This window comes from Odontesthes bonariensis, chromosome 13, assembly GCF_027942865.1.
Source record: "Odontesthes bonariensis isolate fOdoBon6 chromosome 13, fOdoBon6.hap1, whole genome shotgun sequence".
Taxonomy (NCBI): Eukaryota; Metazoa; Chordata; class Actinopteri; order Atheriniformes; family Atherinopsidae; genus Odontesthes; species Odontesthes bonariensis.
Window position 1 is genome coordinate 31,998,506 of NC_134518.1, and position 576,716 is coordinate 32,575,221.

The following is a 576,716-nucleotide window of genomic DNA, read 5'->3' on the forward strand; positions in this document are numbered from 1 at the left end:
ACATGAAACAAGCTTTTTTTTCATTTGAAGAGGCTTTTAAGCTAATTTCAACTTTTAACTCAAAAGTCCCAAATATCACATCTTATTTCAAGAAATCTGGACAAGTCACTAGTTCCATTGGCAGATTTTTTTTGCTTATTTCAAGCAAAAACGTCTTGTATTTGTTGGTTTTTTTTACTTATTTTTGGAGGGGCATTTTTTCCAGTGTGCTTCCCATGTGGTGGTTTACATCTTAAACAAAGTAGCGCAAAGGTCATGATAACGAGCTAATTGCCAACTGTTGACTTGTATTAAGATGAGTAATTTTGACTCACTTCAGTGGTTTTTATCACATTATTTTGACTGGACCACTTGGCATCATGGATCAAGCACTGGAAAAAATGGCCCTCCAAAAACAAGTTAAAAAAAACAACAAATACAAGACGTTTTTGCTTGAAGTGAGCAAAAGAAGTGAAAGTGAAAGTCGGCTTGTCAAGATTTCTTGAAATAAGATGTGATATTTAGGACTTCTGAGAAAAAAGTGATCTTGAAATTCGCTTAAAAACCTCTTCAAATGTTAAAAAGAGCTTGTTTCATATGACATGTGACATAAAACAAGATGTTTTCAAGACTTTTTTCACTTAACAAGATATTCAAGATGTATGGTCTTAAAAAAAGTCCCAAACTCTGAGTTTTACTGCTTTCTTTGTGACTGCTCTGTCCAGTCTGATGTAATTCATTTGTCCCTTTTGGTCAGCGTGTGTTTCCTGGGTCAGGTTGTCCGTGTTCGCGCCCTCTGGTCGGTGCGACCTTCATGCCCTGTGCTGCCCTGGCGCTTTACTTTAAATTTTCCCGTCTATCATTGTCTAACTTTGCTTGCTGGGTTTCAAAGTGCTTTGAAATAACACTCCCAACCTGCCTGTTCTGTTTCGCATCTTCATTTGGTCCTGCCTTGAACTCCCTCTCAACAAATCAAATAATGTAGTAAATTAAACCTCTGTGCATCCTCTGACTTAAAGAACTGAAGCATCCCACTCTCACATCATCATTCAGTGGTCACATCTCACCAACTGAGGCCTTATCCTTCCTCCTCAGCAGACAGCTCGCAGACAAAAAAAGAACGGACGCACAAGATTAAACCAATATGTACCTTCGGTATTACAGTAGTCTGGCCAAAACGTGTGAAAAATAACCATGAATCACAACCGTTCTCTTTACCAAATATGACCACAGGAGAGAAGTCTTTCCACGCTGATGCGCATAATCATCTTCAAGCACGAGAGCACCAGTTCCTCAGCGTGCACGGAAACACAAACCAGAGCACAAGCCCCTCTCTACCCTGTAAAATGAAAAGAAGCATCTCTGTATCCCGCTGAGTTGTGGACAGATGATAATGCATGACGAACATCCCAGGCTGCGATGATGCAGACCTGCCAGCGCAGTCCGTCTTGATCCTGCGGTGGGTTTCTCTGAGACCTCCACCAGAGCTTGGAGCCGGCCCCACGGCACCAGATGTTGTACAAAATGACGAGGAGAAGCCCGGGGAGGAGCGCTCTCTCTGAGATGCTGTGATGTGGGCGACGTGAGGAACACCGCATATGAATGCAGCAAGACCCGTGTCTGTTTTGGCAAGAGCGCCTGTTCATGGCTTTAAGGCATAATGGCAGAAAATTAAAACCAAGAGAGAGAGAGACAGCTGTCAGAGCTGGAGCTTTGACCTTTTTTTGATTTTTATACTTTGAAATATTGTTTGTATCTGTTTGCAATGATTTCAATGAGGTGCGGATAGTGATGGGAGCCAAGCTGCTGGTATCTGAGAAATCAATCAGCTCGCTGCAATGATGGTATGACACATTTATAGCAGATACATTTGTGCAGCTGCTCTTGTTGGCAGATCCTTTGGTCCACTGTGTAAAGTATACAGCGTCACTGCTGCCAAATAAGAACGCAGAGGGTCCGACCTCTGCTGTTTGTCGCAGCTTTCAGCAGAGCCTAAAATAAGCCTCCAAGTTGTGAGCCGAAAGGCTAATTAAGTTCATCTCATCGTCAAAGAACATGGTGTGAGATGTTTGCACCTGCTGTAGCTCAACTGATCTTTAACTAAACTTTAAAAAAATCTCTAAAAACGTGTTTTTTTTTGCATCAGGCAGATTTGCGATGAGCATTTTCTCCCGTGTCAGAGATGGTTAAATGTTTCCAGTCACGGTTTGTTTATCTGTTAAATGTACTGTGCTCTCAGGGGTACGTCGCAATTTTGCTGCACTTTCACCCTTATTCAACACAAGGCGGATATTGTGGAGGGCATCTGTACTAATGAATAAAAAAAAAAGCCAATGCAATAACCGTTTCCTCGATGCATTCTGCCTCTTTTCACAGTACAATGTTCTGCAATTAATGGGGAAAACACACCACATAACCCCACCTGTGTCCAAATATCAATGTGGAGAAAATGTTTCTTCCCTCAGGCTCACCATCGAGGAGACGGAGGATAGTTTCAGTAAACAATTCAGAAAATAATTAGCGGATATACGATATGTCTTAGTGGTTTTCAAACTGAGATCTAAGAGGATTACGTCTGAAGGAGACTTCAGTGCAGTTTTATCTCCAGTATCATCTCACAGGGTCACTCACATGACAGCAAGCTGTTTGAATTGGCCACAGATGTGTCTCCCTGAATGATAATCCAGCCGCTGATAACCGGGGAGGGGCAAAGAGCATCTGATTGAACGGGGATTATGACAGGGTTGGAGTGACCCGATGGGATTAAATGACTGTCAGATCAGTCAGAGAAACAATGAGTTCATTTTGATGGGTTGATTAGGAAATCTGACTGGCCAGATGTAAATACTTGAAGAAAGTTGTCAAGAAAACTTGACAAAACCCTTTGTGCCGTCATTTTATCCTCATTATCCTCTTGAATTCTGTGTAGAACAAATGCAGAATCAAAGAAATAAAGAACAGGTTAATGTAAACACATGTTTACTTAAACTTTGAGGATAAAAATATCATCATAAATGGGTCACCTGCCTTCCTCTCGGCAGCTTTGTTTCCCATCACAAACCTCGGGTCTCGACTTATCCACTTGTGAACAATGAAAGCGCTCGTAAACTGAGGCTGAGATGACTGAAACTCGTAAAGCATTAGTTACTGAGGAGACAGACAGTAACAAGGTAGGAGAGGCAAGAAATCTGGGCTTCCTGTCTGATGTGTGTTCAGGCTCGCTGGTTCGTCTGTATAAACTGCAGATGCTGGCCTCACCTGGCAGCTTTATAAGTCCATTCTCCCTCCCAAACTTCACCCCCTCAGCATGACAAAAAATACCCCAGACTGGGACTTTGCAATACATTGTGATATACCTTAGGAAACTTCTTTAGAAGTTACATCTTTTTGCTAAATGCCATGTCCAAAATGATCAATTTCTCAGTTTTATGTGGAAAAATCTTTTTTTATCACAGCAATGAAACAGTTCTTACTGTTTCTTTGCTGCCAAACTTTCTGCATTTCTCCACTAGGACCAAGCTCCCTCTTTCTGGGTGCAGAACATCATAATTTCAGTTCCTAGGTTACCAGACCAGATCTGCATTGGCTGCGTGAGACGTGCACTTCAGCTGCTCTGTGGTCGCATCTTTCACAAGGTGCATATTTCCCACCAGCGAGGTGAGTGTCGTGGATGCGCTTCTCAGCAAAATTAAAGCATTTGTTGATCATCATATTGACCTTATTAAGATTAAGATCAGATTTATTGTCATGTACATGTGAATACACAAAAATTGTCCTCCGCTTTTACCCCATCCAGGTTGGCACCTGTTAAACACACACATGGTCACACATTCATAGAGACAGATCCCATATACACTGGAGCAGTGGGCAATCATGGTGCCCATGGAGCAAGGGGGTATAATCGTAGCAGTCTTTGAGTGGCGAGAGTCGAAACACCAACCTTCCAGTTAATGGCCACCCACGGCTCAAAACTTCAATCACCCCAGATGGGACTCGAACCCACAATCCCTGGCTTAGGAGGCCAGTGCCTTATCCATTAGGCCACTGGGGCTTATAGCAGGGGGCATGCCAGCATAAAGGCAACATGTTACAGAAAATACAGCTATGTGTTACTATTAGACCTTGAATGATCCTTGGAGAAGGGACGATATAATGATTCTGTAGAAAAAAACGTGGCAACATCAGAGCTTCCTACAAGGAAGCTGATGTAGGAAGCTCTGATGATGCCCAAGGCCACTTTTTTTGTATGATATACATGCATACTCTATATACTGCATATACACTGGAGTGTATGGGGCTCAATGGCAGAGGCAAGACTGATACCCCTACAGCTGTCTTGGAGTGGTGAGAGTGGGCATCAAAACGCCAACCTTCCAGGTATTGGACAACTCACTCTAACCACTGAGCCACAGCTTAAAATTTAGACCACCCCAGATGGGACTCGAACCCATAATCCCTGGCTTAGGAGGCCAGTGCCTTATCCATTAGGCCACTGGGGCTCATGGTAGGGGGGCATGCCAGCAACAACAAAACTGTTACCATTATATATCGGTACATAGGCAACATGTTACAGCAAATAAAGCTAACCTGTTGTTATGATGATAATGACTGATTTTCAGTTGATTTTGGCAACTGAATGTTTTTAAGTTACAGCTGGAGTACCCTTAACTGTATTTATATCCAGAGGCATCGCTGTATTAGTGCAGGTCACTTCATAGCTGCAAAAGGTCTGCGTTGGGAATACACTTTACTTACTTTCTCCACTGAAAGATATGTCCATGCTCCCATACAACTACAGTTTGTTCTTTTTATAAGCTTTCTGCTTTGTCTGGGTGATGCTTTGCAAAGTTAGCATCTGCCTATCAGTACAGCCTTTATTGGTTAACATTAGACCTTGAATGATCCTTGGAGAAGGGACGATATAATGATTCTGAATACAAAACAATATACATGCATACTCTATATACTCTAGAGGAAGAGATTTTAAAGATTTATAGAGTTTAAACATCACAAACATATGTCGAGGGCACAAAGCTGAAAGCACTGCGCAGAACTCAAACATCCATCCCCCTCCTGTCTCTTCATGGCTTGTTGAACTAAACACTTGAGAGTGAAGCCTGCTCAGATGTGGAAAGGTTCATGTGAGGTGCATTTTCTGCCTGCTGCTCGTACAGGCGATACTTTCCAAGACATAGTTACAGGTCATATTCAAGGATAGAAACGGATGAAAGTTTAGCTTTGAAGGATTTCACTTATGACATGAATTCAATTGATTCAAGTGCTGCTTTGTTTTATTTCAGAGATCACATCAGATTCGCACAATGCAGCAGGTACAAGCTGGGCTTTGCAGGAAAGGTCACAGACCTGTTTTGTTAAGGAACTTTATGGAGTATGTTGGTTGTGCTTTTTCTGTATCCATTTCAGCTTCTTGCAAAGTGTTGTTCATTTTGGATTTGTTTCTTGGACCATCACAGAGGTGTTCAGTGAGCTGGACTGACCCACATTTCCCGAGTGCTCCTTCACACCATCAAAGCTGCTCTCGCTCAGTCCTAAGCATACAAAGCACGATGACAGGTCATTTCAAATTAACCGAAAAAGCTCCAGTCAGACTTTTTTTTTAGCTTCTCTCATACCAGTCTGAATGGCACTGGATGCACATCCAACAACTTTACATGCCTCACAGAAAGTTCTGCATTTTTGTGCATTTACATCTGCTAACAAACTGGCATACGGGATGTTATCTTAAATACAGTAAAATATGTAAAGGAACCCTTGAAGTTTTATTCAAACATTCAAACCTTTGATTAATTTTTTTTAAATTTGGAGCCTTTTAGTATTTATGTTGCAGTTATTTATAAAAACGTGTGGCTGTTAGGGTTGTCATGAGTGCAATGCCTCACAGATGTTCTGCGTATGACTTTCAACAAGGCTGTTTATGTTGCCCTCAGCCTTTGCCCTGTGGCAAATAGCTGATCAATGGATCACGGAGACATGTTCTCGTCAAAGCCAGAAGTATCTCACAAGCATTTGGTTCTTGTTATTTGGCTGGGAACCCGACGGGAGCCTGAAGTGGCCAGGAGTCCTCTGGCCTTTTGCGCGGAAGAATGTGGATTCTGCTGGCAGGCAATTCTGAGAAACACCCTAAACAAAACAGCCAGGAGCTCCACTGTTTGGCGGTGAAATAACCAGACCGTGCGGTCAAATTTATTTTCAGAGAGAAAGAAAAATGCACACACAGCTTTGATGATGTCACCCATGTGCCAGATCCCCTGCATGCGACTCACAAGGCATCGACTATCTATGAAAAGGTTCCATTCTGGTAGCGTGTTGATTGGAGAGCAGGCCAACACAGGCACACCCGTGCTGAGAACAAAAAGCTCCTTTGCAGCTTGATGGCTGTTTGATATTGTTACCAGACTCCTGCGCTGCTTTCAGACCGAGCCTCACACACTCAGCTGGAAGATCATGCTGAGAGGGGCAGTTATAAAACCCAAGAATAATGAAAAAGTTGAGTCGCAAGAGAAGAAACTCCTGTTATCTAATGACCTCAACTGGCTTTACAATCAGTATTTGGTTTTCCTTTAGAAAAAAAAATGTGTGGAAAAGAGGGATAAGACCGGAAACCCCACGCCCATTTGGAAGTAATTCCAGTTCCAGCGAGCGCCATCTGAAAGCGCTTGGCCGTGATACCATCACACTTTACCATAAGCAATGCATCTTGGGACACAAACTTGCAGCATTTTGCAGAGTGTGTTTGATAGTCTTCATCAAATAGCTCCCACAGCAGAAGAGTAAATGCTTTGGTTATGTTACAGAATCATTTTCTTTTACATTTTTCTTGCTGCTTAGATACTTCAGCAAAGGGAATACCATGAAGATCCCACAACAGGTGACAGAAGAGATGCCCCTCAGTGTTTTATGGTCACAAAAGAAGGTAAAATAGTTTGTTACAGAAAAGAAAAAGCAGTTTGACTTTTATGACAGACTTATCTGTAACGTCTGCATATTCTAAACAGAGCGTTTAATTAATGCCAGCACAGACTGAAGCTGTGCAGATGTTATCACGGCAAAGGTCAATTAAATGTTAAACCTTGAGGATGAATGGGCCTCTTTCACAGCAAACATTTTCACCTTTCATAGCTCTAAAGGCACAGGTGTAACTGATAACATTAACAACAACTGTTCCATTTAGTTGAGCTAATTCCAGAGCGCGGGTTAAACTGGTTCACTCCGTGGCTTACTGGAACCATTAACAAAACAAGTCAAATGTCTGCTGTGCAACAGCTCAATTAATCAGGCGCTTTCTGGGCTTATCAGTATCAAATTAAACCATCAGATTTAGATCAAACTACCTTCGTAGCCTATGGGTCATTTTGCCAAGTAATCAGAGCTGATTATCATCATTTGTAACATAATTTACAAATGAAGTTACTGGAATCTAACAGTGAATTCTGCCTTTGTTTTTCCTTAAATTGGCCCCCATGGAATCCCACCATGAATTTTTCGCTGAGGTCAGGCACCAAGAGCCATGCTGTGCAACACTGAGAAAAAATATCTCTCAGCAGCACCGGCGAGACTGAAAATCTGCCAGTATTGGTGCATAAGTGACATGATAGTCAATACAAAATTGCCAATAACTTCCGTAACCATAAAAAAACCCCAATGAACAACTTCCACTGTTGCATAACTACAGCCGAGTGTAAAGGCTTATGTACACAAAATCAGAATTTGTCATCCAATATATGTAACAAAAAAACAGAAGTAGCTGAGATAGCTGAGAATATAGCACAAGCTAGAGAAGAAGTTAGCCAGGTGGAGGAGACGGTAAAAGCAAAGAAAGGTCAAAGGGGGAAAGTTGAAGCCTTGAGGAAAATGTTACATGACCCGCAGGACGCGTATGTCCCTTTCGAGCTAGAAGAGTGGGGCTGAAGTGGGCAGAGAGTAGGGATGGGAATCAAGAAGTTTCCAGTAGTTCTGTTCTGTGGAATCATTAATCCGCCTGTCTAACGATCCCGTTTATAGGTTCTGCTAACGATGACGTCATGTGCATGCTTCGTATTATGGCTCAGAATGTTTCCAACATGCCGTTGAGGCAGAAACGCTCTAAAGTTTGGTTATATTTCACCAAAAAGGACAAAACTAGGACCAGTAGCAATACTTGCAGAGCTGTGATCACAACAAAGGGGGAAATACCTCCAACATGCTGAAACATTTGACCACACAGCATGCAGTTACTTTGCACGAATGTAAAGTCTTTGACACGCTGCTAAGAGATGGCGGCAACTCTCGCGGTGGAGCTTGTGGCACAGCGTCCTCCGTATCAAAAGTCCCAGCTAACGTAAAACTTCCAGGTCCTGTTGATTGTTATAATGTGAACGACATACTGTATGAATAATAATAATAAGTCTCGTAATAAAGGTCTCGTATCCTTCCTGAAAAAGCAAACTTGCTCATTTTTCTGCACAAAAACTGTTAAAATGCAAAAGTTGATCATTGCGATTGGATTTTATGTCACAATGTTCATTTGAAAAAGTTCAGGTCTTTCAGCTTAAGCCAGCTTTGATTTAGTTGAAGTTGAGGGCAAGATGTTGGTGCATACTTAAAATTAAAGTGTTACTGCAAACAAAGCCATTTGTACTATATATAAACAGATGAGAATCGATAAGGAACCGAATCGATCAGCGATATCGATAATGGAACTTATCATCCATCCCTAACAGGGAGCTACTAAAAAGCGTAAATATATGGAGACAATGTTCTTTTTAAGTTACTAAAAATATCCATATTGTAATATAATTGAATTGATAGATAAATAAAACTGACTCAAAGATTTTTAAACAAAAACGACTGGACAAGTTCAGTGTCTGCAACTGCAGCTGGAATTTTTGTTGCAGCACATTTATCCTTCAAAACGTCAAAACTGTACAGTTTGAAGCTTTTTGAAGGTCATATGCATGTGGAAGTATCAGAATTTGAACTTTTTTCAGGATTACAGATGGTCTTCTTGCAGGTTGGCAGGCTTCTGGCTTGTTGGCTCGGTCCGGCTCTCACGGCCCCTTTCCTTTTCGTGGCCTTCACCTCGACCTCGCTTTGCTTTTACCGTCTCCTCCATCTGGCTTGTGCTAACTTCTTCTCTAGCTCGCCGCTATATTCTCAGTCTATCGGTTCCTTGCAGTGCGTGTTAAAAACCCACCCAACGAGTAGTTATTTTACTGAAAACATAGCTCTCTTATTTTCAAAGATTCAAGCAGAAATATCAGTATCACTGGAAAAAATGCCCCTCCAAAAACAAGTAAGAAAAACAACAAATAAAAGACGTTTTTGCTTGAAATAAGCAAAAAAAAATCTGCCAATGGAACTAGTGAAAATCGGCTTGTCAAGATTTCTTGAAATAAGATGTGATATTTAGGACTTTTGAGATAAAAGTGATCTTGAAATTAGCTTAAAAACCTCTTCAAATGTCAAAAAAAAAAAAAGCTTGTTTCATATGATATGTGACTCAAAACAATTTGTTTTCAAGACTTTTTCATTTAACAAGATATTCCAGATGTATTGTCTTCAAACAAGTCCCTATATCTGGCTGAAATAGTACTTGTTTGGCAGTTGTGTCTTATATTAAGTGTAATGAGATATTTTGACTAGAAATGAGAGAAATATACTTGGTAAGACTTTGATTTTTCCCAGTGATTTTGCTCATGATTCATCTTTTTAAGAAAGTTAAAAACTTAATTTTTAGCAGAGGGAGAGACTTTTGGAATATAGTTGGATCGTATAGTGTTTAGGTTAAGGGAAATTTTTAAGAGGAATCAACCATTTTCTTTGACATAAATGATGTTTATTGAAATGACAGAAAGAGTTGCAGTAAGATGCACGATCTGAAAATGCACCAGCCAGCAGAACACCCCCGATTTCTCCTTATTCAAATCCCCTCCGAAGAGCAGCCTCAATGAGAAAAGTTTTTCTGCGGTGTGATTGAATTCAGGTGGACAGTCAAACATAAGCCTGAAGTATAACTTTTGACTTTAATGCGTATAATACTTATCTCCTGAGCTCGATTCCGCCTGAGTTTTTGGGAAAGTAGCACAGGTGTACGGTGCAGGCCCATCGATCAAAGCAGACCTCATCCGTCTGCAGGCGGGAGATATAACTGACACTCATCATATCAAAAGGCACTTCAGGACTCCCGCTCAGCGGAGCTTGCTTTGAGTTGTGCAGACTTCGCCACCCCACCCTGTATCCCGTCAGGCTGTGAGCCAATATGGATTTACACCTGGCAATTTAAAGATGGGTAGAAAAAGAAAAAGAGAGAAAAGAGTTCTTCCAAGTCCAGTCCAATGCTGAAATAGATTTTTTTAAATCCTATTTCCTTTTCCCCATATCACATCCAGCTGTCTAATACCATATTATGCAAAGCTGTCTCGGGAACTAGGATGTGCACATGGTGGATTAATCAGAAAAATTGGGGGGAAAAAAAACTGCTGGGATTGTAAGTATTATATATACAGGTCTGACTTTCAGCAAGGTGTGGGCGACTACATTTCTCCCCCAGTGGTCTTGTTTTCTGCACCACAGAAAAAAAAAGGAAATAATTAAAGAGAAAAACAGACAGAAAGCCATTTTCTGAATGTGTACCTAAAAGCTGCAATTAATCTAAATAAGTTTATTGTTTTTAGGTTTTTATGCATTTAAAGACTGTACAGAAACAGCATGTGTTTTGTAGCTTTTGGCTCTTTTCTTTGGATTGCAACTCTCGGGCTCTTTGGGAAAATAGCCTCAACAAACACGCGTGTAATAAGATAGCAGTGTATCAAGACATGTACTGTGTGTGTGTGTAAAAGCCCAGGCACATGTCAACAAATGCTCCCCGCTGATTAATAAGTAAAGGCAGTGATGAGGAAAAATACGTTCTTAAACTTTCTCACGCTCGGCGTAAACCAACACATGCTGGATCGATCCATTACATGTTCCATTTAACCAGAGATGGATGTGTGAAGATCCAGCAACACCTTCGGAAAAGACAGCCGCCCACTCACTGCTGTGCCGCACGCCTGTTTTCTAAGTCAAGCTTAGAGACACACTTCCTCTGTTTGAACCTCGTAACATGGTGCAATTGGTTTTTGATCCAGGCCAACGTCAACTGCGATAGCAAGGCTGCAAAAATATTTCTCTTCTTTGGGTGATTGGGTTACGACAAATCGGGCTGTTGTCTCTCCAGGCTGAGTTCCTCAAGGTTGGTGGGAGGGCTGAAGTGTTTTACAAGTTCCCCCTCATGACTACGAGTCACGGCTCACCTCCAGAAACCCTAAAACAGTCTCTGAACCCCTAAACACTGTAAATTGCTCCCATCGTTTTGGCACCATTTTTTTTTTCTGTAACTGTACTTAATGTCTCCAAATGTAGGTCAAGGAAACGGTGACAAATGTAAAAGGAAGCAGCAATTTTTACTAACACGTATGCAGATGAGCTGACATATCGAGAAAAGCCTGAACAGAGAGGCTTGTGTGTGGTGGGAATGAAAAAATGCACGTGTTGCATTTTTAGAAGTAACCCACAGCACTCTGCAAACCTGACCGAGACGATTCAAACAGTAACAACACGGTTAAATTCTGCAGTCACCATCTGCTCAAGAATGCAGCAGATGAGCAGAAATTATGTGTAAAAGGAGACACGTGTGACCATGAAAGTGTTTCCATGTGAATGGATATACATGCCTGTGGTTCTGGTAGACAGAGCTAACCAGTCATTAACAGTTTCACCAGAGGCTGGTGGCACTTGAGCGGCTACAACCACAGTAATGCTCACTGAAGGATTCTGTGTGGATACCTGTGTCGTAGCTGCGTCCAGCTGTGTGTGTGTGTGTGTGTGTGTCACTGGTTTGCAGAGGTGGGTAGAGTAGCCAAAAATTGTACTCAAGTAAAAGTATTGTTACTTTAGAATAATATGACTCAAGTAAAAGTAAAAAGTAGTCATCCAAATAATTACTTGAGTAAGAGTAAAAAAGTGCTTGGTGAAAAAATTACTCAAGTACTGAGTAACTGTTGAGTAACGTCTGATTTATTTGTTAACACAAGCATTCAATCACACAGACAAAAATACAAAATAATCATCTTTAGGCAAATTAGAGTTCATCCTATTGATAAAATAAATTAAAATGAATTAATTAATTACAAAATAGCTTAAATTAAAATAATCCAGGTAAATTCAAGAACTTCAATAAAAAATAAAAGAGACTTAGGAAATGTTTAAAACATATGTAACCCATATGTAACCTAAAAAACAAACATTCATCTATCCATGGGGAAAAAACGAGTTTAGGAAACTTACTGCTACGTGTTTCCTCAAGTTAGATGTTGAGTTTCTGCTGAAATGTGCGTTTGTTTTGGTTGACACAGAAGACACATAATGTAGCTGCTGTTTCTCACTCTTTGTAAGGTAAACATGCTTTCAGTATGAGGCCTCGTCTGCGTCTTCATTTCCCACCGTTGATTCTGACATTTTTCATGTGTTTCTTTGTTTGTTTGCTACGACTGCTAATGCTAAAGCTAACCCGTCCCGCCGCTGAGATTGAGTATGGTCACGTGACCAGACTGCACGGCTGAGTCTGATTGGTGGAACACAGTCAGGTGGTAGAGCCTTTGGCGGAAGTCTCTCTCTCTGTCAGAATAAAACATTAAAATGAGGCGTACGCGGGGGGATAAAAATAATGAGGCGTAGAATACCAAAGAGGTAAGAAGAAAAGTAACCAGCTCATTGTAGCCTAATGTAGCGGAGTAAGAGGACAGTTTCTGCTGCACAAATCTACTCAAGTAAAAGTAAAAAGTATAGAGATTTAAAACTACTCCTAGAAGTATAATTTTTTCAAAAACTTACTCAAGTAAATGTGACTCATTACTACCCACCTTTGGTGGTTTGTAGCCTTAAAGTCATTAAAGAAACATTCTGGTACATTGTGTTTGACTGTAAAATAGCCAACTGATAGAACAAAACAAAACTGCCTAACTTTTATTTTCTGCTACCAGTGGTCTTTGACGGTGCAAAGAGAGGAAGTGGGCAGAGTGAGACGGGGATGATATGCAGCAAAGGGTCACGTCTGGCTGTGACCCGTCGTCAGATCATCCAACTCCATCCAACTTATTCTAAGCAGCAACAATCTCACACTGAAGTTGAACCCAGGTGTCAGGTATGAGGTTGGTGTTGTATAACTAACTCCTTCATTATTCTTCCAACTTCTTAAAGGGGAAGTTCGTTTTTTTTTAACCTGGACCTTATTTCTGTCATAAAATACGTTAATCTGCTCACGATAATACGATTATTTAGATCCGAGATCCGCGTATATTCATATAACGGGAGAGAACAGGTCAGAGACAATATAGCCTCTAAATAAGGTACAGACTTTTTTTCTGTTTTCATTATCTTCTTTAAGATTGGGGACCAACAAAAGGGGGTCCCTGAAGTTACAAATCTATGTACAACTCTCCACAGATTTGGTTTCTTGGTCATTATACAGCAACAAATTCAAAGCATGATACTTTCAGAGTATTTCAGGTCCCAGAAGGATGTAATTCCACTGATGATCATACCACCTTTTCTTTTTTTTTTAATCTCTGATTGCTCTAAACTTACAGATCTGATCACCTGTTGCATTCTTATTTCACCTTTTCTAGATTCACGATTAAAAAAAACTGATAAGTGTCTTAGTTTTAGAAATGGTAAAACTGTCCTCCTGCTTTAAAGGGGAAGTTCGTTTTTTTAAAACCTGGACCTTATTTCTGGCATAAAATATGTTCATCTACTCACCGATAACAGTTTGGTGAAAGTCGGCGTCCTTCGGAAGATATTTAGATCGCTCGAGATCCATATATATCCATATACATTGGAAAAAATGCCCCTCCAAAAATAAGTTAAAAAACAACAAATACAAGACGTTTTTTTCTTGAAATAAGCAAAAAAAAAACTAGTGAAAATCGGCTTGTCAAGATTTCTTGAAATAAGATGTGATATTTGGGACTTTGAGTTAAAAGTGATCTTGAAATTAACTGTCCACCTCTTCAAATAAAAAAAAAAAGCTTATTTCATGTGATGTGTGACTCAAAACAATTTGTTTTCAAGACTTTTTCACTTAACAAGATATTCAAGATGTATTGTGTTAAAACAAGTCCCTATATCTGGCTGAAATGTTAGGCAATTGTGTCTTATATCAAGTGTAATGAGATACTCAATGAGACAAATATACTTGGTAAGATTTAGATTTTTTCCAGTGTAACGGGAGAGAACAGGGCAGAGACAATACAGCCTCTAAATAATGCATTATTTGTCTTTATTTCACCAATACTTTAAGACGAATGAATGAATGAACGTGTACTATTGCACTGATAGCTCAGAGCTGCCGTGTTGTTGTTATTCGGGGCTCTCTACACCCGGGTCACTTGGGATGACGTCATCGCCGCTCGCCGCTGCAGCACAGCTTATTCACTCCTTTGCTGGATTTACTAAAGCTCTGGCTAGTTGCACTGAAAATGGACCTGAATACTGAAGTGGGAGTATTGTCTATAACCTGTTCTCTCCCGTTATATGTATATGCACGGATCTCCAGTGATGTAAATATCTTCAGAAGGCCACCGACTTTCACCAAAGTCTTATCGGTGAGTAGATGAACGTATTTTATGCTAGAAAAAAAAAAAAAACTAACTTCTCCTTTAAAGGGACTTACACTGGAAAAAATCAAAGTCTCACCAAGTATATTTGTCTCATTTCTAGCCAAAATATCTCATTACACTTAATATAAGACACAACTGCCTAACAAGTACTATTTGTAACAAGTACTTGTTTGAAGACAATACATCTTGAATATCTTGTTAAGTGAAAAAGTCTTGAAAACAAATTGTTTTGAGTCAAATATCTTATGAAACAAGCTTTTTTTGACATTTGAAGAGGTTTTTAAGCTAATTTCAAGATCACTTTTATCTCAAAAGTCCCAAATATCACATCTTATTTCAAGAAATCTGGACAAGTCACTAGTTCCATTGGCAGATTTTTTTGCTTATTTCAAGCAAAAACATCTTGTATTTGTTGGTTTTTTTACTTATATTTGGAGGGGCATTTTTTCCAGTGTAGTTGCTGCCTCCGTGTCCTCCAAAGGCACTACTGGGGTTTTAATAAGTGAAAAATTGCAACTATCCGTTGGTTTGTTACACTAAACATTACGATGAAACTCAAAAAGGACTTTTACCACCACAAGTGTTTCAATGAGAGAAGAAGCTGAAATGAGGCCGTCCGTGACTCTCAGGTATGATCGGGATCCAGGCTTATCGTCCTTTAGTCACTTCACCATCTGGTTTCTGACCTTTCTGATATAGGTTAAGCTCTCAAACGCATCCCAGACAGTGAGGATAAAGACGGGGTTGCTATCAATATTACAAGCAGTCTGCGTGGTAAAACAACAACCCGGCGCTGACAGGAGAAAGTCGTGGAGCTCTATAACACTTTATGACTTCAAGGATGAAGAAAAAGCTTTGGCTGTTTGGGATTATTCAGAGGTGGCCTGGCCTTGTAGTTCTGAAATACATTTAACACATAACCCTGGATGTTTTATATCCAGGCGAAGAAACCAAAAAAACGGCCTTTTTTATGGAATGAGTAATGCTCGAAGACGAGGAAGGTGCAGGTGTTTTGTTTTGGACGTGATGATGCATTCGAAGCGGCGGATTGCAACAGCTGACCAATCAAAAGCACAAAATGAACAAATGCAGTTGAGACTTTTTCCCCCCGGAGGAAAACAGCCGTACACATTTTAAACAGTGGCCGTCTGCTGGTCATAAAGCTGCAGGTGCATCAGTCAAAGCTGCGAGCCAGACAGACTAACCTCTGCCGAGAGGTTCACGGCAGCAGACTGTTTCTGAATCAGGCCCCGTGTGTAAAAACGGCGCCCAGTCATGTTTATCCCATTACAACAAATCATTTGACATGGGCACTAAAGCCAGCATGTGGTCATATTAATAATGGAATTCCTGCTCCGTTTTGCTGGCTGGATTTATTGCTTTTATGGAAATGTCAGGTTGCTTTGGCTTTTCTTTTTTCCTGGACAAACATTTTGTTTTTTGCTTGAATTGATGGTGGCCTCCAGCGCTGGAGAGCAGCCTGACTGTGACCCGTGGAGACATCCTCTCCTCTGGGAACAGAGGAGCTTCACCCACTGTAACCAACAGCTCCACACCTGTGAAAAAGCAACAATCCCACACAAGTCGACGGGGGCCAAAACTGCCCTTCTGCAAAGCAAGTTGGAAATGTTATGATTGCATTCGTTAAGCTTTCACTCATTCTGACAGGCACAGGTGGCGCAACAAGGAAGCTTTGTCTGCCTCGTTCAAAGAGGTGGTTCCCCTGTGGAGGAACATGCATCCACCAACGAGCTGATAAGTGATATGAGCTGTGGAGTTTATGTTAGAGCTGCGCTGCAGTGCACAGAGCTTCACTCCACTGCTGTGGGTAGCTTTTAAGAAGACAAAATGAGTCTTTAATGTTGTCTCTGTGAGGACAGTGTCATTATGTTTCAGTTTGTGTGCAACTCAGGAAAGTATAGCAGCAGTCGGGCAGCATAGTTATACAGAGTTACATTTATTTCTGGGCCTTAGATACACACGGCGTGCTCTTGGGATTTTATGTCGGGATTTTTGGATTCTTCGGATCATCATTATGTCAAATATACTAATAAATTATGTTGTTTTTCTTCATCTATTGACAGGAGACTGGAAATAGATGCCATATATTGAAAAAAATGCAACATGAGGCAAAAATGGAGATCTGAGTCTGAGATTGAATATATGAGCTCCTTTCTCCTCCAGCACAGCCTGAACCCTCTCAGACGAGCTTTCTGTCCTTTCTTTAAGGAGTCTTCAGGAATAGTTCTCCAGGCTTCTTGAAGGACATCACAAAGCTCTTCTTTGGATGTGGGCTGCCTTTTGTTGCGTTCTCTGCCAACATGATCCCACACTGCTTCAGTAATGTTGAGCTCCGGGCTCTGGGGAGGATTCATCCCTCCATCAGACCTGTTGATTGTGTTTCGCTGCAACTCCACAGATCATCTCATGAACATCGGGGGTAATCAGAAGCTCTCTTCTGATTAATTCTGGGTCTTTTTGGGATTAAGTGTTCTCCGTGGGACTTGATTCTCATGCGCCAGCTAACTCATTCCAAGCTGTTTGGCTGCCCTTTAAACTCCAGCCAACTACAAACACCAACGTTTGTTCTTATATTTATTTAATTTTATTCTTTTTGGGTTTTTTTTTAACAATCAACTCTTAAACCTTCCTCTGGATCACTGCCCTGCAATGTGGACCACTCTCACAAAAATGTATTAAAACAGTTTAACGGTCCAACTCTTGGTCTTTCAGCACATTTTGAAAACGTTTTTTTTACATCTATGACATGTTTCAGTGCTCATCTCAGAGCTCTATTTTGACTTTAACCCCTTCAGACCTGCATCTTTTTGGCTGAGCAAAAAAAATATTTTCAAACAAATTCTGACTCTCCGCGACCGACCGACGGATTCAGCGGCATAGATAATGGATGGATGGATGGAAATTCTGACTCCTCTCCAACATAAAAACAAAGTGCAAAAAACACTTTTTTGGTAACTCATGTTTTTAATAGTATTTTTTCATGTCCATTCCAGTGGACGCCATGACAAAATGGGCGTACAATGTCATAAAAACATAAAGAAAATAATGCTGAGTTTTTCCACATGGTAACCAATCAGGTATGACCTAAACATCTGGAACTGGATGTTTGCATGGTTTTGAGTCTGTGTGCAGTTTTGAACATGCACATGAACTTGATGGTTTATCACAGCGTGGGCAGGGAACAGCAGTGAGGTCATCACCAGGAAAACCCGGAGCCTGCAAGAAGATACAGAAATGATGCAATCTGAACATGATCACAATAGATGTGTGACTGCAGATAAGATTACCTGAAAAATCTGTTTTTCCCTTAGTAAACTGTATGAAAATGAAAAGCTTACAGGTATTTTGTTTCTTTATATACTGATACTAAACATGTGAGTGTTAGCTGAACCCGCCCAACTCCTGATGTCCATTGCAATGGACATCAGACTTTGAAAAAATCCTATAAATTAATGATATGATATATATTCAAAATAACTTAAAACATTATCACTTGTAAGCGTTACAATTATGTTAAGATTTTTTTGGTTTTTATTGAAGCAGCATTGTACACTGGAAAAAATCAAAGTCTTACCAAGTATATTTCTCTCATTTCTCGTCAAAATATCTCATTACACTTAATATAAGACACAACTGCCTAACAAGTACTATTTCAGCCAGATATAGGGACTTGTTTGAAGACAATACATCTGGAATATCTTGTTAAGTGAAAAAGTCTTGAAAACAAATTGTTTTGAGTCGGATTTCACATGAAACAAGCTTTTTTTTTTCCATTTGAAGAGGTTTTTAAGCTAATTTCAAGATCACTTTTTATCTCAAAAGTCCTAAATATCACATCTTATTTCAAGAAATCTTGACAATCTGATTTTCACTAGTCCCATTGGCAGATCTTTTTGCTTATTTCAAGCAAAAACGTCTTGTATTTGTTGTTTTTTTTACTTATTTTTGGAGGGGCATTTTTTCCAGTGTATCGTATACTGATGAGAAGTCAGTGCCTTAGTGTTGCTTTACTTTCTGTTACAACACGGTCTGAATTCTGTGTAACTGTGTTCAGTCGATTCACAATGAAGTTACTAGGTCCGAGTTGTTTTAGGCTCTGTTTACATTAATTCATTTCACCATTTCTTCGTGTCGGCGTCTTGCAAACTATTTACATTTACACACAAAGTTGCTGTCCTCTCAATAAAAGCCTAACTGTTTACTCTGAAACGGGGATCGGCTGATTCGCTAGTCACATGACTAATCAGCCATCATATCACATGATCGCCCTTGCATCTGGAGCATGCGCAACTGCTTAGAAAACAGGACCTACAGGTGCATATTGGCTTACACACATGACGAATGATGAGAGAGACACTTGGACGGGAAAGTCCAAAGGCATTTGCAGTTTTCCGTAGTCTCCCTTCATCACTCAAGTAGTATAAGGTGCAAGCAACCTTGGTAAAAACGTCGATGGGCCGTCTCATTCTTGTTGTTTTCTTTTCCAGCTGTGGACGTAGTCGCTCGGACAGATTTATCAGGGCTGCTCTGGACATTCGAAAGTTTTCGCTCCATTCTTCGGCAACAACAACTTGGTCCACGAAATTGTCCCACCATGCGCTGCTTCTTCCCGGTCTAACCCAAAAGCGGCGCTCCATGTACGGCTTGCACTGCGGATCCTCGTTTCTCACCGTTTACAACTGCTAAAATCAGCATCGTATGCGAATGCTTACGTGGGCTCCGGCATCTTTGAATCCTTCCACCTATGAAGTCGTATTCCAGTATTTTAATGTAAATGGACAGTGCATCCGCGATAGAAACGATATAGAAACAGATTAGTATAAATGGCACCTAAGATGCTCAAAGTTTGCTGTTCTCGTGGCCCTGCTCTGAGAAGTTATTAGCTTAGTGGGCCCTTAGTGGGACTCTGAGCTGCCCACTGTCCACCGTTAAACTTCACGCTGCTGTATTTCAAGAAAAATGGAAAATCCCTTTATATTGTACCTGAGTGCTACAGCTCAGGAGTTATGTTCTGTCTAAAGTGAATCATTAATCTCAAAGCCTTTAAGAAGCTGCACGTCATATACTGCCAGGGTGCCCTTTGGTTGTAACTCTATCTTTGCTGCAGGACGCTGGTATTCATGTCCTACCACACCGTGCGCTCGCAGCACACCGCAGTCCTTCGTACTCAAGGCCAGACTGCGCTGAAAGCATCTTTTAAAAGGCAACAGGGGCAAAGCGCTGCCAAAACTAAGAACCACAGCATATACTGTGAATGCATTTAGCATATTTTGCTGCTCCTAATGCCCACCAAGAAACTCACTTGTTTACATATTAGATATCAGATTATGGAATACGCAAAGCACCGGCATGAGTTCATTTGGTTTTGTGTCAGCACGGGCTGTAAGCGGCTAGTGTGTGTGTGTATGTGTGTGTGTGTTACTTGCATTTAAGCTACATATAATAAAGAGTAGCAAAATGCGACAACTCTTCTTTAGTTAACTTTATTCCACGTCTACCCAATTACCCACAGAAATCTCCACAGAAGTATTTTTGTACACTCTCTTAGATATTTATTCTTGCAATGCAATTCTAATTTGGTCTGTGACACATTACTTTGCACATTGACTGAATCTAATTCTATCAGCATCATGTGATTGCAGAGCACAAAGCAGGACATTGAGTGAACATCAGTGGTAGTTTTAAAGGGTGCCAGAGCCACGCAGTGACCTCCAGCACTGTGACATCCGATGAAATATTCCTGATAAACTGCGCTCATGGCACGCAGAGTCAAGTTTCTTCCATTTTCCCTGCGTATCATGTTTGCTGACTGTATAAATGTAGTAATTGAAATGTAAAGCAGGCTTCCCGTGGTACAATATTTACACAAAGCTCCTCACATATGGTACGAATTGCTGGACAGCTGTTATCAATCGCAAGAGCCGCACAAGAAACACTTCGAAAATGAATTTTAAATTGGGAAGAAGGGATGTACCGTGTCAAAGACTCTAAGGATTCCAGGGTAATTCCTGAATGTACAGACGGTTTGTTTCGTCTGAGAAAGCATTTTCGGAGCTATACAGCTGCCTGTGAGGACACTGCGGCTCGGCTTAAGAAATTCACAGAAACTCCAGGATTTCATAGTTGGCTCATGATTTGGGGACAAATTCGTCCATGACTTTTCTTTTTTTTAAAGTCTGGTTTAACAGAACAACGTAACCTCAGCTTGAATTTCTTTGTTTCTCTGTGCCTTAGGCCACCTGCCAGCTCCCGTTTGCCCCGCGGCCCTTTCTCACATGAGCATTAATTGCACTGAGCTAACCGACTCAGTCACTGATCACATCCTATATTCTCTTGTTAAGATTGAAAAACCAGTGGCTTCCTGTGTTCCAGTTGTTAACGGTTTTAAAGCCGGCCAGCCGGCCAGCACTTCTCAGAGCATGACATCAATCCTCATCTCGAAGCAGTGAGTGTGTTTCCAAGAGTTTTCGACTGTTCCTTTAAGTGCAGCGCTGCTACCAAGTTAATGCTGTACGTGTTCCAGGAAAACACGACTTGGAAACTGCCTGCAGACCACTGCTACATACATCTGAACCAGGCCTCCCTCCTGACTCATTATATTCTCGCCACTTAATCAGCGGTGATCATCTGGGCACTGCCAACACTCCCGTGACATTTAACATTTCCATTCAAAGGGGGGTCTGACTGCACTACTCTGTGGCTGCGGCGTCTCTGCTGGGTATCCCGAAAGTCAATTAATTTCTGTGCGTGTTTGCCATTCTTCCTCCTTTTTCCCCCTTGATGTCTTTGGTTGCACAGCCGCATGCAGATCTGAGTCATGGTGGGATTCTTCTTCACGGTGCAGTGGAAATATTCAGATTATCAGCAACACATGACTGGGAATAAATCATTTGAAACCTGGGGGGTGGGAGCTTCCTGCCAGCTTAACCTAAAATTGCTGTGCTCCACGTCTCATGCCACGTGTGCGAGTTCTTGAAGCAGCATCATTGAAATGATGCAGATTCACTCATTTAGGGATTTTGAGCATCTTCATCAAAGAGCAGATCATCTTTGTTTCTCTTCATCAAACGCTTTTTCCTCCCGATGAGTCATCACCCCTGATGGACCTATAATGCAAGACATCCACACGCACACACAAGTTAATCACGAGGCTGTTCTACATAGATATTGAATTAGTTTACGAGTTTCAACACCACTTACGGGATAAAGATACATCTCTGTCTTTATCAAATTATACTGATTCATTAAATGGCTTTCCTGGATCCACAGTTGAGCTCTGCCGGCCTATCAGATACTTTTTGGGATGCTTATGTAAGGCAGTTACCTGTTTACGCCACTGTGGCACTGTGACATTGTTCACAGGTAGTTTTTTTAGGTTTGCCCCGTGTGGGACACCATGTTTTCTTAGTATTCGTCTGCCTTTGTCCCAAAAGGTAAGCATGGTCAGGCGTCCTTGCATTATACTAGAATATTGTATTGAAACTGTCCTTTTTTTGTTGATTTGTTCATGAGTATGTCAGACTAAAGGTCGCTGTTGTTATTAACGTTGTATTTTTTTACTGTTTGAAGTCTCGGTAGGATGTGGCTGTGAGCGTGTGACTAGCATGCTAGTGTGTTCTGTGTGAGCCGGGCGAAAATGTATGTTTTGTGTTAGCAGTTTATTTATTTTATTAATATTATTATTATTATTATTATATTCATTTATTTATTTATTTATTTATTCAGAGATGCTATATTTTGTCTGGTTTGGCAGCGATGTTTATTTTTATTCTGTGATATATGTTTTGGTTTTTTATGTTAATTATTGTTTGACTAGGAGATTTATTATTTACGAGAATTCGTCTGCCTTTGTCCCAAAAGGTGTTACCGCGAGTAATAAAAAGAAACGTCTCGGGCTCACAATCCAAAAGAATCCTGTCTCCGGTGCCTCCTTCCCTCCGCACAATACTCCACGACAAATAAAACTAAAATCACAATGCAGAGTCCACAGAGGGTGCAGAGGGTCTGGCAGCGGGTTACACTTACAACTAACAAAAAGCGTATCACTCTGAAACGTAAGTGGGTTTTATTGCAGAGAAGCGGTACTGCAGATAAATTAAATGCTAATGCATTTAGCTAATGCTAAGGCCAATGAAAGTTGCTTCGCATTATTATACTAACAGCCTATGTTCCTTTATCGTATTTCAGCTCCAAAATTGCTAAGTAATGAAGTAAAACTTCATTTTTCTTGGCATCATTGTCTCTGTGTGGCCCCTCCGCGACCCTGAATCAGATTGACCGGGTAAAGAAAACGAATGGATGAATAAACTGTCACAGGGCTTCTAAGACAAATCTGGCAAGTATCTTCAACAGTCAAATTAAGCTCCAGTCACACCCTCAACTCATCCACAACCCAAGCATCTCCGAATGTTTTTCTTCATGGAGAACAACTGTGCTTTTATCGGACATCTGAGTACAACAATCCAGACCAAAGACTTGGACACGTCAAACTCAGACTGGTTGTATCATGATACTGAAACACTTTTAAGTATTTACTGCTCTTTAGTTGCTCTTTTAGCAAACCTGTCATATGCTATTGGCACTGAAAGATGCAGTGCTGGATCCGATGCACGGAAAAACCAAGTGTGATATTAATGATGCTCGTCAACAATATCGGTTACAGCTCAGGCTGAGATAGAAGGTCCTCATAATACCCTGAATCCTCTGGGCCGCAGGCTGCCCAGCTGCAGTGGCCTACATTTCTTGCTATTACAGATGTTTTGGCCAAATAAGCAGTAGCAACACGCAGGCCTGAATTTGGTCTTAACCTTTTCTTCCCTTGGAAAAACATTCCCTCATGGTGAAAGTGTCCTGTGTCCACCTACTCTTTAGCTGCTCTATAAAAAATGTTTCCAAAGTGATTTTTACACAGTCCAACAACAGACAGCTGCAGGTTGGAGGTCATGCAAAGACAGTTCAGTGACTTTTATCACTCTCCTGCAGAGAGAATCACTGGTGGTGTCGCTGTATTTTGTGTTAATTTGAGGGCAAAAACAGAAACAAAGTGAGAACACTGATAAATTATCACATTAGCTGTTGGTGTCTGGTCTCTAACTTTGTCACTTGGCATGGTACAATATTACTGTGATAACTGTTGAATACAGGTTTGCAAAGTTCACACAGTTCATCCACCAGAAAGCTTCACCAGAGTTGCTTTAAAATGTAAATGTATCAATTCTGATACACCTTTCTTTAAAAAAAAAAAGGCTTGTTCTGTTTTAGCTCTAAGTTTAAGATTTTATTTTCCGTTATCGGTTAATCTATTAGACTACGTTATATCAGTCAGTGGGGTTACACGGCACTGTAAAAATAGGATTAATGGCTAAATTACAATAAGATTGAGTTATTAAGTGCATGTAGACACCTTAATCTGACAAGAAAATGAATCGGAATGGGTTACTTGTGATCGGATTAAAGATGGGGTATGAGATCTTGGAAAAACGGTTCCTGCAAGCTATATTTTTGAAAATACACAACCTTGCCTCTCCCTTCAGCCCACGTCTCGAAACCACGCCTTCAGAACACATGAACGAGTCACGAGTCTGTGAACGCGCAGGGGGGAGGGGGGCTGACGGTTGATTGGCATGTTAGAATCCAATAGAAATAACTCTCATCATTACTTTCATTGGTCAGACATTTTCTCTTGCTACACCCTCTACAATGGACTAAAAGATCATTTTTTTACCAAACATTCTATTTTAGTGGGTGCAATGGGGTCGTGAGGAGGTTTTCAGACAATATGATAAAAAATGCTCCAGAAAACATCTCATACCCCACCTTTAAGACCCCGAGATAACTCGGTTGAAAGTCAAATTAAACCTGCTTTTAGACACTGAAGCGTGTGGTGAATTAGACTTTGTGTTCTGCGCATGCTTTAGATTTTTTCCCGGGGTCGGGAACCGAAAGTCAAAGGAGACGATATTCCTGTTGTTGTCGCCGTCAGAAAGAAACAAACAACGCGATGGAGAATGCTCCGTTGGGCATCGAGTTTGTGCAACAAGCAGCTCATCACAGACCAAATGTAGAGGAACGTAGCTTCATCTGGCTCTGTGTTCGCCATCTTTCTCGAATGCCTGAGTTTGTTGTTGTTTTGGTGGTGAAGAGGTCAACAGGAAGTGGCTCTATTAGCAATAGTTGAAATGGGTACAGCGCCACCTATCATACCGGGTATGACATGCTTTGTGCCTATGATCCGATTCATTCACCGCCATATATCCAAGGATAACTACCCTTGCTCAAATAAGGAGCATAACCCAACTATAGCTATAATCGAATTAATCTCACCATGTAGACCCACTGACTGTTTTTCAGTAATATTCTTTTAGCCGCAGCAGGCTTTGTGTGCAGTGGAAAAGCTCTGTAGTCTACCTGCTTAGCACCAATAGATGGTTAGGAAATTCCTGGTTATGACCCAGTTCAGCTAGGATGACGTGAAACGACCAGATGGTAAGGTTGGCTCCATGTTAAATGTATTCAATGAGTAAAAAAAAGGAACAACAACAACAACAACAAAAACATCTGCAAAGAACACATACGGATGTGGATGCCACTTAATTCAAGGAGATAATCATGGCAACGAGAGAATATAAGACAAAGTTATTGAACTAACCTCATATTATCTAACAAAACATACAACCAAAGTTTTTCTAATCTGTCTACGCTGGCTCACCAAACCAATGCATACAGGGGACTACCAAATTTTACTAGATTTTTCCGCTAAAACACAGACTTTGGCCCAGTTCCTCCCCTTGACTCGGCCCCTCTATAAAGGTAAAGAGCTGAAGGACTAAATGATCGCAACTATTGATCCATAAAAGAACCTTTCCATTGTAAAAATGGAGGGATAGGGTCGTAGGAAAGAATTTTGGTGAATGCATTCACAATGTGACCAACCAACTGCCCATTACTGTAGATGTTCCCCATGTTTCCAAAAAGATTCTTTTAGATTCTTCTGGTTCTGTACCCCAACAAATGACACATCACTGGAAAGCCCAGGATGTCCTTTCCACAGCATTTTATTGTCAATATTATGTAAATAAAGCTCTAAACTCTTTACAGGGATAAAACTGCATAGTTGTGTCTCAGAAGGATGGAATAATATATAAAATATTACCAGAGAAGAAAGTAATTCAAGAAGAGGAGCTCTCTTCACATCCATATTGTGGATCTTGATCCCAGTTGTTGGTTTTCTTTCTCCTCTCGGTTTGTTTCTGGTTAGGAACAACTACTTCTACTGGATTACAGCCACTAGGGATGTAGCCTCTGCTGGTACCCTTTGGTGATATGATGCTTCCTAGTTTATCAGCTTCAGACTATAATGGAAACGTGTCTGATTCATATTTCTTTTTTGTGGCTTTTCAAAAGTTCACTTCGGATTTGCTTTGTTAGTTAATGGAAACCCAGCTATTGCTACTCGCTGTATGTGCAGCGGTTTCAGTGCTCGCTTGCCTTTAAGCTGCAAAAAAAAACAAAAGAAAAAGAATATTTCAGGTTTAAGTTCAGGATCCCAAGAAGATTTGTAATGAATCTTCTTTTTTACTGCCTAATTCGCTGTAAAAGAGTGGATGAGTCAGTCCTAAGAGTGCTCCCACGGCTAGAACCATAAAAAAACACGGAACCCTTAGAAGACCAACTGATTTATTTCCATCCAATGTGGTTTTACGTATAATCTGATTATTTCTGTAAGTCAAACTTAATGGCAGATTATAATTAATTTGAAGATGGTTTAATGGAACCAAAACTAGAAACTTTGACTTCTTGTGCTCTTCTTAATTACACATCACATCTTCACAACATAACTTATACAGATTCAGATGTTACTCATTCATGCTGCATTTGTGGTCAGAGGGATAAGCTTTAATTGCACACACTGGAATGATGTCGAGCCTCGACAACAGCTCACCATCCCACATTTGGGACGCCACGGTTTGTCTCTCAGACTGATATTTCAACAGGCTTCTCTCACTGGGGGTGTTGGAAGCTATTTCTATGCAGCTAAAAGAGGGATTAATATTGTTTCATACACAGCAGCTGCATAAATCATTGCTGCATCTCTTTAATTCTGTTTGTTTTATCTACAAACAATGAAGTTTGTCCTCTAATTTCCTAACCCCAATTTATGGAGGGTTTTAAAGCCAATGGTATGTGCTTGGTTTGGGTCAAGCAGAACAGAGCATGACATGAACGTGGGATGAGACCCAACAGAACACATGAATCATGGTGAAAGGCTGGACAGCAGATCTGCACAAAGTAAAGGAGTAGACTCGTGCAGAGGATGCGGCCTGATTATTCTGCTCTGCTGCATTCCACGTTTCTACAGTCGCTGTAAAGGTGAAACGTGTACAGCTGATGTCTTATTGTTGAGTCCACCTGTCTCCAAAACAAACTTTAATTAGTTCCAGAGTTTGTTTTTTATGGTTCTACATTAGATTTAGAGACTCCACAGAAAGGATAATTAAATTTGTGTTTGATAGCGTTGTCATTACATGCGTGTATTCGTCATTCTGGTGATGGATGAAACTGTAGACTGGAAGTGAAAAACTTCCACAGTGAAATTTCCAAGCACGTAAGAGTAATTCACCTTTCAGGCCAGTGCGATTAACTGGGAAAACTCTGGAGTTCTCCAACAATTCAGTTAATGACATAGCACTTAACAAAATGGACCACCGCATGTCTCCACATCTGTACTTTTTAATCATCAAGCTAAAAATGTTGATAAATAATGCGGATGCAGTATATTTTCTACCAATGTCCAACAAATGAATAACAAACGTTCCAAATGATAAATATGTGTAACATGATTTCTGTCTGCTGTATTTTCCATCACACTAAAAACAAACTAAACAACATTTTTTCACATGACATTTGGAAAAATAAGGAAAATAATTACTATTTTTGTCAGACCAAATCCATCCATCCACATTTCAGTGACACATGTCTGCAATTTAGCTCACAATGACAGATGAAAAATAAAATATTTAGCACAGTCAAACAAACCTTTGTGCATCGTTTCGGTTTCTGATTCATTCGTAGAGCATCAACATGTTACTCCTGGACTGGATTTATTTATGTTCATGCATTTGGCAGACGCTTTTATCCACAGAAACTTACACTGGCAGGCGGGTAAGGGGGTCTTGCCTAAGGACCAGGTCACCCACATGAAAGGTGGCAATCTTACCACTTGTCTTTTGTAACTCAAATAACCCAAACTCTAATTCAGAGCCGATTTTGAGATGGAACATCCATTACTGCCAGTCTTTAGCATGTTACCCGCAGGTATGTTTTCATGCAAAATGCATACATTGTTGCATTAGATAGATAGATAGATAGATAGATAGATAGATAGATAGATAGATAGATAGATAGATAGATAGATAGATACTTTATTAATAGTTCAACAGTCTTATGGCCAGGGGGACAAAAGAGTTTGTCCTAACTGATATGCTATAATTGGCAGCATACTGATGTTCAGTGGCTGTAATGTTCAACAGTTAAATGTATGTTAGTGTGCTGACAGTTTAGCAGAGGTGAGCCCGATTACAGAAAACAGATGCTTTAATCCTTTAATGGCAGACTGTACTCCTACAAAAGATTACAACATGAGTTATTCGTTCAGAAAGGCATGACCGCCTGACTTAACATGTCAAAGAAATGTAACCTGTAGTCGTCATGTAAACATGTAAAACCCTGAAACCTCCCAAACAGTGTTAGCTGATGCTAAAACTGTATTTAAACCCAGATCGTGAACTTTTCCTAATTCTTAACATGTAGTCTTGAATCCTAAATTGGAATAAGTAGTTTTAATAATTCCCTAATGAGAAAACTGTGTCACCTAACCCTAACCAAGTAGTTGTGGAAGAAATCACTGAACAAAAGAATAGCGTGAAAAAACTCGGAGTTGAGTCTCCTGTTTCTCAGTCAGTCTCCTCCCTTCCAGCCCCCTTATTAAAGGGATAGTTCGCCTCTTTTGACATGCAGCTGTATGACATCCCATATTAGCAATATCATTTACTAAATTTTACTTACCCATTCCCATTTCCCTTCATATCAATGTGTGCAGCCACCTGCCCATAGCCATGTCAAAAGAGGTGAACTATCCCTTTAAGGCTTCTTCATAAAGTTGTTGGTGTCGAATATAGCTCGGATATGCTCATAAAAGTTGTATTTCAGGGTATGGACCTACAGGGTTGTTTAAATCTCAATGTAGGGACACCGTTTTAGACGACAGTCCTCTGGGTTGGATGGTATTAACAATGGACTTTACTACCTTAAATGGCAGCTGCCACTTCTACAGCAATGATACATTACATGCTTTAATAGAGTCTTTCTAATGCTACATGTACAGCCATCCAAGCTCATGTGGTTCAAATAGTTCGATGGGGAATGCCAAATGTTGATGAGTGACAAAAAAAGAGGCGTAGCACACCTGTTAGTATCCCTGAGTGTCTGTGACTGCATGTGACGTAATGAAACTAACAGGTGTGCGTCTGTGTTCTCTGAAGCGCTGCCAAATGTTACCATCCTAATTAAGCGCTACCTAACCCGACAAAAACAACAGTTTGCTGCAGTGGGGTTTTTTTTGTTTCCAGATGCTGTCATTAGACATGGAAAGAAGAGTAAACGCATCCTCATGTTCAAACCGAAGAATGTTAATAATCTCACCTGCCGCCGCGCTTCTCTTTGATGGTGCCAGCATCTTATTGGCAGGAGTTGCAACAGGACGAGGCCCCCGTGACCCAGCTTTTGTATGTGTGTGCAGGTCGACAGCAAACTGCAGTCAGGTTACTTTTTGATTCACTCAGCACCCGCAGAATAAGCCTATTTATATGCACTCTGTGTGCTAATTAACAGAACTCTGTCATTAGGATGAGAGAGAATAGCCCTACCTCAGGTTCAAAGTTTGTTTTCCCCCAAATAAACAGCAAAGGATGAGCTTTAAAGGGTAGACCATGAAAACTCAAAGAAATCTACATTCTTTGAAATAAATGTGAGCCTTTGGTATGTAAATAAATCTGATAAGACTTAAAACGTTCCAAGTTTATCTCATGACTGTTTTTCCCATTAAGTATCTTTTCCTCGCTGATGAACGTGTTCTTTTTAAACAGGCATAGATCAATTTGATAGCTGTAAATGATCAGTTATTCAGTTTTCCATAGACTGGCCTCGCCTGGTGCATATACTAATCGTCCAATCATGACTTTAAAAAAAAAAACTGACCGGCTACCTATACCGGTGCTTTCATCTGTGAAAAATCTGCAGCAGCCACTAAGAAAAGCAGCCTCGGGTCAGGTACAAACACATTTATTTATTCATTTATTAAATATTTCCTTATTGTAAACAGTGCTAACCTTCCGCATGAGTTCATGCTCTTACTTTCATGTCTTTGATTCCATTTAGGGTAAAAAATAAAAACAATCATGCTGAGTATCGTCATGTTTCTTCTGTGTGCTGAGTTCCAGCAGATCCAGCACTCATTAGTCAGAAGTAAAACACTGAACTTGAGTCCATAAACCAGTCAGTGCCGGACACCCATTGGCTGCTTGAATTGACATGTGAGTGCAGCTGATGTGTCTCCAAACTCAAGACCTCTTAACCGAAGTCTACAAACTAATTTATGATAGATAGTTTATGGTATGCCAACAGAAAGCAGCCCAATAAAGTCTGAAAATGTTTTTAATAGATGTTGACACACAAGTTAGATGCAATTAAACTAACTTGATATCAAGGACCACACTGAAATAGGTTTTTATTCCTGAACTTCATGTGCCACTCGATAAATCAAACTAGATTAAAAAAGAAGGGAAAGAGCTAAAGGAAAGAAACAAGTTCCACAATGAACTGTACGTATTCATTTACACCCACACACAGAAATGTTTTAAAAACGGTTAAATGTTCATTAATCCCAACTCCAAAGTGTTTGCAAACTTCATTTGAGCCACAAACATCCAACAACAGAGTAAGGAATTAGTAAGGGACAGAGAGAGGGAGGTAAGAACCCACTGTGAGCTTTTTTGAGGCTGGAAAATTGTCAGTGCACGAGAATATTTGCTTGTAATACACATCACACATTCCCTCTTCTAAAACCACCATGACACATAGAGCCGCTAAGATCAACCGGCTCCTGGGAACAATATTTTCCCATGGCCCAGTTCGGAGCCTGACTCAAAGCGAGCACACGTGGCATTGTGTGAGTTTGCGTGCTAACAAAGACAACCAGTTCTTCTGGCATTAACAGCCAAACAGCAGGACGACACGCTCGCCAATGCAGGCATCAGATCCAACCTGTCAGTGAGAGCAAATCAAGTCTGAAACCCTTCTCGTTGCGTCTCTTTTGTTTCGTGACGAACTCAACTCGGAGAAAAAAAAAAATCAGGCTGCGTTCATTTCTCATCGGAGCTCCTGCTGGATTCCTCTAAGAGGAGAGCAAAGCAGAAATGAAATAGTTATTAAAAGACTTGCTTTGGCCTACCAGCAGCTTTTGATGATATAATAAACAGTTAATACAAAATTAGATCAGATAACCCAGAGGGGAACGCTAATTACCATCCTTCTGAAATAATGATAATTCTCAGAGGTACATCTGGTCCTTGGTCGGTGTTGTCATTAATTTAAGTGATATTCCAGAATCCTGAAGGCCATGTGCTGCATAGGTTTGTATGTATTTCTGGTAGTTTGCATCTGCAGGGTAGCTGATCTTCAGGGAAAAGAAACCTGTGTTCTTAAGTTATTATCCTGAAATATAATCTGAATCTCATGTTAAACTTGGGGAACAAACAGTCTGTCAATATTTAACTGTTCAAAAACAGTTCTCCAAAGATTTATTTCCAATATTCAATAAAGAACTGATTTATTCAGGGAGCCCGTTAAAGCTAATCATTTTAAATTAAATTAATTTAATTCCCTTTCCAAAACCTCCTCTGACGATCAAGGGAGCGAATGGTTTAACTCTCTTTGCATCCTCTTCAGCTCAACTTGATTTAGCTTCTTATTCCGAGCAATACTCGGGCTTTGGAAAGCTCAGTTAGCTGCTCCAACAGGTCAGCAGCTTTCCTGTTGCCGTGGTTATGCATCATAAAAGTTGGAGAAATTGCCAGCAAAAGCCCCACCAAAAGCAAAGCACCAAAACAAGTAAAGAAAATGCTCCAGAAATCAGGTTTTCTTCACAATAAAAAAGCTGAGCAGAAAAGGTGCAGGAGATCCAGAGCAGGTTAAATGGTCTGTACTAGATCACCTGTTAACCAAGTCAACAGAGGAGAAGCTCATTGTTTTCTATGGCAACAGCATGTCATTTTACCAGTAAGCACCTAAGAATTCTAAGAAGAATAATCTAAGAATTAGGGAGGACTCATCACTCTACAGCAGAGATACTCATTGCGCGGCTCCTCAAGCTTAAATTAGCAGCTCGCACTCGCATAGTAGCTTATAACAATATGGTAACAATAACAATATTTTTTCAAATAACATACAGCGAATACTGCACAGTATTAAGTATTTTTATTAAAGGTGGGGTAGGGGATCTTTTTCTGGAACATTTTTTTACATATTGCTTGAAATACTCTTCACACCCCCATTGCAACCAATTAATTAAAAGTTTTGACACAAATATGAAAAGTTTTAGTGGCCTCTAGAACGTACAATCTAGGAAAAACACTATCCAATCATTGTGAACGGTCCGTTCACAATGATTGGATTCTGATGCCGTCTATCAAACTGCAATCTGCTCCTCCCTCCCCCTCCCCCCCCTGTGCGTGTACCCTGCTCTGTGAACGAATTACGTGTCCAGAAGCTTGGCAGGAAGCTAAACTAGAGCCAGCTTGGCTAGCACCTAGCATTATTAAACGTATAGTTATCATATACTAAATACTAAATACTAAATACAGCAACGATCGATGCTTGTTGTCAGAACAGCACTCGTGCGCCTTCGTGCTCGTGCGCGTTCATGTACTCTAGAGGCATGCCTTCGGAGGGAAAGTGAAGAAAAGGGTTGGGACTTTTTACCTGTGTATTTTCAAAATGCAGCTTCGCTGGACTCAAAATCCAGGATCTCCTACCCTACCTTTAAGTATTAATTAAGGCTTAATGGTGTTTCCTAAAGGGGGCTCTGTTAAACCTGGCAACGCAGCCCGCTTAAACAACTGTCACACTTGACCGCAGTGCACGCTAGCTCCTTTAGCCAGCGTGAGATGCAGGCACAATGGATCGGTTTTTAATTAAAAAAGGGCAAAAACCAGCACAAAAACCATGCTCATCCTGAATGTCTCACTATGATTACAACAACAAACTACAAATACAACATGAAGAAAGTCAAAGACATGCACGCCAGCTTCAGCTCATCCCAGTATTAAGGTAAATAGGGTCTTAATTGAAAATGTATTGGCTGTGTTTTCTTTTTTTTGTGGGATGTTTTATATATAGAAATGCATATTTGCAAAAGGGGACTTATGTTAAGTATGTTGTCGTAAAAGTGGCTCTTCCCTTGATTTTGCTCTGCCAATGTGGCTCTTGTGAAAAAAATTAAAGTATCACTGCTCTACAGTACACATTTTTTTATCAATTAACTTTTCTTAAACCTAACAAAGTAGTTTTAGATGTCTAAACCTAGATGGATCAGTTACACTATATTGCCAAAAGTATTCACTTGCCCATCCAAATACTTAAATTCAGGTGTTCCAGTCACTTCCAGGTGTATAAATCCAAGCACCTCGGCATGTAGCTGCTGCTACAAACATCTGTGACAGAATGGGAGGAGCTCAGTGAATTCCAGCTTAGTACCCTGACAGGATGCCACCTGTGCAACAAGTCCGGTCGTGATATTTCGTCGCTACTCAATATTCCACAGTCAGCTTTCAGCGGTATTATAACAAAGTGGAAGTGATTGGGAACGACAGCAGCTCAGACAGGAAGTGGTCGGCCATGTAAAATGACAGAGCGGGTGCTGAGGCTCACATTGCGCAGAGGTCACCGACTTTCTGCTGAGTCAATCGCTACAGACCTCCAAACTTCATGTGGCCTTCAGATTAGCTCCAGAACAGCGCGTAGAGAGCTTCATGGAATGGGTTTCCATGGTAACTACATCCAAGCCATAAATCACCTGGTGCATTGCAAAGCGCCGGAGGCAGTGGTGCAAAGCACGCCGCCGCTGGACTCTAAAGCAGTGGAGACGCGTTCTCTGGAGTGACCAATCAGGCTTCTCCATCTGGCAATCTGATGGAGGAGTCTGGGTTTGGCGGTTGCCAGGGGAACGGTACTTGTCCGACTACATTGTGCCGAGTGTAAAGTTTGGTGGAGGGGGGATTATGGTGTGGGGTTATACTTCAGGAGCTGGGCTTGGCCCCTTAGTTCCAGTGAAAGGAACTCTGAATGCTTCAGCATTACCAAGAGATTTTGGATCATTTCATGCTCCTAACTTTGTGGAAACAGTTTGGGGAAACAGTTTGGGGACGGCCCCTTCCTGCTCCAACATGACTGCGCACCAGTGCACAAAGCAAGTTCCATAAAGACATGGATGAGCCAGTTTGGTGAGGAAGAACTTGACTAGCCTGCACAGAGTCCTGACCTCAACCCGATAGAACACCTTTGGGATGAATTAAAGCGGAGACTGCGAGCCAGGCCTTCTGTCCAACATCAGTGTCTGACCTCACAAATGCGCTTCTGGAAGAATCGTCAAAAAAATGCCATAAACACTCCTAAACCTTGTGGAAAGCCGTTATAGCTGCAAAGGGTGGGCCCACTTCATATTAAACCCTATGGATTAAGAATGGGAAGTCACTTAAGTTCATATGTGTGTAAAAGCAGATGAGCCAATACTTTTGGGAATATAGTGTATCAACAGTTAATGACCTGTTTAAGATGAAGACGTTTACACTGTTTTAACATTGGACTGAATATTAGTGTTTGTCATTAGTAATGCTAGCCAACCAGACAGGCAGGCTTACTGTAATGGTTGATAAATGCTAGCTAAAAGCGTGAGCTGGCACCGTTTTAACTTAATTTTAGTTGTTTTAGTTGTGGATTATTTAAATATAGTCCAGCTATTGTTATACACTTTTTATATCAATATGACGTCTGCCTTTAGGAAAACCCTGAGCACAGCGGAGACAATGCTGTGATCTTTTAATCAGTTTTTGAAAAATGCACGGCAAGACTTATAATCCTATTCATGCATACGATTCAAAAGACATCTGATTAACATCGCAGCATCCTTTCAGATAATGAAATATTGTGCCAAAGTCAGACCTCTCAGAATAAGAGGCTTAAGAAAGCTCTGTGTGGAGTTTCCCAGGGTCTGTTTGGAGGGGGGCAGCTCAATGATTTTAAATATCTACCACTAATGACTCTGATTGTTTTTGCATAGACTCAGTAACAACTGCGCCAAACCACATTATCAAGATTCTGTCTCCTTTCCAAACTTGGGCCTACTTAGGCTTCATGTACAAAGCCAACAGCGGGGATGAGAGTTGACGAAAACCTGTTTTACCTCAATCTTCTGTCTGCAGATAAAACTCATATGATGGATTGTCTCTTGGCCGCAGAAGCTTCCAAAAAGCATAAATAAGTGGTGCAGCTCTGGGGCCGCCTTGTGGAACCCAACGACTCTTGGCATTGGTGTTGATAACATGAATAAAGTCACTCTGCAGCTCCTGTAAGCAAGCCAGCAAACCAACAAGGACATACAGAAACAGTTCCTTGATAAAACTTTCATTATCAATTAAACTTCATCTGGATTTTCCATTTCTGGCAGACATGTATTGCAAATAGGATCCAAATTGAAAATGCAAAATGTGATCTGTACAGGCAAACTACAGAATAACCCGGATCTGTTGTAGCTGTTTGTTCACAGTCTGATCCACTATTCCCACTATTCTGACCAGCAGCAGACATCTTGTTATAATTTTGGTTCAAGCTGGGAATTTCTTGAATTCCAGCAATGCTCAGCTCCATACTCAGCTGGTAAAAATGTAATATCTACAAGTAATAAAAAATAAATGAAGCCATATATATGTCCAGAAGACTGCTTTAGCTTTTGCATGTAAAGCACTGCTTCAGTAATATAAAAAGGAAGCTCACCACAACATATACGATCTGTTGGCAGCAGCCATGTTGGTTAATTGAAATGGTTTAGCTCTCAAAATGCTGCCAAAATACTTTAGACCGAAATTTCAGTCAATAACCCGACCACTGATCATCCAGGGCAGTTCACCAGGCTTTTTAAACCAATTTTCCAAGCTCCGTGCAAAACAATAAGACCCAGTGTTGGTTAATCTCATGAGAAAAATAACCCCAAAGTACACAGCTGTGCATGCACACCATCTGCAACAGGATGTTTCACACAAAGATGTGGTGGTTTGCATTGTTGCTTCACAACAAGAGGGCTCCTGGTTCAAATCTGGTTCAGTGAGGAGTTTGCGTGGGTTATCTCTGGGTATTCAGGCTTCCTCCCACTGTCCAAAAACATGCATGTCAGGTTAACTGCTGTCTCTAAATTGACCCTCGGAGGGAGTTTGTGTGTGTGCGGATGGTTGTTCGTCTCTCTGTGGCAGACTGGTCACGTGTCCGGAGTCCACACCGCCTCTCGCCCAGTCGAAACTTGGACAGAGTCCAGCCCCTGTTACATGCTGACATTTCTTACATCCCACCAGTCCGACGTGGGCCTCAAATTGTCGGAAAGGCAACACTTAATTTTCTATCAAACGTCCCATCATTCCGACACGTTTTTTTCCTCCTATGGTCGGAATGACGGGATGCGCAAGGCTTTATGTAGTCTATTGATGTCTGAAGGACCTAACTGGTCATACCTGGGAGTAGATTTATCTTACTCCCCAATAATATAGAACGTCTTTTTATTTAGCCTACATAAAGAACATGCATTTTGTTGCTTGTCAAAAGGTTCTTAATAGCTTTATTGTCACATCACGCAATCAGATGCAAGAGAAGCTGCGCACATCCAATCAAATCAACAAGTTAAAAAGACGAAAACAAGTCTGCACACTTTAGTTCCCTTATGTGTATTTATTTATCTATCCATCCATCCATCATCTACCGCTTCTCCGGGGATCGGGTCGCGGGGGCAGCAGCTTGAGCAGAGAAACCCAGACGTCCCTGTCCCCGGCCACTTCCTCCAGCTCTTCTGGGGGGACCCCGAGGCGTTCCCAGGCCAGCCGAGAAACATAGTCTCTTCTGGCTCAGCTCCTTCTTCACCACGACGGGCCGGTGCAGTGCCCGCATCACTGCAGACGCCGCACCGATCCGCCTGTCAATCTCCTGCTCCATTCGTCCCTCACTCCTGAACAAGACCCCGAGATACTTGAACTCCTCCACTTGCGGAAGGATCTCATTCCCAACCTGGTCCTCAGCCCTCAGCCCTATTCCACCCTTTTCCGGCTGAGGACCACGACCTCGGAAGTCTTAAAACATATAAAATGCATGAACAGAAAGAAGGGACTCACCTGTTGAGTAACGCACATTTCCTTATATGGAAAGCCTTGTTGGAATGGCGGGACGTTTGCATGTCGGACTGGCGGTTGCCACCCTCCAGGCCCAACTTATCTCATCACATGTTACCCATATTAAATACCAAGAGCCAAACATGCGGTTTGAGCCATAGCATCCACAGAAGGGCTTCAGTTAAGCTTTCATTTGTAACATTTAATTCCCATGATGTTTTAAATTGATAGTTAGAACTAGCTAACTGTAGAAGACTTTAGAACCTGGAACTTGGCATACTTGTTGCCAGGAGAAAATCCTGAGCTTGTATGTTTCAGGCCAACCCCAGTTCCTGTTGGCCATGAGGAATTGTCCTTTAATATTTTGTTCTCTACATGGGGCTGACTGTTTTATGCTCAAAGGGTGAGTGTCAACTCAACATATTCAACCTTTATACGATATATCTACTTACAGTACACAGTGCTGTGTCAATGCTCTCAAAGCACATCAATGAAACTCTTTAATTTGGTTGTACCAGCCCCACAACAACCAAGCAGTCTGACTCAGCCTGGAAGCTGTTCCAATGGGCTGCTGCTTTCAGCAGAAAGAGATTTCTGCATCAAATCTGAGTTGCACAGGCCAGATGATTAAACAGGTGTCACATTTACGTGGCGCGGGACCAAATCCTGTCAAGTGTTGAAATTGAAAAGCTGACCACCCGTCCGCACCGCATTATTCACTCGATATTTTGACAACGTTCATTCTGCAGAGGCTGGAGGTCGTCACTGAGACTCCAAGCAGCTGGACGTCTGAGAATAGCGACAGACAGGTTTGCGTGGAGGTGTGTGTGTGTGTGTGTGTGTGTGTGTGTGTTTTACACAAAGTCACCTGAACCACGGCTTTAATGCGTTGTACAGTCTGGTGGCCGACATGAAATAGCAGGTGCTGCTGATAGTCATTCGGAGAGGACTGTTAAGCCAGATGTACTTTAGACGTCTAGAATGTGCTTCAAAGCTGCACAATGAAAAATTATTCTAGAGGGATGTGATCAGTTCGACTGTAAAGATGTTTCAGAGAGGAAAAACTGCCGGAATACCACAGCATGTTGCTGATGTCACATGTCTCTGCATATTGACTGTGTTCCTATTGTCCATTTGTTCCCCATACAGCGTGCACTTTATAGAGGACCCACTCGGGGATATAGAAGTTTCAGACACTACTCGAACGCAGACCTGTTTCATAATTAAGCACCAGATATTTCCAGCTATCCGTCTCATGAAACACATGCCAGCAGGATACGTACAAATCTGAGTGTGATTTCACCAGAAGGTTTACTGTTTAGGCTTTAAAGGGATAGTTCGCCTCTTTTGACAGCTGTATGACATCCCATATTAGCAATATCATTTATGAACATTTTCTTGCCCCCTGCTGCGTCCTGTGAGCAGAGTTCCAGCCTCGTTTTGGTGTTGACGAAGGTAGTTCGGCTAGTTGGCTGAGGTTTAAAAAATAAAGCGTTCAAAAGAGTAATACATTTGCATCACAAAATAGTTCATCCAGAAAAAGTCAGACCTCACAATCGCTTGGCGCTATTTTCTCTCCCTTCGTATCACTGCGTGCTGTGAAGACCGTGCAGACCGAAGTGCAGACCGAGCAGCAAACACCGTAACAGGCGCGGCTGTCGGCAGGTGGCAGCAGGCAGTGATACGAAGGGAGAGAAAATAGTGCCAAGCGATTGTGAGGTCTGACGTGAAAAAGTCTTAATTGGCTGAATTGACCTATGAAGGTGTTGATTTAAAGCATGTAAAGTTTTTTTTTGCTCCACCCTTTAGCTGTTTGGGAGACAAAAGGTTAATCTTTAGTCCAACAACGCCCTTATTTTTCTTTATTCTGTCAGTCTAAAGCCTACAAGCTCGTTTGGAACACTGAAAATAACCTGGAAATGGCCAAATGATAATGTTAAAAGGATGGATCACCAGCAGGTTTATTTCTGAAATAGGTATTTGCCTTCACCCTTTCAGTTGTGAAAACTGCTTTTCTTTGTTTTATATAACAGTAATTTATACAATCCTATGAAAAAAGCTAAACAAACTATCGTTGGAACTGTGTCTGACCACTAATCATTACTTTATCCGAAACTGATATTTGTGAATGTTTCCTTTGAGCAAACAAGACGCATTTATGTCCCCGTTTGGTTCCAGTAGTCATCCATACCATTCGTCTTAAGGTGACGATTAACAACTTTGATTCACTGAGTGCGAAATTTGACTCCTGAGGTCAACTCTGTCAAAGCTGAAGCTGTGATTAATGAGGAAACCTTCAGCAGTTTCTTTCCACAGCCCATGTGGCACTCGCCTCAAATATTCAGCTTGATCTACGGGCCCTGACCTGCTCTCACAGTTCGAAGGTCAACTATAGCATGAAATATGGCCAGACCTCGTGAGAAGCAAGGCATCCACCTCTCAGTTTACCTCGTTACAAAAACAAAACACAATGCGGGAGGGCCGGTTGAGGTTGTGTAACCATAAATTAGTTCAAGTTTGATGCCACAGTCGTGACATGGCAGTAAAAGATCTTCACCAAACAGCTGAATGATGACTCCCAGGCTTCACTGGCACTCTTTTTTTTTGTTCTTGTTATTGTTTCGTACAAAAAAATTGAACTGGTTGTTCAAGAAAACAAATTAAACTGCAGAAGAAGCAGAGGGACAAACACCACGGAGGATGTGATCATGTTTAAGGGAAAGCAGGCCGAGGCCTTCCGCCCGAGGAGCTCTGGTGATCAGATCAGAGCTGCAGACAAAAAGAAGGAACATCTTTTAAAAGTGTCTTTTATTGAAAGCCATAAAAAGTGGTCAGGATGAATTGTGCCTCTGGGGACGAACAGTGAAGATTCAGTTATAAATCTGAGCTCTCCCCTCAGGGTAAACAAACATGTGTGACTTCATCTGAATTATCGAACTGCTAATACTTATGCTTCACCAAAGACTGTTTTTCTTATGCTTTTGAGTATTATGGTAAGCAAACTCATTCTAACAGGCAGATTCTGTCCACTTTTCCCACCTTAATGCCCGAATCAGATCCCACGTAGATGTATTATGGCTTCTTTAAAGTGAGCAGTTTGCTATACTTTTTGCCATTCTTCTGGAGAGTGATCTCAGATTCCAGCAGTGTTGTTTAAACAGGGAGTTTGACTAAACTGGAGTGACTCCCAGACTTTCTGCTCTCGTACCGCCGAGGCAACAACAGACAGGAGGCAGTGCCATGATGAAAGCCAGACGTGACGTCCCACCTTATCTCTCCTGGGTGTTTCCACTCCAAACATCAGTCCAGTGTGTAAAGGACTGAAGCAAAAAAGCCCATTCCTGCAACTCTTTCCTCCTCCTCCCTTCTTTCCTTCCTCTGACTGGATTCCTAGAGCTCGCTCTTTTGTTTTTCACCAGGATGTGACTCAGAAACAGCCCCAGCAGTAACAGGCAGGTACGGCAAACAGGTGCCCGGCAGACTGCGTTTTCACTCCCGAGTATCCAAGATGATGCGTTCCTCCTCTTTATTTTCAAATATAAATAAGCTGTGGGTGTTAAAGCTTTACTTTCTCTGGAGTGTTGCAGCTCAGCATTCAAGCCGGTGAGATGACAGAAAGTAGTGTGTGCTGCTGCCATCTAGTGTCAGCCTGCTGCAAACCTGGCAAAGACCCCAAGATTCAGACACTCTCAAGTTAAACGGTTAAAATAATTCACCATTATGCACTTCTCATCTTTTATCTTCACAGCTGCAACTTACAAGCAGTCAAACAAGTGTGTTGCTCTTGTGAAGTTGACTTACTTTGATTTCCACTGTGCTGGGTTTACCACAGCTGAGAGGATTACGGAGGCCTTTGCTCTGACCATATGGCACAGCAAATAGCACAGGTTGTCCGTCCCTGTAAACACCTCATATTAGATTTGTGTAAGCACATGTCAGGATCTGGTATTTTTATTTGCTTTGACCTTCATGTTGGAATTATGTTAAACATTCTGCTGTTATTTACCATTGTTTTTGCCCCTTAATGGGCTGAAGGCCTGCAGTGACTGACTCTCTGGAACAATAAGGCCGTAGAGCAGCAGCAGCAGCACAATGAAGTCTTAAAATAGTCACAATAACCTTTGGAGCTTGTGGTGTCAGCTCTGAAGGTCACTGCCTCCTGTGAGTGATGTATAATTTTACACTATCTTAAAAAAAAAAAAAAAAAGAACAGCCTTGGTGCAGAGATGTGTGAAAATGGGAACTACAGCCACCTTCCCAAAAATAACACAGTATGTGTTTGCGTGTTTGTCCATGCAGGCTTTTCCATGTGTGGTTATGACTCCTTGAAACGCTTCATCAACGTCAGCTTTGCAAAATCCAGGAACTGCTTCCCCTGCCGCCTCATTTTTTCCAGCCGGGAGCACAGAAAAAAAGCCTTGCTTTTTATAAAACTACCTTCAAAGTTCAATTCCCCTATCTGTCTTCTGTATATTACCTCGTTTTTGTAGCACCTCGCACACTTCATCTAATTTCCCTAATCGCTCACCTAAAGCGTAAATAAACGATGCGAATCCTCTCGTAGTTGTGCCTCGATTCCAAACCTCTTCTCCCAATCGTGCATTTCTATCCTAAAGAAGAGCCAGAGCAGTAAAATATTTGAAAGAACTTTTAAATCACTTAAGCTTGGTATAAATTATCACGCTGCCCGGTTAGCCTGTGGCACGTTGGCAGCGATTAGGATAATATGCCTGAGACAGGAGCACCGTCGCCCCTTCCAAAATGGAACCAAATATCTGCTGAATGTGGGAAAAAAAAAAAAAAAAAGAATCTGCCTCAGGCTGCAGAAAGAATGACGGTGGAAATCTAAAAAATACCCTCACCCACTGCTGAAGATCTCAAAACTCTAAACCTCCCCGTCTAAAAAAAAAGAGAGAAGAAGAAGAGGAGGGAGAGCTTTTTTATAAGGCTTTGTAAGATGAAACATACAGATTGTCGCCATTTTACTGCTCTTGTTTTCCACTTGTAGTTTTTTACTTTTACGAAGGCCGGCTCCAGGGGTTTGGCGACAGAGTGGCAGAACAGAAGGGAATGAGATCCGCGATGAGACCTTGGCTCTGCCGTGTCAACCGAAGGGTCCCACAGCGGCCGCTGTGACTGGACAACGCCCGCCAGCAGGACTCCCAGAATCAGAGCATGTGGTCTGGGGTTTGGACCCAGGCTGCCAGGGACGGCCAGTGTGGTGTGTTGGACAAACTTGAACTCCTGACTCAGTTGTTTGCCAGCTGAAATGAGCTGCTAATCACAAGCAGTGTTTGGGGGGAAGAACTACACAGCATTTTTTATTGTAATAAAGCTGGCAGATTTCACTATAGAGCTACTGCTATACTGATGTCACTAATGTCGTTACCCCTCAGTAATAGCTTTATAATACCCCCTTTAATTTAAGTGCAGTAAAAGCAAAAGATAGCAATCAATCAACAATTTGTTTTGTTGCATAGTTAGCCCCAAAATATCCATAATTTGACTGGCCTAGTTCACAGAGCCCTGAACCCCACTACTCCCATTCTGCAGGACCGTATTCTTGTCCAAGATACACAAGGAGACCACAGAGAGACTCAGAATTATTGGCACTGGCACACAAACTTGTGCGACTCATGGCAACTGCAACGCCATGAATGTCTGCACGGAGACGAGGATAAGTAATTAAAGGCGTTGCTCGTATCCCACGAGAGCATGGCGCCGAGATACCTGGGCAAGCGGAGAATTTACTACCTGAGGTCAAAGGTCAGGGTTGCACAGAGGTGATACTCGGAATCAAAGGTACGGAGGCAGCTGCTGCAGGAATAACAAGGCCTCCCTGGAGAGGTCAGCAGTTTCTGACAGAGAGACGAGGGTCATAATTTCCAAAAGAAACAGTGGAGATAATGGTGCAAACATTAGGATATTTTACAGAGTGTGAACCAGTGCCAGTGTATATTGTTGTTAAATTTTGGCAATTACTACGTCCCTACCTCCTGCACAATGGTACCTGCACATTCATCCCTAACCAGCAGCAGCTGGCCTCAGCCAGAGCCTCGTTTAGGTGCAGCTCAGAGACTTTAACATCACTGACAGATAACGCTGTTCGTGTTTTTGGGCAACTAGAGAACGGAAACATCTGAAGAAGCCTATCTGTTTCTTCTTAATGATGAATTTTGAAGGTAAAGACAAAAGCAAAGCACCCAAGAGTAACCAAACCTTTCTGCTTCTGAGGTTCAGCGAACGCAGCATCATCTGAAGTCAAAGCTGGGAGGAGATAACCAGAAAATGGGCTCGATAACCTTGTAAAGTGATGGAATTTTATTTAGCTAATCTTAAAGGCTCACTGAATAACACGTTTTTTTTTGTCTTTCGTGCAAGATGAAATGTCGAGATCCAAGAAGAAGTCCAGTTGCCATTATTCAAGCTCTTAGGAGGAACATTTCGTAGACATTCAGGGTCCAAAACAAGTAACCAGGGATATAGAATACAATAGAAAAATACTTTATTGATCCCCCAATGGGGGAAATTCAAAATATATGTTGTTTTTCCTAAGTTGGTAGTAACTTCAGACACCCGAACATTATCAAGCACACACACAAAAAAAATGGGGTTTTCCACAGTACGTCCCCTGTGGAGTGTTACTTTAGGTATCATGTCTCCCATGTTGCATTTTGAAAAGATTTCTACTTTAAACTGCTGTCAGTTATCAACTCAAAATCGTCCGTTTTTCATCAGTTGATGAAATAAAGCGAAAACATGAAATCCTTGAGCCCGACATTTCCCAGGTTTTGGGTTCTCATTACAACAGTTTAGTGGGAAGTGTCACTGTTAATCATTACAGTTGTTTATTGATGAAGTAGTATTCTGATCTAAGATTGCAGCGCTTTAATCCACGGGACACAAAGTTGGCCATGAAGATGACGTGAATCACATGCTATGTCCTTCACATTTACCAGATCTCAACCAAGCCGATCACTCGGGATATTTTAGACTGTTAGACAGCACTCTCCAACATCAACATCAAATAAGAGAACAAATATGTGTTCCATCCTTGAGTATAGAGCATATAAGTTATTCTGGCCACAAATTGATTCTCCGCACCTAACGAGGACACTTGTTTGTCCGACTCTTTTCGATGTACTTTGAGAACGACGGCACAACGCAGCTCTCAGACTTTCAGGACAAGTACGAGAACACCACACTTCCTGGATTGGCAACAAAAAAAAAATGTTGCTGCTAAATTCATTCCAGATTGCAATTATGTCATCTCCAAAACATATCTGGCAAAGAAAATTAGCAGTTCATAAACATATTTTGGAGCACACAAGGTTGCAAATCCAGAGGGTCAAACAAAATACCACATCGATGTTGCATTAAAATATCATTACTCTGCAGTAAATATGCACCATCTGTGTTGTTTTGGCGACTCGTGGGGGTAAATACAAGAGCGATTCTTCCAAAAGCTGCATTTGTTGTTGTCAATGATATGATGTTGCCAGTTTGATCAGTCAGTAAGGTTAAGATTGGGCAATAGCTTCTCTCTGCCAGTGCTCTGACTTTAGACTTTTTTTTTAGTTATCGTATTTTATGTTAGAAAGTGCAGTTTCTAAACTCTTTACAAACTTTAAGTATCATCAGACTTTAACACAGAGCTTTTAAAGGAAGAGAAAAAGGGAACCCGAGGAGACGAATGAGTCATTCATTTATAGAGGAAACAAGTTACAAAGTGTGACTTGATTTTAAGGTAAAATCAGAGTCGATGGATGGGAAGACAATCCAGATTTAGTGGGGAACCCATTCAAGTAAAGAACTAGAATCTATCAAAGTGAGATGGCATGCGTCTAAGTGTATGGTGGCATGAACATGTGATTTCTAAGGTCCTCTGAAAGGAAAAAGAATACATCTTTTTAAAGATTCGCTTCTCCACCTCTTCACAAACAGGACGCAAAGCAAAACAAATGGAGGAACTGCAAAGTATTGTTACACTCCTTAGGAGGGGTCAATCAATGAATATCACTTCAACAAGAGGATATGTAATGGGCTGAAAGGTCACAACAGAACCTCGGGTAACTGCTCAGCATATAAAGACCTCTTTCACATTTGTAAATGTTAACGTTTATGAGTAAACCATTAGGAGATCAACAGTGGTGTGAATGGCAGAACAGCAACTGCTGCCTGTTAAAGAAGCAGTTGAATAAACTAGAAAGCTGCTGGAAACGTATTTGGGATGTGGGATGTGTTTTGTTTAAGGAAACTTGTGTTTGAGGAGCATAAAAACCTTGTTCCATCTGTGAAACACTGCGTCTCTGGCAGGGGCGCAGATGGGATTATTGAACTGGGATAGCCTACTTACACTGTTTGTTTTTAGAAAAAACGCTCTGATTGTCTTTTTTTTTTTTTTTTTCTTGAATTGAAATCATCTGCGCCATCATTGACACATGTGCAGCAACGGGTTCCTCTTTAGGACCCTGGGGAGTGACAGTCGTCCCTTTGATGCGTTCATTTACGATGAAACTCGGAACTCGAAACAATGTGAGCCCAAAGTTGAGCACTCCCAGCACATCCCAGCCTTACAAACATACAAAAAAGCATGTAGCTACTGTTTACGTGAGTAGCAGGTAGCATGAATTCTGTGTAAGTATGGAATTAGTGTCCAATGCTGACCATCTTCTCTTTGTTATCAAATAATCTAGGAAATTCCGACATCTATCTACAACTGGAACGCATCATTAGTAGTAGCATCTCAATACACGCAGCAATGTAAATTAGTCAAAGTAACGGGACACTAATCATCGGTTTAATCGGCAATGTTTTCCGCCTTAAGTACGGACAGGATGGGGGGGACGGATCGGGGTCACTCAGTGGGGTCACATGGCACTAAAAGGATCGGATTATTGGCTAAATTACAATAAGAATGAGTTGCTCCTTATTTGAGCAAGGGTAATTATCCTTGGATATATGGCGGTGAATGAATCGAATCAGAGGCACAAAGCATGTCATACCCCTGATACGATAGTCATTTCAACTATTGCTAATAGAGCCACTTCCGGTTGACCTCTTCACCACCAACAACAACAACAAACTCAGGTATTGGAGAAAGATGGAGAACGCAGAGCCAGATGAAGCTACGTCCCTCTACATTTGGTCTGTGATGAGCTGCTTGTTGCACAAACTCGATGCCCAACGGAGCATTCTCCATCGCGTTGTTTGTTTCTTTCTGACGGCGACAACAACAGGAATATCGTCTCTTCCGACTTCCGGGTCACGACCCCGGGAAAAAATCTCGAGCATTCGCAGAACGCAAAGTCTGATTCACCACGTGCTTCAGCGTCTACAAGCAGGTATAGAGTGACTTTCAACCGAGTTATCTCGGGGTCTTAATCCGATCGCGAGTAATCCGATCCAATGTCTTGTCTGATTAAAATGTATACATGCACTTAATAACTCAGTCTTATTGTAATTTAGCCAATAATCCGATCCTTTCAGTGCCATGTAACCCCACTGACTATGAATCTGGGTGGGGGGGTCATGTCTACCCGTCCCCATGTTCTCTGGTAGTGGTATCATGGTTGGGACTTTTTTTAATGCTTTAGCCAGGGTTTTCACATCATGGATCAATGAATTCTGAATTATACCTCAGAAAAGTAGGTCACAAAGCAGGATGATGACCCTCAACACCAACATTCCTCTATCAAAGATCGCTGCTACAAAACACAAGTTTTGTTTTCCTATAATCAAAGTAAGAATCCTGACATTAATCCAAAATAAATGTTGTGAAAGAACCTAAGACAAGCAGATAATGTGGGTAAACACAACAACAACCCAGAGCTGAAGCTGCTTCATACAGAGGAAGGAACTGAAATTTGTGTATGTCAGATACAAAAAAAACTAAGCTTCACATACTTTTTACCACTACAAATATGTAACACTGGATAATCTTCCTGTAGCGAATAATCAAGTATGATATTTTTGCTTAACCGGGTTCACTTTATCTACTTTTAAGTTAATCTAACGTTTCAGGGCAAATTTATGAGGTAATATTGGCAATTCTGCCAACTTTTCAGAATTTTAACAGAGATGTAACAACCTCAAGGTTTATGGGGGATTTTATTGGTCATAGATCACAAAAAGATTGTATAGACGAGGAAATATAATGCATCGTGTCCCTGCATCAACATGTACGCTAGTGCATGCAAACATCTGTTCAAAAACTTTACGTTTCAAGCCATGTATAGTCTGAATTTATAAAAACAGCTGCTGTAATGTCCACGGATGAACAAGGATGAACCTAGAAGTGGCTTCTTCTCACAGGAGGTCTGATACCTGCATATTTAGTCCAGTCTAAGTTGAGTTTTCTAACAACTGTTTCAAGGCAAAGATAAAACAAGGCAGAATATCTATGGAACTGATTAACGCTGAATATATTTTCAGACTTTTTCTGCGTTAGTGTTTGTTTGCATCATTTCTCCACGTCTGAAACAATTTTCCCAACGTTTCATGTTCCCGCCTCCACATAAATGATAATAAAGGAAGTCACATTAGACTCTCTTTGTGGTCTTGGCTCATAAACGTCCGCCGTCAAATCACAGAAACCTTCTCATCTGACTTCATGGTGCGGTAATGCAATAAGAAAAACATTAAACATAGAACAGCCTTTATGCATACATCACTGGAGCACCTGTTAGACACAAAGGTTGCGTGCAAGAGCATGGATCGCATTCAAAAGCAGCCTAATCAAATGTGCAGATGCGGTGGTTTATTATCTGAAATGATACTTGGCAATGAAGCCATTCATCACATTTGTAGAAAATTAATTTAGCAAAAGTCAAACCTTTTATTAAATTGCGCTGTGATGTTGTGCAGATTCCACATATGGCTCCCAGAAACACTTCACACAGCTTTACATACTGTAGGTGTTACCACATTACATCGCAGGCACTACACACAAGTGCGATGGCGGCCAAAATAAACAGAGTCAGGGTTTGATTTATGCTGAGGTGATATATATCCTTAAAGCCGACAGCTCGCACAGCAACTTGACTGGCTGCTTGCAGTGCCAGAGTGTTGCTACACTGGATACACACATGATGCAAACCACAGATGGTTCCCATAGAAGGTTTTTCATTAAAAGCCGAAACATCGTTAGCAACTAAAATCTTCATTTGTAAGTGAATGCTTAGGCTGAATTCTAACATTCAGATGGACAGTTTATTGCAGACCTGATGAAAGGAGCATAAGTTGAACAATGAGTGATAAAATGTGCACCCTGCACCGATATCTATGGATCCTACAACAACATTCACACCGGTGCTCAAAATTCATCTTTGAGGTACATTCAGTGTTCACAGATCGCTGCAAAGAATTAGAGCATCTCGTGTTCAGTCGGAAGCACAACAAAGCAAAAGCAAACTGTAGCGTTGGAAAACAATTTTACGACTGTAATTTGCTAAAAAATGCGAGACACAAATCAACATAAATCCACTGTCTCTTAATCACTTGTCAGAAGGAAAATGCGGCCGAAGTCTCGGGGTGAGCCAAGACATACCAGCATTTCACAATGGATGATTGAAAACATTCACATTTACTGATCAATCCAAGTTACAGACTTGTGGAGGATCTCTGAGTATGGTTTCATTGCGTCTCTTTCTTATGGAGTCGGACACGGTGTTGGGAACGCTCACGTTTGTTGGGACTGGGGATGCCCTGACCGAGCATTCAGTTCAGTAGCACTCGGTTCTTCCAAGAATGTATTTCAACCCTCTCTGGCCTTGTTCATAAAACACATTTGTTATCCATTCTGATCTTAAAGGGACCATATTATGCTCTATTACAAGTTCATAAGTTAGTTTTGTTGGTCCACTGGAACAGATTTGCTTGCTTTAATGGAAAAAAAAACAACATTTTCTCACATTATTCATCGCACCGGCACCTCGTGTATTTCTTTGTCTGAAGGGTCTGTTTTAGTTCTTGTCTCTTTAAGATACTGAACGGTGCTACTTGCTCTGATTAGTCAGCGTTGGCCAAATATGTAGCAGATGCCCGTTCTTTGCATGATGCAAGTTCTGATGCTGCACTATAAAGCTCTGAATGGTCCAGGACCAGAATACATCAGTGACCTCCTGACCCAGTATGAATGAACCTTCCAGACCCCTCAGGTCATCTGGATCCGGTCTTCTATCAGTTCCCAGAGTCAGAACCAGACATGGAGAAGCTGCATTTGAACAAAGCTCCAAATCTGAAGCTTTAGTTTCAAAACTTAATCACATTTTATCTATTGTTCTTATTTATTTCTTTTCTGTTTAAAATTGAAATCATGGTTTTTATTTCTACTGTTTTAATGTCTCAGTAAAGCACTATGAATCACCTTGTTGTTGAATTGTGCTGTACAAATAAAGTTGCCTTGCCCTGCATGCACAAAGCCAGGACTACAAATGAGTCAGTTCTTACACTTCAGGAGTGTAAGTAAGTAAGCTTTATTTGTGGCGTCTTCTAGCAGCTTAGTGTCAATGATGATGATTCCTTTTAGAAACTACAGTTCCACATATATTCCTCAACCGAGGAAGCATAGTTTATCTGCCACCAAGTGACTGAGTGACAGTTTGTGGGCATGTTGGAAAAGTTATTCATTTAATGCCAAATCATGATTTGTTCCATAACCTGATCAGGTGTTTCATAAACCTTACTCAGAGGCTTTGGTGTGTATACGCTAAAAACAGACCAGAGGGAACACAAATGACTCTGACAGGACTTAACACTGAGCGATATCCAAGTTTAAAGAAGGGGAGAAGGGCAGTTTAAGAATCAAACAGCGGGTGCCCCATCTTAAAGGCTTATTTGATGCTTGATTTAAAGGCATAAAATAAAATTAAAAAAGAAGTTAGACAGGTGGTTCAGGCTGTTTACTGAAAATATAACCATGCAACATATTCTCAGGGTACCTTCAAGAATTATTAACTCCCTTTGATTATTTTGAACTTTGGGCTTTTTGTATCTACACAAAAAAATATATAGCACAATGAAACTAAGGGGAAAAACCAAGAAGCACAATACAGCTTCCTTTAGTATGATTTAAGCAGAAAACAATTCAGAAGTGACCATTTATAAAACCTCACCCTGACATGGAAATGATCTTATCTTTAGGCAAAGTCTAGACTTTGTATAAGTGACTTCCTGCTGCAACAGTATTGCAGTTTGGGATGCATATGCATCAAAGTCCACACTGAATCTTGTGTTCGGGCGCCAGCCCCTGCCTGCGTTGTTGTAATGCTGCAGCTATAAAGAGCATCTTTCTTTTTAACTTTATATTTTAATGTCATTCTACTCCGCTTTGTTCACTGCAGCGGCAACACACTCAAAATGTGCATCATTGCCAGAATAATGCTAGCCTGGCGACGCCATCCTACGTACTTCCGCCCAAAGATTTTGGCTCCGCACATAGTCTGGCCAAATCCCCCTACCTCGGTTCGCTCAGTGTTTTGCCAATCAGCAAACAGTTGCGAGTGGTGATGCAGAACTCACGCGCGGAGTCCATTGTAGTCCATATAATTGTAGTTCAACCGCAGCGGAAATAAACATGGCGACGGAAGAACGCTAGAAGCTATCCATGAAGTTGTCTCAACTCTGGAGATCATTGCACAATTAAAACGAGAGCAAGAGAAATGCCTCGTCAATTTTGTTAGTGGCAAGGATGTCGTAGCTCTCCTTCTAACTGGCTTTGGGAAAAGTTTGATTTCTCAAATGGTACCGGTATAATGAAAGCGGATGTGGGAAGCGTGATTCGCGAGCTAGAGCCTCGCGAGAGTAAGCATGAAACTCGGCGCATAACCAACGTCATTTCTAAACATTATGATTGGTTAAGGGAACTCCGTTACTCCAATGAATTTAAGTTGCTGGGTAAGGTCCCGCCTTCCATGGAAACGGATTCCTCTTGGGTTTTCCCAGACTGTTTGACAGAGTCAACAGTCGGCTTTCGCCCAGGCTAGAATAATGCACCCTGCCTGGCTTTAATCCCCTCTACCACTGCATTTTGAACCATGGCCATCCCTGATTAAACCCTCATTTCTGATTCAATTCAATTAAAAAAAACTTTATTTGTCCCCGAGGGGCAATTAAAGGCACATAGAGCAACAATGTAAACACTAGAACAACTGTAAGAAGAAAAATATTGCACAAATTTGGGCTAATGTTAGAAAAATTGAAATATTAGAACCGGGAAACACATTAATACCTAATTGCTAACTTCTAAAATACTATAGTGCCAAAGATACTGAGTGCTGGGGAGCAGCATGATGGGTGCAGTAAAGATGGCATTATGAGGCGACATCGTCAAACTAAACCTACTTGATTTGAGATTTATAGATCACATGATTGTAAGGTACAATGAGATTCTTAGGCCATGTTTTTTTTTTTCCATTTTTTATCATATCCAGGTCTAACAACAAATAACCCAACCAAACCAAGGACGTGGTTTGCAAATGGATTTGAGACACAAGCTGTTATGAACAACCAAAACAGATCCAGTCTGGTCACTTGCAAATAACACTGGTGACACGTTGCATGAGAGCAGATTATAGAGACAGATCTAATCATCTTAGATCACTCTGATTTGCGCCTTTGTGAAGACAACCTAATTCTTCAGGAGTACGATGAGCCAGAACACAACTAAAAGTGTTCATGAACGACATAAGCACCACAGAAGACCAACAACTGTTGACTGTCCTTTATGGGGATGCTTAAAGACTTACTTTGGACCTTCTTATTCAGACCTTGAACTTGGCATCTGCTCAGAAAAGGCGACCTGGAAAAGGTCATTTAGTTGTCTGGGAAATCCTGTTCGTATGATTCAGACAGGCTCCTCTTAACGTCTGTGACTTACTGACTGCATGAGCAGGAGGATTCTTTCCTCAACAGGATACTGATCACATAACTGACTGCAATCAAAAAATGGATGACGCCAGAATACAGCACACAGCTTGCTTGATTAGCTTTTGGTGATGATCTAAATTTGGATTTGAAACTGTTATCTTTTTGTTTTGTTTGGTTTTGTTTGGCCACCGTAGCTAAAGCACAACATGTATGTGCTGATGACACTCAGGCATCCAGGACTTCCATGCTGCTGGCAAACCGTCACTGTTTATATGCTGCTTTGTCAGAAAATCAGGAGAAAAACAAACAAAAATTTAAGCTGCGGCCTTGGAGACATTTGGCGTTGATCGAGGTCTGTTTTCTACCGGCTGCCTTCCAGCCTCGTGTTCATCCAGTACATAATTGCAGCTCCTTTTCCAACAACACCGTGCCTTACATTCGTGTTGACATTATACACATTTACACCAGGAAGCAGCCCACTAAAACCACAGACTTCTGCTTCTACACAACAGAGGGACGAATGGAAAAGAATTCTGCTCATGTGAACCTTGGTTGTCGCAGTAAAAAGGGAAAATGCTGCTTGTTTATTTTCATAATCATTTCTTACACCTAATACCTCACAATCAGTCAGATATCAATCAGCTATAAAACTGCATAGATGGTCCTTCAACTCTTACCCTTCCACTTTTACGTGTTGATATCTTGGCCCTAACCTTTTTGCCAAGTTATTGTTTGAGCAGGTAAAAACAACAGGCCGGGAGTCAATGGCAGGAAACCGCGTCCTGGAAGGCCTTGCAGCGCAGCGTTCTGACAGAGGAAGTTCTATCTAACAGTGGAGTGAAAGTGGTGGAGTTGTATTTCAGCACAATTCAGGAATTATCGAGTCACCTCAGAAAGACACAAACTTCCCGGAACTTATGAGTTTTGTTTGACCTACTTGATGGATAGTGCTGATAACAGTGAACTATTGGAATAAAAGTGATTCTCTTTTACAGTATTCTGGTGATTTTTATTATAGTCTTACTCACACTGACAAATTCACCGTACCAACAGACTTCTGTTATGGCACAGTTTGGAACCCATGGCAACCACCAGTCCGACAAGGCTTTCCATATAAGGAAATGTGCGTTACTCAACAGGTGAGTCCCTTCTTTCTGTTCATGCATTTGACATGTTTTAAGACACGTGTACAGGTGGGATTTTATGTGCATTTATTCAGCACCTATTTAAATATGAGAAATAAATGCACATAAGTGTGCAGACTTGTTTTTGTTTTTTTAACTATGTTGATTTGTTTGGATGTGTGCAGCTGCTCCATTCTTGCATTGCGTGATGTGACAATAAAACTACTAAGAACCTTTTGACAAGCCTCAAAATGCATGTTCTTTATGTAGGCTAAATAAAGATGTTCTATATTATTGGGGAGTAAGCCAATTAATCTACTCCCAGGTCCTTAAGACATCATTAGGCTATATCAGTGGCGTGCACGGGGGGGGGGGTCGTCTCGCACTCCCTTGTGGCCCAATTGTTGAAAAATGCATGCTAAAGTGCCCTCTCTGAGCCAAAACGTGTGTTAAAGTGCCCTCTTGGGAGCTAAAAAGCGTGCTAAAGTGCTCTCTCTGAGCCAAAACACGTGCTAAAGTGCCCTCTTGGGAGCCAAAACTCGCTAAAATGTCCTATTGGGAGGCTAAAATGCGTGCTAAAGTGCCCCCTTGGGAGCCAAAACGTGTGCTAAACTGCCCTCATGTGCCCTCTCGGGAGCCAACACGTGCTAAAGTACCCTCTTGGGAGCTAAAACTCGCCAAAATGTCCTATTGGGAGGCTAAAGTGCCCTCCTGGTTGGCACAGTTCTCATGGATGCTGATCCTAACATCAAACTAACCGAGTAACTAACTGAGTAGTCTGTCTAGTTAGTCTGTTTTAAGGCTATATAATGTTTGTATAACATATAAAAAGTCTAAAGTGCCCTCTACAGTGGTGAGGACGTGCTATATGTGCCCTTCTTTTTTCTTACCGCCCCTGCCCTTCAAAAAGTCTGTGCACGCCATTGGGCCATATAAAAGCCTTGCGCAATTGTCGGAAAGGCGGGATGTTTAAAAAAGAAAAAAACATCCCGTCATTCCGACCACGTTTGATAGAAAATTAAGTGTTGCCATTCCGACAATTTGAGGCCCATGTCGGACTAGTGGGATGTCGGAATGTCAGCATGTAACCGTTGGGAACTGGGACCAAACAGACTACTTAGAAACCGGCTACGATCCTGCCAAAGCCTAATCTACTGCTAATAACTCTTTTGTCCAACCCATCAACCCTGGGCTGCTATTTGAAGAGTGTTCGCCACCAAGTGAGCAACAGTTTCGGGTGATCTTTCACGTCCGTAGTGAAGAGTGCGCCTGCGTTCTAACATTTATGGTAAATTAATTAACAAATCTAAAAGCTTAAGCAAAAACTCAAATTCTAGAGGGATTTTATTTGATCCATAAGGGACACTAGTAACCGATTTAATGCTTTCTGCAGATCAAAAAAATGTTGTTTTGCTTTATTTACTGATCTTAAACTGATATTTTATTCATGATAGACCATCATAAACAGAGAAAATGTTTCACGAAAAATATGAGCGCATCTTGAACTTGACGGCTGCGACATGTCTAAACAAAGTTGGGATGGGGGAAACAGAAGGCCGGAGCAGTAAGTAATACTAAAGAGAAACAGCTGGAGGAACAGGATGCAACTAATCTGGTTGATTGGCAACAGGTCAGTAACATGATTGGGTATTAAAAGAGCACCTGAGGGAGGCGGAGTCTCTCAGAAGTAAAGATAGACAGAGGTTCAACAGTCTGAAAAAAATCATGCGTCTACAAATTGTGGATCGAGCTCAGAATAATGTTCCTAAATGTAAAATTGTTGAATGACATGTCCTCAGAATCATGCATGTTTCCAAGGAAGTGTGGCCTGTCACGAAGCCACTGATTTCTGACACTGGCTCAAGAACACTGTTCACAGTGACATCCACAACTACAGAATAAAGCGCTATCATGCAAAGAAGAAGCCATCTGTGAACATGATCCAGAAACACTGTCTTCTTTGGGCCAAAGCTCATTTAAAACGGACTGAGAAACGATAGAATACTGTTCCGTGGTCAGATGAATCTAAATTTAACACTTTCTTTTTGGAAATCATAGACACCGCATCATCATTGGATTGTTACCAGCACCCAGGTTGACAGCCTTCATCTCCAATGATATGGAGGTGCATTAGTGTGTATGGAACTGGAAAATTGCACATCTGGAAAGGCGACCATCAAGGCTGAAAGATAGAGAGCAACATATGAAGCTCTTGCATAGGTCAGTGAGACAATGCTGAACAGCATGCTGCATCCGTTAGAACAGCACAGCTTCACAGCAGAATACTCTGGACTGATTTCACCATCTGAAAGCATTTGGAGGACCATGAAACCAGGGACTGTTAGTAGCAGCTAGAATCCTATAACAGAATAAAAATGGATGAACATTCTGGTCCCCTCAGTTACGGGGGGATGCTACACAGTGGTAAACATGGCCCTGTCCCACCTTTGAGTCATGCTGTCATCAAATTCAAGATGAGCTCGTGTTTTTCACGAAATAGCAATGATATGTTCTACTGTGAATAAGTAAGTTTTTTATTCCCAAATCTTTTGGAAATGGGGTTGAACTGTATTATGTACTTACCACAATTATACATAAGTGACTATATCTTTCAAAATAAGGTAACTACCAAGGCAATTATATGTGGTTTCCCTGGTCTCAATTAAATTTTTCACAGCCTATATCTTCAAAAAAGACAAGACCCTTGTTATACTGCAACAATTTTCTTCGTAAAGTGTGTAAATGCCAGAATGAAGTGTATAACCATGCATGCCAGCTTAATCTGTGCTGTTTTGATGCAGTTTCCATAAAGCTAAGAATGCAGTTCCAGTGTTCAGCCAAGGCTGTAGATACAGTCGATGGCTGGGTTAGTGGTGACCGTCACGTTTCCCTCTCCAGGCCGATCAGTTCCCTGCAAGGGCTTATTATTATTGGTCAGAACAGTAGCTCACTTCAGCGGGAATATAGCCTCTTCATTAGTCTTGTTTTTGTCCATTTTATAGCAGCATTTTGAACATGAGTGCAAGATAGAAGCCCTAAGTGAAGAGGGCTGTGTTTGAAACCTCATACTACATACTACATACTTGCAAACTGCATACTTCCATTCCACATATGGCATACTCATCGATCAGACAGTATGCAGAGGGTTTACCCACAATGCATTTCGCTCCTGCCCAAGCCGAAATCAGCTGGCCTGAAGCTGATTTCGCTTAAGCTCTTAACTCTGTAAACTTTAGCAACATTTGAAACATTTTCAGGCGAGAAAGTAGTCGTTTAGATCCCCAACGTGTTGGAAATCTGACAAAATACCGGCTATTTACAATTTTGTTCCGACGAATTCGGCGCTACTAAAGCTAGCCGCAGTGAGCAACGCACTTCCGTTTATTTTCACAAAATAAAATACCCGTTGCCTTTTATCATAGGGAAAGCCATTACGATACAATTGGTGCTTTTGTTTAGAAAACAGGAAGTGAACCTACCCTCGTTGTAGCTAGCTTGAAACTGCCGTTTTGACAGGAAATGACGATCGGCGACGTCACGTTACGTTGCATCTTGGGTAGTTTGAGTATGAGTATTAACCTCATGATGCATACCCAACATTTCGGCGAATCTAGTATGCATCGGGGAACTTAAAAAAAGTTAAAGTTAGTATGAGTAGTAGGAGAAGTATGCGGTTTCGAACACGGCCGAGGACAAATATTTCTTAGTATGCTTTTTCTTCCTCTGTTTTCTGACTCATTAAGCGCATGTGTTTTCTGTAACACTGTCATGATATAATGTGGTAAAAACTAACTGGAGCCAGTGAGTCAGAAACAACATTCAGAGGCGTCCTGGGGTCAGAGGTCAAAGTGAAAGTTTAGTGGAGGTCACCGACTTTCCAAGATTGTTGAACTCTTCCTATGTTTTGTTACACAGTTGCACAACAAATTCATATTTCTCTGTCTGCCACAAAATACCAAAGTGCAGATTAGGGTGCAACTAATGACTCGAAGGCTGATAGAGTATCAGAAACTATGTTTCAGTATTTCCACTTTTCGTGCCAAAAAAGCTCATGTATGAATATATTCTTGGGCTCTAAAGAAATGCTTTAAAAAAGTCATAAGTGGGACACTTAAATTTTCCACTGAAAGCCAGATTGATGAAGTTACTTCAGGGTTAAATGAGCTGTAGATGGCCAGGAACTTCTGGAATAGATCACTCCTTTTACATTATGAGTTGGCAGATGTGTGGATGGATTATTAATTATTGGCCAATATGGATGTAATAAAGCAGCTTGACCCAATGAGAACTGTGTCATTGGAAGAAAAAAAAGAGAAAAACGGGAGAATTTCACTGATTTGAAAGTGTTATCCACTTGTGTGTCCATGTGGGATGATGCATGCATGTTGAGTCTGTTTCTTGTCTTACTTCTACGGTGAATAAATGGGTTGTCAACTCATTGAAAGGTTGGTGGTTCAACGCTTGTTCCCGCCACAAGTTCGTCACGAAGGGAAATAAAGCTGCTGGAACATTTTTATTTAGCTCGTTAGTCTTGACCATCAGCTAATAAAGGGAATTCAGGTTTTTTTTTAAACAGATTAAACACTTTGTAGTATTCTAAGACTTTCCTTTTAATAGGCTTTAATAGGAAAAAGTATACAATACGAACCAGTGTCACCACAGCCTTTATAGCCAACCTTTCACGTCCATGGGGTTTTCCCCATGTTTTTAGTTTTGTGTTTTATCATGTGTTAGTTTATGTCACGTCTTAGTTTTTAAGTTCATGTTTAGTTAAGTCTTGCCATGTTTTAGAATCAGAATCAGAATCAATTTATTGTCATTACACATATAGCATAACGAAATATGGTTCCAGTACACCCATCCGGACAGACAACATAAAAAACAGACAGGGGAGACAGGTGACCATGGCCATGCAGCTCATTGAAGAGCGCAGCCAGATAGAAGAAAAAGGTACAACCTTAGGTGAGAGGAGGAGAAAAAAAGTCATATTTCACACTTTACCCTATACTAGGATACAGTTTGAGATTGCAAAAAACCTCAGCACAAAAAAACAAAACATCACAACATCAAGCATTTTTGTTGCTTGTTGTTGTTGTTTTCAAGCAGTTTTGCCATTGATTTTTCCTCAGTCCCCATGTTCTGATCATTAATTCACTCACGTCACTTGTGTCCATTGTCTTCAGCTGCACCCATTCACCAATCACCCAGTTTAGTATTTAGTTTCCAGGTTGCCCCATTCAGTTTGTGAATTCCTACCCTGTGTTCTCACGCCACGCCACCTTAAGCTAAGTAATTCCATGTATAACCAAGTCATGTTCTTTGTTTTGTTTTACCTAAGTCATGTTGTATTTTCCACAATCTAGTTTTGTCTTCCGGCTCAGCCGCGCTTTTTGTTGACTTTTGTCTTGAAAATACACCAAGCTTGCTCTTACCTTTTGAAGTCCGCATCCGTGTCCTGCCAACCCCAAACCTGACACAGCCAAGTGTTTGGGCTTAAATATTAATATTTGCATGGTTACAAAATTGAAGAAATATTAGTTTGACATGTTGTCTTGGATGTTTTCCAAGATTAAGTCAACCAGCTGAAATCCCAGTAAAGGTCTCATGCACATATTTTTAACTTTCTGTCTTCTTTTTGTTGTCCATTAGGACTATTTGTGAACTCAGGGTCAAGGCTTGCTGTGACTGTCGCTCTGTTCTGATAAAGTTCAGATTGTATAACTGAAGCGTCATCTGACATAATCACCACTGAACTAACTTAAAGACGACATCTGTGCAGTGAGTTTGGCTATACTTACATTCACGATCTCCCACAGAGAAAGAAGTGGCAGGATGTCTTTCTCACACAATCAGCCAATAACTCGATTCCCTTCCAGCTCATGTAAACTGAGAAAGATGGTGATATAATTAAATTATAACCAAATTGAGCTATAAACAAAGCTTGACTCAATTGTGCATATCATCTTTATCGCGTAAGAGTGCTGGCATTTGAATTTAAAGGATATAATTCCAACAAAGACTCAGAACAATCCACAAAACTGTCATGTAATGTAATCTAAGGTTTTATTTCTATGTGTAGTATTTCAACATTTTTGAAACTGTCACAGATGGAGTTTTTATCCGTTTCTGCAGCGGAAATACTCGACACAATTCAGTTAGGGAAAAGAAAACCTTGTGGCATTATGCTGAGATAGGTACCGTACTGCACACTCTACAACAACAGCAAGTTAGTAAGTTAATAAGTTTTTAGTTTACCAGCTGAGTTTCACAATGAAAAACTTCCAATTACTTTGAACTTGTCCAGTCACAAAAAAAAAGGGGGGAAAAGCCACACTTAATGTCTGACTGCATGAATGAACTGATCTTTGTTTCATACCTGTTTCGCAATTTATCGTGAGACTGGGCTGATTCTGTTGCATATAACCCCTCTGGTGGATTTTACAACCAATTCAGTCTGCCAGCTCTCAGACGAGGGAGGCCCCTCTCTGTCAGACCACTTCCTGTTGTCAGTAAGACGAATAGTTTCTCTGTTTTTTAACTTTGCACCAGCGGGGAGGAAACTGTAAATGAGAAACTGATGAGAGGGCATGAGAGTCGGTCGTGTTACGAGCGTGATAGTCACCATCTTGTTAATTGTTCTCTCGTCACTTCTGGGAGGTGATGATTATAAACACACACACACTGTAAATGTGAGCGGGACTCTCAGCACTTCGGCCGGCTTCAGGAGGCCCTGCCCTGACTCCAGGAAGACTTTACATTTGTGTTTTGGCTACGGGGCCTGATTGAAAGTGTTAGATAGGTCCAACTTCACATTGTTTATGTGCTTGTGCTACTATGTATGCTGCCGTGTTTAGGCTGTGAAAGATTTCTTTATTTTCTTTCAGGCCTTGCCGTGTTAGCCCTAAATGCTTTCAGGGTTTTTCGGTGCGAAGGCTCATAAAAGGCTGAATGTCAGTCGGTGAAGTGTGCAGATTTTTCTCAATTAGTTGACATTCTTTATTTGGGTGTTGGTGTCTTAAAGCTGAGTGGATAGGAAACCACTAAAATCCATTTTAATCTACATTTTCATAGAAGAAATCCATATCCTTGTGAGGCGCCAGGTGCTGCAGCGATAACAGCCATGAAATGAGTCCCTTGATGCGGAGCTTTGAAAGGACCAAGGGGAGAAAAAAAATGTAAAGGAAATATACCACATGATTTTATTCTTGGATTTCACCCTGATCACTACCACAAGAGCTAATTAAATGGTTATCTCAGCACCCAATTTCATTTTAATTCCATCATTTCTGTTTGATTTGTAACACATGGCTGAAGTATTCGTTCTTTTCCACCAGTGGAGAGAAAAAGAGCAACTTTTTTTAAAGCTGGGGGGGGGCGAATCTTCATATTCAGATCCGTGCAGGACGCAGATATTATTAATGGAATAAATTTGACAATATGTGTAGTTGAGCTAATGGCATAACTGTTGCTGCCATAACTCCAAAAAAAAAGATGATAAAATGAAAAAAGTACAAAGCTGAACTAAAGTGACAAATTGCCTTTTATTCATCCTGTCTCGGTTCATCCTGTGTTGTGCAACTCTCCTGTGGTATACCCCATATGTGAGCTCAGGTCGAGACTAAATTCATGATTCTCAATTTGTCTCACTTCATAAATCCTTCACTTTGGTCATGTAGGTTTGCGAACACAATAATACGTTAAAGAGGACAGTTCCAAGTGGTTTACAGCTGTATGTCGTCAGTTATTCCAAAGATCCGATGAACAGGTGACTGTGAAATATGCAAGGCATTGTTCCTTCTCCTTATTTTCTCAGGAAAAATCAGAAGATGGATGTTTATTTGTAGTTCATGGACGCTACAAACTGGATGTGGACAAAGCAACTTTTGGACTGATATCTATGAGGATATTTCATTCTGGATGCCTGGAGACCTTCTAGAATATCATTGCAGTAATTTGTATATTATGTAAGATGCAACCATTTCGGAGTATGAAATCCAGTATTTGGTGATCACTGTGATTTCACTTGGTTGCAAAGTGAAAATTCAGATTTACCGGTTGCTGTCAGATGCAGCATAAGATTATCAAACACCTTTAGGATCTGCGAGGCTGAGCTAATACAATAACAAACTGAATATTGGGTCCAAACCAAGTTGCATAGATGACAATAGCTCCATCTCCGCAAGTTAAGCTAATGGTAAATGGACTGTGTTTGTATAGCGCTTTTCTAGTCTAGACTGACCACTCAAAGCGCTACATGCCACATTTACCCATTCACACACACACTCATACAGCACATCTTAGTCTATGCCTAACTACATGCTTCCTAATCATTCATACACATGGGGGCAACATGGGGTTCAGTATCTTGCCCAAGGATACTTCGACATATGGCCCGGGGCAGGGAGTCGAACCATCGTCGTTCCGATTGGTGGGCGACTGCTCTTCCTCCTGAGGTGGCCTAATGCAAGTTCAAGTTTCAAGTTTATTTGTCATATGCATGAAAACACAGGGTCAACAATGCAATGAAATGTGTTGGATGAGACCAATGTGCGACTCAACAGTGCAATTAATAAGAAATGATAATAGTTTTTTTTAAAAGAGTGATATTAATTGTTTTCACCAAAAGACACATGTTTGCGTGCGTTTGAACTAGTAGTAATATTGTCATGTCTTTGGGTTTTTGCCACGTTTTTAGTTTCTGTTTAAGTTCTTAGTTTTTACCATGTCTTAGTTTTGTTAAGTTTTAGGTTCAAGTTGTTGTATTTAGTTTTGCCACCTTTTTCCTCAGTGTTTCTCCTGCCTTGTCATCAGCTTCACTTCCCTCACCTGTGTTTTCCCCATCAGCTGTACTCATTCACCAATCACCCTCCACAGTATTTAGTCTCCTGGTTTGTTCACATTCTTTGCCAGATCCTCACTTGTCCCTGCATTCACCTTTCCTGCCACGCTACAGTTAAGTACCGTTCTTGTTTATTCTAAGTCATAGTCATAGTCAGTCACATTTTGTTTAACCCTTGTCATGTTTTGTTTTTGATATCCGGCTCAGCCGCACTTTTTGTTGAAACCTTTTTGATAATAAACCAAGTTTTGTTTTTGAAAGAGTTCTGCATCCGCATCCTTCCTCGCACCCACCCTACCTGACAAATATGATCTTTAAAATCCAAAAGTAATGGACAATCACAGCATTTTTAAAGCTGCATATGCAAAGGCATATAAAGTGCATCATTAGTAGGGATGCAGCAATTTTTTAATACGATTTGCACAGTGGTGTAGTCTACCTTTTTGAGGTGGGTATACTGTATAGTTGGCCAGTCATTGGCCCGTGGTACCAAACTAGGGGTCGGGACTCGGGACCCCTCGGAACTAATAGTAGCCCCTTAATGCACGCCGTACCTCCAGTGGCGCGCTGTAATAGTCATTGAAAAGTAATAAGTACCATAGTACTACAATACTATGACATAACACAGTTCAGATGAAAAGCCCTCTAAAAGCTATGACAAAAAATAGGCCAATGTAAAGTTTCATTTTTAAGCATTTTCATCTATGACAATCAAAAATGTTACTATCAAGTAGGCCTACAGCAAGTCAAGCCCAAACAAAATGAAATGAACTGATTTTTAAATGTAGGCCTATAGAAATATAGCCTGTTTTGTAAACTCATCACATGCACTAAAGGTTTTTGCATCTGACATTATATCGCAGTAACAGTGTAGTAGATAATGTAATTACCATTGCCTAAGTACAGATACATCTCCCCATCCATGCATACCATGGAGATAGCATGGTTCTGGCTAGTACATAAAGTTTAGTTTATGATAGATAAATTACTTAATCCAGACAGCCACTGTACATATCATCATGTAGACCATATACAGACAGGTATGGCGATTAGGAGTTTTTCCCAAAGAAGAATCCCAGATAAACAAACGTCTAGAATTTTAAACTAAGTAAGCAAACGTGGATCAGAGTAGCTAGCTTGCTAGTATTGAGAGAAGAACGAAAGCTAGACTACAGCATGACTAGCCTGTGTTATTGCCGTGTTATGTCCACAAATTAAACAACCTAGAAGGGTAACTTGGTAGCAATACTAGTCTCATAAAAAGCGTGAATTATGTTTTTGACTCAACTTAACTTACTTTCGGAAACGTCAGGTCGGGCAACCTTATTAAAAAAGTTCCTAAGGTCTTGCTGTCCCTTGCGCCTGGCCATGATCCTCGTCGTCCCCAACTAAAAACCTGGAACGCTGCTGCTTTGTTTAACCTGGCAGCTCGCGGTCGGCTAACTAGCGAAATTCACTGGCATGTTTTCATCACGCATTGAGGCTTTTCAAATAATAATGATCATCATCATAATAATAATATATTGTAACGACCCAGAATGAGGGTAAAAGCACACGGACTGGCTTGTTTCCTCCTCTCCCTGTCAATCACTGGACCGCAGGTCATCACTCAGGTGTGGGCTGGTGATTGGGGGAGAGGAGTGGGCGTGGGCCAGTCTGTGTGCAGGTTTGGTGTTCTCCTGGGGCTGGTTGCGGAGCAGGACTGAGAGTCACCCGTGTTCTGCGATTGTACTGCTTGTAATAACTTAATAAAGAGCCGTTCGGCTTTCGCGTCTCAGAGCCTCCGTGAAGTCATTACAATATGTTCACGAAAGTTAGACAACGTGTTAATAAATCACTACCATACCTGTCAACAGCCATGGAAAAGTGTGCCCTGGAAATGCAAACTCTCGGGTTGAGATGATGAGATGATAATTCCATAATCCGATCAGAATGGTGAGAACATGGAGAACATATCGTATCAGCCCATTCCAGATGTACAATGACTTTTCGTAGAAGCCTCGACTTTACAAAGTCCTTTCCTTAGCCACCAAGCACCTACGTACGCACCCCATGATAGATTTTTGTTTTGGCTGACAGCGAGACATAAAAAACGCGTCTGATTGGTTGGAGATTGACTGACTGCCGCAATTTCCGAATGAATGCAATTCTGAAGTGTTGTCGTTGTATTGTTAAATTATAACAAGGCTTCCATGAAAAGTGGTAGTTGATGAAACGTGGCTGTGCTATTCTAAATATTGAAAAACGAATTTTAGGTGTGTATACTGAGCATTTTAGGTGGGTATACGGAAATCCACCAAAAAAAGAGGTGGGTATACGCCGTATACCTGCGTTCAACGTAGACTACACCACTGCATTTGCACGATGGCTGGAAACTGATATCCGCTGGTTTTGTCATTTATTGTCCTTGAATGGCAGGAAAACACTGCGGCCAGGACATACCGAATTAATATTGGCCTAATACTGATTTTATCCCATCTGCAAACTGAAGTCAAGTTTTTCAACCACTTGTGAAAAGAAAGATGGCAGCAGTCACAATTAGTGTGGTGTCCACACTTGTATGCTCTATGCCTCTGATTTTTAGAGAGAAATTCGACCAAGTGGATGCAAAATTAAAGCATTGAAAACTATGTTTCCACTCCTCAGAGTCAGAGTAGGTTTTTCTCTTTTTTTTTTTATTGGTCGCATGCTATACTTTATCACAGAAACAGAGGAGAGTAACACAAAGGCAGAGATTATATTCCAGAGGTTCAACTACACCCTCTAATTAACCAAGCATTCAATGTCCCAAGAGCTTAATCAATCAAAGATGTCAAACCCAAGAGAAGATGATGCTTTCCAAGTCAAACAGCAAAGGAATCTTCTTTGAACACGAGTTTAATCCAAAGTATCCTGATTACGTGTGTTTCTCTGTGTGTTTATATGTGAAAATGATTCAACAGCTACTGCAGCCGTGAACCACAGAGGAGGAGGATTAAATTACGGCAGATTTGTGCGAGTTTCGAGTCCAGAAATGTGAAATGTCTGATGACAAACCTGACATGTTGTTTATATTCATGTTTACTGCAGCAGAAACATGTCGACTCATTATAGTAACATAAAACTTTTCTTCTCTTCACCAGTCCACTTCTACTCTCATGCAATGTCTTAAAAGCATTTTTTTTATATATATACTTCCTGATTTGGAGCGAAAATGGGTGAGCACAAAGACCGGGGATGAACTCCCCTCCCTTCAAATAAACCAACATCTTTATTTGGATCCCTTTGATAACTACCTTTTTATGACCTCAACTTTGATGCTGATGAATTGTTACAAATAATCAATATTACACTGAGGCCATATAGTAATAGTAATAATAATAATAATAATGCAGACATAGACAGATGCTAACAGAAAAGTAAAAACATATTGTCAAGACTTAGAAACTGATACGATAAACTGTATTTGGTGTTTGCATATACATTACATACAGTATGAAGCAGAAAAATCAACTGAAATGGCAAAAACAGATTTAAATATATCATCCACTGTTTAACTGGTTTATTCAAAGTATACCAACTAGTAGTTTATTGTTTTAATCCTCCCGAAAGGTGAAAAGGTGAGCCCGATGCTGAGATAAGCAGTTGTTAAGGCCCTTATGTAACATATCTTTTTTAATCATCTTGGGGTGGCTCTCCTCAGCCCTCAGTGTGACGTTTTGGTCGTTTTCAAATCTGCGCTCATCAAGACTTTTTGAAACACCCATCCAAGTCACACCACAGATCATTCTTTTTTTTATTATTATTATTTTTCTGGGCTTTTGTGCCTTTAATGGATAGGAAAGTTCAGAGAGACAGGAAGCAGAGAGAGGGGGAATGACATGCAGCACAAGGCTGTCCGATGCGGGACTCGGACTGCCAGCTGCAGTGAGGACTATAGCCTCTTGTACATGGGGCGGCTGCTCAACCCACTACGCCACGGACCACCCCACACTACAGATCTTTTATGAAAGCTGCCATCACAGGATACAATTACAGTTTCAAATGTAAATTACCTTGAGCAGCCACGACGTGCTGCTATCTAACATGATATTCCTAAACAACCTTTAAATCCCAACCGTGTGCTTTTCCTAAACCTAACACAATTTTTGTTTTTTTTTTGCCTGAAAAAAAACCTTAATTCTCCAGAGAAGTTCCTACCGTAGTTTCAGTCAGGTCTCCTGCTATTAAGGGACATGTAGTCTGATTTTATGCTCCAGACCAATGCAGATTTTTAGTCTTGGTTCACTTTGCTGTACCCCCCCACCCCCTTGGAATGTTTTTAATATCAAACCAACACATGCCTTACAAATCACATATGAATTGGACTGCTTTGAGATGGCATTTGTTGTGATTTAAATTGAATGAAAGGCATACATGAAAAGGTCACATCCTGATTCGATGGAATATAAACTTTAATGTGAACATAGCATGTCGGGCTACTTGTCGGATTCAGGAAGTTTCTGTGGAACAACAGAGATGGTAGCACAGATGTAATAGGTGTTACATCCTCCATGCTTTCAGAGTGCTGCCCCAATAAGTGAACCATTCATCCGTCTTATTTTCCTTTGAGAATCTTCTTCATACTGGGTCAGATCGAATGTTTTGCCGTCTCATCTTTTATATAACCAACCCAGAAGTAAAAAGCAGCTTCCATGGATGTCATGTCACATGGTTGAAGGTGTTCCATATTATCGCACCATCCACCTCCTCTTTCCTCCATAAAAGAACTTTGTGGCTTGTCAAAGGAAACACTTGAGAATGACGTTCGCTCCATGTGGAAATGCTCTTGACCTGCATTTCCCCCCTGTCACCTATAGGGGCAGCAGTGTGGAGGACCCCGATACAGGTTGTATTATAAGGGTGTGAATCCTGTGAGAATGAATCCCGCTCTCTGAACCCATGAGGTCACATAACATCAGTGACAATGCTGAACGATACATACTGCACGCTGTCATCCAGACAACACGTTCTGCACGGGAGGCTTTGCTCATTTCACACAACAAACTGGATTCTGCAGGTATTACGACACAAAGAGAGCCTTGTTAAAACAGTGTGGCTGCATTCCACACCTGTCACACACTGAAAACATTTGCTGTGTTATAAATGTTTAAATGTGACCCTGAACTGTTGAACAGCTGAAATCCTTCCTGAAGGAAGACGGAAGACTTTTTCCTTTTAGGACTGAATCACACACACAAATGTTTTGTTTTTGTTTTGTTTTTTTACATTAATTTACATTTATTTGTGTAAAAGACGTGAAGATTGAAGATTTACCGAGATCATTATTGGTCAGCAAAGACGGCCTTCTCAGACGGATCATCGGTCAGGCTTTCAATCTCACAGCTGAGATTATTCTGCACATTTTGATATGCAGCACATGGGGTATCAGGTTATAGGAAGTGCCTTAAAAGAGGATTATAAGCAGATATAGCAAAAACGGACATTTAAATCACAGACTGCCGAGGGTAGAATAATTGGTCTTTGAGTTTGTGCATCAAGGAGATGAACAGTTCTATTTTTAGTGTTGTTTTTTTTTTAATAATCTGTCAAATTTTCTTAACTATTGTGTTGGGTCTCTTACTGCTATTTGTTTCCGTGTTTCAAAGCCATTATTTTCCTCATTGGTGGTCTCAAAGAAGACGCTTCCCCACAAACCGTAAACACACACCTTTTTGATTTCTTTACAGTAGTTGGAAAGGTTTTATTCTATGACTTTTTATTTAAAGTAAGGCTGGGCAACGATTAAAAGTTTTAATCTAATTAATCACATGATTTCCCTGATTAATCACGATTAATCGCATTTGTACGCAAAATCCAAAAATGAATCCAAAAGTAGTGTATAGCTTTTAGCATATAGTTTTATTTTAAATGTGCTGCCATATGAATGAAAGTGCCATAACATTTGTTGTGCAAACACACTTTTAACATCAGCATCTTTCTGTAGTTTTTATGTAGAAGCCTCGCTCCACTGTCTGTTTCCTTGAATGACTTGCTGCTATCAGTTGTGTGTTTTGCCTTTAAGTGATATTTTAGACTGGAACTACTACGCTGAGAAGACAATTCAACTTGGCAGCGTTTACAGATGACTTTGGTTCTGTCGACTCCGCCGTCTGGAAGAACTTTAAAGTGAAAATGGCCGAGTAAAAGTTCCGTACCCTTCTCCAGGTTTGGTGGATCCGCCGATTACTTTCTTTTCCTGTTCCACAGCAGACAGCAACAGACTTTTACAAAATAAAAGCCTGTGAGCAACAGACTTTTACAATAATAAAACCTGCGTTAATGCGCAATAAAATATTTATCAGCGTTAAATAATTAACGAGTTAACTCGCCCAGCCCTAATTTAAAGTGTATTCATTTATTGAGTGATTGATTGATAGATTTTTTTTTTCGAACATGTATAAAAAAGAAAATGTATGGAACTATTTGTACATGCAAAAGAAAGAAAAAGAGAAATAAAAAAAATAAAAAATTCAATCACATAAAGTGCTAATACATAAAAAAACACCACACATTGTTCGAAAAAGGAATGGGAAGAAGACCAATACTTTTTTAGTTTCCCACCCCTTTTTAACTACTCTTCAGTTTGTAAATATCCTAACTACAATACACCTATATAAATATAAGCCATAATATTAAATTTATAATTTAAAGATATGTAGATGTTGCACACTCGAGAAGGATGACCCGACTCATGTGGATTTTCATGAAGTTTTTAGTGAAACCGCTCAGTAAACGTCTGTCTGGGTGCGTTTCATCCTACAACTTACAGAGTTCTGGCCTGCTCACTTCAGGGAATACCCCCTCTGCATGGAAATAGTGCCTTCTTGTCAGTGCTATGTCTTATGGGGATGGGAATACAGTTTTTGAAAAATAAAATGTATTACAAAGGAACACAATTGTGGAAAAATAAAATATTATGGGGGGTGGCTCATCTTTCCCTTACATATATGAAACCACATCACACACATAACCTTTGCATATTGCATCATCTACAATGGCATTAAAAAAAAAAACATTTCTGCAACATAAACACATTTGCTGATTTAAGCACATCCAGTGGGAATCCTCACGAAAAACACTCTCCTTCCAAGTAAAGCTGAGGGGTGTTTCAGGTCGGTGGCCACTCAGCTGCTCGTTTCTCTCGGCCCTCTGGCAGTGGTGCGTTCAGATTCGTCACCCCGAGCTGTTGCTGCCGGCACATCGACTTTTACCAGCATGTGACATCATAACGCGTGGAAATTAAACCCAACAACCGTGTCGGCCATGACTAATTAAACCTGTTTGTTTTACTTCTGTTTCGATCCCAACAGAAGTAAATAAGGAATACTGGAGCAGGTTTTACGTTCCACTCGCATGAAGTCACGTCTCCCCACAGGAGGATACCTGCTTTAGAAGACTTAAAGAATCAAAAAGGTGTCCTTTCCTGATAATTAAATGTATAATTAAACTAAAAAAAAAGGGAGTCTGTGTCAGACATGTTCCAGATCATACGCTGTTGATTTGGATTTAACCTGAAGAACTCGACACATCGGACAATGATTCAAAGTTTTTCCAAACCATGTCAGTTACTTTAAAACAAAATATTTTCAAGTATACAGCACGGTACTTCATTTAATGGCACGGTGTAGGCTTGTAAAATCAGCTGAGGCCAGCTGGCTTATGGTTTTACAGCAGAGCCTCGGTGTTTCAACACTTTAAGTGCTTTCTTATGGTTTTACAACTCAGACCTGAAAAGAAATTACTGCACCTTAGGTAAAAATAATTAGCACACAGGAGTTAGAAACTTGCAGCCCGTCATGGAGACTGACAGTTTTTAAAGCTTCTTTTTCTGATATTATAACCCTTGAACCTGTGTTGATGCCAACAAAAGTGTTGAATACATTCTACTGTTGCATATGCTTTAGTGAAATGCTTTTTATTCCTGATAAAGCAGCCAAATTAGCCTTTGGCTCAAGCTCCTGTCAATGAGATGAGCGAAACGAAGATGCTTCAATCTCTGAAGGACTTTCAGGAACTGAGCAGATTGATGGTACGATTGGGATGTCTTTGTCTTCTGATGTTGTTGTTGATCATTTTCTGTGTGAATATGTGGTATTACTGATACCCTACACTGGATGAAAACAATAGATTTAAGGACAAAAGTACAAAAACAAAACTAAAAAAAGAAAACATTTTGGCCATCGATATCAATATGGTACGCGCTCGGCACTGGTGACTTCAAAATGGAGACGAAAGCATCATACAAAGAATGAGTCTTTACTATGATTGTCACAATACATGACCAGCGGATAAGGAGGATTAAACGGCGATGTTATAGTAATTATTCCACAAAACTGCAATGTTATTGTAATTATTCCGCAAACTGCGATGTTATTGTAATTATACCGCAAACTGCGATGTTATTGTAATTATTCCACAAAATTGCGATGTTATTGTACTTATTACGCAAACTGCGATAGATTAAGTATTTTTCTCTGGATAAGGACACAGGGACAGGTTTGTTATTTTTCATGCAACTGTGGGGTGGATTGAATCATTTTAATTATTCAATTTGTTTCTCTTTTGTACATGAAATGTGCTCTACAAATAAACTTGACATGACTAAATGCAGAACTAACAGGTAGGAGGCAGGCAGATGAGGAAAATTAATATTATTTAGAAATAAAATCAGAAGAAATCACCTCACTGAGTGAAAAGGATCTGTCCAGGATCAATGAAAACCAAGGAGCATATATACTGGAAGGGATGATGAGTGAATGCAGGTGGCAACATGATGATTGAGTAAGAGGTCGTCCACAGGCAATGGTTATAAAGAGAAAAAGCAAAACTGAACAAAGTAAAAAAAATACATCAGAATCAAATAACAAGGCAAAACTAGAAGATCAAATCAAAACAATGCAAGAAACCAAAAGAAGCAAAAGACCATGACAGTGATGCTTTTTGTTGAGAATCAAGTGAAGTTATCGGCTGAACTCAACCAGGAAGTGAGAAAAACTGCATAAGTAAAGTGTTTGATGTATATTAACATGAAAAAACAGGCCTCCAAGTATCAGATCAACTGTTTTTATCTCACTGCTTCATCTTTTCTGCTGGAGCTGAAGATAATGGCTGTGTTTTCTGTGCTTTATGTATATTCACATATATTTCAGATTTATACTCTTTTTGCACTGAGTGATCATCAAACTACAAAACAGGCATGAAAGTCGTTTGCTTCGGTGTTCAGTTTATGATTGAACTCGACTTGCCTTTCTCAAATTGATGCTTCACGATGCTCATACAGTAATACATATAAGTGCTGTAATATGTAACGTTACACCGAAGAAAAACAAATGTACACAGTTAAACGTTTCACAGCCAATAAATGACCAAAACTCCTTTCACCAAACGTAATCCACCCAGAACTGACACTGTTTTCTCAGCAAGTGAGCCACAGAAAATCCACCCAAGCAATCATCAGAATATAGCGTTTAGGATTTTTCTCTGTAAATGTCAGTTAGGATATCGTTAAAGAAAGGGTTCTTAATGATAAATCAAGTGAATCATGGCGTAAACATGATATACTGCTGTGCAAAAAAAATGGTAGATGCTTAATTTCTTATTTCACCATCTTAATAAACTCATCCATGGAAGAACTTTACTGTATTTGCATCCATTATACTGTTTTAAACTGTTTTAACTTGTGTGCATGTTGGTGTGAATTAACCAGTGTGGCAGCACAGTTTGAATAGTTTTTCCAGTATATTCATGCAAATTAGGATTAGGATCTTTTTCTACCGGGACCCTCATTTATCATTTAAAGCGCTCTCATGTAGTATAAACAAGTCATTGTCATGCTTTATCTCAAAAGAGGGGCGACTGCTTTCGCTGAAAAGTAGGAGGAATTATGACCAAAAAGACTCATAAATCCGTGGATGTGTACGTTAAGCAGAGCACCCAAATCCTTCACTTTTAAAGCAAACCAAAGCAAATATGAAGCTCTGCCTACCGGGGCAGAAAAACTGGCAATTACATGCAGCTCTTATTCATCTGAATAAAGGAAAATTAGGAGAAAATGGAGGGTAACATAACCACGGCGATTAGCATGAAACACATCTGTAGCCTTTTTAATGACCAGGCCGAACATAATTGCCCTGTGCATTGTTTTTATACTGCCCACCGCCTGCCAAGCTGCAACTGGCTGTCCAGCATTTTAATAACCCCTACTTATTCTATGCACCCTTAATTGGTAAATAACACTTAAAAAGCTGTGTTGGTGGCCACCGATTCAGGATCCGTATGAAGTGAGCTGTAACTGCTCCTAAGTTCCATTCATCTGCTAATTGTTAGCTTTGCTGGTTTTTGATCAAACGTCACGGAGCAATTATTTATCAAGTGTAACGTAATAATGTACGGCGCAAAGCGTTCTGTAAATAAACTAATTTAATACATGACCGCGCTTTAGGAAATGAAATCGTTTCTTTCCTGCAGGAGTTCGAGATGATCGTGATATTTACGTTTATTTTCTGTTGCAAACAAGCCATTATTTTCCTTGTTTTTTCACATGACGTCTGTGCAGCACTTTGTAAACTGCTTTTGAAAGCCTGCTGTACAAATAAAGCTTATTATTTTTATTATTTCGTACAAGTTATCAGGGGAGTAATTAGCATAAAGCTGTGTTTGTGTATCCCTGTGTGCTTCTCCAGGCCATTTAACCTAAATACACTCATTAGCCTTCTGCTTTATTTATGGACATTTTGTCATCGCACCCTTAGTTCACAAGGGACTTCTGCTATGGAGTTCAGGACAAGTGGTCAGGAATCTGAAACTTGAGTCTCCATCGTTATTCCTTCTCAGTCGACACGCTGCCAAATGTGGTGAGTTTGTCTAAGCTCCCATAATGAAACTGCCTAAATATGGGAGGGAAAGAGCAGAGCAGTGTTCAGGTAACGCTTCAAAAAGAGATCTTTTTGTACGTAGATGCCTCCAAGCAAATACTATTCTGTCTGAAGATCTCATTAAAGGCACCAGGAGCGCAGAGAGAGCTGCTCCAAATGGTATATTCGGTTACTGTAAAGCAGAAATCCAGAACATGTGAGCCCGCTTCGCTTCTGCTCAGGGGTTTGGCTGCTGTTTTCGTAGCTCAGACGTCCAACCACCTAAAGCCATTTGACTAAACTTTACCTGTTACCTGTGCTTTAAAGCCAAACATCCAAACCCAACACAGAAAGAGGCCAAAAAAATTACATCTAAACCGAGAAAATATCAATGTGAGGCTTCTTTGTTGAACAAGTTTGGATTTCTTTTCCCGGGAAAGAAAATACGCAGTTGATTAAAAAAAATTAGATAAAATGTGGAGCACAAGAGGTCAGACTGGGATATTATTAGCTTGTAGTTTACACGCCTCTCTGTCCTTTAATCTGAAGGCAGCTGGGTCCTGTGGGAAAAGAACAAATTGATGGATGCGCATCACATCTTGTCCATTTCGGATGTACAGTTACGAACTAATCTCAGACATCATTTGGAAGCACAAGCTGGTCTGAGAGGAAGTTGTGAGATGACTAAAGATAACATACGCCGGTAAATATTTTATCGCACATTAACATACGTTTTTATTTAAAAAATAAAAAAATGAATAAAAATTTTTTTTTTTTTTTTTTAAATTAAATTTAATTGTGTGTGCCTATAATTAAAATTTAATTAAAAAAAAAAAAAATTGAGGGCTTTTGAATGGATAGGAAAGTTCAGAGAGACAGGAAGCAGGGGGCGGAGAGAGGGGGAACAACATGCAGCACAGCACTGTCCGATGTGGGACTTGAACCGGGGCCAGCTGCAGCGAGGACTATAGCCTCTGTACATGGGGCTCCTGCTTAAACCACCTGTTTAATTATTTATTTTATTATTGTAAAAGTCTGTAGCTCACAGGCTTTTATTTGGTAAAAGTCTGTTGCTGTCTGCTGCGGAACCGGAAAAGAAAGTAATCGTCGGATCCACCAAACATGGAGAAGGGTACGGAACTTTTACTCGGCCATTTTCATTTTAAAGTTCTTCCAGACGGCGGAGTCGACAGAACCAAAGTCATCTGTAAACACTGCCAAGTTGAATTGTCTTCTCAGCGTAGTAGTTCCAGTCTAAAATATCACTTAAAGGCAAAACACACAACTGATAGCAGCAAGTCATTCAAGGAAACAGACAGTGGAGCGAGGCTTCTACATAAAAACTACAGAAAGATGCTGATGTTAAAAGTGTGTTTGCACAACAAATGTTATGGCACTTTCATTCATATAAAACTAAATGCTAAAAGCTATACACTACTTTTGATTTCATTTTTGGATTTTGCGTACAAATGCGATTAATCGTGATTAATCAGGGAAATCATGTGATTGATTAGATTCAAAATTTTAATGGTTACCCAGCCTTAATTTAAACCTTTATCTGCCCCACCTGAGCAGTGACTGCCACATAAACTCGGTTAGCGATGTCCATCTGTTTACAGTTACATCGAGTGTCCCATCCTGTAGCGTGACTTGGAATTTCATACAACGGTTCCAGTTTCATTAGAAGGTCTTGAAACCCCTCTCCCAGAACAACATCAATGAACCGAGTATTTACTGTTTTCGTCCAAGTTTGCTGTCATGCAAGTTAAATGTTTGCAGCACCAGAAACTCGTGTCTTATAATGATGGCAGAGTTTGCTATTTTCATGGATCCTTTCTGATGGAGAATGTTCCTACAGAACATCAGACTCACGGCTATACACACAATGTTGCTGCTGCTTCTTAGATTAACAGCATAATGTTTATTTTTGGTATATTTATGTTGTGAAGTTAATGGGCAAAAGGGGACAAGATGGACGAGAGGACACATGTGGACTATTTTCTTATAAAAATCTACAGCGTTCACTGGAAAAAATTCCCGTCCAAAAATAAGTAAAAAAACAACAAATACAAGACGTTTTTGCTTGAAATAAGCAAAAAAATCTGCCAATGGAACAAGTGAAAATCGGGTTGTCAAGATTTCTTGAAATAAAATGTGATATTTAGGACTTTTGAGTTAATAGTGATCTTGAAATTAGCTTAAAAACCTCTTCAAATGGAAAAAAAAGCTTGTTTCATGTGAAATATGACACAAAACGAGATGTTTTCAAGACTTTAGAAAACATATATATAGAGATTCCAGATGTATTGTATCAAAACAAGTCCCTATATCTGGCTGAAATAGTACTTGTTAGGCAATTGTGTCTTATATCAAGTGTAATGAGATACTCAATGAGACAAATATACTTGGTAAGATTTAGATTTTTTCCAGTGTTTGTTGCTTGGCCAAACGGCTATGCTACATGTTACTGTAACACGGAACAAGGAAGTAGATGATATAGTTTTAAAAAGCCATAAAGATCTTCTGTTATAATTTATCATTAAATCAAACCCCAAACCCGGCTGCTCAGGTTTGAGGATTTAAACATACATTAATCCCTTTATTCGGTCCAGAACCGGATTAGAAAATAAAACACAGAAGAAAGCTGTTCGCTTATTTCATGATCTTGGGCGGCTGTAATGGAGCTGTAACACGAGTGCCTTGCTCAAGAGCACTTGAGGGGTGGAGGAGGGCTGTTTTACTGCCCCACGTTTTGCAGCTGCTTCATTTATTCAAACAGGCCACCCTCTGACCACAAGGTCACTTCTCTTACCGTCAGGCCTTTGTGCCACATGGAGAAGTACTCGACAAGATCGAAATGTAAATACCGCTCTTGTTAGTTTTTGCTCAGGCCAGGCCTCTAACAGGAATTCAAGCTGTGCTCGAGCACCGCTAGGTCCTGGCAAATGAAAAGACATAATTCAGATGATTAAGTCAGTCAGGACAGGGTGGAGGATTGAGAAAAAAACACAGTGAATATTAACACGAGTCTAAAATAGCCTCCTAATTGAATCTGTCAGCGTGCCCTCATCTGGCTGCAGCAGATTTAGGTGAAATATAGACTTTTAATATGAACTCTAAGATACGTTTTCTTTTTCACACATTGACACAGAGCCCTACTGTTTCACATCGAGCGGCACCGAAACACGGGGGATTTTAAATAGATTTTATTAATCTCCCTTTATTGGTGTGAAACATCCGCAGAATACTAAATAACTGCCGTGTGAGCGGCACAGGTGTGGCCGGCTCCCGTCAGGAGCCTGAGATTTACCAAGCATGTTAAACTGTAGCCAATTTTACAGTCCTAAATTATGTGACCAGCTTGGAAAAATACAGGGAAAGTCAAGGGGTAAGAGGGAGATTTGCCATTTGAATCCCTTTACAGAAGAGTAGAGCGGACCGTCCACGGCCACTTAAAGAAGACAAAACATATTACAGCTGAGGAAAAATGGCAGAATGGGACTTTTCTGTCATCTCCACAGGCCTGCTGGCGCTGACGAGCATCCATTTAGTCAATGAAAGATGGTGCGGATTGTGTTTCATTTAGCAGAAATAGCAGTGATTTTTTTTTTTATCCTTTAGGTGTTTATACAGATTAGTTCAAATTTCACTAACAGTTGTGGAACAGATGTGGTCTTTAATGCCTCCTGTCAAAAAGAGTTCCTTCTCTGCTAAACCTCCCAGTGTTGAAACATGAAGATTAATTCTTTTGGGAATTTCTAATTTGTGTGAAGCAGCTAATTTCAGAATTGACTTATAACTACACAAATGTTTTAACTTCAAGTTCAAATTCAAGTCACTGATGTTAGCCTACAGAGTGCTTAATGGAACGGCTCCCATCTACTCGAATGATCTCCCAAAAGCTTAAGGCTCTAGCATGGTTGCCGCGTCGGCTAGCGCGAGCGGTGTTGATGACGTCACGATTTCGTGCCGGCTATATACGGTGGCACCAGTAGTTGCAATTTTCTCCGTCACAGAGGTGTCGCTGCTACGTGAAGGTTACCGCTACTCTACAGCCACGAAAGTCGAGAAGAAAACAATGCCGCTGTCAAGAGTAGGAATACAGTCATCAATGATGCTGCTGCAGTATCTGGAAAATGAAATGTTTCGTGTGTTTCTGTGTTTCACGAAGTTCGTGAGCCAAGACAATTCAGTCAATAGAGGTGAAGGTCTGAAGCCCCCGGCATCACCACTTGTTGTCTCTGCCCTCTTCTTTGCCTTCACGTATCTGTCCCGTAGCTTCTTCCACACATTCTTACAGAACTCTCCCTCTTTCCCCAAAGTTCTGCCGATCTCTGTCCACCAGTTTTGGGAGTTTACGTTGGTGCCTGTGCTGTTTCACTGCAGTTTCGTACAGCTGCCTGTACAAACGCACCCCCTGACTGTCTCAGAATGGTCCATCTGGTTTGTCGTTGGTGGCGCCGCCAAGTTACAAAAATCGACTGGTGCACGACAACGCGCTGCGCCGTCTTTTCAAGGCAAGCGCCAGGACTGAAACGTCATTTTGACGTCACGGTCCGCTTCCGCCGTGAACTGTAACTCCAGCTTTACTCATCACTCTGGTCGTCACAGGATTGTCGTCTAGCAGTGCCTACACCACGCTTAAGACAATCCAGACTCTTTTCATGTGTCGTTCCACGATGGTGGAATGACCTACCGAGGGCTACCGGAACAGGGGATCCAGGTCTTCAGAGAGCATCTCCTACCCTGTACTTCCCTCTGTGCCTGCACTCCATCTCTACCCTGTCACCTCTGACAGAGTCTGAGTCTCGTGGTTTCCTTCTACGTAGCTTATTGTTTGTAAGTCGCTTTGGATAAAAGTGTCTTCTAAATGCACAAACATAAACACTAACTGGTATTGACTCGTCAGTTTATTGCCTGGAAACATCAGTGCGACGGTACTATTAAGAACAATGTGTCTGAATTACCAGGAAATCGCAAGCTGCCGCATAACTTTTAACCCACCGGGCTTTTTTTAAGACGTGTGCACAGTTTATGGAAAAATAGAACTGAACAATAAACAACTAAATATCGGTGGATTCTCTATGCAGAAACTGGAAGAAGTCATTGGGATTAAAGGAGCCGTACTTGGCTGTTTGTTTGCGTCCTTGCAGCCCAGTCTGACTGGAAATCATACAACAGGAACATTTGCCCACACGTCTAACATTTCCAATGTGTAGTACTTGAGCTGGCATTTTGATAGGCAGTTGTTTTGTGTAACATCGTGTTGCGTGACCAGAACCACAGCCAATGAGTGTTAAACAGTGTAATCTGTGATGACGTTTAGTTTTTTTAACTCCTAACCGCAACTATTAGCGAGTTGGGAAAGTAAGAAAGTGAAAGCTTTCTATCTCCAACTTCAAAAACATTTATTTTGTAAGTTAGTACAAACCTATTGCTAAAATCTCATCCTCCATGGTTAGCTGGATTGTGTGTGTGTGTGTGTGTGTGTGTGTGTGTGTGTGTGTGTTGTGTGTAGTATGTGGTGTCTGTCTGTATGTACCTGAGAGCCTGTATGTGTGTGTGTGGGTGTGTGTGTGTGTAAGTGTATGTGGCTGGTTTTGTGTGTTAAAGGTCCCATGGCATGAAAATTTCACTTTCAGAGGTTTTTGAGCCTTAAAATGAGTTTCTCTAGCCTCCTTAAGTCACCCCAGTGAATAGAAATTGCGAAATGTATTCACTGAGCAGTCCAGCATTTCCTCCGTGTTTTGAACAGAGCGCCTCCAAGTGTCTCGTTGACTCAAGGCTCCTGGTATGACGTCATGCCAGGATAGAGCTCATCAAAATTTCCCACCCCCTCTCTCCGCCACGCCCTCTGTCTCCACCCACTACTGGTAAACTACCTGTATCTTACCCGCTCAACTCATGTGGAGTAGACCGAGACTCGCAAACGACTGAAGACAGTCACAGAAGATACAGCAATGGCTTCCAAACGACGTTACCATGCGAAATGAACTGTGCCAGGATGTGAAGATGAAGAGAAGAATATGTTTCCGCTTCGACCCTCTGTCCCTTTGAAAACGGAATGGCTGATTTCATTTACGAGGGACGGGTGCCCATGCATGTTCCAAAGAGCGTCAGTGTTTGCGCGACACATTTCAGAGGAATGCTTTCACAACTTGGGACAGTACAGGGCAGGTTTTGCCCTACACCTGAAGTTGAAGCCTGGATCAGTGCCAAGCCTTGCCGGTCCATCAGCTACCCACACCGATCAAGTAAGTCATAATTATTTGTAGCCGCTAGCACATTAGCTGTGGAGGTATTTATCCATGAAACCTACACTGCGCTGCAAAACCAATACTCTGTTAAACTGGTTAGATTTGGAAAATTGGTTGTAAAACAAGACATTTGTCTTTTGACCAAGTATCTTACGTGTAGGGGACTACATACAGCATGAATACTTAGGTAAGCAAGTCTAGTTATGTTCTGCGGCTAGATACGTCTGTTACACGGAAAATGACGCCCGACGATAACAATTCATATTTTGTAAGTCTTTCTTTAGATTGGTGACTTTATATTTTGAAAGCATTTGTTACGGTTTGGTGACTTTTTTTTTAACGTCGAGTCGTTTCTGCGTCTTTCGTGTGTGATACGCGATCGGGTGTTGTGGCTAGGTGAAGGATGTTTAGCAAACGTTTGCTGACTACCCTCGAACATACACCATTATGTATCTGTCAATTCGAACACAGTTTTGACTTCAAATCTGTCGTGACTCGTCAGTTTATCACGAGTGTAATGCTCGGCTTTCGAACCATAGATGTGTGCTCTCTGTCTGCATCAGGTTCACTCTTCACTGGCCAGCACATCAAGTGCTCACGTCCGGACATCCCGGACCAGGGATGCTGCCTGCCAGACTGACCCCATTGTCAATAGGACTGCAGCCACACCGAAGAATGTTGTCTTTCTCTATATTGGAATGCTTTGCAGGTGAGATGTTTTACCTTGTAGTTGTTGAAAGTTTTTGTTGTCTGAAATGTCATTATTGAGCCGGGTTTCTCCAGCACTATAAGGCACAAAACACCTAGACCAGGTCCCCTGAAAAGATTGTCTTGTGAATGTAATTTATATTTGATTTACCAAAAAATGTATACTTTTAGGGGGTTTTCAGATCATAGTTCCTATGAAACTTCACAATATATGAAAAGCTTTTTCCAAAATGTTTTATACCTTCTTTCAAAAATATTGTTTTATTTGTTACTACCATTAAAAGCAGCATTTAAATGTTTCAACATGTTATGTAAATCTCAGCTAATAGCACTTTTCCTGATGCTTGAAATCAGATTTAAAAAAAAAAGTAATGAGAACAGCTTTTATAGCATTTTGGAAAAGAGCTTTTCATATGCTCTGCCATGATGATGCATGTGTCTCTACCAGCTAACCCCCACCACCATGACAAATGAAAATTCTGTGAGAAACACTGTTTACACATTGTTTCTTGTACTTTCAGACTGTACTTGGCGGCGATCCACTTTAATGAAAATGCGAACCGACCACAGGCCCAGACAGCAGACGGTGTACCTCTCTTCAAAATCTCCTTTCCCAAATCCAAGAAGGGAGAGTGCACAGTCAAACGTCAAAAGACTAAGCCAACCTTTGGTAAGACCTCAAAAGTTCAAGAATTCAAGTCCAACTACTTTTGCCTTTATCAAATTTACTGAGGTTAATTCCAATAGGAATACAAAAAATGTGAGAAATAGAAATCTAAACAAACATAAATATATAGAACAAATATAAATATATAAATAGATATAAAAATAAACATTGAAATGTACAAATGGCTAACTGAAATATACAAATGTTGTGCGTGTACAGTGTGTATGAATGTTCTGTGTGAAAAGGGTATGTGGATGTCCTGATGGACCTAATTTTTCACACGCGAGGCAGTCTAAACCCGGTGCAGTGTCCTTCATCATCGGGGTAGTCGGCACGGATACGCAGGACCACACAGGCAGGAATGACCACTCTGATCCGGCGACCCAAAAAGCCCCAGTACCACTCCACAAACTGCCTGTTTCATGTACCTGAAGCGCCTGGAAGAACAGATAGAAAAAATGACACTTGCAGAGAATGTTGTTGTTCTTCTGTTATTGCTATGTTGTACATATTTACATATTCCTATGGATTATTCTTGATTGTGTTTTAATAATGTCTTGTAAATAAATATACAAACACTCTTCATACTGTCTGCATAGTTGAATTATCAGGCTCAGGGTGGGTATACTGTAAACTCTATGTATGTGGCTATGAGTAATTATTTTACAGCGCTTACCGATGCGTTCTTCTCAGGCGTAAACTGCCAAAATGGTGCCTGTAGACTCGCCCAGCGGTTTGTAGCGAATATACATTGAGACAGACCGGCTCAAACCCTGGATGATCCAGCATACATGCTGGCTCTGCCGCCACTTCTCCTAGTAGTGCTGTGACCAAATAAAGATTAGAACTAGACATGGTAAGTGTCATTTCAGGAACAGGTGGATTGAAATGTTTACAGTGTTACCTGAGGGATCTCCATGCAGCATCTATTCTCCCTTTCTGTGGGCATTATCTCGCAAATTCCACATTGACACCTATTATTAAAAAAAAAAGGCAGTGTAATGATATTCTGTTTTCAGGTAATGCCGGCAAATATAACAATGAAACATCTTTAGTGGCAAGTAAATGAGTTAACAGGTGAGCATGAGAATAATTACATGCTGGTCAGAATACTATCATGTTTTTTGCATGCCATAGGCTACTGTATAACTACATGGGCAACGCACAGCTGGCTGTTCCCAGTGAAGACGGGCTACTAAAAAGGTGTACACAGAAATCTGTAGCATTAGTTTCACTTCGTGTAGTTACACTTTGGATCCAGCACCTGGTCAGGATATGATGAGGTATGGTTTTTTTGTATATTATAGCATGTAAACCTTTTTGTCTAGCAAACTTGGTTATAAATCGCTCCCCTTATGTCAACACTGGGTGGAGAATCATTTGCCAAACAGGACAGTGTTTGTGGGGGTAATTGCAATTGCAATTTTCATGAAATTACCCACCGCCAGCGTTTATTACAGTTGTTTTTCATAACATGTTGGCAATGTGTACTATGGGAAATACTTTGGCAGTGTTACTGTTGTACAATGCAAGGCGACATTGAGAAAGTTACTTGGTGTAGAGACTGGAGATGCCAGCAGCCATACTCACTAATGTTAGCACTGCAAATACGTGCCCACATTACAAAATAAGTTGGGAACTTATACGTTTTGTAAGCAAAAATAATATTTTAGGTAGTCCTGATGTAGTGACTACAATTTCTGCTCTAATTAGGCTACCGTAGGCTAAGCGACTGCTAGTATCTGCGCACCTCAGTGGTTCGGACCGACCCAACTATAAACGTTTCCAGACATAACATTTCAAACTCACCATTCTGAGACGTTTTGCTGAAGGCGCTGCAGATCTGCAGTTGGTTGCTGAACTGCCTGCGCCTCGGCTTCAGGGTCCGATTCCGGGTCGAAGGCGAACGGTACGATGGTTTGCTCACCTGCCATTTCTATTTTTTTTTTTTCCTATTAGCAGGCAGCTAACATGCGCAGAGCCAAAACAGAGAATCAGACACGCCCCCATTCAGCCATGACACACCCCTCGCGCTCCTCCTTGCTTCTCATTAGGAAAACAGGGCACTGGAGAGAGCGCTGAAATGCGGCTTTCTTCTAAGAGGCCAAATCTGCGTTTTCTGGGTGAATTTTGAGAACGCCTGGGGGTACAACATCCTGAAGCCTCCGAAAGCCCATTTAAAGTGCCGCTACTATACCATGCCATGGGAACTTTAAAACTGCAAAATGTCTTGTGAACCATGCAGCATGCTGAGGTGTGAATGCAGGCTGTTATAACTGCTTTGCATATTGTATGCCTGACTATTTTCTTTTCTTTATATTTACTACAATACCTACTTATCAACAGTACCATTGGGCCCCGGCTTATAAACTTATATTTAGCTTCACTTGGGGACCCTTTTCTCCACACTGTTATACTTTCCATGACCTGTAATTGAAGTCAAATGATGGTGTGAAGAGATAAATAAATCATTCATTCATTCATTCATTCAAATCATTCATTCAAAGCAGCGGCGTCAATTCAGCCAAAGCTAAGTTATGGCAAGGTCACTATAGTCACATGACTAAAAATCAATCAATAAATATAGATGCCCAGCAAATAATCACCACAAAAGTCTCCTATGTAGCTTATTTGTGTGCAAATGCAGTCTCACTCAAATAGCCGCTAACATAACAATGGACTCGTCTCCGTCTCCCTGTTAGCATTAACATTAGCATTAGCATTAGCGGCGGAGGTGCTGAAGTGGACAGCCTCGTTAACAGCCTTCACTACCTGGTCCTCCTTCCTCCGCCGCTGGGGCAACATTGGACCCATCATCACCTGCCCTTTTTTGGTGATAAATAAATCTAAAGTTTTCTGCTTCCTTTTCATATTTTACATTAATTAGCAAACAATAAATCTTGCTAATAACATCAGCTTTGACCTCCAGGCTCCGTCATCTCGTGGGAGGGAGGGAGGGGCTGGGAGGCACCACATTTAAAAAAGGGAAGATGATACTTAGATAAATTGATTGTGTTGTTCAGAATTTCAATTGTAGTTCATTTATATGTATTAAATAATAGAATATTCAATACAAATTGACACAGAGTAATTCCATAAGTTTTTTTTTTTTTTTAAAGAAAAAACAAACATTTACATTTTCCCCTGGAGCCAAGGTGTGGCAGCTGCCATACCCAATCGATGCCCATGAGTGAAAGGACTCTGGATGGGATCTGAAACACCGATCATCAGCCCGGTGTCATGGAGCTGTATCACAGTAAAGAGCTGAGGGAGTTTCTCTTTTTTTGTGTGGATAAACACGTATTTTATGATCCGTCATGACATCGTGTTGGTCAACGACAAGTCTGACAAACATAAAAGCTGATTATGAGCCATCCTTTTCCTAACTAAGGCTACTGAATGATGCTCCTTTCCTCTCCCCTCTTCATTCTGCTCTCTTTACTCTCAACGTATGAACCATTTGAGTCATGAATTGGGTTTTTCTGATATCCTACATCCCTGGTCTGTTGCTTCTGTGCTCGTTAATGTCTCTGTTCTGTCCCCTCAAATGCCCAAAGCAGTCAAGGCAGATGGCCAAAATGAAGATCTGGTGCAATTAATTTGTTTCTTTATCTAGGCAAACGTTAGGCTGTGTTTAATGGGATTTAGTTGTGTGCAGTTTCATTTTAATTGAACTTGAGTGCTGTCAGATAGCCTGTGTTGCTAATTGATGCTAAATGACTAGAACTGAAGTGTGCAAACAGAAAAAAGAAAGTTTGTGCACCCTGTTGGCTCTAATACACCGTTGGGATTAAATGATTAATAAACCAACAACTTTTTAAAGTTCCAAAGTGGAGCAAAACATTGATACAAAGCTGGCGTGCAGACTGATGCTAATTTTACTGAACGATGAGCCATTCTTCAAGTAAAGTGGAGAAAGTGTACAGCTTAAAGGTCAACTTCCCTCCTATAAAAAAAAAGAATTACGATGGTTAAGTTACATTTTTATGCATTTCATGAAAAAGCTGTGTGTAATGTAAACTATTTTTAAACCCAAACCATATGTTTTGAATATTTTACGTGAAATCTGTACATCAAATCTGAGCCTACGAGTACTTCTAACCAAAATCTTTTTCCAGCTTCAGTGAGAGCAACAGTATTTATTTGCGAGTGGAAAAGTCAAGGGACAGTGGAAACCACTTTGCAGGGCAGGAGCCAAACTAGCAACCTTTCATGTGAAAGGTCTGTGATGCCATCTACCAAACCCAAATTTTTTTTGGTCGTACTACACAGTAACGACTGTTGTCACAAAAGTCGGCGTTATCACCAGCATTTAGGAAACCAGTCAGAAAAATAAATATGTTTTCATTCTTTATTGTGAATCTGCTTTTGTTTTGTGGTCCAGACCAATATTTAAACGGCACGTTTTGTTGGAAGGTCACTAAGAACGGTTTGACTTAAGTTAAAACTGAAACATCACCAGTCTGTTTCAACGCAGCAGACGAACCCCCGGAGATCATTCCCGTCTGCTCGGCAAAAAAGGACCACCGGGAGAACCAAAGTTTAGCCCACAGGATTCAAATCTTTTTAAAGTATTTCATGAATTAAAGACGGAACACATGCGCTGTCAGCTGCGGACTAAAGCAAAGCCTCCAACAGCATGTGGCTGATGTGATAGGAAGTTTGGAGGAGCAGAAAACATTTCACAACAATCCTCCGAGCCACTAATGCTCAACATTCCGGTTGCTATGGTTACCTACTTATGATAACCCCAGTATGTGCCAACAGGTAGCTGTTAGGTTTCCATACAGCAGAGATGGGGACTCAAGTCGACTCGAGTCGCTGTTTTGATGACTTGTGACTTGACTTGACAAAAAATAAAAGACTTGAGACTCGACTCGGACTTGGAAGTTAAAGACTCGGCACTTGACTTGAGACACGATGACTTGAATGACTTAAGTGTTAAGCATCTAGCATAACGTCATACTTTGTTCGTCATTTGAAGATCCATTCTGACCAGTAAGTGATCGTCAAATTAGCTAATATTAACCTGTTAGCCTAGTCGGTAGTTAGCTAACATTAGCTTGATATGATACGGGTGGACAGGTTGGACACATTGGCCAATGATGTTTACTGACAGTTACTTATATCTTTGTGTTTTCACTTTATTAAGATCAGATTCTGCAGGTAAAATTGCAATAATAAGGTGACTTGACTTTGACTTGACCAAGAAAAAATTACTTGGGACTTACTTGAGACTTGAAAGCTGAGACTTGAGACTTGCACATGTGTGACTTGGTCTCATCTCTGGCATATAGTAACCTGTATGGCAAGTCACCTTATTATTGCAATTTTACCTGCAGAATCTGATCTTAATAAAGTGAAAAGACAAGATATAAGTAGCTGTCCCCCACCCCGTATCATATCAAGCTAACATTAGCTAACTACTGAAAGGGCTAACATTATAATATTAGCTAATTTGACAAGCACTTACTGGTCAGAATGGATCTTCAAATAACGAACAAAGTTGGAAGTTGTTGTCTGGCTGTCCGAGATGTTGATGCCGCATGTCTTGCACTGTGCTGTTCGTCTTTTGCCGTCAAAATGGTGATTACGAAAGCCGAAGACAATGACTCTCGGTACCCCTGCGCTCCTACCTGGTAATCGATTATTATTTTTTTTTAATTATTAATTTTATATCCAAACTGAAAACATGAACTGAATAACTCTCAAGTCATTCAAGTCAAGTCAAGTGCCGAGTCTTTAACTTCCAAGTTCGTGTCGAGTCTCAAGTCTTTTCTTTTTTGTCAAGTCAAGTCACAAGTCATCAAAACAGCGACTCGAGTCCAAGTCACAGTGACTCGAGTCCCCATCTCTGCTATATGCACGTTAGCATCAATATCAAACGACATATCATGAAAACACAAAATCAAATCTGGTTATTTAGTTGAACCGTCTCCCTTTACTTGTTGATTCTGTCTCTTGACATCCTCTCTATTTTCTTAGACGAATGGGTTTGGTGGAACGATCGAAAAAGGATTTCTGCTCTTTATATCATCTCGCCTGCAAGTTGCATTTGTTCGAGACTCAACCAAAACAGATGGGGCTTGTGCTGCATCTGTGGCGAGCTATGGCCAGATTTATGGAGCAAAAACCTACAACTTGGAGAGCGAGGACGTTGAGCTTAATCTGTTTTTCTGACACATTTTATCCAAATAAATCCATCCTGACATCAAACGGCTTCACATCAAACGGTTAGGGAGTTTGCAGGGAGTTTCACCACTACAGATGCAAGTCATTTACAAGGAACAGTGACAAGAGAGGACACTGACTGAATGCACGCCTCTCCGTCCTTCCTGCTCTATGATTGTACACTTATGGACTCGGCTTTCATAGCCGCACTTCACCTTCAACCCCAATTCCAACTAGTTAGGTCTGATTGAGCAACAGGGAAACAACAGAGCTTGGGAGACCTCCAGTTCCTGCTCGTCGGAACAAGAAATCGGGATTAAACAGCAGTGCAGAGGAATAAGAGTAAATGATGTCAAATTGGAAACAGAGTCTCCTGAGAGTATGGAACATCTGTTTGGGTGTCAGGTTGCTTTACCTCTCGTCAGGCCTAGAGTTTGCTTCTTAGAGCAACCTCCAGAGTCGGCCCATTGTTTTTCAAACAACCTCAGAGCTGAAGCCAAGATTTAATGTGCCCATGCTTTACCTTACACACAACCTAAACTGTAGCACTTTGCTTCCCACAGAAGTGGTGCCACTGTGTGTGTGACTGATGGCGGTGCGACGTCTGTGTCGTTGCAATTTGGTTAGATTAAGCGCGCTGATAATCCAGGCTGCTTTCCCACAGGAAAGCTGCTGCACACTGAAAAAAATAGTACATTTGTCTCATTTCTAGTCAAAATATCTCATTACACTTAATATAAGACACAACTGCCTAACAAGTACCATTTCAGCCAGATATAGGGACTTGTTTGAAGACAATACATCTGGAATATCTTGTTAAATGAAAAAGTCTTGAAAACAAATTGTTTTGAGTCAGATTTCATATGAAACAAGCTTTTTTTTAACATTTGAAGAGTTTAAGCTTATTTCAAGATCACTTTTATCTCAAAAGTCCCAAATACACTGGAAAAAATTCCCCTCCAAAAATAAGTAAGAAAAACAACAAATAAAAGATGTTTTTGCTTGAAATAAGCACAAAAAAAATCTGCCAATGGAACTAGTGAAAATCAGATTGTCAAGATTTCTTGAAATAAAATGTGATATTTAGGACTTTTGAGATAAAAATGATCTTGAAATTAGCTTAAAAACCTCTTCAAATGTAAAAAAAAGTTTGTTTCAAATGAAATCCGACTCAAAACAATTTGTTTTCAAGACTTTTTCATTTTACAAGATATTCCAGATGTTTTGTATTAAAACAAGTCCCTATATCTGGCTGAAATAGTACTTGTTAGACAGTTGTGTCTTATATTAAGTGTAATGAGATATTTTGACTAGAAATGAGACAAATATACCTGGTAAGACTTTGATTTTTTTCCAGTGTATCACATCTTTTTTCAAGAAATCTTGACAAGCCGATTTTTCACTAGTTTCATTGGCAGATTTTTTTGCTCATTTCAAGCAAAAAGTCTTGTATTTGTTGTTTTTCTTACTTATTGTTGGAGGAGCATTTTTTTCCAGTGCGAAGAATGAGCAACGACTGCTACATCAGTCTGGGAAATATCAAAGGAGATGGATCTTTTGAAGTGCAAAACTGCATCCAAGTATCAGCTGGGTCGACCTGTTCGCTGTGAAGATCTCATAGAAAACACACATCTGGACATGAAATGATGTGTTTGTGATGTTTCTCTCTCCTTTTTTTCACGCCGGAGGAAGAGAGGCAGAAGCATCCAAGTTTTGGGCTGTCACATTAATGACACAATCGCCTCTGACGTTCATATTGCATCTGACAGTTAACTTCCGAGGCCCAGATGCATCGGCTCGAGCCCAAGCAGACGCCGGCCTCGGTGCCAGACAACTGAGCAATCATTTGGAAAACAGCGGCAACACCCGGTGTTTTCATTTTCGGCTCGCTTTTTAACCTCTTTGCAAACTCGCAGCGAATCCCCTCAGGTCCCCAGATGACCGTGAGCACATTTAGCGCATGACAGATAACCCAAAAAAAAAATACAACTCTGCCCGTGTGAGCAGTGTCGACGTGTTTAGACTCTGCTGAAAAGCTACCGTCCGTGGGATTTGAAATTATAGCACGAGTTCAATGAGAACATCCAGCGTGGGGGTGAAGACGAGGTTATCCCTCACTGCCTTCCAAAATGGCTCCCGAGGGAGGCGACCTCTCTGTGTCCTGACCTCATGGCACTAAAGCTATAATCTCTGTCAAGTTTCTCTCTGACTCCTACTGTCTCCATACCCCCCCCCCCCCCCCCTCTGCTGTTTCTCCACCCGTCCCCTCGACTATTTACTCTTTACATCACCTAGTTTTATTTTCTCAGTCCTCCTCCCTGTTTTCTCCCCTTCCATTTCTGCCTGCTTTGCTCACAGTTTTCTGTTTCCCTGAGCTATGTATCCATTCTGCCAGAGCTGACTCTTTTGATTTGAGTGCACTACATGTGGTTGAAATCTGAGGCCCGCTCCGCTGCCAAGCCACAGGCTCTGTGACGGAGCGCTGGTGCAGGAGAATAAGCCATTGTTCTTGGTGCAGTCGGTGGATGAATAAACGGAGGGAGGGTTTTGAGGAGATCTCTCTTAGTCTGACTCTTGCTGAACACATTCTCTGGAGTCGAAGGGGAGCTCCGTAATCTCGTTGTAAATCCTGTTTTGGGTAGCGGCCTGGGAGCTATTCGCAGACACAGAACGCAGAGATGTTCGCAGGGCAAAGTGTCCAGTCTCGCTTTACACTGGAAAAAAATCAAAGTCTTACCAAGTATATTTGTCTCATTTCTAGTCAAAATATCTCATTACACTTAATATCATTTGAGTCACATATCATATGAAACAAGCTTCTTTTTTTTTTTTACATTTGAAGAGGTTTTTAAGCTAATTTCAAGATCACTTTTATCTCAAAAGTCCTAAATATCACATTTTATTTCAAGAAATCTTGACAAGCCGATTTTCACTAGTTCCATTGGCAGATTTTTTTGCTTATTTCAAGCAAAAATGTCTTGTATTTGTTGTTTTTTTACTTATTTTTGTTGGCAGTTGTGTCTTATATTAAGTGTAATGAGATATTTTGACTAGAAATGAGACAAATATACTTGGTAAGACTTTGAATTTTTCCAGTGTAGCTGATTAGCATGCTTTGTCCATACATATTGAGCATGAGCATGCTGATGGCTGTGTAAATAAATGTGAATGCATCCTATAGATTGCCTTTTTAAAGATTTCATTCAGCCTTTATTTAAACGGGGCAGATAAGCTCCAATTTGCAAAGATAGCCTGATTAAAATGTATGTGATATACAGAAAGAAGTTCATGAATATCAGGCAACTACTTATGGCCACATGTCTGAAATCTAGGAATAAACTCTCAGATGGTTCTTTCCCTGTTTTATTTTTTTCTATCCCTAACCTTCCCCATATTTGTATTTACATCCAAACCTGTGGTGGAACATGTAACTTTAGTACAATATTACATCTATAACAGTTTCACATAATGCAAAATGTTAAAAAAAAAAAAAAAAAAAACAGACTCATAACATTTCTGAAGCCTTGAAAATGTTGGTTTTTGAGAATGTGTGACGGTTTCATGTGAGGCAAAGTGTAGTGATTTTGCAATTTTTAGGTCTCGGTTGTTAAACAGCTTAATTTTTTTGCTGTGGACCAACACAGCTGTTAAAGATCTTTAAAGCATGTCAGCCTAAAACATATCCTTTCATTTCGTCTACGTCATGACAGCCTTCTATATCTGGGGGTCCCAGCCCTTCTGCAACAGACACAAAAACAAACCTCCGACTGAAATAGATTACGCTGAAGGTCATCCTGTGACATGCATGTTTCAGCTACAGTATGAGCCAATTCCAACATGTGTGATCAGCTCTGACCTCAGGCCTCCATTTGTTTTTTGTGTAAATAAATGTCTCAGAATTTGTAGTGGGGTCAAAAAACATGCATGTTAGGTTAATTGGTGTCTCTAAAATTGTCCTTAGGAGTGAGTGTGAGTGTGTATGGTTGTTTGTCTCGTTTGTCTCTGCGTGGCCCTGTGATGGACTGGCGGCCTGTCCAGGGTGTACCCCGCCTCTCGCCCATTGACTGCTGGGATAGGCTCCAGCCCCCCCCGCGACCCGACCGACGGATTCAGAGGTATAGAAAATGGATGGATGGATGAAATTTAGTGAAGGAAAAGTACAAAGAAGCTCAATTAAATCTGACAACAAAAGGTGAGTCCAAGTGCTTGAAAACGTCATCCTGTAAGTATATGTGGAAGGTACAACACTGATATGAATATTGCTGCATCATAACATCTAAATGTCTCTAAGCATGTATCGCTATTTGCTTAAAAATCAATGTTATGACTGTTTCATATGCATATTTTAATGAAATATTTACTTATTTACTTCCAGGAATGTCATGTCCATGGGTTTTTTTCCCCATGTCTATGTTCTTAGTTTTGTGTTTTATCAGGTTTTAGTTTATTTCATGTCTTAGTTTTCTAGCTTATGTTTAGTTTTAGTTTTCTAGCCTGGGTCTTGTATTTAGTTTTGGCATTGACTTCCCCACAGTTTCTGTTTGCTCATCCACCTTCATTCACTTCACCTGTAGTTTTCTCCTCAGCTGCACTCACTCACCAATCACCCTCCTCAGTATTTAGTTTCCAGGTTTCCCCATGCACTGTGTCAGCTCCTTGCACCTTCACGACACCGAGCTAAGCTAAGCTAAGCTAAGCCAAGCCAAGCCAAGCCAAGCCAAGCCAAGCCAAGCCAAGCCAAGCCAAGCCAAGTTAATATATCTCATGTATTACCAAGTCATGTTCTTTGTTTTGTTTTTTCTTAGCCATGTTTTCTTCACCACAGTCTAGTTTTGTCTTCCTGCTCAGCCGCGCTTTATGTTAACCATGTTTTTGAAAATAAATCAGTTTGCTTTTACTTCTGAAGTCCGCATCCGTGTGCTTCTACGCCTCACACCCACCCATCGTGGCAAGGAATATGTAAAAGGAGGGTAATCCATCCATTTTTGGATGATGGGCTGTGATAAACTTTACTCACTTTAAATGCATCTGGACACAATTTATCCCCCTTTACTGTACAAACCAGAATCAGGGCGCAGGAGTCTGTAGCCTGACAGTTTTTAACTTGATTAAAATGTGTTTATGACCGAGGGGAACAGTGAGTGTGCACATTCTTGTTGATTAGTCACACCAGCTGCAGTCCACAAAGTCCTCCACTAATAAATCATACCTCCCCTGACGGCTTTGAAAGGGTTAAATTTATCTGGCGAAGTCTTTTGTTTACATCACTGGATGCGGCCAAATCATTAAAATAACTACAATGGATCAAGTGACCCCAGCTCATTAAAATTTATGGCGAAGTGAGATGGGAGTGCTGGAAAGCTGAAGCGGTGTCGTCTTGAATCATGAAAGCTGCCAGCCTGCTGGGACTCTTGGTGCCGTAAGGTCCTGAGGTTTCCTTCTGCACTTTTCCCATCAAAACGTTTCACAACAGGCCTTGTGCATCAAGTCAGCTCACACTGCATTAAAAAGCATTATCGTTCCTGCTCAGAAAGCCATAAAGCGACGATAATCTAATGGCTGATGTCAGAGCAAAGACCTAATGAAGAGAAGTCTTGTCAATATGATGTGACTTTTACGACGTGGTGTGAAGCCGTAACTTTTTTCCTCCCAGACGGGATGCTGGGAGGCGCAAGATGTAAGTGACGACAAACCACCATGAAGCTGAGTCTCGGTGCCCAATCAAATTGGTGCAGAACTGTGTTTAAGTGTTCTCTCATTGAATGTAAATATATATGAGTAGTCGGCCTGTCTAACATTGGTGCCACAATGAGCCGTGTGTGTTTGTTTAGCAACATTTCTCCTTGGAAACTCAAGTCAGAGCGTCTCGTGCTGCTTGAAAAAGCAGGAATTGCACACTGTTGGTGAATATTTAGCACTTTGTCCTTAGATTTGGCTGCTAAACACACAGATATCCTTCAATCTAGTTCCGTGTTTCGAGGCTGAGATGATCCAAAAGTTCCCTTGGAACACCAGAGGCGATTTCTTCCTCCCTTGAGGTGCTTCTTTGCGCCTAAAGAAAGCTGACAACTTGGAAGTGTGAGTGAAATTAAACTGGAAACACACAGAAAAGTGAAAGAGCGCCGGTTTCAACCTCAAACTGGAAATCTGTCGAGCAATCTGACACATCTGTAAGCATCGGGCTTTAATTTGAGGAATGCTGCCGTCTCTTCATCGACCCGTGCACATGTGGTGTTTTTCACTCGTCACTTTCTGTAAACAACCTGAAAATGTGTGTAAAATCATATGAATGGAAACTCACCAACTACTTATTTATGACATTTGTTTGGAAGAGAAAACTGGATTTTTGCTTCTATTGGTTTTCCATGTTTCAAAGTTCAGCGTAATCATCTAATATTTTAACCTTCTCTCTTTGATGGCCTTTTCCACGTGTTCAGCTTGAGCTTCTGCTTCTTCTTTTGTACTTCCTCCCTTTCAGTTTCCCCCAGTGTTTAATTAAAATTAAGACTTTATAAAGCAGCGTGGGACGTTTGGGAATAAAGCATAAACAGTAAAACACATTTTTTTGTATTAATTAAAGAGTGTATTCTGAGATGTCAAGGCAGTTGTTCAGACTCAAACCGGAACACTTGCAAAGGCTTCTGTACCTTCAACAAGGTGTTGGCATGCGGTCTTTGAAAAAGTTCTATACTTGAAAAGGTAAGGCTGACCGACAGAAACGGGAGGAGATAGTTTACTTAGGCTCGTTGGTCTATCTGGACCATGAGAGAAAACAATATAAACAATAGTCTGTCTTTGTGGACAGTTCACTGGATCTCCAATTTTAGGCTGCACATGGACACTGGAAAAAAATCAATGTCTTACCAAGTATATTTGTCTCATTTCTAGTCAAAATATCTCATTACACTTAATATAAGACACAACTGCCTAACAAGTGCTATTTCAGCCAGATATAGGGACTTGTTTGAAGACAATACATCTTGAATATCTTGTTAAGTGAAAAAGTCTTGAAAACAAATTGTTTTGAGTCACATATCATATGAAACAAGCTTTTTTTTACATTTGAAGAGGTTTTTAAGCTAATTTCAAGATCACTTTTATCTTAAAAGTTCCAAATATCACATCTTATTTCAAGAAATCTTGACAAGCCGATTTTCACTAGTTCCATTGGCAGATTGTTTTGCTTATTTCAAGCAAAAACGTCTCGTATTTGTTGTTTTTCTTACTTATTTTTGGAGGGGCATTTTTTCCAGTGGACAGTTAGATAATTGGAGCTGGAATAGGAGCATGGCTGTATGAACTGAGATGGTTTCCTTCGGGATGTATCTGAAGGAGTGAGGAGCCTCATATTCTTGGTTATGAATTAAATGTCATGCATGAAATTTGGTGCAGGGATTCTTCGGTTTTATACAACCAAGAATTTTCAGTGCCCTGAAATAAACAATGTTATTTATTTTCTAGCTGTTTCTGGTGGAATGCTAATGTATCCACAGACTGCTGTCGTCTGGTGGGCAGCGTTCATGCAACACGACAGGGATCACAGTGCACAAATGTAAAGACGTGTAGTCATTTACATCGAGATTTTTGTCGGTATCAAACCATGTCTTTAGTTGATCTTAACATCCATCCGTCCATTTTCTATACCCACTTCACCCGGCTGTCGGATCGCGGGGGGGCTAGAGCCTATACCAGCTGTCATTGGGCGAGAGGCGGGGGACACCCTGGACAGGCCACCAGTCCATCACAGGGCCACACAGAGACAAACGACCACACACGCACACAATCACTCCTGGGGACCATTTTAAAGACACCAATTAACCTAACATGCATGCGTTTGTGGACAGTGGGAGGAAGCCAGAGTACCCGAAGAGAACCCACGCATATACTGGGAGAACATGCAAACTCCACACAGAAAGGCCCCAGCCGGGAGTTGAACCTGGAACCCTCTGCTGTGAGGCGACGGTGCTAACCACCACACATCGTGCAGCCCTAGACCTTAACATGTACATTAAATTAAACACCTAACAATGTCCTAATCCTAATCATTTATGGGTAAAAGCACAGAAGAAAAGTAAGGACTAACAAGTAGGAGGGAAGTAGAAAAATACGTCTCAAACTAGTGATCTTTTGGACAAAACTTCCCACTATCGCCTTCTTGTGGCCAAATAAACCTATTTCTTATATACTTATATCCTACTGTATGTTATTACTAACTGAGTTTTTGTTTGTTGTTGATACTAACCTGCCTTCAGGCATCTATGTAGCTGTTGAATACTTTGAATTTCCCTCGGGATTAATAGAGTATCTATCTATCTATCTATCTATCTATCTATCTATCTATCTATCTATCTATCTATCTATCTATCTATCTATCTATCTATCTATCTTTTATGTTGTTGGATACAAAGTGTTTATCCTTCTGATTTGTCAGTGATGGATGTTTTATGTCCCTGCATCATTTGTGTGTCTTATGCAGAAGGAGTCACCACCAAGTAAACCAGAAATGGAAGATTTGATGTTGTTAGAACATAATTTTTTTTTAGAAAAGTCCCAATGTTTCCCCCAACCCTAACCAGGGGATTGAGCTGCATAACTTTAAAGAAACAGTGGGTGAAACTAAAGTAGGTGCAGCAGGTTCAGGGTCCGTTTCCCAGTCATATGTGTAACACCACCACCAAATCATCCATTTTCCTTATAAGGACTTTTCCACCCTTTAAAATTGAGAATCACTCCTATTCAACGCATCTCACAAAATGCAATAAGACTGAATTCCATATAAGTTCAGGCAAGACAACACTTTTTCCACAAAGCATCCTCATGTAAACAGGTCAAACAGGTACCAGGCTGATTTGGCCAACGAACTTTAAGAAGACACATTGTCCTGGTTTATTTTGGCTTTTTTCTACCAAACTGCTCTTTGTCCTTTTTACTAAGAACTATTGAAAAGACCACACATCTATCAGACACAGCTGAGCCCTAACACAGCCTCACAGAGACATCAGCATGTCTGTACTGTAACTTTTAGCTATTCAAACATTCGCTTCACTGGCTGCACTTGTGCAAATGCTGGCTCATTGTGGTCCACTAAAACCAGAGCCTCAAGGCTGAGGTACCACCACCAGAGTCTCAATATCTGTGTTGTCATAGCGAATCGAAGATAAACGGCCTGTTACAGCCTTCAGCAGCTTCACTCCACTTGGTTTAAACATTGGAGGATAAAGCAGCCACTGTCTAAAAGGACAGCTGTTTCCTACTTCTCTGGTTTTCCCTGGAAGGTGATGTATGAGCCGGCCGGGAAAAAAAAAACCAAGAGGTCCTTCAAGAGTTAAAGTCATTAGGTCACAGTAGCGGCTGCCACTGGCGCTCCTGGATCTGCTGCTTCTCGTTATCCGCTGCCCCCGTACAACAAGCTCAACATGTGTGACGGATTATAACAAATGCATGTAATCAATAAAATTCACCACACGGAGACGTGATGGATGCTCCTTTGCTGCCCTCTGTGCTCACATCATCATTAGTAGGGAGGCTGATGGGGGTGATCCATCCCGATGAACCGTGAAGGTGTCGAACACGGCTATGAAAGCTGTTGTAGTCTAAGTGCTTCACACCGTTTCCCCTCTCACTGAACCTTAACTTATCTCCCTCAGTGAAAGTATAGGATGTCTCGGCCACAACAAGACACTTGACTAATGAGGGCAGGAGGAACGGTTTCGGTTTACCGCTGGCCGAGGGAATCCCAGCTGATTTGAAAACACCACATGGGCACAGTAGGATGCTAAGCGTCTATGTCGAAGGGCCCAACCAGGATAGAGATTCTTGACCGGCAGTATGATAATTCAAAAACATCTCGGGGGCTGGATGACTGATCCCGGTTAAAGTACTCAGAAGTCAGTAATGAAAGCTGGCGTTTATTGGGAAACATGCAGACATATTTGTGTGTGTTCGACCCCGGTTTGATTGCTGCTCTGATTCCCCAAAGTCTTAAATATAAAACGTCTCTGTCTGACCTGTTGTGTTTAGCAAAGACACATTTTTACATTCTCAGCAGGAGTGCTGCAATGTTATTTGGAAAAACACAATTTAAGTGTTTTATTTTTTCATCACAGGCAGAAAGATTGTGATATACTGTGATGTGAGAAGGCGGCCGAGCTCCACACAAGCTGTGGAATATAACTGTGTATGTAACAGAGGTCACTTTTTCCAAGATCAGGTTCAAATACATTTTAAATAAACATGCAATTATTTGAATGCTTGTGATGTTTTCTCTGCTGGATAAATTCAATTTTATTTATATGGCACAACAAATGTCATCTTAAGGCACTTCAGTAATACAGTCCAATTCAAGCCAATTAGAGTCAAATTCATTGTAATCATAATCCAATCAAATCCAGTTAATTAAATTCAAAATTATTCCAATTCATACATACAGAGCCAATTCAAAAACACTTTCCAAGCTAAGGAAACCAACAGATTGCACCTAAACTTCTCTTCGTTCTAATCTCCCGTCCTGAGCGTGCATGAGGCGACTGTGGAGAGAAACAACTCCCTTTTTAACAGGAAGAAACCTCTGGCAGAACCTCGGGAAGGGCGGCCATCCGCCTCGACTAGCTGGGGGCTGAGAGGCCAGAAAAGAGGGGACAACAAACACTGTAACACCATTCAAAGGATCCCAAGACACAAACCGTTTAGCGGTCTAATCTACCGGGAAATATAGCCCACAGTTAAGTTAACAGGAAGTTTTCCCACATTTGAACAAATGTTGGAACTGGAGCCTATTCCAGCTGTCATTGGGTGAGAGGCACCCTGGACAGGTCACCAGTCCATCACAGGGCCACACAGAGACATACAAGACACACGCTGTGTTTGAAACCGCATACTTCTCCTACTACTCATACTACTCATACTGACTTTTTTCCCGGATGCATACTAGATTCTCCGAAATGTTGGGTATGCATCATGAGGTTACTACTCATACTCAAACTACCCAAGATGCAACGTAACGTGACGTCGCCGATCGTCATTTCCTGTCAAAACGGCAGTTTCAAGCTAGCTACAACGAGGGTAGGTTCACTTCCTGTTTTCAAAACAAAAGCACCAATTGTATCGTAATGGCTTTCCCTATGATAAAAGGCAACGGGTATTTTATTTTGTGAAAATAACCGGAAGTGCGTTGCTCACTACGGCTAGCTTTAGTAGTGCCGAATTCGTCGGAACAAAATTGTAAATAGCCGGTATTTTGTCAGATTTTCAACATGTTGGGGATATAAACGACTACTTTCTCACCTGAAAATGTTTCAAATGTTGCTAAAGTTTACAGAGTTTAGAGCTTAAGTGAAATCAGCTTCAGGCCGGCTGATTTCGGCTCGGGCAGGAGCGAAATGCATTGTGGTTAAACGCTCTGCATACTGTCTGATCGGTGAGTACGCCGTATGGAAGTATGTAGTATGTAGTAGGCGGTTTCGAACACAGCCACACAACCATGCATACTCACACACACTCCTAGGGTCAGCAAGAATCAGCAATTAACCTAACATGCATGTTTTTGGCTGGTGGGAGGAAGCCGGAGTACCCGGAGAGAACATGCAGACTCCACACAGAAAGGCCCGGAACAGGGAGCCTCATGCTGGGAGGCGACAGTGCTTGATTTTAAAATCACCTCTACAAGTATAGCTACATGGCAAATGTTTGAGACCAGGCAGCTACATTTCCTTATAAACTCTCTGCTGCCAAAATAACAGCGTATGCTTGATCAACCTGAAAAATCAAGAATCAAGAGAATCAAGAATCTTTATTGTCACTATGCAGGCATAATGAAATTTAGTTCAGGAGCTCTTGGCTTTGGATACACAAAAGATATAAGGCACACAGTATAAAGATATCTAAATAATATACAAAAGAATAAAAATAGTAAAAGTTAAAGTAAAATTAGCAGTAAAGTAGGAACATTATCAATTTCAGGTGGTACAGTGTTGTAAACATGTTCTCACAATGACACGGCTGGCTCGTCATGTCACAGCTTATGTAACATGTTTATATCCTGACATAAGCAGGAGATAGAAAACACAGGAAATCTGCATGATCAGTGCAGTGTTTGAGTGTGGGCTCGGACCCCTTTATCTCCCACGTTACTTTGCTGGCGACTCTGGAGACGAGGAGGCCTCACTCACGACAGGACACCCAATTGGCTTGATTTACAAGGACGTTAATAAGGGGAGGAAACCACTTTGCCTCGCATATATTCAGGGATTGCGTTTCATAGTGAATGGGAACATTCAGCTGTTCGGTTCCTGAGTGCGAGTTGACGCTGATGAGGTGAATCCTGGGGGACGAGCGATGGATTATTATGTGTCAACTGCCTGAAAAACAACTATTTTCAGGAGACTGGACTTGATCCAATCATGTTCAGTGTTTAAAGTCAGTTTTCACTGGAAATTGAAGGTTCCTGTGCGTTTTTTTGAACAGTAATTGGAGTTTAAATGCTAAATGTAGCATAATTACTCGTGATTTTTACTCTGAGCCGTTTCGCCTGTTCACAGAGAAGCATTCATGGCTGTTACTGTACATGTGGGTGCTGCAGGCACTCGTGGGGATTTCTAAAATACTGTGCAGCTAGAAAAACACTGAAAGCCGAAAGAAGAAAAAGTAACATTGTTTCAGCGCAGGTCAGGGGTCAGGCTCACTGCTTCCTTTGTAACAACTACACCAGCTGTTTTGCATATTTGAGCAAATTATCCGTATTGTTATCATATTACTGACAACTTCCACTGCATTTACTGCCACTGGTTAGCTCCTATGTTACCACAGGTTTCCATGTTTAAACATAGGTAATGTTTGTATTAAAGAGCAAACTTCCAAACAATAAACAAGTGACACTAATGGAACATTTTTATGTTGAGTCGTGCTTCCTTTTTCTAATAGTTATGATCATTGGATCTGGGACTGAGGTCTTACCCACGCATGCAATGATATTTTCTTTTAAAAATCACAGCTTTTTATGAGCATTTTGGCCTTTTACATCTTACAGGTTGAAGATGTTCAGAAACTGCACTCGCAGGTTATGCAGACGAGGAATGCTGGATACCTTTGGCTTGTATCCTTTTCATACCGCCAACTGAGACGAGGACTGCTGTGCCCAGATGTTCTGTTTACAAAGGTGTAACCAGGGATGTAAGTTTGTGCACCTCTGAGCCAGAGGTTGTGTTTTCGGATTATTGACTGAACGTAACTGAAGTGAAAAATAACAGCTGATCAGTTAAACTTTGGTCTTGATTTCACATCAAACAAAAGCTCAAGGCGTTACATGTAACTGCGTCTTTGACAAACTTATTTGCTCTGATATGTAGACGCTCCTGTGAGTGGTTTCTCTCTCCTGGCACCTGTAGGAATGGAAGTTTACAGGAAACAGTTCTGAGTAATATTTAAGGCTAAGAACAAACAACCTGCACATTGTTGGGCTTCTCACTGCCTCCGTTCGGTCAGTATAAAGAAGAAAATCAGTTTGAAAACTGCTGCTCAGATACTACTCTGTCTATTTGTGTTCCTCCGCAGGGGAAACTGGTATTGCAGTCTGCAACAAAAGATTTTTTAAACACACCTCTGTTCATGTGAACTAGGCCTACACATTCAGAGTATTTCAAATTGCAGGTGAACAAAGCAACAGAAAGCACAAGAAGCTGTAGAGGTGGGAGCTTACAAAGGTAAGTTTAAAGACAGTCTGGAGAATTTCCAATGTGTTAGAAGTTATCATTGACTTCTGTCTTTACTTACGGATCGTTTCTGGATTCTAATCAGAGATGGGACCAAGTCACACATGTGCAAGTCCCAAGTAAGTCTCAAGTCTTAGCTTTCAAGTCTCAAGTAAGTCCCAAGTAATTTTTTCTTGGGCAAGTCAAGTCAAGTCACCTTATTATTGCAATTTTACCTGCAGAATCTGATCTTAATAAAGTGAAAACACAAAGATATAAGTAACTGTCAGTAAACATCATTGGCCAATGTGTCCAATCTGTCCACCCCCGTATCATATCAAGCTAACGTTAGCTAACTACCAACTAGGCTAACAGGCTAATATTAGCTAAATTGACACTTACTGGTCAGAATGGATCTTCAAATGACGAACAAAGTTCGAAGTATTCGTCTGGCTGTCCATGATGTTGATGCCGCATGTCTTGCACTGAGCTGTTCGTCTTTTGCCGTCAAAATGGTGATTACGAAAGCCGAAGACAATGACTCTCGGTCCCGCTGACATGTTGATGCATATCTGATATGAGTTTATTCTCTCCAATAAACACTAAGGTATGTAGAGAGGGCATGACTGACTGACAGGGTAGGGATCCAATCATGACGCCATTCTCAGCCTGCGCTCCTACCGGGTAATCGATATTATTTTTTTAATTAATTTATTAATTTTATATTCAAACTGAAAACATGAACTGAATAACACTCAAGTCGTTCAAGTCATCGTGTCTCAAGTCAAGTCAAGTGCCGAGTCAACTTCCAAGTCCGAGTCGAGTCTCAAGTCTTTTCTTTTTTGTCAAGTCAAGTCACAAGTCATCAAAACAGCGACTCGAGTCGACTCGAGTCCAAGTCACAGTGACTCGAGTCCCCATCTCTGATTCTAATCAGTGATTTTGTGTCACCCTAACCGTAGAGTCCAGTGACCCCAGCGTCCTTTGTTGTTAATTTAAATAACGAAGCTGAACTCCAGTATTAATTATCTTGTGTGAAAATTGAATCGCCGTCTCCTCCCAGCAACTCTGAAATCTGTTGCTTTGCACACATGCACATGCACACATTAAACTCAGCAATGAGGCAAGAATCCAACCAGCCAAAATAAATCTCCTGGATTATTCTATAGCAGTGCTGAGGTGTGTGGGAAGATGGCAGATGAGACCAAAGTGGAGCTGTTTGCTCATAATGCACAAACACCTCACACCAGCTGTCAAGCACGGTGGTGGAGGGCTGATGATGTGGGCTGGTTCTGCAGCCACAGGACCTGGGCACCTTGCAGTCACTGAGTCCACCATGAACTCCTCTGGATACCAAAGTGTTCTAACGTAAAATATGAGGCCGTCTGCAGCAGATCTACAGCAGAATGTGTGAAGAAGAGAAGAATCGAGGTGTTGCAACGGTCCAGTCAGAGTCCAGAGCTCAGCCTGACTGAGATGCTGTGGTGGGACCTTCAGAGAGCTGTGCAGAAACCAGAGCTGCAGACCTCAATGACAGGAAGAAACTTTGTAAAGAAGATGGGGCCAAAATTCTTCCACAATGACGTGAAACTGATAAAATCATTATTTTAGGGTTAAAAATGATTACTTCAGGTTGCTGCTGAAGTTGATGGAGTGGACTCAGTTTCTCACACAGTTTCTGCACTTTGTCTCAGTTTTTGTTCAATAAATAACGTCACAATGTCACATCTCATATTTTATTGTTCATTTGAGGTTGCATTTACCTAATTTTAGCATCTAGAGTACCAGATTTATTCCACATGTTTTCTTATGGCCTGATATGTAAAGCCTTAAAAACCTCAGCGGCTGTGACATATTCGCTGATTTTAAGGTCACTAAAAAATGTATTTTCCTTTTTTTTACAGATAATTGATACATATTATATTGTATTTATGCCAGTAAATCCTCCTAAATGTTGCACAATGGAACTTTCCCATCCATCATCATGAGATCGTCGTGCACTCAGACTTGTTCAGAGTGACGGCAGCGAAGGGGATTTTGCTGCAGCTGTGGTTAGAGGCGTTTCCATTGAATGATACTTCTTTCTATTATCACTGTGCAAAGTTGAAATGTATTACAACACAAACTAACTCGCCACAAACACTATAAGCGATGACGAATGGTTCTTTGTGTCAGTGTGAACACGTTTCTGTTGTCCATCTGTCTAGCAGACCATGATGCTTTGACCCACATCGACTGATGAAATCCAGTTCTCACATAGCTTATAGTAAAATAAAAAAGACATATCTTTCCATAAGCGCTGTTAAATACATCTGCAGCAGCGCCTCAATTCGGCTGGTTCACTCGGGTCGTCCAGCTCAACTGTGTCACCACGAGGACAGCAGTCAAAACCCATCCAAGAGCTCAAAGCCGCTGCCGAGGGACTGTTATTATTTTCCTGTCATACAACCAAGAACATTGTTTGTCATTTAATGCCGATCACGTACAGAGCTTTTGCAGATTGTTCACATTTGAATTGACTTAAAAACGAGGAGGGCGGCTCTTTTTTGCACGTCTGGAAAGTGTTGACAATCATATTCATGTCCCGACACTTCGAGAGTCACTGTGAGATAAAATGGTTTCAGTGCCAAAGCGTTTATTTGCACAATGGCACCAACATTTGGAGGTTTTTGGTTGTTTGACAGGACTCTGGTTCCCAGGGGGGTGATTATCTAAAAAGAGAAAGAAATGCTCCCATTTACACTGGAAAAAATCAAAGTCTTACCAAGTATACACTTAATATAAGACACAATTGCCTAACAAGTGCCATTTCAGCCAGATATAGGGACTTGTTTGAAGACAATACATCTTTAATATCTTGTTAAGTGAAAAAGTCTTGAAAACAAATTGTTTTGAGTCATATTTCATATGAAACAAGTTTTTTTTGACATTTGAAGAGGTTTTTAAGCTAATTTCAAGATCATTTTTATCTCAAAAGTCCTAAATATCACATCTGATTTCAAGAAATCTTGACAAGCCGATTTTCACTAGTTCCATTGGCAGATTTTTTTGCTTATTTCAAGCAAAAACGTCTTGTATTTGCTGTTTTTCTTACTTATTTTTGGAGGGGCATTTTTTCCAGTGTACCTTTCTGTCTTGCACCTGTGGTGCCCTCTCAGTTCTGTTCTCCATCATGTTTGCAGTGACCAAAACAAAGTCAAATTCCTCACATTCAAGGTTGGACTCGCCAAGAATGCTGGATTATGATTCTCCCACTGTGGCCAGGATTTGTTGTAGAAGAAGTGGGAGTTTAGGGAAATGCCATGGTCAGTTTCACTGTCAGCGAGCAGGAGAATGCGTCTCAACTTTTCACCACAGGTCAAACATTCAGGACTTAATGCGTCCCAGATTCTGAGTGTTTTCTTCTTTTTTTTTACATCAGGGACAGTTATAGATCCATGCTGCACACTGATGTATATTAAGCAGTCTTGTAGTGCAGTGTGGAGAGGTCATAAAGGACATGTATAAACAGTTGGACGGGATGACAAATCACTTTCTCATTCCCCAGATTTAAACACCTATAAATTCAGTCAGTAACAGCGTCTCAACTGGAGTAGCAAATTTAAGAGTTCTGAGCTTTACTGACAACAAATACAAAGAAAAAAACTTTTTATTATTATCACCAGGCCACTATAGGCATTGAAAAAGTCTCCTTCATTGTTTTTTTAAATAGAGGAATGCACTTAAGACTAATCAAAGGAATAGGGTTCAATGTTTAACACTGTTTTTAACATTGTTTTATCAGGGACAATAAAGATATTCTATTCTATTCTATTCTGAACCAGACTTAGAAAGACTGATCCATCCGTTTGTCTCCAACAGGTTAGACAGAAACAGCGTGTGTCGACTCTCCTCCTCTGCATCTGCGTGTTTTCTGTCTGTCTGGACGGGTCGCTCGCCGCTCGTGGACCTTCGTGTCTGTAGTTTAACATTTGTGTAACATCCTCATCGTGTGCAGTGATGCTAACATCTGTAACCTGGACACTGATCCAGCAGGTTAGACTGCTGTAACGGCCTGCTCTCTGGGCTCTAAACGGGCTGTAAGACAGCTGCAGAACATCCAGAACGCTGCTGCCATTCCATATTTTAAAGGTTTAAGATTTGGACTAAAAAGTTCAAATTGGCATCCAAAAGGTTAAAAAAAAATTAATAATTAAAAAATTGGTAGTTATGATCAGAACTGAAGTGGAAGAAAAGATTTCTAAAAAAAAAATATGATGTTTTTAGGTATTTTTAAAAGGGGACAAAAATGTCCCTTTTCAGAAATTAAGGAGTTTTTTTTCTACACAATGAAAAATTCCATTGTATATGATGTGTTTGAAATTTGAAAAAATAGTCAAAAATGCACTACTGGACCAAATATGATGAGTATCAGGATTTCCAGTGTGAAATTATAGGAGAAAGTACACCCCAAGTAGACAAAAATGTCCCCTATCAGGTATAAGGTGTTGTCCATCAATAACAATCTGTAACATCAGCAGCTTTTTACCATCTAAAAAAACAACAGAATCAAAGGAATAGTGTCTAAACCAGACTTAGAGAGACTGATCCATGCGTTTGTCTCCAGCAGGTTAGACTACTGTAACGGCCTGCTCACTGGGCTCTCTAAACGGGCTATAAGACAGCTGCAGTACATCCAGAACGCTGCTGCTCGAGTCCTGACTAGAACCAGGAAATACGACCATATTAGTCCAGTAATCAGGTCTCTGCACTGGCTTCCTATCGCTCAGAGAATAGACTTTAAAACAGCTCTGCTTGGGTACAAGTCTCATCGTGGTCAAGCACCAAAGTTCACCTCTGACATGTTAAAGCCATATGAACCAACTCAGGGAGGGGTCTCCTGCTGGGGCCCAGAGTCAGGACTAAACAAGGTGAGGCTGCGTTTCAGTTTGATGCTCCTAACATCTGGAACACTCTTCCAGAAGATGTGAGACAGGCCTCAACTCTGACAGTGTTTAAATCCAGGCTGAAAACAGTTCTATTTAGCTGTGCATATGACACCTGAAAGTATTTTATCTGCACTCTTTGCTTTGAATTGAATTAATTAATGATTATTTTTATGGTTTTATGCTTGCACTGGACAAAATGCCCCTCCCAAAATAAGTAAGAAAAACAACAAATAAAAGACGTTTTTGCTTGAAATAAGCAAAAACAAATCTGCCAATGGGACTAGTGAAAATCGGCTTGTCAAGATTTCTTGAAATAAGATGTGATATTTAGGACTTTGGAGATAAAAGTGATCTTGAAATTAGCTTAAAAACCTCTTCAAATGTCAAAAAAAAAGCTTGTTTCATATGATATCCGACTCAAAACAATTTGTTTTCGAGACTTTTTCATTTAACAAGATATTCAAGATGTATTGTCTTCAAACAAGTCCCTATATCTGGCTGAAATAGTACTTGTTAGGCAGTTGTCTTATATTAAGTGTAATGAGATATTTGGACTAGAAATGAGACAAATATACTTGATTTTTTCCAGTGTGCATTGCCTTCTTGTGATTTTATGTTGCTGTAAAGCACTTTAAAATCGCCCTGTGTACAAATTGTGCTCTATACATAAGCTTCCATCACAGATGTCGTGGCACTTGGGTTACACCTGTCAGAATGAGCAGGACTGCTGTACCAAACACAGAACACATGTCTGAAAACGGGGAGGAGCTGTTGCACAATCGTCTGGCCAAGCGAGCAGTTACTGGCTGCTGGAGCTCAGCCTCAGGAACAAACCTTTGTGGGCGGGGCTTAATTAGCATGCTGGTACACTAGATCTCCATCTTCTGCAGGTGCAAAGATGCGAGGTCATACCCAACTGCTTTTAAGCCCATGAGAGGTACAAGAAATACAACTAAATGTACAATTTTTAGATGAGCTTTTTGACTATTAATAACTGCTGGAGTCAGACTTTAAGGTTCGAACATTGTGAGTGGGCTTTGTGGCTAATCACCACACTGGCACCTTCCTTAAAACTCCTTTCGAAGAACATCTGTTTGGCTTCAATAGCAGATAAAGTCTAAAATAAAATACAGCATACTACTGTAGTATAAACACACCATTATTTGTATTATGACTGTAGTTTAAATGCTACTGTGTGTCTACTGGGTGGGAAAAATCTGTGTTAACTAAATTCCATGTTTCCCCCCTTTGTTGAATATAAATAATCTACAACATCATTATTTTCACTGTAAACAGGCCTAAAGCAAAAATCAAGGCTTACATTTTTACAAAGAGTTAGGTAAATATTTGAATTGTGCGTCCCTCTGATGTTTGTGCTCCGTGGTCTTATTACTTTGGAAGTGAAATGACAGCTTGATTAATCACTGGGAGCCGTACTGAGTGAGAGGTTAATGTGAGTGAAGTTACTGCTCTCTGAAAGTCCAGAGATCTTTCTGTGACCCCCTGACCTAAAATAGTGCTCAGGAAATTGCAGCGCGGACCCTGAATTTGAATCCAAAACTAATACGATCCAATTAGGTTGCGGGAGATGCGATCGCGTTATTGATGACGGCCAAGTGGCTCGAAAAGAGTTCCTTCAGAAGGATTTTTCAGTCATGATTGAGCATTTGGCTCATTTTCCATATTTTACAACAGCTCCAGGCTTTGAATGTGGAAAAGTCATTATTTTTCATGAAGTAACTTTAGATTCAGACTTTAGGAGCCTTTTTCAAAATATAAAATACAAAATAAATCTTTGTGCATAGCTAGATTAACACAAGTATTTGGATTAATAAACATTTTGTTACATGAGGGAGTTATTATAGTGAATTAAACACTGACAAAAACAATGTAATTAACACAAAATGCATACTCTTATGCTAACGAGGGTTCATTTCTGATTTACTTCTCCATCTCTTTGGAGTAATTTAGAGTCTCTTTCTGCCAGCTTTGTATTTACTTTCAGGTTTCTATAACTCAGCTTGTTTTGTGTTTCTTAATTATTCTTTTACGTGATCTTGCTCTGCATCTTTTTCATCATATTGTCATTTTTCTTCTTTTTTCTTGATGCATTTTTTAAAGAATCTTAGTTTTCTTCTTTTTAAGATTACGGATCTTTATGGTGGTTTTTCCACCTTTTGGGGGCTTTTTTTTATATCTTTAGTGATCAAATTGCATCGTTTTGAGGTTGTTTCGGTTCATTTGCTTCTCTTGCAATCATCAGATTAACTTTCCAACAAAGAAGTGAGATACCTTTAGGCATTGAGTTGGTGCCTTGTAAACTTTTCCACTTAACTAAACACCTACTCCATCATCATATCTAAATTCCTTAAAATATTTAAACTTTTCTTACAAATAATGAACTTATGATTACAGACAGACGAAGGAAGTGACCAGTTATGGTTTTATCATTAAAGTATGCACTTTGGGCTCAGCTGGTGCATATGGATTTAGTGAGATTGGTTGTTAAGGAGGTAGAAGGAAATAATGGAAATAGAGTCTGGAGAAGAAAAAAAAACTAACTCTGAGTGATCTGCTAGATGATAGACATATGGAATTTGAACCCATAGCTAAGCTCATTGCTTGTGAGACACAAGATACAAACAGATCTCATCTCGTAGCTTTTTTGGTACGTGCACTTGTTGCACTTCAGGATATTTTGTCAACTCAGCTCCTTTATTACTTTGATAACTGTGTCAGACATTAATGTTAGAAAACTTCTCAGAGAATGATTTGGACCTTAAAGAGTAGTCTGGAGGCTCAAATCCACATCTCATGGCCACAAACCCAATGCAGTCCTGTTTTCTCATGGTTCACCTTGGAAAGTGCTGGTAAAAATTGGTTTGTTTTCTTTATAAAGCCCAGCTGTTTGCTGCAAGCCCATCCCCCATTTCCCCCCCAAAAAATGACCAATTAATACTTTTAAACTGGAGTTGGGTTTTATGCTAACTCTGGAATCCTACAACATGTCACTCAGTATTTCCTGCCCATTCATAATTTCAAGTTTTAAAGTAACGGTGGTATTTGGTTTGGGTCAGATTTCTGCGTGGCAAATGTTTTATCAATGGTTAATACATAACTACAGAGATATTTTTAATGTTTTAGGAGTGGAGAGAGGAATCGTTCTGCACAGACCTGTTTCAAATGTGCCAATAAACTGCAGACCATCTGTGCTGCGGAGCTGAATAAGCTCCCACCTACAGAGAAGCCATCAACTTATTACATAGGTAAAGAAACTGTAGAGAAATGAAAACAAAAGCTGAATGAAGTTATCCCAGCAGGAGAAATCCTACGTCTATATTAGCAGTAATGTAACCATAACTTATTGAAAAATGATCAGTTTGGTTAGCGCTCAGTGTAATCACAACAAAAGTGATGTTTTCTCTTTCCCCAACATGGAAATGTGGGACTGCTACAGCGCTATAGGGTGTACCACAGAGGAAGAACGCTGGCTTGGCAAAGACAGATGCTCAGTGAAAAGAAGTGCATGTATGACATGAATTTATCATATCTGATTTGTACTTCTCAGAGTAAATTTTCTTTTCTTTTTTTTTAGTTCATGTCCTATTTCACTTTGAAGTTTTTTATCTTGATGATCCTCTGACCGGTTCATCTTTACAAGCTCCCATTCTGTGGTTAAACTCAGTTCAAACCCACAAAACTTTGTTTTAAATTCGAGTGGACATCTGAAACCTTCCAACAACACCAAATATGTCAAGCTCAATTTAAAGAATTTATGTTTAAACTCATTCAGCTCACATTCAAGAAGTTGTTTTGCATCTTACAGAAAACATTAATAATAGTTTGAATCAGCATCAGGATGGTAAAAATGAAGCAATTCTGAATACATTTAATGGGTGATATGAGTTGGGTTGACTTAAGTTCAAGGATACTTAGAAATGTCAACAAAAAAAAAGAAGGGAAAAGTCAAGACTGCCAAGTTAAAGTGCACAATGATATGTAGATCAGTAATCCATTGCTTTTTGGGTAAAAGAGGATAAAAAGACGTTCTGTGTTTAGAATGCTGTCTTATTTAACTCCTATAATGTTTTTGTTTGTGTTTGTTTGCTTGTTTACATAAGTTTCACTTTCTTTTGCCGTAAGTTTTGAGTACCAGTTTGTGATCGGAGGATCTGTTCTCGATTGCTAATGCCTCGTTCAGCCTCGTTTGTGCATTGCAACTTTGGACTTGACTGAAGCTACGTTGTGTCATATTTAATATTTCCCCTTTTAGAGGTAAGAACAAGGGTTTTATTATGTTTGAATGATTTATATATGTGTTTAATACTGTAAGGAACATGCAGGGAGTAAATATTAATGAGTGTAGTCATTTCTTTATGCGTGTTAAGCAGGCTAAACGTGAAGTGTTGCTCCAGTGTAGCCTGTATGCTAGCTGTGTCACGCCGCCCCAGATAACAACAACACGGCAGCTCTGAGCTAACAGTGCAATAGTACGCGTTCACTCATTCATTGGTCTTAAAGTATTGGTGAAATAAAGACAGATAATGCCTTATTTAGAGGCTGTATTGTCTCTGGCCTGTTCTCTTCCGTTATATGGATATACGCCGATCTCCAGTGATCTAAATATCTTCCGAAGGACGCCGACTTTCACCAAACTGTTATCGGTGAGTAGATGAACGTATTTTATGCCAGAAAAAAAATCCAGGTTTTAAAAAAAAAAACTAAACTTCCCCTTTAAATGCAACACTACTATTAAGGTTAAAATGTTAAGTGTATTCTGTATTAATAATAACTATAAAATAGCAGTATTTAGCATCACAGAATATTTCCTAATTGTGCAGTTGCTTAGAGGGACATTATTACGTCGTGCAAAGGGAAAATTACATGTTTATTGTGTAAACATGCTGTTCATGGCAAATACAATGCAACTTTGGACTTGACTGAAGCTACGTTATGTCCGTGTCGTATTTAATATTTCCCCTTTTACAGGTAAGAACAAGGGTTTTATTATGTTTGAATGATTTATATATGTGTTTAATACTATAAGGAACATGCAGGGAGTAAATATTAATGAGTGTAGTCATTTATGTATGCGTGACACAGCTAGCATACAGGCTACACTGGAGCAACAATTCACGTTTAGCCTGTATGCTAGCTGTGTCACGTGGGCCGAGGTTAAAGCGTGGGTGTATTGTGTCGCAAAAATGAGTGTTTAATGTGGAGAGGCAAGGTACCATATATGTTTAATTGCAACAGTACTATTGAGATTAAAATGTTAAGTGCATTCTGAATGAATAATAACTATAAAATAGCAGTATTTAGCATTACAGAATATTTCCTAATTGTGCAATGGCTTAGAGGGACATTTTTACGTCGTGCAAAGGGAAAATTACATGTTCAATCGTGATATTGTGTAAACATGTTATTATGCTGTTCATGGTAAATGCATTACAACATTGGACTTGACTCAAGTTCCCTTTTACAGGGGCGTAACACATGTAGGCAACTTTATTAAAGTTCTTTTCAGGCAAACACATATGTCTGCAGTTTAAGTCATTTTTTGCAGCAGAACTCTATAACAACCTGGTTCTTTAAAACCAGAGAGCAGACCAAACTCTTATTATTCCCGGGTAGTCATCGGGGAGTCATCTGTTCACAGTCTTCTGACAAACCATGCGAAGCTGAAGCAAAGCTGAAAAACTCTGGGTAACGTAACAGAGCAGCCAGTGGATGGGTTGCTGCAGGAGATGCATGCTGACAGTTAACGCTGTCAAGACCGATTCCCCTAACTGTCAGCAGATGTTCTTACCTGCATCTTACATATAGTGTGATAATAAACAAATACACATTTTGGATAATAGTGGTGGAAATTAGGACACTTCCTGTCTGTGTGCAAAGCAGGAGACACGATGAGTTCAACGCTTCTATATACCGTGAGGAACGATTCAGAAGGAAGCGAATGGAGTTCTCCTAAACTGACGTGCCGTTTCTATGGGCACCCTGGACCTGACATATGATGTGGAAATGGGTTCTCAGCCTCAATCTTTCCTTCCTGACGAAAAATACATTAGGTGCCACTCAAACTAATGCCTCCCACACCTGCAAAAGTCCAGATGCGCAGCTGGAACTCTGCTTTAGTCATTTTGCAGTTCACTGACTCACAAAAAAAGTTTTTAGTCAAGCTACAACTTTCTTGCAAAGTCTTGCAGGAAAACATACATATTACACGAAAACCCCTGTCACAACGTGCATGCAGAAAAGATTGAATGCTTTTGGAAAATTTATTGGTCTCCTGATTAAATTAACCATTAAAAGGGATATTTTGGTATTCTTGAAATATAGTTCTTAAGAGTGTCTAACAAGCAGTAGGAGTAGGCAGCAGTTAGAGCACCCTTTGTTTGGAAATAAAATCCTGATGAGCTAAAGCTAAAAAACTGCACAGTGGGAGGCCATGAAAAGACCAATTTTTTACAAACTAAAGTACAAAGATCAGCTCAAAACAGTTTAAGCAAACCTTATATTAAAGAATTTGTGACACTTGCATCTGACGTTTGTTTGGCTTGTCACATCACATGCAGCAGAGCATCCGTGTAGCAACATAGTCCGAGTCTTGTTCAAAAAGGTCCAGGTTTTAGCACAGTGTAGGAACATGTTACATGGACCCAGCCCAAACAGCCGCCTGATGCAGATGTGCTGCAGCCAAAAGATTCACAGTACAGCTCTCAATCAAACTGAGGTTTTAATCGTTTTAGATTATGAAAAAAAATGCACTTCTCGTGGCCTCCCAGTGAGTAGTTTTTTACTTTTAGCTCAACCCTCAGGATTAATTTCTAAGTTTCTCCAGGCTGAGACACACTGGACGTATGAAAGTGTTTACTTTCAATTATTTTGCTCACCTTAAAGCAGCTGAAAGTTCATATAAAGTGAGAAAATATTTACAATATTTCTGTTTCCTTCTGCTCAAGCGGCCATTTTCTCATGTTAAAATTTAAATTGTCTTGAATACAGTGTGTTTGTACATGAACTAAGTTAATAAGTTTACAAACTCGACACAAAGTAAAAGTAAAAAAGAATTTCATGACGACAGCATAATTATCTGTGAGACTGCTGCATTTCCAGATTTGATTCTTTCTGGGTTTGTTTGTCCAATATTTCCATAAATTAGACCGGCATAAAACATTTAGATTAATTAATTAATTAAAATTTATCTGAGGAACATTTACAGCTAGATTCATGTTAGATTGAACATTGAACGCCACTTTGGCTCCGAAGAATCAAAGAATTTTGTGTGGCTTTTAGTGTAAAAGTGCGAGACTAAAGAAACAGTATGTAAGTGAAGCCCATTTACCATTTCAAATCTTTTTTCTTTGACATCAATAAACAATCGTATTCAACTTTTTTATCTACATTTCATGTCCTCAAACTGCTCATTATCGAAGTCCTCTCACTTTGGTTTTTTCCACAAACTGTCAGCAACATCATGTGGCTTTCATCTGCTGATGGAGTTGTCATGGAGACGGAGTTCAGTTTGTACCGAGTCAGCAAAATTCCATAATATATGAAAATAATTTAACCGCGTCTATGGCAACAAAGAAAATTCCAAAGATCTTGGTCTCCAGGGACACAACAAACACAGACCTGGTGATAAGTGGACTGATTTTTCCAAGTTCAGGATTTAAACTCATAACTAATCTGTCATTTTGAGCTGCTTTTTATCAGCCAATGCTCTAAAACCCCCAAAAAAGAGACAGAAATGCAGAAGATCTGCCAATTTGAGAGGCAGAGTACAAAAAAAAGTAAAGCAACATTGTCATTTCAACTTGAAAAATGATTTAAAAGATTAATTGGTTATTATTTCTGTGGTTCACTCATTGTTCATCACCCTACACATGACACACAGGGTTAAGTAAAGTGCAGCTAATTTAATTTATTTAATCCATTATACCTTAATGGATGTATATTGTGCAATACTATGCAATACAGTCATACAACAACCGGATTGCACTGTAACTTTTTACTTTAACTTTACTATTTTTATTCTCTTGTATATTATTTATACATCTTTTTATATCTTTTTGTGTATCTAAAGCCAAGAGCTCCTGCACTAAATTTCATTATGCCTGCATAGTGACAATAAAGATTCTTGATTCTTACGTTTGCTGCAGTGAAGTTTTATTGTTTTGGTTTTTGGGCAACAGCATAAACACAAAATAGTGAAATTTATTGGAGCCTAAAGTTTGGGGACAATTATCTTTCACCTCTGGAATGAGGCCTAATCAACAGCAAGGCTATTAGCAGAGTGACTTGGCTTTGAAAAATACTCCCTGAGAGTCCCAAAGAGACAGCTGGAAGCTGTTGTAACTGCTCGAAAGGTCACGAGGGAGCGACAACTTGTGTGCGTGCTCCATGTATAATTGTTTTATTCTGAGGCAACCTTGGAGTGAGTGGGAGAGTACCTTCGAGATGGTTGGTGGGGGGGTCAGAGAGAGCAATTATAAGGCACTTGTTTTTACTGGCAAGTGCAGGAGACCTTGGAGGCAGCACACATGACACCATTGAGATGCCTCTTTGTGAGGGGAAAAATGAACTTGTGGCACCTAACTTTAAAGAAAAGCCTGGTTTTCGCCCCCCTCAATTTCATTTCACACTGCATTAGAAATCTAATTATGTGGTGATATGTTACAACGTGGTGTCCTCGGGTGTTGAAACCGAGGGCTCTGGAAAGACCCGGTGAGCTCACAGTGTGGCCAGTCAACATCTATGCTACCGTTGGATGATACATTGAACCCCTGCATTCCACCCTGCCCTGCCAGCCTCCGCCGTAAGCCGAGACCACCCTTCATAAACGCCAGCAGCTGAGCCACAGCCATGAGCTGTCAGGCTGCATTAGGGCTGAACGCTCTGCACTGCGCTCACATGCAGGCTTCTCTGGGTGGCCACCCAGGCCACCGTCACATCCCCGAACAGCCACAGATCAGAACAGATCAGTCCAACACATCCACTTACAAAAACAGCCCCCCCCACCCCAGTTCACTCAGCCAGCCTGAGGGAGTGAAATTAGAAAGACCCTTCAACACCGATATGAACCATGGGAGCGCTTTCCACCCTCCACCAGGGCTACTCTCCCCCTGAAATTAATTAGCGTAATTTCGCCTATAAAGTGGCAGCTAAACATTCAACAGGATGACCGCCACAGAGAACTATTTTTTTACCATCTATGAATAGTGAAATTATGTTCTGTTCAAGGTTGTGACCTGATGAAACCAACCTCCGCCTCCTTCGTAGAGGTTGCTCACTGCAAGATTATAGCTGGTATTTCTTCACATACTTCACTCGGGGGGAAAAAAGCCGTGTGTTTGCAAACGGGAATCCAGAAAGTCCGGACATTACCTACCAAGGCGAGCTATTGTCTGAGAGTTCGTTTTTGTTGGACCTGTTCCATATCACCTCATGTTTGAGATTATGGCACAAGCCACCCAGAAAGCAGAATCCAAAAGGAATTTTTTAATAAAATTTGTTCAGCATTACATGCTAGAAACCCATCTTTTTTAACTCTCTTTCCTACTTTCAGGCAATAAAGGGAAATAAATTTGCCATCCCACCTGATATTTACTCATTTAAAGTCTTGCAGTATAAAGTAAATTATTGTTTAATGGAATCTGTGGCAGCAAAAAAATCCTAAAAAAGCAACTTAACCAATATCATAAGCATGATTGTTTGTCTTCAAGAGTGAACTTGAAAGAATTGATCAAAATTCTCAAAAATAAATGCATCGAAATACCAACAATTCAAAAACCACATTTTCCTCAAGACAGGATTGCATCTTTTTTTAATCTTCCCTATCATTGTTCACATTCAAGTCCCATTACTTCTGCATACAGATGTTTTCTTCCTTGAGGTTTCCCTGTTTGCCAACCGCTCCGCCTCAGGTGATAGTTGATGCTTTGCCAAAGAAGCGGTGTGGCGGCCTTCTAAGTTTCCAAACTATATTTTCTAAGAAAGGCTGTGTGGGCGGCGATCAGGGCTGTAGTGGTCAAATTAGAGGTGGGTAAATTTTTTGATCAGACAGACCGTGACGCGACGTGACGCGACGCAACGCAACGTGACGCCACACAGCACAAAGCAACACAAGGTGTCGCGAATCTGTATGGCTGTCCTGGCCATATTCCATGACGTTATCAGTTAAAGTCATATTAAATCAATGACAGTCAACAAATGTGTTTGTAGTTTGTAATTTATTAAATTTCAAATTTCAACAGTAAAGAAAAGTATGTGTAGAGTAAGAACTATCTACAATAGATATGGTGTGTGTGTGTGTGTGTGTGTGTGTTAGTATGCATGCTTTTTAAAGTAGTGCCCAGAGGGCCTCCTTGTCCGCTACGTCAGGTTCTGCCTTGCAGGGGCGTGTTCTGGGGTCCATGGCTCCCCTGTGCTTCACCAGCCAGGACTTCATTTCCAGAACACCAAATTTATTTTGGATTACAGTGAACCCTCGTTTTTCGCGGGGGTTACGTTCCAAAAAGAACCCGTGATAGGCGAAATCCGTGAAGTAGAAACCTTTTTTTTTTTTTTACAATTATTATACAATGAAATACTGCATAATGCATTGAAACCAAAGAACAAAGCCGTGTTACAGGCCCAAGCATTTGTTTAACAAATAAAAGTACTGTATAAACGTTTTTTTTTTGTTTGTTTTTTTTTACAAATAACTACTGTAGGCCTACTGTAAAATAATCATTTTCATCATCAATACGAACTGAAGGCTTCAAATTGCGGAGATCAGCACTGCCCCACCGCGACCCGAGTCATTGGATTAGAACGGGAGAAAATGAAAAATTGATTGATTTTGAAAAAAAATACAAAGTACAGTGGGACAAATAGTGACTCACGTGTATTTCACTGCTCTTCTAACTGAGCCGCTGCATCCTGACTCGGCTCTGTAGCGTTTTTTTCTTCTAAAGCCCGCGGTGCAGGTGTGTTTTTTTCGAGAGAAGAATATCGGTAGTTGTTGTCGCTCTTTTTTCTTCTGGGCAAAAATATTTATATATACCGACATGCCACCATCGATTATGTTTGAGAACTGTAATGAACGTGTACGTGTACATATTAAACCACAACATTATTGACACACAGGTAGAGAAGAAGCGGAGAGACTGTTTAGCCAATCAGAATGCAGAAGACAATGCACGATGCAAATCCGTGAAGCAGCGAGACCGTGAAAGGTGAACCGCGTTATAGCGAGGGTTCACTGTATTCCAACGGCAGATCACAAGGCGCAGGGAACTTTGACGTGCGTAATTGCCATTTACCCTCCACTACAGCCCTGGCGGCGATGGTTTGATTTTTGCACGCACATCCGACTTGATTGTTTAAAAAATATATGTAGTTTATTTCCAACAAAAAATATGAACAAAACACACTGGAAAAAATGCCCCTCCAAAAATAAGTAAAAAAAACAACAAATAAAAGACGTTTTTGCTTGAAATAAGCAAAACAAATCTGCCAATGGAACTAGTGAAAATCGGCTTGTCAAGATTTCTTGAAATAAGATGTGATATTTGGGACTTTTGAGATAAAACTGACCTTGAAATTAGCTTAAAAACCTCTTCAAATGTCAAAGAAAGCTTGTTTCATACGAAATCCAACTCAAAACAATTTGTTTTCAAGACTTTTTCATTTAACAAGATATTCCAGATGTATTGTCTTCAAACAAGTCCCTATATCTGGCTGAAATAGCACTTGTTAGGCAGTTGTGTCTAATATTAAGATATTTTGACTAGAAATGAGACAAATATACTTGGTAAGACTTTGATTTATTCCAGTGCAATAACTAAAAATCTCTTACAATTGAGATGAAAAACAAAAGTTAACTTAATCTGATTTTACAAGCTCAAAAAGTAGTCAAAAATCATTTTACCAAAACCTCCCGTCTTCACACAAAAAGCTCTTCCAACACGCCCCCGGTGTGTTCTTAATCTCTCTAATTAATGGGAGGGTCTAAAAGTTACCAAAACAATCTAAACAATTTCAAATATAAAAATTAATTACAGCTTTTGATTCCAAACTAACTAAAGTATATTCTAACTGCCCAAAGAAAACTAAATTGATAGAACTTGTGATTTACAAACATAAATGGCCACAACAAGCGGCATGTCAAAGTTTATTGGTGAAAACACACTCGTTGTTAGCATGTAGCTAGCAATGTTTTGCCAAATGCTAATGTTAGATAATACCAGTTGGCAGCTGTTAAACTTAGCCCAACATGCAAGTTAATGGGTATGGTCCCATATTTCATCAAAATACAATATGAAACCCGGCCAATTAAAATCTGCCGTTGGAGTAACAGCAGATCCAAAGCGGAAAATTGTCCGTCTTTGTGTCGACAGCTTCATTCACTCGGGCCTTGTAGCATATCATAAGACAACACATGAACATGTTAACACGGATTAAGGCTCGATTGTCATTGGAGTTCGACTTTAAAATGCTGAAACTAACCGATTTAAACCACTGAGTGAAAGCTCCCACACACACCAGCTAATTGTTTGCTCACATCTGTATGCAAAGAGAGTATTTTTGCAGTGCTGAAGTGCGAAAAAAACACCTTTAAAGAAACAGCTCCAGCACAGGCGCCCACTGTTGCAGAGTGGGAAAAAAAGTAGAAGTCATTGTTTCGTCGAGTAACTTTTGAGTGAGACCGCAGCTCCTCGATTTCAAGGAATCTACAAATTGTTCTTGCATGTTCTTATCCAGGATTCAATCAGGGCTGACCTTAAATGTGAGCTCCAAGGCTGTTAATCTGCCCCCGCTGAATGCATCAGTCTGTGTCAGGCCTGGGAAACAGAAGAACTTGTGTTTGTACTCAACTCGTACCGTCTGACCTGCTGACGGATTGTTGGATTTTTCATCTCTTTATTCTGTGTTTTTCTTGTCTGTTTGTTCACTTTTTTTTTACTCTGGGACTTTTCTCAGCCTCTCAGAGTGGATGAAAACACAATGAGGGTGTTAGTGTATGTGTGGCCTGCAGAGATCAGCTGCTGCATACCTGCAGACTGCACGCAGGTACTCTTAAATCTTCCCTCTAACATCGCCCTTCTGTCAAAACAGCTCCAAATTTGTGCATCACGTGAATCGTGCTGACTGGATTTGGAAGTGTGGGTTTCTGACTTTGAGGGAGTTTTTTTTTGTTCGCAGCTCACATCAGATCATGTTCTCTTCTGGACTATTTCTACACTGGAAAAAATCTAAATCTTACCAAGTATATTTGTCTCATTGAGTATCTCATTAAACTTAATATAAGACACAATTGCCTAACATTTCAGCCAGATATAGGGACTTGTTTTAATACAATACATCTTGAATATCTTGTTAAATGAAAAAGTCTTGAATTAAATTGTTTTGAGTCACATATCATATGAAACAAGCTTTTTTTTTCATTTGAAGAGGTTTTTAAGCTAATTTCAAGATCACTTTTAACTCAGAAATCCTAAATATCTCATTTTATTTCAAGAAATCTTGACAAGCCGATTTTCAATAGCTCCATTGGCAGATTTTTTTGCTTATTTCAAGCAAAAACGTCTTGTATTTGTTGTTTTTTTACTTATTTTTGGAGGGGCATTTTTTCCAGTGTAGTATGTGTCGTAAGACTGTGGAGAGGAACAGAAAAATGTACCTGAACTCCCTTTTTATTGGCACAAAATGCCACAAAAATGCCCCTTTTGCTGAAGACGGTCTGCAGACGGAAATTAAGGCTAAGTCACAACACAGAAAACATTCCAAATTTATCCCATCTTTTGTTACAGTTCAGGAATAACTCTTGAAGGCAAAACGCACAACAGCCTCACAATGAAGAATTAAGGACGGGGAGGTAAATCAGAACTGGTCCCTCTGACATTCAGGGAATCAACTGGCTCACATGGTAATACTCCCCGTTTGCTGTCGAAAAGATATGAAACTCTACACCTGGTGAACTCTGTTTCTCTGGGGAGCTCCATTTGGTGTCCTGCTACTGTATCCTGTTGCCACCGCAGGGAATTCACCTCGACACGAGGCTTTTTACCTCGATGTGAGTCAGCGAGCTGGAGGTGGAGAGCAGCTTTCAAGCAGACATTCATCACAAAGACAGGCGGTGGACTGACCCTGTAAAGTACCCGTTTGGATTAAACTGCCTCGTCGTAATTTATTGGGGTGACTGATTAACATACTGTTGTTGTCAGGGAGGAATGAAGATCTTCCATCCAAAAATTATGCTATTATGTTTGCTTGAACTTCATATGAGTCCTTTATACTCCAAATTTAAGATGCATGTCAGAGCGGCTCTGTTTTACATTTTTAAAGCGGTTTGATCCTCGGACAAGTAAATTTTGACTTATAGAGACTCATAAATCTTTGTGACCCCAGTAAAAAACAATAACAACAATAATTTGATCATTCTGTATCTAATTGCAGATTATTTATTTCTTTATTGCTGTACAAAGACATAGTGTGAACTTTACAGTTCTCCGAGAGCCAAACAACATCAAACTGACAAAACAGAAGAATCGTAGTCCTTGATAACAGTATTGATCATGAGGCCATGAGATCATTTTCAGCTGGTGTTTCGGTCTCTGAGAGTAAATTCTGGATTTTTATCACAGCAGCTGTGAGAAAAATCACCAAGAATACAAAAGTAAGCTAACAAAGTCATTGACAGGCTGCATACAGGAAGCTGTGATTAGTCCATCTTCTCTTCCCCACACTATTTCTTTCTTCTGGCTGCTGTCAGTAACACGCATTGCTTAAATCTAAAATAACCTACTTAAGACATCTAAAAACACGAGTCATACATCGCTCAATGTTTATTCTCTCTTTTTGGGTCTAATTGGGCTTGTGTGCATGCTTATAAGGTGTGTTTTACTGAAGTAGACAACAGACAGTAGCCCCTTTCACACTGAGGAATAACCCGCGTTTAATCCGCGAATTTAGCGTGTCTGCTGTTGCTTTCACACTGCCGACCCGGGCTGCCGCGTCAACTCGACTCGCCTTTCGACCCGCGTCGGACCCTAGTGTTTTTGCCGAGCTGAGTTTGATGTGAAAGCAATTGACGCGGGTTGGACGTGGGTGTGACGTGTGGAGTTTAAAAGACAAAATGGACAGCTGATTCAGAACAACAGCGACAGGTGAGGACAAGTTTCACTCTGTTTTACTTCAAGTTCGAGACATTTTTTAATATGGCCAACTGGGGAGCCAAGGAGGTCCGCGAGCTCCTCAGCCTCCGAGCAGAGGACATTATTTACCGCCACATGTCGAGGACGGTGAAAGATGGACCTCTGCTGGAAGGGCTGGCGAGAAAGATGGGAGAGCGCGGTTTCCCACGCAGCAAGACGCAGGTGACCAACAAATTAAAGGCCATGAGGAAAAAGTTCCGCTGTAGAAGAACGCTGTTCGCGTTAAATGCATTAAACAAATTTTATTTTATTTTTTCACATTTTTTAGGCAAGTCACGGTCCCAGGTAGAACAACAGTTTAACTAATGCTGAGCTGAGCGAAGCCCATCAACTTGACGTCGTCCGGTATTTCAGACCCCTCGATTCCAGAAGCCAGTTTGAAGGTGACATTTTTGTTGCCTTGAGGCTCATCGACTATTTTCTGCAAATTTGCAGAAAAGAACGCTGTTCGCGTTCTTCTACTTCAAATTGTCGCTGGATTTCCTCAACTTGGACATTATAGGCCTAGTGCTCTTGTATTCTCCGCATATGTTCTTCGGCGGCATCCCACGTTGTAACCATCCACACCCCGTAAAATAACAACTCCATGAACTGCATATACAATTGCAAAAACGAGTTCTCAAGGTGTCCCGCCATCGTTTGTTTGAAAAATTTGATGCAGACAGGTGTATTTAACCCTACCTCCGACTCATGGCTTGTGCCTACGTCATTGTACACGCCCAGCATTTTATGTGTTTCGTGTGACGCTCTGCCACTAGGCAACGCCCCCTGAACTCGGCTTCAGGCGACACGGGTCACCCTGACACGCCAAGCGTTCACATTGCTCGACGCGGGTCGAAGGTGCAATTTGGACCCGCTAAGGTAGCGGGTCGCAGTGTGAAAGGGGCTAGTGTTGCACCGGTGTTGCAGACGCAGACATTTACCAGTGGCTGTGCATCCCTGATGTTCCACATCTGAGGGCTCCACAGACTGTGAAACACTTTAAAACAGGCCTGAAAACCTTTCTTTTTACCCAATGTTTTTCCAATCCAATCCAATTTTATTTATAAAGCACTTTACAACAACCTCAGTTCACCAAAGTGCTGTACAGAAAAATAAAAAATAAATAAATTAAAAGATTAAAAGAATAAAATACAAGAATAAATTAAAAGACATACAACAGCTATATAATTTGAAACAATAATACTACTAAAATAAATTTAAAAAGAAAAATGATTTTAATGTTTTCCCTTTATATGCTCTGTCCTGTTTTTATTTCTTTTTTTTGCATTTAATGGACTCACTACTTTTATTTGTGTATTTTATTTGCATTTTACTGTCCCTGCTTTTGATCTTAATAGTCTTAGTCTTTTATAGTACTGTAGCACTTTGTTGTAAATGTAAAGTGCGTTATAAATAAAATTTATTATTATCATTATTATTATTATTATTATTGTTCTTAGGTGGAGAAAAGTGTGTCATAGAAAATAACCATTTGACGCCAAATTGAAACTGGTATGATACCAAATGGCTTTGGCTGGAACTAAGCTTATAGAAATAGAATAGAATAGAAAAATATTTTATTCATCCCCCAACGTGGGAAATTGAAAAACTCTGAGTTGTCAAAAATTCAGTCTGGCTCCCTGTCAGCACCTTACCTGTTTCTCCAAGCTCAGACCAACTCTTTAATTAAAGTAAGACACTAACCACTAAGTATGTCACACACCCCTGCTAAAGAAAGAATGCTGCAGCAGCATCTTTACACGGAATTTGCTGCTGCTGGTAACATGGTTCCTTATTGCGTATTTCCAAATTGCCATATTGGACAAAACTAGGAGCAGCAAACTCACGTCAAACTAAAGATAGCCGACTGTCACAGAGCATGATGGGATGTCGATGACGTCATCCCAGTAGATGCGTGTGTAGAAAGCCTACGATAACAACAACACGGCAGCTCTGAGCTAACAGTGCAATAATACGCGTTCATTCATTCGTGAAATAAAGACAGATAATGCCTTATTTAGAGGCTGTATTGTCCCTGTCCTGTTCTCTCCCGTTATATGGATATACGCCGATCTCCAGTGATCTAAATATCTTCCGAAGGACGCCGACTTTCACCAAACTGTTATCGGTGAGTAGATGAACGTATTTTATGCCAGAAATAAGGTCCAGGTTTAAATAAAAAAACGAAAATCCCCATTAAGTCTTACTTTTTACGAAGATTGTGGCATTCACGAATGTTCTCTCATCCAGAATTTGGTCTTCGGTAAGAACTCAGGAAGACTTGGAACGCTGGAACATTTCAGCAGGAGCTGCGAGACAGGGTGGACATTTCACAGCCGCCCATCAGCCACGCTCTCCCGCCAGTCAAGGATGAGAGAAGTGGCCACACAATACATAAAGTTCACATGCAGCTGAAGAGCAAGTCTCAGTCAAGAGGGAATTTAATTATCCTGCCGGTCCTCCTAAAGCCATCAGTGCACACACGTGCGCATTGAAGCACCCTTTATAGATCCATTCCTACCCCTGAACCTCAGTGAATATCACTCCGTAAACGTCCAACTCGTCTCCCAGAACCACCTCATGAATGTGGGCTCCCGCTTCCCAGGAGGAGCACGTGACTCTTTCATCTTACAGAAAATCTGCTTGCTCTAGTGGTGCATGGCTCATTATTTGTTGATAATTAAGATTTTCCACAACAGTGGCATTTCATAATAATTAGTTTTATTAGAAGATGGAGGATATGCCCAGGCCCCCTGCTTAATAACACCACCGACCAACCCTCAGACTCAGTGGCGGTCCGACACTGATTTACGCCCCGGGCGAAACCCGGTGCTGGCGCCCCTAGAACCGCCCCTGCTCAGACTCACCAGGAGCTTTCATTTAATCAGATGCACGCACATACTTTCTCCACAATCAAGCGCGCCATTAGCATCTTTAAAGGATGCCCTTATATGGGCATTTACCTATTACCTTTCCCTAATTAGGGGCCGCTGTCACATCCTAACACTCACCAATCAAAGAGCAAAGATGCAAGCAATTTTGTGGTCTAAGAACACGTTAATGGCGCGTTTTCCCAAGAAATGCATTGAGAACAACTTAAAGAATTGAAGAAAATTCTTTAAGATGATGAATGAGGTCGAATATGCTTTCCAAGTAGCGTGGTTGTTTGAGATCTGAGGTTCAGACTTAACTTAAGAAGTTATTAATTGTATAAGCAAGATGGTGCAGACATCATCAGTGGACCTTATGCATATATTTAAGGTAATGTGAAATATTTGGTGTGCAATGTGACCGTTGTTTGCCGATTTCACAGGTTTTGTGTTTCTGTTAAGTCTCTTTAATGTAATGTAATGGATTATCTACAGATTATCCATTCCTTTATGCTCTGATGATGGTTGACAGATTCCTCTGATGAACTTGCAGTGTCAGCACTTTGAATAGCCGCAGCTCCTTGTAACCTGTCACATATACAGTGGAGGCGTTTTAACCATTTATGGATAATTGTGGAACAGAAATGAATTTCTTGCACACGCACCTGTTTCCACAAAGATAGAGATTTATAAAAGAGAATCAGATGCTTGTTCAGCTTCATAAATCTGATTAAAAGAATTTGCCCGGGTGTTCACACAGTTGTTAATCCTCACCGAGCTTTATGCATCTGGCCACAGGGTTTCTCAGAGTTTTAAAACCGTCTCAGACAGACGATCGTCATGAATGACAGGAGTGCTGGATGTGATTGAAGCCTCATACAGGCCTTCCCTGTAAAGCCATTTAAAATAAACACTGAGTAGAAGGACTATGCACAATGTAAAAAGGTGTCACCTTGTGCGTTGCATAAGCATTCAGGCATCGGTTATATCACTGATTGGATTTTATGATGTGATTTAGTGTCACCACTTATATTATAGTGGTTTCTAACGGCAGACAGAAGTTTACAGCAAACACTATGATTAATGACTACTGATGATGATATAGAGCCACATATTTTTCTCATGAGTCGGTGGAGACAGAATCAGCCTTATATTCAGTGCATGGACAGAAACATGACTCAAGAGCAGTCTGAACATTACTGCCAGATGTGTATAAATGGATTACAAACTGACATGTTCACCGAAACAGCTTTGTAAGACAATAAAACATCAGGATTTTGGGATTCCAGCTAGTTCCAAAAAATGTATTTAGATTATAAAAAAAAGCTTCTGCAGTTGTCATGCGATCACTTCTTGTAAATCTTCAACTCCAAGTGTTTAAAATGAGCTTTTTAGAGAGAACGATTTCCTAGACAATGCAAAGAAACAGATAATGAATTACACTAGTGTTAATGACTCGAGTCAACATGTAAGAAAACTTGAAAAGTGAATAAAGAGCAACAACTGCTTTTTGAATAGATTAAATCAAACAATATTTGTACAAAAGTAATTAAAGATTTCAGAGATGATGCCTTCACTTCGGAACATTTGCTTTACATGTATGAGATATCCCCTCAATGTGCTACTAACATAGTTGTAACTCTTCCTGGAGTTCCTGATCTGACTTCTTGCTGGTAAGTTTTTGTGCTTTAATCACACATGAAGTATCAATCATTTAGTTCTGTTCACTTAATGTGAGTTGTTTGGTCTCTGTGGCCGTAAACACAGACTTTTTCCTTTTTCTCAGCTTACTTACAAGTTAAGTTCGTCTGATAAAACATTATTAATCGATATTAGGGCTCTTAGATACTTTCATGTCATTTGAAAACTGTATTGACCAAACACAGAGGCTGTGGGTGATGCACAAGGTCTGCGTGCACAACAAAAAGAGGAATGTCCAGAACAGAGACACTTAATTTAATTAAAGTAGACTGGATTCATCTAAAAAGAAGAAGCCTGGCTGGAGTTCTACAATCCCAGTTGCACTCAGTTAGTGGTCACTACCAAGACTTCTTCCCATTCTTGTTGACTGAGAGAAACCTTGTGAGGCTCCACCTTTCGACAGCATTCTTCGGTGTCTGATGCATTGAAATGAAGACTACAGCTTTAAATGAAGCTTTGACTAAAGTTCGGAAAGGGGAATCTGATACATTTCGTTCAATCTTCCATATAAATTATGATGTCACTGCTTTGGTCTGTAATGGCCTTCCTGCTTCCTTTCTCACCCAGCCAATCAGTCTCTTTACAGCACTCCCATGCATCCCACTTCCTCCCCAACTTCAGCTTCTCCAGCTGCCAAAGATGGAGCCTCAATAGAAGCCCACCACCCACATCTAGACTTCCGGCCTCACCTATCATCCGTCATGTCACGTTCTGCCTCGACGCGGCAGATGTGTGCGGTCCTTGTCGTCATTTCTTTCAATTTTCCCTGGGTTGGTCTTTGTCTTCCTGACCTACCAACTCCACATGCCAGATTTGGATCGCTTGTGACTTCGTCGCACTAAGACCAAAAAAGTGGAGCACATCAGTCCAGCTCTGAGGTCTTTACACCGGCTGCCTGTCCATCAGATGATAGACTTTAAAGTTCTGATGCTGCTCTATAAAGCTCTGAATGGTCCAGGACCAGAATGCATCAGTGACCTCCTGACCCAGTATGAACCTTCCAGACACCTCAGGTCATCTGGATCCGGTCTTCTATCAGTTCCCAGAGTCAGAACCAGACATGGAGAAGCTGCATTCAGCTATGCTCCACATGTCAGGAACAAACTCCCAGAAAGCCTCAGATCAGCTGAAACACTCAGTGTATTTATGTCCAGGTTGAAGACACACCTATTTTCAGCTGTGTTTGAATAAAGCTCCAAATCAGAAGCTTGAGTTTCAAAACTTAATCACATTTTAACTACTGATTTTATCTGATTCTATCTATTGTTCTTATTTCTTTCTTTTTTGTTTAAATTTTAAATTCTACTGTTTTAATGTATCTGTAAAGCACTTTGAATCGCCCTGTAGTTGAATTGTGCTATACAAATAAACTTGTCTTGCCTTGCAAAGATCAAATCCGACTTCATGCCTGGTGGTTTCGACAGAGAGGAGGAAATCTAACCTCAAATGACAAGGCATATCGAGCCTGTCTTGTGTTTGCAGAGGGGGGGTTATCAACATGAAATACAAAGCGAGAGGAAAGTCTTATGCAAAAAATAAAGTAAATCCCTCACAGTACAATGCCACTCATTCAGCGAAACGTCTTATCTGAATTCCTTAAAATATGACCTTTGGAGGAAACATCCAAAATCAGCAAGAGCATTGACATTCCAGAATGCCTCGAGCTGCCATTGTTCCATCATTAGCTGCTATGTCAACACAACAAACGCCACAGTTTTGAGGCCTCCTGGCATCTCCAGGCATTGGAAGATAAAAGGGCCTTTATGTGTTAAGATGCCAGATGCTACAATCACTTCTAAAAGAGCACAAATGAAGTGCGAAGTCAACATTCACGACAAAGTGTCATGAGTCATACCACTCATAGAGCCGGTGACCAGTTGAGTAAAAAGCAAAACACCAAAGACTTTGTTCTGGCTTTTGCTGCTAATCAGTGTAGAGGATAAGCCCTGTCTTTGAATTCCAAGTGCAACAGGAAACTCTGATTAGGTTTCAAAGGCAGTTGGTGGAAATTTGTGGTCACTAAAGCCAATATGAAGTGGTCAGCTCTGGCCATAAAGTGAACCTATTAAAAACAGTTCAATAAACCACATGTCGACGGGCATTTTACATATCCGGCTGTGGTTGTCTGATTGTTGCCATTATTCTTTTTGAGAGATATTCTCCAGCATTTGACAGACCAAACTTGACACATACAAAACATATTTTCTGATAATTTGTGTTGTTACTCTCTTTATTAACAGTATGAACCAGTTTTATGTAGATGTGGTCAAACCAGAAAGCCTAAAGGAAATTATTTCATACATACAGCAAAGCTTCCTCATCCGTCTTCATTATTGCACAGAATTAGAGAATCAAAGATCTAAAACTGCACTTGTCTTGAGTAATCCAAATAATATGAGCGCGCCTGACCACGAGACAGATTTTATTGTTTATTTGTAAAAGTGAAAAGCAATGAAATATTTAGCTACGTGCAAATGGTGGCTAAAGGCTGCCCCATTAGAGAGGAAAACATCTTAAAAAGGATTGTTGTGGTAGAACTCAAAGTCAGTTCTGTTTCTGTATGTTGTAAATAAAATCAGATGTCTTTATATAATGAACTGCCTTTAACTTTTTGTTGTTTTTCAGGACACACAACAACACATAGAGTCAGTATAACATAACAGAATGTTCCCGATATAAAACCTCCAATCCTACAGTTAATGAACAACCAGCTTTCATCCCTTTCTAAGCCAAAGTCAGACGGTTTGCCATTGTTAACACTGTAAATGCACCAATCTACGTCCAGTTGACTGAAAGAATATGTTTAATCCTACAGCATACCTCATTTAATTGTCTCCGAGAGCTGAGTGTCATGGTTTTCTCTGGTTATCAGACCCAAATGCAGAAAACTCTCAAGAGTCCAGATAGTTTGAAGTGTTTTATTTTCAATGTGAGGAGAATGTCGTAGATGGAGTGGATCTTTCCAGAAAGTGAAGTCGGTCAGTGGTGGGCCCCGCAGTGGTTGCAGGAATAACTGGGACTGAAACAGATGGACAGGTGAGTCTGGATAAGGTTTTCTGAGCAGGATGCAGATGATAGGGAACTTACAGTTTCTGAGATGCGGTTCCACTTGGGAGGGGGCAGATGAGCACTGAGGGGTTTCTGGAGGTTGAGGGTTTGAATCCAGGTGGGTGTTTCCGGAGCACGGTGGAGAGCGGACTGGGTTCGACCGGGAGCAGTAAGGAGAGCACGACTGCCAGTAGTTATAAGGTCCAGGTCTTGGGAGAGTCTTCAGGTATGTGTACAGGATACAATGGTCCGAGCTTGGTTTCAGGAAAACTGGAAAATCTTGGAAGCCAAAAAACACAACTGGTTAGTTTTACATGGAATCTCGACAGGTTCGTGGAAAGATAATACACAAGCTTGAAGTACCACTTATGGCAACAATCAGGCGCCGAAGGACTGACAGCGATCTCCTTAAATGCTCCTCCTTGCTGATGGTAAGTAGCTGCAGGTGTGCCTTGTCAGATGCCAGCCTCAGCCACCGTGCTCCTGACTACCACCTGGTGGAAGGAAAAAAGAACCACACTCCCAGACCCCAACAGTACCCCCCTCTCAACGACCGCCTCCTGGCGGTCCAGACGAAGTGGATGGAAGAGAAGCCTCATAGTCGGTAATTAAGGAGGGATCACAAATGAATGAACGGGGCACCCAGGAACGGTCCTCAGGGCCGTAACCCTCCCAATCGACGAGGTACTGCCAGCCCCGACCCCGCCGACGGGAGTTCACAATCCGTCGGACCGAATACACTGGGTGCCCCTCAAAGACCCGGGCGGGAGGAGGGGGTTCGGCTGGAGAGCAAAGGGAACTGGTCTGGACGGGTTTAATTTGGGAAACATGAAAAGATGGATGGATACGGAGTGCAGGGGGCAAACGGAGACGAACCGCAGCGGGACTGATGACTGATTCTATTTCATAAGGACCAATATAGCGAGGGGCAAGTTTCCTGGAAACGGACTTGAAAGGGATGTCACGTGAGGACAGCCAAACCCTTTGTCCCGGGGAATAGTGAGGCGCTGGGACTCGTCTTCAGTCAGCGAAGCGACGATTCTGTTCTGTGGTACGTTGTAATGTGGTGATGGTATTCCTCCAGACATTTTTGCAGCGACGGATGTGATGATGCACAGAGGTTACTGAAATGTCCTTTTCTTCAGATGGGAAAAGTGGTGGTTGGTATCCAATAGATATTTCAAACGGTGATAGGCCGGTAGCTGAGGAAACATGCGAGTTGTGGGCATATTCTACCCATGATAGGTATTTGTTCCAATCAGACGGGTTGTTATGGGAAAGGCATCGAAGGGTGGACTCCAGCTCCTGATTCATTCTTTCGGATTGTCCGTTAGACTGGGGATGGTAACCAGAAGTGAGAGAAGCTTTAGCACCAAGAGCAAAACAAAACTGTTTCCATACCTGGGATATGAACTGTGGGCCTCGATCAGATAGGACTTCCTGAGGAATGCCATGAAGACGGAATACGTGTTTCACGAGGAGCTGGGCAGTCTGGAAGGCAGATGGCAGTTTCCTGAGGGAGATCAGGTGACAGGCTTTAGAGAAACGGTCAATTATGGTGAGAATAGTGGTCATGTTCTGGGATAACGGAAGTCCGGTGACGAAATCGACAGCGATGTGAGACCATGGTCGTTTGGGAATGGGCAGTGGTTGTAATAAACCTGCTGGGGGACGGTGAGAAGGCTTGTTGCGAGCACACACGGGGCAAGCCGCTACGTACTCCTTGACATCTTTGTGTAAAGATGGCCACCAATATTTTCGTGAGATGAGGGCTATAGTTCGACTGGAGCCTGGGTGAGCTGAGAACTTGGAACTATGAGACCAGTGTATCAATTTAGAGCGGGCAGCAGAAGGTACGTACGTTCTCTTAGGTGGGCCGTTACCGGGATCAGGTTCAGACTGGAGTGCTTTCTGTATCATGTTTTCGATCTCCCAGGTTAGATAACCGATGGTACAAGTAGGGGGAAGGATGGGAGCAGGAACCTTGTTGGAGTCATCTGGAGAATACTGACGAGACAGAGCATCGGGTTTGGTATTCTTTGATCCTGGGCGATAAGATATAGAAAAGTTGAAACGAGAGAAAAACAAAGACCAACGGGACTGACGTGAGTTCAAACGTTTAGCTGACTGAAGATAGGATAAGTTTTTATGATCTGTCCAGACCAGAATGGGATGTTCAGCACCCTCCAGCCAATGACGCCATTCCTCTAGTGCTGATTTAATAGCTAGGAGTTCGCGGTCACCCACATCATAGTTCTTCTCCGCAGAGGACAATTTGGTAGAGAAAAAAGCACATGGGTGCAATTTTCCGTCAGGGTCTGATCGTTGGGACAGGACTGCCCCAACTCCAGTGTCTGAAGCATCCACCTCCAAAACGAACTGTTTTAATGGGTCGGGTTGGATTAGGATGGGTGCGTGGGCGAATCTTTGTTTTAATGTGGAGAAGGCCAAGTTTGCTTCTGGGGTCCAAGTGAACGGTATCTTGGTAGAGGTTAGTGCTGTTAGGTGGGCGACGGTTTGACTGTAATTCTTGATGAATCGCCGATAGAAATTGGCAAAGCCCAGAAACCTTTGCAATTGTTTACGTGACTCTGGGATGGGCCAATCCACGACTGCTCTGATCTTTTCAGGGTCTGATCGAACCTGTCCGCTCTCGAGAATGTAACCCAGGAAGGAGACGGAGGACTTGTGGAACTCACACTTCTCGGCTTTGACGTATAGTCGATTTTCGAGCAGGCGTTGTAAAACTTGCCGAACGTGGTTCCGATGTTCGGACATGGTCTTCGAGTAGACAAGTATATCATCTAGATATACAAAAACATTCAGGAAATCTCGGAGGACGTCATTGACTAAGGCTTGAAAAACGGCGGGTGCATTAGAAAGGCCAAATGGCATAACTTGGTACTCAAAGTGTCCAAGGGGAGTCTTGAAGGCAGTCTTCCATTCATCCCCTTGACGGATACGGACGAGATGGTAAGCATTTCGCAGGTCAAGTTTTGAGAAAATGGTTGCGCCTTGGACATGTTCAAAAGCTGAGGACAACAGTGGTAATGGGTATTTGTTCTTAACAGTGATTAGATTTAGTCCTCTATAGTCTATGCATGGTCGGAGTGTTCCATCTTTCTTACTTACAAAGAAAAACCCAGCTCCCAATGGGGAGGATGAGTGTCGAATGAGTCCAGCAGCTAGTGATTCATTTATATATTTCTCCATAGCTTGACGTTCAGGGCGCGAGATGTTATACAGTCTGCTAGAGGGTAGGGGAGCTCCTGGAAGAAGATCAACAGCACAGTCGTATGGCCTGTGAGGTGGAAGAGATAAGGCTCTGTTTTTACTGAATACTTGACTTAGATCATGGTATTCCCCTGGGACGGAAGCCAGATTACTGGGGTCCACCTCATCCTGGACGGCCGGAGACTGGTTGGATGGAACTGCTGACTGCAAACAGGTAGAGAGACAGTTAGTGGACCATGATTTGACACTTAGCCCAGCCCAATCAAGATGGGGATTATGCATTTGGAGCCAATTGAATCCTAGAATTATGGAGGGATCAGAAGTGGGAAAGACGAAGAAAGAGATCATTTCATGATGGTTACCTGAAATAATTAGCTGGACTGGTTTGGTTTGGTGAGTGATTCTGGGTAACTCTTTCCCATCTAGGGCTGAGACTTTCAGTGGTGTAGGGAGTCTGAAAGTTTCTATCCTCGCTTGTTCCACCAACGTCTTGTCTATGAGATTCTGCTCGCAACCAGAGTCAATCAGGGCGGTGAGATGTAGTGAGTCCTTGTTTAACTGGATGACGGCCGGGAGTGTAAGGCGGGGAGATGAAGTCGGGAATTTTTGGCCCGTCAGGTTCCCCATATCTACTGACGGGCCCTCTCTTTTGGGCGGATGGGGCATGAAGCAATGTAATGTCCAACTTCGCCACAGTAAAGACACAGATTTGAGTTCCTTCGTCTTTGTCGTTCTTCTGGAGTTAATTGGGTTCTACCTAATTGCATGGGTTCTGATCCAAGGGATGAAACTAATGGACTAGTGGTCCTGGAGAAGGAAGATAACTTAGCTGGTCCAAGATTCTGTTTCTCGCCCCTCTGCTTCCTTCGTTCACGTAAGCGATTATCTATTTTTGTGGTTAGAGAAATCAAATCATTTAGTGTCTTGGGTTCCTCAAGGACAGTCAATTCGTCCTTCAAAGAGTCGTTGAGCGACTGGAAGAAAGCTGTCTTTAGGGCTCGGGTGTCCCACCCGGACGCTGCTGCGAGAGTGCGAAAAGCTACGGAGAATTCAGCCACTGATTTGGAGCCTTGTTTTAAGTTCCATAACTTTCTGGAAACTGAGGTCTCGTCTGATTCCTCGGAAAAGGTGAGTTTAAACTCATCTATAAACTCTTGAAATGAGCAGCCGAAGCGGGTCGGATTTTGGAACCGAGCCTCGGCCCATTTTAAAGCTTCGCCAGTAAGAAGACCCAAAACATGGGCGATCTTGGACTCATCGGTCGGAAATGACTGCGGGGATCTATTAAAAACCAGAGAGCATTGAAAAAGGAATCCACCACAACTAACCTCACCAGAGAACTTTTCCGGGTTGGGAGAGGTGACATCACGGGAAACCATTTGTTGAACAGCTGGTGGAATGACTGGTTGAGCAGAGGCGCCGTCTGCTGGTAAAGTTGACTGGTTAGGCTGCAGGTTTTGAATCAAACTGGTTAGTCGTTCCAGACGTTGATCAACGGTTCTGCAGTGATCGTGTAGAGCATGAAGCATATTGTCATGTGACTGAATCTTTCGGTGCTGTTCTGTTAAGGTTCTATTGAGAGCCTCTGCTGGGTCAGAATGGCCTGATTGTTCTGTCATGGTTTTCTCTGGTTATCAGACCCAAATGCAGAAAACTCTCAAGAGTCCAGATAGTTTGAAGTGTTTTATTTTCAATGTGAGGAGAATGTCGTAGATGGAGTGGATCTTTCCAGAAAGTGAAGTCGGTCAGTGGTGGGCCCCGCAGTGGTTGCAGGAATAACTGGGACTGAAACAGATGGACAGGTGAGTCTGGATAAGGTTTTCTGAGCAGGATGCAGATGATAGGGAACTTACAGTTTCTGAGATGCGGTTCCACTTGGGAGGGGGCAGATGAGCACTGAGGGGTTTCTGGAGGTTGAGGGTTTGAATCCAGGTGGGTGTTTCCGGAGCACGGTGGAGAGCGGACTGGGTTCGACCGGGAGCAGTAAGGAGAGCACGGCTGCCAGTAGTTATAAGGTCCAGGTCTTGGGAGAGTCTTCAGGTATGTGTACAGGATACAATGGTCCGAGCTTGGTTTCAGGAAAACTGGAAAATCTTGGAAGCCAAAAAACACAACTGGTTAGTTTTACATGGAATCTCGACAGGTTCGTGGAAAGATAATACACAAGCTTGAAGTACCACTTATGGCAACAATCAGGCGCCGAAGGACTGACAGCGATCTCCTTAAATGCTCCTCCTTGCTGATGGTAAGTAGCTGCAGGTGTGCCTTGTCAGATGCCAGCCTCAGCCACCGTGCTCCTGACTACCACCTGGTGGAAGGAAAAAAGAACCACACTCCCAGACCCCAACACTGAGGATCACCACCAACACCCGCCTCAGCCGTTACCATTCTAGGAGAGCTAGTTTTACAAAGTCTCCCTGAAGACATTTAGGATCTAACTGGGATTGACAGCTGTTACTGGTCAACATGGCCGAACAGCTGTCTGCCTCCCATTTCCCAGTGTAGTTTATCTGGGCTGATCTTTGCTGCCAGTAAATCATGTCAGTGGACACACCTCCAGTGTCTCAGAACATTTCACAGCTTATTTCTATTGTTTTGAATCCTAATCTTATTAACTTTGTGTATTTTTTTTTTAATGATTCATGCTTGACTGGGTGGCTAATAAAACAAATTTTATGTAAAGACGTTACGGTTGAAGCTTTGTTTTGTTATGCTTTGAGAAAAGTCAGAAGAAGTAGTTTGCCAAGATTTAGGGCTTTATTCATTGTGGCTATGATAAAAAGTAAGTGGTAAAGTTCATGGAGTGATTAAGGACATGCTTAAAATATTATAGGGTTGGTTCTCTGATTTCCAGCCGCTTGGTTGCTGATCCCTCCATCCAAACTCCTCCTACAGTCTTTGTCACCGTTTACTTCCCTACTGTCAAAGATGCTACCACTAGAGGATGTTGTCACTCGAATATAAACAGTTATAAAACCTAAAACAGTAAAAGGTTTTAGGTTTTCGGTCTGGAAATCTTTTTGTGGGTGAATGTGGCCGGTTTAATTCTCAACTTCTCCTGTCTACATGTCATAGTCTGTAGCCCTAACTTGTGACTTTGGATAAAAGTGTCAATTTTGAAATATAAAGCAGCTTCCAGGTGTTGCTAATGAAATGCATTTTATTTATTGATAATCAGCAACTATGAGCACATCCGTTTGCTGGTCTGGAGCATTCAGGTGCGTGTTAACACAATCTGAAAGACAAAAAAAGACACATTAATGATCTTAGAGAAGCGACTGTTGCTGCCCATCATGAGTCGAAAACATTCAGGACAGCTGTCAATCTTCCCAGGAGGACGTCCCAGCAAGGTCAAAAACCCAAAGAGCTACATCTCAGACTCTGCAGGCCTCAGTTAGCATGTTAAAGGTTAAAGGTCATGACGGCACAGTTAGAAACAGACTGAACAGGTATGGCTTGTGTGGAAGGGCTGCAGGAGAAAGCCTCTTCTCTCTAAAAAGAACATGGCAGCACAGCTTAGGTTTGCAAAGCTGCATCTGAACAAACCACAAGACTTCTGGAACAATGTCCTTTGGACAGAGCAGACCAAAGTGGAGATGTTTGCTCATAATGCACAGCAGCACGTTTGGAGGAAACCAAACACAGCACATCAGCACAAACACCTCACACCAGCTGTCAAGCACGGTGGTGGAGGGCTGATGATCTGGGCTGGTTCTGCAGCCACAGGACCTGGGCACCTCGCAGTCACTGAGTCCACCATGAACTCCTCTGGATACCAAAGTATTCTAGAGTCAGATGTGAGGCCGTCTGACAGCTGAAGCTGGGCTGAAACTGGCTTATGCAACAGGACAAAGATCTGACTGGAATGCTGCAAACCTCAATGAACTGAAGCACTGTTGTAAAGACGAGCCAAAATTCCTCCGCAACGATGTGAGAGACTGAGAACGTCATACAGAAAATGATCATTTTAACACAATGTAAAATGTCATCTTTTGATGTTCATTTGAGGTAGTTTTTATGTCATTTTAAGACCTTAATTTTCTTTAAATCATGTTCTTTCCTCTAAATATGGCTGTATGTAATATAAATAACTGCTTAAACAACTAATGCTGTCGCTCTGCTGATGTTAAGGTAATTGTGAAGGTATGGTAATAACCCTACACATATAGAAGCAATAATAACAAAAACTAAAAACCAACCTTATCTGATTGGCCAATATTAAAATTTTCAAGTCGATCTTTGTTTTAAAAGTCACACTCATGACGGGAAAAAGGGATTTACCCGCCCTGAGAGGAAATTAAAGAGGGTTTAGTACCCGTGCTGGTCCAAGGAAATGAAGAGGCTGACAAGTTGCTGACAGCTCTGACCAGATTCAAACACAAACACAACTTGTTCTGCCATCCATCTGTCATAAGGGCTTTAATGAAGCTTAATTAAAGAGTAGCCTATGGTGCTGGAGCAGCAAAAAGCCGACTCTCAGCGTCACTGCAGCTCATTTTCACAGCGAGCACTTCTCTGATTTACACATAACGCGTCTGTATTCCTGTACCTGATGGCAGCTGCCAGCCAGCGGAGACCAGAATAAAATGTACGAGGCTTTGATGAGTGTGTGGCTGTTTAACACTAACGTCTTCAGACTAAACCATCTTGACCTGCCAGATGGAGAGAACACTCTCCTCTCGTTTTTCTCTGCAGTGACGAGACTCCCGAGCGGTTGTGCGGAGGTAATTTTGAGCTTCATTTTCAGCTTTGTCGGCAAGGATAAAAAACGCTGATTCACAAAACGTCTTTTCAAAGTCTCCATTGTCGAGAGGGAGTAGACTTTCGTTTTCCGGCCAGTGCGGGCGCTTTAAAAGAAACCCAACATGTCTAATTGCTGAGATTGAAGTACAGTAGATCTTTTGATTCTGTCCGTGTGAACGTTGCGTTTCCAAGTCTGAATCCACACCCACGACACGGGCACTCAGCACAAACATTTATTTCAGATCCCAGCGTTGTTTACAAACTACCAGTGACTGATGTGACATGACAAAAACCTTTTACGCCCTTCTAATTATGCCACTTTATAGGGAGGTTTTCACATGCAGAGCATTTTTGGACTTGCCAAAGTGACTTCATAGCTGTCATCTTATCACAATCAGGCCTATCAACGTCTCACCAGAACCAATAACTGACGTCAGCCGCTGACCAAAGTCCACAGCTTCCAAGTTTTGTGCAGACAAACACAAATTATTTCTCACCACAAGTTTGGAACGATCTGCTCTGATTTTAAAGTGTTTAAAGTGTGGGAGTATGATAAACAGATATTATCATTAAGTAAGAAACAGCTCTTAAATCAAGATGTGGGAATCTGAAATTGACAGAATGCACATTACATACCTATAAGCAAGCCAAGATCTGCTGATCATCTTTGGTGGATGATGAGCCCCTAAAATTGTAAATACATATTGAAACTTTCCTTCCTGCATTTAGGACGATGCTCACTGAACACACAAGCCCATCTTGGAGGTGTAATTTATTTTGTAAACACAAGTGTATAAATCTCTTTAAGACAAATACCAAATGACTGTCCAGGGAGGCAGGCACTGTGGACAAAGGTTGTAATTCACAGCAGATGGACAATAGCTGAGCTAAATTCAACATTCAACAATTCCCTGAGCAATGGTAAGAAATGGCAAATGGTCTGTACTTATAAAGCATTTTTCTAGTCCAGCTCATTAAAAGCGCTTTTGCACTACAAGCCACACAATCATGCAGCACCTCCCAGCCTATACAGTGTTAGACGCCACACAGGGATTTTTTTTTTTCCTCCATCATACACATTCACACGCCAGTGATGCATCAGAGGCAACATGGGGTTCGGTGTCCTGCTCAAGGACACTTCCACATGCCAACAAGTATAATGATATGCATTAAAAATGGTTTAAAAGTATTGTCTTATTAGTCAGAGAAATAGTTTTGAGGTCAGAGACTGAAAATGTCAGCAGGTCACCTCATAGAGGGGAGAAAAGAGATAATAAAAAGGTTCAGGCAACAACAATGTTAATCTTTGGGCTTGTTTTTAACTAAGACGATTCCTCTGGACACAGCTGAGTCATGTTCTCGCTGCAGCATGGTCACCAGAGTTGACCTCTTGTCTCTCAAGATGATGCTTTTAAGTCTACCGTACACACCCAGAAGAAGCTCTCAGCTCCACAAAAAGTATGTGCTTGATTAATTTCTGTCTAAAACCACATGAAGCTTTACAGAGCAGATGAGCCACAAAGCAAGTCAGGCAAAGAGAAACAATTGGATTCTCATTATAAAACTGCCTGTGCGGTCTGCTGATTATTAATTATATACCTACGTCACACATAACTGGTGGCACTGGTCAGAAATCAACCAGTCAGAGGAATTTAATCAAGGAGAGGCTCAGCAACCGAAAAACACAAAGTCTTAAAGGGACAGTTCGCCTCTTTTGACATGAAGCTGTATGACATCCCATACTAGCAACATCATTTATGAACATTTTCTTACCCCCTGCTGCGTCCTGTGAGCCGAGTTCCAGCCTCGTTTTGGCGTTGATGAAGGTAGGTAGGTAGCACAAGACGTTTTTGCTTGAAATAAGCAAAATAAATCTGCCAATGGAACTAGTGAAAATCGGCTTGTCAAGATTTCTTGAAATAAAATGTGATATTTGGGACTTTTGAGTTAAAAGTGATCTTGAAATTAGCTTACAAACCTCTTCAAATGTCAAAAAAAGCTTGTTTCATATGATATGTGACTCAAAACAATTTGTTTTCAAGACTTTTTCATTTAACAAGATATTCAAGATGTATTGTCTTCAAACAAGTCCCTATATCTGGCTGAAATGGTACTTGTTAGGCAGTTGTGTCTTATATTAAGTGTAATGAGATATTTTGACTACAAATGAGACAAATATACTTGGTAAGACTTAGATTTTTTCCAGTGTAGAGAAAATAGCACCAAGCGATTGTGAGGTCTGACTTTTTCCTGGAGAACGATTTTGTGATGCAAATGTATTACTATTTTGAACGCATATTGTTTTGAGAAGCAAAACGCTTTATTTTTGTGACCCCAGCCAACTAGCCGGACTACCTTCGTCAACACCAAAACTCAGCTGGAACTCTGCTCACAGGACGCAGCAGGGGGTAAGAAAATGTTCATAAATGATATTGCTAATATGGGATGTCATACAGCTTCATGTCAAAAGAGGCGAACTATCCCTTTAAGACTTTGTGAACGCCAGGTTGAAAAATGAATTCCAACAAAAAATAATAGCAGCTAAGATCGCCTGAATGAATATTAATTTCAGCTCTGCCGGTATAAACAGGCTTTACCTCTGTAGGAGGCTCAGAGGTGAACACCGATGCACAACAAAGGCATCCCTGTGTTGCATGAAAGGGGCCACGACGATCTGAGGCCCCACTAAGGATGAAGCAAAGCTGCGTCAGAGTTAGTCACTGTTTAGCAATGTGTGGTGAAATCCTGGGTCAGGAGCCAAGAGGAAAGATTGGAACATCTTTGTGCCGCTGCTCAGGCTGAAAGGATTTCAGCTCTCAATGTTCTCACAACGTGTATATTTGTGTAGACATTCAGTTATACTGGAAGTTATACTGAGCAACCACACAAAAACTGAGCAAAAGTGAAATGAAATGTTCAATTTCTGTATTTTATTTAGTGTGAACCACTTCCCCTGCTCATTGATCAAATAATGACCACTTATAGAGACTCATATATTACCAGATGACAGTCAGAGAAGCCTTGAACACACGTTTACACTCATACAAAGATAGGCTTCATATTTTCATTTGATAAAACTATCTGAATACAGCTGGAACCTATTCTGGGTTTCAAACATCCAAATTACCCTCCTGAAATATTGATATTACTGTCACACATTTCTGCTCGCCTTGTTTGAAAGTTGGTCGCATAAAAAACTGCAACACATTTGCAAAGAGACGCTCTCCCTGATAAGTTGCCTGCGAACCACAACTCCGGTCACGATGGAAACGACAAATATTTCAAAGGCTGACTCAGAAGTTTACTGCCCTCATGCCTCTGTTGACTTCTTCAGAGAGAAGTTGTTGTCTTTGGCTCGGTCAGAGTAAATAATTCTGTTGCGTTAAAAAAAAAAAAAAAAACTCGAGCCCTTGAGATGGTTCTCAACCCAGATTGAACACATTCTCTACAGTAGAACTTGTGTCGGGTTTTTTGTTCTTTCTTTTTAAAGGTTTGGTAAAATGCAGTGTGTCATTTTGTCTCTCTTGGCTGCCATCATTGATTTGTCACCACCATGAAATTTCTTGGATGCAACCAAAGCATCCAAAGCCTGTTACACATGTGCAGAGGCCGGAGCCGGCGCCGAGCTGCGACACACACCTACAGGTGCAACAATTAAATCTTTTGACTGCGTTTTTAACAGTTTCTCTGCTGCACACAGGCTTTTGTGTTCAGTCATGGTTGGGATTTTACAGCTGACTTGCAAACGTGAACAAAAAAAAGGGGGAGGTGATCCCAACCGTCAGTGGCTGATTTAAGAGTTGTATCTGTTCAGGCAACGTCTTTAAAGTGTGATACCGGGAGAGAATGGGTGGTCTGCGGTGGCAGCGAGGTCAAATGATTTGTGGGCTCGAGTGGAGACACAGGAATCGGAAGGGATAAGAAAATATTTTAAAATCATAGCCTGTTTTTCTCCTTCCGCAAAGTGCTCGTCGGCAGAGGAAGAGTGCAAGTCAGGCGAAAAACAGCAAAGGATTCTTTGCACAAGCCAAGGGAGTGTGCTGGCCTCAAAAATGTTGACCTGACAACTGCTGGATCACTCAATTAGCTATAAAGACAATTAGGGTGGAGTTGGTTGGGAGTAATTGCAGAGCACCAAAGAGGAGATCAATACATTCGTGCGAAGCTTACTTTGCACTCTCAAGGACCGTAATATAATCCAACATGTCTTGATCTGTTTTCCATCAGTTTCACGTGGGTTGTTTGGTCAACAGGAACCTCGTCAACATGCAGCATCGGAGTGAAGCTGTCATTTCAGGCGACAGCATCTGGTCTGTGAGTCAATGGCAAGACGGTCATGGATGCACTGGAATCGTAAAACTTGTATAAACCGATAGGAGGTGAAATCTGCAGTCAATCAGGCTCCCATTGGAATCAGATCCTTGGCCTCCTCCAGAAACTTTAAGGGCTTTTCACTTCCCTTCAGACTTTTTTTTCTGCCCTGGCCAGGCGAGACGGTGTCAGATCCTGCCGCAGCTCCACAGCCTCTGGTTGAGCTAGTACCTCATATAATTTACCAACCACTGAGGCTGCCTCTGGCTTTTGACATTTGAGGCTTTCAGGACCACGACCACCAGAATAATCACTTACTCTGCTCTAAAGACTGCAATCATTGTCTGGAAGAGCGATTGCAACGCAAGTCTTTCAGTAATATGGGCAAACATATCGTAATTTTTATGAATATACGGCGCCGTGGTGTTTTGACATCATCTTTACCAGATTCAGTTTTTTAAAAGCAGCCAAACGTCAAACACAAACAACAAAAAAAAAATCACTTTCTGTAAAGCCAGAATCACAACATCCACAATATATATTTTACATGGTGTAAAACAAAAGAGGGATTATTATAAGTAGCATAAAGAGTTGTTTTCAGACTTGAGAGGGGTCAGATGCTGGCTCCCATTCAGCCAGCCCCCCCATCTCTCAGCGATCTGGCAGCAGATCAGCCGCCTGTTTCTGAAAAAAAAAGCTCCCTCCGCTCGGCTTCATCGCAGCTCTGAGTCCAAATCTGCTCCGGAGGTTGCGGCTTCGCTGGAACACTTCCACAAAAACACAGCTTCCACCACTCGTTCTCTCACTGTCATACACATTCACTTCTTTTTTATATCTTAAACTCCCTCACTCTGTCAGGCACGGACATGACCGCCTCCCTGCGTGCCAGAAGATGGGAACTCACTTACCGGAGGCTGTTTACACTGTAACTGAAATTCTAAACATTTTTCCACTAAGATCTGATGCTTCCGCCTAATGTTAACACCGAGTCTCAGGAGCCGACCACATTTTCACAAGAATATACCCTATAAAACTAGGTTGTTCACACTAAAGTGTTCTCTAGAGTTCTGCATAAACTGTTACAATGAGGCTGTAAACAACTGATTCTGATTGTACGCGACACTTTAACCCATCGTGCGCTGGCGTGCAGGCAGCTTTGTGAGGCTGGCAGAGATGGGGACTCAAGTCACTGTGACTTGGACTCAAGTCGACTCAAGTTGTTGTTTTGATGACTTGTGACTTGACTTGACAAAAAACAAGACTTGAGACTCGACTCGGACTTGGAAGTTAAAGACTCGGCACTTGACTTGAGACACGATGACTTGAATGAATTTAGTGTTAAGCATCTAGCATAACTTCGAACTTTGTTCGTCATTTGAAGATCCATTCTGACCAGTAAGTGCTTGTCAAATTAGCTAATATTATCCTGTTAGCCTAGTCGGAAGTTAGCTAACGTTAGCTTTATATGATACGGGGTGGACAGGTTGGACACATTGGCCAATGATGTTTACTGACAGTTACTTATATCTTGTCTTTTCACTTTATTAAGATCAGATTCTGCAGGTAAAATTGCAATAATAATGTGACTTGACTTGCCCAAGAAAAAATTACTTGATACATACTTGAGACTTGAAAGCTAAGACTTGAGACTTACTTGAGACTAGCACATGTGTGACTTGGTCTCATCTCTGCTTGAAATATGCCACCCTTAAAGATTCTTTAACTGATAGTTGCTTGTGTAAACCAATCAGTTACCAATTACATATAAACATTATTGAAATACAGTTGACATTTTTCCATATGCTAACAAAACCAGTCGGGACGCACCGACACCACATCTGTTTTAAACCAAGTACAAGTTCAAGTACTTACCTTTTAGTACTTGCCAATACCAAGTACCAATATGAGTACTAATCAAGGCCATTACAGTTTTTTTTTTTTTTTTTTAGGATTTGTATGCCTTTAATGGACAGGATAGTTTGAAGAGAGAGACAGGAAGCAGAGAGAGGGGGAATGACATGCAGTAAAGGGCCGTCCGATGCGGGACTCGAACCAGGGCCGACTGCAGCGAGCACTGTAGCCTCTATGATTGGGGCACCTGCACAGCCCAATAAGCCACCGACCCCCCCGGCCATTACAGTTCTTACAATTAAAGGGATAGTTCGCCTCTTTTGACATGAAGCTGTATGACATCCCATTAACAATATCATTTATGAACATCTTCTTACCCCCTGCTGCGTCCTGTGAGCAGAGTTCCAGCCTCGTTTTGGTGTTGATGAAGGTAGTCCGGCTAGTTGGCTGGGGTTTAAAAAATAAAGTGTTTTGCTTCTCAAAACAATATGCGTTCAAAAGAGTAATACATTTGCATCACAAAATTGTTCATCCAGAAAAAGTCAGACCTCACAATCGCTTGGCCCTATTTTCTCTCCCTTCATATCACTGTGTGCTGTGTAGACCGTGCAGACCGAAGTACAGACCGAGCAGTAAACACCATACAGGTGCGGCTATTGTCAGGTGGGTGCACGCTCACAGGACGCAGCAGGGGGTAAGAAAATGTTCATAAATGATATTGCTAATATGGGATGTCATACAGCTTCATGTCAAAAGAAGCGAACTATCCCTTTAAGACATTGTGAACGCCAGGTTGAATAATGAATTCCAACAAAAAATAATAGCAGTTAAGATTGCCTGAATGAATATTAATTTCAGCTCTGCCGGTATAAACAGGCCGCTCAGTTGGAGAAGACGTCCACAAAAACTGTCCCAACATTTTGAAGTGCCATTTGAATTCGAGCTCGGATATCACAAATGTCATGTCGACATTCAAAACTTCAGAGAAAAGCTCTGTTTTGCAAGCTTGTGCTTCCCTGCCAGCAGCCTGCAGGCAGCCCGCCAGCACCAGTGCTCATCTGCCAGAGAAAAGCGCTGGCAGGGGGCTTTTATGACGAGAATGTCTTGACAGTTCATCTAGATTTAGATAAACCGTTTTTTTTTTCTTTCAATACCTTTTTGTCTATTTAATATTTTTTTTCCAACACAAGCACCAAACGGCGAATGATTGCCGTCATACTGCAAACAGATGAGCTTGTCACAGCTCAATCTGACAGCCGTTGCGCAGGGAGTGTGACACAACATGTCAGAGACAACAAATGTATCAGTCTTATGTAAGTCCGAGTGTGAGAATGAGTGTGGGATTAATAAGGAAGTATTTCGATAGGTTTCATGCGAAGCACACAAACAGCCTATGCTGTAGTCTATGTAACAAAGATATTCCAGGTACCTATAAACATATGGTATGGGATTGTGAAGAGGTTAAGTCTTTTTGGAAAAAGGTAACTTTAATCCTATCTGAATTATTAGAAATAGAGATTCCATTACAACCAAGTTTGTTGTTACTGAATGATGACTCACAGTTTGAATGTACAGAGAAACAGCGAAAAGTGTGGCTTGCAGGCCTAACAGCAGCAAAAAAACTAATTGTTCAGAGGTGGATCCCTCCACACAAGCTTCATGTTAAAAAATGGTTGTTGTACTTTCAAGATGTTATAATGATGGAACTCTCTACTGCAAGAATCCATGGGGCAAGAGTTTCAACAATACAAATGTGGGAAAGAACTGCAGAGGGGGTTACAGACTTGCTGGCGAATCATGCACAATGAGATGTCTCACATGCTTTCTTTTGTGTGTTTTTTTTAATTTATTTTGATTTATTTATTTATTTATTTATTTATTATTTATTTTTTCTCTTTGTACATTTTGATACTTGATGTCATTATAGCATTAGGTAAAAAATACATGCCTTGACTACTGTTAATTGTAACTTAACTTTTTCTTTTCTTTTATTTCGCTTATGACCTAATGGGTCATGTGATGTGTATCTAAGGTTGGGGTGGGGTGGGTGGGTGTTGATCATTGATTTGTAATGCTCCTGTTTCCCATCTTGGGATTTTGTTCATAAATAAAAAACAGTGAATCATAAAAAAAAATAAGGAAGTATTTCCAAGTAGGACTCCTTTCAGAGGGAGCAGGTGGGAGATGAGTTCTGCAGAGCTTCTCTGTGATCATCAGCGGTACAGGCTGCAGGTTATTTTCATCTTCTCAGACTTCAACAAGTTTCAACAGCATCGCATTTTTAGTAGGGCTGGGCAACGATTAAAATCTTTAATCTAATTAATCACATGATTTCCCTGATTAATCACGATTAATCGCATTTGTACGCAAAATCCAAAAATGAATCCAAAAGTAGTGTATAGCTTTTAGCATTTAGCTTTATTTTAAATGTGCTGCCATATAAATGAAAGTGCCATAACATTTGTTGTGCAAACACACTTTTAACATCAGCATCTTTCTGTAGTTTTTATGTAGAAGCCTCGCTCCACTGTCTGTTTCCTTCAACTTGGCTGTAAATGCAGGAGTTTTTTTTAAATTTATTTTGAAATACGTGCTTTTATGTTGAAAACAGTAAAACAGGAAGTAGCACCGGTTAGCTGCGTGAGCTTCAACAGAGACTGAGGAGCACCTGTAACGGTGATGTTACCTGCTAGTTTATTTTAATGTATTACTCCATGCTTCGTGGTGTTTGCTGTAACTGTGTGAATCCGCCAATTACTTTCTTTTTTGGTTCCGCAGCAGAAAGCAACAGACTTTTACAAGATAAAAGGTTCTGAGCAACAGACTTTTACAAAAATAAAATGCGTTAATGCGCGATAAAATATTTATCGGTGTTAAATAATTAACAACTCGCCCAGGCCTAATTTTTAGTAATATTACCATCAACATTTAGCCTCCGATCGGTCTACCATGAATGTGCATTTCTTTCCTTGTTCTGATCAAGGTTATCTCCTGTTTTCTTGCTTAGCTTTTCTAGTCTAATCTTAATATAGACAACAGTTTTTGGGAGTTTTCATGTCAGGGCCTTCGAATGGCCGTCATATCGTCTGGTGTCACATTCCAACATGTCAAGTAAACATAGAGAAACGGCATATTCGCATGTCAGACTCAGGCAGGCTGTGACCCTGCTGAATTCTGCACCGTCACTTTAAATTATACCATCGTACTGCCACTTTACTGAATCCTTTGCACCTTCTGCACTGCTTATGTGTCTTATGTGTACATATTATTCACACAACAATACATGCAGCTGTCTACATGCAGCTCTTTCAACATGAAATCTGCTTTCTCCACTCACTGTATGTGCATACTGTCACGACCATGTGGTTTTTCGCCATGTTTTTGCACTGGAAAAAAATGCTCCTCCAAAAATAAGTAAGAAAAACAACAAATACGAGACGTTTTTGCTTGAAATAAGCAAAAAATCTGCCAATGGAACTAGTGAAAATCGGCTTGTCAAGATTTCTTGAAATAAAATGTGATATTTAGGACTTTTGAGTTAAAAGTGATCTTGAAATTAGCTTAAAAACCTCTTCAAATGAAAAAAAAAAGCTTGTTTCATGTCAAATATGACTCAAAACAAGATGTTTTCAAGACTTTTTCATTTAACAAGACATTCAAGACGTATTGTCTTAAAACAAGTCCCTATATCTGGCTGAAATGGCACTTGCTAGCAGTTGTGTCTTATATTAAGTGTAATGAGACACTCAATGAGACAAATATACTTGGTAAGATTTAGATTTTTTCCAGTGTGGTTCTTAGTTTTGTGTTTTATCATGTTTTAGTTTATCTCATGCCTTGGTGTTTAGTTCCTGTTTAGTCCTCAGTTTTCTGGCTCATGTTTAGTTTTATTTTTGCCATGTTTTAGTTTTCCCTCATGCCTTAGTTTTCTAGTTCAAGGCCGGTATTTAGTTTATCCATGTTTTCCCACAGTTTCTGTTGCTCTCCCATCACCTTCATTCACACCACCTGTAGCATTATCATCAGCTGCACTCACTCACCAACCCTCCACGGTATTTAGTCTCCGGTTTGTTCATGCTCATAGTCAGATCCTTTCACCGTCTACACCCTTCACCACAGTCACAGCAAGTCAAGCCAAGCCAAGTCTTTTGTTTTTTTTCCTCACAGTTTAGTTTTTGGTATCCGGCTCAGCCACGCTTTGTGTTAACCTTGTTTTTTGAATAATAAATCAGTTTGTTTTTTGAAAGTCTGCATCCGTGTCCTTTCCACACATTCTGACACATACCTCATATATATATGCACTCTCTTAACCATGTACATATATTTACAATAGATATTAATTTCCTATAATATTTCCACTGCACTTTATGTAAATAATTCTGTAAACTGCACTTCTGGTTAGATGCTAACTGCATTTCATTGGCTCTGTACCTGTACTCAGCACAATGACAATAAAGTTAAATCTAATCTAATATTTATTTATCTACTCTATCAGTTATGCATATTCTTATACCCAAGTATTTAGCCACATGATCATCATTATATCTCTTACCATTAACTCACTGCTACAGGGCAATATTGTCTTAATTCTAAAGTATCTAAAGTACTTTGTTAATGTAACAGGAACAGTCAAATCTGGAAAACATGTTCAGATTTGACCACTTCATCCATCTTTGCCAGAGTCTAAGGAGAGTGTAAATGCAAGCAGGCGAGCTGATTAGAATCCCGTGTTGCAAACTTCCTCTTGAGCCACAGAATAATGGAGAATAAATGAATTCGTCTGCACAAGTCATGCTGTGCTCAGACAGAAACATCACATCTCAAACCGTGTCTGCTGCAATGCCTGAACAATGGAACCGCACGCTCTGCTGCCAAACTGCTTTCAAAACAAGAGATAAAAGCAAAACTTTGAAAACCGAGTATCATGTCGGTCACCATGTTGGTTAATAACGGCCCAGAGTAGATTAAAGTAATCATTAAAAGTCAAATTTCAGAATTAAGCTTCAAGTCTGCACAAGAATTTGTTGGTTTAGTGTTTAGCCTGAGGAGGTGCAGAGCACCAGTGGGATGCCACCTCCTCCTCCGACCTCAAACCGATCTCTTTAAGTGTGTTTCAGTGCAGCGTGGCTGCGGTTTAAGCATTCTGGTGTATGTAAGGTCATCGTGGCCGCATGTGGACCTCCACAAGCACACCAACAAAAAGACCCAGATAATTCCTCCCTTGTGTTTGTCTGGAGGATGTCTGCAGTGAGATGTCACTCGTGTGCATGTTTCAGGTGAAAACAGATGGTTGCACCTCACGGTGAGCTAATGCGGCGAAGCTGCAGCAGAGAGGGTCTTTGGAGGGTTTCGGGTTCAGGTTCAGGTTCACGACGGCTCTGCTAATTGCATTAAGTAAATGAGACACTTGCAATCATCTCTCACCATCATTTGTGTCCCTGTCTTCTTGTGCAACAACTTAAACTGCCTTTTGTTTTGTCACAGAAAGCACCACGATGTTTTCATTTCACGCTCTACATCAATTTGTAAGACGTCATTGTTTGAGGCGTAGATGTCCTGATTGTTCTTGCCGTACATTTCCAGCTTGGAGACTCAGATGTTCACTCTTCCAATTGATCAGTTCCATCAGCATCCAGATGCAAAATGCAAAATGATTATCAAACTCACTGCAACATTTAACCACTGATATATTGTCGATACTGTTGATAGTGCACCAACCATCGTGTGTTGTGCCAAGGAAAGAGCTGAGGCTTGTTATTGTGTTGTCTGGTAGTGTTCTCGCCTCTTCCTGTCTGCAGTGCTGCCAGTAATGACCAACAGGCCAACACTGAGCATCATTTATTGTTGTAGCACAACAGATGGCGATAAGTGGATAGCGTGTTTGGTTCATAATTACATATGATTCACAGTATCTGCCCCAAAGTAAGGATGTCCATTTTGTTTTTTAAACCAACAGGCCAACATTACCATTTTATTTGAGCAGCCTCTCTCTGCAACCTGCTGGAAAGCAGAGTTGGACCATTTAACTCGATATCAGCAGGCAAACTGCAGCTACCTGTGGCTTCTGTTCAGCCAAACAACAGCACACTCTGCACCACATATGGATCTAATCTGAACTGGACAAACCCTGCCAACAATAAGACTCTTTCTAATTGCCAGAACCCCCCCCCCCCCCCCCCCCCAAATTCACATTTGGTGAACAGTCAAGGGTTCAATCCATGGATACAATGGGACCTCGAACACACCCGCCAACATTTAACTACTTTCAGTGACCAGTGGATTTTCAACCCGGTGCATTTTCACTTCATCAACAAACCAAGTAGAAACCACCCCTCTTTAATAAACCGGATAAAAATCTGACACCAAGTGAAACTGCTCAGAACAGGCCAAGACTCAAAAAGAATCCAAAAACCAATTTATCACCTAAAAAAAGTTATTTCTAGGCAGACCAACTTCTGTTATCTTGCCTCCCTCTTTGTATCGTGTTTGTCTCTCTAATTCCATTCACAATCTTCATAAAATTGGCCGGGAACGCTTAAATTGGCGGGGAAAAAAATCATCTTTGTTTCATTACTGCGGTAAATTTTCATCAATCTGAAAAGAGATGCATATCCACATGTTGAACACTAGCGGGCATAAAATATGCATGAACTCTGTGTGTTACATAACGTCTTGGCATTAAAACACCAGTTTTGATTAAATACTAAAAGTTTTCATTGGAGATTGTGTTCAAAATGTAGTTTGCCAGTTCTCTGGTGATTTCATCCAAACTCTAACTAGAAGGTCCACCTACCAACCTGACATCCACATACACAATGAAACGTTTTTTTACCATGTACACAAAAATGTTTGGTAACCCTTTCTTTTACAGTGTACTAATTACCATGTCATTACCTAGTAAGTACTCAGTAAGTTTCAGCGTAATACTATGTAATAAAAACTCATTTTAATGTGTAATTACAATCAAATTACTGTTTAACAGTCCCTAAGTTACCCACTATTTAACAACGGATAATGCAATAAATTGTCACATATTACCAGTTACGCTGTATTACTATTCAATTAGCATTAGCAATTATTACTATGCAATTTGATTGCAATTAGTGGCTAATTGCAATCAAATTACTGTTTAACAGTCCCTAAATTACCCACTATTTAACAACGGATAATGCAATGAATTGCCACATATTACCAGTTACGCTGTATTACTATGCAATTAGCATAGTAGCATTAGCATTAGCAATTATTTCTATGCAATTGGCATAGTAGCATTAGCATAAGCAATTATTACTATGCAATTTGATTGCAATTAGTCGATAATTGCAATCAGAATTACCCACTATTTACCAATGTATTACTCAATAAATTTCCACATATTACCAGGTAATTTCTCCGGTTAATAACCTTAAGCAGACGAGGAAAAGCTTTGTCTTCTTATATTTATTATGTTATTACCTTGCAACGCACATTGAATTGTATGTTTTTAAGTGAAGTACTGCATTATTATGATAAAAAACATAACAAATTGCCCAGTAAGAAAGGTGAAACTGTTCTGTAAAAGAAAGAGTTACCAAATGTTTATATATTCAGTACGTATTACACATATGTTGCTTTAATTGGAAAAACTGTTTACTAAACATGAAATTACATCTACGAATATGAAGGGAAAACCAGCATACTATAACGGTCTGTCTCTTGGTCTCTTGGGGCGGCCGTGGCTCAGGGGGTTGTCCATTACTTGAAGGTTGGCGGTTCGATTCCCACCCTTACTGCCAGCTGGATGGGTGGCAGCCCACTTCCCTGCAGCGACCGAGGCGCCCTTGAGCAAGACACCGTACCCCACCATGCTCCCCGGCCGCTGTGAATGTCTGCCCACCGCTCCAGTGTATATGGCATCTGTCTCCATGAGTGTGACCCTGTGCCAACCTGGATGGGTTAAAGGCGGAGGAGTAATTTCGTGTATCTGCATGAGAATGAAGTCTTAACTTAACTTAAGGAGTCATTTTGTCCGAATCGACTCATCGAAACTTCTGCAGACGGTGGCTCTGATGGATCAGAGGCTCTGATGGATCAGAACTGTTGGAGCTGAGGATTTGCTTTTTCATGTACACTCCTGTTTGCCAGTTCTTGATCATTTTATTACATCGAGGCTGGAATCATAAAAACGCTCTGCTTCCTGCGAGTTAGAAGATTTTTCTTATGAAAAGCTTATGTGTTCAAACGCAGAGTTTATAAGTCTTCATAAAGTTGCAGATGAAAACGTTGAATCGCCGTTGTGTTATAGCGATCAGCAAAAGAATTGGCAAAAACTTTATTTATCATCTGAAAATGTTAATAAACTTGACTTTTTTTTTTTGTTTCAACTCTGAACTTTGGCAGCACCACATCAGTCTACAAAGTAAATGGTTGTGTGTCAGAATTAGCACGTGGCAGCATCCTGTTGGCAGTTTGGTGTGTTTGGGGAAATGTCAGAACATTATAAGCCTCGGGGCGAAATCCTCAGCAAGTCTGCAGGCGAGGCAGCACCGTCCAAGAGCAGCGATGCGCGACTCGGCGTGAGGATGATTAAGCGAAGTGCAGCAGGGGAGAAGGAGTGACAGAACACTCGGTGATGAAAGCCAGACAGCAAAGGGCTCCGTGAGCTGAACCAGACCAGTGACTAAAGCATATTACATGATTACATAGAGGTAAAAAAGAAAGTTTTACAACTCAGACTCAACTGACTTCACTTTTTACGTGCAACGATGCCTGAGACCAAAATGTTACACAAACAATCAGGAATTTCATCCACCTTCCAAGTTTGAAATATACGTATTTATGTTAAACTATGTCTCTGACATGGAAAATAACACTTTTACAAGTTTCTTTGTATCAACAGAGCCAGCTATAAATTTTAGTGTGAGAAGTTTTGTCCTGTAAGTCAGTTTTTAACAGTGGCCACACGGGGTATCGGTTTCTCTTCTGAGGACTCTGTGCTGCCTTCCTGGATTTAAAAGGCAGTTCTTAAGTGACCGGATCAGACAGAAACAGTGATCTGATTTATTCTGTGTGCTCAAACCCAGTCACAACACCATGCTGAGGAAGATTAAGCACATGTGTGAAGAGGTGAGACCATTTTAAGGCTGAACTTTAAACAGTTTAAACACCATTAAGTACTTTGATGCCTTTAAAAACAAGCTGAGCTCAAATTAGTGATGGGAAGTTCGGCTCTTTTCCGAGAGCCGGCTCTTTCAACTCCCGAACGGCTCTTTATTTAGGATCTTTTGTAGCCTATATTTTACCTTAACTTTGCAAAAAATCATGGTTTATGTGTTGAAAACCCTTTTGCTTTCAGTGTTTTTATGAGAGACCTTATAATTGCCTGATTCTTTGCATTTATTCTGTGACAAAACCACTCTTACATTTGTTTATTTGAACTTTTTTATTGCACAAATTAACAATAAACTTCAAACAAACCCACAGAACAGAACCAAACTCAAGCTAACATTGATAATGTCCTCAATTAAACTTATTTTATTGGACAAATGAACAAAAGAATTTCTGCCCCGCCCCCCTCTCTGTTTACACATCCTTAATTCTCACGTGAATGCCGCATGCTGGTCGCCATGCTGGCCAATCATAACCCAGAGCTGGGACTGAGCACTGAAAGAGAAACCTAAGCAGCGAATGGAAAAAAAATGGGAGCTATGAGCTAACTATGAGTTATAAAACAATACCGATTGCCTGTACTTGATAAATCAGCACCTCCAAATCCGAGACCATGGTCTGGAAAAGGGTGGAATGCCTTCTCCGGGTTGGGAATGAGATCCTCGCCCAAGTGGAGGAGTTCAAGTATCGTTGATGTATACGTTCCTACCCTCCCCTATGGACGCCTCCCTGGTGAGGTGTTCCTGGCACGTCCCACTGGGAGGAGACCCCGGGGAAGACTGAGGTGAATCAGGGATGGTCGCCTTCAATCAGCCGATGTGTAGATGGGTGATGAAGAAATCTGCTGACACGGACTTAATCGAACATAGAAACCTTTATTGCATTTATCAGGTCCGTCTCGAATTTACAGAAAAGATGCATCAAGTCTGGAGAGATGAGCCCAATGTTCGAATGAAATCTCTGCCTCTGTCTTTCGTAGGCAGCTCCTTTTTATGTGGGATAACTTTCCCCTATTTGGTAGCCCTGAAGATGCTTCATGTCCCTGTCTCCGGGCATCCAGCCAGAGAATAATGTATACGACTTCATACGACTTAATTTCTCTGGAATGTGTTTTCCCTCCGAATGTCCATATTTGACTCTATGCTCCTCTGGCTGGGGAGAAATACACTCTGTGACCTTCATCAGTCATACGTTTGGAGCATATGCTGTTCTCTTGAGTATCAGACACCTCAAGACCCAGGACACGTGGGAGAGACTATGGCCGTGTTCGAAACCGCATACTACATACTTCCATACTGCATACTACATACTTGCAAACTGCATACTTCTATGGAAGGATACTCATCGATCAGACAGTATGCAGAGCATTTACCCACAATGCATTTCGCTCCTGCCCGAGCCGAAACAGCCGGCCTGAAGCTGATTTCGCTTAAGCTCTAAACTCTGTAAATATATAACTTAAGCAACATTTGAAACATTTTCAGGTGAGAAAGTAGTCGTTTAGATCCCCAACGTGTTGAAAATCTGACAAAATACCGGCTATTTACAATTTTGTTCCGACGAATTCGGCGCTACTAAAGCTAGCCGCAGTGAGCAACACACTTCCGGTTATTTTCACAAAAATAAAATACCCGTTGCCTTTTATCATAGGGAAAGCCATTACGATACAATTGGTGCTTTTGTTTTGAAAACAGGAAGTGAACCTACCCTCGTTGTAGCTAGCTTGAAACTGCCGTTTTGACAGGAAATGACGATCGGCGACGTCACGTTACGTTGCATCTTGGGTAGTTTGAGTATGAGTAGTAACCTCGTGATGCATACCCAACATTTCGGCGAATCTAGTATGCATCCGGGAACTTCTCGCTTACTCAAACTCGCATACTAACTCAAAAAGTTAGTAGGAGTAGTAGGAGAAGTATGCGGTTTCGAACACAGCCCCTGTCTCTCGGCTGACCTGGGAACGCCTCGGGGTCCCCCCGGAAGAGCTGGAGGAAGTGGCCGAGGACAGGGACGTCTGGCTTCTTTGCTCAAGCTGCTGCCCCCGCAACCCGACCCTCGGAGAATGGATGGATGGATGTACTTGATAAACAAATTCTTCCTGTTTTCACAATAGATTTGTGTGATTTTGAATTTAAATGATGCATTTAAACTGTGGTGATAAGCTGTTAAAATAAAAAAGTTAGGCAGAAATCATGTCATTACATGTTAAATGTTTTTCTTGTGAGTCATAATCACAACAGAATTCATCTTAATGACCTCCAAGCCATCAGACCACTCTAGCAGGAACTAGTAGGTTTTAAGGCCCTCGTTCTGGTTGGCTCTTCAGCATTGTTAGAGATGATTTCACCTTCGTAACACGTGTCTCATTCTTTCTTTTCTGCCTTTTTCTATCCTCTTCCATGACCAACAGGCCAATAGTTGCGAATGCCACTCCCGCAGCAAAGTTCTCTCTTGCTCTATTATCAAACTGCACACAAACGTTTATGCTGAGTGAACAAAAACAGTAATAATAAGAAAACAAACTCTCCTTTGTTTACATGTTCTGTCTGCATGCTCTGCTGGTTTTCCCCACCGGCAAGACTACGGAAACAGACCCAGATTTTTTCCCATTAACGAACATCTTCCTCTCATCAGACATAAGATGGACAAAATAGAGCAAATAATGGCTGCAAATAATTTAATCGGAAACAGCTGTGTGACGATAACAACAAAAACCTGGTTTTTGACTCATTGATTCTGACTCTGTAGTTCAGCTAGGAGGCCACACGGTCCTCCATGCAGCAGCAGAAAAGAGCCGACTTTGCATCTGTGCGCACAAAGCCACTGTTCCCAGGACCTAAAGGCTCCGTCTGTCATATTCATGCCCTTCTACTTGCCAACTGAACTTACAGTGGTAATTGTCACAGCTATGTATATCCAAATGGAGGCTAACATAAGCACAGCCCTGGCACATCTACATATTCCAACAAAAAAAACCATTACATTACATTACATTACGGTCATTTTGCAGACGCTTTTATCCAAAGTGACTTACAATAAGTGTGTTCCACATCGGTAGGCAAAAGAACTTCAGGTCACAAGAAATCACAAGTGCATTTCCTTCCAAAACCAAACAGCTAAGATCATAACTAGTGCTAGAGTAAGTGCTGTATGTTAGGTACGTAGACAAATGGGAAGACAATTTAGGAAACAAATAAGTTCGTAAGAAGCTGGGACGAAACAGGTGAAGAGGGCGGATATGGGTAGTGTTTCCTGAAGAGCTGGGTTTTCAGCCTGCGGCCAAAGATGGGCAGCGACTCAGCTGTCCTGACATCAGACGGGAGATCGTTCCACCATCGGGGTGCAGGGACCGCTGAGTGACGGGACAGCCGTCCGCCTGGAGGCCGCAGAGCGAAGTGGTCGGGCGGGGGTGTAGGGCTCGACCACAGCCTGGAGGTATGAAGGAGCTGTTCCTTCCACTGCCCTGTAGGCGAGTCTTAAACTGGATGCTGCAGCTACAGGGAGCCAGTGTAGAGAGCGGAGAAGGGGAGTGGTGTGGGAGAAAACAACACATGACTCATCCTGATGAAGTCTATGTTTTTACTGGATACTTTCAGACATGTTTAAATACTACAGTCCCCAGATTCACCCAATATGTGAAATGTTCCACCATAGGGTGAAATAATAGACTTGATGACACACACTGACTGCCCACTTTATCAGGTACACCTCTTCAATTGCTTCTCAACACAAATAGCTAATCTAGAGCAGCTTTGGGATGTGGTGGAACGGGAGATTGGCATCGTAGATGTGCAGCCGACAAATCTGCAGCAACTGCGTGATGCTATCATGTCAATAAAGAGCAACAGTTTCCAACACCTTGTTGAAAGTATGCAACGAAGAATTAAGGCAGTTCTGAAGGCAAAAGGTCCAACCTTTTACTGGCAAGGTGTCCCTAATAAAGTGGCCGGTGAAACATTAAGCATGCCTACAGAGCTGTGCAATATTCACATCTTTCATTGATCCTCGTCCAAGCATACAAGTGATGGGTCATGCGCACAAGCATCGGCTCTGAGAGCCGGCTGTTTGTAGTGAATCAGAAGAACCGGCTCGAGTTCCATCCGGAGTTTGGTTTCTAGTTTTGGTTCTGTTCTGTGAATCTGTTTGACATTTTTTTGTTCATTTGTCCAATAAAAAAGTTGAATTGAGGACATTATCAATGTTAGCTTGAGTTTGGTTCTATTCTGTGGATTTGTTTGAAGTTTATTGTTCATTTGTGCAATAAAAAAGTTCAAATAAACAAATGTAAGAGTGGTTTTGTCACAGAATAAATGCAAAGAATCAGGCAATTATAAGGTCTCTCATGAAAACACTGAAAGCAAAAGGGTTTTCAACACATAAACCATGATTTTTTTTTGCAAAGTTAAGGTAAAATATAAGCTACAAAAGATCCTAAATAAAGAGCCGAACTTCCCACCACTACAGCATTCAGTCCTCTTTGGAGGAAAAAAGTTCTTCACAAGGGTCATTAAAACCTGGCTTGAGGTAGATCTCTTAGTTGTTTATTTTTTCCAACAGAACCTGGAGGATTTCACACATGATACCACATGACATGTCAACAGTGGACAAACTTATCCAGGTTTTTGCCAAATTAAGTCGACACAGTTCTGAGAGAGACTTTGACGCTGCTTCCAGGTCAGGTGACGGGACTGTACAGCCAGAAAACCTGCGGGGAGGCATCAGAGCAGCCAAACTGGCCTACAAAAGGCCCTAATGGATAACTGGGGAATGTACTCAAAACATGTGCTCAACAATTCTCTGCTGACATCTTCAATTTAGCCCTCGCACAAACTGTCATCCCACCCTGCTGAAAGTCTGCTACAACAACGCTCCTGTCCCCTAAAAGCCTGTTACACACAGTTTGAATTACTTCAGCCCTGTAGCACTCAAACCTGTAACCTTATTTTTTCCACAGTTTAAAGCCAATTTCACTTAAGATGTTCCCACAGGGGCAGAATGTGAGAATGTAAGTGACCATAACATTGACTCAGGACTCCTTTTGTTGATGTTTCTACTGGCTTCCCAGTCAAATCCATTCAAGTGAGATACCTGAATGTAGCAATGAATCTTTTCAGACCGTTTAAACTCACTCAACGATTTTGAATACGTCGTCGCACAAGAGCCTCATCTGACGATCTAAACATGCTGTGAACAAAACAGAGATATTCGCCGCTTACATGTCCTGCCTCCTGTTTGTCTTATCCGAGGTCCACTCCTTAACACTTCTGTTTTTCAGCTTTCATTTTGCTGAGGCCTGGGATACCTTCATGAACCTTCATAAAGACATGGTAGTGTGTTTTTCAAAGGTGACCGGAAATGCTAAACAGAGCGCTGGAGGTGGGAGGATTTCTGGAGCTCAAGGGTTCCGATTTAGGGGTTACTGCATTCCCTAGTTGAATGTCACTTTAGCAAGACGACTGTGATTAACAAGAGTTTGTCCTACTTGAATTCCTGAAGGTTAAATTCTGAAGGGCGTAAGTGGGCGGCCGGCAGAAAACCGAGAACAGGCGTAGCCAGCAGGTCAAGAGATAGTAAGAAAGTCAAAATAAACCTGCTTGTAGACGGTGAAGCACGTGGTGAATTAGACTTTGCGTTCTGCACATGCTCGAGATTTTTTCCCGGGTCGGGAACCGAAAATCGAAAGAGACGATGTTACTGTTGTTGTCACCGTCAGAAAGAAACAAACAACGCGATGGAGAATGCTCCGTTGGGCATCGAGTTTGTGCAACAAGCAGCTCATCACAGACCAAATGTAGAGGGACGTAGCTTCATCTTGCTCTTTGTTCGCCATTTTCTCGAATGCCTGAGTTTGTTGTTGTTGGTGGTGGTGAAGAGGTCAACAGGAAGTGGCTCTATCAGCAACAGTTGGAATGGGTACAGCGCCACCTATCATACCGGGGTATGACACGCTTTGTGCCTCTGATCCCATTCATTCACCGCCATATATCCAAGGAGAATTGCTCAACTCATTCTTATTGTAAATTAGCCAATAATCCGATCCTTTCAGTGCCGTGTAACCCCTCTGACTGAGAAGAGGACAAGGTTACACTAGAGGTCAGAGCAGGTAACAAGAAATCTTACTCCTGATTATCGGATGCAAGGCGGGTGAGGAGAGGAGGCTTCAACAGCAAGAACTCTGCCCAAAAACAGATCCCCGCCTGGCACTTCACCCGAGACTCAAAGCAAACAGGTTGAGACCCAGGAAAAAGAAGCAGATTTCTATCCCGGCCAACCATTCCATGAGATAGGGAAGTTGATTTTGTTTGTCCTGATGAGTTGCCGGAGATCACTCCCAAGATGAAACTAGAAAATCTATACGGTTGGCTCCGAACCGCTTTAAACTCACAAAAAAAAAGTGCCTCCTGAACTTTCTACATCAAACCAGAGCTGACACAGATTGTTGTGATCCATACATCACCTCACGGGCTGTTGGAGAGGAATCAACTGACTTTGAGCTTCAGAAGTCAAATTGCAAGCGGTGAAGGCAAATCACCAGTAAAGTCATCCATGCGTGTGGTTCCATTTTAGATCTCCCAACAGTCCATAGGACTTTGTGGCCAAAATATAAATGTCTTTGCTGGGATTGGAACCAGAGTCTTATTTCCAAAAGGCAAAGTTGACGTCATTAGGCAAAGATGCCAGCTCCATCCAATCATTACTGCAGAATATAGCAGCTTCAGGGGACTCACAAGTCTTTTTGGCATTTGAATCTTTAGAAGTTGACCCATTTTCTGACAACTAAACACGTCATGCTGCTTCTGACTATTCCTTCTTTACAAGAACATATTTGAACTGTTTATCTCAGCGTAACCTTTCCCATTTGGGATTGATGTCCATTTCCTCGGGGTTAAAGAGGCAATCATTGGTTATTCAGCACTCTGGCTTTTCTAATTAAGTGTAAATAGGCTAATAGTGATGCTAAAAGCTGAAGTCGATCAAATAAGATCAATGAGCAGCTCCCTGCTGTAAGTGAGCAATGAGTGCATCCTCAAAGCATTTTTCAGAAGTAGTCATATTTGTAATCTATTCCCAGTTACCTTTATTGCATCTTTCGGCAATTCAGAAACATGTGGAGAGGCTAATTAGCACGTACATGGGCATTTTCTTTTATCTATCAGTGAAATGGTTGCATAATTTTGAGCCCAGTTCTTTGGTATGAATACTTTGTATGGTTAAAGGTCCAGTGGGCAGGAATCAGTGACATCTAGTGGTGAAGTTGAAGACAGCGACTCGTCCTCCCTTTTCAAGTGCATATTAAACTATGATAGCAGCTAAAAACACGAAACACGTGTTTGGTTTCTTCCTTCTGTGGAAGAGCAACACGATGAACTTCCAAGAGGACGGCCCACATTGCCAGTAGATCTAAATGGCTCATTTTAAGGTGATTAAAAACAACAGATATTCTCATTTTCACAACTCTAAACTTATGCAAACAGTAATATTATATTAAAAACCTGCTCACAGCTCCCCCTCGGTGTTTTACATCTAATCAAACTGGACAGATGTATAACATTAGGTAGAAATTAGCATTAATCTTGTGAGGGCAATGGCTGGCAGCTCTCAGGACGGTTCAGTAACCAGGTAAACGGCTTTAGAGTTTATTCTAATAGTACCAAGCAACTTAAAAATGAAAATCTTTCCCTCCATTGGAAAAAAAATGGCTCTACCTAAAAGCATCAGAAATTGTACAAACACTAAAAAATACACTAAAACAATCATGCCAATAACATCTTTATTAATGACAATATTCAAAATACAAGAAAAGAAGATCCTGAAAATGTTTCTTTGCCGATAACTTCATAACCAATGGCAAAACTAAAAGACAGGTGTATTATTATTACAATATTATATTATAATTATTTTGTGTGGACAGACGATGAAGTGGAGTCGTTGCTTAACGCGACATTTCTTTCATAAAAGAGTGAAAAATCTGAAAAAATGGTATCAATTGCTAATCACACAAAGGCCACAAAGAAGGCTGAGATGTTCAAAACCTTCCCCTGTCATGTACACAGACACACTGAGAACTGAGCTTTTAAAAATATCTGTTTTGTGATTTAAAATATTAATATTCTATATTTTCATGCAATATATCCCTGTTAGTGTGGCCCTGTCCAACATCATATTGTGACTGTAAAGCAGTTGAATTCACTGGTTGGTTCACATCAGTGGTCAGCACGATGGGAATACCAGTTGTCTGCATGCATTAACCCCCAAACCCCCCTTATAACTTTCAAGCCTGGATTGACACATGCGTTGCATCCACACATAACAAGACACACTATTCTAACTTTTAGATTTTAGAGGGCAGTTTTCCAGATATCACTCAAATTTTTAAAGTTTCTTTTAAACAAAGCCATAAAGCCTGAATCAGTTGAGAAAAGATCCCAAGTTATTCTGCTAATTCTGGCATCCAGTGACTATACAATCATGACAAAAGCGCATTAGTCAACCTGCTAGTTGTCATATGTAAAGCTAGAAGCCTTCAGTTCATCATGGGAGCCCCCACAGCAGTCCAGACCTATAGCAGCTTAACCAAAGGGACGGTTCAGGATCACCTGAGTCAGACCCAACTATCCGTTTTACCAAAAAGGAAACTTTTAATCCTAATCTTAAGGGCAGAGGGGGTGAAATTCAATTCACCGTCTATCACTTGCAAGCTAGCAAGCACACTAGCAAGAACAATCAGTTTCAAGCTGTTTGACCTTTCTGTTTCATCTGTACAGAATCGTTTATTCACCTTTTTGTTGTGTTCTTTGTAAATTTTCTATTTGGTAAGAGTAATTTTTTTTTAAAAAGGACAAAAAGGCTCTTCCAGCAAGCAAGTAAAAGGCTCAAGATACATTTGTCCACCTACTGTCTCTTAACTGTCTGCAAACCATTTCCCATTTATGGAGCAGTTTACAGCTTCCAAGATAAGATTTCATACTGACTCACTGTGCGCTGTCAGGGTGTTATTTTACTGGTCAAAGGCAAATTCTACAAAACTTCCAGCCCAAATAAATCCACCGATTAGCCAGACTTTTATATGAAACATTGTGGCTTGATGATCCAAACATGTGAATTCAAGTCCTCAAACAGAAGAGGTTGCAGTTCATCCCCTGCTATTTACACTTGAAACAAAGCTATGCTCCACCTTAATGAGTTTGGATAGCTGCTAGTTTTTAAACCCATTTATCTTCAGCGAGGCCGGCTCATGGCGACATGCAGCAGTGTTAGTACTGACAGGGATTACTGTAAGTCCCGCAGCAGTGTAGGAGGGATTGACTGAGCAACCTGCAGAACATAACATGTGTTTGGCTCACACAGATGAGGTCAGCATGCTGCACACTCGCCGGACCCCTCCAGCAGAGAGCTGAAAACAGAGAGCGCTCTCTGGTCAGGCGCTCGCTGAGAGCAATAAATTGAATGCAAACGGAACCAACTCAAAGGGGAAACTATTCATCCCAGCCCTATAACTCTTCCTGCTCCTTCCCCCCCTATTATATTTTATGTCCGAGCCTTTTTTTCCCACTGATTGCAATAGCAGGCCCCAAAGAGGCCTTGGAAGAACAAAGCCGTCATAGCTGGAGGCAGACTGGGCTCTGAGGAGGAGGAGCTCTGGGGTCTGGACAGCTAAACACAGAGCTGCACACTGTCAAAAGCCTCCAACGTCAGCGTGCAAATGATTTCTCAACACTCATTTACCAGAGTGGATTTGGGTTTAGTCTGTCATGGTTTTGTGTGACTGACCATAAATGTCATTTATATTATTTACTTTATGGCTTCTCTGTTTTTGTCTGTAAATGGTGTTTTCAACCTTCATAGAAAAGAGGGAAACAAATTGTGTTTGGGTTAATGTTACCTGTGTTTAATGTTAGAATGTTAAATGTTTCCAGCACTTATTGCAGAATTTGTGGGTTTAGCTTGAGAAGTTATTGCTTTGCAGGATCTGTAACAGCGGACACAAAAGGCAGCAGTGGAAGTTCATGCAGCATTACAGCCGAATGTGTGCACAGTCTGAGCAGAGATCTGCAGACCTCACTGCTCACTGAGGTGTTCCCAAGCTGACGTAAAGATTTATTTACTACCGGTCTGAAACACCTCCCAGGGAGGCATTCGGAAGGAAACCTGACCAGATGCCCAAACCACCTCAACTGGTTCCTTTGGATGCACAGGAGCAGCGACTCTACTCTGAGCCCCTCTCTGATGACCAAGCTCCTCACCCTATCCTCAAGGGTACTGGGGACAATACCAATGGGTGAGGGCAAGGCAAGGCAAGTTTATCTGTACAGCACAATTCAACAACAGGGCGATTCAAAGTGCTTTACAGAGACATTAAAACAGTAGAAATAAAAAGCACGATTTAAATATTAAACAAAAAAGAAAGAAAGAAGAACAATAGATCAAATCAGATAAAATCAGTAGTTAAAATGTGATTAAGTTTTGAAACTCAAGCTTCAGATTTGGAGCTTTATTCAAATGCAGCTGAAAATAGGTGTGTCTTCAACCTGGACTTAAACAAACTGAGTGTTTCAGCTGATCTGAGGCTTTCTGGGAGTTTGTTCCAGACATGTGGAGCATAGAAGCTGAACGCAGCTTCTCCATGTCTGGTTCTGACTCTGGGAACTGATAGAAGATCGGATCCAGATGACCTGAGGGGTCTGGGAGGTTCATCCTGGGTCAGGAGGTCACTGATGCATTCTGGTCCTGGACCATTCAGAGCTTTATAGAGCAGCATCAGAACTTTAAAGTCTATCCTCTGATAGATCTAATGGTAGATCTTCAGCTTTGCTTTTCCACCTTTTAATGTCCAGCTCAGCTGTGAACAAGACCCAGGTTATACTTAAAACTTCCCCCCTTCAGCCAGTGACTCAATCTCAATCACCACTGCTGGAGGTCTCCACTTGCTGAAGCAGAATTCGTCATAAGCTTGTAAATTAGCCAATGTTGCACTCAGCAACCGTAAGTCTGTCCAGGAGCTTGTGGAGACTATCAAACAGTCTATTTAAAAACATAGTTTACAGTGTGGGCATCAGGGTCAGTAATTTAATCCAGAATAATGGTCTGTGCCATTATCTTGCTTTAAAGGCAATTCATGGTTTCCACAACCACTCGTGCGTGGGGGCATGTGTAACCTAAAAGTCTGCATCAGACCGCGTGGGTCCACCGGGTCCCTCTGTGGCCGACTGCTTGCTGCCCAGATATCTGTAACCATACAGGCTCAGTACACTGGCTGCACGTGCGATTTGATGGATATCCATGAGGGAAAAGGGAAAAAAGAAAAGGACTACCAGTCAAACGAAGACATGGAGCAGAAGAATAACATGTTTTGAGGAGATTTAGCTGGAAAAATTGCCATAATCCAGATCTCTATAATGTGCTGTTGACAGGTTGTATGTCCTTGTATGGAAAGCTTTGAAGCAGATGGCCCACATCTTCAAAGCTCAGTCTGTCCACGCAGGCGAACATGGAAAGCATATATACAGCCTCAGTTTGTTTAAAAACCTTTCTGTGGCATTGAAATTCAATTTATCTTGGTAAGTTCCCATTTCCCTTTCTTTCCAAGCACCACCCCGTCCCCATCCCGTCAAATTTCAACATTTTAACCAACTTTTAAACGGGACGAGTCAAAAGCTAATGAGTTCTGCGCCATCTGGAAAGCCTTAAACGTAGTGATAAAGATATCTCTCGATACAGAACGCTGACAAAAAGTAACCAGCTGAAACAACACTAGAGCAAACAGGGTGCCACACGATGAGTGATGCAGCTTTGGCCCACCCCACCGTGTATAAAATGCAGTGGTGGCAATAAAAAAGCCTCGTATTAGTGATAGCAACATTAGCTGTAGAACACCAGAACCAGAAGCACGAACCCAACATGTAATGACATCCGTGATATTATGCAAAGCAAGAGCGGTTAGTGTTCATATTTAGTGTTTTAAGAGCAGGAAGTTGATGAACAACAGCTTGATTTGGAGTCTTAGCCTGAGCACATGCAGCTCTGCTTTGTTGAAACGATTGCGGCACCACAGAAACTGTTGTGTTTTCACCGGAACCGCTGCGGTAGCTCGCCACCGGATGGCACTCTGGAGATTAGGCCTTCAAAGTGCTGCGGGGATGAAAAAGTGAGGTCGTGACTTCTGCTGAGGGCTGCTTTAGGAGTGCGGCTGCCTCTTTATGGGTTCAGACTTATTTACTTCTCTTTGGAGTCGCTGCGCGGCATGTAATCCATTAAACTTCTGCATTCCTCCGCACCCCCACTGTCGTCATCGCGTTGCTAAATTCATGAACGTTATCGGCACGCTTTGCTCTGGATGAATCATGGAAATTTCTGTAATTATCTCAACCGAATCCTCTTCATGTTTACAACCATGTTTTTTCTCATTACATCCCCCAGAGGAGAGGAAGAGGAAGCATTAATGTGGCTTGCACCAAGTCAGAGATTAATTATTGTTAATTGCTTACAGTGAGCAGAGACATGAGGTCGACTGTACGCTATAACAGTGTACAGTCACCCATTTATTACATGGCGGAGGTAAAGCATTAAAATGCCTGCCTGCTGCACAGACCGTTTCATCCATTAGTAAATAGTTGCAGTTGGGAGCAAAAGGTGAGGCTGGGAATTAACCAGCTAATGTTATTTTAGAAAGGCTGTCATGGATTTGTAGGACGTCCTTTAATAGACCTCAATCAATCAATCAATTTCTGCTGTAAAAGGGTTGTTGTGTCATTACATTTCTTCTCAGTATTCTCTAAAATAAATCATCTTTTATTTTGGCCAATAACTAACTTATTGCCAGAGAACTCATTGATTTATATGTGTGGTGAGCCTGATGTGCAAAAAATAACAATTAGACAAAAACACAGCATTTATATTTTTAAAAAATTAAGAATAGAATACACCAAAACAAAGAATAAAAAAAATCTAAAACAAAGAATTACAGAAACTAAACTAAAAGCATGTGTGAGAAAACATTTACACACAAACGCAGTAAAACTATAACTAAAAACACATCGATGAAGGAAAACAGAAACAAAAAAATGATTATTCAAACTGCGGTGTTGACTCAACAGTTTGAAAAATACTAAACCACAATATATATATATACACACACAAAAACATTTCAACATCTCCAACCAAAAAGCTCAGCATTTCATAAAACACAACTCTTACAGGACAGTAGTGTCACGATCATGCTGGGCTGCTGTTTCTGAGTCTGAGGCGGGCTGAGCAGGCTCCTGGGAGCCTCGGGCGGAGCCTGGACTGCTCCTCATCAAGGGTTAGTAGTTTTCGTGTGGCGGTGCCTACACCACGCTTAAGACAGTCCAGACTCTTTTCATGTGTCGTTCCACGATGGTGGAATGACCTACCGAGCGCTACAAGAACAGGGGCGTCCCTGAATATCTTCAAGAAACTCCTTAAGACCCAGCTATTCAGAGCATCTCCTATCCTAGCACTGACCCTTGTCACGGTTGGGTTGGCAGGACACGGATACGGGCTCCAGAGGTGTAAAGCAAAACTTGGTTTATTCACAAACAAGGTTAACAAAAGTCTGAGCCAGATGCCAAAACTAAGCTGTGGGACAAAACATGAATAAGACTGTGACAAAAAACAAAACAAAAGACTTGACATGAATGCATTTAGCTTAGGCGTGGCGTGGCATGAGGGGTGAAAAACAAAGAAAGGTTTTCACAAAACTAATGGGGGAAACCTGGAAACTGAATACTGAACTGGGAGTGATTGACAAATGAGTGCAGCTGGGGACAATGAATACAGGTGACGTGAGTGAAACTAATGAACAGAACATGGGGACTGAGGGAAAAACAATGGCAAAACCTAACTATACATGAACTCAAAAACCAAGACATGAAACAACCTAAAACATGATAAAACATAAAACTAGAAACATGGGGAAAAACCCAATGGACGTGACAACCCTGTACTTCCCTCTATGCCTGCACTCTATCTCTACACTATCACCTCTGACAGAGTCTGACTCGTGGTTTCCTTCTACGTAGCTTATTGTTAGCTTTGACGTTAGCATTTGTTAGTCGCTTTGGATAAAAGCGTCTGGTTAAATGCATAAATGCAATGCAAATGCACCTTTATAGGAGCTGCAGGAGCAACCAGTCTTCACCAGATTGTCTCATACTTTTGTGGTAATTAGACCGACTCAAGTGTTGCGAGTTACTCCTTACGACTACCTTTCTCCTCCAGTGCTCACCTCCCTCGTTTCACTCTCTCAGTTGTCCTGGTTTCCTCGTGCTTGCTTAACTACCCATGTTGGATTTCCTCTTCAGCCTGAGTCCCCTGCCTGCTTGCTCCGCCGCCAACACAGCCAGGGCCCTCCCCTCCTATCGATAAGTAAGGACAAAACAACCTTGGATCCAACCCTCGACTCTCCACCTACGACATTACGAATAAATCCTTTTACCTTTTTCCTGCCCGGTCTGCTTGACAAGTAACAAGCACATATTTAGAAAGAAACATAACTTATAGATATGCACATAAAAAACACAGAAACCACCAAAAATCACATTTACAAAACCAGAAAACACAAAATGACAAAGCAATAAATTTGGTTTTGTTGTGTTTTGGTCGCCGGAGCCACGTTACATTCAGTAAATTCTATTTAACGGTGAAACCAAAGCAATTCTGATGAAAACAAAAGATCAGCCTCGCTGGTTAAAGATTAGAAAATAAGCTCTGAGGTGAAACACAAAGCGTTCCCCTCCTGGAGATCCACTCCAACAACTGGACGGTATTTCTGCTGGAGGAGAGAATTTCATGGTCTGATCCAGTGATGAGTGTCTGAAAGGCTATGTTATTGTTCTAATAGCTTAACATACCCAAAGCCAAATGTTTGCATCTCCTTTTTTTTTTTTTTAAATAAGACATCTTTCAACAAAAGCACATTTGTCAACTTGACAAAGCAACTCTGGTCCGGTCGTTTCATCAGTCAACAGCGGTCGTGTCTTTCAGTAATAAACTGCCACGTTTGAAATGGGACCACATGGAACCACATGCTCCTTCAACCGCAAGATGAGATCCATAATTTCAGCTTTGTGTTGATTTGTTCAGATAATTGGATATGGAACACTGTGCTTTCCATCCAAATTGTAACCTGAGCAGCATTTCTGACAGATGAGGCCCTCCAGTAGCAGGCTGGACTGTTTCACTCCTCTGCTGCGTAGCACCAGAGGTGTGGAGGCTTAATTGAAACTTCATTGCCTACTTGCCTTGTAATGCCAAGGTTTCCTTTTTGGAATGAAAACTTGCCAGTGCTGCAGAACATGGAGCCCTGGCCATGACATTTGGTTCTGCTCCAGGCCTCGTGTTTATGTACTTGGAGGCCTTTGGCCCCAGTAAGCTGAACCTACTCTACCTGCAACTGGGAAGCCATGTCAGCATTAATCTCAGTTTGTTTTTCCACTTCTCTGAGCATATACAGGTGCATTTTAATCCGCTGTGGCTTGGGCCCATACCAGAAAAATGCAAAATTCAACACAATCGTGAGAATATACAGAAATTTTTATACGAAGGTATGAAAAAGTTGGGCATCTTGCAAAAATGTAGGTAACCCAAGAGTGCTCGCTAATAACTTTTAAGGTCTCAGACCTTAATTAACTAGTGAGGGTTGTGTCTGTGGTGAGGTCTATGCTTTATAAATACTCAGAGTCCTTAAACTTTCTCAAGCATAAGAGGGTTGTGTTTTTTTTTCAGCTGTTTTCAGCAGTTTAAAAGTTTGAATCAAAATCTTTGATTGCAAAATATCCTCAGTGTCACAACTCAAAGGCTAAATGTTTTTAATTCTACTTTAAGTCTTTGGGGGTTATGGCCGGGGAGGTAAGAAGGATATCTTCAGTCTTGGGTTCAGGTGAATGTGAGTCTGTGACTTCAAAAGGTTACTCAGTGGGTCTACATGATGAGATTAATTAGATTATAGATAGAGTTGGATTATGCTCCTTATTTGAGCAAGGGTAATTATCCTTGGATATGTGGCGGTGAATGAATCGAATCATAGGCACAAAGCATGTCATACCCCGGTATGATAGGTGGCGCTGTACCCATTCCAACTGTTGCTAATAGAGCCACTTCCTGTTGACCCCTTCACCACCAACAACAACAACAAACTCAGGTATTCGAGAAAGATGGCGAACGAAGAGCAAGATGAAGCTACGTCCCTCTACATTTGGTCTGTGATGAGCTGCTTGTTGCACAAACTCGATGCCCAACGGAGCATTCTCCATCGCGTTGTTTGTTTCTTTGAGACGGCGACAACAACAGGAATATCGTCTCCTTTGACTTCCGTTTCACGAACCCCGGGAAAACATCTGGAGCATGCTCAGAACGCAAAGTCTAATTCACCACGTGCTTCACCGTCTAAAAGCACGTTTATTTTGACTTTCAACCGAGTTATCTCGGGGTCTTAATCCGACCGTGAATAATCCGATCCGGTCCAATTTCTTGTCAGATTAAGGTGTTTACATGATCTTAATAACTCAGTCTTATTGTAATTTAGCCAATTATCCAATTTTTGCAGTGCCATGTGACCCCACTGACTGAGAGTTGCTTGAAGGCGTGAGCACCACAGGATACCAGAATTGGGTCTGTGCCAAAAGAGGAGAGGGCACTTAAGAACGTGGCAAAGATTAGTTAAATAGCAAAGTTACTAAGACTTAAGACTCTAGCATGGTTGCCGCGTCTGCTAGCGCGAGCGGTGTTGATGACGTCACAATTTCGTGCCGGTTACATACGGTGGCGCAAGTCAATTCAGTCAATAGAGGTGAAGGTCTGAAGCCCCCGGCATCACCACTTGGAGTCTCTGCCCTCTTCTTTGCCTTCACGTATCTGTCCCGTAGCTTCTTCCACACATTCTTACAGAACTCTCCCTTTTTCCCCAAAGTTCTGCCGATCTCTGTCCACCAGTTTTGGGAGTTTACGTTGGTCCCTGTGCTGTTTCACTGCAGTTTCGTACAGCTGCCTGTACAAACGCACCTCCTGACTGAGCCTGGTCTCACATCGGTCCATCCGGTTTGTCATTTTCGGCGCAGCCAAGTTACAAAAATCGACTGGTGCACGACAACGCACTGCGCCGTCTTTTCAAGGCAAGCGCCAGGACTGAAACGTCATTTTGACGTCACGGGTCAGCTGCGCCGTGAGCGACGCGTCAACTTTAAATCCAGTTTAAGGAGGCCTTGATCACGCTACCGTACTGAGCAGTTTAACAATCAGGCGATGAGTGGAAGGATGATCCAGGTGGAATACTGCTGAGGATGAATGAGACAGACTAGGGACCACGACACTCAGGAAGATTGAGCTGACTCTTGTGCTGTACAACCAAACCTGAAAAAAGAATGACCAAGAATTATCAAAACGAAAACATGCCTGCATCTTTGCTCCAACATTTAGTCCCAGAAGTTAACAGCTTTAAATGAAGCCTGATGCCTTTTTCATAACCAGTCCAGTGGAGTGGTGAGGTAGTCCTTCTGAGCTGTAATGAGCAAAGGCACGTTTGGAGGGAAAAAAGTGGCAGAAATTTCATCAAAAGAACATTTCTGCAATTCTCGAGTGAGGAAGTGGAACACTTGTGAATTGGCCCGTGTTGCAGCATGTGGTACAAGGAACAAATAACTGGTAGGGGGAAGAATGGATTCAATTAAATGGCAGCAAACTTTGGAAGCAGAGATCCTTTTTGAATCTCTGAAAGCAGAACTTCAATCTCAGAGCCCGTAAAGTTGTTCCTTTTGCGCCTTGATGCCATTCTCATGACTCAACACTCAACACTTCCTGGCACAGGAGCGAGGAAGCACAGCCTTAAATGGTATAATTTAGGGCGTGGAGTATGCAAATTTACTATCCTTGTGCACGTGAACTTAGATACGCACGAGTGGGATTCATCATTTACGCAGGTCGTTTACACACTTTTTCCGAACTTAAGAGCGTTTGTTGAATCTGACGTGGCGTGTTCGTACGAGACCTTCTTACGAAAAAAGTGAGAGAAATTTAGAATAAAAATACGAAAATGTTCTTGCATGAGGCCCATTGTGTCATGGATTGGTGTGTATGGATTTTATTTCTGTGTTTTAGTCTGACATTGTCCCATGTGTTCTTTGTCTTGGTTGGCTTTACTTCCAGTTTTATTATTAAACTGGTGTTATTTGTGCTGCTTTCGGTGTCAGTTGCCTGATTTGCACCTTTGTTTCATCTGATGATTAGCACTGATATTATACAGGCTCCTTAGTTCCTTTTGCTCTCATATAATTTGTCGTGTTTGTTTGTTGCTTTACATGAATTCAGTTTCCTTTATTGTTCATCCATCTTCCTCCTGTGTGAGCGCGTTCGTTTTTGGGCTTTTTTTTACTTCAACAGACAACGGTGACATCATAATATTCATAGCAAGTCGTCTCTGGACATCGTTAAAAACTCCTCACGTCTAATGCGGAGGCTCTGAAAATTGAAAGCAGCAACTCACTGGCAAAAAGAGAGGAAACAGATTGCTTTTTACGTGTCTGCAGCACAGCTAGCAGCTCGCTCTCAGTCGCACTGTGTGGGCCTGAAGTCCGTGCTGCAGTCAAGAGGAACAAGCTAGCCTCTCAGAGAGTAATAAATATAGGAAACTGTGGTCCAACACAGCCTGCAGGATGCAGTGAGATGTCTTCCATTCATGTTTTCATAGTTCCAGGCTCGAAGCCTCAGAGATATTAGCAGTTACTGGACCACTTCTCAATCCATTATAGGCCCCAGAGCACTGAGGGTAAACACTCTGCTTCCCAACTAAAGATCCACTCGCCTTCTTTTAGTGGCTTTAGCTGTAATTTAATTCAATTCAATTCAAGTCATTTTTATTTATATAGCGCCAAATACAACAAATGTCATCTCAAGGCACTTAAATAATAATAAAAAAAATAAAATAATAATTTAATAAAACCAAGCAATTTATTTTAGTGTAAAAATTTGCTTGATGTCAGAGCAGACTCTGGCCAATGCTTTTTATTCTCAGCTGCAGTCACCATTCTGTATCATCCATCTTTTCATGTTTTATACCCATTTAATCCAACTCAGGGTTGTGGGGGGGGGGGGCACTGGAGTTTATCCCAGCTGTTACTGGGCGAGATGCAGGGTACACCCTGGACAGGTCGCCAAATGTAACAAACAACACATTCTGTATCAGCTCTACTGAAATTTGTCATTCATTGAATGCTAAATTAGTATCTAACCCGAAGGGCAGGACAAATCATATTTTTAAATCACTCTCCAGGAAGTCCCAAATTGTTGTTATTGTAGCCCAGGTACTGCTTTATACATATGAAATATACTGCAAGACATGAGAACATTCAGATCAACCCTCACTTGTGTGGTTTTTCCCAAACACAGAAATAACACTTGGTCAAACTTTGGCACGTCTTTACAGCCTCTGATCTGATAGTCCTCCCGTGTTGGTTTTGGTTCATTTTTAAGTTAACTCCAAATAAATAAGCCTTTCTCTTTTCTTTTTTCTGACTGCTTCTCTTGCGCTGGGTGAATTGCTTTGATCCAGAAACCATCGCACATCTGCTGCTTCAATAAGAATTAAAAACAGGCTAAGAATATTATTTTGAGACGTATAATTCGATCCAGATCTGATACATAATGAAAATTAGCGACATGGGATTTTAAGAATTCTTTTTTTCCCCGTATACAGCGAGACCAAATTCTTTTATTACCCAGTATCAAATCTAACAACTTTGAAATTGCTCATCAAGTGGAGAAAACAGTAATGTCCCTCTGTGCTCGTAGCATTAGCGCCTGCATGGGGCTTTCCCCAAGGTCATTTCACATTCACGCCTGCAGCCAACCCAAACTATCACATGAGGCCGTAGGTGGCTGAATTCATGGTGACTTCATGTTTTAGCTCCATCCCAAATAACAGGATAATTGAAGCGATAAATGTGGCAGTTGAGGGACCGTAGTGGAGACCAGGCTCTTTGAATTACTGAATCACGGATGATATGTCCTGGCTGTGGACTCAACTGCAAATAAATGCCAGAGCACGCCCTGCACAATGTGGCTCAATGCATGATTAGCTCTGGCGGTTAAACGCAGGGCATAGTGGCTCATAGAAGAGCCCGAAAACTGCTTTTTGTTCCAAGGAGTATCTCCATGCCTCACATGTGGATCTGAAACACTCGTGAGCTGATTTATACTACTGTTTCTTTCACACACAGCGTTTCAGATGGGTTACGATTCGTCTCCCTTCTCTGAGTTTGCAAATCAAAGAGCTGTGGAGCCGGATGCTCCAGATTGGGCTTCACGTGAGATAAAGTCGATGCATGTGCACTAATATGAAAATATCTGATTTTAGCAAAGCCATTTAGCATGATCTAACGATGGATATCTGCGAAAGATTTATCTTTGGAGGTTGGAAAGAGTTTTCAAGGAGTGTGGGACTCAAGGCTAGTCTCTTGTCTCTGATTCTATAGTATTCACAGACAGGATCTTAGGGTTTGGTGCCTGAAAGAGTTGATCAGAATAATGAAGTTTGGATGCAAATGGCCAAGTTGACTGGTTCTCCTTTAGGATGAGGAGCTCAGACATCTGGAGGGCGAGCTCAGAGAAGAGTGGCTGCTGAGGTGCTGCTCATTATTTTTATCCCCCCAGAATGATTTTTTTTATATTTCTAAACACTAGATGCAAGTCTTTGAGTACAACTTGTACAGATCCAACAACTAGAAGCCACTCATGTTCTATGTAAAGAAGCCACAATTATAAAGAGACTCTGCTAAAATCCTAAAAAATGATAAAATGTGTCAATTATTAGATTTACTAATCTGTATTCTTGATATTAAAAAAATATATGTGTATATTTCCATTTTTTATCTCAAGTCACAAGCCATCCCATAAGTTTTTGTTCTTCCACTCAGAAACAACCCATAATAACATCCATGCAGCAGCTCGTGTTGGTGAGTGTTACCGCATATTGAAATGTAAAAATGGCGTCCATTACGGCGACGGTGGCGTAGAACAAAGAAGCGTTTTAGTCCTAAACGTTGTGTTTTCTAACCCTGGCCAAGAGCTTTGGAGTTGTAACTCTAACCATGTGAAAAGCGCATTAGTAAAGTGTTGCCATGTTATTGACTGAAAGGAACTTGGCAATTGAGAAACGCTTGTTGGTGTCGAACCCACGTCCCTCAGCAGAAGGCACATTGGTGAAAGCACTGCACATAAGTGCACCATCCAACCCTCCCACTCCTTCCTCTCTGTGAGGACTTTGTGTCTCGAGAATGACGTTTGCTCAGATGTGGAAACGCTCAAATAAGTCGTATTTCTGTCCTGCTGGTTGAAGGGGCGGCACTGTAAGGAAGGCCATTACAAGTTGACTTTAAGGGTCTGAACAAATGACCTTTATGTTATTTCGACTGGAGGACTTGTTGGTTTTGGACGGCCGTTTGATGGCTCGCGTTGTTGCTTGTCATTTATTCGTGACTGCAGTCACAAAGGCTTACAACAACCGGTCTGCAGGAATCGATGTACTTTAGAGAAAAAGGCTTTTTATTCTCTAGCCGTCCTGCTTTCAATGTCAATATCGTAAAGCATCCTTTTCATTCTGTATGTTCATGTTGGATGTCAACCAAAGTTCACCTTCGGGTCAAACGAACAAGAATGAAAACAGACGCTGCTTACTTATATGTTGAAATGTATAGAGACAAAAAGGACAAAAATGTCCTGTACCATTGTTTTCTTTTATAATTAGAATCAGACTAAAGTTTGCACATTTGATCTTAACGAAGGAACATCTAATAAGCCACGAATCCTTGATGTTTTTGCCATTTTTGAGGCTTTTTCTAAGTAAAATGTTAATTAGCTTGGAGACTGAACTCCCCAAAGCTCCGTTTGTCAGGTTTTGACTCTAAAATCCCGTATTGTTTGATTGTTCCAACTCGGCTGTAACTCTGGATTGAAATATCAAAAGCAAAGGGAATGAGAGTTGCACGAACATGCGGCGGTAAAATGAGCAGAAGGAACCAAACCTGGAGAGATGCTTAGATTGGCTCTCCAAATCAAACAGACAGTTTGCCAATGCTCCAGCTCCAGCGAGCCATCCATTGCCGGACAAAGACAAACATGTTTTCAGCAGTTGATGTCATAGGTGAGAGGTGAAGATATTTTTAGGGTTCCATTTCAGACTGTGCTGGGGGTCGCCTGTTAAAAAAAAAAACGGAGTCGGACTGCGTTTTGGTAGGTTCCACCTTTGTTGTCAGTGGTTCCCTTAAATTTCCTGGGAGAGGGGACATCTGCCACAAGTTAGGCTTGCTTTTTGTTTGACAGAAAAAAATGGCAATCAGAGACATGAACATGACAATCTTAAGTAACTACTGATGTTGATTTAAATGCTAGAGGCTCAAGGCACCGCTGTGTCTGAGTGCAACCTCGTAAATCACTCGTGTCAGCACCCTAGCATGTTAAAAAACACTTAACCAGTGCAACTCAGCATATTACCATGCTAAGATTGGCTATTTACCTGTAAATAAGGTATATTATGAGTCAGAGAAATGATGCTACAACTGAGGAGGAGACAGTTGAAGAATAATCCAATATTTATTTTAAATGTCTGGCCAGTACTTGCTGAAAAATGTCTAAATGTTGGGACAAATATAAATGATACAGGGTGGGCAGTCTGGTAAGCCTTATTTATTGGATGATTATAATTCTAAATGAATAAATAAATGAAAAAATACCCAAACTTTCTTACTCCACCAGAAATAAACTAATTTGCCATGATGTTAAAAGACAGGGGGGCTTCTGACTACCAGTACGTTTTAGATGAGGATAAAAGACCTCTCTGGAAAACAGTTACTAATCCAGTTTCTTTTCTTTCAGAAGATAATCACCTCTTTTTACCAGAACTTTCAGGTCAATCCGGACTTATTTGGGCCTTTAGGCTCATGTTAAAGTTGGAGGTTTTGTGTCCAGGCAGCCAAATCAGGCATGATTCCAGTCTGCCCCCCCAAAAGATTGCCATATGATCTTTTAGTCAGGTCAGCCATTTCTACCCAGAAATGTTAACATTCACATTATTTCACATCATAGTTGCCCTCAAGGATTATTGGGGGGTGTCTAAATTCATCAGGGTTCATTTTCTGGAGACCATGAAAGCAAAAAGAAAAATCCCAGCTGGTCTGTTTCCACCACGAACACCTGAGGACACCCAACACCATCCAAAGTCTTCGCAGTCAAATAAACTGCTTTTATCAAGCCTGGAAAGTTTACTTTAGCCCAGCAGATGCCTCGACATTCTCTTAAAGCAACCTGATTTGATGGAGCGCTTCAACCGCAGCCACAGATGCCGAATCGGACACAATCGTGTACGTACAGCATGTATCCCTGAGCACTGGGTGTTTGGGTTCGAAGGCAGTGAGTCATATTTACACTGCATGCACACAACGACAAACATCCACACAGAGCTGCTGGCTTTTGTCAAAGAATTATGGCGTCCATGTGTGAATGAGGTAATCTCAGTGTCTGTCACAATGATAACGCCACACGGCTCATTTCACTCGCATTTAAAAACATTTCAGCTATCACACCGGACCCCTCCCACACCTGTTTGGACACACATGCCCAGAAAGGGAAAGAGAAGAAAAAAAAAATCAGTGCTTTGAAAAGAAAAAGCAAAGGACAACGCCAGCTGCAACAAATCAAACCCCCTCCTCGCAGCAGTCCCAAACTCTTTCTACTCTCTGAGGAGTGAGATGAAGTGCGTGTCTGCTGGGAGTCGCCTCAGGGCCTCAATCATAAAGCAAATGCAAGCAGGAAGGCATCCTGCAGGCTTCCTGCAGCCTAAAAACCTCACTATCTTTCCAGAAACAAAAACGTCATCCTCCAAAGTTTACCGTGCGCACATTTCTCAGCCTACTTAGTTTACGTTTCATAAATACATGCGAGGCGTTTGGCTGCAGTTTTTCTGTAACGTCAGAGAAGAGAACTTCATTGTCTCACTAAAAGCCACTTTAACATGTCAGCTGATGGATTAGCTGTTGTTGAGACAGTAACTGCTGCACAGGCCAATAATACCACAGAAGAATTGATCAAGTTTCACCACTCCTTATTGTTTTGTAAAGTTCTAATCAATCATGCATCAGTGTTTATTGGATGGAAATTGCATGATTGTTTGGTTTAAAAACACTTTAGAGTGTATTTCTAATGGAACAAACCAGCAGCTGATAATCTTCTTTTCTTCTTCTTCTTTTTTTTAAATAACCTGCTTATATCCAAGTAGCTTCATTACCTCCTTAAAACAGCAAGCATTCTTTACAGAAGGAAAGGGAGGTGATGAAGTGGACATTTCTGCATGTCCACAGGCTGAAGCGGAGCTCACAGGAGATGTGGTGGTGATTACAAACAAACTGTTCTACTGCTTTAACTCGTGCATTTTTCCTATGAGATCAAGGAAAGGACTTGAGGGAGTCGTTCTTCTTGAATATTTTTACCCTATACTCTCAATCATGCTCTGGCTTTACCGCACCCTCTCCCTGCTGTTTCTCGCTGTCGGCCCCTTGCATGCATCTGTTGTTGCTGTTTCTGTCTGTCTGGGCACTCCTTCCCTGCTCCTGCTGCCACCTGCCTGCACACCTGGGACTCATCCACTCATCAAGTTTCTGGCGTGCATTAACCAGCTCTTCATTGCAGATTTCTCAGTGTGGTACTACGTCCTTTTACTTTTGGACAAACTGTTAATGTCTCTGCAGAGGTGGGTAGTAATGAGTCACATTTACTTGAGTAAGTTTTTGAAAAAATTATACTTCTAGGAGTAGTTTTAAATCTCTATACTTTTTACTTTTACTTGAGTAGATGTGTGCAGCAGAAACTGTCCTCTTACTCCGCTACATTAGGCTACAATGAGCTGGTTACTTTTCTTCTTACCTCTTTGGTATTCTACGCCTCATTATTTTTATCCCCCCGCGTACGCCTCATTTTAATGTTTTATTCTGACAGAGAGAGAGACTTCCGCCAAAGGCTCTACCACCTGACTGTGTTCCACCAATCAGACGCAGCCGTGCAGTCTGGTCACGTGACCATACTCAATCTCAGCGGTGGGACGGGTTAGCTTTAGCATTAGCAGTCGTAGCAAACAAACAAAGAAACAGATGAAAATTGTCAGAACCAACGGTGGGAAATGAAGACGCAGACGAGGCCTCATACTGAAAGCATGTTTACCTTACAAAGAGTGAGAAACAGCAGCTACATTATGTGTCTTCTGTGTCAACCAAAACAAACGCACATTTCAGCAGAAACTCAACATCTAACTTGAGGAAACATGTAGCGCTAAGTTTCCTAAACTCGTTTTTCCCCCATGGATAGGTGAATGTTTGTTTTTTAGGTTACATATGGGTTACATATGTTTTAAACATTTCCTAAGTCTCTTTTATTTTTAATTGAACTCCTTGAATTTACCTGGATTATTTTAATTTAAGCTATTTTGTAATTAATTAATTACTGTATTTTTAATTTATTTTATCAATTGGATGAACTCTAATTTGCCTAAAGATGATTATTTAGTATTTTTGTCTGTCTGATTGAATGCATGTGTTAACAAATAAATCAGACGTTACTCAACAGTTACTCAGTACTTGAGTAGTTTTTTCACCGAGCACTTTTTTACTCTTACTCAAGTAATTATTTGGATGACTACTTTTTACTTTTACTTGAGTCATATTATTCTGAAGTAACAGTACTTTTCCTTGAGTATAATTTTTGGCTACTCTACCCACCTCTGTGTCTTTGGAATGCTATACTGCAAATTTTTTACCCGGCGTTCTGAACCACAAGGCTGAAAAATAAATGTTTTAGTGAACGGTTTGTAAATGAGGTCATAATTCACAAAGTTAACATCTGAATGTAGTATTGCTTGAGGAATGCTCTTAGCTATGAAGTAGTCATAAACGTGTAATATGAAGTGCTGCAGCCACTGGATAAATCTAAATGGAGTTGTATTTCTTTTTATTTGTTCTTGTGCTGACAGCAACAAACTATCTGCACACATGTTGCCTTACTTCCTGTTTTCTGGGGTTTTTAGGGAACGGTGGGGACGCTTTTTTGGCTGCAATGAGTTGGAGGAAATTGGGGAAAGATACTTGGAAAAGAATCCATCGGGGGACCTGTTGCTTCATGCCCATGTGGGACGCTCCTCAGTCCCTCGACCATCAGGTTGCACCTGCTCATCAGGGTTGATGGATGACAGATTAAATGCTTGTGACACTGAAAAAAAACTACATTTAATCCGATAAACAGACCTATATCTCGACACGCACCCCTCACAAACGGATCCCCCTCATCCCAGCTCATCCCCCGAGCTTCGCGTCCTCACCATATGGGTCGGATTGAGTTGTGACCACAGCTCGTTGCTCCCTTCCAGAATCAAGGCTGCACAAATCAGTCTCCTTTCATGCTCTCCTGAGGCCACACAGCGAGACGGGGAGGTGATGGTTCGGCTGCAGATTCCCTCTTTGCGCCGTTCAGGTTGGATGTAAATCTTCCTCAGGGCAGAGGTCAAGTGTTTTCATCATCTGCGCGGCTATTATTTTACATGTCATTATCAGCTGCTTAATATCCTCGCTCAGACAGGAAACCGGTCTTGATGCAAGCGAGGAAGAGACGTGGGTCTTGAATGGCTTGTTGCCCTGCAGCTGTGGTTTGGTTCTCTTTCCCCCCCCGGAGGACCTCACACAAGCCAGTTCACATTCATCCAGTAAGTCCTTACCGTCTCGAACTGTAAAGGAAGCAGCTGTGTTTCATCCTCATAACCGCCATTGGCAAGACCGAGTGACCATGAACGGACCCAAGGCGCAGCTTCCCCGACCTCGCTCTACAGCTGCTCTGCTTATTGATAATATTTGGGCCATTTATTAGATCCCAGACTTCACTTCCCACCAGAATCACCCGGATTCTCACATCCTACAAGAGGAGCCAAAAGACATTAACCTCAATGTAATCCAATCCAAGTGTTGCATGTTAACACTGATAGAAAGCAGCAACGTAAGGACTTCACCAGCCTCAAACAGAGGCCTCCGCCTTTATATTTATTAGCCAACATTTAAGTATCACTGTGGTTTTGGGAATATTTATCATAAGGAAGGAAGGCTCACACTTTTCCATGAAACTGGCTACCGCTCTCCCACACATCATAGATGTTCCTGCACAACACGGACAAGCTGTGCAGATAACTGATGGAGTCCTGATTAACTGTATATAATGTTAATCTCATCTTCCCTCCCAGGACATTAAGAGGCAAAAAGAAATATTTTGACTGTTGCTTAGCAGCAAATGGTTGCAGGTACCTGCCAGTTAACACCACTGCTGACCTGGCGAGGTGCTCAGAAGTCTGAACATGTGAGAAAAAAACCCAAAAAAGACTAAGTTTGATTATTATTCTACAACTTTTTTTTCCTAACTAGCAATTTGCCCTGGATGTACCCCGAGTCTTACCCAATGGCAGCTGGGATGGGCTCCAGCCCTCCCCCCACAACCCTCAATTGGATTGAGTGGGGCTTAGAAAATGGATGGATGGAACTTTATTTCTATTTTTTTCTCCCGTCCGTTGTCAAAAATGTCTTTCTGTCATTTCTGGCAAAATTCGCCAAGTTTCAGTCAGTGACTCAATTAAACAGCCGAGTCCGATAAAATTCACACAATTCTTCTTTTTTTTTTTATCAGTGGCTACAAGTGTTAAGTCAAATCAGCGTGATTCAGCTGCTACGGCTCTGCTGTCAGACTGGGAATGCAGTTGTGTATCACCTTATTAACTTGTCATTATGTCATGATGAGCCGTTTCGTGTTGTTCAAACTCGTTCAGAAGACATCATTTGTAGAAGAAGTAGCGGTGCAGCTGCTTGAAACTAACAGTTCGAGGCAGTGACGGGCCAGGAACTGACTGAGAGGTAGAATTGCTTGTGTTTGTGGATGGATTCTGGTGGCAGCGGAGAGAAGGACATTTTGTGGCAAGCTAAGAGGGAAAATGTTCTAAAAGATGACGTAAAATGAATCATTTTGGCAAAAACAGCCTGTCAGTGAACTGAAGTCTGGTTTGGTGATGGCAGCGTACTTTTGTGGATTCAATCAACTTGAAAATTACAGTTTTTCGTTTTGGACAAACTTAATTCGCTCGCTACCAACTGGAGGAATTCATTGAAGTCGGTGGTTCTTTTTTTTTCAATGTAACTTAATATACAAGAAAACAGAGCTTTCTCAGCATGATAAAATCTTTCATGGGATGAGAGGCTGCACGGTGGTATGGTGGGTGGCACTGTCACCTCGCCACAAGAAGGTTCCTGGTTGAAATCCCGGCCTTGCTGTATGGAGTTTGCACATTCTCTCCACGCATCTATTAGTTCCCTCCGACTTCCTCCCACTGCCCAAAAACATGCATTTTAGGTTCATCAGGGGTTCTAAATTGACTGGATGAGTGAGTGTGCGTACTTATTTGGTGCCCCTGGGGTGCCCTTGAGCAAGGCACCGTACCCCCATGCTCCCCGGGCGCTGTGATTGGCTGCCCACCGCTCCAGTATATATGGTATCTGTCTCCATGAGTGTGTGACCCTGTGCATGTGCATGTGTGTGTTCAACAGGTGCCAACCTGGTCAACCTGGGTTAAATGCGGACGAGTAATTTCGTGTATTTCGTGTTTCTACATAACAATTAAGCTTTAAAGGGATAGTTCGCCTCTTTTGACATGAAGCTGTATGACATCCCATACTAGCAATATTATTTATGAACATTTTCTTACCCCCTGCCTTTTGTGATGTAAATGTGTTACTGTTTTGAACGCATATTGTTTTGAGAAGCAAAACGCTTTATTTTTTAAGCCCCAGCCAACTAGCCGGACTACCTTCGTCAACACCAAAACTCGGCTGGAACTCGGCTCACAGGGGGTAAGAAAATGTTCATAAATGATGTTGCTAATATGTGATGTCATACAGCTTCATGTCAAAAGAGGCGAACTATCCCTTTAATCTTAATCTTGTGACCTGTCCTGGGTGCTCGCTGCCTCCAGCCTCCGTGCAACCCTGAATTGGATTAAGCCGGAATAGAAAATGAATGGATGTACAATACGGGAGTATTGTATAATATAATATAATAATATAATAGTCATACAAAATGACTATTTAGAGATTGTTCTCTAGAGTTTTGTAAATGTGTCTTGATATGCAAATGACAAATTAGGGGGGTGTGGGCAGCCACTCTGGGAGTGTAAATCAGGTTATTGCACATGTGTAATGTGTGGTTTTAGAATGATTGAGATTTATAAGAGAACCACATATTTATGGCAAAAAGTGGTTAAAAACACTTGATGTTGATTTCACCTTCAAATGGACTTGTTATACCAAAGGTTATGTCTCTTTTTTTATCATTATCCTCGTGAATTTATTAACAAATTTGATTCTTCTTCTTGGTTTAATTGGGTTGGCTTTCATTTAATCATTTATATTAAAACCCGATGTTGTTTGAGGTCGAAAGTAAGAAGAGTTCCCAGTAATTCAAGCATCCCTGCAAGAAAAAAAAATCTAAAAGGTGCTTAAAATAACCGACAATTTTTCAAGTTGAGTCACTGCTGGCAAAAAGAAAGTTAAAACATTAGTCTGAAACCTAAATTCCTGGTTCAAAACTCAAACTTTTCATTCACAAGATATTTATTTACACACTTAAGGAACCATTTTCCACGAGGATGAATCGTATTTTGGAACGTAAACCTTCATTTGTAAAGTGAAGCCTCGGAGTAGCCAAACAGTTTTAAATGAGTTTGGGAAAACGAGGCCACAGAGCAGACTGTGCAGGTACGTCCGTCTTCGCCAGTCATCTACACATTCACGACTCTTTTGAGGATTTTTCCTGCCAAATTACATTTCAACATGGGGAAGCTCCAAAAAATTGGCAACTCCGGCAAAGTTTGAAATTATCACCATTTGTAAAACAAACTGAGAGTGATCGATAATGGCGTTTCCGAGAGTTACGAGACGCGTCACAGCTGCCACCAGGAATTCCATTTAGTAACGACTCTATTGTCGAAGATCCGTTTCCAGAAAATTCAGACCGTGACCTCCAGTTTGGCCTCGTGCTCACGCCAGGTCTCCCCTCCAGCCAAAGAGCTATCCGAGTCTCCCTTTTATTCAGTGTGCGGCCGTTAGGTTTTCAGCAGGAATCGCACTGTTGTTCCTGCTGGAGGTTTCTTGCGGCTGACTGAAATGACCCGTGTGACCGAAGGGGGCAGAGGGCTCGATAAAAACGACAAAGCATGAAACTGTAGATCTCCAAACCCGGGAGCAGCATTGTTGTTAAAAATCTGGGGGAGCTGCGAGCTTCGAAGAATGGCGGGCCTCCAGTTATTTGTTTAGGATTAAACGACGCTGAGCGGTGCCCCTCCGCCTGGAGGGGTGAAGGGTCACTTCTGCTAAAGAGACCGCACAACAGACGGCGGGCAAAATGGTGGTTAAAAAGCATCAACTGGGTCTTTTTGGAGGCAGAAAATGAGAAATAGTCTGTGGTACAAAACACCACATATTCAATCACACTAGGATCATTTTTAGGGGGGGGGGGGGGGGGGGGGGTTTGACGAATGGCGTCGCAGCATTTGAAATAATGATCTGATGTTTAAACCTCAGAGCGTGATTTGAGCCTTCCCCCTGCTCATATTTGTTGCTCTTCATGTAGGTTAACCTACAGTAGGTGGTCTCCTTCACAATCAACATCTTGGAAACCACAGATACTCTAAACTACTTTGTTGAAAAGTGGTTTAAATCCTCTTTTGGGGCGACATCTGGGAACCACGAATGCATGTGTAGAAACCGTCAATCCAAGTAGATGATCAGAAACCTGATCGGTCGAGTGAATCTTCAAACTAGTCTCACCGGAAATAGTTTGTCCACGTTTGTATAATTCAGATTACAATTCAATTCAATTGCCCAATCCTGGGCAACGATTAAAATTTTTAATCTAATTAATCACATGATTTCCCTGATTAATCGCGATTAATCGCATTTTTATGCAAAATCCAAAAATTAATTCCAAAGTAGCGTATAGCTTTCAGCATTTAGTTTTATTTTAAATGTGCTGCCATATGAATGAAAGTGCCATAACATTTGTTGTGCAAACACACTTTTAACATCAGCATCTTTCTGTAGTTTTTATGTAGAAGCCTCGCTCCACTGTCTGTTTCCTTGAATGACTTGCTGCTATCAGTTGTGTGTTTTGCCTTTAAGTGATATTTTAGACTGGAACTACTACGCTGAGAAGACAATTCAACTTGGCAGTGTTTACAGATGACTTTGGTTCTGTCGACTCCGCCGTCTGGAAGAACTTTAAAGTGAAAATGGCCGAGTAAAAGTTCCGTACCCTTCTCCATGTTTGGTGGATCCGCCGATTACTTTCTTTTCCGGTTCCACAGCAGACAGCAACAGACTTTTTAATTATTATTTATTTATTTTAATTTTAATTTTATTTTTTATTTTTTTAAATTTCAAATTTAAAAAAATAGAAATAAAAATAATAAATCCTGCATTAATGCGCGATTAAATATTTATCTGCGTTAAATAATTAACGAGTTAACGCGATAATAATGAGTTAACTCGCCCAGCCCTAATTTATTTATAAAGCACCTTTCATACAAAATGTAACACAAAGTGCTTTACTTAAACAATTTTAACACATTAAAAACACAGGTCTATACACAATCAAATAATTGACCTAACAAATATTAAAAAGCATCCCCGATCATCCTAATCTCACTCATGTGCACACACACCCAATAAGAACACCCCACCCACATCCCATTTAAACTATAGTTTCTGTCTCTTCAACTGAATATAAATACGAAAGTGAACATCTGGCCTGAGGCTGCTGTGAGGAAACGATATCTTGGGGATCCGTCCATGCCAGGAGATCCCCCCACCAATGACCACAGATACTGTCGCTACTGGAAACCCCAGATCAGGACAGTCCAGGGTCCTTACCATAGCCGTAGGGTTGCAGTGGTCACAAAGACATAGATACCGTGGCAACGACCTTGCAGACCGAGCAGGATGAAAGCAACAGGTATAAAATATCAATCAAAAAATTAGATAAAAAATAATAAATAAAATGAATTAATTCATTCATTAATGTATTAATTCATTAATGAATTAAATAAGTAAAATAAATAAAATACATAAATAAATAAAATACATAAAATAAATTAATAGATTTTTGTTAAAAGTGACAAATGAGCATTAAACTATGTAGTCAGGGACAATAAACATGTAAACCTAACCTAACCATGTTCTTTTAACTCCTAACAGGCAGGAAAATGTAGCTATTGTCCCATTTTTAAGCTTTTTTTTGTAGAATTGCTCAATATTTTTAGGTATTTTACAATCTGTTGGAATCTTTGACTTGAATAAAAGTCAGGATCCACATTCATCCAGTAGCTGTTTGGACTTTTCGTTCTGGAGCCAAGTCACCTGCCAGCGTAATTTATCGTTGTGTTTATCCTCAAATCGTGAATAAAAATGAAATAATATGGAAGGAGAGACTAATTTTGTGACTAAAACGCTAATAGCTCGTAGACGGGTTTCTGGCTAAGAAGGGTCACAGGCCTCCAGAGGTTGGAACCAGTTGTTTAGAAAGCTTTTGACCCTGCTGCATGTCTCCTGCTTGGAAAAAGATTCAAATCTGGCATTGTTGTCATTAGCCTGTGGGGCCAACATATACGGTGTCTTGTTTCATAGAAATTATCGAAAACACGCTGATCTAATTATAATGATGTCGGCTTACAGCCGCTTTTTAGATAAGCTATCACCAAAGTGCTTCGCCCACTGCAGGGTCTGTTTTTCTTAGCCAATCAATTTCCTAGGCGGCAGCTCGGGATTACCTCCACACCCTCCTGCGACGGGCAGCAAACGCCGTCCGTCTCGTGCTTATTTTGCCATCCTTCTGCGTATTTAGGTCTGTTTGTTGATCTTGGTTGAGCTTCTCCTTTGGAGCCTGATCTGGTTTTGTCTGCTTTGTCTGGCGAAGCCGTGACACCGGCTGGACCTCGAAACTGCGCTGTGGCCCAGAATACACAAACGTCACCGGTCAGAGGGCCAGCGAGAGGCGCGAGGCACCTCTCTGCTCGGACCACACAGTCGTCGAACCTGTCCCACTGTGCAACTTTGAGAGAATTCTGTGCATGCATGTGGGTCAGCGCTGCGGTGACTCCAGGCTTCTTTCTGTTTAACTTTGTCCCGGCGAACAGAAGAGGAAGCACAGGAAGGCCCTCCGTGGTGTGTATTTTTGCAGGAAGTTCTGATAGAAACGAGAGGATCAGAGAACCTTGATTCCCAACCACAAGGGTCAGTTTAACTAAATAAAGGCCAAAAAAAAGGGGGACCGATTCTTAAGAGAGGGAAGAAAGACTTCTGGTGAATGATTTCCTCTACAGAGAGAGGAAAAAAAAGTTCCAATTATGTTGGTCTGGAGGTCTCCACTCCCATAGGAGAGTAAAAATAGTCCAGTAGACCCCGGACATTTCAGGATAAATAGCTATATACTGGCACACATTAATAAAACCTCAGAACAGGAGAACTGTAGCTTTTTTTTACACTAATGGGCAGTATTATGCTTTTATGAATGTTCTGCCTCATTGAAAGTGACTTTTTTGGACACTGGATTTGAATTCACTGCTCGAAAGCCTCTGCATGAAATTAGAGTAATGGCTAATATTTTCCTTCATTAAGACTTTCTTCTCTTTCCATGATGCAGTCACTGTCTTGCTATTAACCCACGATCAACACGGCTTGTTTAAACAGAAACTCAAGTGTGGCAGTGAATGGAAAAGTTGATCATCGCTGTAAATTGCCCGAATGAGATATGATAAAGGAAACCGTCTACCTGGTTCGCCTGAACTAAAAGAAAAGACTTTTACTTCACAAAAAACGTTTTTTGGCTGCGGCTCGTTGGATCGCAAAGGACCAGACCTTGTTTTTACACATTTATGTGGGATTGAAGGGTGAAGAATTATTGTTTTCTTCCCTGAATTGTTTCCATACTCTTGGCTGCCTTGCCTTATTATTGGCTTGTGCTGTTTTTGGGAGCTTTAGAGGCAACAGACATTAAATATGAATACTTTTTCCTTTTCGGGGAGGGAGGTAGTAGCTTTTGGTGCCCTTTTTTTTTTCCATTAGGGAAAAACAGGATGTGGAGTGGTAGGTTGCACACAGCGATTACATTTACTTAAAACATCAATTTTACTGCATTTTTCATATTACAGACTTAGCGAGTGATACTTCACATCAAATTCATATTAATCAACAGTTGAGACTTGTCCTCAACACCAAGAAACACAGTGCACACAACTTTTTTAGATGTACAGCTCCAAGCTGTTTCGGACAGTAAGTCTTTTTAATATTACTGTCAAGTGATTAAGAGTATCTCTTTTAATGATATGACTCAGTGCACTTAATTGTGATTAATCACAAATGTATTCAATTTGGTGATCTGTTAAAAATCTTTCCAGATAAAAAGATTTTTTTTTGCTCCGTACAAGTGCTCCGTACCATTTATCATTTCCCCTCCCCTGCTAAATAGTTCAGTGTGCAACTTTTCTGAGACAGAGTGATTTATTCATCGCGAGCAAAGCAGCTTCCAACAACCACTTTATTCCTCAAAAGATCCAAAGTTCCAACATCAGGAGGTTCGACCGAGTCCTGTCCAGGGGTTGTTGGCAGCTGTGGCGGATCAGTAAATTTCATGGGGCATTCTGATGCCTCCATTCTTCATTGTAGCAGTCAGAGAGTAACTGCACATTTATGTGCAAGCATGTAAAAAGTGCTGTCTACACGGTTAGTACCGGCAATATCCTGCAAACATCTCATGTTGCCATGTCAACAGAGGGGAATCATGTTCTCACGTCAAACCAGGCAGACAACCTTAGTTTTCAAGTTCACATTTAAAAGTTAAAGTCAGGATGCGTGAAAATCTTCTTCATGGAATTTGGAAAAAATTTGGTTTAAGTGCCCAAAACTGTTTGATTTTCTGGTGAAATGAAAGGGCCCAGGAAAGTTATTCTGCACATCACCAATTCACTGTTTACTTGGTTGTTAATGTGCGTTTGCATGGTTATAACTGATGTTTTTAAAAGTCAACTTTGCAGAGGTAGAACTTTTGAGACTACTTTGAACCTTTGTGGTTGGGGTTTGCACAGCTTTATACTCCAAAACCCACAGAAACGGGCAACATGGACAGATTTTTGGTAAATATCGCCGAAGCACAGGCTGATCCAGTCCGTGGAGCAACGGCCAAACACATGTGTTTGAATAAAATGTTAATCTCCAATAGTTTCACTGCAGCTATGCTTTAAAGTTCTGATGCTGGTCAGAACCAGACATGGAGAAGCTGCATTCAGCTTCTATGCTCCACATGTCTGGAACAAACTCCCAGAAAGCCTCAGATCAGCTGAAACACTCAGGCTGTTTAAGTCCAGGTTGAAGACACACCTATTTTCAGCTGCGTTTGAATAAAGCTCCAAATCTGAAGCTTGGGTTTAAAAACCTAATCACATTTTAACTCCTGGTTTTTATCTATTATTCTTATTTCTTTCTTTTTTGTTTCAAATGTAAATCATGCTTTTTATTTCTACTGTTTTAATGTCTCTGTAAAGCACTTTTAATCACCTTGTTGTTGAATTGTGCTGTACAAATAAACTTGCCTTGCCTTATGAGCTATCCAAAAACCTGTAGAAATGTTTAACCTGAGCAGCTTTTAGGTGAATATAGCCAAAGCCCACTTCCTGGTTTTACTGTAGGCTCAGAGTAGCATGAAGACCGAGTGGAGTGACACTCTTAAGCAAACTTAATTTGCCCAATTTACCTTGAACTTTAGACCTCAGTGGAAATGCAACAGACACAGGCTGAAATGATCTTTTGGTTTATTGAAAAAAAAAAAGCCCCCCGAGCCATTCATTCTGGGTGCTGCACCTTAAAAGGTTGTTATTTTTACCCCCCAATAAGTTAATTTTAGGTCTAGAAACCTTTGAGGTGAAGCTTGCCATCCTGAACACTGCTGATTCATTCTTAAAATCTTACAAATCTGGGTTTATTTCAATTTCTGGTCATTCTGCTTCTATAAAACATGTAACTTTGTGATAAAACCTGTGATAAAGGCAGTCGAGCTATCATTAAGCATTTATTCAGGAGAGGGTACAGTTTAATGATAACAGGGCTGGCTGGTGGGACTAAGACTTCCTGGAAATTCGTCTTTGGAGTTGGAGCCAAAGTGCAGTAAAAGATGTAGTTTAAAGTAATTGTGCTGCGCCTTCATCTGCATGATTCCTTCAGCTAAAAGTTTTGCGTTCACATAAAGATTTAGAGACCTCAGAGACCTTTTCGGGGGGGGGGTTTATGTAGATGTTAGGGGTCAGAGTGGCAGTCACCCCGAGAACCTCAAGCTTGATTTGCAGTGTCCATCAGCTGTCCTCTTCACCTGCTTTAAAAGTCTGTTTCTTTTATTATATCAAACCTACTGACAGTATGAGGCTTTTATGGTCCTCGCTGCATGGGATCTTTCTGTGTGGAACGCTCCACGTTTGTAGTTCATTCAATAATAGCTGTGAAATTTATCTGTTCCCTTGTTCGGCTCCAGGAGTTATAAAAGATTCGGAGAGCTACAGACTGGCTTCACACGTTTGTTTCTGGTGAAAAGGCCACCCTGGATGATTTCTCACCTTTTGCTTCATTTCTCTTTCTCTTAATTTAACACCTCAGCTCGCTCTGTCCAGCATGCAAATTGACACTTTCTGCTCAGAAAACAGTGAAGGCACGTACATTATGACAGCAGTTATTCTCACCTGCAGCTTTACAACAAAGCCAAAGTGGTCTTTGCATTAGGTACAGAACTGTTTTTCTCATTAAGCCTGCTGACTCTGTTCATTTCATTGTTTCCTGCCTTTTGTCCAGGGAGCCTTCTACATAGCTGCTTTTGCAATTCCATCAACCCATTTTCCTTTTTAATCATGGTCTTTTTCAGATAGGAAATGTGCTTGTGATTTGGTGGAAACATTGTTAGACGTTAGGAATGGTTGTTTCCCTACAGCAGTAGAACATTAAATCAGAAGCTACCTTCTAATAGAAGTTTAACTGAAAACCTGGCATCAAAATGTCTCAATTAATGTTTTTTTTATGCAAATTAGAATCAATCTGATAGCTATGTTAGCAGAGGCAGGTTAATAAGAGGCTGTTCCTGCCAGCTAGTGCTATAGCAGCTAAAATGTGGAGCAATCTTATCTTATTATTAAGACAAATAGCTTAAAGAAACTAAGAAATTAAGCAAAATAAAACACACCCTTAGAGGTTCAGCTGGTAAATTCAATAAGATTTGGCAACCTTTTCTGAGAAATGTGGAAGAGAAATCAGAGCTGCATGAATCAGGTTAACTAGGACAACCACTGATTTCACGGTGTTTAGATGACAACCCGCTTAAACACTTTTCTGTATGTACTGTATCTCTCTAATGTTTTTTGCTTGCTTGTTTGTTTGTTTGTTTGTTTTTCTGTAACATTCTCTCCTTTTTTATATTCATGTCTTCTTTTAAAACATGCTTGACATACATTGTCTTAGATTTACTCATTTATTTATCATTTTTTATTGTGATTTATCTATGTATCTATGTAAATAATTGTTTTTCTTACTAAATGTCTATTTAAAAGGCAATTAAATATAAGCTTCTCACATCGTAGTCCAAGTCTCCAGTCTTTAACGTTTAAAGAACACGCTTTTAAAGTGGGATATAGTCTCCCTGATAGCACTGTTACACGGTTAAAATGTGTTTTTCTTTCAGTTTGTGTTTGTGAAGGCAACTTCCAAATCATTTGTGAAAAGAAATGGTGGGAAAAAAAGGGGAAACCTGCCATTTGAAGTTGTCTGATGACATGTACATGGCAAGGTTTTTCCCATTTTCTTCCAACTTTCCTTCCCATTTTAGAGACACTCTAACGTGAATACAGAATAAATCAACCTAGATTTACTTTTATCTGTCCACTTGGTCATGTTGCCAGTTTCATTTGAGCCTCCATATGATCGCAAATCAAATATTGCCATGTCAGAACATTCAGGTTTTACCCCATGCAGTTTGAATATCTTGAGGCAGTTTGGATCTCACAAGCACCTATTCTGCAGGTACTAAAAATAGAGTAAAATACTGTCAACAGTTTTTTAAGGCAACATAAAAAAATTTTTAAAAAAAGAGTCACTGTTCATAACTGTTCCTGCTTCACTACCCTCACATTTCGGCTTGCCAAGTTGGAAAATCTTACCGCCTTTGAAAGGAAATAAGAGCTTAGAGTGGGTAGTAAAATTGAATTTGAAGACTATTCTTTAGCGTTTTACCCTCCTAAGGGGAATTTGCACACCAGTATCCATGTGTTTTGTGGACTTTGACCGTGTTCCTCGTGGTGTTCTGCGGGAGGTGTTTCGGGAGTATGAGCCATTGTCCACGTAAAACCAGAATATGGACTCGGCAAACACTAAGTCCAATTCGATTACGGGGTTCTGGTGTTGGACTCCACCAGCTTTGCCCTTGGTCACAGATTCTGTTCTTTATCTTTATTTAAAGAATTTCAAGCCAAGGGGGGTGTCACGTCTGAGTTTTTGTCATGTTTTTAGTTCCTGTTTTGTGTTTAGTTTTGCCATGTTTTAGGTTAAAGGGATAGTTCGCCTCTTTTGACATGAAGCTGTATGACATCCCATTAGAGCCATTTTATTTATGAACATTTTCTTACCCCCGCTGCGTCCTGTGAGCCGAGTTCCAGCCTCGTTTTGGCGTTTGTTCATATCAATGCGTGCATTCGACTGACGATAGCCTTACCTGTTACGTTGTTTACTGCTCGGATGCAGGGGAGTGCTAGGTCTGCACGGTCTACACAGCACGCAGTGATCCGAATGTAGAGAGAAAATAGCGCCAAGCGATTATGAGGTCTGACTTTTTCTGGTTGAATGATTTTGTGATGCAAATGTATTACTCTTTTGAACGCATATTGTTTTGAGAAGCAAAAAGCTTTATTTTTTAAACCCCAGCCAACTAGCCGGACTACCTTCATCAACACCAAAACGAGGCTGGAACTCGGCTCACAGGACGCAGCAGGGGGTAAGAAAATGTTCATAAATGATGTTGCTAACATGGGATGTCATACAGCTTCATGTCAAAAGAGGCGAACTATCCCTTTAATCCCATGTCTTAGTTTTCAAGTTCAAGGTCTGGTCTTTAGTTTTTCCATGTTCCCCAGCCATCAGCTTCACTCCCTCAGTATTTAGTTTCCAGGTTTCCCATGCACCATTGCCAGATCCCACCCGTCACAGTCCCTCATGTTAGTCACCGTTAATCAAGTCAAGTTTATCAAGTCAGGTTTGTTCTTTTGAGTTTTTTCATAGTCATAGTCAAGTTTTGTTTTTCATAGTTTTTAGTTTTGTAATCCGGCCCAGCCGCGCCTTGTGTTTTATTTTTGGAAATAAACCAAGTTTTGTTTTTTTTGGAATCTGCATCCGTGTCCGACCTCCACGCCACTCATCACGACAACCCAACGTGACAGAAGGATCTGGTCTCAATATGGTCGCGGCAGATTTGGAGGCGTTTTGGGAGCTGGTCGGTGACCTCCACTGTTTGGAGCTAGAGCAACGCTCTTGGAGGAAATTGGAGGTAACGAATAACCTCTTGGACTACTTTGCGCAGAAGCCACTTCACACGTGGAATGTGGACTTAAAACACATCTGGGAGGAGGCGAGGAAGGTTTGTTTTTTGGAATCTGCATCCGTGTCCTACCTCCACGCCACTCATCACGACAACCCAACGTGACAGGGTGGAGGGTTTCCAGTTTAGTCAGCTCAGGATTGCAACTTTGCTTTTCGAAGATTATCTAGTAGTTTTGGCTTCATCAAGATGAGACCTAAAGTAAACTCTTTGGCAGCTTGCAGCTGAATGTCAAGCAACTGTTGTGAAAATAAGCATTCCCCCCGTAAGAAGCCATGTCATCAGTTGGGAAAAGGGTGGATTGTCCACTCCAGAGTTTACGTATCACGTGGTAGGGGTAGAATAAAGCTAGATATTTAGGTGAATTTGGACAATGTCTGCAATGTTTATCAGTCTATATATAGTAAATATGAATAGAAAATAGTGAAGGAAGTGTCAGATGAGGTAGTAAAGTCCAGTCAGTGGATTTGGATTAGAAGAAGCAATAGCAGCTGGGGGCCCAGCAGGGGGAGCACTTAGGGTAAAGAGACTTTTGGGAGAAGCAAGGAAGAAATCCAGGATGTATTTAAGTGGAGGGTTTGGCCCGTTTGAACCAGGCAGCCATTTCAGGTGAGTTTGCCTGTATGGTCTTGTATTTGTTGGCATTCTTATTGACTGTAGGACTGTTTGGGTGAGTTTGTCTGCTGAATCTGCTCGTGTGTCTTGTCCTGCCTCCACCTCTGGCACCCTCTATACTTTCATTACCCCCTACCCGAACCAGGGTTTGTATCCCCACCCCGCTATGGCTGGTGTGCAGTTGGTGAGAGGCTGGGGTAGCTGATAATAATGCTGCTGGTGGAAGAAAAGATGGTTGTTGTGGTGTGAGGAGCAGTGATGGCCGACATTAGGGGAGTGACTCTGGGACGCCAGGGATCACTCTCTAGCCTCCTGGAGGTGTCGTGGGCCCAACTAGACGAAACACTGACGAAAGGAGGTTCCCACCTGATGACCCCAATGACATGTTGGTCAGCACTGCTCACTGATCTATATTATAGGGATCAGGAGGTTCTTCATTGGGTACTAAGCCAGAATTAGAAGGTTAATTGTTTAATTTATGGAATTATTCACTGAGTATGGTCCATTTTCTTTTGCAGCACAAGTTTCTTGTGTTTACTTTGAATGTTCCTGTTTTCATCTATGGTCATGAGCTAAGGGTTGCCACCCTAGAAATGATGCTAAAGCCTATCCCAGCCGTCAATTGGGGAGAAGACAGGTCGCCCGTCCAGGACATAAGTAACTGTAGTCTCTCGTCTGCCCTGGAGCCAACAGAAAAAGAAGAGGAAGCAGTAACCACCACTGGCATCGCTTGAAGCTCCTGGAAAACAAACCTTTTCTTAGCCATCAATCTTTCCATAAAGAAACTGCATTCAGTTTTCTTCTCTATTAAGCAGTAAATGACTCAGAACTTTTCTCCTGGACTGAAAAGTAAAAAGCTTGTATTGTTAACTTTAGGTTGTAGCTATAACTTTACTTCTATTTTGCTGCATGCAGGCTGCAGACCAAAGTTATCAAATCATGGATATTTTCTGCAAACTTGATAAATGATCCTCACAAAGCCTTCGGTTGATGAAGAATTTCTGTGCATGCTGCACTTTTGTTTCTCAGCTCAGTCTTTGTTAGAATACTATCCCAGCTCGTTTTTTTTATTTTTTTGTTCAGTGCTAACAGACTGGAAAAGTAAATCACACCACTGTCTGTCAGCCAGTACATTTTTCCTGAGAGAGACCAATCAAACAGTGTATATTTGGAACAGCAACTGCATATAACCTTCAATGCACTCACTGTATTTTGAATCAGTGTTATAGTAATCAGTGATAGAGAGTAGCAAAAATGCGGATCTGTTTATTTGAAAATGTCATATTATATAGCATTCAGCTGCGGCCGTTCACTTTTTCTTCCTGTAACCTGATCTGGTGTTGCCTATATTCCCATACACAAGCACACACAATCTCTGTCTCTGAGAGTTTATGTTCCAATTCTTCTCTGCAAAAATGACCCATCTGCTAAAATCAGAAAGGTAATTTTTTGTTTGTTAGTTCTGGTCCTGCAGTGTGTTACTGAACCTTTTTGGAACAATACAGCCAATAGATCATCGTAAGCTACTTTGGACAAAAAAGTGCCTCCCAGATTTATGCGGTGCAATATATCATTTTATGTTCGTGTTTATATTCCATTATCGCCTTGCATGTTTTTGATTTGGCACAAGCAAAGCGGACGTTTTGGGATAAGAAAATAACATTGATCTTGTACTTTTTGGCGTCTATGTCATTTATAGGGAGTCAGCTATTGCCCAGCCATTAAATTACATGTGATGATCTTATATATCACCGTTTATGATACTCACAGAGCTGCAACCAAGGACAAACATATATATACATATATATTAGAGCTGGGCGAGTTAACTCGTTATTATTGCGTTAACTCGTTAATTATTTAACGGCGATAAATATTTTATCGCGCTTTAACGCAGGTTTTTTTTTTTAATTTAAAAAAAAATGTTGTTGTTTTTTTGAGGGGCTTTTGTGCCTTTAATGGATAGGAAGGTTCAGAGAGACAATGGCCCTCATTTATCAAGCCGTCGTAGAAAGCATCGTTGATATGAGCGGAGAACTCGTCGTACGCAGAGGCTCAAGTGAGATTTACAGAACATGCGTACCACACCAATCCCATCGTAAGACCGAGCGGCTGTTGATAAATCCGGCGGCTGAAATCCATCGTAATTATCCTAATCACGCCTTCTACAAAAGGGGGTTGAGAGGCCGCACCTCTAGAATTTGCGACATGGATAGACGAAAGGCGGCAAAGAAACGCTGTCAACAGCGTTGGCGATGTAAATCGCAGACCGGACGAGTTATGTATTTTCGATGGTCAATAAAATGTGATAAACTCCAGATTAAATGAAATCTAAAATTGAACGATGTTTTACTTTTTCTCCAATAAGATCAGGAAGAAGTGGTCCGATATGAAATTTGCCACCAAAGAAGGTCGCAGCTCTCCGACGCAGCATGTCACAAACGTGGGGGGGAGCTCCGATCCAGGTTTGGATTTGAGTGCCTTGGAGGAGAGGGTGGCTGGCCTGATCGGAGCTACGTCTTTTTTCCTTGAATAACAGAATGTGCAGGCTGGTGGGATCTCTGGGTACGGGGTCCTCTGGATGTACATCTGGAAATGGCACTCCATTTTTTTGGGCAATGTATGGAGAACCCCGCATGCAATAATAATATTGCATACCTTTTCGGGCGTATATAGAAGGGTTCCCCCCGCAGCCGAGAGACAGATCCAGCTGCCCTTTAGGTGCCCTAACCTCTCCACAGTGGCACGCGTATGCGTATGCGTATGCGTATGCGTATGCGTATGCGTATGCGTATGCGTATGCGTTTGGTGTGAGGGTGCGCGGTTGAATAATGAGCCATCACTCTTCCAATTACGGAGTTGTACTTGTTTAATTTATTTAATTTGCGTTTATGTTTATATTTATGTTGAAGTCAAATAAAACATGGGCCTTCTTTGAAGTGATAAGTCTGTAATTTTAACCTAGAGATTTGTTGCGACTCCTGAGGCACGCACTAGTGACGCTGCTGTTATGTATGCTATTGCAATCACCGCAAGTCAAAATGGAAAAGTGCGTACACGGCCTCAGACCTGTCGTGGCGATTTCATCTTTCCTGCGCTCACGATGGATTTGATAAATGCCGACCTTTGCGCAGAAAAGAACGTACACACGACCTACGCATGTTTTTCGTCTTACGCAAGTTTGATAAATGAGAGACAGTATGATTGAGTCCTTTGCACGAGCAGCTGTTTCTGTGACATGCAGCTGTGAACTCCGACATATTCTGACATCTTCGTACCTCAGTTTGGTCAAAGAGTAACTCCACATTTATGTGCTTTTGACAAGGTTGGCACCAACTAAATCTTCCTGGCGTCTCCCATTTAAACGAAAGGGGAATTTGTCATCACACCTGACGTTACGAGCCGTTGCATATTCATTATATTAGTGATAATAATTTAGCTGGTCCTCGTATTTATTTACTTGAATATTTTCACTTTAGTACGACTGTAAGTGTGGAATGGAATTATCTCCCTTCGTGAGATATGGTCCAGTGTTTCCGATGCTGAAGGAGACAAAGCATTGGAGCTCCTTTACTTAGCATCTAGAGGATTTGACCAACACTTATCATTAGGAAGCTTCCAAAGCAAAAAAATACAATTCAACCAGGCACCAAGAGAAGCAGAAGGCAGGTTTCTTTGTAAATGCTCTTCCAGACTGTAGCCAATAAGTTGCACGATTGGAAGATGTTTGTCCAGCTCGGGGTGTGAATATAATGAATTTCTGCTACTAGGCCTACAGATATGAAACTGTGATCTCTGAGCCACTTCTCCGACCTTCGTATTTACATTAGCTTCATTCTTCAAGTGAAGCATGGTGAGTTTAGGCCTGGAAGCCTCACCAGCTTTCTGGGCATGGACTCCAGCTCTGCGAAAAAAACCTTGTGAGAAACAGAGATCTAAGATTGTCTTTTTGGGGTTTCTGTTGCCATAATCAGCATGGTGCAGAGCAGATTAAAGACAGGTCCTGGATGGGTTCTTTATAGAGGTCACATCGTGTTTTGGGAAGGCAGCCGACCTTCTATCCCCTCCAATCCATGTTACATCAAAGCGGCGTCCTCTACCCCTCACCAGTGTACAATATGCTGCAGTATACGCTGGCCTTTATTCAAACCCCCACTAATTACCTCCCAGGCTTAGTGGGGACGGTCTGTTGTTTGAAAACACTTGTTTCTTTGGTAACTATGTAAACCATGTATGGTGCGCTAAAACAAACAACGCATAACTCCCAGATAGATGAACAACAGCAGATTACAGATGCTGGAAGAGATTGTTAAAATTACTTTCTATGCTCATGGCTTTGTAATCTGATTTTGGTTCCGTTTTGTGTGTTTTCTCAACATAAAAAAAAAATAAAAAATCATTGAAGAGTTTTGGAAAGAGTCCAAGTGCAGTACAATTAGAGTTCATTGCTGAAAGAAGAATATTAACAGCATTAGTGATTGTGTACAGTTCTCACAGCAGCTCAAGATGTTCTGTGCAGACGAAAAAGCATCAAAGAGGAGCCAGTCATTGTATCGAGAACTTCCCTCTTTCCATTCGCCTAATTAAAAGTTTGCTTGCTCTTTTGTTTTTCTCATGCCTCTAAAACCATACACATGAAAGCAAGCTCCTCTGAAAATCTTTGCAGATGCTGTGAAAACCATCTTTATGGATGGTACAGCCACGACTGCCAGCTCCACACGCAGACGCCTGCACCTCTCTTTTACAGCCAGACATTCTCCAACCTGTCTGGGATGCAGGAGTCGGCGGCCACCCCCTTGACACCAATCCATACGGGTTAATTGAGAATGAAAACACCATAGGGGGAAAAATAGCTGCTTTTTAAGGTCAAGATTTAAACCCGGCCATATAGGATTATTAAAAAAGAAAAGCCATGAGCACGCCGCAAAGAAAATACCTTGGCTTGCAGATGAATAGGTATTCTTTTTCCTCTTGAATGCGTTGTTTTTCTTTGGGGAGCCTGTGGTCCCGAAGTGCTTTGGACCTCAGCTCAGAGGCAATTTAATGGATGTACTACAGCCATTCTGTGCAGAAAATAGTATTAAAATATGTTCCTTATGTTTTTATTTAAAAAAAAAAAAAAAGAAAAATTCATGGCTCAGGCAATCACACGTTGTGCATCAGTGGCGTTTTGCCTGCTGCTGTGACCCTTTTGGCCACGCCGGTGAGGAACGCCGTCCAAGCACTTGCCTTTGCAATCGCTGAGGAATACTCAGCCAGGAAACATTTGGGCTGATTTATAACCCCGTGGCTCGGTTTGATGCCTGATGCTGAAAATGTTGTTCTTCTTTCCTGCCTTGTGTATTACCACACTGAAGATTCAGCTTATGGATCAAATTAACAAACTCAAAACAAAAAGCTATGACTCACACGGAGAATGTCATGAACACGACAGCAGAATGCACGCTCATCACTCTTACTGATCCCCATGCAAACCGCTCCGTCTCAGAACAGTGATAAACACAACGCAAACATGGATTTTAGATATTTTTGCAGCACGGTCAGCGTGACTACCCCCTCATAGCTACCATGCTTCCTCAGATCTGCTGAGCTCATGCCCAGAAAGCATCATCAGAGCATCTCCGGAGGGGTTCAGACATGACAGTCCAGCATCATGCTAGTCTCTGTTTCCATAAAAATAACACAAATCCCCTCCTCTCCCTCTGTAATCAAGGGTTTACTCACAGCTGCTTGTTTTGACAGTGTTGCATCAACTGTTTTGACAGGAACTCAGCTGAGCTAAACTTCTCAACCGTCCCGCTCTTCTTTTCCATTTTCTCACGTCTCTACCCCGTTCTGGAAACTGCAGCAGCATCTGCATCTCTCGTTTTATTTCAAGGGATTGTCGTCTTTTTGCACAAAAAGACTTAAACACACAAGGTATGTTAAACATGTTTTTTAAGTATTCACTGCACAGAGAAAGTCTGAGGCTGTGTTCGAAACCGCCAACTACATACTACATACAGCATACTCATCGATCAGACAGTATGCAGAGCGTTTACCCACAATGCATTTCACTCCTGCCTGAGCTGAAATCAGCCGGCCTGAAGCTGATTTCGCTTAAGCTCTAAACTCTGTAAACTTTAGCAACATTTGAAACATTTTCAGGCGAGAAAGTAGTCGTTTAGATCCCCAACGTGTTGAAAATCTGACAAAATACCGGCTATTTACAATTTTGTTCCAACGAATTCGGCGCTACTAAAGCTAGCCGCAGTGAGCAACGCACTTTCGGTTATTTTCACAAAATAAAATACCCATTGCCTTTTATCATAGGGAAAGCCATCACGATACAATTGGTGCTTTTGTTTTGAAAACAGGAAGTAAACCTACCCTCGTTGTAGCTAGCTTGAAACTGCCGTTTTGACAGGAAACGACGATCGGCGACGTCACGTTACGTTGCATCTTGGGTAGTTTGAGTATGAGTAGTAACCTCATGATGCATACCCAACATTTCGGCGAATCTAGTATGCATTCGGGAACTTAAAAAAAGTTAAAGTTAGTAGGAGTAGTGGGAGTAGTAGGAGAAGTAGGCGGTTTCGAACACAGCCAAAGACTCGATGAGCATGTCCCAGTGAAGCTTTAGGGGTGAAAATGTATCGGGGAATTTGTTTCCAATCAGCCTATATAAATAAGTATAAGCAGGAAACTACGGTCATGTCTAAATCACAGACGAATCAATGGTTAGCTGTAAAGTTAAGTATCTGTGCGTATGATTAAGTGTTACTGCACTCAGCTGTGGGGAGAAGGACTGTTTTTAATTTTCTAAATCCTCGTTGTCCAGCTCAGAGCAGCCGAAGCTCTGCTGCTGTGACAGTGACATGTGTACTTTCAATTTTATGGCCCTTAGCTCATCTCACTCCCATGATCCCCAGCTACTATGAGCCTGCTGTGTTTCTGTCAGCCCTGACACGGAGAACACAGGTTAAACCTGACATTCTGTCTCGTCTTCTGAGGTTTTCTTTGGTCAGCTCCTGCCAGTCTTTTGTGGCGACTCGCTGAAAGAGAGTTTAAAAAAAAAAAGCTTATAGAAAGTACCATCTTACATCTGCCTCATCTCATGTTGCTCTTGTTTTTTTCTCTCTCCGTCCTTCATTCTTTTGTGTTGCGGTTGCCATTCGTTTGGAACGCCTCGGGATTGTCTTTTCCATTCCCAGACAGCTGGAGCGAGTTACTGGCTGCTTGGTGATCGGGCCAACGGGAGGAGAAGCAGATGGTTCGATTCTCATGTCACCCTGTCTGCTTGGCAGAGATGTCAGCGAGCAAGTGGAGGAGGATTTACTTACACACACTGAACATACATTGTGTATACATGCACATTCAGATGCACTGACAAACAGGATCCAGTGTGCACGTATGTGTGGAAAACACACATTTTTCCCATTAGAGTTGGGAGGCTTTCAATTGACACTCTTGTCCAGAGACATTTAATCCGAGCACATCAGGAGAACAAGCTTAATTTTAGGAGACGTAGACATTTTCAGCATCATATTTGAGGGATGATGCAGAATATCACAAACAAACAGGGGCACAAACATTTGCAAAGTGTGCACGAGTGTTTACACAAGCAGATCTATTCTTGTTGAGGTGGAAAAAGCCACACGAGCAGCTTTTAAATGATAATAAATCACAAAAAGCCACAACAATTTAAAAAGTGAAAAATCGGTTCATCACAGAGTTTATTTTTCCATTTCTGCACCAGCACGTTTTTGTGTGTTTCTATGCAAAAATACTCGCCATGGAAATAGCTTAGATTTCAAACTTAGTGAAAAAAGTTCACATAAATCTGAGTGATTTACTGTAAATAGTTTGCTTGTTTGAAAGTTCGGACGCCTATTTGGACTCGAGGATGAACTAAGTAGAATTTAATGGTCTAAGTAAGGATCACTGAGACCGCACAAGAATACATACATTCATTTTGACACAATTTCACACAAATCTCTGTTACTATAATAAATTCAAGAGATCCAAAAGGTCCACAGTCCACACCACTGTAACACAATAAGGTTCTGACTATTATTCATTTTTATTCCCAACATAACTTGGATATTGATTGGTGATGAAAAGTGAGGAAAGTTATTGCTTTATTCTTGGACTTTTATACTATTCTCATACACATACTGTATGTATATCTAAGAAAAATACAAATTCCATTCATAGATTAAAGTTTGGCAAACATTTCATTATTTTTCTGGACTATATCAGCTCTCAAAAATATTGTTAATCAATTTCCTGTTGATTAAAGATACTTTTACACCATTCAACACGCCGTTTACACACACAGGATCATGAACTTCCACATTAGGTGATGAATGAAGATGAAGCACAGTTTAAGGTGCAAATGATGTCCAACTGGAAAAAAATTATAAAATATGTCTCTGTTTTCATTATACCACAACTGTTTTAATCTAAATAGTGATTATAGGTCAAATTACTGGATAATCATTACGTATATTTTTAAAATTTACATCCAATTCCATTTCTATCGTGTTTTTTTGTACATTTCACCCTTTTTACTCCCAAATCTAATTTTATTTTTACAACACTGACTTATTTTGGAGTTAATGTGGCTCCATGTGAGCAAGAAAAAAATCCCGGCGTTGAGCTTCTTTCTTTCCTTAATTTTAATTTTGTTTTCACAACTGAACTGGATTACAATTCCACGGTTGCTCGGCTTCAAATAATTGTTTGCTGAGAGTTTTGGGGTTTATTGTCATACCTAATTTTGGCAGAAAACCAACTGCATTCCTGCGGTGCACGACTCGGTCATCGTGCTCATCGAGGGCCCCGCTCCAGCTGGGCAGGAGACTACTGTTTCTGTGTGTGTATGAGTGTGTGTTAACGGAGGACCCACTGTGGGTGGGAGGTATCCATAGCACCAACACCCTGCTGACAGCCGCAGACAGGTGGGAAACCTTACAATAATATCACACCAGAGTTCAGGGAATGGGTGTGTGAGATGGAATGAGTGCATACAGGCTGCATGTATCAGTGTTTAAACTGTTTACATCATAAATCAGTTCTTATCTGATAGCCAAACTGTCATTTAAGTGATATAGTATGTTGTTACACCATTAATGTGATTGTAGACCAGAGATGGGGACTCGAGTCGACTTGAGTTGCTGTTTTGATGACTTGTGACTTGACTTGACAAAAAATAAAAGACTCTAGACTCGACTCGGACTTGGAAGTTAAAGACTCGGGACTTTACTTGACTTGAGACACGATGACTTGAATGACTTGAGTGTTATTCAGTTCATGTTTTCAGTTTGAATATAAAATTAATAAATTAATTTAAAAAATAATATCGATTACCCGGTAGGAGCGCAGGCTGAGAATGGCGTCATGATTGGATCACCACCCTGTCAATCAGTCATGCCCTCTCTACATAGAGCTTGAAAGTCCCGCCCCCTTTTTTGCTTCTTCTTCCTACTTCCGTCGTCCCCATGGGACCTCATGCCTGGATCTATTGACATGGGCAGGATGATGTCTTCTGTTCCCAGTCATTATATGCCTTTTTACAGTACACGCATGATGTGCTGGGGTTAAATATGGATGAGTTCATGCAAAAACATTGGCGATTTGTCGTAGGAGTGCCTGGTTAAACGTTGTAAAAAAAAGTTAGGGTAAAAAGACTACATTGCGTCGCATATGCTACGTCACTGATCCCACCATTTTTTTAAATTTCTCGCTAGCTGGCATGGACGAAGCCAGACATATCACCACCAGCATAGCAGAAGCTCTCCACGTGCCCCGACTGGTAGTGGTTCTCTCCTCGGCTCACAAGTTTTCGTTCGCCCTCGAAAAACTGAGTGAAACTGGCCAACGACAGCGCCATTCTTCCACTCCTCCGCGCGCCCAAACGTGATGACGTTTATTTTCCGTGCCAAACGCTACATGCTGTAGTTCGAGAAATGCTCAGAAAAATAACTTAACAATGAAGCACTTATGCCTGCTAAACTGTTACGCTACTGGTATGAAAAAATATTTAAAAATGTCCTACACAACATATGTGAAATGCAAGACTCAATTCCATCAAGCGCAAAAATTAGTTTTATTCCGTCATGGCTCCGTCATTGACTTGAATTGCAAATTATTACACTTCCGTGGTCCCGAGGGGAGGAAGTTGAATGACGTCAAGGAGGCGGGACTTTCAAGCTCTATACCTTACGTGTTTATTGAAGAGAATAAACTCAGATCAGATATGCATCAACATGGCAAAAGACGAACAGCACAGTGCAAGACATGCGGCATCAACATCTTGGAGAGCCAGACGACAACTTCCAACTTTGTTCGACATTTGAAGATCCATTCTGACCAGTAAGTGCTGGTCAAATTAGCTAATATTATCCTGTTAGCCTAGTCGGTAGTTAGCTAACGTTAGCTTGATATGATACGGGGTGGGGGACAGTTACTTATATCTTGTCTTTTCACTTTATTAAGATCAGATTCTGCAGGTAAAATTGCAATAATAAGGTGACTTGACTTGACTTGCCCAAGAAAAAATTACTTGGGACTTGAAAGCTAAGACTTGAGACTTGCACATGTGTGACTTGGTCCCATCTCTATTGTAGACTTTCAGTTCATCATATTTGAAGAAACTGTAACGTTGCACATATATTGATTTGGATCTTCCCGACACCACTGATGGTGTTGACAGGGTCACCGGAACAGTGTGAGCTGTAATGCTAGGTCGGTTCATTAACACATTATTTTGTAAGGTTGACTAAAACCAGGCTTATGAAATACAGGTAACATGCTAGTCCGGCTGCATTAAACTGACAGTCTCAGAGTAGTACCAAAACACCTGGATAATCCTGTTGGAAGTTGAACTGCTGCATGTTCACCATGTATGGTGGACTCAAACTGGCCTGGATGCTCGGTGCTTGTCCCTCGGTGGGCTTTGACCCAGATGTAACAGAAGAAGTAGGTACAAAGAAGAAGAAGTCAATATCAGTAGCAGATAACCACAATGGATGGCTTGTATTTGACTTGGAAAGTGCACAGCAAATGTAAAATGGTACCAGTTTGCCAATAGCTGAATGGTTTGCCAGTTGTTTTGGTCTGTGCCGTAACAGTTTGATTAGAAGAAGCCCGATAAGCTGAGAGGGGGCATATCACCACCTACCAAAGCTGAGTTGTACCTACTCCAGTCAATAAATTGATACCCTTCCTGTGCTTGTACACAGAAACTACAGTAGTCCAATTAAATGGGTGAATGAGCACAGCTTGACGTTATAGAGCATATAAACACACTGAATGGCAGCAGCTCATTCAACCACAACGCAATGAGCTGCGTATGTATAACTTTCTGAATTACTGACTTTCTGTGATTTTAGCAGACTACACTTTATCAATGACAGCGGGTTATAAAGTCGAGTTCTGACAAACAGTATGTCAGACTCAAATCATTCCATAATAAACATGCAAATATAAGAATGATGAGAATGTCCTCATAAGCTTCTTTCAAAGACAGCAGAACTGGGAAAAGGCACAGATGGCAAAGGTCAACGCTGGCTAATACAAAGCTAAATATCAAGATTGTTATCAGTATCACAATAGTTAATGATTATTTGAAGTTACTATGATATGTATCTTATAAAGCCATTTTGTCTAAAAATGCCAAAAGTCAATGATACAAAAATAAATGATGCTAACGCTAATGCTAACGCTACACCTTCATCAGTCGTGTCAGCTGTGTTTACGAATATGAATGAATAGAAGACGATATTAATGCTAAATTTAGCAAGATATGTTGCCCAAAAATGAACAATAATGTAGTTTCTACTGGTATTTAGATACAAATCACTGGTATTATTTACAAAAATAGCTGATAACTGTCAAGCTGAATTTAAAAAAACTGTACTTCTTAACTTCTACTTCGTAACTATTATGTATATTAGTTTGATCTGCTCTCTTTAAGCATTTGAAGCATCCAGTACATTTAGGGGCAAAGAGAAAAACGTACAGTACTGGCTATAGGAATGTCAGAGTGAACCTATAAATACATTTACTGTGATGTATAAAGGCTCGAGTCTCTTCATACAAATACGTCTGCTGAGAATCTGCTCAATGAATTTCTCACATTTCCCTATAATCATTAGGATAATGGCAGTTTAACCGAACAGTTAATGGAATTAGCTTTTTATGAATAAATCAATACTATAGTTCTTCAAAAAGGTGTAAAATAGAGTCGGCGTCGAACTTTTATTGCTTTCCACATTTGTGTTAAAGCTGGTTTTCCACACTTCTTTTCCAAAGAAAGCTTTAAATCCTTGTAAATTTGACAAGTGTATGGATCCTGAGCATCATGACTTAATATCTGTAACACTCTTCAAAGCCACTGTTGGACAGATTATGACACATGAATGTGTTTTACCCACGCACCCTGCTGCTTCTTCACCTGTGCATCTGCATCTTATTTCACCAACCCCGTACAGGGTTGCCAGGCTGCTCTGTTATGAGTACTGAGCACTGAAAAGCAAAACTGCTCACTCACACCACAGTGAGTCACATCAAAACTCAAGTGAAAACTGAAAAGCAACTCTCAGAAGTGGCTTTTTTTTGTTATCTCTGACTCTAAATCTGCTTTGCAAATGTGCGCAGGACATCCATAACCCCGCTGTCCCTCACTGGGGTTTTTATGGTGAGATAAAAGAAAACCAAGGAGGTTATCTCCAACTCAGCTGACATTCCAGCTCAGAGGATGGTGTTGACTGCAGCCCACTAATTGAAGACACATTGGAAAGATGTATCACTGCGTGCCAAATAGGTTTTTACAGAGCCTGCAATCCTGGAGCAAGAGGGACCTCCAGTGGCCGCTGCGCTCACCAAGAAAAACACTGATGCTGTGATAGGAAATTAACACTTTTGTACTGAGTGCGGTTCACTACAAGTCAGACTCAGATATTTGCCAGCATCAGTTGTGTTGGCTGTTTCTTAAATTTGTCAATTACACTGGAAAAAATCAAAGTCTTAACAAGTATATTTGTCTCATTTCTAGTCAAAATATCTCATTACACTTAATATAAGACACAACTGCCTAATAAGCACTATTTCAGCCAGATATAGGGACTTGTTTGAAGACGATACATCTGGAATATCTTGTTAAATGAAAAAGTCTTGAAAACAAATTGTTTTGAGTCGCACATCATATGAAACAAGCTTTTTTTTTTACATTTGAAGAGGTTTTTAAGCTAATTTCAAGATCACTTTTATCTCAAAAGTCCTAAATATCGCATCTTATTTCAAGAAATCTTGACAAACAGATTTTCACTAGTTCCACTGGCAGATTTTTTTGCTTATTTCAAGCAAAAACGTCTTTTATTTGTTGTTTTTCCAACTTATTTTTGGAGGGGCATTTTTTCCAGTGTAGAGTATGTTCAGTATGTTAAGTAAGGCATTTCCCATTTATTCAGGCATATTTTTTTAATGATACTCAGTTAAGAGTATGTATTTTGTCATTTATCGAGCTACATCTTGATATCTAAAGGTACTACAGGCTGTTTTTGTCTTGTAGAAAGTAAAGAAGCACCCAAAGAGTCCACCAAATGGCAGCTGTGGTGTAAACCTGCTGTCTGCTGAGGAGTTTGGTCCAGCACAAATTTATGTTTCTCTTCTGATTCGTGTCAAGTTTAATTTTTTTTTTCACTTTTTTTTTTTAAATGTGTGGCATTATAACAGCTTTCCTTGTGGTTCACAAAGTGAGGAAGAATGCAGGATCCAGAGTCCTGACAAACATTTGTGCTCACACATGATACAAACCCTGCAGGGATCAGGGAGCAGCAGCTCAGCTGTTTCTTTAATGACCAAACAGAGAAGAAGGAAAGAAAGACATCCCTCCAGACCACAACTAATGATGTCTGACAAAAACCTCAAGAGATTCTTCCTGGAATCCTCCGTGGCCTCTTGTCTTTTAAAATGCCAAATTAAAGTCTGATGAAGAGGAAGTTGAGAAAATATGAAACGAGAGAAGAAAAATAGATGGAGTAAGGGAAGAAAATGCTCCAAAACAACCCTGCCCTGGCACACAAAAGGCATTTCAGGTCTGAGGGGAAATAGATTGCAGCTGCTGCTGCCAGAACCTGAAGAGGAAATGTTTACAACCTGGTGCACCTTGTATATCAAATCACTGCCAGAAGCAGGACCTGAAATCTTGTTGGTTTTACATCCAGAAAGAAAATCGATTCAAACAGCTTCAACTGTGACGATCACAGCAAACCAAGAGAGTCTAAATCAAGCTCTGTCTCACTTAAAGGAATCATCTGAACTTCAGGAATATGCTCATGAGTTACAGGAGAGTTATCTGAGAAAGTGAACAACACTCTAATGCTGTTGATGGTAAATTGACTGGAAACAGGGTCGAATCTTCAAATCGTGTTATTCCTGCCAGCGAAATGCAGGACAATTAAATGCAATTTGAGTGATATGTTTCACATGAACTCCATGTGCCAGACAAACAAAATGCAGCTGTAACGTCTAACGTTAAAAAAATCACTTATCAGTTCTTTTTCATTTTATTTGCTTTGATTTAATCTAATTAAAGGAGACCTGCGGTATTTTCAACATTAAGCCTCTTTTCTGAGTCGTCTGCAATGTTTTAGAACCCCCCTCACCGCTTTTTTGATGTTTACTGCTGTCTCCGGTATTTGCCTAATTTTGATTCATCTCAACCTGCTTCAGAATGGCAAGTCATGTGCATGTACAAAAAGGTCCGTAAAAGCACCGTAAACGTCTGTATTCATAATCATCAACTCACCGGAGTGGTTACTGGTGTGCACTGGTAATCCATATCAAATTTCGTTGCGAAAAGTTGCTTCTGTCGTGTTTTATTTGGCAGCTCGTTCATGCTCGCACTATTTTCTTTGCCACCTCACAGCCGTGGATAAACTTCCGCTCAGCAGTTGAATCTGACTTGCTATACTCCACACCACTTGATGGCGGAGTAATATCAACGAACATCCAGTCTTCCATAGAACTCAATGGGATTTACAAAATGTCAAATAACACGTCATGACTCGTGTTACTTCTAAACTAAACAAAGTTGATGCTAATCGACCGGTTTCTTGTCCTTTTTCTCCAAATGAGAATCGATAAGGGAACCGATAAAGAACCGAATCATTAAGCAGAATCGAAAATGGAATTGGAATCGTAAAAATCGCATCAATTCCCATCCCTAATCAGATATGCATCAACATGTCAGCGGGAGGGGGACTGAGAGTCGTCATCTTCGGCTTTCGTAATCACCATTTTGACAGCAAAAGACGAACAGCACAGTGCACGACATGCGGCATCAACATCTCGGACAGCTAGCTAATATTAACCTGTTAGCCTAGTTGGCAGTTAGCTAACGTTAGCTTGATATGATACGGGGTGGGGGACAGCTACTTATATCTTGTCTTTTCACTTTATTAAGATCAGATTCTGCAGGTAAAATTGCAATAATAAGGTGACTTGACTTGACCAAGAAAAAAATTACGTGAGACTTACTTGAGACTTGCACATGTGTGACTTGGTCCCATCTCTACTCTACCAGTAATGGTAGGTTTTTTAGCTGTTAGCACAATGTCTTTTGGGACACAGAAACAATTTTACCAGCACCAGCTGGGGGGAAAAGCTGTGTGGCAGCACTATACGATCATCCTACATAGATCTTACGATGCTTGGCGATGGGTATTCCTCTAGAAATGCAGCGACAACCAGTCACGTGATGTGATTAGCTAGATAAATTCACATTATTTGACTTTCGCAAAGTACCCTGCTTTGATACTTTAACTGTAGCTCCACAATAACAAGATCAGATTCACGTGTCAACACACACAAACAGAGCAAACTCATTGTTATTGAGAGCTCTTATTGAGAGTTTCTGCCCTCATTTAACATTGTTGAATCCAAGAGAAGTTTGCATCTGCTTTAAAAAACACGATAACATCACGACAGTCCTTAAAAATGCAGCATGTGTGGCTGAATTGAACCCATCGTCAGTCTGAAGGATCTACATTACAAATACAAAAACATGTCATGTCAGGCGTGGTTGGCCTAAGAATCAAATACATGAGAAAAATAACAATATTTTTGTTGGCCTCTTCTTTCTGGAGAGCTTGGTTTGGATGCTGTGCATCATGTTGGAATGATTTCTGCTTGTAATTGAGGCACTTTTTTTTTCCATCTGTTGTGATGTGTAACCATGAAGTTCTTTACATGTCGGTGCAGTTAACTGAGCTTTCCAAAAGCCCAAGTAACCCCTGGAATAAGATCTCAGATCCAGTTGAGTTGAAGAAAAGGTCCTTTGTTAATGTCGGTAATGTACATATTTTTAAATCCAGGTTAAAAACATTTATTTTCTCATGTGTCTATGCATGAAATCTGCACGATATCTTGTAATTTATCTAGACTGTTGCTTGTTTTTAAATTCATTTAAATGATTTTATTTGTTTCTCTTTATCTTCTTTTATGTATTTTTAATGCTTCTTCCACTCCCTGCTGCAATGCTTTTATTTTATGTAAAGCACTTTGAATTGTTTTGTACATGAAATGTGCTATACAAATAAATTTGATTTGATTTGATTTGATAAATGATCCAACAATAAGGTTTACCTGCTTTACTTTGACAGTCAGGGTCGGGGTGCAGTGGCCCTTGACCCTCCTCATTCTGCCAGTCGTGACTCTTTTGTCACACTGGAAAAAATCAAAGTCTTAACAAGTATATTTGTCTCATTTCTAGTCAAAATATCTCATTACACTTAATATAAGACACAACTGCCTAACAAGTGCCATTTCAGCCAGATATAGGGACTTGTTTGAAGACAATACATCTGGAATATCTTGTTAAATGAAAAAGTCTTGAAAAGAAATTGTTTTTATATGAAACAAGCTTTTTTTTTTACATTTGAAGAGGTTTTTAAGCTAATTTCAAGATCACTTTTATCTCAAACGTCCCAAATATCACATTTTATTTCAAGAAATCTTGACAAGCCGATTTTTTACTTGTTCCATTGGCAGATTTTTTTGCTTATTTCAAGCAAAAACGTCTCGTATTTGTTGTTTTTCTTGCTTATTTTTGGAGGGGCATTTTTTCCAGTTGCAGAGATATAGCTTAAAGCTTCATAAGTGAAAGTAGTTCGATATTTTTACAACTGGATGCAATCAGCTGATTATCCCATTCAAGTTCAAATGAGTATTTACAAAAATGTGGACCACGTTTTTTTAGATTTGTCCCATCAAACGCTGAAATACCTGAATGGAGAATCAATAAGTCCTCGGCTGGACTTTTACTGTTGTTCCCATAATATATATATGATTGCTCAAAGAAAAATTCCGTCTGCATCATCAGTTCACGAATGAGGTCTCAAAAAGTCTATTCAATAGCAAAATACCATATTATAGCTGTCACCTCCATCCATCAGGTCATCCTGGAAATCTCTCTTACAGCATACTGAAGTTTAGCCCCGAACACTGGCAATATCGCCTGTGCAATAACAGGGAAACGTCCACCTTAATGTCAGTCAAAATGGCCTGCCAGTGTAAACACTCAACAGAGTGGAAAGAATATTTCTCATCGTGAAAACACATCTGTCTTCCAGACCGTCGATTTTAGTCTTCATTCAACAGAAAAGAAAGGCTTGTTCCTCCCAGCCAGCAGATGCTGGAACGACCTCATCGCTTTGCTTCACCTGCGTGCTCGATGGTCCGGGCGACTCCGGCAGCCGTCTGGGGCTCATCCCTGCCGCCACGCACACACACGCACACACACGCACACACACGCACACACACACACACACCCTGAGTGACCCCTCAGGCTGTAAAATAAGCTGCCACCACATGCCATCCAGGGGTCAACGGTGTGTCAATATCTCGTCTCCGTCAGGCAAAAAGGACACAAATCCACATGTTTGCATTTCTGCACAGATGTGAAACCAGTTTCCTTCCACCTCTGTGTGCTAAACCACAACTTTTACACTAAACTTGAAACAAAACAAAAAAAACGACCCTTTTTAACCGGAGAAGGAAAACTCCCAGCGGAAAACACACAACACCCTCTCAGACGGAGTTACACTTGACATCAGTCGTGATTTGGCCGCAGAGAAGCCTGCCGACTCCGGGCAAATGAAGGCTTTGAAGAGCAAAGAGTAGGTCAGGACATCCGTAAGAATGGCTTCAAAGAGGCTTAGAGGTGTTAAGAGAATTATGCCGACTAGTCCTGTCAGCAATTTGGGTCCTTGTTTCTTATATATTAAAGGGATAGTTCGCCTCTTGTGGCATGAAGCTGTATGACATCCCATATTAGCAACATCATGTATGAACATCTTCTTACCCCCTGCTGCGTCCTGTGAGCAGAGTTCCAGCCTCGTTTTGGTGTTGATGAAGGTAGTCCGGCTAGTTGGCTGGGGCTACAAAAATAAAGCGTTTTGCTTCTGAAAACAATATGCGTTCAAAAGAGTAATACATTTGCATCACAAAATCGTTCTCCAGGAAAAAGTCAGACCTCACAATCGCTTGGCCCTATTTTCTCTCCCTTCGTATCACAGCCGGGCCTGTTACGGTGTTTGCTGCTCGGTCTGCACTTTGGTCTGCACAGCAGGCAGTGATACGAAGGGAGAGAAAATAGGGCCAAGCAATTGTGAGGTCTGACTTTTTCCTGTTGAACGATTTTGTGATGCAAATGTATTACTCTTTTGAACGCATATTGTTTTGAGAAGCAAAACACTTTATTTTTTAAACCCCAGCCAACTAGCCGGACTACCTTCATCAACACCAAAACGAGGCTGGAACTCTGCTCACAGGACGCAGCAGGGGGTAAGTCAATGTTCATAAATGATATTGCTAACATGGGATGTCATACAGCTTCATGTCAAAAGAGGCGAACTATCCCTTTAACAGATCTGGACTGCAGGTAGGCCAGTTTAGCACACGAATAGAAAGAACTGAGCATGTGGCATGATGGCAGCATGTGTTGCTATATAGGTCGGCCTGCATCTTCTTCTCTTTAGCCTGGAGAAAACAGTGTCAGTATCCCCCAAAAATAGTTTCAAATTTTGATTTATTTACCAAGTCAGCCCTAATCCATCTTTTATGAGCCAAGCTCCGGAGAAGGCAGCCACATGCAGCATGTCTGGAACTTGTTTTTACGTTTGTTTTTTTCTTTGCATGGTTGAGTTTTAACTTTCATTTGTTGATTCAGCAACAAACTGTGTTCACTGACAGTTGTAAAAAGCAGTTGCAGGTTGTTCTAGCCTGCGCAAACAAAGGCCCAACCGGGGCATATCTGGGAGTAAAGATGAAGTGTTCACTTCTCTTTTTAAGAGTTAAAAATTTAAAGAACAAGGTTTCTCACCATAATATTTCTAAGAATTCATGGAATTTGTCAATTATTGTTCAGCATCATTAAAAACTTTCCTGAAAATCTACAGAAATTTCTCCATGCAAGAGATAAGGACCAAAAACAGTAGTTATGATCTCAGGCAGCACCCTCTTAAAAACATGCATGCATGGGCTATTTAATTATTTTGTACCAAGAATGACAAGTTTGGCGAATTCTTGGTAATTTTCCGAATTAAAACCTTATTCTCAAATAATTGAACTGCGCAGAAAGGAGACTCATCCTCCAAAGTACATAAAAACTGTAAATGCATTTTGAAAATAATAATCATGATGCTAAACCCCTTATTTTTTTCCCAAACAGGTCTAAAAACAAACAGGGAAGTGACACGATTTGGACATAACATCGTTTATATGTTGTCATGGCAACCTGTGAAATGATGACGGTCACATTGAAAAAACACACACAATGCATTTTAGCCCCAACCATAAGTGTTTTCTCACCCTAATAAAAATGATGGCGTTGTCTAAACCAGTCATTCCCAAAGTGTGGCCCGCGGACCACCAGTGGTCCGTGACGGTACTGCAGGTGGTCCGTGGAAAAGCAAAATAAAATATAAAATAATAGTTGTTTTTTTTAACATTCATTTTACCAGGAAATTCCCATAAAGATTAAAAATATGTATATAGATATAAAATGTTAATTTGAATTTAAGTTATTGTGTGATTTTAAAATGGGCTAGCTAGTGCAAATCTTTGGGCTAGTGGCGCTAGGCGGGAATGTCCAGTGCCTTCAGAACCACAAGATGGATCGCTGCTTATGAGCTAACGACCGGTGTAGGTACCAGATCAGCTCGGCTTCCAGATCGGCTCGGGGTCCGTCGTCTGCTGATTACGTCACACAATATGGCTGTGCGCTTGAATGGGAGTACATTGTGATTGGCTGTACGTCGGATAGATAGATAGATAGATAGATAGATAGATAGATAGATAGATCCCATTTCTTTAAGCTAATTTTTCAGTGTGTGTATTTGTCTTGTTTACTTAGACTGTATGTATATATATATATATATATATATATATATATATATACATAATGTATGTATATACACACATATCCAACAGAACAACTTTTACAAGTTTTATATGCAGGAGTCCACACGCATATAGTCAAAGAGGTCTGGCTGCTCAGCACACAAACGATACACAAAACTGAAAATGAAGCTTCTCTTCAGAGTGAACCAAAGGCCAAAATGATTAAACAAAACAAACTAGATTTTAAAGCTTTGGGGCTAGTGGTGGTCAAGGTGTGGTACACACTATTTTATAGGAAATATTTAATTTCTTCGTAAAAGCTCTCCATAGCTGCTGCTGATCACCGAAACACTGCGAAAAAAACATTCCGACGTACAGCGCCTAGTTACGGTTACTATGGCTACTATGGCTAATACAGCTAAAACTACTTTCACCCCTGCTAGAAGGCCTATTAAGAGGTGCGGGTAGTTCAGGTAGGACTGTGTGCAGACATATTTTATGTCTTTTATGGAAAAATGTCTGCTGTGATGTGGAAACACTCACTTGAGTTGTACTGCTGCTTGCTGACATATTGAAGGGTATGAACAAGCAACCTATATGGTCATTTCCATCGTTGCTCCGGGTTGCTCATTTCATACCTAATTGTGCAGCTGAGCTGTTGTTAATTAACCTAATTAGTGGTGAAATGGTTCACCAGGTGTTTCCAGACCTTAGTTGCCTTTTCTTTTTTTAAATGCAGCGGTTGCATCCAAATCAAAATGAGCGTTCAGTTTGACTATATTCATACAGATTCTTGATTATATCCAAATGATTTAATTTTTGCTCAGTTTATGTAGTCCCTACCCTCGCTGAAGGAGATTACTTGTCCCACACATCAGTGGGAGTGATTTTAAGGAGTTGAATTACACCTATTATTCTGAAAAGTGGAAGAAAGCTTCAGCTGCGAAGTATACATTCTGAGAGCAATCACGTCTTCTTTGTGTATCCTGAACACTGGAGCTGGTAATTGTAATTATCTTAACCTCTCATCACGCTGAATCCCTCCACATGCGGCATTCATTTAGTTGCTCTTCTCTGCGAGTTTTCTACATATTCTGAGATGGAGGGGTACCTGACGGGATTTGAAAGATTAAATCTCAACAAAGCATCTATATAACACTGGAAATATACCCTCGGTTTGGATTTATTTCAAGCTAAAATGTGCGTGTGGAATTCAAACAAGGACAGCTCCTCTTCATGTGCTGCCAGCGTTTCCTCAAGGCAAGAACGGCCTCGTGTTCACCTACAGCTCCGTGTTGTGAGCGTCAACAGTTAAGCTCATCTGCCGCCAAACAAGGCCGCCTTAAAACCTCGACACCTAACACTTGTGTGTGTTTACCCACGGCGCCGTTAAACATTTACACACCGATCCAAACAGTGTCAGAGTGAAAGCCGAATCATCTCGCTCTGCTTTGCATTAGCATGCGACTGAGCAGTTTGCCTCTTTACCCCAAGAGTAAAAATAAAGTCCCGTAGTCATCAATCTGATCAACCCAAACAGCAGTACACACGGAGGACAAGCAAGTAAACAACTTTTAATCCAACTTTTGGATCCCAGTCTCATCTCCTGGGGAGCGAATAAGACACGAGTCCGTGTTTCACTTACATTTTTTTCCTTTTTGGTTTTTAAGCTCCGAAACCGCAAACAATTTTCAAGTTTGTGTGCAGAGACAGAGGAGCATTTCTCTAAATGTGCCCCAGCTCTCGTAAACGTTCATAAACACTTTTTCACTCACAATAACTGAACCTTTTCCAAACCCATGTGGTGCTCTTTATAGTCCACATACAGTAAGTTATGGACAGCACATGCTCGCACCACATAATCTGAGTTTATATAAGCAAGTGCACAGACAGAAGTCACACGTTGAAATGCAAAGTCTGCCGGTCTCCGTTTTTACAGGTCTCCCTCTTTAACGGGCGTATCCTGGTGTTAAATGTCTCTAATGTGTTTCCCCTGGCTGTGACAACTCTCGGACATAAACATGCTATTCTTGCTACACCTATAATTGTTCTATTAATAACACCTATAACGTCTGAGTCTCGCTCTGCGAGGAGCATTTACTGTGTGCAAACATGACCCGTTTCCAGCTGCCACACATTGTTAATCTCCAGCTACACCTCACCCCTTCACAGCCCATTTGGGTCAGACTCTTTTTAGCGCTTGGCAGTCAGGGGGCACGCTGCCACCGGCGTCCCTCGTGGTCAGGGGCGCCGCTGCAGATCCGGGGCCACACCTTTCTGACGAGACGAGCCATAAAGCCACGTCTGCTGACTGAGAGCGCCATCGCTCCTTCTCCTCAGGGTTGCACAACCCTCCTGTACGTCCACACGTTGCTTTCCAGGAAAAAAAAATCCTTCCTCTGATGTCTGCTTATCCTGACCGGAAAGACCAAAAAAAGAGGCTTCGCCAGATGTTTTGCCAGCAAATAATCATGTAGAATTGTGCTTTTTGTGGAGAAAATATTGAGCAAAGATGGAGTTTTTAGTGTAAAAAAGTGTCTGGAAGTCCCTCAAAGGGACAATGGGGGGCGTTAGTTGCAGTTTTAAGACTTTTTTTAAATTTTATTTTGTATTAGTCAAACCAAAACTAGACTTTTAAAGTGCATGTGAACATGCTTACGAGTCAGATTGAAATGGTTTAAGATTGAAACTCGACTAACCGGACTGACCTGATAACACAGTCGGGGACTGAATCACTCTAGGAAAGCTGCATCTTTTTGTAAAGAGAGTAAAGTGTAAGTGAATAAAAACATCACTGAATTCCCAAGGAAGCTGCTATCATCACATATTTCTCTGTTTCTTTTATCAGACGGTTAAAAACCGTCTCTGCCCTCGGCCTCAGGGTTGCACAACCCTCCTGTACGTGCACACTTTGCTTTCCAGGAAAAAAAATCCTTCATTTGATGTCTGCTTATCCTGACCGGAAAGACCAAAAAAAGAGGCTTCGCCAGATGTTTTGCCAGCAAATAATCACATAGAATTGTTGCTTTTTGTGGAGAAAATATTGAGCAAAGATGGAGTTTTTAGTGTAAAAAAGTGTCTGGAAGTACACTTTATCAGTAAGTATTTGAACAGTTTGAAAGTATTCCAGAGCTTTATAATAGTTTTTATAAACTTTTATAGAAAAGTATATAAAATGATATAAAGAAATAGATAAAAGCTGTTAAACCATCTCCAACATGTAAACCCAGAGGGTCCCTCAAAGGGACAATGGGAGGGGTTATTTGCAGTTTTAAGACTTTTTTTTAATTTAATTTTGTGTTAATCAAACCAAAACTAGACTTTTAAAATGCATGAAATAGTTTAAGATTGAAACTCGACTCATAACTGGACTGACCTGATAACACAGGAGTGTTGTACATGCGGCAAAGCTGCATCTTTTTGTAAAGAGAGTAAAGTGTAAGTGTATAAAAACATCACTGAACTCCCAAGGAAGCTGCTATCATCACATATTTCTCTGTTTCTTTTATCAGACGGTTAAAAACGAAACTGTGAATCATCCCATTAAGACAACTTGCTTTCCCTCAAAGCATTTCTTGGTCAGACGCTCTGCTCTAATAAAATCCCGATTTTTAATCTCTAATCTGATAACCTAAAGACAACATGTCAGGATTCACTGTAGAAGCAGAAGAAGCAGGACCCAAACGCTGGACTATGGGAGGGGAAGTCAGTCAGTTGTGACTAACGGTAGTTAGTTGAGGGAACTGCTGAGGCAGGAAAAACAAACTACAAATAACTCTGTGACAGAACAATGATGGACTGATAGAGACTGAAGACTAACTGTGAGACCAGCGACCCACCAGAGGAGCCGACGAGCACAGAGAGACAACATCAGAGAACTGGCAGAGGGCAAAGAGAAGTAGGATGGAGGATTAAAGACGATTAAAGGCTGAATGCAGGTGAGGAACAATCAGGAGGAACAGCTGCCGACGTGGTGGTGGTGTCCAGGTTGAACTTTGACTGTAGCTCAACTTAAAGGGATAGTTCGCCTCTTTTGACATGAAGCTGTATGACATCCCATATTAGCAATATCGTTTATGAACATTTTCTTACCCCCTGCTGCGTCCTGTGGTGTTGACGAAAGTAGTCCGGCTAGTTGGCTGGGGCCACAAAATTAAAGTGTTTTGCTTCTCAAAACAATATGCGTTCAAAAGAGTAATACATTTGCATCACAAAATCGTTTATCCAGAAAAAGTCAGACCTCACAATCGCTTGGCGCCATTTTCTCTCCCTTCACTGCCTGCTGCCGCCTGCCGACAGCTGCACCTGTTACGGTGTTTACTGCTCGGTCTGCACTTCGGTCTGCTCGGTCTACACAGCACGCAAATGTATTACTCTTTTGAACGCATATTGTTTTGAGAAGCAAAACGCTTTATTTTTGTGGCCCCAGCCAACTAGCCGGACTACCTTCATCAACACCACAGGACGCAGCAGGGGGTAAGAAGATGTTCATAAATGATGTTGCTAATATGGGATGTCATACAGCTTCATGTCAAAAGAGGTGAACTATCCCTTTAACTGTGCATGTAGACATGCTGCACTTTTAAACTTTATTATGTCTTACAACATTAATTAGATTTGATCTTTTCACTCACCGATACTGAGATAAATGAATTATTTCCCTGATGTTTCTCTTAAACGCAGCATCATGAATGTTAGAGAAGAGTTAGAGGCCATTCCTTTTGAAAAAACTGCAGAATTAAATGATTTCACCTGAGTTTCCGGGTCTGAATCATCCGTTTGAATCCGGTAATCTCATTCAGGCAGTGAAAGTGCACGAAAAATAATGTGTACATTACACGGTCAAACTTTGCTTCTCTGTGCCGTCTGTGAGATTCTACGATGCTGCTTCAAATGTCCAATTTAATAGACAAAGTGAACACAAACAAGCTAATATTTTATATGCATTAGTGGCAATAAATTAAGGAGATTGCAGAGGACCGAGGACATACAGGAGCTGCTCGGGTCTCTAAAGAATTTTAAATCCACCAAGACAAATATTACCCTCCACAGGTGGGGTTAACCATCAAATATCAACGAAACAGGAACCCAGGGTGCCATAAAGTTCTCTCTCATGTTGGTTAATGCTGATGATCATCAATCCAAGCTAGTCTAACTGTCAGAATTTAATGTATTTCTTACATTTCGTTAATCAGAAATACTACACATAATTCAAAATATCGCAGTTTCCATGTCCTGAAAGATGAAAAATGCATCTTTTTAGTACAAAACAATCATAAAATCATGATAGATAGATAGATAGATAGATAGATAGATAGATAGATAGATAGATAGATACTTTATTGATAAATTCAGACTATACCCATTTATAGTTTGTCTCATAGACCAAATCCAAATCAAACATTTGTGGCATCGTGGAGTTCGTTCTGCTACCTTGGATTTGATCAAGTGATGACCAAACTGTGTGTAAGAGTGAGAAAAGATGTGTCCCAGACTGTGATAGCAGGTCAAACGATGTTTAAACTGGGCTTAGAGCAGAATATATGAAACATAAGGACTATACCCATTTATAGTAGGGACATTAGTGGAAAAGAACAGCAGATGCACAGTCTCATAAACCAAATCCAGATCAAACATCAGTGGAGTTGGTTCTGCTACCTTGGTTTTGATCACACGTCTTCAGCGGTTTCTAAAAACACGATTTGGGAAGTACCCTCTTTGATTGGATGCTCATTCGTCCACCATCAGTTGAACTCATGGCAGGGCCGCAAGAAGAAAGCCACCGCGCTCCAAAAAGAACATTACTGCTCGTCTGCGCTTTGCCAAATATCACACGAAGGAGCCAGAAGGCTGCTGGAAGAATGTTCAGTGGAAAGATGAAACCAAAACTGACCTGTTGGAAGAGCTATGTTTGGGCAAAGGAAAACTCGACATCTCAGCTTAGGAGCATTATCCCATCTTTGAAACATGGCGATGGTGGCAACGTGGTTTTGGCCTGTTTCGCTGCATCTCAGCCAGGACGTCTGAACTCAATCATGCCAGCAAACTCTTAAGGAAAATATCAGGACATCTGCTTGTTAAGAGAAAGAGAATCATTCAGCAGCACAATAACCCTGAACATGATCTAACAGAAATGCTGTGGAAAGGACCTGAAGCGAGACGTTAATGTGGGAAAAAGAACGAAAAGAATAGTCAAAAGTTCCTCCGGGAGCACAAAGAGGTCACACGGAGTGCTGATGTGACTCACAGGAATTCAACTCTGGATCATTTTCCTAAAGACAAAAAAAACCTTGGTATATTTTTTAGCCTCGGGTTCCTTTTATCTCATCTTTGATAAAGTCTGATTCTTACATTTTAAACTATACTTAAGCAGAAATACAAAACAAGGTCGCAACCATCACCGTAAATAAATTAGGTTTGACTGCTCTCTTCTGGTTTCATTGTCTTTAGGTGATTAATCTGAGGAAACCACCTTACGAACTGACACACTTTCAGATTCCTGCAGACAACAGGAAGCCGAGTGATGGGAAGAGATGTGATCATCACAGACACGACGCCTGAAACCAGTGGAGAAACAATAGTGGAGCCTAAGCTGGTCAAAACAGCATATTTGTTTGGTTCTCTGTGCGCCAGCTGCTGCTTCTCCTCTGAGGATTTATTGGCAAAACAACAGAAGAGAGCATTCTCAGGTGCTTCTGCTCTTATTAGTGTTGATTACAGGGTCGGAAAAATGGACAATTACTGAAAAATGTGGACCAGACAACTTTAGGCACATGTGATGTGCATATGTGACAGAAAAAGGGAGAACAGGAGCACATTGTATGTGTTTTAATTCAGCCATCGTGAACAACAGTGGAAGGGAAACAATGAATGTATGGCTTCACAGGAATGTTTTTCCAAGACTGGCTGGTTTTCTAACACAATAACTTGGACGTATTCCACACAGTCTTCAGGCTCCTGTCCTCATGGAGGTTTGTGGTATCTGTTGATAGGACTCCCTGCCTGAGGACAGAGAAAAGAAGACAAAACTGTGTGTAAGAGTGAGAAAAGACGAGTCCCAGGTTGTCAAAAGATGTTTAAACTGGGCTTAGAGCAGAATATAATGTCTATGAAGCATCTGTCTCAGACTGGAAAGACTTCATCTAAAGACCCATTTAACTTGAGCCGATCACTTGGGACTAGAGGTGGGCATTCGATTAAACTTTCTTAATCGATCGTCGGGTGAATTAACGATCAATTTTTGATTAATCATTATTTTTTTCTATTAATTCAAATACATTAAACATTTTATACATTAAAAATTAAATCAAATGATCTTTACTACGAGAAGAACAACTCTCGTGGCAGTTAAACCGACGTTCAATGGTTAAGACGTGCGCTGCAAGCCGGCGCTCTTAAACACAATTGACCCTCGTTTGTTCCAAAATAATGATTTAAAAAAAATAATATTAAACAATAACTTAACCAAAAGCATAATAATACTGACATCTGACAGGCTTTAGACTCAAAAACTATCCAAAAGACACCGAGTCGAGTGAGCGATATCCTTCCTTATTAATTAGGCTACTGGTAGGCCTAACTCACATTCAACTGATTTGTGTTGATAAATATAATTATCTTTATGTTTAAGCATGTCAACATGCTCAGTGGCTGGACCGCATCCAGTCCAGCCACTGAGCAGAGACGTTGATACGACGTCTTCTCCAAGTCATTTATGGACGTCTAATTTTGATCACCTGAAGGTACAGACTGTTACTCCAGGCGACGTCGTTTTTGGACGTCTATTGAACGTCCATAATACGTCCGTATAGGAGCCATTTCTAGTCCAAATGTGGTCTTTGTGGAAGTCAAACTCAGGCTCATTTTAGACGTTGGTTTTATACTTTACTTGCTTGATGGTGGCATGCTGTTCCAGTTATTTTTCCCATAGCTTTATTTGACTCTCTCACTAGCAGATAACTGGAAATGCATTCTAAGGCATTATAAATTTCCACTTCAAATCTGCTGCCGGTACAGGAAACAGGTTCCTACCTTTTGGACTACAGTCAGGTTAACAATAAATCACAATCCAATCCCAACTGTTTTCTCATCTTTATTGCAAACAAATAGCAGACAGCTAAAAAACAAAGTGGTAAATACAGTAAATAAAATGACACCTCTTGGGTCTGTAATACAAAAATAGGGTTAGTCCTGAGTGACCATAAGAACAATTAAAACACAAAAAAAAGTGTGAACACTGGGCTAAAAATTTTTAGCATAGTTTCTTCAGCTCTGAGTGACTGAAGCCCCCCCCTCCACTCCTTTGCTCCTCAGTGTTTTCATTATAGTCTCATCAATTAACAGCGAAAGTTGTTTGCAGCAACTTATCTAGCACAACACAGCTTGCTGTACGGAAGCCTGTGTGGGCACGCAGAGACGGAGGAAACGTTAAAAGATGGTAGTTTCAAAAGTGTCTCTCTTGCTCAGCGTCCTGTCGTCCATATCAGACTACACACTTACCATCACAAGGCAATGGGAAGCTCCACCTTCCACTCCCAGACACTGCATCTGCACCACAGAAAGGATGTTTCCGAGACAGATTTGGGCCAAATTAGAAGAGAAATAACAAATCTGTAATATTCTAACCAATAGGAATACATCAATGCTACCGACTGAGGTGTTTTGATGGAAATTGTGGGCTTCGAACAACTCACTGGGCCCTGGTGTGTGATAGGAGGGGCTGGTGAGATCACATCTGGAGCTGGCAGGTGTCCTGAGAACATCCCTGTTGCTGCCGGATCTGTGGCGATGTCTGGAGTCGTCTGTGTTGCTGCCGGATCTGTGGCGATATCTGGAGTCGTCTCTGTTGCTGCCGGATCTGTGGCGATATCTGGAATCGTCTGTGTTGCTGCCGGATCTGTGGCGATATCTGGAATCGTCTCTGTTGCTGCCGGATCTGTGGCGATATCTGGAGTCGTCTCTGTTGCTGCCGGATCTGTGGCGATATCTGGAGTCGTCTGTGTTGCTGCCGGATCTGTGGCGATATCTTGAGTCGTCTCTGTTGCTGCCGGATCTGTGGCGATATCTGGAGTCGTCTCTGTTGCTGCCGGATCTGTGGCGATATCTGGAGTCGTCTGTGTTGCTGCCGGATCTGTGGCGATATCTGGAATCGTCTGTGTTGCTGCCGGATCTGTGGCGATATCTGGAGTCGTCTGTGTTGCTGCCGGATCTGTGGCGATATCTGGAGTCGTCTCTGTTGCTGCCGGATCTGTGGCGATATCTGGAATCGTCTGTGTTGCTGCCGGATCTGTGGCGATGTCTGGAATCGTCTCTGTTGCTGCCGGATCTGTGGCGATATCTGGAGTCGTCTCTGTTGCTGCCGGATCTGTGGCGATATCTGGAGTCGTCTCTGTTGCTGCCGGATCTGTGGCGATATCTGGAATCGTCTCTGTTGCTGCCGGATCTGTGGCGATATCTGGAGTCGTCCCTGTTGCTGCCGGATCTGTGGCGATATCTGGAATCGTCTCTGTTGCTGCCGGATCTGCCACGCTTTCTTAACGTGGACAATAACCCGTTAAGTGCTCTGCCTGTCACTTTGTGCTCTGTAGCCCACTGTCTCAGGTCACCTTCAAAGCCGCTGATCACATCAGCATCATTATTTGGTTTAGAGTCAGGAAATGTCCCTGGAACGCTGTCACTTCCTAAATTATTTGGGGTCCCAGGCACACTGCTATAACTACTCCCACTCAACATTGCGATTAATTTCCATGCTCCGGTGTTTATCTTCGCTGTGAGAATAACGCAGAAGTTGATCCAAGTCTCTTTGGCGTTGTTGCCATTCTCTCATTTTCACAGCCATCTGTAGACACAGATGCAGTCAGTTTAGTTTTACAATTTATTTGACTGGGTGTGTGCAAAGGATCATGATACAACACAAACTGTACCTTGTCTCCAAAGGGCAGGACACCTCACTCCACTTACAAAAAAGTACTTCACACCACCTGATGAAAGGAGAAGACTGATTTAGAAACACCCAACCAAAGATTTAAAAAACATAGCTCAGTACTCAGTTGCACTAAATTGATATAGGCTACGTTTAGCAGCGAACCCCCACCTGATGGCTGTGCCTGCAGCGCGATGCTAACTTCGGGTAGCGGTTAGCATCCGCCGCTAACACCATGGATGTAAACTCATGGCTAACACCCGCTTCCCAGCTCACCAAAACTCTCTACTTTTACGACTACACACATAAACACGTCGTCGTATGTGTTATATAACGTTATCCACCACTCTATATATTGATATTTTCGCCGCTTCGTTGTAAACAAATGGTCAAAAGCTAACGTTAGCAGCTGCAAAGCTAATTGTATCAATAACAGGTTTGAAGTAGATTAACAAAACAAAGCTAAAACGACAAACGCTATAAATCCATAGATAAAGATAAATATTAACTAGGAGGTCTGTGGGCTGACCGAACTTACCAGCAATTTAGTGGACACTGATTTCGCCCGGCTGCGGGTAAGGTCCACGGTGTAAAGAGCATGGAATCGAGCGGCAATGTGCTTCCAGGCAGACCAATACCTGGGCCAATGGGAGTGGCTCTTAGGTGATGACGTTATGATGACGCAACACCTCAGCCAATCACAATGGCATTGACTGTTTCCCCCCCGCCCAATATACCTTTATTCAATTAGTTGTATTTAACACACTATTTTAGAAAAGAAAAACAGGAAAATGAAAACAAACAAAAATATAACTTTTATTAAAAAAACAATGTTTAATCACAAATAAACTTGTTCATACTACTAATAAGTATGTATGTATATATATATATATATATATATATATATATATAAATAGCCTATACTATTACTACTAATACTACTAAAAAAAAATTACTTAAATCATGTCAATTCCCTGCACCAGTTTTAGACGTCCAAAAAAGTGACCAAGCCCGACGTTCAAATGTTCAACTATATATTGATGTACAAATGGGGTCATGATTAGACGTCCAAATAGTGGACCTGGTTTGCACGTCGTTCTGAGGTCCAGAATTGGTCATGGACCGACGGACGTAATATAGACATCATCTCAACGTCCATACGACATCTAATGTTTTTAAAACACCCGCTCTGAGGGGACTGTTGCCGGGATGGTACCTCCGCGCGAGTCACACTACGCAAAACACAACCAGCATTTTATCCATAAAGAAAATAACGTGATCGACAAAATTCTTAACGTGCAATTAGTCGGTTAATCCTGCCCATCCCTACTTACTGTTTTTAACTGAACTGCTGCTCGTGTTAGGGTGTGGGCAACGTCCACGCCTGAAGTGTGGCTGAGATTACGGCTTAATTTAACATATTTTATCCCAAATCTGAGTTTTGTCAGGGGCATGTGTCACCTTCAAATCATTGTATACATGAGATCAAATACATTTCTGCGGTTCCAATGTTTGCAGGGGACAACTTCAGTGAAACTTTCACGGAAAACTGAAACTGAAACAATGAAATATTGAATATCTGAAATAAACAAACTATCAAAGGAATTTTGGATTCCATTTCGCTCGATGCAGGAGTAGAATATGAACTTATCTTTAAAAGGTAGCCATTTACATATGAAACAGTCTTTATTTAAAACATTTTTACAATATTAGGTCGAAAAATTAAGAAATACACTAAGATAAGCAGCTACCAGCCATTGTGAAATTTAGAATAATGAATATGTTATTAATTCTCTGGTTGCTGCTAAGTTTCTGGGTTTTTTTCTGGACTTTTCTTGAACTTCAGCTGTTAACATTGGTCTGGCTTCCTACTTTATTCTTCTTCTTCTTTCGTTTATTGGCAGATTACATCTTTTGGTTGTTGTATACCGCCACCTACTGTACAGGAGTGTGTAGAGTGATACTATGGCGATTTTATCAGATCAGTCAAGAGGGTGTAAAATAAAGCTAGAGATAATAAGTAATAACAAAACAAAACCAACAAAAATAAACAATATAAAATAAACAATTTTTAAAAAAGGTAAATAAGGTTCTAAATTCTGTCACTTTGCATTCCTTGTTCCCCAAGAATATCCTCAATATGATCATCTAAGTCTTGCCATATCTTTCTTTGCTCATTGTACCTCCTACACCTAAATAAAACATGATCCACATCCTCCTGTGTTAGGCATTCAGTACATAGACCATCACTTTTACCTAATAGTTTAAGTGTTGAATTCAATCTTGTATGTCCCATTCTTAATCTTGAGTACACTATTTCTTCTTTTCTATTTTGCATATTCATTCGTTTTCCTCTAATATTTTTCTGAATATTGTAATAGTGCCTAGCCTTTGGTTCAGAGTCCCATTCCTGTTGCCATCTCTTTATCATTTCAGACTTAAGTTTAGCTTTCGCTTCTCCTTTCCCAATTAGAACATTGATTTCTATTTCTTTATTTTTTAGAGCCTTTTTGGCTAATCCGTCTGCCTTTTCATTACCTCTAATTCCAATATGTGCTGGAACCCAACAAAACTGAACCATTAAACCTAGGCTTCTAATACTGAATAAGATGTGTCTAGCTTCTATCATTAAGTCTTCTCTGACTGATTGTCCTCTTTCAAAACTCTGCAGTACAGCCATTGAATCTGAGCATATTAGAGATGCTAATGGTTTTAGCATCTATCCATCTTAGAGCTGTTATTATGCCCGTCATTTCTATTGTATATACTGAAAGGTGATTATTTAATCTGTATTTCAGTCCTTTTTTTAATTCAGGAATGTAAATTCCTATTCCACAGTGACCATTTTGATCTTTTGATCCATCAGTAAAAATTTTAACAAAACCATAAAAGGAAGAGGATAAATATCTTTCACTAAAATATGCAAAACTCTGATCATCAAGGTATTCCGTCTTTTCTTTCAGTATTTCTGTATCAACATCTGGAACTGGTAGCATCCAGGGAGGGACCTCTCTTAGAACTATTGTAGGACTAAATTCTAAATCTTTGATGTCATATTGCTCTGCTACTTTGTTTATGTTCCATCCAAACCCTTTAGCCTTAGTTTGATATTCCCAACAATCATTTAGTACTGATGCTGCTGGATTATTACTATCTCCCATCAATCGCACCCTGTATGTTAAAGCCAGCTTAATATGTCTTAATTCAAGTGGGGCTTCCTCCGTCTCTACCAGAATAGCACTTGTTGGAGTCGTTTTAATAGCACCTATGGCCATTCTTAGAGCTCTAAACTGAATTCTGTCCAACTTTGCTAAATTAGATTTGCATGCTGTGCTATACACTATACTCCCATAATCTATGATCGACCTTATTAATGTTATATAAATATTAATTAAAGACTGCTTATCTGCACCCCAGTTATGTCCAGTAATCATTCTCATCAAATTCAAGACTCTTTTACATTTAGTTTCCATGTGATGCACATGATCTTTCCATGTAAGTTTTTCATCCATCCATACTCCTAGATATTTAAATTTCACGACTCTTTTCAGAGCTTGATTATACATAAATATCTGGTAGTTTTCAGTCATTTTCTTTCTTCTAAAATACATAACATTTGTTTTTTCAATAGAAAATTTAAATCCCCAATCAACTCCCCATTGTTCCAAAATTTAGATTTTCTTTTACATGATTGTTATCATATATGGGAAATTTCTGCCTCTTTTCCATATTACTGCATCATCTGCATATAATAGTCCTTCACTTCCTTTTCCTAATTGAATAAGTCAGTCAGTTCCACCCCCCACGTGAGCTTTTTGTCACCTTATTGCTCCACAGCTGTGTATCATTAGTTAATTACCCCTGGTGGTATTTAATTTGCTCAGCCGTCACGGTTTGCTGCCAGATTGTTGTGTCTTCTGACCTCAGCTCATTGCTGTTCGCTGCATCATTGTGAATTTCTGTTTTGTTCTGAGTTATATGGAAATCAACATCTTAGAGACGGTTGTTTCTGGTTTGCTCTGCTTCTGGTTTGTCTTCTGATAAAAGGTGAAATGGTTCCCACCTGCAGCAGCTGACCAAAGGCCTTTTTATCCTGTTAAAAACATCCAGTAACACCTGCTGACATTCAGCTTTTAAAGCACAGATGCTCAGATGATTCTCAAGTTTTTATCTGTTTGGCTTTCATGGTAACTCCAACACCCAGATGCACTTTTTTTTTACTGAAGCGAACGTTTACCAACGGTAACTCTCATAAGGAGGCTCTAAACTGTTTCTAAAAAAGCAACAATTCACAGACAAAAAGAGGTGATATTTGATAGAACCGAAACGTTCAAACTAGCGTCGTTATCTCAGAGAGTCAGTTTACATGATGCCCATGATGCTGAGGACAGTGTGAGAAAACACATTTCATTGCTTCTAACTTTCTCTGTGGGTGATCATAGTACATGCACTACATGCACAGGCGTCTTTAAAGGGGAAGTTCGGTTTTTTTAAACCTGGACCTTATTTCTGGCATAAAATATGTTAATCGACTCACCAATAACAGTTTGGTGAAAGTCGGCGTCCTTCGGAAGATATTTAGATCACTGGAGATCCGTGTATCTCCATATAACGGGAGAGAACAGAGCAGAGACGATACAGCCTCTAAATAAGGCATTATCTGTCTTTATTTCACCAATACTTTAAGACCAATGAATGAATGAATGCGTACTATTGCACTGTTAGCTCAGAGCTGCCGTGTTGTTGTTATCCGGGGCTATCGGGGGGGCTTGTAAAAAGCTTTCTACACAAGCGTCTACGGGAATGACGTCAAGTGATTTTTGTCAGATCCTGATTTTATTAGAGCAGAGCGACAGTTTGGAAATGCTATAAATGAGTATAATATGAGTATGAATATAAATGAGTGACTGCGAGCTGACATGGGATCAATTTCAATCACAGCTATTGATGCATTAAGCCATCTAAAAACAACTGAAACATATGTGAATGAGAGGTTCATTTAGAATTTGTATTGATACACACTACCATTTTACTGGTTTTACAAAAAGATGCAAAAAAGGCCCGATTCTGTGTAGCTGAGCATATATACATGCAGGAGAGATTCGCTTCAGCTGGGTTTGCATTTAAAAAATCAGTTTTTAGTTGGTCTGACACAGCGTTTCCTCTTTTTCTTGCGTCAGATAAACAGTGGTAGTTACTGGAGGATAAACACCCTTCAACTGGCAATGGGAAATTATTTAATTATCTTATTTTAGCGGATGTTGCAAAGTTTAAAAACCCATTTCAAAATGCTACTCTGGGTGTAAAAATGGAATAAGTAAAGAGATAACGGCATTTTCCTGCAGCTGTTTCTTCTGTTCATAATGGGATTAGGAAACTGTGGTTAACTGGAGGCCAAGCTGAGGTCTGGAAGTCAAAGTGAAAACTACTTGGAAGATTGGTTGACAGGGCAACTCAAAGTGGAGGTACAGTTTGTTACTGTGCAGCGACACCTGCACCAATACAAAACACTGGAAGAGAGGAAAACCTTTTTTCTTCCTTGTATGCCACAAAACACAAGAAGTCTAATCAAAACACACTTCAAGACCGGCAGCCAGCTACCTCATTAATGAACAAGCTGCCATCCCACTTCTGTGGACTGAAAACAGTCCGAGGCTGTTTAATGGACTAAAACAAGAGATATGCTCAGGTTTTGTTAGCCTGGTAGCTGCAACCTGCTGCAGCAGCAAGAGGAAGTTTTAAAATCAAATCAAATCAAATCGAAGCGTCATGCAACTCTTCCTTCTTTTTTAAAAAAGACAGTAAATTCAACTGTCTTTTTGACATGTTTGCATTGAAAAGGAAACTCTTTGTTCCTCTCTGCTGCTCGCTCCCCAGATGAAGCGGTGTTTGATGACCAGTAGTTTTCAGAGCATCAACAACAGATCTCCGAGTCTTTAAAATGACGTCGTTTTATCTTAATAAACAACATTAAATTTACGGGATTTGTACGGAATATTATTGTTTTATTTTATACATTTTTTCAAACTTTTTTTTTTAATATTAATGATTTTTTCTATACGAGGGGTACCGGATCAAATCAAAAAATCAAATTTATTTGTATAGCACATTTCATGTACAAAACAATTCAAAGTGCTTTACATAAAATAAAAGCATTGCAGCAGGGAGTGGAAGAAGCATCAAAAATACATAAAAGAATAGAAAGAGAAACAAATAAAACAATTTAAATGAATTTAAAAACAAGCAACAGTCCAGATAAGTTCAAAGATATCGTGCAGATTTCATGCATAGACACATGAGAACAGAAATGTTTTAACCTGGATTTAAAAATGTCTCCATTTGGTGAAAGTTTAATCTCCACTGACAGTTTGTTCCACTTGTTAGCAGCATAACAGCTAAATGCTGCTTCTCCATGTTTAGTCTGGACTCTGGACTGGACCAGCTGACCTGAGTCCTTGGATCTAAGAGCTCTGCTGGCTTTATATTCTCTGAACAGATCACTGATGTATTTTGGGGCCTAAACCGTTCTGGGATTTGTAAACCATCAGCAGGCTTTTAAAATCTATTCTGTGACTGACTGAAATGTTGAATACTGCCGGTTCTGAAGGACAATAAGAGAGTAGTATCAGAACAGGGAGCTACACCTTACAGCTCTCTCATCCTTCTCAGATAATCTGTGTATAAATGTAGAGTTTAATTAACCCAAACACCGGAAAACAGTTTACATTTCAACCATTCAGCTCAGTTAGAACCAGAACTGAAGCATACACTGGAAAAAATCTAAATCTTACCAAGCATATTTGTCTCGTTTAGTATCTCATTACACTTAATATAAGACACAACTGCCTAACAAGTACCATTTCAGCCAGATATAGGGACTTGTTTGAAGACAATACATCTGGAATATCTTGTTAAGTGAAAAAGTCTTGAAAACATCTTGTTTTGAGTCATATTTCACATGAAACAAGCTTTTTTTTTTTCATTTGACGAGGTTTTTAAGCTAATTTCAAGATCACTTTTAACTCAAAAGTCCTAAATATCACATCTTATTTCAAGAAATCTTGACAAGCCTATTTTCACTAGTTCCATTGGCAGATTTATTTGCTTATTTCAAGCAAAAACGTCTTGTATTTGCTGTTTTTTTACTTATTTTTGGAGGGGCATTTTTTCCAGTGTAGAATAATGTCCAGCTAACGGTTAGCTTTCCCTTTCCTCTCTCTGTCATCACAAGATGCTACTTATGTTGAGACAATGTGAATCTGCGGGCTCTATAAATCATGTCAGAGCTGGTTATGTGTTTCATCATGGCTGTTTCCTTCATGTCTCTGAGGGTCCCTGCTCCTCCAGAGAAGTTTCCTCCCCCTTCTCAGCTCTGCAGGGACCAAAAAAAAAAAAAAACAGCATCATCTGCACTCAATCAGAGTAATTACCCCAAGAAATGCAGAGCAGAGCCTCTGAGAGGTGAGGGGAATGCAGCACAGGGGCTATTGGCAATCACCTCCTCCAGTCATTATTAGTCATCTCGTTGCTGCTTTGGGAGAGAACCTGAGCAGCTTGGGAGGAAGCCATGTTCAGCCAGCAGGCAGACGCAGGGACAGATAGTGAAAAGGGGTGATTTGTCTCCGGTGCCCAGAGAGGATCAGCCATCTTCTGATGACTCTGACAGCCAGACGGCTTCTCAGGGGGACTGGCAGACATCCGCACACCAGCATTAACCTTCAGTTCTGTCAGGCTTCCTCTCATCCCCCCCCGGTTTTTTAAAACACTGAACTTGTCATTCTGAAGACGAGGGGGCTTTTTAAGAATCCCCAGCGCAGCCAGCGAACACCATTCACTATAAAATACAGGAGGATGAAGTGTCTGAGGTCCTGTCAGGATTTTGGAAGTTCTTTCTGGGACATTGTGGGGTTGAAAGCTTCTCAAAGCACTCTCACTTTTTAAAGCGAGTGGCAGACTGATTAGACCCCGTGAAGAATGGGTTTTATGAGCGCTCTACACCGGGGACTGGTGGGCGTCCTCAGATGAATATCGCTGTGGTCTGAATTTCTCTTTCACCCCTGAAATGTGGACTTGTCTCTGATCCAAAGATTTTTTGGAAGATTAGACGATTAACTTTAAAAGGATTCTTTCTTATGTGAAAAAGCAGCTGTTTGTCCACCATAAAAGACAGAAAATATAGTGTAACTCTCCTTTTTAAATTTCTCATTTGCTTGCTTGCAAAATGCCAAAAAGAAAAGCACCTTGAAATAAGATGAGATGCTCATACACTGGAAAAAATGCCCCTCCAAAAATAAGTAAAAATACAACAAATACAAGACGTTTTTGCTTGAAATAAGCAAAAAATCTGCCAATGGAACTAGTGAAAATTGGCTTGTCAAGATTTCTTAAAATAAGATGTGATATTTAGGACTTTTGAGATAAAAGTGATCTTGAAATTAGCTTAAAAACCTCTTCAAATGTAAAAAAAAGCAAGTTTCATATGATATGTGACTTAAAACCATTTGTTTTCAAGACTTTTTCATTTAACAAGATATTCCAGATGTATTGTCTTCAAACAAGTCCCTATATCTGGCTGAAATAGTACTTGTTAGGCAGTTGTGTCTTATATTAAGTGTAATGAGATAATTTGACTAGAAATTAGACAAATATACTTGGTAAGACTGTGATTTTTTTCAGTGTATAAGTCTATAAAATAACAGATACGCTCTTTCACTCATGGTTTTCAGTGTTAAAAAACTAAAAAACTTCATTTGAACCAATAATACAGCCATGTGAGGACGCTTGTGCTCCATGCTCAAATAAATTCTGTGTTAAAGACACTCTAAAAAAGGTCAGTCAAATAAAATATTCGTTCTTTTTAAAAAATGAGAGAGTGTGTATGGGGGGGGACTTCCTCTGTAAGAGGAGATAAAAACTGTCTTACAGGTCAGGGGACGAACTAAGGGAGTCGATTCATTCCAGGAAGGGAGTCGATGTATCCTGGAATAACTCAGAATCTGAGCTTTTTCATTTTAAGATCATAAAGGATCCCCTCCATACAGCGGCCGTGTGTTGGTGGGAAAGCGTTCAGCCTCCAGGTGAGCCGGCTCATGAGGGGCAGAGATGCCTCAAACCTCTGCTGACAGCCTGGGACGGATGGCTTTGCTTATCGCATCAGAACTTCACTTCCAAAAAGTCGTGAATTTGTGTCATAGACAGACGATGGTTTGCATCTGTTGCAGGTTACTCAAACTGCGGGTTAATTTAGCATATGTATAGTAGATTCTATGGAGGACTTTGCATGTTTGTTCTATGACATCTTTGTTCCCACAGCCATAAGGCTTTTTAACAGTGACTGCTGAGTTCTTCTCAAATTGATTGATTGATTTTTGTTTTTAATTTAATTTAATTTAATTTGTTTATTTATTTATTTAGTTAGTCATTTTATTATTATTATAATTAGTAGTAATAGTAGTAGTAGTAGTAGTAGTAGTAGTAGTAGTATTTTTATTAGAATCGGTATTATTATTGTTGTTGTTAATATACAATCATTGTAAATACTAATAATTTTTTGAGCTACTTGACTAATTTGAATTTCCCCCATTGGGGGGATTAATAAAGTATTTTTCTATTCTACTCAATTCTATTCTATTCTATGTTTCTCTGTATATAAAACAGAGATTCCTTCAGTTTGGGGTCCGTAAATGTGAGGGGTATCAGTGTGGGTTTCAGGGGGACGAAAGTCTTTAATCTGGAAGAAATTAAGGAGGTGGTGGTTTGGGTTCACACTTCCATTATTGTGATAAACACCGCTGTTCTACAGCTTTTTCACCTGTGCCAGGTTCTGAACGATGGGTGGAGATTTCAGCATCTGTACTGACGTAGAATCTGAAAGCCGAGGGGCACAGAGCTGCCATCACGGTGCAATTTCAGGGTGTGTGTGTCAGTCTGTTGTCCTAACGAGGCATCAGATGTGTTTAATCGAGATGAAGATAGATGATGAATGATGAATGGATGAAAATAATTCCAGAAATGAGAATAGTCTGAAGAAGAGTCCACATGGACACAAGCTGTGGGCCGACATCACTGACTCTCACAGAAACTATGAACTAAAGGTACATCAGAGGGTTCCAGCTACAGAAAGAGCCAGCAGGCGTTTAGTTTCTTTTAGAATAGAATAGAAAAATACTTTATTCATCCCCCAATGGAGGAAATTCAAATTAGTCAAGTAGCTCAAAAAATTATTAATATTTGCAATGATTGTATATAAACAACAACAATAATAATACCAATTCTAATAAAAATACTACTACTAACTAATAATAATAATAATAATAATAAATGACTAAATAAAAATAATAATAATAATAATTTATACGGTCTAACCTGAGAGCTGCAGCACATATTCAGGTATTTTTAGTCGTATTCAGGCTGCAAAAAGAAGATTCCTTTTGTGGGACCTGAAGCTAAATTAAACTTTTACCTGATTAAAGAGCTCCTCGTACAACATGTCCGACTTCTCCACCTCTGTCTCCGGATCTGTCGCTGCATCTGCATCCCAGGACGTTATACTGTTAAAAAAAAGGCCGGTTTAGTAACTGGTAAGCTCCATGTATGGAGGAAGTTGATGCATATATTCTAAATGTGACGGATTAACTGATCGGATCTGCTCACACAGTCCCACCTGTCACAGTTCTCCGTGTCCTGTCGGGGGTGAAGGGGGCTCTGAGTTGGGCCGCCGTTATGTGAACTGTCCTTTTGTTTCTCAGCTTTCTTCTCCAGCATGCTGACCTGTCTCAGCAGACCTTGTTTCTCCTCCATCAGACGGTCTTTGAACCTGTAGAAGTCAGTAATTCACAGTGTGAGCTCCAGGCTGCAGAGGTGGGTAGTAACGAGTTACATTTACTCCGTTACATTTACGTTTTTGAAAAAATTACACTTCTAGGAGTAGTTTTAAATCTCTATACTTTTTACTTTTACTTGAGTAGATGTGTGCAGCAGAAACTGTCCTCTTACTCCGCTACATTAGGCTACAATGAGCTGGTTACTTTTCTTCTTACCTCTTTGGTATTCTACGCCTCATTATTTTTATCCCTCGCGTACGCCTCATTTTAATGTTTTATTCTGACAGAGAGAGAGACTTCCGCCAAAGGCTCTACCACCTGACTGTGTTCCACCAATCAGACGCAGCCGTGCAGTCTGGTCACGTGACCGTACTCAATCTCAGCGGCGGGACGGGTTAGCTTTAGCATTAGCAGTCGTAGCAAACAAACAAAGAAACAGATGAAAAATGTCAGAACCAACGGTGGGAAATGAAGACGCAGACGAGGCCTCATACTGAAAGCATGTTTACCTTACAAAGAGTGAGAAACAGCAGCTACATTATGTGTCTTCTGTGGCAACCAAAACAAACGCACATTTCAGCAGAAACTCAACATCTAACTTGAGGAAACATGTAGCGGTAAGTTTCCTAAACTCGTTTTTTCCCCCATGGATAGGTGAATGTTTGTTTTTTAGGTTACATATGGGTTACATATGTTTTAAACATTTCCTAAGTCTCTTTTATTTTTTATTGAACTCCTTGAATTTACCTGGATTATTTTAATTTAAGCTATTTTGTAATTAATTAATTATTTTTAATTTATTTTATCAATTGGATGAACTCTAATTGGCCTAAAGATGATTATTTAGTATTTTTGTCTGTCTGATTGAATGCTTGTGTTAACAAATAAATCAGACGTTACTCAACAGTTACTCAGTACTTGAGTAGTTTTTTCACCAAGCGCTTTTTTACTCTTACTCAAGTAATTATTTGGATGACTACTTTTTACTTTTACTTGAGTCATATTATTCTGAAGTAACAGTACTTTTACTTGAGTAAAATTTTTGGCTGCTCTACCCACCTCTGCCCAGCCGTCACTGGGGCAGAGGTGGGTACACCTCGGACACTCCTAGGGACGATTTAGAGTCACCAATTAACCTGACATGCATGTTTTTTGGGCGGTGGGAGGAAATGACAGACAATTGGCTGCTTTTAGACAGTCAGCTGCGTGTGTTTCCTCTGTGGAAAGGTAAGCCACCTCTTCACGCTGCAGATCCAGTAGCGCTGCTGCTGACAAAGCCACTCGAACTGCTCGGCCGTCTCCTGCAGTTTCCTCAGACTCCCCTCGTTCTCCTGCTGCAGTTCTCTCACCTCAGAAGCACAAGACAGATGACATCACTTCATTTCCCCTCCCCTGAAACCAGGATGTGATGAAGACAACAAAATCAGGAAACGGTGATTGCAGTGTGTAAATACAGATTAGAGAAAAGGCTCGTGCATCACAGACGGATCACAGTAACCCGCTGGCCTCGATCCCCTGAAAAAGAAAACGCTCTCATTTAAGTTTTCATCTGACGTCTTGGTCTTATGCTGATGTCTTAAACGAAACATAACTGCAGAACTGGATGGTTGATGAAGTGGTTGGAGCAGAGGCCAAGTGTAACTAAAAGGAAACCCCTGAGGAATTATTCACCAATAACCAGACACAAAACTCACGCCAACAAAATCTGAGCTACGATGGTCTCTATGGAGGTGGCAGCTCTTTAATGTGGTGTAAATTTGAACCTTGATCTTTTATTCATCCATCCACCCATTTTCTAAACCTGCTTAATACAGTTCTGGGTCCCATTGGTCAAGAGGTGCACCTTGGATGGATGAAATTAATTATTTTATTAATTTGATCAGCAACTAAATTAGCCTGAAACGTGGAGAAATTATCCCAGTTGAATAAAAAGCTGTTCAAAGTTTTTCCACTTACTGTCTGATTGTGTTGGACTGGAAAAGTCCAAGAAGTGATGAACAAATTGTCAGATTGTGACATCTGCTGGACAAGAAACGACACTGCAGCCATTGAGCAGCAGCATCACCCTGCTTTATAAATCAGATAATCAGTTCAAAAGTCCTGGATTACACAGCTAATGGCTGAAAATAGCTCTGAATCCCTCCAGCTGGATGTTTGTTCTGGGTTTCCTGCTGCAGAATCTGTTCATTTTCTAATCTTGTTTCTTCCATTTTTCCTGGTAAAGGATTGTATTGGTTTGGAGCTCCTCCTGAACGTATCCTTAAACTCTATGATATTGACACTTGATGCTTTCAGACCTATATTTTCATGCATGTTTCATCACTTTGCTGATTGACAGACAGTAGACATTCAGCACTTTCTTGCAGGGAAATAAAATAACACCGTAGTATTTAACTTAATGTTTTAATAAATTAGCCTCTCTGTGAGCTTTTTATTGCCTTTGAAGTTCTCAGATCACAGAATTAGTCTCTCAGAAGTCATCATTGCTTAACTATCGTTAGAACACACATTAGATCTTACAGAGAACCCCGCAGGCCTCTCAGCTGAACTTTTTCTGCATTACTGGTCAAAGCTAAACATGGTTAGCAGGTTATGGAAACACATTAGAGCCGTTGTTTTAAGGGACGAACAAAAGGGAAAGAGAGCCGTTACACAGCAGGAGCAGAGGGGGCTCTGCAAGAAATGCTAAGATTAAATATGTGTGTTCATGAGCATAAACTCACAGAAAACGAAGAGCATCAAGAGTCAAAAGAACAACATGTTGGTGCAGAAACGTGACCGTTCAGTCTGCCTGATGTGAGGCTCAACTATCAACCTGTTAAAGTCTGTTTCCTGTGAGCTCACCGGACCGGATGGACTCAGTCTGCACCGGATGGACTCAGTGTGGACCAGATGGACTCAGTCTGCACCGGATGGACTCAGTCTGGACCGGGTGGACTCTGGACCGGGACAATGCTGCTGCTGCTTCATCTCATCAGAATCACTAAGCTCTGCTGTTTGCATCAGATCGGGAGCGTTTCACAGCCCATAATCAACTCATTATCTGTGATTCTGGGCAAAAACCAGCGTTTCCTAACAGCTAAATGTAAACAAAGTCTGATTTGATGAGCTCATAAAGCGCAGGAATAGCATGTGTGGTGGGATGTGGTGAAGAGATGTACTCAACAACAAAGATAATTAGTCAGATGTACATTTTTGTGTGTGGGGGGGGGGGTTGAACACAGAATAATCTGTTCTTCACCTCAGTTCAGAGCATTTATCTTGGAAACATTGGGTTGTGCACGTGAATAATTGTGCTTTATAGATAAATTTGTGTTGCTGACCAACATATAGCATTAAGAGAGGGAGCTGCTTCTCTTGAATGAATTTATGGGGTTTATTTGTAGTGAACATTTATGTTTATGAGCTTCAGTGGACATTTTTATACACATGACTCATCGGATTCTTCATTGTGACTATTTAGTACCTTTTCTTTTCTTATTCATCATGCAGAGAAATGTTTAACTTTGACTCACTTCAGTCCTAAACTTTGATGTCTCACCTCCTTCTGATGAGCTTTCCGGAGATCCTCCACCTCCCCTTTAAGGCTCCTGTTGATGGCCTGCAGCTCCTCCAGCTCCACCGTCTTACTGTTTATTTCAAGCAGAAGAAGCTCGAATTAATCTGTTATTTACCATCAGTCACTGACCTTCTGTAATCCTGTCCCACCGCTCCATGCACATGTCCACTTCCAAGCACAAACAAAGAAAAAAACGGCTGTCTAACACTTTCTAACAGATGTAAGACATCAACTTTGCTGTGTGCTGTTTAGCTTTGAGGCCGTTTTTCATTCATCTTCAGCGAATATCAGACTTTACTTTCGACTGGAAAGCAGTTATGAAACACAGTCGGTTCCTTGAATGTTTACAGCTTTTTGAAAGAACCGTCAGTCATCTTGATTTCTATTTCCAACCCTCAAAGATAAGCAGATGTGTTGGAATTAAAAAGAATCCACGAGACAAATTCAGAAAAAAAAGCAAATCCTAAGCTTTCTGCGGATGTTTATATTTCTTTCATCCGTCTTCCTGAATTCAATTTGTGATGACAATTTCTGACACTAATCCAAAGCTCTGCGGTGAATTTAAGTGAGCAGAGTGAAGGGACAACTGCTTTCTGCTGACTTGTAGCTGCACGTCCAAGCTTGATATTTTTGTTCAGACTCGAGCCGGAGGCCATTTTTCCTCTTTGCGGGTTTAAAGAGCAGCTGGCGACAGGCTTCACTTTGGCTTCGGCCTTTTAAATGCTTCTTCTTTTTCTTTTTTTCTGTTTGTAGTCGTATCTGAGTTCATGTCCATTTTGGTTAAGTTTTAACAGCTGTGAGGAACATGAAGGAATGTTTTTAAATCAAACCGTGAACAGTTCAACATCCCAAACAACGGATTGTAATTGATATTACAGATATGTTTACAGATATTTTGTTATTGCAGTTTCAGTTAGTTTTGTATTGTGTCTTTAGAAGTGGTGAAATCACCATGGAGCTGTTCTAGGATTTTCCAGGTCTGTGGCAGTAATTTGTCATCTCTCTCTCTCTCTCTCAATCCCGAAAATGAATCGGTTGATTATTCTGATAATCAAAAGACAACACAGAGACTGTAGAGTGACAATGGGAATACAAAGAGCAGCTGAGCAGCAACAACAGCTCCAAGGACAATCCCAAATTAGCCCAGACGGATGCAGAACAGCCATAAAGACCAAAATAACTGCCGAGATCTGCAAAACAAAACTTAAAAAGGTCGAGACTGACCTTGAAATTACATCGAACACAAGCCAGGAGATGCAGAATTTCCACAATGAGATGTATAAAAAGATATATAACAACTTTTTAGAGGAGCAAAACGGCTTCAAATGAGCAGAATAATCACAAAAGATTAGATAAGTAAAGACCTATGAAAATAAATAAATGAACTCAGTATTACCCACCCATTTACAGGACCTTTAAATATTCTGAGCTTTAAGACGTTAGAGCTGCTATAGGCCTACCTGCGCAGCTCTGCGTGTAGGCCCTCTGTCAGTGCAGCTCTGCACTGGGCCTCAGCACGCAGCTCTGTCTGGAGGCTCTCTGCCACCACAGTTCGACGCTGGGCCTCAGCATGCAGCTCCTCCACCAGGCCCTCCAGCTTCACCTCGGAGCTCTGCAGACACAGCAGCTCCAAGCTCACCTGCCGCAGCAGCTCCGCATCCCGAGAGCCCTCCTCCGCCAGCAGGACCACCCGCTGCTGCAGCAGCTCCACCAGGTTCTGCAAGGCACACCAATAGATCAGAACTATCACATATGTATACACTCTCAGAAAATAAAGTACAGAATTGTACCTTAAGGGGTACGATGGCTTGTCACTGGGGCAGTATCCTCAGAAAGTATAGTTTTGTACCTTACAGAGACCAATCTTGTACCTCTGGTGGCAATTTTGTACCCTTACACTGAAGTAGCCTAACACAGACTGTCTATTGTACCCCAGCATGTAGAAAAAAAGGTACATATATGTACCTTTTACCTCTTGAGTACATACAGGTACCTTTAGGTCCAATAATTAACCCTAGGGGGTACATTAGTATAGATTGTACCTCGGGGGACAAAAAAGGACTCGTACTGTAGCCCTGTTTCTGAGAGTGTACGGTGCAAATTCTGTTTGTTAAGTATTGTTATTACAAACCGAAGAAGGGAAATAACGCAGATAAAGGTTCAAGCCCAAACCTGACACTGTGGATAATCTTTGTCGTGGGAAGTGAAGGAGTCGCACTCTTTGGTTTAAAGAACGCACTTAGGCCCAATGCAAGTATGATTACAGCAACTTTAGGAAAGGGAACATCCAAATTGGAGGATTGTAATCAGGTTGAATGATAACTTCTAATTTGAAATGACACAGAATTAGACACATACAGGTCTTTGGGTAATTATCCACATGAGACATCATTTGAGCTGAAAACTGGTTTGAGAATCGTGAAAAAGAGGTTATGCATTATGAATGAGTGACTTAGCTTTATGAGCCAGCTCTGCAGCCTACAATTGTTTTTACTGATAAGTCGTGGTAAAGCAAACTGTTCAAAGATGTTTAGAATAAGGTTTAGAATAAAAGGTGAAAAAAGTTCAAACTTTAGGGTAACAGATATTTCCCAAGTTGTCGTTGGAAATCAGTTTGTTTTTTTTTCCCAATATTCACACCCATGTTAGCTAAACCTGCCCATGTTGTAGGCTAACGTGCTGGCTAGCTTCCCTCTGGCAGGATGCTGTATATCACTCAAGAATGAGACATTTATAGCGTTGTGCATGTAAAAGAAAAATTTAAAGAATGTAAATTTAACACAGAGAAACGGACGATTAAACTGCAACTGGCACAGATTTGGCCCTAATTATTAAGTGTAGTTCTAATTCTTGGCTCAAGCTAAATCAAAACAATATCTGATTAAATCTAAATGTACAATATACATCTGTTTTAATCCAGCTGCTTTTTGGGATTGAAAAATATGGATTTAAATTAAATTGCACCTGGATTATTGGTTATTATCCTGAAATGAATTGTGCAGTAATTCATAATCATGTTAATGCCATAGAAACAGTAACTAGCAGCTGAGTGTCATGTCATATTTTGGCTTTTAGCTACCCGGTATCTCATCAAATATTTACATTTAAGTTCATTTATTTGCTCATTGTATTATATTAAAAGTTATTTAATTAGTCATTCTTTCACTAGATATAAATAGGTCCATCACAAGCAAAAGGTTGGACCCCCTTCTGCCTTCAGAACTGCCTTAATTCTTTGTGGGGTACTTTCAACAAGGTGTCGGAAACATTCCTCAGAGGTTTTGCTCCATATTTACATGACAGCATCAGGCAGCTGCTGCAGATGTGTCGGCTGCACATCCATGATGTGAATCTCCCGTTCCACCACATCCCAAAGCTGCTCTGGTGGACTGAGATCTGGTGACTGTGGAGGCCGCTGGAGTGCGGGGAACTCATTGTGATGAGTTTGAGATGGTAGCTTTGTGACATGGTGCATTATCCTGCTGGAAGTAGCCATCAGAAGATGGGTAAACCTGAGTTGTTGTTTTTTTTTTTTTTAATAGGTCTTTACTCATCGAATCTTTTGTGTTTACTCTGCACATTTGAAGCTGTTTTGCTCCTCTAAATATTTTTATATTGTGGAAATTCTACATCTCCTTGATTGTGTTCGATGTAATTTCAAAGTCAGTCTCGACATTTTTAAGTTTTGTTTTGCAGATCTCGGCAGGGCTGTCAAAATTGATTAATTAATTGTAAATATATGTGTATATCCGTTAACGCGTTAAATTTGACATATCTATTGAACGTGCGTACGTTAATCTTGCCTAAAAAGCAAATTTTTGCGTTAAAACTTTAACTTTTCTGTTAATTTCGGGATCCCTTTGGGCTCTAGGGGTTAAAACAAATGAACCTGGTAGCGGAACTATTGGAAATTTAATTAACGCCACTAATTTGACTGCGACTGAAATCGAGACGCGTCTTTCCAATCTTCTGTTGCCCAGTCCTGGTGAGCCTGTGTGAAGTGCTGTCTCAGTTTCCTGCTGTCAGCTGACAGGAGCGGCACCCGTGAGGTCTCCTGCTGCTGCATCTCCATCTTCTTCAAGGTTCCACGCGTTGTGCCTTCAGAGATGGTTTTCTGCATTCTGAGTTTTCCTCCGCACAACTGCCGCTCACTGGATATGTTCTCTCTTTTCGGACCATTCTCTGTAAACCCCAGAGATGGTTGTGTGTGGAAATCCCAGCAGATCAGCAGTTCCTGACACACTCGGACCAGCCCGTCTGACACCAACAACCATGCCACGTACAAAGTCCCTTAAATCCCCGTTCTGATGCTCGGTTTGAACTTCAGCAGGTTGTCTTGACGACCTCCTCATGCCCAAATGCACTGAGCGATGCGATTGGCTGATGAGCTTTTTGTGTTAACAAGCAATCGAACAGGTGTACCTAATAAAATGGCATATATATAGGTAATATAGGTAAGGTAATTTTATTTGGTCATTATAATACATAACAAAATATAAACATCAATCGATTTCTTTGATTATGTAATGACCAAAAGGGTCTAGGCTGAAGTAAAAAGAAACTTATTGTGCCTAGCCCTATTACACACGTTCTATATGATTCCAAGAAAACAAGACTAGCAAACACAACTGCAGCCAATATTTTACAACTTTACAGAAAACATCTGAACATGACAGAAGATTTAAAGCAAAACAATGTCCATCAATCATAGTTTTATCATTTTCAATTAGTAATGATTTATACCTTTTTTTTTTAAATTTTCTACTGTTTTAGAACTTTTTAAGTTCTCATTTAGCTTATTCCACTCACTAACACCTTGAATAGAAATACAAAACCTTTTTTTTATTCGTTCTAGTTTTAATCTTTTTGAATATACCTGTTCCTCTAAGTTTATATTGACTCTCTCGCTGCTCGAAGAGCTCCTGGACTGGTGATGGGAGCATATATATATCTATATCAGTGGCTCAAAGTGAGTAGCAGCTACCGGGTTAATTTGTTTCATTTTGAACCCCCACAGTTGCGTAAATTAACTGAAATTTACGCAACATCCTGCCGCTGAATATGTGTTAAAAACTGTGTTTATTTGCATTCAGTGGTAACATTGATACATTAAGTACTAACTGTTGTTCATATGTTGTACATTTTTCATTTAATGACTTTCTTCAAAATAAACTATTAAGTCTTTATAGGCCATACTGTATATAGATATACTGTATATGTGTGTGTTTATTGGGTGCAGAGTCCATATAAACACTCCCCTCTCGTGCTGTTCGCGACCTGTGAGCGTCCAAGTTCCACCAAAAGATGGCGTCCTGTTACCTTCTCAAATCATGTGCTGGCTGAAAAACAACGGCTCGTTGTACATGAGCAGATAGATGCAACATTATCAGGAACATTATCAGCAACCTTATCAGGGATTTAAAGCTTTGACGTAGCCGACAGTTTGTTGTCTGAAAGTTTTAGTGAGTTGTCGGACACTAAAGTGTCACATTGTGTTTCTCTTTCATCGATTGGTGACATAGAATATTAATTAATGCAGTTTATATAGACTCATTGTACAGCATCACTCCACCTGCTGCTGGTGAATCCGGCTTATGAGCTGGTCCTGGTTCATCCTGAGCTCAATGTTCAGCTGCTCCTGCTGCAGGAGTCGAGTGGTCACAGCTTCCAGATCATTCTGCCGTTTCCTCTCCCTTTCTCTGGACACCAGAAACTCTCTGTCCAGCACCGCTGTGGCCGCAAAAAGACACCAACAACAGTCAGGCTGAGCAGCTACGGATGATCTGAGGTTTAGGTCTGAAATGAGCATCTTTTGACATTAAAAAAGGATTCTATTGCTGTGCATCTTAATCATGTTATGGACTGATAGTTTAAATCACTTGATAGTGTTACAGGTAATCCTGTTTGTTTATCAGAATTAGTTTTATTTTAATTTCTGAATAGTTTACAAATCTAAAAATGTATCTTGTGACCCTTTGGAAGAACATAAATCCTAAACTAAGAGGCTCTCGGCTAAACGAATTATCAACATGTGAAAACGAATGCTTCTTAGACACCTTAATGATCTAAAATTGCAAAAAGTAATCCAAAGTAATAAGAAATGTCTTGATAAATACACAATAAGTGTAAATCTTTGTGTGATATTCTGGAACCATGAAATATTAGCTCTTTTTGGATAGAAAATGATTAAATATCTTGGAATTTTTCAGCAAAATCTTTACAAAACAAAGTCAGACACTACACAGGGCCTCATACTTAACTACAATATATATGGTATATAATACATAATGTGGAATAAACGTACTAAGGTACGCTGTTTTATGTGTGCTGTATTTTCACTTAAAATTCTGATGCCACGAAACAACAAAGACAGAACAAATACACATTTTAAAGCGTTATTAACACGGTTTCACTTTGAATTTTGATGGTTGAGCCAAACTACAGGAAATATTGTGAGCACTAGGCAACACACAATGACTAATTACACGATTATTAAGCACGTAGCAACACGTCCAGACTGATGTGGTGTTTTATTTAACGACATGAAACCAGCTCACTGAGCCAAAGACTTAACATTAGTGTTTATTATTACAGCGGTGCAGCGAAAAGAAATTGAACGTTATGAAAAAATTAATTATTTAGTCCTACAGAACAACTTTGCAATAAATCTAATTACATTTATTATGCGTACAATGCAAGTGCACCACGTTTTAGATATGATTATTGTACTTGTTTTACTACATTTATCTCACTGCTGCAACATTAGTTATGAAATCTGACACTTTGTGTATGAATTTATATGACAGTAAAAACAAGAAGAAGCAAAATAGTTAACTTTGATTTAAAGTGTGGATGGTTTTTATCAAAAAAAGCTCAACATTTTACGATTCCAGCACATTTTTTCAACATTTTCATGTATTTTTACCTAATTTGTGAAGGTATAAGCTCTGGTTAAAAGTGGCAGACATTCATTTATATTAGAAATACTCTAAGTGCTATCTGCCATAATAATATACTGAATGTGTAACCTCACAGTATCTTTAGGGAGTATTTGTACCTTTTCTGAGGTAAAAAAAAGTGAGTTTCAACCTCCACTCTGAGCAAACACTGAAAAAAATCAAAGTCTTACCAAATATATTTGCCTAACAAGTGCTATTTCAGCCAGATATAGGGACTTTTTTGAAGACAATACATCTGGAATATCTTGTTAAATAAAAACATCTTGAAAACAAATTGTTTTGAGTCGGATTTCATATGAAACAAGCTTTTTTTTACATTTGAAGAGGTTTTTAAGCTAATTTCAAGATCACTTTTATCTCAAAAGTCCTAAATATCACATCTTATTTCAAGAAATCTTGACAAGCCGATTTTCACTAGTTCCATTGGCAGATTTTTTTGCTTATTTCAAGCAAAAACGTCTTGTATTTGTTGTTTTTCTTACTTATTTTTGGAGGGGCATTTTCTTCCAGTGAAGTAACAATAATGGCTTCATTGTCTCAAACCAAGCTCTCAGATGTGTTCATTCTGCTGTATTTGGTATAAAATCCACTGTTTTGTGTTTCAACATCTCTGTTGAATCAACTAAAAGGGATTTATGTCTCATTCATAACATAAAGCTGCAGCATGTGTCCATAACAGGCAAAGAGGAAATGTTCACCCTTTTTTCTCACGGGCAAAGTCTTGGCCTTTCTGACTCACCTTTGTCGTGAGCCAGGCGGGTGCATTTGGCGGTCAGGTACTGGATCTGACTGTAGTCTTCGTCCCGGTGCGCTCGGAAAAACCTCCTCATGCTCCTCTGTGCTCCAACTGCTGACTCGCGTCTAAAACCTCCTTCCTTCCCATGATCCTCAGGGCAGGGCGTGCGAGTCCTGCGTGGTTAGAGAGGACACAGTGTGCACATTTCCCACAATATTTAACTCCCCCCTCCACATGCAGGTCTTAAAGAGGACTCATAACTTCAGCACACCTACACGGAGCCGGTTTAAGCATTAATCAAAGCTGCTGCTGTGATGACATGGAGGAGAGGCGTGCCGCTGCTGCTCTTTATTGCTATTAAAATGTAGAAGAAAACAGCAATGCTTGTTTCATACCCATATTGTAAGGCATGATCTGGCATTGCATGCAAATTTGTGAAAGCGTCCCCTGAAGCATCAACAACAGCGTCGGGCGAGTTGAGTCTAGCAGGAGGTTTAAAAGCCGCAGCCTCAGGTTAGAGCTTGATAACACTGGGTTGCAACTAACACCTAAAAACATTTAGTTTCATGCACCAGATGTTCAAGCATGGTGGTTCAGTATTTTGCATGTGCAATAAGCTTAAAGGGATAGTTTGCCTCTTTTGACATGAAGCTGTATGACATCCCATACTAGCAATATCGTTTATGAACATCTTCTTACCCCCTGCTGCGTCCTGTGAGCCGAGTTCCAGCCTAGTTTTGGTGTTGATGAAGGTAGTCCGGCTAGTTGGCTGGGGTTTAAAAAATAAAGCGTTTTGCTTCTCAAAACAATATGCGTTCAAAAGAGTAATACATTTGCATCACAAAATCGTTCTCCAGGAAAAAGTCAGACCTCACAATCGCTTGGTGCTATTTTCTCTCCCTTCGTATCACTGCCTGCTGTGTAGGCTGAGCAGCAAACACTGTAACAGGCGCGGCAGCCAACTAGCCGGACTACTTTCGTCAACGCCAAAACGAGGCTGGAACTCGGCTCACAGGACGCAGTAGGGAGTAAGTCAAATTTAATAAATGATGTTGCTAAGATGGGATGCTGTACAGCTTCATGTCAAAAGAGGCGAACTATCCCTTTAAGACTAATTTTTAACGCAGTTTAAGGACCTCTTACTGTGGCTGCTTTGTCAGACTTCAAACCCAAAACATAATAAAGATTTTCTGTCACTAGAGAGTGAAAATATCACCATCTCCCGTCGTCGGTGGTCAGACAGATCACTGAAAAGAACGTTCCAACTTTTTTGGGACACATAAGCTTTATATCTTTTGCAGGAAGCTGGAAAAAGACACTCGTGTCGTTCTGAATTAGAAAATATTTTCCTTTACAGGATAAAGAAGTTGAACTCGCACCCATGTGCAGGTTTTCTTTTTCTAAAATCAGATATATTGTCATGCAAACACATGAAATTTCACCAATCTCTTTTGAGTGGGAATCGAACCGCCAACCTTCCGGTTATTGGACGACCACTGAGCCACTTTTTTTCTGTGCAGCATTGCATTTATCAGCAGCTATTACAGAATATCTTTTCTTTTTTTTTTTAAACTTGGTTTTTATTACAGTTTTCATTCAAAATCATACATTCAGAATCCTATTCGTCACACCTGCAGTTTCTCAATGAGACGTAGTGCTTGTAGGGCCATGATAACAATTACGACACAACAAGGAAGACAGAGACTGTGATGACAGATAGAATAAATAAAATATTGTACTGGTTCCTCACTACAACAATGTACAAACGGCAGAAATCCACCTTCTAGTGAATATATCTTTTTGAAGTCTCGGGGAGTATTTTATTGGTTCCATTTGATATATTGCCTTTATTTTTTCCATCCACATATTGTATGTTGGGGGGGTCAGGCTTATTTTAATGCATTTAATTGCTGTTGCTTTTCATTTCACTCTGTTTTGCACTGTCTATGCACTCCACTATTTATATTTAATTATCTAATTTATTAATCTTCAGCTACTTATTTACATAGTATATATAGTGTATATATTTAGTCTGTATATATTCTGTGTATATTATGTACATATTATTTATTCTGTATATAAAAAAGCACACCTTTGCACTTCTGGTTGGATGCTAACTGCATTTCATTGGCTTCATTTCATTGGCCTGTACTTGCTCTTTGATAATAAAGTTGAATCTAATCTAATCTAATCTAGTAGTATCTGTAAAAGACATTTTTTTGGCTCGTCCTTCGATCTCTTTTGGTAACAGACCTAGTTGAGCCACCATTGGGTCCATTTTAATATTTCCATCAAATACTCCATTAAGTGTTTTTAAACAAAATGCTCCTACCGAATATATCTTTGATGCTGAAGAACACTTTAAAAACATTATCATCAGCCAAAATTCAAGATTTCTACAGCTTATTACAGATTTCGTAACAGAAGTATTTTCTCAGAATTCTGAAATGTGAAACAAAATTCTGAGGTCTGGATCTCCCCGTAGCACCGGCTGACAAATCCGGCCAGCATTGAGAATGTTTGTCTGACTCCAGGAGAATCGGACGAAAGTCTCCCGCCTACACAGAAGGACGAAGAAGACTCACTGAGGAAGCACGAGGTGAGCTGGACCAAGTCCACAACCCAAACCCAGGATAAAGAGGCTCGGTAAAGGTGGTGTTGAAGGTGTGGAGGTGGATCAGTGCGTCAGAAGAGACTCTGTAGAAGGACAGAATGCCAGCGGGATGGTCCACATACACTGCTGCTCTGTTAGAGACAGAGGAGGAGAAGGATGAAGGGATGGATGTTCCTTTTTTATCGTGCCAGACGGTGTAGCCGCCTTCAGAAGAGTACAACGTCCAGGACCGATCGTTCCCTCCAAACCAGCCGTGGTTCCCCTCTCCTCTCCTGCTGATTCCTCTGTAGCTCACTGAAACGTGGACTCCTCCCGTCACCTCGACCTCCCAGTAACAGCGACCAGTCAGAGCATTTTCACACAGCAGCTGATGATTCGTGTTAAATCTGTCCGGATGATCGGGATACGACTGATGCTCCTCTTCATAGCTCAGCTTCCTGTTGGCGTCCGACAGTTTCACGTTTCTGTTCACAGTGTTTGGGTCGACTCTGAGCTCACATGAATCTGATGGGAAAAAAAGGAAGAAGCATTCAAGTCATTCATCTTTTAGTCATCTGATTATTTACTAGGGCTGGGCAACGATTAAAATGTTTAATCTAATTAATCACATGATTTCCCTGATTAATCACGATTAATCGCATTTGTACACAAAATCCAAAAATAGCTTTTAGCATTTAGTTTTATGTTAAATGTGCTGCCATATGAATGAAAGTGCCATAACATTTGTTGTGCAAACACACTTTTAACATCAGCATCTTTCTGTAGTTTTTATGTAGAAGCCTCGCTCCACTGTCTGTTTCCTTGAATGACTTGCTGCTATCAGTTGTGTGTTTTGCCTTTAAGTGATATTTTAGACTGGAACTACTACGCTGAGAAGACAATTCAACTTGGCAGTGTTTACAGATGACTTTGGTTCTGTCGACTCCGCCGTCTGGAAGAACTTTAAAATGAAAATGGCCGAGTAAAAGTTCCGTACCCTTCTCCATGTTTGGTGGATCTGCCGATTACTTTCTTTTCCGGTTCCACAGCAGACAGCAGCAGACTTTTACAAAATAAAAGCCTGTGAGAAACAGACTTTTACAAAATAAAATAAATAATAAAAAATGCGCGATAAAATATTTATCGGCGTTAAATAATTAACGAGTTAACGCGATAATAACGAGTTAACTCGCCCAGCCCTATTATTTATAGATCCTTTCGTGATCCCCGTCTACTCTGCAGCATCAACAGAGCTTCTTACGCTGATGATACCAAATGGCGGCCATCCAACAGTCACTGATTAGATAAACGTTTGTGTGACTTATGTGAGACACGACTCTCTGTTTAGCTCATCGAACAGCTGACTGGTTGCCTCTCAGATCAAAGCTCCATTATGCCTTTAAGATCTCATCGTGCCACAACTCAGCCCTTTGCTTGTGTTTCACACAAGTAGAACCGATGCAGAGCCTTCAGCCTCTTTCTTGTGGACCCACCCCACAGGTTTGGATTTGGGCAGCAGACACCCACTCTGGTTTAAAGATCAGACTAAAACTTCCCTTTTTAATAAGCTATTGGTGCTGGCTCAGTTGTGGTGATGTAGGCTTTGGGTATTCGGAGACCTTAAATGATGCCATTGTTTGGTTTCTGAGTCTTAAGCTGGAGTTACAGTTGACGCGTTGCTCACGGCGCAGCCGACCCGTGACGTCAAAATGACGTTTCAGGCCTGGCGCTTGCCTTGAAAAGACGGCGCAGCGCGTTGTCGTGCACCAGTCGATTTTTCTGTAACTTGGCTGCGCCGAGAACGACAAACCGGATGGACCGATGTGAGGCCAGGCTCAGTCAGGAGGTGCGTTTGTACAGGCAGTGAAACTGCAGTGAAACAGCACAGGGACCAACGTAAACTCCCAAAATTCGTGGACAGAGATCGGCAGAACTTTGGGGAAAGAGGGAGAGTTCTGTAAGAATGGGTGGAAGAAGCTACGGGACAGATACGTGAAGGCAAAGAAGAGGGCAGAGACAACAAGTGGTGATGCCGGGGGCTTCAGACCTTCACCTCTATTGACTGAATTATCTTGGCTCACGAACTTCGTGAAACACAGAAACACACGAAGCATTTCATCTCCCAGATACTGCAGCAGCATCATTGATGACAGTGTTCCTGCTTCCTGTTTTCTTCTCGACTTTCGTGGCTGTAGAGTAGCGGTAACCTTCACGTAGCAGCGACACCTCTGTGACGGAGAAAAGTGCAACTACTGGCGAATATAGCCGGCACGAAATCATAACGTCATCAACACCGCTCGCCGACACGGCAACCATGCTAGAGGCTTTATGTGAGGGTTGAGCAGGTTTGCTGGGAGCTTTGGGCGGAGTCTGGATTGCTCCTGCCATCACACCTGCTCCTCATCTGCCTTCATCAAGACACCCTTATTGGAGCCGCAGGAGCAACCAGTCTTCGCCACATTGTCTCACTTCCTAAGTGAACTTTTCTCTCCGTGCCCTGGTTTCCTCATGCCAGGACCGGCACCAGCTGTTGGGGCACTAACGCCTTCCTGCTCGCCCTGCCGCCGACTCAGAGCTGATTCACCAGCCAACGCCCTCCCCTCTCCTTCGGATTTCCTCCTGGATCTAAGTACAATCACCTTTTCTGTACAATAAACTCTGTTAACCTTTATCCTCCCTGTTTCCAGTGTCTGCTCTTGGGTCCAAGTAACATTAAGGCGGTTAGCAACCTAGCCGTGACAGCTATTCATACATTTTATCACTCTCCAGCTATGTTTTCCTATTATAAGCTAGTTTTTCCTCATCAATAGTGCATGCTGAGCCTGCGTAGACAGTTTGCAGATGAAGACAATTAAGTCAAGGGATTCCCTACATTAAAATAACATTTGAAAACCTCCAAAATGACTGGAGTTTATCGTGGGTCAAAGTGATCAAACAGAGATTTATTTTGGTATCTTACAGTGTGATCAGGCAAACCAATTACATTAAGGAAGAGGGAAGTCGGCTAATGGTCGTGTTTACAGTGACAAGGTTTAAGATAACTTGTACAACCCCAATTTAAAAAAAAAGTGAATAGAAACAGAAACTTCGACATTTTACTGTTTCTTTTTTTTTTGTAATTTATCTTTATTGACATTCAGAAACAAACATTCACATCTGGTGCATGTGCATACATCTTGTATCTGTTGTCTGTCATGAATGCCAAAGTAGTATTTTTTTGTTTTATGTGTGGGGAGTAATCCTTTTCATATGGCATAGTTAATGATTTGTAAAAATAAAATCAGGCCTGTGGGGCGTGACATAGTTGACCCAGATTTCCCAATATGAGGCGAATAACTCCAGTTTGAGATTAACAAATGCTGTTATTCTCTCCATTTTTTATATGTCCATCCATATGTTAACAGTTGGGCTCTCCTGTGATAGCCATTTGCTGGTAATATTCTTTTTACAAGCCACCAGCAGGATATTTATTAGATGCTTATCTCTTTTCGGCCGTACCTTTAAAAGAAGGTACTAAAAAATATTTTTAAACAAGTACATGGAAGAGGAAGTATGTTAACGGAGGACGATGAGGGATAAATAGAATAGGTTTAATAGTCATATTGTAATTTAATTAGTATATGGTATATATTTATTTATGGGGATAGTTTTATATATATATATATATATATATTCATATTTACATTTATATTTACAAGAATATGTGTGTAGTATATATTTATATTTGTGATTATATATTTATTTAGATATTTAGGAAGTGTATATATGGCAAATATTTATATAGGTGTTTTGTAGTTAGGATATTTACAAACTGAAGAGTAGTTAAAAAGGGGTGGGAAACTAAAAAAGTATTGTACTTCTTCCCATTCCTTTTTCGAACAATGTGTGGTGTTTTGTTATGTATTAGCACTTTATGTGATTGAATTTTTTTATTATTTTTATTTTAAATTTCTCTTTTTCTTTCTTTTGTATGTACAAATAGTTACATACATTTTCTTTTTTATACATGTTCGAAAATAAAAATCTATCAATCAATCAATCCCTCAGGTATGTGTCCGAAAAACATAGTCTTAATTTTGAGGGGTATTTCGCATTTGAAGATATCCTGTAGGGGATTGTGTATCTCTTTCCAATAGCTCTTCATGACCGGGCAGTCCCAGAAAATATGGTAATGGTTTGCATTTTGATTTCCACAGTTCCTTCAGCAGACAGAGGAGTTATTATCATAGTGAGATTTCTGGGAGGGTGTAATAAAGTACCTAATCAGGCTTTTCCAGCCAAACTCCCTCCACTTCTGTGAGCTGCTACACATCCATTGATACCTCCATGTTGTTGTCCATTCTTCTTCAGATATAGTTATTAACATTTTACTGTTTCATGAAAAAAATATTAGATCATCTTGAAATTGACGGCAGCAACACGTCTCAAAAGAGTTGGGGCGAGAAAAGCAAGTGTAAATCACTGCATGGGCTCAGGAACTGTGCCACCAAATGCAGGGTAAATCTCTATCATGCAGAGAAGAAGCTACATGTGAACACGATCCAGAAACACAGAGCAAAGCCTATTCAATGGACTGAGGATGAACTGAAACTGCTATTTTTGGGGGGAAATTATAGACGCTGTATCCTCCAGAGTAAAGAGGAGGGGGACCATCCATCTAACTAGCAGGAGGAAACCTAACTGCATTCTACATCTGTCAAAACAACATGGCTTTGTAGTAGGAGAGCCCGAGTGATGAACTGGCCTGCTGGCAATTCAGACATTTCCCCAGCTTGAACAGCTTGAATCTTATTTCAGACATGAACGGGAACACAAAGGTCCAGCAGCTGGTCTCATAGAAATGGAGTCATCCAACTATTCTTTGGACTCTTTACGTAAAAATCATTCACTGTAAAGTGAGGCTATAAAGATAGATTTTATAAATGAAACACTTTTTGATAAGCACTCAGTGGGGTTACATGACACTGAAAGGATCAGATTATTGGCTAAATTACAATCAGACTGAGTTATTAAGTTCATGTAGACACCTTAATCTGACAAGAGATTAGATTGGATTGGGTTAACACCCCTAGATAACTCGGTTGAAAGTCAAATTAAACGTGTTTATCGACGCTGAAGCACGTGGTGAATTACACTTTGCGTTCTTCGCATGCTTGAGATTTTTTCCCGGGGTCGGGAACCGGAAGTCAGAAGAGACGATATTACTGTTGTCACCGTCAGAAACAAACAAACAACGCGATGGAGAATGCTCCGTTGGGCATCATCATAGACCAAATGTAGAGGGACGTAGCTTCATCTTGCTCTTCGTTCGCCATTTTCTCGAATACCTAAGTTTGTTGTTGCTGTTGGTGGTGAAGCGGTCAGTATCGACCAATGATTAATCTTAGTAGCTCTATTAGCAATAGTTGAACAGGGTACAGCGCCACCTATCATATATGACACGCTTTGTGCCTCTGATTCGATTCATTCACCGCCATACATCCAAGGATAATTACCCTTGCTCAACTCATTCTTATTGTAATTTAGCCAATAATCCGATCCTTTCAGTGCCATGTGACCCCACTGACAATTTAAAACACACTTACATTTCTTTAGACCTGGTGTTGACCATTGGACTCCAGCAGGCTCCGTCCTATAAAGGATTGGGCTTTCGTTACATTTTCACTTTTTGGTTGGATAGTGAACAATCACCGTGGCAACAACGTGCTTTTCCATACCTGAGAACGTCCAGTCTGAAGTTTGGATCGGCCAGTTTGGCGGACAGCTTGACTCCTGAGTCTCCCAGCTGGTTGTAGCTCAGATCCAGCTCTCTCAGATGGGAGGGGTTGGAGGTCAGAGCTGAATCCAGAGCAGCGCAGCCTTCATCTGCGACCTGGCAGCCAGACAGGCTGCAGATAACAACACAACATATGATGTGAGGACGCTGCCTACTGGATGAGTTGTTACTTAACCAGTGCAGAGGCAGGAGGCCTCCAGTGGAATTAAGCACACTGCAGGGGCTGATTTGCCATTCAAAGCGTTGGTCAAAGATTAATCATTGGTCGATACTTGATTTGCTGAGATACTGGGAAAATGACTTAATGTTTCCAGTAACAAAAGTAAATTTCAACTTACAGTCTGTATAGAGTGTTGATGGACAGTCTGGACACACTTTTCTGTCATAAGAAGAGTGCTTTAAATCGAGAATGTAGGCAGTAACAAACCCCATTCTGTTATTTCAGGGTGCCATTGATCAGGAGAGGCCTGGAGCTGCTGAGTGATGGCATTAAAGCTTAAAGCTCTTTCTATCCTGTGCATCCTGCCAGATATTAGCACAGGGAAGAAAAAGGAAGCGGCTGAAACTTGGGAAATGGTAGGCTACAACACCACCGAGGTCCTGGAAAGTGCAAAGCCCCAAGCACAGACAAGAGGTTCAAATCTGCTTTAAAGATGTCCAGAAAGAAACAAGGAAAGAGGCGGATTATCAAAAATCTCCAGTACTTAATGGAAACTAGCTGCCATGCACCTGACAAAAGACCTTGAGCTTCAGTCAGGGAGGTCATTCAGAAAGAGCCCAGACAGACCTGCCATGAGGGCTAATAAAGAGGCACTTTGTTTGTTTATAGAGGGAGAGTCCCAGAAGAAATAACATGCACCTCATGACAGAGAGGCACATAAGCCAGGTTTCCATTTATTACTGCAGGAAATATGGATTGATCTCTGGAAAAGAAATATGAATTAGACGTGATTGAAGCAAATAAACTCGGCTGTGTAGTGTCACCACAGGGGGGCGGTATAGGGCCCTATATTTTCATTCTTGTTTTCATTCATCTTTCATAAGAAACAGGAAAATAGAAAACTGCCAGACTAAAAGCAGAAGGGCTTTGTTTTGTGGATGAAAGGCCAGTTCTAACATTATGCTTTGTCATATCATTTGGAGTTCAGTTCCTCTTCACACGCACTGGAGAACCATCTGTTGGACACAGTAAAGTTTAAGTTGATCACAATCATCTCAACTTCGCAAGTTATCATTTCAAAACCTACTGCGGAAGATATGAGCCGCCAGTTGTCATTTTACAAGTGAAAGTATTGATCATCATCTGCATACGATGACATACACCGATGAGCCATAACATTAAAACCGCTGAGAGGTAAAGTGAGCAACACTTCTCTTCTTTATCCAATGCAATGAACTGCTGGGAAAGCCTACATCCTGGGTGGGACTTACATGGATTTCACTTTGACCAATCACCCGCCACCACTCCCCTAATGTGCATCTTTCCGCAGAGGGACAGCACTGAGCTGTGCAAAAACAGCAGGAAGGGCTAAAAAGCCTGAGGTGTTCCTCTGACCTCTTAACTGTCCAGATACCAGTCTGATGGGATCTGATAGCAGCCGTGGGAAGGAAGCACAATACATGAAGACCCTCCTACAGGGTCCAAAGGATCCTTTGCTAAGGTACAAGAGACTCCAGGACACCTTCAGATGTTCTTCATTCAGAACAACCAGAATACTCGGGCTGTTTAAGTTAAGCGGTCATTCGTGTTATCAGTGCTTACCTGAGAGTTTCTAGCTTACAGTGTGGGTTTTTTATTCCTGACGACAGCTGCTTCACCCCTGAATCCCGCAGGTTGTTGTTACTCAGGTCCAGCTTGATCAGACTGGAGCGCTCGGAGCCTACAAGGGAGGCAAGAGCTTCGCAGCTTCCCTCTGAGAGGTTGCAGACGCTCAGTCTGAAATTATAATTCACAAAAGGACAAACACATGTATTTAAAATGTGTCCCCAGAAGACCGAATGTTCCAATATTCAACTTGGTCTTGAGCTCAGTCTGATGGTTTTCTGAATATATCAAAATGATAAGTTGTTAATGACATGAAGAGCTGATCCAGACAGGTGATCAATATGTTTGAGAGTTGAGCATGAGGTTTGATTTAATGTAATGTATATCACGCTTCAACACTGAGCTCTAAAAATAGAGCTATAGAGTTTTCTATAAACTAGAAGACTGACTGCTTTCGACTTGAAGTCACATGTTGCTGTGCTACAATCTGACCTGAGAGTTGTCAGGTTACATTGTGGACTCTCCATTCCATGTGACAACAGCTGCTTCACTCCTGAATCCTTCAAGTTGTTGTTGCTCAGGTCGAGCTCTCTCAGACTGCATGACAGGAGCCGGAGAGCACTGGCATCTGAGTCTGAGAGGAAACAGCCGCTCAGCCTGAAGGACAGGAAAAACAAATAAGAAGATCATCGAGGTTTAAATGGAACGACGTTTGGTTATTAGTTCGACCTTTAGGTGGTATCTAATGTCCTCTATGACAGCAGCAACATACTCTAAAACAGTAAGGATAGAGGAATAGGTTACGATAAAGGAATAGAGATAACGGTGTTCCTGAAAGATTGGTGACAGGTGAGGGTGTCAGGATTGGGTATAAAAGAAGCATCCACCAAAGGCTTAGTCTTTCCAAATAAAGGATGGGTCATATATTACCAATTTGTGCCAAACTCCAGCCCAGAATCTTCTATCAGTTAAATAAAATATATTCAGCAAGTTTCAAACTAACTAGTCTTTCAACATTTACAGTGTATAATATTTTGAAGAGATTCTTTGAGGGGAAATTCAGCAAGAATGAACAGATTCCTCATGCAAATCTTCATTAGGATCTTCACATCTTCACTCAAAGGTGTGATTAAAACGAAGGCTGGTTTTACACGATGATAAACATTCCTCTTTCCAAACTGTTTCTGAGTGTGTTGCTGGCATCAAAGTCAAGACTTTATACTTCAGTCTGTTGAATACAGACGTTTTTTTTTATTTTAGAAGACTTGAAAGAAAGCCCTAATGCATTTTTCTGACCTGAGAGTTTCCAGTGAACAGTTTGGACTCTTCAGTCCATCAGAAAGCTGCTTCACGTAGGAATCGTGCAGGTTGTTGTTTCTCAGATCCAGCTCTCTCAGACGGGAGGAACTAGAGGTGAGTACTGAGACCAGAGCTTCAAAACTGCCCTCTGAGAGGCTGCAGAAATTCAGGCTAAAAGGAAAATGTGAAAAGTATTCATTCTGTCCGGCTTTAAAGATCAAAATGATACGTTATATTCAACTATTTGTGTACTTACAGAGCTTTGCTGGAGGCTTTGACCACTGGCAGCAGCCTCAGAAGAGCATCCCCAGAAGTAGAGTATCTCTTTAGGTCGAATACGTCCGAATCTGCTTCAGACGTCAGTAAGATGAAGACCAGAGCTGACCACTGGGCAGGAGACAGCTTATCTGAGAGACTCCCTGTTGCCAGGGACTGTTGGATCTCTTCCACCAACGAACGATCGTTCAGTTCATTCAGGCAGTGAAAAAGATTGATGCTTTTCTCAGTGGAGGGGTTCGCATTGATCTTCTCTTTGATGTACAGGATTGTGTCCTGATTTGCCTGAGAGCTGCTTCCCGTCTGCGTCAGCAGGCCTCGGAGGAGAGTCTGGTTGGTCGGCAGTGACAGACCCAGCAGGAAGCGGAGGAACAGGTCCAGGTGTCCATTCGGACTACGCAATGCCTCGTCCACTGCACTGTTGTGAACATCTTTCAAGTTTGTTTTAGACACTAAAGATTGAAACCAGGTTTGTTTTTCTCTGAATAGATTGACTCCGGAGGTGGTGCAGTTCAGATGCACGTGAAGAGCAGCCAGGAACTCCTGAACACTCAGATGGACGAAGCTGAACACCTTCTCCTGGTGCAGCCCTCTCTCCTCTCTAAAGATCTGTGTGAACACTCCTGAGTACACTGAGGCTGCTGAGATATCGATGCCACACTCTGTCAGGTCTGATTCATAGAAGATCAGGTTTCCTTTCTGCAGCTGCTCATAAGCCAGTTTCCCCAGAGACTCAATCATCTTCCTGCTCTCAGGACTCCAGTGTGGATCTGTCACAGCTCCTCCTTCATACTTGAGCTTCTTCACTTTGGTCTGAACCACCAGGAAGTGGACGTACATCTCAGTCAGGGTGCTGGGCAGCTCTGCTCCCTCTCTGGTTTCCAACACATCCTCCAGGACTGACGCAGTGATCCAGCAGAAGACCGGGATGTGGCACATGATGTGGAGGCTTCGGGATGTCTGGATGTGGGAGATGATCCTGCTGGCCTGCTCCTCATCTCTGAATCTCTTCCTGAAGTACTCCTCCTTCTGTGGGTCAGTGAACCCTCTGACCTCTGTCACCATGCCAACACACTCAGGAGGGATCTGATTGGCTGCTGCAGGTCGTGTGGTTATCCAGAGGCGAGCAGAGGGAAGCAGCTTCCCCCTGATGAGGTTTGTCAGCAGCACATCCACTGAGGTGGGCTCTGTAGCATCAGTCAGGGGCTCCTTGCTGTTGAAGTCCAGAGGAAGCCGACACTCGTCCAGACCGTCAAAGATGAACACAACCTGGAACTGTTCAAAGCTGCAGATTCCTGCTTCTTTGGTTTCAGTAAAGAAGTGATGAACGAGCTCCACCAAGCTGAACTTTCTCTCTTTCAGCACATTCAGCTCTCTGAAGGTGAACGGAAACATGAACCCGGTGTCCTGGTTGGCTTTGCCTTCAGCCCAGTCCAGAGTGAGCTTCTGTGTTAGGACCGTTTTCCCAATGCCGGCCACTCCCTTTGTCATCACTGTTCTAATTGGTTCATCTCTTCCAGGTGGGCCTTTAAACAACTCTTCCAGTTTGATTGGTGTTTCTGATGCGTCTGGTGTCCTGGATGCTGTTTCAATATGCCGGACTTCATGTCCATCACTGACCTTTGTGCTCCCTCCCTCTGTGATGTAGAGCTCCGTGTAGATCTGATTCAGAAGGGTTGTGTTTCCTTCTTCAGAGACACACTGAACCTTCTCCTTCAGCTTGTTTTTAAGTTTACGCTGACAAACTGCAGCAGGACATTCTGAAGATACATTAGAAATAAATTAGAAAGTGAACATTCCAGTATTTCATTAGGAGCATCTTTTGAGACATTAATAAACATCACATTACTTCTCTGCAGATTGTCAGCCAGCGCCTCTTGCTTGATTTTCCTCAGGAAGTGCAGTATGATCTTCAGAAGTGTCTCGCACTGTTCTGCACCCACGCCATCCAACTCCTTTTCATCCTCTCTCCGACTTTCTAATTGTGGGTAGTCTTGACTCGGAAACTTCTGGATCTTCTTCAACTTATTCTCCACAAAAGTGACAATTTTTTCCTCGAGCCTCTGAAACAGTGACAACATTTAAATAACACAACCTCATGTGATTCACCAGATGACAGAATGTCAGCTCACTGGTCTACAAAGTGATGACTGTAAACACGAAAGAGTTTACCATAAATATGTAGTCCACATATGCCTCATGGTCCCTTTCAGATTGTTCACAGGAAACATCCGAGTACTCCTCTTTATCTCTGTGGAAAAATCAGGAAGATTGAGCTTTTCATTATGTCTTTAAACACAGCTATCTTATATATAGTGGGTAGGGCTGGGCGAGTTAACTCGTTATTATCGCGTTAACTTGTTAATTATTTAACGCCGATAAATATTTTATTGCGCATTAACGCAGGTTTTATTATTTATTTTATTTTGTAAAAGTCTGTTGCTCACAGGCTCTTATTTTGTAAAAGTCTGTTGCTCACAGGCTTTTATTTTGTAAAAGTCTGTTGCTGTCTACTGTGGAACCGGAAAAGAAAGTAATCGGCGGAGCCACCAAACCTGGAGAAGGGTACAGAACTTTTACTCGGCCATTTTCATTTTAAAGTTCTTCCAGACGGCGGAGTCGACAGAACCAAAGTCATCTGTAAACACTGCCAAGTTGAATTGTCTTCTCAGCGTAGTAGTTCCAGTCTAAAATATCACTTAAAGGCAAAACACACAACTGATAGCAGCAAGTCATTCAAGGAAACAGACAGTGGAGCGAGGCTTCTACATAAAAACTACAGAAAGATGCTGATGTTAAAAGTGTGTTTGCACAACAAATGTTATGGCACTTTCATTCATATGGCAGCACATTTAAAATAAAACCAAATGCTAAAAGCTATACACTACTTTTGAATTCATTTTTGGATTGTGCGTACAAATGCGATTAATCGTGATTAATCAGGGAAATCATGTGATTAATTAGATTAAACATTTTAATCGTTGCCCAGCCCTAATAGTGGGTGAACCCAGTGGTGTAGTCTACGTTGAACGCAGGTATACGGCGTATACCCACCTCTTTTTTGGGGGGATTTCCGTATACCTACCTAAAATGCTCCGTATACCCACTTAAAATTCATTTTTCAATATTTAGAATAGCACAGCCACGTTTCATCAACTACCACTTCTCATGGAAGCCTTGTTATAATTTAACAATACAACGACAACACTTCAGAATAGCATTCATTCGGAAATTGCGGCAGTCAATCAATCTCCCAGGGATTCACTATCAGTGTTTTGACAATAACGTCCCATAGAAACTCTTCTTCTTTGTATTAGTTGAAAGCGGTGATTCTCTAACGCACAACAGCGCCCCCTATAGGAGTGGAAGGTGGAAAACTAAAATGGATGTGTGTGTATATATATATATATATTTTTTTATGTATATTACATATATAAACGAATGTAATACACACATATATATATATATATATATATATATATTACAATTAATTAATTCTGACAGCCCTTGTGTATATATTAATATATAAAACAACCTGTCTCAAGATGTGATGGTGTTCTGCTGCTTTAAAACAATCACTCTGTTAGGCCTTGCTCTATGAGGGATGAGTACAAAGATTAAGTGCCACAGGGAGTCCCATTGCCACTGAGATACACAGCATACAGTCCACACAATCAAAGTGAGTTTATGATGTCCCTCATCCTGTCCCTCATGCATGCAAGGGGCAGGTAAGTGCAAAGCTGCGACCCCACAAACATGTTTGTCCCTTAACACGTTAAGACAGCATTATAAATGTGCTGTTACCAGAATGGTAATGACCAAGTCGTAGTGCACTATTAAAAGCCCTGTGTTATGTCATAGTATTGTAGTACTATGGTACTTAACTTTTCAATGACTATTACAGCGCGCCACTGGAGGTACGGCGTGCATTAAGGGGCTACTATTGGTCCCGAGAGGTCCCGAGTCCCGACCCCTAGTTTGGTACCACGGGCCTATGACTGGCCAACTATACAGTATACCCACCTCAAAAAGGTAGACTACACCACTGGGTGAACCCATGTTTAACCAAACTAACCGACTTAACTAACCCACCGATTTTAGTGGGAAAACTGTATATGAGGACAATGTTGCTTAAAACAAAACTTGGTGATCTCCAAAAAATGAGTGAACTAACAGAGACAGATGTTGTGCTTGCAGGTAAGACGTTTACACAGTAGAGATACGGTATAACTTACACAGTTTTTACAGAGACGGCTGTACACTGCTGTATAACTACACCTAATTGTTCCACAAGAAGAGCATCATTTTCCCTAAACTCTCTCTCATGTAATTAGTGAGTGAAATTATCAACCATAATTAGTTTATTTCCAACATCAGAGCCGCCCGATACCCATAAGGAGTTCCCAGAATAATTTGAAATATACTACATTAGCTAAAGCTTCCATGTTTTCTGAGAAACTGATAGAGATATTGGGGCTGCACACCTCCCAGCAAGAGGGTTCTAGGTTCAATTCCCAGTTGAGAACTTTCTGTGTGGTGTTTGCATGTTCTCCCCATGTAAGTGTGGGAGCTCTGGCATGTTAGGTTAATTGATGGCTCAAAATTGTCCCTAGGAGTGAGTGTGAGCATGTTTGGTTGTTTGTCTCTGTGTGGCCCTATGATGGACCGGTGACCTGTCCAGGCTGTGCCCTGCCTCATGCCTCAATGACCGCTGGGATAGGCTCCAGTCCCCCCCCCTTCGTTGGGTTAAAGAAGATGTCAGGATGTTTAGAAGTGGGTCTGGCCCTGTGCAGACGAGCGGAATATAACTATGCACTCTCGTTATTATCTATATTTTCTCTAATACCATGATAACATTTTTTAAGGTTTATTAAGTTGAACAGATCTCAAGGACGCAGACCCTGAGGAGGAAAGTCAAGTGGGTCACTCCACGCCCTGAAATGATCCGCTTGAATAGAGATGTAAATTAATGGAAGAAAAAGAAGCCGCTTTACTCTATTTCTGTTATTTGGGCCAAATGCATTAATACTGAGGTCTGCAATGTCACAAATAATTTACTTTTATGCTCAGCTGCCTCTCTCATATTACATCTGTTACAGAACTGAGATTCATGAAATGCTTGTAAAGAATTCTGCAACAAATGGAACTCGGGCGTGTTAAAATCGGGTGAGTAAATGGAGATTTTTTTTCAGTGTTAGCTCGAGTCCTGTCTGTCTCAGCTGACGGCTAACTGTGTGTAGAAATCCACATGAGCATTAGCATGCAGAGCAGGTAACTGAGATCTGTTCAGAATTGGTCACTGAGGATTAATGTGAGGGTGCTTCGTAAAGTCAGGACAAACATATGATCCTCTGCCATCGGATCCTGAGACAAATCCAACCAAGCAAAGGAGATGGATGAAAATGAATGACAACTCTGACATAGTCAGGCTGATAACTGGACTTTGAATGTCAGCCCCATACGGTGGGACAGAGAATATGTTTCCAACTGTCTCAGCAAACATCAGTTTGTGTTAAACCTGAAGTCTTTGGCACCTGATTGGCACGGTGTCCAGGTCTTTGGTGTTGATTAAGGGGACCAGGGGTTTATAGCTGGTTATCAGTTTGAAATGATCGATGCTGTCAGGTACTTGCTAAAGTGCTCACATGCCGACACTCCTGCCAGGCACTCCTTTTTGATCTGTGCATTGTGTCTCAATGCATGTGAGTTTTCTTTAGCAGTGAGCAACTGTTTTTTCTAGTGCTCGCATTATTGTAAAATCAGATATGAACACACACAACCAACTCTTATTGTTTGTGACAGCTTACATTTCCTCAGGAGGCGAGGCCTGTCCTTTAAATGCAAGGGGGTTTTCTATGGACTGGGTACTCATGGCAGACGAACAGCTGGGGACAGGAGAGTCTGGTCTCTGCTGCCAGGTCCTATGACAAAACCAAACAAACAAAGAAGATGGATGAAAATGAAGGACAATTCTGACATAGTCAGGCTTAAGACTGGACTTTGAAAGTCAGACCCATCTCTGTGGGACAGATAATATGTTTCCAACTGTCTTGGCAACAGGTAAAGAAAATCAAAGCAAAAATAAAGACAATTAATAAATCTCATCCCTTTTTGTTCGTGTGTTGTTGTAGTAATTTTCACAGCCTACTTGTGAGATATTTTGGTTGGTTGACATGTTTCTCTGTGTGATTGGGGACAGGTCGGGCCATTCAGGTCTCAACTTACAGTCCAAGGTTGGCAGTGTAGGGCAAATCTTCCTGCCCTTCAGAAGCTCTACTGGGCTCACTCTGGTTGATGTAGCAGGTGTGGCCCAAAAGCTCACATTGGCCAGCAGGGGATTCTTATGGTGAAAGAGTCTTTTTGTGGTCAGAACAGCCTGCTTGTTCGTTCCCAGATCTGCGGTGTGGGCCTGATGTGATATGGTCAATGTCGTACCCTTAACTAACTCTTTTTAATGTTTAATATGCCAATTGTTAAGCACACCGTGTTGGGGATCCCACATCTGGCAATGGTTGCCTTCAGCATTGCCACTATAAGGTCCTCTGTTGTAGTGGGTAGTTCCAGAATCTCAAGCGAGTGGGACTGATAAACTACCAAATAATTCTTGTTCACATAAGTCCACCCCAACCCTTAACAAGGGCCTGTCCAGTAGATGGATTGGGTTAAGTGGTTATTTTATCTGCGCTCTCTTATTTACGTGGCAGAACTCACAGCTCTCCAGCCTTTACCTCCAATTAGCTGACAGATCTGGCCACCACAATGAGGCCTGAGCCATCTCCCTGCATTTGGTGCCCCTCATGGATTCTGCTTTTTTATCTCATCTTTCACTGATGAAGGCATCACAATACCACTTCCCAAAGGGGCTAGCCCATTGTATTCTGAGAACTCAATTCTGCAGTGGTAAGAGGCTCTTACTGAGGGCTGCAGAAGGCTAGTGTGGTCTGGCCATCCATTCCTTATCATCTGCAGTTTGCTGTCTGATAGTGTGGCTCTCCTAATCTCTGCCTGGATGCAGGTAAGTTGCCTTCGGTAAAATTTACAAAGCAGCAAACATCAGTTTGTGTGTCGCTGCCTTTGTGTTGGCTGCTGGACTACCACCACTAGCCTTTTCCCTGGTGCATACTCTGCAACAACATTAAATCTCATAAGCCTGAAGACTTTGGCACCTGATTGGCACGGTGTCCTAGCCTGGCGACGCCATCCTATGTACTTCCGCCCAAAGATTTTGGCTCCGCACATAGTCTGGCCAAATCCCCCTACCTCGGTTCGCTCAGTGTTTTGCCAATCAGCAAACAGTTGCGAGTGGTGACGCAGAACTCACGCGCGGAGTCCATTGTAGTCCATATAATTGTAGTTCAACCGCAGCGGAAATAAACATGGCGACGGAAGAACGCTAGAAGCTATCCATGAAGTTGTCTCAACTCTGGAGATCATTACACAATTAAAACGAGAGCAAGAGGAATGCCTCGTCAATTTTGTTAGTGGCAAGGATGTCGTAGCTCTCCTTCCAACTGGCTTTGGGAAAAGTTTGATTTATCAAATGGTACCGGTATAATGAAAGCGGATGTGGGAAGCGTGATTCGCGAGCTAGAGCCTCGCGAGAGTAAGCATGAACCTCGGCGCATAACCAACGTCATTTCTAAACATTATGATTGGTTAAGGGAACTCCGTTACTCCAATGAATTTAAGTTGCTGGGTAAGGTCCCGCCCTCCATGAAAACGGATTCCTCTTGGGTTTTCCCAGACTGTTTGACAGAGTCAACAGTCGGCTTTCGCCCAGGCTAACGGTGTCCAGGTCTTTGGTGTTGATTAAGGGGACCAGGGGTTTATAGCTGGTTATCAGTTTGAAATGATTGATGCTGTCAGGTACTTGCTAAAGTGCTCACATGCCGACACTCCTGCCAGGCACTCCTTTTTGATCTGTGCATTGTGTCTCAATGCATGTGAGTTTTCTTTAGCAGTGAGCAATTGTTTTTTCTAGTGCTCGCATTATTGTAAAATCAGATATGAACACACACAACCAACTCTTATTGTTTGTGACAGCTTACATTTCCTCAGGAGGCGAGGCCTGTCCTTTAAATGCAAGGGGGTTTTCTATGGACTGGGTACTCATGGCAGACGAACAGCTGGGGACAGGAGAGTCTGGTCTCTGCTGCCAGGTCCTATGACAAAACCAAACAAACAAAGAAGATGGATGAAAATGAAGGACAATTCTGACATAGTCAGGCTTATGACTGGACTTTGAATTGGGGATGCGCCGATCCGATGTTTGTATCGATACCTAGAAGAAAATTCTAGATCGGCTATCGGTGACAATGGGCCGATCCATATCGGCCATTTTTTTAAAAATAGACAAAAAATGTTTAAGTCAAGTCTGATGTTGCCTTGCACAAAATAATGATCCCAGGCTTTTACACACAATGAAACTTCCCGTTTGTTTCCATAATTCAGCACCGTTTTTCTGTATCGGATCGGTATTGGCCAATACTAAACCTCAGATATCGGTATCGGCGGTGAAAAAAAAAACGGATCGGTGCATCCCTACTTTGAATGTCAGCCCCATCTCTGTGGGACAGAGAATGTGTTTCCAACTGTCTTGGCAACAGGTAAAGAAAATGAAAGAAAAAATAAAGACAATCAATAAATCTCATCCCTTTTTGTCCAAGTGTTGTTGCAGTAATTTTCACAGCCTACTTGTGAGATATTTTGCTTGGTGGACATGTTTCTCTGTGTGATTGGGGACAGGTCGGGCAATTATTATTATCATTATTATAGTAAAATCAGATATGAACACACATATAAAACCAACTCTTATTGTTTGTGACAGCTTACATTTCCTTAGGAGGCGAGGCCTGTCCTTTAAATAAAATGGGTTTTTCCATGGACTGGGTACTCATAGCAGACGAACAGCTGGGGACAGGAGAGTCTGGTCTCTGCTGCCAGGTCCTATGACAAAACCAAACAAACAAAGAAGATGCAGACCGTGTTGGGGATCCCACATCTAGCAATGGTTGCCTTCAGCATTGCCACTATAAGGTCCTCTGTTGTAGTGGGTAGTTCCAGTAGCTCAAGGGAGTGGGACTGATAAACTACCAAATAATTCTTCCCCACTTGTTCACATAAGTCCATCCCAACCCTTAACAAGGGCCTGTCCAGTAGATGGATTGGGTTAAGTGGTTATTTTATCTGCGCTCTCTTATTTACGTGGCAGAACTCACAGCTCTCCAGCCTTTACCTCCAATTAGCTGACAGATCTGGCCACCACAATGAGGCCTGAGCCCTCTCCTTGCATTTGGTGCCCCTCATGGATTCTGCTTTTTTATCTCATCTTTCACTGATGAAGGTATCACAATACCACTTCCCAAAGGGGCTAGCCCATTGTATTCTGAGAACTCAATTCTGCAGTGGTAAGAGGCTCTTGCTGAGGGCTGCAGAAGGCTAGTGTGGTCTGGCCATATATTCCTTATAATCTGCAGTTTGCTGTCTGATAGTGTGGCTCTCCTAATCTCTGCCTGGATGCAGGTAAGTTGCCTTCGGTAAAACTTACAAAGCAGCAAACATCAGTTTGTGTGTCGCTGCCTTTGTGTTGGCTGCTGGACTACCACCACTAGCCTTTTCCCTGGTGCATACTCTGCAACAACATTAAATCTCATAAACCTGAAGACTTTGGCACCTTATTGGCACGGTGTCCAGGTCTTTGGTGTTAATTAAGGGGACCAGGGGTTTATAGCTGGTTATCAGTTTGAAATGATCAATCCTGTCAGGTACTTGCTAAAGTGCTCACATGCCGACACTCCTGCCAGGCACTCCTTTTTGATCTGTGCATAGTGTCTCAATGCATGTGAGTTTTCTTTAGCAGTGAGCAATTGTTTTTTCTAGTGCTCGCATTATTGTAAAATCAGATATGAACACACACAACCAACTCTTATTGTTTGTGACAGCTTACATTTCCTCAGGAGGCGAGGCCTGTCCTTTAAATGCAAGGGGGTTTTCTATGGACTGGGTACTCATGGCAGACGAACAGCTGGGGACAGGAGAGTCTGGTCTCTGCTGCCAGGTCCTATGACAAAACCAAACAAACAAAGAAGATGGATGAAAATGAAGGACAATTCTGACATAGTCAGGCTTATGACTGGACTTTGAATTGGGGATGCGCCGATCCGATGTTTGTATCGATACCGAGAAGAAAATTCTAGATCGGCTATCGGTGACAGTGGGCCGATCCATATCGGCCATTTTTTTAAAAATAGACAAAAAATGTTTAAGTCAAGTCTGATGTTGCCTTGCACAAAATAATGATCCCAGGCTTTTCCACACAATGAAACTTCCCGTTTGTTTCCATAATTCAGCACCGTTTTTCTGTATCGGATCGGCCGATACTAAACCTCAGATATCGGTATCGGAGGTGAAAAAAAAAACGGATCGGTGCATCCCTACTTTGAATGTCAGCCCCATCTCTGTGGGACAGAGAATGTGTTTCCAACTGTCTTGGCAACAGGTAAAGAAAATGAAAGAAAAAATAAAGACAATCAATAAATCTCATCCCTTTTTGTCCAAGTGTTGTTGCAGTAATTTTCACAGCCTACTGGTGAGATATTTTGCTTGGTGGACATGTTTCTCTGTGTGATTGGGGACAGGTCGGGCAATTATTATTATCATTATTATAGTAAAATCAGATATGAACACACACATAAAACCAACTCTTATTGTTTGTGACAGCTTACATTTCCTCAGGAGGCGAGGCCTGTCCTTTAAATAAAATGGGTTTTTCCATGGACTGGGTACTCATGGCAGACGAACAGCTGGGGACAGGAGAGTCTGGTCTCTGCTGCCAGGTCCTATGACAAAACCAAACAAACAAAAAAGATGCAGACCGTGTTGGGGATCCCACATCTAGCAATGGTTGCCTTCAGCATTGCCACTATAAGGTCCTCTGTTGTAGTGGGTAGTTCCAGTAGCTCAAGGGAGTGGGACTGATAAACTACCAAATAATTCTTGTTCACATAAGTCCATCCCAACCCTTAACAAGGGCCTGTCCAGTAGATGGATTGGGTTAAGTGGTTCTTTTATCTGCGCTCTCTTATTTACGTGGCAGAACTCACAGCTCTCCAGCCTTTACCTCCAATTAGCTGACAGATCTGGCCACCACAATGAGGCCTGAGCCATCTCCCTGCATTTGGTGCCCCTCATGGATTCTGCTTTTTTATCTCATCTTTCACTGATGAAGGCATCACAATACCACTTCCCAAAGGGGCTAGCCCATTGTATTCTGAGAACTCAATTCTGCAGTGGTAAGAGGCTCTTACTGAGGGCTGCAGAAGGCTAGTGTGGTCTGGCCATATATTCCTTATAATCTGCAGTTTTCTGTCTGATAGTGTGGCTCTCCTAATCTCTGCCTGGATGCAGGTAAGTTGCCTTCGGTAAAATTTCGGTGACAATGGGCCGATCCATATCGGCCATTTTTTTTAAAATAGACAAAAAATGTTTAAGTCAAGTCTGATGTTGCCTTGCACAAAAGAATGATCCCAGTCTTTTCCACACAATGAAACTTACTGTTTGTTAACATAATTCTGCGCCATTTTTCTGTATTGGCCAATACTAAACCTCAGATATCGTATCGGAGGTGAAAAAAAAAAGGGATCGGTGCATCCCTACTTTGAACGTCATCACCATACTTTGGGACTGATAATGTGTTTCCAACTGTCTTGGCAAAATGTAGGGAAAATGAAAGAAAAAATAAAGAAAATGAATAAATCTCATCCCTTTTTGTTTGTGTGTTGTTGTAGTAATTTTCACAGCCTACTTGTGAGATATTTTGGTTGGTTGACATGTTTCTCTGTGTGATTGGGGACAGGTCAGGCCATTCAGGTCTCAACTTACAGTCCAAGGTTGGCAGTGTTGGGCAAATCTTCCTGCCCATCAGAAGCTCTACTGGGCTCACTCTGGTTGATGTAGCAGGTGTGGCCTTAAAGCTCATATGGGCCAGCAGGGTGAAAGAGTCTTTTGGCGGTCTGAACAGCCTGCTTGTTCGTTCCCAGATCTGCGGTGTGGGCTTGATGTGATATGGCCAATGTCGTACCCTTAACTAACTCTTTTTAAAGTTTAATATGCAAATTGTTGAACATCTGATTAAGGGGACCAGGGGTTTATAGCTGGTTATCAGTTTGAAATGATCAATCCTGTCAGGTTACTTGCTAAAGTGCTCACATGTCGACTCTCCTGCCAGGCACTCCTTTTTGATCTGTACATAGTGTCTCAATGCATGTGAGTTTTCTTTAGCAGTGAGCAACTGTTTTTTCTAGTGCTCGCATAATTGTGAGGGTGCATTGTAAAATCAGATATGAACACACACAACCAACTCTTATTGTTTGTGACAGCTTACATTTCCTCAGAAGACGAGACCTGTCCTTTAAACAAAATGGGGTTTTCTATGGACTGGGTACTCATGGCAGACGAACAGCTGGGGACAGGAGAGTCTGGTCTCTGCTGCCAGCTCCTATGACAAAACCAAACAAACAAAGAAGATGGATGAAAATGAAGGACAATTCTGACATAGCCAGGCTTATGACTGGACTTTGAATTGGGGATGCACCAATATTGAAAAAGATTCTAGATCGGGTATCAGTCACAATGGGCCGATTTTATTTTTTTAATTTATTTTTTAACTAATTTATTTATTTTTTCCCTTGTCCTTTCCAGCATTATGGCAGCAGAATTGATGAACCATGGGCTGTGTGCACCCTTTAATGCACAACACCGGTTAGCATGTGTTTCTCTAACGGCTTTAATGCTTTGGGGAGCAGACATATGTTCGACTGGGTTCTTAATATTTGTGGCAGTAAGTAGAAGGTTTAAATCTGTGTTTTTTTTATTGCTAAAAATTCAGAACTAAACCTTAAGTCACCTTGCAAAGACACTAATCCTGCTTTGAAGTATATGCCTGTACACAGGAACGTAAGCGCTGTCCACTTATGATTGGATCATCTATGACGCATGTCGGCACCGGGTGAAAACAGCCTCTTACAGATGCTCATCTTACCCCCAAGCTTTGGACTGCCTCACATCTTCCTCACACAAGGTGGTTTCAGAGGAAGGGACTCCACCCACGCTGTCCTCACCCTGCCTCATAGCCAAGTCAACGCTGTCCCATCACCACTACAACCTGCTGGGAGAGGTCACATGTTACATCGTCCTATTCCTCATAACTGCATGACAAATACAGAGAGCTCTTACAAGGGGAACTTCCAAACATCCAAAGCTCTGTTTCCATGTGCGTTTCCCATTTTCATCTCTAAAATAGTCATTATAATTACAAATTGTGATTTAAAGCAATACTATGTAACATTTCTACCTTAAAGTAACAGCTTGAAAAAAATTGTGCGGCTAGAATGAGTTTTAATATTACGATTGGCCTGTCTCCTATGCCCTTAGGGGGTCTGAGCTGGAAAAACTGCGCTATGTAACTTTGCTGGAGCGGCCCGGTAGCGCCCGGGAGCTGAGCGGAAGTACTTCGACTTGCTTTCTGGCACACCTACCGCTCCAGAGTGGGCTTTTTGAGAAGTTACATTGTATTGCTTTAAGTTTAATGAAAACCTTAAAACTTGGGTTGACGCAGAAGAGTGACACGGATTCAAATTCTTGTGTGCACATAAGATATAATAAATGTCACCAGAAATTCATCGAGAATATTCTTTTTTTAAATTATTTAGCAAAGTTGTTTGTGAAACAGGTTTATTTAACCAAAGCAGACATCTATGGTGTGGATGTATTTTCGCAGAACTGTCCAAAGAAGCGTTTTGTTCACAGATTTTCTCTGTCACTTTAAAACAAAGTTTGCGCACGTTTTGTCACTGACTTTTCATCAAACCTTTTTAAAAGTTCTTCAGCTTCGGCTTTTTATCAGATTATCACTTATTAAACAGCACTGTTTAAGGAAATGTGTCCAGCTCTGTGGGGTAAAAACCTTTAGAATACCACTTTAAGCTTACTTCCTGTATCATTTCTAGGTATTTCAAGATTATGCAACATCGCTCTGAAACGCTAATTACTTTATGTAACCGCGAAAGTCCAAAGTCCACCGAACAGGGAAAGTATAAAAGCGTTTAAGTTCAGGGCGGAGAGCCGCTTCACGCGTAATGACTTATGAGACCGAGCAGCGCAGAACAGTTTTTATACAAACACATTTCTATAAAAAATGTCTTCACTTTTGAGCCTCTTTCTTTCTTATTAAGTAAAACTAAAGGCGGCTCACACTGAGAACTCGAGCAGAGCTCTTTACGCATATAAAAACGAACAATGCTGCTTACCTTTCAGAATGTAAAAACAAACTGCGTCATATCTGCTACGTCTTTGTTGTCAAATGAGACTGAAGTGAAACTCAACATAAGATGGCAGTGCAACAGGAAGAGCAAAGCGATTGTGACATCGAGATAACTCAAAATAACTCAGGATCATATGACTGAATAGATTTATAAATAAATAGATGAGACAATAACCAGACTCCAACATAAATGTGTATCAAAAACGATCTCATCTTTCCTAAAATGGCTGAAGAAATCCTGCTATGCTATGCCTGGACTTCGGCATATCAGTGATCACACACATTAAAAACACAATTCACACATTTTTGACCATCTTTTCCCAAAGAAGAGTGTAAGTTGCAGCCATTTCCTCATTTTGTCACCCAATAACTCAGCTGACCTCAGAAGTTTTCATTGTGACCAACAGTTGCAGTTCTGCATATTTCCCTCACAGCAGTGGGTCAGGATGTCACCTCAAGCTCACAGACTGATATTCTGCCCTGACATCGAATCAATTCGGAGATACGCAATCATTCAGATTCATTAGAAATGATTAGAACAAGAAGCTTCGTAGGATGGAACATGCTTTGAGAAAAGTGAGAAAATGTAATCGTTCTCACACCGCCCCCAGGAGGAGGGATGGCGGCCCGGGACGCGCTCAGCTCAACCTTATAAGAGCTGGTGTGCCTTTTGCTATAACTCTCACAAACTTGATAATTGTAGCAAAATTCTGGCCAGTTCTCACTTCATTACCCCCTTATTTATGTATCTCTGGAACTTCAGGAGGGGACACGCCCCCCTCCACACCTTCCACAGGGGGCATTGTTTTTTTTTTATCTGGGCACTGACAACAGACAAGATTCAAACTGTCACTGTAGGAGCTATTTGTTATTTTGTATATTTGGCTCACTTATTATTTAGTTATCTTTTGGGGGTTTAGTTTGGGGAATACACCTTTTTTGGTTGTTTATGATATTTAGTATTGTTTGAGTTAACTTGGGTATTTAATTATGCTTTTATTTTGAAAGGTTAGCTGGGGCGCACTGGGAGAGTTTACTTAGATGAGCAGGCACCTGGGAGGGCTAATAGTTTTTTTTACCAGGCCATTGTTCTTTGTTTGTTTGCTTGTGGTTGGAGAAATAAACCTAAAGAAACCTTAATTTTTTTTTGCCCGACTCAATTTACCTGCGTAAATTCACATGTCTCAGTGGCCGTTTGATTTCATTTAGTTTATTATGGTTTTGACATTTCTTTAGTTTTGATTAGCCAGCATGTCCATGTGGGGCCCATAAGGTTTAAGTTTGGGCTGCAGATAAGGGTCCCAAATGGGTTTGTCCGCAGTTTCCACGGTGGCCCCACCTGTGTTTGCCCATAAGGGTTTCAAGTTGCTGTGTGGCTTTAGTTGGACTTTGCATTTAGCCAATTTGAATGTGAACATTTTACTTAATGTGATGTGTTTATCTGTATTGCCTTTGGAATAATTTAAGGGTTAGGGTAACCCTAACCCCTAACCCTTAAAGTTACACTTTGAAACCCTTATGGGCAAACACAGGTGGGGCCACCGTGGAAACTGCGGACAAACCCACTTGGGACCCTTATCTGCAGCCCAAATTTAAACCGTATGGGCCCCACGTGGACATGCTGGCTGGGGGACGAATAGCCACTACAGTCACGTTCATGGGGTTTTCCCCATTGTTTTGGTTTTGTGGGGTTTTTTTTTATCATGCTTACTCATGTCTTAGTTTAAGTCCATGTTTAGTTAAGTTTTGCCATTGCTTTTCACTTTCATCTTCACTTTTTTTCCTGGTCATATTCATGATTTTGTGATGGACTGGCGGCCTGTCCAGGGTGTACCCCGCCTCTCGCCCATTGACCGCTGGGATAGGCTCCAGCCCCCCCGCGACCCGACCGACAGATTCAGCGGTATAGACAATGGATGGATGGATGGATGGATGGATAACTGACACAAACCAGCTGCTGCTCCACTGCCAAGTTACGGCCTCTGTGAAACCCACCAGGCCACCAAGTCCCCTTCACACTGGCAGATGTTTTCGGAGGGATTTTCAATCTGCATTTTCAGCGTTGGCCGTGAAAATTAACTGAGTTATGAGGTTTGATCTCACAACCTCTGAAGTTGAAAGCATGTGCCACCCTATAGCTTCTGTACTTTAGATTTTACCTGTAAAACATTCTTGATTTTTGACATATTCCTGAGGAATTAAACACAGAAGGTTAGTAACTTGAAGCAGTTTCCCAACCTCTTCTACTATCTTGTAACACATTTGATTCTTCCCTTTGGATTTTACAAGCTGCTTATTATCTATCTTTGATTTCAGGAGGAAGAAAATGGACATTCAGCCATCGGAACAACCCAGAACATTCTCCAGGATCCATCTCAGCCCAGACATTGTCTGTTTGAATTGTTTTAGATTCACTAAAAGCAAAAGCAAACAGTTTCAATGCCGTCGCTGCACTTAACAAACCAAAAACCTGAACATCCTTTTAGAATGACTGTCATTTAAAGTTATGAGTGCCTGTGTAATGGAGTTGTGTGGTATTTCAATTGATTCGTGAGCTTCTAACTATGCATATGCTTATTTTATCTTGTTCATTTTACTCATTTTATTGCTTTCAGATCCACTTTATCCTTCCTTTTTTGGGTGGGAGTTGTGATATGTGATGTGGTAATGATTTTTATTGTCTTTGCATTGTACTTGTATGACAAATAAAGATCTATTCTATATTCACATTGAGGTAAAGAGCCGAAACAGTCATAAAATCGACCACTAGAGGTCGCATATTCCTTACAAATGATTATTGGTTGCACATGCCAGCCTGAACAAACACCACATGAGCACATTTCCTTTTATATTTCGAATTTAATTCATTGCATTTGATTGGATTATGATTACAATAAATTTGACTCTAACTGGCTTGAATTGGACGGAATTACCGAAGTGCCTTGAGATGACATTTGTGGTGAGTTGGCGCTACGTAAATGAACTGAATTAAGAATAGGAATAAGAAGAAGTGAAAAAGAAGAATCAGAGTATCTTGCTGCAGCCGACAGCTGAATGGAACAGCTCAGGGTGGAAGAACATTACAACACCCGAATGATAAAGAAAGCCCAGAACATTCTCCAGAATCCATCTCAGCCCAGACATTGTCTGTTTGAACTGTTTTAGATTCACTAAAAGCAAAAGCAAACAGTTTCAATGCCATCGCTGCACTTAACAAACCAAAAACCTGCAGGAACATCCTTTTAGAGTGACTGCGCGGTGTCATTTAAAGTTATGAGTGCCTGTGTAATGGAGTTGTGTGGTATTTCAATCGATTCCTATAAGCTGCCCATTATCTATATCTTAATTTAGATCCACTTTATTCTTGATTTTTTTTATCTCTTTTTTGGCACCAGGCACCCCCCCCCCCCCCCACACACACACACACACGAAAACATGCATGTTATGTTATTCAGTGACTCTAAATTGGATTAAGCAGGTATAAAAACTAAGGCTGGGCAACGATTAAAATGTTTAATCTAATTAATCACGTGATTTCCCTGATTAATCACGATTAATCGCATTTGTACGGAAAATCCCAAAATGAATCCAAAAGTAGTGTATAGCTTTTAGCATTTAGTTTTATTTTAAATGTGCTGCCATATGAATGAAAGTGCCATAACATTTGTTGTGCAAACACACTTTTAACATCAGCATCTTTCTGTAGTTTTTATGTAGAAGCCTCGCTCCACTGTCTGTTTCCTTGAATGACTTGCTGCTATCAGTTGTGTGTTTTGCCTTTAAGTGATATTTTACACTGGAACTACTACGCTGAGAAGACAATTCAACTTGGCAGTGTTTACAGATGACTTTGGTTCTGTCGACTCCGCCGTCTGGAAGAACTTTAAAATGAAAATGGCCGAGTAAAAGTTCCGTACCCTTCTCCATGTTTGGTGGATCCGCCGATTACTTTCTTTTCCTGTTCCACAGCAGACAGCAGCAGACTTTTACAAAATAAAAGCCTGTGAGTAAGAGACTTTTACAAAATAAAATAAATAATAAAACAGGGGTGGTCTGTGGCGTAGTGGGTTGAGCAGGCGCCCCATGTACAGAGATTATAGTCCTTGGTGCAGATGGCCCCGGTTCAAGTCCCGCATCGGACGGCCCCTTGCTGCATGTTGTTCCCCCTCTCTCTGCTCCCTGCTTCCTGTCTCTCTGAACTTTCCTATCCATTAAAGGCACAAAAGCCCCCCCCCCAAAAAAAAATGCATTAATGCGCAATAAATGATTTATCGACGTTAAATAATTAACAAGTTAACTCGCCCAGCCCTAATAAAAAATGGATGGATGTACTTTTATGACAAATAAAGATCTATATTCACACTGAGGCAACAAGCTGAAACAGTCATAAAATCCACCACTAGATGTCGCATATTCCTTACAAATGATTATTGTTTGCACATGCCAGCCTGAACAAACACCACATGAGCACATTTCAGGGAAGACGCTCTTGTTTCTTCACCTGTTCAGTTTCCTTTTATAAAGCTTGAGCAAGCTACACCGGAAAGTTCACTAGAGCAACGCTTGAAGTGTAATTAAGTTTTTTCTGTTTCAGTTTTTCTGAATTTTCGGATTTGGACGAATGAAAATGGAAGAAAATAATGAAAACTTCCACAGATGCGCGCAAAGTGTGTTATCTTCAGGCGATTTCTTTTTTGTCTGTTTCACAGAGGAGCCCCTCACCATGGGGGGGGGGGGGGGGGATAGATCTCATCTGTCCTGCAAAGATTAAGATGAAGTGACTCACCAGCTGTTTCTGGTCTGAGACCAACAATAAACTGACTGACAATAACATCTCAGATATTCCCAGAGATGAAAGTAATTCCTGAAAAATAACTCACTTCATTTTCCCCTTGTGGATGTCCACCACAGTTATTGTTTTCCTTCTTCCTCTACCCAATTACATGCTTATACTGCCCCCTCCTGGTGACACTAACCAGGACTAGAACTAGTTTATTCACTTTAAATCAGTTACTGATTCACGTTAGTTTTTTGTGGCTTTTCAGCAGATTGCTTCACTATAACACTTCCCTGCTTATAGCTCTAATCTCTGAGTTAAAGCAATTTGAAGTGAGGAATTAAGGATATAAAATGAGATTGGGAGTCAATTTGATTCAACACCAAACAACTTAATTTTGATTTATTTTAGCCAGAGTTAATTCATCCTTATTTGTAGAGTTTAAAGTGTTTAAAGCTCCAGCAGGTGATGTTTGGACCTTTAATATCTGTAAGGTGCTTCCACCTCTGTGTTGTGTAATCATTGAATTCCTTGTGTTGTATTTAAACCAGCCTGCCCACCCCTCCTCTCTCTTCTCCGGTCTTCCTATGTCTCTCCACCTGGTTGTCTCCTCCCCCCTGCCTCATATCGCAGCTCCCGCCCAGCCTCCTTCAGTCTGGCTGCTGCCGCTCTCACGGCCACAGCTCCGCCCGACGCGCCGTCTCTGAGCGCCTCTCTGACTCTCTCTCCGTCTACCTGCCTCCCGCATCTATCCGTCCATCCATCCGCCCCCCCACCCCCCTCTCCCCGGCCCCCTCTCCTCCCCCCTCTCGGTGCGGACATGCTCCCGGGGATCCGGAGATGAGGCTCCGAAATGTCTCATTCCTGACGGTCTTGTTGTTCGGGCTGTGCGGGCTGGTCTCCCTGTCCTGGTACACCGCCTTCAGCAGCTCCAGAGGTAAGCCCCGCGCCCGGTGCGTCCCGGTGCGTCCCGGTGCGTCCCGGTGCGTCCCGGTGTGAGGCTGCTGTGTGCGGGACTATGTTTGTGTGTACATGGGGGGGGTTTCAGTCTGTCAGGTGGGTGGTCGTCACTGAGAGCTCGTGCTTCTGTAGTATTTTGGATGTTGCAGGAAAAAAAAAAAAAAGCGCCTGATTGTTGGTGTAGGGCTGGGGGGGGGGGGGGGGGGGGGGCGCTTGATTTGTGAAGTATCACTGTCCGCCTGCGTGTGGAGGGTGGGGGTGAGGGGGGTCCACAGGACCAGAATTAAGACTCACACATGATGCTGAAGGTGTGAGGGAGGACCAGGGAGCGCTTGGTTTGTGGCGCATCACAGGGCTCAGACGGTGGTGATGATGAGGAGGAGGAGGAAGATGGATCCAGCAGTGAGGTAATGTGGAGTGCGTTTGATTTGTGATGCACTGCAGCTGAGGAGGGAAGGAAGCAGATTGGATTCTTCATTTTTGTTGCTTCCACATTTTGAATTTTTCATGAAACAAATGTTTCTGTGATCAGGGGGGGGGGAGCTTGGTTTGAGATGCAGGGCACACCTGCTGAGAGGGGAGGGGTGGGTTTGATTTGATTATAGCCGATCCTGTTCTTTAGAACAAAAGAAACGATGTGTAGTTTAAGATGCATGACTCAGGGTGGAGATGGAGAAGGGACTCTCTTTGGGGAAGGAGCGTGCACATGGATGTGATGCACGCACTTTGAGTTTAAAGGGGAGCGCTCGGTTTGGGTGCAAGAAGAAGTTTGGTTGGTGGATGGAGAAGAGGAGGGGACAGAAGGAGCGCTTGGTTTGATGGATGAGGGTCAGTCTGAGGCTGGTGGGGTTGGTTCACAGGTCAGGTGAGATGAGGAGGTTGGTTTGATTTTGTTGCTGTGCACGTGAAGCTTCCTCCAGGGGAGCGCTTGGTTTGTGATGTCCAGAAAGGACTCACTTTACATCTGTTTCCCTTTCTGTTTTTCTCTGGGTTCAGACTTACTGTCCCTTCTGTGACTCACACGGTTCAGTTTGACTGAAAAGCGACTCGTTGAAACTTTTCCTTAAGTGCTGCTCTGCTCTGATGAAATCTCGCAGCATCCTCACAAGCTGCAGACAACATCTGCTCTGTGACGTCGGCCATATTTACACGAGCGATGGTCTCTCAGAGAGGAAGTTTGAAGCGTGTCGGGCTGTCTGAACGCAGTCCACAGCGACGCCACTGAGCATGTGCAGCAGCTCAAATGAACCGTGCGAAGCAGAGAGAGGCCTCGTTGTTGGATATTTTTGTTCCAAAAGTCACAAGATTCGATGCTCCTGCCTCCTGTTTTTACGCAGCAGCGTAATCAGAGGTTATTTTGTTTGTCACTGTGTGAGAAAATGGAGAAATTTCAAGCCGGCAGTGTCTGAAAACACTTGTTGACGTCCACCGCAGCTGTTGTTTTCCCCCCTCCAGGTTTATTTCCTGTTAGGACAACAATTTCTTCTGCTGAACTACAGAGAATTCCACCTCTGCACGGTGTCGTCCGTTTGTATTTTCTGCTGTTCTTGCTGTTCCTAATGCTTGGTGACAGGGACTAAAATATTTACTATTATAGGTTTCCTGCTTTGAGTAACAAAAGTATCATTTATATTGTAAAAATGATGTATAAACTTATTTCAATTAAGAAAAATTGTCATTTAAGTAGAGCTGGGCGAGTTAACTCGTTATTTATTTAACGCCGATAAATATTTTATTGCGCATTAACGCAGGTATTATTTTTTTTCAAAATTACAAATTTCTTTACAAAAAAACTGTTTTGGGGGGCTTTTGTGCCTTCAATAGAGACAGGAAGCAGGGACCAGAGAGAGGGGGAACAACATGCAGCACGGGGCCAGCTGCAGCGAGGACTATAGCCTCTTGTACATGGGGCGCCTGCTCAACCCACTACGCCACGGACCCCCCCTGATTTATTATTTATTTTATTATTGTAAAAGTCTGTCGCTCACAGGCTTTTATTTTGTAAAAGTCTGTTGCTGTCTGCTGTGGAACCGGAAAAGAAAGTAATCGGCGGATCCACCAAACATGGAGAAGGGTACGGAACTTTTACTCGGTCATTTTCATTTTAAAGTTCTTCCAGACGGCGGAGTCGACAGAACCAAAGTCATCTGTAAACACTGCCAAGTTGAATTGTCTTCTCACCGTAGTAGTTCCAGTCTAAAATATCACTTAAAGGCAAAACACACAACTGATAGCAGCAAGTCATTCAAGGAAACAGACAGTGGAGCGAGGCTTCTACATAAAAACTACAGAAAGATGCTGATGTTAAAAGTGTGTTTGCACAACAAATGTTATGGCACTTTCATTCATATGGCAGCACATTTAAAATAAAGCTAAATGCTAAAAGCTATACACTACGTTTGGATTCATTTTTGGATTTTGCGTACAAATGCGATTAATCGTGATTAATCAGGGAAATCATGATTAATTAGATTAAAAAGTTTAATCGTTGCCCAGCCATAATATTTAAGTTTACAAGATACATTATACTTCAATGCATCACTAAGTACTAAACAATACGGGTGTCAGAATTCACAACTTGTGCCTTGAACCCATCATGAAGTCCCCCGTTTTCAGTTTCAGTGAAAAAGATTCTCAGTCAGTTCTTTCTTTGTACTTTTACATCATGATAGTTTAACTGACTGTGTGAATTCACCCTGAAAGCAGCCAGTTTGTCCAACATTTCGCTCCATTTAACTTAATTCACTTTGCATAAGAAATATGCTGACAGAGTCGCTAAGTTTGCCAACAATCAGCAGAAATTGGAAGTGAACCTGTAACTCACCGGGTTGCTGACAAAGAGGAGGAAGAGGAGGCCCAAACTGTCAGCGCTTTACACAGGAAACAGGTTATCTAACACAGCAGCGGACGGCATTAATGCCAACAGTGTTGATTGAAAAATATCAATACAAATGAAAAAAATTCCATGTTCTGCCCAGCTCTGTGGAGGTGAAATAAAGTTTGTAAAGTCTGGAGAATATTCTGTATCTCTGTGTAAACATGACCTGCACTGGAAAAAATGCCCCTCCAAAAATAAGTAAAAAAACAACAAATACAAGTTTTTGCTTGAAATAAACAAAATAAATCTGCCAATGGAACTAGTGAAAATCGGCTTGTCAAGATTTCTTGAAATAAGATGTGATATTTAGGACTTTTGAGTTAAAAGTGATCTTGAAATTAGCTTAAAAACCTCTTCAAATGAAAAAAAAAGCTTGTTTCATGTGAAATATGACTCAAAACAAGATGTTTTCAAGACTTTTTCACTTAACAAGATATTCAAGATGTATTGTATTAAAACAAGTCCCTATATCTGGCTGAAATGGTGCTTGTTAGGCAGTTGTGTCTTATATTAAGTGTAATGAGATACTCAATGAGACAACTATACTAGGTAAGATTTAGATTTTTTTCCAGTGTGAAACATCATCAGGTCTCTGAACGAGGCCTAAAACTGTGAGAAAAGTTTCTTGTGCTCGTTTAAATATTTACATTTTCTAATATCTGTGAGGCAAAAGTAGGTGAAGCTCTTTTATGAGCAGTCAGACTGTTGGAACGGATGCTTTGTGGTCCAAAACTGAACTGTTTGGTTTAAAATGAGGAGTCTGGAGAAAGGGCAGCTGTGGAACACGGTGGCGGTAGTGTCATGCTGTGGGCCTGTTGGCGGCCCCTGAGGCTCGCCGCCATCGATGGAACTAAGTTGGTCCCCGTGCTGCTGTGGAGTTGAGATGGAGGGGTCAAAACGTAGCATCTCAGAAGGCAATCAAAGGAGCGCTTGTTTTGTGTTGGGGTCAGTCTGGGTGGGAGGAGTCAGTCACATGTGGTGGGTTTGATTTCGGAGCGCTTGTTTTTTTGGTTGAAAGAAACATTGCATTCTCAGAAGTTCAGACTTTCATTGGTTTGTGACACCGAACGGGATCAGGGGGCGCTTGGTTTACAGATGTAGTTTTGGCTGCGTGTCAGAAAAACTTCTCAGAAGGTAATCATAGGAGCGCTTGTTTTTGTTTGGGGTCACACTGGGTGGGAGGAGTTAGTAAAATGTGGTGGGTTTGATTTTGGAGCGCTTGTTTTTTGGTTAAAAGAACTTTCATTGGTTTGTGACACCGAACAGGATTAGGGGGCGCTTGGTTTACTGTCTGAAACAGAGCTGAGGGGAGGTGATGCTGCTGTTTGTGCAGCTCCTGAGGGGGGGTGGGGGTGTTGGTGAGTGGTTTTGTCCTTTGTTGAACTCCCTGCCTGACGAGTGGATGTTAACATGTGATGTGCCTCTGGACCAAGGGAGCGCTTGCTTTACAAGCCCGGGAGGGGGGGTGTTGAGCTGTTTTGGATGAGGCAGTGATAACGTGTGGGTGTTTACACTCCGGAGCGCCGCTGTCAGCTGCAGCCCCCCGGGGGGCCACGGGAGTGCTTGGTTTTGGAAGGTGGAGGCTTGTGAATCTGTGACAGAATTTTTTTTTTTCCTGTGTGAGGAGCGCTTGCTTCATGATTCACCTCACAGCGGGAGGCTGGGGGGGGGGGGGGGGGGGTTGCAGCTGTTGTGGACCAGATGACGGATGGAGCATCAGAGCAGAGAGGGGGCGCTTTGTTTGGGACGCTGCAGGGTGAGAGGGGTGGGAATCAAGTTCTGTTGTGGGATCAGTTCAAACAGTTAGGGGGGCACCTGGTTTTAAACACAGCCCTCACTGGAGGGGTGGAGTTAAGTGGAAGGAGGGAATTTTAGTCGCTTTAGAGAAATCAGACTGACTGTAAAATGATATTCATGCAGGAAGAATCCGGTCGGCCGTGCTGATAATCATCCGTTTATCCTATCAGCTCCATGCAAAAGACAAGAAACTCATTCAAAGTGGTGCTGAGCCGTCTGACAGATGGAAATGTGACGAAATATCTTCTTCCTTCTCTTTTCTTCTTTCATAACTTCTGCTTTTCTCCTACAGTGACTCAGCAGTAAATGACAGTAAACCTGTGTCTGAAAACTGAAAAACAAGTTGACGTGGTGGTGATTTGGGCCGTTTTTAGTTCATATTTACTTAATTCAGCGGAGACAAAACCGGGTAAAATATCAGAACGCCGATCAGCAGATGTATTTAAAGTGAATAAATGGGCCGGTTAAGATTTGAATTAACCTTTAATTAAAGGGTTGCTTTCTAAAAGGTTGATGGAAAGAGCTTAACCCTGCTGGTTAAGTACTTCACCTCTTATTCTGAGTTTAATTAAATAGCCAGGAAAAAAATAAAGTGAAAAAACCCACAAAAACTAAGATTAATCAGTCAAAAAGCTTTTAATTATAATGATTTTGATCACATTTGTTATCACAAGTGCTTTTGGCCGAGATCATAACCCGCTGAGTGTATCTGGGACCCGTGAAAGCTTCAGCTGGTCGTCTGTATGTGTGAGTCTGTGGGTTTTTAGATTTACTTCTAACAGTCTGTCGGTGCACAAAGAGCTGAAGAAGTCAGCTGGACTTCTTCTTCTTGATTCCTGACGACGTTTCACCTCTCATCTGAACCAGTATCAGCTTATAGGCCGTTCACACTTCACCCGTCTGCTTTGGTCACATGATCCAAGGGGCGAATGGCTGTGAAACCTCCTGGAGGAGAGTAGGTGATGCCAGAGACCACCTCCTCTGGTTTCCTCCTCCTCAGTTTAACGTAGATGCTTCTCTGAGTGTCCCTTCTCCTTCAGATGGAGGTGTTCAGGAAACACTACCCAGATCCTCTTAGGACATCACCTGTTTCGTCCCAGCTCCTTACGCACTTATTAGTTTCCTTAATTGTCTTTCTTTTCTGAATTGTCTTCCCATTTGTCTCGGTACCTAACTAACCGCACTTACTCCAGCACTAGTTATGCTCTTAGCTGTTTGGTTTTGGAAGGAAATGCACTTATGATTTCTTGTGACCTGAAGTTCTCTTGCCTACCGATGTGGAACGCACTTATTGTAAGTCGCTTTGGATAAAAGCGTCTGAAAAATGACCGTAATGTAATGTAATGTAATGTAACTGCTGAGTCTCTCCTGTGTTGGTCTCTCCTGTCTAAAGGTCCATTATATACAGCACCTGTGTTTGGTCCTTTGGGTGAAGCAGCCTCTGCCTGAGGGTGTTCTTTGGGTTTGAATTGTTTGGAGAAAGATCCTTCCTTACAGCATCTTTGCATCTGTTCTTCTTAGCTTCTTGTTTGGTCCAAATTTCTTTGTAGATTTTTGAACCAATTTCCAGTTTTGAAGAGCTTTCCAGATGTGTTGGCGCTCCTTTTGTTTTCCCTCAGCCTTTGTAGGGACACTCTCATCCTGATGATTTTTGTACAACTTTATTTATCATTTTTCCATATTGAAAACATTGACATCATTAGTTAAGCATTTCTTACAAAAGTTGTGAACCCGCCCCCCCCCACCCCATCCACATCCACAAACACAAACACACTCACGTATCAAACGTGCAAACAGAGCACCAAAAGAAGAAAGCAAATATACACAAATACAAAAACGGACATAGACAGAAAAGACTCAAACCAGTCTATGTTGATCATTATGGTCATAACACCGACATTCTGGCATAAAAAAAAAAAGACAAAAGTCCCAACAGTGGGAATATGGGCATCGAGAAGACAGTCAAAGAGCAGTCAAAGAGAAAGAAAGGAAAATAAATACACTCATGAATAAAAACAAGGAGGCAGGCTCTTGATACGAGTTATGAACTGTGACCAGGTTCTGTTATATTTGTCCTCTAACCCGTGTACTGTATACCTAATTTTTTCCAGAGCCAATCCCAACATCACCTCTCTAATCCAATGAACATAGGCAGGAGGGTTCCTCCCCTTCCAGTTCAACAGTATCAGACGACGGGCATGCAACGATGCAAAGGCAACTGCATTTTTGTGGAGGCGGGACAACTCTAGCTTGTCACTAACCCCACCAAAGAGAGCTATCAAAGGGTCAGGCTGCAGTGTTTTGCCAGGTATTGCTGAGAGTGATTGGAAGACTGAGGACCAGAAGCCATACAATGATGGACACGACCAAAACACGTGTCCCAAGGAAACAGGAGAATATTGACATCTAGGACAGTTTGGTGCAACATTAGGGTATAATTCAGACAGTCTGTCATTAGAACGATGCAACCTGAACTGAATCAAGCCACGTCTGATACAGAAAGAAGATGTGTGTATACGCTGTATGGTACTCTTCCAGGTGTCTTCTGGTATTATTTCTCCAACCTGTCCTTCCCATGCTGCCTTGATTTTGTCCCATGCATGAGGGCAGCTATCCAGAATTAATGCATATATTTTTGATTGATGATGTAGTTTCTAACAGAGATTGTGGTCTGTTCTCTCACATTTAACACCATCTCAGCTTCGGTTCAGTCAGACACTCTGGTGTGAGATGACTGAGAGACAGTCGCAGCATGGTCAGAGGAGCAGAACTGTCCATCAGTGATGACACCCAGGTGTCTCTCAGGCCCCGTTTACACGATAGGAAGACGCAGATATTTTCCTGCGGTTTGGCCTCTCATTTACACCAAACCCCCGTTTTTATCACAGAAAACAATTATTTCTAAAACCTCCGGCCAAAGTGGAGATTTCTGATAACGCCGGTTATGTGTTGCCGTGTCAACTGGGAGAAACGGCGTTTTAGGTTCTTAAACGTCACATTGTGCGCCAGAAAATGCTTAACGTCATGCGAGCGCCTTATGTTTACAGTTTGTTTGGCTACTGATCAGGATTACCATGGATGATGTTAAAGTTCTACTAATTCCCAGTCGATTCCCAGTCGATTCCCAGTCGATTCCCAGTCGACGTTGTCTTGGGCTTTACTTGCCTTGTAGTCTAACGCTACTTTAAGGCGTAACTCCACCTCGCTGTCGGTCCACACAAACGAACCTCGCGCCATTGCTGTTTTGAAAGGTTTTGAAGGGTACAGGAAGTACCTTTCGTGTTATTTGTTGGTGTCGATTCTGAGGATTTTGATTGGCTTGCATGGCTTTATTCCTTTCCCTATACTGCCGCCAATAGGTTTGGCATAGTTATTATGGTGCTTGACGGCGTATTTATGCGGGTTGATGTAAATGACAAGTTTCTTGAAAACAATGTTGTGTGCACGATGTTATTATTGAAAACGGAGGGGGGGAAATATTCGTTTCTCTAAATACCCGGCTATGTGTAAATGTGGCCTCAGAGAGATGATATTTGGACCGGTGAGGCTTAACACCACCCGTCCTGATGATGGAGTTTAGATTTAGTTTAGAAGTTTTCCTGATTCAGGACGTCCGGCTCTGTCAGCCTCCATCCTCCGACACTCGTCTTCCGTCTGATTCAGACATAAATGTGAGTGAAACTCACTCTGAAATGACCTGAAACTTTGTTACATGACGGCTGTCACGTTGAGCTGCCGAGCTTCGGTTTGAGGTGTTTATTCTCTCTGTTTCCTTTCAGTCAGACTGAACACAAACATTTGAAATGATGGTTTGTTGGTGAATTAAAGGTGTGACAGACGGGCCCACTGAAATGAAGTGTTGTTATCCCCTGAATGTGCTTAACCGCAGCTGTTTTCTGACTTTGATCCGAAGACAGACGGGTTCAGACCTGCTCAGCCTCGACCTCTCTTACCTGTTTACTGCTGTTTGCTCTGAAACTTGTAGCTTCATCCACAATCCGACGCCGTTTTCTGGCTGAAAACAAAGACATTTGTACATTAAGTTCCACGTTTGTTTTACTCTCTGTCCACTCAGCTCGGTTTGATGCTTTATTTCCACCTCCTTCTGGTCATTTATTAGTTTGTTAATCAAGAAAAATCATCACAAGCTGCTCTTATTAAGATTAAACCCGGCGAGTCATTCAGGAAAGCACACGGCAGGTTAACTGAGAGGATTCCATCTTCTGAATGTGGCTTCGCATCAGTATCTGTAAAAACAAAACTCAGCTGATAAGAAGATGAAGCCGTTTCAAACTAACTCTGAATGTGTGACCAGTAAGATGATTAACACACACACAGGATCGCAGGAAGTAAAAGCAGAATTCCATATTTCGGGACACTCTGTAAACAAATGGTTTGGTCCACAACCTGAATATTTGCTGTTTCCAGCCTCGGAAACGTGACGATTTGATGCTTTTCTTTGTCACGCAGCACGGCAGGTGGAGTAAATGTATGTTTTGAGCTGCAGTATTCTGCATTCTGCTGGTGAATCTGTAATTAAAATGATTTTAAATCACTCAACAGTCGAGCACAAAGAGAGAAGTTTCTCCTGTTTTGGGGCATTTTGTTATAATCCGATCAGCGGCGACATTAAAACCGCTGCAGGTGAAGTCAGCCAGTGGGATACTCTGCAGTGTCCTCGTGTTTCTGTGGTTATTTTGACATGAACACGCTCCAACATTCACTGCTGCTCTGCCAGCACACCTGGTGTCACAGATCATGAAGAGACACCCTGGATTAACTCTGTGATGTATTTTTAGCCCGACCACCATCTTTTAATAATGATGATCAGAAAGATTTACAGCCTTTACACCTCCCTCTGAGAACCTCGTCTTTAATTAATTCAATTAAATTCATTTCAATAATCCTTGAAGGGAAATGATGTCACTGCAGTACTAATTATTATAAAAGATCAGATGTTGTTACGGATAGATAACAAAATAAAATGTAAATCAGCCGACAAACATGGAGAAAGCTGAAGTGTAGCAGAGAGGAAGGTGTGTTTTTTAGCTGATGATGTCACACACAGCGTCAGCAGGTAACTCAGGTGAACTCTCCATTTCTCTTCCTGATATTCCTGCTGGGTCCTCATCAGGGCTCCAAGCTCGTCCATTTTATCCACCAGCGATCTCACATTTCCAGTGATGATCAAAGGAAGAAATGCTTTAAACTTCCTCCTCCTTTTTTCTTCCGTTTTGTTCCCGCTCTGCATCCTGGATGTCTCCTCTTCAACTCATCTTGAAATTGGGGTCTTATTCCAGTCTTTACTCGGGCTTCGAAAAAGCTCAGTTAGCTGCTCCGACAGGTTTACAACTTTCCCGTTGCCGTAATTACTCATCATAACATAACACGTTGCCGTGGTTACGCATTATAGCATAACAGTTACACCGGCAGAAGTCCTTCCGGCAGCACAGAAACATGTTTCAGAAATCTGTTTTCACAGAAAAAAACTCAGTAGAAAACTGTATAAAATTCAATTCACTTTTATACTACAGAGTACTACACAGAGTACTACACAGAGTACTACACAGGGTACTACACAGAGTACTACACAGAGTACTACACAGAGTACTACAAGCAGAGTTCAGCAGGAAGCTGAAGCTCATTTTTTGTCTGTTGTGATGTTGAAACCTGGGATTAGAGTCAGAGTTCACAGGACATCGCTGTGACTCATCACACTCCCTGATGTGGTGCATGCATGTGCACACACACGTGCACACACGCACACGCATGCACGGTGTTTGGTGTGCGCTCAATCCCATTATGCCCTTTTCCATCCTTTCCGGACAAAGTCGTGTTTCTGCAGCAGAGCGGAGATTGATTCACAAAGAGATGGCGGCTCACCAGCCCAAGCGTGTGCACGTGTGTGTGTTTGTGCACGTGTGTGCGTGCACGTGTGCGTGGGCCACTCAGGATAAATTAGTTCAGTCAGAGGAGCTGCAGAAAGAAGGTGCGTTTGATTTATTCATCCCTCTGAGACTGCAGAGGTGATGTCATGTTGACAGGAAGGTGTCATGTCCACGCCCATTAATCCAGCCCTCTGATTGGCTGACTCGGTTTGTCCCCTCTGTTTGGATTAAAGGGACATTTCACTGTTTTATTTTCTTTAATATGAAACATTTTGATTTTTAGTTACGTTTAAATTATGCCTACTAGACTTTTCATTTAGAGCTGCTGCAGGTGTGTGTGTACAGTGGACGTGCACACACACGTGCACACACACCCACCTCAACACACACACACACACACACACATGCAGATTGATTTACTGGTTCATAGCGAGTAGATGACAGATCGGCCTCTTTCAGTCTGGAAGTGAACACGCTTGGCCTTGTCCTGCTGTCACACACACATGCACACACACACACACACACACACACACACATGCACATCCTGCCTGGCATTACTTAGCTGTGATTAACTTGATTTTATTCTTCTCTCTGCTGTTTTTCTTCTGTTGCTGAGAACTGATCCATCAAGTCTGTTCGGTTGTTCTGTTTTAGGCCATTTTTTATGTGTGTGTTTATAAAATATATCACACATATCACCAGAAATTAAACTTGTGACGAATGACATAGAATAAGAAAAAGTTTCTGAAATTATATTCCCTCAGAGTGATGATACAGAACAGATTCTAATGGAAGCCAAGCTGATGTTGAACCCCGATAAAGACACAAATATATGAGATCGCAGCGTTAATGTCTCCTACTTTGGGCTCACTGCAAACATAGACCCCAGATGGTGAGTCGCATGTGGTGAAAAATAAATGAAATACATATTTAAACAGCTGTTTAAAGCCATGTTGATGGCCAAATGCAGCCTGTTGTTGAGCTGAGCTGCTCTGTGTCTCGTGTTGAAGGAAGGGAGGGTGTGTTAACAGCCCGGTGAGGGTACAAACCCCTTTCAGCTCGTTTGATGGACGAATGGAGCGTCCTCTTCTGTTGACCAGCGTCACGTGACTGTGAACCTGTTTCTGAAGAGCTGCTGGGCTGCTGTTGGAGGTCAGGAAACCAGAGAAGAAGAAGGAGAAGGCAAAGATGAGGGGAAGGCTTCTTACGTTTGTTCTTTATTCCAGTTCGTGGTGTTTGAACACATTTATTCAGCCTTTCTTTCTCTGGTTTCTGTCTCCTAAACTTTCTCTTCATCTCTTTTTGTCCATCGTCCTGTCTTCCCCTCTTACTTTCCTCTCCTTTCTTTTCTTTTCTCCTTCATTAATCCCGCTGCTCTACTGGTTTTCTTCTCTTTCCTTGTTTCCGTCTCAGGTTTTCTCTCTTGTCCTCCTCCTCTTCCTCTCTCCTGGGCTCAGTGTGGTAACGAGGGAGGATCTTTGACAGTTTGGTCAATAAGATGGAAGCTGAGAGTCTGTGTGAGTGTAACGGGAGCTTCGGATTAACTTTGTGAAGCTGCAGTTTGAGGTGTCAGTCACACTGTTCATGGCTGTGTGTGTAATTCCAGTCCGATGGATCAACAAACACAAATCAGAATAATTTAAAAGTTACTTTTATTTCTTAACATCAAGTTAATCTCAATCTGTGTTAAATCTGTAGATAAAAAGCATCAAACATCAGCTCATAATGACCCGTTAGGTCTTTTACTTCCTCATGATGATATTGTTCGATGCTTTGTTTAATCCCCGCCAAAAATGTGCGCACGTGCTGCGTTTGTTACAGCTTGATTTGATGGAAGAAATTGGAGAAAACAACAAGGAGCAAAATGAGAGAAAAATAGGAAAAATGTCTAAAGTTTGGGAGCATTTGGAAGGAAAATACTGTACAGTGTGTCCATTGTGAAAGCGAGTTAGCTTAGCACAACGTCAATGCTACAGCATCTCAGCAGAAAGCAGCTAGTTCACATTTCACGTTAGCATTTTAATGGAAATCAGTCAGCTTGTTAGCTGAGAAGGAAGCTAACAGAGAACAGAAGGAAGTTAACAGAGAAGCTAACAGAGAACAGAAGGAAGCTAACAGAGATGCTAGCAGAGAACAGAAGGAAGCTTACAGAGAAGCTAACAGAGAACAGAAGGAAGTTAACAGAGAAGCTAACAGAGAAGCTAGCAGAGAACAGAAGGAAGCTAACAGAGAAGCTAACAGAGAATAGATGGAAGCTAACAGAGAAGCTAACAGAGAAGCTAGCAGAGAATAGAAGGAAGCTAACAGAGAAGCTAGCAGAGAACAGATGGAAGCTAACAGAGAAGCTAACAGAGAATAGAAGGAAGCTAACAGAGAAGCTAACAGAGAAGCTAACAGAGAATAGAAGGAAGCTAACAGAGAAGCTAACAGAGAACAGAAGGAAGCTAACAGAGAAGCTAACAGAGAATAGAAGGAAGCTAACAGAGAAGCTAACAGAGAACAGAAGGAACCTAACAGAGAATAGAAGGAAGCTAACAGAGAAGCTAACAGAGAACAGAAGGAACCTAACAGAGAATAGAAGGAAGCTAACAGAGAAGCTAACAGAGAACAGAAGGAACCTAACAGAGAAGCTAACAGAGAAGCTGAGGCAGAGACACTTTTTCCAAAAATCAACTTGTGTTTATTGTGTCGGATGCTACTTCCTGTTGAAATGTCACCAGAACTATGCCGCTAGCATGAGCACACCATCATATGGTACTTAATGTGCCTCTGCCCATCAGAGCAGCTTCAGCCTGTAAGCTGTTAATGTGAAGTAATATTCTGAGTCACACCAAAGTCCAACCAGAATAAAAACAGCTCATTTTATCAGCCCATGCTGTATTTGTAAAATCAGATAAACTGCTGGTTAAGGTGTCGTGTTTGCTGCTGTTATTCTGAGTCACTGTGTTGTCTGATAACAGACGATAACAACGGAAATAAGAGGCTTTGTTAGGATTTCAGCTGCATTAAAATACAGTTTATGAAAGCAGAGACGGTAGGAGAGAAGCTAACAGATGTTAACACAGCTGGATGTTAGCTAGGAAGCGAACACCTGTTATCAATACCAGGACGAGGAATGTTTGTAGATAAATACGTTTTTTGGACATATAACCCAGCAATAACTGTGCCTAAAAGCTGCTTCATAATGTCATTTTTCTCTTTAAAGTATTCCTTAGTTGATTAATTGTTGGAATAATCGATTAAACATAAACAATTAGCTAAATAATCGTTAGCTGCTGCATCACTACAGTGTAGTTTTAGTCGTGTTGGTGATGCCTCTGACACGTTCAGATTTAAATCATGAGACTGAGCTGGTGCTGCAGAGACAAATCTCCTCACAGTTCAGAGAACGCAACGACTCAAAGATCACGTTGATGTTTACTGACGGCGAAGATCTTTTTAAAATCTGATGTTCATCTCTGTAATCTCTCTGAATGGGAGGAATTTCTGGGCTTCGCTTTAATTAGCAGACAAAAACAGACGAGATTGATGGATTTTAGCGTCTGTAGGACGGGTGGCTGCTCCTCCTCAGTTCTGCTGCCAGGGCTGACGTCTGCTGTGCTCTTAGAAATAATAAACGGGTCTTATTATCTGAGGAAGCTTCTCTGAAACTGGTCCAACAGAGCCTGCAGCACACAGTGTAGTGTAGTGCCATTCCATTATGCAGCCTGTATCTGTGTTATTTTAAAGAAAAACCTGCTGAAACGTGTTACTTTGAGTTGTATAAATACATCACCGTGACTTTATCTGAACAATCAGGAGCAGAAACATTCGGATTGATTCCCTGTGAGTTGTTTTTAGCTCTTAGTCGATTTATTTATTTATTTTTTTGTTTAGAACTGCTTCATCTGCTTAGATGGATGAGCTGCCCCTGATTTCTTATTATCTTATCTTATTTAAGACCACTTCCTTAAAAAGCTTCTGGTCTTTGATCATTGTTGTTGTGCAGAAGATTGATGGTAGATGGTCATCCAGCAGGAACCACCTGTTTCTGCCTCATATTACTGATTAAACTAATTAAACTACTTATTTAGGATTGCTTTTAATGCCCAGTAGTATGATGACAGTTTTATCTTATTTCATCTTATTCGATTTTGTTGTATTTTATTGCTTTCACTGTTCTTTTATTGTTTTTACTTATTCTTCTCTTTATTTATTACCTGCTTTAAAGCACTTTGGTACATCGTAAGAATTGTTTGTAAAGGGCTGTAATGAAATGCATTTACATTTACATTTAAACATATTTTTGATGAAGATGAAGACTAATATTCTAATGATGAGTCAGCCGGTCAGCTGCAGAAAACTGGGTTCCTACTGTAAACGGTGGTTATAATCGGTTATCTTTTACAAAAACAAGTCAAAGTGGGCTTGTTGTGACGGAGGAATTTTGCCCTTTTGGTAAAAACTGAAGTCATCCCTCCATCTGTCCGTCCTTTAGTGGCTGAACCAGGCTCTTAGATCACACTCATCCGTGTAACACACACCGACCGGTAAGGTTTAGTGAGCGGATCTTTGAACAGTTGCTGCAGATCGTTGGTCAGGAGTGATGGACTCACTCATGCCAGAGTGAGGACGAGATGAAAGAATCAAAGTTAAACTAAAGAGTGTCGTAGAAAACATTCAGGTTCAAGCAGGAAACCAGCAGGAGTCTCCACAGTGTGTGTGAGCACACTCTCAGAAACAGGGGTACAGTACGAGTCCTTTTTTGTCCCCTGAGGTACAATCTATACTAATGTACCCCCCAAGGGTTAATTATTGGACCTAAAGGTACATATATGTATCTTTTTGAGGGTCCAAAAGGTACATGTATGTACTTAAGTGGTAAAAGGTACCTATATGTACCTTTTTTTCTACATGCAGGGGAACAATAGACAGTCTGTGTTAGGCTACTTCAGTATAAGGGTACAAAATTGCCACCAGAGGTACAAGATTGGTCTCTGTAAGGTACAAACCTATACCTTCTGAGGGTACTGCCCCAGTGACAAGCCATCGTACCCCTAAAGGTACACTTCTGCACTTTATTTTCTGAGAGTGTGTGAAACCTGGACTGCTGCCCTGGCCTCGGGTGGCCTTGGATAGCCCCAAACATCACCCCCCATTTAACGAACAGACGCACCCTTCTGCTGGCGGTCGTCATGGTACGAGCTGTAACTGCTGCCCTGTGGGCGGCTTTCAGCTGCGAGCCAGCCCCGCCGGCGCGTGTGTGCGGTACTAAGTACAACTCCGATCATATAAAGTCAATTGCCCCGTCCTTTTGTTCCTTCCAACTCAGCAGTTCAGTCACGTTCACAACTTTAAAGCCAGTTAACGCTTGAACTAACATGTGATCTGTGACTTAATGCCGGTGGAAACACGTGAAGGTGTAGGTGGCGAGCAGGGATGCCTCAGCTCTGCTTTTCCATGTAGGACCAACGCTAACCTGCTCTGTTCTGACAGGCAACAATCAAACAGACTATCAGGATGAAATGTGAGCAGCACCTGTCTTAAAACCCATTTTTATTCCCTGGCTTTTAACCCAGCATGAGACTCTGTTTCTGTTATTGTTTTTATTGTATTAATATTGTTATTGTTTATTCTTGTTCTTATGTTTTATGCCTTATATTTCGTGTTGTTATTCATGTACAGCACTTTGTTTCAGCCACGGCTGTTTTAAAGGTTGAGAGTTGAGTCAGACCTGGCGAAAACTACTGAAAAATCTCTCTGAAAAGTTGAAAAAATTCACCTTTAAAATAATACTCTTTTAAAAGAGGAACATTTACATTATGAACTAGCTTTTAGCCACAGTTATTTCTGGGCGATTTGGCCACAAAAGGCATTTATCCGACCTCATCTATGAACAAATCAGAGTTTGAAACTTTGACTTCTGCAAATAATTTCATGTAAATGATGACTTTATCTCCCGTTGTGGCGCATAATGAGATAAAGTGTCTGGCGGAGGTGTGTATTGTAAACAGTGGTGTTTGGGTTGGTGTGTTTCCTGGAGGGTGGAAGACGCCGTGAAAAGGAGCTGATGAATATTTGATGAGCGCTCCCGCAGGTCGGGTTGCACTCCGTCTCAAGGACTCTCCTCAGAGTTTCGGTCGTCGTCTTTGTGCACTCACACCCAACAAAGAAGCAAACTGCTGGGCTCCGTTCTCTTTTAAATTTACATTTCTGAGCCCCTGAATGTGTTTTAAACACATTTTCTGAAGCTTAAAGGAGGCAGAAACGTGGGTTTGTGTTGTTGGTGTGAGCAGATTAGAAACAAAAGAACAAATCCCTGGACCCTGGAATCCCCTTTACTTATATTTCCACTAAAGAAACCGCATGAATACGTCAAATAAAAGTAAGTTTAAAGAAAAAAATGCACTGAAAGGGGTTATAGCTGGGATCAGCTGTGATGTGAGTGAAACTGAGAGCTGAGGAAACACCTCTGCAGGTATCGGATGTTTCGTGCCGTGTGTGTGTTGGTCTGTCAGCTGCTCGAGGCTTCAGGTGTTTATCCGCTGCTGCTTCGTCCACCTGACGGCCAGTGTGTGCACGTGAGTGTGCACGTGTGACCCTGAACCTTCCATCCAAACGGGGCGTGAATCCGAACCAGACATCCAGAACGTCAACAGAAGAAAACGTGTCTCGATTCCCAAATATTCAGATTTACAGAAAAAAAAGGTCAAATTAAGAATAGAAAAACACACAGATTGAAAGCAGGAGAGTAATTACTGGGATAGAAACGCTATTTACATTCTTGTGTGGGTGTGTGTGGGTGGGTGCACATAATAACTCATCGATTAGTTTAGTCAGTTACTGCACAGACTGTTAAAAGTAACTGTCAGAGGGTGGAGTTGTAAGAAATAATTCCCTGTGGTGTTCAGGGGCTCCTGTTTCCAACCATAACTGTGGAAGACTGAAACTCCACATAAGAACAAGTATAAATGCTGCTAAAATAATCAAATAGAATGTGAAATGAATACATTTTTCTGCTTAGATTTGAAACTGCATTCATTTAAACTTGTTTTCAATTCAAATTTATTTGTATAGCACATTTCATGTACAAAACAATTCAAAGTGCTTTACATAAAATAAAAGCATCGCAGCAGGGAGTGTAAGAAGCATTAAAAGAATATAAAGAGAAACAAGTAAAATAATTTAAATTCATTTAAAAACAAGCAACAGTCCAGATTAATTAAAAGATATCGTGCAGATTTCATGCATAGACACATGAGAAAAGAAATGTATTTAACCTGGATTTCAAAATGTCTAAAAATGTTTTAATGTTGCTTTAAATACAGACAGATCTGAACTGAACTGAAATAACACAAGTAAATACATCTGTAATTAAAACAGACTTCTAAAAGGAAATAAAACACAGGAACACAGGAATAAAACAAAGGAAATCAAAGAAATGAACGGTGGAGTCAAAAATAAAATAGTTTTGAAGCGATAAATAAATCAAATAAGGAATAACAAATGAACAAAGACAGAAGTTAAATAAATTCCAAATAAATAAAACAAATAAAATTGAAATCCGAGTGTTAAGGTGATCAAATAAGAAATAAAACAAGCTTAAATGAATCGCAGCCTCAGACAGACTTCAGACGGTCACTGGATGCTGCTGCTGTGCATGTATACTGGGATACTGGGACAAGACCAGTGAAGAAGCAGCCAATGTCCAGAGAAAAACAGAGAAAAAGGCCTTCAGAAAGTCTGTAGAACTGCTGCTCAAGACTTTAAAAGATAAGAAGGAAGTCATAGAGCAGCGAGGGCTGGATCAGGACTGCAGGAGCGGTTTGCTTTGACTTTATGGTGCTACAACTCTGCAGCACTTTTCCTTCTGTTTGACTGTGATATTTGCAGTTTTCCTTCAGGGAAAGTTGTGAATTCCTCCTCACACACACTGTGTGTTTGCTTTGAGGCGAAGCGCTGACACTGATCTGTTGAGTGAGCTGTGTGTGTGTGTGTGTGTGTGTGTGTGTGTGTTTCAGGGGTATCAGGAGGACAACATGTGACCCAGCGCAATCAGCATGTGACCGAGTGTGTGTGTGATTTTATGTTTCTGGATGGGACCTTTGACCCGTTGTTCTGACTTGTTTTTTTCTTTGAAGACGCTCTATTTTTTCAGGCGGTTGGTGCTCAGATTGACATGAAGAATTCCTCTTTGGGTCAGTTATCAGCTATAAATCACAACTGTTTGTCTCAAAATGGATGAGATTTTGGTTTTATTTTTGTCTGAGGAAATCAGGCTTTTCTTTGAGTTCAGGAGGAAAAGTCTCCAAGTTGGCATTGACACTTAGTTGGCCTCATACTGTCAGTCAGATGCTGATGTTACAATATAACAGTTTGGGAACTGATGCTTTATGGGGTTTACAAAGACATTTGGACCCGTTTATGCTACCACTTCTTCATTGATACGCAGATGACATCTAATTGTACATTTCCTTATCTCCATTCTGTCCTTCCACACAGTATTGATGCCATTAACAGCTTGATGGATGCTAATTATCTTTCACTGAACAACAATCTTGTTTCTTTATCATCACCGGTTCAATCAAAAGTCAGAAATATAGGTGACACATTGTCAGATTTTGGTAGGTTGGCAGGACAAACTTGGTTTATTTACAACTTTAAGACAAAACAAAAAGCGCAGCTAGGTCGGATAAAAATACTAAACTATGGGATAAAGACATGAATTTAACTGGGACAAAACAAAACAAAAGACTTGACATGACATAGAAAAAGCACTTAGCTTACGTTGTGGCGTGGCAAGGGAATGAAATCGGGGAAAGAAATCACAAACTGAAAGGGGAGCATGGAAACTAAATAGTGAACTGGGTGATTGTGAATGGGTGCAGCTGGGGACAATGAAAACAGTGAAACTAATGAGCAAACAGAAAATGTGGGGAAGACAATGGCAAAACTAAATACAAGACCTGGGCTGTGTTCGAAACCGCATACTACATACTACATACTTCATATTTGCAAACTGCATACTTCCATACTACATACTGCATACTCATCGATCAGACAGTATGCAGAGCGTTTACCCACAATGCATTTCGCTCCTGCCCGAGCCGAAATCAGCCGGCCTGAAGCTGATTTAGCTTAAGCTCTAAACTCTGTAAACTTTAGCAACATTTGAAACATTTTCAGGTGAGAAAGTAGTCGTTTAGATCCCCAACGTGTTGAACACCTGACAAAATACCGGCTGTTTACAATTTTGTTCCCACGAATTTGGCGCTACTAAAGCTAGCTGCAGTGAGCAACGCACTTCCGGTTATTTTCACAAAATAAAATACCCGTTGCCTTTTATCATAGGGAAAGCCATTACCATACAATTGGTGCTTTTGTTTTGAAAACAGGAAGTGAACCTACCCTCGTTGTAGCTAGCTTGAAACTGCCGTTTTGACAGGAAATGACGATCGGCGACGTCACGTTACGTTGCATCTTGGGTAGTTTGAGTATGAGTAGTAACCTCATGATGCATACCCAACATTTCGGAGAAGTAGTAGGAGAAGTATGCGGTTTCGAACACAGCTCTGGACTAGAAAACTAAAACTAAACATGAGCTAGAAAACTAAGACATGAAATAAACTGAAACATGATAAAACACAAAACTAAGAACTCAAAACATGGGGAAAACCCCATGGACGTGACATACATTTTATCCAGGTTCATATAAACAGTCTTCATCGATGGAAATGATGATTCATGCCTTTGTTTCCTCACGAATTGGACCGTTGTAACTCACTGTACATCAGCCTCAGTGAGTCATCTTTAGACCTAATCATTTACGCTGGCTCCCCGTAAAGTTCAGGCTTCAGTTTAGGATCTTGGTGATGTTTTTACGTCAGTCTGCAGGTCGTTGAGATCCTCTGCCCAGAACCTGTGAGTGGGTCGGACTGAACACTAAAGCAGACTTTCCAGCCGTTACATCTGAGATCCGTGGACTCTGCAGAAGCTTCCAAAGAGCTTATTCGTGCAGTCTGGGTGTTAATTAGTGGATTTTGTTGTTGTGTTTTTGATATTTGAATTTGTTGATTGTTGTTGTGAAGCATCTCTTTGTCTGCTGTTGACGTGTTCTGGAGGGGCTGCATGGGAGAGCACAAACGTCTGCACCACTACTTTTACCTGCCACATGTGGGACTGATATCAATAATATAGCCTCATCTAACAGGCTGCTGTAAAAAGATCCAGACTCTCCTCCTGGTCCCACTCTGGAGTATTTCCTGACAGCTGCAGAGAAAGTCCAGATTAAATTCTCTGGTGTTTGTGTGTGAAAGTCTTTTTGGTCTTTAGCCATTATCACCACATCTTTCTGCCCCAGTGCATGTGCAGGAACAGCAAACCCTGCTTTATCGATCTCTAAAGGTCCAGCTTGTTTCTGGGGTTTACTTTGCAGTTTAAACTGTTGGACTGTTGATGTTTTTGGCTTATTTTTTAATTTTTTTTTTAAAAACACAGATTTTTTAGAACACGGTAAGCAGAGAATTATCCAGACAGTCTGTGTTGTGTCTCACACGAACCCCACATACGTTCATTTAGGATCCAATTAGCATTTACTTCAATTGTCAGATTCTTTTCTCTGATTATTTCAAAGAAAAGTGAAAAAGATTTACATCTTAAAGTGTGAAATTCATATATTTTGTACTTCTATCAGAGCGTTTTCATCTTATTCTGTTGTTTCCAAAACAGGAAGTTAAAGCAGGGTTAGCAGTTGATTGATCTCTAAAGGTCCAGCTTGTTTCTGGGGTTTACTTTGCATTTTAAAGCTGAGGAGAACTGTCTCCTCCTTGGGTTTTCAAGTGATGTCTTGACTTCATTTGCTGCCTAAAAACTTGACAAAAAGCATTCTACAACATTAAAATATCTAGTATCTTAGTGAACCTCCCCGAGTGTGAAACACATAATCCCACACTGGAAAAAATGCCCCTCCAAAAATAAGTAAAAAAACAACAAATACAAAACGTTTTTGCTTGAAATAAGCAAAAAAATCTGCCAATGGAACTAGTGAAAATCGGCTTGTCAAGATTTTTCTTGAAATAAAATGTGATATTTAGGACTTTTTAGATAAAAGTGATCTTTAAATTAGCTTAAAAACCTCTTCAAATGTCAAACAAAGCTTGTTTCATATGATATGTGACTCAAAACAATTTGTTTTCAAGACTTTTTCATTTAACAAGATATTCAAGATGTATTGTCTTCAAACAAGTCCCTATATCTGGCTGAAATGGTACTTGTTAGGCAGTTGTGCAGATATTTTGACTAGAAATGAGACAAATATACTTGGTAAGCCTTTGATTTTTTTCCAGTGCACATCCCCATTAGAGAGGCTGACAGAGGGAGAAGAAATCTGAAGAGTAACTAAAGACAGATGAGCAGAAAATCTCTGTAAACACGAAACAAACAGAAATGAGATGAGAGCAGAAGATTCAGCGTGGAGGGTATTTAGGGAGGAGGATGAGGAGGTGACGGGGAGTCTCTGTACTGAATCAGATCAGCTTCCTCACACAGAGTGAACCATCTGCCCACCAGAAACAGTGTTTGTGTGTCTGGCTGTGGCTTTGTGGGAGCTTTGTGCATTCATTTTACTGTAAATGAGCGATGTGAGCGTCCAGGGAAACGGCAGCTCGTACGCGGGTCTGATTCACTTTCATTAGATTAACGGTTTAAATCTCTCCGTCAGCTCGACTCCCTTCGAATGGCTTTATTGGCACGAGTGCTCAGATGCAGTGTTCCTGCAGAGCTGCGTGAACGTTGGCATGAATTCATGAGACATCCAGAGCTGCAGGAAGAGGAAAAATAATCTGAGGCTGTGGTTGACTCAGAATTTACCGACTTTGAGGCGACTTTTCTACTTCCTGTCCCCACTTGTGAGTCATTTACTCTCCTGCTTCACCCTCACAAGTGTTAGAAAACTACACATTTTCACAGCTCAGACATTTTTAATGCACGTGGGGCACGTTTTCTGTCACATGACGCTGATATGTTACCATCAGGAGGCGTAGCAGACATGTGGGATGGGTCCCCCTCGTTTAACAGTGTTTCTGAGATGCTGTTGGTGCCAAGAGGGGGAAGACGTGAGCTGCTAACTGTATGTTAAATACAGTACTTTATGTTGATTAAAGTAGCCGGACTACTTTAATCAACGCCAAAACTCGGCTGGAACTCGGCTCACAGGACGCAGCAGGGGGTAAGAAAATGTTCATAAATGATATTGCTAATATGGGATGTCATACAGCTTCATGTCAAAAGAGACGAACTGTCCCTTTAATGGTGCTATCTTAGCAGTGGAAATGAGCTTTGCTCATTGGGGCCCTGATCCAACCCCATCCCATCCCAGAGCCTGGCTGCAGGGACTGGCTGCTGACAGCAGGCTGGATGCTGCTTTGGCTCTTTGCTCCGTTTCTTCCAACAAAGATCTGGAACACTGACGGCTCTGACCACAGCGCACGTTTCCACCGTGTGGCGCTCCATCCCAGACGCCTCCGAGCCCAGAGAAGTGGACGCCGCCTCTGGACCAGGCTAACATCAGGCTTCTTCTCTGCACAGTAAAGCCTGTGAATGGAGCTCTGGATCGTGGTGCTGGACTAAGGTTTCCCACAGTGATCCCTTGTCCGTGTGCTTCTATCAGCTGCTGATGAATGAGGGTTCTTGATGCAGCGCCGTCTGAGGGGTCAGAGGTCACGGGGGTCCAGCTTGTCCTTTACACACTGAAACTCCTCCAGACTCCTTGAATATTTTAATGATTTTCTGCTCTGTAGAGGGAGAAATATGCAAATCCTCTCCAATATTTCTTTGAGGAACTTTGTTTTTCTCCCACATTTGTGGACTAAATGGAGATCCTCTGAACATCTCTGACCCTCAGAGACTCAGCCTGTCGTGGAGGCTGCTTTAGGACCAAATCATGGTTACAGTCACCTGTTTGAAATAACATCATTATTTAGTTTTTCAGCCTCTAATTGGTCTCCGTCCAAACTTTTTTTTGGAATGTTTTGCAGGTCTGAAACGTAAAAAATGGATGTTTATAACGGATGAAATGAAGCTGATGAGACGGAAACATTAAATACTTGAAATTAATGTTCTATGTTTCCAAACCACCCTGAGCTGAAAGTCTGGATAGATTAAGATGTTACAGGAAGCATAAAGGAAGTGTTATCAGCTGAAGAAATCAGCTTGAAAGGAGCAGAAGAAAACCCTGGAACGTGATACTCGAACAGAACAGCAGTAAAAGAAGAGAGTGAAAGTCCAGCGGTGAAACCCGATGATTCCTCCGTACTCGGGGAGGATAAGGTGTTGTGGTTAATTGGTCGGGTATTTCAGCCTCCCTCCAGATGTGGCCCCTCGCTTTCTAAATGCCCTCTTTGTGCCAGAGGCCGCTCAAATCGTTTTCCACAGACTCTCTCATTCACAAGCTGCCACCTGACTCCGTTCACCTCCACCTCCCAGACGGAGGGAGGGGTCCGGCGGCGGCGTCTGGGGCTCCGTATCCTGCGTCCATGTTCAGCTGGATTCAAGCCGCCGAAACAAAACTTCAACTCATCAAATCCACCGTTTTCCAACGGAAGTAAATCCTGTTTTCACTCCCAGTTACCAGCCTGGACTCACAGAAACGCACACAGTGACCGTGCAGTTCTCATAATGTATATCTGTGCTGTCTTTTAGGAAATAATTCCCCTAATTATAACATAACTCCTTCATTACATTCACATTAAATTCAGTTAAATTATATTAGATCAGGGGGTGGTGTTCGGCTGAGAGCCAACTTAGCTGCTCTGCACTAATTACAATTACGCTGCTGGCAGCGATCTGATGATGCACTCTGACAGATAGAGCTGATTATCAGCCGGTTATCAAGCACCCGACAGGGAGATGAAACCAGGTCCTGATCGGATCCACGAAGCCTCACTTCAGCAGCTGACTCCTGATCAGAATCTGCTTTTTGTGCTTTAGCTTCACGGTTCCAAACGGTTCAACGCCAGTCCCATTAAAGTTTATGTTGGATTTCTCTTTCCTGTTTGGTTTGAAACCTCCTGAAATGACCAAAGCTGGATGAAAAAATATCAGAGTAAAAGCATTAGAGTAAAAAACGTAATTAATAATAAAGGTGAATCTGCATTAAAGGCTGGGAAATAAAGGGTATAAAGAAAAAGGTTTAGCACTTTGGCGATGGGCCTAAGTGTTGGGTCTTAATTAGGGCTGGGCAACGATTAAAATGTTTAATCTAATTAATCACAAGATTTCCCTGATTAATCACGATTAATCGCATTTTTACGCAAAATCCAAAAACGAATCCAAAAGTAGTGTATAGCTTTTAGCATTTAGCTTTATTTTAAATGTGCTGCCATATGAATGAAAGTGCCATAACATTTGTTGTGCAAACACACTTTTAACATCAGCATCTTTCTGTAGTTTTTATGTAGAAGCCTCGCTCCACTGTCTGTTTCCTTGAATGACTTGCTGCTATCAGTTGTGTGTTTTGCCTTTAAGTGATATTTTAGACTGGAACTACTACGCTGAGAAGACAATTCAACTTGGCTGTGTTTACAGATGACTTTGGTTCTGTCGACTCCGCCGTCTGGAAGAACTTTAACATGAAAACGGCCGAGTAAAAGTTCCGTACCCTTCTCCATGTTTGGTGGATCCGCCGATTACTTTCTTTTCCGGTTCCACAGCAGACAGCAACAGACTTTTACAAAATAAAATAAATAATAAAACAGGGGTGGTCCGTGGCGTAGTGGGTTGAGCAGGTGCCCCATGTACAGAGGCTATAGTCCTCGCTGCAGCTGGCCCCGGTTTGAGTCCCAAACTTTTCTATCCATTAAAGGCATAAAAGCCAAAAAAAAAAAAAAACTGCGTTAATGCACAATAAAATATTTAACGACGTTAAATAATTGACGAGTTAACTCGCCCAGCCCTAATTAATAGGCATTGATATAACTGTGAGCTGCTTTGTCTTTTGGGTACCATTTGTTTTATTTTTTATCTTCTATATGCTTTTATTGCCACTTTAATAAATGAATGGTCTGAATTTATTCTCATCTTTTTGCCTTGGTTGTTTGTCTAAATTTAGCTTTTTCTCTGGGAAGCACTTTGTGTTTGAAAGGCGCTGTACGAGTAAAGTTAAGATTGAGTTGAGATGTTTGTCTGTTGTTCTTTTACGGTTGTTTTAAACAGATTTGAGTCACAAAAAGTTTCCAATTAAGGTCTTTACTCCAAACCCAAATGTAACCTAAAGATAATTTAGTTCCCAGGTTTTAGATGGACATCAAACTTTAAAACTGTTACACTTTTGTGCGATTTGTTTTACAGGCTGTTTAAGGTCCGTGTTAAAGTTATTTGATCTTTCGACTCTAATTTGAGCCTCAAAGTGCGGAGCAATGGAAACCGTCATTCATTTCTCAGAATGTCCTCGCTCCAAAGGAACAGAACTCGCGCTGGTTCCCACCGGGTGTGACGTCTGTTTACCTTCAAGGCTGAGAGTTTCCAGTCATCAGGAAGAGTCCGGTCAAAGGAGTCTGTGTTGTGTCCAGCAAACAGAAAATACACTGATGGGTGGACTCGGTTTGAGTTTGATGTGATGACTTGGTTCAGTTATAACTGTAAAAACCGCAGACTCCAGTGATTAGACCGAGCCCTGTACTGTTAAAGGTTACTTATGACGCCTTTTATGCCATTTTTTAAAAACAATTTGACAGCATTTTCTAAGGTCTTATTGAGATGTTTAATTTTCAATGTTTAATTATTATTATTATTTCATAAATTGATCTTTAGGAAGGCTCCAGGAATCTCAAGGGAAACTCACAGTTCCCATTCTCAGGCTCACAAGTCCAGCTCTAATGAACGCCCATAAATCCATATCAGTCATCTTTAAGAAGTTTCTAGGAGTCTTAAAGGAGATTTCTGGGTTTCTTACCGGCTAACGTCTTTCTGAGCTCAAATACAGCCAGTAGGAAAAGTCTAAAAAGTACTTAAATCTATTAAGACTAGGGCTGGGCGAGTTAACTCGTTAATTGTTTAACGCCAATAAATATTTTATTTTTAAATCATTTTTTGGGGCTTTTGTGCCTTTAATGGATAGGAAAGTTCAGAGAGACAGGAAGCAGGGGGCCGAGAGAGGACAGAACCAAAGTTATCTGTAAACACTGCCAAGTTGAATTGTCTTCTCAGCGTAGTAGTTCCAGTCTAAAATATCACTTAAAGGCAAAACACACAACTGATAGCAGCAAGTCATTCAAGGAAACAGACAGTGGAGCGAGGCTTCTACATAAAAACTACAGAAAGATGCTGATGTTAAAAGTGTGTTTGCACAACAAATGTTATGGCACTTTCATTCATATGGCAGCACATTTAAAATAAAACTAAATGCTAAAGGCTATACACTACTTTTGGATTTATTTTTGGATTTTGCGTACAAATGCGATTAATCGTGATTAATCAGGGAAATCATGTGATTAATTAGATTAAACATTTGAATCGTTGCCCAGCCCTACTATTAATCGATTAAGAATAGACTCTTTCACAAATTTAAGTTTGAAGCTTAGTTTTAAAAGCAGGGCAGGTGTTTGGGTCCCAAACAGGGAGCTTGTTTAACAGAAGGCTGAAAACCGAAGGCTCTGCATAAGATGACAGATGCAGCTCAGGTTGCTTCATGTAGTGGATGGTCCACACAGAGACAGAAGAAGACGAGAGGTGTGTGTGTTTGAGAGTGTGTGATGTGGCCTGCAAGCTTAGTGAGGACTGAACGGCCTGTTCACACACACACATCCATCTACCCTGAAGTGTCCTTTCTCCTTAAACAAGGCAGCAGTGTTTCCTCCCAGCCTGCAGCTGTGTGTGTGCGTGTGTGCCGTCTTTAACGGCTCGCTTCATTCAGACGCTTCGAGGGCCAGCTGCTTCCAGATGTTAGGAATACACGCAGCGACCTTTTACATCACAGCGGCCATCGAGCCGAGACGATAACCTGTTTTTATAGAAGTTACCTTCAAACACACCTGCTGTTTGAATCAGTGCAACACAGCACACCGCAGCTATCTTTCTATTCGAAGGTTCAGTTCAAAAACAGGACATATCACACAGAAACTGAGAGAAAACACAGAAGCAGTGTGTGAAAAACTAAGTGAACCCCCTGATCCAGCAGCTTGCAAGGTGGCCAGGTCCTGTGGCTGCAGAACCAGCCCAGATCATCAGCCCTCCACCGCTGTGCTTGACAGCTGGTGTGAGGTGTTTGTGCTGATGTGCTGTGTTTGGTTTCCTCCAAACGTGCTGCTGTGCATTATGAGCAAACATCTCCACTTTGGTCTGTCCAAAGGACATTGTTCCAGAAGTCTGGTGGTTTGTTCAGATGCAGCTTTGCAAACCTAAGCTGTGCTGCCATGTTCTTTTTAGAGAGAAGAGGCTTTCTCCTGCAGCCCTTCCACACAAGCCATACTTGTTCAGTCTGTTTCTAACTGTACTGTCATGAACTTTAACCTTTAACATGCTAACTGAGGCCTGCAGAGTCTGAGATGTAGCTCTTTGGGTTTCTGACCTTGGGGTGACCTTGCTGGGACGTCCACTCCTGGGCAGATTGACAGCTGTCCTGAATGTTTTCCACCTGTGAATAATCTTTGGACTCCAGATAGTTTGGAAACGGCCTTATAACCCTTCCCAGGTTGATGGGCAGCAACGGCTGCTTCTCTGAGATCATTGCTGATGTCTTTCCTCCTTGGCATTGTGTTAACACACACCTGAATGCTGCAGAGCAGCAAACTTACTGATGATCAGTTAATCAGAGCACTGATCAGCAGCTCCTGCCTGGCTGCTTCTTACCCTCTTAATTCCTGTGGAAGCAGTTGGAAGCACCCTCACCTCACAGCAGAGGGTTTCTGGTTTGAATCCCGGCTGGTTCTTTCTATGTGGAGTTTGCATGTTCTCTCTGTGTATGGGAGGATTCTCTCTTCCTCCCACCGCCCAAAAACACGCATGGCGGGTTAATTGGTGACTCTAAATTGCCCCTACACTGGAAAAAATCAAAGTCTTACCAAGTATATTTGTCTCATTTCTAGTCAAAATATCTCATTACACTTAATATAAGACACAACTGCCTAACAAGTACTATTTCAGCCAGATATAGGGACTTGTTTGAAGACAATACATCTGGAATATCTTGTTAAATGAAAAAGTCTTGAAAACAAATTGTTTTGAGTCGGATTTTATATTAAACAAGCTTTTTTTTTACATTTGAAGAGGTTTTTAAGCTAAATTCAAGATCACTTTTATCTCAAAAGTCCCAAATATCACATTTTATTTCAAGAAATCTTGACAAGCCGATTTTTCTCTAGTTCCATTGGCAGATTTTTTGCTTATTTCAAGCAAAAAATGTCTTGTATTTGTTGTTTTTCTTACTTATTTTTGGAGGGGCATTTTTTCCAGTGTAGCAGTGGGTGTTAGCATGGTTGTTTGTCTCCGTGTGGCCCTGTGATGGAGTGCTGACTGGTTCACATTGTACCCTGCCTGTCGCCCAATGACAGCTGGGATAGGCTCCATAAAATCCAAGGATGGATGGATGACTGGATGAACTGAGTCAAGAATACTTCAGATTGGATGCAAATAGATGTATTTAATGAATAAATCCCTTTATAAAGCACATCAAAGCGGATCCAGGAGGTGGTCGGGGTGGTTTGAGGATGCACAAATCCCTCCACTTTCACACCAGAGACGGTTATTTCGTGTAACAGCTGTAAGTTTCTGTCAGATTTACATATTAATGTTTCATAGTGTCTGTTTTCAGAGTCACAGTGTTCCTGCTGAGAGGCTTAAGTTCACCTCTCCTTTTAAAGACTCAGGCTTTTGACTCAGACTCGGCCCTGAAGACTTAAAAGTTTCACATGTGCCTTTGTGTGCGTTTGGTGTAATAGGATCAGTTCAGCCTTGTTCGGTCTTTCTGCTCAAAGAAAGAAAAAAAACCACAGAGAACCCCCGACTACTTACTGATGCAAAACAACCGGCTCCGTTGGGACCGACCTCCCCCTCAGCTCAATGTTAAGATTAAAAACTAAACTCAGGACTCAAATGAACCCCGTAGAGACCATCACACGGAGATAAATGTTCCAAAATATGCTCTATGTCTCGATCTCGGAGCCCTCGGAGGGGCAGGAGTTCAGGGGGCAAACACACTGCTCCCACCACCGCTGAATGGAAACTTTCCCAACTCTTTGAAATGTGTGTGTGGAGAGAGAGGTTGGGGGCGTGGGGGTCCAACAGGGGAAATGGGGGCTTTTGTTACCGTGGGAACAGACGCTTGACAGACATGGCACTCAACTGCTGGCATGGTAACGAGATTCTTATCTCTGCGGGCCAATCAGCTTTCTCTCTGGGGAGTTTGTGCAACCCTGAACTTGATGATGGTGATCAGTCGCGGGTTAGATTTCTGTTAAAGGTGACGTATTCTGCCCTTTTTTAACAATTTGACATAATCCTCTGAGGTTTTCTTGAGATGTACGAGACAGGCTTTGGTGGAGGGTTAGTTTCTGTATGTTTGTACGTTGGCTGTGGAGAGTTACGGTGTGTTAACGTACGTTACATAATGAAGCTATTCCTCCAGTCATACCAGAAACATTCCAGCTCTCTATATATAGATATAGACGATTACTCTATTGATCCCAGTGGGAAATAGTTTAGCAGTGTAGCTGTAAGCTAGCAGCAGATGCTAGCAAACAATGCTTTCTCATCAACAGTAATGGACCAAGCCGGAGATGTACACAGCGTAACTCGTAGTAATGCATGTGTACCATTAATTACTGCGTTTAAACATTTTGTTTAACCTCATTAAACAATTGTACTTGGAGACCTACATCTTTATCAGAAACATGCCCAAAATGTAACGTTTTGTGTTGGAAACACACCTTATCCACACAGCTGCAGGTTGATGAGTTACAGAACCAAACCGTTCAGCTAGAAAGCTTCAGCTAACAAAGTAATGTGGGAACAATAATGTTCATCTTTCAGAAAGGAACAGCAACAACTCCTTAGAAGTTGGTGTACGTCATCTTCATTAGCTAAGCTGTTAGCGTTAGCTGCTGCTAAAGGAAGAAATAAATCGATAAATAAACCATGAGGAATTATTTCTCAGATGCTTCCATTTCCCTGCTCTGAAGTTCAGGCTCTGAGAGTTGGAACTGATCCCTCTTTGTGGCTCAGTTTCTTCAGTCCAGCGTTGAACTGGACCGAGTTGTTAAAACAGTGGGATGAAGCTAGCCATCTCTGTCTTTAGCTAACTCTGCTGGAACATTAGCCTCAGATATAGTTGGGCTTTTATATCCTCTGAGGCTGCTGCTGGATGGAGGATGCATGCTCCTCAGTGCAGCTGACAGCAGAATATTTCCACCAGAAGCTGGCTTCATCCGCCCAGCAGGGTGGATGTGAGTGGGCGGGGCTTAGCAGAGGAGGCGGAGCCAACTCAAAATCATCGTTAAATGAGGAACTTTCAAACAAAGGCGAACTAAAAAAAAATAGCAGGGTTGTGGGTTGAGTTTCACACTTGCTGGTGACTTCAGAGACCTTAATAAATGCTCCCAGGAACAGAAAGAAGGGATTTTTACACAATATTTCACCTTTAAAACATCCACAAATTCACAAATTATAGCATGAATCAGTTTTTACAGTAACCGGATCATGTGGTTTTCATGAGAACCCGTTAAACTGAAGTACACGAAGGAGGAGAGCTGCAGCACATCGACCGGCTGGCTGCCGGGTCAGGAGCGGGTCAAGTGGTTTGGAGCGCCAACAAACCACAAGCAGCGACCCTTGGCCCCGAGCAGCCCTGTGCTGACAGGCAGTTGTGTATTGGCGGTCGGCCTCCCTGTGTGTCCACAAACTGCTGCAGCTTTTAGAGGAGCTGCGTTGTAAAACAGGATTCCTGAGTTATAAAAGAAGTGCCACCACATGACACCGCCGTTCATTTACATCAATTAAAGCATTTCCAGGTGCTTTTAAACCTCCTTAACAGGCAGTTTGTCCGCTGACAGCTGCCGAGCGCATCATGTGACATTAATAATTTACTGAGTGTATTAACTCAGTATTCACTGCAGAATGTTCTGCTCACTCTGCATTTCAGAGAAGTGTCAATAAGAGCCTCACTGGACTTTGTTTCAGTGTGTTGTGCACACGCACGTGCACGCATTTCACCATCCGATCATCCGGCGAGCTGCAGTGTGCGGCTGGTTAAAGCTGCACCGCCTCTTTCAAACGATCGAGACATTAAAACATATCGAACATGAATGATTTATGTGTTCTGGAATAAAAGATTTACCACAGAGGGCTTGTCAGCAGTTATTTAAAACCCCGTCATTTCAACATGAACACAACCACATCTGTTTTAGTCGGATCGGTTCATTCATACAGTCAAAACATATAACAGATATAATTGGTTTTAACAGTAAAAACAAATTGGAACATTTGTAATGTCTGAAAAGGCTCATCCTTCATTATCATAAAGTGATAAACAAAGATAAATAATTTACTCTTATATCCTTAAATAGCCTTGGAATCATTTTGAAAATCAGAAATTAACTACAGAATGTTAAACGTCTCTTTTAATTGCTTGTTTTGCTTTTTGTACAACAAATTTGTATTTAATTTATCTTTTTAATCCTGTAATAAGAAAAACTTTTGTACACCTTCTGGAAGTGGCTTTGTTTTAGCTTTATTTTTAAATAAAACAGATCCTTATCCTTTGCTTTTAGGATCACGATTATGATATTTAATGTCATAAACTAATAGAAAAAGAGCAGAAATAAACACATAATACTGCCTGACACATCCAGTCATTCATGGTCTGTCCTTTACTTTAGAGAAAACACTCTTCTGCGCCTGAGGTAACGAATCTGAGCTTTTCAACCGCATCACAAACGTTTGATTTATTCTTTGGTGACTAACTTCATCGCCTTCATTCACTGAAACTGTAGTGCTCTTATTTTGAAATTCTCTCCATGAAATGCTGAAACATCCCGTCTTTCTGTCTAACTGCCAAAAAACAACAACAAGTTCAGTTTAATCATCCTTTATGGATCCCTGAAGGTTAATGATGTCACTGCGGTATTAATTATCATTAAAGATCAGCTGTAGTTATATGGATAACAAAATAAAATATAAATCAGCTGCGGTGGGGCAGAGAGGAAGGTGTGGTAGAAATCTTCAGAGGTCTCCATCAGTGGGTCGAGGTGTTTTGTTTTTGTAGCTTAGCAACAACTTAGCTGATGATGTCACACACAGGGTCAGCAGGTAACACAGGAAGAAATGGTTGAAACTTCCTCCTCCTTTTTCTCCATTTTGTTCCTGCTCTGCATCCTAGATGTGTCCTCTTCAACTCATCTTGAATTGGGGTCTTATTCCAGGCATTACTTTTTTTTTAACCAACACTAACAGACGTGTGCACATCACTCCTGTTCTTAACTCCCTCCACTGGCTTCCTGTCCTTTATAGAACTGATTTTAAACTTTTAATGATTGTTTTTAAAGCTCTTAACGGCCTCGCCCCATCGTATTTATCTGAGCTTTTAACAGTCCTGGTAGAGCTCTGAGGTCAACAGATCAGTTTCTGCTGGAAGTGCCCAGGTCAGAATACAAACCCTGGGGTGAGCGAGCCTTTTCCCAAAGCTGCCCCCAGGCTCTGGAATAAGCCCCCCGTCCAGCTGCATCTTATTTCTGACCTGGGCCTCTTCAGATCAATCAATCAATCAAATCAATCAAATTTAATTTATATAGCCCTTTACAATCACCAACTGGTACTCAAAGTGCTTTACAACAGGATAAAAAACAACAATACGTAAAACAAAACATAAAACACGATGCAAAAATGGTAGAAGTGCTAAAAGTGCTAAAAGTGATGCAGGGCATTAAAAGCCTTCCACAAGTGCAATAAAAATTAATTGCATAAAATTTGTATAAAATTAAGATAATTAGAGCGGAAAGAATGAGCATAGTGGCCCTAATCAGAGTTGGAACGCCAGTCTAAAAAGGTGGGTCTTAAGCTTCGATTTAAAAAGGCCGAGATCAGTGAAATCTAGACTAAAAACCTACTTATTTAGGATTGCTTTTAATACCCAGTAGCATGATGACACTTTTATCTTATTCGATTTTGTTGTATTTTATTGCTTTCACTGTTCTTTTATTTGTTTTTATTAGTTTTTACTTCTTCTTCTCTTTATTTATTACCTGCTGTAAAGCACTTTGGTACACCATAAGGATCGTCTGTTAGGGCTGTATAAATAAAATACATTTACATTTACATTACTTGGGCTTCGGAAAGCTCCGTGAGCTGCTCCAACAGGTCAACAACTTTCCTGTTGCCGTGGTTACGCATCATAATACATGCAAAAACTACCAGCAGAAGTCCTTCCAGAAGCACAGCATCCGAACCAGCACAAAAAGATGTTTCAGAAATCTGAATCTGTGGGGGGGTTTTTTTACAGAAAAAAAGCTCAGGAGAAAATTTAAAGAAGAAGCAAAGAAACACAGATTATGTCCAGAGCTGCTGCAGCAGACTGCTGCCACCAGGGCGGCGCTGTTCAGATATAAAGGCATGTGTTAACAGAACATTTTTCTGCACATCGATCAGTCTGTGAGTCTGTCTATTTCAGAGAGTTTTGCTGTAGGAGAAGAGAAGTTCCCACTTTCCGATTAAAAAAATGCAAACCGGGCCCTGCAGCCGTCCGTTTCATCCTCTCAGTGTCATGTGGTTCTGGCTGCTGATTGGTTGGTCGGCTTATTAACTTCTCCACTCTTTAATTGGCGCAGATTGCGCTCCTCTGAATCCAACTGGCTCCTCGGGGCTTCTGTGTGATTTCACCCCACTATGAGCTCATGTATATGGATTTTCTGCTGTGCAGCAGGCAGCAGCTTTAACAGGCCCGACTTATATCTTAAAAGAGCCGGTTTATGAGCTCTGCTAACGACCCAGCTTTAATGTTCTCCGGTCGGCTGCAGAGTGAATCCATCAGAGCCGAGGCAGTACTGATGGAGTATTATTGCTCCGCCGTTTGCTTCCTCTGCAGAGGAAGGACGGAAGAGCATCTGCTGGTCACGTTTTGCTGTTGTGTGCAGGTGAAGTGTGATGATGTTTTGTGTGAATATGAAAATGATCCATCTTGAAAGACCTATAAGAGCTTACGGTGGCTGAAACAGGGTTGTTATCATTTCCAGCTCCAGTATATACTTTAACTGGCACCAAGTCCTGTTAGAAAACATCAGCCTGAACAGATCTGTTATTTTTACATGATTTTACTCACTTAATTCAATTCAATTCATTTTTATTTATATAGCGCCAAATACAACAAATGTCATCTCAAGGCACTTAAATAATAAAGTCCAATTCAAGCCAATTGGAATTCAATTCATTGTAATCATAAGCCAGGTTGATAACAAATCGTTTCACTCATTCTGAATCGCATTAATACATTTTTTTGTCTGAGAAGTCAAAACTGCAGAAACATTTGCTGTAGAACAACTGTATAGTTTGACAGACGTATTTCGGATTGTGGCTTTCATAAAAGTCATAAAACCTCCAACAAGCATCGTGGGGATGAGGCAACATGGCAAGGCATCTTTATTTATACAGCGCATTTCATACCACAGGCAACTCAATGTGCTTTACATGAAGACAAGGCATTTAAAAGAACAGCAGAAAAACAAGCAATTTAAAGAGAAAAAGAAAAAAAATAGAATAGAAATTAAAAACACAATTAAAAGCAATCAAAGAAGAGGGGAAAAATAAAAATATAAACTAAATATAAACATGCCCTGAGACAGGGCCAGGTGGAACCTCAGATTTATTTATTTTCTGTTGTTGTTGCAGTGTCTCACTGCGGCTAGCTTTAGTAGCGCCGAATTCAACAAAATTGTAAATGGCCGGTATTTTGTCAGGTTTTCAACACGTTGGGGATCTAAACGACTACTTTCTCACCTGAAAATGTTTCAAATGTTGCTAAAGTTTACAGAGTTTAGAGCTTAAGCGAAATCCGCTTCAGGCCGGCTGATTTCGGCTCGGGCAGGAGCGAAATGCATTGTGGGTAAACGCTCTGCATACTGTCTGATCGATGAGTATGCAGTATGGAAGTATGTAGTATGTAGTTTACAAGTATGTAGTATGCGGTTTCGAACACAGGTTTCCAAACTGGCAGTGACTTCCACGGGGATTCTGGGTAATGTAGTCGACCTCCATCAAAGGTGGATGTTGGGGCCCGAAGGGGCCGCCTCGGGTGTTTCTGACCGCAGACAAACGAGGAGGCCGGAGTTCACATGGCACATAATGACAGGGAGGAATGCATAAACATGGGGAGAGAGCGTTTAATTTTTCCTCCTACAGGGAACGCTGGGTGGGTGTGACCCAGTGTGGGAGCGCAGCATAAGAGGACATGTAGGACGCTGTGGATCAGCAGCATCAGAGTGCTTATAGGCAGGAAGCTGTTATCCTATAGGCAGGAAGCTGTGGTCTCATATGAACAGGATTCTTATCAGCTGCTGATGTATTTATGCGTCATGTGACCATCCGGCTGAGCTGCCCTTAGCACGGCACAGTGGATTGGTTTATGAGAGTTTGGGCTGGAACTCTGAAAGCTGTTGGAGTCTTTTTTGCTGTGGAATCATCATCATCATCATCGTGGTCATTCGGGTTCTGATACGGTTCTTAACGTTTGCTTTTAGAGGGAGCGTGCGAGTTAAAAAACAAAGCAGCGAAGAGGCTGAAGAAAGAGCAAAGAGGCAGCGAGGCGTTCAGGATCAGACAGCTGGAGGAAAGCACGGACTCGCGCCGGCTGCCAGTTTCTGACATGCGACTAAGAATCTGAGGCATCACGTTCGGAGAGGCTGAACGCCTGTTAGCACGCAGACTGTTAGTCTGTCAGCCTGCTGCAAACCGTTACCACGGCAACCGCGCACGTGTGCGTGCGAAGGAACTGGCTCGACTCATCTCCAATCACTTATCACACACACACACACACACACACACAGAGATGAGGCAAGATGTCCTCTAGACTGTGAAGCGTGTCCTTATCCACCTCCTGGTCTCTGCTGCTGCAACCCGAGATAACACGCACACATCTGCACACATCTGCACACATCTGCACACATCTGCACACACGCCCTAATTTATAACCTCACACCTCAGATGTGCCGTGTGTGTGCAGCCGTGGTCGATGTGTTGCGCTCAGAATGCTAACACACACGCTGCTGCTGCCTCCTCAGACTGAAAACAGAAAAATAGGAGCTTTATTCACATTGTAAGAGATTTTACTTTTGGCCTTTAGAGCAACAAAATTTAAATATCCACATCGCATATAAACATCACAAACCCGTTTTTATTCTACCTTGATGAATATTACTCAGATCGGACTGATATATGTTGTGTTTCTGGGTCGATTAAAGATTCTTAAACCCTGTTTTGGTCAGCCTGAAGCAGCTTTTCGGCTCTAAAAGCTTCATCATCCAACTGAGCTCTGACAAACAGACCACAGTTTGTCAGACTGAAGAATTGTGTGTCTAACCAGGTGATCAGCAGCACAGGAGCACCACAGGGGACTGTACTCTCACCATTCCTTTTCACTCTGTACACTTCAGACTTCCAGTACAAGTCAGACTCCTGTCATCTACAGAAATATTCAGATGACTCTGCAGTGGTCGGGTGTATCAGAGATGGACAAGAAGCTGAGTACAGAGAGCTGGTGGACCGCTTTGTGGCATGGTGTGGGAACAATCATCTCATCTTGAATGTTAACAAAACAAAGGAGATGATTGTAGATTTCAGGAGAAACAGGGTCAGATCAAACCCTGTTTCCATCATGGGAGAAGAAGTGGAGGTGGTTGAGGAAAATAAATACCTGGGTGTTCATGTGGACAACAGACTGGACTGGAGACACAACAGTGAAGCCATCTACAAGAAAGGACAGAGCAGACTGTACTTCTTGAGGAAGCTAAGGTCCTTCAAGGTTTGCAACAAGATGTTGCAGATCTTCTACAAGTCTGTTGTTGAGAGCGTCATTTCCTCTCGCGTCATCTGTTGGGGCAGCAGCATCAGAACCAGGGACCTAAAAAGACTCAACAACCTGATAAGGAAGGCTGGTTCTGTTCTGGAGACGGCTGTGGAACCTCTGGAGACAATAATGCAAAGAAGGATTTTGCATAAAATCAAGAGAATTATGGACAACCCTGAACATCCTCTCCATGAGACTGTTATCGGAAAACAGAGTCTCTTCAGTCAAAGGCTTCTTCAGTTTGGATGCAAAACTGACCGCTACAGGAAATCTTTCCTGCCCACAGCCATCAGCATCTATAATAACTCCTTGATTTAATTGAGCTACATCAACATTTAATTTCCCTCTGGGATAAATAAAGTATTTTTGAATTGAATTGCATTGGTCAGGCTCCAGCTTACATCAGAGATCTGATCCAGCCTCACACCCCAGCTCGGGATCTGAGGTCTGTGGATCAGAACCTACTGATGGTGCACCAGAGGAGACCGATCCTTCCAGGCTGTCGCTCCCAGGCTTTGGAACGATCTTCCGCTCTCTCTGCGTTCGATGGAGTCTGTTGACGCCTTCAAAAGGCAACTTAAGACCTATTTATTTGTTCAGGTTTTTGCTTAATTGTCTTAGGGCTGCTATGATTGTCACTGAGGGGCCTTTTAAACTCGGTATGCTTCTCCGTCTCCGTAGTCCATCCTTTTGAAGTTCCCCATCGGGATGTCCGTATCCGAGGCAGTTCACCTCCCGATCAGTAGGCGTCGCTACGTTAAACGACCCAATCTCGCCACGTCTATGGTGAAAGTGGTTGATTGGTTGTTCACCTTCCGGCTCCGTTCCACTCCTCACAGTGAACGATGGCGACCGAGAGAGAAAGACTGTTGTTGGAGTTGGAGCTTGTTGACCGGCACACAGTAAACTCTTTCAAAAATGGTGGTTGTTGTTGTTGTTCTGAGAGGAAGGAGCTAAACCGGAGAAGTGATTCCGGAAATTATGTTGTTAGCCGACCAATCACAACCCTTGTGGTCTCCGCGAGTCTTCGTCTCCTTGACGGATAGATAAATAGGAATGTTGGCCGACTCACGCAAGCGACGGAGAGCGTCTCCGGGAGGATCTCTGTCGACGGAGAGAGCTCTCCGTAGGCGACCATAAATCAGCCTTTATACTTGTATGTACTTCCTAACTGTGTGTTTCTGTTGTAACTGTAAAGCGCTTTGTGACCCTGGTCTGTGAAAGGCGCTGTACAAATAAAACTTACTTACTTACTTACATCAGCCACAAAGCTTCTGTGGATTGACTTCCAGAGCAAATGTGAGGAAACTTAGAGTCTCATCTTAAACACCAGAACACCACCTGGTCCCCTCACTCAGGCTGAACTGGTCCCACCCAGAGAGGTCACATGTCTCTGCACTTGGCTTCCTGTAAAGTTTCTGAGAGAGTTTTCTGGATTTAAAGGTTTTTAAACTGGACGACCAGTTTGTTCTGGTGGGAAATAAAATGATTGTAGGAACAGATTTCAACCTGATACAAACACAGAGGTCCCAAACAGGAATAAAGATATCTGAGGCTGAACCAGTGAAACCAGCGAGTCCACACAGTCTGACAGATGCCAGAGTTGTGCTCCTGCCGTCTTTGTCTCTGTTCCTACTGGATGTGACAGCTGATATTGAGAGGAAGCGGCATGTGAAAATACGTGAACGCTGCCAGGCTGACCGGCTCTAACACACTCTGGGTGTGTGTGTGACTCTGTGAGCTGATCTCCTCTGGGTTTCATTTCAGCACACACACTCAGACAAACAGCGGTATCGATTAAAGGCTCAAATAAGCGCAAATCCACTCGACACATCGACTGAAACGAGAGCTCAGACGTGTTGTAGGCAGCTCCCTTTCACACACACACACACACGATGAACTTTGATTCTGCGTGACTCGACCCAGACTCACTCATGCATATAAACAGACCACAAAGGCCCAGATTTCCTGAACCGAGGAAACTAGCATGTCCAGTTGTGTGGACAAGGTCCTGAAAACTATAACGACGTAATATTCCTCGACACTAAGTGACGATGACATCACAGCTTCAGAAATGATCGATCAAAAGCTGTTTTTACACATGAACCGGAGACCTGAGATGCTGCTGCTAACGATTCATTAGGTCGATTATTCCATCGATGAGTCAGATAAGAAATACTTTGCAATAATAACTATTTAAAAGAGAAAAAATGACATTGTGAAGCAGCTTTTAGCCACAGTTATTGCTGGGTTATATGTCCAAAAAACGTATTTATCCACAAACATTCCTCCTCCTGGTATTGATAACAGTAGCTGTTAGCTTCCTAGCTAACGTTTAACTTCCTAGCTAACGTTTAGCTTCCTAGCTAACATTTAGCTTCCTAGCTAACGTTCAGCTTCCTAGCTAACGTCCAGCTGTGTTAACATCTGTTAGCTTCTCTCCTACCGTCTCTGCTTTCATAAACTGTATTTTAATGCAGCTGAAATCCTAATAAAGCCTCTTATTTCCTTTTTTATCGTCTGTTATCAGACAACACAGTGACTCAGAATAACAGCAGCAAACACGACACCTTAACCAGCAGTTTATCTGATTTTACAGATACAACATGGGCTGATAAAATTAGCCGTTTTTATTCTAGTTGGACTTTGATGGGACTCAGAATATTAGTTCACATTAACAGCTTACAGGCTGAAGCTGCTCTGATGGGCAGAGGCACATTAAAGACAATATGATGGTGTGCTCGTGCTAGCGGGGTAGTTCTGGTGACATTTCAAACGGAAGTAGCATCCGACACAATAAAGAAATGTTTTAATTTCTGAATTTCTTCTTGTGAAGATTTTCCACCCGGCCTTCTAATCAAACCCAGAAAATCAGCTGGTGTCAGGTTGGGTTGGCAGGACACGGACTTTATACTTTAGAGGTATAAAAAGCAAAAAAATGACAACACTAGCCTAAACTGTGGGGACAAAAACATCAATGTAACTATGACAAGAAAAACAAAACAAAAGACTTGACTAGACTTGACTTGGCGTGACTTGGCGTGACTTGGCGTGGCGTGGCGTGGTGTGGTAAAAAACAAAGAGGATTTCACAAAATGACAGGGGAAACTGGGAACTAAATACTAAACTGGGAGTGATTGGCAAATGAGTGCAGCTGGGGACAATGAATACAGATGACGCGAGTGAAACTAATGACCTGGCATGGGAAGTGAGGGGAAAACAATGGCAAAACTAAAACAAAACATGAACTCAAAAACCAAGATATGGCCCAACCTAAAACATGATAAAACATAAAACTAAAAACATGGGGAAAACCCCATGGATGTGACAGACAACGTAGGAATGCAGCAGTGAATTTTCTGCAGCATTTTCTGCTACTCAGTAAGTTTAGTGAGTTAAAAGCCTCCCTGTTTCAGCTGTAAATAAAGGCACCATTAGTAATACATTTCACACAGAAAGTTTTGTAAATCAGTCCGCCCTGACTTCTGAAAGGGAACCCCCCCCCCCCCAGTAAATACTCAGTAACTCTTTAACACCAAAACACAGATCGCTTCAGTCCAAGTTGTTTCATTTTGGAGCACTGAGGCAGAAAATTAATTAAAGTTTCTCTCTCTTTTTTTTAAAATTTCAAACATTAAACCTCAAAACCAGTTTAATCTAGGTGAGACACATGGGAAAACGACACTGAGCTCAAGTCTGTGGATCATTTCCAGGACTTCTGATGTATTTTACGCATGTGTCCCCCTCAAATCAGGGGTTAGAACCACACACAGGTTCAACATATCCCAGTTATCTCCTGATTATCTGCTTAAACAAACACAAACAGGCAGATCACAGGAGCTGCTTATCTACTCAGAAAGGTGACTGTTTGTGGAGTGGGTGGCGTTGGCATCATGTGAGCTTTATATTTCTAACAAAAACAGCTATTATTGTGAGCAATTCATTGTAATACAACCATTATCCAATCAGCTTCATTAAATTCAATTCATACAGAGCTAATTAAAATAAGTAGCCGAGCTAAGGAAACCAACAGAAGCTTCTCTTTGATCCGATCGAGGCGACTGTGGAGAGAAAAAACTCCCTTTTAAAAGGGATAGATAGATAGATAGATAGATAGATAGATAGATAGATAGATAGATAGATAGATAGATAGATTTCCATCCAGTAGCAAAACATAATAAAGCAATAAAAATGTTTATGCAATTATAAACACTTTAAAAACAATCAAAGAATTTAAAAAACAGTTTAAAAATGTAAAAAACAATTTAAAAAACAGTTTGAAAATATCAGAAAAATGCAGTTGTGGTCTTGGAAACAGGGACCCTGAAAGACGTGGAGTCTTCAGTGATACTGTCTTTAGATGTGAGAGGGTCTGTTAAAGATCTTTTTACCAGTTTTTTACAGTTTTCTGGTGTATGTGTGGCTTTAGATGTGCTGAGATTCAGTTTCGTATCTGGGTCGAGCCTTCCCCTCCACATCAGGTTATCCTCAGTTACAGAATGATCATCTCAGCTAAAAACACACGTCTTCTCACTGGCTTTAACCAATTAGGCCCATTTTCTTACTGTTTGACTTCATTCATCATATAACTGAATCAGTTTAAAATCTTTATTTCAGATTTATTTAGTTATAAATAGGGCTGGGCGAGTTAACTCGTTACTATCGCCTTAACGCATTAATTATTTAACGCCGATAAATATTTTATTGCGCATTAACGCAGGTTTTATTATTTATTTTATTTTGTAAAAGTCTGTTGCTCACATGCTTTTATTTTGTAAAAGTCTGTTGCTCACAGGCTTTTATTTTGTAAAAGTCTGCTGCTGTCTGCTGTGGAACCGGAAAAGAAAGTAATCGGCGGATCCACCAAACATGGAGAAGGGTACGGAACTTTTACTCGGCCATTTCCATTTTAAAGTTCTTCCAGACGGCGGAGTCGACAGAACCAAAGTCATCTGTAAACACTGCCAAGTTGAATTGTCTTCTCAGCGTAGTAGTTCCAGTCTAAAATATCACTTAAAGGCAAAACACACAACTGATAGCAGCAAGTCATTCAAGGAAACAGACAGTGGAGTGAGGCTTCTACATAAAAACTACAGAAAGATGCTGATGTTAAAAGTGTGTTTGCACAACAAATGTTATGGCACTTTCATTCATATGGCAGCACATTTAAAATAAAGCTAAATGCTAAAAGCTATACACTACTTTTGAATTCATTTTTTAATTTTGCGTACAAATGCGATTAATCGTGATTAATCAGGGAAATCATGTGATTAATTAGATTAAAAATTTGAATCGTTGCCCAGCCCTAATTTATTTATAAACTTTCTTTCCCAGTTCTCCCAGTTCAGCCCAACAGCCTGACAGTAACATGTCAGAGACAATAGATCAGCATCTGACACCCACCAGATATCAGCTGATAACAACATCAGGATTAAAAACGGTTTGTTTCCTCATCACAGCGCCGCCCTGAGGGCATCAGAACAGCTTCTCTGGAAAGAACTGGGCCAGATTAAATGATAATTCCTCGTATCTTCCAAAGTGAACGCGGATCCTTGAACTGGACTCTGACAGTGCTCACTTTCAGCCCATTAAAGCAGCACAGAGACGAAAATGATCTTCAATAAAAAACCTGATAAAACTGATTCAAAGAGTTCAGCTTCTCACACTTCATCTCTGTTCCCAGATACTTGGATGTTCTCACAGTTTGGACTTCTTCACCCTGTATGAGGCCGAGTTTTGTTTTTTTTCCTGATGTCCACGATTAGCTCTTTAGTTTTTGTGACATTAACATAAAAAAGCAGGTAAAACAGAGCCGTGACCTGACTGTGAGGCTCGGAGACGAGTCTTTAAAACAGAAAAACTCTCCAGAAGCTGCCTCCCTCTGATGTCCTGCAGCTGTCTGTGGACACCGTGAAACGCCTCCAGGTTTGAGCTGACAGCTGATACTGATAGAGACAAAAACCTGCTGCACTTAAAACATTTAAAAGCCACAATAAAATCCAGCTAGGCAGCGTAAAAATCAATAAAAATATGAAGCTCTGATCTTAATACATTCTGAAGAAAAGTCAGTTTTTCCAGGTGTTTTTACACTGAAGAGCTCTGTGACATCCACCCCTGTACACTCTCAGAAAATAAAGTACAGAAGTGTACCTTTAGGGGTACGATGGCTTGTCACTGGGGCAGTACCCTCAGAGGGTATAGTTTTGTACCTTACAGAGACCAATCTTGTACCTCTGGTGGCAATTTTGTACCCTTATACTGAAGCAGTGCAGCTTTGGCCTAGTGGTTAGGGAGGTGGACTTAAGATCAGGGGGTTGCAAGTTCAAGTCCCGCCATTACCTCTCCCTACACCTCCATTCATGGCTGAAGTGCCCTTGAGCAAGGCACCTAACCCCACATTGCTCCAGGGCCTGTAACCAATACCCTGTATCTAAATAGATGTAAGTCGCTTTGGATAAAAAAGCGTCAGCTAAGTGTAATGTAATGTAATGTCTTCCAGATCCATGTGGGACGTTTCATTGTGCCTCGGGAATACCAGAAGTAGCCTAACACAGACTGTCTATTGTACCCCAGCATGTAGAAAAAAAGGTACATATATGTACCTTTTACCAATTGAGTACATATATGTACCTTTTACCACTTGAGTACATATATGTACCTTTTACCACTTGAGTACATATAGGTACCTTTTACCACTTGAGTACATATATGTACCTTTTACCATTTGAGTACATATATGTACCTTTAGGTCCAATAATTAACCCTAGGGGGTACATTAGTATAGATTGTAGCTCAGGGGACTAAAAAGGACTCGTACTGTACGCCTGTTTCTGAGAGTGTACTGGCTCGTCTGCCATCAATTAATGAGACGATTTTTCTGTGTTTTATACAGTTTTTTTACCTCTTTATCTGTTTCTTGTACCTGCCAGTCCTCGACTTGAGACAGCAGTGCTTCGTGAGTGTGTTTTGGCTCATTGGACACTTTTTGAATACGTCTAACAAGCCTGTGTCAAGCGTGTGGTTTTTCCTGGCAGCCGTTTGAATATAAAACCATCCGGCGACTCCATCCCTGAAGTCACATTTTCCACATCCAGCAGAAATCTGAGTAACCGCTGGAGCGGACACCTGCCTGCTGATCAGAAACTGTGCGTTTTCCGTTGGGTTGCTGTAAAAGCTGGACGCACACCTGCCTCAGAGCGGACAGATGCTTTTCCATCTGTCCCGTCTTTTGTGTTGGAGAGAAACCAGAGCGCCGTTCTCTTTGTGCGTGGTTTCTGATGTGTTTTCGGCTGCTTTTCTTGGCCGCTCTGCTGCTTCATCTCTGCGTTTCGCTCCATCTGGCGCCCATGCTAATGTTCCTACCGCTTTGATCCGTGCCATTTAATGGAGGAGGAGAAGAATGGAGCTTTGTGTTGTATTGTGTTTTATGATGTTCAAACTTCCATCATGCAGACACAGTTTGCGTTTAAGCTCTTATCGCCCTGGCAGCTACTCGCGGTTTTTCAGAGGCGCAGATAAGACGACAGTTTGTTTCCACACAAGGTGAACGGAGGACGGCGGGGCAGCGTTCACGCTGCATCAATCAGGGGTGAACAGCAGAGGAGGATTGTGGGACAGCGAGAAAAATCACAGCCGAGGTGCGAATATTCACTTTCAAAATTTCCTGAGAGTCTTGATTAGAGCGTCTGTAATAAACAGCAGGAAATGTCTTTAGTGGAGGAGCTGTTTTCATCTTAGATGGAGGTTAGGAGGAGGGAGAAGTTGTGTCACACTCAGTGGGGTCACATGGCACTGAAAGGATCAGATAATTGGCTAAATTACTATAAGAATGAGTTGAGCGAGGGTAATTATCCTTGGATATATGGCGGTGAATGAAATTCATCGCTGGTCACCGTTTCTTATGCAGACAGATAACCAGGAAGTGCTTCCCAGCTTTACAAACTCAAAATGTTCGACATTTCTAAGAGTTTGGAGAGTTTATATTGATGGCTGCTGTGATACAATCAGACCCTGGTTCCTGGAAAAGGTTTCTGTGGTTGGAATCCAGCTGATGTGATGTGCAGCAGATTGTGTTGAAAGTTCCCAGTTTTAGTTCTAGACCTGATAAGGTCGCTCTCACAAATGATTCCAGAAACGAAGCAGGATGTTCATGCAACAGATTCGATGGTGGTATCAGGAGGTCAAAGTTATAAAAACACTCAGTGGGGTCACATGGCACTGAAAGGATCGGATTATTGGCTAAATTACAATCAGACTGAGTTATTAAGTGCATGTAGACGCCTTAATCTGACAAGAAATTGGATCGGATTCAGACCCCGAGATAACTCGGTTGAAAGTCAAATTAAACGTGTTTGCAGACGCTGAAGCACGTGGTGAATCAGACTTTGCGTTCTGCGCATGCTCCAGATGTTTTCCCGGGGTCGTGACCCGGAAGTCAAAGGAGACGATATTCCTGTTATTGTCGCCGTCAGAAAGAAAGAAACAACGCGATGGAGAATGCTCCGTTGGGCATCGAGTTTGTGCAACAAGCAGCTCATCACAGACCAAATGTAGAGGGACGTAGCTTCATCTGGCTCTGCGTTCTCCATCTTTCTCCAATGTCTGAGTTTGTTGTTGTTGTTGGTGGTGAAGAGGTCAACAGGAAGTGGCTCTATTAGCAATAGTTGGAATGGGTACAGACACGCTATGACACGCTTTGTGCCTCTGATCTCATTCATTCACCGCCATATATCCAAGGATAATTACCCTTGCTCAACTCATTCTTATTGTAATTTAGCCAATAATCTGATCCTTTCTGTGCCATGTAACCCACTGAGTGTCTGATTTGTCTTGATGAACCACAACCGAGCAGCTTCTCAGGTCTCACCTGTCCGCCATTAACAGATCTTTAACGCCACAGGGTATAAAATGAGAACAATCACACTTAAAAATAAGTATTTATTGATGCTAAATGACCAAAAATGAGACACACAGCAGAAACCAGGAGAAAAACGACAAATCTACAGCAAATCTACACAGAATTACCTCAAAGATACAAAACCACAGCAAAGAGATACACAACAAACACAAGGAGACATAAAATAATGACAACAAAGCAACACAAAAGGGCCACAGCCAGTGTTTTACTGGCATTAAAGGAACCACATATCCTCTTTCACACACATTCTGTTGCTAGATGTTGGATGATGTCATTACTCTGGCATCCTGGCCTTGATTTGCCAGTTGTGTTCACACTCCTCACATACTCTGCTGTGTGTGTGTGTGTGTTTTCCTCTGGTCCTTACAGTCCAGACGCTGCTTCTGTGGTTCGTCCAGCAGACAGAAACTTTACAGATAATCAGGTCAGCGGCTGCTCAGGAACCTTTAAGCAGCAACTTTTCACTCTGCACCAACACAAACCCACAACATAAGCACAAACACCTCCGTTCCCCTTCAGCAGCTGACAAATGGTGGCAGCTCGAACTACTGACGCAGCAGCACAGCTTCAGGTCGTCGGCGGGGGATTCGGCTCATTCAGCTCGCTGGTAAAGCTCAGTCTGGATAAATTTAAGTGCTGCTGATTCATTATTAATCCACTACTCTGACAGAAAGAAGAGATGTGAACGTGCTCAGTGATCTGCTCGCAGTTTAAGCCCCATGTGTTCATTCTTTAATTAGTTTGGACCTTTGTTTAACAGAAACAAGTCAGACGAAAGTCTTCGCTGATCAGCTTCTTTGTATTTAGAGAACGGAACCAAATGTAGAATCTGAAGCAGCAACACTCAGTAAAAGCTGTTCCAGACTCGTGTTTCCCATCGTGTTCCATCAGCTTCCTTTAACGACTCTTTTTAACGCTTTGGGAACTGAGGACTCTGATTGTTGCAGTTTTTCAGAAGAATCTGGGTCCATTCCTGCTGAATCCAGGATTTCAGCAGCTCAGCAGTCCCTGGTTGTTGTTGTCTGGTTCTCCTCTTCATGATGCTCCGTACATGTTCAGCAGGAGACAGATGTGGACAGATGTGGACAGATGTGGGCTGCAGGCCTGCCGGTGGAGCTCACACACTCTGTGTGCATGAAGCTGCTGGAGGTCCTGCTGAATGAGGTCTGGCGTCGTCCTGCTGAAATAACCACGGAGCTCCCGGGAGAAGACGTCACCTGGATGGCAGCATCTGTCTCTCCAGAACTCCAACATCCAGCTCTGCATCAGTGGCACCTTCACACAGATGAAGCCCTCCCTGCCATGGACCCTGATGCAGCCCCCCACCATCACAGACGCTGGCTTTAAACCTTTCTCTGAGAACAGCCTGGATGCTCTTTCTCATCTCTGTGGAAGCAGACGTCAGTTTTTTCCCAGAAGCAGCTGAAACGTGGACTCATCTGCCCACAGAACACGTGTCCACTGTTTTTCTGTCCATCTGAGACGAGCTGGTGTCCAGAGAACTGGGCAGTGTTCCATAAACCTCAAAGAAAACTCCAGAAAACTCAAAGAAAACTCCAGAAAACTCCAGAAAACTCAAGAAACCTCAAAGAAAACTCAAAGAAAACTCCAGAAACCTCAAAGAAAACTCCAGAAACCTCAAAGAAAACTCCAGAAAACTCAAAGAAAACTCAAAGAAAACTCCAGAAAACTCAAAGAAAACTCCAGAAAACTCAAATAACCCTCAAAGAAAACTCAAAGAAAACTCAAAGAAAACTCCAGAAAACTCAAATAACCCTCAAAGAAAACTCAAAGAAAACTCAAAGAAAACTCCAGAAAACTCAAAGAAAACTCAAAGAAAACTCCAGAAAATTCCAGAAAACTCCAGAAGCACTGTCTCTCCGTCCATCTGAGCTGAGCTGGTGTCCACAGAACTGGGCCGTGTTCCTGCACAGAGCTGATATATGGCTTCCTGCTGGTGTGGTGCAGCTTCAGCTCACATTTCTAGATGTGGCCGATGTTTTAGATCTCAGAACAAAGATCGAATGATCGATTAGGGTTTGGGATTGATGGATAGTTGAGATTAAAGGGATAGTTTGCCAGATTTATCCTGTTACTCTGTTCGCTTCGGTCTATTTCCTGTCTCATAGTTATCTTCCGGTTAGTTTGGTCTTTTGTTTTTTTATTAGTTTAGTTTTGCTATCCTTGTTTGTTTAAATAAACTCTCCAGTTCAACAATCTTCCACCTCCAGTTGTCGTCTGCATTTGCTTCCTTTTTAAAGTGATAGTTCGCCTCTTTTGACATGAAACTGTATGACATCCCATACAAGCAACATCATTTATGAACATTATTTTAACCCCTGCTGCGTCCTGTGAGCAGAGTTCCAGCCTCGTTTTGGTGTTCGCCTGGAACTCTGCTCACACTCTGATCCCTTTAAGTGTGTGTTTGAAGTTTTAAACCCAATGAGAGTAAGAGACAGGTGAAAAGAGACTTTTTTTTTGGTCTTAGAAAGGTGCGAGGTTGACGATGGGACCCTGAACAGTGCAACAACGTCAACTGAAAACCACAGACCACAGAGAGTGTGTCAAAAATTATCCAAGGGTGGACAAAGCCAAAACATGTGGGCATGATTTGCTGGAGATCGGTGACATCTGACACAGACAGGGTTCACATGCTTGTATATTTCAGATAGACGTGCTCTGGTCCAGTTAATTCCATGAACACATTCGATAAGGCTGTGACGAGCACTAACAGACCAGGTGGGCTCTCTTATAAGTGCCTCGGACCTCTGTGGTTTTATTGGTGTTCAGGGTGAGAACGATGCCAAAGATTCCCCTGAATCAGAAGATCTTTCCATGTTTCCCTCGTTGAGTTTAAATCCTTTTCGGGGCCGTGATGTTGAGCTATCTTGTTATGAATAAAGAGCAGCAGTGATAGCGCAGCCAGTAGGGAAATAAGAGACGTCCACTTTCATGTGAGCGTGCACAGCCTGAAGAAGCTACCACTGTCTGGATGCTCATTATCTCAGAGTGGAGCTCATGCTCCACAGAACCCCCTGATTTCATCTTGGCTTCTTTCTGACTTTGAGGCTCTTTGTTGTCCTGCGACACGGCCGGTGTGAAGTTATTTCTGTGTTGTTTCTTCTTCTTTAGCTGCTCGCTGGTTTCGTTGATGGTGACCTGACTTAACGCCGCTCTGGGACCGTGTTCTGCTGACTCTGCAGCCTTATTTCCTTCCCTGTTCTTGCTCTAATAAACACATCACTCCGACCCTGCAGGCAAATCACAGAGCACCACTTTCCTGTTTCTCTGACATCCTGCTGGACGTGTCGCTGTTCCTGCTGTGTGTCGGGGTGTTATTGAGACATTATTATGGTCTTCGTCTGCTTCTTTTTATTGGTTTCTTCCCTCTGCAGGTAGAATGAGACTCTCAACACCTGCAGCTTTGGTTGTTAACGTTGTGGTTCTCCTGTAATCAGGTCTTGTAACTGTTAATTTGGTTTAAATGGTTGAAACTGCAAAGAGCGAACTGTTGTCATGTACTCATTTATCTCTCTCTGATTAAACAACATCTGCCGGAGGGGGGCTGATGGGTGGAAAGGAGGAGGGGGCCGGAGTGCTGGGAGACCCCTCGTTAGGGAGCTCGTTAGAGTGCCAGACCAATCTGTCTGGGATGCTCGGTCGAGTAAACGGGAGCTCCAGTGAAGGCAACTGGAAACACGGACTGAGAAGTTTATCTGCACAGTTTATCTGAAGCAGTTAGAAGAAAACTTCTAAAATTTTACATTTTAATCAGATTTGTGTAATTAAATCCACAATTTGAAGTTAGTTTAACACAGACAGATAAAAAACAGATAAAAAACAAAACAAGTAGACATGAAAAAACAAATTAAACACAATTAAGGAAACATTTTGAAACCTGAGACACAAAAACAATCCTTAAGAAACCCAAAAAACAACATCAAAGAGAGGCAAAACAACCTCAAAGAGAGAAAAAACTACGTCAAAAAGAGAAAAAACAACCTCAGAGAGAGGCAAAACAACCTCAGAGAGAAAAAACAACCTCAAGTAAACATAAAACAGCCTCAAAGAGAAAAAACAACCTCAAGTAAACATAAAACAGCCTCAAGGAGACACTAAACAACCTCAGAGAGACAAAACAACCTCATAGAGAGGCAAAATAACATCACACATAAACAGATGCTTGGATACCAATCAACATTAAAAAGAAAAAAATAACATGAGGAATACAAAAGCCACACAAAGACAAACCAAATGTCCTCAAGGAAGCACTTTGAAACCCCAGAAACACAAAACAACCTCAAAGAGATACAAAAAGCAGCCGCACCGAGACATTAAACCTCATAGACACAAGCCGTACAAACAGGAGCTCCAGTGAAGACAACATTAAACACACTGAGAATACAGTTTATCTGAAGCAGTTAGAAGAAAACATTATATGTATTCTACATTTTATTCAGATTTGGGATCTGTTAGCTGGTTTAAGGGCTGACAGGCTGAAGTTTTTATGGAGTCAGGGCGTGTGTTCACATGGCACAAAAACTAACTGAGTGCTCAAAAGTACCATTCAGTGTCAAAGATCGCCTTCTTCTGTTAGTCCAGATCTGGATTAACAGTCACAACTGCCTCTAATTCATTTTCGCAGCTAATTTTGCTTTCTTTTATGTTTGTGTTTATTTTTACTTCCAGCTGGATATATTCAGATTTTGGCCTGTTCCTTTTAGCTATCACAAAGCCAAATCCGTTTTTTTGTTTCATTGTTATTTTCACACATTTTAAAGCCTGAACTCGTGTCAGTGTTTGTTGTTGTTGAACTTTACCTCATATGTACTCTGGCTTGGTTTATCTAACAGTTTCTGCTCATGTGATTGGTTTCCTTAAAGACAGAAAACAATGACACTGCTTTATAAAAACGTGGCGCGCTCTCAGTTAAGAACGGCCGGGTTCAGGGGAGGTTTCCACCACAAAGCAGGGGAGCTAAAATATCTCTGAAAACAGTAACTCTGCCTCCACCCTTTCTGCCAACTGCAGATACGGTCTGTGGAAAACTGGTTTCATTTATTATATTAAGAAAATTCACTTCAACTTCAACTCTGTCTGTTTGGACCGTGAGGTTTGGCCGGATCCCATCAGGCTCTACATTTCTAAAGATGTTTAGCTTATCAGTAAACTTTATCCATGAAAATAATGTATCGTAATCAGTGTAAAAACGATCACAAACTGGCTGTGTTTTCTTTCCTAGATTGGGTTTATTGAAGTAGACGGTTCTTGTTTAGCCAGAGGTGCTGCGAGTTGGTGAAGAGTCCAACTGGTTTTGGACCGTGCTGCGTGGTATGAGTCATTGTTTTCAGATTTATTGAGATTTAATCACATTTCCATAGAACTCTGAACATCAGCAGTCCATAAACTTTGATCATGGACAAGCGGAGCATCGTGTGGAAACACAAGTGAGACATTTTTTCACTGTAATAGCCTCTGAGTGACTTTTAAATTAATGTAACAGTCGCTGTATCTGTGTTAGTGTTTTATATACTGCAGTTAAAAGTGCACAGGCATGTTAAGCTCTTCATTTCTGCTCTAAAACCGGCCCACATCCCTGTGCTGCTGTTCTGTGTTTTGTTTCCTGAATGAAGCATCGGTTACATATTTCTAAAAAGTAGGGCTGGGCAACGATTACATTTTTTTATCTAATTAATCACATTATTTCCCTGATTAATCACAATGAATCGCATTTGTACGCAAAATCCAAATGAATCCAAAAGTAGTGTGTAGCTTTTAGCATTTAGTTTTATTTTAAATGTGCTGCCATATGAATGAAAGTGCCATAACATTTGTTGTGCAAACACACTTTTAACATCAGCATCTTTCTGTAGTTTTTATGTAGAAGCCTCGCTCCACTGTCTGTTTCCTTGAATGACTTGCTGCTATCAGTTGTGTGTTTTGCCTTTAAGTGATATTTTAGACTGGAACTACTACGCTGAGAAGACAATTCAACTTGGCAGTGTTTACAGATGACTTTGGTTCTGTCGACTCCGCCGTCTGGAAGAACTTTAAAATGAAAATGGCCGAGTAAAAGTTCCGTACCCTTCTCCATGTTTGGTGGATCCGCCGATTACTTTCTTTTCCGGTTTCACAGCAGCAGACTTTTACAAAATAAAACAAATAATAAAACCTTATTATTATTATTATTATTATTATTAATATTATTATTTTTTCTCCTTCCAGTTATTTATTTATTAATTTCATTTGAATAATTATTATTGCTATTATTATGGTTTTTTTTTTCTTGTATGTACCTTCTTGTTCTACGTTGTTCACCGTTTGTAAATGAACAAAATGTGCAATAAACATATGTTAAATAATAATAATAATCATAAAACGTGCGTTAATGAGCGATAAAATATTTGTCTGCGTTAAATAATCAATGAGTTAACTCGTTATTATCGCGTTAACTCGCCCAGCCCTACTAAAAACGACAAACAGTTTTACAGGATGCTGATGGACCACCTGTAGCCCGCATACCACAACTAAGACACAACCAAGGATAAACACAACATCCGCACTAAAACCCGAGGAAAATAAACTCCAACTGAGTCAAAACAACCTCAGAGATACAAAAAAAAAACGCTCCACCGTCCTCCAATCTGTCTCTGCAGCAGCTGCGATTCCCGTCTTCACCTCTGACCTCGTTGTAAGGCGACACGTTACCTGTGCACCCAAGCGAGAGCGTCCCGGTCGTGACGCGTGAAAACCGAGATGCACAGTGGCACGACAGAGAGATCCAGGTCCTCTGGCTTTAACAAACTCTGAATTTATATTTGTGGAATAAAACTTTGTGACGTTTGGAGCCGTAACCACGGAAGTGAACTGAAATCTTTATGACACCCCCCGATGCTGATGCTGCTGCTGCTGCAGGACATGAGAACGAAGTGACTCACAGCAGCCGAAGCGCTCCATTAGAAATGACTTCATACGTCAGAGCACAATCGCAGTGATGATTGTTAGTTGAAATAAGTATTGATCGCTGAGGAAGAGCAGGACTTATTTACACCCCTGGAGCTCCGCCTCCTCCTGTTCGCTGGAAAAACCACAAGACCATTAACTGTGAGTCATCCTGTTGTAGCGTGTGCACGTGCGTGTGCACGTACATCTGTGTGTGTGTGTGATGGGTAATCTCATTACCAGTGATGGCTGGCTCTTACATTATTATATCCACACACACACACGTTTTTGTCATACAAAGCAGAGCTGAGAGGGCGGCCAGGTTGAGTCATACTGTAGTAATGTGTGTGTGTGTGTGTGTGTGTGTGTGTGTGTGTGTGTGTGTGTGTGTGTGTGTGTGTGTGTGTGTGTGTGTGATAGTGTTACAGTACAGGATTACAGTGTATTAGTGTTTGTCTACATTAATATATTGATCTGAGCTGTGCACTGTGTGTGTGTGTGTGCTGTATTTCCGCTGTTGCGGGGACATAAATCTGTCTGCTCGGTCACATTACAGCGACTCGTTTGTAGGATACTTCATTTTATGGGAAGACTTTAAGAGTGAGGGTTAGGATTAGATCCAGGTCACAGAACATGTCTGTTTGTGACACAAGGAATTTCCATGACTGCGACTTTGTTTAGTCACCAGAGAATCACAGCGTTTTTGGTTCTTTTCTTTGGTTTCCTGCTTTGCTCGGATCATCGGTCTGACTCACATCTGTCAGTGACATTCAGTCTGGTCGGTATCTATGACCACATCAGCTCTGCTGTATCCATGATCAGCCCCTCTGTAAGATGGTGAATCATTATCAGTAAATCAGACAGTAGATGCTGTTATGACCTTTGACCTCTCTGAGTTGCGGCGTAAAACTCTTCAGTATCCGTGTCTTTGGCTGTGTTCGAAACCGCATACTTCTCCTACTACTCATACTGACTTTTTGAGTTAGTATGCGAGTTTGAGTAAGCGAGAAGTTCCCGGATGCATACTAGATTCTCTGAAATGTTGTGTATGCATCATGAGGTTACTACTCATACTCAAACTACCCAAGATGCAACGTAACGTGACGTCGCCGATCGTCATTTCCTGTCAAAACGGCAGTTTCAAGCTAGCTACAACGAGGGTAGGTTCACTTCCTGTTTTCAAAACAAAAGCACCAATTGTATCGTAATGGCTTTCCCTATGATAAAAGGCAATGGGTATTTTATTTTGTGAGAATAACCGGAAGTGCGTTGCTCACTACGGCTAGCTTTAGTAGCGCCGAATTCGTGGGAACAAAATTGTAAACAGCCGGTATTTAGTCAGGTTTTCAACATGTTGGGGATCTAAACGACTACTTTCTCACCTGAAAATGTTTCAAATGTTGCTAAAGTTTACAGAGTTTAGAGCTTAAGAGAAATCAGCTTCAGGCCGGCTGATTTCGGCTCGGGCAGGAGCAAAATGCATTGTGGGTAAACGCTCTGCATACTGTCTGATTGATGAGTATGCAGTATGTAGTATGTAGTATGCGGTTTCGAACACAGCCATCTTGTGTGTTGTTGTGCTAGCTGAGTTTGCATCCAGGATGTTTAGACTACACTACACATTACATTACTACATTACACTACACTGTCCTAAAGTCAGAATCCCAGAACAACAAGAACAGATCTTTTTTTTTTATCAGGAGAAATGACTAAATGACCCTTTTTAGTCTCTTATGAGACTATGAGTCCCGCCGTCACATCAGAGTTTCACTGATCCAGATATTGGCAGCGAACAGCAGGTTCCTCAGAGTTAAACTGCAGCGCAGATCAAGTGCTTGATGGAGCAGTTTCGTTTCGATCCAGATTCTTTAACCTGAATAAAATACACTTTGCTTTCCTGGTGGTTGGAGTTAAGGTTTGTGTGTGGGGCTGAGCGGCGCTGCGTTGGTGGGACTATGGGCTGATGGACATAAAGCAGGCTGCAGAGGTTGGTTGTATGGGAGCACCATGACCAGAAGACTGCGCCCCATTTTCCAACATCTGTTTTTAGCTTTTCTTTCTGCTGATCTGATGGCAGTTTAATGCGTGAGCCTTGTCTGGATAAACACCTGCTCTTTTTCCTCTGAAAACAGTCTAACTGGGTCAGTTCCAAACAAGTCTGAATAAATGTAGACTTGCTGAAACTTGTGGAAATGGAAGGTTTTTACCTCTGTGTGTCTTTTTAAAGCCAGTTTGGTCTCTCTTTAGTAATGCCTCCAGATGTCTCTGATGGTTCTTCTTAGAGGATTGAATCATTAATGAACTGAAATAGCTCCACCTCCAGCAGTAAAATGCAGCTTATGCAAGAAATGTGATCTATCTCATTTAAATCTCATTAATGAGAGCACATTTGGCTGATAATACAACAAATTTGAGTTGTTACAGAGTTAAAGTCGCTCAACAGACCCAAACAAATCTGTTTCCTTTGAGTTTTACTTCACTGCAGACAGTCTGAACTCAACATATTTCCTCTTCTGTCTCATCAGCTTCATTTCATCTGTTAACAAACGTCCGTTTTTACATTTCAGACCTGCAACACGTCCCACAAAAGTCCGGACGGTAAATCTTCTCCCACTTTGTAACGTTTCCTTCTCCCAACACTTAAAGACGTTCTGACATTGAGGAAACCGAGTGATGAAGAGTTTCAGCTGTTAGTTTGTCCCATTCTTCCTGCAAACACGTCTTAAACTGTGCAGCATTTTGTAATTAATTAATTCATTTTAATTTATTTTATCAATTGGATGAACTCTAATTTGCCTAAAGATGATTATTTAGTATTTTTGTCTGTCTGATTGAATGCTTGTGTTAACAAATAAATCAGACGTTACTCAACAGTTACTCAGTACTTGAGTAGTTTTTTACTCAAGTAATTATTTGGATGACTACTTTTTACTTTTACTTGAGTCATATTATTCTGAAGTAACAGTACTTTTACTTGAGTACAATTTTTGGCTACTCTACCCACCTCTGGCTGCTGATGAATGAGGGTTCTTGATGCAGCGCCGTCTGAGGGGTCAGAGGTCACGGTTGTCCAGCTTAGGCCTGCTCCCTTGTCCTTTACACTGAAACTCCTCCAGATTCATTGAATATTTTAATAATATTCTGCTCTGTAGTGGGAGAAATATGCAAAATCCCCTCCAATCTTTCTTTGAGGAACTTTGTTTTCTCCCACATCTGTGGACAAACTGGAGATCCTCTGAACATCTTTGACCCTCAGAGGCTCAGCCTGTCATGGAGGCTGCTTTAGGACCAAATCATGGTCACAATAGTTTGAACTATTCTCATTGTTTGCTTTTTTATCTGATTAACAGCCTTAAGTTGCACCGTTCCAACTCTTTCTGGTGTGTTGGAGGTGTACACACCACATCCTTATGTCAGCTTGGACTCCTGTGGCTGGAATTTCTGCCGAAGCACAAAGCAGATTGACTTTTAAAGAAACGGCTCCAGTTTGAAACTTTCCGTTTAACCACAAAGTAAAGTTTTTATTCTGCTTGCATACAAGAAAAAACATTTTCACGACTGAGCCTCAGAGATCCTGGCAGGAGCGTTTTAAATGTGTCACTCTCACCGTTTCTGGTTTTCATCTTCAGCGTGTTAAAGCTAAACCACATCCTGACTGCAGCTTGTTACAATGAATGTTTCTCCAAAGGGCTGAGCTGTTCCTCTACAGTTTTTTTTTTCTTTTCTTTTTTATAAATGCCAAACAAAAGCGCCGAGTTTGCTTCTGTGAGCAGAAACAGAAAGTTCACAGTTAAACAGGCGGACTGCTGCAGGAAGGAGATTATTTCATCAGAGCAGATAAATAACTGGGCAGCAGCATCATTAAAAACTCATCAGTGAGGAGTGTGTGCGCGCTCATAAATTCACTTCTCTTATCAGCCAAGCAGATGTGACTATTGTGCTCCATTAATGAGGGTTTAGAGGAATAATTACAGCTAAATGGGAGCGTCTCTGTGTGTTTAACTTCTACATTTCCAGCTTTGAAAGTTCAGCTGACGGATAAAACGCAGCTCTCGCGCTGCGTCTGTCCACGATAAACATGAGTGATGGCAGCAGGTGAGTTTAGGTTTCCTGCTCCATGAGCAACAAGATGAAAGTTTTAGGTTAGTGGACTAAAAAAAACAGCGCAGAGCTGCACCGTGTGGAGGTTTAGAGAAAGATTATAAGATGAGAAACATACAGACGTCTGTAGAGATGCCAAACAAGCCGAGAGGAAGAGAACAGAAGCTGTTCAAACGTTCAGTCTCTGTATCAGAGTTCAGGCCGTGCTGCTCATGTTGTCATTTTTTATTTTCCGGCCCTCAGTCACGATATTTTACGATGTTCCGCCGTCGGTGGGCTGAATAAAGTGAATGAAGACGTCTGCGTGCGAGTCCAGCAGGGATTACTGGAGATTTACCTTCACATGGCATTAACTGGGTGAGGGATGATGGACGGGTGGAGGATGCTGGATGTGTGCAGCAGCACATCAGGGATTTAGCTTTTTAGTTCCATGTTTTTACTCAGATTATGTTGATTTATTTTTTCTCTACCTGTTGATGATGAAGGGCTGGCGCAGCTCTCAACAGTAATCCTGTGATGCATCAATCTGCCTCAGTTTTTCCCTCCCTTGCACACAGCTCTGAGGAGAAATAAGCATTAATACGTGGATGTTATAAATCAGTAATAAGCTGCAGTTATTACATGTACATTAACTTAACTTCCTGTCACAGAAATCTCTGATATGTTGTGTTTTTATCAGGGCTGGACAACGATTAAAATGTTTAATCTAATTAATCACAGGATTAATCACGATAAATCGTATTTGTACGCAAAATCCAGAAAAGAATTCAAAAGTAGTGTATAGCTTTTAGCATTTAGCTTTATTTTAAATGTGCTGCCATATGAATGAAAGTGCCATAACATTTGTTGTGCAAACACACTTTTAACATCAGCATCTTTCTGTAGTTTTTATATAGAAGCCTCGCTCCACTGTCTGTTTCCTTGAATGACTTGCTGCTATCAGTTGTGTGTTTTGCCTTTAAGTGATATTTTAGACTGGAACTACTACGCTGAGAAGACAATTCAACTTGGCAGTGTTTACAGATGACTTTGGTTCTGTCGACTCCGCCGTCTGGAAGAACTTGAAAATGAAAATGGCCGAGTAAAAGTTCCGTACCCTTCTCCATGTTTGGTGGATCCGCCGATTACTTTCTTTTCCTGTTCCACAGCAGACAGCAGCAGACTTTTACAAAATAAAAGCCTGTGAGCAACAGACTTTTACAATAATAAGATAAATAATAAAACCAGCGTTAATGCGCGATAAAATATTTATCGCTGTTAAATAATTAACAAGTTAACGCGATAATAATGAGTAATAATGATGAGTTAACTCGCCCAGCCCTAGTTTTTATGAGATCAGGTTTTCTGTTTCTTGTCCCTTCTGTTAAACGCTTTAACGAGCTGATCATCTCTTCCTCTGCAGGCGATGTGGTGGACATCTACCAGAGGGAGTTCCTGGCGTTGAGGGAGCGCCTCCACTCAGCCGAGCAGGAGAACCTGAGGCGCTCCAAAGAGCTGAACCTGGTCCTGGAGGAGATTAAGAGGGCCATCGCTGAGAAGCAGGCGCTCCGAGACATCAACCGCACCTGGAGCAGCCTCTCTGGTCAGTTCAGCTACACCATGATGACGATATTATATTGTGTCTAAAGCAGACTGTAGGAACTGAGTGTCAGGATACAGAAACACTCAGCAGTTCTCAGTTCATGAGGGGTTCCTTTTCTAAAATATAGAGATGAATAACCGTCTACCAGCAGCCTCAGAGGATATCAGAGCCCAGTGGATAAACTCTATCTGAGGCTAATGTTCCAGCAGAGTTAGCTAAAGACTGTGGATGTGTTTGAAACCGCATACTACATACTGCATACTACATACTGCATACTACATACTGCATACTACATACTACATACTGCATACTACATACTGCATACTACATACTGCATACTGCATACTACATACTGCATACTACATACTGCATACTGCATACTACATACTACATACTGCATACTACATACTACATACTGCATACTGCATACTACATACTACATACTGCATACTACATACTGCATACTACATACTGCATACTACATACTGCATACTACATACTACATACTGCATACTACATACTGCATACTACATACTGCATACTGCATACTACATACTGCATACTACATACTGCATACTACATACTGCATACTGCATACTACATACTACATACTGCATACTACATACTACATACTACATACTGCATACTGCATACTACATACTGCATACTACATACTGCATACTACATACTACATACTGCATACTACATACTGCATACTACATACTGCATACTACATACTGCATACTACATACTGCATACTGCATACTGCATACTACATACTGCATACTACATACTACATACTGCATACTGCATACTGCATACTACATACTGCATACTGCATACTACATACTGCATACTGCATACTGCATACTACATACTGCATACTGCATACTACATACTGCATACTGCATACTACATACTGCATACTACATACTACATACTGCATACTACATACTACATACTGCATACTACATACTGCATACTGCATACTGCATACTACATACTGCATACTACATACTGCATACTGCATACTACATACTACATACTTCCATACTGCATACTCATCGATCAGAAAGTATGCAGAGCTTTTACCCACAATGCATTTCCCTCCTACCGGAGCCTAAATCAGCCGGCCTGAAGCTGATTTCTCTTAAGCTCTAAACTCTGTAAACTTTAGCAACATTTGAAACATTTTCAGGCGAGAAAGTAGTCGTTTAGATCCCCAACGTGTTGAAAATCTGACAAAATACCGGCTGTTTACAATTTTGTTCCCGACGAATTCGGCGCTACTAAAGCTAGCCGCAGTGACGCACTTCCAGTTATTTTCACAAAAATAAAATACCCGTTGCTTTTTATCATAGGGAAAGCCATTACGATACAATTGGTGCTTTTGTTTTGAAAACAGGAAGTGAACCTACCCTTGTTGTAGCTAGCAGGAAACTGCCGTTTTGACAGGAAATAACGATCGGCGACGTCACGTTAAGTTGCATCTTGGGTAGTTTGAGTCTGCAGGACAACCAGATTGAGGAACAGCTTCTTCCCCCTGGCCATAAGACTGCTTAACGCACATCCATCCATCTCCCCCACATAACAACAACACCCCCCCCCCCCCCCTTTGACATGGACAACTACTCGCACTTTACTTTACACACTTCTGTCTGTGCAATTTCCCTTAGGCTGAGTGCAATATTTTAGTAACACTTTTGCACTAAGTGCATTTTATTTATTTCTATATTTGTTTATATTCTTTATTCCGAGTGCTGGCACACAGCACTTCCACACCGTTTTATATTGTACAGTCTGTATAGCTTGGATATCTAGCGATGTTGACCGGTAGTCAAGGAACGACATTTCGTTGTCAAAACTCACTTGTGTTTTTTGTGCAATGTCAATAAAAGAAAGTCTAAGTCTGAGTAGTAACCTCATGATGCATACCCAACATTTCGGAACTTCTCGCTTACTCAAACTCGCATACTAACTCAAAAAGTTAGTATGAGTAGTATGAATAGAAGGAGAAGTATGCGGTTTTGAACACTGCCTTTATGTGCAGCAACCACTTTTCATCCCACTGTTTTAACAACTTGGTCCAGTTCAACGCTGGACTGAAGAAAGTGAGCCACAAAGAGGGATCAGTTCCAACTCTGAACTTGAACGAGTCTGAACTTCAGAGCAGGGAAATGGAAGCATCTGAGAAATAATGGTTTATTTATTTATTTATTTTTTCCTTTAGCAGCAGCTAACGCTAACAGCTTAGCTAATGAAGATGACGTACACCAACTTCTAAGGAGTTATTGCTGTTATTTTCTCCTTTAGCAGCAGCTAACGCTAACAGCTGAGCTAAAGAAGGTGACGCACACTAACTTTAAGGAGTTGTTGCTGTTACGTTCTGAAAGATGAACATTATTTTTCCCACATTACTTTGTTAGCTGAAGCTTTATAGCTGAACGGTTCCGTTCTGTAACTCATCAACCTGCAGCTGTGTGGATAAGGTGTGTTTTTTTTTTGTTTTTTGTTTTTTTATTTAGTTTATTTAGTCAGGGACCATGTGCTAAGTACATTAATTACAAAGTAAAGAGATGACCTGCACTAGATTGTAGCTTAGAAGCTAATTTCCATCTGCAGTCCCTGGGCAGGTTAGAAACATAAAAACATAAAATACAATAAAATAGAAGCAGTCACTCAGGCAAAGACCACACACACACACAACACCGGTCCTCTCCTCACTCTCGTTGCTACATTGAACGCTGTGTACCGCTCTAGGCATGTTTCTGATAAAGATGGAGGTCTCCAAGTACAATTGTTTAATGAGGTTAATAAATCCAAAATGTTTACTTCGAGTTATGCTGTATACATCAATTAACGGTACACATGCATTACCCCTAACCCCAGTTATGCTGTGTACATCTCCGGCTTGGTCCATTACTGTTGAAGAGAAAGCATTGTTTGTTAGCATCTGCTGCTAGCTTACAGCTAAACTGCTAAACTATTTCCCTCTGGGATCAATAGAGTAATCATCTATATCTATATATAGAGCTGGAGTGCTTTCTGTATGACTGGTTGAATAGCTTCATTATGTTTGTGTTTACTGCATTAAATTACACAGGTGTTGATGACAGGTAACGTACGTAAACACACCATAACTGGCTAATGGCCTTTTTGAGCCTTGTTGGATGCGAGGTGTCAAAACAGGGCTGAGACAGAGAGCCGCTGTGCTTAAACCAACAGGTATTTTGATCAAAGGCTGTCTGTAACATTTCAATAAAACCTCAGAAAATTGTGTCAAATTGTTAAAAATCACATCAGAGTGCAACAAAAGCGGAGGTGGTTGTTAAAAACTGGAGTAGTAGAAAGGGCACATAACAGAAACTAGTGTTCAAAGATCAGCTTGAGCGATGTTGCGTTTTAAGATGCCAGAAATGTCTGCGCATCAGAGGAAGGGTAAAGCAACAGAAACATGAAAGACAAACTATTAAATTAGAAAACTTAAATTACACTGTTCCCACGTCTGTTGTGCTGGATCTCTCACTGTTTTGGCAGTTTGAGGCTGATGGATGCACTGAAGCAGCTGCACAGAGTGAACCGCTGCCAGCATCACATGATTCTAGCTTCTGCATCCCATCTGGAACAGCTTCAACCACACAAGTCCTGTTTCTTCCTCTGTACTTCCTGGCAGGAAATCTTCTTTGTTTCCTCTCTGTCCAGGAAATCTGGAGTTTTTTTTTTCCAGAACTGCATTAAACTTAAAATTAGAACTGCATTCAGAGATTAAAAACAGCACAAAAAACACAATCTAACTTTATTCTCACCTGTACTGGAACAGGACACTCTGGGTTGTTATGTAAAACAACTGGATTTCTACATTTTTATCTCATAGAATACATTCAATTGATTCGTAACCTTTCAAACACACATGATGCAGCCGGATGCTGATTAGTTATCACCGAACAGTAAAGAGGATTCAACAACAAGGGTGTAATTTTGATTTAAGTACTTTAATGTTTCATGTAAGGAAAATACAACATAGCTAACGACTTTTTTTTACCTGACACAGGCTGTGTTCGAAACCGCATACTACATACTTGCATACCACATACTGCATACTCATCAATCAGACAGTATGCAAAGCTTTTACCCACAATGCATTTCGCTCCTGCCCGAGCCGAAATCAGTCGGCCTGAAGCTGATTTCTCTTAAGCTCTAAACTCTGTAAACTTTAGCAACATTTGAAACATTTTCAGGTGAGAAAGTAGTCGTTTAGATCCCCAACGTGTTGAAAACCTGACAAAATACCGGCTAGTTACAATTTTGTTCCCACGAATTCGGCGCTACTAAAGCTAGCCGCAGTGAGCAACGCACTTCCGGTTATTTTCACAAAATAAAATACCCGTTGCCTTTTATCATAGGGAAAGCCATTACGATACAATTGGTGCTTTTGTTTTGAAAACAGGAAGTGAACCTACCCTCGTTGTAGCTAGCTTGAAACTGCCGTTTAGACAGGAAATGACGATCGGCGATGTCACGTTACGTTGCATCTTGGGTAGTTTGAGTATGAGTAGTGACCTCATGATGCATACCCAACATTTCGGAACTTCTCGCTTACTCAAACTCGCATACTAACTCAAAAAGTTAGTATGAGTAGTATGAGTAGTAAGAGAAGTATGCGGTTTCGAACACAGCCAAAGACTTTGTATTAACTTTAAACTCCTCAGAGGATTATGACAGTATTTAAAACTCTTAGAGTTGCTTAAAGGCTACTTTATGGGTGTAACAAGGTTTTGATTGTACTAATGTTGTTCAGAGACGAACAGGCTGAATTAACATACTCAGCTAGTCCTCATTTTCATTCTAGGATTAGACCTTTAGAGATGTTCAGCTTCTAATGAGTATATGAGTTGCAAACAGTTGAGTCCTGCAAAAATATTTACTGACCATGCTTAATTACACATTTCACTGCTTAAGAATGATTAATTTCCTAAAGATATGGTACTTTAATCTAGGGTTTTTGAACACCAGAGAAAAGGTCATAGGGCTGAAAGTGTTTTCTACTGCCAGGAAAAGCCAACACAAGTAAAAACAAGTTATTTTAAGCTGATGTGCTTAGTTTTCTAATGTCTTATCTGGACTTCCTGGTCTGATCTGGTCTCTTTGTGTGACCTCAGAGGAGACGAGGCTGAAGCTGTGGAATGTGAGCAGCAGTAAAAACGTGCTGCAGCTTCCCTCCATCTTCCATCACCTTCCTCACCTGCTGAACAGAGAGGACAGCCTGCAGCCCGCCGTGCACCTGGGACAGGGACGCACCGGAGGTAACGTCCGTTAGAAGTTACACACACACACACACACACACACATATATATATCTATATATATATAGATATATATATAGATATTAGGGCTGGGCAACGATTTAAATGTTTAATCTAATTAATCACATGATTTCCCTGATTAATCGCATTTGTACGCAAAATCCCAAAATGAATCCAAAAGTAGTGTATAGCTTTTAGCATTTAGCTTTATTTTAAATGTGCTGCCATATGAATGAAAGTGCCATAACATTTGTTGTGCAAACACACTTTTAACATCAGCATCTTTCTGTAGTTTTTATGTAGAAGCCTCGCTCCACTGTCTGTTTCCTTGAATGACTTGCTGCTATCAGTTGTGTGTTTTGCCTTTAAGTGATATTTTAGACTGGAACTACTACGCTGAGAAGACTATTCAACTTGGCAGTGTTTACAGATGACTTTGGTTCTGTCGACTCCGCCGTCTGGAAGAACTTTAAATCAAATCAAATCAAATTTATTTGTATAGCACATTTCATGTACAAAACAATTCAAAGTGCTTCACATAAAATAAAAGCATTGCAGCAGGGAGTGGAAAAAATACATAAAAGAATATAAAGAGAAACAAATAAAACTATTTAAATGAATTTAAAAACAAGCAACAGTCCAGTTAAATTCAAAGATATCGTGCAGATTTCATGCAAAGACACATGAGAACAGAAATGTTTTTAACCTGGATTTAAAAATGTCTCCATTTGGTGAAAGTTTAATCTCCACTGGCAGTTTGTTCCACTTGTTTGCAGCATAACAGCTAAATGCTGCTTCTCCTGCTTAAAATGAAAATGGCCGAGTAAAAGTTCCGTACCCTTCTCCAGGTTTGGTGGATCCGCCGATTACTTTCTTTTCCGGCTCCACAGCAGACAACAACAGACTTTTACAAAATAAAATGAATAATAAAACCTGCGCTAATGCACGATAAAATATTTATCAGCATTAAATAATCAATATATATATATACATAGAGAGAGAGAGAGCTCTATCTATATCTATATCTATATATATATACACTCAGGCTTCTTGCAAGCTAAAAATATGTTAGCTTGACAAAGCATCAAACTCCTCAGCTCCCATCACTCCAGCGGTTACCAGATGTTTTACTGAGGCTAACTATAATTGTCAGCAGGCACCAATGACTGTTTCTATGGAAACACAGGTCTGGTTCACGGCTAGCCCTGGAGGTCGGTAGCTAATGGTTTGCATTTAAAAGTCAGCATTTGTTCTTGTGACACTGTCTGTAACATTGACTCAGCCCCAGGGCGTCCTGCAGAAGGAGGTTATAAGCGCGGAAGGGATAAACCAAAAAGTCATTAATCACTCCTGCAGAATCCCCATTCACAGCCCAGAACAACTCACTGAGGCCCCCGCGACACAAGCAACATCCCCCGGAGAATAAAATAAACATCTCAAACCAAACAAGCTGAGCAAGGTCACTCTTTGTGTGTGTGGGTGTGTCAAGTCTAATTTATTTATGAAGTGTATTTTCTGCCCAGTAAACCATTTCCTAACAGGCCTGCTTCACATAGAGGACATAAATACAGATAAAACCAAAGACAAAAAAACACATCGGAAATGTGAATCAGAGTAGTTGTGCGTGCACGTGGTTGCGTGTGCACGTGTGAGTGCAGTGAAATATATTTATGATGCTCTTTGAGTGAAACAGGTTAGTCGCACAGAAAGTGCTTTATGATGCAGGAGGGGATGGAGAAACAACAACCCAGGGAAAAAAGTACGCAAAAGACATTAATATACATTTATCTGTGTGTGTGGGTGTGTGCGTGTGAGCGTGCACGCTCGCCAGACAAATCAGATTTATATGTAAAACCTCTGAAACAGAATAGGCGCAGCTCAGTGTTTTTCCAGAAGCATCGAGAAGACAAAAACAGGTTGAACTGAAGCAGAAACCAGAGGCTGTGGGGGTGCACGTGTGAGTGTGCACGTGTGGGTCTGTCTTTCTGAGGACCACTGTGAGCATCAAACCCTCGGTGTAAGGACACTCTGGGAAGTGAGGACCTCTTTTTTGACCCTCACTCTCACATCTCTTCAAAGATATTTTGGAGGGTTAAAAATTGGTTTTAGAGTTGAATTGTATGTGCACGTGTGTGTGTGTGTGTGTGTGTGTGTGTGTGTGTGCACAGTAACCCTGGTTCAGCTTCATTTTTCCTGGTCCAGTCTGGTTTGATTTAGATCAGTTTACACAACAAGAGCCCTTTGTAAGTTCTCAAAGAAAACACTACCTGAAAAGAACATTCTTGGGAGGTTTTTGATTTGAGGAACTCACGTTGAGGATTTTAAACTTCCCGCTGGCTCTGTGTACTTGCTGGAAAGATGCTGCACAGCGTCAGTTCTTCCAGCCACCTGTAGAATCTGGACCTGTGTATTTGCTGGAATTGTTTGCCTCTAATAGACTCAGTGAATTGAGGTGCCAATTTGAGCCCTGAAAAAGTTTCTAGTCCCTGGAAAAGTCTCTATATTTATTTATTGGAACTGAAGGATTTCACTATTATTATTCCTCTTCTATTTCTCATCCACGTGAAAATGCCAATGGGGAGGCCTAAACGTAAAAACTCATCAAACTTTACCCAAAATTTTCCCCCGCGTGAAGTCGCATGATTTTAATGTAATCAAAATTGGTCGTTGCCAAATTGCTCTACAGCGCCACCTAACGTGAGATAGCCCGAACCGTACATCGTAGAGATCTGAAACGCGGTATGTACGTAGAGCGCCTCAAATCAAGAACAAACGTTTCTTGGAGGTATGCTCTAAAATGTAGAAGGAGGCGGCCATTCCTCCTAGGGATTTTGAGCTACGGACTTCATCTTTGGTCGGCACGCAGTTAAGGGATGGGGGAGCAAAAGTTATCAAAATCTTGTTTGTGTTGTTTTTTTATTATCCTTCTTGACTTTGAATATTTACCGAAAACATTTGGGATTCACGTGTCCTGTTTCTGTGTATGTAAAGGATGACTGTGTACTCTCAAAGTATTTTAGACTAAGGCTACCTTTACACGGAAACGATCTGAAACCAAAACGCAAAAGTGGCGTTTTGTTTTCACTTTTAAATCTGCATTTAGATGAGCGTTTTAGGGTGAAAATCTGCGTGCATACGGAAACGCAAAAGTGTGTGACGTTTCATATTTATCGATGCAGTAAACACGCCAGATGGCAACACTACCAAGACCAAGTCTTTCTACTTCTCTTCTACCTGTTCACTCCAAGCGCGCGAAGTAGGCCTACAGTAAACAAAATGGCGAAGAAGAAATCAGACAATTTTGTGTGGACTGAAGAAGAAGTTAAGCTTTTGCTAAATGTTACATTACATTATAAAACTACCAAAGCTCAAGAAAACGTGGACTGGGAGTCTTGTCAGTCCAAGTATACTGACATATGGACCGACTTCATACAACAATATCCGACAGCAGCCGATTCTAGCCAGTATCCACACCAGCCTGGACAGATCTGTAAGGGACAGATAACGTCCAAATTAAAAGCCGTCCGTATCAAATATAGACAGACTGTAGACAGTCAACGGACATGTTGATAGCCTACTGATGTGTTTCCCACGTTTTTCTGGCGCTTTATTACGCTTGTCAAGTCATTTCTATGTGACGAGAAACGCAGTTTTGCGTTTTTCATCCTTTACACGGTGGCGCGACATTGGAGCGTTTTCAAGAATTCCACTCTGGAGGGCGGTTTCACTTTTTTGCGTTTTCATGCCCCCAAAACGCCGTTACCATCTAAACGATATAGTGCATCCGCAAAAAGGTTTTGCGTTTTTAACCCGTTTTCGTTTCCGTGTAAAGTGTCCCTAAATGCTCTCAGGTGACCTGGAACTGTGTATTCATTCAATAAATGCTCCAAACGCCTGGCTCGGTGTGTTTGCTGGGTATTACCAGTGTGCTCTTATGCTCATTGTGTGTGTTTTTGTTTGCAGTCTCCATAGTGATGGGGGTTCCCAGCGTGAAGAGGGAGGTCCACACCTACCTGACCGACACGCTCAGCTCGCTGATGTCGGAGCTCAGCCCCGCGGAGAAGGACGACTGCGTCATCGTCGTCCTCATTGCAGAGGTCAGTGTGTCTCTGTATGTGTCAGCGGATATAAAAAGTTTACACACCCCTGTTAAAAATGCTCCTTGGGTCGGCCTCTTCAGGCCACATCACAGATTTTCTGTTGGATTCAGGTTTAGAAATGGAAATTCAAGGCGCTGCCATCAGCAAATGAGTTAATTAAATTTACTACCTTCATAAACTTTCATAAACACTCAATATTTTTCCATTTATCTCTTAACCATTTTTAAGCTGCAGCTTTTTGAAACCTGATTTCAAGGTTTTCCTCAAAAACATCTCAGCGTTTCCATTCTTACGGCCCGAGTAAGTGTGTATTAATCCAGTTGAATTCCCAATAAAGCTGCTCTGTTTCTTTCGTCAGAAACTGGGACTGAAACTCCCATTAAAGCCAGAGATGGGGACTCGAGTCGCTGTTTTGATGACTTATGACTTGACAAAAAAGAAAAGACTTGAGACTCGACTCGGACTTGGAAGTTAAAGACTCGGCACTTGAATGACTTGAGAGTTATTCAGTTCATGTTTTCAGTTTGAATATAAAATGAATAATTAGAAAAATAATATCGATTACCCGGTAGGAGCGCAGGCTGAGAATGGCGTCATGATTGGATCCCTACCCTGTCAGTCAGTCATGCCCTCTCTACATACCTTACGTGTTTATTGGAGAGAATAAACTCATATCAGATATGCATCAACATGTCAGCGAGAGGGGGGCCGAGTCATTGTCTTCGGCAAAAGACGAACAGCACAGTGCAAGACATGCGGCATCAACATCTCAGACAGCCAGACGACTTTGAACTTTGTTCATCATTTAAAGATCCATTCTGACCAGTGAGTGCTGGTCAAATTAGCTAATATTATCCTGTTAGCCTAGTCGGTAGTTAGCTAACGTTAGCTTGATATGATACGGAATGGGGGACAGTTACTTATATCTTGTCTTTTCACTTTATTAAGATCAGATTCTGCGGGTAAAATTGCAATAATAAGGTGACTTGACTTGACTTGCCCAAGAAAAAATTACTTGAGACTTGAAAGCTAGGACTTGGGACTTGCACATGTGTGACTTGGTCCCATCTCTGATTAAAGGTGAATCTTTTACCAGTCCACAGTGTTGTATACATGTATACCGGGACAAGGACGGTGGTCCAGTTAAATGGCCCCATCCAGCTGTAGTTTGTGGCTCGACTCAACTGTATCATCCCTTTGTTGCTCTCTGCGTGGAAAAATTGACCATCTGAATAAATGTGTGTTGATGCGTGTGCTTCCTTGAATGCTTTTTAAAGGCCACTGGTTTATCTAATGAATCTTAACACATGCACACATGCACACACACACACACTCGTCCTTTTACCTCCCTGCAGCAGTCTGAGCTTACTATCAGCATGGATGCTAAACACAGAGAGACGGTGACATTATCACTGTGTGTGTGTGCAATGAATCATTTAAGCTGTTAAATCACACACATTCCTGCCTGCATTTATATCACGTCGGCTCTTGTTTGTGCTTGTGTGCGTGTTTGGTAAAGAGATGCAGGTCACACACTCTAGTTCTGTGGCATGAAAGGTGCGTTTTATCCATTTCATTGTAAATATTTTCATCCAATTTCATGAACACATCTAAACTGATCCACATTTTAACCCCCACCCCACACACACTTTATAAAGGCCCTTCTTATCGCTTACTCCACACGGTTGCAGCTTAGTCGAGCTACAGTTTACACACATGGGAGGGGAGTCAAGTTATGAAATGGATAGTTTGGGTTTTTTGAGACGGGGTTGTGTGTAATACTTATGAGTAGTTAGCATCTTACCTGCAGAAGGTAGCGGTCAGAGCGCTAATTCTCGTGTTGGAGCCAAGCTAACAGCTACAGAGAGCAGGGACAAAAGAAGAGCCAATCCCTCATACACCCAAAAAAAACATATTTCACCATATTTTGGATGTTAACCCACTTGGAAGGGGTGTGGTTGCTCAAATATTTAATCTAATTTCACAACTTGACTGTCCCTCCTTATCTATAATTAAGGACCAGCAGTTACAACTGGACGAGGGCACATGGGATTCATTTCTAGACAGGGTCCACTTCTGCAGTTTAAAATTCTCCAACGTCTTCACTATACTAAAGCGAAATTGTCCAGATTTTATCCTAATGTGAGCCCCTTATGTGCTAGGTCAGAGATACTCATTGTGCGGCTCCTCAAGCTCTAATTGGTGGCTCGCACTCGCACAGTAGCTTAAAACAATATGGTAACAATAACAATACATTTTTTCAAATAACATACAGCGAATACTGCACAGTATTAAGTATTTTTATTAAGTATTAATTAAGGCTTAATGGTGTTTCCTAAAGGGGGCTCTGTTAAACCTGGCAACGCAGCCCGCTTAAACAACCGTCACACTTGACCGCAGTGCACGCTAGCTCCTTTAGCCAGCGCGAGATGCAGGCACAATAGATCGGTTTTTGATTAAAAAAGGGCAAAAACCAGCACAAAAACCATGCTCATCCTGAATGTCTCACTATGATTACAACAACAAACTACAAATACAACATGAAGAAAGTCCAGGACATGCACACCAGCTTCCGCTCATCCCAGTATTAAGGTAAATGTGGTCTGAATTGAAAATGTATTGGCTGTGTTGTTTCTTTTTTTGTGGGATGTTTCATATGTAGAAATGCATATTTGCAAAAGGGGACTTCAGTATGTTGGCGTAAAAGTGTCTCTTCCCTTGATTTTGCTCTGCCAATGTGGCTCTTGTGAAAAAAATAGTGAGTATCATTGTGTTAGGTGGAAAAATCCGGTAGGGACTCTTAACCACACGTTTTGGACTTGTCCCCAGCTTTGTAAGTACTGGGAGGATGTATTTACAGCACTGTTTGGAGTGACTGAAGAAGCTCCCCTTCCAAATTATAAATTAAATGCTATTGCTTTTGCGTCTCTGATTGCTCGCCGGCTAATTCTTCTCAAATGGAAGGACGAAGCACCACCCACACATAACCACCGGATTCGAGATCTAATGCAGTTCTTGCGGCTGGAGAAAGTCAGGTCCACTCTGAGGGGATCAACTGATAGATTTTACAAGGCCTGGCAGCCTTCATTTAAAGGGGCACTAGGTAGCATTTTCACCTAAAATTATAGCCTTCAAGAGTTTAACAAAGGTTAAACAAGTCAATGGTAAGCGAATGAAGCCTGTCTCGCTCCCAACAGGGGTCTGTATGCTGAGAATCCCATATGTAACTTCGGCAGGAGCGACCCGCTTCTGAAGTGTCGTGAAGCGTGAGAAGAGTCGTTTGTGTTCACGGCACTTAGCTAGGTACTGTATGCTAGCTGTAGTTGTAGCTATGTGTTCGCTTGCGTTGAAGAGCCAACACCAAGCGTTTCATATTCTTTCTTTCACAGACTGAATATGAAACGTTCGATGTTGGTACTTCCCATCTTTGTGAAATTTCTCCAAGCGTGATCTTGTTCATCTACCATAGTGACCTGCGTTTTAGATCGCAAAGAGACAGGTGATGATGGTGCTCTAATTCCTCCTGAGTTCGAGATGTAGCCTAGCTTCAGAAATACACGGACTGACCTGATTAGAATAAGAATAGCGTTTTGATCCGAACAAGAATTGTTATCTACACATGAAAATGGATTAATTTGTTTGGATTATGATTGTTATTGGAATAGTGTAGAGCTAGCCTGCGCGCATCTGTCTCAGATGTAACTTTTGTAAGTGTCTGCTAATACAAAGGAATCACTCCACGAATACACCATGATGAGGGAAGAATCCCATTCAAGATCAGCAACAGTCCATCCATCCATCCATCCATTATGTGCCGCTTCTCCGGGGGTCGGGTCGCGGGGACAGCAGCCTGAGCAGAGACACCCAGACGAGCTGTCCAAGGCCACTTCCTCCAGCAACAGGATTATAGCATATTATCTTGAGTTCTCTCTTCAGAAAATCTCTGATTATAGTATCTTACGTGGGCAGTCTACACTTGTGAATCAGATGACCTAACTGCACTGACTAAATAACACAACGGCAGCATTCGCCACGATGTTTAGTTAGTGGATGTGTATAATACAAAGGTGGGCATTTTTACGACTGTGTAGAAATACAGGTTGACCAATAGAGATCGCTATACTGCCGCTAAACTACCTTGAATGCCTTTAACAATTTGAGGTTGATTGTGTCTGGAGCTGAGTGTTGCCGTAGCGTGGGATGCACCAACTTTAATTGATTGCGCCTGATTTATTTTGACCCCCTTTTTTTTTTTTTATGTATTTATTTATTTTTTTTTTTTTTTCTTTTTCTCTTTTTTTTTGGTCTCCATTGTTAGGAATTATAATTTTTATTTAGTTGTTCTTCTTTGTGAAGGGAGGTGGGTGGGGGGAATATGTGATCTCTTATCTCGGCGGGCAGTCTGGTAGAATTGTTCGTTGTACCATACGTTGTAAGTGTTGGACTGCTTAACAACAAGCTCTGTATTATTTTTGTTTATAAGATGAAAAATTCCAAAATAAAGTGTTTAAAAAAAAAGAAAAGAAAAGAAGAGCCAATTTTCACCATTTAAAGCAACTCAGACAGTCGCTAATTGTACACAATGCGAGGACAACCTCCAACGGCTGACTCTGGCAAAACCATGAAGTCAGGTTATTCGATCAGTTTTTATTATCCAAACATGGTTCTAGCCTTGTTTTAGGCTGTTTTAAAGTGTTTGGACCTCAAAAAACTTTCTGTTTCAGCTCATACTAATAAGTAATTTGGATTGTGTTGAGCTTCACACACAAGAAAGTCAGAGATCCAGGAGACAGTCGGACTGTCAGAGAGCTTGTGATCTCACTGCCCGACACGACAGGGATTTAAACTGGTGTATTGACGCCCTTAGAAGAAGCATATTCAACTTACCAAGTTGGACATCCAGCTTTTTAGGGTATTTAATTTGATTATTTCTAGTTGGAAATCAAAAATTGAACTTCTGAGTTGCCATTAGGGCTGGGTAAAAAAATCGATTAAATCGATTTTGGATCGATTTCATTTAAAATTTGCATAATCGATTTGTAGGGCATGAGATCGATTTTATTTATTTTTTTTTTTTTAAATTTTTATTTTTTTTATTTTTTTTTTTCATGAATGATTTTTTTTCATGAAGTTACTGGTTCCAATCCACACGGCTACGGTAAGAACCATGTGTTCCCCAGTCCAAGCAGTCATCAACCCACTAATTCTGGGCACCTGTAATTATACCTAGAACTAAGTTAGCTACCATAAAAGAAGTGCTCCCCCAAGTGGCTAAATCTAAAACTACACTAAAACCTACCTATAGGTGAGACTAAAATGGCTCCTACAAATGTATTTAATTAAGTAGGCTGTCACGTTGAATATAGTGTAAAATCTTGCTAATACTTCTTTCCACTGGGTGGCTTCAGGTGTTACTAATATAATGTAACAATCTGTTAACACTGTCAAGCCACAGCCCTTTGAAATATTGATGTCAAAATGCAACATTTTGAGGTTAAATCCTGGCGCCAAGAGAAGCAGATGGAACCGATTCGGATCGAATCGAATCGAATCGAATCGAATCGTGATTAATCGATTTAAAGCCCTAAGAATCGAAATCGAATCGATCCAGGAACTTGGCGGTGATACCCAGCCCTAGTTGCCATGGAATGGTGCTTTATTGTTTTCATGAAGCGTTATGGTTGGTGGGTGGTGCAAGATAGATGGAGACCCAAATGTAGAGCAGCAGCCCGGAGGCAAACAGATGATTGACTATAATCTTTCTTCAAGAAAAAACAAAATCGCAGCTAAACTGGGAAAAAACAAAAATAATTAATAACAGAACTTCCTGACAGGGATTTTACCAGAGGAGAAAAGAACTGTAACAATGAGGATCTGACAAAGACTCGAAGAAAACCGTGGAGCTTAAATACAGAAGGGACAGAAAGGATGTGATGTGAAACAGAATAAACTCTAAGCTCCAAACTGAGGGAAGACAAATACAATAAACTGTAGTGATACAACGATTAAAAGAGGGAGTGTAAACAAATAGACAAATGAAGAACAGACTAATACAAACAGAGAATAAATCCTGATTCAGACAAACAACTCGAAAACACCAACAAGAAAACAGACAAAACACAGAAAAACAAAGAAAAGGAAATCAAATCCAAAGTCACAGAACAGAAAAACCACAAACCCTGAACACGAAGAACCGATCACAGTGACTGAAAGGAAACTCCTCTGGAGGTCGTTTCTGAAACTTTCAACATGTGAAAGCTGCCGGTGCAGACTTTGGAAAACTGCTGTTTTCTGCAGCCGTTTCATTCAGTTTTAGTGATTTCACACATTTTGCTTCTGTCAGTTTGACATCTTTCTTTCTGTTTGAAATCCTCTAATTTCCTCACTGAGCTGAAATTATAGCAGAGCTTGTGTTGAGGTTCAGGGTTTGGGGTTCGGGTCTTTGTGGACTGGAAGAAGAAGAAGAAACGTGACGCCTCAGCAGGCCTCGTTTGTGCAAAACGAACAACGAGCAGCTAAAGCACTTAAAGCTTTTAAAGTGGAGAGATGTGCAACATGAATATTACATGACTGAAGCATGTTACAGAGAAAAACATGAAACCGCTCGGCATGAGAACACGAATCCACCACGCAGCCTTTCTTTCACATCAGCAGGTCTGGGATCTGCGCTCCCGTTGTCTGGAAAGATGCTGAAATAGGATCAACCACATTATGAAGCCAGATGGGAGGCAGGATGTTGCTAATCTTTACTGAGTCTCTGTTTGTTTTGTTCCGGGAAAAACTAAATATTTCCACAGTGTTTGATTCTGATTAAAGTCAATTTGAATAAATGCTTAAAAAAACACGACAAGAGACTGAAAACGTTGTTGTTCTAAATTATTAATCGTTGGACTGATGAACAGCTTTTCATCCAGTTTTCTGTTCAGGACTTTTAGAGCAGCTCTAAATTGAGAGCTCCGTGATGGAAACCCTGAACAATGTAACCTAAAACAATGCATTAGCCTCAAATTAAGCATTTAAATGAGCTGCTCTGCCTTTGTTATGGAAATTTGTCTTGCCTGGAATGCAGAATTTAGGCTGCTTAGATTTCAGAGGAATCATGACATGAAGAAGAAGTTGATTGCTGCAGATGTCGGAGGGACTTAAGACTGCTCAGATCACCAGATTGTGCACATATTGGAGTTAGAATACATTGTGGATTAGTTTTGTGAAGAGCTGCATCTACTCAGAGAACTGAAGTTTCAGAACAAACTACAATCAGATTGATTGATGTGCAGAGCCTTGGTGATGGGGATCACCACCAATACCAGCCTCTTTTTCACCTGGTAGCTTTACTTACTTTTACTTGAGGCAGCTGAGATCATCAGATATACCCATGAGATGGTTAATCAAGCCTGGATTTACTCTTTCTGCCCCCTGCCATCGTATTAACATCGACTGGCGACTATGGAAAGAAAAAACACCCCTTATAACAGGAAGAATCCTCCATCAGAACCAGGAAGGGCGGCAATCTGCCTCGACCGGCTGGGAGTTGAGAGGACAGGAAGGAGGAGAATATCCTGATAACCTGTTTTAATGTGAGCCAAAGGACAGATCCTGGTCAAAAATAACTCCAAATTTCCTCACTGAAGCCAAGGAAACAACAAATTCTGAGTCATCCAGGTCTTTAAAACATGGTTGTAGTCTAACCAATGGATTGGTTGTCACGCCCACGGGACTTTCCCCATGTTTTATGTTTTATCATGTTTTAGGTTATGTCTTGGTTTTGAGTTCTTGTTTTTAGTCTTGCCATTCTGTTTCCCCTCACTTCCCACGCTTGGTCATTAGTTTCACGCACATCACCTGTTCATTCCCCACCAGCTGCACCCAGTCACTAATCACTCCCAGTTCCCTATTTAGTTTCCAGTCTCCCCTGTCATTTTGTGATTTCCTTACCATACCTACACACCTACCATGAGTCCTGATTGTCCCCTCATGCCACGACCCCGAATTTAAGCTAAGTATTTATCCATGCTATATCAAGTGTTTTTGTTTTGTTTTGTCAAGTAGTTATTCCACAGTTTAGGTTTTTTTATATTCGGCTCAGCCGCGCCTTTTGTTTAACCTTTCTTTGTTTAATAAACCCAGTTTGCTTTTTTACATCTGAGTCCGCATCCGTGTCCTACCAACCCTTCACCCACCCTGAGATTGGTATCATCTGGTTTCATAGATAAGTACAGCTGAATATCATCAGCATAGGCCATGCTGTCTAATTGATGCACAGTTTAAATCAAAATCAAATCAAATTTATTTGTATAGCACATTTCATGTACAAAAAATTCAAAGTGCTTTACATAAAATAAAAGCATTGCAGCAGGGAGTGTAAGAAGCATTAAAAATACATAAAAGAATGTAAAGAGAAACAAATAAAATAATTTAAATTAATTTAAAAACAAGCAACAGTCTAGATATGTTAAAAGATATTTCATGCATAGACACATGAGAACAGAAATGTTTTTAACCTGGATTTAAAAATGTCTCCATTTGGGGAAAGTTTAATCTCCACTGGCAGTTTGTTCCACTCGTTTGCAGCATAACAGCTAAATGCTGTTTACCAATAAACAGCTGGTTGGTGACTGTATGTGTTTTGAGTTTGGTTGGGTTAGAATTAGCTCTTTGTCTGGTTTGTTAGTTTCATTCATCCGCAGAGGGGGTGGCTAAAGATGCTGGAACACCTTTACATTTAGCTTTGAACTGACCTTACTCTGTCACCCGATGTCATCTGTGACATGCTTCACCACAGCTGACACCGACATCTGGCGCGCTGCAGTTTAAAATGAACACCCAGCATGGCAATACCATCATTTACTTTACTTAACAAAGAAGGAACTTTACTTGCTGCTGAGCTGGGCGTCCCACAGTATTATGTGCACTTTGTTTGGTGTATTTTTGCAGGAGGAAGATGGCACATTTTGTTCATTCATAAATCTCCAGCAACCCTTTAACTGTCAGGTACAGCCACGCTCTGCTGCTCAGGACACAAACAGGTTATAAGCAGGTTTTAAACTTTCAAGTACTGTCTACCAGCTTTAGATACAGGGGAAAATGCAGAAAATTAAACATATCTGTGCATATTAGACCTGCTAAATGCTAAACTACCAGACGAGCATGCGAGAGTGTGGAAGATGAATGATGCTTTTAATAAAATTAAACAAACAGGCGCTGCCGAGGCAGGATTTGCAAAATTATTTACAGGAAGTGCAACACCAAATTAAAGTAGACACAGAAAAAAGACTGGTGGACGGACTGACTCAGAAAGCTAACCGAAAAGGAAAAGACGTTGTAGATCCACGGAGAAACAGCTACATACCAGTTTTGACCAGTTGATGTTATGAATGTGGCTTCAGTTTGACCTCTCACAGGGAAATAAAATCTCAGAAGGAAAACTTGTGTTTTTTCCTTCTATTTGGATCAAAAAGCCCACATGAAACAACACTAGGCATTGGAGCAGCTTCCAGTGTCGATACAGGAAAATAACTTTGATTAAATGAACACAGTAGAAAGTGAAGAGCTTGATCAGCGCTGACTACGTCTGCTCCTCGTTAACATGGAGCTCTGTGGTAAGCTCCACCCGGCTGGCACCTCCAAGTCGCCAAAACAAACCACAGCCAAGCTCAGCTGCTGAAAACACGTGTGTGACCGCACACTGACCTTCACAGCCAAATGAGTCGGTCCCAGTCGGGAGCCCAGTCTTGGTTCTGATTGGCTCGTGCAGGAGGCTGAGCTCTGACATCACTGATTGCTCAAGTTGTTGTTGATGTTCAAGTGTGAAAAGTGTGCGTGTGTTTCATTTGGTGCAGACAGAACTAAAAAGTGTTTTGATGATCTCAGTCAAAAGTCCCCATAACTGCAGAGTGACTCACAAATACCAAAAAGAGGTACAACATGAATACAAAAGGATTTAAGAAACAATCACTTTAAAGAGATACAAAACAGCAAAAAAGACACACAAAGCAACATCAAATAGACACAAAACAACTTCAAAGAGACACAAAGCAACATCAAAGAGACACAAAACAACTTCAAAGAGACACAAAGCAACATCAAAGAGACACAAAAAAGCATTAAAGAGACACAAAACAACTTCAAAGAGACACAAAGCAACATCAAAGAGACAAAAAAGCATCAAAGAGACGCAAAACAACTTCAAAGAGACGCAAAACAACTTCAAAGAGACGCAAAACAACTTCAAAGAGACACAAAGCAACATCAAAGAGACACAAAACAACTTCAAAGAGACACAAAGCAAAATCAAAGAGACAAAAAAGCATCAAAGAGACGCAAAACAAATTCAAAGAGACATAAAGCAACATCAAAGAGACACAAAACAAATTCAAAGACACGCAAAACAAATTCAGACACGCAAAGCAACATCAAAGAGACGCAAAGCAACATCAAAGAGACACAAAACAACAACAAAGAGACACAAAACAACAACAGAGACACAAAACAACAACAGAGAGACACAAAGCAACAACAAAGAGACAAAACAACAACAACAAAGACACAAAACAACAACAGAGACAAAGCGACATCAAAGAGACACAAAGCAACATCAAAGAGACGCAAAGCAAAATCAAAGAGAAACAAAACAACATGAAAGAGAAACAAAACAACATGAAAGAGAAACAAAACAACATGAAAGAGAAACAAAACAACATGAAAGAGAAACAAAACAACATGAAAGAGACACGAAGCAACATGAAAGAGACACGAAGCAACATGAAAGAGACACAAAGCAACATGAAAGAGACACAAAGCAACATGAAAGAGACACAAAACAACTTCAAAGAGACACAAAGCAACATCAAAGAGACACAAAGCAACATCAAAGAGACACAAAAAAGCATCAAAGAGACGCAAAGCAACATCAAAGAGACACGAAGCAACATCAAAGAGACACGAAGCAACATCAAAGAGACACAAAACAAATTCAAAGACACGCAAAGTAACATCAAAGAGACGCAAAGCAACATCAAAGAGACGCAAAGCAACATCAAAGAGACACGAAGCAACATCAAAGAGACACAAAACAACAACAAAGAGACGCAAAGCAACATCAAAGAGACGCAAAGCAACATCAAAGAGACGCAAAGCAACATCAAAGAGACACGAAGCAACATCAAAGAGACACGAAGCAACATCAAAGAGACACAAAACAACAACAGAGAGACACAAAGCAACAGCAAAGAGACAAAACAACATCAAAGAGACAAAACAACATCAAAGAGACACAAAGCAACATCAAAGAGACACAAAACAAATTCAGACACGCAAAACAAATTCAAAGAGACGCAAAGCAACATCAGAGACGCAAAGCAACATCAGAGACGCAAAGCAACATCAAAGAGAAACAAAACAACATCAAAGAGAAACGAAGCAACATCAAAGAGACACAAAAGAACTTCAAAGAGACACAAAGCAACATCAAAGAGACACAAAAAAGCATCAAAGAGACGCAAAACAAATTCAAAGAGACATAAAGCAACATCAGAGAGACACAAAACAACACGAAAGAGACACAAAGCGACATCAGAGACACAAAAAAGCATCAAAGAGACGCAAAACTAATTCAAAGAGACATAAAGCAACATCAGAGAGAAACAAAACAACATCAAAGAGACACGAAGCAACATCAGAGACACAAAACAACATCAAAGAGACACAAAGCAACAACAGAGACACAAAGCAACAACAGAGACACAAAGCGACATCAAAGAGACACAAAGCAACATCAAAGAGACACAAAAAAAATTCAGACACGCAAAACAAATTCAAAGAGACGCAAAGCAACATCAAAGAGACGCAAAGCAACATCAAAGAGAAACAAAACAACATCAAAGAGAAACAAAACAACATCAAAGAGAAACAAAACAACATCAAATAGACACAAAACAACATCAAAGAGACACAAAACAACAATAAAGACACAAAACAACATCAAAGAGACACAAAACAACAACAAAGAGACACAAAACAACAACAAAGAGACACAAAACAACATCAAAGAGACACAAAACAACATCAAAGACACGCAAAACAAATTCAAAGACACGCAAAACAAATTCAAAGACACGCAAAGCAACATCAAAGACACGCAAAGCAACATCAAAGACACGCAAAGCAACATCAAAGAGACACAAAGCAACAACAAAGATACGCAAAGAGATACAAAACTTTCTCTTTGATGTTGCTTTGCGTCTCTTTGATGTTGCTTTGCGTCTCTTTGATGTTGCTTTGTGTCATCAAAGAGAGACAAAACAAGAAGCCACATTAAGGGAGTAAAAACTGTTTCTTTTTTAACTTTAACTTTTAAACTTAATTTTTAAACGCTGTCCTGGAAACATGGGTCACAGATCAGCTGAACTTTGACTGTGTTTGTGTGTTTACAGTCTGACCAGCAGTACGCCGGCAGTGTAGCAGACAACCTGAAGCGCCTGTAAGTTCACCTGCATGATGGGATGCCGTTACCACGGCAACAAATATAAAAGTCTGTGAGAACGTTTATCACAGCTGGTTTGTCCGTTTGTTTGACTCTCTCTGTGCTTTTCTCAGTTTTCCAGCAGAGATTCAGTCGGGTCTGTTGGAGGTCGTCTCTCCGTCCGTCCACTTCTACCCCGACTTCTCACGACTCCGAGAGTCTTTTGGAGACCCGAAGGAGAGAGTCAGGTTTGTGTGTTGCACTCGGCCGACATGAGCCAGTTTTATGTGTGTGGTTTCAGAAAAGAAAGAAAACTTGCTTTCACTAGAAGAGTTTCTGTTTATAAAAGTGTGAAGTGAATCATTTGCTGCTGTAACATAAAAAATCACAACCTGAAATCTTCAGGTCCTGTTAATCATCACCTCTTAACTTCAGATCAGAAGAACTTCCCTCAGTTTATCTACTCCCAGATCCTTGTCGGACCATTTTTCATGTCACTTCTTTTCACTGTTGCCTGTTTTTCCCAGAGGATTGTCTGTTGTTTCTGTTATTCGTGTCACAGTTTGATCAATTAAGAGCCTCAGAGACCCTTCGCCGGTCTTCACCTCCTCAATCCTGCAAGGCCCCACAACTCAGTGGGGTCACATGGCTCTGAAAGGATCGGATTATTGGCTAAATTACAATAAGACTGAGTTGAGCAAGGGTAATTATGTTTGGATATATGGCGATGAATTAATTAAATCACAGGCACAAAGCGTGTCATACCCCGGTATGATAGGTGGCGCTGTACCCATTCCAACTGTTGCTGATAGAGCCACTTCCTGTTGATCTCTTCACCACCAACAACAACAACAAACTCAGGCATTGGAGAAAGATGGAGAACGCAGAGCAAGATGAAGCTACGTCCCTCTACATTTGGTCTGTGATGAGCTGCTTGTTGCACAAACTCGATGCCCAACGGAGCATTCTCCATCGCGTTGTTTGTTTCTTTCTGACGGCGACAACAACAGGAATATCGTCTCCTTTGACTTCCGGGTCACGACCCCGGGAAAAAATCTGGAGCATGCGCAGAACGCAAAGTCTGATTCACCACGTGCTTCAGCGTCTACAAACAGGTTTAGAGTGACTTTCAACCGAGTTATCTCGGGGTCTTAATCCGATCCGATCCAATTTCTTGTCAGGTTAAGGTGTCTACATGCACTTAATAACTCAGTCTGATTGTAATTTAGCCAATAATCCGATCCTTTCAGTGCCATGTAACCCCACACACTGTGACACTGAGCCCTCTTGGTGAGGCAGCGGGTCACAGGTGACCTTCTGGAGGTGCTTCGAGCTCGACCTCAGGTCCTCTCTTCTCTGGATGTGGCTGAACTGGAGGAGGAAGTAAGGGTGGAGCGTGTGGTTCCTGTCTCCAGCCCAGAAAGGTCCCTTTGCCTCATTATATATTCATTATAACTATTCAATTAATCTGGAGGAGCTCCTCCAACACACCAGAAAGAGTTGGAACGGTGCAATTTAGGGCTGTTAATCAGATAAAAGCTACGTAATGAGAATAGTTCAAACTATTGTAACCATGATTTGGTCCAAAAGCAGCCTCCATTCTGAAACAACCACCACCCCGTACTGTTGCACAGTTTAAGACGTGTTTGCAGGAAGAATGGAACAAAATAACAGCTGGAACTCTTCATCACTCGGTTTCCTCAATGCCAGAACGTCTTTAAGTGTTGGGAGAAGGAAACGTTACAAAGTGGGAGAAGATTTACCGTCCTGACTTTTATGGGACGTGTTGCAGGTGTGAAATGTAAAAATGGACGTTTATTAACAGATGAAATGAAGCTGATGAGACAGAAGAGGAAATAAGTTGAGTTCAGACTGTCTGTAGTGAAGTAAAACTCAAAGTTAATGTAGGAATCACTGATATTTTATTTTGTCTCTCCTTTCTGGGTCCCACTCTGCTGCTGTTTCCTGATTAAAAACTGTCACCTGCTGAGCGTTGTGGGAACAGACTAAAACAGGACGAACAGATCGGATTTATCGGAAATGATAACAAAACTGACCTCGTTGCTTCTTTCAGAGTGATTTCAGAAGTTTGTCTTTATTGTTTCTGATGAAATCCGACCGTAAATATCGTCAGTTTGTCTTAATTAAACATCTTCGCTGTCACATCTTTGTGAACCTCAGTTCTCAGCTTTATCGTGTCCTTAAAAAAAAAAAGATTCTTCCTCTTTGTCTACCTGTCTGGTTGCTGCTGAGTTATTTTCAGAGAACCGGTTTTAAACTTTATTCTTTTCTCCAAAAGCCTGATTCCTTCCTGTGGCTTCCGTCAATTTGTCTTCCTGCTGAGTCAGCAGTCCTGATGAGAGCAGCTTTTACTGACAGACGCTGTCAGGACGCTGCGCTTCATAAGGAAAAAAAGGGAGAAACTCAACAGGAAGATGATTGTCAGAGCTCATACGAGGGGAAATAAAGAGGTTCAGCTACTGTAAACTACTGTCTCTACGAGACTTCTGTCCTGCTGGAGTTTATTTCACTGCAGAGAGAAAATGCATCACAGTGTCATGAGATCCAGCCAAACAAGTCCAACAATACACTTCAGTGTTCCCACTCACATCCACCCTGCTGTTCTGATGAAGCCAGCTTCTGGTGGAAATGTTCTGCTGTCAGCTGCTCTGAGGAGCATACATCTTCCACCCAGCAGCAGCCTCAGAGGATATCAGAGCCCAGTGGATAAACTCAAGATTCAAAGTTTTATTTGTCACATGCATTGTTATACACGGTACAACATGCAGTGAAATTACCTTTGAGCGCCGTCCACAAAATACAAAATATAAACTAGGTAGCAAAGTAACATTAATGGAAAGTTAAAGTAAAATTAAAAGTTCCTAAATTAGAATAGTAGAATATCAAATAAAATATATAAGCAAGATTAAAATACAAAATAAGATTAAAAATATATACATATAGAATAAAATAGAGTGCAAAATAAAGTAAAGTAAATATATGTATGTGCAGAGGTTAAAGTCCGAGATATGTGCAAAAAAATGCCTGAGGCTCTGTCTGAGGCTAATGTTCCAGCAGAATTTAGCTGCTGACCTCACCAAAAGGGTGGGGTTGAGCACTTTCTAAGTCTCCACCCTGAACAGAGGTGTTAAAACAGGGGTTAATTGCTCTAATTGGCTTCCCAGGCTGCACCTGTGAAGGTGTGCGTGAAGCCGGTCGTAACTGTGTGATCATTATAACCGTCGGATCTATACTTCTCACGAGCGATTTCATGTCCATAAGCCAGCGATACTCGATACTCACTATTATTTTCGCAAGAGCCACGTTGGCAGAACAAAATCAAGGGAAGAGACACTTTTACACCAACATACTAAAGTCCCCATTTTGCAAATATGAATTTCTACATATAAAACATCCCACAAGAAAAGAAACAACACAGCCAAGACATTTTCAATTCAGACCACATTTACCTTAATACTGGGATGAGCAGAAGCTGGCGTGCATGTCCTCGACTTTCTTCATGTTGTATTTGTAGTTTGTAGTTGTAATCATAGTGAGACATTCAGGATGAGCATGGTTTTTGTGCTGGTTTTTGCCCTTTTTTAATTAAAAACCAATCCATTGTGCCTGCATCTCGCGCTGGCTAAAGGAGCTAGCTGCACTGCGGTCAAGTGTGAGGTGGTTTAAGCGGGCTGCGTTGCCAGGTTTAACAGTTCCCCCTTTAGGAAACACCATTAAGCCTTAATTAATACTCAATAAAAATACTTAATACTGTGCAGTATTCGCTGTATGTTATTTGAAAAAATGTATTGTTATTGTTACCATATTGTTTTAAGCTACTATGCGAGTGCGAGCCGCCAATTAGAGCTTGAGGAGCCGCGCAATGAGTATCTCTGCCATAAGTCATCGGTGATCAGCATAATTCGAGTCTGAGTCGGTTTTAAACGAGGAGGAGATAAAGAAGTTCTCCGCTGACCAAAGGAACAGCATGACTGAGGGGAAGCACATCAGGTTTCAGGAGCACCAATGAATCAACATCCAGTCAATAACCAGTTGGTTTGTCGTCACAATAATGAAATAACCAATAAGAGTTGTGACTGAAAACAATGAGGGATCGATTCTCCCAAACTAAAGACCCCATTTTGAGGGATTCCGTGCTCTTGACGTGCACCTTTAAAGTGTTTCCATCTGCAGCAGATGTTTTCAGGAATCAGAGTCGTTGGTCATTGATGAGGTGAAGCTGTGTGCTTCAACAGGAAAAGGCTTCCAACATGTCGCCCCTCCAGCGGTGAGCAGAAAACAAACAGTTTAACTCCCGCCGGGCCGTCTGCTCTCTGAGGAGAATCCCATTAAAAGTTTGGACTCGGTTGTGTTTCTGATGACCTGAAGCTGCTCTCAGAGGGAGGACGGAGGGGCGGCCTGGCATGCTAACAGCTGCTTGTTTAGGCCTCACCTCTCAGCTCGTAGACGGCTGAATAAAACAGCAGGAAGTCGGTGCTGAGCAGATTTTTTGTTGATAATAAGACACATCATGCTGGTCGTGTTGTGTCTTTGGAGAAGAATGAAATGACATTAAAGATATTTAAAGTTTTGAGTTCCCTTGTGTTTGGTTTGCGTCTTTGGTTCTTTTCTGTCTCTGTGTTCGGTTCATTGTCACTTTGTGGTAGTTTTTGTGTGTTTAGTTTCTCTTTATGGTCATATTGCATCTCAATTTGCCTTTAGATTATTTAGAAGTTGGTTATTTTGGGCCCTTAGACTCTTATTTGTTCATTTTTGGTCTCTTTTTAGTTGTTTTAAGTGTCTTTATGACTTTTTTAGTTTTTGGTGGTTTATTTTTTCTTCTTTTATGTTTCATTTCTGTGTTGTTTTAGATTTTTTTCCTGCTGTTTTGTGACCACTTTGCATCTAAATACTCATTCATACATTAAGTCTTTTGTGCAGTAATTGTTAGTTTGTAATAACTTTTAATCTTTGTTAGTCTTTCAGAATGTTAACAGTCTGTTTATTTAAGACATTTTGACCCTTTCGACCCCCGGCGCTGTACCTAGCAATAGATTATATGAATATAACAAGTCTGATTGATTGTGGATTGATGGATTGTAGAGGTTGATGAGGACCCAAATGCAGACGACCAGCAGAGGTGGAGGGATGGTGAACTGGAGGCTTTATTTGAACAGACAAAGGACCAGGAAACGGGGAACAGACGGCGTAACAACAGCGAGGATCTGACAATGGCTGTGTTCGAAACCGCATACTTCTCCTACTACTCCTACTAACTTTTTGAGTTAGTATGCGAGTTTGAGTATGCGAGAAGTTCCCTGATGCATACTAGATTCTCCTAAATGTTGGGTATGCATCATGAGGTTACAACTCATACTCAAACTACCCAAGATGCAACGTAACGTGACGTCGCCGATCGTCATTTCCTGTCAAAACGGCAGTTTCAAGCTAGCTACAACGAGGGTAGGTTCACTTCCTGTTTTCAAAACAAAAGCACCAATTGTATCCTAATGGCTTTCCCTATGATAAAAGGCAACGGGTATTTTATTTTGTGAAAATCAGTGGTGTCAAAAGTACACACATTTGTTACTTAAGTAGAAGTATAGATACTGCAGTTTAAAAACACTCTGGTAAAAGTTGAAGTATCAACTTGACCTCTTTACTCAAGTAAAAGTGAAAAAAAAAAAAAACTAAGGCGGACTGAAGGAGAAACTGAGCTAAGATCTGAGAAAACAACTAAAAACCGAACCGGAAACACAAGAAAACATCAGCAGAAATGCCAACAGAATAAACACATGAAGCGAAACGAGGGAAAGAAACAGAGTCTCAAAAAAGGGACTAAACCCTCAAACTGAACACACAAAGAATAAAGAAAGTAAACAGCTCACAGAAGCAAAGCAAATGTCACAGACTACGACAGAAAAAGTGGGCGAGACGTAGAAACCGAGGAACTAAACAGAGCAAAGAATAAACCAGAATATGAAGAGCTAATAAAGGTAAAATCAGATCGAACTCTAAACAAACGTGAACAAGTTCTCTCATCACATCTACAACTACTACTTCTTTATTTATAAAGACATTAAAGACTTAAAGATTTTAAAGCACTTTAAAACAACAGCAGTGCTTTAAAGTGCTGCACCGACGAAAATCAAAATAAAAGCAAAAGTCTCAACATGTTAAAAGCCAAAGAATAAAAAAATGTGTCTTAAGATGAGTTTTAAAAGTGGACAATAAAAATCCTTAACATAAAGATTCAGGGCACATTAAGAGCGAGCAGGAGTCGGTAAACATTTAAAAGCAACTCGAGTTTTAGAGCCTCAGACTTATTATTTTCCACTTTGATCTTTGATCTTGGTTTTGGACGTAAAATCCAGTTTTTTAGCGGATGTGAAAGATGAATGATGTCTTTGTGGTCACACTCCTGCTGTCTTCTTTATCTGAGGACTGAGGGTGGGGGGGGGGCGCTCCACTCCGCTGATCAGGAGAGACCAGACTGCCCAGACAAGGCTGCTTCTGTGTTAACTTTGCATTTTTTCCTATAAAAGCCTCTTTTCCCAGGATTGTTTTTAGACCTCAGTGGGATTATAAAAAGGCTATTGACTCCCAGCAGTAAAAAAAAAAAGCCTTTAAACCTCTGTTTTAGGAGCGGGCTGCTGGAGGAGGGGAAGCCATTTATTTATGGGACAATAAAGTGAAATTGAGGATGGGATGGGAGGAGGCTTTTTTTGCGCTGAAGGAGTGAAACCTCATGTGTTCATCACATGCGAGGCTTCTCCTCTGGTTGGGTTTGGCCTGTTATAAGCCGGGTTGATCCTCAGTTTTCTACAGAGCAGACACGGTTTCAGAGCTATGTGATCATCAGCTGCGTTTGTGCAGCATCTGGATTAATATTTCCCTGATCAGACAGATGTTTTCAGTGTCTCGCTTCTTATCTTGTTCTTGTGGTTTTTGGAACCCGGCTGAAACCGCTCGGATTCTTGACAAACTGAAGACTTTTAGAGGAATCTGTGGCTCCTCTTTCCTTTCAGGCAGCTGCAGTTCTGTTTCCAGGAGACTTTTGTAGGGCTGGGCAACGATTAAAATCTTTAATCTAATTAATCACATGATTTCCCTGATTGATCATGATTAATCGCATTTGAACGCAGAATCCCAAAATGAATCCAAAAGTAGCGTATAGCTTTTAGCATTTAGTTTTATTTTAAATGTGCTGCCATATGAATGAAAGTGCCATAACATTTGTTGTGCAAACACACTTTTAACATCAGCATCTTTCTGTAGTTTTTATGTAGAAGCCTCGCTCCACTGTCTGTTTCCTTGAATGACTTGCTGCTATCAGTTGTGTGTTTTGCCTTTAAGTGATATTTTAGACTGGAACTACTACGCTGAGAAGACAATTCAACTTGGCAGTGTTTACAGATGACTTTGGTTCTGTCGACTCCGCCGTCTGGAAGAACTTTAAAATGAAAATGGCCGAGTAAAAGTTCCGTACCCTTCTCCATGTTTGGTGGATCCGACGATTACTTTCTTTTCCGGTTCCGCAGCAGACAGCAACAGACTTTTACAAAATAAAAGCCTGTGAGCAACAGACTTTTACAATAATAAAATAAATAATAAAACAGGGGTGGTCCGTGGCGTAGTGGGTTGAGCAGCCGCCCCCATGTACAGAGGCTATAGTCCCCGGTGCAGCTGGCCCCGGTTCGAGTCCCGCATCGGACGGCCCTGTGCTGCATGTCGTTCCCCCTCTCTCTGCCCCCTGCTTCCTGTCTCTCTGAACTTTCCTATCCATTAAAGGCACAAAAGCCCCCCGAAATGTTTTTATTTTTATTTTTTTTTAAAATAAAATAAAATAAATCTGCATTAATGCGCGATAAAATATTTATTAGCGTTAAATAACCAATGCGTTAACGCGATAATAACGAGTTAACTCGCCCATTCTTAATCATTTGCGATATAAAAACGCAGACTTGCTCCCGCTGAGCCTTTCGGTTCACCTCCATTTCATAAACTGCAGAAACTGAGCATCTTTAGGACCAAAGCTGAGTCTCAAATCTGACTCTGAATGTCATCCTCTTTCTCTGATTTTAGAATAATCCGCCCTCTCCAGGCATCTGCTGAGGATGTGATAACCTTTCTTCCCGTCTCCTCAGCTTTTAAAGGCCTGTGAGGAACCTACCTCGCAGTAGCTGCTCTCCACCCGTCGGCTTCTGTTGTTCAGGGAAATTAAGAGGTGTGAACATAAATCCACCTGATCCGGAGAAATCTGGATCACTGTTTGGAAATCCTCCTGACAGAAGTTGGGTTTTTCTTTATTATCAGTGTAACCCAGTTTGTTTTCTGCTGGATTCTGTTATTTGAATCATGAATCCATTGCTCACGTTAGCTTCTCTGCAGATGTTAAAGAGCATTTCACTGTTTTCTTTCCTCATCTACAAGGAATTCTGCCCACAATGAACCCGATAGATTGACCCTCTTGCTTGCATCCATAACAGGAGTTACTTTCCTCCATTCTTCACCACATTAGTCTGATTTTTATCAACAGCAGCCAAATTACCGGGCTTACTAAAAACTTTACTCTCAGGCACATCATTTGTTCCCATTTCTTTTATTGCATCTATGAAAAACAGCAAAGATAACACAGTCTGACAGACAGAAAACAGGATTTCTGCAGCAACAAGGTGATTCCCAAAGAGCTGTTAGCTGAAAACTTGTCCTGAAAACATTTGGTAGACTTTGTCTAAAAGGGTTCAGGCTGTGTTAAAGAATAAAAGGTGTTCAGATCACCACTTCTATGTCCTGTTTTACTGCTAATAAAGAAAGAAATGAGGGCCGGATCAGCTCAGTTCTGTATGTGTCACGCCCAGAGACTCACGTTTTTGGTTTTCATGTTTAGGTTATGCTTTTGTTTTCAGTCCATCTTTAGTTTTTGTCATGCCTTAGTTTCCCTGCACTCTGTTTATTAGTTCACTCACTTCACCTGTGTTTTTTCCCTCAGCTGCACTCACTCCCCAATCACTCTCACTCCCTATTTAGTTTCCGGTCTCCCCTGTCTGTTTGTTGGTTCCTTATCTTATGTCAGTTTGTAACCCATGCCACGATTCCCACGTTTTCGTCAAAGCTAAGTATTTATTCCATGCCATGTCCTTGTTCTTTTGTTTTGTTTATAGCTCCGTTTTTCTCCGGCTCTGCCGCGTTTTATGTTGTTACTTTGCTTTTTGTTAATAAATCTACCTTTACTTTTTGAAAGTCCGCATCCGTGTCCTCCCTACACCACACCCTGACAGTATGCTGTGATCTGTCTTCTTTATTTTAAGCCCTATAGTCGCGGCTCCGTGATGTTAAAATGAGAAATTGTCAGAGTTTGAACAGAGGAATCAGGCAGCTGCAGAGAAATGACGAAGCGTGTCGGACGCTGAGTGTCTGCTCTGTAAATATTGAGCTTTGTGTGTGTGTGTGTGTGTGTTTGCTGTTTACCAAAGCGCGACTGTACACAGATCCATCCGTCCACCGCCGACTGCTTTGTGTCGTTTCTGGGAGCGCCTGAAATTTATGGGCCGCTTGTTTGTTTTTTTCCATCGCACGGGCTGAAGGTATCGATGGAAACCTGCGGCGTTAAAACTTTAATCCTGTAATCATGTGACAGAAACATGCTGGGTGTGTTTCCTCTGAGCTGTGAGTTAAGCAGAGGCTAATTTAATCTTCTGCACCCTCACTAAGAGGTGATGGAAATGAGGAGGAAGCTGCCGGTTATTCACCACCTTTCCATCATGTCTACGCCGTTTTCCTGTCATCTCTTCAGATGTTGGACTGGATTTGCATGAATTTAACCTGCTTTTATACGTTTGTTTCATCGGGGGTTTAGTTGTGGCTGCCTCACTGAGAGGTGTGCATGTCGTAGTGGAAGTTAATGTGTTGTTTCTCCTCTTCCTCCTCAGGTGGAGGACGAAGCAGAACCTGGACTACTGTTTCCTGATGATGTACGCTCAGACTAAAGGAACTTACTATGTTCAGGTAAAGAAAACGCTCGAGTCTCTGAAACTGAGTGTGGAAGTGTCTTCTCAGTCGTAAACTGAAAGATCTGGGTGGAAAAAATAAGCGTTATCAATAATTAATATCAATCTGTTGTAGGACTGGGCGATTAATCGAGTTTTACGATTTCTCGAGATGTTTTATGAAATCGAGAAAGATTTTGACATATCGAATTTCTCGAGTTAATGCTGTAGAACCTAAATGAACAAGATTTCGCCACTCTGATTTTCCTTCTGTGCTGTGGAGCTTTATTTTTATTATTATTATTTTTTTCCTGCATAGATATCGAGATATATATCGTATATCGAGATATAGCAAACACTAATCGAGATTATTGTTTTTCTCAAAATCGCCCAGCCCTAATCTGTTGTTTGTTGGATTCACAACATGGAGAGAGATCTGCACCATGGGGATGTTATCACACACAAAGCATGAATATCAACATCAATTTATTTTAATTTTTTGATTAAATTTGTATTCAAATCTGTGTCTTGATCAATAAAAGACATTAAAGCTGCAGTCTGCAAGATTTGTTGTTGTCATACGTAAAGTCCTACTTTTTGGCATTTTAAGAGTTTACATGATCTATCAGAACGCTTGAAGTTGAAAACGGTGACCTCCGTAGTCGCAAAATGCAAGAAATGCTTATTTTTTAACCGAAAAATAAAAAGTTATTCAACTTCCTGTCCCGCCCCTTCAAAACACATGAGAACTCGTGCACGTCTACGTGCACACCAGATGCGCCCACACGACTCCTCATTCATCAACTCACCTGTCATTTGCGATCATGGAAGACACAGTAAGTAGACTAGCCCGTAATGAAGTTCAATAGTCTAGATAAATAAGCGTGGGGACGAGCCTACCTTGTATCGCGCGTGCACAATCGGTGATTGACAGGCAGCAGAGCCCAGCTCGTAAACCTGATTGGTTACCTTTTACCGGTCCGGTCTGCAATTTTGTAAACAAACCTGCTGGCTTTGGAGGGACCTAGCGGGACATATAGGGGACCTAGAGAACTCATTTTTTTTTTTGTATTGGGGTATTTAATGTACTACTTTCAGAATCCCCGGACAGTTCCAGGCATTATGCTTGAAAAAGAGTTGCAGACTGCAGCTTTAAACTGCTTATAAATCAGTTTGAGGTAAATAAAAACCAGTTTAGGTGCAGTGTGGAGATGCCTCGGCACCTTATTTATGAGATGAAGTCGACACATCTGTAATAATAGAATAAAACAGAGAAAGTAGTGTGTTTGTTTATGGCTAATTTTAGTCCAATTTCTGCATCCGTTTGTTGGTATTGTTCATCTCCTTGCATTTGTTTTGTCTGATTTTGTTTGGGGAGTTTTTCTTTGCATTTCTATTTGGTCATCTATGGGACCAGGAGAGAGAAAACAACTTCAAAGAGACAAAACATACTTACAGAGAGACAGAAAACATCTACATAGAGATGCAAACAACTTCAAAAGACACATAATGACTTCAAGGGGTGCAAAGCAACTTGAAATAGATGAGAAATTACTTTAAAGTGACTTGAAATAACCACAGTAAGCCACAAAACAACTTAGAAACATGTTGGAAGATACACAGAATGCCTGCAAAAAGACACATAATTACTTCAAAAAGGGCAAAGCAACTTCAAAGAAATGATAAAATTACTTCAAATAGACATAAAATAACTACAAAGAGGCAGAAAACATCGACAAAGAGATGCAAACAACTTCAAAAAGTGGAACAGAACGACGACAGAAACACAAAATGGCTTAAATAGAGACACACAGAGCCTGAAAAGAGGCACATAATGACTGCAAAAAGATGCTAAATTACTTGAAAGAGACAAACAACTTCAACCAGATAGAAACTGACAGCAAAGACTCTCAAAACAACCACAAAAGACACATAATTACTTGAGAATATAACTTCAATAGATGCAAAGCATGTTTTGAACTGATACACAATGCGTACAGAAAGGCATAACTTCAAAGGCAAGAAACAGACATACAGACTTCAAAGAGACACAAAACAACTACAAAAACACACAAAACAGCTTCAATGTCCAAAGAGACGCACAATGCCTTATAGACAAATAAAAAGGCACAAAATGACAAAGAGATGCAAAACAACAACATTTACGATTACACAAATAGCCTATAGACACACACTATCGATGAAAAGACACAGCATTTATTCAGAGTCACAATACAACCAGAAGAGAAGCAAAACAACTTCAAAGAGACACGCAATGACTTCAGAGAGGTGAAGCAGGAAAATGACCACAGACGGGACGTTTCCTGGGACAGAAATTAGCCGGTAAATGACAGGTGGCCTGTAGTTTTGAGTTTTCCGCCTCTTAATTCATTTTTCCGGCTGCTCTCTGGCAATGCAGCGGTGCGTCTGCAGGCAGCGCCGCCGCCGCCGTCTCTGTTGCGTCCACACGGAGCGTTCTGACAGATTCGAAGAGGCACGCCCGCCGCTCTGACTCTTAAACTCTCTCTGAACCCCTCTGCTCAACGCTGTGGCGAGCAGAGGAGGTGGAGGAGCTAATTACTCCAACGTTGGCTGCCTCAGACAGAAGTGGAGGATCTAAATGTGTGACAGGAGGCAGCGCTGGATGAGCAGGGCGTCTGGGAGCTGCTGTAGTGGAGCCATGCCTCTCAGGGAGAAGCATCAGTTTAGGGCTATGTTAATCACTGTTAAGTATTCCAACAGATTTAGTTCCTAACACTTCGATAAAGATGCAGCAGAGGCGGTCCTGGCTACATTTACGCCCTGACCAGTGGGTGCTCCAGCTCCAAAATATTTCAAGTGCCCCTGAATTTACAATTAAGATACAATATTATGTAAGTTAGATCACACTTCCATCACACATGCATCAGTTACCCAATTAAAATGACCGTAATGCACATTTTATTAACATTTGTTAATATCCTATTAACTAAGCGAAACACACTACAATTTAGTTAAAAAGCTAAACCACATCCAGACTAAACATGGAGAAGCAGCATTTATCTGTTATGCTGCAAACAAGTGGAACAAACTGCCAGTGGAGATTAAACTTTCACCAAATGGAGACATTTTTAAATCCAGGTTAAAAACATTTCTTTTCTCATGTGTCTATGCATGAAATCTGCACGATATCTTTGAACTTATCTGGACTGTTGCTTGTTTTTAAATTCATTTAAATTGTTTTATTTGTTTCTTTTTATATTCTTTTATGTATTTTTAATGCTTCTTCCACTCCCTGCTGCAATGCTTTTATTTTATGTAAAGCACTTTGAATTGTTTTGTACATGAAATGTGCTATATAAATAAATTTGATTTGATTTGATGTAGCTTACAAAATATCATGTCAATGTATATTAGAAGTTATTTAATTCAGCATATAGTTTATAACAATAAAAAAAATAATCCACAGTCAGGACTTCTTGTTGTGTTGCAAACACAAACTAGACCAGGTTGCCTTTGGGTGAAATTAGCTGCATGACATGATGTCTCAAATTATAATTCTAGTTCAGCAAAACTAAAACTCAAATACAGTTGTGGCTAATAGCAACATATTAGCAAGAGGCTAACAGATAGCCTATAGCCTACGTCCCTCATAGAAATCTGCATCCCTTTATCTTTTGCCCGTTTCTCCTCTTCTTCTCTTCTTCTCTTTCTAAACTGGGCACCTGATGGCTTCTTTGGTCTTTCACCATGATGATGATCCATGATGACTCCACATTATTACCTTTGCTTTTCCCATTAACACCGTCCGTTCACCCGTCAATCAACCGGAGTCACGTGATGTAAACAAGTTCACATAGATGACTGCACAGATTTTTTTTTTTTACATTATTCACAAGTAGTAGTCTAGAAAACTGGGGATTTTTAAAAAAAATAAATAAATGTGAGGGCGCTCGTTCGCCCTCACATAGATGCGCCCTGGGCGGTCGCCCACATTGCCCATAGCAAAAACCAGCCCTGAGATGCAGCGTTTAAAGAAGTGTCTTATGTGAGTCTGCAGCAGGACTCAGATCAGCTGATGGACTCAGTGGGGTCACATGGCACTGAAAGGATCGGATTATTGGCTAAATTACAATCAGACTGAGTTATTAAGTGCATGTAGACACCTTAATCTGACAAGAAATTGGATCGGATCGGATTAAGACCCCGAGATAACTGGGTTGAAAGTCAAATTAAACGTGTTTGCAGACGCTGAAGCACGTGGTGAATAAGACTTTGCGTTCTGCGCATGCTCCAGATTTTTTCCCGGGGTCGTGACCCGGAAGTCAAAGGAGACGATATTCCTGTTGTTGTCGCCGTCAGAAAGAAACAAACAACGCGATGGAGAATGCTCCGTTGGGCATCGAGTTTGTGCAACAAGCAGCCCATCACAGACCAAATGTAGAGGGACGTAGCTTCATCTGGCTCTGCGTTCTCCATCTTTCTCCAATGCCTGAGTTTGTTGTTGGTGGTGGTGAAGAGGTCAACAGGAAGTGGCTCTATTAGCAACAGCTGGAATGGGTACACTTCAAATAGACATAAAATAACTACAAAGAAGCAGAAAACATCTACATAGAGATGCAAACAACTTAAAAAAGACACATAATGACTTCAAGAGGTGCAAATCAACTTGTAATAGATGAGAAATTACTTTAAAGTGACTTGAAATAACCACAGTAAGCCACAAAACAACTTGTTGGAAGATACACAGAATGCCTGCAAAAAGACACATAATGACTTTAAGAGGTGCAAAGCAACTTCAAATAAATGATAAAATTACTTCAAATAAACATAAAATAACTACAGAGGCAGAAAACATCGCCAAAGAGATGCAAACAACTTCAAAAAGTGGAACAGAACGACGACAGAAACACAAAACGGCTTAAATAGAGACACAGAGAGCCTGAAAAGAGGCACATAATGACTGCAAAAAGATGCTAAATTACTTGAAAGAGACACATAACTTCAACCAGATAGAAACTGACTGCAAAGACTCTCAAAACAACCACAAAAGACACATAATTACTTGAGAATATAACTTCAATAGATGCAAAGCATGTTTTGAACTGATACACAATGCGTACAGAAAGGCATAACTTCAAAGGCAAGAAACAGACATACAGACTTCAAAGAGACGCAAAACAACTACAAAAACACAATATACAGAAGAGGGCTACAAAGAGACACAGAATTGCTTTAAACATACACAAAACACAAAGAAGCAGATAAAAGAGACACGATAACTACAAGAATTCAGTGTCAACGGGGCCCAAACACACAACAACACAGCTACAAAGAAGCACAAAATGAGTAATGACAAGACGAAAGAAAGGTAACAACACAACAAAGACACACAAAGTGAGTCACAACAACTCGACCAAGACACACAGCATGGCTTCCAAAAGACACGAGCTGGCTACAAACAGACCCATAATGGCTACAAAGACAGAAACTCTGTGAAAACAGGACTACAAAGACCTTGTATCTTTGCGTTTGTTTGTGCGTAGATGTTAGTTAATGCTCATCTGTTGTAAACCACAGTACAAACCTTTCTTTGTCTTTAACTCTGCAAAGTTTAGGTCATTCTTTAGTCTATTTCTGTTTAAAATATTTGAGTTTTTCACTGGGTTTGTGCATATTTTGGTGAGATGAACATCTTTACAGGAGGTCTCACTCTGACCCAGAAAACAGAGCACTTCTGTCTGCATCTGTTGGGGTTTCATGACACATCAGCATCACATCTGTAACCTGCAGTCCGTCTCTGTTTTGCAGTTAGAGGACGACATCGTCGCTCGTCCAAACTACTTCACCACCATGAAGAACTTTGCTTTGCAGCAGCCGTCGGAGGAGTGGATGATCCTGGAGTTCTCTCAGCTCGGCTTCATCGGTGAGTCAGCTTAGCTTTGTGGTCGCAGAGAGGACTGATGCCCGCCAACAGCTGGTGTGTTTAGGTCTTATTCCCGTTCTTTTTATCCTAAAAAAGCAACACAATTAGAAAATGTCTTGTTTGCTCTCATAGTTCCTCAGATCAGATTCGAAGCTGACCAAGAAAACTGCATTTGGTTTATCTGTAGTTTTTATTCAAGCTGCACCTGTAAAGATGCTATCGGGTTTCCCAACCAGCTGGTGACGACAGTTAACCTGGTCTGTGAGCAAACCCAGCTAGTTTTCAGTCTTCTTAACTAGAATGAAGTCAACTCAATCTCCAAAGTTTAGTTTCCAGTTAGTGAGCACTCCTCTGGTTCTTACAGCCATGTAGAACCTGGCCTGCGCAGGAGTTTCAGCATCTCTGGATCTTGTTCTCAGTGATGGTTGGAGTTAGAGATGGACGGACGGATTGGGTCTCCATCTTCTGAGGAAGATGATGGATGGATGAAGCTCTCTTAAGAGCTTTTCAGAATCAGAATCAGAAAAGGTTTTATTGCCAAGTAATTTGTACATCACGAGGAATTTGGCCTGGTCTGTTTGGTGCCATAAGAACAAGACAAAAAATATAATAATAATAGAATAAAGTAATAATAAATGTAAAACAATTTAAAAAATATGTGCAAAGTATTTGTAAGAAGAGTGCGTTAATGTAACGCACTCTGTACTGACAGCGAGACAGAACGTTAATATAACGTTAATATATAAAGTGTCAGTGGGGTACAGCGGGCCTTGTTGGTGAGGCCAACTGCAGAGGGGAAGAAGCTGTTCTTGTGGCGGGAGGTTTTGGTCCTGATGGACCGCAGCCTCCTGCCAGAGGGGAGTGCCTCAAAAAGTTTGTGTCCGGGGTGGGAGGGGTCGGCCACAATCTTGCCTGCACGCCTCAGCGTCCTGGAGGCGTACAGGTCCTGCAGAGATGGCAGATTGCAGCCGATCACCCTCTCCGCAGAGTGGATGACACGCTGCAGCCTGCCCTTGTCCTTGGCGGTGGCCGCAGCGTACCAGATGGTGATGGACGAGGTGAGGATGGACTCGATGATGGAGGTGTAGAAGTGCACCATCATCGTCTTTGGCAGGTTGAGTTTCTTCAGCTGCCGCAGGAAGTACATCCTCTGTTGTGCTTTCTTGGTCAGGGAGCTGATGTTCAGCTCCCACTTGAGGTCCTGAGAGATGATGCTGCCCAGGAAGCGGAAGGACTCCACAGTGTGGACTGGGGAGTCTGTCAGGGTGATGGGGGTGAGTGGGGCTGGGCTCTTCCTGTAGTCCACCACCATCTCCACTGTCTTCACAGCGTTGAGCTCCAGGTTGTTCAGTCCACACCAGGTCACCAGATGGTCAATCTCCCACCTGTAGGCGGACTCATCCCCACCAGAGATGAGTCCAATGAGGGTGGTGTCGTCTGCGAACTTCAGGAGTTTGACAGACTGGTGACTGGAGGAGCAGCTGTTTGTGTACAGGGAGAAGAGCAGAGGGGGAAGAACACAGCCTTGAGGGGAACCGGTGCTGATGGTCCGGGAGTCTGAGACCTGTTTTCCCAGCCTCACGTGCTGCCTCCTGTCAGACAGGAAGTCTGTGATCCACCTGCAGGTGGAGTCAGGCACGTTCAGCTGGGAGAGCTTGTCCTGTAGCAGAGCCGGGATGATTGTGTTGAAGGCAGAGCTGAAATCCACAAACAGGATCCTGGCGTAGGTTCCTGAGGAGTCCAGGTGCTGGAGGATGTAGTGGAGGGCCATGTTGACTGCGTCGTCTAATATCCTGAATTACAAGTTCAGAAGTCAAGTCTTTTTTATTGTCAGATACACAGAACAACAGAGTCGGACAGGACACCGTACAGCAGCTACCATAACAAGACATAACCTGCCGTAACATGTCATGACATAAGTACTCTAACAAAAACATTAACAATAAATAGGCAATGTGGATACTACAATATACATTTTACGCTAATTACAAGAGCTGTACTGAACATATAAGAAGTGCCTTTAAAGAACATTTAACTCTGGTAATAATTTACAGTTAATGAATCAAACAGAATCAAATCATTTTAAATTAAACTTTATTGTTTTCCAAATAATCGTGAAAGAATTTGTGCCTTTTATTGTGCCTATTATTTACAGATGAGTTGTCACTAAAGGCATTAACGCTCTGCTAATCCACCTGCTGTAACTGAAGCTGTGAAACGCACCTGTGGAGGTGTTTTACCTGCTCAGTGGGAGGGGATTCAGCTGTTCTCAGGAGGGACGGCGAGCTGTGTTTGTGTGATACAGCCTCGGTAACAACAGACCGAGCTCTCTGGGGCCTTTTTAAGGAAAACAGAGCAGCAAAGGCTCATGGGAAGAAAATTATGTGTTGTTTTTATGAGGTTGACAGCAAAAGAGACGGAAAGTTTGGAGCTTTACAGTTAAAAAATCAGTTACTCTGGGATTCTATATTTTTATGTTTAACACCATTTACATGATAAATCAGATCACATGACCCTCCAACACACACGTGTGCCCACACACACACTACATACATGTGCACCTGTACAGCTGCAGGAAGGCCTGAGTCACAGTTTGACCTCACGCTCAGTTTCCACTCTCCTATCCTGTGTTTAGCTGTTAGCGCTCAGCTAGCTTCCCGGCTACACTCATTAGCATTCAGCGGCTAACCGACCCTAACGGGAGAAAGAGGAAGAAATGAGGATGAGGTTATTTAAAATTGAGTGTGCGGGCAAGGTACCGATGCTGCTGAGGGCCCCGATGGCCCCGGTTGGTAAACAGTTTCTGGTGAAAATATTAAAGGCTTTGAAGCTAGCTTTACTCTCCTTGAAACTGAGATTTGAGGTTTTGTAGCCAAAAATCATTGTTAGTTATGGTGTCTTTTGTCCGACAGTTAGATACTCATCTTTAGCAACAGAAGACTAATCAGGCAGATATTTTGTCATTTGGAGAGAATCTCATAGAATTATTTTTTTAACGAGACCAGTAGGCTAAACTCAAAATAAGCACAACAACATCTACACTGCCGGCAGTTCGGTCATTAATTCACTTTGGAAGAAAGTGTCAAACTGAATATATAACGTGTATTTTCAGTGGTGCATGCAGAGCAGAGACCCTGTTGAAATAATCACCCGTCATTAATCAAACCGAATTACTCTGTAACCACATGCAATGAGCAAACATGCAGAAAAACGTGCAGCACACGACCAAATGAAACCACACGAGTAAAAATGAATGAATGAATGAATAAAATCGAGCAGTATAAAACTTCACATGGATCCATTTTTCTATACTTAATCCAGCGCGGCCTCGTCAGTTCACTGTAACCTTTTGTGGGATGAAGGCGGTGGAGAACAAAATGGTTTTTGTCTCGGTGGTCGATCTGCATCTGTTTGATCTTTGTGCCGTCATTTTCTGGATTTATTTGTCATCTTTTTGTATCTGTCATCATTAGATGTTGCTTCGTCGTTGTTCTCAGAACCATCTTTGTCATTCATGGCTTAATAGAAACCAATTTTTTAGGAAGTTCACCTGCATTTAGGGGCTTATTTAGCGCTTAGAGTGGTCAGCGAGACTAGAAAAGCCATTTACCGTTTACTGTTGGATCATTGCAACAGCTTCTAAATGAAAATATAAGACTTCATTTATACATTTACTGTATTAATCAAATCAAAAAATCAAATCAAATTTATTTGTATAGCACATTTCATGTACAAAACAATTCAAAGTGCTTCACATAAAATAAAAGCATTGCAGCAGGGAGTGGAAGAAGCATTAAAAATACATAAAAGAATATAAAGAGAAACAAATAAAATCATTTAAATGAATTTAAAAACAAGCAACAATCCAGATAAGTTCAAAGATATCGTGCAGATTTCATGCATAGACACAGGAGAACAGAAATGTTTTTAACCTGGATTTAAAAATGTCTCCATTTGGTGAAAGTTTAATCTCCACTGGCAGTTTGTTCCACTTGTTTGCAGCAAGTAAGAAAAACAACAAATAAAAGACGTTTTTGCTTGAAATAAGCAAAAAAAATCTGCCAATGGAACTAGTGAAAATCGGCTTGTTAAGATTTCCTGAAATAAAATGTGATATTTAGGACTTTTGAGATAAAAGTGATCTTGAAATTAGCTTAAAAACCTCTTCCAATGTCAAAAAAAGCTTGTTTCATATGATATGTGACTCAAAACGATTTGTTTTCAAGACTTTTTCATTTAACAAGATATTCAAGATGCATTGTATTAAAACAAGTCCCTATATCTGGCTGAAATAGTACTTGTTAGGCAGTTGTGTCTTATATTAAATGTAATGAGATATTTTGACTAGAAATGAGACTTTTGATTTTTTTTTCCAGTGTAGATTTACTGTATTAATGAAGGAGTGACAGTATTAATGTCCTGATGAGATATGAGCTTCTCTAAAAGAGGGTTCAACGTATTAAAGAGCTGCTCCTAACTCCTAAACTCTTCTTGATGAGAGACAGCATGTTCGTAAAAATGGCGAATGAATGATGAATGAAGCGCCGCTTCCTCCATCAAAACAAACGAAACCTTATAAGTGTGAATTATTGATTTCACTGATTACAATGGAGAAAAAAAATCGATACTTTGCTCGTTGCGTCCTGAACCCGGAGGGACGCTGGATAGTCCAAACTAATTTATTCTCACTGGCTTAAGTGGAGCATCAGATGAGTTAACTTTGTCGTTAAAGAATGGAGCAGAAGTTTTTATCCTGGAAATAAGATATTCTTTCAGCTCGAGAAGGAGATGATGAAACTGTTGCTTCAGGGACCGTCTGACAGTGACGGTAATGGAGGCGAGTGTGTTGCAACCCGCCTTCATCACACACCCTTTGTTCTCTGAAATGATGAAAACTTTGTCGGACGGCAGCAGGCGATGAAAAGAGTCCAGATCAGGAAACGTATCACATCTGCCTCTTAGAAAATGATTCTGTTGGTGAACAAAATCAGACGAAGCAGACCGGAAAATGTGATAATTGTTTTCTGGCTGCATGTGAGCATAAACTCACCCTGTCAGAGTGCACAGTAACATCGCTGTGGTGGAAGAAGCAGCTGAAATCTGAACTCATTGAAGCGTAAGTGTGATAAAGAGCTCCGATTACCGTAAATTTCGGACTACGGAGCGCACCCTCTCATTTTAAAAAGAAAATCCATTTTGTACTTGTATAGGCCGCACCGGATTATAAACCGCGGGTGGCCACATAGTAATATGAGATATTTACACAGAAAGATGAGACATGAGGATTTTTAAACTTTTAATTTAATGCATATGGTAACAGAAACAAATTCATACTGCAAATGCTTTTTTCTCTGTAACACGGCTGGTTTTAACTTAAATACCTATCGGTAACGCACAAATACGAGGTGTAAATGCTTTTTTTTCCAAACAGTGCCTGTAACACGATGGTAAAAAAAAAAAAGACAGTAGCCTACCAGGAAAAGTCATTGATCGCCTTTCATTTAAAAGCTGCATCAAATGCATTTCTTCGTTTTTTTCCATGTTGAGGGTGAGTACAAATGACCGATTTACAATAATTTATTAGCGTAAGTGTGTTTGATTTATCGTACAATTTCAGTGGACCACTGTGAACTATTCCTTAAATGTACACTGGAAAAAATGCCCCTCCAAAAATAAGTAAAAAAACAACAAATACGAGATGTTTTTGCTTGAAATAAGCAAAAAAAATCTGCCAATGGAACTAGTGAAAATCGGCTTGTCAAGATTTCTTGAAATAAGATGTGATATTTAGGACTTTTGAGTTAAAAGTGATCTTGAAATTAGCTTAAAAACCTCTTCAAATGTAAAAAAAAGCTAGTTTCATATGATATGTGACTCAAAACAATTTGTTTTCAAGACTTTTTCATTTAACAAGATATTCCAGATGTATTGTCTTCAAACAAGTCCCTATATCTGGCTGAAATAGAACTTGTTGTGTCTTATATTAAGTGTAATGAGATATTTGGACTAGAAATGAGACAAATATACTCGGTAAGACTTTGATTTTTTTCAATGTATTGGTTTAATGAGGCAAAATGTTTTTGGCGGCATGAAAACAAAAGAAAAAATCATATATTAGCCGCACCGTATTATAAGCCGCGGCGCTCTAAGCCTGGGAAAAGTAGCGGCTTATCGTCCGGAATTTACGGTAGTTTCTTCTTCAGGGGTTTTATTGCATACAGAGTTTTCTGGCTGCATGTGAGCATAAACTCACCCTGTCAGAGTGCAGTTGGGTAACATCGCTGTGGTGGAAGAAGCAGCTGAAATCTGAACCTATTGAACCGTAAGTGTTATAAAGAGCTCCAATTAGTTTCTTCTTCAGGGGTTTTATTGCACTTACAGTCGTGAAGAAAAACACTGAGAGTCTGTCGCTTCCTTTCTCAGTGTGTCTGAAAGATATCGCCTACTAATCAAAGCTAAAAATATAGATCAAATTCATTTGCAGCAGCGGCACGTCTCACATGTAAAAAAAGCCTGAAGTGAAACGTAGAATGAATCGGTTTGATAAACTCGTCATGCTGCTTCCATCGACACGGGCTCTGTGTTTGAGGTGTTCACTGGAAAAAATCTAAATCTTACCAAGTATATTTGTCTCATTGAGTATCTCATTACACTTAATATAAGACACAACTGCCTAACAAGTACCATTTCAGCCAGATACAGGGACTTGTTTGAAGACAATACATCTGGAATATCTTGTTAAATGAAAAAGTCTTGAAAACAAATTGTTTTGAGTCAGATTTCATATGAAACAAGCTTTTTTTTTTTCATTTGAAAAGGTTTTTAAGCTAATTTCAAGATCACTTTTATCTAAAAAGTCCTAAATATCACATCTTATTTCAAGAAATCTTGACAAGCCGATTTTCACTAGTTCCATTGGCAGATTTTTTTGCTTATTTCAAGCAAAAATGTCTTGTATTTGTTGTTTTTTTTACTTATTTTTGGCATTTTTTTCCAGTGTTAATGCTCTGAATGAGCGTGTTGAGCCTTCCTCTCTGTCAGCGGCCTTGTTTGAAATCAGATTTGATGGCGGGATGATGGAAGCTGAGGTAAACAGACGGAGGGGCTGGAGATGAATACAGATGGAGGAGTTGGAGCGGTGGAGCCCAGCAGGAGTCTGCTCTCTGAGCTGCGTGATGCTGAATCCTCACCTGGATGTTTGTTTGCTTCTTCAGTCTGTTGTTTTTCTCAGCCCGCTCCCTCCTCCCTCTGACCTCACGGAGCCTCGCCGACCCTGAGCTGCCTGCGAGCGGCGGCTGCTTTAATAGATTCATCAGGGTGAAGCTGACTCACCGAATTAAATCAGACAGAGGGGAAAGCTGCAGCGCTGCAGGGCTGCGCTCTAATTCAAATGCTCACATTTCGGGTTTTTTCATTTGCCAAGTTTAGCTGCAGTTTGGGTCTGTGGGGATATTTCATTCTGCTGCCGTTCGCCGAACATCCGGCCCTCCGGAGGCTGACGTGTCCAGAGCGATCAGGGAGGACCAGAAGAGGGCGGGAGCAGGCCAGAGCTGATCTGCTGGCCTTTTATTGGTCAGAGACGTCTGTGCTGTTGGCTTTCTGACCTTTAATCTTTGGAGAAGCTCAGACCGAATGTTTAGAAAAGAGCAGACGGAGATGAAATCGTGTCAGGCTGGACTCATTTCCTCCCAGTAAGAGGGAAAGATGCAACAATCGGATCAGAAAATGAAGTTTCATCTCATCAACATTGTATCATCTGTTAATAAAAATCCATTTTTACACTTCAGACCTGCAACACATTCCAAAAAAAGTTGCAATGGTGTAAATTTAGGGCTGTTAAAGAGTTAAAAACTAAATAACGATGTCATTTCAAGGTGACTGAAACCATGATTTGGTCCTAAAGCAGCCTCCATGACAGGCTGAGTCTCTGAGGGTCAAAGATGTTCAGAGGATCTCCGGTTTGTCCACAAATGTGGGAGAAAACAATGGGCCTCATGCAAGAACATTTTTGTGTTTTTATTCTAAATTTCTTACTTTTTTCATACAAAGGTCTCGTACGAACACGCCACGTCAGATTCAACAAACGCTCTTAACTTCAGAAAAAGTGTGTAAACGACCTGCGTAAATGATGAATGCCACCCGTGCGTATTTAAGTGCACGAGGATAGTAGATTCGTCATTTTTAGCAGTGTCAGCAGTGGAATTACGGGACCTGCTAAAGCGAAGAAATGGGAAGAAATTACGAGTGCTGTTAATACCGTGTCACTTGTAATGTTACCGAAATAAAAAAAAGAAATGGTTTAATATGAAAATAGCTTTAAAAAACAAAAACGTCTCGAAACTCCTACGACAGGTCTGGATCACTCGTAAATTCTGTTCGTACCTGAAAGAAAACGTAAAATACGAAAAGATTGGTGAATGCGCAAATTCTCTTAAATCACTCGTACGGACGATTTAAGAACAAATCTGTGCGTACGAACGGTTCCTGCATGAGGACCAATGTTACTCAAAGAAAGATTGGAAGGGATTTTGCATATTTCTCCCTCTACAGAGCAGAATATTATTAAAATATTCAATGGATCTGGAGGAGTTTCAGTGTGGAAAGGACACATATTACTTTTATCTGTCATATTTTATTGTTGCTACAACCTGGCACAAGGCGTCTCTTCTTTCACGATTAATGCTTTTGTGCATTGTCCCCGTTTTAAATAAATAAATAAATGACAAATGATTTCTTTGTCCGTTTGCTAGTTGGATTATTAATTCATTGTTTGAGACATTTGTGCATTTTTGTGTTTATTTGTTTTTTTTTTTTCAGTTTAATTTCTCCATAAAAGACAACAGAAAATAAAGAAAGCATGAAAGCAGAGCTCCTAACACAGATAACAGATTAATGAAATGATAAATGCAGAATCTGGAGCAGCTTTAAGCTCAAAGCTTTAAAAGGCATGCGGCCTTTCTGATCCAGCAGGGCTGACTCTCATCCTCTCTCTCTCTCTGCAGGTAAAATGTTCAAGTCTCTGGACCTGTCGCTCATCGTGGAGTTCATGCTGATGTTCTACAAGGACAAACCCATCGACTGGCTGCTGGACCACATCATGTGGGTCAAAGTGTGCAACCCGGAGAAGGATGCGGTGAGTGGCTCCTCTGAGCCATGAAACAGCAGCATCTTCTTCTTCCTTCTGAGGGGGAACGTTCACTCAGAGTGGTCAGGGTTCTCACTGTTCCTGTTTGTCTCCGTCAGAAACACTGCGACAGGCAGAAGGCCAACCTGAGGATCCGCTTCAAGCCGTCGCTCTTCCAGCACGTCGGCACTCACTCCTCTCTGGCTGGAAAGATTCAGAAACTCAAGGTAACGGAAGATCTTCTCTCCACATTTCTGTTTTTGACCTGTGAGACGTCCAGCAGGAAAAAACAGATGAGCTTCAGTTGGTTTTCACTCAGAAATGTGACATTTTCTCCCTAAAAGCCCAAAAAAATCGATACTTTTAGCAGTTGATACGACATCATTGCAGTATCTTAGCAAAGGTTCCCCTCTCTAAGACTCTTAGAGACACTTTTTTTTCTCTTTTCCATCTACGTAAAGTAGGGCTGGGCAACGATTAAAATTTTTAATCTAATTAATGACACAATCTAAAAATTCACACGATAAATATCAGATTATTGGGTTGTTTTCTGTTGTTTCGTTTATCAGAAACATCAGGTTAATGATCAGTCATACTTAAATTACTTGCGGAGTTCCACAGGGTTCTGTGCTTGGTCCATATTCTCTTCACCTTATGCATGCTCTCCAAAGACAATATCACCTGAAAACATGACACAAGCTCGTGTTTACATTAGGGCTGGGCCACGATGAGAATTTTTTATCTAATTAATCACATGATTTCCCTGATTAATCACGATTAATCGCATTTGCACGCAAAATCCAAAAATGAATTTAAAAGTAGTGTATAGCTTTTAGCATTTAGTTTTATTTTAAATGTGCTGCCATATGAATGAAAGTGCCATAACATTTGTTGTGCAAACACACTTTTAACATCAGCATCTTTCTGTAGTTTTTATGTAGAAGCCTCGCTCCACTGTCTGTTTCCTTGAATGACTTGCTGCTATCAGTTGTGTGTTTTGCCTTTAAGTGATATTTTAGACTGGAACTACTACGCTGAGAAGACAATTCAACTTGGCTGTAAATGCAGGAGTTTTTTTATTATTATTTTGAAATACGTGCTTTTATGTTGAAACAAGTGAAACAGGAAGTAGCGACTTTTACAATAATAAAATAAATAATAAAACCTCCATTAATGCGCGATAAAATATTTATCGTGTTAAATAATTAACAAGTTAACGCGATAATAACGAGTTAACTCGCCCAGCCCTAACGTAAAGTCATTTTGTGGCTGTTTGCAGGAGCGTTGCGTCACTTTTTTGCTCATCTCGTGTCTCTTTCTGGTCACATTTATTCTCGAATTGGCCATATTATTACACTGCGTACGCCACTTTTAGAGTGTTTCACATCTACAGCACAGAATATGAAACAGAAACACAAAATCAACAAATTCATGAAAAGACAACAAGATGGATGGAAACTAAATTAGTTTTGGGACATTTTGAAAGGTTTAGATGAGCTGAATAATCAAACAGCTTCAGATTTCAGCAGCTGGAAAAAGCCTGCATGTGTTTGTCCAGAGAGAAGTCAAATGTTAGTTTTTGTTGTAACTAACAGGCCCGTCTCCACTGAAATGTGACTCAGGTGAAGCTCTGAGTTCTCTCAGATGAGCTGGGATTCATTTATTTTTCTGTCTGTTGCCTCTAAACTCACTTTATACTTCACCGTTAGATTATCAAGCTCGTCTGAACTTTAAAAAGTGTTTTAAACAGCGTTTAGTTTCCCTCGCTCGCCACTTTTCCTTCCTGTCTTCCAAAGGTTTTTTTTTTTTTTTTACGATATTCAATTCAATTCATTTTTATTTATATAGAAATAGAAATAGAAAAATACTTTATTTATCCCCCAATGGGGGGAAATTCAGATTCGTCAAGTAGCTCAACATTTTTTTTAAATATTTACAATGAATTAATAACAATAAAACAACAATAATAATTCTACTACTAACTAAATAATAATAAATGACTAAATGGCAAAATAAAACAAATAAATAAATAAATATAGCGCCAAATACAACAAATGTCATCTCAAGGCACTTATATAATAAAGTCCAATTCAAGCCAATTGGAATTCAATTCATTGTAATCATAATTATTTAAAAAATAATCCAATTCATTCATATAGAGCCAATTCAAAAACAATTTCCTAGCTACAGAAACCAACAGATTGCACCGAAACTATGTCCCTTTAAAGGTTCATCCTGAATTTAGTTCATAAAGAAAGTTTATACTTGTTTAGGAGTGTAAACCTGATGGTCCGCCGTGGTTCCTGTCCAGCTCCAAACCCCTGATGTGGTCCCGTTTAGCTTCCCAGGAGCTTATAACTCTCAGCTCGGCTGGTCGTGCTGCTCACCTGTCAGCGGGAGACTTTAGTGAGTTTGAAAAGAGGGCAAAGTTCAGTGGAAGTTCAGCACAGCGTCTGTGGACAGATGAAGATTGAGAGCAGCGTCGCTTCCCGCCTGCGGCCTCGCCTTAATGCCTCTGATTACTGTGTTAAGAGTGATAGATATTAACCCCGCTGACTGCTGCTGCAATCTCCTCTAATCAATTGGATATTGATCCGGCTGTTGCAGAGCTTTCTGTGGAGACTGAACCAGAGATGCACCTGCGTGGAGGCTTGAATATACGGATGCTAACGCAGCTGCCTGCTGCCTCAGAAACAGGGGAAGTGTGTTTAGTTATCTGTGGAAAGAGGATAAGCTTCTGACTCTTAAAGCCATTTAATCCTCATAAATTCTGAGGCTAACTCACATGATAAATATCAGATTATTGGGTTGTTTTCTGTTGTTTCGTTTATCAGAAACATCAGGTTAATGATCAGTCATGCTTAAATTACTTGTGGAGTTCCACAGGGTTCTGTGCTTGGTCCAATACTCTTCACCTTGTGCATGCTCTCCAAAGACAATATCACCTGGAAACATGACACAAGCTCGTGTTTGTATTAGTGCTGGGCAACGATTCAAATCTTTAATCTAATTAATCGCATGATTTCCCTGATTAATCACGATTAATCGCATTTGTACGCAAAATCCAAAAATGAATCCAAAAGTAGTGTATAGCTTTTAGCATTTAGTTTTATTTTAAATGTGCTGCCATATGAATGAAAGTGCCATAACATTTGTTGTGCAAACACACTTTTAACATCAGCATCTTTCTGTAGTTTTTATGTAGAAGCCTCGCTCCACTGTCTGTTTCCTTGAATGACTTGCTGCTATCAGTTGTGTGTTTTGCCTTTAAGTGATATTTTAGACTGGAACTACTACGCTGAGAAGACAATTCAACTTGGCAGTGTTTACAGATGACTTTGGTTCTGTCGACTCCGCCGTCTGGAAGAACTTTAAAATGAAAATGGCCGAGTAAAAGTTCCGTACCCTTCTCCATGTTTGGTGGATCCGCCGATTACTTTCTTTTCCAGTTCCGCAGCAGACAGCAACAGACTTTTACAAAATAAAAGCCTGTGAGCAACAGACTTTTACAATAATAAAATATTTATCGGCGTTAAATAATTAACGAGTTAACGCGATAATAACGAGTTAACTCGCCCAGCCCTACTTTGTATCTGTGAAGTCGGAGTTCATTAAAGGAAAACGTCGGAAAATTTCAATTTTCCTATTTTCCGACACCTGTCCCCCAAAATCGATTTCTCACACTGTTTTACATTATTCAACCCATAACCTTGCGCTCCCAGATTTTTTCACTTCTGGCCATGGGCGCAGCCATGTTCAGCCACATCCGGGCATATTTTACGTCAGAAATGCAATTCTACTTGTGCAGCGGGAGTGTGCGAACCAGATAGCTTGGAGCTAACGGCTGTGGTTCCTCTGATATCCTGATGTAACTTGGAAATACACAATGATTGAATACTACCTGTATATAGTAGAATTAGAAATTATTTTTATTTCAACATGTATGTTCACATATATCTGTAGTGATAGTCTACAACTGCCTCGTCGGCGTGAAGGAAACCCTTGTAGGTCCCGTCCTGCGACTCATATTTATCCCTGATCGCCCACACCGCACAGGAGGGAATCACTCTTCGGAAGCGCTTCCCAAGTCTCCCATGGAGAAAGTAGGTCACCTGCCGGTAGGCCTGGAAACGGTACACAACGTTGGGTATGGGGTCCGGAAACGCCTCACCGGTTGTATCCACGGCTCTAGCGATGATCTGCCACGACAGCACATCCTCGGCGATGACAGCGGAGCGAAATCTCTCGTGGTCTATCAGGCAAGTCAGGTCACCGGGGCCACCACAGACACTCACCCCCTTCTCTTCAGCCTCCACAAGATCGTGATAGCAGACACACTCGTGAACTGTCTGCATTTGCCGACAGTTCCCACAGCGGCACCATTTAAAGTCGTCTCGTCGCCAGACTTCGGTCTCCACATCTTTGCCGTCCCATTCAGCAATGCTAACCGCCAGGATGTAGTTAGCATTTGGCGGCGGCTGCTGCGACAGCCACTTGTCCATCCTTATTTTTAGCCTTATCCGACCATCTCGGCTGATGGCTATAAGCTAATACATTTCTTGGATCGAGAGGCTGATCATGATCTGACTCGGACTCGGGCGAAACTTCGCATTCTATCTCCGGGTCAGAGTCAGACCAAGACAGTTCCTAAGTGTCTTCCATTGCTGTGTTTGCATTTCTGACGTCATGTTAAGCGAACATGGCGGCGCTAGGGAGGGAGAGCCAGAGCGGTATAACTTGAATTTCAAACATTCGCGAATGTTACTCTCTCGGGCTGACAAATGTAAACAAGGTGAGAAATCGATTTTGGGGAACGTGTACCAGGGAAAATAGTAAATTTGAAACTTTCCGGCGTTTTCCTTTAAATACAGGCTAAAAGCCTTTAACTGACAGATCAGAAATCATTATTTGACCCGAACAACCTCAGCAACATGACATCTAATCTCAAAGCTAAGCTCCCATGATTTATCCTTTAATCTTCACATGAAACGGGTCTGCAGGACTGCTCTGTCACGGAATGATGCTGAAAAACCGGTCCGTGCTTTTGTTATTTATGGACCCGACTACTGTAACTCGTTATTATCGGGGTATCCTAATAGTTCTTTGGAGAAATCTTCACCTGATTCAAAAGGCCACAGAGATCATGTTTCATATTGTGGAATTCAGAGTTGGATTTATCGACATCAGTTCTTATTTCTTGCCCTGCCACCATTCGCTCAGTCTTCTTCTTTCACAGGTTGAAATTAGGGCTGTAGCGATACGTTAATCTTACGATACGATACGATACACAATATTCGATTCGATACGATACACTTACATCATTTTCTGGGGGGAAAAAGGAACAGTTTGATTTGACATGAATCGTCGCTGATTGGACTGGTGGTCCGACCTTTGACCCGGAAGGACAACACAGCCAGACAAACGGAAACAAACGTGAGAGCTGTGCACTTTATACAACATTTTTATGAACTAATTTATCACTGTTTTGTATAATGTGACCCCCCTGGCATTGTATTGTATTATATTAATGTTCTGTGTTTTCACTAATTGTAACGTCTGACTTTTCAATAAAGTTAGCTTTAAAAAAAAAAAATAATCGATACTTTATCGGGAAACGAAATATATCGATATATATCGCAGTATCGATAAAATTGCTCAGCCCTAGTTGAAATCTTTGCCAGTGATTATTTGGGGCTGATTTTGATTCCAAAATCTGATATTTGTTTCCATCCTGTAAAGCATCTCAGTAACGAAGGTGCTTCATAAATTAATAACCCAGCCAGCATGTCCATGTGGGGCCCATAAGGTTTAAGTTTGGGCTGCAGATACGGTGACCCCACCTGTGTTTGCCCATATGGGTTTCAAGTTGCTTTTGTTGGACTTTGCATTTAGCCATTTGAATGTGAACATTTTGCTTTGTGTGATGTGTTTATCTGTATTGCCTTTGGAATAATTTAAGGGTTAGGGTAACCTTAACCCCTAACCCTTCAAGTTGCACTTTGAAACCCATATGGGCAAACACAGGTGAGGCCACTGTGGAAACTGCGGACAAACCCACTTGGGACGCTTATCTGCAGCCCAAATTTAAACCTTATGGGCCCCACGTGGACATGCTGGCTGGAAAGTTAGCAAACAACACAACAAAAGACACAAATCTTAAAAAGATTTAGCTCTTAGTGTTTAAAGGAGTGTTTCCGACTGTGCTGAAGCTGCTGCTCAGTGACTGAATGAAGACGCGGAGGCCGTCATATCTCATCTGTACACCTGAAGGAAGTCCGGTCTGGGTTTGCTTTGTGAAAAGAAAGATGAGGCAGTTGTGATCGCAGCTCACACGACATCTGTGATGCTTGTGGAGTTAAATCTGCTCAGACGCTGAAACACAACGACCCTCTTCCTCTGATCCAGAGCCTGACGGGAATCAGACCAGCAGCTGTTTTTGTCACTTCATTTAAAAACTGCCTCGGTTGTCACATCCATTAATCATTAATCGGTCACACGATGCGGCGCCAGCTGTCGGCAGCGTTGTGTGTAACTGTTCCACCGTGCTGCCTGCAGAGAATCAGGTTATTGATCCTGTTTAATTCTAATGTTTTCATTAGGATTTGGATCTGCCTTGAAATGTAATGTGAAATGAGAGTTATTTGATATTCTGATGTACCGGCCCGTTGTTTTTCTTCACAGAATAGTTTATTTACAGCATGTTTACTTCATATCATGTGTTTAAACTAGGGCTGGGCGAGTTAACTCGTTATTATTGAACGCCAATAAATATTTTATCGCGCATTAACGGAGGTTTTATTTTTTTTTTATTAAACTTTTTTTGGGGGAGAGGGGGGGGCTTTTGTGCCTTTAATGGATAGGAAAGTTCAGAGAGACAGGAAGCAGGGGGCAGAGAGAGGGGGAACGACACGCAGCACAGGGCCATCTGACTCGAACCGGGCCCAGCTGCAGTGAGGACTATAGCCTCTGTACATGGGGCGCCTGCTCAACCCACTACGCCACAAACCCCCCCTGTTTTATTATTTATTTTATTATTGTAAAAGTCTGCTGCTCACAGGCTTTTATTCTGTAAAAGTCTGCTGCTGTCTGCTGAGGAACAGGAAAAGAAAGTAATCGGCGGATCCACCAAACATGGAGAAGGGTACGGAACTTTTACTCGGCCATTTTCATTTTAAAGTTCTTCCAGACGGCGGAGTCGACAGAACCAAAGTCATCTGTAAACACTGCCAAGTTGAATTGTCTTCTCAGCGTAGTAGTTTCAGTCTAAAATATCACTTAAAGGCAAAACACACAACTGATAGCAGCAAGTCATTCAAGGAAACAGACAGTGGAGCGAGGCTTCTACATAAAAACTACAGAAAGATGCTGATGTTAAAAGTGTGTTTGCACAACAAATGTTATGGCACTTTCATTCATATGGCAGCACATTTAAAATAAAACTAAATGCTAAAAGCTATACACTACTTTTGGATTCATTTTTGGATTTTGTGTACAAATACGATTAATCGTGATTAATCAGGGAAATCATGCGATTAATTAGATTAAAAAGTTTAATCGTTGCCCAGCCCTAGTCAAAAGGTGACTTTTTAACAATTTAACACAATTTTCTGAGGTCTTATTGAGACGTATGAGACAGACTTTGGTCATTATACCTGTTGGTTTCAACCCCGCCACTTTGGTGAGCTCAGCTCCGGAGATGTAGACACGAGCAGCCGATCAGGCTCGGGTAAATAACGGCCCGCTGTTTGCTGTTTTTCAGGATAAGGACTTTGGGAAGCAGACTCTGCATAAAGGCCACGCCAACCCTCTGGCGGAGGTGACGACCAGCCTGAAGACCTATCAGCACTTCACCCTGGAGAAGGCCTACCTGGGGGAGGACTTCTTCTGGGCCTTCACGCCTGTGGCGGGGGATTTCATCCGGATACGCTTCTTCACGCCTGTCCGCATCGAGAGGTCCGTGCCAGCGAGGGGAAATGAGTACGGGGCGGCTCCAAAGCTTCCAGCTAATCGTCTGCTTGTCTCTGATTTTTTTCAGGTATTTCTTTCGGAGCGGAAACATTGAACATCCAGGGGACAAACTCTTCAACACGTCGGTGGAGGTGCTGCCGTTCGACGTGAGTTCTCACATCCAACTGAGTGCAGTTACTGAAACCGTTTCCACAAATCCTCCTCAAGTGACAGTGATCAGGAAAATCCACCTTCTTTAAATCAAATCTAACCCCCTGAATAGGCAGAAAAGACTTCCAGCTGCTCATTAAACCAAGAGTACAGCAAGCGAGCCGTTCACAGGAAATGATGTCACCATCCAGAGATATAGAAATGAAATTCAATGGAAAACAATTCAGTGGAAAAAAAATCTGTGGAAAAAAAAATCAATGGAAAAAAATACAACTTCAAAAAATTCAATGGAAAAAAATCAATGGAAAAAAAATACAACTTCAAACAAATTCAATGGAAAAAAAATTCAATGGAAAAAAATTCAGTGGAAAAAAATCAATGGAAAAAAAATTCAATGGAAAAAAATTCAATGGAAAAAAATTCAATGGAAAAAAAAATCAACTTAAAAAAATTCAATGGAAAAAAATACAACTTTAAAAAATTCAATGGAAAAAAAATTCAATAGAAAAAAAATTCAATGGAAAAAAAAATCAATGGAAAAAAAAATCAATGGAAAAAAATTCAGTGGAAAAAAATTAAATGGAAAAAAAAAATCAATGGAAAAAAGCAAGTGAGCCGTTCACAGGAAATGATGTCACCATCCTGAGATATATTTTTATTTTTAGAATAAAACAGTCTCTTAAAGGCTTCATTGATGAACTAATCTTGTTATCTTTCAAAGTGGTCTTGATCGATAGTTTTCTGAAAGTTTTTCTTTGGACATTTTCTGCATTTTCAGTCCTTGTACCCGAGCACTTTCAGAGGAATGTGTTTTTTCTTTGTTTAAGCCACTTAACTTTGACCTATGAGTCATTCAAGAGCAAAAAAAGGCTCCTAACTCAAGGGATGAACCAGTGTTGTGTCCACACATAACAGACAACTTAAGACAGCCAAAGAAGAGCTTTGGGATGTCCTTCAAGAAGCCTGGAGAACTATTCCTGAAGACTCCTTAAAGAAAGGACAGAAAGCTGTCTGAGAGGGTTCAGGCTGTGTTGGAGGAGAAAGGAGCTCAGAGCAGATATTCACTTTAAAGCTGCTTAGAACTGTATAAACTCTGTTTCTGCCTTATTTTCTGTATTTACATCTATGTTTGATCCGGTTTCAGTAAATCCCTGCAACTGTTTCCTGTTTTACTGGAAATGTGTGAAGAAACGAGTGCTGGATCAGGACTGTTGCTCCGTACTTTATGAATTTATGCAAAGGGGATTTTCTCTGCTTGAAAAAATAGTGAAACAACGTCTTGGAAGTCTCAGTCAAACGTGATGTGTTTCACAGCTCTGAGGTGTTCCTAATGCGGCGTTACTTCAGTTGTGTTCAGTCCCCACCGACTGCACCTCAAACAGGAAAACAATTCATTTCAAATCACCTTTTAAGATCCACTTTTGCCTCTTGAGTCTCACTGCTGTCAGTCATAACTGTTCCTGTTATAAACGGACCACGATCAACTGTCAGTGTTCCTCTAAATCAGTGATACTCACTTTTACACCAACATACTAAAGTCCCCTTTTGCAAATATGCATTTCTACATATAAAACATCCCACAAAAAAAGAAACAACACAGCCAATACATGTTCAATTAAGACCACATTTACCTTAATACTGGGATGAGCGGAAGCTGGCGTGCATGTCCTTGACTTTCTTCATGTTGTATTTGTAGTTTGTTGTTGTAATCATAGTGAGACATTCAGGATGAGCATGGTTTTTGTGCTGGTTTTTGCCCTTTTTTAGTTAAAAAGCGATCCATTGTGCCTGCATCTCGCGCTGGCTAAAGGAGCTAGGGTGCACTGCGGTCAAGTGTGACGGTGGTTTAAGCGGGCTGCGTTGCCAGGTTTAACAGTTCCCCCTTTAGGAAACACCATTAAAGCTGCCGTCGGCAGGTTTTCAAAATTCCGAGTCTAAAGTCGGAAAATTCGAACTGATACAACTTTCAGGTCCCTCCCCCTCTGTGGACGAGGTTGTGCACGTGAGTTCACACCAGTGTGCGCGCACACAAGCTGGAGGCAGACTCACGCTCAGCATGGAAGACGTGGTTGGTGACTGTTCTGCTCAGATAATAGATAAATAATAAACCTAACGTGATTGGTTAAAAACAGCCGGGAGCGCTCGATTTTTGCAGGCACGATTACAGGCTTCAGAGGGAGCTACAGAATTCTGGATTTTTCCTAAACAGCCTATTTAATATTCTACTTCCAGAATCCCATGACAGTTCAAGCTAATATGACTAAAAAAAAGTTGCCGACGGCAGCTTTAAGCCTTAAAGGGACATTATGTAATTTCTTCCTCCATCTAGTGGTGCAATTTTATTTTGCAAAGTTGAGTGAATTTGCTCTCTAGCGCCTCACGTTTTCAAATGTGCGCTGCAACTTCTTGAACTACGGCAAGCGGAATGTGTCAAGATTCAAGAAGCTATAGCTTCAGACTCAAGGTCCATACAAACAAAAAGAAATCAAGACACACAGTACAAAGGATTACATAACACACATACAACAACACTATGAATACAGATGTCAGATAACATAACATCTCCTTTGGTGTGCAAGCAATGCAATTAGTCATATTCCGGGAGTTACCGGAAGTGACGTTGACGCAGCGTTAGCATTAGCTGCATTAGCAATAGGAGCATTAGCAGCGGTAAATAAACTCCCGGTAAACTTACAAACTTTCTAATGCCTCGTTTTGTGAGTTAAGAGCCTATGTGTACTACGGCAGAAGTTTGGTAACAATCAATGCATTATTAACGGGATTATTTACAAGAGAAAATCTATTTAGCTTTTTTTTTTTTTAAACTTTATTAGTAAATCAACAAAATAACAGTTTACAAATGTGAGCATAACGCCAAAAAGAAGATATCCAGGGGGAGCATAGGAATAATAATAAAAAGAAGAAGATGATGCACTTACAAAAAGAAAGCTAATGAACACAAAGACATATGTGCCAAGGAATAAAATCTATTTAGCATTAGCGGCTGTAATAAGCCATTTGGCGGAAATGACGTCACAATGAGGTCTGGCGGGGAAATCGCGATTCGAAGTGCTTTATGTCCCTCTCGGCACTTCGTCGTTTTTGATAGAGCGGAAGGACATGGCAGCCTCCATAGAGCTTACCCGCTCTATGTAGATACAGACTAGTTATTCTTCACTCAGGAGGATAAGTGAGATTTTTGACAGAGATCATTTTACACCAATGAGGACTAACTTATGAATGAATATGTTGATTTGAGCTAATAAATTACTTAATTTATTACATAGTGTCCCTTTAATTAATACTTAATAAAAATACTTAATACTGTGCTGTATGTTATTTGAAAAAAATTATTGTTATTGTTACCATATTGTTATAAGCTACTATGCGAGTGCGAGCTGCTAATTAGAGCTTGAGGAGCCGCGCAGTGAGGATCTCTGCTTTAAATGATGGCAGAGTTTCGACCCGTTTCACCTTCTGAAACTGAATCTCAGAGGGAAAAACAGGAGCTCTGAACTTTGTGAAGGCATCAGATGTTATCTCTGTTCTTAGCGGGCGAGCGAACCTTTCTCCTCCTGATGTGGATGTGCAGTTAGTGTGATGGATGACTGCCTGCGTCTCCGCTGTGGTCGACCGTGAGGCGAAGGCTGATTAAAGCTGAGAGTCACAGCGGGATGATGTGTAGGAGGAGGAGGAGAAGAAGAGCTCCTGCAGAGACCAGCCGGGCAGAGGAGAGAGGAGAAAAATCACTTTAGAGGAAGCTGAGAAAGAGAGGAAATGTGTGAAGGTGTCCTGGTTTAATCACCTGAGCTGTGTCAGCGCTCCTGTTGTAGGTGAAAAACTCACAGAAAATCACCTCAACACCGAAGAGTTGTGGAAATAAATCTCCACGAAACAAAACCGAGATGGTTAAAGTATCTCAGAATGATAAAACCTCTCAGAAAACTGTGATGAGTCTAAACATTAGTGAAATATTAAAGGCAAGTTTATTTGTACAGCACAATTCAACAACAAGGCGATTCAAAGTGCTTTACAGAGACATTAAAACAGTAGAAATAAAAAGCACGATCTAAATTTGAAACAAAAAAGAAAGAAATAAGAACAATAGATCAAATCAGGAGTTAAAATGGGATTACGTTTTGAAACTCAAAGAGGATTTACAGTGACAGGGGACCTTTTTTTAAATTTAAATCACGTTCTTTTTATTTAAAAGATTTAAAAAAAAACACAGGAATCAGCTTCTGTTTGTGTTTCCAGAACATCCAGGCGGAGAAAGAGGCCTTGACCGACGGGAGGGAGAAAACACCAAAGTACCATCGGACAGAAGACGGATTCATCAGGATAGGTGAGGCCGGGGTCAGGGGTCAGGGGTCAGGGGTGTGTTCTGGTGCCTCCTCATCTTCACCTCTGATGTGCAAGGAGAGCCATCAAGGATGTAAAAACTGGGGGAAAGAGGAATAATTCAGCAGATAAACACCTGGAAAACCAAACCTGATCGCACAGAACTCAACTCAACTCAACTTTATTTATTGGATAGATAGATAGATAGATAGATAGATAGATAGATAGATAGATAGATAGTATATACATACTTTCAGGAAATAGATAGATAGATAGATAGATAGATAGATAGATAGATAGATAGATAGATAAGTACTTTATTCATCCCTCCATCCATCCATAAAAACATGCAAATAGAATAGAATAAAAATAGAGAATAAACATTAGCTATATACAAATCTACAGTATGAAGAGTAGGGTAAATAATAGTAATAATAATAATAATAATAATAATGCTAACAATAATAATAATAATAATAATAATAATAATAATAAACATCAGTAAACTAAATAAAAACAGATTTGTACATTTAACAATAAAGGTAAAAATAAATATAATAATTCAATATTAATAATTAATATTAATTAATAATTAAAAATTCAATATAAATAATAATAAAGCCCTTTAAAACAGCCGTGGCTGAAACAAAGTGCTGCACATGAGTAACAACACGAAATATAAGGCATAAAACATAAGAACAATGTAAAAACAATAACAGAAACAGTGTCTCATGCTGGGTTAAAAGCCAGGGAATGAAAATGGGTTTTAAGACGAGTTTTAAAAATGGACAGTGAAGGGGCTTTTCTAATGTGAAATGGGAGGTCGTGCCTGCTAACTAATCCGTAACCGTGGGACTCGCAATGAAACGATCTCATTAATAAACAGGTCAATGTGTTTCATGTTCAGTAGGATTCACCTTCCTCCTGCTGGACTCACCTCTGCAGGGTTTATTAACTTAACTAAGTTAATAATAATAATTAATTAATTAACTTCAGTGAATCACTCCAATAAAAACCAACAGAACATCCCTTCTGACACCTTAACCGTCCATCTGCTTTTGTATGGATGATGCTGGAACTGACAGCGGGCGGTCTGTCGTTGCTCAGATTACAAACCGCTTCGATGTTCTTTCTCCTGAAGTTTCAGGCGTCATGACGGATGGATATGCACGAGTTTGGAGCAGATCATTCCAGAGAATCTCAGGAGAGAAAACAAACTGAAAGAGGATGATCGTCTGACATAAATTACCAGCAGCTCTTCATGCTCTTCATCAATTTTTCAGAGGCCTCGGCAGATCGATCCGACCGTCTCCCCTTCGCTCTTTTAATTTCCAGCCTTCAGGAGTTTTGGTCACGTGACCGCCGGGGAACCCTATGGAAGTTTTTCTGTGCCATCAGTGTGTGAATACGAATTTCTAATATTGAATTTTTACAGCATCGAAATCAGACTTTGAATTTGAAAAAAACAACAGTGTAAAAAAAAAAATCAATTTCTAAAAACAAAAATTCTGTGGAAAAAAATTCAACTTCGAAAAAATTAAATGCAAAAAAAACAACTTCAAAAATTCTGTGGAAAAAAATTCAACTTCAAAAAATTAAATGCAAAAAAAAAACAACTTAAAAAATTCTGTGGAAAAAAATTCAACTTTAAAAAATTAAATGGAAAAAAATTTTAGTAGAAAAAAAATCAACTTCAAAAAATTCAACTTCAAAAAAATTTAATGGAAAAAAATTCAACTAAAAAAATTGTTTTGTTTTTGTTTTTAGGAATTGATTTTTTTTCTACACTGTTGGTTTTTCAAAGTCTGATTTTGAAGCTGTAAAAATTCAATATTAGAAATTCATATTCAAACTCTGATGGCGCAGAAAAACTTCCATAGAACCCGTTCATCTGTAGCCGACGTAAACCCGACCTGAGGTTTAGTGTTTCTGTGTCACACAGCGGCGTTTTCACGCTCTCATCCTCCACCTGCAGCTGTCGCCGTGCGTAAAAGGAGGATCTCTGTTTCTCAGAAAAGCTCCCACGAGCGTGTGCACGCAGCTGGATGCTGAGTGATACTCCGTTAAAGCAACAACAGAAACGCTGCTCTTGGTGGGGATTACAGCTGCGCTCGTACCTGAAAGCATGGCAGTGATAATCCCAGTAAATAAATCCTGGCAGGGATTACTGCTCTGCTGAGGTGCTGAAAGCAGCTGAAATGAGACGCCGGGCGGGTCCTGATGGAGACTCAGACCTCCCGTCATATGAAGGAAAAAACCAGAGCACAACCACAGGGGTCACTTAATGGACTCTGGATAAATGTAATGGGTCTTAATTACCTGCAACAACCCTGTAAATCTGCACAGAAAGCAGAAGAATCCCTTAATCACTTCAGCTTCCATCAGCACATGAATAATAAATGTTTAACCACACGTCCCTTTAAAAAAGAAAAAAAAACGAGCCGCTGTGCCTGTAAACAATGTCCATCGGTCAGTTTTATGAGCTCATTTTACAGAAAGATGATGGAAAATGTTTGTTTTTCCCTAAAAAGCTGAATCATGAAAGCATCGAGATTCATTTGGGAATCAGAGAAATGACTAAATTAAATGCAATACTTTGATAGAAGCTGAAATCAGAACATCATGGTTCAATTTTTAAACATTTTTGTGTTTTTCCTCCCTGAAACGGGAAGAAAACGCATCAGAAAACAAAAAGGAACTCTTAAAACACTTCAAACAAACCTGTTAACTGCACTTTTACAGGCTGGCAGTTGAGCATTGGGAGTATTTTTCGTTCAATTTAGTAAAAAATCAATAAATGCTTCTCTTGTGTGGAGCGGCTCTTTATGAGCAAACTGGACTCCTCTCTCAGATTATTCATTTCATTGATCTTCCTGTCTTTCAGGAACGTTCCAGAACGGGATCACTGAGGGGGAAGTGGACTCCTCCTTCGGGCCCCTGGAGGCCATGCGTCTCTCGGTGATGACGGACTCGCCGGTGTGGGTGATCCTCAGCGAGGTGAGAGCCGCTCACCGGCCGAACAACACAGTCGCATTCGCTCAGGATGCTCAACGACTTCAGTTTTAAGGATTTAAAGGCTTTAAAGGCGAGATTTAGAGGCGATTTCTCAGATTCATGTAAGCGTTCACCGGGAGACTTTTGGGTTCTTTAACCCATTGAGGCCGGGACAGCATTGCCGCATTTCTACCTTTAAAGCCGGGGGGCGCTGTTGCGTTATTCTACCTTTAAGGCTGGGAAAGCGTACACGTCTTTTTTCCTGTATAAGGGTTGTTTTGCACCAATTATTGACCTCTGCACCAGTTAAATGCGTTATAATAGACACGTGAGAGTGTCGTCATGTTCCTCGTGTCTTTGTTTTGAAGTTAAGTTTCATCGAACAAGCATGGAGGACTTTCAGTGGGAAGACATTTCAGACGGGAGCGATTGTGAGGAGTTTCTTGGCTTTGATGATGCTGATGAACGTGCTGACCCAATTGATGCAGATTTATGGCGAGCACATATGTTTGAGGATGATTTTGAAGGGTTTGAATGTGAGTGGAAGACTGACAATTACCACCGTAATCGACGGAGAGATTTCAACCGCACACCAGGGGTGAAAGTCGATTTACCTGCAGATGCCACACCGTTGCAGGCATTTAATCATATTTTTACTGAGGAGCTTTGGGCGCATCTCGTTTCTGAGACGAATAGATACAGTGAGCAGGTACATCAGACTTCAGCTCGAGCAAAGATGGCAAGGTGGTCCCACGTAACTGTGCCGGAGATGAAAACGTTTATTGGAATGTGTATGGACTCCTTGTGCTGCCAGTACGAAGAGATTACTGGCGATAAAACAAATAGATAAATAAATCATTTAAATATAAAATTTTATTTTATTTTATTTTATTACTGTTTTCTAATTGAAAATAGCGCTGTTCCTGCACTTTACTTTTTATTTTATTTTATTTCCAAATAAAGCCACAGGTGTAAGCTCTCAAATACTTTTTGAATTATGTTTCTATCTGCTACAGAGGCTGAGAAATCAATCATTTAGCAGGCGTTGACACAATTTCTGAATTTCCAGATAAACTTCAGGTTTTAGGGGGTCTTTCTAAAATCGCCCATAGGTTTTACAGGCATTATTTTCCAGGCGTCTTAGGCCTAAATGGGTTAAGGAGGTCGCAGAGAACAGGGCTGTCGTGATGTCTGAGCAGCACCAGATAACTGTGGAGAGAAACAACGGGTCTGTTTCTGCAAAGAGACGTTTTTATTCAACCTTTTCCAGCTTCATTTTAGGGGTGAGAAGAAGTGCATTAACTTCAGTTTAAGTCATAGAGACGGTTCATTTCTGAAGCTGTGGAGGAAAAGCCCGACCCACGAAGCTCGCAGAGGGTTCACTTTGCTTTCTGTGAATCCAAAATAATTCATTTGAATCTGCCTTTTGTCTCCAGTTTGTGTTGCAGCCCAGGAGCTGGAGATCTAAACAGTCAAAAACCAGCACAGAGAACCACGAAAACATCACTTTTTGTTGACTTTTCCGCTGACTTTTTGGTTATTTGAATGCAAAGAACCTGATAATCAGGAATTAATGCACAAATTCAGCCACATGTGATGGAAAACAAAGGTCTTTGCACTGGAAAAAATCTAAATCTTACCAAGTATATTTGTCTCATTGAGTATCTCATTACACTTGATATAAGACACAACTACCTAACAAGTACTATTTCAGCCAGATATAGGGACTTGTTTTAATACAATACATCTGGAATATCTTGTTAAGTGAAAAAGTCTTGAAAACAAATAGTTTTGAGTCATATTTCATATGAAACAAACTTTTTTTTACATTTGAAGAGGTTTTTAAGCTAATTTCAAGATCACTTTTAACTCAAAAGTCCTAAATATCACATTTTATTTCAAGAAATCTTGACAAGCCAGTTTTCACTAGTTCCATTGGCAGATTTTTTTTGCTTATTTCAAGCAAAAACGTCTTTTATTTGTTGTTTTTCTCACTTATTTTTGGAGGGGCATTTTTTTCCAGTGTGTTGATTTGAGCAGCTCTAACCCAAAGCAAACCTTCAGCCTTTAAAACCCAGGATATTTCAGACTCTTAACAGGTACAAGAACATTTTACTGCTGCTTTGGATCAGTCTCAGTGTGTAAAACCTGCAGAATTCTTCCCTTTACAGGAGCTGTATTTCAAATAATCAACCTGTCAGTGGTAAAAATATTTCACCACTTTCAAACACTCGCTGTGAAGACTTCAAGTTTCATTGAAAAGATTCACATTCACAATCTTGTTCTGGCCCCAGATGCATCGATGTGAATCTGCTGTGTGTTATTTAGTGTTCGTGGCAGGTTAAAGAGACCCCTCACCTCTAAATCTGGAGAGAAAATTCAGAGCTCAAATATTATGGGAGGGAATTGGGAGTTCGGGTCGGCGCTCTGAGGTGATTTTTAGAGGAAACTGTGAGGCTTAAACATGGAGGGGAACTGAATATGTTCCATTCAAAATAAGAAATGAAACTGAAAACTGACTTACAGTGTAAAATGAACATTAAAACAAGACTAAATTGATGCAGTTTAAAGATAAATTCAATTCAGCTTTATTTATAAAGCACCAAAGTACAACATATGTCATCTCAAGGCCCTTCAGTAATACAGTCCAATTCAAGCCAATTGGAGTTCAATTCATTGAGCCAATTCAAAATCAAATTCCTAGGGTGGCCATCCGCCTCCACCAGCTGGGGTTTGAGAGGACAGAAAAGAGGGAACAACAAACACTGTAACACCATTCAAAGGATATCTGCTGGAACAGGGAAACACGAGTTAATGACCACAATAATATCACATGTACATAATGTCATATGAGAAATTAAACGGGGGAAAAAGAGCAAAGTGAGGAAAGGTGCATCATGGGAGCTCCCCAAGCAGTCTGGGCCTATAGCAGCTTAACTATGGGATGTTTCAGGCTCACCTGAGCCATCCCTAACTATAAGTTTTATCAAAAAAGAAAGTTTTAAGCCTAAACTTAAAGGTAGAGAGGGTGTCTGCTTCCTGAAGCCAAACTGGCAGCTGGCTCCACAGAGAGGGGCCTGATAACTGAAGGCTCTGCCTCCCAAACTGGCAGCTGGTTCCACAGAGAGGGGCCTGATAACTGAAGGCTCTGCCTCCCAAACTGGCAGCTGGTTCCACAGAGAGGGGCCTGATAACTGAAGGCTCTACCTCCCAAACTGGCAGCTGGTTCCACAGAGAGGGGCCTGATAACTGAAGGCTCTGCCTCCCAAACTGGGCAGCTGGTCCCACAGAGAGGGGCCTGATAACTGAAGGCTCTGCCTCCCAAACTGGCAGCTGGTTCCACAGAGAGGGGCCTGATAACTGAAGGCTCTGCCTCCCAAACTGGCAGCTGGTTCCACAGAGAGGGGCCTGATAACTGAAGGCTCTGCCTCCCAAACTGGCAGCTGGTTCCACAGAGAGGGGCCTGATAACTGAAGGCTCTGCCTCCCAAACTGGCAGCTGGTTCCACAGAGAGGGGCCTGATAACTGAAGGCTCTACCTCCCAAACTGGCAGCTGGTTCCACAGAGAGGGGCCTGATAACTGAAGGCTCTGCCTCCCAAACTGGGCAGCTGGTCCCACAGAGAGGGGCCTGATAACTGAAGGCTCTGCCTCCCAAACTGGCAGCTGGTTCCACAGAGAGGGGCCTGATAACTGAAGGCTCTGCCTCCCAAACTGGCAGCTGGTTCCACAGAGAGGGGCCTGATAACTGAAGGCTCTGCCTCCCAAACTGGCAGCTGGTTCCACAGAGAGGGGCCTGATAACTGAAGGCTCTGCCTCCCAAACTGGCAGCTGGTTCCACAGAGAGAGGGGCCTGATAACTGAAGGCTCTGCCTCCCAAACTGGCAGCTGGTTCCACAGAGAGGGGCCTGATAACTGAAGGCTCTGCCTCCCAAACTGGCAGCTGGTTCCACAGAGAGGGGCCTGATAACTGAAGGCTCTGCCTCCCAAACTGGCAGCTGGTTCCACAGAGAGGGGCCTGATAACTGAAGGCTCTGCCTCCCAAACTGGCAGCTGGTTCCACAGAGAGGGGCCTGATAGCTGAAGGCTCTGCCTCCCAAACTGGGCAGCTGGTTCCACAGAGAGGGGCCTGATAACTGAAGGCTCTGCCTCCCAAACTGGGCAACTGGTTCCACAGAGAGGGGCCTGATAACTGAAGGCTCTGCCTCCCAAACTGGCAGCTGGTTCCACAGAGAGGGGCCTGATAACTGAAGGCTCTGCCTCCCAAACTGGCAGCTGGTCCCACAGAGAGGGGCCTGATAACTGAAGGCTCTGCCTCCCAAACTGGCAGCTGGTATCACAGAGAGGGGCCTGATAACTGAAGGCTCTGAAGGACTAAACGTTCAGTGATGGAGGGAATATTTACACAGTTTTAGATATTACGCACCTGTTTAAAGCGATGTATTGTAGATGACTGACACAGTTGAATATTTCATGTTTTTAATTGAAATTTCCACATTTCATTTATTCATATTGTCTTTTTTTTTTATAAATTTAGATTTATTTCATGTTTCTCAATCAGAGTTTTATGAGCGTGAGCTCACGTGTGATGCGTTCAGGCTCCCGTCGGCGCTCACCATGCTCGCCTGTGTTTCTCTCCTCTGTCAGATCTTCATAAAGAAAGCCGAGTGAAGCTCCGCCCCCCCCCCTCAGTGAAACCTCAGCCGAGCTGACCGCAGGCTCGTCGGCCGCCGTCCTGCCTTCAGTCCCCGCTCACCAAACCTCACCGTGGTGCCAAGGCGCCGCCGTGTGGCCGGGCCTCGCCGCTGCAGGCCTGAACGGATCACAGAAAACACACAGACGGACGGACGGCATGTGGGGGAAACTTGTTTCCTGCTCAAAGACGTGCTCAAAGAGAAGTTTCTGACACATGAAGCTGTATTTACTCCTGAAAATTCTGTATTTATGTGTACATACAGTAAGCTAAATGTTGCGACACTGGGAATCACAGAGACCGGAGCGCCGAGCTGCCTCTGATGATGAATCTGCTGCTTCCAGACTTTCAGAACCGGACCCGTCCACCAACACAACACCCCCCCACACACATGTTTGTGCACATATGCATAGAAATGTCCACACTGTCGGCGCGTGGTCAGGGCTCACGTCTCTCCCCGCCGTCACTGAGCGAGTTGCCTTAACGGAGACGCGGAGCAGAATAACAGAAACATGTAGCGTCCACACATACCCAGAATCCTTTGCTGCAGCCTTGGACCCGCTCACATTCATGTGGCTTGAAACTACTGATGAAGACAGCCAGAGTTCTGCTTCTCTTAGATAGTTTTAAGATAACAGAGGCCTTTGTTACTGATGATACTCCGCAGTTCTCTAATGTACCATACAGTACTCTGTTATTTACTCTGCTGTGCTCTATTGTACTTTATTGTGCTGTAGTTTTCCAGTCCAGTGCAAAAAAACAAAACTGATTCATTTCATTATTTCTTTACATTTCTTTGGTGTTTTCTGTGAAGACTCCATCATCCGTCGGGACTTCGTCTTCCAGGGACAGACTCAAGGCTGCCTCCTTCTTACAGGACAGAAAGTTTCTGATAAATTGCTCCCTTCTCGTGCAGATTTTTCCCTCCGACGAAGAGTAGGTGCCTTTAAACGATGTAAATAGTGTGCACACATCAGTCCACCATTAAACTGTGGGTTGAACGGACCTTTTTTTTACAGTGTGTGGATGCCAAAAGTCCGTGTTCCTGCACAGGAGCGTCCGTTTATTATTTTTAGGCCTCTTTTTAATACTTTAAGTGGGTCAGATATAACTTATCTAGTCACTGCATTCAGATTTTATTGATTCATGCACACAAGATATGAATAAATACACACAAATGAACTACAACTTGATCAAAACATGAAGTAAAATAAGATAACGACTGCGTTTTGTGTTCTCAGTCTATTAAAATATGTTCTCGTAATCTACTAATTTTTTAAATCAGTGGCGTCTCTCGCGCTCTGTTGACTTATTGGAACAAAAAAGACAAAGTGTGTGGTTTAATAGCTTTTAAACCGGACAGGCAGCAGGTTTCGCTTCTGTTTAACTGCTTTAATACTGACGGAAGTTCATTTTTATCTATTACATACGTTAATTTGTCCAATTTATATCCCCAAAAAGTCTCCTTTTCAACAGCTGAAACATAAAAATGTAGTTAAAAGTGTATTATTAAACAAAAAATAGTACGTAAAAATGTACAAACTCAAGAATATGTTAAATAACGGAGAGAAAAAGATAATTATGACAAAATGATACAACTCACTGATGTATTCTTTATCTCTGAGCAGCAGAATCTTGTTCTGGACACACAGCTGTATTTTTATTAATCTACTGTGTGTTTTATGGTTTTTATGGCAGGTTAAACAGACCCCTCACCTCCAAATCTGAAGAGAAAACTGGAGTTTGGATGGTAGCACTCAGTGATCTGAGGTGGTTTAAGACAAAACTGAATTCTTTATTGGCAAAAGAGTCACGTTTGTGTGACAGCAGACCAAAATCTCTACATTTTGATGTATGAGTGTTATATGTAGAGGGGACATTGTGAGTTTAAAACAGAAGTAATCTGTCAAAATGTTGATATCATCATGCAAGACTTTCAAATCTGCTCATATCCTGAACAGGTAACCAGAGAAGAGAAGCAAGCACAGAGGTGATGTCATATTTAGACAAACCAATCAGAATCGGACCACCTGGGGACCTCTGAAGTACTTTGGCAGTCCTGTTCGGAGCATTAAAACCATTTTTACGCCGTGTAGAGAAGCATGAAGTGAGTGAAATACTGCCATAATTAGTAAATACAAAGATAAAGTTTATAAATGGCTAAAGGAATACATAAATACTACTAAAATGTTGCAAAAAACATTAAACTTTTCTGCTTTAATTTGCAAACTGCATTCACTTGTGTTAATGTCTATATTTATTAACTTTGCCACTCAGTTTCCAGCTGTAATTATTATTTTGATTGCAATATATTTAATTTATTTCTTTGTTAATTTGTCACTGAGACACAGTCAGGAATGTAAAGACAGACAGAAAACATGGAAATAAAGTGGCTTGGGGAAATAATTAAGGGGAGAAAATACTAAGGAGAAATAACAAAGGAGTTAATACATCTTTAAATTAATGGATTACAAACAATGTGAAATTAAAATGATATAAAGGAATAAATAGTTTGGTGCGAATGAATAGATCAATATGGTGTAAAGAAAAGTAATACAGAAGTAACAAACTGAAAACTGAGTGGCAAAGCAAGTAAATAGAAATATTAGTTTGAATTTAAAGCAGAAAAATGTATTTATTTCACATTCTGTTTCATTTCGTAGCATTTATCACCATATAAACTGATTTATTTATTTCAGATTATGGCAGTTTCTGTCCTACATTATAGATAACAGTGTCAATAATATGAAGGTGTATTTTTACTTAAGTTATGAATGTTAAAAACAAAACAAAATTAAACCAAAAAGTCAGATTTGCTGTCCACCAAGTCACAATGTGCGTTTCTGAACCAGGTAATAGCCTGAAGACTGCAAACACCATCCCTGAGTTTGTGTCACAGATGTATCGCCGCATCAAATGACTCAGAAAGACCCAAAAAATAAAGCAGAACAATCCTGTTTTCTATCCAAAACACTAATAGGATCATTTGTGACAGCCTTAGTCTAGTGATAGGACCAGGGCCAGATGTAAAACCAGATCACTGAGGAAAGGCGAAACAACAGGAAGTGCTCCCAGTTTGATGCAGAGCACTGTTCATCATACCTGTTTCACCTGCTTTCACCCAACAAACAGACAGCTGAGTGAAACTGAGGGTCCACTACCAGCAGATATTTGCAGAAGATGTAACATGAAGCTGATTTGCTGGTTTGTCGATTCTCAGTCATCCAGGTCATAGTAGCTAATCCTAAAAGCTTGAATTAGTGCAACCGGGCTTCTTCTTCTTGGTTCTTGAAGATGTTTCAACTCTCATCTGAAAGGCTTTTTCAGTTCTAAACTAGTTGGCGGGTAGAATGAACTTCAAGTTTTTCCTCCAAAGACTGAAGAAAATGGATGAGAAATTAAAACACTTCATTCCAGATAACACCTGCCACTGCAATGCTTCTTCCTCCACGCAGATGAGCAGAGGTGGCGCCTCACTTTGAGCCCGCTGTCATTGGACAAAGTCAAATGTATCAATCAATCAATCAATCAATCTTTATTTATATAGCGTATTTCATACCACAGGCAACTCAATTTAGCCCAAATAAGCAGTAAATGAAGCGGGTGCGAGCCACGACCCCCATCATTCACTTAGCTAAACAAAGATAAATGAAAACTCATGCTACTGTGTTTTGGCTGTAGAAAAATGTGCCAGTTTAATGTATTTAGAAAGTTTTTACGCTAGATTTCAACTAAATTAAAACAATCTGTTTCTTTGACATAAAGTTTCTTTGACATTGGTTTTCTGGTGTTTTTTGTTTAAAGCAAGAAAGGGCTTAGCCACATTAGCCCCTGTTAGCAATGTTAGCAACTGGCTGCTAGCCATGTTAGCCCGTGTTAGCGATGTTAGCCCGTGTTAGCCATGTTAGCCACTGCTAGCCATGTTAGCCCGTGTTAGCAATGTTAGCCACTGCTAGCCATGTTAGCCGTCCTTGGAGCTTGCTATCTCTGATAGCTTTCTAACATGTTTGGCTACATAACGGACATTTATACTCCTAATTTATAATTTCCTGTAATTTCATGGAATACATTACCATGTTAACAACTCTAAGGTGACAGGATGGTGAAAGTAAACAAATAATTTTAATACAAATTGCTCCAACCTCGATCCATAAAACATCTGACGTGCACTGATAATTGAGTTTGTTTTGAAAACGCAGAAACATCTGTGAAATCTGTCCTTTAAAGGAGAGTCTTTCAGTGAGATTTGAAGATGTGGCGTCTGAAAATAAACTGTTATAGATAAATCAATGTTTATTTATAACGCGCTTTTCATACAAAATAGTCGTAGCACAAAGTGCTTTCCATCAATGATAAAATAGGCAATAAAAACAACTTTTTAAAAAGTAATAAAATAAAGTAAACAGCCAAACCGCCCAAAGTCTAAACCCAGCAGCGAACATGTCACACTCACACAGACACAGACATTCACAATTGATAATCAATTAAAAACAAGTTCCTCTAAAACTTGCTTAAAAATGGTAAATTAGATCAGGATCTTTCTTTAACTCGGAGAAACGACGTAATTCCTGAACCTTCGGTTATCTCTGTCCAACTGGTCTGAGACCAGCAGCTGAGATTCCACTGGGCAGCTTCCAGTGAATGTGTTGGTGTGTTCTCTTCATCACTTCTGTGTTTTACCTGTGCAGGTCACCTGACGTCACATTTATTCTGGGTGACAGTCGAAACATCTTTTTTTTTGCCAATAAATCGGCTTCCAGGGATCCAAAATGATCAATTGTTTCATCGAAGGGAACGAAATGATGGGAACGATTTATCGAGACTCTGCCTCTGTTGAGATGCAGCTCAGTCTTCCTGTTCAGACTCATTCACAGGAAGGTTTAACAGAAAACATACTTCATATTTTCAGATGCTAAGTGAGCTGAGGGTCACATAACAGGACATTAACTTGAGCTTTATTTGATTTTCGTTTAGGAGATGCACTGGAATGCATTGCTGTCATCTTGTATCTGTCTTTTGTATCCTTTAGATAAACTTTATTTAAATGATCTTAAACTTCTATTCAATCTGTGGATTGTAATAAAGACAGATATTTAAATGATTTGTGACTGTTGGTTTGTTTTTACAGTGTAAATTATAATTATTGATCGGTCACAGTTACTGACGCCTGTTTGTGGCACTAAGTAGCAGCGCTGCTGTTCTGTGGACTGATAATCGATGCATAAAACTCATATTTTCCTCACACAAATAGACATTTGCATCTCAACAATTTCACTGGCTCACTGGAAGAGTGTCCCACCATGAGATAATGGGAAACAGAGACTCTATGCGCCTTATAAATCTGTTAGAAGCTCTTCCAGATGCTGTTTGACAGTTTTTTGGTGGTTGAATGAACGTAGGCAGAAGTGACGGCCCTCATATCCCATAATGCTTCTGCTGGACTAAGCAGTCACTACTTTAGTCATGTATTCAGACCGTTTTCTTTTTCAAAATGCTGCTTTTAGCTTGTGTTTGAAATGTGTCTGATCATAAGAGGGTTCATTGTGGTAATCATCATTATGTGATCATTCAAACCACCAAGGACAAAGTTACATTTCTTTTAGTGATCTGTGTTTCTTATAGCAGACATTTGTTTTAGAAGAAACAGCAGCGGATGTGTCCTTCCCCTCAGAAAAAGGTCAAGTGAAAGAGAATATATATATTGTAGGAGTGACCATAAGATGATTTTTAGCATATTGGTCCTCCCAAGGGTTTTTTCTTTTATGTGTTAGGCACCGAAAAGTCATGTTGATACTCAGATTGCTGATGGATTTGGGTTGACAACTCACCACCAAAGACAGTCCTTATAACCTAAAGGTAAGAAGCAGTATGATCAGAGTTACTTTGACAAATAGCACCACATTCCTGCTTTTAAAGCTGCAGTAGAAGATGTATTCCCAAAGCAAGAGAACGCTAGATTTAGAAACCACACAGCTGAAAAACTCCCATCCCCTCAGAGCTTGAAAACATGTGCAGCCACACGGGCCCGGTCAGCTGGAAGAGCAGTGAGTGATTGATTGGTTGGCTTTTTACGTACCTGTGACGGACCACAGATGTAGATTTTTTTTATTGATAGCTGTCGGGATGTGAAGAGAATTTAGAGAAGATCAAAGACTGTCCCTTTAAGTCTGAGCTAAAATCATCTGGAAGGATGGAAATATAAGTCAGAGTGTCATCTGCGTATTAACTGACATTTAACTTAATTCATAGGATGTAAATGTACTTTATTTATACAGCCCTTTACAGACAATCCTTACGGTGTACCAAAGTGTTTTACAGCAGGTAATAAATAGAGACGAATAAGTAAAAACAAACAAAAAACAATAAAAGAACAGTGAAAGCAATAAAATATAACAAAATTGATTAAGATAAAAGTGCCATCATACTACTGGGTATTAAAAGCAATCCTAAATAAGTAGGTCTTTAGCCTAGATTTGAAGAGGATGTGTATGTATGTATGTATGATGATGCATGTGCACTTAAAAGAGCAGATGCCCTCATTCTAAGCCTTGTGGGGCACCTATATTTGGGAAACAGTAACATTTATATGGTGTCTGTAAAGCTGGGACACGGTCATGGGAGGTCACCCAGGAGTCTAGGCCTACAGCAGCATAACTATGGGATGTTTCAGGGTCACCTGAGCTATAACTATAAGCTTTATCATGGATGATGGAGCTTGGTCATTAAGAGCTCTACATCGTATCTGAGATGTAGAGTCACTGAGTTTATTGTTTGTCAGCTCGGAGCAGAAACAGCCGGTGGGTCACGTCATTTTTAACGTTTACATTTAGATTTTCTTCTTCACTAATTGTAAATTTAAAAAAAAAAACAGCCAATGAACCACAGCTTGTGTCTTCTTAAAAAAAACGCTGAACTGCTGCAGCTAAAAAGGATCAGAAAACATGGAGGAGGAACATTTGGACAGAGCTGATTTCTCTGACAACACAAAGCAAATCAATGTCATGTTTTAAGGAGCTAACATGAGTCTTTTGCATTTCCAATGAGGTCTGACGTACAGAGGTAGATCAGGTAGATTCAGTCCCCTGATACATGAAATCTTACACTCACCGCTGGTCACCGTTTCTTATGCAGACAGATAACCAGGAAGTGCTTCCCAGCTTTACAAACTCAAAATGTTCGACATTTCTAAGAGTTTGGGGAGTTTATATTGATGGCTGCTGTGAAACAATCAGACCCTGGTTCCTGGAAAAGGTTTCTGTGGTTGGAATCCAGCTGATGTGATGTGCAGCAGTTCAGACTTTTGTTGAAAGTTCCTAGTTTTAGTTCTAGACCTGATAAGGTCGCTCTCACAAATGATTCCAGAAACGAAGCAGGATGTTCATGCAACAGATTCGATGGTGGTATCAGGAGGTCAAAGTTATAAAAACACTCAGTGGGGTCACATGGCACTGAAAGGATCGGATTATTGGCTAAATTACAATCAGACTGAGTTATTAAGTGCATGTAGACACCTTAATCTGACAAGAAATTGGATTGTATTTGATTAAGACCCCGAGATAACTGGGTTGAAAGTCAAATTAAACCTGCTTGTAGACGCTGAAGCACGTGGTGAATCAGACTTTGCGTTCTGCGCATGCTCCAGATGTTTTCCCGGGGTCGAGTTTGTGCAACAAGCAGCTCATCACAGACCAAATGTAGAGGGACGTAGCTTCATCTGGCTCTGCGTTCTCCATCTTTCTCCAATGCCTGAGTTTGTTGTTGTTGTTGGTGGTGAAGAGGTCAACAGGAAGTGGCTCTATTAGCAACAGCTGGAATGGGTACAGCGCCTCCCAGGGGTGGAGCAGTGATTTTAAATGTGGGGGGGTGTTTCAGGGGTGGCACATGAGTGCCACATCAAGCCCATAGACACGACGCTGAAGTTGGCATCCGATTCGCGAATTAAAGGGATGGGCATAAAGGGCCATTTCACTGCATTTTTTGCATTTTGATCGCCCTAAACTAGGTCCTGTATGGAAACTACAGTAGTTACTCTGCTCAAATCTGGATGGAATTATTCTAAAGAGACTATAGATTCATTAAAACCTTGTTTGGGATTTGTGAAACCTTTTTCTGATTTGCACAAATGCAGAACGGGGCCATTTTACTGCATTTTGATCGCCCTAAACTAGATCCTTATGGAAACTACAATAGTTACACTGCTCAAATCTGGATGGAATTATTCTAAAGAGGGTACAGAGTCTTTAAAACACATTTTATGATTTGTTAAAACTTTATTTGGTCATTGAAAATTCAAAAAGGTGAAATTATCTTGCTGTAAAAGTGGGGGTGTCGAAACACCCCCATCCCCCACGGGTGCGACGCCCATGGCGCCACCTATCGTATTGGAGTATGACACGCTTTGTGCCTCTGATCCCATTCATTCACCACCATATATCCAAGGATAATTACCCTTACTCAACTCATTCTTATTGTAATTTAGCCAATTATCTGATCTTTTCAGTGCCGTGTGACCCCACTGAGTGTTACCTGCCATCACTTCAAATTAACATCAAAAGAAAAAGGCAACAAAATCTGTTTTAACACATAAGCTGGAGTGCTCCAGAGCTGTGTCGATGTAATTTAGCAACAGTTTTAAAGGTGTTGGACAAGTTTTCACAGTTTCATATTCTTGATGAACAATTTCAGGGAAAAGATGTGGAGGCCGCGGTGGTCAAGTTTCATCAAAAAATGTGATGAAACACCTGCATCACCCAAATAATTCATCAAGGAGACGCTTGAAGTGTGGTTTGCATATTTGAATTTTAGGGCAGCAAGTTGAGGTGGAGTTTATTTCCACCTCCATCTGAAGAAAATGAAGAGAGCAGAAGAAGAAGAGGAAAAGGTTTGGGCTTAACTTCCAGCAACACGACTGTCAGAAGCTCAAACAAATGAATCATTCCTGCGGGCTGAGGCGCAGAGCAGATTAAAGCTGCTTAGCTGAACGTTTCAGGGTTAAAAGCAGAGTTCTGGTTCATCACAGGGAATGAGGGGAATTAAAGCAGCCTTTTGTTTGGCAGCTCTGATTAAAAAAAGTCTGTCACATGAAAATCACATGATAGTCACAGTTCTACTCCGAGTTAACAGACAATCATCAAGACATTTTATGTTCTAGATTAAGGCAAGATCCATTATTAAGTAGGATTATCTGTTAGCTTTTAGTTGAAATAACGTCACAATGTTCGCACCAAACCATCAGTGTGTCAGTGAAAATATCTCACAGATCTGTGGTTTCATTTTAGAATTAAAACGGCTGTTTGATGTGGTTTTTATCCAGGAGGAAACGGGTCAAATGTTCGCACGAAATGATGAAATTCACAGGCGGATTCAAATTAATTTGAAGGTAATGAACTGTTTTAGGCCTTTAAAATGAAAATGTTTCACAAAATGTTAAACTTCATACATGTGTTATACACAAAGGATTTAGCCTTCCTGATAATGGGGTTTAAAGGTTTCATATGTCAAGAAATAAACACATAAATAGATGTAAAACAGCTGTTAGATTTCTGCGGTATTCTTGTGTTTTTGGATACGTTTCTCAGCCTGTGTTTGGTTTAAAATATGACATTTTCTTAATCTGAATTAATAAACAAACAGAAAATAACCCTCAAACATTTAAGTTGTCACTATACTGAGTCAGTTATCACATCAGAGTATTTAAAAAGGTGTATTTCTGCACCTGATGATGGGATCTCCAGCAGCCATCTTGTAGACTTTAGAAATATGTGGTTTTATGGGACTATTTTCAGTGGCGGATGAATCCACTTTTGCTGCTCCAGTGCTATTAATGATGGCGATGGCTTGTCATCTGTTTTGAGACATTTAAGTAGGCATTTTTTAGAATTATGTCAATATAATTTGTGTATCAGGATCCATGGCAACAAGTTTTTATTTAACTGATTTTATTCAACCAGGAAATAAGAACTCTGCCACGATAGGAAGCAGCTCGGCAGCAATAAACACAACAACACACCCACACTGAGCACAAAATAAGATATGCATGTAGATGCCATAGAAATGGAGCTGCAAAACATCCCATGTTAAAATAACACAGGTGTAAGACACTAAAACCACATCAATTAAACATCACGGATCTTAACAGGCCAAATGGGGACAGAATAGTAAAACACAGCATTTATAACCACACAAATCTGCTTCTAATTTGTTTAAAATGTGTTTAAACTCGTTTAGTAACACCAGCTCCTCCAGATTCAAGTGATTTTACAATTTATTCCAAGCACAGACGGCAGGATCATTCAAAAGCTTTCTTTATAAATTCAGTACGGACATTTGGGCCAGATAACGGGATTAATTTATTGGAACGAAGACAGTGTGTTCTCCTGTCCTGTTTTTTTTAAGGATATACGTCTGTAAAGAAGCTGGGAGCAGACCAGTAGAAAAGCCAGTCTACCTACAGGTACAGATAAAGTCAACTGAACACACCTGATGACACAAGTCAGAGGAGACACATGTATGTCAGCAGGTCAGAAGTTTTACACCTAGTTTAGATGGTTGGCAGGTGAATTAAAGTTATTCTGCTCTCTGTCTTTCTCTGTTATCAACCGGATATTGATGAGGCTGTAATGACACGCCAGATATGGGCGACCATGGAAAATGTCAGATAAGATTTGATGGGACAGAAGAGCTCTGCAGAGACACTATACGTGCGTATAGATGTGCACGGGAACCACCGCACTTTGGCTGATGTGTGTCAGCTCATCTGCTTTTACTTAGATGAACTCTGTGAGCCAATTTGAACTGGATTACACCGAAGAAGATGAGTTAAATGTGTTTAAAACCTCTCTGTAGGCTCATCTGTCTTCAGTTATGCTTTCAGTCAGACAAAGTCAGCACGGGTAGATTATATTTTATCAGAATTTGGTTTACGACACAGTCGGTATATGAGACTAGAAATGAAAAATAACATGTCCTGAATCGATTAACAAACCTTTTTCTGCCCTTTTTATTCATTATTTTGTGAATAATGAATAAAAAGAGTTGAAGTTTTACTATAATACACCATGCATGAGCACAACAGCACGAGAATACACAACACTGCTTTAGGTTTGTTGTGTTTGTCTGGTTTGTTGTTATTAATGAGTTTTCGCACCACAATTTTACCCTCTGTGAGCGTAAAATAGCGAATAGTGAATAAAGTCATCTGAAAATAACAAATTTTCTAATATCTAACTCAGTATAAAGGCAGGATATTGATTACGATAATCATGTTTTGTAATAAAATCCGTTTAAATCTCAGTCAACGCCTATCCTCATAGACTTACTACAGCCAATCAGCGCAGATTTCCTCTGACAGCTGGGCCAATCATCGCTGTCCACGAGGTGCAGCTCCAGGGGGCGGGACAGTGGGGGTTTTATTACAACCAATCAGCTGCTGACAGTTGACAGGAAACGTCAAACGGTCTTTCCTTTTGACCAATGGATGTTGGAGAAAGGCGATTCCCGTCCTGCAATTTCCCACGTGACCCTCCTCGGTAGTTCCCAGGCGGTCACATCGAAGAGCCGGAGGTGAGTAAAGAGACCGATAAATGGCAGTTTTTACACGACTGCCCCGCAAAAAAAATATTGTTTACTGGTAAAAATGGCTTTATTTAAGCGACATGCTCTGTAAATACCCACATGACGTCGGGTTTTAGTGATTAGAAATGAATCTTTATGGTGTGTAAGCGGCTATCTGAGGCCAATTAATCGCAGGTGAACGCAGCTAGCCTGTTAGCCTGCTAGCATGCTAGCTGCAGTGGCCTTTTCTAACCTACAGTCACCACACGACTTACCCCAGATAACATGGTTGATGTTGAGTGATTTAAATGAGGGTTTTCTCTCTTCTTGTTATGTTGTAGTTGACCCAGGCGGGTTAAACGAGCTGCTTCACTGGTAGCTGTTTCGTCAGCAGCATTGCAACATGGCTAAGTTAGCTTAAGATCAGCGTGTTCATAACGGAGGAGGGTCGATGTTGAGTCCGGACTTTTATGAGCTGATGGAAATCACTAATTGGGAGTTTTTCATCCAGAGGATGACAGGTCGGATCGGATTTCAAAGGCTCTATTATTACAAATCAGCAGCATGAATGCTGGAGCGCGTTTAAAAAACTAAAACGTTTCAGCTAAATTATATTTTAATCTACTTCAGAAGCAGGTGTTGGCCTGTGATCACATTAAATCAGCAGTGTAGTGTCTTCAATCCCTGATTAATCAAATAAAACAGATGCATTTTAATTGGAGAAGCTAATAATTAGTAGAGCTTTAGTAGAAATTGGCGATTTAGATTTTCTCTAGTCAAGTTCAGCAATGAAACAACCTTTTAAGATGTCAAGTTAATGTCATTATATGCTCATAATTTCCAGATTTCTGCTGTTACAGTATCTTTATAATGCATTTTTAATGCTTCACTTTATCTGTAATGAAAACCAAACGTCAGGAAGAGCAGGTTTTTAGCTGTTAATGATTGATTTTTTACCTGTTTTCCAACACAGGAATTGTCTTAAAGGTGTTTCCAGACTGTGGCGGTTTGTCATCATTCAGCCACCAGGAAAAGAGATTAGAGTTGTTTTGTAATTAAATTCCTCAACTGTGATCGATTGATCGGTGTCTCGTAGCTGTCGGGCGTGAACAGTAAAACCTAATTGCTGATTTATCTGTCCATTATCATCTCAGAAAGAGACTAAACCTTACAAATACTCAGATGAAAGCTCTTGGTTCTTCTTTCACCTTTTTATTTCAGGAATAACTATTTATCAGACAGGCTGCGGGTCGTTTTTCTGCCCCAGTTCAGCTCCGTTCACGATGTTTCTCATCCTGCAGCGGTTCAGGTCGTCGGGTCGCTCCGAGTCGGAGGCGCATACTGTAGTTTTAACTGTTTTGCTACCACGTGTTGGGAGCCCGTTTCCCAGGAAAACTGGTTCAACCTGCTGGTACAGAGCGGGGTGTCGCGGTGCCGTCTGCTCTGAGGTTACAGTTCTGTAGATCCACAGGAATCTGGAACATCATGCTTCATTTGTTCTGCCAGGATGCAGAACCAATGAATGTACCACATTCCGTACAAACGGATTTTCGCCCCAGTTTTGCCTGATCCAGGTTTATCTCGACTTTTTCATCTCATTTTGGGGCATGTTTGATGCATCCTCGACATGTTCTGCTGAGCCCGTTAATCCTGACCCTCAGAAACTGAAAGGCTTTTGAATTGGAGCGTCTTCCTCTGGGGCTGAACCCGACCTCCTAAAGGGGAATTTCAGTTTGTACTTGTGATCTCGCACTTAGAGGCACCTCCTCGCAACCCGTCATGGTGCGGCTTCTCATCCTGGCTGCTTCCAGACCCTGGTGACCCGTCGGGGAAGCCATGTATGGATGGAAGGTTTCAGATTGATTCACATTTGAGCCTTTTTCTGGGACTTCCAGGCAGTGCGTCCCACACAGGTTGGAGGGCCTTCCATTTAAAAATTCAGAAGAAATACGTCGGCTTCTTTTACTTTCAAAAAAACTCATTTGGAAACTGTAGAAGAAGAATTTCTGACAACAGGAAGTGGTTGAGATTGAAAATAGCAGGAGGAACGGCCTGTTTTTGTGGTGGAAAAACAACCACCAGAGTGTCTTTGTTGGAGTAAAATCAGAGTAATGTGGGTCGTTTTCTTTCGCTCCAATAAATAAATGAGGATGAGTGATTTTTAACCGAGGCAAACGGACGGTTTGAAGGGATTTTACTCATCTTCAGAGTGATTTTCAATGAATGTGTAAATGAGCACGAGGTGGGGTTTGTGTTTAATTTAAAGCAGCAGAGCAAGAAACTGAGTCTAATTTATTCTCTTCATTGTGACTGATCTTTGAATCCCCTCAGAGGATGAACATAAAACACAAAGCTGGTCACATTTCAGTTGTTTGAAGGGAGTTAATCAGCAGACGCTGCTTATATCCGTTTAAATTGTAACCCGTCCCTCCTGTTTGGTGACCAGTTAACTTCAGAGGCGTCTTTAGATGTCGTCTGCACATACGTTGAGTGTATGGACGGGTTACTGACTGTTATTGTTGATTGATTAGTTACGAAACATTAATGAACTCTTTAAATGTTCGATTTTTGTTGTAGTAGACAGAAAATAAAGAATATTAGCCAGCTGAGCGACCTTTGGAGGCTGAACGCGCTCCGTGTTGGAGCCGTTGTTGGGGAAACGGAGCGTTTCCTCGTGGCCTCGGTTAGATCTGAGGAGCAGCAGATGTCCTGCGGGCTGAAGACGCTCTAATATCAGATTAACTGTAACTGCAGGCTTCGTGGTGGACGACGCTTCGGCCGCCGCCAATGAACTGATTAAGACTAAGCTGCTGTTTTATCAGCCAATCAGAGGCTGGCTAAAAGCTCATTACTCCTGCAGGAGGACCTGCTTCTGCTGTTCCCTGCCACTGACACAGAGTATGCATTCAGTTTGACATTAAAACATGTAAAATGTCTACGGAGACTTTTCCACCGGTCAAAAACCCTTCTAATGACCTCCGATGTTCGTCTTTTGGGTCGTTTTCTCTCTCTCCAATAAATAAATGAGAATGAGGGATTCCAACCAAAGCAAACAGACTCCTGCTGGTGGTCCAACACAGCTGCAGGATTCAGAGTGACGCCATCACCTCATGGTTGTGAATACTCTGCAGCCCTCAGATGGTACCCACGCTGCTCCTGGCAGGGAGAAGGTATTTAATCATATCATTCAAAGACGCCAATACAGCACTTCTTATTGGAGACGTGCACAGCATCAGTCATCACTCCGATGAACCTGTCGGTTTCAGCGGCTCGAGTTCAATATTTTCTGTCTATCATTTCAGAGAGTAAAACTCATTATATAGACTCATTACACAGAGTGAAATATTTCGAGCCTTTATTTCTTGTCATTTTGACGATTAAGGCTTACAGATGATGGGAAAACCCAAAATTCAGTGTCTTGGAAAATTAGACTGTTCCATAAGATCAATTAAAAAAAAAAGGATATTTAAAACGTGTTCATTTCTATGCACCCAATACTTGGTTGGGCGTCCTTACTTGCATGAATTACTGCATCAGTGCGGCGTGGCGTGGAGGCCCAGGTTGCTTTGATAGCGGCCTTCAGGTCATCTGCATTGTTGGGGCTGGTCTCTCATCTCTCTCTTGACAATACCCCATAGAGTCTCTTTGGGGTTTGCTGGCCAATCAAGCACAGTACACCATGGTTATGGAACCAGCAGAAGGAAGCATGAAATGCTCTAAAACGTCCTGGTGGATGGCTGCGTTGACTGTGGAAAACACGGTGGACCAACATGGCATCCCAAACCATCCCCCACTGTGGAAACTTCCCTCTGGACTTCAAGCTACGGGGAATCCGTGCCTCGCCACTCTTTCTCCAGACTCTGGGACCTTGGTTTCCGAATTAAATGAGAAAAGAGGACTTTGTTTTTAATGGTTGCCAGCAGTCTTCCCCATGATTGTGTAGCCTACTGATCCAGACTGAGAACATTTAAACTTGGCTCAGGACACCTTTGAATTAATGAGCTGATTAGGGTGTGACACCATAGGTTTCCAATATTGAGCTCTTTAATGATATTTAAATTTTTTTTTAGCTATACTTGTTATGTGGAGGAGCTGGGGATGGACCAAAATTAAAATTATTCTCTTTTCTTATAAAAAAAAGATGCATAAAGTGACTCTTTCTGTCTTCCTTTAACCACTGAGGGGGGTTCTTTGTTTTTAACGAGCTAAAACTCTGGGTTTCTGTTCCTGGAAGTGAGAATATTTCCATTAAAAGAAAACTTCGGACTGATTCTGCTGAAGGTCCAGCTCAAACCTGCATTCTCAGCTAATAGACACATTTTAAAGCTAAAGTTTCCACTGCAGCTAATTCCCACAAAGACCCCGTGGACGCCGGCCAGGTGGCCTTGATGTTACGTTAACAGCTAGTTGTTGTAGTCGCACTGTTAGCCGTGCATGCTAATCCTGTAGCAGGTTAATCTGATTAGCCCGGCGGTCTGCTGTGTGACAGCTGCAGCAGAAAGACGGTTAAACCCGGTCCTGCGTGTTCGTCTCTTGTTGGGCTGTAGTCTGACCCTCATCAGATGAGGCGACTGGGAAGAAAAACTCCCTTTTTAACAGGAAGAAACCTCCATCAGAACCAGAACCAGGAAGGGCGGCCATCTGCCTCGACCAGCTGGGGGCTGAGAGGACAGGAAAGAGGGGACAACAAACACCGTAACACCAAGCCAGAGATACCTGCTGAGAGAGAAACACAAGTTAATGACAACAATGATGTCATAAGAGCAGAGGGAGGAGAGGTGCATCATGGGGGCTCCCCCAGCTGTCTGAAACATCCCATAGTTATGCTGCCATAGGCGCAGAGTCACCTGAGACGTCCCTAACTAAAAGCTTTGTCAAAAAACTCAAAAAGTTTGAAGTCTGATCTTAATAGATCAGACTTCCTGCTTCCTGAAGCCAAACTGGCAGCTGGTCCCACAGAGAGGGGCCTGATAACTGAAGGCTCTGCCTCCCAAACTGGCAGCTGGTTCCACAGAGAGGGGCCTGATAACTGAAGGCTCTGCCCCCCAAACTGGGCAGCTGGTTCCACAGAGAGGGGCCTGATAACTGAAGGCTCTGCCCCCCAAACTGGGCAGCTGGTTCCACAGAGAGGGGCCTGATAGCTGAAGGCTCTGCCTCCCAAACTGGCAGCTGGTCCCACAGAGAGGGGCCTGATAACTGAAGGCTCTGCCTCCCAAACTGGGCAGCTGGTCCCACAGAGAGGGGCCTGATAACTGAAGGCTCTGCCTCCCAAACTGGCAGCTGGTTCCACAGAGAGGGGCCTGATAACTGAAGGCTCTGCCTCCCAAACTGGCAGCTGGTTCCACAGAGAGGGGCCTGATAACTGAAGGCTGAAGTGCTCTGTTGGGAAAATATCCAGCTATGAGATCTTTAAGATTGTGTATCATCACATTTCCGTGTCTCCTCTCTGATTTTTGTCCCTTTTATGAACAGTTTGTCGTGATTAAAAGGCTCTGACGGGTGGTTTTATTCTCCCTCGTCTTCTGGTGTTTTTCTTTTCTTTTCTCTGGAGTTTTAACTCGACTTTGCTGGAAAATAGAGCGGGTGGATATTTTTGCTGAAGCTCATCAGCCCTGCAGCTGTATAAATGTGCGTGTTAATGCGCTGATCCCGCGGGGTGTAATCTCATTAAGGTTAAAGGAGCTGAGGCGGCGTGTCCCGTGGGGGCTGGTTGGTTGGTCACCGCGTCCATGGAGGGATGCATTAATAGTCCGTTTTTAAAGATGGAAGAACACGTTTCCACAGCTTACACTGAAACCTGTTGGGAAAGTTTTAAGCTAGTTAGCTTATTTTTGACATTATAATGTAACCGAATCATTCAAACCTGTCCAGTTTGTCGTTTTCTAGTTTAATGATACATTTTGTGCTCCTTTTCCTCCCTTCGTCACAGACTATGCATCAGAGGGTCGTGTTGTTCGTTCTTCTGGCGGCGGGCCTCCTCTGCCTCAGTTTAGCCCCCGTCTCTCAGGCCCAGGAGCCAGATGAGGACGGCCTGACTGACGACGTGGACGTGGAGGACGAGCTGGATCTGGGTTTGGATGGAGCTGAGGCTGAAGACGAGGAATTAGAAGGAGACGAGGCTCCGCCTGCTCCTAAAACTCCTCCCATACCGAAGGTAAGAAGGTCACCGATGAAGGTCATTTAGATTTGTGAGACTGAGAGGGGAAACTTTTAGGTTATTAAAATAAAGTTAGTTAGAAGTTGGTGTGCGTCATCTTCATTAGCTCAGCTGTTAGCGTTAGCTGCTGCTAAAGGAAGAAATAAATCGATAAATAAACCATGAGGAATTATTTCTCAGATGCTTCCATTTTCCTGCTCTGAAGTTCAGGCTCTGAGAGTTGGAGCTGATCCCTCTTTGTGGCTCAGTTTCTTCAGTCCAGCGTTGAACTGGACCGAGTTGTTAAAACAGTGGGATGAAAAGTGGCTGCTGCACATTTGCAGGCTGTGTTCGAAACCGCATACTTCTCCTACTACTCCTACTAAGTTTTTGAGTTAGTATGTGAGTTTGAGTAAGCGAGAAGTTCCCGGATGCATACTAGATTCTCCGAAATGTTGGGTATGTATCATGAGGTTACTACTCATACTCAAACTACCCAAGATGCAACGTAACGTGACGTCGCCGATCGTCATTTCCTGTCAAAACGGCAGTTTCAAGCTAGCTACAACGAGGGTAGGTTCACTTCCTGTTTTCAAAACAAAAGCACCAATTGTATCGTAATGGCTTTCCCTATGATAAAAGGCAACGGGTATTTTATTTTGTGAAAATAACAGGAAGTGCGTTGCTCACTGCGGCTAGCTTTAGTAGCGCCGAATTCGTGGGAACAAAATTGTAAACAGCCGGTATTTTGTCAGGTTTTCAACACGTTGGGGATCTAAACGACTACTTTCTCGCCTGAAAATGTTTCAAATGTTGCTAAAGTTTACAGAGTTTAGAGCTTAAGCCAAATCAGCTTCAGGCCGGCTGATTTCGGCTCGGGCAGGAGCGAAATGCATTGTGGGTAAACGCTCTGCATACTGTCTGATCGATGAGTATGCGGTTTCGAACACAGCCACAGTCTTTAGCTAACTCTGCTGGAACATTAGCCTCAGAGTTTATCCACTGGGCTCTGATATCCTCTGAGGCTGCTGCCTCAGGGTGGATGTGAGTGGGAGGGGCTTAGCTGAGGAGGCAGAGTCAACTCGAGGAGTGACGTACATCTGAAATAAAAAATAAAAAAACTTCAGACACCCTAATATATGCTCCCAGGAGCAGAAAGGAGGGATTGTTACTGAATATGTCGCCTCTAATTTAAGCGCTGAGAGGATAAGAAATGCTTCCCCGCCCTGATTTCTTCCACTCTGCCTCCATGAGGAGGAATTGAATGTTTTCCCAGGAAGCATCTGTTAACCATTAGCCAGTCAAATAAGGAGGAGAGTCTGATAACGGTGCAGTGAACTGACCCGCTGATCTACTGACCGCATTCACGCCGGCAACTTCACCAGCTTTAATTTTATGACAAATAAAATGCTTTTTAACCTTTAATTTAATGGCAGTATTCCTGTTTTTGTATCCGTCAGTTCACAGTTGTGAAGTCTTTGAATGCTGCTGCTAACGGACATTTTTTCATCACTTCTTGGTGTTCAGGTGACCTACAAAGCTCCAGAGCCGGTGGGGGAACACTTCTTTGCAGAGTCTTTTGACCGGGGGACGCTGGACGGGTGAGCACATTTATCACACAGCTGGGCTGCAGTCAAACTGTCGAATCGGGTTACTCCTGACGTCTTTCCCTGAAAACTTTCCTTGTTTGGGGGGAAAAAAGAAAGATGGCCGGGGAAACTCTGTGAGTTAGATTTAAAATGAACTAGATTTCAGGATTATTGCTCTTCAATTGTTATTGGTTGCATTAATATGATACTTGCAGAAAGAAGTTATTCTGTTTTGAGCAGTTTATTGAGCGCTTCATTGGTTATAATGTCCGAGTAAACAATATAATAAGTCAGATTAACTCAGAAGAGCCTCAATAAGGAGGACTGGACTTCTTCTTCTTCTTGGTTCTTGAGGACGTTTCACCTGAAGAAAGGATGAGAAGCGAAACATCTTCAGGAATAAAGAAGAAGTCGGGTTGTGAATTCAGCCTGAGAATAACCATCAAAATGTCAGATTAACACGTCAGAGGCTGGAAAAGGGAAACACTCATCCTCCTGTCCTCATATTTATGAATTGGTGGATTAAAAAATAAAGGAATTGTGGGGCAGGATGAGCTCCTTTCTGTCATGAAGGAAGCGTTGGAGCTCCTTTCCTGAGTGTTTTGGAGAATTCAAACGGCTCTTATCCTGGCTGCTGCTCACACACTTCCAGCTCATTTTAGATATGTATCAATCCAGCTGAATTCCCAATAAAGCTGCTCTCATTCACATAGTTTTCTGTTTTCTGTCAGAAATTTGGGCTGAAAATCAGCCCGTTAAGACTACATGTCAGCTCGCTTAAAGCATTTCCAGACTGTCGCTCTGCTCTAATAAAATCCTGATTATTTATTTATTTTTATAACCTCAGCCTCATCTGACAAAATCACCCTTCAACTAGCTCAAAAATGGTGTCTGTGCAGTGAATTCAGCTGTACTTACATGTACCGTGATCTCCCACAGAGGAAGTTAGAGGCAGCAGGATGTCTGGAAGGTTTTAATCACCGACTTCTGCTGCTGGGAACGTGTCCTGGGGAAAGTTAAATGGACCAAACCGGGTGTAACTGCAGCTCGAGTTCAGCTTCATACGTGAGACTCACCTGAGGACGGGAGGGATGTTTGATGATAATCACACTTCAGCAGAACTGCTGGATCCATCCGACTGTCGGATGAGACGCCGGCTTTATCGTCTGTAATCTTTTATTTAAAAAAAATAAATAAATGATGTTTAAAATAGCCAGAGCTGCCTCTGTGGTCAAAGAACTGAGCACTAAAACAACATCAAAGCGGCTTCAGAATGGCCTTTAACTGGATAAATGCACCACAAATTCAATAAAACTCTCCTAAGTTAAATGGAGCTTCCTGCTTAAGCTGCTCTGTTCCGGCACAATCTGCCCCGACTGTCTCTGGTTTGGTCCTCATGTGGAGGACAGCTGTGATTGGCTCATGCAGGGAGCGCTTGGTTTGCGTTTGCTTTGCGTTGCATTGGCAACACTTTGAATATCCATCGATCGTAGGAAGTTGACATCGAGATTAAAATCCGATTGGTTGGTCTGAACTCTTGGATGTCGACATCTTGGCACGAACCTGCACTGATTATCGGATGAGGAAGGCTCGTTTTGAGATGTTTTTTCTCCAAGACGGCTTTAGAGTTTGAAGATGTTTGGTTTATTGATGCTAACTGAACCTCTTGTGTTGGTTTAGGTGGGTTCTGTCCAAGGCCAAGAAGGATGATGCTGATGAGGACATCGCCAAGTATGATGGTAGGTGTCTCAACCTAAAGCTATACAGATGCTGTGATTTTAGTCAAACTTTCTGGGTGCTGAACCTCGTTTATTTTATACTTCAGGGACATGTGCATATGACATATTTGCTGCTCTGGTGATGATCTTGCATTATTTATTGGACTGAAATAAATAAACTTAAGATTTTTGGCTTGATTTAAAAAAAAAAAAAAAAAAAAAAAAAAAAAAAAAAAAAAAAAAAAAAAAATGGAATTAAATTTGAATAAAACTAAAATAATTTGGAAACGGTAGATTAAATACTCGTGTAATGGCTCAAATAAATGGAGTTAATACTGAAAGGGTCGATGAAAACATGAAAGATGATAAACTCCGCTGGAAAACGCATTTTAAATATATTCAGAACTAACCAAAGCAGGGATTAGATCGTACATCACTCTGTTAAATTCACCTTTTATTCTATTTTCCTTGGTTGACACAAACTGAACTGAACCTGATGATGGTGTTGTGAACAGGTAAATGGTCTGTGGAGGAGATGAGGGACAGTAAGCTCCCCGGTGATAAAGGTCTGGTCCTGAAGTCTCGAGCCAAACATCACGCCATCTCAGCCCAGCTGCTGCGACCTTTCACCTTTGACAACATGCCGCTCATCATCCAGTAAGAACCGCTCGACTTTAATCTTTCCGTTTGTGGGTTTCTCCACCAGATCGGTGGCTGTGATTGGTAGATAAACCGTTCGGCGTTGCCAGGTGGAAAGTGTTCTTACTAACAGCAGATGTTAAGACCAGGGGTCGAACCTGTGTGGGAATAAAAGAGTCTGAACATGATGGATTTTAAAACCACATAAGCTGCTGTTCTGATGTTCGGTTCTTTGTGTGTTCAGGTACGAGGTGAACTTCCAGTCTGGCATCGACTGCGGCGGCGCCTACGTCAAGCTGCTGACTCAGACTCCTGACCTCGACCTGGTCAGTGCCTCTGGCTAACTTTCCATTTAGGTTTAAGTTTTCGTGCAAGTTGCAGCGGTTTGTTTAGTCAAAGCTGGTCAGAGAACAGTCGGACGACAGCTGTTAGTAAAAACCTTTCTTAGTCTTTTAGTTATTAAAACCACCCAGAAAAATACTTGAATTATTAATTTCACAAGTAAAAAAGGATCACAGTTTAATCCACAACTCAACTTAGTTTTAACTTGGTGTGTTTTTTGTCTTCTGTGTAATCAAATCCAGTCAATTAAAATAAATAAAGATGGTCAACTTAAAATTCAGTTCAGATTTGACCTTTATCCTCACTGCAGCCTAATAACTCTGATTTTGATGTACTGAAAGTTACCTGTGGGGTACCACAGGGCTCCATGCTGGGCCCTAAACTGTTTATACTGAACATAAATCAACATAAAAAGGTGTTAAAGTTCACTTTGTTTGCTGGTTACACTAATTTAAATTGCTCTAATAAAAGTTTGGACCAGCTTCTGAGTAGCTAACCCTGCAGAAGAAAGATGTGACAGTTATAAATGGATCAGATTATTATGAACCAATATTCATTAAAGCCCTTTTAAAAGTGTTCCCAGGAGGAGGTTTGACCATGTCGGAAAGAGAGAAACGGCATCATTACAATAACTCTGATTCCGATGTACTGAAGGGTACCTGTGGGGTACCACAGGGCTCCATGCTGGGCCCTAAACTGTTTATACTGAACATAAATCAACATAAAAAGGTGTTAAAGTTCACTTTGTTTGCTGGTTACACTAATTTAAATTGCTCTAATAAAAGTTTGGACCAGCTTCTGAGTAGCTAACCCTGCAGAAGAAAGATGTGACAGTTATAAATGGATCAGATTATTATGAACCAATATTCATTAAAGCCCTTTTAAAAGTGTTCCCAGGAGGAGGTTTGACCATGTCGGAAAGAGAGAAACGGCATCGTTACAATAACTCTGATTCCGATGTACTGAAGGGTACCTGTGGGGTACCACAGGGCTCCATGCTGGGCCCTAAACTGTTTATACTGAACATAAATCAACATAAAAAGGTGTTAAAGTTCACTTTGTTTGCTGGTTACACTAATTTAAATTGCTCTAATAAAAGTTTGGACCAGCTTCTGCGTAGCTAACCCTGCAGAAGAAAGATGTGAGAGTCATAAATGGATCAGATTATTATGAACCAATATTCATTAAAGCCCTTTTAAAAGTGTTCCCAGGAGGAGGTTTGACCATGTCGGAAAGAGAGAAACGGCATCGTTACAGAGTTTAAGATCAGAAAAGAGTAAATAAGTTGGTACGATGATGACCACATATTAACAAATTCCAGTAAAGTAGTTGGATTGGAAAACAACTCGAGTGTGGACTGATTGGCTTAAATATTTAGTTTGTTTTTGTTTTATAGTTAAAAAAAAAAAGATACATTTTTCAGTCGGTTTCAGGAACTTTAAAGTGAATCGAACCAAACTGAGATTTCTCCGATTGTGAGGTGCGTCAGAATGATGACGGACTGAAAGTTAAAGATGGGGTTGGTTACAGTTTGTTAACCCGTGTGTTTGTGTGTGCGTGCAGGACCAGTTTGTGGATAAAACTCCCTACACCATCATGTTTGGACCTGACAAATGTGGAGAAGATTACAAGCTGCACTTCATCTTCAGACACAAAAACCCCAAAACCGGAGAGTACGAAGAGAAGCACGCCAAGAAACCCGACGCCGACCTGCGGACGTACTACACCGACAAGAAGACCCACCTGTACACGCTGGGTATGACACACGCACACACGCATGCATGGATAAGAAACTGAGGTTTGTAAAGGGAACTCACCTGAGTTTCCCCCCCCACACAGTGGTGAACTCCGACAACAGCTTCGAGGTGCTGGTGGATCAGACGGTGGTGAACAGCGGCAACCTGCTGACAGACATGACCCCGGCTGTGAACCCCGCCGCTGAGATCGAGGACCCCAACGACCAGAAGCCGGATGACTGGGACGAGAGGCCCAAGATCCAGGACCCTGACGCCGTCAAGCCCGAAGACTGGTCAGATTTGGCTTTTTACGCCGTTTCATGTCTTCTTAACGCTTTTAGGCTCCAGATGTGTCGCCTTTGTGTACGGTTATTGTGGTAAATGGTAAAAAGACTGTACTTATAAACCATTATTACAACATTAACACACCGATGGACGTATCAGTGGGACGCTTCATGGTCCGGGGAAGTCGAACCAAAGTGCAAGCTGAGTGGAAAGTTACCCCAAGGTTCCTGATAGAAGAGAACTTAGTTTCCATGACCTTGTTAGAGAAAGTTCTCCAACTTTTACTAGACTCTAAGCACATATGAAAGATCTGTAGCTTAGAAACGTCTTTCAGAGATGTACAGATGCATGTCATCTGCATAGCAGCAGATACAATGGGAACAATAAAGACCCCAAAACTGAACCTTGTGGCACACCGTAGGCAAGAGAAGTGGAGAAGGAGCAGACCCTGATACTCTAAAACTTAAATAAAGACAGATTATAAATCAGATTATTAAGCTCACATCTGGACTTCGGTGGTCTGGTGACGAGGTTATTGATCTGAGCTTCTCTTCGCAGGGATGAAGATGCTCCCGCTCAGGTTTCAGATGAAGATGCCGTGAAACCAGACGGCTGGCTGGACGACGAGCCCGAGTACATCGGAGACCCCGACGCCGTCAAACCCGATGACTGGTGAGTTACCGTGGCGACGCAGCCTGTGTTGCAGACCCACCGCTCGGCCGTTTCCTTCGCTAACTTCCTCTTTCTCCGTCAGGGATGAGGACATGGACGGCGAATGGGAGGCCCCTCAGGTCCCCAACCCCGCCTGCGAGACCGCCGCTGGCTGTGGCGCCTGGGAGCGACCAATGGTCGACAACCCCAACTACAAGGGCAAGTGGAAGCCCTCCATGATTGACAACCCCAACTATCAGGTACGTCTGCGCCTGTTTTTCACCCTCTGGGGCTCCCGGAAACGGTTCTGACCTCGGTACTCCTTGGGTTTCAGGGCATCTGGAAGCCGAGGAAGATCGCCAACCCGGCATATTTTGAGGACCTGGAGCCGCACAAGATGACACCATTCAACGCCGTGGGGCTCGAGCTCTGGTCCATGACGTCCGACATCTTCTTCGACAACTTCTTCATCAGCAACGACCGCAACACCGCCGAACGCTGGGCCACCGATGGCTGGGGGCTGAAGAAGGCAGCAGAGGGCGCCGCTGAGGTAGGGGGGCGCTTTTAGACCAAACCCTCAAGACTCGGTCTGTCATAACACCCGTGTTCCTGTGGACTTGGACTCCTTTTTCATCCAAGTATCACGCCTCCATTTGCATATTTATGTTTAATTTATATTTATGTATATATATATATATATATATATATATATTCTTAAATCAAGAAAGAAAAGAAGATTAAAACTGTGACTCAGTGATTTAATTTGCTGTGGTTTTGATTAGAGAAACATTTGAATAAAGATAAAAACATTCGTGAGGGAAACAATAATTCGTCACTTCTAAACGGTTTGATTGGATGTTGAGTGTTTGTGTCTACCTCGTGGGTGATGTAACCCCCCGGAGGAGGCAGAGACGGATGTTGTAAAGCGTCTCCTTAGCAACCATCAACAGGAACCACCCAGAATATTCCCAGAATATTCCCACCTGTGCTTTTCCCACATCGCCTCGGTTGTGGCAGAGATGAAAGTTATGAACCAAGGAGAAAATGAGTAGTTTCACCCCTTAAACTGCGTTTTAATGGAACAGTTCGACCCAACAGAGATCAAACTAAAACTTTGGCTGCTCACCAAAACACTCTTAAGACTCCAGATGATGATGGCGATCAATACTTATCAATAATTCTGATGATACGGTGTTAGTAGCTGTCTGTTCTGTCAGGTGATCAACATCTAAGCTGTTGTAAACTCGAGTTGTGTCGTATTAAAGTGGCTCGTGATCATTTTGATTGATTAGTTTTGTCACTCAGACTTGACAGGATTAATCAATTTGTAACCAATCAGTCCAGCTGACATTAAGTTTTACTCCCTGAATTCAGTGCTGTCATTTTGGAAAGCTGGTGGTGTTTATTACTGTTTGTTTGTTGTTTATCAGTGTCTGTGTTTGTTGTTTTTATGTTTGTTTGTAGACGTTTTAAATGTTTATTACTGTTTGTTTGTTGTTTAACACTTTCTGTCTTTTGTTTTAAATGTTGTTTATCAGTGTTTGTTGTTGTTTTTATGATTTTGTCTATCTTGTTTGTTGTTTTTATGTGTGTTTTGTACATGTTTTGAAATGTTTATCACTGTTTGTTTCTTTTTTCTTGTGCTTTTTTTTCTTTGTCAATGTTTGTTTTTTCTGGAGTTTATTGTCTGTTGTTGTTTTTTTATTGAAGTTTGTTTGTTTGTGTTGTTGCAGCCCGGTCTGGCTACTCAGATGCTGAATGCTGCAGAGGAGCGTCCGTGGCTTTGGGTCGTCTACGTCCTCACCGTGGCTCTACCGCTCGTCCTCATCGTTGTCTTCTGCTGCACGGGCAAGGTAACGGATGCAGAGACACACAAACGGGCTGCTCTGTCCTCATTTTCCTGCAGCAGATCTCAGTTTCTCTTCTGATTTTGAAATGTTATTTTATTTAAAACGAGTGTCTTGTGTTTCGTTTTTTTTTTCTCTGAAACTTTTACAAACGGTTGTTTACATGAAAGTCAGGGCTGCAGTTGAATCCTTTTATCATCGATTTAAATCAAATAAAACGGTCGTTCATGATTTAAAAGAGTGGCTTTTAAATCATGGAGACTTTTACTGTGAAGTAAGAACCATTAAATTATGACGGCCTGTCCACAGAAGTCGTCGGAATCAGCTCAGGGTCAGTTGAGTCTCACCAGCTTACAGGAAGAGTTTAAAGAGGCCGGACGCCCAAAACGCCGCCCCGCCGCCTCGGTCACGGTGAATGCCGCCGTCGCTGTTAGAGTAGCTTCACGTCGTGTCTCTGTGGTGCTGTAGTGTAGCTCTGTCGTGTTACTGCTGTCGTCATCGTGATTTCAGACTGAGAATTGGCTGTTTTTATGGTGAGAAATTTTACTTTTAAGGTATTTTTGTAGCATTCTCTTCTCTTTTTTTTAAATTTTTTTTTAGATCTTGTTTAGATTTGTTTTGAGTTTAATTTTACCGATCCTCCAGTTCTGAGCTCATTGTCCTCGGGTGGAATTTCTCTGAGAGGCGTCGTCACCTTCCAGAGATGCGGAGGTCACATACCACGTCCACGCTCCTGTTGGCTCATTTTAAAGGGCTTCAACCTGTTTCTGGTACCAGTTAGAAATAAATCTTTCCAAGATAAAACCAAACAAAAAGATGAAGCGCATATATAAGCAATAAAATGAATTTATGAATAATTAGCAGCTTATGAAATCAATAAGATTAAAACTTTTGGAATAAAAATCAGAATGGCTCGTTAAATGAGGAATTTTCAAACAAAGGGGAACTAAAAGTTTTACGCTTGCTATGGACTTTAGACACCCTGATATCTGCTCCCAGGAGCTGGAAGAAGGTTTTTTTTTTTTTTTTTTTACACAATATGACACCTTTAGAAGCTGCTCTCAGGTCAGAATTATCTGTGTTTACATAAACAAAAGAAGAAAAAACACTTTGTTTTACCAAACTTTTCGGTTAATTTGGAGGAAGCATGCGATCACAATGGCGACATTTTCTCCCTCTGAGCCGCCGCCTCCTGCCATCTGTAAACCGGAGGAACACGAGCCTGTGGATGAAAGTCTGAAGCAGTTCAGTCCCGCTGCCTCCATGTTTCTGCTCCTCAGAAACTCATCCCGTCCCTTGAGCCTCATGGGCTTTTCTCTGCCGTTCAAAGGGAACCAATCAGATTAAGCGTATGCATGGTTACATATCCCTGTTGATTCTCTTAATCCGATTAAAACTCACTCGGATGGTCTGATCTGGTTCAGAGGTGTTTGTTCTGACTCATCAGAAGCGGCCCATGTAAACACAGACGGTAAATAATGTGAGACGCTGCCCCTCCACACTTATCCCTGCTCGTAGTGAGCCATCCTGTCGGTGTACAGCAGTAATACTCACTTATTTTTATTTTTTTTTCACAAGAGCCACATTGGCAGAGCAAAATTAAGGGAAGAGCCACTTTTACGCCAACATACTGAAGTCCCCTTTTGCAAATATGCATTTCTACATATAAAACATCCCACAAAAAAAGAAACAACACAGCCAATACATTTTCAATTCAGACCACATTTACCTTAATACTGGGATGAGCAGAAGCTGGTGTGCATCTCCTTGACTTTCTTCATGTTGTAGTTTGTTGTTGTAATCATAGTGAGACATTCAGGATGAGCATGGGTTTTGTTCTGGTTTTTGCCCTTTTTAATTAAAAACCGATCCATTGTGCCTGCATCTCGCGCCGGCTAAAGGAGCTAGCGTGCACGGCGGTCAAGTGTGAGGGTGGGTTAAGCGGGCTGCGTTGCCAGGTTTAACAGTTCCCCCTTTAGGAAACACCATTAAGCCTTTATTAATACTTAATAAATAATAATACTGTGCAGTATTCGCTGTATGTTATTTGAAAAAATTTATTGTTATTGTTACCATATTGTTATAAGCTACTGTGCGAGTGCGAGCCGCCTATTAGAGCTTGAGGAGCCGCGGAATGAGTATCTCTGACCTATACTAATGTAGGGTTGTACTCCCCCTAGGGTTAATTATTGGACCTAAAGGTACATGTGTGTATATATACATCTGGTGTAGAGGATCTTTGATGCACTATTTGGTCATGTGGAAATCTAAGGAAGCGAAACACAGAAAATAATCTGAAAACCATAATTTTTGTTACTCTTATCCGTGCAGAAAACAGGAAGTAGAAGTCATGCAAATAAAAGCTGCTCCGGATATTTGGAACATCGTTCGTGTTCGTAATGGTTTTCAGATCAATAACGTATCAGTTGAATCCATAATGATAAGTAGCTGCTGTGGGTGCTTAGTTTTTGTTTGAAGATGAAAGTATTTCCAGTTTTTTGTCTCATGACGACAGAAGAATGCGAGGGATTGGTTGAACTGAACTAACGTCCTCTTCGTTCTGTAGAAGAAGACCGCCACGCCGCCTGCTGAGTACAAGAAGACGGACGAACCTCAGCCTGACGTGAAGGAGGAAGAGGTGGAGGAGGAGGAGGAGGCGGCGGCGGAGAAGAAGGCGGAGAAGAAGGCGGAGAAGAGCAGTCCAGGTGGCTCCCACATCTGAGCAAGACTCTGTTGTGTTTGTGTCGTTGCTTCCTCCTTCAGTTTCTCACGTTACGTTTCTCCTTCCAGCTCCAGAGAAAAAGAGCGACGGAGAGGAGGCTCCCGCAGAGGAAGAGGAGGAAAAGGAGGAGGAAGATGAAGAGGAAGAAGAAGAGGAGGAGGAGGAGGAGAAGGAGGAGAAGGAGGACACATCAGACGAGGTGAGTGTTGGGTCTTGTAAAGACCAGACCAGGCAACAGTTGCTGGAGATTAACGCTAAGTTAGAGTCTTCTTTTTAGCCTTAAAATATTTATATAGGTGTATTGTAGTAGTTGTATTTACAAACTGAAGAGTAGTTAAAAAGGGTGGGAAACTAAAAAGTATTGTACTTCTTCCCATTCCTTTTTCGAACAATGTGTGGTGTTTTGTTATGTATTAGCACTTTATGTGATTTAATTTAAAAATATATATATATTTTAATTTCTCTTTTTCTTTCTTTTGTATGTACAAATAGTTACATTTCTTTTTTTATACATGTTCGAAAATAAAAATTAATCAAAATGACTGCATAACTTTTGGCTACCTGCAGCTGGAGGAGCCTGAGATGGATCGGAGAGTTGGTGCTTGTTAGTTTGAGTGAACTTAGCTCGCTGTTTTGGTTGGTTTTTTTTAAGCCCCGCCTCCAGGTCTGGGTGTTTCTGAGGGTGTGTTGAAGGCCGAAGGAGCCGAATGAAACTTACCCTCCTCTTCCTCCTCCTCTTGTTTCCTCTGCAGAAGTTGGAGGACGACGCTCTGCGGAGATCTCCCAGGAACAGGAGGGTCAGAAAGGACTGATATCTCTGAATCCGCAGCCCTGAACCTCAACAACCCCCACCCTCCTCCTCTCCTCCTTCTTCTTCTGCTCCTCCGCTCTGAGGTGATGAAGCCTGCCTGGAACCAGTGGAAGCAGCGACAGGATTTTAATCATGGACTCCTCCTCCTGAAGATGATGATTCCAGTGAAAACAGGACTGAAAGGATTTTTGTTTTTGTCTCTAAACTTCCTGCATCATTCCTTAACAGCACCTGAGCGACCTGCGGGGCCAACGTCCTGTCTGCAGAAGCTCCGCCCCCCCTGCCAGACAGGTGATAAAAACCACAGACCGATAACTTACTGACACACGACTAACTACTAACAGCTCCTAGGTTCTAAATTAGCCCGCTAGCTGCCCGAAAGTAACCCAGATCGTAGCGGCTGCGCCCGGCCGGCTCCGTGAGAAGATTTAAAACGATTAACTGGGAACACTCCAACGTCTTCTTCATCTTCTCCCCGTTGTCTTTTTTTCTGTTCGTACCCTGAGTTCTGCTGCTTCTCAGGTCAGAACGGCTCGGACCAGCCATCCACGTTTTTACGAAATCCCATCCGTGTCTGCGATGGGTCGGTCTGTCCCGGGCGCGGCGGCAGATTGGAGATGACGTGACGTCCCGTTTCAGAGCTCGACTCCTGCCTCCTTCATCCAGCAGGAGGTCCAACGAGCCCGGACCCGTTTCAGAACCAGAGAACTCGCTCTGGACTCATTTGGACCTCCTGCTGGACTCCTGAAGCGGCAGAAATCCGACCAATCGGAGCTCTCGTCTGTCGTTTGGACCGATGACTCCTCACGCCCTCCACCAATCGCACGCGACCTCCACGGCGCTTCAAGTCAAAAGTCTGGTTTTTCTGTTACTAAACGTCATCTCACCGAGTCTCCGCCACACCTCCGGCTCCTCCTGACGCCGTCACGTGATCTGATAACGGCGCTGAGATGTGGCGGAAAGCTCCGGGAAGAAAAAAAAACTTGCTTTAAAGTCCAAACCTAAGGCCGCCATCACGTCGTGTGATCAGGGGGTTCGGTTAAAACCTTCAAGTCGCCGTCTGCTGCTGGTCACGTGACCTGAGAACCCGCGGTCTTCCCCGCCGCTTTGATCCGTCTGTCCATGTGACCCGTTAATTTATTCATGATGAACAGGTCGTGTTTTATAACCCGCAGAAAACAAGTCCAGAGTTCTAAGATTAACAGAGCAGGATGTAACTGTGGTGGTTCTGGTTTGGTTCTGCTGTCCTGTGACCGTGTCAGGTGACCTTCGGGGTAAACCTTCCTCTCCATTCTGATGTTTCTGATGGGTCCGGTTCCGGCGTACCTGCTGGTGAAACTTTGTGTAACCTTCTGCTCTTTATTTTGTCGCCTCTCTCTGTGTGTGTGAACTGACGGTCGGCCCGGCCCGTTTCAGTTTCTGACCGGCACCACAGGAAGGTCCAGCTTTGATTAGAAATACTGTGATGATGGAGCCCGACGTGCGTGTGTGTGTCTGTGTGTGCGCGGCCAAGCGGTCACCATTTGTTTTGATGAATAAAAATAAAGACAAATGAAACCGAGCCGGAGAGTTTTTGTCCCTTTTCTGACGCCGTACTCAGATTCTTTCATCTTGGTTTGTCTCATCGGACCTGAGCTGAGCATCCGGTTCTGTCGGACCGCCTGAACCCACCCAGGATCATCTTCATTACGGAGTGTTAAAAGTGCCAAAAAATTAAGAATATAGACACGGAATTAATTAAATGTGGAAACAAACGACGGAAGAAAAGTTAAAATTCTTAAAGTTATGTCAAAATATATTTCTGTTATGAGAGTTTACTCATTTTTAGCGAAGAAACTTCCATCAGAAGCAGGAAGGGCGGCCGTCTTCCTCGACCAGCTGGGGGCTGAGAGGACAGGAAAGGGGGGACAACAAGCATCTGAGACCTGCTGAGAAACAAGTTAATGACAACAATGATGTCATATGTACATATGAGAGGTGCATCATGGGAGCTCCCCCAGCAGTCTGGGCCTATAGTAGCTTAACTATGGGATGTTTCAGGGTCACCTGAGCCATCCCTAACTATAAGCTTTATGAAAAAGGAAAGTTTTAAGCCTGATCTGAAAGGAAGAGAGGGTGTCTGCTTCCTGAAGCCAAACTGGGCAGCTGTTTTCACAGAGAGGGGCCTGATAACTGAAGGCTTATGGACTTATTGAATGGTTTGCTGGTCTGAAACGTAAAAATGGATGTTTATTAACAGATCAAATTGTGAAAAATGGAGACTGAAATACCAATAATGCGAGCAATTAATCTGAGTTTTTTTTTTTTTTTTTGTTATATATTGTGATAAAACTGTTATCATGAATGTTTCTGGCCAAACTAATCATGTCTGGAAATTCATATATTATGTTGTTAATCCTGTCAGAGTGAAAGTATTGATTGTAACTGCAGTCAGACTGATCCTCAATAAAACTTAGCAATGATTAGTTAACGTGAAGTTTACTATTTTGCAACAACTAGTTTCATCTTCAGTTTCATTTAGTTGAAATTGAATTGTAGAAAACCAGAATTTAAAGTGTGTTTATTGTACTTTTGTGAGCTGAAGTGGAACAGCTTAAAGTAAACTGACTGTGTATGAACTAAATTGAATGTTTGATCAATAAAATAAAGTTTACTTACTTTGTTTTATAGGAATGGTTCAAATATATTGCAAAATTGCCACTAAAATTAATGCAATATGCCATTAATATGTTTTATTTTAGTAGTAGCATGCTGTGAATGTAAATATGTTGGAAGTAGAATGAATTATATTTATTTTTTTATCAAGTTCCAAGCTTAGTTTTCCAGAATTTGAATAAATTTAGGTAAAAAAGGGGGCTAATTTTATAAATTACAAGTGACAACAGTATTTTTTATTACATAAAAAAGAATTTTTTTTTTATTTTTTTTTATTATATCTCTTTTCAGTCGAATTATTACGTTATGATACATTTTTTTTTTACAAAACAAGTAATGAAAACATGGCCTAGTTTTTGGAGCACACTTTTACTATAACTGGGCAGGATCTGGCCTCTGATTGGCCTTCCTAACTGCCAGTCAAATTTCCCTACAATGACCATTTTCTATTGGACGACCTGGCTGTCAGTCACCATTGAGGCGGGAGCAGGGACATTACTCCTGTCGCTCATGGAAAAAAAAGAGAAAGTTTCCAAGATGGCGGTGCAGACTCGCCTGTTCGCTGGAAAACAATAGAAACTGCATAGAGGGACGGAGTTAGCCTCTGCTGGCGGCCAAATCTGTTCTGAACCGCACATGTCCCGACCCGGGCTTGGATATCAGTGGTGGTGGGTGACTCTGGATGAATATAATAAAAGTATGAGGATTTATTTAAATATTTCAGGCTAGCCACCTTGCTAGTCGAGCTATCGTTACCCAAACGGGGCTACAAGCTAGCAGCTAACGGCTACACGGAGGCGGAGAATCAGCTGTTCGCTGGACAGATGCTGTAGGAAGAGCGGACAGCCACACTCTCATAGTAAGTGATTTTTAAACTTTATATGGGGCAAATATTTTAGATGTGTCTTTCTTTATTTATACCATGTCAGACCTTTTGTGTATTTGATCAAACCAAGTGTTTATTAGCTTAATATTTGCTGCCAAGTTTGAGTTGTTAGCCAGCTAGCTCCTGTTCGCTAACCAAGCTAACTCCCCAACACTTGAGCAAAATAAAGTTTCAGACAAGTTGGAGAACTGTTATGTCGCTTCGACCGAGTGAAACATCACCGGGAACAAACAAATTGAAGTGAACGCAGAAGTTATTGCCCTCTGGTTCACCAGCAGCCTCCTTCTGACGGCAGCTTGAATGCTTTTTAGGGAATTTTTCGACGCTCTTACTTTGATTTTTTGAGTGGAGGAATGTGCTAACTTCAATGAGCTGAACGGGGAGTCAGTTTTGGTGGCGAACAGCAGCTGTTTCATTGACTAGAATGTGGAGTAAAATGTTTAAATGCTTTTAACAGAAAATATATGTATTTTTTAGAGTAAATTTGAGCATGATTTGGGGTTTGGGGTGGAATGAATGTGGCTCTTACAGCTCTGTGTTACACAGCCAGTTAAATAAGCTGATGTACAGCAGCAGGTTCACAGTAAACACTTAAAAACTGAGGGTGGAAACAGGAGGCTGGATGGTGTTGCACCCAAAAACCTTAATTTTCCTCTCCGGCAGTGAGTGCCGCTGTGACTGAAGGCCATTAGCAAGACAAAGGTCGCCTCCATGGAGCCAGCACAAGAGTCTTTGTAAAAGGGCGAGGGGGGGTGTATAGACGCCCAGAGTGAAAAAAAAGAGCCAAATTCAGCATTTTTATGGACGAAAGCTGAACCGGGAGAGTTTTTCACGTCAAAAGTCTTTATTGATGATGGCGGATTTTGTTACACCGCGACACAGCGCGGTGATGGAGAGGCTCCGCCGGAGGATCGAGCTCATCCGGCAGCATCACAACAACTGCCAGAGCCGCTACGAGAGCGCGATGCTGGAGCGGCTGGAGCCGGAGCGGCAGCAGACCCTCGCCCTGCACCAGCGCTGCCTGCAGACCAAAGCCAAGCGGGCCAGCAAGCACAGGCAGCCCCAGCCCAGCGGCGACCAGGCCGGCCAGAGAGCCCCGAGCGGCGCGGGAGGAGGCGGCGGCGGCGGCGTAGAGCACGGAGAGAGCGGGGGGACGGCGGCGGAGCAGAGCCGGAACAGCACCCTGATAGCGGTGAGTTGACAGGATGCGCAACACGGGCTGCTGGAGCAGGAGGGAGCCGACATTAGTGACAGCTGGAGGCCGCAGTCTGAGCAGGATGTGTGGCCTCTGCTCAGGTTTGGGCTCAGGAAGGTGGTGGCAACCCCACCATGAAATACCTGGGGGGGGACCTTAGAGTTTCTGTGTTTATATGTACAGAGCACTTCATACTGGACTTACAATGCTCTCAGGATCAACTGCCCTGGTGAGAAATAAATCTAATTTATCTAAACATTTTGTTTTAACGATATAATAACACAAAGATGTACTATCCAGAAATATATATGAATTATACTAATGTCACGCTTACGTTTATTGTTCATAACAACTTTTTATTGGAATACATCAACAGAAAATATACTTTGATTTAAAGTTATCTGCTGTATATGAAGCGTATTCATTTAGCTGTTTTAGAACTATGATTATAACAGAGAACTTGAATGTTTTATAAAGTTTTTATATCTATTAATGGCTTAATAATGGTGACACTTTAGTAATAGATGTTTAGTTTTCTAATAAAACAAAGTAAGTAAACTTTATTTTACTAATCGAACATATAAATTAGTTCACACACTGGTAAACTTCATGTTAACTAATCATCACCACACTCTGAGTTTACTGAGGCTCAGTCTGACTGCAGGTTCACTGACAGATGCTCATATTTAATGTAGTTACAACGTGTTTCACCAGGTTAGGGCTGCGTGACTCTGGCTAAAATCTGAATCGGTGTGAATTAAAGCAACTATTGTTTTTGCTTTGTCGTGTTAACGGCGTCTTGGAGTGGTCCGCCACCTGGTCAAGCCGTTTGTTGTTGAATAAATACACGATCTGAATGCAGGGAATGAGGAATGAGATCGTTTACATGTGTGAATCTGGAGTTTTATCTTCCCCCAAATGAGTCAAAAACATCTTTAAATTGTTTTAAATTCATATCTGAAATAGAAATAATGACCTTTTTGGAAATGGAAACGAGTATTTTTCTCTGATTATTTGAGATATTATTAAAAAAAACTAGATATAATACCACATACACAAGAAAATCACAGTATTTTCTGACTTCCTTCTTTACTCTGACTGAGATGAACAGGAATTCTTCTCAATTAACTCATCTATTAAAGTAAAACGAGGACATAATATTTATTTAAAAAACACAAAAAAGTTGTATTTTTCTTCTGTGTAACCCAGAAAATTACAATCTCAGATTGTATATGGATGACAAGAAGACTGGAGCCATAATTATTCGACTTCTTCTTCTTCTTTTTTATTGACGATAAACCAGCCAGTGAACAAACTAAACTCGGTTTAATGTAACAGGCTTTTATTTGAGCACCTTGTTGAGCGATCTTTAGCGACTCTTTTTGTTGTAAATTAGCTGGACGATGATTTTCCTCTTTTAAAAATATGCTGATATCCATTTTAATCACAGACTCGGGTATGAAAAGTGACAATCAAACCGATCGCTAACACCGTCATCATTTGTTTTCAGGGTTTAAGCATATTCTCCAGCTCCAGCCCCTCTAAAATGGGCTTAACGATGTCTATGTCAATAAATGTTATTCAATGGGTGCAAATGTGCTGCTTTTTCTGCTCAGATCAGCAGCAAAACCTCGTTAAACTGAATCTTTAGTGGTGAAATCGGGCCGTCGGCCTGTTTATGACCTTTTTTTATTGGACCCAGGCATCCGCGTACTCATGTAATTACTTTCTGATATGAGTCTGTTCATCTTTAAACCACAAGTTTAATCATTCAAACCTGTTTATGAGCTTTCACTTGTTCTGACTAAAGTGTTTATTAATCTCCAAAATATTTGTCACATGGTTGTTGGTCCCGGTTTTGTCAGTCGGGGTTCGTTTCTGTCAGTGATTAAAGGTGTTTTTAAGCAGCTTTTGCATCTTTAAAATCCAGTTGGAGTTGTTTTTTAAACCCAAAACTAGATGTTTTTAACAAGTAAAAGAGAGAAGTGACAGTTTGAAACGCTACTCAACACAGATACTTGAAAAAGTCGCTAAATGGGTTAAATCTGTGGCACTTTGCTGCATGTCAACAGTATCCAGCCTCTGTTGAGGCCTCTGGTGCCCAGAAACCTTTAAAAAAAAAAAAAAAAGGTTAAAGTGAGCTGGAGGCCAGCGTCTGGAGCTGGTTGGAATCTGGTGTGTTGCTCAAGGACACTGGAGCAGCTCTGAATTCTTGAGCTGAGACGGTGTGTTTGTCAGAGACCACAGTCAGACGGCGGGGGAAACACGGAGGTCATGTGACCAGGCGGCAAAGCCACAACACTTGTGCTGCTCTGAAGCTGCAGAGGAGCTTCTCCTGAATGATCGATCAAACGGCGACCCGAACCAGCCAATACTTCCAGACTCGATCGTTTAAATCCCTCTATTCCAAAAACTCCTCGATTCAAATGATCTGATTCGATGCTTCGTTTAACTTCCACCAAAGTCGCCCCGTTTCACACGGACCGTTATTACTGTCGCACAACGTGTTCCGCTCAGCGGTCGCCCCGTTTCACACGGACCGTTATTACTGTCGCACAACGTGTTCCGCTCAGCGGTCGCCCCGTTTCACACGGACCGTTATTACTGTCGCACAACGTGTTCCGCTCAGCGGTCGCCCCGTTTCACACGGACCGTTATTACTGTCGCACAACGTGTTCCGCTCAGCGGTCGCCCCGTTTCACACGGACCGTTATTACTGTCGCACAACGTGTTCCGCTCAGCGGCCTCTTTTCACACGGACCGTTATTACTGTCGCACAACGTGTTCCGCTCAGCGGCCTCTTTTCACACGGACCGTTATTACTGTCGCACAACGTGTTCCGCTCAGCGGCCTCTTTTCACACGGACCGTTATTACTGTCGCACAACGTGTTCCGCTCAGCGGTCGCCCCGTTTCACACGGACCGTTATTACTGTCGCACAACGTGTTCCGCTCAGCGGTCGCCCCGTTTCACACGGACCGTTATTACTGTCGCACAACGTGTTCCGCTCAGCGGTCGCCCCGTTTCACACGGACCGTTATTACTGTCGCACAACGTGTTCCGCTCAGCGGTCGCCCCGTTTCACACACACCGTTATTATTGTCGCACAACGTGTTCCGCTCAGCGGCCCCATTTCACACGGACCGTTATTACTGTCGCACAACGTGTTCCGCCTCGTTTCACACGGACCGTTATTACTGTCGCACAACGTGTAGCAGCTTGGTTTGATGGAGGCAACAGTTTTTCTTATCGGATTAATTGATTACCTGACTAATCATTTGCTGAAGCCCAGGTTTTTAGAATCAATCCCACTGAGTTTTGCGTCTTTAATCAGCCGATAATTGCTTTTGTCCTCGGCGTGTTTGACTCCCTTCAGCAGCTCAGCTCCTCTGCTGTGAAATGACATATTTCACATATTTTCAGGCTGTTTTTAGATGGTGGAAAATTGAATTTTCTGGTTGCTTTTAGCATTTAGTTCAGCTGTCTGGAAAGCATCTTAAACATAAGGGAGCTCTGATTCTGCTGCTGCTGTCTGCTCAGAGGTGCTTCACACAGCCCCGTTTAATGATAATATTCATGAATATCCCTTTAAACCCTTTAAAACCAGCAGAGCTTTGTTTTAAAGTGATCGATAAGCTCGGGATCTCGTTGTTTTGTGCTGCTTGTCTGTATGAAGCGTTACTCTGACAGACGGGAGTCCTGAGAGATGACTCAGTCTGAACAGAACCCCCCCCACACACCGCTGACTCACCGCCCTGACTAACCACGCTGTCGAGAAACGCCTCGCTGTCACTCATGGGACTTACTCACCTTTGCAGCCCTGTGATTGGCTCCTCCTGGTGACAGCCATGATGTCACAGAACAGAGGTTTGCGTGTTCTTAATGACACAAAAAACAAAGTGCTGCTTTTTAACACATCAAACTGGAGTTTCCATGTTTACAAGGAAAGTTTTAGAAAATTCAGTTTCAAATGGGCTCTTATTTTGAAATTCTGACTCATAATGTGTTTTTTAAGTCATTTTTTAAGTCCTATCTGATCATTTCTTCACCACAAGTAGTAGTGAGAAACTTTTTGAACTGTGAGCAGCAGAATCTCCTGAAAACATTCATGTATTTTTATATATCTGCTGTATATATTATAGTTTTCACGACTCCTCGCCTTCAAATGTGAAGAGAAAACTCGGATATAATGGGAGTGAATTGTGTTCCGAGGTGATTTTTAAAACTGTAAAGCTTATTGTAGTGAATGGGGGGAAACCCTAAAATGATTCCGCCCCCCTCGTTAGCATAAATAGGCAGGAATGTAAAAACAAAGACATAAAACCGAAATACATAGGCTGAAAGGGGGTTAATTTGAAAAACAATGACGTTTAAGATAAAGAAATTAATCATTTGGAGGGAATAAACGGATCAAAACAATTAAAGGGAAAGTAATACAGAAATAAAAACGAATAAACAAAGAGAGAAACTGAATATATCCCAGTTAAATTACAAATAAAATGGAAAATAACAGCGTTAACACCAGCTTAAATGAATGCAGTTGAAAATTAAAGCAGAAAATAGCGTTATTTAAAGTTACCACTGTGTTATTAAATGTTTTTACTTCATTTTAGTAACATTCCTCATCGTATAAACTTAGATATTTACAGTAACTGAGGAAGAAGGAGCTGCCGAGTCTCTGGTTTAACCTGCAGTGATCGCAACATTTCTTCTGAGCTTGTGTAGAAACGATAAAAGATTCAGCCAGAAGAAGTCCGGCTTGTTGTGAGACGTTTAAACTTTGAATGATGTGTTTTACTGTAAAGTCTGAGTCACAGGGCGACAGACGGGGCTCCGTTTCTCACCTTTTCTGCATAATTACACTGTTCTTTATGGGGAAATGTGTCAGCTTTTTAAAAGATTCGTGAGACCAAAACGTTCAGACCTGCTCAGTCTCACGGGACAATAAAAGTCTGTTCTTCATCTATTAAAGAAGTTACTTCCAGTCCCACCAACTGATCAGCTATTGGGGCCAAAGTTTACGAATAAAGAGGTTTAACAGTAAGAGAAAGCCTGACTGGCATGTGTGCTGATAAGCTGATATCAGCCCGCTCAACAGAAGACTAAACAAAGAAAAATCCAGAAAACGTGTTTGAAATTCCACTTGTGCGGAGGAAGAATGTGAGTGCTAAAAACAGGCTGACATAAACACAGCAGATAGTTTGAATTTTTGTGGCTCAGCGAGAGCTAAAGAATCCAGGATGAGTCAGTGCGAAGGCTCATCTCTCTGGCTGTCGGGCGCCGCTCAGGCTCACCTCGGAGGCAGGAGAACCGCTTAGCTGTTGTGTTTTCAGTCTGCGAGGTGCAGAAACCCGTCTCAAAAATAAAAGTGCGAGTACAAGTTGTGGCATCAGATGGTATCGGGACTCCCACCTCAGACTGATGTTTGTAAACACTCAAATACTCTGAAACCCTGGTCGTCAGGAGGAGTCAGACATGTATTTCAGGTTGAAAGAGTTCAGTGAGTCATCAAAGTTTCCTTCTCGTCTCATCGGTGTTTGTTTACCGCGACTCCCCCACCTCACGAAGCCCCGAACACCTGGTTGGTTGGGTGTTTTATGTTGTTTCATGTCCAAAAGTCCTGATCCAGCCCTCATTTCTCTCTTTATTTCCAGTAAAACAGTGGCAGCGACTTACTGAAACATGATTAAACATGAATGTAAATACAGTAACAGAAACTGTTTATACGGTTCTAACAAACACAGCCTGAACCCTCTCAGACAGCTTTCTGTCCTTTCTTTAAGGAGTCTTCAGGAATAGTTCTCCAGGCTTCTTGAAGGACATCCCAAAGCTCCTGTTGCTGATGCACATACAGTATTACTGTGGATTTCCACCTATTTTTATAGACTGTAAATATTGTTTAAAATCAGTGTCGTGAAACAAAAAGATTAGTTTTCGCACAACAACCATCAGAAATTCTATTTAAATGATTATTTTCTCTGTCCAAGTGGTCATTTTATAGACAGTAATGTAAAAAAAAGGTCCCGATTCAGCCAACGTTTCCAAGTAAAACAGGAAACAGTCGCAGTGATTTACTGAAACATGGTCAATATAAATGTAAATACAGTAAACAAAGCAGAAAAGCAGCTTTAAGGTGATTATCTGCTCTGAGCTCCTTTCTCCTCCAGCACAGCCTGAACCCTCTCAGACGAGCTTTCTGTTCTTTCTTTAAGGAGTCTTCAGGAATAGTTCTCCAGGCTTCTTGAAGGACATCCCATAGCTCTTCTTTGGATGTGGGCTGTTGATGTTGAATAACATATAATTCTTATTACTGTCAGTTTTTTTTCCTACTTTTCTACTTTTAGACGTGACAAAGTCCATTATTTTGGGATTTGGATTTTTTTTAAACTGATTTTCTTAAATTAATTTGACTCTTTTGGTAACTGGAAGCAGTTTTAAACGTAAATGTACAAAAAAGTTGAAACTATGAAGCTGTTTTTCACAGATGCAACTAAAGAAATGGGAACAAATGATGTGTCTCTGTGACAGGCTGCTGGGAACAAAGTGCCTAAAGATCCAGTTTAAAACGGCTTCTTTGCTAAGTTGTCTGTTCTGTGTGGACACAACACTGGTTCATCCCTTGAGTTAGGAGCCTTTTTCCTGCCTGAATGATTCATAGGTCAGAGTTAAGTGGCTTAACAAAGAAAGAAAAAGAAAACACAATCCCAGGACTTTAAGTTATTCTCTGTTTTCATAAATTCACCACTTATGATATGCTGCATCGTATAAACAGTCACGCGTCTCACTGCTCGACACCGAGTGGCAGAAACCTCAGAAGCTGCTGAAATGGTGTATTTAAGGTTGACCTTTGATTTCACTCATAAATCACCACAACAGCAGTTAAAAATGTTAAATCTGAAATATATCTGCTCCTTCTTATCAAGTTTAGACTTATTTTGTCCGACTGAAATGACATTTTTCCTGCTACAGAGACAGTCAGGCACCCAAAAATGTGTCTTATCGTCACATTCGTAGAAAACACTGAGATATATTGTTGTTTCAGCACATGAAGGCACATAAATGACCAAAGTACCTTTTAGTTTTGGGCACATTTTAAACAGAGCAGAAGTGATGAATTTGACTTATTTTGGGGAAAAGGGAAGCAGAGAGAAACTATATGAAGCTCAGATAAAGCTTCAGCTTGGAAGAAAGAGACAAAATGCAACTTAAAGTAAGAATAGGACGACATGAGGCCTCAGACTTGGTTGTATCCACCTCCTCGGTGTTTAGGAATCCCCCCTATGTGAAGCAGATAAGGGGGAAATCCCCCCTCGAGGCTGAAAAAGGAATGAAGGACTGGACTGAAAATGAGTGAAAAAGAAGCCAAAGACCTTCAGAAAGCTGGAGAACTGTTGCTCAAGACCACTTTTAAAGATTATAAGAAATCGTGAACGTACGTCTGATGCACGGTCGGGTTGTTCCCACTCACAGAGTGAAACATTAGTGCCAAATAACCAGCTGGAAACTTTAGTTTAATCACTTAAAGCTAGGGCTGGGCAACGATTAAAATGTTTAATCTAATTAATCACGTGATTTCCCTGATTAATCACGATTAATCGCATTTGTACGCAAAATCCAAAAATGAATCCAAAAGTAGCGTATAGCTTTTAGCATTTAGCTTTATTTTAAATGTGCTGCCATATGAATGAAAGTGCCATAACATTTGTTGTGCAAACACACTTTTAACATCAGCATCTTTCTGTAGTTTTTATGTAGAAGCCTCGCTCCACTGTCTGTTTCCTTGAATGACTTGCTGCTATCAGTTGTGTGTTTTGCCTTTAAGTGATATTTTAGACTGGAACTACTACGCTGAGAAGACAATTCAACTTGGCAGAGTTTACAGATGACTTTGGTTCTGTCGACTCCGCCGTCTGGAAGAACTTTAAAATGAAAATGGCCGAGTAAAAGTTCCGTACCCTTCTCCATGTTTGGTGGATCCGCCGATTACTTTCTTTTCCTGTTCCACAGCAGCAGACTTTTACAAAATAAAAGCCTGTGAGCAACAGACTTTTACAAAATAAAATGAATAAAAATAAATAAAACCTGCGTTAATGCGCGATAAAATATTTATTGGCGTTAAATAATTAACGAGTTAACTCGTTATTATCGCGTTAACTCCCTACTTAAAGCATCCGTTTTTGTGCTGGATGTTTAGTTTTTCTTTTAGTGTTCTGGTTTAATCTGTGAGGCCTTCACAGAAATGATGAATAAGTGAGAATTAGATTTAAGATTCAGGTTAAGCTTCGGGCCTGAAAGTGCCGTTTCAGAAACGTGAGCGCTCACGAGGTGAAAGAGAAACCGACTCTGTGACGTCTGGTGTGATTTAAACTGTTTGACACTTTAAAACCTGTCTGTGGCGATCTTTAAAGAGTCAGCTGAGTGATCAAAGGAGGCGTTGGTAGGAGGTTGAAACTCCGCCGCTTCAGATCATCAATCGTATGAACACGCTGCGTGAGTTGGCCTCGGCCTGGACCAATCACAGCGGAGCATGATGTCACTGTGGGAAAACACCTTCATTCTGAGAGCTGACTGAGCTGTGGCTCATTCAGGAAAAAAACATCTGTTTGTGTTGTTTCCGCTCACTTAAATCAAACGCTGATTATCCGTAATCATCTTGTAGGTCAGAGAAGGCGTGTTTTTCATTTTAGTCTGAGAAACTGGCCTCAACACGAAGGCTTTTCAGCAGGTTGTTTCACCTCCACACAGGCAGTAAAGTACTGAGGTGGGTCACCGAGGCCCTCCTCTTTTTATTAAAATAAAAAGAACAGAGGGAGGTAACAGAAATGTACATGGTATGTTGGCACATCAACATCTGGGTTTCTTTTAAACAATTAAATAAAAAATTAAATGAAATAAACAGGAGACCGAGCAACCTTTTCCTTAGACAGTAGAGCTGTGTTTCAGATTATGAGAAAAACAAAACAAATAAATCCCAAGAGTTAAAATGCATAAATAAATAAAACAAACAAAAAGACAAAACACCACCACAAAAACGCTAAACTCAGATTCATCAGACTGCTTATATTCATATTTATTGATTAAAAAATTAAGCTTTAAAGATGCAAATCACTGAGATTTATCTGCATATTTATTCCAATGGGGTTGTTGCTGGAAGAAAAAGTAAAAACACACGAGAAGAATAGAAATAAAAAGGAAGATTATACGTTCGTTATAAAAGAAAATCTAGATCAGTAGCGGCTCCCCTTCATGAAGGTGGATAAGCTTTTAAATTCAGTTTTCATTTAACAGACACGTTTATTAGAACTTATTTCTGAGGATCGGACTCGATAAAGATGTTTAGGTTTGAGGATTTTCTGTTAATCTTAATAACTTTGTGTCTTTGTGTTGCTGCAGCTGCAGGAGACGGTGAAGAGGAAACTGGAAAGCGCCAGTTCCCCGCTGGGCAGAGAGCAGGTCAACGGCTACGGCGACGGCTTCCCCCCCAACAAGAAGAACTGTCTGGACAACGGCACCGCCAACGGCTCCCCGCTGGACTCCAAGCTGGGCATCTGCGACTCGCTGAACTCCAACGGGACCCACGGGCCGGCGGGGGAACCGGGGGACGGCGGCGGGGACGTGGGGTCGGACTTCCATCGCAAAGAGATGAAGCAGGAGCCCGAGGACATCCTGCCCATCATGCCGCCGTCGGGAGGCGGAAACAACAGCCTGTTCCCCGACCTGAACCTGAACGAGCAGGAGTGGAAGGAGCTGATGGAGGAGCTGAACTGCTCCGTGGCCATCGAGGACATCCAGGACATTCTGAACGACGGCTTCGAGGACCGCAAAGACTCCCTGGAGCTGGTTTCCGCTCCGGGTGGGGGAGGAGCTGGCGGGGCATCGGGGGGAGGAGCCCCGTCCTCTCAGGGTCTGCTTCCTCCGGATTTGGCCAGCGTGAAGACGGAGTTTTCCCCGGCCGCGGTGGCCTTCGAGCAGGACTCCCGCACCGGCTCCCCCCATGTCAGGTCCACCTCCTCTGGACCCCCTCCTCACCCCACCAGCTCCCCCGTCGCCTCCTCCTCCTCCCCGGCTCTTCCTCCATCGCAGCCCGTTCCCCACCCGCGGCAGATACAACCCCCCCCCAACCACCTTCTGCCCCCGGGGCCCCCGGTGCCAAAAGACCTGTCCCCCGCCCAGCAGCTCCAGCAGCTGGCCGCCCAGCAGCAGAGGGTGCAGCAGCTCCACGGCAAGATGCAGCACAAACAGCCTCAGCAGGGGGCCAAGTTCAGCAGCCAGGGGCCCCACGCCCACCCCCCACAGTGGACTCAGATGGCCAACACCTCTCAGAGCCCCCTAGGGGCCACGTTTGGTTTGGACAAGCCCACAAGCCCCTCCTTATACTCGCAGGACTTCAACCCTAACGTCCAGAAGCAGCTGCTGATGTCCTCCCAGCCCAACAAGGGCTCCCCGAAGGCGGGGCCCGGCAGCTACATGCAGGGGCCGGCCGGGCACCCCAACATGCTCGGTCACCTGACCTCCGGGCCGCCTCTCAGCCACCCGCCAGTGCCGGGACCCCAGGCCTCTGCAACCATGCCGAACTACAACAACACCAAACCTCTGTCGCACTTTGAGGCGGGGCCAGGGCTGCCGCCGCGGCTCCCCAACTCCCAGAGCCAGAACAAGGCGGCGCTGCTGACGCTGCTCCGACAGCAGCCGCACAAGAACAGCATGACCTTCCGCCAGCAGATACCCCACACACAGGTAAACAAATACACACAGACAGGTAAACAAACAAACACAGGTAAACAAATACACACAGACAGGTAAACACACACAGGTAAACAAACACAGACAGGTAAACAAATACACACAGACAGGTAAACAAACACAGACTGGTAAACAAATACACACAGACAGGTAAACACACACAGGTAAACAAACACAGATAGGTAAACAAACACGGACAGGTAAACAAACACACACAGGTAAACAAATACACACAGACAGGTAAACAAATACACACAGACAGGTAAACACACACAGGTAAACAAACAAACACAGGTAAACAAACGCAGACAGGTAAACAAACACACACAGGTAAACACACACACACACATGTAAACAAACACACATGTAAACAAACGCCCGATGTGATCGTCCATGATTAATATCACCATCATGCAGACCATGAACACAGTGGCCTCCCCGCTCTCCATATTAGCTTCTTGGTGGTGTTTTCTTCTTCTCTCCTTACTTTTCTCAGGTTTTGTTTTGTTGTTGAATGTGGCGCTAAAGTAACACGTCGCTGACGTAAGTGTCTGGCTGGATCTCATTTGAGGATCCCAGGGCAGCTGATCTGCTGCTCCTCAGGTTCTCAGTGGGGTTGAGGCGATGCTGGTGGCCCCATCAGGAGTTTTCTTTCCTTTTATACCCACAGCAGCCGGATGGTGCGTTGTCCTGCATGAAGGCGCTGTTCTTCTTTTTATATGATTATATTCAGCATTTAAGGTCATTGAGACACCTTCAGGCTCCCTTACTGCATCTCACTTCCTGTTTTCTGCAAACATGAACTGCTTAAATGCAGTTGTATGCACAGCTGCAGGCCTCTGGAGGACCCTGGGTCCAGAGCTTGTTGGGACTCCAGCTGCTCTCTTAAAACGATGCGTTTACATGACAGAAACTTTGTCTGAACGCACCCATTTGCACTGTTTCCATCTGCAGAAACGTCCTCCTTTTTCCCCAGACTGCATGAAAACTGTGACCTGCTTCATAACCTCCTGAAGTGTGACGCTCTGAGACTGACGTCAGTGATCTAAACGGACCGGAGACGCAGCATGAGCCTCCAAACTGTGGATTTAACTGAAATCCTACATGCAGAATCATTTGGATCACCGTGTGCTGACAGATGACTGAAACTTAGCAAAGAGGAGGCGTATTTATCATTAAATACGGTTTAAATGCGGTTAAAGTAGCGACCCAAGCACACCGTCCGTGTGAAACGGGGCGACCGCTGAGCAGAACGTGTCTGTGTGGATTAATAATTTCAGCCCTGCTCCAGATGTTTTCTGGATTTCAGTGAGGAAAGACGCCCTCTCGTAACCAGCCGCGGTTTGTTTTTGGTGAACCACACACATGCCTGACGGAGGCGTCGCTGCGTCCTCACGCACACGACCCCGTTTCACCCCGTTTCCTTAACTTTTCCTCACTCAGAGATCAGTTATTTAAGTCAGTGTTTCCCAACCTTTTTTGGCCTGAGTACCCCCTCACACATACAACGCGTGCGATGATTCTCCAAAAGTAGAGCAACACAGTGGTTATTACAGGAAAATCCTTTTATTTAATATCCTTAACTTGAACATAAAAATCTCAGGCTTTCTCTTTTTTTTAACCTAACATTTTCTTTTAATATAAATAATTAACCAAAATAGTATAAATACTAAATCAGAATAATCTTCCTTTGTTATCTAACTTAAGTAACATTTCTCTTTTTTTTTTTTTTTAAGAATACATGAACATAACTCATTTCTCTCTCTTTTTAAGAATACAATAACAGGCCTAACTCATGTAACATTCATCACAAAACTGGAGTCTCCTTCATAAACAGTCCTCCATAAAAGTGTGACGCCTTAATAAATAAATAAATAAATAAAATAACTCCCCGTGCGCCGTGTACCCCCTGCAGTACCTCCGCGTACCACTAGGGGTCGCGTACCCCCGGTTGGGAAACACTGATTTAAGTAATCAGTGTTTCTATCGCTAACAGGACTACAGAACAGTAAGTGTTAGCTTCCGAGCTAACATCCAGCTGTGTTAACATCTGTTTGCTTCTCTCCTGCCGTCTCTGCTGTCATAAACTGTGTTTTAATGCAGCTGAAATCCTAATGATTGTTAGTAGCTGCATTCCCACTGTAGGAACCTTTTACAGTTCCTAGAACCTTTTCAGGAACGGGGCCGTTTTTTTTTTTTTTTTCCTGCATTCGCACATACAGGAACTCGGGACCATCGCCCTCAGTTCCTGGAACCATTTCAGCTCCTTCTCCTCAGCTGGGTCTGTTCTGGTTTCCATAGGAACACATCTGACGGAGGTGTTTGGTGGTCAGTAGCTCCGCCCCTTGTCATGTTGTCAGGCTGAAATGTTTCCTCATACGACACGGACACAACACGCATGTGTGTGCTCTTCCAGCCTCCATGTTAGACGCCCGATGTGATCGTCCATGATTAATATCACCATCATGCAGACCATGAACACCGTGGCCTCCCCGCTCTCCATATTAGCTTCTTGGTGGTGTTTTCTTCTTCTCTCCTTACTTTTCTCAGGTTTTGTTTTGTTGTTGAATGTGGCGCTAAAGTAACACGTCGCTGACGCAGACGGTTGCGTCGCATCAGGCCTCCAGCCCCAGATCTTGAAGGTAGACCAAGGCTGTGTTCGGAACCGCATACTACATACTTCCATACTACATACTTCCATACTTCCATACTACATACTTCCATACTACATACTTCCATACTACATACTTCCATACTTACATACTACATACTTCCATACTGCATTCTCATTGATCAGACAGTATGCAGAGCGTTTACCCACAATGCATTTCGCTCCTGCCCGAGCCGAAATCAGCCGGCCTGAAGCTGATTTCTCTTAAGCTCTAAACTCTGTAAACTTTAGCAACATTTGAAACATTTTCAGGTGAGAAAGTAGTCGTTTAGATCCCCAACGTGTTGAAAACCTGACAAAATACCGGCTGTTTACAATTCTGTTCCCACGAATTCAGCGCTACTAAAGCTAGCCGCAGTGAGTAACGCACTTCCGGTTATTTTCACAAAATAAAATACCCGTTGCCTTTTATCAAAGGGAAAGCCATTACGATACAATTGGTGCTTTTGTTTTGAAAACAGGAAGTGAACCTACCCTCGTTGTAGCTAGCTTGAAACTGCCGTTTTGACAGGAAATGACGATCGGCGACGTCACGTTACGTTGCATCTTGGGTAGTTTGAGTATGAGTAGTAACCTCATGATGCATACCCAACATTTAGGAGAATCTAGTATGCATCCGGGAACTTCTCGCTTACTCAAACTTGCATACTAACTAGTAGGAGAAGTATGCGGTTTCGAACACAGCCAAAGAAAGCTTCGGTTCCGAGATTGTTGGCCAGTTCAGGATTGAATCTGAGCCTGAGATTGGAAAAAGATTTGAGAGGTTTGAAACCTCGTCCGGGTGGAAAAGCGTCCCGTTAGGTGTTGAATGCAGAGCTGGTGAGGCCTTTCATTCAGCTGCTTCAGACCAGCCTGGGCCCCACACTAAGTGTGTGTGTGTGTGTGTGTGTGTGTGTGTGTGTGTGTGTGTGTCAGCAGCTGGTTGCTAAGGCTCACTCAGGGGGTTGAGGGGAGGCCGTGACAAAGCAGCCTTTCATATTCCGTGTATTTAAATATAGCTGCTCCTGCTTGTGTTTTGCTCCCAGCAGACAGGACGCTGTGTTCCTGCTGCCTTTCACACTTTATTATCACCGCCGCGGATCAGCGATGTCGCTTCCCAAACTTCACTTTCTGTGCCTCGTTGAAGTCGCTGAAAGCCGAACACGTGTAACTGTGCTGCTAAAAAACTGGGAACCGGCTCTCCTCCAGGCCTAATGATCAGTGAATGTCTGCCTGATCCAGCCCTCATTTCTGTCTTTATTTCAGGTTACACAGGAAATAGTTGCAGTGATTTACTCAAACAGGGTCAAACATGAATGTAACTACAGTAAATAAAGCAGAAAAGCAGCTTTAAAGTGAATATCTGCTCTGAGCTCCTTTCTCCTCCAGCACAGCCTGAACCCTCTCAGACGAGCTGTGTTATCTTTGCTGTTTTTCACACATGCAGCTAAAGAAATGGGAACAAATGATGTGTCTCTGACAGGCTGCTGGGAACAAAGTGCCTAAAGATCCAGTTTAAAACGGCTTCTTGGCTAAGTTGTCTGTTCTGTGTGGACACAACACTGGTTCATCCCTTGAGTTAGGAGCCTTTTTCCTGCCTGAATGATTCACAGGTCAGAGTTAAGTGGCTTAACCCATTCCTCAGGTGCAAGAACTGGACTGAAAAGGAGTCCCAGTAGAGACAGAAACCTGTTAAAGAAGATGTTTTTGTTTATTTCTACATGGATTTTTATTTCTGTCGCATACAGGACCAGAACAGTTACCCCGCTCCTCCACACGGCCCCTCCAACGCTATGACATCCGGGCCCGGAAACAACCCCATGGCAGCTCAGCCGGGGGCGAACGCCATGGCAGGCAACCACAACAACGCCGCGTACCTGAACAACCAGGCGGTGGCGCTGAAACAACAGCAGCACATCCTGGAGCAGCAGAAGCAGCAGCAGTACCTGCAGCGGCAGCAGCTCTTGGCTGAACAGGTACGACTCACCTCAGCTACTGTCAATGATCGGCTGCTCACACCTGAGAGGGACCAGAGAGGAAAGATGATGTGACTGCAGTGTTTTTACTCATCTCGGACACTAGAGGGAGACGTTGGCATACAGAAAGTTGATCTGCTGCCATCTGACCTAATTTTTCTGGTCCATTTATTTAAAAACCTCCCAAAAACATTCAGCTTTGTGTAGATGGTAACAAAAGCATTCAGTGGACGTCCCAGCAAGTTCACCCCAAGCTCAAAAACTAGGGCTGGGCAACGATTAAAATCTAATTAATCACATGATTTCCCTGATTAATCACGATTAATCGCATTTGTACGCAGAATCCCAAAATGAATCCAAAAGTAGTGTATAGCTTTTAGCATTTAGCTTTATTTTAAATGTGCTGCCATATGAATGAAAGTGCCATAACATTTGTTGTGCAAACACACTTTTAACATCAGCATCTTTCTGTAGTTTTTATGTAGAAGCCTCGCTCCACTGTCTGTTTCCTTGAATGACTTGCTGCTATCAGTTGTGTGTTTTGCCTTTAAGTGATATTTTAGACTGGAACTACTACGCTGAGAAGACAATTCAACTTGGCAGTGTTTACAGATGACTTTGGTTCTGTCGACTCCGCCGTCTGGAAGAACTTTAACATGAAAATAGCCGAGTAAAAGTTCCGTACCCTTCTCCATGTTTGGTGGATCCGCCGATTACTTTCTTTTCCGGTTCCACAGCAGCAGACTTTTACAAAATAAAAGCCTGTGAGCAACAGACTTTTACAATAATAAAACCTGCGTTAACGCGATAATAACTCACCCAGCCCTGTCAAAAACGCAAGAGCTACATCTCAGACCTTACAGGCCTCAGTTAGCATGTTAATGCTAATGTCAGAAAACCATTACTTCAACTTATTGCTGCTAAAACTGCTTCTACAAGCTGCTGGATCATTGGGGTTCACTTAGTTTTTCACAGCTTCTGTGTCTCAGTTTCTTTCATCTTTGCTTTGATTCATTTTCATCCAGTTAGTGTAAAACTCGATCCATCACGTCCCTGTTGGGCGTCTCTCGTCTTTGTGCAGGAGAAGCAGCGACAGCAGGACCAGCAGCTGCAGCGACACCTGACCCGGCCGCCCCCGCAGTACCAAGACCAGCCGGGACCCCCAGCCAACCAGAACCCTTTCCCACAGCAGACAGTCAGCCAGTTTTCAGGTGAGACTGCAGTTCAAACAGAGTAGAATGAATAAAACGTGAACATCAAATCTGGTTTCTGCTCACTTATCACCAGATGGCAGACATGTTTTAACTTATTTAAAGACATTTTACTGACTCTTAATGATTTTCTATTGTTTTTATGTAGATAAAATAACCAAAAAACATGAAAAAGATCAAAACCTGGAACAGTTTTGTTCAGTTACAGGAGCAAATAAAAGAAAAAAAGATTTACAGATTACAGATTTAAGGGTTAAAGATGAGGATCGTAGAGTTCTGTGAGCTCGACTGATGTTAAAACCACCTCTGGATTATCTTTAACATCTGTTCAGTTGCTCTGAGAATGACACAAATCTTCATTTTCCCAAAAGTTTGCTGCTTCAGTGTTTTTAGATTTTTTTTGTCAGATGTTTCTTTGGTAAACTGAAGTATAATTACCAGCATTTCATCAGTTTCAAAGGCTTTTATTGATTTGTTACATCAGGTTTAATTATATCAGTGCTGTTAGAGTCAAAGTTTTCAGTGGGATTAAGGTCTGGATCACCTTTAGGAGGCAGGCAAACCTCTCTGCTTGTAGTTCTTTATGATCTATAAATGGTTGATTACCTTTGAAGCCCTTTTTATACAAAGTAACCATGGTTACCAGAGGATGAACCATGACTTCTAGCCCCTTACCTACCGCATTGAGCAGTTTATGTCCAAAAACATCGGAGCTCGAGCCGCGTTTTGGTGCTGCAGAGCAGTTTGATCTCACTGTTGTATTCGCAGAGACATTCAGTGTTACAGGTTCAGCTGTGACTCTGTTTATTAAGCACTAATGACACATCAAACATCATCCGGTGGACGAGTTAAAGCTCGACTGTATCGGGTCTTTGTGTCGTTGGGATCTGGTTCCTCGTGGAGCCGGTTGTTGTCGTGACGTTGATGCTCACCACTGATTTGACTGGGAAATGAAAGTAGCTGTTCAGATGTAATCAGCTGTCAGATATTCAGCCGCTGCAGCTTCCCCTGATCAGATGTTTATTTAATGAAAAACCAGCTTTCATCTGAAGCTGAAATAGCTTTTTACAGCTTTTATTTAGAGGTTTAATCCACGCGACCTTCAAGGTTAACTTTAGCCAAAAGGAGGCTAAGCTCTGAGTTAATCAGTGGTCGACCTGTTTAACACGGACAGTTTTTACTGTCGCACAACGTGCGCACGTGCGCACATGCTGCATTTGTTGCAGCTTGATTTGATGGAGGAAACTGGAGAAAACAACGAGGAGCGAAATCTGAGAAAAAGGAGTAAAAATGTCCAAAGTTTGGGAGCATTTCAAAGAAAAAATACTGTACAGTGTGTCCATTGTGAAAGCGAGTTAGCTTAGCACAATAGCACAACGTCAATGCTACAGAATCTCAGCAGAAAGCAACCAGTTTACATATCGAGTCCACTGAGCGGAACAAACACAAGGGAACATTTCACGTTAGCATTTTAATGGAAATCAGTGGGCTTGTTAGCTGAGAAGGAAGCTAGCAGAGAACAGAAGGAAGCTAGCAGAGAACATAAGGAAGCTAAAAGAGAACATAAGGAAGCTAAAAGAGAACATAAGGAAGCTAGCAGAGAACAGAAGGAAGCTAGCAGAGAACAGAAGGAAGCTAGCAGAGAACAGAAGGAAGCTAGCAGAGAACAGAAGGAAGCTAGCAGAGAACAGAAGGAAGCTAGCAGAGAACAGAAGGAAGCTAGCAGAACAGAAGGAAGCTAACAGAGAACAGAAGGAAGCTAAAAGAGAACATAAGGAAGCTAGCAGAGAACATAAGGAAGCTAGCAGAGAACATAAGGAAGCTAGCAGAGAACAGAAGGAAGCTAGCAGAGAACAGAAGGAAGCTAACAGAGAACATAAGGAAGCTAGCAGAGAACATAAGGAAGCTAGCAGAGAACATAAGGAAGCTAGCAGAGAACATAAGGAAGCTAGCAGAGAACATGAGGAAGCTAGCAGAGAACATGAGGAAGCTAGCAGAGAACATAAGGAAGCTAGCGGAGAACAGAAGGAAGCTAAAAGAGAACAGAAGGAAGCTAGCAGAGAACAGAAGGAAGCTAGCAGAGAACAGAAGGAAGCTAGCGGAGAACAGAAGGAAGCTAGCGGAGAACAGAAGGAAGCTAGCGGAGAAGAGAAGGAAGCTAGCGGAGAAGAGAAGGAAGCTAGCGGAGAAGAGAAGGAAGCTAGCGGAGAAGAGAAGGAAGCTAGCGGAGAAGAGAAGGAAGCTAGCGGAGAAGAGAAGGAAGCTAGCGGAGAAGAGAAGGAAGCTAGCGGAGAAGAGAAGGAAGCTAGCGGAGAAGAGAAGGAAGCTAGCGGAGAAGAGAAGGAAGCTAGCGGAGAAGAGAAAGAAGCTAGCAGAGAAGAGAAAGAAGCTGGCAGATAACAGAAGGAAGCTAGCGGAGAAGGAAGCTGAGGCTTGTGCTGGGCGCTAGAGACACTTTTTCATTAACTCTTATTTGTTGTATTGGACAAATAGTTCATTTCTGTTAAAACGTCACCAGAACTGCCCCGCTCGCAAAAGCACACCATCATATTGTCCTTAATGTGCTCAGTCACATCAAAGTCCAACCAAAAGTAAAAGAGCTAATGGCGTTTTATTTCATTCATTTCATCAATTTACTGGAACATTTTGAATATGAAAACACTTTATTTCAGGGTGTAATTCAGATAAAACATGTCTGCCATCTGGTGGGGAGGGGGCTCTGAAGATGAAGAACAGAAATAAACATTTTGGGGTATAAACTTTCGGATGTTTTGTGGTCAAACTGCTTCTTGTTTCTCCTCAGCGTCCTCCATGGGAGGCCCCGCCCCCGGCTCCCGCATGTTCCCTCAGAACCAAGGCATGATGGGTATGAGTATGGGTCAGGGCGGTGGGTCAGGAGGTGGCGTGGCTCCGCCCACTGCGGTGAGCCAGTCCGACATAAGTCTGGTGTCCTGCGGCGGCGGAGGGGGTGGAGCCGGCGTGGAGGTCCTGTACAACAACATGAACATGCACTCCAGCCACCCGGCACACGCGCCCCAGCAGGCGGGCCTGCAGCGCCAGCCTCTGGGCTCCATGAGCGCCTCCTACAGGCAGAGCCTCCTGGCTCAGCAGCACCTGAAACCGCAGCCCAACGCCGCCATGTTGAAGCAGCACCAGCTGGCCGCCGCAGCCCGCATGCCGGGCGCCATGCAGGGCAGCATGGGAGGCAGCCTGCCGGGGTCCGTGCAGGGCGGCCAGAACGCCGCCTGGCAGCAGCAGCTCGCCAACCAGCCGCCCTCCGGCAACGCCTTCAACAACCCCGCCAGCGCCTTCCACATGCAGCAGCAGCCTCGCATCCCCAAGATGCCCTCTGGCCCCGCCCCCTTCGGTGGCAACCCCGGTGGACGCTCCATGACGGGTCAGCAGATGATGCAGACAAACATGGCCGCCGCCCAGCAGAGGGCGCCGCCCAACCCTCAGAGCCTGGGCCAGCCGATGGCCAATCAGCAGCAGGCTCAGCAGCAGCAAGCCAACCAGAACCAGGCGGTTCTCTCCGACATGGCGGCGTTCGGACAGCCGCAGGGCAACGGCCGCCAGGGACTGCAGTGTAACCAAGGTTACCAGGTGAGCAGGACTGCCAGTCAGCAGCAGCAGGTGTCGTTCGGCTACAACGTGGCGTCGGGGAGCTTCGCCGCCGAGAGCGAGTTGGTGGACTCGCTGTTGAAGGGGCAGAGCACGCAGGAGTGGATGGCCGACCTGGACGAACTGCTCGCCAGCCACCAGTAGGTACAAACGCCCGCCCAACGACTTCCTGCTGCGGCGTGTTCTGAAAAGCTCCAGACGGGAAGTCGGCGCCATCGCCTCGTGGTTAAAGGCGTCCTCTCACCGAGCAGGTGGAGGTTTGTTTACATCTGTGGGCGAGCCGCTTCCTGATCCGGCGGGACCGAGTCTGTCGCAGAAACACGAAGAAGTCGGTGATCAGCACCAGACTCCATTCAAAAATCTGCCGATTTAAGACCCGCTCAGTGTGAATTTACGCTCCTGGTGGAGGCCGAACGCTCTGATATCAGAGCAGAAAACGCAGTAAACTCCATTATTCTGACATTAAACCGAAAAAAAACGATGGATTTATTTAACCTTAGACAAAAATAACTGATCGACACGTCATGAAATGTGCAGTTTGATATCCTGACCTGGTTTATTCAGACGAGTTTAAACCGACAGTTTCTGGTGATAAACTCTCCCAGTCGGATGTTTTCAGTCTCCCACCAGGAGTTTAAACCCGAGCCGAACTGATGGAGATGACGTGCGTGTGTGTGTGCGTGTGTGTGTGCGTGTGTGTTTGTGTGTGTGTGTTTGTATAAATAATCCGTAACACACTGCAGTGTTTATGGATCGAGTCGCACTAAGACTACTACTGAACCTATGGCTCAGTGCTAAACCACTGTAAGGGCCCCCACAGCGCCACCCGGAGGCCGGCAGCCCAAACACCCGGGAAAAACGCCGCCGCCGCCGCCTCTCCTGTCTGAGCGGAGAGGTTTACGGTCCCCAGGGAACAAACACACCTGAGCGTTAAGGGGCGGAGCCATTTTAAATGAGCATCTGGGGTCATATCTGAACATTTTCATACGTTTGTTTATGGAAACGAGGTTATTTTTGGTCCACTCTGATGATTCTGGTGTGTTTGTTTTCCCCTTGGAAACGTGCAGACAAAAGCCGCCGCGGTCCCCATTCGTTCACCCCGTGAACGCGTTAATGTGCAGGAACCACCTGCTGCGACGCCGCCTCTCTAATCAGAAACACGAGCGTCATCAATGTAGCCTGCCAGGGTTCCAGTTCAGGTTCTTCATCCTGTCTGAAATATCCGAAAAGTTCAGCTTAAAGGGCCAAAATAACATTCAAACAAGCGTTTTTAGGCTCTTTTAACTCTTCTCTCGGTTATCTCACCACAGCTGCAGATATAAAACAAGATTTTACAACAAAACCCACGAAAAATACTGTTAAAACTGTCATAAATGTGACAAAATGCTGTTTTTTCTTAAAGGATTTTGGTTCATTCAGAGGTTTAAAGTTCTGTCTGGGAAAAAAAAAAAAGGTTTAAACCCCAAATAAGATTATTAATCGACACATTTCTAATTAATTGATCAAAATTAGCAGAAAAAATGTGGGTTTTACAGATTGTTTTTAGTCATTTGAAATAAAACTTTAGAAACGCAGCGTTGGAGAAATGTTCACTGGGCTGTTTCAGTTTGGGTTTAAGGTGGATCTGCAGCGCGGCCGCCTTGTTTTAAGGTGGATTTGCGTCGCAGCCTTGGCGTCTCGTGTGTTTTGTCTTCGTTGGACGCGTTTCGTGTTCGGTTCGGGGCGTTCCTCCCTCGTTTCAGCTCCCGCTCAGCCTGCCGGGTCTCCTGGGTCTCACTGTTGTGAACGGGGCTCTTTGTAAATGTCTATAAATATATTTTTTTGTATGTAAGCCTTTCCTAATGATCTGGAGAAGATAGAAGTTATTTTTATATATTGCAGCGGATTTTTGTAAGTATTTTATACTTTTGATATGGTTCTCTGTAAAACAAGAGTATTATGTAAATATAGTTCTTTAGAAACAAGCTTTGTCCTCTGTGTCTTTTTCCTGTTTAACCTGTTTACAACTTACCTCTGAACAAACCTTCCAATTTTAAATGAATGGGACTTCATGCAGCTTACTTCATAAAGTAGATGTTCTAGAGGATAAACTACAGACTTTAGGAGTCATAAACACCAAAACTGAGACGCAAAACATGAGAATAATTCATCATCGTTGGTCAAACATGCAGTAATAAGAGCTTCTGGGAGCTGAAGACTTACCGAGTTGATCCCAAATCACTAAACATTTCAAACCGAAGCTTTTGTTTGGAAGCAAAAGTTCATTTGCACTGTTTAAAAACTCATAGAGAGCAACATTAGCACACAAATTGCACATTTTAATCAAGTTATTTCATATATAAAAATGTAGGAGGTCCTGAGATCGAACCATGCGGAACACCGCTGATGAATTCAATACGTTTTATTAATCCCTGAAGGTTAATGATGTCACTGCAGTATTAATTATTATTAAAGGTCAGATGTTACAGATGGATAACAAAATAAAATGTAAACCAACTGACAAACATGTAGACAGTTGAAGTGTAGCAGAGACGAAGGTGTGGTAGAAATTTTCAGAGGTCTCCTTCAGTGGTTTGGGGTGTTGTTTTGTAGCTTAGCAACAACTTAGCTGATGATGTCACACACAGCGGAGTGTGTGGGGTGCAGAGGCGCTCCATGTCCAGGATTACACCACCTGCTGTAATCCTCCTCCTTTACTGTTACCGCTCTGTCTGCCCGGATAGTCTTAAAGCTGAGCGGAGAGCTCCAAACCCGTCCATTTTATCCACCAGTGATCTCACATTTCCCGTGAATGAACAAGGGAATAAATGCTTTAAACTTCCTCCTCCTTATTTTCCATTTTTCTTCCTGGTCTGCATCCCAGACGTCTCCTCTTCAACTCATCTGGATTGGTTCAGGCATTAACTGGGCTTTGGAAAGCTCAGTTAGCTAATCCTGCGTGAAAACGACTTTCCTGTTGCCATTGGTTACGCATAGTAACCAATGTGAAAAACCTCCAGAGTTACCAGCCATAAGTGTTGTGTGTTTGCGTGTATGCACATAAAATAAGTGCAACGCTAGTTTTTCAGTAGATGTGTATCAGAATACAAATTACTAAATTATTATGCGTCTTAGTTTTATCAGGTTTAGCTGGAAGCTATCCTGACAATCAAGACTTTGGCTGTGTTCGAAACCGCATATTTCTCCTACTACTCATACTAACTTTTTGAGTTGGTTAGTATGCAGGTTTGAGTAAGCAGAAGTTCCCGGATGCATACTAGATTGGCCGAAATGTTGTGTATGCATCATGAGGTTACTACTCATACTCAAACTACCCAAGATGCAACGTAACGTGACGTCGCCGATCGTCATTTCCTGACAAAACGGCAGTTTGAAGCTAGCTACAACGAGGGTAGGTTCACTTCCTGTTTTCAAAACAAAAGCACCAATTGTATCGTAATAGCTTTCCCTGTGATAAAAGGCAACGGGTATTTTATTTTGTGAAAATAACAGGAAGTGCGTTGCTCACTGCGGCTAGCTTTAGCGCCGAATTCGTGGGAACAAAATTGTAAATAGCCGGTATTTTGTCAGGTTTTCAACACGTTGGGGATCTAAACGACTACTTTCTCTCCTGAAAATGTTTCAAATGTTGCTAAAGTTTACAGAGTTTAGAGCTTAAGAGAAATCAGCTTCAGGCCGGCTGATTTCGGCTCGGGCAGGAGCGAAATGCATTGTGGGTAAACGCTCTGCATACTGTCTGATCGATGAGGATGCAGAATGGAAGTATGCGGTTTCGAACATGATGATAAGGTTTGTTTGTGTGCTGGGTCCCAGTGATAAACTAAGTGAACCCTTCCTGCTTCCACAGTAATTAAGAGGGTAAGAAGCAGCTGATCAATGCTCTGATTAATTGATCAACAGTGAGTGGATCTATAAAAGCAGAAGTTCTGCAGCATTCAGGTGTGTGTTAACACGATGCCAAGGAGGAAAGACATCAGCAACGATCTCAGAGAAGCAGCTGTTGCTGCCCATCGACCTGGGAAGGGTCATAAGGCCGTTTCCAAACTATCTGGAGTCCAAATCTTATTCACAAGTGGAAAACATTCAGGGCAGCTGTCAATCTTCCAGGAGTGGACGTCCCGGCAAGCTCAGAAACCCAAAGAGCTACATCTCAGACTCTGCGGGTTTACACTCGGTTGGCAGCAGGTGTGCTCTGGCTCCGCCTCTTGCTTGGTGAGCTCTCTCTGTGTTGCCTGCCTGTTTCCTGGCTGCTCTCACTGTGTTCTCGCCTCATCTGTGGAACCGACGCCCGCTGCAGAGATGGTTGAGGACGTGGTTAGCGTCGGTGCCGTGACCGTGCTGGGCGTCCTGGAGCAAGGTAGGAGGGCGTGTCTGCTACCGATTCAGGGTTTAAATGGATCTTAAATGTCTTAAATCTTATTTTCCATCATGTTTGATTTTGTGCTTTTCTATTAAAGACGTCAGCTTGTTGTTTTAAAGCATCAAAGCTAAACTTTTGTGTTTTCCTGGTGCTTTTTGCTCATCATCACGGTTCTGGTTTTACTCTTATTTGCATCCGCTGCAGACGCAGGTTGAACTTTGCTCTGTGAAGCAGCTGCTGCACCAACAGTTGTTGTTGTTCATCACAGTGTTGTATAAAGTACTGAACTCTCACACTCAGTAAAAGTATAGGTACCCCTCCAAAATATGACTTTGGTAAAAGTCCAAGTCACTGACTGAAATGTTACTTGAGTTAAAGTCTTAAAGTATCCGAAACGTCTTGTACTTAAGTATGAGAATTACTGTAAAAATAGATGTACTTAAGTAAAGTAATGAAAAGTATGAGTAAAAAGTAAACAAGGCAAATGCAGTTTGAATGACATTTTTTATATTTTGGTAAACTTTGAAGGTCAAATACACTTAAAATCTACACACAACCAAGTGCAGGCAACATTTAGACCAGGTTTAGACAGAAAATACAAACTTTGTGAACCTTTAAGTTTTTCTTCTTCAAGTAAGGTCAGTGCTGAAAATGAGGCGTACATCACACCATTAAGAAAAAAATAGGAGAAAACTGAAGCTTATCTGGCCAGTTTGAAACCCCTTTTGTAAATCTTTGTTAAAAATAAATAAAATAACTCGGTACAGAAAATGCGGCCAACATCACCAAGAAAAAAAGCTGTTACGATTACTGTACTTCACAAGCTATGGGAGGTGCACACACAACCGGCCATTATACAAAAGAAAAAAAGAAACTGCAGCTTATCTGGCATCTGAAGAGGAAGACCTTTTTTGTAAAACTACCTTAAAACCTAAAAAAGGGAAGTTTCTATAAGATAGAATTTCCACGTCTTTGGGCAGGTATAACATCGGAGTAAAAGTATGCAATTAAGTTCGGAAATATAGTGAAGTAAAAGTGAAAGTTGTCGAAAAATTTTAAACTCGAGGAAAGTACAAAGTATTCCAAAATATACTTAAGTACAGTAGTGAAGTATTTTTACTTCGTTGCTATACAACACTGGTTCATCAACAGATTAACGACATTTTTTTCAACCATCAGATGATTTTTACTTTTACATTTTGGTCAGTTATTCGCTCAGAAATGTGGATTTAAGTTTCTTTCTGAACTCTCACCATCAAATTTACATAAAACTTTGAATATATCATGGTGTGTTTTCTGTGTGTAGCTTATTTTTCCCTGCAGGTAATTTACGCCAGGAGGAAGTATTCTGTGTCTCCGCCCACCACCAGCGGACCGCCGGAGTTTGAGAGGATCTTCAGAGCTCAGTCAGTGTTTTTGTGTGTGTTTCAACTTTAAATCAAAGTTCAACTTGTTTTGTTTATAGTTTAACGTTACTGAACAGAGTACAATTGTTTAATGAGGTTAAACAAAATGTTTAAACGCAGTTATTATCGGTACACACGCGTTACTACGAGTTACGCTGTGTACATCTCCGGCTTGGTCCATTACTGTTGATGAGAAAGCATTGTTCGCTAGCATCTGCTGCTAGCTTACAGCTAAATGCTAAACTATTTCCCTCTGGGATCAATAGAGTAATCATCTATATCTATTAGGGCTGGGCGAGTTAACTCGTTATTATCGCCAATAAATATTTTATCGCGCATTAACGCAGGTTTTATTATTGTAAAAGTCTGTTGCTCACAGGCTTTTATTTTGTAAAAGTCTGTTGCAACAAGTGATCGATTTGTTTGATCGATGGTTTGATTAATCTTCCTTACACATAAATAAATAAATAACAGTCAAACCCAGCTGTCTCTCATGAAGAAGAGACCAGGATGAGTGTTTGTGGCGCCCTCTGGAGGCCGCAGGTTGAACCACACCTGAATGTGTCTGTGCAGAGCAAACTGTTCAGAGTACTTCCCCATCTTCATCACCGTGCTGTGGACGGCCGGAGTCTTCTTCAGTCCAGGTGAGCTGGTGGTTACCCCCCCCACACACACACACACACGGCTGCACACACACTCAACGTGCACGCCCTGCTGTAACAGTGTGTGTTTGTGTTGCAGGATTGTCCTCCGTCTGTGGTTTGCTTTATTTATACGGACGCCTGCGTTACTTCTGGGGATATTCTCAGTCTGCACAGGGACGGTAAGAAACTGGAAACACACCGAGCCCGATTAGGTCCTGACCCAGAATCTGTACACTGGAATAAATCTAAATCTTACCAAGTATATTTGTCTCATTTCTAGTCAAAATATCTCATTACACTTAATATAAGACACAACTGCCTAACAAGTACTATTTCAGCCAGATATAGGGACTTGTTTTAATACAATACATCTGGAATATCTTGTTAAATGGAAAAAGTCTTGAAAACAAATTGTTTTGAGTCACATATCATATGAAACAAGCTTTTTTTTTTCATTCGAAGAGGTTTACAAGCTAATTTCAAGATCACTTTTATCTCAAAAGTCCCAAATATCACATCTTATTTCAAGAAATCTTGACAAGCCGATTTTTACTAGTTCCATTGGCAGATGTTTTTATTATTATTATTATTATTATTTTATTATAATAATATTATTTTTTATTATTATTAATTAATTTTAAAAATATATATATTTTATTAATATTTATTATTTCAAGCAAAAACGTCTTGTATTTATTGTTTTTTTTACCTCTTTTGTGAGGGGCATTTTTTCCAGTGTATGAAGCTTTATAAACCCTCAGCTGCAGTTTCTCTGGCCCCAAAATAATAAAATAAATCAAATCATTTGAAACCTTTAAAGGCTCCTGATTCCACCACAAGATGGCAGCATTTCCCCTGAAAAGACTCAGCTGATGGGTGGTTTTTACTGATGTAAAGAAGAATAAAAACAGTAAAAACCAATCCTGAGATTCACCAACACATTTACAATTTAAGACTCTATAATCCATAATTCAGACACTGAATCAGCTGTTTGAAATGACGTCATTATTAGATGTTTTCACCTCGTCACTGCCTCTGAATGGCCTTTTTCTGCAGGTCTGAAATGTAAAAATGAGCTCCGTGCAGAGTGTAACATGTCGTCTCTTTCAGTCTGGCTCCGCTCTACTTCAGCGCCAAGGTTCTCTGGGTTCTGATCGGGTTCTCCTCTGTTGGAGTTGGCCTCTCCTTCTGTCGATTCTACCTCAACGTGGACCCGATAGACGAGCTTTTCTCCGCTTTCATCCTGATCTGAGCCGGAGGAGGACTGAGGAGGAGGAGTCGTCTGTTAGTCAGTGATAAAAAAACGATTGTTTTTTAGCGTGAAACATTCTCACACCTCAGTAGGAGTCTTAATCCAGGCCTCATTTCTTTCTTTATTTCCAGTAAAACAGGAAATAGTTGCAGTGGTTTACTGAAACATGATCAAAAATAAACATAAATACAGTAAATAAGGCAGAAAAAGTCCAGTTTCCTCAAATGTTTTAAGGACACACTGCACACCATGCTGAGATATGCCAAGTTTTCAGCTAACAGCTCTTTGGGAATCACCTTGTTGCTGCAGAAATCCTGTTTTCTGTCTGTCACACTGTGTTATCTTTGCTGTTTTTCACACATGCAGCTAAAGAAATGGGAACAAATCTTAATTCCAGTCTAAAACCCACAAAGAGCTTCTAGATTATTCATTTCTGGTGGCATAAAACACTTTAATCATTTCATTTATATTAATTGTTCCATAATTAGTCATTAGATTATATCTTATATTCCTTTTTTAAGCTTTAAATTGAATCTTATTTACTTTTTCTTGATGTTGAATAAAATATAATCTTATTATTGTCTGTTTTTTTCCTACTTTTCTACTTTTAGACGTGACAAAGTTCATTATTTGGGATTAGGATTTTTTTTAAACTGAATTTCTTAAATTAATTTGACTCTTTTGGTAACTGGAAGCAGTTTTAAACGTAAATGTACAAAAAAGTTGAAACTATGAAGCTGTTTTTCACAGATGCAGCTAAAGAAATGGCAATTTAAAATGGCTTCTTTGCTAAGTTGTCTGTTCTGTGTGGACACAAGACCTTCAGAAAGCTCGAGAACTATGGATCAGATTAGAAGAAAGTCATAAAGAAATGAGGGCTGGATCAGGAGAGTTGGATGCAAAAGTACCTCCTAAAAATGGGGGCTATCAGTCTAAACTGCAGGATTACCAGTTGAATTAGTGAGATGATCAGTTAGACAAACATTTTTATACAATCATATCTACGAACAGAACAGTTAAAATCATCAAAAAGGTTTTAAAACAACAAAAATTTGCTCCTGAGGTTCCAGGTTTCACCACCAGATGGCAGCATTTCCCCCTGACACATACGAATCAGAAACTGAGATTCAACACGAATTTTTCCACTAAGATAAAGTAAAATCTTACTTTTTAAGAGCAGAAATTGATTGATAAATCATTCTTGGGCTAAATAGCGTAACTTTATCTTTGATATCTGGTCCTACTGTCGGTTTCCTGACACAGAAAGTGGTGAAAAGCTGGTAAACTCCCGTCCTTGTCTTTGGGAAAGTCCGACAGAAGCTCGTCTCTGCAGCGTGATCTGAGCAGAAAGCAAAAACATCACGTCAGCTGCCTGCAGGTGGAGCAGAGATGTGATTAAACTTTTATGATCTCCAAGAACACGAGAATGCCGCATCACAAGATTTCAGCTGCATTTCCCCTAAAAATAACGTTTAATAAAGCAGAACACAGTTACATGTGACACTGTCTGCTGGGAGGACATAACTTAAGGCTCATAAAGTCTGCTGTGGGACAGAGTTTCAGTGCTGAGGACTCCAGCCGAGGAAGATCTTATCCAGCGCTTTTTTGGGTCCCATTTGAGATGTTTCTGTGCTGTTAACGGCTCAAAACGTAGAGTTTTCAGTCTAAACTGGTCTCACATGATTTCATTATATCCATCCATACACACTTTATCCAGTTGAAGGTCACTGGGTATGAACACAGTGTGAAGCCAAGATATTTCATACAATGTTTCACAAACTTCATTTAATTTGTTTTCATTTTTATATTTCTTGTCTCCAACACACCAGAAAGAGCTGGAACGGTGCAACTTAAGGCTGTTAATCAGATAAAAAAGCAAACAATGAGAATAGTTCAAACTATTGTAACCATGATTTGGTGCAAAAGCAGCCTCCATGACAGGCTGAGCCTCTGAGGGTCAAAGATGTTCAGAGGATCTCCAGTTTGTCCACAAATGTGGGAGAAAACAATGTTCCTCAAAGAAAGATTGGAGGGGATTTTGCATATTTCTCCCTCTACAGAGCAGAAAATCATTAAAGCATTCAGGGAATCTGGAGGAGTTTCAGTGTGTAAAGGACAAGCTGGACCCCCGTGACCTCTGACCCCTCAGACGGCGCCGCATCAAGAACCCTCATTCATCAGCAGCCAGAGGTGGGTAGAGTAGCCAAAAATTGTACTCAAGTAAAAGTACTGTTACTTCAGAATAATATGACCCAAGTAAAAGTAAAAAGTAGTCATCCAAATAATTACTTGAGTAAAAAACTACTCCAGTACTGAGTAACTGTTGAGTAACGTCTGATTTATTTGTTAACACAAGCATTCAATCAGACAGACAAAAATACTAAATAATCATCTTTAGGCAGATTAGAGTTCTAATTGATAAAATAAATTAAAATGAATGAATTAATTACAAAATAGCTTAAATTAAAATAATCCAGATAAATTCAAGAACTTCAATAAAAAATAAAAGAGACTTAGGAAATGTTTAAAACATATGTAACCCATATGTAACCTAAAAAACAAACATTCACCTATCCATGGGGGGAAAAAAACGAGTTTAGGAAACTTAGCGCTACATGTTTCCTCAAGTTAGATGTTGAGTTTCTGCTGAAATGTGCGTTTGTTTTGGTTGACACAGAAGACACATAATGTAGCTGCTGTTTCTCTCTCTTTGTTAGAAATGGAGCAAAGAGCCAAAGCAGCATCCAGCCTGCTGTCAGCAGCCAGGCTCTGGGATGGGGTTGGATCAGGGCCCCAATGAGCAAAGCTCATTTCCACTTCTGTGATTGATGCAGAAAAGTTCCCTGAGATTTTACAGCAACATGTGCTGCCTTAGAAAATTATAAAAATTATATAATTTTTGGGGGCTTTTGTGCCTTTAATGGATAGGAAGGTTCAGAGAGACAGGAAGCAGAGAGAGGGGGAACGACACGCAGCTGCCAGCTGCAGCGAGGACTACACTGGAAAAAATCTAAATCTTACCAAGTATATTTGTCTCATTGAGTATCTCATTACACTTGATATAAGACACAACTGCCTAACAAGTACCATTTCAGCCAGATATAGGGACTTGTTTTAATACAATACATCTGGAATATCTTGTTAAGTGAAAAAGTCTTGAAAACATCTCGTTTTGAGTCGGATTTCACATGAAACAAGCTTTTTTTTTTCATTTGAAGAGGTTTTTAAGCTAATTTCAAGATCACTTTTAACTCAAAAGTCCTAAATATCACATCTTATTTCAAGAAATTTAAAATAAAACTAAATGCTAAAAGTTATACGCTACTTTTGAATTCATTTTTGGATTTTGCGTACAAATGCGATTAATCAGGGAACTCATGTGATTAATTAGATTAAAGAATTTAATCGTTGCCCAGCCCTAGTAAAAATGGACGTTTATTAACAGACGAAATTAATCCGATGAGACAGAACAGGAAATAAGTAGAGTTCAGACTGTCTGACAGTAAATTCAAGTTTTATTTGAAGTTATAAAAAACAACAACAGCTAGTTTGAACTGAATCCAAACTTTATTTTATGACTTAGTTTGTGTAAACGCAGCATTTTCCTTTGTGGAGGATGATCTCATCCTCTGTTTGGCCTCAGTTTTCCTCACTAAAACCCATCAGCAAAGACTCGTGATGGATACCACCGACTTACACCGAGCTCCTGGAGCTCCAGGAGCTCCTGTCCTAAAGGGATATAAAACATAACCAGGAATCAGCTGCGTGCGTGGGACCTGTGAGCGTCACCGACAGGTTTCCATGCATGCGTCGGGTTTTCAGACTTTCTCTGAGGGCGCCTCTCAGGTCGGCGTGTTTGGATTTTCTCACGCTGATCTGTAATCTGCTCCACAATGACTGCCGCCTATTTATAGAGCAGGCCGGCCCGGGTTTATATTGAGAGCTGCAGCCGGTGTGTACAGTACTGCACCCTCACGAAGCCTGGACTTTATCACCACGCACACTCTCTGGGACCGGCTCACGGCTGGAATGTGGATTGGCGTGTATTTTTGGCGTGTATTTTTAGCGTCCCTCTGGCTGCAGTTGTTGTTTTCAGCGTCGGAATAAGTTTCCATCCAACAACAGCTGCCTCACTTTCTGATGGATGCTGACTCCGCCCATCGCACTGACCTCATCCTCCACCGGTCAGCGCCAAACTGTCTGCTGAGCATCAGACATTTAATAGATTTATCTGTACACTCTCAGAAACAGGGCTACAGTACGAGTCCTTTTTAGTCCCGAGGTACAATCTATACTAATGTACCCCCCAAGGGTTAATTATTGGACCTAAAGGTACATATATGTACTCAAGTGGTAAAAGGTACATATATGTACTCAAGTTGTAAAAGGTACCTATATGTACTCAAGTGGTAAAAGGTACATATATGTACTCAAGTGGTAAAAGGTACATATATGTACTCAAGTTGTAAAAGGTACATATATGTACTCAAGTGGTAAAAGGTACATGTATGTACTCAAGTTGTAAAAGGTACATATATGTACTCAAGTGGTAAAAGGTACATATATGTACTCAAGTTGTAAAAGGTACCTATATGTACTCAAGTGGTAAAAGGTACATATATGTACTCAAGTTGTAAAAGGTACCTATATGTACTCAAGTGGTAAAAGGTACATATATTTACTCAAGTGGTAAAAGGTACATATATGTACTCAAGTTGTAAAAGGTACATATTTGTACTCAAGTGGTAAAAGGTACATATATGTACTCAAGTTGTAAAAGGTACATATTTGTACTCAAGTGGTAAAAGGTACATATATGTACTCAAGTGGTAAAAGGTACATGTATGTACTCAAGTTGTAAAAGGTACATATATGTACTCAAGTTGTAAAAGGTACATATATGTACTCAAGTGGTAAAAGGTACATATATGTACTCAAGTGGTAAAAGGTACCTATATGTACTCAAGTGGTAAAAGGTACATATATGTACTCAAGTGGTAAAAGGTACATATATGTACTCAAGTGGTAAACGGTACATATATGTACTCGAGTGGTAAAAGGTACCTATATGTACTCAAGTGGTAAAAGGTACCTATATGTACTCAAGTGGTAAAAGGTACATATATGTACTCAAGTGGTAAAAGGTACATATATGTACTCAAGTGGTAAACGGTACATATATGTACTCAAGTGGTAAAAGGTACCTATATGTACTCAAGTGGTAAAAGGTACCTATATGTACTCAAGTTGTAAAAGGTACCTATATGTACTCAAGTGGTAAAAGGTACATATATGTACTCAAGTGGTAAACGGTACATATATTTACTCAAGTGGTAAAAGGTACATATATGTACTCAAGTTGTAAAAGGTACATATTTGTACTCAAGTGGTAAAAGGTACATATATGTACTCAAGTTGTAAAAGGTACATATTTGTACTCAAGTGGTAAAAGGTACATATATGTACTCAAGTGGTAAAAGGTACATGTATGTACTCAAGTTGTAAAAGGTACATATATGTACTCAAGTTGTAAAAGGTACATATATGTACTCAAGTGGTAAAAGGTACATATATGTACTCAAGTGGTAAAAGGTACATATATGTACTCAAGTGGTAAAAGGTACCTATATGTACTCAAGTGGTAAAAGGTACATATATGTACTCAAGTGGTAAACGGTACATATATGTACTCGAGTGGTAAAAGGTACCTATATGTACTCAAGTGGTAAAAGGTACCTATATGTACTCAAGTGGTAAAAGGTACCTATATGTACTCAAGTGGTAAAAGGTACATATATGTACTCAAGTGGTAAAAGGTACCTATATGTACTCAAGTGGTAAAAGGTACATATATGTACTCAAGTGGTAAACGGTACATATATGTACTCAAGTGGTAAAAGGTACATATATGTACTCAAGTGGTAAAAGGTACATATATGTACTCAAGTGGTAAAAGGTACCTATATGTACTCAAGTGGTCAAAGGTACATATATGTACTCAAGTGGTAAACGGTACATATATGTACTCAAGTTGTAAAAGGTACATATATGTACTCAAGTGGTAAAAGGTACCTATATGTACTCAAGTGGTAAAAGGTACCTATATGTACTCAAGTGGTCAAAGGTACATATATGTACTCAAGTGGTAAACGGTACATATATGTACTCAAGTTGTAAAAGGTACATATATGTACTCAAGTGGTAAAAGGTACCTATATGTACTCAAGTGGTAAAAGGTACATATATGTACTCAAGTGGTAAACGGTACATATATGTACTCGAGTGGTAAAAGGTACATATATGTACTCAAGTGGTAAAAGGTACATATAAGGGTGGTAAGGGTACAAAACTATACCTTCTGAGGGTACTGCCCCAGTGACAAGCCATCGTACCCCTAAAGGTACACTTCTGTACTTTATTTTCTGAGAGTGTACCCACTTTATTCAATTTAGCGTTGCTGGAGGGCTTCTTAGCTTCTCCGTTTGTGCTGTTGTGTCCAGATTTTCTCTGTTTCTTTCACAAAGGTCCAGCTTGGACGCCCACAGGCTTTAAGACACTCTCAGCCAGATGATGAAGCTCGACCAGCAGATCCTGCAAATGAAGACCAATCCGATGAGTTCGAGTATCCCAAAGATCCTGGGAGCTGCGCTGTCGGGGGGCGTTAGCTCCTGGTAGGGTCTCCCGTGGCAAATTAGTCTCAGGGTAGGGGTCAGACTGAGAGTGATTCAAGGACCTCAGTGGAGTGGCACCAGTTAGAAACAGAACTCACGAGGCCTCGGCCAAGTCCAAAAACAAGTCCAAAAACTAACTTGGACTCAGATCGGGGAGACCACGCCTCTCCAGGTCGCTCCATCATTGCTCACATTCAAGTCCCCCAAGAGAACAATAGAGATCCATCTCCAGGACGCCAACCGGAGACTCCAAGAAGGCGACCATCTCCAACGCCAAGTTGCTGAAGAAATTCTGATGGGTGCCAATCTACTGCCCGCCCAATCAATAAAGCCTTTAGTTCAGTTAAGGTTGAGAGTAAACTTCAACTGAAACTTTAAATGAGGTCTCTGTGATGTCGTATGGCTGAGTTATGAGGCTTCCAAAACAGGGTATTTTTTGGCATTTTTGGTTCGTTAAGTGCTTTTCAATCGATTTTCCCATCCTAAGACAGGTATGACGAACACAGCCATGTCATTTTTATCAAGTTAATGTTTAAAATACAGCTTTAATGGCATTTTGAAAATGGCCTCGCTTTTCAATCGATTTTCCCATTGCATTTTGCGCTTCTGCCAATCCCAAAATGGAGAAGACAGCTATATCATTTTTATCAAGGTCCTGTTTAAAAAAACAGCTTTTTTGGCATTTTAAAAATGCATTTTGGGGTTCGTTGAGTGCTTTTCAATCTTTTCAAAATGACCAGCGACTTGGCGTTGGAGATGGTCGCCTTCTTGGAGTCTCCGGTTGGCGTCCTGGAGACGGATCTCTATTGTTCTCTTGGGGGACTTGAATGTGGGCAATGATGGAGCGACCTGGAGAGGCTTGGTCTCCCCAATCTGAATCCAAGTTTGTCTTTGGACTTCTGTGCTGGCCATAGATTGTCCGTTACAAACTCCACGTTTGAGCATAAGTTGGTTCATAAACGTAGCTGCTATCAGGCCACCTTAAGCCAAAGTTTCGGTGAGCGACTTTGTAATCGTGTTATCAGATCTGGGGCCGTACGTCTCAGACGGTCAGAGCTGCCAACGGATCACCACCTGGTGGTAATTGGATCCGTTTACCACCAGGTGGTATGAATGGAAGAATTATCTGAAGATGGAAGTCCTCACGTCGCTGCTCTGATAGCATCTGTTGGCCTGACACTGCCTTGTTTGTAGGGACGGCAGAACCGGAAGAAACATCAGCCTGTATGACTGAGTTTAAAGGGATAGTTTGCCTCTTTTGACATGAAGCTGTATGACATCCCATATTAGCAATATCATTTATGAACATCTTCTTACCCCCTGCTGCGTCCTGTGAGCCGAGTTCCAGCCTCGTTTTGGTGTTGACGAAGGTAGTCCGGCTAGTTGGCTGGGGTTTACAAAATATATATCATATCGTGTCACTGCCTGCTGTGTAGACCGAGCAGCAAACACCGTAACAGGTGCGGCTGTCGGCAGGCGGCAGCAGGCAGTGATACGAAGGGAGAGAAAATGGCGCCAAACAATTGTGAGGTCTGACTTTTTCCTGGAGAACCATTTTGTGATGCAAATGTATTACTCTGTTGAACGCATATTGTTCTGAGAAGCAAAACGCTTTATTTTTTAAACCCCAGCCAACTAGCCGGACTACCTTCATCAACACCAAAACGAGGCTGGAACTCTGCTCACAGGACGCAGCAGGGGGTAAGAAGATGTTCATACATGATGTTGCTAATATGGGATGTCATACAGCTTCATGTCAAAAGAGGCGAACTATCCCTTTAAGGGAGTGGAGGTCCACGAGTAGAGGAGCGTCATGCGGCCTTTTTGGTTGATGGTTGAACAGCCGAAGCTCCACCGGGTTCTGGACCATCTGCAGGAGTTTCACATGCTGTGAGAACATAATCACATACAACCTGATTTTTTTCTGACGTTTTAAGAAATGTAGTTTAATTCTTCTCTTCTGTAAGTCTAAGTAATGCCAAAACAGCCCGTATTCTCCCAGAGAGACGGGTGAACAATAAAAATCCTCTCGCCTGTTTTCCAGCTGCTCGTCTTCCCGTTCAAACCAACTCCTGGACTCCTGATCCAGTTAAAAGCTTAAAGCCGATTGGCTGATCCAGTAAGACGGCTCCACCTGAATACAGCTGACATCCTGCAGTGTGGCCGTTAATCAGATCAGGCCAATAATGTGCAGAAGGATCAGTGAGCGTAGGACACAAAGGTTTCCCTCTTCCACAGTCGTAGAAGGGTTTGAGGTTTCTGTAAACTCCTTCACTTCGGGTCAGAAATGATTTAGCCAAACGCAGTGCTAAAGGAGATAAAAAGCAGCGGATGAAACTCATAGCATGTCAACAGAAGTCAGCCAATATATGGACTCATTTTGCTTAATGGTTTAAACACCCAAACACTCCATCATCTCTCCTCTCTTTGTGTGGCAGTAATCTGAGTTACATCCAGTGAGTAAAGAAGCACAGAAACTCCATCCAGCCAGCACCGTGGGAGTCTAACAGTAAATGTACATGTATTTTATTTATACAGCCCTTTACAAACAATCATTACGATGTACCAAAGTGCTTTACAGCAGGTAATAAATAAAGAGAAGAATAAGTAAAAACAAATAAAAACAATAAAGGAACAGTGAAAGCAATAAAATACAACACTGGAAAAAATGCCCCTCCAAAAATAAGTAAGAAAAGCAACAAATAAAAGACGCTTTTGCTTGAAATAAGCAAAATAATCTGCCAATGGAACTAGTGAAAATCGGCTTGTCAAGACTTCTTGAAATAAAATGTGATATTTAGGACTTTTGAGATAAAAGTGATCTTGAAATTAGCTTAAAAACCTCTTCAAATGTCAAAAAAAAAGCTTGTTTCATATGAAATCCGACTCAAAACAATTTGTTTTCAAGACTTTTTCATTTATCAAGCTATTCCAGATGTATTGTCTTCAAACAAGTCCCTATATCTGGCTGAAATAGTGTAAGTGTAATGAGATATTTTGACTAGAAATGAGACATATATACTTGGTAAGACTTTGATTTTTTTTCCAGTGAACAAAATCGAATAAGATAAAATAAGATAAAAGTGTCATCATTACTGGGTATTAAAAGCAATCAGCAGACCAACACACCACCGTACGGGTGTGGACACACGCCTAATACCTGGCACGCTGGATGCTTTGATTTGTTTTGTTCTTGTGCATCTTTCAGGAGGAACATGTTTGAAAAACAAAAAGCATGTACGGACGGGTTCATCCCTGCAGACATCCGTACGAGCCACGGAAACCCCAAAAGGTTCGACCAACATCCCAGAGAGATCAGTGTAATCATGTCTGTGTATGAATTATGTTCATGGTTACGGGGCTTTGCTGACTTTATATGTGCAAAATCAGCTTTAGAGCCTTTTGACGTGGGTTCCGCATCAGTCTAAAGAGAAAGCCATAAATAAGCATGTTGGGAAAGGAGCCCAATCATGATGTAAGTGCTCTGATACCTGTTTCTGCAACTGGTCTTATAGTTAGAAACTGGATCACAAAGACAAGAAATCACATAAACAACACAGAACCAAAGGCTGTGCCTTAGCACCGACCCGTATGTTATTATCAACCCTATTCTTTGACTATATTTTGATTTTTTTTGAGTGGATTATCTGAGTTTAAAAGCTCTAAAATACGAGTTTAATGTCTCATAATACATCATCCATGCATCTGAATGAACTCAGTGATGACAGAAAGTTGAATAAGCACTCGTGGTGTGTGATACTTTAGCATCCAATGATATGTTTTGTATGAGTTCAGCTGTCAGCAGACCTGATCGGGCCAGTGGAGCTCACCGGTTTAATGGGAAAAAAAATCCACAGAAGCATTTATTTTCATATCAGTTTTCCAGCTGTTGCAAACATTTCCTGTGAGACTCTCTGTACATCTCCTCCTGAAAGCTGCAGTTCATGAATGTGAACACACATGATGGTTGTTTCCTAGGTGGCCTTGTTCATCCGAATCAGAATCAGACGACTTTATTGATTCCCGGAGGAAACGGCTTAAGTTACAACTTCACAACTGGACATACACTCAAAGACAAAATGTATTAAAACAAAATAACAACAGTCAAAAGAATAGATGAATAAAATACAACGTAAAAAAGAAGCACTAAAAACTGGAAAGTGATCTCTGCTCCTGAATAGAAATATGTTGAGATGATTAGTTTCAGTGAAAAAAAAATGTAATATTGCACCTGATTACTTGTAAAATTTACAAAAACAAAACTAAAGACGCCTCAAACTCCAAAACTGAGATTGAAACCGAACTTGGAGCCCAATCAAGCAGCTCATAAATCTCTGTTTTAAAGTAGCACTTAGCTCCCCCTAGAGTTGTGGAGTGTAGCACCACCGTTGTAAAAACAAATCCCTATTTAAGCCCTGCACATGCACAGCCGTACACATGGGTGTGTTGTCATGGTAAAGAGGCTGAACTGACTGTAAAGCTAAACTATTTATGGTGCAGGGCTGGAAACCAAAGTCGTGAACTGCGGTATCTCAGCCCAAAGGGCTGTTTCAGACCTGAGAGAGGGCACAACAAAGGTCAGTGTACCTCAAAATGTTCACACACTTTTTGAGGGTTTCTTTAACCCTCTGGAATTGACGGACGCACCGGCAAAGTCCAAATCACACGACCGATTTAAGGTGAAGTATCAGGCAGATTCAGCCTCGCTGAGAAATGAAAGTGCGGACTTCAAACTAAGTACCGGCTTTTAAATTGTGTTGATTGAAAATCAGACGATAATCATACGATAAATTATTGACGCCACGCTTTTTCCTGAATATTCTCGTCATGTTTGGTCAGTGCTTAATTTGTAAATCACAAGGTGTCGAGTCTTTCAAATGACGTCGTTTTATCTTTATAAACAACATTAAATTCATGGGATTTGTTCGGAATATTATTGTTTTATTTTATATATTTTTTACACTACTTTAAATGTAAAAAAAAAAATTCTATACGAGAGGTACCGGATCAGCCCAAATAAGAACACGGGCATGTTGCGGTAGGATCCGGCACAAATTAAGCCCTGGCTGTGTTCAAAACCGCATACTTCTCCTACTACTCATACTAACTTTTTGAGTTAGTATGCGAGTTTGAGTAAGCAAGAAGTTCCTGGATGCATACTAGATTTGCCGAAATGTTGGGTATGCATCATGAGGTTACTACTCATACTCAAACTACCCAAGATGCAACGTAACGTGACGTCGCCGATCGTCATTTCCTGTCAAAACGGCAGTTTCAAGCTAGCTACAACGAGGGTAGGTTCACTTCCTGTTTTCAAAACAAAAGCACCAATTGTATGGTAATGGCTTTCCCTATGATAAAAGGCAACGGGTATTTCATTTTGTGAAAATAACCGGAAGTGCGTTGCTCACTACGGCTAGCTTTAGTAGCGCCGAATTCGTGGGAACAAAATTGTAAACAGCCGGTATTTTGTCAGGTTTTCAACACGTTGGGGATCTAAACGACTACTTTCTCACCTGAAAATGTTTCAAATGTTGCTAAAGTTTACAGAGTTTAGAGCTTAAGAGAAATCAGCTTCAGGCCGGCTGATTTCAGCTCAGGCAAGAGCAGATGCATTGTGGGTAAACGCTCTGCATACTGTCTGATCGATCAGTATACAGTATGCAGTATGTAGTATATAGTATGTAGTATGTAGTATGCGGTTTCGAACACAGCCAGTATGTATTATTATTGTATTTGGTGAAACGGGTTGTTCTCAGTAAAGTGCTCGCCATGGCGTTTACAGTTAAAAAACATCTACCTTTTTCCTTTTATTGATGCTTTTTGTGTGATTTCACACACATGTGAGGTTGTGCTGAAATAAATGACACCCCACAGGGCAAATTAAACATTTTTTAAGGTAAAAGTCAGCCAGTTATACTCTGACCTAAACATTGTTTCTTTCTCTTTCTCTTTGTTGGAGTCCCAAGTTCACTGAAAACAAAAGTAACACCAAACTGTCCCTTTCCTTCCCGACCTCCAACGACACAGAATAAAGACTAAAGTGTGAAGAAAATAGTTCTTAAAGCAACTTTTCCTGTGGAGATAATCCAGACAGATTTCCACCAAAACACGAGTGGGAAAACATGACGAATACGAGGCAGCATCGCTTGTTGAGGCTCTGCAGACGCACACAGATTTGGTTGTATCAATGTTGTCTTATTTCCACCGATGTTGTGATGTACAGTACTGCCCGTATCTCATGAAAAACAGCAGGTGTTTGAGTTGGCAGAACAGCCAGCAGCAGGGGAACAACACAGCTAAAGATAAGGAAGTCAGAGAGCCTGAGGAGGAACTGGAGGTTGCCTTGTTATTCAAGCTTCTTCTTTCATTAGAATGAGTTACAGAAAACTGTCGTTTATAGACTAAATGATCAGTTTACCGACGCTAACGGCTGCTGTTACATCAGTTTTTCTTCATGACGTCAGTAACAACTACCAAAACACTAAAGTTACCTTAAATTAGGACGATAAAGCTTATTATTATTAAATTCCTTTTCTGTTTAGTTCTGGGTGAATTAAGACTCGTTTCCATCTATTTTTTCACCCAAAGGAAGCCGATTCACTGTCCAAACTGAACATGAAAATGACCAGAGGAGTGATATTTGCTTCTGTGTATTTAATTATACTAAAAAAACGGATTTTAGAGGCTACCCCGCCTCCCAAAAGGCTCAGTCTGCTTTGATTGGTCAGCTCCGGTGGCCTGAGCAGGCTCCGCCCACCACTCTGTACGCACTCTGCTGCTGATTGGGGGAGGGGCAAAAATCCCAGAACAAAAAAAAACGAGTTACTGACATGTTTTAATCATTTTTCAGGAGATAAAAACTTCTAAAATGTTGAATTCCCACAAAACAACCTTCTTTTTCATTGTTTGGCCGACTTATAGGCCGTATATGACATAAAACGAGCACTAACGAAAACATTTACACATGAAATTTAAGATTTATTTGAAATTCTTTGACACCGTGTGTATACATCTGACAGTTTTAGCTTACGGTTAGCTAAAATTAAGATTCCGTGATACAGTTTTTACACTAAAAACATCAGAAAAGTTGAAAAAATACAAATTAAAGAGCCCTTCTTATCTGTTGCATGTTCTTCAGTTCTTGTTCTTGTTCACGCACAAGTCGCAGCTTCTGTTCTTGTGAATGGTGACTTAATTTCACAGCATAACACCTTAAATTAGAGTACTGTGCTGAGCTAAATTTATGTCAGATGACTTGTTTCCTCTTCCTCTAAACTTTGCTTCCCCTCTGATTCATCTGGTGACCCTCCGAAGCAGCAACGTAATTAAAAGCCTTAAAAACACAACACAGAATTTATCATGTGGACCAATTACTGGCCAACAAGTGCTTTTACTTCACTGCATTTAGAGTTTTGTACATTTATGTTCAATAGAAAAACTGATGTACATCTAAACTGCATTAAATTTGTGGGTTAAATGAAAGAATTTGATTTTTTTTTCTGTTGAATTAAACAAGGTTATGCCTTCTAAACAGAGCGAAACCGTCCCTACATAAAACTCACACGCATGACTGTGACATCCGATGATAGAAATGTGGTGATGTCATGGTTTTCTTGGCACGATTCAGACTGACGCCCGACCTGAAAGATCAGCTCTGGGTCATGACAGAGCCGAGGTAGCAACAGCGCTGCTGCATGTGTCATCAATCAATACTTTATATAACTGATTATTCAGTGAGATATGAAGTGGGTGTACAGAAATGTTTAGAGGAAAACGATCCTACAGACTACAAACATCGTGCTGGGGACCATGAGAGGAACAGAACCACTGCTAACTGCAACCCAACCTGTAGGAGCCATGTTTGGGCATAGTTTGGGTCTGTCTTATTTAGTTGATAATTCTGTTTGGTTTATATGTGAATTGACACTCTGTCCTATATTTTGCTCTACCACTGGTGGCGTTGTGGGGGAAATCTATATAGGTGTCAAGGTGAAAGGGCAGCGTGGTTGGGATGTGGGGAGGTCATGTTATATGCTGGTTTGGCTTCATCACATCCACATATTGACCATAATTTCCATCTCTTTGCATGCTGCCATAGACCGCCACCCTGGAATTTGGATCTCATTCATGCTCATACTCGTCTTGTATTTAATAAATGGGAGTATCCCCAAACTTATCTCCCAGTCTGGACATTTCTCTTTGAGCGCGTTAGAGCCATGGATTCCCCGCACCCAGAAGCGACTAAAAGGAAGGATGGAATTTGATAGTTGCTACACAACCCAACAAAATATAGAGAAAAACTATTTGAAACCTTTATTTCCTTTTTTTTCTGTGTCACATTAAACCAGTAAAAGCCGTCAAACATCATAAATCACATATAATTCACAAAATTTGACCCAGTTTGCAACACCCAGGCGCCCGCCTTTGCCTACCGCCCAGCTCGCAATGCACCTGACCTTTAATTTCCTCCCTGTAAGTGGTGGGTCCACGTACTGGAAAAAATGCCCCTCCAAAAATAAGTAAAAACACAACAAGTACAAGACGTTTTTGCTTGAAATAAGCAGTAAAATCTGCCAATGGAACTAGTGAAAATCGGCTTGTCAAGATTTCACTTAACAAGATATTCCAGATGTATTGTCTTAAAACAAGTCCCTATATCTGGCTGAAATGGTACTTGTTAGGTAACCGAGCCCCAGTTTCTCTTTTCCAGGCAAGGCGACTTTTTTAAAACTTTATAACTGGTGCCACTCCAACAAGGTCTTTCAATCACTTTTAATCTGACCCCTCCCCTTAGAACACTATGGAAGACCCTACCAGGGGCTAAAGGCTCGTGTATACTTCGCAGCAGTGTGTCGGAGTGAGCTTGTCGCAGACACGACACAGTTATTTTTGATTTATGCCTTGAAGCGCTGTCTGCGCTATGTTAATCCCACGCCACAACGCAAGAGGGACAATCACGAACAAGCTAGGATTGTGGGTGTTACGGTTACGGAGGTCATTCAACAACAATGGTGACTGGACGAATGCGCACTTTGATTGAGATGCAGCTGATCGATCTAGAAATAGAAGAAATATTGCTACTACTGGAGCTGGCAGAGAGGCGAAACGTCACGGTTAGCACGGTTAGCGTCAGCCGGTTAGCAAACCGGAAATACGCATAGTGTAGAGCGGATGTAGAGTTGACCAATCAGAGGCCTCCTTTCTCTCCTCCCTGCGGCGATGTCTGCGGCACTGTCTGCGGTGAGTTACAATTTTGAGGAGGTGCACCAGAGTGTCTGCGTTAACTGCGACACACACGAAGACGACCTGGTTTCCGAGTATAAATCAGGCTTAAGACCCCCCGACATCACAGCTCCCAGGATCATGGGGATACTCCAATCCCTTCAACATGATTCTATGAAGGTGGCGATTCTTTGGAGGGGAGGTTAGGGGATGAGTCCATGTCTCAGGTGGAGGGGTTTAAGTGTATCTGGATCTTGTTCTCACTCAGTGGGGTCACATGGCACTGAAAGGATCGGATTATTGGCTAAATTACAATCAGACTGAGTTATTAAGTGCATGTAGACACCTTAACCTGACAAGAAATTGGATCGGATTTGATTAAGACCCCGAGATAACTCGGTTGAAAGTCTAATTAAACCTGCTTGTAGACGCTGAAGCACGTGGTGAATCAGACTTTGCGTTCTGCGCATGCTCCAGATGTTTTCCCGGGGTCGTGACCCGGAAGTGAAAGGAGACGATATTCCTGTTGTTGTCGCCGTCAGAAAGAAACAAACAACGCGATGGAGAATGCTCCGTTGGGCATCGAGTTTGTGCAACAAGCAGCTCATCACAGACCAAATGTAGAGGGACGTAGCTTCATCTGGCTCTGCGTTCTCCATCTTTCTCCAATGCCTGAGTTTGTTGTTGTTGTTGGTGGTGAAGAGGTCAACAGGAAGTGGCTCTATTAGCAACAGCTGGAATGGGTACAGCGCCACCTATCATACCGGGGTATGACACACTTTGTGCCTCTGATCCCATTCATTCACTGCCATATATCCAAGGAGAATTACCCTTGCTCAACTCATTCTTATTGTAATTTAGCCAATAATCCGATCCTTTCAGTGCCATGTGACCCCACTGAGTGATGGTGAGTTGGAGTTTGAGAAGGACAGATGGATTGGGGCTCCATCAGCAGTAATGAGGGCGCTCAGAGGAGAAGCTTTCAGTTTACTGCTCCATCTTTGTTCCAACCCCTCACCTGTGGGTACAGATCTGGGTAGTGACCCAAAGAATGAGGTCGTAGATACAAGCGGCTGAAATGAGTTTCCTTCAAAGGGGGGCGGGGCTCAGCCTTAGAGATAGGAGGAGGAGCTACACCATCCAGGGGGAGGAGCTACACCATCCCTAGGGAGCTTGGATCCGATAGGACTCTGCTGAGGTGGTTCAGACAACTGATTCGGATGCCTCCTGGTTGCCTCCCTTTGGAGGTCTTTTTGGGTATGTCTAACTGGGAGAGGACCAGAACTCACTGGAGTTCTGGGTCTACTCCACAAATATCCCGTCTGGCCTGGGAAAGCCTTGTGATCCCTCAGGATCTCGGCTGGAGATTGTTGCTGGGGAGACGGATGTCTAGAGATTTCCCTCGTGGGACTGTTGCCTCCGCGATCCTTCCTCAGATAAGTGGAAGAAAATGGATGGATGGTTGTAAGCTAATCAAAACTTGGTGAAATGGATTAATCAATTTCTTTATCTGCTCTATTGCTGTTTCAAGCCAACCAAGAAAAAAATAAGGTCTGCAGTGGTTCCTGGATCTGCCCTGTGGCTTCTTCCTGTGGTGGTGCTAAGGGCCGGTGCTATGTGGATAGACTAAGTTAGCTCACTGCTAATTTAGCAGGCCTCCACGTTTTATATAATCCAAAACTTAGGTCACTCATACAACTTACATCACGTTTTATATGCACAATCTGTAAGAGCAGCCTCTAAAATCCCATCTCAGTCCATTCATACCCCACAAAACAGAATTATAAACATATATTGTAACTTTTGAACTTATACAAAGTTCATCTTATCTGAGGCAGAGCATCAGGACAAGTAATCCAGTCGTCTTGTTCACTGGCAGAATGATTACATTTATCTTTTATTAATGTTCATTTTCTTTCTTTTCCCATCTCCATTGAATCATTTTGAACATTTTTAGCCAAACTAAACCAAAGCTAACCAGGCAACAGTGATGGCAGGCGCATTGGGACATACCCGTTTTAGCTTTAGCCAAAGCTAGCTGAAGCTGCATTAGCCTCAGCTAGCTGGGATGAACTCACTGTTTTTAATAGAAATCAGTTTTATTCTTTAAAACTATTCATTTCTGAAAATGACGCAATCATTTGCAAAAAGTTAAAAAGCAAAACAGAGATATTAAAGTTAAAATTGTGTCTGTTTTAGCTTTTTAGTCCATTTAGCTAACTTTCTTGAAAGTCGATTTGAGTCGAAATCAAATGAACAGGCTTCCATACTTTGACCGATGAGGCTTAAAGAGACAACTTATTTCAGAAATGCAGAAACGATGGTAAATGGTGAATGTGGATTTTTTTTTTTAAATGTTAATTATCCAGTTGTTCTGAAAATAAAAAAGATACTGAAATGAGCTTCAAACGTATTTATCTCGTGATTATTTAACCTTTTATAAGCTTCCAACTTTCAGATGTAACCATTAAATCTAAAAATCAAATCACATGAGGCAGCGTGGACGTTCCCTGAGTTTGATATCAAGACAAATCAGGAACTTCTCTGTATAAATAATCGGTTTAAAGTTGTGAAAATTGTGTCATGCACACATGTTTAGTTGATCTGTTTAAGGCTCGTAAAAAACGGAGTAAACAAGCCTGAGAAATGGGTTTCAGGCCAGTTGTGTAACTTCCACAGAAACACAGCCATTCAACATTACCATAACCGTTTTCACAGACAAAAGGAGCGCTACTGCGCATGTCACAGTTTGACATTATGTTGCCTTCACGTACTGTAGGAAAATACAGCTGCCGTTACGACTATGTCCAAGAGTGAGTTTTTTAGCTTTATTTTTCTCCTTTTTTTTCCACAACAAAGACACAAATTTATACTTACAGTAAATATGTTTTTATTTAGTTTCACAAAGCTAATTACTGATCTTTTGTTCTTTTCACTTCTGGAATTAGTATGGAGAAAATAAATCTTTGTTGGTCTTTAGTTGAATTATGTAACATTAAAAGATATTCTAGGTCATATTCTGTTCTGTTCTTTGGAGTTTTGTATTTTTGTGGGCATCTTTTGTAAACGTTTGTTTCTCTTTCCTGTCACGCCATCTTTCTGCAGCTGTTTTTCATCTCATAAAGCAATTTTAAGTTGATTTTTGTTTCTATTTTCCAGCTTTTTGTGATCATTTTGAGTGTTTTACCCCCTTAGATGCTCCAGTCTCTGCACTTACTGTTTGATAGTTATTTTAACAGTTATTTTATCCTGTGTCTCATAAAGTTTCTCTTTTGGTTGTTTATTTTCCATCCGTTTTATTTTTGTATCTGTTGTTTGACATCTCCAGTTCTTTTTTTAAACCACTTTAGTGCTCCATTACAGTCTCTGTAGTTTCTCTTTCATAAATCTTTTCATATTTATTGGCATGTCTTATTGCTTGGTATCTACTCTCTGTTTGATGGACTTATCAACAAGGAATGTTACAGATTTTTCTGACTCAGGAGTGGTTCTCCTCCCCCAGTCCGGGAACCGCTTGTATGGAAGTTTTTCTGTGCCATCAGAGTTTGAATACGAATTTCTAATATCGAATTTTTCCAGCATCAAAATCAGACTTTGAATTTGAAAAACCAACTACGACTCAACATCCGGGTAAACAGGGAGAAGCAATCGATCCCTGTCTCAATTCATCCAACAGCAGCCAATCAAGCTAATATCAGCTCAATAGATATTAGTAATATCTATTACTCAATTTTACTAACACAAATGGCAAATAAAGTAAACTCACTCACCGAAGCACCATCACCCGCGTTGGTGGACATGGCTGATCTGTCCAATGGAGCGTAAAGGCTCGTGTATACTTCGCAGCAGTGTGTCGCAGTGAGCATGTCGCAGACACGACGCAGTTATTTTTGATTTATGCCTTGAAGCGCTGTCTGCGCTATGTTAATCCCACGCCACAACGCAAGAGGGACAATCACGAACAAGCTAGGATTGTGGGTGTTACGGTTACGGAGGTCATTCAACAACAATGGCGACTGGACGAATGCGCACTTTGATTGAGATGCAGCTGATCGATCTAGAAATAGAAGAAATATTGCTACTACTGGAGCTGGCAGAGAGGCGAAAGAATCGTCACGGTTAGCACGGTTAGCGTCAGCCGGTTAGCAAACCGGAAATACGCATAGTGTAGAGCGGATGTAGAGTTGACCAATCAGAGGCCTCCTTTCTCTCCTCCCTGCGGCGATGTCTGCGGCACTGAGGTGCACCAGAGTGTCTGCGTAGTGTCTGCGTAGGGGGGGGCATGTCTGCGTTAACTGCGACACACACGCAGACGACCTGGTTTCCGAGTATAAATCAGCCTTAACTTGATTGGCTGCCGTTGGATGAATTGAGACAGGGATCGATTGCTTCTCCCTATTTACCCGGATGTTGAGTCTGGTTCTTTTTCTATTGAATTTTTGGAAGTTGAATTTTTTTTCCACTGAATTTTTGGAAGTTGAATTTTTTTTCCACTGAATTTATTTTTTCCACTGTTGGTTTTTCAAATTCAAAGTCTGATTTTGATGCTGGAAAAATTTGATATTAGAAATTCGTATTCAAACTCTGATGGCACAGAAAAACTTCCATACGCTTGCTATAATACAAAGTGTGAAGGAAGTTTTTTAAAAAAACTGACGATAGATATTGTGCTAGTTGTTGAGCAGATTCGTAGACAGGAGGAAATGTTATGGGGCACAAAGGCAGTGGCTCAGGCTAAGCAGGGACGGTGGTTGAATTGGGAAGGTGTAGAGAAGAAAAAGCTTAGTTGGAAAGAGCTGTGGAGTATGGACGAAAGGAGTACTGAAATAGATTTTTGATAGGGGCAACATATGATGTATTGCCAACTCCCCAGAACCTGAAACTCTGGGTAAATGGAGACCCGTTATGTTGGTTATGTTCAGGTACTGCAACTCAAAGGCATATTTTGTCAGGTTGTAAAGTTAGTCTGTCACAAGGCCGGTATACATGGCGACATGACCAAGTATTAAGAAGCTTAGCTGCAGGTAAACTTAGGAGGATCTAAGGTGAAGAGAGTGGCAATTCAGTTTGTTCAAGAGGGGGAGAAAGTTAAAAAGACGATAAGGAGGCACGGCAGCTTGGAGGATGCTTGTGATTGGGAGATGCAGGTAGATTTAGGAAATAAGCTTGTTGTTCCCCAGGAAATAGCCTCTACAAACCTAAGGCCTGATATAGTCTTGTGGTCTAGGAGTAGAATGAGAGTATATTTCATAGAGCTGACTGTTCCTTGGGAGGAATTAGTAGCAGAAGCATATGAAAGGAAAAAGCTTAGATATGTGGAGTTGGGGGCAGAAGCAGAGCAGAGAGGATGGAAAGTTAGGATCTGTCCAGTGGAAGTAGGGTGTAGAGGATTTGTTGCAAAGTCTGTTGTCTCATTGTTGAGGGAGCTGGGTGTAAGTGGACAGAGTGTGAGGAAAATGGTGAAGGAAGTGTCAGATAAAGCAGTAAAATTCAGTTAGTGGATTTGGCTTAGAAGAAGCAATAGCAGCTGGGGGCCCAGCAGGGGGAGCACTTAGGGTAAACAGACTTTTGGAAGAAGCAAAGAAGAAGTTCAAGCTATTTAAGTGGAGGGTTTGGCACATGTGATTCTTTTGAAACCAGGCGGCCATTTTAGGTGAGTTGGCCTATATGGCCTTGTTTTTGCTGGCATTTTTAGTGATTGTAGGACTGTTTAGGTGAGTTTGTCGGCTGAATCTGCTCGTGTGTCTTGTCCTGCCTCAACCACTGGCACCCTCTATATTTTCATTACGTGGGCCCAACTAGACGAAACACTGATGAAAGGAGGTTCCCACCTGATGACCCCAATGACATGTTGGTCAGCATTGCTCACTGATCTATATAATAGGGAGTGTAGGGAATTATTCACTGAGTCTGGTCCTTTATTTTATTTATTTTATTTGTTTTAATTTTCTTTAGCACAAGTTTCTTGTGTTTATATTGAATACTTAAAACACTTTCTAAGGCTGCATCGAACGGTAACGTTGTGTCCGCTGCCATGTTGGATTAACACTCTACAAGCTTCGGTGTAGCTCATAGATGTCGTCATCGTCTTGCTGCCCCCCCCGTTCTGTGATTGGTTCCCAAACTCAGGCTGACTTTGCAGTGAGAATGAAATCGGCGCCAAGCAGCATGGGAATTCCCAGGCTACTCTTGTATATTATTTAGATATCTTTTTATAATTTTTGTGTATCCAAAGCCAAGAGCTCCTGAAGTAAATTTCATTATGCCTGCATAGTGACAATAAAGATTCTTGATTCTTGATTCTTGATTCTTAAAAGTGTGAAGGAAGTTTTAAAAAACTGACGATAACGATTATGTTGATTACTGAGCGTCCCTGAAGGCATCAGCAGTAAGCCCCGCCCCCACACCCGGTGGCCGCGTGCAGAGCTCAGATTTTTTTTTTTAAAGCAGAGTTTGAAAGTTGTCAACAGAGGGAAGAAGGAGGAGAAGAATCAGACCGAGAGGACCGGCCTTACATCGACAGCAGAGCTCGGAGGAGGAGGAATGGGCTGCACCCACAGCAAGGTGAGAAACACCGGGGAGAAACACCGGAGAGGAGCCCGACGGGAGCCGGGGGACGCTCATCAGCAGGCGGCCGGGAATGAGCTCCCATGGAGGGGGTCCTGAGCGCAGCCTGCCTGCGTATCAGAGCTTATTTCTGGTTGACGGCGGCGGATGTAGGTTTCCTCTGACAGAGAAACGTTAGAAACGGGGTGAACATCTGGTTTTAATCGTGTTTGAATCTGGAAGTTTTCCCACGGTGCTCTTTTTTTTTGTTGTTGAAAAGTTTGCTTTAAAAAGTCTTGACACAATCCATCATAAACCTCTTTAACTGTCTCTTGTTTTTGGGTGTTTATGAGTTTAAACTGATTTCACTCGTTGTTATCATGTAAACCAAGTCGATGGCAGACGCATTGGTGCCTTCTCTGGGTCGCCTCTGGCCCAGTTATGGCACTGGTATGTGGGCCCAGAAGTGCCCAAAGGTCATGAACCGGCCTGTAGGTTGGGTCCGGGCCATGCCTGCTGGGTCCTGGGGCCATATTTGGGCCATATTGGGGCCATATTGGGGCCATTCTTTGTGTCCTTTGCCCTGCAGGGATTTTTTTAATGGGACAAACAGGCTTTAAAGCACTAATGCTGGACTTGATTCACAGTTTCTGGAGCCCCGGTCACCGTTTGTCCTGCAGGGATTCTTCCCCTCTGAATGAAAACCTGAACTTTGACAGCTGCTGTCTTCCTCTGGTTATTGATAGTAAATGACGGAGCCGCTCGGGCTCCATGTGGTGTCCAAAACGATGTCTGCGGACCTCTTGTTGCTGTTGGTTTGGACTTTGATTTGGTTTTTATTCGAAATCCTTTCTGATCCCTTGTTGAGCTGCTTCCACCGTTTTTAACGAACTGAAGGAAAACACCTCAGATCTGCGTGTTGTGCTGGTTCAGAAATCTGTGTCGCATATTTATTCCTTATTTTCTCGCACAGCCCCGTCGGCCTCACTGTTTCTGATTTACTTGGAAGGATAGCTACGAGGCACTGGGGAGATTTTATGACAAATATATGGAGTTATTTTCCTGCCAAGAGCCAGATGTGAACTTGAGTAAAACACCTGTAGAGCCACTCCTCCTCTGAGATAAAGTCTGTTTTTCTACAAGAGCCAAATAACGCTGATCTTACGGACGGCGTTGATCCCATAAACCTGTCATTTTGACCCTGGCTGCTTCTCGTTTATCTCCCCCAAACAGATGTTTCCACATCTCGCCTCACATTTCTCATGATGGTGCAACGGCTCTGAGGAGCTGGTTATTTTAAACTCGGCAGAAAAGTTGCAATGCATCAATAAACCTTTTTGTTATTCGTCTTCAGAAGTGTTTAATTGTCTGTAAATTGTCGGTGTAATGGTGAAAAAGCTGCTCAGCAGCTCCTGAATATGAATCCTTAATGAGCCGCAGTTTGAACACAGTATAATGATATTTACGTGGGATTTGAAAGTAAATAAAGTGAGGTATGAGTCAAAGTTTTCTCTTAACAACATGTCAAATTACAGTCATCGTACCGAGCGAGCAGAGGTTGACGGAAGCAGCTGAAATTGTCACTTTTCAACATGTTGAAGCTCATTGATCAGTCAGTTTAACTGTGGGGGGTTCTGCTTCGCCACAGTTACAGTTTTCTGAGAACAACGTTTTGTTTTAAGATAAAAATCCAACCAAAGCAGCAGCAGGAGGAGGGTCGGACGCCTTCTTCGTCCATCTTTGGTCATCAGCCAAGTGTATCTCTGTCTCAAACTGTGCCCAAAACGAGTAGTTTGGGTCATCTGAAAGGAGATTTATTCACACCTGAGCCTCTGAGAACAGCTGGTTACACATTAAAGTCGACATGATCATTTCCTGTCATCTAATTCTTAATCTTGGCTGCTTCTAGATTAGCTTAGCACACTTCATAGCTCCATATGGTTTGTGATTAGTTCAGAAAATGAAGGAGAAACAGAGGATTCAGGCTAAATGTCTCCTGATTGGTTGAATTCCTGGAGGGTTGCTGATACCCGTGAGCACCCACCAACCCGGTCAGGAAACTGCAGCCTGTAAACTAAGGAGAAACTTTGACAAATGCGATGTTTTGAAGTGGCGACGCACGACATCCAGACGTACGTGTTGGAGCCAGAATCGAATCCAGAACATCAAAGTGAGCAGCGAGCCGAACTGGACGTCTCTGTTTGGTAAATCTGTTCAGTACCTGCTGCTGTTAGCAACTCTGAGCAGCTGTAGAAGCAACAAATGGATCCGTTTATTTGTCTTCTGTATAAATCTATTAAAACAAAGTATTGTTAGCTTGTTTTTCACTCGGGCTGTGTTCGAAACCGCATACTACACAATACATACTGCATACTCATCAATCAGACAGTATGCAGAGCGTTTACCCACAATGCATTTCGCTCCTGCCCGAGCCGAAATCAGCCGGCCTGAAGCTGATTTTGCTTAAGCTCTAAACTCTGTAAACTTTAGCAACATTTGAAACATTTTCAGGTGAGAAAGTAGTCGTTTAGATCCCCAACGTGTTGAAAACCTGACAAAATACCGGCTGTTTACAATTTTGTTCCCACGAATTCGGCGCTACTAAAGCTAGCCGCAGTGAGCAACGCACTTCCGGTTATTTTCACAAAATAAAATAGCCGTTGCCTTTTATCATAGGGAAAGCCATTACGATACAATTGGTGCTTTTGTTTTGAAAACAGGAAGTGAACCTACCCTCGTTGTAGCTAGCTTGAAACTGCCGTTTTGACAGGAAATGACGATCGGCGACGTCACGTTACGTTGCATCTTGGGTAGTTTGAGTATGAGTAGTAACCTCATGATGCATACTCAACATTTCGGCAAATCTAGTATGCATCCGGGAACTTCTCGCTTACTCAAACTCGCATACTAACTCAAAAAGTTAGTAGGAATAGGAGGAGAAGTATGCGGTTTCGAACACACCCTCAGTGTAACCGTGATATTCGTTTGATTCGTTTGAGACAGACGTTTGGAACAGTTTCACTCCCAGTTTGAGGTTCAAACTTGTGTCCTTTTAGTGTTGGAGCAGCTTCGACTTTCAGCTTCAGCCTCCCTGCAAAGCCGACGTCGTGCTGGTTCCTGTTCGTAAAACGATTGTGTTGCTGGAAAAACACAAACCAGATCTGCTGAGCCAAGATTTCTGGGTCTTTGGGGAAGCTGAACCTTTTTTTTTCTTTTTTTTTTCTCTGCTCTGAAAAGTACTTACGGTGGATAACGTGCACGCGCTCGATCCCACGGCCTAAAGTTAAAGCTAAAAATGCAGCTGCTGTTCCACCTCACGTTCATGGAGGCAACCTGCCTGCTTAGGAAGCGCGTTACCGGAGGTTTCCACACGGGGGCGCACCTCATCGCTCAGACCGGATGTAAGCAGAAGCACTCCGATAAACGGTAAATATGGGGTCGATAAAAGAAGTTAGCATTTTGTTGAGCTTGAGATCCCGACAGAAAAAATGACGTCTGCGGTATCGTAGCTGGTGTTCGAGAGTCTTAAACCAAGCATGGCGCGAGAAAATGACGACGAAAAACATCGAAACATCAGAAGTAAACCCCCCCCTTTTTTAAATACTTAAAAAGATTTAAAAGAGAAACATTTACATCATGAACTAGCTTTTAGCCACAGTTACTGCTGGGTGATATGACCAAAAAGACACATCTATCTACAAACATTCCTCCTGGTACTGATAACACGACTGTAGAACAGTAGGTGTTAGCTTAATGCTAATAGCTAATGTCCTGCTGTGGGACGTTTCAGGTGATAAAACATCATGTAAACATGTCAATAAGGCAGAAAACATGAAGTAACGTTGTGTTTGAAGCAACTCAAACACCCTCTGACCTCCCTAAAGCCAGCAGTACAGATTCAGAGTGATTGATTGTGACACTGAGACAACACCTGGAGCATTCTAACATTTTTTTAATGATAAACGATCCGCATTTAAAGGAGCCGAAGGGAAGATTTCTGCTTGAGAAATGGAAGGGATCGTTGAGGCGTTGGATTAAAAGCTTTCCCCGGACTCCTTTCTTCATTACAAGAGAGGTCCGAAGAGGCCGTTGTGTAACCTGGAAGCCGAGTAAATCTTCGATTAGCTCAGAATAGAAACCGGTCGGTGCGAGTCTGAGCTGCTGCAGGAGATCTGCTCTCACACCCCGGTGGCTTTGATAGGATTAAACCTTTTAAACCGTCTGCAGCTTCTGTTGGACAAACCAACTTCTGTTTTGACATTTTAAGTCTCTTGAAACAGCGATTGAAACACTTCCTGTATAATAATCTGTGCTCTGACTTGCACTTTAAACACAAACGCTCTCAGAGTTTGACTCCTGGTGGAAATTCTTAGCCACGGCTGCATTTTTGAGCGCAGATTAAACGTTGTGTTGTTGCCATAATGCAGTTTTTTTTTTGCTCCTGCTTTTTGTTCGGTCCAACTGAACCTAGCCTCATCGCCATGGTTACCCTCAGCCACAGCTTCCTTTGCTTCCTGTTTGGAAGTGACATCAGCGCACGCATTGATCGAAAAACGCAGAACGAGTCGCCCCGAAGACTTACGATGACATGAAACATTCGGAAATACCGCCTTAAAACAGCCTGGCTGAGTTTTACGACCACCTTAAAGCAAGCGATCGTATGAAGATGCTTCTCATCGCTTGTTTTTTTTTTTTTTTGGACAGATTAACGATCAATCTGATACTACATAATACTTCCATTCTGCATACTCATCGATCAGACAGTATGCAGAGCGTTTACCCACAATGCATTTCGCTCCTGCCCAAGCTGAAATCAGCCGGCCTGAAGCTGATTTCCCTTAAGCTCTAAACTTTGTAAACTTTAGCAACATTTGAAACATTTTCAGGTGAGAAAGTAGTCGTTTAGATCCCCAACGTGTTGAAAACCTGACAAAATACCGGCTGTTTACAATTTTGTTCCCACGAATTCGGCGCTACTAAAGCTAGCCGCAGTGAGCAACGCACTTCCTGTTATTTTCACAAAATAAAATACCCGTTGCCTTTTATCATAGGGAAAGCCATTAGGATACAATTGGTGCTTTTGTTTTGAAAACAAGAAGTGAACCTACCCTCGTTGTAGCTAGCTTGAAACTGCCGTTTTGACAGGAAATGACGATCGGCGACGTCACGTTACGTTGCATCTTGGGTAGTTTGAGTATGAGTAGTAACCTCATGATGCATACCCAACATTTCAGAGAATCTAGTATGCACCCCGGAACTTTTCGCTTACTCAAACTCACATACTAACTCAAAAGGTTAGTAGGAGTAGTAGGAGTAGTATGCGGTTTCGAACATAAGTGTTCAGTGGTGGGTGGAAGAAGCTGGAAATGTTTCCTGATCGGTCGGTGGGTTTAAAATCGTTCTAAACTGGACTTTAAACCCTCATCTGAGGACAGCACCATGGCTGCTGTTGGTCAGAGGAGAAGCCGAGGTAAACGGGTTCCTGCTGCTCCGGGCCTCTGATTCACACCTGTCCAGTTGTTTCTGTGGTCAGATGGACTCTAAAGTTTCAGTTTTCCACCTCGCAGACCTTCAGTTTATGACTCGGTTCATGTTTGAGCTGCTGCACGCTGAGCCGATGGTTTGTTTAAAAGAAAAAGGAGACGTGGGCGTGAGGGTGAAGAAACCTTCAAATGTAAACAACTCACTCCTGCTGCGACTGTTTCTGCTCCTCTGACTGAACTTCATGACCTTCGTGTTTGCAGGAGAATAGTTTTTCTAATTAAAGACGGTTGATTAAAGGAAGTAAAGAAAACAGGAACTGCTGAAGTTCTTCGAGAGAATGTAGACGACGTCAGGAGGAACTGAAAATGACCGAGTGAAACTAAAAGAGGCAACAAAGGAGAGGAAGCACCCGTCCTGAAGCCTGCAGGTGAAACCAGATCACAGCAAACGCACCTGTCTTCAATAAACCGATTCACAGAAGTCTTTAAACAACAGGAAGGAACCAGAAAACTCCCGAAAAGAGACAAAATTTACCTGAAAATGACACGATTTGTCTCCAAATGGACACAAAACTGCAAAAGCCTGAAGACGATAAGAAATGGGTGGAAAACTGCTTAATTAAGGAGACACAAGTCGTCTTTATAATGATGAGAAATAGATGCCAGATGACCACAAAGATTTACAAAAATCTTTAAACGACAGAAAAAAGGCAGAAAAACTCCTGAAAAGAGAAAAAAATTACATGAAATGGACACAAAACAACCAGAAACACCCAAATCCTCTGTGAAGATGAGAAAATGAGGGCAGGGAGATGCAGAACGCAACAAAAGACTTCTGTGTTGCTGGAAAGACTTTAGATTTTGGTCCGTTATGACCCCGTTCAGCTGTAAATGAACAACAGTCCTTTGGAGCCCCATCCCCTGATCACGTTTGTAAATGTGACTTTTCTGGAATGATTTACATCTTTAACATGATCCCTGAGCTGCTCTGAAACCTGCTGCTCTCCTCACGGGACTCAGAAACGATCTCTGAGACCATCTGAGGTCCACCGGGCCGTTTCCTTTCTCTTCGGCTGTCTCAAGGCTGAATTCAGAGAAGAAGAAACTGTTTTCTGGAAGCTGCGATCAGCTGCTGCATCATGAGACCTCTGATACCCGATCAGCTGGTTGTTGGGGACATTGATTGGTGCTTCTTCTTCTTCTTCTTCTTCTTCTTCTTCTTCTTCTTCTTCCAGACCCCACTCGGCTGTAGCTGTTTGGGTGGATGAGAGTGTTTATAACCTCTCTACATCCCGTCTTTGTCCTCTTTGATTAACCGCTCAGATCGAGGAACGCTGCTTCTATATTTCCCTCTAACGTCTGACTTCTCATCTGTTTCCAATGAGCTTCTGTTAAGTCTTTAACAGAGTCTTTAACAGTGCTTGTTACTCTTCAAAGAAACCATAAATGAATCAAACCCACAGCTTTGCTACAGCACCGCGGCGTGTTTCCCTTTGATAAGTATTCCTCCAGTTAACAACACGACTGGGAAGCATCTCCCGGTCTGCGTCTGGACCACACTTTGTTTCCTTGGGATGAGTTTCCGGAGGGGGCACAAATATCCGCCCATGTTTGGTCTGAATTTCTGTCAAATTTCCATAAGATCCCACAGCAGGATGATATGTGCATGTAGCGGTTAAATCCTCCGGAGGATTTATAGCAAACACGTGTTGTTGATAAGGCTTTATCGCTCCGGCTGGTGTGGCGAGCCGTTTGTGATGGTCGCCTGAAGGTCTTACTGAAGCAGGAAAGACTCGAATCTTTGTGGTTTGAGCCTTCTGGTCCCAAGCTGTCTCTGAGCCACAAATACAGTCACAAAACGACACAAAACCCCTGCAAAGATGGAAATAAAGACCCATAAATCCATCAATTTTAAGTAGTAGCCTCCTTCGTGAGACATTTGGCCCTTCAAACCCGCTCTTCCTCCTCCATGAGCGGAGATGCCTTCTCTGATAACCACTTCAGAAATGAGGCCTGTTGTAAGTCTTGGAGATCCTCAGAGATCTTCAGAGATGTGCTCCTGCTGCGTCTTTTACAGAGAAAGATGGAAAACTTGGCTCAGCAGATCTGGTTTGTGTTTTTCCAGCAACACAATCGTTTTACGAACAGGAACCAGCACGACGTCGGCTTTGCAGGGAGGCTGAAAGCTGAAAGTCGAAGCTGTTCCAACACTAAAAGGACATGAGTTTGAACCTCAAACTGTGTGACACTGTTCCAAACGTCTGTTTCTCAAACGAATTTTAGTACGAATATCACGGTTATACCGACGCTGTGTTCGAAACAGCATACTTCTCCCACTACTCATACTAACTTTTTGAGTTGGTATGCGAGTTTGAGTAAGCGAGAAGTTCCCGGATGCATACTAGATTCTCTGAAATGTTGGGTATGCATCATGAGGTTACTACTCATACTCAAACTACCCAAGATGCAACGTAACCTGACGTCGCCGATCGTCATTTCCTGTCAAAACGGCAGTTTCAAGCTAGCTACAACGAGGGTAGCTTCACTTCCTGTTTTCAAAACAAAAGCACCAATTGTATCGTAATGGCTTTCCCTATGATAAAAGGCAACGGGTATTTTATTTTGTGAAAATAACCGGAAGTGCGTTACTCACTGCGGCTAGCTTTAGTAGCGCCGAATTCGTGGGAACAAAATAGTAAATAGCCGGTATTTTGTCAGGTTTTCAACACGTTGGGGATCTAAACGACTACTTTCTCTCCTGAAAATGTTTCAAATGTTGCTAAAGTTTACAGAGTTTAGAGCTTAAGCGAAATCAGCTTCAGGCCGGCTGATTTCAGCTCGGGCCGTGTGACTCTGACCGGCCAGCCAGTTGTGATGCTGATGAACTCTGTTTGTAATCTGAAAAGTCATCCTTTGTGTGTGTCCTGTTCAGTTTCATCTTCATAAACCGACGTGAGACCCAGATCTTGCTCAAACAGAAGCAGCTTAAAAGTAGTTTTACATCTGCTCCCTGACCCCCAACCTGCTGATATTCAATGTTTGATCAGTTCAGCTTTTTATCCACAAAGCTTCGGTGGTTTAATTAGGCCACACCCACTGGGGGGTTTAAACCGACCAATAAGACGACTGCCCGCATATTCTCCTGAGTCTGGTTTCTGCTCTGAGACACATTTCTGTGCAGTGAGGTTGTTCAAACAGAGGAGAGGAGCTCTGATTTATGGCCCTTTTAAAAGCGGGGCCCCTCCGACGCCTGCAGGAGCATATGCTTCTCCTCACCACCTCCTCCTTCCTCCTCGGAGGTTTGCACCGAGCTGCCGACGCGCTGCCGAGCTCCAGTCCACGTCGACGTGTTTGAAGCAGATATATTTATTGTTTCAGCTCCGAGTTTAAATAAAGCGGGTGTCCGGTTTGCAGAGCAGCTTCGTGCACTCTGTGTGTTTTGGGGTGTGATTGTTTGGCTTCGCTGTGTTTGAGCTGTTATGAAGAAACGCAGTGAGGGTTTCAGAGCCGGTGTTTGTGTCTCTGAGAGCAGAACTGGGTGCAGCTTGGATATCAATGCTCCCAACAGTTTGTGTATTAGTTTAAAAAAAAAAAGAAGCGCATGATGTTGGGATTGGCTCTGGGAAAAATTAGGTACACAGTACACGGGTTAGAGGACAAATATGACAGAACCTGGTCACAGTTCATAACTCGTATCAAGAGCCTGCCTTTTGCCTGACTCCTTGTTTTTATTTATTAGTGTATTTATTTTTCTTTCTTTCTCTGACTGCCGTCCTAGTCTTCTTGATGCCCATATTCCCACTGTTGGGACTTTTGTCTTTTTTTTTTTTTTATTTTTTAGGTCCAGAATGTTGGTGTTATAGAATTAGAAAAATACTTTATTCATCCCCCAATGGGGGGAAATTCAAATTAGTCAAGTAGCTCAAATTTTTTTTTAAATATTTACAATGATTGTATTAACAATAATAATACCAATTCTAGTAAAAATACTACTACTAACTAATAATAATAATAAATGACTAAATAAAGAAATAAAAAATAAAATAATAATAATAATAATAAAAATGACCATTTTTGTATTTGTGTATATTTGCTTTCATCTTTTGGTGCTCTGTTTGCACGTTTGATACGTGTGTTTTTGTGGATGTGTTTGTGGCGAAGCCACCTGGATGGGGTGGGGGGGTGGGTTCACAACTTTTGTAAGAAATGCTTAACTAATGATGTCAATGTTTTCAATATGGAAAAATGATAAATAAAGTTGTAATGGAGGCTGACTGCTGACGGGAAGTAAGATTTATGAGCGTTTGATGATGGTGTGTCTCGCAGATGGAGCAGAAGCGGCATGTTTGGCCCGTAAGTGAGCCAGAAGTGGCCCGGATCAGGCCCACGTGTCTCCTGTATCTGGAAGAGGTCGGTGTTTGCACACAGAGGCTTTAAACGGGGATCCGATCAGATGTGAGGAAGCAGAACTGGGCAGCTGCACCGGGTTCTGCAGGTCCGTGAACGGGCTGAAAGTCCTGTTGTCCTGCAGCAGCGGAAGTTACGTAACGCCTGAAGAAAGAAGGGAAAGTTATAGCTTCAGTCATGTGGACACTAATGAGACACTTTCATAACGAGCTCCCTGCTCCAGGACCAGGACCAGCTGCACGGGCCCTCGTCCATGTTTGCTCTCACACTCTGAAGCGATGCCATTAGATAATCTTTAAATAGCATCGTGTGTGTGTGTGTGACAGTTATCAGATTATAAATAAGACTTCGGGCTCCGTTTCAGTGATATAAGCTTTTTTTTGTTCCAGATTTCTTTATAGATGAACCCAACTCTGACTCAGCGGTTCTTTATCAGGGCGCGTGTTGGTCTCAAAGGTCGACCCTTTGTCTCCACTTTGAGGAATTCCACGACTGTTCTCATCAGAAAAAGCTGTTTTCTGGACTTTGAGCAGCTCCTTTTATTTATTTCATGAGATGAGTGATGACACGGAGTCGTCTTTAGCTGTCATGATGATGCTTTCACATCACGTGTTGGCCGTGTTTACTCTCAGGAACAGCTGATCGGTCATGAGACTGAAAGATTAAACGCTGATACGGCAGAAAACGCCCCTCTGTATCGATCTGGATCAGGAGTTTGTTTTAAAGGTTTTCTAATAACGAACAGATGGTTGAACTTTAGACCAAAGTGAAGTCGCATCATGTGAACACGTTTTCTTCTGTAATCGCAAATTAAATAAGTCACGAGACTCTGGTTCACAGTCGCATCGGCCTTCGTGACACTTCGGTGACACTAAAGCTCTCCTTCGTTCCCTCTTCGTAGGTCGTTGTATTCGGTTATTTATTCTTTTTCTTTGGGTTTTCTTGGTGACCATCAGCCGGCTTAGAGGTGCATCGCTGCCGGAGGGATTCACAGCTCGCTACGTAGATGGATCCCCTGAAAGTGTCTCATGTCAAATATAATTCCGATCTAATTTTGAGATTGTTTTATCAGGAAAAATGCTGCAAAAGCTTCAGATTTTTCTGATGCGGCACAGTTTTTGGGGGACTTTACCAACAAAAACCCTCACAGGTTGTTCTGAAAATATTTCTTATTTGACCAACTAGATTTTCACTTATTTTTCATGTGTTTGTCTCACATTTCATCCCATTTTCTCCAAACTGTGGATGTTTTTTTTTTTTACTATTTTCCTGCAGTTTACTATCAAAGCTGTGAGTCAAATTAAAGTCTATTTATTCTCCACTTTCACTTTAAGTTCCTTCTTCCTTTACGTCTGTGAGCCAAACTCCCGTGCACTCCTGAAAAAGGGAAGAATTAAAGTTGTCACTTTCACTGAAGGATTTTCCCTCTTTGTTCTTTTCGTTCACAGAAGAAAAGCAAAGGAAAGAAAGAAGGGAAGAGTCAGAAAGACGGCAGCCGCCGCTATGAAGGAGGTGAGTTTATAAATGAGTGTTTCAGACTGTGGTTTCCTCCCCCGGCTGTTCACATCGCTCACCGTCTCTCGCTTCCTGTTTTCTGCTTTTATGAGAATTTATCTCATGTTGACGTGTGACCTTTTTCAGTCGTCTTTAATTGTTTATCACCTTCATAAAGGTTAGGCTGATTTTTAAAAAGATAAGCAGAGGTGGGTAGTAACGAGGTACATTTACTTGAGTAAGTTTTTGAAAAAATTATACTTCTAGGAGTAGTTTTAAATCTCTATACTTTATTCTGACAGAGAGAGAGACTTCCGCCAAAGGCTCTACCACCTGACTGTGTTCCACCAATCAGACGCAGCCGTGCAGTCTGGTCACGTGACCGTACTCAATCTCAGCGGCGGGACGGGTTAGCTTTAGCATTAGCAGTCGTAGCAAACAAACAAAGAAACAGATGGAAAATGTCAGAACCAACGGTGGGAAATGAAGACGCAGACGAGGCCTCATACTGAAAGCATGTTTACCTTACAAAGAGTGAGAAACAGCAGCTACATTATGTGTCTTCTGTGTCAACCAAAACAAACGCACATTTCAGCAGAAACTCAACATCTAACTTGAGGAAACATGTAGCGCTAAGTTTCCTAAACTCGTTTTTTCCCCCCATGGATAGGTGAATGTTTGTTTTTTAGGTTACATATGGGTTACATATGTTTTAAACATTTCCTAAGTCTCATCACGTGTTGGCCTAAGTTATTTTTTATTGAAGTTCTTGAATTTACCTGGATTATTTTAATTTAAGCTATTTTGTAATTAATTAATTAATTTTAATTTATTTTATCAATTGGATGAACTCTAATTTGCCTAAAGATGATTATTTAGTATTTTTGTCTGTCTGATTGAATGCTTGTGTTAACAAATAAATCAGACGTTACTCAACAGTTACTCAGTACTTCAGTAGTTTTTTCCACCAAGCACTTTTTTACTCTTAAGTAAAAGTAAAAAGTATTCATCCAAATGATTACTTGAGTCATATTATTCTGAAGTAACAGTACTTTTACTTGAGTACAGTTTTTGGCTACTCTACCCACCTCTGTTCATAGGTGAAATACGAGATGATAAAATACCTTTTTGGGTCAGTTTATAGTCTTTTTATTAAATTTCTTTTTGAATACGTTATGTGGACATGGATGTATTTGTTTGTAGCAGCTTGATATGATGGAGATGAGGAAGCAACGAGGAGTGAAAAGGAGAAAAGTTTAGGAACATTTCAGAGAAAAAGTGTGTACAGTGTGTCCATTGTAAAAGCCAGTTAGCTTAGCACGATAGCACAGCGTCAATGCTGCAGCATCGTGAACATTTCCCGTTCGCATTTTAATGGAAAGCAGTCGTTTTGTCAGCTGAGAAGGACGCCAGCAGAGAACGTATCCAAACGCTCGATGAATCGATGGAATACTCGAGCAGCTGAATAATCGTTTGCTGCTGCCCTGATTAGCATTGTTTCTGAGCTGGTTGTTGGTTTTCTCTGTTTCACTGTCCGTAAGCACATCTGCTGGACGCTGATCAGCCCTAATTTTAAATGTAAATGTACTTTATTCATACAGCCCTTTACAGACCGTTCACGGTGTACCAAAGTGCTTTACAGCAGGTAATAAATAAAGAGAAGAATAAGTAAAAACGAGTAAAAGAACAGTGTAAGCCAGGGGTCTTCAACGTTTTTCAGGCCAGGGACCCCCCCCTACTATTTATATGGCATACAATTGTGTTTTATATTAAACAGGGCCTAGTGCCGTGTATAAACATAGCTACTCTGTTATTGTACATTCAATACTAAGCTATTCAAATAATACACAGGTTAATATATTCATGTTTTTATTTTAAACATGTGCAAGGTACAGGGTGGCCTTCCACTGCCATTTATAAACAAACATCTTGCATACAACACTGAGCTATTCAAATAATCCACAGATTTTAACTTTAAACATGCATGTAGATGGGACAATGAATCCTCAAACCATCTGTGGATGGCACACGTTTGCACACAATTTGTGAGAAACTTTGAAAAAAAAAAAAGAAATATAAAAAATTGTCTAATCAACCAAAGATTTTGCGAGAATTGATTTAAAATCAATTCTCTAAAGGTTTATTTAAGGTTCGGGTTTTGACATTTAATCAGCCTGTTGGGTGAGGCTTAGTTAGACGATCGTTTCTAACCTTTTCGTACCTTAAACCATTCGGCTGTTCATCGTTTCCCACGAGGCAGTCGCCCAACAAACTGATTGATCGATAATGTTGATGTAGATTCGTTTCATTGGCGTGTGGGAGACTGAATGAACATCTGCTTTGACGAAGTGACTCACGGCTGTTAACTGGCAGTCGGTTAACTCTCTGCGTTCCCTCGTTTCCTCGCTTCCTGCAGTTTATGAGCAGTTTTAAGTGGCTGGACAGAAACCATTCATTTCAGACAGGATGGTCTGTCGTCATCCTCCTTTGAGTCACTGCCGCTGATCTAGAGTTAAAAACACACATTCTGCTTCATTATTAAGTTTTATCGTGTCGTGTTTACATTCGGGAGCGCCTGCAGAACTTCCTCGCTGATGTGGAATTGTAACGGAATAAAACCGAAGCTCTTTGTTCGCCTGCAGGCAGGCTCCAACCTGTTCCCACCCGATGTTGTACTTGGATTATCAGAAAAATACAGGCATTAAAAAATTCTAAAAGCTTTGGAGCCAGAAGTTCCTGCTTTCTGAATATCTGAGTGACGGTGTGTTGTTTTTTTTTGTTTTTTTTTAAAGAATAATCTGTGAATAAGAAACTTTTTCAGAGGGAACTCTGTTCACAACAGTTGTGGCAGTTGGTGTTAATCATCTGGTTCCTTCAAGCCGAAGACGTCATTGGTAATGAATGAAGTGTGTGTGTGTGTGTGTGTGTGTGTGTGTGTCTGAAATCGTGTGCTCACATGTTGATGATGTAATTTACCGGCCTTCCTGCATGTGTGACTGAGCTCTGAGAGACTTTGTAAGGACCCTATGAAGACAGAACCCGTCAAAAGGCTGTTCTATGGCTCAAACTTTGGATTTAGGGTTTAAATTAAGGAGGAAAGACATCAGCAACGATCTCAGAGAAGCAACTGTTGCTGCCCATCAACCAGGGAAGGGTTATAAGGCCGTTTCCAAACTATCTGGAGTCCATCGTTCTATAGAAAGAAAGATTATATACAGGTGGAAAACATTCAGGACAGCTGTCAATCTTCCCAGGAGTGGAAGTCCCAGCAAGGTCAGAAACCCAAAGAGCTACATCTCAGACTCTGCAGGCCTCAGTTAGCATGTTAAATAAAGGTTAAAGGTCATGACAGCACAGTTAGAAACAGACTGAACAGGTATGGCTTGTGTGGAAGGGCTGCAGGAGAAAGCCTCTTCTCTCTAAAAAGAACATGGCAGCTCAGCTTAGGTTTGCAAAGCTGCATCTGAACTAACCACCCGACTTCTGGAACAATGTCCTTTGGACAGAGCAGACCAAAGTGGAGATGTTTGCTCATAATGCACAGCAGCACGTTTGGAGGAAACCAAACACAGCACATCAGCACAAACACCTCACACCAGCTGTCAAGCACGGTGGTGGAGGGCTGATGATCTGGGCTGCTGCAAACCTCAATGAGCTGAAGCAGCGCTGGAGAGAAGAAGCCGAGATTCCTCCAGAACCATGAGAGAGACTGATAACGTCCCACAGGAAACCATTACTTCACCTCACTGCTGAAGCTGCTGGATCAGGGGTTCACTTAGTTTTTCACACACTGCTTCTGTGTTTTGTCTGTTTTTGTTCAATAAATAATGACACAGTGTGATATGTCTTGTGTTGTTGTTACTCTGAGGTTGGATTTATCGTCCTCCGTGTGTCTGTAGTTCCCATCTCTGCCAGTAGGAGGCAGCGTGTTCAAAACTCTTTGCTTTGATTCGTGTCTCCGCAGGTAAACGTACGTCGGCTGAGCTGGACGTCTGTCTGGAGAAACAATTGGAGCGTTTCGAGTGGCAGCTGAAGATCTTAAAGGAAGTGCTCTCAGTCAATGGGAGCACGGAGAGGGCGGAGCTACTGAAACACCATACTAACAAAGAAGTGTGCGCGCTTGTCCTGAACATCCTCGATAAGGTGAGAAGATCCGAGTCTCTGGGATGAAACATCTTCAGAGAATACGTTTTAAAAAGGCTCCTCTTCGTATTTCTGTCCAAGTTTGGACTTTTTTTCTGTCATTAAGACCAACTTCTTACCTCCAAACACAGCCTATCTGTATCAGTTCTCTTCTGTTCAGGAGCAGTAGACCCAGTTTTGCCCTCTCAGAGCACCTTTTGGGTGGTTTGTTTTCACACGGGTGGCTGACCTCATGTCTTGAGCAATGGAAACTGACTCAGCGAATGAACGAAGACGTACAGACGTCACATGACTCACACACACACGCTGACATTGGTGGAATTCTTCCAAAACGCATAGTTGTGCTGTTAGTTGTTGAAATGTGATCATCTTCTTCTGCTCAGTCTACAAAGGAGTTTACACCTCTCGAGATTAAAGGAAAAAACATCTTTATGCAGGCAGTTTGCACATTTTCACACTCGTATATATGTGAACCAGCTGTTTCAGAGTCATGATAATGACACATAACAGCCACTTCCTCTCCACATTAGCTGAATCTGTTGGCTTAAAACAGTCCTCTGAACATTTCCTCCTTTATCTCTGATGCAGTTTGTATCTATAATTCTTATTGGTGGAGGATATCCAAATAATATAGACTTAGGCTGTGTTCGAAACCGCATACTTCTCCTACTACTCATACTAACTTTTTGAGTTGGTATGCGAGTTTGAGTAAGTAAGACGTTCCCGGATGCATACTAGATTGGCCGAAATGTTGGGTATGCATCATGAGGTTACTACTCATACTCAAACTACCCAAGATGCAACGTAACGTGATGTCGCCGATCGTCATTTCCTGTCAAAACGGCAGTTTCAAGCTAGCTACAACGAGGGTAGGTTCACTTCCTGTTTTCAAAACAAAAGCACCAATTGTATGGTAATGGCTTTCCCTATGATAAAAGGCAACGGGTATTTTATTTTTGTGAAAATAACCGGAAGTGCGTTGCTCACTGCGGCTAGCTTTAGTAGCGCCGAATTCGTGGGAACAAAATTGTAAATAGCCGGTATTTTGTCAGGTTTTCAACACGTTTTGGATCTAAACGACTACTTTCTCGCCTGAAAATGTTTCAAATGTTGCTAAAGTTTACAGAGTTTGGAGCTTAAGCGAAATCAGCTTCAGGCCGGCTGATTTCGGCTCGGGCAGGAGCGAAATGCATTGTGGGTAAACGCTCTGCATACTGTCTGATCGATGAGTATGCGGACTTAGTTTTACTTCATTTCACTGTTTAAATTGATCGTAATCGAACCAAATCTTTAGTTTCTCACTTCGTTTAGAAGTTGATCCGAATCACGACCCCAGCGCAGCACGTTTTATTACATTTAGTGTTGGTGATGGACGGTGTAAACAGCAGCGGCCCGAAGACGGATCCCTGAGGAACACCGGCGCCACCTGCTGCCGTTTCAGAATGTGTGACGTTCAGATCGAGTGCAGAATTATTAGAGGCAGACGTGAGCACCAGAGGAAGTCTGAATCTGCTGATAGACAGCAGCTGTGGTCATGTGACCTCCTGATTTAGTTTGCTCTGCTCGTGATCCACGGTGGCGGCCACGTTGAACCTCGCTGTGACCCGGTCCAGAGTTCCGACTCCGGTTTACACTCTGCTCTTTCTCTGACCTGCAGGTGAAAACGGAGACGACGGCTGAACTGAGCGTTCTGCATGAACAGAGAAGTAAATCCGCCGCCGAGGAACACGAGAGACTCGTTAAAGGTAAAGTTGGAAAAGCATCCGAGCTGGTTTTTAATCGCGGTCCGATCGGACTGAAGGAAACTCGGGCTGCTGTGATTTTCATCTCTTTGCAGCTGTTTCTCATCTGTCTGCGTTCATTTTCACTTCTTTTTAAACAGTTTTGTCCGTGTTTTCGTTTCACATTTTGTTTCTTCTTTTCCTGCTTGGTGCCATTTGTCAGTTTGCACCTTTTTGCGTTTGTCCCGTGTCTCTTTGTGGTTGTTTTTGTGTGTCCTGCTCTGAGAAAACTGCTCCAGTTTGCTGCTGGCAGAGCTGTTTCAGAGCAGCATCTGAAGTGCAGACCTCTGGAAGCCTCCACGCTGGCTTCCTGTGTTTGAGTTGTGCTTCATCACAACCAGATAAGCAACAAAAAAGCCCTTCTTCTCTTTCTTATGAGGGAGAGCGTCTGCACGCTTCAGTTCCTGTTTGACAGTTTGGCACATTTGATGTTTTTTTAATAAAACGGAGCTCTCGGGAAGCTTCTCTCCTCTGATAACATGACGTCTAATTAAACTCTTATTGTAGTTTAGCTTGTTTTAAAGAACTGAAACTTCTTTGCTTGTTGAACACAGATTTCACATCGGTGTAAAAGTGGTTTCATCGTGCACACGTGCATGTGTGCACGTTGTTATCGGGATGTATTTTACATGGAGACGTTGTTTTTTTTTTCACTTGTTTTCTGCAGAGCTGCAGACGAAACACAAGGAGGAGAAAACACAACTGACGGAAAAGTTTCAGGCGGCTGAAAACGTCCTCAAGGTAAACCCGTCACCATGGAAACGTACGTGGTAGTAAAATCTGCTAATTGTTTCCCCGATTTTAAAAAGAAAATGGAAGAAAAAAAAAAAAAAAGAGTTCATGGTGGCCTCAGTGACTGCAGAACCAGCCCAGATCATCAGCCCTCCACCACCGTGCTTGACAGCTGGTGTGAGGTGTTTGTGCTGATGTGCTGTGTTTGGTTTCCTCCAAATGTGCTGCTGTGCATTATGAGCAAACATCTCCACTTTGGTCTGCTCTGTCCAAAGGACATTGTTCCAGAAGTCTTGTGGTTTGTTCAGACGCAGCTTTGCAAACCTAAGCTGTGCTGCCATGTTCTTTTTAGAGAGAAGAGGCTTTCTCCTGCAGCCCTTCCACACAAGCCATACCTGTTCAGTCTGTTTCTAACTGTGCTGTCATGACCTTTAAACTTTGACCTTGCTGGGACGTCCACTCCTGGGCAGATTGACAGCTGTCCTGAATGTTTTCCACCTGTGAATAATCTTTGGACTCCAGATAGTTTGGAAACGGCCTTATGACCCTTCCCAGGTTGATGGGCAGCAACAGCTGCTTCTCTAAGATCGTTGCTGATGTCTTTCCTCCTTGGCATCGTGTTAACACACACCAGAATGCTGCAGAGCAGCTTTTATAGAGGTGCTCACACTGACTGATGATCAATCAATCAGTGCATTGATCAGCTGCTTCTTACCCTCTTATTTCCTGTGGAGGCAGTGAGGGTTCACTTAGTTTTTCTCACAGTTTTTGTTCCATAAATAATGACGCAGTGTGATATCTCATCAGTTTTAACACCTGCTGAGGAACAGGATAGTTTTCCTTATCGTGCACAAAGACAAAAAATAAACCAAAATCCTGAAGTTTTCTGTATATTTTCTCTCTTTTGGGTTTCTTTCACACATTCTGCAGTTTGGTTGTGAAACCTTTAATGTTTCGTCTCATCTGTCAGACCTTTACGAGCCGTTTCAGACCGCTTCTGCGTGTGATTTTTAGTCCACCTGGAGGCACAGGCAGTCCTGGCTAGGTTTACGCCCTGGGCGAACGATCCCTTGGTACAAAAAGAACTGAGAAAAAACACGATAAATAAATTGAATACAGTATACAAATATCAATCACAAATCCTTAAAAAACCTCAAAATCCTAAAAAATAACCGAAGAAAGCTAAAAAAAAAAATAATAATAATAATAAAGGTTACTCTATGGAGCATAAAAAATTTATTCCTGCAGTTATGATAGCAACAGAGCTCAGACTGTAGCAGCTGTTTTCACCCTGTTTACAGCTGGCTTTAACATTAACTTTGTTGTGTTGCAAACACAAACCAGACCAGGTTGCCTTTGGGTGAAATTAGCTGCATGACATGATGCCTCAATTCTAATTCTAGTTCAGCAAAATACTAAAAATCCAATACAGTCGTGGCTAATAGCAACATATTAGCAAGAAGCTAACAGATAGCCTAAAGCCTACGTCACTGATAGAAATCTGCATCCCTTTATCTTTTGCCCGTTTCTCCTCTTCTTCTCTTCTTCTCTTTCTAAACTGGGCACCTGATGGCTTCTTTGGTCTTTCACCATGATGATGATCCACGATGACTCCACATTATTACCTTTGCTTTTCCCATTAACGCCGTCCGTTCACCCGTCAATCAACCGGAGTCACGTGACGTAAACAAATTCACGTAGATGGCTGCACAGATTTTTCACATAACCCAGTTAATTACATGAAGGTATATGGGTCTATGTTAATTTTAGGAATGAACTACAGTTTATTTGGATTGGCAGCAGTTTGTGTTGTGGCCTGGGATCAGTCTATGCCCCGCCCCCCTGCCCCCCCGCCCCCCTGCCCCTCGCCTCTTCAAGTTGATGTGACAATGAGGCAGCGTCGGAAATTAGCGAGGGCCACGGGCCATTTGGGCCCCCAATTTAGCCTAAAATGCCCCCAAAAATCATGCTCGAGGGGCCAAAATTGCCCCAAGTTTTTTAAACAAATATTTGTACATTATTATAATGTGACATTAAACTACAATTTGCCTAGAAATGTCGTGCATGCGCATTATATCCTGCTCCGCTCCCGAGTTTTAGCTCTGGTTTCAGTAGAAGGCTATTCATGGGAAACGCATGAATAGCACGTTAAGGTCTCTGCCAAGTCGTCATTAAAAGCAGTTCTTCATTATTTAAGTAAAGAACGTGTAATCTATAGAGTCGATTTAGAGTCGGAGGGGGTGCTCAGCCCTATAGGTTTTCAGCTTACTTTTATGTTTATGAGGGGCCAGGCAGCCTACCAGTATTCTTCTCATAGAAGGCTAAAATTGTTTAAATCAAACCAATACTGATTGAATTATAGAAAATCAGACTAACATTTAGCAACTATAACTTTATATAACCTATTATTTATATCTTATTGAAGAGTGAATACTTTTTTGCTTTTCACTTCTGTTTGTAAAAGAAAGCTTTACATTTATTTGGGTTGGCAGACGGCAAAGTAATGATGACGTTCTTCATTTAAACCTAAAAATAACTTGAAGATCTAAGTTTTTTTTCTTTTTTTGATGGCCCCCAAACATTTTGAAAATGCCCCCATTTGGGACTGGGGGCCAAAATTGCCCCCAAAATATTTTCTTAATTTCATACCCTGCAATGAGGGGCCCCAGTGCCCACTCCACTAACTTGACATGGAAATGAGCGGTAGACTAGAAAACTGGCGATTTAATTTTTTTTTTTTCACAGTGCGCCCCGGGCGGTCGCCCACGTTGCCCATAGCAAAAACTGTCCCTGCCTGGAGGGCAGAACAGGAGCCTCCACACCTGTTTTCAGGCTAAACGTTTGTGTGTGCTGTGATTGAAGGGGGAAGTGGAGGAGCTGTCGGCTGAGCTGCGGGTCTACAACGAGCTGAAGAGGCGAGTCGAAGAATCAACCTTTAAGAAGGACCTGCAGAGGAACATCCAGGTGTGTGAGAAGCTTCTCAACATTCACATCCAACATTAAGAAGAAAAAAAAATCATGTGTTTGTGACACTGTTTTCCATTCATGTGAATGATAATCCAGGAGCATGGCAGCCCAGGTGCATTCTGGGAGTCTGAGCAGGAGTCCCTGCTGTTCGTCATTGAGATGAAGACTCAGCGCGTGCAGAAGCAGAGCAGGAAGCTGCAGCTGATGGATGAGCTGGTAGGTTTCTGCTGCTTCTGAATGCTCCAAAACATATTCCCCCCAAAGGTCAAAGGTCCCCAACTCTCCTGTGTAGGACCCCCAAACTGAAAGAGTCCCCGTGGCAACGGTTGTTCCGTTGGGCCCAATCATAATTCCTCCTTTTATGAGTCGAGGAGTGGTGGCTGTCGGACGTCTAAACGGTCCCCGAAGCCCCGGTTAAAGGGCTAAATGACCACCGCTCTGATAGATAAAGGGGGGGGGGCACCGTACGCCTGCCAAGCAGAGGGTGAAGGTTAAGAGGCAGAAACATGGGCGGTCGTAAGTATTTGAACAACTTTGAAATGGTCCTACGAGTGATGACAGGACAGCTGGGTCATAAATCGCTACAACTGCAGCTCTTGTGGGATGTTTCCTGTGGTGGTCGGGACCGACCAACAGGGGTCAGAGGAAAGGAAACCGATGACAGGATCATTGGCAGCTGCGGGTTTCTGATACATGTGGGAGGCACTCGCGTTACTCACTGCAGGGTTGATGCATTCTAAGGCCGTCGTGAATCATTTTAGGCTGTTTTGCCTCCTGTGATCGTTGAAAAAAAGGTTTAAATGTTAAATTCTCTGAAGTTAAAGACCTTTGCTCCATTTCTCTCCAGAATGTTTTCTCGTTCTTGACTCTCCTCCCCCGATCCGCAGGTGGAGAAGAATCTTTCTCTGGAGGACCAGATCGTCCACGTCCTGCAGCAGAACGAGGATCTGAGAGTTCGGATAGACAACTGCCAGGCTCTGATTCAGTATGTGCTCCAGTGTTTCGCCTTTTAAAACAAACAAAGAACCGGTTATATAAGAATCTGCTGCCCCCTGCTGGACAAAACGACCTCCGGCAGTCAAATGAGGGAGTATTTTAAGGGCTGATTTATGATAAACATTTGAACTTTGCCCTAAACAACTTTATCTCTTATCACGTTGTTGGAATACAGATTCTCTTCTGTTTATTTACGCAGCTGTAACCTCCCAGAAAAATCTTTTTCTGTCCTGGTTTGAGCATGTTTTCTAAGAAAACCTTAAGATATCTGAGTATGAAGACGTCACACATTCATCTAAACTATTGGTCAGGAGAGAGATGAGATCCCCGTCCTGTCCCAAAGGCTGAGCTCAATGTTCACAAGTTAACGGAGGTCCTGCTGAAGGTACCAAAGATGCAGGTTTTATTTTAAGCTGAGCATCAGATATCACCTCCGGGACTCTGGTCCAACGGACTGGAGGAATTCTTTCATAGTTCTTCAGACTATCAGATGATCAGAGGTAATAAAACTTAGTTTATGGGCTCTTATTTGGCCTGTTATTGGAGGACAGGCTCAGGGTAAAGCCCAGCGGTTAGTTAGCTTATGTGTGACAGAGGAGTTAAAAGGTCATTCTGACTCATCTGCCAGTTTGGTGTTTCTACACTGGAAAAAATGCCCCTCCAAAAATAAGTAAAAAACAACAAATACAAGACGTTTTTGCTTGAAATAACCAAAAAAAATCTTCCAATGGAACTAGTGAAAATCGGCTTGTCAAGATTTCTTGAAATAAGATGTGATATTTAGGACTTTTGAGGTAAAAGTGATCTTGAAATTAGCTTAAAAACCTCTTCAAATGTAAAAAAAAAAAAGCTTGTTTCAAAGTAAATCGGACTCAAAACAATTTGTTTTCAAGACTTTTTCATTTAACAAGATATTCCAGATGTATTGTATTAAAACAAGTCCCTATATCTGGCTGAAATGGTACTTGTTAGGCAGTTGTGTCTTATATTAAGTGTAATGAGATATTTTGACTAGAAATGAGACAAATATACTTGGTAAAACTTTGATTTCCAGTGTATCTGCTGTACGAACGCAGAGAAAAAAACCTTGAAGGCATGTTTAAACTGTCCCAAAGTGCACATCAGAGCATCAGCACACCTCCAGGATAACTTTTAACTAGGGCTGGCCGAGTTAACTCGCTAATTATTTAACGCCGATAAATATTTTATCGCGCATTAACGCAGGTTTTATTATTTATTTTATTATTGTAAAAGTCTGTTGCTCACAGGCTTTTATTTTGTAAAAGTCTGCTGCTGTCTGCTGTGGAACCGGAAAAGAAAGTAATCGGCGGATCCACCAAACATGGAGAAGGGTACGGAACTTTTACTCGGCCATTTTCATTTTAAAGTTCTTCCAGACGGCGGAGTCGACAGAACCAAAGTCATCTGTAAACACTGCCAAGTTGAATTGTCTTCTCAGCGTAGTAGTTCCAGTCTAAAATATCACTTAAAGGCAAAACACACAACTGATAGCAGCAAGTCATTCAAGGAAACAGACAGTGGAGCGAGGCTTCTACATAAAAACTACAGAAAGATGCTGATGTTAAAAGTGTGTTTGCACAACAAATGTTATGGCACTTTCATTCATATGGCAGCACATTTAAAATAAAACTAAATGCTAAAAGCTATACACTACTTTTGGATTCATGTTTGGATTTTGCGTACAAATGCGATTAATTAGATTAAACATTTTAATCGTTGCCCAGCCCTGCTATTAACTTTCCTCCTTTTGTTACGTTTTGCAGGCAGTTGTCGAAGGAGCAGCAGGACTTGAAGGCAGCGCTGCAGAGGCAGGTCGCCGCCAACCAGAAGCTTTCTCAGGAAAAAGAGCAGCTGATGTTCAAACTGAGACACAAAGACTCCTGTCCAACCATCCACCTGCCAGCCATGATGCAGGAGATCGCGCCCAGATGACCCCGACCGGCCTGAAAGAGTCGCTCCGAGGCGCTCGGCCCGGTTTACTGCTGAGCACGAGACTCAAACTGAGCCGCCGACCTTCTGGGATCAGATTTTAAAGGCTCTGATGCCGCATCCTGTCAGTGCAGAACAACACAAACAGGACAGTATTTCTGTTGAGCTGCATCTCTGCTAACAGTGCAGGCTGAGCAGACTATTCTCAACCAGTTTTGAACCTTTAAAGGTGTGTGTGTATAAACCTGTATCTGTGTATAGAGCCACACAGGTGGGTGCACCAGTGGCTCATTGTAATCCTTCAGGTTATTGTGACGGTTAACGTTTCTGAAACCGACTTTTTGTTACAGAGCAGAGATGGACGGTCGGAGTGGCAACACCCGTCTGTGAATTTATGTTGCCAACTGCGTCAGTTTGAGCCAAGGTACTAACCATCTAACAGCTCCAAAACTCAGGTGGCGCTGCGCTAAAGATGCCGAAAGATGTCGGCATCTCGTTCATCCAGAACACCTTCTCCTGTGAAGTGCCTTAAGAATGTTACTGCTTTGGTTTCCCAACTCATCGTGGACGTCCGTGTCACTGAGCTGAAAGTCTTAACTCGTCTCCTTGGCCCTGCTCGGTTTGTTTTGCCGGGATTTTGCTGCCTTTTTACTTTAGCTACTCAAAGAGCGTAACTCATAGAGCCATCCGAAAAGCTCCCAGCAAACCGGTCGAAGGGCGCAATGACTGTCGTTTCTTTATTCTCCGTGGGGTTGGCAGCGCCTTGAAATCCTATTAGTGAATCTCAAAATGCATCATCGGTTCCCAGAAAGGCCTCTTTGTGACCCTCAGAAGAAGCTCGACTGCTTTTTTTTGTGAAAATCATAGAAAAACTGGTGGTTCATCTCTTTATTATTCAAGTTACCCGTCACGAAGCATCTTTGGGATCCTCGGTTCAGAGAAACCAAGACCTTGAAGTCATGATGGACCCTTTAAAGGTGTTTTGAATGCTAGGTCATTGCTAACCTGCTAGCCCCACCTTGGTTAACCTTCACTGTCATTTAGCTGCCGCTCCAGTGAGTCTTTATCTCTGAGATTTAAATTTATCTTCCTGATCTCAAAGCTGATGCTACCTAATGTCACAAAAATTCCCAAACTTACTAACAATTTATCTACAAACTACCCTTAACTGTTTGTTTGTTTTCTGTTCAAACCCGAGGCCTAAATTTTCCTTTTTATTCTAAATCTGATGTGCCTGGTTTTGGTTTCTCTCGTCTTCTCCTGAGCTAGAGGGTGAAGACATTCACTGTCACATTCATAGTCATCACGAACAAATTGATGCTTTGTTTATTTTGGGGGTCATGAAAGTGTTTAAAAAAAAAAAAAAAAAAAGCCTTTGGATCAACGTCTTTTCTCTCTACATTTGACCGTTATAAGTTGTTTTAAGAAAAAAAAAAAAGGTATTGCATATGGTGTTTTAGCATGAAACCATGTTGGCTAACGTGATAGCTGTGTTAGGTTTGTTCCGGAGTGAAACATCATGTTATTCTTTTGGTTTGTTGGATAAATCTGAACCTTATTTGACAGGACTTTGGTAGATATCAAGTTTAAGCAGCCAGTGCTTTGCACCTGCAGAGCTCAGATCACTACTTGTTCTACTGTTAGCATGCTAACATGCTAACAGCAGAATGTTAGCATGTTTACATGAGATGAGCCATGTTACGATAGTAAGAGAAAACCAGCAACTGTCGACAGTAATTACATGTTAACTGTAGCATGTTAGCATGTTTACATGCAACAGTGCAGGTCAATAGTGAAAGTCATTATGTTAGCATGCAGTAATTAATGAAATACACGTTAACATTAGCAAACAACGTGGTTTCGGCATCACTACTCGATTTAAAATTTACGCGGCTGTATTAGTTTTTACTTTTTTGAATGATTGTTTTTACAAATTAGTAATTATCAGTTGATTATTGATTGCAGCCGAGTGATTAATAATTGTTGGGTAAGTGTGCTACATGCTAACACGCTAGCTTCTGCTAGCAGCAGATTTTCATGCAGCTTCTTTAAGTTTCTTGGTTTTAATGAAAGATTAACGATCATCGTCCCAGTTGTTTAATTTACACCAGAACTAATTGATAACAATCACAGAACAATAATGACCTTATAACTCTGCCTTTATGTCATGTTTAATTCTTTTAAATACTTTTTTCTTTGAGGACAGGTAATTTTTTTTTTCTCTTTTTGTGACATTTGTGTTGCCAAAAAAGAAAAGTTGTCAGTGTTTTGTCAGCGCAGTCATTACGCACCAGCACTTTGGCCAGGTTTTGACAGGAGTTTGTATAGTAGACTTGTATAGTTCTCAGTTATTTTTTTCTGCTTCTTACTTGTGAAAATCTAAGTTTTTCTGAGCTGATCCAAGTGCAGCAGTTTGATTTCACCATGATGTAGATACACTCTTAACTTTTTCTTTTTTGTTTATATATATATTTTGGCTTTACTAAATAAAATGCTGTAAATACGACTGTTTTACTGTTTTTGTTCTGTTTTGTAGAGCATTCCTAATGGCGTGAAAGGCTTTGTTATTTCCTGGAAAACAACTAAAAAGGTAGCATGAAATTATTTTTAATATTTTTTTTTTCTCATATCTCATTAAATACTAAATGGTGGGTGCAAGTAAGTAAGTACATTTTATTTATATAGCACTTTTCACAGATAAAATACAATAAAACAAAACACAATACACTGTGAAACACCAGTTTAATGAACTAAAAGCTTTTCTGGCTAAAAAAAAATGTCTTGGTGCCAGTTAAAAGTCTTGCTGCAGCATTTTGCACGGTCTGAAAACGGTCCAAAGCTGATTTATTTAAACACGATAAAAGACTGTTACGGTCATCTAAACGAGAAGAGATAAAATCGTGGATAAATCATCTCAAGTTCAGCTTTTTGAAGCTGAAATGTTCCTTTGGGTGATTTAAAAACAGTTCCCAACTAATTGTTTTATCAGAAGAGCCTAAAAGCTGACGTCTTTTCTGATGTCTGGGATCGTCTCGTCTGGAGCTATTATCAAAGTTTCAGTTTTCTCTTTAACTGTCTATAAATAAAGTTTGATTTGATTTTAAAAAAGCATTTTTCATACATTAAAATGTGGCACAAAGTGCTATACATGTTTAAAAGCAGCCCCCATCCCTGCCCCACCCCAGCACATACACACAAACAGACATATGTACACACACATAATAATAAATATAAATAAATTAAGAAAATATACATATAAATAAAATAAAATAAACTTAGAAACGTGTGGCTAAGTAGCCATTAACCTTTGCTCGATATCTGTCGGGTAATTTGTAAACAAGACTATTTATAAAACTCAGAAGCTTCAAAAGAGCAATATATCTGGATGTCATCAGCATAAAGATGATAAGAAATATTATTGTAACGTCTAATAACTCGGCCAATCAGGCGTGGCCTGATCAGACCAATGACAGAAAAATGTTTTTCCTATATCAAATCTGAGGAACAAGATGGTACCTAGAATAGAAGGAATGAAATAAAGTCAAAAAAATAATTCTCTGATATTATTTACGAAGATTTACAAAAACTCCTGGCAAGGAAATTGACGTAAATGCTATTTTTCTCATTAAACAACTAACCAACAGTTTAATTTGTGCAAAACTGGCGTGTAGATATTCATAAATGTGAAGTGTTTCTTAGATTTTTTTTAAAATTTTATTTTTAAAGCTTTTCAAATGATTAAATTAAGTTGAATTTTTCCAACTCATGTAAGTGATGTAATACACACCTCGGGCACTAGATGGCGGTCGAAGGCAGTTTGTGAGCTTGTTTGTGAAGTTCTGGGAAACTGAACTCCATCTAAGATGAACAGCATTTAGCTGCCAGCCTTATTCAGTTGGTAAATATATACATAAACTTCAGTTTTACCCTCTTTAAACTAGACAAAGAAAAAAAATACGGCTTAGTTTTCAAATTCTAAGTCGGTTACAGTTACAAGAGTAATCTGAGGTTAAATACCTTCAGCCAGGCTGGATTAGACATTTCTGGAACTGCTTGTGGGTTGGCAATTGTTACTAACTTCTAAGTCAGGCCCATACACCGAGCATCCGTACCCAATTTATCTAAATAAGAGTCCCTGCATCCACTGGACGACAGAGGGGGCACAGTTTGACAGGTTTTGTACAATCTTTCATGCAAATCCTTCCATAACTTTGAGAGTAAAAGTCAGAAAAACCAAACTTCCTCGATGGAAAAATTCAATGATTAGTAGCTGCAACTACCGGCGGTTTATTTTACTTTTAGTCTATTTAAACAGGTGAAAGCTTCACTTTCCAGGTAAAGGCCCCCACAGACGAGTGTTGACCCTGAAAAACAAGTCAGCAAGCAGAGAAAGACCAATAAACGCAGTAATTAACGGGACACAATAATTACTACGAGTTCCGCTGTGTACATCTCCGGCTTGGTCCATAACTGTTGATGAGAAAGCATTGTTTGCTAGCATCTGCTGCTAGCTTACAGCTACACCGCTAAACTATGGGATCAGAAGAGTAACTATCTAAATCTATATATGGAGCTGGAGTGTTTTTGGTCTGCCTGGAGGAATAGCGTCATTATGTCCGTGTTTACTGCATTAAATTACACTGAATACTCAGGTTTTGAGTAATTAAAGGGATAGTTCGCCTCTTTTGACATGAAGCTGTATGACATCCCATATTAGCAACATCATTTATGAACATCTTCTTACCCCCTGCTGCGTCCTGTGAGCAGAGTTCCAGCCGAGTTTTGGTGTTGATGAAGGTAGTCCGGCTAGTTGGCTGGGGTTTAAAAAATAAAGCGTTTTGCTTCTCAAAACAAAATGCGTTCAACAGAGTAATACATTTACATCACAAAATCGTTCTCCAGGAAAAAGTCAGACCTCACAATCGCTTGGCCCTATTTTCTCTCCCTTTGTATCACTGCCTGCTGTGTAGACCGAAGGGCAGACCGAGCAGGCGGCAGCAGGCAGTGATACGAAGGGAGAGAAAATAGGGCCAAGCGATTGTGAGGTCTGACTTTTACCTTGGCAACGATTTTGTGATGTAAATGTATTACTCTTTTGAACGCATATTGTTTTGAGAAGCAAAACGCTTTATTCAATTCAATTCAATTCAAAGTTTATTTCTATAGCACATTTAAAACAGCCTCAGCTGACCAAAGTGCTTCACAACAGCAACTGCATCATGATAGAGTCATCAATAAAATCAATAAGAATGACTTTCATCACAGATAAAAAATTAAATTTGAGATAAAATTAGCAATAAAATAACAGTAACAATAAAAGTAGCAAGCCAAGGTGAAGGCTTTATTTTTTAAACCCCAGCCAACTAGCCGGACTACCTTCATCAACACCAAAACGAGGCTGGAACTCGGCTCACAGGACGCAGCAGGGGGTAAGAAGATGTTCATAAATGATGTTGCTGATATGGGATGTCATACAGCTTCATGTCAAAAGAGGCGAACTATCCCTTTAATGACAACAATTTCATTCAGTTGTTTGAGGTTTGTTTTACAAACCCAGGATATTTGGTTGTGTAGTCCTAGTTTTGTACCTCTGAACTTCCTCCATTCGTGGCGACTCCACGTTATTTTCCAGGAGTTGTGGATGTGGTTATTGTTGATGTTCCGCCTCCAGGGGGCGCTTTACATTCAAACACCTCTGTTTGTTTACATTCCTGTTCTGGCCCCCCCGGCCGCCTCGGTGACATCACACAGCAGGTTGTGACATACTGACAGCTGAAGCTGGGATTGGTCGGGGGTCCCACATGTTGTTGGAGGCCCCTGGAACCTCTGACCTGCAGTTTACGGACGGATTTGTGGGAAGCCGTCAACATGTCAGAGGCTGAACCCGACACCAGGGGGGACCGGATCAGAGTGTGTGTGTGTGAGCTGGGTTTGCTGATGTTGTGAGAACGCAGTCGGTGTGTGAATCTGTCCATCTTCTGGGGACTCATCACTGGGGTTGTGGCCATGGGTCACCGCCTCTGCTGTCATGTCACAACGTTCCCATGGAGCTCCACAGCCACCTGGAAACACCTGAAGCCAGCAGGACGAGTGTGAAGAGGAAGAGCTGAAAAGGAGGGGACAGACGAGAACAAACCAGAACCAGAATAATTTAGAATATTTATTCATATGAATTCAATTTAGTTTTATTTATATAGCGCTAAATTACAGCAAATGTCATCTCAAAGATGATCGCAATCAACTTCATTGTATTTCAATCATCATCCAATCAATTAGATTCCAAATTAGTCTGACACTTTAAAGGGATAGTTCGCCTCTTTTGACATGAAGCTGTATGACATCCCATATCAGCAACATCATTTATGAACATCTTCTTACCCCCTGCTGCGTCCTGTGAGCAGAGTTCCAGCCTCGTTTTGGTGTTGATGAAGGTAGTCCGGCTAGTTGGCTGGGGTTTAAAAAATAAAGCGTTTTGCTTATCAAAACAATATGCGTTCAAAAGAGTAATACATTTGCAATTTTTATAATTTAATAAATAATATTAAATTATTATTTAATAATAATGAAATAATATATTTTAATATATTTAAGCACTGGGTTAAAATAATATAATACTTTATAAAATTATATAAAAATTTAATATTTTTATAAAAAATATAAAATATATTTTATACATGGCGCTAGCCGGAGAGAAAATAGCACCAAGCGATTGTGAGGTCTGACTTTTTCCTGGAGAACGATTTTGTGATGCAAATGTATTACTCTTTTGAACGCATATTGTTTTGAGAAGCAAAACGCTTTATTTTTGAAACCCCAGCCAACTAGCCGGACTACCTTCGTGGACGCCAAAACGAGGCTGGAACTCTGCTCACAGGACGCAGCAGGGGGTAAGAAGATGTTCATAAATGATATTGCTAATATGGGATGTCATACAGCTTCATGTCAAAAGAGACGAACTATCCCTTTAAATAATTTAAAAAAACTTGCATTGCACCTTTACTTCTCTTTGATCCAAGCTCCCGTCCTTGGTATCTGTTCACATGACGCACTGATTTTCTCTAATGCTGCGTATGACTCAATCCGGCTGCTCATAAAGCGAACACAACAACCTGCATCCTGCCTGCAGCTGGTGTCTCATCTAAACAGCTCTGGCCGTCTGTAACAGAGTGGCAGCTACCGGTTTAATTTGGTTTCTTAACTGGAACCTTTTTATTCAACAGAAACACGTCCAGAGAAGTGAGAAAATAGAAACAAATGTGGAAGCTGATGTAGAAACTCAGTAAATAACAGCGTTCTTGAAGATTCTGCAACCAGCATTTTACCTGCTGACAGGTGAGGGTGTCAGGATTGGGTGTAAAAGGAGCTTCCACCAAAGGTTCAGTCTCTCCAACAAGGATGGGTCGTGGCTCACCACTTTGGGCCAAACTCCATCAGAGAATCATCAACAAGTTCAGAAAACATTCCTCAGAGTCAGATTGTAAAGAACTTTGGTCTTTCAGCATCTAGAGAGCAGAATATTGTGCAAAGATTCAGGGAGTCTGGGGAAACCTCAGCGTGGAAAGGCCGAGGACAGAAAGCCCTGCTGGATGAGCTGGGAGCCTTCAGGCAGCACTGCAGGAGAAACCGTCATCACGCCACCATGATCCATACAGCCACCATAATCCATACGGCCACCATGATCCATACAGCCATGATCCATACAGCCACCATGATTCATACAGCCACCATGATCCATACGGCCACCATGATCCATACAGCCATGATCCATACAGCCACCATGATTCATGCAGCCACCATGATCCTTACAGCCACCATGATTCATGCAGCCACCATGATCCTTACAGCCACCATGATCCATACAGCCACCATGATCCATACGGCCACCATGATCCATTCAGCCACCATGATCCATGCAGCCACCATGATCCATGCAGCCACCATGATCCATGCAGCCACCATGATCCTTACAGCCATGATCCATGCAGCCACCATGATCCATACAGCCAACATGATCCATACGGCCACCATGATCCATACAGCCACCATGATCCATGCAGCCACCATGATCCTTACAGCCATGATCCATGCAGCCACCATGATCCATACGGCCACCATGATCCATACAGCCATGATCCATACAGCCATGATCCATGCAGCCACCATGATCCATACGGCCACCATGATCCATACGGCAATGATCCATACAGCCATGATCCATGCAGCCACCATGATCCATACGGCCACCATGATCCATACAGCCATGATCCATACAGCCATGATCCATGCAGCCACCATGATCCATACAGCCATGATCCATGCAGCCACCATGATCCTTACAGCCATGATCCATGCAGCCACCATGATCCATGCAGCCACCATGATCCATACGGCCACCATGATCCATACGGCCACCATGATCCATGCAGCCACCATGATCCATGCAGCCACCATGATCCATACGGCCACCATGATCCATACAGCCATGATCCATGCAGCCACCATGATCCTTACAGCCATGATCCATGCAGCCACCATGATCCTTACAGCCATGATCCATGCAGCCACCATGATCCATACGGCCACCATGATCCATACAGCCACCATGATCCATACGGCCACCATGATCCATACAGCCACCATGATCCATGCAGCCACCATGATCCTTACAGCCACCATGATCCATACGGCCACCATGATCCATACGGCCACCATGATCCATGCAGCCACCATGATCCATGCAGCCACCATGATCCATACAGCCACCATGATCCTTACAGCCATGATCCATACGGCCACCATGATCCATGCAGCCACCATGATCCTTACAGCCATGATCCATGCAGCCACCATGATCCATACGGCCACCATGATCCATGCAGCCACCATGATCCTTACAGCCACCATGATCCATACGGCCACCATGATCCATGCAGCCACCATGATCCTTACAGCCACCATGATCCATACGGCCACCATGATCCATACGGCCACCATGATCCATGCAGCCACCATGATCCATACGGCCACCATGATCCATACAGCCACCATGATCCATACAGCCACCATGATCCATACGGCCACCATGATCCATACGGCCACCATGATCCATACAGCCAGGATCCATACAGCCACCATGATCCAAACGGCCACCATGATCCATACGGCCACCATGATCCATGCAGCCACCATGATCCATACAGCCATGATCCATACAGCCACCATGATCCAAACGGCCACCATGATCCATACGGCCACCATGATCCATGCAGCCACCATGATCCATACAGCCATGATCCATACGGCCACCATGATCCATACGGACACCATGATCCATACAGCCACCATGATCCTTACAGCCACCATGATCCATACGGACACCATGAGCCATACAGCCACCATGATCCATACGGCCACCATGATCCATACGGCCACCATGATCCATGCAGCCACCATGATCCATACAGCCATGATCCATACAGCCACCATGATCCATACAGCCATGATCCATACAGCCACCATGATCCATACGGCCACCATGAGCCATACAGCCACCATGATCCATACGGCCACCATGATCCATACGGCCACCATGATCCATGCAGCCACCATGATCCATACAGCCATGATCCATACAGCCACCATGATCCATACAGCCATGATCCATACAGCCACCATGATCCATACAGCCATGATCCATACAGCCACCATGATCCATACAGCCATGATCCATACAGCCACCATGATCCATACGGCCACCATGATCCATACGGCCACCATGATCCATACGGCCAACATGATCCACACAGCCACCATGATCCATACAGCCACCATGATCCATACAGCCACCATGATCCATACGGCCACCATGATCCATACAGCCACCATGATCCATACAGCCACCATGATCCATACAGCCACCATGATCCATACAGCCATGATCCATGCAGCCACCATGATCCATACGGCCAACATGATCCATACAGCCACCATGATCCAATCAGCCATGATCCATACAGCCACCATGATCCATACGGCCACCATGATCCATACGGCCACCATGATCCATACGGCCACCATGATCCATACGGCCACCATGATCCATGCGGCCACCATGATCCATACGGCCACCATGATCCATACGGCCACCATGATCCATACGGCCACCATGATCCATGCGGCCACCATGATCCATACGGCCACCATGATCCATACGGCCACCATGATCCATACGGCCACCATGATCCATACGGCCACCATGATCCATACAGCCACCATGATCCATGCAGCCACCATGATCCTTACAGCCATGATCCATGCAGCCACCATGATCCATACGGACACCATGATCCATACAGCCACCATGATCCATACGGCCACCATGATCCATGCAGCCGCCATGATCCATGCAGCCACCATGATCCATACGGCCACCATGATCCATACGGCCACCATGATCCATTCAGCCACCATGATCCATGCAGCCACCATGATCCATGCAGCCACCATGATCCATACGGCCACCATGATCCATGCGGCCGCCATGATCCATACGGCCACCATGATCCATGCGGCCGCCATGATCCATACGGCCACCATGATCCATACGGCCACCATGATCCATACAGCCATGATCCATACGGCCACCATGATCCATGCAGCCACCATGATCCTTACAGCCATGATCCATGCAGCCACCATGATCCATACGGCCACCATGATCCATGCAGCCACCATGATCCTTACAGCCACCATGATCCATACGGCCACCATGATCCATACGGCCACCATGATCCATACAGCCATGATCCATACGGCCACCATGATCCATACAGCCATGATCCATACGGCCACCATGATCCATGCAGCCACCATGATCCTTACAGCCATGATCCATGCAGCCACCATGATCCATACGGCCACCATGATCCATGCAGCCACCATGATCCTTACAGCCACCATGATCCATACGGCCACCATGATCCATGCAGCCACCATGATCCTTACAGCCACCATGATCCATACGGCCACCATGATCCATACGGCCACCATGATCCATGCAGCCACCATGATCCATATGGCCACCATGATCCATACAGCCACCATGATCCATACAGCCACCATGATCCATACAGCCACCATGATCCATACGGCCACCATGATCCATACAGCCAGGATCCATACAGCCACCATGATCCAAACGGCCACCATGATCCATACGGCCACCATGATCCATGCAGCCACCATGATCCATACAGCCATGATCCATACGGCCACCATGATCCATACGGACACCATGATCCATACAGCCACCATGATCCTTACAGCCACCATGATCCATACGGACACCATGATCCATACAGCCACCATGATCCATACGGCCACCATGATCCATACGGCCACCATGATCCATGCAGCCACCATGATCCATACAGCCATGATCCATACAGCCACCATGATCCATACAGCCACCATGATCCATACAGCCATGATCCATACAGCCACCATGATCCATACAGCCATGATCCATACAGCCACCATGATCCATACGGCCACCATGATCCATACGGCCACCATGATCCATACGGCCAACATGATCCACACAGCCACCATGATCCATACAGCCACCATGATCCATACAGCCACCATGATCCATACAGCCATGATCCATACAGCCATGATCCATACGGCCACCATGATCCATACAGCCACCATGATCCATACAGCCACCATGATCCATACAGCCACCATGATCCATACAGCCATGATCCATGCAGCCACCATGATCCATACGGCCAACATGATCCATACAGCCACCATGATCCAATCAGCCATGATCCATACAGCCACCATGATCCATACAGCCACCATGATCCATACAGCCACCATGATCCATACGGCCACCATGATCCATACGGCCACCATGATCCATGCGGCCACCATGATCCATACGGCCACCATGATCCATACGGCCACCATGATCCATACGGCCACCATGATCCATGCGGCCACCATGATCCATACAGCCACCATGATCCATACGGCCACCATGATCCATACGGCCACCATGATCCATACGGCCACCATGATCCATACAGCCACCATGATCCATGCAGCCACCATGATCCTTACAGCCATGATCCATGCAGCCACCATGATCCATACGGACACCATGATCCATACAGCCACCATGATCCATACGGCCACCATGATCCATGCAGCCGCCATGATCCATGCAGCCACCATGATCCATACAGCCATGATCCATGCAGCCACCATGATCCATACGGCCACCATGATCCATGCAGCCACCATGATCCATGCAGCCACCATGATCCTTACAGCCATGATCCATGCAGCCACCATGATCCATACGGACACCATGATCCATACAGCCACCATGATCCATACGGCCACCATGATCCATGCAGCCACCATGATCCATACGGCCACCATGATCCATACGGCCACCATGATCCATTCAGCCACCATGATCCATGCAGCCACCATGATCCATGCAGCCACCATGATCCATACGGCCACCATGATCCATACGGCCACCATGATCCATACGGCCACCATGATCCATACGGCCGCCATGATCCATTCGGCCGCCATGATCCATACGGCCACCATGATCCATACGGCCACCATGATCCATACGGCCACCATGATCCATACGGCCACCATGATCCATACAGCCACCATGATCCATACGGCCACCATGATCCATACGGCCACCATGATCCATACGGCCACCATGATTCATGCAGCCACCATGATCCTTACAGCCACCATGATTCATGCAGCCACCATGATCCTTACAGCCACCATGATCCATTCAGCCACCATGATCCATGCAGCCACCATGATCCATGCAGCCACCATGATCCTTACAGCCACCATGATCCATGCAGCCACCATGATCCTTACAGCCACCATGATCCATGCAGCCACCATGATCCATGCAGCCACCATGATCCTTACAGCCATGATCCATGCAGCCACCATGATCCATGCAGCCACCATGATCCATACAGCCATGATCCATGCAGCCACCATGATCCTTACAGCCATGATCCATGCAGCCACCATGATCCTTACAGCCATGATCCATGCAGCCACCATGATCCATACGGCCACCATGATCCATACAGCCACCATGATCCATACGGCCACCATGATCCATACAGCCACCATGATCCTTACAGCCACCATGATCCATACGGCCACCATGATCCATACGGCCACCATGATCCATGCAGCCACCATGATCCATGCAGCCACCATGATCCATACAGCCACCATGATCCATACGGCCACCATGATCCTTACAGCCATGATCCATACGGCCACCATGATCCATGCAGCCACCATGATCCTTACAGCCATGATCCATGCAGCCACCATGATCCATACGGCCACCATGATCCATGCAGCCACCATGATCCTTACAGCCACCATGATCCATACGGCCACCATGATCCATGCAGCCACCATGATCCATGCAGCCACCATGATCCTTACAGCCACCATGATCCATACGGCCACCATGATCCATACGGCCACCATGATCCATGCAGCCACCATGATCCATACGGCCACCATGATCCATACAGCCACCATGATCCATACAGCCACCATGATCCATACGGCCACCATGATCCATACAGCCAGGATCCATACAGCCACCATGATCCAAACGGCCACCATGATCCATACGGCCACCATGATCCATGCAGCCACCATGATCCATACAGCCATGATCCATACGGCCACCATGATCCATACGGACACCATGATCCATACAGCCACCATGATCCTTACAGCCACCATGATCCATACGGACACCATGATCCATACAGCCACCATGATCCATACAGCCACCATGATCCATACGGCCACCATGATCCATACGGCCACCATGATCCATACGGCCACCATGATCCAAACGGCCACCATGATCCATACGGCCACCATGATCCATGCAGCCATGATCCATACGGCCACCATGATCCATACGGACACCATGATCCATACAGCCACCATGATCCTTACAGCCACCATGATCCATACGGACACCATGATCCATACAGCCACCATGATCCATACGGCCACCATGATCCATACGGCCACCATGATCCATACAGCCACCATGATCCATACGGCCACCATGATCCATACGGCCACCATGATCCATGCAGCCACCATGATCCATACAGCCATGATCCATACAGCCACCATGATCCATACAGCCATGATCCATACAGCCACCATGATCCATACAGCCATGATCCATACAGCCACCATGATCCATACGGCCACCATGATCCATACGGCCAACATGATCCATACAGCCACCATGATCCATACAGCCACCATGATCCATACAGCCACCATGATCCATACAGCCACCATGATCCATACAGCCACCATGATCCATGCAGCCACCATGATCCATACGGCCAACATGATCCATACAGCCACCATGATCCAATCAGCCATGATCCATACAGCCACCATGATCCATACAGCCATGATCCATACAGCCACCATGATCCATACAGCCACCATGATCCATGCAGCCACCATGATCCATACGGCCACCATGATCCATGCGGCCACCATGATCCATACGGCCACCATGATCCATACAGCCACCATGATCCATGCAGCCACCATGATCCTTACAGCCATGATCCATGCAGCCACCATGATCCATACGGACACCATGATCCATACGGCCACCATGATCCATACGGCCACCATGATCCATACGGCCACCATGATCCATACGGCCACCATGATCCATACGGCCACCATGATCCATGCAGCCGCCATGATCCATGCAGCCACCATGATCCATACGGCCACCATGATCCATACGGCCACCATGATCCATACGGCCGCCATGATCCATACGGCCACATGGGCTCAGGAGGAGCTGGGAGAACCATTTCCACTCAACACGGTCTAATGTGAGCTGAAGCTGCACCACACCAGCAGGAAGCCATATATCAGCTCTGTGCAGGAACAGGGCCCAGTTCTGTGGACACCAGCTCAGCTCAGATGGACGGAAAGACAGTGCTTCTGGAGTTTTCTGGAGTTTTCTGGAGTTTTCTTTGAGTTTTCTTTGAGTTTTCTTTGAGGGTTCTTTGAAGTTTCTGGAGTTTTCTTTGAGTTTTCTTTGAGGTTTCTGGAGTTTTCTTTGAGTTTTCTGGAGTTTTCTTTGAGGTTTCTGGAACAAGGCCCAGTTCTGTGGACACCAGCTCGTCTCAGATGGACAGAAAAACAGTGGACACGTGTTCTGTGGGCAGATGAGTCCACGTTTCAGCTGCTTCTGGGAAAAAACTGACGTCTGCTTCCACAGAGATGAGAAAGAGCATCCAGGCTGTTCTCAGAGAAAGGTTTAAAGCCAGCGTCTGTGATGGTGGGGGGCTGCATCAGGGTCCATGGCAGGGAGGGCTTCATCTGTGTGAAGGTGCCACTGATGCAGAGCTGGATGTTGGAGTTCTGGAGAGACAGATGCTGCCATCCAGGTGGCGTCTTTTCCCGGGAGCTCCGTGGTTATTTCAGCAGGACGACGCCAGACCTCATTCAGTAGGACCTCCAGCAGCTTCATGCACACAGAGTGTGTGAGCTCCACCGGCCTGCCTGCAGCCCACATCTGTCTACATCTGTCCACATCTGTCTGCTGCTGAACATGGACGTAGCATCATGAAGAGGAGAACCAGACAACAACAACCAGGGACTGCTGAGCAGCTGAAATCCTGGATTCAGCAGGAATGGACCCAGATTCCTCTGAAAAACTGCAACAATCAGTGTCCTCAGCTCCCAAAGCGTTAAAAAGAGTTGTTAAAGGAAGCTGATGGAACACGATGGGAAACACGAGTCTAGAACAGCTTTTACTGAGTGTTGCTGCTTCAGATTCTACATTTGGTTCCGTTTTTTTGGTCAGTAAAGATCCTAAAAACTCATTATTCTGGATCAACCTATAAAGGAATAACAGATTTAAATCTTTATCGCATTTTATGAACATTTACATCCTTTAGAAATGAGGTTTGTAGTAAACATACATACAAACTTCCAGAAGTTTAGTGCCTGGATGGACACAGAAAATCATGATTCTGGACTTGTTTCTGTTTAAAAAAAAAGGTTCAAACTGATGAAGACTTGTTTTGGAGAACAGAGAACCTCAGCCTTAAATCTGCACCCACAGATGTTGCTGTTCACCCATCTGACTCCTGCAGTCGTCTGTATGAAGCAGTGAAACAAACTGTTTACTTTAAAAGAAAGAGGACATTTAGTTTACGTTTGAAGTTTTATATTTGGGAAAAGAGAACCAGGAGATTACAAGGTCAGGACAAAAATACATATTTCAAATAATGTTGGTGGCAGCTAAAAAAGCCATCACCAGGAAATGGCTGAAAACAGATGCACCTACAGTGGAGGATTGGGTTGAGATAATGCTGAATATTTATAGGACGGACTCGGAGAAGCCGACTTTCTCAGCTAGACTACAAACAGATACCTTTAAGAATCACTGGGGAAACTGGGTTGATTTTTGTGTCTTCATTGAGAGCAGATTTTGTGCAGTAAAGACAATGTGAAGTGTAGATTATGTATCCCCTTGGTTCAGGCTACAAACTTGTTCATATGTTTATTTGTTATGTTCACCCTCCAACAGGAGAAAAGGGACGTGGAAAAATGTTCCATTTTACTCTACTGTAACTTTACTTGAGAATATATGTCTATCTATGTGTCTGCTCCATGCTGGAGGAGTATGGCTTATGTTCTATACTAGCCGGCCCAAGGCATATGCCAACTACGCGGTCGCTTAGGGCCCCCACGCCACCAGGGGTGCCCCAGAGAGCACCGAGACGTTGTGATAAAAAAAGTAAATATATACATGAAATTAAAATAACATTGAATAATTTAAACGAAATTGTATTACACCAGAAAAAAAAACATTTATTTTGACAAAATACTACTTATTTAAGTATTGAATTTATTATTTAAGTATTTAATTTTGATTACAACTTTATTTTTCTGTAAGATAATGTGAATGTCATTTGATTCTATTTTGTATTTGGATTTTGAACATTTTGCACACCATTGCACATCTGAAAGAAATTAAACTATTTAACGTGTTTACTATAAATGCAGTCTCCAGCCTGCTGATGTTACTTTCAAATAGTTAAATTAATGAGCCATACTTATACATCGCTCTTTATGTAGAAGTTAATTAAACCATATTTATGAGTTTGCTATCCCTTTAAGGTTAAAAACAAGAATGACACCTGTATAATGTAAGATGATTACAAATAATGCTAATGATTGTGGGTCCGTTACACACATAACAGTGTAGCCTATGGAATAATGAGGCATCTGGAGCTGAGGTGATGGTAGGGGGGCCCCAAATGAAATTCTGCTTAAGGCCCCATAAAGGCTTGGGCCGGCCCTGGATGGAATATTGATATATGGAATCAATAAAAAGTTAATTACAAAAAATAATGAAAGAGGACATTTAGTTTGTCAGTGACCTGAAAACCTGAAATTCTTCCTGCTTTGTGTGTTGGTGCTGAACGAAACTACAACCAGCTCGTCCTCCTCTGAGCAACGAGCTGACATCCGTCTGCATGACGGCAGCCGCCGTTTGTTCCCCTCTTTACGTTTTTAAGTGTCCTTTTTTCACGTGGACGCCACAGAGGAGAGATTAAAAGTCGAAGAAAGAAATTTGCAGCTATTTCCTGTTAATATCTTTCCCTTGTTGGGCTCTAATGAGAGGAGTCGCCCCCTTCACTTTCAAGAGGGCTTAGCAGCAGTTAGCCGCGGCTCCGGGCTGCGGAACAATAATCACACTTTAACTCAGCCTCACAATGACTCACACCACTTAATTCTCCCTTTCAGAGCCCGCCACAGAACGCCAGAGGCAAAATTAATAGATGCTAATGGCCGCCTTCAATCAAAGCCGAACTGGATCCAAATCTGCCAGTCAAGCCTATTAATTAACATGTGGAGCGGGTGGGGGGGCGGAGGCCGGCATACTGAGGCAGGATGGGGAGGAAAAAGGGGCGCCGAGGTTCACACGGGCCTCTGCAGGGCAGCCCATTGAAGCTGGAGGTAGGGGGCCTTTGTGGGGCTTCCCGGGCCACAATTAGAGGCTCCTGAATGGGCTGGCATTTGTCCTGCAGGTCCCAAAGCTGCACAGGAAGAGCCGAGCCCGGGCCGCCAGGGTCGGACCCGACGTCCAAGTCGGGTCTGTAACCAGGATGAAAACACGAGGAACCAATCAGAAACCTCTCTGCTTCTTTGAGCTCAGAGGTTTTTCTCAATAGATACTGGCTGTGTTCGAAACCGCATACTACATACTGCATACTACATACTGCATACTACATACTGCATACTGCATACTGCATACTACATACTACATACTGCATATTGCATACTACATACTACATACTGCATATTGCATACTACATACTGCATACTGCATACTACATACTGCATACTACATACTACATACTGCATACTGCATACTACATACTACATACTGCATACTACATACTACATACTACATACTGCATACTACATACTGCATACTACATACTGCATACTACATACTGCATACTACATACTACATACTGCATACTGCATACGACATACTACATACTGCATACTGCATACTACATACTGCATACTACATACTGCATACTACATACTGCATACTACATACTACATACTGCCGTAGTGAGCAACGCACTTCCGGTTATTTTTACAAAAATAAAATACCCGTTGCCTTTTATCATAGGGAAAGCCATTACGATACAATTGGTGCTTTTGTTTTGAAAACAGGAAGTGAACCTACCCTCGTTGTAGCTAGCTTGAAACTGCCGTTTTGACAGGAAATGACGATCGGCGACCTCAGGTTACGTTGCATCTTGGGTAGTTTGAGTATGAGTAGTAACCTCATGATGCATACCCAACATTTCGGCGAATCTAGTATGCATCCGGGAACTTCTCGCATACTCAAACTCACATACTAACTCAAAAAGTTAGTATGAGTAGTGGGAGTAGTATGAGGTTTCGAACACAGCCGAAGTATGAGGGGCTGAATCTGTGTGCAGCAGCGCCCCCTGCTGTGAGCACGCCAGCGTCGCCACAACCCAAACGAATGCTTACGTCATATTAAATATTCTAAATATTCCGTGAGAACATTTAAAAACTTTAAAATGTGTTCTTTCCCATATAAAAACTGCTTCCGCTCTGATTATCTGCTCATAAAACCAACAATTATGAAGTCATTTATACATTTAATGGTACAATTGTTCAGACTTGGATGACTCGGAACTTTCTGCTTCTAAATTCATACAAAACTGAAGTTGTTGCCTTTGGACCTGAGCGCTGCAGGCAGAAACTTTGGTAGTACTACACTGAGGAACCTTGGAGTTACTTTTATGACCAGGATCTGTCCTCTGACTCACATATAAAACAGGTTTCTAGGACCGCCTTCTTTCACCTTCCTTGTCTCAGAGTGATGCAGAAAAACTGCTCCATGCATTTGTTACTTCAGGATTGGACTGCTGTGATTCTTTATTATTGGGCTGTGCCAACAATTCTCAAAGATCATATTTCTCCAGTTTTAGCTTCTCTTTATTGGTTTCCTGTTAACTTCAGAATAGAATATAAGATTCTTCTCCTCACATATAAAGCTCTTAATGACCGAGCTCCATCATATCTTAAAGATCTCACAGCTGGATAATTTCCCAACAGGAAATATCAGACTGCAGGTTTACTTGAGGTTCCCAGAGTTTCTGAAAGCAGAATGGGAGGCAGAGCCTTCAGTTATCAGGCCCCTCTCTGTGGAACCAGCTGCCAGTTTGGGAGGCAGAGCCTTCAGTTATCAGGCCCCTCTCTGTGGGACCAGCTGCCAGTTTGGGAGGCAGAGCCTTCAGTTATCAGGCCCCTCTCTGTGGAACCAGCTGCCAGTTTGGGAGGCAGAGCCTTCAGTTATCAGGCCCCTCTCTGTGGGACCAGCTGCCAGTTTGGGAGGCAGAGCCTTCAGTTATCAGGCCCCTCTCTGTGGGACCAGCTGCCAGTTTGGGAGGCAGAGCCTTCAGTTATCAGGCCCCTCTCTGTGGAACCAGCTGCCCAGTTTGGGAGGCAGAGCCTTCAGTTATCAGGCCCCTCTCTGTGGAACCAGCTGCCCAGTTTGGGAGGCAGAGCCTTCAGTTATCAGGCCCCTCTCTGTGGAACCAGCTGCCCAGTTTGGGAGGCAGAGCCTTCAGTTATCAGGCCCCTCTCTGTGGAACCAGCTGCCCAGTTTGGGAGGCAGAGCCTTCAGTTATCAGGCCCCTCTCTGTGGAACCAGCTGCCAGTTTGGGAGGCAGAGCCTTCAGTTATCAGGCCCCTCTGTGGGACCAGCTGCCCAGTTTGGGAGGCAGAGCCTTCAGTTATCAGGCCCCTCTCTGTGGAACCAGCTGCCCAGTTTGGGAGGCAGAGCCTTCAGTTATCAGGCCCCTCTCTGTGGAACCAGCTGCCCAGTTTGGGAGGCAGAGCCTTCAGTTATCAGGCCCCTCTCTGTGGAACCAGCTGCCAGTTTGGGAGGCGGAGCCTTCAGTTATCAGGCCCCTCTCTGTGGAACCAGCTGCCAGTTTGGGAGGCAGAGCCTTCAGTTATCAGGCCCCTCTCTGTGGAACCAGCTGCCAGTTTGGGAGGCAGAGCCTTCAGTTATCAGAAGAACTCTTAACATTCATAACTACGTGTTCACTCATGTAGATTTGAGTGAAAGTAAGAATTTTAGTCACTGTTCTTCACACTGGACCTTTAACTCCCGTCATTGAATCTTTCTTTCAGTGGACACTCAACAAAGGTGCTGTTGCCACTAAAGGAGGAATAATAATATGAAGAAATATAACAAGAACAGCTTTTAACGGTTATATTTAAACTGTAAACTATACAAAATACTGCAAACACAGAAACTCTGACTTTTCACAGTAAACCCTCAGTGACCTCCTCACAATCTTAAAAAGAGATCCAATTAATAGAAGACTCAAACATGTTTGAAATAATTTCCCTTCCCACAGAAATGCACTCCTGAAACACACATCATCTTGTTCCAAAGCGAGGCAAAGCCAAAAAGGCTTTTAGATGATTCATTTTCTTGAGTTAAACTGATCAGATTGGCACACATCAGGTCGGGTAGATGGAGGGTTAATTGATCCAAGTGGGAAATGATTTTATAACCGCATAAAATGACAATATTTAGTAAACTAACAGATATCGTGCACAATGTAAAAAAAAAAACCTTTGAGGTTTGAAAAAGTTTCCCCATGAATTTTTTCCCCCATGTCTTAAGACTAACCTGGCCAAGTTTGAAGCTTGTAGCATTAAATCTGTAGGACAAGTTCGATCATATGCAAGGCGTGGAATCGGGCAAAAATGGCACCAAAACGCACCTTCCATCCAAAATGGCCGCCTTCCTGTGGGCGTGGGACCATGGCGGCATGAGACTTTTTTGTGCGTGTGGGCATGATGAATGAGTGTACCGAATTTCGTTGTCCCACGCGAAACTAATCCTAACGCGGGGACCATTTTTAAGCATCGTAGGGGGCGCTACAGAGTCAATGAGCGACTCCCAAAAAAAAGAAGACCAGATTTTTTCATGTCGTCGACTGGCAGGTGGTGCTTGCAAAATTTCAAGAGTTTTCGATCACCTTTTGCAAAGAATAAGAAAGAAAGGAAGGCAGAAGAACTCCTACAGATAGAATAGGGTCCTTGCAGTTTCACTGCTCGGTCCCTAATAAGCATTTGCTGTGAATTAATGGGAGATCGGGTCTCATTTCTGAGTTATTCTTCAGAGTCGTGCAGATGGAGCATCAGCTGGCCGAGTGTTAACAAGCAGGAAACTGCGTCTCTGCGTTCCTTTAAACCTTTAAAGGTGTTCAAACATACAAAGCTGAAGATACACTAAGTTAAGTGTGGCATGATGACTTAGTATTTATGCCAGGCTGATTCAGAGAGCCCAATTTATCCCCTGAGGCCACAGAGTCGAGAGTCGGAGCAACTAAAGAGAAACAATCTACTAAGGGCAAGTTTTTATTGTAAATCAAATGAGCTTAAAAACAGGTAAAAGCATAAATGAGTACATTTCATGACAAAATAAGTAAAAATAGATGATATAAGATATTAGATATAAAGTAATGTACATATATTTTTATCATTTTATATTTTATTATTTTATTTTATTATTATTATATATTTTTTGTTTTATTGCACCAATCAGACCAGAACAAATTCCTTGTAATGTGAAAATTACTTGGCAATAAAATCTTTCTGATTCTGATGAAAAATTAGAAGATAGAACAAAAGTATTTAAATTTTACCCACCAGGTGCAAACTTTAAACTTTACCGAAAGCTTTGGGAGAAAAGACGTTTTCAGTCCAGAGATCAGGACCCGAACTGACCAAACTCAGATCAAACTTTCAATCCTTTCACAAGCTGGAGTCGTTACTAAATGTTTAATAATATCCCAGCATGCACTGCAATAAAGACTCTGAAATTCAAAACCAAAGGACTGAAGATTTGAGTTAATTCAGAGTGAGCGTCAAACAAGTGAAGAGAGGAAAAAGGTCTGACCTTTAAGGTCACACACACACACACACACACACACACACACACACACACACACAGACAGAGTTATGTTCTCCACACTTCAGAGGCCATTACACCAACTCTGAACCGAGGAAACGATCATTTATGTTACGTTTAACAAGACACAACTAGATCAAATCTTCTGATTATGTCATCGTAAATATCAGGAAAACAAACCAAGATGATAAAATGACTAAAAAGGTAAGAAATAATAAAATAAAAGGATGGAAAATCAGGAAAAACTCGTGATGAATCCTGTCATGAATTAATTCAACACCACTTCAGTGTATAATTATTTGTACTCTTATTATAAATATGATCCAAAAAGGTGAAACTTTATTCATTCATTTATTAATCCAGCTGGAAATCTCACTTAATTTGCAGGCAAAAAACAGGCTGAATATGAATTTTACAACATTTAGTTACCAAGAAGTTCAGCTGGTTTCCATTCAGAACAAACTTGACAGACTTTCTGCTTCTTAAGAAGAGAAACGAAGCCACAGTTTGGCTGATTCAGGTGAGCGAAGGTGAGTAACGTGACAGGTGGACTGCGACTTCCCCTCATAAAACATCAGACACTAAAACACAAACAGGCGCTCAGAGTCCAGTTAAACTACAGCAGAGATTCAGAACTACCACAAAAAGAAGAAAATAACCAAAAAGAGGCCCAAAACTGGTACAAGGGAGACCCAAAGAGATTAAAAATAAGCACAAAAAAGTTAAAACAGATTAAAACAAAGACATTACAACAAAGACACTAAATAATTCGAGAGAAAAGCACAATAATCATACAAGCAAGTAGGACAAAACTAGAAGGAAGAACAACAAAGAAACTCAAACCCGCTGCAACAAAACTATAAAAATACAGAAAATAACCAAGAAAAAGAAACACAACGAGGACGATTCCAGTAAAACAGTTAGAGGGATGCAAAAAACCACAAATATAAACAAAAATAACTACAAAGAGACACAAAAAACACAGAGAGATTAAAAAGAATCCGATAAAACAAACAGGAAAAAGAGTGAAACTGTCACAAAGATACACAAAGCATAGAAAAAACAGCCACAGAGACACAAAATATCTCCCTGGCTGATGTCAGATCATTGAAGAGAAACTTCACACACATTAAAACAACTGAAAACTAAAAGAAAAAAGACCAAAAAACAGAATAATCTAAAAATCTTCAAGAAAATAAACTAAAAACAGACTAAAAAAGGACAAAACTTACTAAAAAGATGCACAGTATTAATGAGAGAAGGAAAATAATCAGATAAAGCAGCCACAGTCTCTGTGGGATTAAATAAAAATCTTTTATTTTCTGAATGTTGTTTTAAGGATTGTTACAGAAAAGTGACTCACTGATGATTCTGGTGGGTTTTAATTAACTGGATTATTAATAATGACCTTTATCATCCTCCTCATCTTCATCTTCAGCTTCGTCATCACTGTCAGTCATTATCATCCTCACCTTTGACCTTCCTCCTCCTCCTCTTCCTCACCGTCATCCGCTCCATCAACAAAATGGCTGTCTGCGCGGCTGCCTGTGCGCATGCTCAGCACACCTCTGTCAGGGAGGGCAGGGCAGGTATGTGAGCCCGTGCAGCCCGCTGAGTGACAGACACTCCCGACTCCGCTCAGACTCCAGCATGAGGTGGCAGGAGGCGCGAGGAGACACCGACTGATCAGAGCCCGCAGCCCCGCCGCTCTCTGCCCGAACCCGGCCGCCGCTCGGAGGATTTGCGCTGCGCTGCACCGCGAACCGAGGAAGTTTTCAGTCATTTTTAGTTTTTATTCCGCTGCGGAGCGAACAGAGAGCAGAGACGCAGCCCCGGACGCAGGTGGGAGGAAACTTCAGCCGCCTCCAGGTGCTGAAAGTTCGGATTTACGCACGGCTTTTACGCACGGACGGAGAGTTATGGGGGGACTGGGAGTCTGAGCTCCCTGAGACCGACCAACTGGACTTACTGGACGCAGTTTCTCACCGTCTCCACCACCTTTCCTCATCGTCTCAGCACCCGGTGCTCACGATGTTCCAGCACAGCAACAAGAAGTGCTTCACCATAGAGTCTCTGGTCGGGAAGGATGCGAGCAGCCGCAGCGGCGGCGGCGGCGGCGGCCCCGGGGATGAGCCCATTCGGCCCACTGCGCTCCGGTTCCCCGACTCCCTGCACCCGGCTTCCGCCGCCGGTGTCTTCGGCTCCTGCTTCCAGGGAAACGGCGGGAGGACTTTGTTCTCGGCCGGGCCGGACGTGGTGCTGCAGGAGCCCGGGACGCACACGCAGGGCCACGGCGGGCTGCCGCTGCACCCGCTGCAGATACCCCCGCAGAGCTTCTTCAGCCCGCAGCACCGGGAGGCGCTCAGCTTCTACCCGTGGGTGCTGCGGAGCCGCTTCCTGGGACACCGCTTCCAAGGTGAGCCGGGAGGAGGGCGGCGGGGCTCCAGCGGCCCCGTGACTCCGTTCACGGTGTCTTTTATGTTTGAAATTCAACACTTTTTCTGTCGATTAATTCCTCTGCTCGGGTCTTTGTGTGTGGGCATGTGCGCGCGCGCGTGTTGCTGCAATATCAACAAATGAATCAGAATCAGCAGAAAGAGTTTTATTCCAGAAAAAAAATATCCATCACCTATTTTTTTTTTATTAATAATTTAAGTAATTATTCAGAGCATTTCCACGAGTTTAACATATGAAGCTGTTTCACTTTGTTTTAATTATTAATTATTATAATTATTAATTATTATTATTAGATCTTTCAGCTCTGAAACTCTTATAATAAAATCTTTTTTAGAAACAGAAGCACAGATTTTCCACATTCTCCCTGCTGTCATTTCTCATGAATCTTTGCGCGCGGCCCGCTCCGTGTTTCTTCCCAACACGTCACGCTCCTGCAGGGTTCACGTGAGATGAAACTTGGCTGTTTTTTGGGGGGTCGGTGTCTCGCGCTCTTGTTGTCTGTTTACAGCAGATGTTTAAGAAAGTCACAGAGACGCTGCACGGAACAAACATCTGGGCTGAGGTGGGACTTCTTTTTAGGGGGGCCCGAACCTCTCAGTTACTAAAGCCGAAATTATACTGATACTAGAGGAGTTTGGGTTGGTTTAAGGTGGATTTAAGGTGGATTTAAGTGGTCTGCGGGGCGGAAAGTCTCGGTGAGATACATAATTTGTTGTAAAAACGGTCTGGAATAAGTTGTATTGGTTAATCTGGAGAAGATTAAGATCACGTGACTGGAAGCTGACGTCCCTCTGACAGGATGTTATTATATTTAGTAAGATTTAAGAGAAAATCTTGTCTTAAAAACTCTGATATTTAATCATTTTACTGGTGTCTGAACCGGCTGAGGATGATGATGATGATGGCTGCACGCGGCGGCCTGTTTGTAGCTCAGCTGCAGGAATAAACACCAACGAAGAAGAATCGATTAAAAGAAAGTTTAACTGACAACAAAAAAAGTTTAATATTTAACATTTAATATAAGAAAAATAAAAGTGATTTTCAGCTAAATTTAACTCTGAAGGCGGCTGGAGCCGCGAGGGCGGCCAGCAGGTGCCTTTATTATTATTATTAGGCTATTATTATCATTATTATTAATTACTTCATTAATTAATTCCTCATGATGGAGAAGAACTCGGCCATAATGTGATGAAACAGTGAAAATAATTGAAACGGATGGATATATGAATTGAAAATGATTTTTTTTGTGAATAGAGAGAATAAAAAATTATATTCAGTTAATTTAATTAAAAATGATAAAAGTTAAAAATGATCCACTGAGCTGAGCTCTGAAATTATAATAGAAACGAAATTAAATTAAAATAAAAGTTTCAAATTATTCAATAGTGTTTTACTTGATTAAAAACAAACAAAATGAAAGAATTAAAGAAAAAAAAGGTGAAACATTTTCATGATGTTTCCATTTATTTATTCTACTTTTCTACATTTTTATTAAACAAATAAAAAATCAGAAACTTTCATTTAAAAATTAAACCAAATGAAAAACATTTAGAAATGAGATTAAAAATTAAACCTTTTTATAAAATAAAACCTTTGTTTACTCAGTCACGTGACCTGTGCGAACCCAACGCACCTTTCCGTTCTGAGCACGTGAGCTGCGGCACCTTTGCGGCCTTCAGCTGCAGCGCGTGCACACAGATGTGTCCGGCACCTTGTTTTTTTTAGATCAATTTTTTAGACTCCAGTTTGTCCTGATCGAACTGTGATCTATTGGCTGTCATTGACGTGTGTCACGTGACTAAATTGCTGATTTTATTTACATTTTGTTTGATTTTTTTTTTTTTACCTAAAACAAATGAAGAAGCTGATAAAAAGTTCAGTTTCAGAGGAGGAAGGAGCTGTTTGGCCCTCATCGATCCGTCATATTTACATATAATCATGACATTCACGCGGCTGTTTAATTTATTTAAAACTCACACACAGTTTGAAATGTGAAAACTTTTCATTTTTAGTTTTAGGAGAAGCTTCAGGCGACCTGAAAATGCAGATTTTAACAACTTAAATCAGGAAATTTGATTATTTTTTGGACTTAAAATATATTCTTTATTCTTTTATTATTATTATTCATACATTAAATCATTTGCTGATTTTTTTTTTTTCTGAGGATTTTTCAGCAGTTTCGATGACTCAGAATTATTGATCAGTTTGTTTAAAATGAATCAAACAGAAAACTCAGATTTCAGATTTTTCTTCTTAACTTTTAACACATTATTTAATTTTTGGCTTCACTTATTTTCAAAATAAATAGATTTCTAACAAAATGAGAAACTTTGATGTTTTATTCTCAAATGAAACAAATAATCTGCATCAAAGATCTTTTAAACAGAATTATAAAGATGTGTTTTTATGGACTAAAATGAGTAAAAACTACTGCTTTCAGACTTGTGGACTATTTTCTGTGGCGGATTAATCTTACGAGTGTTTGATCTGGTTTCTCTGCTGCTTCTTTTCTTCTTCCTCCTATTTTTCTTCTTTTTCTTCTTCTTCTTCTCCTGTTTCTTGTGTCTGAATCAGACGTATTCCCTGGATGTTTAAGCTTTAGTTTTCTGCCAGTAAAACATCAGAAAAGCTCCGTCAGATCAGTCAGAAAAAGCACGTAATTTACTTTTCTCTGATCATTTGAAACAAAATCGAGTTTTACTTCAGATGTCGTGTCGATCGCAGCTCCTTTAAGTGAGACGTGAAATCCATCTAAATACTTTTTATCATCATGATGATGATATAAATCAATATAATAACTTTATTCATACAGCAGCTTTTACACACATTTACAAACTTTGAGTCAAACAATTAGAAGTTAAGGATCAGAGACGAGAAATAAAAAGTTAGATTAAAAATAATCCAAATAAATTAGAGAAAAAGGACGGGGTCACGTGAATAAAAATGGGGTTTAAGAAGAAGTCTCTGATTCTGGGAGCCTTTATTCCTCATGTGGGGCCAACCAGACCCGTACGAGCTTTAAAAGTGATCCTGAATGAGTCTGAATGTGTTGGTTAAAGCAAATAATCAGGCAGCCGCTCGGCTTTTAAAGCCTTAAATCTCCTCTCAGCCCCCAGCCGGCCGCCCTTCCTGGTTCTGGTTCTGGTTCTGGTTCTGGTTCTGATGGAGGTTTCTTCCTGTTAAAAGGGAGTTTTATCTTCCCACAGTCGCCCCTTTTGGTTTCCTTAGCTCGGCTTCTCGGACTGTGACTGTCTGACTGGATCATCTGAGACCTATTTCTCTTTATTTCTCATTTCTCCTGCACACTTTATGCCGTTTAAACCAATCAAACATGGAAACGTTCGGCCAATCCTGCAGATTTCTGCTCTGACTTTTAGATTTTTAATGATTAAGCATTTTTTAATAACTCTGCGTATTAAAATGATGATAATCGGAGGTTTGCTGCACCGTGGGTGAGTGTCAGTGATGTTTTTCTGATCTTAAAGATTCACGTTATTTCCTGTTTTTAAAAACTTTAGGAGGTTTTTTTGCTCCTTTTCTTTGCTTTGAGCCATAAAAAACACGATCTCTGCGGGCTCTGCCTTTAAACGGTTTGACTAAATGAAGCTTTTCTTTAGGTTTTAAAGCTGTAAAATGACCGGATAAGATCATAGATAGATAGTAAAGTATTAAAGTATTGCACGGTCGAATATAAGTTGTTCTCTCAGCCCATCTAAAACCAGAGAAGTTCAGCAGCCATTCCTCTCATTTCGCTGCTTTGTGCCAATCTTTAAGCATTTTCAGCTCATCTGGCAGGAGGAGCATCTTCCTTAGTTGATTAATGACCTTCTGCCCTGCTCACGGATCAGTTTGTGGCAAAGATCCACCGACTCTGAAGCTCTTTGAGAGCTGAAATATCCTTCTGACTCTCCCTCATCTTCTGTATGACGCTTTCTTCTTCTTCTTCTTCTTCTTCTTCTTTCTTTGCAGCCTGCGGTTAGAACGTTTAACATCACGACTCGCTGTAATCTTCACTCTCACCCGGTTTAGATGGACGTAAAGAGTCAGTTTTCAGGCCTCACTCTGACCCGGAGCCGTGTGTTTCAGAACCTTCCGGACTGAGTGAAATGAGCTGGAAGCATGTGAGCGGCAGCCATGATCAGAGCTGTCTGAATTCTCCAAAACACGAAAGGAAAGGAGCTCTTTCTGTCCCAAAATTCAGCTTTTATAGCAACGCTCCGTTATTTTCACTGTGATTCATAAATATGAGGACAGGAGGCACTTTATTTACCTTTTTATTGTTTTTTAATTTTTCCAGTTGGATTCTGTAGTTTCAGAGCTGCACAGCTGAGTGTCAGTGGTCGTCTTTTTTGAGCCCTCTCCCCCACCTTACTTTAACCCCATGATGCTTTCCATTGAGGTCAAAGAGAAGAAGAGCTCAGGAAAGGAGGAAATGTTTTTACTAGGGCTGGGCAACGATTAAACTTTTTAATCTAATTAATCACATGATTTCCCTGATTAATCGCGATTAATCGCATTTGTACGCAAAATCCAAAAATGAATCCAAAAGTAGTGTATAGCTTTTAGCATTTAGCTTTATTTTAAATGTGCTGCCATATGAATGAAAGCACCATAACATTTGTTGTGCAAACACACTTTTAACATCAGCATCTTTCTGTAGTTTTTATGTAGAAGCCTCGCTCCACTGTCTGTTTCCTTGAATGACTTGCTGCTATCAGTTGTGTGTTTTGCCTTTAAGTGATATTTTAGACTGGAACTACTACGCTGAGAAGACAATTCAACTTGGCAGTGTTTACAGATGACTTTGGTTCTGTGGACTCCGCCGTCTGGAAGAACTTTAAAATGAAAACGGCCGAGTAAAAGTTCCGTACCCTTCTCCAGGTTTGGTGGATCCGCCGATTACTTTCTTTTCTGGTTCCACAGCAGACAGCAACAGACTTTTACAAAATAAAATCCTGTGAGCAACAAACTTTTACAAAATAAAATAAATAATAAAACAGGGGTGGTCTGTGGCGTAGTGGGTTGAGCAGGCGCCCCATGTACAAGAGACTATAGTCCTTGCTGCAGCTGGTTCGAGTCCCGAATCGGACGGTCCTGTGCTGCGTGTCGTTCCCCCTCTCTCTGCTTCCTGTCTCTCTGAACTTTCCTATCTATTAAAGGCATAAAAGCCCCCCCCCAATTTTTTTTTATTTAATTTAAAAAAAAAAAAATTAAAATAAAATAAAACCTGCGTTAAAGCGTGATAAAATATTTATTGGCTTAAATAATTAACGAGTTAACTCGATAATAACGAGTTAACTCGCCCAGCCCTCTGCAGGCCCAGAGCTGTTCAGCTGCACTGGAAAAAAAATGCCCCTCCAAAAATAAGTATAAAAACAACAAATAAAAGACGTTTTTGCTTGAAATAAGCAAAAAAATCTGCCAATGGAACTAGTGAAAATCGGCTTGTAAAGATTTCTTGAAATAAAATGTGATATTTAGGACTTTTGAGATAAAAGTGATCTTGAAATTAGCTTAAAAACCTCTTCAAATGTCAAAAAAAGTTAGTTTCATGTGAAATCCGACTCAAAACAATTTGTTTTCAAGACTTTTTCATTTAACAAGATATTCCAGATGTATTGTCTTCAAACAAGTCCCTATATCTGGCTGAAATAGAACTTGTTAGGCAGTTGTGTCTTATATTAAGTGTAATGAGATACTCAATGAGACAAATATACTTGGTAAGACTTTGATTTTTTCCAGTGTGCTGAACTCGGTGTAAAACCTTTGCTCTGCTTCTTTATGGAGCTGCTTCGTGCTCCAACACAAACAGGACGGCTGGTATTAAACTCTGCAGCCAAACCTGCTGCTGCTTCTGTGCCACGATGTCAAAGCTAAACCCTTAAACACGTTTCAGAGAGCAGAACTGTGAGAGGGAACGTTTAAAGCCGGCAGGCTGCAGACAGCCGCCTGTTGTCATTACCGGCTTCCAGCTTTTAAGGAAACGGGAGGTGTTGAGAGGAGGAACGGCGTCGCTCAGGTTTCATCAGCTCCGACTGTTGGTCACATAAAAGCAGACATCTGGAGCTGTCGGCAGCTTTTAAAGCCGGGTATTTTACTGCTTTCAGCTGAACGATGAACTTGTTTCTCTTTAAGAACTGGTCGTCAGTTTGATCTCTGACTTTTGTTTTTAGGGATCTTTTCCACTATTTTCTTTGTTTTTTTAGGCCAAACTTTAGGTCAAAAAGTAACGTTTCCCGTTTTTATCTTTAAATTCTTTTCATTTGTTCATATTTGATTATTTCTATTCTTATTTTTAATATTAGTCAGCTTTACATATAATGTTAATATATCTTTATTCAATCAGGAAAAGTCTCATTTACAGTTTTGGAAACATGCGTAAAAATGTTTTATTTATAAAAGAAGAAGAATATCGCAGCTCGTCAGCATCGGTTGTCATAAAGATGCGAACATAAAAGACAAAAACACGTCGACACGTCTCAAACAGCAGTTTTGTTGGTACACAGAACAAAAGATTGACAGAAAACAACATGTTCAAGGCCCCGAAAACAGTTTTTCATGTCACAGTGTCCAAGTTTAAATGAAAACACGTCACGTTTCTTTAAAATGTTCTCGGACTTTTGGGCCAGATTGACAGAATTTCTATTTTGAAGCTTTAAAAACTGAATTTTCTGACCTTTTCTCTTTTAAATCAGGGGAAAAAAGTACAACGAAGAAAGAATTCTTGATGTAAATGTTCAATCCTGCGAAATAGATGTTTTTTTAATCTATTTTAACGGTTCGGACGCATCTTCGGACCCGTTTTCCCCCCGTAAACGATGCGATTTCATAAAAAACGAGACAAACCGTGAAACGTTGGTGTAAATCGGAGCCTCTCTGAGCCGCCTGGAAACTTCTCCGTTGTTACATTAAAGCATCATCTGACACTCAACAGGAATATTTGCAAACCATGACGCCCGTCGGCTGCGACTTTGCATATGAATGTCACTTTAGAGACGCTAACGCCGGATAAAAGGCGTGAGACGGCGCCGCCGCCATTGTTCTCCTCGCCTCCTCGAAGCCGCCGGACTGCCCGCTTCTTTGCGTGGTGCGTGACGGCGGCGGCGGCTCCTTTCACCGCCTTAAAAAGGACCCGAGCGCAGATTTGTTTTTATGTAAAGATGCATTGAAAGATTCACGTGCAGATTTTAATAAACTGGCAGAAAAATAATAGTGTCGGTTTGGACGGACGTCACACAGAGAAACGGTTTCAGCGGCGCTCGCTTTTCTTTTAACCGCTTCGGCTCATAAGCAAATCAGCTCCGAGCTCCTCGCATCGTCTCGGAGGGAAAAGGTCGACGCGCTTTACCACCTCAGTAAAATCAGACAAACCGGGATGGAAATGTTGCTCATTTTGAACAGAGAAACATCTTTTAAGGCCTAAAAGCCGGTTAGCGACGTAGCTTTTTTTTAATCGTTTTTACAGCAGTTCGATTCGACTCTTCTTCGTGATTTCTGTTCATTTCAGGCCCGTTAAAGGATTCTTTGGTCTTAAAGGGATAGTTCGCCTCTTTTGACATGAAGCTGTATGACATCCCATATGAGCAACATCATTTATTAGCGCCAAGCGATTGTGAGGTCTGACTTTTTCCTTAAGAACGATTTTGTGATGCAAATGTATTACTCTTTTGAACACATATTGTTTTGAGAAGCAAAACGCTTTATTTTTTAAACCCCAGCCAACTAGCCGGACTACCTTCATCAACACCAAAACGAGGCTGGAACTCGGCTCACAGGACGCAGCAGGGGGTAGGAAGGTGTTCATACATGATGTTGCTGATATGGGATGTCATACAGCTTCATGTCAAAAGAGGCGAACTATCCCTTTAAAGTGTCAGACGTGACCGTTTTCTCCGACAACCACAACTGCAGCTGAAGCCGCTGGTTTATTCTGGAAATCTTTTGTTTTTTGGCTTCTGAACAGATTTCCGAGCAGTTTTCTTGGGTTTATATGACAGCTTCGGCTCCCTTTCACGTAAGAATCTGAAGCGTTCGATAAGCTGATGAACATGTCGTCAGCTGAGCGTCACCTCCCACATAATTTCAGTCTTCTTCTTCTTCTGATGAATGTAAAAATGTCTGCTGAGACTCGACTGTTCGGCCTTTTAAATTCCATCTGAACAAATCGCCGTTCAAGGGGATTTTTTTATAGTTCTTTAAACATTTAACACACAAAATGGACCAAAAAGAAGCTTTCAAACTTGGTCTTTTCTGCTTTTGTAGTAAATCAAACTCTCACAGGCTTCAGTTGTGGCCGAACACGAATCTAACCTGATTATTTGCAGACGGGTGTTGGAGAAACGTGTGTGTGACAGTCTGTGGTTTGAGTGCAGATCCAAATGCAAATGTGAAACAGATCAGGTGTTTGTTCAGATTAGCAGGACAACGGAGGATGTTATACCAACAGTGAGCCGTGCAGCTCCTCATTTGTTTCTTTGTGTTTGAGATTTGGGCCTTTTTCACAGTCCACAGGGTGAGAGGTTCAGAACAGCTGCTTTATTCTTTTGTCTTATTTCATCTCTTTGGCTGTGTTCAAAACCGCATACTACATACTGCATACTCATCGATCAGACAGTATGCAGAGCGTTTACCCACAATGCATTTCGCTCCTGCCCGAGCCGAAATCAGCCGGCCTGAAGCTGATTTCCCTTAAGCTCTAAACTCTCTAAACTTTAGCAACATTTGAAACATTTTCAGGTGAGACAGTAGTCGTTTAGATCCCCAACGTGTTGAAAACCTGACAAAATACCGGCTATTTACAATTTTGTTCCCACGAATTCGGCGCTACTAAAGCTAGCCGCAGTGAGCAACGCACTTCCGGTTATTTTCACAAAAATAAAATACCCGTTGCCTTTTATCATAGGGAAAGCCATTACTATACAATTAGTGCTTTTGTTTTGAAAACAGGAAGTGAACCTACCCTCGTTGTAGCTAGCTTGAAACTGCCGTTTTGACAGGAAATGACGATCGGCCACGTTACGTTGCATCTTGGGTAGTTTGAATATGAGTAGTAACCTCATGATGCATACCCAACATTTCGGAGAATCTAGTATGCATCCGGGAACTTCTCGCTTACTCAAACTCACATACTAACTCAAAAAGTTAGTAGGAGTAGTAGGAAAAGTATGCGGTTTCGAACACAGCCTTAGTATTTTTATTTTATTTTTTACCACAAGTGAAGCCATTCAGGATGTCATTGTGTATAATGACAAAGAAGAAGAGTTGTCTGGGTCCATAGAAACTGAAACCTCTGTGTTTTAGTTTAGGCTGACTGCTCTGAAATGGTACTGATTTTAGCCCTGATCTTTGCCTGTCAGGCACTCTGGTTTAATCCTGCAGGCAAAACTCAGGGAGAACATTCTCAGGAGCCTCAGAGGAAACATCCCACAGCGGCTTTACTCTCCTCGCTGTTGGTAGATGTTGTTTGTTGACTGTTTGTTTGTTTGTTTGTGTTCAGGAGAGGACAGCAGTCCGGAGAACATGCTGCTTCACGGCCCGTTCTCCAGGAAACCGAAACGGATCCGGACGGCGTTTTCACCGTCTCAGCTGCTGCGTCTGGAACGAGCCTTCGAGAAAAACCACTACGTAGTCGGAGCCGAGAGGAAGCAGCTGGCCAGCGCGCTGTGCCTGACCGAGACGCAGGTAGGCATCATGGGAAACTGAGGATGGGAGGAGCATATGGCTGAGTGGGAGGAGCATAAGGCAGGATGGGAGGAGCATGAGGCTGAGTGGGAGGAGCATAATGCAGGATGGGAGGAGCATAAGGCCGGGCAGCAGTTTGTTACAGTTCATGAGAAGGTTCTCGACTACAAACTGCTCAAAACAATGAAGAGGGTTTTTATTCACCCCAGAACACAAATGAATCAGTGAATGATGGATGAATGATGTTTTTTTTTTTTTTAGAAACAATGAACGAATGAATGTGTGAGAATTTGATCAAAACTAAAGGTTGAAGAACAAAATATTTCATAAATGAATGTTTGATGAATAGAAAATAATGACCAACTGAAACAAGTGTCCCCCCAGAAATGAACGAATGAATGATTAATTGATTCATGTATGAAATAAATTTCTAGACAAAATAAGACTCAGTGATCTAAAAAATATGAATGAATGAATGAATGAATGAACAACATCCTTTAAAATATTGAAAACATATATTTATTTAAAAATTAAATGAATGATTGATTAGATTATGAATACATGAACAGAAACTGAGTGAATGAATGGATGGATGTTAACTTCACAGAAAACCAAAAATAATGCATGAACAAATGACTGATTAATGAATGTATTAATTAAAGGTGTACAGAAAGAATCCAACAGTGTCACCTGGAAATATGAATGAATGAATGTTCAGATAAAATGTTCTCCTGAACACTGATGAATTAGTGAATGTTAGCTGGATGATTGATTGAATGTCCATAAAGTGCTATTAAACTAAATATTTTATTTATTAGAAACAATATATGAATGGATGAATGAATGAATGTGTGAGTGAATAAATAAACGAGACAGGATCCTTTTGACAAAAAACTAATGGATGAATGATTTACTGGTTAACGTATGAATTAAAGTTTACACAAAATCATATTTACAAGAAATCTTCTAAAAAACGTGAATGAATGAATATTTACAAAATCCTCTCAAAATGTTACAACATTATGAATTACTGCATGAATGAATGAATGATGTGTGTTTATTAATTCAAATAAAGGAAATATTTGATAAATACGATGAATGCGTGAATATATTTGTTTAAAAATGAGCTAAATGTAAGAGTCCTCTAGAAAAATTATGAATGACTGAATGAATGAATGAATGAATGGTCACATGAAATTCTGATAACAAAATTTTTATTTCTCCCACAACAGCAATGAATCAATGAATGATGGATGGATAAACATGCTGTCAAATGAAAGATTTTATATTTTTAGAATCAAATGAATGAATGAATATGAGGGGATCAATAAAAACTGGAGGTCAAAGAAGAAACTATATATGAATAAATGATTGATGAATGCATGAATAGAAACGTTTCAGAAAATGTCTGATTTATTATGTTAATGAATGATTGGATTAATAAATACCTTAGTTCAAATAAAGGAAATATTTCATAAATGTTTAATGAATGCATGAATGTAAAATCTTTCTAGAAATAAGACTGGGCCTTACAGAAAACTGAATGAATGAATGAATATTGTTTAATACTACAACATCCTCTGTTAGATAACTTCTTAGAATACAGATGACTGATTGATTATGTACAAACAAAATCGTATGAATACATGAACAGAAACTGAGTGAATGAATGAATGAATGACTATAAACTCCCCAGAAAACCAAAAATAATATATGAACGAATGACTGATTAATTAATGTATTTATTAAAGTGTACAGAAAGAATCCAACATCACTTGAAAATATGAATGAATGAATGTGTGTGTCGATATAAAACCTGGAGGTCAAAGAAGAAAATGTTTGATGAATAAATGACAGATGAATGCATGAATAGAAACCTTTCAGAAAATAAGGACTGAATTGAACAAGACAGTTTTCCACAAAACTAGTGAATGAATGAATGGTCTGAAGGAATTAATCTAAGTGTCACCTGGAAATATGAATGAATGAATGAATGTTCAGATAAAATGTTCTCCTGAACACTGATGAATCAGTGAATGTTAGCTGGATGATTGATTGAATGTCAATAAAAGTGCTATTAAACGAAAGATTTTATTTATTAGAAATAATATATGAATGGATGAATGAATGAATGTGTGAGTGAATAAATAAATGAGACAGGATCCTTTTGAAAAAAAATGAATGGATGAATGATTTATTAGTTAACGTATGAATTAAAGTTTACTCGACAAAATCATATTTACAAGACATCTTCTCAAAAACGTGAATGAATGTATGAATTATGTACAAACCAAATCGTATGAATACATGAACAGAAACTGAGTGAGTGAATGAATGAATGACTATGAACTCCCCAGAAAACCAAAAATAATATATGAACAAATGACTGATTAATGAATGAATTTATTAAAGTGTACAGAAAGAATCCAACATCACTTGGAAATATGAATGAATGAATGAATGTGTGTGTCGATATAAGAAGAAAATGTTGAATGTTGTTGATGAATAAATGACAGATAAATGCATGAATAGAAAATTTTCAGAAAATAATGTCTGAATTATTATGTTAATGAATGAGTGAGTAAATACCGCAGTTCAAATAAAGGAAAAATTTCATACATTTTTAATGAATGCATGAATGAATATGTGTCGATATAAAACCTGGAGCTCAAAGAGGAAAATGTTTGATAAATAAATGACAGATAAATGCATGAATAGAAACTTGTCAGAATTTTATTAAAGTGAAAAAGACCACGTCAATGAATGAATGAATGAATAAGCCACCATGTGAAACTCCTTCAGTAGGAAATTTAGGTTAATAAAGAGTTAACTGAACTGAACTTGATGTCTGTGTTGACAAAGCCGATCAATAACCATTCAATCAATGGTTATTGACCAAATTAATACGGGATGTTTCCTCGCGTTCGTCCGATTCTTCAGGCGGGATTTGAACCCGGAGCTCCTGCTGCAGGAGCGAGTCGTTGGTTAGTCAGCGCCCTCCTCCTCCCCTCAGGAGTGTTTTTCATCAGGTTGCCGCGGTGATGTTAGTCCTGACGCCACTGAAACAATGTGAATCATTCTCCGCGAGCGCGTTTCACAACAGAGAAGAGGCTCCATCAGTCAGCTGCCAGCACAAGTTAATTAATCGCTCGTAAATCACAGCTTTTTTTCAGCAATCGGAGCAGATTTACAGGCAGTAATGATCGAGAGATCCACGTTCCTGCAGGACATATCAGGGCTCTGATCCAAAGTTACTCCACTAAACGGCCACCATCTTCTCCTCCTCCTCCTCATCCTCACTGCAGAGGAGGAGAAAAGATGCCTCAATTTTTCTGTATTTTATATCCAATCGTTTTAATTCATGAAAACATCACAGAGCCTGCAGCACACAAATGAACCAATGATTAAATTAACCTCCACAACTTCCAATACATGTAGAAACTTTTACTCCTAAATTGTCTTCAACACGTGTGACAAATGTTAACTAATATATATATAAAAGCAGTGATGTTATACAGGTTAGAAAATGTCATTTATAGACCTTTGATAAAACATAATTACATAATACAACATTTTATATCAAAACAAAGGCCCTTACATGGGAATATCTGCCAGTTCCATGCAATTTGTGTTCCATCAAACGTCCTGTAGGGTCAAAAATGCCAAAAACACGACATGATGTGACATATTCTGCCCTTTTTAACAATTTGACACAATTTTCTGAGGTCGTCTTGAGATTTATGAGACGGGCTTTGTTCAAAATACCAGCAGTAGCTGTTTCTCAACCAGTTTTAACACCTCCTTTCAGGGTGGAGACTTAGCAAGTGCTCAACTCCACCCTTTTGGTGAGGTCAGCAGCTACATAATGAAGCTACTCCTCCAGTCACACCAAAAACCCTCCAATTCTATATATAGATATAGATAGTTACTCTATTGATTCCAGAGGGAAATAGTTTAGCAGTGTAGCTGTAAGCTAGCAGCAAATGCTAGCAAACAATGCTTTCTCATCAACAGTAATGGACCAAGCCGGAGATGTACACAGCGTAACTCGTAGTAATGCATGTGTACCGTTTATTACTGCGTTTAAACATTTTGTTTAACCTCGTTGAACATTTGTACTCGGAGACCTACATCTTAATCAGAAACGTGCCCAAAATGTAACGTGTTGTGTTGAAAACACACCTTATCCACACAGCTGCAGGTTGATGAGTTACAGAACGGAACCGTTCAGCCTGAAAGCTTCAGCTAACAAAGTAATGTGGGAACAATAATGTTCATCTTTCAGAAAGGAACAGCAACAACTCCTTAGAAGATGGTGTACGTCATCTTCATTAGCTCAGCTGTTAGCGTTAGCTGCTGCTAAAGGAGAAAATAACAGCAATAACTCCTTAGAAGATGGTGTACGTCATCTTCATTAGCTCAGCTGTTAGCGTTAGCTGCTGCTAAAGGAGAAAATAACAGCAATAACTCCTTAGAAGATGGTGTACGTCTTCTTCATTAGCTCAGCTGTTAGCGTTAGCTGCTGCTAAAGGAGAAAATAACAGCAATAACTCCTTAGCGTTGAACTGGACCGAGTTGTTAAAACAGTGGGATGAAGCTAGCCAACTCAGTCTTTAGCTAACTCTGCTGGAACATTAGCCTCAGATAGAGTTTATCCACTGGGCTCTGATATCCTCTGAGGCTGCTGCAGGATGGAAGATGCATGCCCCTTAGTACAGAACATTTCCACCAGAAACTGGCTTCATCCGTCTATCAGGGTGGATGTGAGTGGGCGGGGCTTAGCCGAGGAGGCGGAGTCAACTTAAGGAGTGACGTACTTTTGAAATGAAAATCGGGACGGTTCGTTAAATGACTTCCGATATATGCCCTGATATATGCCTGCAGCAACAGAAAGGTTTTTTTTTTTTAACTGAATAGGTCCCTTTTAAATGTGCTGAATGTTGCATTTAAGGTCTCTGTACTACTGCAGGAATTTATAGTATGTCGAAAATTCAGAAGGATTGCAAAATATTTTTCTTCTTTTACTTGTTTTTTCTCCTCCTGAATACAAGTTTGCTGTGTTTGTGATCAGATTGGTTAATCTTTCCTCCACAAATCTCTGCTTGGCATTTCTTTCAGTTTACAGTAAAACATGTTAATCATCAGCATATTGTTTGTGATGAGTCTCATCCTGCTGAAAAAATAAACTTTATTTGAATTCTCAGAGTGATCTATGTTCAGAATTTGTGTCACTGAGCTGATGTAATCGGGTAATTTCTGAAGCGGCCGTATCATCTCGGGCCTCTGGAAGTGACTCAAGGGTCTATCGTGTTGATCTGGATCCCATTATTAAGATTTAGAGTCTGACAGATTGTGCAACATGAGCTCGGAGCCAACGTGACGGGTTTAAACAGCTCAGCGTGTCAGAGTCATGTTTTACTAGCACACAGGTATTAAATCACTCTTACACATCAATTCCTATCACTGATGCTATCACAGGTTGTGGTAGTAGCTGCCTGAAGATTTGAAAACAGCTCATCGTTGTTCTGGGTTGTGTTTTCAGTAGATAGAAACAACAACTGTAGGAAGCTTCTGTACTTCAGAGGCAGTGTGAAATCTGTCGGTTCACAGTCTGCGGCGTGAACATAAAAATGTTTCCAAAAATTGTTAGAAAAGGTGCGTCTTCATGTATTCGTTTATCGTACTTTTAGATTCAGGCTTCCTGCACATGCTCCTGACTCCAGGATTAATCGGTATTTTCATACCCAAAATGTTATTTTGTGGGTTTGAATTTTTTCATTTCAGGCATATAAATGTATGCTTTTTTTTTTTTTTTTAATTTGTCCCCTTAAAGGGATAGTTCGCCTCTTTTGACATGAAGCTGTATGACATCCCATACTAGCAACATCATTTATGAACATCTTCTTACCCCCTGCTGCGTCCTGTGAGCAGAGTTCCAGCCTCGTTTTGGCGTTGACGAAAGTAGTCCGGCTAGTTGGCTGGGGTTTAAAAAATAAAGCGTTTTGCTTCTCAAAACAATATGCGTTCAACAGAGTAATACATTTGCATCACAAAATCGTTGCCAAGGAAAAAGTCAGACCTCACAATCGCTTGGCACTATTTTCTCTCCCTTGGTATCACTGCGTGCTGCCGCCTGCCGATACGTCATTGATCTGGAGGCTGTTTTAATAGTTTTAAAGTCACAGTGTAAAGAAATAATTAACCCTTTAATAGCAGAAAGGTGTCCTGAAGACTGTTAGTGGTTTCTGTGTAGTCCCCTGTTTATCTGATGGAGAGAGACTGTGTTTCCCCTTGAGCTTAATGCATTTTAACCTGGAGCTTCTCTTATAGAAAATCCTGAAAAGAAGCGAACTATCCCTTTAATGCTCATTTCAAAGTGTTGAATTAGAAATTTGGAGAAAAATATCTTGAATTTCTCCAAAAAGTTGGTCTTTCTTTAGATTTTTTTATAGCTAGTTAGCCACCTGCTAACACCTGCACAACACACTGGTTTACTCAATCTAAAAACCAGCTGATGGGCGCCTGATAAACATGTTATTAAGAGATTTCGCCTGACTGTTGGGATGGTAACATGATTAGTGTGGATGTTTTTTCAAATTTCAATCATTGTTTCAAATGTTCAGCTTCAAAATGATCCTAAAAAGTGGATGGAAACAAGCTAAGAGACAGTTAGCAGTAAGTTAAAAAAAAAAGATCTGATCCAGCCCTCAGTTCTTTACGACTTTCTTCTCATCTTTTAAACTGATCTTGAGCAATAGTTGTCCAGCTTTCCTAAGGTCTTAAAGTTTTTCTTTGGACATTTTCTGCTTTTTCACTTATTTTCTGTGTTTTTTCTTTGTTAAGCCACTTAACTCTGAACTATGAACCATTCAGGCAGGAAAAAGGCTCCTAACTCAAGGGATGAACCAGTGTTGTGTCCACACAGAACAGACAACTTAGCAAAGAAGCCGTTTTAAACTGGATCTTTAGGCACTTTGTTCCCAGCAGCCTGTCACAGAGACACATCATTTGTTCCCATTTCTTTAGCTGCATGTGTGAAAAACAGCTTCATAGTTTCAACTTTTTTGTACATTTACGTTTAAAACTGCTTCCAGTTACCAAAAGAGTCAAATTAATTTAAGAAATTCAGTTTAAAAAAAATCCTAATCCCAAAATAATGAACGTTATCATGTCTAAAAGTAGAAAAGTAGGAAAAAAAAACTGACAATAATAAGAATGATATTTTATTCAAAATCAAGAAAAAGTAAATAAGATTTAATTTAAAGCTTAAAAAATGAATATAAGGGCACTGAGATCTCGGACACTCTCTGGGAAAAGAGTTTGGAACACATTCACCGATGCTCCAATAATGCCAGGCACCGCCTAATCCAATTTAAAATTTTACATCGTCTTCATTACTCTAAGGAAAGGTTACACAGAATTTACCCTGAGTTGTCCCCTATATGTGACAGATGCCATGCAACAGACGACACGCTGCTTCACAGCTTTGCTTTATGTGACAAGGTCAAGATCTTTTGGTTTAATGTCTTCAGTTTGATATCTGTAATACTTAACGTACAACTAGATCCTAAACCACTCACCATTATTCTGGGAGTGTTAGATAATGTTAAAAGGTTAAACAACTTCCAACAATGTTTCCTCTCTTATTGTCTCATTGTCGCGAAGAAGTTACTTCTCATGCATTGGAAAAAGAAAGACGTGCCCACCACAAAGATGTGGCTTACTGATCTTACTAACACTCTCCATTTAGAGAGAATAAAATATACTCTTATGGATAAATTACTGCTATTTGACAAAATTTGGTCACCTCTTATTCAATATCTCACACCTCGTAGTGGCAATTAATTTTCCCCTTTATCACAACAAATTACCGAATAGACGGTAGGGTACGGCTGGGTGGGGGGATGGGTGGGTAGGTGGGGGATATTTGCTTAGGTTTTGTCTTTTTAGTTTATTATTTCTTTATTTGTATTTTGTTTCCTACATATTTGTCTGTTCTTTCATTTTCCTTTGTCATAACATAAAACAAAAAGAGGGCGCTGTGTCCTAGCTGCACACATTCTTGTATGGATATACACTGTTCATTTATATGCTTGTTGTAATTGTGTGACACTATGACTGTGTGCTCTAATAAAAATATTTGAAGAAAAAATGAATATAAGATATAATATAATGACTAATTATGCAACAATTAATATAAATTAAATGATTAAACTGTTTTTTGCCACCAGAAATTAATAATCTAGAAGCTCTTTGTGGGTTTTAGACTGGAATTAAGATTTGTTCCCATTTCTTTAGCTGCATCTGTGAAAAACAGCAAAGATAACACAGTCTGACAGACAGAAAACAGGATTTCTGCAGCAACAAGGTGATTCCCAAAGAGCTGTTAGCCGAAAACTTAGCATATCTCAGCATGGTGTGCAGTGTGTCCTTAAAACATTTGAGGAAACTGGACGAGTGGAGGACAAAAGAAATGTCAGGCCTCCATGTTACATAGAACATTCCATATTTTAACTGACCCGTGTTGGAGCTTTGTCTGACGCTGCCGTGTGTCTGTGTGCAGGTGAAGGTGTGGTTTCAGAACCGCCGGACAAAGCACAAGCGCCAGAAGCTGGAGGAGGAGTCTCCCGAGGCCCAGCAGAAGAGGAAAGGCAGCCAACACGTCAGCCGCTGGAGAGCGGCGACGCAGCAGCCCGGAGGCGAGGACGTGGACGTCATCAGCGACGACTAGACTGAAGCAACACACACTCATACACACTGCCGTAAAGTCAGGGCAGGCTGCGTGACTCTGGGACGAGACGGGTCGTGTGTTCACCGACATCGTTGAAAGGGAATCCAAGACTTCTCTCAACCAGAGTTGGTCTTCATATCGGACATTAAACCTGCAGGAGACTGCGTTATTTAACACGAAGCAGCCAGTTCCTCATGATCTGTCCCGGTAAAATAAACCAGAACCAGGCCCAGACACTGAGCTCCACCTCCTTTTTTTATATCTGCCAAAAGATTAAAACCAACATTTTAAAAGAGAATCTGCTGCCAGGTTAGTGAAATGACCAGAATCTGCTGAAAATCCTTCATGTTCAACCCTTTTTCTTGCTTTATTTACTCATTTTTAACAGCAGCTGCATGGAAGCAGGAGCAGATTTTTAATTCTTTACAACATCTCGTTGATGCAGAATTATTGTTTTTGGTTCATTTTTAAATGAGAGATGAAGACAAATAATTTGAAGTGATAATCTGACTAATTGTTAAAGAATTCCTCTTAAAGCTGCCATAGGGTTGAGAAGGTTAAACTACTGAACATGCAGATTTATTTATTATGCTTTTCATTACTAATAATATATGGAATATGGACTCTTTTACACCTTTCAAATATCTGGTTAATGAAATCTCAGAGAAAACCAGACAATCCGACCAACACTTCCTGATAATATCTCAGATTTTTGATTTAACACAACCTGGACAGACATCAGGAAATGGAATCCTGCTACCGAAGTGTCAAATATCTCGTTGTAAGCATTTAAAGTGCTTTTTTCAGACTTTTACAGACCACCAGAACCCCTTTTATTTGCAATATGTAGTTAGTTTGGCAAACATTTGTAGAGCAAAGACGAGCAATCGCATCATCCTGCAGTTTGCATATGAAAAACACACACACACACACACGGACAGATGATTACCTTTCTGAGGATCACGGACGCCAACTTTCCCGTCACAGACGAGGACAAGAAGAGGAAGAGAGGATGCTTTTTTAAAAGAAATAAAAAAGGAACTTTCCTTTTGGATTCAGACTGACGAGGATTTGATGCTTCTGAGAGGCAGAAGTCCAAACAGCCGTTGACTGAACACTTGACACTGATTCTGGTGCCAAACGAAGGCAGCGTCCTGAGCAAGAGACGATTGAAGCCGCTGGATTAAAGCTGCAGGTTTTTCTGAGCGTCAGCCCGGGACAGTTTTCAGAGAAACCAACACACGGATGATCTTTAAAAGATTGTGAAGTCGCCTCCAGAATCCTTAAAGCAACAAGTCCCGATCGGTCTGAAAGAACGGAAGATTTTTAATCCATTTCTCAGGTAGTAAATCTGTTGTCTTTTGATTTGGAAAAGCTCCAATTTTCAAAGTTTTGTTGGCGGATTAAAAATCGTTTTTATGCATCAGATCTGACTGATTTTCTGTTTGAGGATTCTGGAAACTTCTTCAGACTGCTGAGCTTTTTTTAAAGGTCGACCTCCATCCATCCTGTTACATATAACACAGATGTTTAAAATGTCTCTTTGTGGCTAGTTTGGAGTGAATGCACCAGCGTGCGGTGTGGTCAGCAGGTGGCGCCGTAGGGCTCCTTCAGTGAACACGCAAACATAAGCTGTGTTCGAAACCGCATACTACATACTCATCGATCAGAAAGTATGCAGAGCGTTTACCCACAATGCATTTCGCTCCTGCCCGAGCCGAAATCAGCCGGCCTGAAGCTGATTTCGCTTAAGCTCTAAACTCTGTAAACTTTAGCAACATTTGAAACATTTTCAGGTGAGAAAGTAGTCGTTTAGATCCCCAACGTGTTGAAAACCTGACAAAATACCGGCTATTTACAATTTTGTTCCCACGAATTCGGCGCTACTAAAGCTAGCCGCAGTGAGCAACGCACTTCCAGTTATTTTCACAAAATAAAATACCCGTTGCCTTTTATCATAGGGAAAGCCATTAGGATACAATTGGTGCTTTTGTTTTGAAAACAGGAAGTGAACCTACCCTCGTTGTAGCTAGCTTGAAACTGCTGTTTTGACAGGAAATGACGATCGGCGACGTCACGATACATTGCATCTTGGGTAGTTTGAGTACGAGTAGTAATCTCATGATGCATACCCAACATTTCGGCGAATCTAGTATGCATCCGGGGAAAAAGTCAGTATGAGTAGTAGGAGTAGTAGGAGAAGTATGCGGTTTCGAACACAGCCATAGTAACCCTCAGTAACCATTCAAAGGTGGTGATCACCATATGAGGAATCATACAGAACCTGAAAGCTCAGACTACCCCACACTAAACTGACACCTGATAGTTTTACGTTTAGATACTTACATCTTTTGATCACAAACGGTTGGTTCTGCTCCATCTTTAAGGCGTAATCTCATCATGAATCATGTGGCGAGTTGGTCCAGGTTGTTAAAACTCCACAGAGAGGAATGTTGGAGTAACTTAACGACTGGCTGGCCTCTGGTTGACGAGTCGCGCCCCAATTCCTCTGTCGTGTATCGGCTCCATAAGCTCGATCCGTTCCTCTGGGTTCTGGTGATGTTTAGAACCGTTGCTTATGTGGGCTACATTTCCCCGCCGTCTACAGGTTCTGGTGTTTAACAAAGAAAACTTCAACGGGAAGTCATCTCTCCTGGTTTGGACCATGTTAAGGTTTACCTGAGAGCTCCGACTAGCACAAACCAAACTGATAGAAAAATGCACGACTATCAGTTTTATTGCCAGACAGTTGGTTTGGGATCGACTTCAATCCCCCAATTTAGCTTCTGAACTTTCACACTTTTGAAAAGCTAATTTCTACTCATAGTTGGTAGTGTGATGTAAAAGAACCCTGTAGATCTGAACAAATCACTCAGTGGGGTCACATGGCACTGAAAGGATCGGATTATTGGCTAAATTACAATAAGACTGAGTTATTAAGTGCATGTAGACACCTTAATCTGACAAGAAATTGGATCGGATTAAGACCCCGAGATAACTCAGTTGAAAGTCAAATTAAACGTGTTTGGAGACGCTGAAGCACGTGGTGAATCAGACTTTGCGTTCTGCGCATGCTCCAGATGTTTTCCCAGGGTCGTGACCCGGAAGTCAAAGGAGACGATATTCCTGTTGTTGTCGCCGTCAGAAAGAAACAAACAACGCGATGGAGAATGCTCCGTTGGGCATCGAGTTTGTGCAACAAGCAGCTCATCACAGACCAAATGTAGAGGGATGTAGCTTCATCTGGCTCTGCGTTCTCCATCTTTCTCCAATGCCTGAGTTTGTTGTTGTTGTTGGTGGTGAAGAGATCAACAGGAAGTGGCTCTATTAGCAACAGCTGGAATGGGTACAGCGCCACCTATCATACCGGGGTATGACACGCTTTGTGCCTCTGATCCCATTCATTCACCGCCAGATATCCAAGGAGAATTACCCTTGCTCAACTCAATCTTATTGTAATTTAGCCAATAATCTGATCCTTTCAGTGCCATGTGACCCCACTGAGTGAATGACTGACTGAATGTTATTTTGAGGGTTTTGAATCGTTCATTTCAGGCATATGAAAATATGCTCTCAAGCACAATTTTTTTTATTTATTTTTTCAAATTTTTCCCCTTAATGCTTATTTCAAAGTATTGAATTAGAAATTTGGAGAAAAATATCTTGAATTTCCCCAAAAAGTTGGTATTTTTTCCTTTAATAGCTAGTTCGCCACCTGCTGACCACATCTAAAAACCAGCTGATGGGCGTCCGACAAACATGTTACGAAGAGATCGTTTTAACGATTTCACCTGATTGTTGGATGGTTCAAATTTCGATCATTGTTTTAAATGTTCAGCTTCAAAACTATCCTAAAAAGTGGATGGAAACAAGCTAAGAGGACAGTTAGCAGTAAGTCAAAAAACTGCAAGAGATCTGAGATCTGATCCAGCCCTCATTTCTTTACGACTTTCTTCTCATCTTTTAAACTGATCTTGATCAATAGTTCTCCAGCTTTCTGAAGGTCTTAAAGTTTTTCTTTGGACATTTTCTGCTTTTTCACTCATTTTCAGAGTGTTTTTTCTTTGTTAAGCCACTTAACTTTTCGTTTCATTCAGAAACAGCAGAAAGCTCGCTGTAGTTTCCACCAAACAAACAGCAGGAAGTGGTTCATTTGCCGGGGACTATTTTCTTCGGCGGATTAATCCCTGACAGTTGTGTTTGTGTGTTATTTTGGCTCTGACGTTAAAGAGGTTTATCGATGAGAAGAAAAATCTTGAGCTGATAAAAGGGAAACCGACTCAGAAACCAGCTGATCCCAGATCAGTTTGTTACACTGGTAGTTTTTTGTCTTTTTTGGGGGAAATGTAGGTATTTATGTAAAAAAAAAAAAAAGGATTTGAAAAAGTATTCTATGCATCTGATGTGTATATATTGATGAGGATAATATTAATGATAATAATGACGTGTGGACTGTTTTTGTTTGTTTCTTCCTTTTATTTGCATCAGTTCATCAGTTTGTTTCTTCCTCTTGGACAGATTTACCTCATCATCTCTTTATGTAGCACTTCTTCTTCTTCTCCTTCTTCTTAGTCAGATCTATTTTTTCATCGTTTTAGGATCGAATGCACTAACTGTACGACTCGTCTCCTCTGCAGAAGAGAAGAAAAAAATGACAGAAGCTTTGTACTTCCTGTGTTCAGTTTTTTTGGGGGAAAAAAGAATTTAAAAAAAAAGAAAGAAAGAAAATAAAAAGTTTTCTTTGTTGTTTGAAAGGTTTTCATCTTGCTTCCTGCTCGGTGAACTTTTCCTTCATGGTGCCACAAGATGACACAATAATACCTTTTTTATTCACTCATTCATCGCTGTTTTATGCCAGCATGTGTTGCAGAATAAGAGCCAATCAGAGGTGAAGATCTGACCTCGATGTTCTTCTTCTACGACTAAAACTAAACTCATGTGACAAAATCTTTTAATTTCCCAATTAAAAACAAATTATTACATTAAATTAAATTATTAGCATCATTAAAAGATTTGTGAAACTCAGCTTCTGTTGATGAATTAACTTTATTGACAATTATTATTAACAGTTGGTGCTAATAACTGGACGTGTGTTTTTATTTGTTTTGTTGTTGTTTACACTTTTAAAGAAAACACTTTGTTCACCATAATACTATAAAAAAGCAGCTCATTGTTAGAGTTATAATTATCATTGTTTACATTCAAACACGACTATAAAAAACTATGATTTGGTGATAATAAGACACAGTGAAGTGTTGTTAATGACTCTTATATTCAGTTCAGGTTCAGATTTGAATAACAATGCAGATAAACATGAAACTGTTTCACACCGGAAACTCTTTAATAAAATATCTATGGTTTTTCCTAAATATTTGCGAGGATCTTACAGTCAAATATAAAATCATTTTAGAGGAGAAAAAGAAGCGGGTTTCGTACCGGTAACTGCCGCAGAAGGAAGCTTTTCCTCGGCTGCTGCAGCGGCTCTCCCCCGGTGTCTGTCACCGGTTTCCCGCTCCACCTGCCCGCCGCAGCCCGCGGCCTCCGCCGGCCTCCGGACCTCCGGGAACCCGCTGTGCAGATCCACACCGACAGGGCTCGTGTGTCATCAGAGTTTAACACACAAAAACGTCTTTCTTTTGTTCCGTTGTGTTTCTCTGACAGCTGCAGAGGGAAAAAAAAAACATGTTTCCGTTGTGGTGAAAAAACCCCAAAAACAAACCTTAAATATCGTAAATGTTCAAACAAAAATAGAGGACCCGGAGGAGCTGAGAAATGGGCCTTCATTCAGCAGTTTTAATTTATGGTTGCAGCTTCAGCCTCTTTCGAAAGTAAAAAAACAAACAAACGAAGAAAATGGTTAATAATTAGAAGAACTGATACGTGGGGTCGGATTTATGACATCGGAGGCAATAGTTGCTGTGCCTCCTGCTGACCAGTAGGAGCACAGACAGCTTCAGTATTTCATTAAACACAGAAATACAGCAGAAAACAAGAATATTAAAGAGCTGAAAAAACAGAGCTCAATGAATTCATGTTTTAAGAATAGAAACATATCTGTTTAAAGCGATACTCCGGAGTAGATTCAACCTGGGGTCATTTGAACCGTGATATCCAGCCAAGTAGCCCACCCGCAGTTTTTTCGATATTGGCTGAACATCAGCTGAGTTACTGAGTTATCCCGAATAGCTTCCTACAAGGGTTAATGGATCCTGGTCCGTATCTCCAAAATTACCACACTAAAATGTCTACAGTAGATGATCAACCCTCATCTTACTTTGAAGCTCCCAGCTCCCAGAAGTGACGTCGACGCAGCTTTAGCAGCAGAGAAGCTATCAGGCTTGTGTTGATAATAATAAACTCCTGGATTATTTTCAAACTTCCAAATGCATCGTTTGGTGAGTACAGACCATATTTGTACTACTGTAGAAGTTTGGTGTCATGGCATGTGATTTTAGTGTGGTAATTTTGGAGATACTGCCAGGATCCATTAACCCTTGTACGAAGCTATTCGGGATAACTCTGTAACTCAGCTGATGTTCAGCCAATATCGAAAAACTGCGGGTGGGCTACTTGGCTGGATATCACGGTTCAAATGACCCCAGGTTGAATCTACTCCGGAGTATCACTTTAAGTCGCACAAGAAGAACAAAATGAACACCTGCTGCACATGATCAGTCCCTGTGTTGCCAGATCCTCTGACAGACAAGCAACTATAGGTTAAACCACTTAACCTGGACTGGTATCTGAGAAACAAATCAGCTCACCTTTCAATATATATTCATTCAGAACTGTGTTCTGATCCAAAAACAGGAAGTAGTTTCAGTGATTTATTGAAACAGGGTCAAACATGAATGTAAATACAGTAAATAAAGCAGAAAAGCAGCTTTAAGGTGAATATCTGGTGTGAGCTGCTTTCTCCTCCAGCACAGCCTGAACCCTCTCAGACAGCTTTCTGTCCTTTCTTTAAGGAGTCTTCAGGAATAGTTCTCCAGGCTTCTTGAAGGACATCCCAAAGCTCTTCTTTGGATGTGGGCTGCCTTTTGTTGCGTTCTCTCCCAACATGATCCCACACTGCTTCAGTAATGTTGAGCTCCGGGCTCTGGGGAGGATTCATCCCTCCATCAGACCTGCTGCCACTGATTTTCAGCCCACTTCTTGTGTCCTTTGGCACAGCTCAGCCTTTTCTCCCTGTTTCCCTTCCTTAAGAACGGCTTCTTGACAGCCACCCTTCCATGGAGCCCATTTCTGATGAGGCTTGGGCCAACAGCAGATGGATCAGCTGAAGGTCCAGATGCATCTCTCAGCTCCTGTGTCAGGTCTTTGCTGGATGTTTTCCTCTTTCTTAAGGACATCACTTTCAGATCCTGTTCATCTGCTGTAGATAGTTCTTTAGGCCTGACACTTCTTCTTCTGTCCTCCACTTGTCCAGTTTCCTCAAATGTTTTAAGGACACACTGCACACCATGCTGAGATATGCTAAGTTTTTGGCTAACAGCTCTTTGGGAATCACCTTGTTGCTGCAGAAATCCTGTTTTCTGTCTGTCACACTGTGTTATCTTTGCTGTTTTTAAGAGATGCAGCTAAAGAAATGGGAACAAATGATGCATTTGTGACAGGCTGCTGGGAACAAAGTGTGTTATGTGTGGACACAACACTGGTTCATCCCTTGAGTTAGGAGCCTTTTTTCTGCTTGAATGATTCATAGGTCAGAGTTAAGTGGCTTAACTCATAAACTGCCTTAAGACTGTTAATCCATCTTTAAATTCCATAACAGCCATGTGCAATATTCTGTTAAGCTGTACATCTATGTAGGTTTTTGCAAAAAGGGAACAACACTTAATAAAGCTTTCATATTGATCCTTAAAAGTATAAATAGTACAATGTAAAAATGTTCTTTTACACTTAGAATAAGTTCACAAACAGAACATACAGGAGATATAAACACAAAAAGAGCAGGAAGTGTGTACCTGTGCAGCTTTAGTGATCCTAACTGGGCCTGACAGGTGCTCCACAGATGATTAAATAAACTACACAAGAGCAGTAGGAATGCGATGAGCTTCAGGTGAGCCATCCACAAACTTAACAGGTAAAATAATATATGCACATCCTGGAAAAACTACAAACATGAACAGAACTGGCAACAAAATGGAGAAAAGACAGCTGATGAGGTGCAAAGTGAGTTCCGAGTAGCTCGATCTGTGTGAAAATGATTCGCTGCTACCTGCCTGTATGTTGGTGCTGTTTCCATGGAAATGCTTCACGTTGGGAGGCTCCTTTGGATAACAGATGGTGGGATGCATGTAGGTGCACGACACAGAAACAAATTATCACGTCTTTTTATCTGAGCGCAGCGACTGTTGGAGACACCGCTGCCTGAATCCAGCTGAACAACGAGGCTTATTGACAGTTTTTAATTTCAATTATCGGACCAGTGCGTGCAGATAAAAGAGCTCGAGGATTGAAAACTAAAGATTTTTTAAGCCCTTGCTGTGTCAGAGATCTTTATGAGCATCAGGGGAAACAAAACGCAGCCTTTCTAGGTTTATTTTGATATCTGTTGATGCGATGTGAAGTTGGATTCCCAGGAAAACACGACCAATAAAGTCACTTTATGTTCCTGTAATTTACACAATGATTCATGACTCATGTTAAACACTGACAGATTCAACTGAGACGCAGAGATTTATGAGGTCGTTACCTGGCTTATTCCACCGAAACAGCTTTTATTAGAGTCTCCAGTGACATCTTGATGAGATACAGAGGAATGTTCTGTTCTGCTGATGCTGGATTGGACCTCTTATCAGACGAAAATGGCATGTGGAGTTCCTCAGGGCTCAACTCTGGGGCTTCTTTTATTCAAGATTTAGATTTTCCCTTTGGATCAGATGATGCAAAGTGACAAAATATATTACCACAGTTGTGCGGATGACACAAATCTACATCACCACATCCGCTGGGATTATAATCCCTCACAAACACTCATTAAGAGCCTCAAACAAATAAACAACTGGATGATCCAGAGTTTCCTTCAGTTAAACAGACAAAACTTAATTTCCATGCTGCTCGAGTCCCGAAAAGTGGATCAAATCCCTCCACCTGAGGGATCTACACCGACTTCCTGTCCATCAAAGAGCTTTAAATACAGCTGTTGGTTTATAAAGCTTTAAATGGTTAAATCTCAGATCTTCTGCTGCGATCTGAACCTTCGGGAGCAGTTTTGCTTTTTTGTTCTCAGTTAGAACCAAACAGAGAAGCTTCAGTTTTATAGGAGCGTACATGTGGAACAAACTCAAACTCCCAGATAACTGCAGGTTTGCATCAGCGCTTCACCTTTTAAATCAAACCCGAAGACTTTCCTGCTCAACACTGCATTTGATTAAATAATTGAATTGAAGGACTTTGATTAAAAGCTTTCACTGCACTTCTCTCCAAGTTTGACTTCTTTGAATCCCCCGGTTATTGAAACGCATAAATAAATGTGGATTCAATGAGTCGAGCAGCAGCAACAGGAAATTTGATGGGTGGACTGTGGACAATTAGCAGAAAGTACTTGGAGACACTTGAAGAACAAGTGGATGGAGCTGCTGCAGAAGTCGGCTATTTTTATTCTTCTCTCACAGTTGAACCTTTTGCTCTGTTGTTCCCTTAAGTTTGTTCCACAATTGTTGAGCTTGTCGCCCTCCAATCAGCCGAGAGCCGCAATTAGTGTCACCTCTGTGTGTGTTGAATCAGAGGGGCTCAGCAGCGCTGTAATGTTAATCAAAGTATTTATCCAAACAAGACAAATTAACTCAGCTGCTCGTTATCAAACCCCCTCATCAGCCAAATCAACCTAATTGCTGCAAATGAAAATGATTAACCTCAGATCCTGTCGTCGTGCAGCCTTAAAGCTGCAGCTCAGCGTCGGGCTCGCTCCACCTCTGTACGTCTGGAGAAACACTTCATCATCATCTGAGTTTCTCAGGGCTGGTATTTAAAACCTCACGTGTGTGTGAGATAAAGTCATAAAGTCACAGATGGAGGGGAAACTAACAGAGGGGAATTCCAGGATCATTTACTCACCTGAACACACACCTGGCTACAAACACATGTTCAGGTCCCACGTTGGGTCTTCATGTGGTCTTAAAAGGACGTCAAACGTCATCAAGTCAGGCTGCGGCAGGAAGAAAAGAATCCAAAGTTACTGCAACACAAAGAAAATAATCCAAATTTACTGCAGCACAAAGAAAATAATCCAAATTTACTGCAGTAGAAATCCCTAAATGTGATTTAAACAATGTGTTCGAGTCATGGAAATAAAATTTAGGTCTTTAACAAGTTTAGTCTTTAACAGCCGTTATATGTAAGATTAACAAGTAAAGTCTGTAAATCATGCTGAACTCCTTGAAAACACCAACCAGGATGGCAACGCTGAGTTTTGATTGAAAAGCAGACATCTAAAGCTGCATTTAACTCGCTGCATCGGGACATCAACATCAAGCTGTAACGGTTCACGTTGCTGCTTCAGGCGCATTAGACTCACTGCAGTTATCCTCCTAAACAGTAGGTGTCACTACTAAGAAAATGGTGCCGTGACACATCAGGAAAAACTTTAAAAGAACTAAAATATGCAGAAAGAAATGCAACCACCCAGTCTCAGCTTCTATTGCATTTTTAAATATTTTAAATATTTCTGTGACAAAGTGGGTGAGACCATTTGTCTCATTTATTAATACCATCTTTAGTTCACACCATACTTGTTTGTTTTCAATCATTTTACCATCAGTAATCATCATTTTACAGATACAGACTATCCCGGGTTTTGTTTGTGTTTTTTATCATGTTTGATTATATTTCATAGTTCAACATCTTTGGTTTAATCAATCAAAAAAAACACTGACAAGTATTGTTAAATTCAGTTATAATTTATTGAATTATATTTCCTTAGAATAAGTTAAATTAACATTTAAGTGTGCTACTCACCATACCCACCATGTGCTCAGAGACAAAGGGAGGAAGAGCTGCAATATTTCTGCTTTTATACTCTGGGAAACATGATTGGGGGAGGTCATCGGACTAGTCCACATCAGGAAGGTGAGACACATTAGGTTTAGATATTATTTAGGTTTATTTGGTATTTAATTTATGTCTGGTTAACATGTAGATGAAAAGGTAAAACAGGTAAGAGTGTTTTTACCGTAATTGGTATGATTGGTGACGTTAGAAGCCAGTGGAGTCCCCTCCTCTGTTGGTACAACCCAGTGAGGTGGGGCTATTTAAGCAGTGGCAACCATCGTGCTGATTGGGTGTAGCAATTTACACTTGATTTAATTTCTTTTTTTTGTTTTAGTTCTATGTTGAGTTTTATTTAGTTCAACTAAGTTAACTGTTCAGTTATATTTTTTGTTGTATATATATATTTTTTGCTACACGTGAAGCAGAAGGCACATCCTTAGCTAGGAAATTGCTTTTGAATTGGCTCTATATGAACGAATTGGATTTTATGAATAATTATGATTACAATTAATTGAATTCCAATTGGCTTGAATTGGACTTTATTATCTAAGTGCCTTGAGATGACATTTGTTGTATTTGGCGCTATATAAATAAAAATGAATTGAATTGAATTGAATGTGAATAAACACCTTGTGGTGATTTTTATTTATTTATTTTTATTTTTTTGGACAAACTGCCGTGATTCTGCCTCCTACTTATGCCGCTTTGGTCAGCTTCCCAATAATTTCCAACTTGGTTTTTGCAGCTCTTTCCAGCTCTTGGCCCTCAAACAATCGCCAGGTTACAAAACTCGGAAGGTGCACAACCGGCCGGAACTACACCAAAGCACCTGGAGGCCCAGCTAGGTTGACATTAGTCGTAAAGGCAGAGAACAGAAAGCAAGAACCAGACAAAAGAACTTCTTTCAGCCACTTTTCAGTCATTGAAAACACACAAACACTTTGCTGAGAGATAATACTGATTGATATTAACATTTTAACAAACTTAATCTACTGGTGAATGAAATGAGGTCTAGATGAACATGTCATTTAAACGCATTTAATGTTTTATATGTTATAAATATGGAGCTGTGCAGCCTGTGTGCAGGATACTTCTGGGACATTGTGAAGGAGGAGGATCTGATTACGTTTCTTATTTTCTTGGGTTTCTTCTACTCCTCTCCACATTAATTATGACGTCATCCAAAGTCTCACTTCTGCTGTCATTTTCCCGCCAAGATCATGCGTCTCTGATCCCACCTCCTCGTCAACTCCACCTTTTCCTTCAGCCCAAAACAGAGCCTCATCTGATCCGCTCGTCTGTCACACATCCCGTCACGTCCGCCTCGAAGCTGAACTGCAGTCCAACCGCCGAAAAACTTTATTCCAATCATTTCTTCTTCAATCTTTCATCACTGTACACCTAATAAATGTGTGTTAATCTTTCATTTGAGCTGCCCATATTGAAATATAACTGTAAAAAAACGAAGGGAAACATGTAGCATGATTAAGGAACCACAGAGTGTTCCTAAGATCAGCACGGTGCTGCGTGTATGTGTGCAAAGTAGGGCTGGGCGAGTTAACTCGTTATTATCGCGGTAATTATTTAACGCCGATAAATATTTTATCACACATTAACGCAGGTTTTTTTTAAATTTTTAAATTTTGTTTGTGCCTTTAATGGATAGGAAAGTTCAGAGAGACAGGAAGCAGGGGGCAGAGAGAGGGGGAACAACACGCAGCACAGGGCCGTCCGATGCGGGACTCGAACTGAGGACTATAGCCTCTTGTATATGGGGCGCCTGCTCAACCCACTACGCCACGGACCACCCCTGTTTCATCATTTATTTTATTATTGTAAAAGCCTGTTGCTCACAGGCTTTTATTTTGTAAAGTCTGTTGCTCACAGGCTTTTATTTTGTAAAAGTCTGCTGCTGTCTGCTGTGGAACAGGAAAAGAAAGTAATCGGCGGATCCACCAAACATGGAGAAGGGTACGGAACTTTTACTCGGCCATTTTCATTTTAAAGTTCTTCCAGACGGCGGAGTCGACAGAACCAAAGTCATCTGTAAACACTGCCAAGTTGAATTGTCTTCTCAGCGTAGTAGTTCCAGTCTAAAATATCACTTAAAGGCAAAACACACAACTGATAGCAGCAAGTCATTCAAGGAAACAGACAGTGGAGCGAGGCTTCTACATAAAAACTACAGAAAGATGCTGATGTTAAAAGTGTGTTTGCACAACAAATGTTATGGCACTTTCATTCATATGGCAGCACATTTAAAATAAAACTAAATGCTATACACTACTTTTGAATTATTTTCTGGATTTTGCGTACAAATGCGATTAATCGCGATTAATCAGGGAAATCATGTGATTAATTAGATTAAAAAGTTTAATGGCCCAGCCCTAGTGCAAAGTGAAAGTCTTTAAAAACCAAGAAGGCACCTCCATTCATGCTTCAAATCAGGGCTAAATGCTAAAAGGGCTAAAAAAAAATTCTCAGTGGATACAGTTGTGGGATCTATAAATGAATTAAAAAGACCAAACTTTTTGGGTTAAAAAGTGGTCCAAATCTAGCTGGAGCCTCAGAGGCAAAATGAGGATTACGAGTAGACGCAACATTAAAATCAAGTTTCGTGCTCACTGAGCAGCAAAGAATGTACAAGATGGCAACATTAAAGAGCATTTAATGAGTTTCAGTAGCTGTGGCGAGGAGCCGTGTTGACTTCAGCTGTTATTGCGTCTGCTTGTAGTTGGTTTGTGAATCTTTGTGTTGATTCAGAATGAAATAACAGACACTTGATCAGAGGCTACAGGGCTCAGGTCGGTGGTTTGATGTCCTTGAACTGGACCCCAGACTTTTATAAGTCACTTTAAATTAAAACATCTGGTAAATAAGTAAATATAACTCATAGGTTATTGTTTTGCATGTCAAAAGAACTCCTTGGCACTAGGAGAAATTAAAAACAGCACAATAGCGTGCAGCTCAGGCTGCGGCAGCTGCCAGAAAACTATGTAAAAAGGAACGGAACACCTATAAAAGTCAGTGATTCACGTCCATCGATTATCAGACAGAGTTTATTGACTCTCGCACCTCACTAGCTGCCAAGTAAACTCCTCCATTTATGAGCAGCCTCTTGATGGATGGGATAATGTTCCTCTCTGACGTGCAGAGCTGCACTGACAGTGAACGTGCACGCCAACATGCACGCGCAAAGCGGCGACTCGTCCCGCACAGTCCCGACGCACTAAGACATAAACTTTGTCCAACTTTCTCTAAAAAAAAAAAGTCCCCCAACAAGCCACAGGACCGACATCCTGGTGATTTGTAGCTCTCGTTGCCATGACAACAGAGCCAGTGGGGTATGATTTACGGCGTCGGTGACGGGTTAATGACGGGTTAATGACGGGTTTTCAGCGCGGAGCTGCGTTTATAGACTGGAGGAGCTGGTCGCACCGGAGCAGGCGCTGCTCCCAGATCAGCGGCGGGCCCCCGCAGAGGATGGAGGCCGGTGGGGGGGCAGAACTGATCCTGAATCAGCAGCCGCGGGCGACCTCGCCTCTCCTGAGAGCTTCCTACGCCGCCACCTGGACGGGCTGCTGTGATTGGCTGAGCGGAGCTGGGGGGGGAGTGATAGGCTGCCTCCAGCGGCGCGGCTCGGCCTGTAAATGATGGCTTTTTATTTTATTTTTTATGAATCACTGAAGGAGCTCTAATTAAGTGTAATGACTCCCGAGGAACTAGACGAGAGGGCTGCTGTGAGTCTGCAGAACAATGATTGGGATAATTACACTTAATCACAGAGAAAATAACATTTTAGGGTGACGTTAATGCAGCAGTCCAGAGTGCACACACTGTTATTTAGGTTATTGCTTAATTTCTGTGTCGCTATTCAACTGCGGAGCAGTTTACTGGTCTGGGTGGTGACGGAATGAATAAATAATTCACCAGTTTCCAACCGACTTCTTCTTAAACTTTGTTTCTGTCACGAAAAGAACTAAATAAGCCATACCTTAAAGTATCTAAAGTGACTTTTATTTCTTTTTATGACTTGAAATTTATTAGTTTTCCATAAAGAAAAATACACAACATAGCATGTGCCAATACGATAATTAAGATTACTTAATAGAAAGCAAATTACTTACTAAAAAGAAAAAGAGTAAATAAAAAAAAATAATAATAATACTAACTAAATAAAATAAACAACAATAACATCACCTACCGCTAACCAAAAATCTACGTATGTAAATTAACTTGAAAAATGCCCTACCCACAGAAACATTTAAATAATTATAGCATTACAGTATATTCAGATCATCAAATTAAGTTTGAGCTGGAGATGCCATTTAACCCACATATGAAAAATAATGGGACCACTTTTTGTATACTCATTAATTCTATTTAGCAATCTGTATGATAGTCCACAATTTTTTCTAAAACTTCATGAACTGATGACCAGTACTCTTGAATTTTTGGACACTCCCAAAGCTCATGTACTTATGTGCCATTATCTTCCAGACATTTCCAACAGACCGGGGTATCTGACAAACCAACCCTATACAGTCTATATGGTGTCCAGTATATTCTGTGTAAAATCTTAAATTGAACCAGTCTCGTTCTTAGTTCCCTAGACATTTTTTCCCCCATTCCTAAGAATCGAATTCCATTCCTCATCTGTAAGACTGAGGTTCAAATCTGTTTCCCAGGATCTCTTAAGAGACATAGTATTAGAGTCCAAGGCAATCAACAACATTCTGTAGTAAACAGAGGCTTCATGCCCTTGACCAAACACCTTTTTTATCTGTGTAGTGCATGTTGCAGGTGGTGAAGTGACTTTTATTTCTAAAATACAAATGTTTGCCTCTAAAATTTCCATGCAAACCTCTGAATGTGCTCATCTTTAAGCTTTAAACGCCAAACAAAACGGGTTTGAATACGTTTTAAAACGCGTGCACATGAAAACCAGATGAGTGCCAACTTCAGTGTGAGTCTTGCACAGTTGTGAGGGTGTAAAACATCCTTCAAAGATGTTAGACTTCTGGCTTTTCTGTATCGTTGTTTTTGTTGTGCGTGTAAAAGATTTGCAGATTTAAAGTACTGCGACAGGAGGAGAAAACGTTCTGAAAACAATTACCAGGAGGCAGAATGTTTTGGTAAGAGTGTCTGACCCAACCTATTGTGCAGGTAAGCAGCAGCCAGCTCCACAGAAACACCAAAGATGAATGTTTGGTACACAAACAGCCGGACCTCAGGCCCCAGCCATCATCACTCTGTCAGCAGTCAGCACCTGTTCGCCAAACAGCTGAGTTGGTCGCTTTCAGACGCTGCATCTGACAGGAAGTGACACTTAAAACAGCACGAGACAAATCTGAGACATGTCTGGGCCTGCTGCCACAGGTCCAAGCTGAACGGATGAGATGTTTACCGATCAAATGAGTGTTCACAACAGAGCAGCAGGTCAGAGGAAATCCATAAAGACTTCCCAGAGTAACGGTCAGTGATGGAGGAAACCCTCACTGAGCTTTAACATCCTTCTTCTTCTTCTCCTGCACCAACAAACAGCTGCAGGTTCACTCTGTTGGCTTCACTCCTTATGATGAAACACAGAAAATCAAACTATTCCAAATGTTTCCTGGATGCAGGCGGTGCAAACTTCATGTGCTTTTGTTATGTGAATATCAACACGAATTTCAAACTAAAGGCTGACTTGATGACTGATTTTCCCTTTTTACGTTGTGGCTGATTTGAAAGGTCTTTACCTGTTTTATTACTGTACTTAAAGCTGGATTATTAAATGGTAGACTTCCGAGTCTGTTCACTGGGTTTATGGCGATGGAGCCTGTTATTTTTACATTTTTTTCTAGGGCTGGGCGAGTTAACTCGTTATTATGGCGTTAACTTGTTAATTATTTAACGGCGATAAATGTTTTATCGCGCATTAACGCAGGTTTTATTATTTTAAAAGTCTGTTGAATGCATCACATTCACACAGTTACAGCAAACACCACGAAGCATGGAGTGATAAAATAAAAATAAACTAACAGGTAACATCACCGCTACAGGTGCTCCTCGGTCTCTGTGTGAAGCTAACAGTGCTAACCGGCGCTACTTCCTGTTTTACTTGTTTCAACATAAAAGCATGTATTTCAAAATAAATTTAAAAACAAAACTCCTGCATTTACAGCCAATCACGATTAATCGCATTTGTACGCTAAATCCAAAAATTAATCCAAAAATAGTGTATAGCTTTTAGCATTTAGCTTTATTTTAAATGTGCTGCCATATGAATGAAAGTGCCATAACATTTGTTGTGCAAACACACTTTTAACATCAGCATCTTTCTGTAGTTTTTATGTAGAAGCCTCGCTCCACTGTCTGTTTCCTTGAATGACTTGCTGCTATCAGTTGTGTGTTTTGCCTTTAAGTGATATTTTAGACTGGAACTACTACGCTGAGAAGACAATTCAACTTGGCTGTGTTTACAGATGACTTTGGTTCTGTCGACTCCGCCGTCTGGAAGAACTTTAACATGAAAATGGCCGAGTAAAAGTTCCGTACCCTTCTCCATGTTTGGTGGATCCGCCGATTACTTTCTTTTCCTGTTCCACAGCAGACAGCAGCAGACTTTTACAAAATAAAAGCCTGTGAGCAACAGACTTTTACAATAATAAAATAAATAATAAAACCTGCGTTAATGCGTGATAAAATATTTACCGGCGTTACATAATTAACAAGTTAACGCAACAATAACGAGTTAACTCGCCCAGCCCTAATTTATATATTGTGTTAATATTGTGTTTAATGCCTGTTTCTTGTGCTATTGTTTAATTTGGAACAATCTAGTTTCGGGATTAATGCCTTCACATCAGCACACTTCTCATGTCAATACCCCATGACTCCCAGTCAAATTCAGAATTCAGTCAAAAAACCCTCCTCCTCGTCTATAAAGTGTCAAACGAGGGTCGTTAATACATAACTGAACTTTAACTTTAACTCTTTTTACTCCCACAAAGATCCCTAAAGGTTCCTCGCTCCCGACGGAGAACATCTGTTCAGTGTCCTGGGACTCTGATTCGGGAACAAGTCGGGTCAGAAAAGGCTCTCAGACGCTTTTTGTACCTGCGCTGTTTCGCTATAAATATCTATTTTTACCCGGCACTACATAAATAAAACAGCTTCTTACTTGTTTTGCTGTTTTGATGCTGTAAACATGAGCCGAAAAGTTCCATAAACTGGAATTAATTTCAGTTCTTCCTCAGTAACACTGACCCCCCTACACACACCCGTACCCCCTGCCCTCCTCATAAATGATTTTAATTCAAATGAGCTCCTTTTTATCCGTTAGCGCACCTGTGCACTTAATTAAAAGTCAAATCCTGCACATTTCCGCATCCGCCAACGTGGCTCTGTTACCAAGTATTGAGCAAGGTAGCACTCTGCTAATTAATGTTAGATGAGGGGGGCGGGGTGAGGGAACGTGGGGACAGGGACTCATTTGCATACATGAGGGGTAAAAACAACAGGACCTCCAGCTGAGGGTTGCTGTGGAGCCTCTGAAGGCCCTCGAGCATTTTAAATACCCAGAGTGGGTTTCCTGTTCTTCACTGGCAGGCAGAGCGTTCAGCGGGAGGGAGCTTGAACAATAACTCGTTATATTTTTTAATCTATTCCGAGTCGACTGCAGAAACAATGTGTTAGATTGGGGAGAAAACACGGATCCTGCAGCTTTCAAGGTGAGTATTCGGTTTTTGTGCCCAGAATGAACGTGTAAATAATGTTTGATTTCATTGATGCCAGCTGGGTGCTAATCACATTCCAGACAAAGAAAATTGAATATTGCAACAATTAGCAGGTTTGATAGAGACAGTCACACAACCTTACTGCAGTGCTTATATTTAACTCTAATAAATGACTAAAACAGTGTCAGAGGAATTGCAATTAGGCACCAAAAGAGGTGTTGAAGATGGCAAACACTGCTGGAAACTAAAACAGTGAAGAAGAAGAAGAAGAAGAAGAAGAAGAGGTATGAGATAAAACATTTATGAAAGATAGGATCACACAGACTCGTAAAGACCAGATTAGATGTTGCTTTGTGGGTTTTACCTGAAACAAAGCCACATTAGGTGAATATGTAGGGCCTGCTGGCAAGTTGGGTGTACTGTAATACTATCAGCTACACTTTGAAGTTCCACTAAAAACTCACGACTTTATACTGGCTTGGGTAGAACTACACCATTTCCCAGCTTTACTGAATTTAGGTCTGTATGCTGTGCAATGGTCAGGTCTGATAATTCAGATGGAGATCTTTGAGAAAGAGAGGTAGAATATGACCGGGTTGGACAGCTTTCTTGGCTCCCATCTCAGCTGGGCAGCACCTGGCTGGCCAAAACGCTATCTATCTATCTATCTATCTATCTATCTATCTATCTATCTGTCCATCCATCCGTCTATCCATTTATCTATCTATCTATCTATCTATCTATCTATCTATCTATCTATCTATCTATCTGTCCATCCATCCGTCTATCCATTTATCTATCTATCTATCTATCTATCTATCTATCTATCTATCTATCTATCTATCTATCTATCTATCTATCTATCTATCTATCCATCCATCCATCCATCTATCCATCTATCTATCTATCTATCTATCTATCTTGCCATCCATTCCTGTAGCCGTGTCTGGATGGAAAAAAATTCCATTTTATCCACCAGTGATCTCACATTTTCCATCATGATCGAGGGAAGAAATGGTTTGAACTTCCTCCTCCTTTTTCCTCCATTTTGTTCCAGGCGACGGGCTCTGGCATTACTTGGGAGCTTTGGAAAGCTCAGTTAGCTACTCCAACAGGTTAACAACTTCCCTGTCGCCATGGTTACGCATCATAACAGATGTAAAAAGAATCACAGCATCCAAAGCAGCACAGAAACATGTTTCAGAAATCTGTTTTCACTGAAAGATTCTCAGTAGAAAGACTCTGTATCAGCGGGCTGCTTCCTTTGGGGCGGGCGCCATTCTGGAAACATCAGGAAGATTAAACTGAAAAGTGATAAATATCTGAATGTCAGGATGCCATCGCATTAACAGGAAGGTGAAGACATTAACTCGGATGTTGTTTTCTATGAATATCCTGCTGGGTTTCCCTTTAATCCCAGAAACAAACTGGTTTTGCTTAAAAAAATAAATTAAAAAAAAATCAGTTTTTACGTTTAAAAAAAAGCTAAAAGTGAAGCAGAAACTGGACATATCATCAGCTTTAATCTTTTCAGAAGGGGAGAAAAGGCGGATGAGTACACTTTTCACACCATTTGTCCTGTACAAATATGAACAGTAAGTCTGTTTGACTGGAGGACGTATTTGCATAAAGCTGCAGGTAAACAACATCGTCCACCACTTTAACCGACTGTTCTCACCAAACTGGCGGCTACAGACCTGTTGGATTGTGGGCCGGTTTTCCCGCTGTATCCCGTTCCCACAGATCCAGAACAGAACCTTAAAGAGACAGGAGCCTAAACAAAGGGTTTAAGAAGTGCTTCAGTCATGTACCAGTGTGGTTGGTGAACATTAATTCAATTATTTTTTTATTTATGTAGCGCCAAATAAGGCACTTAAATAATAAAGTCCAATTCAAGCCAATTGGAATTCAATTCATTGTATTCATAATTATTTATAAAATAATCCAATTCATTCATATAGAGCCAATTCAAAAACAATCATCTGGTTTTATAGATAAGTACAACTGAGTATCATCAGCATAGCAATGGAAATTTGTGCCATGCTGTCTAATAATGTTACCTAATGGAAGCATGTATAAAGTGAAAAGAATCGGTCCAAGCACAGTTTTTAATTATGGGATTAAAAACCAAACGATTAACCTGTAAATGAGCTTAATGTTGGCTCTCTAACTCAGCTGGCTGTCATTGTTTAAGCAGCATGTAAAGAAAGAAAAGACAAATACGTTTCAGTTTCAGATGAATCACCTCAGGTAAACGTGAGGATATGAGCACACCTGGATTGTTCAGATGAGTCTGAATGACTCATCTTAGTTTAGACGCTTAGTTTTTTAACGCTTTCCATTAGACACAGACTGATTTCTGTCATCTTATCGTATAAATACTGGAATTAACGTCCCTGTGACATGCTGTGCTTTACTTTTCAACACTCAGACTGTAGTTTATAAATGCCTTTAGGTGACAGATAAAGACCGAGAGAGCTGAAAGTACAGGTGTACATTCAGGATTTATATCAAATGCACACTGGAAAAAAATGCCCCTCCAAAAATAAGTAAAAAAACAACAAATAAAAGACGTTTTTGCTTGAAATAAGCAAAAAAATCTGCCAATGGAACTAGTGAAAATCGGCTTGTCAAGATTTCTTGAAATAAGATGTGATATTTAGGACTTTTGAGTTAAAAGTGATCTTGAAATTAGCTTAAAAACCTCTTCAAATGAAAAAAAAAAGCTTGTTTTATGTGAAATATGACTCAAAACAAGATGTTTTCAAGACTTTTTCACTGAACAAGATATTCAAGATGTCTTAAAACAAGTCCCTATATCTGGCTGAAATGGTACTTGTTAGGCAGTTGTGTCTTATATCAAGTGTAATGAGATACTCAATGAGACAAATATACTTGGTAAGATTTAGATTTTTTCCAGTGCACATGAAGGTACTCACAAATCAAGTGTATCCACAGGTGGATATTTGTTTTAGGGCCATTTTTTATTTATTTAATAGGGTAGTTTCTGTCAGTAACTTTGTGAAATCTTTCCTTTTCTTTCAGTTCTCAGCAGCAGTTTCTGCATGTTCCCAACAAACACATTCAGTGTGCTGGATATTTACCTTCCTGTTTCCTCCTCCCTCAGGATTCCCAGCCTCTGTGGAGGCATTAGCTCAGATCATTTGTTTAAAAGGTGCAGGCAGGTTAAGGGGAGGCCTCGTTATCCGGCTCTGTCTTTTTTAAACGCTGAAAGCGAGCCCTTTTCTCAGAGCTCCCCCCCCCTCCTCCCTGCTTGTTCAGCTGCAGCCATGCATGCTTAAATCCAGAGAGGAGGACGGCGCGTCCTGCAAATTAGCAGGCTGATTTCCCTCGCGGGGTTTGTACAGAGGATCCCGCGCCTCATCAGCAGGCCCAAAAACACCGAGGCTGCCGTCACAGCGGCTGAGGAAAGATGGCCGCTTGTGATTCA

General features: G+C 41.5%; 8 protein-coding genes, 1 long non-coding RNA gene and 2 other non-coding genes across 20 annotated transcripts; 7 read left to right on the top strand and 4 right to left on the bottom strand.

Moving 5' to 3' along the window:
• Nucleotides 1-3,957: 3,957 nt before the first annotated feature.
• On the bottom strand, nucleotides 3,958-4,030 carry trnar-ccu (transfer RNA arginine (anticodon CCU)). Its single transcript has one exon. It is a non-coding gene; the product is annotated as a tRNA-Arg (tRNA).
• Nucleotides 4,031-4,405: 375 nt separating this feature from the next.
• trnar-ccu (transfer RNA arginine (anticodon CCU)) lies at nucleotides 4,406-4,478 on the bottom strand. The gene has a single exon. It is a non-coding gene; the product is annotated as a tRNA-Arg (tRNA).
• A 75,235-nt stretch (nucleotides 4,479-79,713) lies between these two features.
• LOC142397408 (uncharacterized) lies at nucleotides 79,714-80,719 on the top strand. The gene is made up of 3 exons (XR_012772700.1): nucleotides 79,714-79,809; nucleotides 80,330-80,478; nucleotides 80,695-80,719. It is a non-coding gene; the product is annotated as an uncharacterized LOC142397408 (long non-coding RNA).
• A 138,205-nt stretch (nucleotides 80,720-218,924) lies between these two features.
• On the bottom strand, nucleotides 218,925-244,267 carry LOC142397409 (uncharacterized). Its single transcript, XM_075480763.1, has 8 exons — nucleotides 244,099-244,267; nucleotides 241,973-242,130; nucleotides 237,861-238,117; nucleotides 236,383-236,470; nucleotides 234,078-234,190; nucleotides 232,682-232,834; nucleotides 232,481-232,568; nucleotides 218,925-219,098 (listed from the first exon to the last, which is right to left on the bottom strand). Exons 1-8 carry the CDS (start codon nucleotides 244,187-244,189, stop codon nucleotides 219,060-219,062), a joined length of 987 nt encoding a protein of 328 aa, XP_075336878.1. The 5' UTR covers nucleotides 244,190-244,267; the 3' UTR covers nucleotides 218,925-219,059.
• A 1,263-nt stretch (nucleotides 244,268-245,530) lies between these two features.
• On the bottom strand, nucleotides 245,531-270,670 carry LOC142398018 (protein NLRC3-like). Of its 9 annotated transcripts, none has more exons than XM_075481952.1 (17): nucleotides 270,505-270,670; nucleotides 268,844-268,966; nucleotides 268,187-268,300; nucleotides 266,529-266,642; nucleotides 265,751-265,864; nucleotides 264,637-264,750; nucleotides 263,853-263,966; nucleotides 261,612-261,725; nucleotides 257,977-258,055; nucleotides 257,654-257,867; nucleotides 255,785-257,564; nucleotides 255,526-255,699; nucleotides 254,722-254,886; nucleotides 254,227-254,400; nucleotides 252,406-252,576; nucleotides 252,274-252,320; nucleotides 245,532-247,213 (listed from the first exon to the last, which is right to left on the bottom strand). In XM_075481952.1, the coding sequence occupies exons 2-17, from the start codon at nucleotides 268,930-268,932 to the stop codon at nucleotides 246,654-246,656; spliced, it is 4,137 nt and encodes a 1,378-aa protein (XP_075338067.1). In that variant the 5' UTR covers nucleotides 268,933-268,966; nucleotides 270,505-270,670; the 3' UTR covers nucleotides 245,532-246,653. The 9 variants fall into 9 exon arrangements, 8 of the variants coding, with proteins under 8 accessions (XP_075338071.1, XP_075338067.1, XP_075338068.1 ...); XM_075481953.1 differs by having other exon boundaries at nucleotides 268,844-268,969; XM_075481951.1 differs by lacking the exon at nucleotides 270,505-270,670 and adding an exon at nucleotides 270,111-270,408.
• A 4,900-nt stretch (nucleotides 270,671-275,570) lies between these two features.
• Nucleotides 275,571-407,088, top strand: LOC142398019 (alpha-1,3-mannosyl-glycoprotein 4-beta-N-acetylglucosaminyltransferase B). Its single transcript, XM_075481959.1, has 15 exons — nucleotides 275,571-275,838; nucleotides 334,806-334,985; nucleotides 340,145-340,288; nucleotides 344,251-344,384; nucleotides 356,819-356,865; nucleotides 356,982-357,095; nucleotides 366,780-366,855; nucleotides 372,627-372,741; nucleotides 381,744-381,874; nucleotides 381,985-382,092; nucleotides 389,625-389,818; nucleotides 389,901-389,979; nucleotides 394,241-394,328; nucleotides 397,209-397,321; nucleotides 401,964-407,088. Exons 1-15 carry the CDS (start codon nucleotides 275,742-275,744, stop codon nucleotides 401,985-401,987), a joined length of 1,644 nt encoding a protein of 547 aa, XP_075338074.1. The 5' UTR covers nucleotides 275,571-275,741; the 3' UTR covers nucleotides 401,988-407,088.
• A 6,400-nt stretch (nucleotides 407,089-413,488) lies between these two features.
• On the top strand, nucleotides 413,489-433,595 carry canx (calnexin). The gene is made up of 15 exons (XM_075481960.1): nucleotides 413,489-413,571; nucleotides 419,492-419,716; nucleotides 421,226-421,299; nucleotides 422,968-423,026; nucleotides 423,521-423,662; nucleotides 423,889-423,970; nucleotides 425,550-425,742; nucleotides 425,826-426,015; nucleotides 426,566-426,679; nucleotides 426,762-426,918; nucleotides 426,993-427,208; nucleotides 428,392-428,511; nucleotides 431,072-431,210; nucleotides 431,296-431,426; nucleotides 431,980-433,595. Exons 2-15 carry the CDS (start codon nucleotides 419,495-419,497, stop codon nucleotides 432,037-432,039), a joined length of 1,899 nt encoding a protein of 632 aa, XP_075338075.1. The 5' UTR covers nucleotides 413,489-413,571; nucleotides 419,492-419,494; the 3' UTR covers nucleotides 432,040-433,595.
• A 1,616-nt stretch (nucleotides 433,596-435,211) lies between these two features.
• maml1 (mastermind-like transcriptional coactivator 1) lies at nucleotides 435,212-458,939 on the top strand. Its single transcript, XM_075481961.1, has 6 exons — nucleotides 435,212-435,552; nucleotides 436,243-436,771; nucleotides 446,168-447,511; nucleotides 451,916-452,143; nucleotides 453,225-453,354; nucleotides 456,158-458,939. Exons 2-6 carry the CDS (start codon nucleotides 436,430-436,432, stop codon nucleotides 457,117-457,119), a joined length of 3,006 nt encoding a protein of 1,001 aa, XP_075338076.1. The 5' UTR covers nucleotides 435,212-435,552; nucleotides 436,243-436,429; the 3' UTR covers nucleotides 457,120-458,939.
• Nucleotides 458,940-461,226: 2,287 nt separating this feature from the next.
• On the top strand, nucleotides 461,227-465,110 carry ltc4s (leukotriene C4 synthase). Its single transcript, XM_075481962.1, has 5 exons — nucleotides 461,227-461,332; nucleotides 462,642-462,741; nucleotides 463,315-463,385; nucleotides 463,483-463,564; nucleotides 464,496-465,110. Exons 1-5 carry the CDS (start codon nucleotides 461,275-461,277, stop codon nucleotides 464,635-464,637), a joined length of 453 nt encoding a protein of 150 aa, XP_075338077.1. The 5' UTR covers nucleotides 461,227-461,274; the 3' UTR covers nucleotides 464,638-465,110.
• A 21,856-nt stretch (nucleotides 465,111-486,966) lies between these two features.
• ccdc69 (coiled-coil domain containing 69) lies at nucleotides 486,967-513,538 on the top strand. 2 transcript variants are annotated; one of them, XM_075481966.1, is made up of 9 exons: nucleotides 486,967-487,097; nucleotides 498,418-498,481; nucleotides 502,428-502,606; nucleotides 504,264-504,351; nucleotides 505,055-505,128; nucleotides 507,982-508,083; nucleotides 508,183-508,302; nucleotides 508,974-509,071; nucleotides 510,867-513,538. In XM_075481966.1, exons 1-9 carry the CDS (start codon nucleotides 487,077-487,079, stop codon nucleotides 511,033-511,035), a joined length of 915 nt encoding a protein of 304 aa, XP_075338081.1. In that variant the 5' UTR covers nucleotides 486,967-487,076; the 3' UTR covers nucleotides 511,036-513,538. The 2 variants fall into 2 exon arrangements, with proteins under 2 accessions (XP_075338081.1, XP_075338080.1); XM_075481965.1 differs by lacking the exon at nucleotides 486,967-487,097 and adding an exon at nucleotides 487,116-487,249.
• A 22,116-nt stretch (nucleotides 513,539-535,654) lies between these two features.
• On the top strand, nucleotides 535,655-554,687 carry emx3 (empty spiracles homeobox 3). Its single transcript, XM_075480764.1, has 3 exons — nucleotides 535,655-536,096; nucleotides 545,634-545,818; nucleotides 554,382-554,687. The coding sequence occupies exons 1-3, from the start codon at nucleotides 535,712-535,714 to the stop codon at nucleotides 554,547-554,549; spliced, it is 738 nt and encodes a 245-aa protein (XP_075336879.1). The 5' UTR covers nucleotides 535,655-535,711; the 3' UTR covers nucleotides 554,550-554,687.
• The last annotated feature ends 22,029 nt before the right edge of the window (nucleotides 554,688-576,716 follow it).

Coding starts and splice junctions, on each gene's coding strand:
- canx (XM_075481960.1), top strand. CDS start 419,495: ATGCATCAGAGGGTCGTGTTGTTCGTTCTTCTGGCGGCGGGCCTCCTC. Junction 426,680..426,761: donor GCCGTCAAACCCGATGACTG/GTGAGTTACCGT, acceptor TTTCTCCGTCAG/GGATGAGGACATGGACGGCG. Junction 431,211..431,295: donor GGCGGAGAAGAGCAGTCCAG/GTGGCTCCCACA, acceptor TTCTCCTTCCAG/CTCCAGAGAAAAAGAGCGAC.
- LOC142397409 (XM_075480763.1), bottom strand. CDS start 244,189: ATGAGGAGGTTTTTCCGAGCGCACCGGGACGAAGACTACAGTCAGATC. Junction 234,191..236,382: donor GGAAAGCTCATCAGAAGGAG/GTGAGACATCAA, acceptor TGTGCTTCTGAG/GTGAGAGAACTGCAGCAGGA. Junction 219,099..232,480: donor ACGAGGAGCTCTTTAATCAG/GTAAAAGTTTAA, acceptor CTCTGTCCTCAG/GCAGGGAGTCCTATCAACAG.
- LOC142398019 (XM_075481959.1), top strand. CDS start 275,742: ATGAGGCTCCGAAATGTCTCATTCCTGACGGTCTTGTTGTTCGGGCTG. Junction 344,385..356,818: donor TCGTCGTCCTCATTGCAGAG/GTCAGTGTGTCT, acceptor GTGTGTTTACAG/TCTGACCAGCAGTACGCCGG. Junction 381,875..381,984: donor GCAACCCGGAGAAGGATGCG/GTGAGTGGCTCC, acceptor TGTCTCCGTCAG/AAACACTGCGACAGGCAGAA.
- maml1 (XM_075481961.1), top strand. CDS start 436,430: ATGATGGCGGATTTTGTTACACCGCGACACAGCGCGGTGATGGAGAGG. Junction 436,772..446,167: donor GGAACAGCACCCTGATAGCG/GTGAGTTGACAG, acceptor GTGTTGCTGCAG/CTGCAGGAGACGGTGAAGAG. Junction 453,355..456,157: donor GACAGTCAGCCAGTTTTCAG/GTGAGACTGCAG, acceptor GTTTCTCCTCAG/CGTCCTCCATGGGAGGCCCC.
- ltc4s (XM_075481962.1), top strand. CDS start 461,275: ATGGTTGAGGACGTGGTTAGCGTCGGTGCCGTGACCGTGCTGGGCGTC. Junction 463,386..463,482: donor CGGAGTCTTCTTCAGTCCAG/GTGAGCTGGTGG, acceptor TTTGTGTTGCAG/GATTGTCCTCCGTCTGTGGT. Junction 463,565..464,495: donor TCTCAGTCTGCACAGGGACG/GTAAGAAACTGG, acceptor CGTCTCTTTCAG/TCTGGCTCCGCTCTACTTCA.
- emx3 (XM_075480764.1), top strand. CDS start 535,712: ATGTTCCAGCACAGCAACAAGAAGTGCTTCACCATAGAGTCTCTGGTC. Junction 536,097..545,633: donor CCTGGGACACCGCTTCCAAG/GTGAGCCGGGAG, acceptor GTTTGTGTTCAG/GAGAGGACAGCAGTCCGGAG. Junction 545,819..554,381: donor TGTGCCTGACCGAGACGCAG/GTAGGCATCATG, acceptor GTCTGTGTGCAG/GTGAAGGTGTGGTTTCAGAA.
- ccdc69 (XM_075481965.1), top strand. CDS start 487,184: ATGGAGGGGGTCCTGAGCGCAGCCTGCCTGCGTATCAGAGCTTATTTC. Junction 498,482..502,427: donor CAGCCGCCGCTATGAAGGAG/GTGAGTTTATAA, acceptor GTGTCTCCGCAG/GTAAACGTACGTCGGCTGAG. Junction 508,303..508,973: donor TGCAGCTGATGGATGAGCTG/GTAGGTTTCTGC, acceptor CCCGATCCGCAG/GTGGAGAAGAATCTTTCTCT.
- LOC142398018 (XM_075481952.1), bottom strand. CDS start 268,932: ATGAGGCAGGGTGAGGACAGCGTGGGTGGAGTCCCTTCCTCTGAAACC. Junction 268,301..268,843: donor AGGCAGTCCAAAGCTTGGGG/GTAAGATGAGCA, acceptor GTTTTGTCATAG/GAGCTGGCAGCAGAGACCAG. Junction 252,577..254,226: donor TGTAAGCTAGAAACTCTCAG/GTAAGCACTGAT, acceptor TGTTATCTGCAG/CCTGTCTGGCTGCCAGGTCG.